This window comes from Narcine bancroftii, chromosome 3 (assembly GCF_036971445.1).
Source record: "Narcine bancroftii isolate sNarBan1 chromosome 3, sNarBan1.hap1, whole genome shotgun sequence".
Taxonomy (NCBI): domain Eukaryota; kingdom Metazoa; phylum Chordata; class Chondrichthyes; order Torpediniformes; family Narcinidae; genus Narcine; species Narcine bancroftii.
In genome coordinates this window covers 98,325,281-98,901,996 of record NC_091471.1, presented here as the reverse complement: position 1 = coordinate 98,901,996, position 576,716 = coordinate 98,325,281, and the positions used below count along the sequence as shown (strand labels likewise).

At 40.8% G+C, this 576,716-nt stretch overlaps 2 protein-coding genes and 1 long non-coding RNA gene across 5 annotated transcripts; 2 read left to right on the top strand and 1 right to left on the bottom strand.

Moving 5' to 3' along the window:
* Nucleotides 1-48,104: 48,104 nt before the first annotated feature.
* LOC138756176 (probable tRNA methyltransferase 9B) lies at nt 48,105-71,893 on the top strand. The gene is made up of 4 exons (XM_069922797.1): nt 48,105-48,209; nt 48,423-48,577; nt 53,214-53,387; nt 70,666-71,893. Exons 2-4 carry the CDS (start codon nt 48,424-48,426, stop codon nt 71,724-71,726), a joined length of 1,389 nt encoding a protein of 462 aa, XP_069778898.1. The 5' UTR covers nt 48,105-48,209; nt 48,423; the 3' UTR covers nt 71,727-71,893.
* A 21,491-nt stretch (nt 71,894-93,384) lies between these two features.
* On the bottom strand, nt 93,385-571,047 carry dlc1 (DLC1 Rho GTPase activating protein). 3 transcript variants are annotated; one of them, XM_069924597.1, is made up of 18 exons: nt 570,864-571,047; nt 555,015-556,162; nt 455,597-455,746; nt 439,091-439,222; nt 309,588-309,621; nt 121,837-121,908; nt 119,097-119,178; nt 117,256-117,319; nt 112,219-113,639; nt 110,242-110,421; nt 106,133-106,292; nt 104,415-104,613; nt 102,378-102,591; nt 101,239-101,353; nt 99,953-100,174; nt 98,960-99,177; nt 97,579-97,755; nt 93,385-96,880 (listed from the first exon to the last, which is right to left on the bottom strand). In XM_069924597.1, the coding sequence occupies exons 2-18, from the start codon at nt 556,032-556,034 to the stop codon at nt 96,763-96,765; spliced, it is 4,578 nt and encodes a 1,525-aa protein (XP_069780698.1). In that variant the 5' UTR covers nt 556,035-556,162; nt 570,864-571,047; the 3' UTR covers nt 93,385-96,762. The 3 variants fall into 3 exon arrangements, with proteins under 3 accessions (XP_069780698.1, XP_069780700.1, XP_069780699.1); XM_069924599.1 differs by lacking the exons at nt 309,588-309,621; nt 439,091-439,222; nt 455,597-455,746; nt 555,015-556,162; nt 570,864-571,047 and adding an exon at nt 134,500-134,922; XM_069924598.1 differs by lacking the exons at nt 309,588-309,621; nt 439,091-439,222; nt 455,597-455,746; nt 555,015-556,162; nt 570,864-571,047 and adding an exon at nt 126,455-126,731.
* Nucleotides 515,509-527,051, top strand: LOC138757384 (uncharacterized). The gene is made up of 3 exons (XR_011353558.1): nt 515,509-515,671; nt 523,299-523,418; nt 526,428-527,051. It is a non-coding gene; the product is annotated as an uncharacterized lncRNA (long non-coding RNA).
* Nucleotides 571,048-576,716: the final 5,669 nt, after the last annotated feature.

Genomic DNA, 576,716 nt, shown 5'->3' with positions numbered 1-576,716 from the left:
AATGGGCAACTAAAGCGGCATCGTCTGCAAAGAGTAGTTCATGGACAAGTTGCTCTTGTGTCTTGGTGTGTGCTTGCAGGCGCCTCAGATTGAAGAGACTGCCATCCGTGCAGTACCGGATGTAAACAGTGTCTTCATTATTGAAGTCTTTCATGGCTTGTTTCAGCATCATGCTGAAGAAGATTGAAAAGAGGGTTGGTGTGAGAACGCAGCCTTGCTTCATGCCATTGTTAATGGAGAAGGGTTCAGAGAGATCATTGCTGTATCTGACCCGACCTTGTTGGTTTTCGTGCAGTTGGATAACCATGTTGAGGAACTTTGGGGGGCATCCGAGGCGCTCTAGTATTTGCCAAAGCCCTTTCCTACTCACGGTGTCGAAGGCTTTGGTGAGGTCAACAAAGGAGATGTAGAGTCCTTTGTTTTGTTCTCTGCACTTTTCTTGGAGCTGTCTGAGGGCAAAGACCATGTCAGTAGTTCCTCTGTTTGTGCGAAAGCCGCACTGTGATTCTGGGAGAACATTTTCGGCGACATTAGGTATTATTCTATTTAGGAGAATCCTAGCGAAGATTTTGCCTGCAATGGAGAGCAGCGTGATTTCCCTGTAGTTTGAGCAGTCTGATTTCTCGCCTCTTTTTTGTACAGGGTGATGATGATGGCATCACGAAGGTCCTGAAGCAGCTTTCCTTGGTCCCATCAGAGCTTGGAAAACTCATGCAGTTTGGTATGCAGTGTTCTGCCACCAGCCTTCCAGACCTCCGGGGGGATTCCATCCATACCGCTGCTTTGCCACTTTTCAGTTGTTCAATTGCCTTATATTTCTCTTCCCGGGTGAGGATCTCATCCAGCTCTAGCCTTAAGTGCTGTTGAGGGAGCTGGAGCAGGGCGATTCTTGGACTGAGCGTTTGGCACTGAAAAGAGATTGGAAGTGTTCTGACCATCGGTTGAGGATGGAGATCTTGTCGCTGAGGAGGACTTTGCCGTCTGAGCTGCGCAGCGGGCTTTGGACTTGGGGAGAGGAGCATACACAACCTTTAGAGCCTCATAAAAACGCCTGAAGTCGCCAATGTCCGCGCTGAGTTGGGTTCGTTTGGCGAGTCTAGTCCACCACTCATTTTGGATCTCCCGGAGTTTGCGCTGAAGATGGCTGCATGCACGACGGAAGGCTTGTTTCTTCTTTGGCCAGGACGGCTTTCCAAAGTGAGCCTGGTGAGCAGCTCGCTTCTTTGCCAGCAGCTCCTGGATTTCCTGGTTGTTTTCGTCGAACCAGTCCTTGTTTTTCCTGCAGGAGAAGCCCAGTACCTCTTCAGTGGATAGCAGTATGGTAGTCTTCAGCTGATCCCAGAGGGTTTCAGGGGACAAGTCCGTGAGGCAGATTGCATCCTCGAGCTTTGCTTTGAGGTTTGCCTGAAAGTTTCCTCTCACTTCGTCTGACTGCAAGTTTCCAACATTGAACCTCTTTCTGGGGCCTTTACTGTTCCTGGACTTTGGCTTGAAGTGAAAGTTGAGCTTGCAGCGAACCAGCCGGTGGTCAGTGTGGCATTCCGCGATGGGCATGACCTTGGTGTGGAGCACATCTCGTTTGTCTCTTTCTCGCACCAGGACGTAGTCCAGGAGGTGCCAGTGTTTGGATCGGGGATGCATCCAGGTAGTCTTCAGGCTGTCCCTCTGCTGAAAAAGGGTGTTTGTAATGACAAGCCGCTGTTCTGCGCAGAGCTCCAACAGGAAGCGCCCATTGTCGTTGCACTTGCCGACACCATGCTTGCCCAGGATTCCTGGCCAGGTTTCTGAGTCTTTGCCGACGCGAGCGTTGAAGTCGCCGAGGATGACAACCTTGTCGGCTGTAGGGGTGCATTGAATGAGGTTGCGCAGATCAGTGTAGAACTTGTCCTTTTCTGCTGGTTCCACCTGCAGGGTTGGAGCATAGACACTGATGAGGGTGATGCGATGCTTGTTTTGAAGGGGGAGTCGCATGGACATGATCCGGTCTGAGTGGCCTGTCGGGAGGTTTTTGAGTTTGGAGGCAATGGAGTTCTTGACCATGAAACCTACACCAGATAGGCGTCGTTCATCCATAGGCTTGTCAGACCAGTAGAGTGTGTAGCCCGTGCCGCGTTCTTGGAGGCTGCCTACAACTGCAAGGCAGACTTCACTGAGAGCGGTTATGTCGATGTCAAGTCTGAGGAGTTCATGTGCGATGAGGGCAGACTGACGTTCAGGTCGGTGGCTGTCAGCCTTGTCTAGCATGGTTCTGATGTTCCAGCATGCTAGCTTGAGTTTGTGAGCATCTTTTGAGGGGGAGGACGTGGAGAGGGAGGACGTGGACATGTCCTCGGGCCTGTGTAAAGGAGCTTTTATGTGGAGTGCAGTGTGCGCAGTACTGGTGCCACCTTTTACACCCATGGTTCGTGTGCCGTGGCCAAGCAAGCTGGGATGTGGCAGCGAGGTCCTTGGGTTGTAGGTTTTATATCGGAGTGGCCTTCTCCTATGCAGGTTTCTTACCCGGGCTGGAGGGGCCTGCCTCCCCTCCTAGGTCGGACCATACCTGGTCGCAAATCACCTGTGGTCATGGCCTAGGTAAGTTTAATTGGGTTCTCTAACTACCTCTGAGGTAGGTAAGGGACCCGGTTGGATTCTGACGGGGTTGACCGAGTCACACCCTTTCTTACTGCTGTGTAACTGGGGTGTAAAATGTAAAAAGCGAGGGGGAGGCGGCGGCCCCGGCCTCAGTAGAGTGAGGCAGGCGGAGGCCCCGGTCTGGGCAGAAAGAAGGAGGCCGCGGCCCCAGCCCCAGTCCGAGCAGAAGGTAGGCGGCGGCGGCCCCGATCCAGGCAAAAGCGAGGGGGAGGCGGCGGCCCCAGCCTCGGTAGAGCGAAGCAGGCGGAGGCCCCGGTCCGGGCAGAAAGAAGGAGGCGGCGGCCCCGGTCCGGGCACAGGGAAAGTGGCGGCGGCCCCAGCCCCAGTCCGAGCAGAAGGTAGGCGGCGGCGGCCCCGATTCGGGCAAAAGTGAGGGGGAGGCTGCGGTCCCGGCCTCGGTAGAGCGAAGCAGGCGGAGGCCCCGGTCCGGGCAGAAAGAAAGAGACGGCAGCCCCGGTCCGGGCACCGGTCCAATCAAACAGGTCAGGCCTTTAAATATCTTCCTTTATAATCATCTGGAGAGATTGAAATGTTGTTGTTGTTTATGACTCATTCAAAAAAGATCCATATCAAAGTTGAATTGAGTTTTCCACAGTTTATTAAACCTTATATAGGTTACTACATTATTACAACTCTGTTATACAATACTAAAACTATATTTAAATGATTAAATGATGCTTAAAATGATACTTAAAATGGTCAAAAAAGTTTTCAGACCATCTCAAATCCTTCCATGTTTGCAAAAAAAAGGAAATCAAAACTGACTGTTTATCTTAAAGTATGCAGCGAAAGCGACCTTGGCTGAGAAGATATTTCTATGGAGAAACTCGAATGTAAACAACGTCTACTGGCTGCTTGCAGAATCTGCTTGCAACTTGCATTTTAACCCTTACAATACTGGCCCCTAATTATTATATCTATGAAAAATAAAAATAATTACCATTACAAAGAATAAAAAAACATAGTGCTATATATCAGTTAAATATTCAAAAGAAAGTGAAAGTCAATAATCAATTATCTGCTTTCTGTAGCTACAGAAGTGAGACAGTCATCCACATAGAAGTTATCCCTGATGATGCTTATAGCTTGATCGCTAAATTGCTCCATATTATCCTCAACACACTTCCCAATGGAAAAATTCACACAACTCGGTGGTGAGGTCGCTCCATTTAGATGCCCTATCATTCTGTATTCTACCACGTTTTGATCATAGTCTCCAACAGGCCACCAAAGGAATTGTAAAAAGTGAAGGTCTTCGTTCAGAACTTTAACCTGATGGAACATTGATTCTAATGACAGGTACTTTGTGGAATCTAGTTCAGATCTCTTTCAAAGTACTGGTCAAATCAGGATCCTGTAAGAGTTGAGAATTCAGTGGAACTCCCCGAAAGGTCACTCCACAATCAAACACTGCTTGAAGTTTTTTCTTTTGTGGATGCAAAATGCCATGGTGATAAATAGCATTTTTTTGCCATCATTATGTCCCAAGATATCATCTGGTACTTTCTCTGCATAACCTTTAAATATCATGTCAGAAACACATTTGGTATAGGCTGAATGAAAGGAAGAATCTTTCTTGAATCTTCTCTTTAAATTCAGTGTACATTGTTCGATAATGCTTCTATTATCAGGCATGCATATTTCCATTTTCTTTAAAGGTAATTCAATGCAATAATGATCATTAACCAGTTTGGCATATTTTGACACCGATTCTAAGAACTAATGGTCTTCCTTTGCAGGTTTTTTGTCATCCCTGATGCACTCAGGAAAATCATTCTTGAACTGCTGCTCCAACAACTTATCAAGCTTAACAATCAATATCTTGTTGACACTTATAGCCAAAGATTTTGAACCTCTTTTCTTTCTCCTAATGGTACGTTAATCATCCAATCAAGCATAGTTTTGACCACGTAATGGCAATCTCTCTCACTCCTTATTATATCTAGTGGTTCCAGAGCTTTGGTACATATGAACCAATCAAAAACTCAATCTCAGAGTTGATTTTGCATAAATAAACATTTTTCAAATGCGTCCACGGTTACATGTCATTTTGATGTGGGATGTTTTCTTTATGCACAGGCATGGTCATAATGTATATACACCTGGGAGTTCACATAACTCATTACTATCCAGTCTAGCGATCTCTAGGCCCAAAATAATGCTGGTTTCAATTATTTTAGCTTGACCTATAGTTCTCGATAGAATTTTTGTACTTCCTCCTTGAAGTTATTCATGGTGAAAAATGACACAGTGCTTCCTGGGTCTAGATACACTTCCTTTCTTGGCCTTTACCTGCCAGATACTGTCAAAAGATTGCAGTTATTTTCACTGGCCCTAGTAAGACCTTTTTTCAATACTGAGGCTTCAGTTTTTAACTTTTTTTTATTGTTTGTTCTTTTCCTGTTTCTTCTTTTCCTGAAGATCTGTGGCATTTTGACTACATGTGTTACAGCTGAGTCACTTTTCCTAGTTTTTGGTGATGTGTCCTTTACACCGACAGCCAAAACATACTCCATTTCCTTCAAAAAAAGCGATTTTCTCATTATGTGTCTTCTTTTCCATCTGTGCACACTTTTATCATTGCTTATCATTGCAAAACAAACATTTCTTCACAACAGGCAAACTTTCCTTTTTCTTAATTTCTTTATCTGCCACTGTCAGTGAGGTGGCAAATGTACTTTTTTAAAAAATGTTGGTTGAGGATACGATTTGGGCTTCTCAACTTCTTTACTCACTGTTTGAGTACTTTTGATAATTCCACACACTGGATGAGTGACAACTTTCACTTGCCCTTCAATGAACTCCACCAAATCCTTAAAAGTAGCCATTTTCATCACTTTTTTTCTGGTTTTCAACAACTTGACTTCTCCATAGTTCTCTCATCCGGTGGGTAATTTATCTACAATGATTAGCATATTTTAGATATGTCAAGCTCTCAAAGGTGGCCAGTCTCCGTCATGACGATGCAACATCCTCTTAGAAAGAAGATGTAAGCTTATAAACCCTTCATGTCATTTGGTCTTATTGACGAATATGAAAGAGCCTTCTGTACATAAGCTGTAGACATTTTATACTTGTTGCTAAAAATCCTTCTTTAGGAGCCATATGTTGGGAAATCTTTACAAGATCTTCTGGTTGTCCACTCATAAACTACTGCAAATAATATAAATGATACTCCAAACTTTGACACTTAATCTTAATACTGCATTCAAAGCTTTTCATAAATGCTTGGAATTGAAGTAGGTCATCATCAAAGACTGGAATCTTTCTCTTGGGGAGAGAAGAGAGAGTTTGTAATTTAATTAATGATGCAGCCAATTCATCTTGCCTTCTCATGCCTGAGAGTAAGTTACTTTGTTCACCCGGATTGCCGGGAGCGGATGGTATTCTGCTTTGTATGATGGCATTAAGCCACATCTCTGTCCATTGGGGTCATCACTAGGGTTTGAGATTTGGCACCACTGTGTCTTAACCTGTCTAATCTTGTGACCATAGCCCTTGCTCAGTCCCATGCCTTAACTTGTCTAATTCATGACCATACATGGCTTGTGACCATACCCTTGGAATTGGTTTCAAATATTTTCTTTTTCTGTTGTTCTTCCTCAAAACATGATGCTTTAGATAATTTACTTTGAGCACCAGGTACCTCTACTCCTTCTAGTGCCTTCAAGATGACCTGATTAATAGTTTCTGTGCACAGATGCAGCAGCTCCTTTTTCCTCCTTAACTGCTCCTCCCGCTCTTCAAAGGCACATCTTTCTAAAGCAATTGCTGCTCCATTTGCCTCTTCAGTTACCTCTTCTATTCTTTTAAGTCAAATTTATTTTGAAGGAATTCCTTTTTGCTCCAAGAACTGCCATATCAGTCTGAATCTTTATACATGTAGGTGCAGTACTTGAAACACTGGAACCAGATCTAGAACTCCTCTTATTTCTCCTTCTTCCAGGATTTGACACACTATCCTTAGGTTTTATTTCATTGTGTAAGTCAGATGTTGCCTTATTATCTGACTCTGTCTCCATTTTGAGTTGCCCGTCCTCCTCACCACCATCTTGTGGCTCAGCTTCAGCCATTTCCTTGTGGCAGATCTTAGTTTCTATTAATGTTTTTTGCAGTAATTCTATGGGATCTGTGTAGTGAACCAAGATTCACTAAAGTGTGCTGTACTGATAACTGGACCCACCTCCCGGCTCCTCCCCCTGGGGCCTGTATATAACCCAGGTTTCTGGCCTAAACCCAGAACCCCTCTGAAGCCTGTTTGTGAACACTACCTGTGTTGTAAGCTAATAAAAGCATTTGTTCTCCTTCCAGTCGAATGTGAGCTTTTATCTACACTACAATTTTATTAGCTTACAAACAAGGATGGAGGCCTTGCTCAAGCCCAGTATGCTGTTAATAGACCCCCAGTCCCCCGACATGGCTGAGGAGTTCGCATATTGGCTAGACTGCTTCAAGGCCTAACTGAACGTGACAAGGGACATCTTCCATATCGACGAGCTCTGGAGGACGGCGCTCATCTCAAGGGTAGGAACAAAGGTGTACGCAGTTGTCTGAGACTGCCTGAAGTATAAGGCCACCATCAAGGCACTGAAGGCCTGCTACATGAAGGCCCTGAATGAGGTCCTAGTGAGGCGCCAACTCCCCCTATGCCACCAATGGCCTGGAGAGTTGATTGATGACTACCTGCTGGATCTGTGGACACTGACTAAGAAGTGCAGGCATAAGGCTGATTTGGACCGCATCTGGGAAGATGAACAGATATGGGAACTATGGTCGCAGGGGTCCGCTTGAGGTAGGTGAGGCAGCGACTGCTCGAGTCGGGAAGGAAGGACATTGCTAGTCATGACGAGCTGGCCAAATCACTGGAACAGGCTAGTCTCAACAACTTTGAGCCCAGCGAACGCGCTCTCGGTTGGGCACCTCCAAGGACCAGCTGCTCCCACTATGGCTGCCACTTCCCAAGCCCTGGAGTGCTTTTCCATGCCCGCTGCATGGCCAAAGACTCAGCGTGCTCCAGCTGTGGGAAGAAGGGACATTGGGCAAGGGTCTGCCATGTGAAGGGAGGTCCGGGGAAGTCCATGTCTTGTACCGCTCCTGGATCCGATTTCTGCCCCAAGCCATCTACCCCAGACTCGCCCAAGATCACCTACTGCACAACCTGCTGCCTTTGGAAATGGCATAAAAAGGATTGGTGGCCATCTTGCAGTGGCCCAATTTTGAATTCAGCACCATCATAATCGTCAGAGGAGGAATGAGGGTGGCCATCTTGCCGCGCCACGAGGTTGGCATCACCTGCACAGGTCGACTAAGGACAAAGGGGGTCACTCATAGGAAGAACACGGCATCTCCAGTGACCTGCTTTCACTGGTCCTCGACTGGAATAGACCTCACCAGCTCAGCAACTCGATGGTGATGATGAAGGTTAATGGACATTCGTCCAAGTGTCTGATTGACACAGGCTCCATGGAAAGTTTCATTGACTCATGGACTTAAAATTGTACCCATCTTATTACTGAATTTTCTTAGTGTCCCAGTCTCATTTGGCGCTTCTACAGAAACATTGTATAGTTCATCTGTCACCTGTCTCTTGTCTTAAATTCTATCTTTTATTGACTAATGAGTCAATAGTTCTGTTTTTGTTGACTAAATGTTGTGACTATCTTCCTTTATAATCACCTGGAGAGACTGAAATGTCATTGTTTATGACTCATTCAAAAAAAGATCTGTACTGAAGTTGAGTTGAGTTTTCCCTGGTTTATTAAATCTTATATAGATTACTATATTATTACAACTTTGTTATACTGTTCTAAAACTATGATTAAATGATGCTTAAAATGATACTTAAAATGGTCAATAAAAGTTTTTGGACCATTTCAAATCCCTCCATCTTTGCAAAAAATGGAAATCAAAACTGACTGTTTATCTTAAAACATGCAAAGGGAGAGAGACCTTGGCTAAGAAGATGTTTCTATGGAGACACTCAAAGAATGTAAACAATGTCTACTGGCTGCTTGCAGAATCAGGCTGTAACTCACATTTTAACCCTTACATTGATATCTTCTGGAGGGTTTGAATTAAATGTAAATGAAGTTTGGCTAAATTGTATTCTGCTTTATTTTACAGAGGTGAAATGTGCCAGACTGGCTATGAGCATGATCAGTGAAGTACATCTGATTCAAAGGTTAGTTTTTATATTCTTGGTAAATTCAAAAATATACACTTCTCTTTTCATAATGATTCAAAAATAGAGCAAATATGACCTGCTGTTTGGTCTAGTTTGTTTAGCAAAGTATAATTTATCTGCAGTCCATTTAACGCTCTAGTCAGTAGCTTATTTTTGCAGTCTCACATCGATTACTTTCAATCTTTCTGAATCTGCTACCTTACTCCCTGCATAGAACAGTTTTTCAGAAAAATGGACTATCTTTCCTAATATCCTGGTTACTACTGTGAAACAATCAAAATCCTTCTAATGCGATGTATTCAACATGTTTCTTTCAAGAAAAGGCACCTGCATTTTTTTGTTTGGGCACTGGGAAAAGGCAATAATTTACCTATAAATAAGTTATTTACTGACTTTAGATTTGGCAAAGAGTAATTATGAAAAATAATTGTTTAATTCAAAATACGCTCAAAAATGATGCCCTACTGTGAAAAAAGGGTCAAAATCTGATATACCTCAACAGAATTTGCATTTTTAAAAATTGGCCCGAGTAACATCACCTGGAAAAGAATGTTTGAGTATTTGAAAGGATGAAAATTGAAGCAGGAAAATGAGAGGGCTATTATTGTATAAATGTCATTTGAGAAATCAATTGAATCAAGTTTCCTCTATCTGTAGGTAGTGACTTGTAAAATTTGAATTGCAGATCTAATTCTAGTTGTCTACAATTAGTAAAAAGATCTCAAGTTAATCTCATACAATGATCATGTGGCACTTGTGAGATCAGGTTTTCCTCTAATTGGCTGTCTGACCTCAAAGATTGGGAGTAGAGTCAGTTTAAGTTTCAGAATTATTATAAAAGACACAGTACAGGGTTTAATTTTACACTGATCCATACAAATTTTGCAAGTTCATACAAATAAAGGCACACCCGTGAAACCATGCACATTTTTTCCTGAAATTCCATATCTTGTTTACTGTCCCTTCTTTTGGTAACAAATCAATTTCATTAACGCAATTAATTGTTACTTGATTTATACATAAAGCAGAAAAGAACATAAATTAAATAAATTTTCTAGGGAGTGATCGGGCTAAAAGAATACTAACTGTGTCAGTTCAAACCCAAGCTTAGAATCTAAAATACTGATCTTGAGCATCACCCTAAGTTTTGATTGCCATTAGATCACATTTTTAAAAACTGAGTTCTGAACTAGTTGCATAAATTATGTCAGTATAACACCTATAGGGGATAAATGAATGCTAACAAATCATAGTAAAATTTGTCAACATATATGGTAAACCATTTGTAATGGAGGATTAAAACCATGTACCCAGATGCGTTTTGCTTATGTGGAACTGACGACACTGGGTCCACACGCAGGTCACCTTACTTTCAGAACTTGCAGATGTAATTAAACTCAGCCATGGGGACTTATCTGAAGATACACTTTGAAATGGAATTCCACTGTGAGGCCCAGGGAAAGCAGTTGTCAAATGCAACACTCTGAAATTGACGAATTGGTCACAACCTGTCTTGCTCAAGGAGTTTTAATAAGTCTTTGTATCTACGAGATAAACCAGGAAATCATAACATCCTGGTTCCATAATAATTAATCTTCTAAATTGTAGAATGTAATGTTCAGTTTTGATTTTGACTAACAAATATTAGAAGGAGTAGGCGCATGATTAATTGTTTTTGGGGTATATAAGCCTGTGGTCCTGCTGCTGAAGTTTAGACTCTCCGAGGGGTGGGAACACCCCTTGTCAAGAAGGAAGAACAGCCAGAGTCCGTGCAACGTCCCGGTCGGGGGAGGTGGAGAAGCTGCTACCAGCGCCCTGACAACCTACTACAAGTGTGCAGTCGTTGCCTCGCTTCGGCAGTTGGGACCAGTCCAAGCGTTGATAAGTATAGTTGGGAAGGGCTTGCATATTGTAGAGTGAAATCAGCTTTTGAATTAGTAATAAACATTTGTATAAACTGAACTGCTCTCGGTGTGTGTGTCTATTTTCTTTCGGTAGCTCAAACACTGTGACCAATCTAAAATGAACAAAATGAGAGGTATAAGTTTACCCAAGACACCATTGTATGTATATATTTATCCATTTGGGCACACCCATTTGCTGACTCCCACAGACTCCTGAATAAAGGTGACTGTTCCACAGCCCCCTCCCCAATTTAGGACAGTTAAGGAGCATGGATGTGTCTTCATTCTATAGCGAATAAAAGTCTATCAGTTTGTTCAACTTCAGTCTTTTGGAGTCATTGATGGTGCATCAATATATTGACAATAAATAAAAAATATATTGTTTCAAAGAGATATCTTTTTTAAGTTTTCAAAATTAATGACATCAAAAAGTAATAATTGTTTAAATTACTTTTTTTTAACTTAAGAATATCAGTTATTTATTTACTCAAATCTGTCTGGTTTCTAGACTTTTTTATCTTACCATTTGGAGCTGATGAAAATTATTAATTTTGTGCAATATTTTCTTGCACTGTCAAAATATTTTCAAGATGTCAAACAGCAAAAAGAAATGGGAACAACAATTCATGCAATCTGGACGTGTGAGAAAGTGAAAAAATTTTGGGAAGATCTAAACCAGATATTAAATAAAATTACAGAAAGCAATATACCAAAAAACCCAGAGATCTTCCTCCTATGTAACATAAAAAACAAAGAATTTGGACTTGATTTGGATGGTGCACAAAAAAGATTTGTTAGGATAGCAAAAAAATGTATTATGTCAACCTGGAAATTAGAAGATAACTTGAGAATACAACAATGGTATATAGAAATGAATAAATGTATTCCATTAGAAAAAATAACATATAATTTAAGAAATAATATTGCAATATTTGAACAAATATGGGAGCCATACATGAAACACAATAGAGAAAACCTACCGGGGACATCTGCCACCTAAAATGACAGAAGGAGAAGGGAATGAAAAGAATTGACTCAGTGGAAATTCTTGTTTGTTTTTATTGAGTGACAACATTGTTTGACTGGTTTAATGTATCTTAGATTCTGTATTTTAAATGAATGGGAGGGGAGGTAGGGAGGGTGGGATGGGAAGAGGGAGGGGGGGAGAAAACGACACTGTATATATTTGAAAAGGAAAATGTATGTATCTTGATCAATGTGGTTTATGGTGTGAAAAATAAAAAAAAATTTAAATTAAAAAATAGATGTCAAACAGCTAATGATTAGCAAAGTATTTTCCCTTCTCATGTGGAACCATAGTATGTTGTAGTACAGAAAGCAGTCATTTGACCCAGTGAATGCACGGGCCTCCAATGAAGTCTGTGATCTCCATGTTCTCTCCATTACCATCTCCCAGATTGCTTTATCTGATTGCCTCCCTTAGGATCCCAATAGGATGCAATATATGCTCTGTTAGTAAGGGATATATGTTAGTAAGGGATTACATAAGATGGTATTTGAGTAGGAAAAAAAAAGTTGAGAACTACTGCCCTAAACTTAAACCCTGAATCTTCAAGGTTAACTTCATTGCTACTGATCTTCCTCAGTGACCTAATTCCAAATACCCAACCACAGACTCTAGCCATTGACCATCTTTTCCACCTGATATCATGGACTAATCCTTCATCTCTATTGATGTATTGTCCAAACAAAAAGAGGAATATCCTTTTTTTAGTACCAGAGACCATTGAAGCCCATCTGATATGCTTATTTATAAATTACAACCCAACCTTTCCTCTCAGAATTCCACTAACTTGTTAGGCTTGACTTGCCATCTAAGATGTAATTAGAATCTCTTTAATCCATTCATTACCTGCTTCTGGTCACCTAAACCCATTGAGCAGATGGCAGAGTTTGATGTACTGTTTTTAAAGAGAATTTCATTACACAGAATGTACAGCTTAGAAATAGGCCATTTGACTAACTACTTGTGTTGGCTTCACATTCCACAAGTTTCATCTTATCATTTCAGCATGTCTTTCTCTCCACTTTTCATTCCTGGACCTATTTACATCCCTTATGGTTCTTATAGAAGTTAGTGAGATTCTGACTTTACTGTGAGCAAAACAATTTCTCCTATTCCCTATTGGATTTTTTTAATAATCATCTTACACTTACAAGTTTTAATGAATTTATAAAATCACTTATTATCTACAGATTAAAGTTCAACATTTTCCTTGATAATATAAACTCTTAGTTCTGGTTCCATTCTTCTAAACCAGTTTCTTCCAGTCCTTAATATACTTTTGGAATAACAACATCAAACAACTTTTCTGAACAAAGTCCTTAACCATGCTTAAATGTATTTTGTATGCCTTCAGTTCTCTTTCTCCTCTTGGTATTCTTTTCCACATGAATCCTAATTTCTGTCCATTCCCTTGCATATACAAAAGCTGTTTAACTTTTTCATTATATTCCTTATCACATTATCTATGAAACAGGAGTGTCCCTGGCAAGGAAGCCCTCAATTATTGAACGGTTGTAAATCTGGACTTACTAAATTACTTGTTTTGGTGTGGTGGAACACTGCATTGCAGTCATTGTACTGGTTGGCCCACCTCTAATACTCCTCCCCTTCCAGGATCCCTAATAAAGACGGTATCATCCAATCTTCTCCCTCAGTACTGCCTTGGAATCGGGCCAACAGCATGTAAGATATGACCATGATTAAAGCCTGTTGGGTCTAATTGATAGCGCTACATTTGGTAATTACTAGCTTGATAAGGTGGTTTCGATACAGATTTTTTTTTCTTCCCTGAGTTAACCACCATTGCCACGAATGTTTAATCATAGGTATATCTAGGGTATGGCAGCCAGGTCACATGCCCTGGGCACCACTTGAAGGGGGGGGGTCACCATTGTCCTTGCCTTGCCTGTCCCCGAGTAAGACTGACATCTGATTTTGTGTGTGTGTGTGTGTGTGTGTGTGTGTGTGTGTGTGTGTGTGTGCGCATGCGCTTGTGTTTTTTTGCTGGCTGATTGCAGTTCTTTGCCCTTTGTGGGCTTTTGCACCAGCCGGTTGCCTCTGAGCATGGATGTGTGGCAGAGAGACTGGGGCTCCGAGGTGTGCAGCTTGGCAGCGGGAGGTAAGCTTCCTCCTGGGTGCTGAGAGGAGGGGGTGTGGTGGTGCTCGAACTCTGCTCATGTTGCCACCTTGGCTGGACATTGCTCAGTGGGGCAACCATTCAAGTTCAGAAGGAGGTTCTCCACTGGGTCAGATGATGGTTCCAGCAATGTTTCTGTCAAGGCAGGGTGGTCAAGTCATATCCCGCTGGCATCCCTAGGACCTGTCCCCGTCTGCAGGGTATCCGAGTCAATAATAGGGTTGTTTTTTTTTAAGGAATGGCCAGAGTTCCACCCATCAAGGTGTGGGATTCACTGTTGGAAAGTCAGATGTTTATTCCAGGAAGCTGTTCCTTGTCACAATTTCCTTCAGGTCACTGCTCTATGGGTCACTGGAGCAGGGACATGGTTCCAAAACAAAATGCTTTCCCGAGACTTAGTGGTGGGAGTGAGGGAGAGCATTTATCATGGGAATGATCTCTGTATATGGGGGTGGGTGGGGAAATGAATCTGTGGGAGGTCAGTTAATTTGCATAGATTCAGGGTTCTGGCACAATTCATCTAGGTACTCTGCTATTTGTAATGCATGCATACAGACAGCCGTTGATTGGGCAGGAACTGAGAGATGATAATGGTCTCTGTTGCTATTTCAGTGTCAGTTCTGCATCTGGGTCAAATTCAGAAATGATTTTTGGTACCTAGTTCATGCATGGCCAGCAAGACTGACCACACTCTTTGGTGAGCAGGTTGGTTACTGTATCCTCTCAGCCCGAATGCTTCTCTGTGTGTTCGTGTGAGGAGTGTGAAAGCTATCCATTGGGGGTGTCCATTGGGGGTGTGAGTGTATGTGCACAGTCTACCTACCCTGCTCAAAGTTTGGCATCCCTTGGAACAATATGTTGGTAAGCTATGCTTATGGCAGAGGTTCTCAACCTCTTTTTCACCCACATGCCAGACCATCTGTAACAAACCCAGAGCAGGAGGAGGGGGTTGAGCTTGAGACTCTTCCAAAACCACCAACAGGAATTTTGTTTTGTGTGATCAGAAAGAAGGCGATAGGATGTAGCGAATCCCATGGAGACGGTGGTCTGTCAGCATTTTGGGTCGAGGCTCTTTATCAAGAATTTTGTTTCAATTTGGTGGGGAATTTTTTGTAGCAAATTTTGCTAAATTTTTTGTTGTAAAATGTACACCGTTGTTTTACCATTACATGACAGCAATTTTGTTTTTGCTGCTTCACCAAAAACCACCTATAACAGACCCACAGAGAAGCAGGTAGTATGGAGAACAGCAATTGAGAGCTGCTGGTTTATTGCATTTTCTCATCTATGATTGGTGAGAACGAACATTCATTTAAAAATGGTTGTTTCAAGGCACAGGGTTTGAGAATACTGTTCTCAAATAATATACCTGCTGATATCCCAGTGAAGTCCTGTGTTCTTCATGGTATCTCTTCTGAATAAATCAGAGCAGAATAGTCCTGCCTAATTGAAACATAAAAGATCCCAAGAGTAGAAGAATTTGCCTTAGTGATCTAATATCACAGAATTCAAACTGGACCTTTCTAACTACTCATCACTGTGTTGTAGTTGCTTCTGTTGTTTGCTGTGATGGACGCTGGGAGGGGGATGAGAGAGTCGGTGATTGCCGACCAGCGTTTATACACATACGCTTGACGCATGGTGTGTCTCTCCCTCCCCCGAGATGGGATCGGTGGAATGAAAGAACAAGGAGCATATCACGGAGAGAGGAGGCAGTGAGGACAGGTAAGGGAAGGTGAAGTGGATGGCATCGTGGTGGCGAGGGATAATGGTTAGGTGAAGGGTTGTAGTAAGCAAGTTTTAACAGGGGGGAGCATAATTTCAGTGCTTGCCATAGGTGCTATTTTCCCTAGATATGCCACTGTGTTTAATACTCATTATCTGAATATTCTCAGGATATTTACACACTGCATCAACCTATATTTAAATTTAGCAATCATAAATAAGATAAAAGTAATATTTCTTTCTTTTTCAATATTTTTATTAACATTGAAATTCCACATCAAAAAATACAGAATATATAAAGATATATATTAAAAGTCAAAACGATACATTACACTTAAATCATATTATATAATCGAAGGAACCCCACATTCTCAATCAAACAAATTAGATTGTCATAATATTTTATTTTTAAAAATAAGAAGATTTAATCCCATACCAAAAAAAGAAGCTGTTTGGCAAAAAAAAAGGAAGACAGAATTTTTATCAGAATAAGAAATTACCTTATTACTCAACACTTCTACCTTCATATCAAATCAGAGATTATGAATATAATTCAAGAAGGGTCCCCAGATTGCTTGAAAGTTTGGATTCAAATCAGAAATTGAGCATTTAATCTTCTCTAGATTTAAACATGACATAACATCATGTAGCCATTGAGCATGAGTAGGCTGTGCAATGTCCCTCCATCTGAGCAACACCGCCTACCTAGCCATAAGATAAATAAAAGCTCATGAATGCAAATCAGATGCTGTTAAAGTTATGCCATACTCTCCAGCAATACCAAATAAGGCAGTTAAGGGATTAGGTTTAAAATTAACTTTAAAAAGTACAGAGAAAGTTTGAAATACTTCATTCCAGTATTTCTCAAGTCTCTGATATGTCCAAAATATATGAATTAATGAAGCATCTCCATTGTTGCATTTATTACAACGAGGAGATAAATCCACATAAAAATTAGATAGTTTGACTTTGGGCAAAAGGGGATAGATTATAGTAACTTAATACATTGAATAAAGCCAGCCCCAAAATAGAATTTTCTAAAGTCTTAAAGAAATAATCCCATTCTTCCCAATCATAAGCCTTCTCTGCAACCAGAAATATAACACATTCAAAAACCTCCTTAGAAGTAAAGTATATAATATTTGGTAATTGGCGCATATTGAAATGAGAGTACTGATTTTTAATAAATCTAGTTTGATCATCAGATATAATAAGTGGTCAAATATTTTCAAGTCTACAAAAATAATATTTCTAAAGAATACTTTTGGTCCTTAAAGACTTCTCATTGCCCTGTATGCTAGAATAGTTCTTTCAGATAGTTTGAATACATTGAGAGGATCAATTAACATTCTGCTTGATGATCAGTGGGTATTTGCTGACAAAATAGTGGATAGCTTCCCTCAGGGTACATTTCATGAGTGTGAATATAAATGATCTTGAAATTGGGTGATAATTAAAAGTGCTTGAACTTTCCCCATTTTCTGCATCACATAATATTGGCACAGATTTTGATATCAGTGTTTGCTGTTCAAATCTATTTTCTCAGTTATTTCCCTGCAACCAATTCTCTCTGATATCTCCATTAATTTCCTCCTGATTTTTGAACCAGCATCTACACCAAAGGTAATCTACAGTACCAAATTAACATATAGCACACCTCTTGGATCCCGAGCAGCCAGGGGGAACTCACATGTGCAAACTGAAAAGAAACAGCAGTCAAGGTCAAGCTCGAATCTGGGTTTCCTCAGCTGTGCAGCAGACGCACTAACTGTTGCTTCACTCTGCCTCCCCACAACCCATAAAGCAGACTGGAAGACTACAATGCCATGTGCTGCTCACTGCCAAGACCTTGCCAAATGAAGGCAGCAATCATTGCCCAAGGAAGAGGAAATGAAAACCCAAGACATCTGAGTCGTGAGACAAAGCCTAGAGAGTACTGGAAACAAGAGAAGCAGGAAGAAGAAACTCATTGGAACGTGACCCTATGAACAGCATTCTCACCTCCTAGCATAGTCGAGTGGCCCAGGGTTGAGTCTAAGAGCTCTTAAGGACTCCACTATGGAGAGTGGGTTTTCCCACATATCTACACAAGCTACAAACAGGATATGAACCAATGGCATTATGGAAACAAATATCCTAGCATGTATAGAAGATTGGCTGACTGGGAGAAGTAAGAATAAAGAGGCCTTCTCTGGATGCTACTTTTTGAGTGGTGTTTCACAGTGTTCAGTGTTCGGTCCGCTACTTCACGCAATACTGTATATGTAAATGATTTGGATGATGGAATTGGTGGCTTTGTAACGGATGGATTGTAGGGAAGTTTACTAGGAGGTTAAAAAAAAAATAAACCATTTTCTAAATGTGGAGATAATTCAGAAAGCAGAGATCCAAAGGGACTTGGGAGTCCCAGAACAGCATTAAATTTCAAGAAGACTAGAATATAAAAGTAAACATATAAATAAGATGAGACTTTATAAAGCATTGGTCAGATCAGAATTTGAGTATTGTGAACAGTTTTTGTTCCCATATTTAAGGAACGATATGCTGGCATTGGAGAGGGTCCAAGGTTACATGAATAATCCTGGGGATAAAAGAGTTAACATATGAGAAACATTTGATGGCACTGGGCCTGTATTCATTGGAATTTAGAAGGATGACAACCTCATTGAAACTTAGAGAATAGTGAAAAGGCTGGATAGAGTGGATGTGGAGAAGATTTTTCCAGGACTAGAAGATGAGGAGAACAGAGATGAGGAGAAGTGTCTTCAGCCAGAGGATGTTGAATCTGTGGTATTTATTGTCACAAATGGTTGATAGATTTTCGATTTGTGAGAATCAAAGGTTATTGGGAAGAGGCAGGACAGGAAAAATACATCAGCTGTGATTCAAATGGCTGAGCAAACTCCATGGGCTGAAAGGCTTAGTTTTGCTCCTGTGTCTTCTGGTCTTGATATAACAGCGCAGGAAGCTACAGACTGATCATTCAAAAGGATGAAGGATTAAACAGGTGGAGCAACTGAAAATTTAAGATTGGCCCTGCTGACTGATAAGTTAAATATGATGGATCAACTCTGATCCATCAAATTACTATTTCCCAAGTATTTTGATATCAAATACTTTATTACTTTTCTCTCTTGGATGCTGCTTTACTTGGTTTCATTATTTTATATTTTTGATTTTAATTCCAAAATCTATATATTTTTGTTTTGCTCCAATTAAGTGCCACTTCAATGGCTGACACAACCAAAATCAAGTCAAATGTATTGTCATCTGATCTCCAGTCCTCGGTGCAAAACGTGCAAACACACAACCAGACATAAAAGCACATATAGACAAACAATACATACCAGAACAAGTATTTCATCGATACAAATAAATAATTAAATAGATTCATATTGCTTGGTACATATAAGAGTCCCGGATGGATAGTGTGAGCAGTTCCTTTGGTTGCTCAGCATTATCACTGCCTGTAGGAAGAAGCTGTTCCTCATCCATGATGGTGCCAGGCTGATGGGAACAGCTGACAGTTACTCTGTACAGGGTAGAAGGGGTGCTTATTGATTTTGCTTGCCCTCTTCACCAACGATCCCGGTAGATCACGTCGATGGTGGGAGGGGGAGGGGGAGGGAGACTCCAGTGATCCTCGCTGCCACTGTTATAGTCCTCTGATCCATTTCTCCGCAGCAACCATACCACACTGTGATGCAGCCGGCCAGGACACTCCCGATAAACCAGCATCATTCATTGCATTTTCATTTTAATAGCCTCACCAATGGAGGCTATGCTTTCAATTGCCTAAACAGCCTCAGTCCCTTCCTTAATCTATCTAAACACTGTTCCCCCTTAAAAACCAACCCTTTGTCCAAGCTTTGTCATCTGCCCTCTCATACGGCTCAGGGTCAAATGGTGATAATCTCTCCTGTGAAGTGATTTGTGATAGGGAATATCCGCTGCAGAATTGCAGATTGTTGCTGTAATTTGCTTCTGCATGAAAATAAATGTGGAAAAATGTGCAGGACTATCATTTACTAAATTGATTTTATGGACAGAAAAGGATACAGAATGGAACTTTTACAAATAACAACAGTCTGTATGCTGCCTGAAAATTTTTGTTATTATCTTTGTAATATTCCTGTCCTGGAAACATGAAACCCTGCTCTCACTTTAAGAAGCACAAAGCACACTCTTTGCCTGATTTAGCTCTATTGGCACTGTTTATCTGGATACATTTTAAAAAATAAAACTCTCTATTTTTGAAGACATTAGGACTGTTCTTTAAAAAAAAAACAAAATTACAAAATCATCCTGCACTGAATTGACTTTTATGGTCTTTGCGATCAGATTGGATTACCTTGAAAGCCAGTAGAAAAATTGTTTTCCCATCGACTGTGAGCCTCATAACAATGCGTTCCATGCAAAAGGCAGGCTGCTCTGAATGGAAAAATATTTTCCCAGAAGACACTGAGGAGCCTGTCAGCACAAGGTTTTACTACATCACCTGAATCTGAAAGCTTGAATACATATGTGGAGACTTACCTCCTTCCTATACATTTCCAGCACTGAGACCTGCTTGGAATATGGCTGGAAGAGCCTACTCTGCACTTGATGGCCTATTCAATGCAAGCTAATACAATAGATAAACACTTACAAACGAGATTATATAGTCTCTCTGGAGCCTTTGACTGCTGAAGCTGCTGTGCAAAACAAAACCGGAGAGCTTGGCTGATTCAATTTATGTTCATTTCTGTACAGGTCTCATGCGTCATGGTTTTACCAAGAGCTGAAGAGGCTTCAGGGACATCTTCACTATCAGGTAAAGAAGCTTTGCATTTGTTTTGAATCAGGTTATTTGTCAGAACTTATCGGGTAATTTAGAGTGTTTTAATGTCCTGCATTTAGCAACAATGCTCTTCTTGTCACTCAATTTGGTGTAATGACACAATTTCTTCTTACAAATGATAAACTTTTGGGTCTTAGATTTTACATTGCTAGTGAACAAGCTGGTTAAATACTCAGTATTGATAAATGACCTGATTCTTTTAAAAGCTGCTTATAAAATTCAGAGAAAAATATTGTTTAATTTCCACTGTTTCTATGCTAGGGTATATGTATGCTAATTTCTAACACAAGGCAGTCATTCATGACACTTAAAAGGGCACTGTTTTAATAAAGTATTTAGTAATTATTTTATTATTTCTTGCTAATGTGAGCATATAAAGACAATATATAATAAATGCACCATTTTATTAATTGAGAATTCTGCTACAGGGGGATGAATCATGAATAGCTTTACTTCATTGAAAAATGGGAAGGTTTATTTTACAAACATGACTCTGTTCATTTATTGTGTACAGAGGCATAAAAGCTACATTATGGTGACAGTTGAATTAAAAAAGGGAAAACAGGGCAGTTTTAAAACTTTAATTTTTATTTAAAGTTTGTATCAGAGGAGGTAATAAGAGAGGATCTTTTTGGTGAACCTTTCTTGATAACAGCAATCATTCTATCATACCTGATTAATTTGTGATTATGGTGTAAAGTGTTAGTCTTATCACCTTCGCCTCAGTCAAAGATTATCGGTTTAAGCTGGACTCCAAAGCATTCAATTTGACATTTTAGTGCATATTTCAGAAACAGAAGTGAACAAGAGGAAGTGTTGTCTGCTCAGATATGGTGTTAACCTAGGAACCCATATCCATTTCCAGGTGGAAATTAAAGATCCTTGACCACTATTCATAGAAGACCATCAAGCTTTCCGGTCTTGTATTTTCCTTCAAGTGACACAAGAAACAGATTGCATTGGAATTTATTTTATCGCAATTTTCTATGTGCAAATGAGCAGTGCACATATTTACATCACCATGATGTACCTGTGGCTATCAGATCATTGGAAGGATGCTGAAATCGCTATATAAATAAAAGTTTTCTTGTTGTTCTTGTTCCATATTATGCCCAAATTCTGCAAAGAAAATCTAATGACACAATCCAAAAATGGTTGTACTTCCCCTTTCTGGATAGCGGGACAGTTGGCATCTGTCTCAGTGGTGCGAGCCTACAAAATAGTTTGTTGGTTAAAAATTCTTCAAGTTTCAAGACAAAATTCAACATTGTGGGGTGAACATTAATTTCTACATTTGTCTTTTTACCCTAAAGGAACCAACTCATTAATGCAATTTATGTTCTGATTTTTTTTTAAGTTACTCTCTTTCACGGAAGGACTTGATAGAAAATAACAATAATCTTAAAGTGTCCTCAGTTAAATCTTCTGTATATACCTTTCATTATTGGACTGACATTATAAAAAGGCTCAGAAACTCTCTGACTTATTGTCATCTAGCTGAAATCAAAGGCTTTGTTTGTTATGTGGCTCACTCTGATCATTAGTTGGATTACTTTCCTGCAAATATTTGATTCAAACTATGTTCAGGCATAAATTGATCAATGAGATTTAAGAATTGGAAAAGAAAAAAAAGAGAAATGATGGAAGAGGGCGGTAGATTATTTAAAATCAAATACTGAAAGGGAAGTAAACAGAGGGACTGACAGATTGGGTTAAGAGAGTTAATAGACAGAAAGGAAAGAGAGAGAAAAAATAAAATTCCACACTCTAAAAGGCTTTAACATACATTAATTGCATGTTGGAATGAGATTAAAAATTGTAAATTTGGTTTCCAGGCTAAGGGGATGCACATGCATAGGAAGACAAATTCCTTAACTGAAAAAGTTCTAACCCAAAAGCCACAGAAAGGGACTGCAGATTGTGGTGTGCTGTTAGACAGAATCAGACATACACAAGGATAAAGACTGTACAACAGGCTTTAATCCACAAAGACTTCCACTGAGCCAGGCTGGCTGTGGCTGCAACAACTCTTGAGTGAGGCCTCGGGAGGCCGGCGCAGGCTTATATCCCAGAGGGTGATTGACACCCGATCGGGTGGGGCTTGATCCCTTCAGGCCGACTGATTGACAGCCGGCCAGATGTTGTCCTGTCCCCTTACACTCCTGCAGGTAGAGAGGTTTCCCCCTGCAGTAGGCCGGTGGAGTACCACCACACAGATACTGAAATCTGGAGCAAAAGTATTTGGGGGAATGCAGAAGGTCAAGAAGCATCTGCGGAGGGAAAGGGGAAATCGATGATTCTCATCTTGACTCAAAACATCAAATCTCTTTGCCTTAGTCGATGCTGCTTGACCTGTTGAATTCTTCCAGTGGTTTGATTTTAGTTTTAGTTCATTGCAGTACAACCTCTCTGTAATGCATTCATGTGAAAAATCATCACATAGTTAAAAATAAAAGTGAGCTTAAGGGCAAAATGCTGTTTGTCTGAACCAGAATGCGAAGAGGCATAAATTGACCAGTCAGTCCTGGAAATTGGTAAAGCTCTCAGCTCTTGTTGGTCTGATGATCATTAATAATAGCACACATTATGAACTTAATGGTATTTTCCCAGCAACCAGTAGATCAAAAAGACAAAGTTTCAAAATTAATACTTTTTTTGAAGATTTTATTTATTAATCATGATGTCATACAGTAAAAAATACAAATAAGAAAAACATAATACATACATGATATTTTTATAAATGATACCTCTTACAACCCTCCACCCCTACCCTAACCCACCCATCCCTCCCCACCCCCCTCTAAACTACCCCAAAAGAAAAAATGAAAGAAAAGAAAAGGAAAGAAAAAAAAGGAGATCACATAACATAAAATTCTTCAGTAATTTGCCATGGTTCGGAGCAACACCATCAATGCATGGGAAAAAGATTAATAGTTCAACCCCATATATTCGAAATATGGGCTCCAAATTTTAACAAAAATGAATAATTATTACATAAATTATATGTTATCTTTTCCAACGGAATACAAGATCTTATTTCCAAATGCCATCACTGAATACTCAAATTTGGCTAATTTTTCCAAGTAATTGCCAAACATTTTCTAGCCACAATTAAAGCCAATCTCAAAAAAGCAATTTGAAATTTATTTAGTTTTAACTCCAAGCTCAATTTCTTAATATAACCCAATAAGAATACCAAAGGATCAAATGGAATTTTCAATTTAAAAATAGCTTCTAAGACTTCCTTAAATCTAGCCCAAAAAGGTTTCACCATCTCACATAACCAAGTAGAATGTAAAAAAGAACCAACTTCCTTATGACCTCTGAAATATAAATCAGAAGAAATAAACTTGTATTTCCTTAATTTCTCCGGGGTTAAATATAACTGATGAAAAAAATTATAATGAACCAATCTGTACCGTATATTTACAATTTTAGTCATACTATCTTCACATAGATTCATCCAATCATCCTGAGAGATAGATATGGACAAATGTTTTTCACATTTTAATTTAGATTTATAAACATGCGGCTTAAGCATTTTGTTCTGTAATAAAGCATACATCTCAGATATAAATCCTTTCTTACCAGTAAAATTTCAAATTTAGACTGCCTGCGTAGCTGTAACGTACGCCCAAAATTATCCAACAATAGGGTTTTATCTTGATAATAAGAAAAAAAGAGTATTCAAAGATATTCCATATTTCTCTGTCATTCTTTGGAATGAAATAAAGTATCCTGCTTCATAACAATCTTCTACTAATTTAATACCTTTCTGATTACACAACTTCAAAAGTTGATTACTAAGCGTAAAAGGAGAAAAGCTTATTTTGAAACAAAGGAGTTTTAGCCAAAATTTTACCTTGAGTATTATAGTTTCATTTTTTTATTCCATAATTCCATTAAATGTTTCAACACAGGCAAATTATAATTACTTAATAAATATTTCCTTTATTATTGGGAGTTATTTGAGTTCCTGGGGATTTTTTGGTCCATAAATTATTTTTATGTTTACTTCTGGATGGTGGGAAATGCTGGCACATCTTTGTGTTATTGCTCATAGCTAACTCCTTTGAGAAGATGAACAAGTGCAATTCATGTTCTGAAGTCCAAATAAAATGGGGCTGGATTGTGAGAATTTGATCATTTTTGTGGTCAGTACTAAAATATCATCAGATCAGTAAAACTGTTTGGTTGTCAGCTTTGCTTGTTGTTCTGCAAGACGACATATGTCTTAGATTCCACAGAATCACATTTCCTAATGGCCAGACATATAATAATGCAGCACCAATGTAAAGAGGCAGCCTGCGCAGCAGACACCAGATTACTTTCACTGAGGGAAACATTTAATTCAGACCAAAGGCTAAATTTGTACCATACTTGCAAGAGATTAACCTGAAGCAGTAGTTTAACAATCTATAACTACACCTGTATTTTTAACACTATATCAACTTAATGAGGTAATTATACCAATCACTGAGTTGTGTACTTCCTCACAAACAAGGTGTGCACCTCTGTTATGACATTATTAGTGCAAAAAACCAGCAAGAGTCAGCTTCACAAAAGGATCAATGAAGTATCCTTTATTAGGTTATTTAAAAGTTTTTAAAATGAAAACATTAACAATAAAATATTTACAAGCCCTTAAGGGACATATTTTGGAAGAAATTTGTTTAATATGTGTGCATTAAAATTTGTCCTCAGGAATTCATAAGTATTCTAATAAGGTAAATAAATGATAATGCAGATTGGAAACTTCAAAGGTTTCTACCTTGGCTATGTTCACATGACTGTGACGTCACCCTCACATTCCCAAACGCACCAATTTGCTGACTATTGATGTCAGCAATTGTGACAGTTGCCTGTTTGATAATGGCTTACTGGGTAGCATGATTTAACATATATCTGTGGTAAACCATTCTATATATGTTTGACTCTGTTAGGACATGCCCCTTGCTGACTATGTCTGAGGCTTCTCCCACTAACCCTTGAATAAAGGTGGCTGTGCCACAGCACCCTCCTCAGTCCAGGACAGTCGACCAGCATGGACGGACCTCCATTCTGTTGTGAATAAAGTTTTTCTACAACTTCTAGTCTTTGAAGTTATTGACAGTGCATCAATTTTATTCACAACAAAATTTTGATAATGAAGCAGATTCTTAAGTCAGAAAAGCTGGACCTCGACTCACAATCTCCTGATGCATCCAACAGCTTCGAACTCTGGATGCATTGCATCAAAGTGTTACTAAGGCCTCCTCTACTATCGATCGATCAGAGGACAACAGGCTGCAAATACTGTATTCCCAGGTCGGGCCCCTGTTATACTTGATCAGGGACACTGAGTCGTACCCAGAGGCATTGGACATACTGAAAAGCTAGTACCGGAGGAAGGTAAATGAGGTCTACCCGAAAACAGCGACCTGAGGAATCGAGCGCTGAGTACCTTTGGGTCCTGTGAGCTCTTGGACGGGCCCGCAACTGCAAGGTCATAACAGCCACGGTGAACACGGAGAATTTGATCAGAGACACCTATGCTGCAGGCATACATTTGACTGTGATTGTTGGAGAGGATGAGCTCAACTTACAAAATACAGCTGAGTTAGCTGATATGCTAGAGGTTGCCCTCCAAAACATGGATGCATACTCAGATGACAATGTGGCTACCATGGGCACCGCCATCTTGGGAAGTGGGAGGGCTGCAAGCCTGCAGAGCGCTGCCACATCCTGCCAGTGACCCAACCACGGCCGTAGTACTCCGCGAGCACCCGAAGTGCTACTTCTGCGGCCTGCACAAAAACATTAGAGGAAACGCTGCCTGGTGAAAGATGTGGTTTGTGCTAACTGTGGGAAAAAAGGACATTGCACAAAGGTGTGTAAATCCATGTCGCCCTCCAAACACAACAGCACTGCATGTGGGCCATGCGGGCTGCCATCTTAGATGCCACCATTTTCTCAACCCAGCAGTGTCATGTGTGGGCCATGGGGGCCACCATCTTGGAAGTGAATGCCAGAACACTCCACCGAACATACGGAGCCCAGCAGTGACTCAACACTGACCTCCATCACAGTAGATCAAGGGAGCCCTCTCCAACTCTTCAGATCCATGTTGGACATTGGGGTAAATGATGATGTGACAAAATGACTGTTTGACAGTGAGACCGCAGAGAACTTCATCCACCCCAACACGGTGCAGCGTTGCTCCCTCACGGTAAGGCCAGTAAACCACAAAGTATCTTTGGCCTTGAAATCCCAAATGGAAGATGTCTGTGACTACTGCGTAATGACCCTGACTGTATGGGGCACAGACTATAATTACTTTAAACACCTTTGATGCTGCAGCTTTGCACTGCTGTGCTGCTGGGGCTGGACTTTCAATGCCACCTTAAGAGTGTCACAATGAAGTACAATGGGCCCCATCCCCACTCACTGTCTGTAGCCAGCAGTTTTTAAACCACCCACTGTGCTTTACCTGCAGAAGCCCCCTGGCCTTTCCTCCCATTGTTTCAGCTAGCAACCCGCAGATTGCCCACCACGCACGACCTGCAGCCTTTTAACCCTTAAGATCACCCCTCCATGCCTCTTCGCTAATCTCACTCCTGACTGTAAACCCATTTCCACTAAAAGTAGGAGATGCAGTGCCAGGAACAGGGCCTTTATTAAGTTGGAGATACAGTGGCTACTGAATGAGGGGCTCATTAAAGCCAGCACCATCCCCCGGAGAGCCCAAGTGGTGATAGTAAAGAATAGGCAAAACACAGAATGATCAATGACAATTAATAGATATTCGCAATTGGATGTGTACCCTCCTCCCCGCATATGAACATCGTAAATCAAATCACTCAATATCGAGTATTCTCCACCATTGATTTAAAGTTGACATGCCACCAGTTCCAAATCAACCCGGAGGTCTACCAATACACTGCCTTTGAGGTAGATGGCTGCCTCTACCATTTCCTGAGGGTTCCCTTTGGCATCACCAATGGGGTCTCAGTCTTCATGTGGGAGGTGGACCACATGGTAGACCAGTACAAGCTGCAAGCCACATTCCCATAACTGGACAACAACACCATTTGCGGCCGAGAAATGCAGGATCATGATGCCAACCTTCAAAATTTCTCCAGGCTGGCAAACTCTTTAACATTACATAAAATAAGGATAAGTGTGTGTTTCGAAAAACTTGCCTTGCTATCCTTGGCTGCATTGTAAAGGACAATATAATTGGCCACAATCCCAACTGCATGCACTCTCTTTTGGAATTCCCCCTTCCCCACAGCCTCAAGGCTCTGAAAAGGTACCTGGGGTTCTTCTCCTACTATGCCCAGTAGGTCCCCAATTATATGGACAAGGCCTACACCTTCATCAAATCCACCTCTTTTCCCCTGATGTCAGAGGCCCATTTGGCATTCAGCCGCATCAAGGCAGACATTGCCAAAGCTGTGATCCATGCGGTGGACGAATCAACCCAATTCTAGGTGGAGACCGATGTGTCTGACTTCGCCCTGGTCACTACACTTAACCAGGTTGGCAGACCTATAGCCTTTTTTTCCCCGCACCCTCCAAGTCCCTGAAATTCAATACTCCTCTGTTGAGAAGGAGGCCAAAGCCATTGTACAGCACTGGAGACACTAGTTAGCCGGCAAATGATTCATCTTGCTTACCGACCAATGGGAAGTTGCTTTCATGTTCAACAATCAGTAGTGAGGTAAAATCAAAAATGACAAGATATTGAGATGGAGAATTGAACTTTCCACCTACAATTATGATATCTTGTATCGGCCCAGGAAATGCAATGATCCTTCAGATTCCCTATCCCGCAGAACATATGCCAGCACACAAATTGACTGGTTACGAGCCTTCCACAACAACCTTTGCCACCTGGGGTCACCAGATTCTTCCACTTTATCAAAGTCTGCATCCTACCTTACACCATTGAGAAGATCAGGACCATGACTAGAAATTGCCAGGTCTGTGCAGAGTGCAAACTGCACTTCTATTGACCAGACAGAGCACACCTGATAAGGGCTACCTGCCCTTTACATACCTGAGCATTGATTTCAAGGGGCTCCTCCCCTCCTCTGACCACAACGTGTACTTCCTGAACATCATTGATGAGTATTCATGTTTCCTGTTTGCCATACCCTGTCCAGACATGACCTCTACCAGTTAGCATGACCCTGCGCAATCTCTTCGTTCTGTTCAGGTACATCTGCCATATTTATAGCAACCGGGTGTCCTCTTTTATGATGATGACCTGTGTCAGTACTGGCTGGCCAGAGGCATTGCTATGAGCAGGACCACCAGTTACAACCCCTGAGGGAACAGGCAGGTGGAAAGGGAAAATGCTATCGTCTGGAAGCCCACCCTCCTAGCTCTGTACTCTAGAGGCCTTCTAGTCTCCTGTTGGCAAGATGTCCTCCCAATGTGCTGCACTCAATCAAATCGCTCTTATGTACTGCCACTAATGCAATTCCGCATGAAAGGGTGTTTTCCTTCCCCAGGAAGTCCACTTCAGGGACTATGCTACATCCTGACTGACGTGCCCAGGACCAGTCCTACTCTGGAATCACATGAGGAGCCATAAGTCTGACCCACCAGTCAAAAGACTCCATCTCCTTCATGCCAACCCCAAATACACCTACATGGCATACCCTGATGGGCGCAAGGGAACAGTCTCAGGACTGGCACACTCAGGAGTCCCTGAGACCAATACCAACACCCTGAGCCCCCTTCATCTACCGCTATCCATGATGCACCAGTGTCATGGCATTTTACCCCTGGCACACATCCACCAAGCTAATGCCAACGGCAACATACAGGTGTCCTAGACCAACCAAGATTCAACACCTTCAGCACAGCTAGTACTACGACGGTAGCAGTGGCAGACCAGACCACCCAAAAGACTCAACTTGTAAAAATATTTAATTCACTTCACCCCACCGGACTCTTTCTAAAACAAGGGGTGAATGTGATAAATCACTGAATATATGTTTGGCTATGTTAGGATATGCCCATTGCTGACTTGTGCCTAAGGCTCCTCACTCTGACCCTTGAATAAAGGTGACTGTGCCACAGCTTCCTCCACAATCCAGGACAATTGACCATCCATTCTATTGTAAATAAAAGCCTATCAGTTTCTCTACAACTTCTAGTCTTTGAAGTTATTGATGGTGCCACAACATCTCAGAATTTTCATGCATCACTTAAAAAGTATCATAAAAATCACTTCAATGACTTGTGTCATATGAAATAGGTGCAGGAGTCGGCCATCCGGCCCATCGAGCCTGCTCCGCCAATCAATAAGATTATGGCTGATCTGATCATTGACTCAACTCCACCACCCATATCCCTTAATTCCTTTTTTTATGTAAAAATCTATCTAACTGAACCTTACATATGTTTAATGAAGTAGCCTCAACTGCTTCCCTGGGTAGAGAATTCATTACGCCCTGAGAAAAACAGTTTTTCCTCAGCTCCATCTTCGATCTACTCCCCTGAATCTTGCGGCAAATCTAGCAGCATCAATTCTACCTTCAATTATTTGAAATTTGGTAAAAACACAATGCTGGAGAAACAGTGTACTTAATGTAGCAAAGATAGAGATACATAACCAATGTTTCGGGTTTGAAATTTGGTGTTTTGAACACCATGATTAATGTTCCTCTCACTTGCTTCCAATTATTTTTAAAAGTGCCATCCTTGTCCTCTCTCTTCGTACCTCTACTTTAAGATGAAACACATGCTCATTACCTCACACTCCAATCTTTCTAATTCTAAAATTTCCTGTCCTCAGTTTTGCAATGTTACCACCATTTCTATCAGGTTATTAAAAGATCCTGCAGAAGTCAGACTAATCAACGTTCTTGATTGAATCTCCATTATCTCTCTCAACCTTTTTGATGTTCTGCACAATGGATCTTGAATCTTCAAACTGTTCATTCAATCAAAATTTAGTCTGTAGGGGGAAAATGAAAAATACTGGAAGAAGCAGCATTCTGGGAGAAAATGCCTAAGCTTTACGCGGCATTTAATCATGCTACATCAAAAAATGGAAGCAGTCCAAATCTGTTCTGGTAAGTTATTCTTTCCCTATAATTAACATTGCTGACATGAAACAAGCACCACAATGAACAGCAAAATATTTAGTCGCAGAAATAAATAATTTACGAATCATCCAATCTATCACACAGCAGCATTTTAAATATAACCCTCACTAGACTTTTCCCAGAGCCAAGTTTTAAGCTGATTACTTAAAAATATTCTTTTCAGATTGAAACTTAATGGTGTTCTTTTTAATTTTTAAAGGTCTTTCTTCAACTGGATGAATAATCTTAACAATTCCTAATTCAACAAAATGAATAGAAATATGAGAATTAGAAATGGTTCCTCATTTGTCCTTTTGTCATCTAACCTGATGTGTAAATTATTCATGCCACATTAATTTAATGCAATTTGTTTTCATTGAATCCTTAAGTAATGGCAGTGTTATTTAAAGCTACACCACTAATAGATGTTACTTTATTTCCTTATTTTTTTCTTGAACTACCAATCATTCACGTTTTTGATGTAAAGGGAATCAATGCATTCAAAGCATTCCTCTCAGATCCCTCATAAGTAATATGTTATTTTCTCCAGAGTCAGTTGAACCCAATACTTTGGGTCTCCAGTACAGCAACATTAGAAAATAAATATGGACAATATATAATCAGTCTCACCTGGTTTTATCAAATTTAAAAAATTAATTTTTGATTCATTGATTGAACATTCCAAAGAGAAGCGGCATTTGCAAGGAACGCATTGATGGGAGCTTAGGTGCTTCAGACCACAATTATTTATTCCTAATAATGCATGCTCACAATTTATGGTGATGCATTTCCTTCACAATGCTTCAAAGTTGAGTTTATTATCAACTGATTGTACAAGTTCTTTGGCTTGGCTTCGCGGACGAAGATTTATGGAGGGGGTAAAAAGTCCACGTCAGCTGCAGACTCGTTTGTGGCTGACAAGTCCGATGCGGGACAGGCAGACACGATTGCAGCGGTTGCAGGGGAAAATTGGTTGGTTGGGGATGGGTGTTGGGTTTTTCCTCCTTTGCCTTTTGTCAGTGAGGTAGGCTCTGCGGTCTTCTTCAAAGGAGGTCTTCTTCAAAGTACAACCTGACGAAACAATGTTTTTCGGTTCTTGGTGCAAATCATGCAAACACACCACCAAAGATAACTCACATTCAGACAAACAATATATATGCAGCTCAAGTATTTCATCCACACAAATAAATAATTATTGTTTCATGAATGGTTAGTGTGAGCAGTTCCTTTGGTTGTTCAGTATTCTCACTGCATGGGGGAAGAACCTGTTCCTCTGTCTGGTGGTGCTGGCTCTGATCCTCCTGTGTCTCTTCCCCAATGGGAGCTGCTGAAAGATGCTGTGTGCAGGGTGGAAAGGGTCCCCAATAATTTTGTGCACCCTCTTTAGACAATAATCCCTGTAGATCACATAGGTAGGGATGAGAGACTGTCTTGGGTAAACTTATACCTCTCATTTTGTTTGTTTTAAATTGGTCACAGTGTTTGAGCTACTGAAAGAAAATAGACACACACATTGAGAGCAGTTCAGTTTATACAAATCTTTATTACTAAATCTAAAGCTGAATTCACACTACAATATGCAAGCCCTTCCCAATTATACTTATCAACGCTTGGACTGGTCCCAACTGCCGAAGCGAGGCAACGACTGCACACTTGTAGTAGGTTGTCTGGGCGCCGGTAGCAGCGTCTCTACCTCCCTCGACCGGAACGTTAGCTGGACCTTGAAGTTCTTCTTCTTGCTGAGAGATGTTGCCACCTCTTGGAGAGTCTCAAACTTCAGCAGTGGGACCATGGCTTATATTACCCAAAAGTTGCTTACTTCAGATCTTATCTCTTTGAACAAATGATTTAATTATCTTCAAGGTCTCCTGACAGTCTGCGACCAACAAAAGAAAACTGCATCTCTGGGCCTCATGGTGGAAGTTGGATAATGTCTACTGATTCATATGCATCCTGGGCCCCATGGTGGAATTTAGGTATGTCTACTAAACATGCATCCTGGGCCTCATGGTGTAAATTAGATTATGTCTGCTGATTCTAAAAAAACAAGCAGGTTCTCAGCCTTGCAGCTGCAGAAGTAAAAAACACAGTTTAAATCTTCCATTGCACAGACACTCCAATGATCCTCTCTGCCACTCTTATGGTCCTGTGAATTGACCTCCAATCCATTTCTCTGCAGTAACTGTACTGTACTGTGATGCAGCTGGTCAGGATGCTCCTTTTTTTTAAAATTTTTTATTTTTCACACCATGAATCACATTAGCCATGATATACACTTTTTCTTTTTCACACATATACAGTGACTTTTTCTCCCCCCCCCCCTCCTCCCAGGCCACCCCCCCCCCCACCCCCCTCATCCATTTTAGGTATACAATCTAGGTTGCATTAAACCAGTCAGACGATGTTGTCATTCAACAAAAATACACCAGAAATTCTACTGAGTCCATTCTTTTCTTTCCTTCTCCTTCCATCAACTTAGCTCTTAATGGTGCTCCTGTAGAAGATTGACATATTGGTGGCTGGTAGCCTTGCCTATTTCATCTTCTGAGGAAGTACAGTCGCTGTTGCACCTTCCTGACAAGTGAGGAGATATTGAGTGTCCATGATAGGTCACTAGTTAAATGAACTCCAAGAAACTTGATGCTCCCCTCTCTCTCTCCTGGTCCTCCCGAAGTCCACGATCATCTCCTTTGTCTTGCCCACGATGAGACTCAGGTTGTTACTCTTGCACCAAATTTAAACTTCCACTGGCGTATGCCTATTTTTTTTCCAGTTACGCCTTGCATTTTCTCTTTAACCTTGCAAGTGATTGCTTTCCCCAATTGGTGGGTCAAAGGTTAGGTGGTGGAATTCCAAAGGACACTGAACTCCTTTAATTAACGACAAAAACGGGTTTTCAGATCTGATCTTCATGATGGGAAATTGGGGGTTGGGGTTGGGTGACCTTGTGAAATGCACTATTATACAAGTTCATAATTTAGAAGTGATAGGAATTTATCCCCATACATACAAGTACAATGTGCTTATGCACAAAAAATTATTACTTGCTGTGGCAAAATACTTTTTTGTTTAAAAACAACTCCATTTGCATACAATATAATACAAATAAAAGGTAACAAATATTCAGTTACAGTAGTGCAAGAAATAAACAGTGGTATTTCAAGAGTTTTTTTTTGTAGCTTATGAATGGTGTAAGAAGGAGAGGTCCAAGAGCCTAATAGTCATTGGAAAAAATATTACTCTTGAACCTTGAGGAAGCCTTCTGTGCCTTTTGCCCAAAGGTACCAGTGAGAAGAGGTTTTGACCAGGTGATGGGGATCCTTTATGATGTTGGTTAGCTGTCTTCAATGGATGAGAGACTGTAATCTGTCACGGAACTGGCTATGCTTGCTACCTTCTGAATTCCTGGACATGCAAATTATTAAACTAGGCCAGGATACAACCAGTCAGTATACTTTTCACAGAATAGAGTAGAAATCTGATGAGATGCCAAATCTCCTCAAGATTCCTTAAAAAGTAGAGAATGTGCTGGCTCTTGGACTCTCAGGAACATGAAAATATTAAACCTCTACAAGTCCTTCCCATCAATGCAGACAGGTGCATGGTCCCTTGGCCTCCCATCCTAAAATGCACAATAATCTCCTTGGGCTTGCTGACATTGAGAACAAGATTGTTATTCTGGCACAACCGAATTGAATTCTCAATCTCCATCCTGCATTCTGACTCATCATTTCCTGTTATTCTGCCAAAAGCACTGGTGCTGTCAGCAAATTTATAGATAGTATTGAAGTCAAACTTGGCAATGCAATCATGAGTATAAAGGGAATAGTAAAGGGAGCTAAAAACACACACAACCTTGGTGGGGCTGTGTTGGTTGTCAGTGGGCAGGTGATATTGCCAATCTGCACTGACTGGGGTCTGCTGGCGAGGAAGTCAAGGATCCAGTTGCAGAGGGATGAACAGAGGCCCAGATCCCTTATTCTGATCACATTTTCTTTGTATAAATTAGAGTATAATTTTCTAAAAGTTTATTCAATTCTTTTTATGAAAGGAGAAATTAGTAGACCTGGATCAGGTCTCATTAGAAAAAATACAGATACAAATTTTAATAACCTTTGAAGTAAATTGAGAAATCTAAGTGGAATATGATCTCTGATTCCATAAACTTAAATAGAGTTGAATGTTTTGGCAGTGAGAACAATCGACAACAAAATCTCAGACACATCCTTCAATACAATTAACTAAACAATGATGTAGGAGTATTTGACAATACAAAGAAATGGAACAAGTTTCAACAATTCTTTTTCACAATCTTTAATATAAATGTTATACAATTTGATTTTTTTTGTCTCTGATGTAGTTTTCATTCCTATTTCTCAAATATGGGGAGTGGAATGAAGTGATATATTTATTCAGCATTTTTAGTGGGGTCATTTGTAAAGCTTTTTGTTGACAGAGGTTCTTGCAGTAGAAACATTTTATAATAAGTAAAATTTTTGACTTGCCTCTCTCTTGAAGTAAATTCATTTTGGGTCAGATCCAAAGGCTGGAAATAGAAATCCTAACAGCATCTTGTCTAGATTTGACCAAAAAAATTATTCTTTAGAATTACTGGGAGTATTTTTTTAAATCTTCACATATCTTAAGATTTGAGATCTTGTATTCCTTTGAAGAAAATAATATATAATTTGAGAGATAAGTATTTTGTTTTTAGGAAGGTTTGGAGCCCTTATTTGGATTATATAGATTTAAAATTTTAAAGATCTAGAGCTGGATGTGGCAGGATATCCCCATCACACATGATTAGTTATTGTGTTATTTTTGGTTATTTCTCCTCAACTTTTCTTCCCTTTCTTTCTTTTTTTTTAGAGGTTAGTAGGGTTATTAGAGGTGAAAGGTTTAGATGTTGGGAGGGGGGATGATTAGTATAAGGGGTTGTGGAGGTGTAGAGGGGAGGTTTTTTTTTGTTTTTTTTTCCCTTTTCTTTTATATAATCATGTTTGTTTTGATGATATATTTTGTTTAATTACTTTGTATGATCATGGTTGTTAAACTTTAAATAAAATATTCAAAAACATATCTTAAGATTCACTGTTCAAGACTTCATCCATTTTATTATCTGTCATTGGACAATGCAATCCACAACTTCTGCTGCTCTCCTCCCCTTCCAAATGCCATGGATTCAATCCAAGATATCTCTGACTATGGCACCTTCAAAACATGGCAGGTTGTTCCCTGCAACAATATCCAAAGCCATCTACTTGTTATTGAGGGGAACAGCCACAGGGGTACTCTGCACTTACTACCTATTACCTTTCCCTTTCTCGATGGTCACCCAGCTACCTCCATGCTAGTTTGACTGCCTCCATTTACATCTATAGCATTTCCTCACCCTCCTGATTAAACTGGGGTTCACTCAGCTCCCTACACGGTGTGTAATGAGCAGCAACTGGATGCACGTCTCTGTGGTGCGCTGTTAGTCAGAATCAGGCACTCATAAGGTAAAGGCTGTACAACAAGCTTTAATCCACAAAGACTTCCACAGAGCCAGGCTGGCTGTAGCTGCAGCAACTCTGAGTGAGGCCTCGGGAGGCCGACGCAGGGTTATATCCTGGAGGGTGATTGACATCTGATTAGGTGGGGCTTGATCTATTCAGGCCGACTGATTGACAGCCGGCCAGGTGTTGTCCTGTCCCCTTACACTCCTGCAGGTACAGGGGTTGGCCCCTGCAGTAGGCTGGTGGTGTACCATCACATTTACCCCCTTCTTTAAAATTGTCCCGGGGTGGGGGGGGGGGGTGCAGTAATAAGGAATCGTACCCACTATACAAAATACAATATTTACAGATTGAGATGATCCGACGGCTGCTAGGGTCTCTGTGACTGTCGTAGGACTGGCTCCGGGTCACTAGTCGGAGGGGAAGTGGGGGGGCTGGCGGCAGGGGTCTGTGTGACAGGTGTGCTGCCACACGAGGGGTGGCCAAGGGGGCCAGGGACGAGTCATATTGGATGGGTGGGGGGCAGGTTCGTCCCCCAGGACTGAAGCGGGACTCTACTGGTCAAGGAGGTCCTGCACATCCCATAGCTGCCTGGGGATGGGGATGCATTCCTGGTTGGCGTCGTCCTGGGCTGAAGGATGCCGTGGAGTGGTGGGTGTGCCTGCTGGTGCCAGGTCCTTCGTTGTGACTGTCCTCCCTGCCAGCACTGAACCTAACATAGGCTTAGTTGTAGGAGGAAGACCTGCTCGACCAGAGGTTCGGCCTTGTGTGTCCATATGCGTTTACGCAGGAGCACCGGTCCCAGGGACGTGAGCCATGCTGGGAGGGTCATTCCAGTTGCCTACTTCCTGGGGAATGTGAACAGACGTTCATGAGGGGTCTCTTTGGTAGCCGTACATAGCAACGACCAAATGGCATGGAGCACCTCGGGCGAGGCATCCTGCCAATACTCAATGGCCCACTTTTTCGACTTGAGAGCCAGGAGGACTGCCTTCCAGACCACCTCGTTTTCGTGTTCCACTTGCCCATTGTCTCTTGGGTTATAACTCATTGTGCGGCTAGTCGTGATGCCCCTCGACGTCAGGTACTGGCACAGCTCGTCACTTAAAACTAGACCTCCGGTTGCTGTCGATGAAAGCGTGGCAGCCAAACATGGTGAAGATCTTCCCCAGGGCCCTGATGATGGTGGCCGTGGAGGTGTCCAGGCAAGGGATAGTGAAAGGGAAGCGTGAATACTCGTCCACTACCGTGAGGAAGTAGATGTTTCAGTTCGTGGAAGGCAGGGGCCCTTTGAAGTCCATGCCGAGACACTTGAAGGGCCGAGTGGCCTTTACAACATGGGCCTGGGGCAGGTGAAAGAAATGGGGTTTACCTTCCGCACAGACCCGGCAGGCCTTGGTCATGTCCCTGACGTCCCTGATGGTATACGGCAGGTTCCGGGACTTAATGAAGTGGTACAACCTGGTGACACCAGGATGGGCAAAGGGACTTATGCAATGCCTGCAGTCTGTTGTCGTGCATAGACGCGCAAGTCCGAGAGAGGATATCAGGGGAGTCGTTAAACTTCCTGGGGCGGTACTGGATATCGTAGCTGTAGGTTGCCAGCTTGACTCTCCAGCGCAGGATCTTGTCGTTCTTGATCTTGCTCTTGTGGGTAGTGTTAAACATGAATGCCACGGCCTGCTGGTCCTTGAGGAAGATTAATCTACTGCCGGCCAGGTAGTGGCGCCAGTGCTGGACTGCTTCCACAATCACCTGAGCCTCCTTTCCAATGGTGGAATGCCCTAGCTCGGAGCCGTGGAGGCTTGGTTGAGGGTAGTAGGAGGGCTACCTCAGAGACATCGCTCTCCACCTGGAAGGGGGAGTCCTCAACCATGGCCTGCATCATGGCATCCACGATGTCCTGCCTGATGTGGATGAAGTCTGCCTGCACCTCAGGTGGGAGGGGAAAAGTTGTAGCTTGGGCCATTGGGTGGACCTTGTCCAAGAAGCGAGGGACCAACTGCGAGTAATAGGAGAATAGGCCAAGACACCTGCAGAGGGCCTTTAGTGTGGGGAAGTAGCTCCATTAATGGGTGCATCCTTTCTGGATCTGGGCTGATGACCCTATGGGCCACGATGTACCCCAGGATGGTGAGGCGGGTGGTGCTAAACACACACTTCTCCTTGTTGTAAGTGAGATTTAGGTCCCCGGACGTCTGGAGGAATTTTTCAGCTTAGCCTCGTGGTCTTGCTGGTCATGGCCACAGATAGTGACGTTAGCCAGATATGGGAATGTCGCCTTTAGCTAGTGCCGGTCTACCATGCAGTCCATCTCCCACTGGTAGACGGAGACCACGTTCGTGACCCCAAACAGAACTCAGTGGAACTGGTACAGGCGCCCGTCTGGGTGGATGGAGATTTGGTGATACGCCGACTTCAGGTCAATCGTGGAGAAAACCCAGTAGCGGGCTATCTCATTGACCATGTAGGCGATCCTTGGCAGGGGGTAGGCATCCAGTTGGGTGTACGGGTTAATGGTCTGGCTGTAATCCACGACCATCCTCAGCTTACTTCCCTTTTTAACTACTAGGACTTGGGGTCTCCAAGGGCTGTTACTGGGCTCTATGACACCTTCCGCCAGGATTCGCCGCACCTCCGCCTTGATGAAGTGTCCGTCTGCGGCGCAATAGCACCTACTTCTGGCGGCGATTGGCTTGCAGCCTAGCGTAAGATGTGGGAAGAGCGCTGGTGGGGTGATGCATAGTGTGGAGAGGCCGCAGGTTGGCCGGGGCTGGTAGGTTGGTGTGTTGTGTAACGTGAGTGGAGGTTGGGGCCCACCGAAGGCAAGGGTGACACTCTGCAGGTGGCACTGGAAATCTAGGCCCAGGAGGACTGGGGTGCAGAGCCTGAACCCTGTGTAAGTCTCCCCTCCCATAGTTTTATCGACCGAGCAGAGCCCGAAGGTACCAACAGTCTTATCCTTGGCAGTGAGGGCGATCGAGCAGGTGGTAGGGTGGACTTTTAATCTCAAGTAGTCCACACTCGGGTGAATGAAGCTCTCAGTGGTGCCACTGTTGAACAGGCATTTTGTTACCAGCCCTTTGACTTGCACGTCCATCATAGAGTGCCCGAGGTTATGAGGGATGTCCCTGGTCAGTGTGGTGGCAGCCAGGACCATCTCAGGGTCGGAGTCATCGCTCTCCAGTTGTGCGCAGCAATTTATGGCGTCCGGAGGTGTGGCGAGCGTCAGTTGGGTGACCTGGTCATCACCTGTGTTGACCACATCGACGTCAGTCGTGGAGTGCAGCATGCGGAAGTCGATAACATCCGGGGGCATGGGGAGTGTCAGTAGGGCAGCCTGGTCATCGCCTGTGTTGACCACATTGTTCTCCTCGTCATCGGGGGCCCTCCATGTAGGCTGCTGCCTGGCCCAAGATGGCAGCGACACGTAGGGGCCTGCTGCGTGGCTGGCCTCCTTCCCCAGTCGTGTTCGTTGCACTGGGGGAAGTGGCATCTTCGCGGCCGGCGGCAATGACATAATTACGTCTGCCAGAAGTGACATCCTGCCATGAGCTGGAAGTGACGTTGTTGTAGTTCTCTGCGAGTGGCGCTGGCGAGGGTGGGGACTGGTCCGGGTGCTCGGGACACATGCTGCAATCGTCGCTGGCAGAGCCAGATGCTGTACCGTCGGAGTTGGGGAAGGAGGAAGTTGTAGCGGGGACAATAGCGCTGCCCAGCACGCACACGTGGAAGGGTCCACGGGGGTGGTGGGGAGATCATAGAGGGCTGCTGAGCTGCCACCTGGTTTCGAGAGGCACACTTTAGCAAAGTGGCCTATCTTGCTACATTGGGAACAGTACTGTTTCCTAGCCTGGCAGTTTTGGCGCAATCATCGATCTGACCCACACCAGGACCCACAATACTTACAGGGGCACTGGGCGCCTGTCACAGCGACGTTGTCCTCCCCAGTTTGGTCTGGGGCTGCAGCTGCAGCGTGAGACGGCCATGAAGGAGCCTGGGGGAACTTGGAATCAAAGGCTTCGATATGCAGAGCTGCAGCTTTCAGGGTTTGGATCACTTCCACTCTCTTGGTCAGGGCAAAGATACTATCTTCCAGTAACTTCTGCCGGATGGCCCTTGAGCATAGCCCTCAGACAAAGGCGTCCCGGATCAGCCTCTCGACCTCCTCTGCGCCTACCCCGGGTTCACCCAGACACGGTCGGGCAAACTCTCGCAGGTGTCCCAGGTAAGACTCAGCTGTCTCCCCGGGTTGCTGGGTTTGGGTGTTGAGGAAGTACCTTGCACAGACCGCGTTCATGGGGGGCTTGTACAAGTTCTCGAGAGTGTCCATTGTGCTCTTGTATGTTGAGCAGCGTTTGGTTGCCTGGAAGGTGTAGGGACCCAGCTTTGACTGGAGTAGGACCAGCCTCTTCCGATCTGAGTCCAGGATGCCATCTGCGTGCATCTCGACGATTGCCTCAACCGCATGCTGCCAGATCTCAAAGTGTGTCTGGGCTTCCAGGTGGCATGGGTTGACTTTGAGGCTCCCTGCACTCAGGAGTTTTTCCATGGCATCTGTGGGAAAATTTAGTGGATTAAATTGTGGTGCGCTGTTAGTCAGAATCAGACACACACAAGATAAAGACTGTACAATAGGCTTTAATTCACAAAGACTTCCACAGAGTCAGGCTAGATGTAGCTGCAGCAACTCTGATTGAGGCCTCAGGAGACCGGCGCAGGCTTATATCCCGGAGGGTGATTGAGACCCGACCAGGTGGGGCTTAATCCATTCAGGCCGACTGATTGACAGCCGACCAGGTGTTGTCCTGTCACCTTACACTCCTGCCGGTACAGATGTTGCCTCCTGAAGTCGGCCGGTGGTGTACCACCACAGTCTCACAGGTAGAATCAACAAGGACACTGGAGGTCTCCCTAACTTCCCAAATCATGCAAAAGGTTACCACTCTCCTGACTACATAACAAAAAAAAGACCTCTGAACCTCACCATAGCCTCCCAGAATCTCATCACTCCTCACACAACACGTCATCTCAGCAGAGCTGCACCCAAAAATTAACCTGTGTCTTCTTCCTAAAGCCTGTTTCCTTAAGAGCTATTGTTACTCCCAGCAACTGTGCCTCTTCCTTCCACAGTCTCCTAACCCAATGCCAAAACTGTGCTCTGCTCTGACTTCTTTTTATTGATTGTTGCCAATTGGCTATTTAACAAATGTTACTAACTAACAACTTGCGGATGTGCCACTTCTGAAGTCCAGTTCAGTACCAACAAACCCCAAAACTTACCTCCTTTATATTCTCATGTCTTTCACTTCCATCTTCTAGTCAATGAAAATGTATGGTGCAGTTCTGATCTAATAGAATGACTAAAAGCTGACTGTATCAGCATTTTTTCCCATTGATTTATTGAAGAAAACCAGAATGCTCAGTGGGTCAAGTTGCATGTGTGGAGGCAAAAGGTGCTAGTCAATGTTTTGGATTGAGACCTTGCATTGGTACTGAGAATAACAGTGTAATACTCCTTGCTAGTCTTTCAGCATTTATTTTTCTCATCTTGTTTTGTTGGTGTAAACTATGTCCTACCATGGCTTTTAAACTTCATGAATGGCAGCACATAAATAGATGATTTATGGCTCATGATTCTAAGGAGCTGCAGATGTTTATATTATTCATTTGCATCAGTTGTGTACACAGTGACACATGAAAATGCAGGTGGAGATGTAAATCAACGCAATACCAAGTGGCTTGGAGTCAGTCTTGCACTAACTGGATTTCTACTGCAGTTCACATGATACCATGAGACTACAGTATTAATGAGGATACAAGTGAGGCCACAAGCACCCAAAGAATCTGCCAAGCCTGGGAATACTGAAGGCCAGTCATTTATTCATATATTGTAGGGCTATTTCTTGCCGAGCAAGGTGGGATCGATGTAGGAAGGTTTTTTGAGTTGGCCAGGGAAACTAAAACGAGAGGACACAGTCTCAAGATTCGGGGGAGTAGATTTAGGACAGAGATGAGGAAAAATAATTGGTGGAGTTAGGTCATAAATTAGATCAGCCATGATCTTATTGAATGGTGGAGCAGGCTCGATGGGCCATTTTTGGCCTACTCCTATTCCTACTTGCTATGTTCCTATAAGCAAAAAACACGCAAAACGAAACAACTGGTGATGCTCGAAATCTGACATAAAAACAAAAAATGCCAAATATTTCAGCATGTATGGAAAGAGAAGCAGAACCAACCTTTCAGATCAAAGACACTTCATCAGAATTGAGAAAGAGAGGAAAAAAAAACAACTGTAATTTTAAATTGCAGGGGAGATCTGTGACAAAGTGAAGCCATATCAAATGGGTTAATTGGGTAGTTAGAGGGGAATTATGCATCGTTTTCTGTGTGATGTGTCACTAACAGTGGGGCACTAGGACATGCCCTGTGGAACTAATATCACTGATAGATGGACTACAACATAAATGACCAGGTCTCATACAGAGAGGAAAAGCGAGTCCCCTGAAGGTTGTTCATAACTGTCCAGAAAACTGTAATCTACCAGACTGAAAATTAGGTGCTCTTCATCAAGCTTGAGTTGAACTTTTTTGTAACTGGTCAAGAAATCAGTCAGATAGGTCAGAGTTGAAGTGGGGTGGCAAACTAAAGCAACAATCAACAGAAAGCTCAGAGTAACTCATGCAAGCTGAATAAAGGTATTCTGCAAAGTGATCATTCGATCTGTTTTTGGTTCCTTAATTGAACAGTAGACCACATTGTGAATGCTGAATCCTGTGTACTAGACTGGAAGAAGTTCATGTAACTTGGTGCTTTACTTGGAAAGACTGTTTGGATCACAGGATGGTGGGAAGAGGTGAAAGAACAGATGTGCATCTCTCAAGGTTGTAAAAGGACAAAACAAACAAGAACCTGATTCATTTCTGACAGAGAGCACTGGTGCAGGAAGCCATAGCTGAGCATACATGTGGATGGTCCTTGTCCCAGCAAGGAAGCTCTGATTAGCATTCAGGAGATGATAGAGGAGAAGAATGATCAGAAGGTGGGAAAGAGGAGAGATTAGCACTGGGGGAAAGACTGACAGGAAGAAGAGAGACCATGAATGAAAAGGAAGAGCAGGAGGTAGGGAGAGCAGTGATAGGAGTTCGGGGAAATGGGAAATTAAAGACAGAAAGTCCAAATTATTTCTCAAGAGGTTGGGGAGTACCTAATCTATATCCTAACTCACCAAGCCATTGGGTGTGGGGGATGGAAATCACTCACCTGGATCATCCTGTAGTCTAAGTCTCATCATCATTTCCCATTAATTTTAATTTGCAATGCACTGACCTGAAATTTTGCAACGAACTCAGCCCTACCAGGTTCATCCATATCCTGATTCCTTCAGTTAAAAAATTTAAAGGAATGAAAAGGTTCCATATTTTCTTTATTTTTAATATTATATTTTAATATTTTACAACTGTCCTTAATCCTTCTCTTTTTGCGGAGACCGTAAAAAATGATGTAATTGTCTTTATGAATCTATTTTGTGTTTATGAGAAGAGTTCACTGTACCAAAAGTATAAAATAAACATACCACAGTTCCAAATATGTTTAAAATAATTATATTGTTTGACGTCAAATCTAATCAACCCATCTGATCATTCTTTTTTTCAGTTCCCATCACAGCCACCATGAGAAATAATGGTATGGTAATCCACCATCTGTTGATACAAGGAGCAACATTTTCAATCATGTGGTGGTCCAATTAATTTTCATGCTACATACCTCCCAGATCAGTTCCATGATCAGCTGAAATGGTTAATGAACACCATAGCTTATGCGTAAATGACACAGTTACATAGGTTGCATCTAGACTCAAATGTACAAGGCTAATGTTCCTTCCGGTAGAAAATGAACTTTTTGTAATCCATCATTATAGCTGGCAAAGGATCATTTTCTGCTCAATCCAGCAAACATCCTGTGAATTAAGCAGCTCTGTATATTTTCTCTACTTCTGCGTTATTAAACCCAATAAGGAAGCCAATCTTAAATCAAGTGTTGTGTGCAGAAGTTATAAATAGTTATAAAGCTGTCAACAGCGAATCATACTCAATATGATTTGGAAAAGCTGGGAGATCGTGGAATACAAATGTTTAAAACAATCTCTAGCTGGCATGGAGCTGATGTGAAGCTGAGGGTAAGCTGTAAGATCAGTTACTATTTTAAGTCTGTTTACATCCAATGGAACAAAGCTGCTGATGTCAGAATATTCATTTAAGCTCAATGGTGCTATGGGGAGGGTTCAAACTGCCTGCAAGTAGAACCTCCAATGTTTGAGCTGGCCTGCATGCTTCCTTCAGTATTAAAAATATATATATGGCATTTTAATTTAAGAAATGAGTCATCGGTTAATGTCACATCTCTTAAATGTTTATTTCTATTTTTGGTTACTTGCACATTTGGTTTGTTCTATTTTGTTTTTCCATTTTAAATACAGGGACACTAAAATAAGCACATTGAAATATGAAATTATATTGCATTTAGGTCATTTCGCTTCTTCTGAACCTTGATGTTACCAGTACTGAGGAGATGTAAAATCATAATGAACAAGAACACTAGAATTAAAACAGGATTAACTGCTATGGTAACCACAAATTGTTCTCCATTTTACATGGTGTAGTTTTAATTCTTTAGATTGTGGCAGTGAAATAAAAACATGTAATTGCCAACAGAACTTTCTACATCTGTGTTAAGAATTGATTTGAGGATTGTGTCTTTCTAAACGTAGGCTCAGAAATATTGGCAGGAAAATGTATATTATATCATAAATTCGTAAGATCTGAAATACCATTTGCAAAAATGTAAATTGAGCAGATTCATTAGTAGCTTTGAATGGAATTTTCATGGCTATGGTGGGTGAGTGGTGAAGTGAAATAAAATAATTTTCAAAGATTCAACATCAAGGTGAAGGCTTGAAACATTTAATTTTGCATTTTCTGATATAATACTTTAAGTTGAATTTTTTACTTTTAAAACCTGCTCTCCTGAATCCATACCCAATTATGTTTGAAATAATTGACCATTGGTTGAGGCTTATGGACTATGTTAAGGAACACTTGTTAGGCTTCAACGGACATATGTTTCCTTCTGTTGAAGTTGATGAATGTAAGTAGAATGAGAATCTGTTACCACCACTGCAGACATGTGGTGCAGGTACAGGACCAGTGACCACATGGAGCACATGCAAACTCTTGGCAAGAAAGAATGATGAAAATATTCAGAAAGAAAATACATTTATGGAATGAATGTCTTTCATTACCATTGGCCATCTCAAAATAATTTACAATTAATGAAGAAGTTTTGAAAAGTCCCACTTATCCTGTACACTACACAGCTACCAGTTTTGCACACAAGGAACTGGACGCAGAAGTGAGATGATAACCCAATAACCTGTTCTGGTGAAGTTGTTAGAGCATTTGTTCTCTCAAACAACTCTATGTTGTTTTTTTTTAAATTTATTTATTTTAATACCCAACCTGTGAGAGAAATTTGAGCTTTAAATTTTAGGTTTGACCGAAGAGTGAGTGGAGGTGTCAGTTGAATATTCTTGTTGATGGAGGTTTTGGAGCAGTCAAGAAGTGTTACCACAAGAATGAGTGGACACTGGAGTATTTAGTGGGATTAAGGAATGCCCAAATGCCCACCGGTCTATTTCATTGCTTCTATGTTTTTTCTGATCTGAAAATAAGGTATCCTTGAGCAGACGCAGCGCACAAAAGTGCTGGAGAAGCTCAGCAGGTCACTCAGCATAAGTAGAAAGTAAAAAGTATCTGCTACCCTATGTTCTCACTTCCCTCCCTCTTCCTTCTCATTTGACCATCTGTCTGATATTTGGCACTTCTGGAGAGGAGGTCAGTCCCAAAGAATTGACTATCTTTTGCCTCCTAGCAATGTTGCGTGATCTGCTGAGTTTCTTCAGCACTTCTGCGCACTGCTGGGCACTGCACTGGATCTCAGCATCTGCAGATTTCTTGTTTACCATCCTTGAGAAGTCAGCTGGAGGGAGATGAAGATTTATTTTCTGTTTATTTCAGAGTTCCTTCCGATTATTGGTCTAATGATGGAAGAAAACATTCAAGAATGTAAACAACCAGTCTCTGACTCTTGTAGAAACACTTCATTTTGACTTTGTCAATCTCACCACAGAATTCCCATATTGAAATAGAAACAAATAAATTAGCTATCTCCTTTTGTGAAATATATCCCCAAACTTCCTTGCAGCTTCTTGGTAAAACTTTGTCAGGAAATTAGCAAAAACTGTCTGCTTCCTCCCATCCCAAATATAAATTAAACAGCTATTCATGCTGATAAATTATTCAGTTACTCCAGGCACTCCACTAATTCCCTACAAAAATATATTCAAATTTGGGGCCACACTCACAAACATCAGAGCCATTTAAATACAGAATACGCTGGAAACACTCAGCAAGCCAGGCAGCAGGTATGAAAAGAGTATCAGAGCTAATGTTTCAGCTTGGACCTGCTAAATGGTATTTACTGCTTTTAATTCAGGGACGAGCAATTTTTACAATATATTTATGGAGAAGTTATAGTGGAAATAAAAATCAGATTTTCATTAGGACGACAAAGGAAGAGTGTGTATATTCCACACTTTTTTTTCTTTTCTAGAAGCACTGATACTTACCACTTGATAACTTCAACAATCTTTTTGATAGCCTGTGATAGCCACTGAGCAGTGGAAGGCATCACAGCTGGGCCTGATTTTTTCTTTTTTTTTAAACCTATAGCCACCATCCATCTTTAAGGATCTACATATGCAACAGCTCATCTGGACTATATTTCTCTCTTATATCCTGGCTCTTTTGTATTTTTACGATGTCATGTCCTTCAATTTAAGAAACATTCCAGGGATTCCAGTGCAACTTTACTGGGGAGATGCAATTTTTAAGGTACACTTCTAGAAAAGAAGCACAAATTTGAGTATGATCCATCTATAATGTTTACAGCATTTGGAACTATCCAGATTATTGGCTGTTATAATTGGAAGACCTTGTTATAATAGGATAAGCACTGCTAAACAGTTCATCTCATCAGTTAAGTTCTGTTATTTCATTACTGGGAATAGCTCATTTTTTTCTTACCTATTGCAGTATTGGCAGAGTTTACACTGGGATTGTACTGTTACAGTCAAAATCAAGAGAAGGATGGATAGAACTGCTGACCAATTCAGAGCATGATTCTTAGAATAACAAGGCAGCCTTGTTCTGCCTCGCCATAGAGTAATGAATTCATCCTGCATATTTTTTCCCTGAAGAAATTCAGGAGATACAACTAAAGAGAACACAAGGGCCAGAGGCAAACAATCAATTACAACATTTGTGTGAGGCCTTATCTTCTAAGAAGCTAGTCAAAAATTGCTTCCTAAGCTGCCAGTAACTTCAATTCATTTTAGGATCTGGCTGCCAATTTTATGGTTTCCTGGTTTTCAGGTCTTATCTGTGCCTGTAACATTTTCCTTTTTCTTTGTTTTTATCTCACCGAGTCCCTGTCAGACCATGGCAAGGATTACTTTGACTTCAACTTCCAACACTCTTTCTTTCATATTCAGCAGATACCCAGATGCAATCAACAAATTGTGCCTCATTATCCCTTCACTTTCAGCATTCTGAGGGATTGTTCACTCTGCGACACTCACGCTCACTCTTCAGTCACCACTCTTGTTGCCTCTACTTCCCATCCAGTTACAGCGTCTAACCTTCTGCCTGCTGATGTAGAGGACCCCAGGTACCCCTTCCATTTATATGTAATACATTCAATTGAATATATGGAGCATAGAACAATATGATTGTGTTATTTTCAAAGAGGCAAACCGTGATAATGTTATTGATGCCATGAGAAAGACGTTGCTCACACTGTAGGCATAGAGGCATGACAAATGACTACTCTACCAAATTAAAATTGATCTTTCAAATGATGTGTCTCTCAACTGATGCTGACTGATGTACCGAATATTTCTGTCCTTTTTTGTATTTCAGTATTTCCTGGTCTACAAGGGACCATCAGCTATTACATTGCAATTACCCAAAATAAAAATCTTTTGATTAATTTAGATATGTTTTCATCTGATCACAAAGAAACATGGGAAAATTGTTAAACTGCAGCAGTTATTGAGGTAAAATTTCAAGCATTATTGTGATAATCAGTTATGATCTGAAACATGTTTTTAAAGTAAATATAATACAAATGGAAACAATTATTTACTGATTGCAATCAAGGTTCATCAGACACGATCATATAGGGTTATATCTGGTTGAACAATTTATGGGAAATGGACTAATTAGCTCCAGTCTTATTTCAGAACTCCAGTATATCCTTTTTAACACAGGATGGAGTTAGAAGCCATTCAGTTGGAAGAAGCTCATGTTCATCATGTCTATGATCAAACAGCGCCCTACTTCACTGAGCTCCGAAGCAAAGCCTGGCCATGTGTCAGGCAGTTCCTCCTGGACCAAGAACCAGGCAGCCTTATTGCTGATATTGGTAAGAAATGACAGTAAATGTATGATTCCCCGAGTTACCTCTTTTTACTTGTTTTATTTATCTGAGACACAGAGTTATACACCCTGTAAACAGGCCCTTCAGCCCATCTTGCCCATTTGCCTGCATTTGTCCTGTATTCCTCTATTATTTTTCTATCCATGAATCTATCTAAGCTTCTTTTGCGCAACATTACATATGATTCTACCACTTCTGACAGATCATTGCATATACCCACCATCCTCTGTGAGAAGAAGATGCTCTTTTTAAATCTTTCCTGCTCACTGTAAATGCATGCCCTTGAATTTTAGATTCCCCTCCTCTGGGACAAAGGACTATTTCTATTTACCTTATTTATGCCACTCTTAATTTTATAAACCTCTGTAAGGTCTAAAATACTTTTTAATTCTACTTCTTCACTTTTTAAAAACAAATGGATGACCTTACTACTTCCCATTGCATTCCATCTTCCAGACCTTTGCCATTCATTTGGCCTGTCTTTAACTATGTGAAACCTCTCTGTATTCTCCTTATAGTTCACATAGCTATCTGGTCTTGTACCATCATATTTGCTCCATTCATCCAAACCATTGACTAGATTGTGAACAGCTAGAACCTGAATCCTGAATCTTACAGCACCATATCCATCACAACCTTCCAACTTACAAAATGAGGTGTGTATCCTTATTCTTTATATTCGTCCCATGAATCTATGCTTGCATATTACATGAAAAACCATTTCTTTTATTCTGGTACTATCTTTAACATCGCTTGTCAATTTGGACAATTTGTCTTGTTGAGTTTTTGTGCCTTAAAAGATTATATTTGTTATACATTATTGATTACCATATATTTTTGCATATGTCAATCTTCAGATGAGACATGATTGAAAATGGGGGCCATCTTATCTGAAACTGTTTTATACACTGAAATATATGGTACTTACTATTTTAGACTTTTCCCTTTTGAAAACCATTGTGTAATTAGACCAATTCCAATTTAATTGGTTATGTTATGGAATTTTCAAGATTTATTTTAAAAATGACCAACTTATTAATCATTTAGATTGGCCTACATAGTGTGACACCATTATTCTCAGGCAGAATCCAGTAATTACACTCTCCATCATACTCAGAGACTGTAATTGATTTTGTGTTTATAATTTATGGATAACTAATCTTCTACTTCTATTGCCAGGGAAATAATCAGATTGCTTTCTGTATTTATCATCTGTATATCTGATTGCATTTTTGCCTGAAAACTATCTGGGCTTCATTAGGAAATATTGCTGCCATTTCAGTATGAGATGTTTGTCAAGATCTTTTTGAAATTGAATCTGCAGACTTCTCTAGTGAACTGTTTCAATAATGTTCATAGCAGAAAAAACAGAAGACTGCTGGAGGAATTCAGCTGGTCTCACAGTGTCCATAGGAGGACATCATGGTGCAGAAGGAGGCATTCAACTCATTAAGCCTATGCCATTCACAGAATAATCCCATGAATTCTCATCCTCCATCTATTTCCCTGTAATCTCCACTTACCTTGACTCTGTTTTGTCCCCCCGGTCCAGTCCATCCCCACCTACATCTGGTAAACTTCACATGCCCTTGATCACTTCAACAACTTCCAGTTCCCTCATGTTTATCATGGACATCCAATTCCTATACTCCTCCATCCCCCACAGCAAATGTCTCAAAGCCCTTCGTTTCTTTTTAAACAATAGACCCAACCAGTTCCCCTCTACCACCACCCTCCTCTGGTTGGCAGAATTTGTCCTCACCCTCAATAATTTCTCCTTTGACTCATCCCACTTTCTCCAAGTCAAAGGGGTAACCATGGGTACCCGCATGGGCCCCAGCTATGCCTGCATTTTTGTTGGCTACATCAAGTCAAGTCAAGTCAAGTCACTTTTGTTTATCATACATACCATGCTCGCATGGTAAAGATAAGATAGCATTTCTCCAGGATCATGGAGCATATTTACATAAATAGAAGTTAAACACATACAATTTAATTATGAAGTGCACTGTAAAACTCCCCATTATCAAGGTACTCTATGCATATATGTTCTGGGAATTCAGGAGTCTGATGGCCTAGAGTTAAAAAAAACTATTGCCCAATCTGGACATATGGGCCCTAGTGCTGCAGTACCTCCTACCAGATGGCAAAAGGGTGAACAGTTTACTTGAGGGGTGTGTGGAGTCCTTCACAATGTGTATTGCCATTCACTTGCATCGAATGTTGTAGATGTCCTTCATAGAAGGAAGAGAACCCCACCCTCCCCATGATCTTTTCCACTGACTTCACTGTCCTCTGCAGGATCTTACGGTCCAAAGAGATACCACTTTCAAACCAGGTGGTGATGCAGTTGCACAGGATGCTCTCAATACATCCTCTGTAGAATGTAGTGAGTATTGGGGGTGGGAGATGAACTTTCCTTAGCTTTTGCAGAAAATAGAGGTACTGTTGGGGTTTCTTGGCTATGGAGCTGGTGTTAAGGGACCAGGTGAGATTCTCCACCAAGTGCACTCCAAGGAACTTAATACTCTTGACGACCTCAACGGTGAAGCCGTCAATGGTCAACAGACAAGGTCCCCCTGGGCCCTCCTGAAGTTGACAAACATATTTATTGTTTTTTTTAACAAACAGATACAGGTTGTTGGCTCTGCACCAGTCCATTAGTGACTGCACCACATTTCTGTATGTTGACTTGTCATTCTTACTAATCAGGCCCACCATGGTAATGTTGTCAGCGAACTTGATGATGTGGCAATCCATGCTACAAATATACACAAATATACTACATTGATGACTACTTTGGTGCTGCCTCATTCACTCATTGACTTCATCTACTTTGCTGCCAACTTGCACCCCAACCTCAAATCCATTTGGTCCATCTCTCCCTTTCCTCGATCTCTCAAACCCACCAAATCCCTCAGCTACCTTGTCTACACCTCTTCCCACCCTGTCCCCTGTAAGGATTCCATTCCATTCTCTCAATTCCTCCACCTCCATCGCATATGCACCCAGGTCAAGGACCTCCATGCCAGATGATCAGAGGTGTCCTCCTTCTTCAAACAATGTGGCTTTCCCTCTACCATCATCAACTTGGCCATCACATGTTCTCTATTACCCGCAGATCTGCCCTGGCCCCCTCTGTCCCCATGCGCAACAAGAACAGGATTCCACTTGTCCTCACTTACCATCCCACCAGCCTCTGAACCCAACACATCCTCCTCTGCCATTTCTGCCATCTACTTTGTGATTCCACCAGTAGACACATATTCCCATTTCCTCCCCTCTCTGCCTTTTGCAGGGTCCACTCCCTCCTTGACTCCCTTGTCCACTTCTCCCTCCTCCCCTTGGTATGTATCCCTGTGACCACAGGAGATTCTCCACTTTCATCCATACCTCTTCCATTCAGGGCTCCCCAAACAGACCTTCCAAGAGAAACAATATTTCACTTTTGAATCTCCTGTGGTTATCTACTACATCTGGTCTCTTCTACATTGGAGAGACTGGTGCAATCTGGGAGATTGAATTTTGGCTCTTAAATGTTTGTGGTGCACCTTGGCTCAGTCCGCCACAGTAGCTTGGATCTCTCAAAGTGTTCACCATTTTCAATTCCCATCCCATTTCCTTGCTGACATGTCTGTCCATGGTCTTATGTACTGCCATACTGAGACCATTTGCAAATTGGAGGAACAACATTTCATCTTCCATTTGGGCACCCTTCAACTGGATGGCATTAATAGTGACTTCTCTGGCTTTCATTAAAACTGCTCTGCCCCCACACTTCTTCCCCTGTCATCTTCCCCCATCTCTATCTCTCTCCCTTTTCCCTGACTCCATCTGCACAGACATAATCAATTCTCACCTCTCTCCTTATCATATCCAATTCACACCTTTCATTGGTTGTGATTCTTCCCCCAGCCAGCACTGTCTGAGTTCTGAGATTTCCTGGTTTTTTTTGGCTCATTCTGCTTATTCCTTGAAGAAGGGCTCAGGCCTGAAACGTCGGCGATATATCTTTGTCTCCTTTGCATGCTGAATGACCAGCTGAGTTCCTCCAGCATTTTGGTGAGTATTTGCTACAATCACAGCGTCTGCAGACTTTTGTGTTTCACCTTATAATCTCTACTCTCTTACCTGCTCTATAATATTCCTCTGATTCTCCTTATCATAGTATGGGAAATTCACTGTAGTCACTTAACCCTACCAAGCAGCACTTTAGTGACTTGTGAGAGGAAACCGGAAGACTTGGAGAAGACTTGTGCCATCACAGGGAGAGCATAAAAATTCCACACAGACAGCATCAGAGGTCAAGATCGAACTTGGGCTCTTAACTGTTTGTAACCACTGTGTTCCTTCTCATTACTCTCTTTGTAAAGTCTATAAACTCCATGCATTCTACCCCACTGAACTTCATCTCCTGATTTTGCACCGTGTAGGACACATGGAGTTGCACATGAAATTAAATACTAACTTGTGAATCCCCTTCAGCAAAAAACATGCACTTTAATGCACCAGATTCTCAGACCCAACACATAATGCCTCTCACCATTGGACTGTATCCTGCTGAGCAGCCTTGTAAGAAGCAATGTGTTGCCATTGATTGCAGCTTTTTCTTTCATTGCAGGATGTGGAACTGGAAAATATCTGAGTGTAAACAGCCAGGCCTACAAGCTGGGCAGTGACTATTGCAAGCCTTTGGCAGAGATTGCCAAAAGGCATGGACATGAAGTCATGGTATGCGACAACCTCACTCTCCCCTACAGGGATCAATGTTTTAATGCAGTCATTTCCATTGGAGGTAAGAGAAAATATCCCAGGATTGAATGTAAGCAGATAGGAGAGTGCGTGACAAGCTTGACATGTCTCTGAAATTTCTGCAATGGGGATTTCAGATTATAGCAAAATGAAACCTCTGCTGTGTACTGGCAATTCTGATTCACCATTGGTTTCACTGACTCTTTCTGGCTTGGTATATTATATGCGCTGTTTCAATGTCTATAATCACCTACTTAATTTTAATATATTAAATGTATACAGGTAACTGCAGAATTACATATTTATAATCGGAGCACAGCACAACTGGTAGAGCTGCTCTAAATATTCAAATATCATTTGGCTGATCTAAGAAGTTCTGAGCACAAAAAAAAACTACTTTTGTTATTTGTTGAGGAATTACTCCTCAAAAAGGCAAACTGCCAGAATATTAATTATCAAAACAGACCTGTTTTGAATTGTGTGTTAAATAGCAGGGACATGTCTTTAACGATATTATCAGATGGCCACTTAATGCATTCCCTGATCTCATCATGATGGTTTCAATGAGGACCAATTAACATGAACATTCATTTATTGCCCTCCCCTGCATAATTACAATGGAACAGAATCAAAGTGTCCCATGTATGAATGGTTTTGATGGTCTCAAAGTATGAGTGAAAGTTAAATTGTGCAATGGGCTTTGTTTTAACAAATGGTTTTATTTGAATTAACTCGCTGCTCCTCCCTTTCCATAACTCCTGAAGGGTCCCAAATATTCTCTAACACTTACAAATGAAGTCAAACCTATCTATTAATGTTCTCTTTCCCTGTTTCTTAGCCCTTGCCAGATTCCTAAATGAACCTCACATCACTCTTGTGAAGTAATGCGGCCTTTGCTCTGTTCTAACTGATCATTCTCTACAAATCTAACTCTGCTCTCTGGACTCTGATTTTATTACTGCACTGTGCATATGTTGTCTACCTCAAAAAACAAACTTTCTCACTGTTCTTTGGTTCGCTTCTTAAAAAATATTTTATTTTCATTTTGTGGACAGCATACATCAAGAAACAACCATTACTTAAATACATAACTTGAAATTAAAGAAAAAAAGATCAATGGTACAAGTTGTCTTTATCTTCCAAACAGTCCCATCTCCCCTCCCCCCAAACAAAGCCATGAAGTAGAGAAAAGAATGAAAGATAGATAAGAAAATAGAAATCAAAAAACCAAGAAAGAAAAGAAGAAGGAACTGTCAGGATCTGGTATCCAGCTTGTAGGATCTAATTCCTTTTCTTGTCTAGTTCTCTAGTAGGGGAAAGGACCAGGACATAAAACTCGGGAACAGAATAAGTGTCCCTAAATATTCAACCCTGTGTATGAAAATATGGTTGCCATACCTGCAAAAACATATTATATTTCCTTAAGTTGTAATTTTCTCCAGGGGAACACAGCTCTGCATTTCTGCATTCCATCGGGCTATATCCAGAGGAAATCAGACTTCCAGGTAACTGCAATACATTTCCTGGCCACTTCCAATGCAATTTTTAAAACATTCTAATTGATACTTGGGCAGTTTCATTTTAGAGTTTATGTCCACAGTATTTCCTAGGAGAAATAATTCAAGACTTTGTGATAATTATTTTCCCAATAATTTGATCTAATAAAATTCTTAAATTTTCCCAGAAGGGTTTCACTTTAGAACACGAGCAGGTGGAATGTAAAAAGTTTCCCATTTCTTCACTGCATCTAAAACAAATATCCGATATATTAAAATTTAATTTATACAATTTCTGTGGGGTAAGATATAGGTGATACAAAAATTATATTCCACCAATCTACATCTTACATTAATTGTATCAGTCATGCAGTCCCGACATAAATTGGACCAGTTCTTATCACCAATACTAATATTCATCTTATTTATATAATTCCTGCTTGGAAGTGCCTGACTGGAGTAGGGACTACATTGCAGGTGTAAACCTCCTCGTCTTCCCTCTTCGAATCAGAATCTCCATTTCACTGCACTCTGGTAACATCATGGTCAGTCCTAATACATCTCTGAAAAAAAAAGCTCTTAATTGAAAATGGTATCATTATGAATATTAAATTTATGTTTTAACTGTTCAAATTACATTAGTTCCCCTTGCAAATAACGATCTTCCACATACCTGACCCATTTATCGGACCAAGTATGTAAAATTTTACTTTTGGAGATCTTTTTCCTTTTGATCCAATTAAATTATTCAATTTGTACCAAATATTCAAAATATGATTTGTTAAAGGTGCTTCCTTTCCACCAGAAATAGATTTAGTATCTCATTTATTTAAAAGATCTTCTGCTACTCTCTCTCTCTCTCTGACTTTGTGTAGATCAATTTCCAACCATAGAGTCTAGTCTCTTCTGTCAAAGAGGGAAGTGGGAAATTTCATCTGGGCTGCCCAATAGTAATATTTAAAATTTTGGAGTGGCAAACCCCTTCCACCCCCAACCCCCCGCCGCCCCCCCCCCCCCCCCCCCACCAACAATATGGTATTGCCAGGATAAATTTTCCATCGAGACTCTGGCTAACTTACCAAAGAAACTTCTGAACTAACATACAAATTTTGAAACAAACTTCCTTGGTAATGGTATTAGAAGTGTCTGAAAGAGGTACTGTACGTAACCATATAACCATATAACAATTTACGGAGTGGAAACAAGCCTTTCGAGTCCGCAACGGTTCACTAGAATAACTCCATTAGCTCAAACCACCCGCTCACCGCCAATAACCCTCCAACCCCCTCACCTCCATGTACACATCCAACCTTCTCCATCTTTCCTTTTGGCAGCATGCTTCCTTGGTGTGGAAATATATTCATTTTAATACAGTTAACTCTTCTGATCAAAGTTATTGGAAGAATTTTCCATTTATTTAAATCTTCAACTTTTATTAAGCAAGGGGAGGTAGTTAATTTTATACAAATTTTTCAAGTCATTATTTGTTTGCACTTTAGTACGCTTGACAATATATTTGAACTTGTGCCATTGGTGTCAAAAGTGTCCAAGGACTATTTTGTTCCAAGTGAAAATGTCACATTTGGGAGATTCAAGTTTTTCTCCTGTGACCAGAAACAAGATATGAGCTCTGACCAATACTTAGTCGAGCTTCACACACTGAGTAAGTCCTTTGAATTTGGAGATTTGAAAAGCTCATTTATTAAAGACAAAATAGTTTGCAGAATCCCAGATAATAGACTTAGGGAAAGACTGTTGCATAAAAAAGATTTGACTTGGAAAAGACTGTGAATATGTGTAGGGGAACAGAGACTACATGGGCACAAGCTGAGGAACTGCACAAGATAGGCACAACAGTTAAGGAACTCCACAGGATAGACAGCAGTGCATGTGTGAAAACATAAGCAGAGCACTGAGAGTTTCTCAAAGTAACAACAAAGCAAAGTGGTAAGCTCAAGCAGCAAATACCGCAGGTGTGGAGGTAGACATATTCCAAAGAAGGGTCTTGCCTATGGAAAATACTGCTATAAATCTGGGAAGGAGAGTCAATTTGCAAAGTGCTGCAAAGCAGGGGATACCAAGATGAGGAAATGGAGGAATACTTCATGAATTCACTTCCGTCTGCTGCTGGTAAAATGGAATTAATCATTGGAATGACTGTGAATGAGACAGTAACTCCATTTAAGTTCGACACCAGAGCCCAGGTAAATCTATTATCTATGGACCCTCACCGTAAAGAGCAAGATTTTTCTCGTGAAATTAAAAGTGACAGGCTACACTGGAGAGAAGGTTCTAGTAAAAGGGGGCTGTATGGTGACCTTCAAACACAAAGGGCAGCATCTAAAGTCACAGCTACTCATTGGAGAAAGGAGAATGCTGCCAATATTAGGTCTGAGCATATGTGGAGAGCTTGATCTGGTGAAAAGAGTTTTCATAATGGCTTCACAGACCAAAGATAAGCACATGACACTCACGGAAGGAAAAATAACTACATTGGAGAAGCGATACCTTAATGTACATCGAGAATCAACCTCATTACCTGACATGAATGTGAATGGCAAACTGGAAAATGAGTCCGCAAATAATGATGCCTTCTTACACCAGCTAGAAGACAAAAATACAGTTACAGAAACGTCTGGAAGTGGCTGAATGGAAACTGCAGCAAACAATGAAATGTTATCAGAATTAGAAGCTGGACTTCCCCAGTGAACTGCAGCTCTGACAAAGGCTGAAGAGGGGCATGGTAGCATAGAAGAATGTTTGAAACATTTAGAGACTTAGCTTGACTCTAATGAGTGACTTCAGCTGCATCTAAAAGAAAGAATGGCTGCATTAGAAGATAAGAATATATCGATACAAGAATCTGAACTCTAAGAAAATAACTTGAAGAGTCTCTTCATGATAAGGAATTGGAAAATGCAAACCATCTTCTTTTAACTACAAGCTCAAAGGAACCACCACACAATCAGAAGAGGAATTGACAGCTATGTCGCCCACTGCAGCAGCTGAGGCCAAGATTGTGAAGCCTGGAATGAAGCTCACAGAGTTGTATAATGGACATGTTGAAGCCCAAGATCAATTGTTATTGGCAAAACAGGAAAATAAGAGAGTGAATAAATATTTGGATCAAATTGTGAAAGATGAAAGCTCTGTTTCTGAAGCACCAGTGTGAAGAATATTAACATGTGGAAAAATCTGTGGCAAATCTCTCAATTCAATTAGAAGATGCCATGGAGGAAATTTGCCATTTACAAAAATGCACTGATGAGGCGAATCAGCACGTTTCATTACTCAACAAGGAGAATCAGAAGCCCTTTCACATTTGCATCCCACTAAATTGGCCAGTCCTGGGATAGGAATGGGGGCTTTGGCATTTCACACTTGACCACTCCTAACTGGGACACTGAATGCTTTCACATTTGTAAGGAGCCAGCCCCGAGGTTAGAACTATTCTACCTTCTACCGGTGACATCATGATGCATTGAGCAACAGTGGAGCTGCCGTAAATCTTGATCAATGTATTATGATCTTATATCTGAACAAAATAAATCATGCCTAATTATAACATAATTAAGCTTTATGTCTTTGTCTTTGGCTTGGCTTCGCGGACGAAGATTTATGGAGGGGGTAAAAAGTCCACGTCAGCTGCAGGCTCGTTTGTGGCTGACCAGTCCGATGCGGGACAGGCAGACAAGATTGCAGCGGTTGCAAGGGAAAATTGGTTGGTTGGGGTTGGGTGTTGGGTTTTTCCTCCTTTGCCTTTTGTCAGTGAGGTGGGCTCTGCGGTCTTCTTCAAAGGAGGCTGCTGCCCGCCAAACTGTGAGGCGCCAAGATGCACGGTTTGAGGCGTTATCAGCCCACTGGCGGTGGTCAATGTGGCAGGCACCAAGAGATTTCTTTAGGCAGTCCTTGTACCTTTTCTTTGGTGCACCTCTGTCACGGTGGCCAGTGGAGAGCTCGCCATATAATACGATCTTGGGAAGGCGATGGTCCTCCATTCTGGGGACGTGACCCATCCAGCGCAGCTGGATCTTCAGCAGCGTGGACTCGATGCTGTCGACCTCTGCCATCTCGAGTACCTCGACGTTAGGGGTGTGAGCGCTCCAATGGATGTTGAGGATGGAGCGGAGACAACGCTGGTGGAAGCGTTCTAGGAGCCGTAGGTGGTGCCGGTAGAGGACCCATGATTCGGAGCCGAACAGGAGTGTGGGTATGACAACGGCTCTGTATACGCTTATCTTTGTGAGGTTTTTCAGTTGGTTGTTTTTCCAGACTCTTTTGTGTAGTCTTCCAAAGGCACTATTTGCCTTGGCGAGTCTGTTGTCTATCTCATTGTCGATCCTTGCATCTGATGAAATGGTGCAGCCGAGATAGGTAAACTGGTTGACCGTTTTGAGTTTTGTGTGCCCGATGGAGATGTGGGGGGGCTGGTAGTCATGGTGGGGAGCTGGCTGATGGAGGACCTCAGTTTTCTTCAGGCTTTATGTACAGCACAGAATAAGCACTTCAGCACCTGTTGTTGTTGTGACAACTTATATAAACCTTTATAAGGGACCGTGGGAAAGTGCTAGCAATAAATAGCAATAGAGGACAATTTTTAAACAGGGTGGGAAAGTTTTTAGTGCTATAGCACACAATTTAAATACTGTGGGAAAGTTGTAGCATTATCGTGCAAAATTTATAAATACCGTGGGAAAAAGCAATGGCGGACCTGCCCTCCCAGAATTCCATGTGAGAGAGAAGGGGCTGATTGCCCAGCTGCATGCATGGGGCATTCAGAGGGGTTTCTCTGCCACATGGCATTCTGGGAAGTCCATGCTTTTTCCCACAGTCTTTATAAGTTGTGCACTATTGTTTTTCGTTGCTATTTATTTCCTCTCTCTTCTGCTGCGACTTTCCCATGTCAAAGTCTTCATTTTAATCTTTTCTTCCTTCAAGTTCCTGCACTCACTCAGGATCATTCCAATCCCACAATGTAATTACCCATTTCACACTTGCCTGATTGCAATGCAGACACCAGGGATAGTACTAGGGGTCGAGGCTGTCAATTCCCGGCATGAGATAACATCATCCGACGCTGGTGTTGAGCTGATTTTGGTTTCACATTGGACACTTTAAAGGCCGATTGGCAGCTAATTCCTCGGATAAGTTGCAAGTGTGAAAGAAGCTAGAGATACAAAATGCAAGTATCAGATCTTTCAAAGGAGAATATGGTGCTTTTGATGGAACTAGAAGATGTGCAAGGAAATCATATTTTACGTGAAGATGGTTAGTTCTGCTGACATAATAATAATAATAAGCAGGTCCTCTGAAGTGATTTCTCAGCATCTGTGACCTATCGTAAACTTGAGGAACTGCAATAGCAAAATCAACAGCTATTGTGATCATTCGTGAACTTGCTGATAAACAAGAAAATAATCTCTTCACGGATTTCTGAACTTCAGCTGAATCTTGTGGATGCTCTGAATGAACTTGAACAACTCGGTGAAGCCAGAAGCCATCAGATGCAACTGTTGGAAAGAGACTGGCCAAGGAATGTAGATACTTTTGTTATGTAGACATAGTATTGTGTTTGTGGTTTTTTTAAAGGGGAAAAATGTGTTATTATGTGTGTAAATATGAACTACATTTCCCAGCATGCAATACGGGTGATTGGCTGGAAACCATAAGTGACATATGATGGGGTTGTCACTGGAAGTCAGTTGAAGCAGCTCAAGAAAAATAAAGTAAGTGTTAAACCCATGTAAAGTTGTTCTTCTTGAAAGAATGGGTCACAAGCCAAAGACACAACTTCATGGGAATCACTGGGTAAGGGCTTTAATGTTGCTGTATCTGGGTTGTCCCTTACTCTAGAAGCTTATCATTACGTATTATGTGTGTATGTGTGTACATCATGGTCTGGTGAAAAGTTGTTTCATCTAGTTGTATATGAACAGTCAGATGATAAAATCTTGTATTTAGGCTTTATTTTAAACTCTGAAACAAGATTCATCATGTTGGCATTGCATTTCACCATTTGGAGGCTTGTATAATGTTTTATTGTGGAGCAGAGTGATATCATTGTATTATTGTCATCATTAAAGTTAAAGAATTACAAGGATTTTAAATGCATACATGACTTCAGTTGGAATGAACGCATATGGTATGTGCATAATATTCTATCAAGTCAGGTCACCTTTATTTATAATTCATACCATGCTTATAGGGTAAAGATGAGATAGTGTTTCTCCAGGAACATATTTATATAAATATAAGTTAGAATAGAAGTTAAAAGAGGTACAACCAGAGGACATGGATTAAGAGTGAAAGGGGAAAAGTTAGGGGGTGGTTATGAACCCAAAGGACTCAAAAACCAGCAGCAAAAATGGTTTTGTTATTTTAATTGTTACGAGCCCAGAGGACCTCAAAACCCAGCAACAATAGATATTCATTAAGACAAATGGTTACTTAAGCAAAGGTTTATTTTAATTATCTTTAAATACAAAAACAGAATTACACTTTAACTTTTCACTATTTACTTACTTTACCTAACTTAACCCCCTACTAATTCTACGTGCATGTGTATGTAATGTGTGTGTGTGTGTAAGTTCAGAAAAATTCTTTGGTTCACAGTCCAATCTCACTTCTCATTTCTTCAAGTTCACTGGTTTCAGACAATTATATACTGTGCACAGAATTTAACATGTATAAAGTTCACCAGGCTTTGGTGCTCGAAAGGTAAATGGTTACCTCTCAGAAAGGTTGGTTTTCAGAGAGAGATGTGTTGTTCCAAGACATCCACAACTGAGGTACTTCCATCAGTCACCTCAGTGTCTTGTTGTCAAAACTTGCCCCATCAGTGTTCTCCAGATGATAACCTCTTTCTTTCAGGCTATCACAGTGTTCCTTTTTCTTTTACTTATTCCAAGTGAAACATTAGACAGCCAATCCGCTCCTCTTGCATGAACCACAAGGGCTTCAACTAGGCTGTTTGTCTCTCTCTGCTTGCAAAACCACATGACACTCTTACAACAGCAAAACTCTCCTGCAGACAATAACGGCTCCAGCCTTCTTGTTCATCTGTTGCCTTGATAAACAATAATCCATTAGTGATGTCTCTGGAGCACTCTTCAAAGCTCTTGCAAAAATATGTGAGAAGCCACTATGTCTCCAGTATTTCAAATAAGATATGTTTTAAAGTGTTTGCATGTGATCTACTCTAACAAGCCTTTCCCAATTTATCTCCCAAAAATATTTCTATATACTCTGTCATATAATACATAATAATAAGATCAATGCTCAACTTATTACTATTAACTTAATTTAATTCTAATTCTAAGCAAATGTGTAGTAATGTTTATGTGTTCCGTAAAGTTATTTTTCAGTTCCAGTAATTCACTGTTCACTTCTCCAAGTTCACTGATATCAGACCATCTTCCATACTGTGCACAGAATTGAACAGATATTATATTCACCAGGCTCTGGTGCTTTAACCTAAGTTGTTATCACATAGGAATGTCTTAGTTGGTTTCAGAGAGATATTTGTTGTTCGTTGGACACACAAACTGATCTCCTTCAATCGGCAACTGAAGAGTCTTACCGAAGAAACTTTCCCCCTCTTGGATTTTTCAAAGAGATAACATCTTCTTCCAGGTTACCACAAAGAATTCTTCTTTTTTTCTATTCCAGGAGAAACACAATAACCAGCCATAACCTCTGCAATTGATTACAGAGACTTAGAATAGGCTGAACTCAGAATTCAAACTCCATCTTGAAATGGGGTCATGCAACAGATCTGCCAACTGCAGCCTTTACCACAAACTACTGCAGAATACTCTGCAACTCTTTCTTCCAGAAAATGGGTGTTTTCTCTCTGTTGGCAAAACCACATGGCTCCTCCTAGGATAACAAACCTCAACCAGAAATTTAAAACACTGTCACCAGTCTAGCAGCAAAATATTTCTCAGTTCTTGAGCATGGACACTGTTCAAACAGACTGGTCTATTAATACCTACTTGTGAAACTCTCACAAGCACTTCCATTGTCTCTGTAAAGCCAACTGTAGACATGAAGCTAGTCTTGCATAGCTCTTGTATGGCAAATGACATGTTTGCTTGTGAAATGTGACCTAATAACTAAACCTCACAATCTTATCCTTTTAAGATATATTTTAATATAATTTTATTAACTTGTTTTGTTACACTCTCTCCCTACAAATGAATTTTAGCTCGAGTTAAAGTTCTTTTATAACCAAAATTATTTCTAACTTTACCATCCCTACAATGATAACATATGCAATATATAACATGTTACAGCAATGTATCTCAATAATGAAAGTTTTTCTTTTACATGATCATTTTAACTTCTAGACAAGCAATTTTCAATCACATTATTTGTACCTTTGATATGATTAATTTGCAGATTATATTCTTGCAAGATCAAACTCCAGTTTAATAACCTTCTATTTTTATTCTTCATTTTATTCAAAAATACCAGAGGGTTGTAGTCAGTACAAGTAATTTACTGAGTTCATGAGTGGTACCCAGATACACATCAAAATTCTGCAGAGTGAGTATTAGAGATAACAGTTCCTTTTCAATAGTGAAATAGTTCCTTTGATGAACATTGAATTTTTTTGAAAAGTAGGTAACTGGATGGACTATTTCTTCATCATGTTTTTGTAACAACTCTGCACCCATTGCCTCCTTACTGGCATCCACTGCTAAAGAAAATGGTCCATAAAATCAAGGAATTTTAAAACAGGGTCATGGCACAGTATCTCCTTTAAATTCTCTAAAGCTCTCTGACAAGATTTTGACCACGCAAATTTCTTCCCCTTTTTCAAAAGATTGGTTAAAGGAAGAGCAATTTCTGCAAAATTCTTGCAAAACTTCCTATAATATCCTGCCATTCCTAAAAACCTTCTCACTGCTTTCTTGCCATTGGGAATATAGAATTCAGTAATTGCCTGCAGTTTTGCTTGAATAGGCGCAACTTTGTCCTGAACAATGACACAGCAGCATGTCCAAAAATTCATTTTTATCTAAATTGATAGTTAAATTTGCTTTGGATAATCTTGCAAACAATTTTCCAATTTCTATCAGATGTTCTTCCATGTGTTCATTTTTTAAAAAAAAACATAAATTTTTAAACCATAATAATAGTTACATTACATTTAATTTTAAATTATTTCAAAAGAAATTATACATCATCCCATCCCCCAACCCATCTCCCATCTCCCATCCCCCCCACCCCTAAAGGAAAAGAAAGAAAAAGTGGAGAATACCAAGAAAATAAAACATTTTTACAAAAAAAATCTATTGGAGGTTACTGAGGTCTTTAGAGAGTCATTCATACATGCAAACCAAAATTTTGTAAATATTGGCTACATATTTTCCAGAAAACATGATATTTTATCTCACAGATTATAAGTAATTTTCTCTCATGGGGTACAACTATAAAGTTCTGCATGCCACCTTTCCATGCCTAAATCTATTTTGACTTCCATGATATTGTTAGACATTTTCTATAAACTACTAAAGCAATTAACACAAATTCAATTTGATAAATATTTAATTTTAATTTTGTTTTTTTAGCCTTAGTATTACTCAATAAAAATAACATTGGGTCCTGTGGGAATTTGATCCCAGTAATTTGTTCCAAAAAATTATCTACCCCTAACCAAAATTGTCCAACTTTAGGGCATTGTCAAGTTGAATGAAAAAAAGTTCCAATTTCAGATCTACATCTAAAACATAAATCTGATACGGCAGAACTATTTAATTTTTGTGGCATCAAATATAATTGGTGTAAAAAAATTTATTGAACTAACCTATATTATACATTTATAAGTTTAGTTATATTATTCTTACACAACTCTGTCCAATCCTTTTCACTTATTTGTGCACTTAAATCTATTTCCCATTTATTTATGCACCTCAATATTGGGGGCCTTAATTTGAAGTTACACATTACTGAAATAAATTTATTTACATTAGTGTTACGTCAGTAATTCTAATTCACTTTGATTAGGTAAAGTCAATGTTGGACCTATTTTGCTGGATAAAAAAGTTTTAAGTATAATAACAAGTCACTACTTTTTGTGAACAAGTCATCAATATAAGCATCTGTATGTTTTAAACCTTGGATTACAGAATTTATCAATCTTTGGAATGTCGCAGTCCATATTCGCTAAGGCGCTGGCAGAGCTGGTGCAGGTGCATGCTCTGCTTCTTATGGGAACAGCTGGAAATAAGGATATCATCCAGATAGATGAACATCAAGTCCAAGCCGCTGCCTACTGAGTCTGTTAGCCTCTGGAAGGTTTGTGTCGCATTCTTTAACCCTAAAAGGCATACGCAGGATCTCAGACAGCCCAAAAAGAGTGATGAGAGCCATTTTTGGGATGTCGTCAGGGTGCACCGGGATCTGATGATATCCCCTAACCAGATTGATTTTCAAAAAGATCTCCACACCATGAAGATTGATGATGAAATCCTGGATATGGGGAATTGGGTAACTGTCTGCCATTGTGACATTGTTGAGCTGATGATAATCACCACAAGGTCTCCAGCCACCAGATGCCTTGGGTACCATGTGCAGGGGGGATGCCCGTGGATTGTCGGAGTGCTGTACTATCCCCATTTCCACCATCTTGTGGAACTCCAACTTGTCAGGAGGCAGCCTGTGGGCCCAGATGTGTACAGGTGGTCCTTTTGTGGGGATGTGGTGCTGGACGCCATGCTTTGGCATAGCCGAGGAGAATTGGAGACTCTGCTAAGATCTTGGTGTAAGCATTGTGAGAGAAAGTCAACGAGTCGAGGTGAAGTGCCGGTAGAGTGACCTGGCGTAGGGTGAGGGCCCTTTCAGGTCCATGAGGAGGCATTGGTCTTGGAGGAAGTCTACACCCAGCAGGGGTTATGAAGGTCCATTTAAACTGGCAAGGGCCGAATTCCAGAGGGATGGTCCGCACTCGGTATGTTCAGATATTGCTGCTATTAGCCGCAGTGAAGCAAGGTTCAGTCTTTCTGGCACGAATGTCCCAGCTCATGGGAGGCAAAATGTTGATCTCTGCTCCCATGTTAACCAGAAAACACTGACTGTAACGCCAGCCCCAAAGATAGAGTAGGATGTTTTTGCAACCGACCATTGTAGCCATCAACGACAGCCGGACAAGGCGTTTCCCGGATGCGAGCAAGGTTGTCGGTAGTTGCAGGCAGTAGAACTCCAGTGCTGATGGTAGTAACACCACTGTTCCTTCTCCAAATTGTCCCTAAATGTGTCAGACTTTCCCTCTGGCACTGGAACTGTATGAGCATTCCGGCATGATGCAGCAACCCAGTTGATGGCCGCTCCGCCATATTTATTGGCCTGCGACGTAGCAATGTAGTTGATGGCAGGTCCACCATGTTGCTTAGCCTGCCATAGGATGTTGGCTTGGGCACCCAACCTGCAAGGGTCGCCAAAGTTGTCATCGGCTCGGAGCAGGCTAATGTCCTCCAGCATCTGTTCTAGGAATATCTGCTCAAATTGCAGGCAGGGTCTGAGACCATCCATCAGCAGCAGCACGTCACTCCTGAAGGCATATGGTGTGCAGTTCGCCTTACTGAAGAAACTTGCCCCTTCTTGGGTTTTTCTAATGGATAATCTCTTATTCCAGGTTACCTCAAAGAGTTCTTCTTTTTCCCCCATTCCAGGAGAAACACAATAGGGCTGAACTCAGAACTCAAACCCCATCTTCAAATGGGGTCATGCAACAGATCTGCCAACTTGCAGCCTTCACCACCAACTGTCTTCTTTCTCCCAGAAAATTTATGTTTTCTCTCTGTTTTCAAAACCACATGGCGCCTCCTAGAACAACAAACTTCAACCAGAAATTTAAAACTCTGGCACCAGTCCAGCAGCAGAAGATTTCTCAGTTCTTGAGCCTGGACACTGTTCAAACATACTGGTCCATTAACACCTACTAGTGAAACTCTCACAACTACTCCCCATTGTCTCTGCAAAGGCAACGCAGATATCAAGTCTTCTCTTGCATAGCTTTTGAATGGCAAATAAGATGTTTGTTTGTGAAATGTGACCTAACAACTAAACCTCACAATCTTACCCTTTTAAAATATATTTTATCATATTTTTATTAACTTGTTCCATAACAGGAAAACATGAGGGGGAACTTCTTCACACAGAGTGGTGGGAGTGCGGAACGAGCTGCCAGCTGAGGTGGTGAATGCAGGCTCAATTTTAAATAGTTAAGAAGAACTTGGACAGATACATGGATGTGAGAGGTGTGGAGGGCTATGGACTGGGTGCAAGTCAGTGGGACTAGGCAAAAAATGGTTTGGCACAGACTAGAAGGGCAAATCGGGCCTATTTTTATGCTGTAGTGTTCTTTGGTTCTAAGTACAACCTGATGAAGCAGTGTTCTCCAGTGTGAATTAGGGGATTTCATGAATTGATTTCCCAAAACCATGATTGACTTTGACATTTCATTCAGGTACCTTTGAGGTGACTGAAGAAGTCTCCTCCAGAAATCAAAGCAAATTGTTACTTGTGGGTATATTTGGTTCAGTCTGAGTTCCAAGTTGTTGCCCAATTGGTTAATCATTGCTGAGTACATATATTTTCATCAACGCTCCAGTAGCCAGAATAGACAAGAAAAGCAAGTTTCCAGCCTTGATTAACTTAAAATGAATGCGCAATTTCCTCATTTCGTAATGAGAAGCACATGATTTTTGAGTTAATCAGCCTTTTATGCAATTACAGTCAAGACGCTGACTGGTGCAAATATTCCACAGAGTTCACAAAAGAGAACAACATAAGTTAATATTTCAAGCGGAGACCTAAGGAAAATTTTCATTTTGCTTTAAGTCTGAGCCAAGATTATTTCTAGGTATAATGTAGAGAAACTGGGGAAGACCATTTATGCCTATTCTTTCTCCTGTTACAGGCCCAGAGGACCCCAAAATCCAGCAGCAATAGAAATTCACCAAGACAAATGGTTACTTAAACAAAGGTTACTTTTAATTTTCTTTAAACATGAAAACAGGATCAAACTTTAACTTATTACTATTAACTTACCTTAACTTAACCCCCTTCTAATTCTAAGCACACATGTATGTAATGTGTGTATAAGTTCAGAATAGTTCTTTAATTCACAGCCCAATCCCACTTCTCACTCCTCCAAGTTCACTGATGTCAGACAATTCTTATACTGTGCACAGAATTTAACATTTTTGAATCGTCACCAGGTTTTGGTACTAGAAATGTAAATGGTTACCATTCAGGAAGGTTCTTGTCGGTTTTTAAAGAGAGATTTGTTGCTTGTTGGACAAACACAAACTGATTCCTTCCGATCAGCCACTTCAGTGTCTTGCCGAAGGGTTTTCCAGATGATAATTTCTTTCTTTCAGGTCATCACAGAGTTCCTTTCCTGTTTCCCTTATCTCAGGCAAAACATTATACAGCCATCCATCTTCTCCTGTATGGACCACAAGGGGTTTGAACAGGCTGAACTAAGAATTCACAACCTGTCTTCAAAATGGGGTTTCAAACAAGCTTCCAAAAGCCATTGCAGAAAACCAGCAGTCTCTAGGCTTTTTCAGGTGCATTCTCCGCTAAGAATGTGCCTAAAGAAGCAGAAGAGGCCCTTTAAATTACAGTTCAGTGGCAGCATTGAAAATTTAGTGCTGGCCACTTGAAAGGACAGCTGTGCCGGGATGCGCATCTGAGCGCATTCTGGCTCCTGTCCCTTGGGCTGTCAATTCAGAATTCCCATGCAGGACGTCCCCACACTGATCCCATTGCCCCACTCTCTCCCCACTCACGGGGCTGGAGAGGCTGGCGGTGGAGGAAGCTGGAACACCAGTGGGAGAGAAGGAGGCTGGAGTGGCCGGCGAGTGAATATGGGGGCTGGAGTGGCTGGCAGGAGAGGAGGCTGGAACACTGGCAGGGGAGAAGGAGGCTAGAGTGGCCAGTGCGTGAGTATGGGGGCTGGAACGGCCGGTGGGGGAGGAGGCTGGAGCACTGGTGGAGGAGAAGGAGGCTAGAGCGGCCGATGGGTGAGTACAGGGGCTGGAGTACCATCGGGGGGGGGGGTATGGGGGCTGGAGCAGCCGGCGGGGGAGAAGGAGGCGCTCGAGGTGGGTACCTGCATTGTTTCAGCCAGCCCCCTTCTCCTCCACCAGCTGCTCCAGCCCCCTTCTCCCCACACCTGAAATCAGTCCCGACAGTGTGGGGACAGGCTGCGCAGGCTGCCCGACAGTGTAGGGACTGATTTCGTGAGTGGGGAGAGAGCGGGGCAGCAGGATCAGTGTGGGGACATCCCTGCACTGACAGCCCGCGCCAGACACCTGAAAGTGTGGGAACTGGGAGAGGAGTTGTCAGGCGCTGGCCAGCTGACTGTCATCTGAATGCAGCCGCTTTTAAGTGGCCAGCACTAAATTTTCAATGCTGCCACAAGGATTATTCTCTCAGAAGAGGGATACCAAACTCGCCTTGCAGGTGCCTCCTGCACATTCACGTGGCCTTCCCACAGCCGCATTTTGCCAAAATATGCGGCTTTACAAGCGGGTCAATTGGCCACCTGAAAGTGCCTTCTCTCTCTGTGTCACACTCAGAGTAAAAAACCTATTTGACTCTCTCTGCTTGCAAAACCACTTGACCTTAGAACAGCAAACTGCAATCAGACAGATTACAGCACTGGACCCAATCTTCTGAGTCCGTTAATCTGTTGCTTTCCAAAACAATAATCCATTACTCCAGAGCACGTCCAATTAACACCTACTTGTGAAGTCCTTCAGCAAAGCAGTTTCCAATGTTTTTACAAAGGCACTGGGAACATGAACTGTCTGACTTGAGCAGAGCTCTAGCATTTTATATGAGATCTGTGTTATGAAGTATTTATGTTTGTTTGTGACTAACACAAAAAAACCCACAATTTATCTCCTTTAAAACATATCTATATACAACATAAAATATGACATAATCCATCACACTCTAAAGTCCTGTCCTATCCAAAGAAGTGTCAGATTGAAACAAACATGATTCTGAATCGGAAAAGGCATTCTTTTGCACCCTCACTATATGTAAGGACTCACCTCAGACTGGAAGATCAGTTGGGTCCTTCAGTCATCACAAAGGTACCTGCATGAAAGGTCAAGGTCAGTGTTGGTCTTTGGAAATCCCTTCATTGTTCCTCAACCTTGAGTCTATGTGGCTTCTGTTTGCTGCTCTGACTGATCCAGCTTCACTTTACAGACCAGCAATTTCTGTCCACATGGCAAGAGATATAACCAGGAAATGCAACTAGGGAAAACAATAACTTTTACTTACAAATAACAATGGTCCAATAAAAAATTATTTTTTTAAATCCACAGCTGATCCAGCATTTTAAAACCACCAGCTGAAATTTCTTGATGCTTTTTGAGGGTGATTTGTAATATTGAAGGCATTGGTTCTTCCCACATTAAGTCCATGGAATTTCCTATCAACCAATGTTGTTGTTACAATTATTCATTTTGTGGTTTTACAACATAAATGGCATTAATGACTGTATCTTATCCCTAGTTGAGATGACACAAGCATGTTATTTTGTATTTTTAATGTTTCTGGAATGATCAGGCTACAGATTTTATTCCTGTTATAAAATGATTATGTTGCAGTAGACTATCTGAAGGCTCACAGAATTGCATACCACAGATGCAGAACATTTGGCCCACCCATACCTTGGCTGCTCTTTGGGGGAAAAAAAATTGTCCAATTTGTCCCTCTCTCCTATTCGCCTCCTTTAAAGAGATTTTCCTGTTGTAATAACCATAACAAGTGATTTTTAAAATTTTTTTGCTGTAGTAATTCATCATTTTTCAACGAAAGCCAGAAGAATCAGGGCAATAAAAGAAATGGCGAGAACTTTGCACCGTAGAGGTCAAATGATGATTTATGTATGGGCCATGGAACAAAAGCACCGTCGGTTTGAAAAACAGGATATCTTTGTTCCTTGGAACAGATCTCTGTGTTCTAGACCATCATCAGAGGGTAGTCAAAATAGCAATCAATCCATAGTTGGAGAGAATGTCAAGACAGAAGATAAAGAACTAATAAAAGCTGTTCAAAATGAAGCCAGTGCAATGTTGTCTCTTAGGCAAGATCAACACACTGTACTTTCATACAGAGGTGACAATCAAACGTTGTTAGAAAATTGCTGCCGCAGGATGCCCACAGATCAAGAGTATCGACTTTACAAGAATCTGGGAAAATCGCTTCGTTCCTGGTTCTTCTCCAAGTCACTTGATGAAGCTGCAATGCAGTCACACATCGACCAACTCAAATCAATGAAAGATTCCCCAGACTTAATGCACACATGGAGAAATACTTCTGTTTCCATGCAGCCAGTGGGAAAGTTGGGCATATCATCTCGGCACTGCAGTTTAGATGCAGATTGCCCAGCTTTGGTGAAGGGAGATAGTTTTGAAGAGGATGTATTTTCTGAAAATCCAAAGCACGAAGAAGCACAATGGTTAGATATCAGAAACTCCAACTCATTAAAAGAAAAGCAAAGAAGACTGCAAAGTGAAATCTTCAAACCAGGAGATCTAAATCCTCATCAGGCAAACTCTCTGGGAGATAGTCAGATGCATGAAAAAGCACAAAGATCTGAGGGAAATGAGGCGAGGTTCTTTAAAAGGACTTCCACCACAGAGTCAACAGACTCTGTAATTGACAGTATCAACTCTGTGGCTTTGGATGATAAACAAAAGACAATTCTGGATGATACAGAATTCATGAGATATTATCATGTCTTCAGGGAAAGAGAATTAGTTCAGCTCATTGAAGAGAATGTACAAGAACTTCATGTCCTTAGTTCATCTTATGATCATGGCAACTGGTGTGTCATAGTAAAAAAACGATAATATACAGAGATATAATTGAGGTATACCTTTCAATATTAAAGGCAGTTTTAAACCACAATATTTTAATTACAGATTACAACAAAATTGTAGCGTGGGGCAGTTAGCGTAAGGGCAGCACTATTAGCATAGAGCTGCATAATTAGTGTAATGATTAGTGCAACGCTATTACAAGGGTCAGTGACCTGGGTTTGAATCCAGGACTGTCTGTAAGGAGTTTATGCATTATCCCTGGGTCTGTGTGGATTTCTTCCAGGCGCTCCAGTTTCCTCCCATCCTCCAAAAACATATGGGGTTTTTAGGTTTATTGGTGTATTGGGGGGGGGGGGTGTATTGGTTTATTGGTGTATTGATTGCCCATCAATTTTATTAGTTTAGATTATAGCTGGGGCTCAGAGAGCATCTGGCCTGGATCTGAGCAGGAAGTGATCTGGGGTCAAGGCATTGGGTCGGGACCTTTATTAGGGAATCTCCTGGAAGGGGGTCAGAGGGAAGGAAGGGGTGGTCCAGGCCAGTACATACAGTTATTACAATGGTGTAATACCTCACATACCATGCCATAATTTGATGGTGCCACACAGTGCACTGTACTATATTGTTCCTCCAGTACATTGTGTATATCCATCCCAATAATGTGCCTTGATCATTTGAGGCTGACATTCTCATTGATAACCTAATGGGATCAGGAGTGGGGTGGGTTGAGAGGAGGGGGGAGAGGGGGTGGTTTATACTATTTGTCTACCATTGCCTGGCTCCATGTTCCAGGGAGGGGAACAATCTCTTCTGACACTTACTGCCAGGATATCCAGTTCATCTGTCGAGCCAGATTCCTTTTTCCCTACGTCATATGCTTCCCTTCAACAATAAAGGTGGGTGCTTTTGTCTGAATTCAAATCTTGCTTGTGTCTTGAACCACTTGTGAATGTAGACAAAGAGGAGCCTGGTTCTTCCAAAGGAAACAAGTTTTCCAACAGTACAACAAAGGGTAACAACAGAACACACTTTCTAATTTGAAATATCCCAGCTATTTTGTTTTGAAAGCAACGTGGCTCTTAAAAAAAAGATGATTCCTCATAAAAGGATCATCTACCTTGCAGAGATTATCAGATCAATAATATTAATCAAGTGTGTTTTACTCTAACTATTGATGGAAATTACAGTGGAATCCTGTGAAAACACAATAGTTTGAGTCAAAAGAAAATCACATCGCGATACAAATGGGGTCGCACAAAATCAGGGTTTCACTACTGTGTACTATATCAATTGTGACAGCATTCGCCCCTATTCCCCCCCTCCCCGTTCTTGGCAACATTCACCACCACCCCCCCATTCTCAGCAACACTCACCACCCCCCCATTCTCAGCAACACTCACCATCCCCCTATTCTCAGCAACACTCACCACCCCCCCATTCTCAGCAACACTCACCATCCCCCTATTCTCAGCAACACACACCACCCCCCCATTCTCAGCAACATACAGCCCCCCATTCTCAGCAACACACACTACCCCCCATTCTCAGCAACACACACCACCCCCCATTCTCAGCAACACACACCACCCCCCATTCTCAGCAACACTCACCACCCCCCCATTCTCAGCAACACACACCACCCCCCAATTCTCAGCAACACTAACCCCCCCCCCCTATTCTGAGCAACATACAGCCCTCACTGCCCCCATTCTTGGCAACACCCACCACTCCACCCCACCCCCATTTTTAGCAAAAAACACCACCCTCCATCAATGCAATAAATTCCTCACTAAGATATACATTACTGTACTTACCTTAATCATTTAGATGTGCCATTTCTAAACATCTGCTTCGCCCCTGAGTGGCCATCCCTGGTACTACATCTTTTAAAATGGGCTCACTTAACGCCCTATCTCAAAGAATGGAACGTGGATGTTAAGGGGTCCAATGACTCATTGTGTTATATCCAAATTCGTTTTAAATCAGGGTTCCAATGTATATGATTTTGTTCTAATTTTTTATGTTGTTTAGTACAGTGTCTAGATAGTAAGTCTATGATCATTGTGTATTGATCTTCTTTGTATTTCATCCCACACAGGGATTCTGAGTTAAAAGTGTACTGCAAGATCTATTTTTAAAATATTTTTAAGCACAGGCATCATATTTATATTTAGAAGTTCTAACTTTTTGCATATAATTTGAATTTAAGTTCAAAGATAAGATGGTATTATTAATTACTGCAGAGCAATTAATTACCTATAGTTGCTAACAAGTCTCTGGCAATCAGAGAGAACAAAGAACTGTACAGTAGTGGAACTGACCCTTTGGCCCACATTGTCTGTGTCGATCCTGATGTCAGTCACCTGCCTGGTTGATATCCTTTGCCTTTACATGTGCCTGTGCAGATACCTTATAAATGTTGCTGTTATGAATGAGTAATAGTTTAAATAAATAGATATAGAGCACGGTAACGAGCCCTTCTGATTCATGAGCCCATACTGCCTACACTACTTGTCTACTTCATTGAAATAATGTGGCAGACAGTTGTACTTGCCCTCAGTCTTGCGTCTTTTTTTAGAACATTCGACGGTTCTTTGGCCATGTTTGCCTTTGGAAAGGATACAAGACTGTTGCAGCAGAAATATATCAAGGATTTGAGAATTAGATTGCAGGGAATCTAATTTGAACTGCTCAAATTGACTGTTGCAGCAGAAATATATCAAGGATTTGAGAATTAGATTGCAGGGAATCTAATTTGAACTGCTCAAATTCTAATCTTGCTATTCAAAGTGATGAAGGAATTTAATAGGGCAAGGCAAGAGCATGAAAAGGAGTTTGAGGTCAAATTGCATCCTGGGATTGAGGCTTTTCTTTGCTCATTTCTCTGATTCCCATGTTCTGTTTAAAACTGAGCATAAGGAGCAGGTGGGAAAGTCAAATAGAACCAGGAAAGGCCGGAAAAAGACTCAACAGGTCAAGTAGCATCTGTGGCAAGAAAAATCGTCAGCATTTGGTTTTTGTGTCAGAGGTCGGCAGGTACTGCTTTAAATGCTTTGTTTAGAGAGCTGTTACAGGCATTCACTTTCGAGCAATCACTGTACCTGACTTGGGCCTCAGTGTTTTAATGGAGTGTAATATCTCTACTGTTAGAGAAGCAATAAGCTGCACTTAGACAGCTAACATTTGCTGGTACAGCACAACTTTGATTATTCAAAATCAGATTCTCCAAAATCCTCATTTTATCTGAAATTTTAAAACATTTTTTGGATAAATGAGGATATTGGAAACAAACCAGAAAGATTTATTTATCTGAAAATTTTTGGAGCTGAAAAAAAATTCACTTGACATGAAATCAGAACAATGATTGTTCTCGTTTCAGATAACTCCTTCCCCTCTCTCTGCCCATTTCTTATTTACCTTCCCCATTGACTTTTCTCTCTATCTCTCCCTCTCAAACTTGCGTGCCACAGTCTCCCAGCAGCAAGTGTTCAGAAGAATCCCTTGTCCCCACGTCATCAAGAAGAGTGGCCTCCTGGGCAGGAGCAGGGAACCTTGGGCTCATTGGTGTTCCCTCCCCTCCCTCCTTGGCACAGCAGAATTCCTGATGCCGACTTCAAACCCTCCCCTTAGCCTACTACCCAACAAGCATACCAGCCTCCCCAGTGTGCATGCAAGGGAGGACTAAGGGACGATTTGGTGTTAGGACTCCAGCATCAGGGTCAGGAGCTCTGGTGACCAGGGAGACAGGAACCTATTGATTCACCAGTGAGTGTTCCACTGACCTGGAAAGCCTCCCTTGTGATTTGTTGCACCATTTGGGAGGTCTTGGTGATTGGCAGCAGCGGTTGGGCCATGTCAGAGATCGGCAACAGCAACAATTTTTTGGTGAGAATTAAACATTATTTTAATGCTTAAAAGGCTTTCCCTTGTTGTCTAAACATTGATAACAAGTGATTTGCTGTTGCTACTAGGCTATTTTTAAAAAACGACCAGTTCTACGTTTATCCGACATAGGCCCAGTCCTGACCATTTCAGATAATCAGAATTGTATTGTAGTCACCCACCAGTATATAATTATTCACAGGGAGTTTTCAGTTGTGTAATTAAAACTTGATTTCATGAAACCATTGCCAGCAATTTCTGCAATTTTTCCTCTCAATTTCCTGCTGGAATTTTGGTGGAACATCATTGGAAATACATTTGAAATCCCACTTACCAGGAACCTCTGACATATTGATTGTATACATCATAAAGATGTTTATTCATCCAATTTTACATTCTACTCCTGCAAAAGTCATTTGAGAGCATGGTTTTTCAAAATCATTTGACTCAAAGGTGTTTCCCTACTTAGTTTGTGTCTTTTCCCACCCATTGGGATAAAATACACTCTGTTTGGTTCTTACAAATGTAAAAATCATATTACCAAAGAGCCAAATATTCTGATTGCCTCTGCAATTTCATCAAAGCACAATCTGAATATCCAAATTCTCTCCTTGTGGAAACTTTTAAAATGCGGGTCAGTGCAATAAGTTTCTTATCCACAGATCACCTTCTTTCTCAGGATTCCTTAGAGGCAAAAATATTTTAAATCTGCAGTAATTTTCAAAATTTCATTCTGATGATGTGAATTTCTTTTTCTAAGCTGGCTAGCAAAGGGTCAAGATTCTCTGCATAGATACTATAAAAGGGAAAGTTCCCAATGTTTTGATGTACTATTGTGAAAACTGACTTTTAGTATCTTTTGATTCTGTTAACATATATGTTCATCTTATGTATTTTCAATTTATTACATATTAAAGTAACATTAAACACAACTGATAATATTTTATTGTCTTTCATTGTTTGCCTTCTTGATCCAATCCCTTGTGTAAGTGAACATATTAATTAGTTTCTTCCTTTTTCTCCAAGTCATTGTCCACTGAATTATATCCACTAGAAATGGCCTTGGCTACCTGCCGGCAACCACATTTAATTGATTGCTTTCTCCTTCCCTAAAGTCTTTACCTTCCAATCACTCTACCCCTAAACTCTGTAGTTTGATCAGAATTGGAAGTGTTTTAAGATAATGTGGAATATTTCAGCTGGAGTCTGTCAGTACCAACTCACATTCAGCAACAGAACTTTGGAAGACCCACTTTAAAAGCATTTGCAACACTGTTTCCAGGCAATGTTGAGTGCACTAGTTTGAGAAGGCACTAGCCGTTTTTGCACAGACCTTGAAAGCAGGGTTTTATCCACCTTTCGAGCTCTGTGTTAAAAAAAATCAAAGGTGGATGAGGTGGGGGGGGGGGGTGGTCTAGGCTTACCCATCTTTGATCCACCAGGGTAGGTACTCTCTGCAGTGGAGTGCATTGATGTGGGACCTATCTAAAACAGTTGATCTATGTTGCTGTGTTGAAACAGCAAGGGAAGATGACATTGTGATGTTGGATCCTCATATCAAACCCTACAAACTGACTGAAAGGAACCATCGTCATCCTTTGGGATGGAGAGCCAGAAGAAGACAGTTGCTATAATGCAAAACCATTCTGCAGCCTCAATTCCAGCAGCAAAGGTTGATAGTCAGTAGAGAGTAGAGAAGTGGACACAACTAGGCACATAGTGTCTGAATGTTGGTACCGCCTGTGTGAATCAGGTTCGATGGGTCTCGACACAAGGGTTTACAATCACAGGTAACTTTTATTAACGTACAATTTGTAGAAGAGTGTGGGAAAATAATAAACAGTACACAATACCTGCTCCTATGTCTTATAATCTTATGCACTTATAAAAATGTTCTAAAGGGGTGCTGAATACAATTAGGCTTAGCCTGCCCTTGTAACTGCCAATTGAAGTTGGCAGGAAAAGCATATCTCATGCATTCATTTAGATTACAATTTGATTACCTATAGTATTGACAACGGAACATTTATAGACATTTAATTCACTGGTATGCATTTGTTGGCAGATAGCTACAGTTGCAATCTGCCAACAATGTCAGGTCAGGTTAATGCCAAATCACTCGTCTGAGTGCTACTGGTACCATGTAACCCAGTAATACTTATCGCATGGTCGGGTGGTCGGCGACTAAACCAGCTTCCCCACCAGGCTTGTCTGGTGCAGAGGGTGGCTAGGCATCCTGCAGGATGAAAAACAGGACCTGACAAAGGGCTTACAAACCCTCTCGTAGGATCAATTGCCATCTAACAAATATGTGCCGTGAAGTGTGGAGAGGGCATCCCTTGCATCAAACCTTGGTCTGCAACAGAACTTCCCCCAGCTGTCTTGGACGTCATCATGCTGCTGGATCCAGGAGGGGATGTTGAGAGGGTAGGTCTAGACCTGTTCAACCCCTACTCACCTAAATACATTCACGCACACACCGCTCCTTTCTGAAGAGTGAAGTATCCTCATATCAAACCCTACAAACTGACTGAAAGGAACCATCATCATCCTATGGGATGGATAGCCAGAAGAAGACAGTTGCTATACTGCAAAACCATTCTGCAGCCTCAATTCCAGCAGCAATAACAATTGTATTTTTTAGGTTTGAATGTCTATCTGTGAAAATTGCTAAATGAACAGAAATAGTTAACCATTTATAAACTATGCATTTCAATATAACAATTTCCCATGCTCCTTTATAAACTGTGTGCATGGGTGCTTTATTCTGTAACATATTCCCACACTCCTTTATAAATTGTGTGTGCATGTGTTTTATTCCAGTAAACATTTTCCCATGCTCTTCTATAATTGTTGTGTGTTGTGTGATTGGAAACTCTTGTGTCCAGACACTCCAAATATGATTCTTTTCTCAACACAACACAGCACAACGACACACCAGGCACCGACGCTGCTGTGCTACACACCCTGCCTATTTTTCTTTGGAAAGCCGGCTTGCTGTGTAAAAGGACTCACAGGGCTGTCTTTTTTCTGTCCTATGTGAACAAGCAAGTTGGCTTCCAAAGGCAGGTCATGTAAACAGCAATACCACGGCCTTTCAGTGTAAAAGTGGCTGTGGTCTCCAAGGGCAGCTCCCTACATTCAGCAGGCAGGGATCAAGCTTTGCAGCTTCCCTGATTCCTTAACTTGTGAAGGGCGTGGTCTCAATCATGGTCACTGCACCAGTTTCCCTCTTAAACAGTAATGCTTCCTTCACTATTGTGGTTTTTTAACCAAACCAACCTTCATTCAGAGATTCTGGTGTAGAGTCTCCAGTCCTTGTCCCCAAACTTTCATGCGTAGGGTTCCCTCACAAACTGAACCTGCTTCAGTCTGGATAATGGCCAGCCTCAATCTGCAGACAGGTGGAGGCAGAAACATTGCTGCCAAACTTTTGCTGCTGGATAGATAGTTAGCAAGTATGCACAGGATTCCAAAATACTACCAAGAAAAAAAGCAACACAGTGTTAAAAAGTGAGTGACAATAGATCTCTGCTGTTTGAGTGCAGAATGGCAGAGTGAGAGTACAGTGACTTGGATTCTGAGATGATAATTTATTTTCAGTGGACAGATGTATCCAATTCTTACATGTTGCAGTCAATAAAATATCCCATTTACAATAGTGTAAGTAAATTATCTCAATATGTCGAGAATTAAGAAGAGAAAATTAATATAAAAGGATAGGTATGGAGTTTGTGGAGTTGTGCCTTCTCTCTGTGGCAATGTGGGTTATCTCCTGCATTTTATCAGCTCACTACTTAGTAGATTATTTGGCTACTGCAAGTGAAGTGGGAGGAGCTGTAGAGAATTTGAGAGTTAGGTCACAGGGAAATAACGGGCAAAAAAAATTGATATGATTGCTCTGAGGAGCAGCATAGACTCAGCAAGTTAAGATCCTAAATGTAAAGATTCTGTTCCAGACAAAGCTTCCCCTCATTTACACATTGTAGAAAGAATCAAAAACCAGATGGGCAGAGCATATTAGAAGAATGACTGACGACGATGCCAAAACAGCTACTTGATGGAGAACTGACTGATGAACAGTAAAAGAAATTGAAAGAGTCTCTTAGAACATCCCTAAAGGGTTTCAACATTGAGACATACCTTGGGGAGCAAAAAAGCACTGAATTGTCCTGTTGGGAGTACCCGATAAATAACTTGTTCAACTAAGAAAGCAAAGAGAAATAGAGAATCTTGAAAGTTAAGAGCCACTCACTACCTCTACCCCTGTGTAAGAAACATTCAAGTCCAATCAATCACCTTTTTTCACATCACAATGCTATAAAATGGTCCTACTAGAGAATGAGTGACGTACAAAAATAGGCACAACGAAAAATGGTAAATAGAGACGGGGTGTGAAATGGACAATGGGTTTTTTGTAACATTCTTACATGGTCCAAATTAATAACAATTTCAGTTCATGTAGTGGAAATTAGTGGTACCAATAGGTTATAGTGCAGGATACCTTTGCGTGCACGATTTGATTTATTGGGTTGATGCTGGCATCTGCTGGTCATTTTGTAAGATGCAGACTTCACAATACTCTTGTTACAAGAGTCAAGGAAGATGAAGTCAATTAGTAATCACATGATGACCAGATATTCTTTAGTGCCAGCAGTGTGTGAGGGTCTGTATGAGTTGCCAGTAGTGTAAATCTGCAGCGTTGAACATACAGGTAACAGAAACAGGACTAGGCCATTCTTTCCTTTGTTCTTGGAACACCAGTCATTTAAGACTGTTGCTAATTTCTTCCTCAGTTCAACTTTTCTGGATTAATTTCATATCCTTTCATTCCCTTAATGTAGAAATGTTTTTCATTTTGCCTTCAATATACTCAGCCAATAAGCAAAAAAAAATTTTATGCATTTAAATGTGATTACTTTTCATCTTTATAAATTCTAGAAAGGATTGTTCCAGTCTGGTTAATTTCTCCTCATGCAACAGTGCCACCCCTCCATCCCAGAAATCACACTATCTTACCTTAAGCTTTTTATTATCTTGATAGAGTCAGAGTGATACAGCATGGAAACAGTAGCTTTGGGCCAACTTGCCCAAGCCAATTAAAATGTCACATCCACACTAGACCTACCTGCCTGAGTTTGGCCCATATCCCTCTAAACCTATCCTATCCATGTATCCGTCCACTAATAGTTGACTCAATCACGTTCCTCAATGGCCTGTTTGTGCTGTGACAGATTATAGATATGTTTTTGGGAGATAAATTTGGACAGGATTTTTAGTGTAGGTCACATACAAACACTCAAAACAGATCTCATTTAAAATACTGGAGCTCTGCTCAAGCTAGACAGACTGGCTTCAAAAGCCTTTGCAAAAGCTTTGGAGAGTACCCAAGAGACTTCACTAATGGATTGTTGTTTTGAAAAGCAAAAGATGAAAGAACTCGGAGGAGTAGGTTTGGAGCCGCAGGCTGTCTGGGCTAGTTGTTGGTGTTCTAAGAGGGTCATGTGCTTTTGGCAAGCATAGAGGGAGTCAAACAGGCTTTTCTCAGAGAGAGAGAGAGAGAGAGAGAGAGATCAGTTCTGCAGTGCTACAGTCAGCAGCAAGAGCTGGGACTGGAAAAGGAGAAGATGGCAAGCTTGTGGAAAAACCCCATTTGGAAGATGGGTTGTGAGTGCTTAGTTCAGCCTGGTCAAAGCCCTTGTGGACTGGCTGCCTAATGTTTCACTTGAAATAAGAGAAACAAAAATGAATTTTGTGGTGATCTGAAAGAGAAAGGTTATCACCAGGAAAACCCTGATAGGGACATTTTTTCGGCAAGACACTGAAGTGGCTGATTAAAAGGAATCAGTTGTGGGTGCCCAGGGAACAACAAATCTCTCTCTGAAAACTGATAAGAACCTTCCTGAGTGGTAACCTTTTACCTTTCAAGCACCAAAGCCTGATGAATTTCATAAATGTTAAATTCTGTGCACAGTATTAGAATTGCCTGTAACCAGTACACTTGGAGGAATGAGAAGTGAGTTTGGACTGTGAATCAAAGAAATTTTCTGAACTTACATACACGTTACATACATGTGCGATTAGAATTAGAAGGGGGTTAAGTTAGGTTAGTTAAGTTAATAATGATAAGTTAAAATGTGATCCTATTTTCATGTTTAATGATAATTAAAAGCATCCATTTGTCTTGGTGAATTACTTAAGTTACACTGGAAAGAAAGTGATAAAGAACACTAATTTTTTCTTTATCTTGAGAAGGAGGGATGTTATATAGTCAGGATAATGTGAACTATTTTGTAACCATGTAAGAATACATCCTTCTACTGTAGTAACAGTAGTGCACCACTGTTGGGCATATGTAATATGTAAGCAGTTTCCTGAGATGGTGGAAGGCATCAGCAAGTAAAGCCTCTTTTGTTATTTGAATTTTGCATCTTATAGACCAATTTTTCTTTATCTGGCATAATAAACTTCAGTATTAAAGGTAAGTGAGCTGATAAAATTCTTACTTCATATTCAGCTTCTATAATCCTACCTTGTAATTGAATTATCCTGGAATAGGAATCATGTCTATTTGAATAAAATTAATAATCTCTTTCATCTTGGATGAATTTTTCTCCAGGCCTCCATTAATTCAGCTCTCTCATTAATATCAAAGTGGCTTTTGCCACTTTTGTCCTCATTACTGCTCTTGTTGACCTATCTAAAACAGGATCCAGACACAAATTAAAATCTCCTCCTACTAAAATATTTTCATAAGCATTTGCTTGATTAAGAAATGTTCCTTGAATAAATTTCTCATCATCAATATTTGGCACATATACATTCATAAGGGTCCAGGATTCTGAATATATTTGACAGTGCACAATAGCATACCTACCTGCCGGGTCTTTCACCACATCTTGTACTCTAACTGGCAGATTCTTGTGCATCAAAATTACACTCCTCTTGCTTTTGAATTAAATGAAATAGGAAAGCCCTGCCTTAATCAATCTCTTTTTAATTTTTGATGTTCTTTCTCAGCTAAATAAGTTTCCTGTAGGAAGGTTAAGTCCACTCCTATTTCTTTAATATGTTTTTTCTCTTTCTCTTCACCATTCCATTTAGCCCATTAACATTAAAACTTCTGTATTTCACTGCCTTATTCATCTATACAGAGGTATTTCACAACATCTACATGTTCCCCTTTCACCTCTCCCCACGCATCTCCTCAAATAAATTGCTTAATCTTTATCTTCCATGATGGAACACAAACCATACAGCAATCTAAACAGAAAAGAAAGAAAAAGATATATATAATACATATATCACACAGCATACATAACATACATCAAAACTAGCAAATCCCCCCTCCTTCTATCATTGTTAATATAATATAACCATATAACAATTTACGGAGCGGAAGCAGGCAATGTCGACCTTTTGAGTCTGCACTGGTTCACTAGAACAACTCCACTAGCTCAAACCTCCCGCTCTCCGCCAATAACCCTCCAACCCCTTCACCTCCATGTACTCATCCAACCTTCTCTTAAATGACAGAAGGGACCCTGCCACAACTATCTTATTCGGAAGATCATTCCATTCTGCCACCACTCGCTGAGTGAAAAAGCCACCTCTAATGTATCTCCTAAAGTGTTGCCCTCTTACCCTTAACTCATGGCCTCTTGTTTCAACCTCCCCTGCCTTCAGGGGATAGAGACTGTTTATGTCTAGTCTATCTATTCCTTTCATAATTTTAAATACCTCCATCAAGTCCCCTCTCAATCGTCTACATTCCAACACTACAACACTATACAACACTAAACCCTCCAAAACTTAACTTACCGGGCTTTCGGCCTACAGGTTTGCGCGAGGAGTTGGAAGAGGAGGCGATTCAGTGCTCAGGGGATCAGTACAGAGGAGGAGGAGCTACAAGAGGCTGTTGGAAGGTAAGGGTATAAAAACTTAACTAACTGGGCTTTCAGACTACAGGTTCGGGCAAGGAGTCGTAGGAGGAGGTGACTCATTGCTCGGATGATCGGTACAGAGGAGGAGGAGCTACGAGAGGCTGTTGGGTTAATTGGTCAAGAGCAATAAAAGATGGGTAAGACAATAGGAGCAGCCAGCAAGGAGCGATCCGGTGACTGAGTGGCCTAGTGAAGGAGTGGGTCCTTGTGGCTTTGGCTTGAGAGGTTTACACGAGCAGAAGCTGTGGACGAGTGTGCTGGACTAAAGGTAAGACATTCACATTTATTTTAAAAAGGTGTGAGGGGAAGGAGGCAGGATGAGTGTGAGGGCAGTTTTCTGCTCTCAGTGTCACATGTAGGAAGTCATGAAGTCTTCACGTCTTCTGGACATCCACGTGTGCACAAAGTGAGCTGAGCTGCAGCGTCTTAAGGGACCGAATTAGGGAACTTGAGCTACACCTCGATAACTTTACTCTAGTTAGGGAGAGTGAGACCATCATGGACAAGGAGTGTGTCCTGAAGGACCGGGTCAAGAAACTTGAGCTGCAGCTTGATGGCCTCGCTCTGGTTAGGGAGAATGAGGCTATCGCACAGGGTCCATGGGAGGAGGGGTAGTGGGTTACCGTTAGGAGGAGGAAAGGCAGGGGTCAGGTTCATGTGAAAACACCTGAGTCTGAAATCCTCAGAAATTGGTACTCCACCTTAAGTACTGAGGAGGGAGATAGTCCGACTATGGTGGGCAGAGGTGTGGTGTCAACCTCTCTGGCCCAGAAAGGTAGGGATAAGAGGACTAGGGGTAGTCATAGGGGATTCATTGGTTAGGAGGACGGACAGAGGTTTTTGTTGACGCGATAAGGAAAACCGGATGGAGGTTTGCCTCCCTGGTGCCAGGGTCTGGAAAGTATCTACACGCGTTCAGAACATCCTAAGAGGGGAGGGTAAAGAGTCTGAGGTTGTGGTAGATGTTGGTACCAACAACGTTGGAAGGAAGGAGGAAGTGGTCCTGCAGAATAAGTATAGGGAGTTGGGTAGGGAGCTTAGAAGAAGGACCACTAAGGGTGTGATCTCTGGATTGTTTCTTGTGTCGGCCATGGGATTTGCTTTTCCTCGGATTTCTGATGAAAATTGTAGGATGAAGCCCAAGTGGCTGAATCTCTCTGGGTGAGTAGAAATGTGTGCTTGTACTCGCAGTATGCGCAAGAGGCTGGCAGTCTATATAAATTGGTGAAAGAATGACCTTCCAATAAAAAGCATAATGTATCACTGTGAGATAGATGGCCAAGAGTTCTTGACCAAACGTACTATACTTTGCCTGAGCCATGGACTGCATAGTGGAAAAAAAATGCCAAAGGTTCCAATTGCCCATGGACTCTTTATTCTAACACTAATCCCACAGCACTGACAGATGCATCTATGGTAAAAGAGAGCAAGGCATTGGGCTTCAGATGTACAAGCATCATGGCATTCACAAGTGCAGTCTTCACATTGGACGCAGTGGCCGATTCCAGTGGCTACACCAGGGGTGGACAACCTTTTAATTTTTAATTTTTAATTTAGACATACAACATAGTAACAAGCCTTTTCGACCTGAGTCCATAGCTGTGCTGCCCAATTAACCTACACCCCCAGTATGTGCTCATGGGCTGAAATGGCCTGTTATCATGCTGTATGTCAAAAATTAAAATTAAAAGGTTGGCCACCCCTGCTCTACACACTCTACCGGAAGGGACTTTCACACACACATTCCCGGTTCCCTGCGTCAATGGGGGAGCAGCTCTCTGCAAGCACTGATCTATCTCAATACAGGTACACAATCCTTTATCTGGAACTCTTGGGGGACAGTGTGTTGTGAATTTTGGAATTTTGGATTTTTCCAGATTTCAGAAAGCCAGATTTAAGCCCACCCGCTCGCGCTGCTGGTCTCTCGCCCACCCAAGTCGCTCTGCAAGTCCTGTGACATAACTTTCAGAAGCAAAGTTCAATAAGTATAGGATTTGATATCTGCAGTTTAAATTATATGGGAAGGATACAATTTTACATAATTTTTCTCTTTCATTATCTAATAGATGTAAGTCTTTGGCTTGGCTTCGCGGACGAAGATTTATGGAGGGGGTAAAAAAGTCCACGTCAGCTGCAGGCTCGTTTGTGGCTGACAAGTCCGATGCGGGACAGGCAGACACGATTGCAGCGATTGCAGGGGAAAATTGGTTGGTTGGGGTTGGGTGTTGGGTTTTTCCTCCTTTGCCTTTTGTCAGTGAGGTGGGCTCTGCGGTCTTCTTCAAAGGAGGTTGCTGCCCGCCAAACTGTGAGGCGCCAAGATGCACGGTTTGAGGCGTTATCAGCCCACTGGCGGTGGTCAATGTGGCAGGCACCAAGGGATTTCTTTAGGCAGTCCTTGTACCTTTTCTTTGGTGCACCTCTGTCACGGTGGCCAGTGGAGAGCTCGCCATATAACACGATCTTGGGAAGGCGATGGTCCTCCATTCTGGAGACGTGACCCATCCAGCGCAGCTGGATCTTCAGCAGCGTGGACTCGATGCTGTCGACCTCTGCCATCTCGAGTACTTCGACGTTAGGGATGTAAGCGCTCCAATGGATGTTGAGGATGGAGCGGAGACAACGCTGGTGGAAGCGTTCTAGGAGCTGTAGGTGGTGCCGGTAGAGGACCCATGATTCGGAGCCGAACAGGAGTGTGGGTATGACAACGGCTCTGTATACGCTAATCTTTTTGAGGTTTTTCAGTTGGTTGTTTTTCCAGACTCTTTTGTGTAGTCTTCCAAAGGCGCTTTTGGCATATTGGCCTTTATAAATCAAAGTATAAATCAGAGTACAGGAGTTGGGATGTTGTGTTGAAGTTATACAAGACATTGGTGAGGCCAAATTCAGAATATTGTGTGCAGCTCTGGTTGCTTAGCTACAGGTTGAAAAAGAGTGCAGAGAAGATTTACTAGGATGTTGCTGGGCCCTCGGGAGTTGAGTTACAGGGACAGATTAAACAGGTTATGGCTTTATTCCTTGGAATGAAGAAGAATAAGGGGAGGTTTGATAGAGGTTTACAAAATTGAGGGGTATATAGCCTCTTTCCACTGAGATTAGGAGAGATGAATAAGAGAGGACATGGCTTTAGGGTGAAAGGGGAAGGGTTTAGGGGGAACATTAGTGAGAAACTTCTTCACTCATATTGGTAGGAATGAGATGCCATCTGATGTGATGGGTGTGGGATTGATCTTTAGTTTTATGAATAACTTGGATAGATACATGGATGGGAGAGGTCTGGAGGGATATGAAATGGGAGCAGGTTATTGGGACTAGCTGAACAATGGTTAGCACAGATTAGAAGGGCTGCAGCATTCTATGGTTCTAATTATTTTACAATGAAATGAAGATTTAAATATCATACATTGTGCTGAGTTTGGTAGTTCCAGTGTGACAAACAGTTTATTAAAAAAAAAAATCAGAATTAACTTCAAGGTCTCCAGTTTAAGGAGACCCAAAAATAAATTGTGTAATGTTTCATCTCCTCATCATAGTCCTCTGCCAAGAACACATGTACATAAGTTCATTAAATGATGAAACTGCCATTAGATGAAGCCTCAACCTTCTGAATACATGGAAGTTTATGCAACCAGTCCTCTTAATGGAGCCTTCTGTGCTTGCTACCATTCTGGTAGAACTGTCCTTGCATGGTTAAAAATAACCCAAATTCAACAAGCTATCTGGACAGAATCTGGCTAAGTCTGCAACTGCAGTGTTGTTGCACAGACCCTCTTCTGACAAGTGCCAAATGTTACTTTAATTTTTTTTATGGGTTCTATTGAATTACTTGCTCTTTGGCCACTCCAGTTATCTCACTATGAAAGAAATATTCTGAATTGTCTTCCTTGCATTCAAAGTTGAGGAAAATAATTCTTTTGCATCGATGTCCATTTTCTTAATTACCTTCCATAAGCCATTGTAACCTTCTGTTCCCCTTTATACAACCTGCTTTCTTCCTGACCTTGTGCCATATGAAAATCCATATGTACAACTATTAACTGCTCTTCTTTGGCTTGGCTTCGCGGACGAAGATTTATGGAGGGGGTAAAAGTCCACGTCAGCTGCAGGCTCGTTTGTGGCTGACAAGTCCGATGCGGGACAGGCAGACACGGTTGCAGCGGCTGCAGGGGAAAATTGGTGGGTTGGGGTTGGGTGTTGGGTTTTTCCTCCTTTGCCTTTTGTCAGTGAGGTGGGCTCAATGATGAAAACTGTCAAACTATTTTCGGACATGAGCATTACCCCCTTCTTTCTTTCCCAAGTAATTAACAATTTGTGTCATTAAGTGACTTTCAATTCTGTATATGAGCATTTCAGTTCAAATTTACCTGTGAGGCCTTATCAATTTTGATTGTGTTTGGGCTCCATCCAATTCCTGATCCACCCACCATTCATCAGAAAAGCCAGCAAGATTAGTTAAGTATGAGTAACCCCTACATGGCTCTGCTGACTCACTCTGATAAGCCCACCCCTGCCCAAATGTTTGATGATAATTTCCAGCAACTTTCCCATTTCTGATGGTAAATGACAGGTTTGTATTTACCTGCTCTCTGGTTTCTTATATGAAGGAACAATGTTAACAATTAACCAGCTCAAAGACACCGTTTCTAAATCTGGAGGTTTAGAAAGTTGTGATGAAAGCATCTACAATTTCACTGACTGTTCTATGTTGGAAACAATTAGATTAGTAGTTCTAACCTTATTCTTTCCACTCACATCCCACTTTAAGTAATCCCTATGCCATCGGTGCTCTGTGATTAATAAGGGATTGCTTAAAGTGGTACATGAATGGGAAGGGAAGGTTGAGAATCACTGAATTAGATCTTCAAGATGTGTCATGCGTATAATCCTAGTATTGTTTAGTTCTTTATATTACGTTAAATTTCTCCTTCACTAGCATGGGAATTGGTTCATGAACTCACACCACTGGCAGGCACCAGTCCCCTGAGGTTTTGAGGGTCAGTTGAAAAGACCGTACTAGGAATGAAGGGAGTTAGGAAGGAATTGATAAAATGAAGGTTCGCATTGGCTTCCTGTTGCTTTTAATTGCATAGCAGGGCATGGTGTTAACAAAGGGAGAGACACAATTGATATCCCCAGGAAGGACCACCACAGACCACTCCAAACCTGACTTTCAAGCCAGGCTTCTTGTTGGTGCCTATGGATACACAAGGGGTTGGCCATCATAGGGAATCAATAAATCAGAAAACCTCACCTGGAGCTAGCACCAAGGTAACTGAAGGAGGGAACTGTGCACATTGATGTCTATACTTTCTGAGGAGTTTTGACATGCTGTTGAATTCTCAAACTTTCACAGGTGCACTGTGGAAAGTATATTGACTGGTATCATCACAGCTTGGACTGGAGCTGATAACGGCCTAGGTCTGAAATGTTGGTTATCCTTTCAATAGATGCTGAGTGACTTGTTGAGTTATCCAGCACATCTGTGTATTGCACTTGTTCAAATTTGTTTTTTTTTATCATTCCTTGTAAGTGAGCCGAAATTAAGAAAAAATCAATTCTAGAATAAGAATCAAACTGATAAGAATAAAATGAGTAATCTCTTTCTCTCTCTCGCTTCCCCTCTCGCTTCCCCTCTCGCTTCCCCTCTCGCTTCCCCTCTCGCTCGCTCACTCTCTCTCTTTCCCCTCTCACTCTTTCCCCTCTCTCTCTTTCCCCCTCTCTCTCTCTCTCTCAATATCCACCAAATTTAACTCTTCCATTAATATCAATATTCTTTTAGCCATTTTCGTTGTAACTAAATTTTTTAGATTTATCTAAAATTGGATTATAATCTCCACCAACTATTATATTTCCATCTACCTGTACCAAATTTTTTAAAAAGGCATCTTGAATAAATTTTTCATCTATATTAGGAGTGTAAATATTCATTAAAAATCCAAGATTCTGAATAAATTTGACAATTTAATTCAACTTGAAATCACATACAGCCCTGAGATTCTTTTTCCTGTGGGCCAGGCAGAATTTCTACTTGTCAAAGGTAAAGGTTTATGAAAACTGTAGATAGTTGCTGTTGATCAACTTCAGTGTCTGCAAATTTTCTTGTTTAAAACTGACAACAATGTGTGCAAGCATTGCCCACGCTAATTCGGGTTACTGAGACTGCTGGGGTTCGATTTCCAAAATTCAGCCTGCTATCTTGTCATGATTGCATTGGGTCAATTACCATTTGTTCTCTGCCTGTTTGTCGGAGGTGTGTCGACAAGCAGAGACTTCTCTTTGGGATTAGCTGGTGTATTCAACCAAACACATTTTATTTGTCATCCCCCTTCCCTGCACAACCAAAATCGGTTTGCCTGGAATTTTACCTTAATCTTTTAATGCTGACAAAATATGTTAAGATACATGTCCCTCTTTTGACAACAATTAAATGTTGCTGATTTTTAATGCCTAGAAGCAGTCGGTTGATTTACATCTCCTTGGGGCACCAGAAGTCTTCCATTTCTTAAGCTGTTGCCTGTCAGTGCATCAAATTTTTCACCATCAGATCATCATTCTCCATGTTTGGTGTTTATATTTGCACCGTTGTATACTCTACTCCAGATTGTTTTGTATAGCTTTGTGTTGTGTTTTGTTTATGATTCAAAACACCTGGGGTTGAGGAGTCACATGATGGAGTAGTGGCCGGACGGTGAACTCCAGCCCTCTCCAGAAAAGTCGGGAAAAACAAGAGAAAACACAAAGGCACAGAAATAAAAGTTACAGAAAAGTGAGTATAAAGGTGGAAAGAAGATGGCGACAAAAAAAGAAAAATCGAAAGCAACGGTAAGAAGAGAGGAAGAGAAGACAAAGGAGGAAAAAGGTGAAGGCCTTACCTGTCCGAAGAGGCCCGCTGCGGAGAGAGAAACCCGCTCCCTCAGGTCGGTAAATAAGGGACTACAAAAATGGCTCGCAGAGCCGAGTAAAAGTGCGCAACCGCGCATGCGCGAAGTATCGCGCATGCGCGATGCGAATGAAAAAAAACACACCGACAGGAGGGGGGACCAGCTGGGGAGTCGATCTCCACAGCCGGCAACGACAGCTGCAGAACACCTGCAGCAAGAAGAGACCACAGAAGACAATAGAAACAAGAAAGAAGAGGAGGAAAGGGCAACAAAGAAACAACAGATGGTCAACCCAGAGGAAGAAGAAGAGGAAGAGTATGGTGAAATAGAAGAAGAAAAGAAAGGCAAGGTAAAGGATATACTTGCTCTTATTAAAGGATACATGGAGTCATTTAAAGAATGGCAAACACAGGGATTTAAGGATTTAAGAAAAATAATAAACAACACAGAAGAGAAAATAAATAAAATGGAGATGACCTTAACAGAAATGGGAAAAAAAATGGACAAGATGGAAGAGCGGGCAGTAGCAGCAGAAATGGAGGTAGAAGACTTAAAAAAGAAATTGGAGAAATCTAATAAAAAAACGAAAGAGACACAAGAACTACTAGCTCAAAAAATAGATACAATGGAAAACCATAACAGAAGGAACAACATAAAGATAGTGGGCCTTAAGGAAGATGAAGAAGGCAAGAATATGAGGGAGTTTATAAAAGAGTGGATCCCTAAGACCCTAGGATGTCCAGAACTACAGCAAGAATTGGAAATAGAAAGGGCACATAGAGTATTGGCCTCTAAACCACAACCACAACAAAAACCAAGATCTATTGTAGTAAAATTCCTAAGATATACTACAAGAGAAAAGGTACTGGAGAAGACAATGGAAAAAGTAAGAGAGGGCAACAAAGCACTGGAGTATAAAGGGCAAAAAATCTTCATTTATCCAGGTATAAGTTTTGAACTCCTAAAGAAGAGAAAAGAGTTCAATACAGCAAAGACGATTTTATGGAAGAAAGGGTATAAATTTATACTAAAGCATCCAGCGGTATTGAAAATATTTATTCCAGGACAACAAAACAGACTATTCTCGGATCCAGAAGAAGCACGAAAATTTGCAGAACAATTACAAAAATAGACTGAGGGAGGAAGACGGGTAATGAGAGTAAAAATGATCACGATTGATATGTATGCGGGTAAAGAGGTATAAGAGTGAATAGAGACAATGAGCATACATGAATGTATCTGTACTTAGAGGAAAATATAGATAGTATAGACAAGAATTAATAAGGGAAGGTAATGGAATAGAGAGAATAAGGAGGGAATTAAAAGAGTGACCTTTGTGACATATGAAAAGTGAAATCTTTTCTGGGGGAGGCGGGGTGGGGGGAAATAGCGGTCACTGCAAAATCAGTTGACGCTTGCGAGTGGATTCGCAAATCCAAATGGAGAGGGGAGATGTGGTTGTCCGACAAGGGATAAAGGACAACTCAGGAGGTGAAGGGGAGATTGGGGATAAATAGGATAGAAATAGGAGAATAAGGAAAATGTTGGATGTTGTAGGAATGTTGTCTTATAAAGAGTTGAAAATAAGAAAACAGAAATGGAAAAGGAGGAAAGGTAATGATGGAAAAACGGAAAGAGAAGATAAACAAAATATAAAAGGGCTACGCTGAACTATATGTCTTTAAATATTAATGGAATACATAACCAAATTAAAAGGAAGAAACTACCAAATTTAAATGAATAAATGTATTCCATTAGAAAAAATAACATATTGGTTAAGAAATAATATTGAAATATTCGAACAAGTATAGGAGCCTTACATTAAATACAATAGCGAAAACCTACCGGGGACAAACATTACTACCTAAGTTGATGGAAGGAGAAGGAAAGAAAAGAATGGACTCAGTAGAATTTCTGGTGTAATTTAGTTGAATGACAACATTGTCTGACTGGCTTAATGCAACCTAGATTGTATACCTAAAATGGATGAGAGGGGGGGGTAGGGGGGTGGTTTGGGAGGAAAGGGGGGGGGAGAAAAAGTCACTGTATATGTGTGAAAAAGAAATAGTGTATATCATGGCTAATGTGATTTATGGTGTGAAAAATAAAAAAAATTTAAAAAAAAACACCTGGGGTTGTAGGTTAATTAGGGTATTTGGGCAACACAGGCTCATGGGCCAGAAGGTTTGTTACTGTGCTGTATGTCTTTTAAAAAAAGTTACTTAGTGTTACCCTGACTCCCGATTCCCTCTCAGAGCTTCTGCCTGAATCATAATTTGTGGTTTGGTGACACTGCTGGAGATTGTACACTACACCTCCCTCCAACTTCCCCTCAGTATTATGTTCAGATCATTGGAGCAGCTAGCTTATAAGGTGAGCCCGTTGGGAAGGCTGGCTATAAGTGGGGCTGCAAGATGCATCAAATGAATGATGAAGAATTGCCCCTGTGTCAATTCTAAATGGATGCTAGTGATAAAATTGCAGGGCTATGAAGAATAGGACTGACAGGATAGAATTGGCATAGGCTTGATGGACTGAATGATCTTCTTCTGTCCTATAACAGATCCATAAAAACATTTGGTGTTGAACTGTTCTGTGAACAAGTGAAAGAACAAGCAGACATTTTGAAAAATGGCCCATCCTCCTTTAGCATTGGTCTCATCCTGCTACTGCAATTAAGCCTCTCTCCTTCATTAGTTATACAGCACTGAGTTACTGAACTAAATTCATGATTCACCTGAGAGTTACTGTCAACATTAATTATTGGTGAAATAAAATATTGCCTTTTTGGTCAGACTTGAAGGGATAAAAGCATACTCTTCCAGTCACCACTTGAGTAAAATTCAAACAATCAGATCAAGATGCACCAGGACTATTAAAGATTGCCCAAGCTGTCAGGATACACACTGCAAATGACTCAAATCTGTTGTTTAAATACTATTCTGGAGTATGCATAAAATAAAATTCAAAATAATGAACAATTCATCTTATTTAACACATTTAATAGTGCACTTGATGGTTATAACTGTACAGACACTCAAGGTTCTTTATGTCTTGGCTTGAGAGAGTAAGATATTTACAATACTTTAAAAAAAAGGTACAAAAGTGTGTAACTGAGGTATAAATACATGAATATTTAAATAATTAATAACATGCGTTATCCCTATTTGGCAGTATGCAGCTAGACGAGTACGTGTTTACAATACAATGATATATACAGTGATGTCAAATTCTACAAATACCAAAGAAATTCTGGTAACAGGACTGACAGAAAGATAAGCTAGCATTTTATAATGAAGGGACAACACTAATATAATTACTAATAAAATTGCTTTCATTGCCACAAATTTCACTAAATGTTTTTTACATAACACTGAATGGTAAATATTTTAAACAATATTAGATAAATCCTTCTTTTAAATTCTGCTCACTTTGGGCTCCAGCACCCACAAATTAAAAAAAAGGGTCATTGAATTCCCAATGGCAGCTTATTGTATTCACTACATTCCATTTAAAGCCTCAAACAAATAGTAATGTTACAGTAAAACCTGTAAGAAAGGCTACTTTCTATTTGAGGACCACTTGGCACCTAGCACCCTGTGATTAACAAACTCTCACGATTGTCAAGTGAGAATGGCAAGTCAAAATTAAAAAGCCATAAAAATGTTAAAGTTCAACTTTAATATGTCTGAATTATCTCACTAATAAAGTTGAGAATCTTCTGTTCCTTGCTATTTCAAATATTGTCCAATACCATGAATAGAAAATTTTTTATGAGAATTGAAGAAAGCTAGTTCTTCCATTAAATGTCATTGAAGACTAAATAAACACATGCAATATGAACCTTATTTGGATGCCCACCACAGAAATGTGATAAATTGACACCACACTAGAAATAGCAGAAAAGTGGATACATTAAAGTGTGCACAGCACCATGGCCCTCATGAAAGACCCACAATCCAAGAAAAAATTATTGATCATACATGAATAACATAGCAAAATACTTTGCATTATTTTATGGGCCCTGCAAATCAAAATATTCTAACAGCATTTCCAATCGTAACACTGGCAGAGATGTGTCTGAACATCAAATGCCTCCTTTTTCCTGAGGTCGCCTTGAGCATTGGGGCTTCTGTTTGCCCCTTTCAGGGTCCTTGACATAAAAAGGGGATTCCCAAACATAAGTTTGAATTTTCTTGTGTCTGGTGTCCAGTGGATCCCGACCACTATCTTCGACTTTTAATCTATTTCCTCTCAGGGTGCGGAAAGGCTGGTACACCTGAAATGGTAGCAATTCAACTGATTGAAATTTACTGATCAGTTTGAGTCAAACATGTCGGTTGGGACATAAACAAATAGGAATTGCAAATTCTGTTTGCTGATAGGTAACTGGCTGCATTTCTACCACAATCAGTAAACTTCATGGACACAGTGTTCCCAGGGCTATATATAATGAACACTAGAAACACTTAGCTAGTCAGGAAAACATCTGCTGAAAAAGAAACAATGTTTTAAGTGATGACCTTTCATCAAAACAGGAAAATTAAGAGATAAAATGCGGGAGGAAAGGAAAGAACAGTGATAAAGCAGATGTCGGGAGAGTTCCTGAACATTTTCTTCAGATTTGTACCATACAACGATATGTTGTTTTATGAACATTTTTCCTCAAGTATCAGATTCCTTAAAATTAATTTTCATAATTTTAAATGTTGGGATTTTAAGAACCTGTAGATTCTTGGTCCACATCAAAATCACTTGCACTGTATTCTTTGCTTGCTTTGGGAGAACTTGCCAATCCCAACTTTGACTTGGTGTTGCTCAGGTGCCCCTTTCAGAGTTGAGACTTATCATTATAAATACTTTTATCCTAACCCCATGAATCTTAGTGGGGTTGTTTCCAGATGTCTAGAGAGGCTGTGAATTAGCACTTTTAAGCCAAGATGTGGGGATGCCTTGATGTTCAGGATAGATTTTCAGCAGAAACTGATGCTTAAGAATATTGGACGAGATGGTAAATTATTCTATGACAATGTTCTACCTCAGAGGGGGACACGGAGTGAACAAGGGTTGAAAAATCACTCAAGAACCACTTAAGTTCATCTCAACATGCACGTAAGCTAACACTGCCATAATACATAACACATGACTGATTAAAATGTGTGCAACTGTCCCTGCATTAAGATCCAAAATGTTCTTTCATGGCAGTTTCTGATATATTTTAAAAATTATAAATCATTTATTACTCCACAGCAATGGAAACTTTAGAACATTTTCTTCATCTTGGATAAAATGTGCAGGATACTGTTTGTTAAAAATATTGCATTGTTTGGATGTGGATATACAGTAAATATGTAAATTTATAAATGCATTAAAAATATCTCCATCTCTAGCAAATTTCAGGATTATACAAGGATCTCGAAAAGTGGATACTACAAAGTAAACAGCATTGATAATCAAAAGAACTCAGCCCTTCTGTTCACAAGGCATAGCTGTAAAATCAACCAATGTTTTAGAGGGATCAAAGCTGCTTGCTTGCTCCAAGCACACCTTTTTAAAATCTTATGATCTAACTATGGGCTGTGTAGCGGTAGACAGAATTCCCAGATGTAGAAACTTGCATGAATCTAGCATGAGAAAAGAAAAATTCAAAGTTCAGATGGGGAAAAGTAGCCCTAAAGTTGTTTCTATTATCTTTCACCCAAGTTACTACACAGAAACCTTTAATTCGATTGGACTCTCATCAATTGACTGATGTCATTCTGCCATGCCAGTGAATTCCAAGCAATAAGTGCACCACCTTTTACACAATCTCCCACAATTTAGGTCCTCAGAAAAACATGCTCAAGCACTAACTCCTCCAGGTGCATCATCCTCAGTAGATAACTGAACAAGCAAACACAACAGAAAAGCACAACTTTGGAAAAAAAACATAGTTCATAAACAATGAAGTTATGGATAGTAGTACAAAAAAAGAGTAAATCACATGAATGCACCAGGGTATTCTTTTACATAGACATGATTTATATTACATAAAATGCTTAATGCTTCACAGAAGCAGTTGTGGCCCCTAAACAAGCAAGTGCATTGAAGGTTTGCACTTCATTTATAAATAAGGACCACGAGTCCAACTGTATTCCAGTAAAGGCCTATATCTCAGCCCTCATGAATGAATTAAGCAGCTTTTTAAAGTACATCGCTACAGTCAAAATTTAGAATTCTATTAAAAATAAAATCATTCATTCAAGGTCTGATTCATGCAGACCTCTCATAAACATGTAATGCAAGTCCACCACAGTTTTCACACAACATTCTTTGAAGCAGTATGCTTCAGAGTTAACAGACTAGTTCATACGAAGGTGTCTTCTAATGCTTGGTTTCTTGACTGCCGGAGCCGTGAATAATAAAAGAGTCTCGTATCCTAACAATTTCAGCTACACACAAGTGTCCAAATGCTTTATTGTACCATTCTGGCATTCGTCCTCTGAAAGATGCAAAAAAAAAAAGAATTTAAATTTACCACTCAAGATTCAAAACTCTAAACGACATGTCTGACTAGAAAGGATTACATTGATTTGAAAGAAGTCAGAAACCATTGACAGTGCCCTATCCTTGTGGTTCAAATCTAGACAGACTCTGATGGCAGGGTTTTTCAGAAACAGAGAAAGGTGCCACTGCTGGATATTGCCAGACATGATTTTTTTTCTTTCACTGGGCAGCCGGGCTTTGGCATAATAAAACACCAAAGCAGTAAGGATTATGCTGGAGAAAGATCTGTTTGCCACACTCAAGACACTATAATTACATTAATCCACCCCTGGAATTTTTTTTTTATTCCTCAATGTGGATTTTTCAATAGACTTCCATTACCTTGTTTTGAAAATGGGTGAAATACAAAAATAAAATTGCTTTTTGACTAAATGATAAACAAATTTGAGGCTTTTAAGCATAGAAATTAACTTTTACACTTTGTGCATTTAAAAATGTTTGCATTCATATGTTACCAATCAACCATTTTAACACTTGCATCATTTACAATTAACTTTTCTTTGCATCTTAGAGTGTCAGAGAACTCATTTCTTGAGGGATTTAACAAGAGCAGGATAACTTTAGAATTTCATACTGGCTGGGCACATGCCTCTATACTACGAGATAAAATGATGAAAATGTCCCTGTCAGTACCTCGTGTCAATCCTGCACAAGTAGGTGAGCTTAGATTTCCCTGACCCGCAGGGTTCTATTAGATATCGTGAGGTAAGAGCATTAGCTCGGACCCCTCCAACCACTGGTGTTCCATTGTGCTCCACCGAGGTAGCCACCAACACACAGCTGCCCTTGGGCAAGTTAGTCTTCCAGGTCCTGAAATAAAATTGAACAATTTTAAATGTAAATTCTTCAAAAACTGGAGGAATTCAAATCAAATATTCATGGAATTGTAATTCTCCAAGCTATTTTACCCCATTTCTTCCTCTTTCCTGACAGTGTAAAATCACAAGAGGAATACTTTGGGTGAATGCACAGAGTCTTTTACCCAGATTAGGGGAATCAAGAACCAGAGGACATAGGATGAGGGTGAAAGGGGAAGAGATTTAACAGGAATCTGAGGGGGGTTACTGTTTTTACACAAAGGGTGGTGCATAAAACAAGCTGCTGGAAGAGATAGATGGGTCAGGTACTATTGCAACATTTAGATGGCTACATGGATGGGATAGGTTTAGAAGGAGAGGGACCAAATGCAGGTAAATGAGACTGGTGCGAGTGGAACATTTTGGTCAGCCTTGCCAGGTTGTGCCGAAGGGCTCGTTTCCACACAGTCACTCTGTGGCACATCAGTAGCAGCATATTCTTCGTGCAACCCTGGTAGATTATTCAACTACAGCACTGCAGTTTATCCAGATATTGTCAGTTGCATGAGAGCCACTTTCTGGCCTTTCTTTCAGTTATTTCCCTGGGTTAGGGAACATACTATTATCAGACTTTGTATCTTTTGCAAGGCTTCTACTATCTACCACATAGCCATAACTGCTACTGCCAGTCAAACACATACATTTAGACATACAGCACGGAAATAGGCCATTTTGGCCTATGAGTCTGTGCCACCCAATTAACCTAGAACCACCCCCCCGCCCCCCGGTACGTTTTGAATGGTGGGAGGAAACCAGAGCCCCAGAGAAAACCCATGCAGACACGAGGAGAATGTACAAACACTTTACAAACAGCATGGGATTCGAACTCGGGTCCCGATCAATGGCACTGTAAAGGCATTGCGCTAACCACTACGCCCACCATGCTGCACAAGTCTGGGAGTTTCCCAGAGATACAAGAAATATTTCAGATGCTAGAATCTGGAGCAAAACACAAGCTGCTGGAGAAACAAGTATCAAACGCTGACTTTTAATTTTTCTCTCACTGATGCTGTTCGACCTTTTGAATTCCTCTAGCAGATTGTGTTTTGCTAGTAGTCTTGTACAGGAGAAGATATATTAGTGCAGGACTACACTGACTTATCTAATGTCACTTTACCCTCTGAAGAGGACACCTGAAGGATGATGAAAATGTTTACCTTATGAGCACATAATCTCTGGTTGGATGTGGAGCCATGCTACTTTGGACGTAGTGATAGATATCTGTTTGACTATTCAAACTTTCAATGACTTTTGAACTAAGAAGGTCATCATCCCAGAGATGACGGTCTCGCAGTATCCGCCACAGAACATCTTCTGGAGCAACAGGAATTTCAATCGAAGCCTTCCACAGTTTTAGAGGTGGCCCATCGCAAACCTGGTCAAAGAAATTCACATTGAAATCTTTCGATTCTTCACCCATTAGAGGCAAAATCTATTTGTATAGGCATGGCTACTGAGCATAACTTGCCCAAAATTCAGTGGAGACAAGCAAAATTCTTATTGGAAGTGGGAGGAAGAGGGTTGATGGAAATGTACTTAGTTGTTTGCAGCCAGGTCCTAGCAACTTTCGGATTGTTCTCAGTCTGTCAGCCATTAGGGGCTTGAGCTACTGCAGCACCTGTAAATGGCAGTGTTGTTCTTACGATATTGGGTAGCAGAGGAAACGTAAAGACCCTAGAGTTGGAAAGGATCATTTGGGCTCACTAAAATAAGAAAACGATGTGAAATGAATTACTCAGTTTCTGCCATTTAAGGGTGATTGGATCATTGTTGCACTGGATGGGAAGTTTGAGGAATGTTTTTTGCTCAGAAGTAAGGCACCAAGATGTCTTTACCCACTATTTCTGTGCAAAATGCATTGACTGTACAAATGCCAGTAGGAATCAGTATTGAAAGGGACCTGTAAATGCAATACTGGTGTAAGCACTAGGACTTTTCCATGTGAAATTGTGGATTCACCTTCATTTTCTGGATGGAAGTGGCTAAATCACCTTGAGAGTACAGTTACATTTCTAGCAATCTCTTCACCTTTGAATGATTTCTGCTCTCTCACCACCATATTTTGTTGAATGACACTCATTATATTTGCATTCTCAGAGCACATGGACAAAGATCCACTGGTGAATTTAACGTTTAACAATGGAAAGTACCTTTTTATAGGCCAACTCTGCTGATTCAGATGTTGAACAATTAACCCAGCCTTTAAACTTGTCCTTGGCCTCCTTCAGCAGAGCATGGATGTAATTCTGGAGATGAGCCCGGTAGTCTGAGGATTCCCCATTGTTGGTTTGACCCAGCTGCTCCAAGCTGACTGGCTGCAAATCCTGCTCCATGTAAGAGTTACGGCATTGGCTCATCATTTCCTCTGGGATCTAGGGAATAAAATATTGTAAGTGCTATTATACTTCTAACCAATAGATGTATTTGGGTATTTTTGTCCTTTTAGTTTGATTCCAGATCACTAGCATTTAACAGTTGGCTTCTGGTGTTTAAATGAATCTAGCAGGCCTTTAATCAGAACGGAATCAAAATTAGTCAACGTCCAAAACAAGGTCTATAAACTCAAGCTGGAAGAAAGAAACTCGATTTAAACACATTACAACAGGCAAATGAAAACCAAAGACAATGGAGTTTAACTGACTTAATATAATGTCTTTACAATATCTGATGTACCTAAAATGTGTCTTGATAATTCGAGTTAAATACTTATGGGATTGTTATCAGGACTCCAGCTGTCCATGACATATTTTGGAGAAAGAATGCTGCGTAGGTACCCCGGTGGGAGGTGCAAAAGGGGATATATGTCTCTTACTGTAGGGCATGCATACAGTGGGACTGCACGTAGGGCTCTCTGCCACATTTCATCTATTTTGGGAACATTCCTCCATGCATTACTTATCGAGAGAACAAGCACAACAGATCTCTGCCAGCAGCTCCCCTCCACTGTCCAAATGCTCCTGTGAACTGAATTCCAGAGGGAAGAACAAACTGGGAGAGTAAAATTATTCTGGATTGGATCTGCCAAGCATGCAGTGCCATAACATCTTCCCTTGTGCTCCATTTACTTGTGAATTCAGTCCCATTGTCTTCAGTGGACTTGGCTTTATATTTCTGAAACTACGCTCCATTGAAGAAAGCACTGCCACTGCTTTATTCTGTGCTTAATGGTATTGATTCAAGGGTGAAATTTTATGATCCAGGAGCTCAGTTGTTCAGACAGCATCCGTGGATGGAAATGGACAATCAATGATTCGGGAATGCCAGATGAAAGTTCTCAACTTGAAGCATTGACCGTCCATATTCCCCAAAAAATGCTGCCTTGTCCGCTGAGTTCTACAGATTCCACATCTGCAGTCTCTTGTGTTTCTCAGAATTTCAAAATTGTTTGGTACCACCGAGTTTGAGATGGAAATGAAGAAGCACAAAGACAGCTGACCTTGAAAAGCTTCTTGCACTCAGTGATCATGTGGGCCAGACCCTGGGTAGCAGCCAAGTTTTCATTCAGGTCCTTCTGGTCAGGTTTACCCAAGCTTTGTTTCCGCTGGATCACTCTAGGTAAAAAAGGGAACATGAACCTCATTAATATGTAACGGCCTGTGAACAAAAGCTCAGACACCTAGGTGCCAGCACAGGTATTTGTTGAACTGGACAAAAGCATCATTAAACAACAGCAACCTTGTAAACTTGCACAAGGATCAATGAACAGGGCTCCTGATTTATGGCAGACACTTACGCTCATGGGAGTAAAAATTCTTTCACTCCAGTAACCCTGCAGCAATTTGTCCTCTGCTTTCAGAATCATCTTGAAATGGGGCTTGTCTCAATTTAAATTAGTTAGGAGGCTGCATGCCAAGGTCAAACTCTTATTTTAATTAGAGTCTCTGAGACAGTGGTGGGGTGTGGGGACTGTGCTTAAATTGTCATTTTAAAACAGTTCCTTATCAGTTTCACTCACTGATGGATGACAACTTTACACAATAATCTCACACAACAAATAATTAGGAGGAACATCAGAGAGAAGACACTTTCATATGGGTGCTGTTTTGATTTGAGAGTCTGGCAGCAGTTTCCTGTTGTTTATATGAATGAAAAATGAAGGGGTGAATATTCCTAGAGATGCTAGTTCTTTGAGCTTGCTGCAGTTCTGATTACGAACCCGTGACAGCACAAGGATTCCTCACCCTCTTCCCTCAATGTAAAAGATAGTGTGTTCCTAGTCTCTGGGGCATCTCTCTCTGGAGATGTGCAGATGTTGTATAAAATCAAATCTAATCCAAATGTTTGTAGTGATCTCCTTATTACATATCTCTGCATGAAAGCTCACCCTTTATAATATGTGTCCTGTGTTATTAAAACCATCCTTCCACCCAACTCTAACACTCTGTGTAAGAGTCTTGGACAATTTCTTGTGTACCTGTGGGCTTGATCTTTCCTGATTGACATGCATACATCAGTAGTTTCCCCATCATCTACAGGTGTACATCAGGTCTTTCGATTCCCTACCTTTATGCCTAAAATTCTGCAATAAATAATGTCATATACACACAATCTCTATACCTATCAGGAAATGGGTACCTGGGGGAGGAGTTTTCCCTCTTGAGAGTGTTAAGATGGAAGAGTGAAGGGGCCAGGCACACAGCGAGGTTTGTAGGTGTCATCTGGTTCTCTTCCACAAGAGCTGCGACATCACTGAGGAAGTAGAGGAGAGTCTGAAGAGCCTCTCGATGTTCGTCGGGCAGCAGCATGATGCCAGCTTGGATTGCCTGGAGACGCTGATCCTTTGGGACATCTGCAGTGCAAAAAATATTTTTTGAAAGGCAATGTCTGCTTTTCAGACTTGACGTATCTCAAGTTTGACAGCCAGAGAAAGTTTGCTTTCATGGAACCCTTTGCTATACTATCTGAAAGTTTTTCAAGTACAGTTAATTATTTTGAGATTGAGTGACAGTTGTTTAATGCCCAGATATCCCAGTGAGCACAAGCAAAAAAAAAAGCTACTGAGTTGCATCAAGCATACGTGCTTAAAATGAAAATGGTTGTTTTCTTCTTAATGTAGCTGTGCTTGAAGCTGGTGAGCTTCCCCAATATTAATATTAATGTAGCAAAATCTGTCCCAAGCACAATGACTTAAGATGGAAAAGCATCGATGCCTGAACCATTCAAAATAAGCAGATTTCAGCCAGACCACAGAACAGAGAAGGAAAACCAAATGGCTTTCACATTTTCAGGCCATAGATTTGAGTCATAGGCTCCTGACTGGCCAACTGATGACTTCAAGTGAAGAGCATGAGAACACTAGCAAGAAGCTCTCTATAATTTGAGTCCATTTCCAATTTTAATTTCTCTTCTTTTGCAGCCTATATAAAAAGTTATGCAGAAATTTGACTTAATGAATTGACCCCAAAATAGAATGAAACAGTTCTAAAATGTAGGGCTAGTTGATGTTTTTTATTACAAACCCTAAGCTGTTGAAACACCTAATAATTGATAGACTCAAGTGGGGTTGCTTGTTTTCCTTGTGCAGTGGATTGAGCCAAAAATATAATCAAATTGTTTCAGGAAGAAGGCTTTAATAAAATCCTTCTGTGGGGAAATCCGTCATTGTAAAAATATACATTATTCTCAAAATTCAAGCCATTTTCAAAAAATCTATCACCTCAAAATCGAAAACAGCCTCAAATATTCACTCAGAATAATTAAAGGAGCCTTCATACATATTTAAACAGACCTTCACATTTTACACACTTACATTTTTTAATGAAATTACATCCTCCAATATCCAAGCATGATGCCCCACATACCAAGAATTTTTGGACTAAACATGTCAAATTGTGATGATATTATTAACACTTGGCTATCTTTAGCAATTTCAGTAATATTAACATTTTTATAAATTTGCTGGGTTACGTGGAAAATTCAATATAGCAAATTTTAATTAAATGTGTCATTTTGTCACATGTTCATGACAAGATTGTGGCGAAGATGAAACATGACCCATTGCAGTTCTCCAAAGAAAACAGTGACACTGACAGCCTCTGGTCCCAGACGTCCGCTAGACACAGACATAATTTGGAAGGCCATCGGGAGATCCTGTGATTTAAAAGTTAGGTCTGCAGCTGGGGCACCTTCTGTCAAAGATGCCTGCAAATCTTGTCAAAGACTCTCAGGCCACGGATGTAGTAGTGGGAATGAGGCAGGGTTGGGGTATTGGTGGTGTGTGGGGGGATTGTGAAGAGCTGGCATTCTTCACATACCTTGCTCCATAAAGCCTATTTCTAACAACTAAGTACCAGAAAAAAGTAACACACACAAAAAAGTGAATTCTTCCAAGATCCTGGCATTAGGTTTCTAGGATGCTACACAATCTTCCCAGAGAAGAGAGGAGCCATCAAACAATGACACTTGGGACTATTGAACCTGATGCTGAAGGGTTTGAAATGGGAGAGTTCATGATGACAGCTCCAGAAATTTAAGGCTGGTATCCTTCCAACATCAGTGTCTCTAGATCCAGGTATAAACTTTACTGAAGACCATCCACTGGAGACAAACCTAGTCAGGAGGAAAGAGATTTGACCTTTTGCGCCAAGCCCCAAAGTTTTCCCTGTAACTTACACTGGTAGATCTGAAGAAAGGTTTCTGAAAGTTTGCTGGTCATCAGTGGTTCTGGCAGGTCCCTGAAGTACTGTTTCAGCATATCTGCCACATCATAGGCAGACTGGCCTTCATAGTTTACACCATCTGCACAAGTCTCATTCATCTGTCGCAGGGCTTGAATTCGCGATTTTACTCCAGATTTCCGGAATAATCCAACCTGTTTGTTAAAAGTGAATTGGAGAATCTTGTAAAGATTGGTCAACATCAATATTGGGGAAACAGTGTGCTGGGAAGTCCATCCGCATGGTCACTTTAGAATTTCCAGATATACTTTAATAATTGCAACATAAGATTCCATCTAGTTAAAAACATAATAATTAAGTTAAAGCAAGTTTTGGTTTGGAAATGCAATGTAGATGAGGTGGTGACGAAGGCATGTGGGATGCTTGGCTTCATCAGCAAGTGTACAAAGAGGAGGGAAGTCTTGGTATCATTTAGAACACAGAACAGTACAGTACGGACCTTTGAGCGCACTTGTCTGTGTGTAACATGCTGTCCTAATCAAATAAAACTCTGCTGCTTCCAGCTGATAGACATTCCTCCATTTCCTTTACGGGAAACCTTTGATTAGGCCATATACAATGCGCAATGATGATCTGCACACTCTAATAGGATGATTACACTGGAGAATGTGCAGGAGATGTTCATCAGGTCGCTGCTGGGATGGGTCATTTCAGTTATGAGGAAAGACATGATAGGCTGTGAGTGTTCTCCTTGGAACAGAGGTGGTTGATGGGGCTGGGCAAAGGGTGGGGGTGCAAAATTATGAGAGGGATAGATAAGGTTGAGAGCAAGAAACTTATCCCCCCCCTAGTGGAGGTAGCTAAGACCAGAAGACCAGAGGGCAAAGGTTTAAGGACAAAGGGTATAGGAGGAAGGTTATTTTGACCCAGAGGATGGTTGGTCTGGTACACACTGCTTGAGGGAGTGATGGAATCAGTGACTTTCGAGCATTTAAGAAATATCTGGACTATCACTTGAATTGTAAAGGCACAGTAGGTCACGGGCCAAGTGCTGTTAAGTGGGATGAGCGCAGAATCATCGAGATGTACTGCATGAAGCAAGGTCTTTGGCCAGTTGAGTTTTCTCCGACCACCCATGTGGTACACCACTGTTATGCTATGATTGGCTGCTGCCGACTAGACAGGCATCCCGAGACTGATCCTTTTGCATGACCCCCACTTCACTCTGCCTTGATCAGTTAATGAGGTTGACGGCCGTTCTAGTCTATAGTTAATACAAGCCCATCACAACTTCAATCTTTTGTGATTATTGATGGTGCATCAACCCATTTACATTCATCCTATATCAATCCCATGTTTTATTCTCTTCATTTTCTCATCACAGTTCACCTACATACCCAGGGCAATTTACAATGGAACGATTTGTCTGCCAACCCCTGCATCTTGGAATGTGGAAAGAATCCAGAGCACCCAAAGGAAACCCACAGGGTCCCAGGAAGATAGTACAAATGCCACACAGGCAATATTGAAAGTTATATTCTGTTTTAGATGGAGAGATATTTGCTGGTCATTAATAGATAAGGTAGGTTGAAGGGCCTGCTTCTGTGCTGTGTGACAGTGATGGAAAAAAAAAATCAACTTTTATAAGAAAAATCAGTCAGCCCACATGATGCCAACGTGTCACTATCATAATCAATACAACAAGTCACTGACCTGGTCGAGGCACTGGTTGCGGAGGTAACGCATGGCTTGTTGAATGCTCTGAGGAAGAGGGTGGCCTGAGCGCTGAACATTCACCAACAGTGGGACTCCGAAAACATTCCGGTCCTTGTAATCTGGAACCTTGATCCTCTTCATAAATTTTGGCACAGCCCTGGAAAACAAGAAGTAGGAAGCAATCTGATTACCAGCATCTCTCACAAGTTTTTGAAAAGAAGTTTCACTGGTGGTCCACAAAGTTTAGTCAAACACTAACTCATGGTTACCTGGTCAAGAACAAGTGATTCAACAAAAGAGGTGCAACGAGATTGGAGGGGAAAAAGAGATCTCGCCATACAATAGTACCCTTCACTTCACTACATGTCGGCATGGTTAGCATTACGGTTAGTGTAATGTCACTACAGCACCAGCACCCAGGTACGATTCCATCATTGTAACAAGTTTGTACGTTCTACCCATGACCATGTGGGTTTCCTCCGAGTGCTTCAGTTTCCACCCATGTTCCAAAGATGTACTGGGCTACTAGGTCATAGGGGTGTACTTGAGCAGCACGGACTCGTAGGCCAAAAGTCCTATTACAGTGCTATATCGCTAAATTAAAATTAAATTAAAAATATCAAATGTAGAATAATGTAATAGGCAGGAGAAGACTTCAGGATTATGATATAGACAGGAGTGGGCAACCAATGGGCCAGATCCAAACCTATCTGGCCTGCAACTGAATGCAAAAAGCTTTCCCTGAGCCGCCGCTCGTCAGTGTGCATGTGCGCCGCAGCCAAGCAATGAGGCTCTTACTGTTTGGCAGGGAGACTAGCAGTAGAATGGATGAGCAGGCGGCCACCGTGGCTTCGGCGGGCGGCAGTGTGGGCTGTCCGGCACTAGAGAAAATCACGGAAAACCATGGCGAGCCTGATGCGTACATCGTGCAAGGGATTTTGCACTTCATTCAGCATGAGTTGGGGCAATTTCGAGATGGAGAGAAACCAATGGGAAGCGGAAAAATACAAGCTGCAAGTAAGAGGAGGGGAGGGAGGGAGGGGGAAACATTGAAAAGAAACTGCCCTGGGACACCCTGACTTAATCCTTACCTCACAGGACCGATTGCTGAGTTAGAGCAAATTTTAAAACATATTTTATACAGAAGAAATGCAGCAATAATTTTTTTTACCTTCTATTATTAGAGAGGGTCAGTGGTGCATCGTCATTTTGAATTTAAAGATGGCGTCCCCTGGTTATGTCATTAGCCAAGAGACCCCAGGCAAGAAATAATTGAAATTTCAATTAAAAAAAAATTACTGGTAGCATCCAGTATGTTAAAAGGTTTCCCGCCCCGATATAGAATGATAAACTTTACTGATTTTCCCTTGCTGAAGTATTAAGACCAAAGCATTATTATTGCTGAGATGTTGAAAATAAATGAGTTGTCTTGGGAGATGGAAATTTTCCTGTCCACATCAGAATTTCAAGGCTTCACTCATTTGCACCAAGGACCGAGCATGCTGTTTCATCGGGTTGTACTTGTGCAATCGGATGACAAGTACATTTTAACTTAATTTAATGTTTATAGTGAATTGGCACACAATCCTTTGATTATATTAACCCAAGATCATATTCTCTTTGCTATCATTCTTGAGGGACAATATCTGTTTTGCCTCTCAAGAAGTCTTGGAAGATTGGAACAAGTATAGTCTAGCCTGTCCCTCCCCCAAATGCCCACCTTTGCTCCAGTATCAATTAATGCCTTCAGTTATATAAAAAAAGTACCAATCCAAAATTATCAATTAATCCTGTCCCTCTTCCGGAAGAGAGTTCCATATCTCTGCTATGAGCAAGAGGATTTCTGAATTTCATTCCAGGTTCTCACTTCTCAACTGTGATTACCGATTCTCCAACTAACCAGAATAATTTATCTGTAATCACATCAGTTCCTCTCAAACATTAATCATATAAATTGAATCTATAAATTCTACAGGTTTGTATAAACAATACTTGCAATTTAATTCTCAGTATTCCACTATCAGCCTGGTAACTTGTAGACTACAGTCCCTCCAAAGTGAATTTTTCTCCCGGTATGGTCTATCTGGATCTTTGAACTTATATCTTCTTGTTTTCTTAACTCATTATCTGCTTTTGACAGTTCAATAATCTCTTCACATTGTTCAAACTCTTTTCACCGTTCACTGATACTAGCTTTTCAATTTTTTGGTCATATACTGAATCATCCTAATACACTATTATATTAAATCCATTTGTCATAATTTTGTCTATTTACCAAATCCAGAAGTAACTTGAAATTTAGTGCTTCCATTTGTACTGTTGCCTTATTTCTGTTGCTCAGCCAATTCCTAACCAAATCAACAATTTGGCCTTCAATTCCACAATCTTTAACTCAGGCTAACAGTTTTTTTTAAAGAGTGGAATTTTCACATATCTATTGGAGTCCAAATAAGTGACAGCTCAAAACCACCAAAGTCAACCCTTCAAAAATTAATTCAATCTTGACTTTTTAGAAACTGAAACATCAATCAAGCAGAAAGGCCCATTGCCACACCAACAACACATCCTGTATACAGACAATGATAGCGTGAGCCTTTGGCAAGAATAAATAATCTGTGTTTGGTGGTTTGCATCCAAGATAAATTGAAACTGAATTGCTACTACCTCGTGAAACCCTAATTTGAATGGCCAAGCTGACAATGCACATTTTGTGTTTCATTTAGCCTTAAGAGGGCCAGATGGCCCTCTTTTACGTCACTGAGACAAACGTGAAAATTCATAGTGTCAATGGGAAAGAAAGCACAATGAGCAAATATTTATAGCTTGCGCATTTCACATACTCTTTGAACAGCAAATCATTAACAGATGACTGAGATCATATTGTGTTAATTCGAACGAGTAAAGCATATACAGAGGAACCCTGATTTAATGCATCTCAATTTAATGCGAATTCGGATATAACGTGATGAGTCATTGGATTCGAGTTTCGGGCTGCTGCCAAGAGCGAGTTCAAGTGCTTGGGGACCTGGGGCTGACGCGAGCAGCTGGGACTGTCAGTTTACTAAAAATTAATTTGTATTTTAATTTCAACTGTAACTACAACTATTTATTGAAACCTCCGATTTAGTGCAACACCGTTTTCCTCGTGATGAGATTTATATTTGGGGTTCTGCTGTATGTAACCCAAAAAAAGGAAACATACTGGCCATCTTTCAGATGCAAAAAGTACAATTGTTGGTGAAAGAGGAAGGATGTAACCATACTTTAAATCTTGAGTATTTCCTAGAAATGCTTAGTCCGCAAAAGTATTGTTGAAGGTTGCGAAAAAGTACATAAGATTTTAGCATGGTCATGAAGAACTGGGTAAACAATTAACTGGAATAAAATCACTGGCTGTATTTGAACTGTGCCTCCAGTACCCTTCTTCATCACCAGTCCAAGTCTTGCCCGTGAAAACACCCAATTAAGGTTTAACCTGAAATTCTAAAATCACAAGTGGAAGGAGTGATGCTCAGGGAACGGCAGTCCAGTTATCCATCTCCTGATCATCTTTCATTCAAGGCAAGAAGTGAAACAACATTCACCCATTTTAATAATGGTAACAGCAAACATGCTCGAGTGCCTATTTGTCAACTTCAGCTTCAGTGGACTGAAAGACTGGAAAAATAACACAAAATATTTTTACGTGATTTTCCCAGTGGTTCAGAGACTCCTGCTGAAGAGGAGCTCTCTCGGCCTTCAGTGTGTACAATAACCCAACAATTTAGCAGCTATCATACAGCAAGAACACAACCATGCAATTCTGCATTTGATCTAATGATCCACAGTATCATGAACAGAACAGGTTTCCCCTGGTAAGACATTTGAAATTTTTAAGCAGGACTAATTACACTGATGACCAGTTAAACTTATTTAACTAGCAAATATCTGTGGTGCACATTTACTGTGGTGCAAATTTATTGTGGTGCAAAGCCTCATCCTGTGTTTTCTGCATCTTAACATATGATGCATAAAGGATATAATTAGGTAACACAGAAATGCCTTCAGTTTATCACTTGGATGTTCATCTAATTTACTCATTATTTTTGCTATGCACTTGGACTCACCAATTAAATCCATGCTTGTTTGAGGGTGAATATTTCTCCATCAGGGCAGTCAGCTTCAGCAGAGAGAATTTCTGGAGAAGGTTCATTTGTGCGACTGACTGGCTGTTAATCTGCAGAGAAGCTGAATTTAGGCTTGGCCTGTGAGAAATCTGGAAACTGCCCCACCGCAGTCTCTGTCGCCTGTTTAATTGAACAATAAAGAGAAGTGAATTAACAGTTTGATCAATTTTGTCGTTTAACTGATACATCTCATTTATATAATTATTCAAGACAATTAAAATCATTACTGATATTATGGAAGTTACACTTTAAAACCAATAATCCAATGTGAGTTTTAAAAAAATTGTTTCTGCACAAAATTTGCTCATACTCATTAACTATTCCAGATACTGTGAAAATCAGATTACTGGAGGGAATTTTTGGAGTGTTGGTACTCTGAGATCAAACTTATAAAATATAATTCTGCCTTAATATTATCCATTTCTGTACTCTGTATTAAAGCTTGTTTATTTTGATGGATTTGAAAAATTTTCTTAACTTGCCTTCCTTCAGGATCTATACACTACACACAAGAAAAAAAAATCACCAAAAAAGACCATTGTGCTGCTATCCAGTTAGTTCCAACATTTAATATTCCAAGAATGAATAATTACTTGAAATCCTCGATTGTTGCTTTCCAAACAATGATGTTCAAATCATGACCAGCAAATGATGTCTTTATCTTCTTTGCCATAAAGTCACCTTCTACCAAACTGAAATCTTTGGTTCTCTGATCTTTGGTGTGAAATTCTATGCTAAATCTTTTAATTCATTATCCACCATATTCCATTATATTCACAGCCTGACCTTTCTCTTCCCACAGTTCCTACCTGACCTGAATACTTCGAGCAATTTCCATTTTCACTTGAGATTTCCAACATCTGTGATTTTTTTTGTATTTTGAAATCAGAAACTAATTGGATGCCCCAAAGAGATAAAACTACAAGCTGAATGTTCCACCTAGCATTCTTTCTTTGGCTTGGCTTCGCGGATGAAGATTTATGGAGGGGGTAAAAAGTCCACGTCAGCTGCAGGCTCGTTTGTGGCTGACCAGTCCGATGCGGGACAGGCAGCATACAGCAGAGAAAAATAGGTACAAACAAAACTCTGCTGGAAACTTGAAATAAACACAGAAAATGCTGACAATATTTATAGTTATAGGAAACACAAAAACTGCAGATTCCAAAATTTGAGTGAAAAAAAGAGGGAATCAACACGTCAGGCAGCAGCCATGGAGGGAGATGGTCCATCAATGTTTCTAGTTGGGACCGTTTATCGAGACTAAACTAGGAAGGGGCAATGGGGGAGGAGAAACTGGGAAGGCAAAATGCTGACAGAATATTAGACAGATTGTTGGAGAGGTAGAAAGACAGGAAGAAGGGAAGGAAAGAAGAGAAGAGAAAAAAAATAAAAAGCGTTGGTGAAGAAAAATTGGAAGAGTGGAACTAACTAGATAGAGGAGGGGGGGGGGGGGGAGGGTGGAGTTACCTAAACTTGTAAAATCAATGTTCGAATATTTTTCTGTCCAATACCCTATCATCTCTCAGCCTTTCCCCAGCTTCTCCCCACGCACCCCCCCCCCATCCTTTTTTCATGATATCACTGCTTCCTACTTAATCTCGACAGAGGCCTGACTCAAATCGTTGACTGAACATATCTATCTACGGATGCTGCCTGACCCATTAAGTACCTCCAGCTTCTCTTTGTTCACTAGAGTTATATTGTGATAGTCCTCTACTAAAAAAAAGCAAAATACTTTTCTTTAATTAATAGAACATTTCCAAATTAAGTATTTTGTGATTCCTGAATATAAATAGAGCAGTTATATTTTATTACCCTGAAGGAGGAAAAAACCTATCATTTGGTTCTGGAGACTCTGAAGTGGAGTGTAAAATATAACCCCATACTTGCATATGAAGTAAAAACAACTTGACTGACCTGTTTGATCTTGTCAGTGATGCACCAACACCCGAATCCCTTCTCTCCTGGATGACAGCTTGGTCCTCTGTCTCATTGATGGAGTTCCCAGTACTGTCAACATCACCAGGTGAGACCCTGCCATTTTCGATATCCAGGTGTATTTGTTTGGGGGAAGATGGGCAGGGAGAAATAGAGTCCATTGCTGAGTCTGAGTCCCCCTCATCAGAGAGTTTTTCTGACCACTGGTTTACAATCCTTTGTAGTCCATTGACATGGTGCAGAATGTCATCCAGTTCTGGGAAAATGTCTTCTTCATTCCCTATATCTGCCAGATCTCCAGTGCTGGAATAAAGGTGGGACCCTGGGACATTGTCATAGATACTGAGACGGCTGCCTTGAGAGCTGCACGAGTTCCGCCTCCGTCCAAAATTGGACTCCTTTGAGCTGTCAGCACTGCTCTCCCTGGTCAAGCTTCTGTGTCTGTGTCCATGATAACTTCCATGTCGCCATGTTACAGAAGAGCTGTCAGGGTGGTAGGAGTTGCCATTGGAAAGTGCTTTGGGAAAGGTGCCTGGCTTATGATCCTCAGGTATGTAGAAGATAATGTCCTCTTCCATGCTCTTCTGATTCTTTAAATTTTGCTGTCTGGTGTCATTCAGCATTGATTGACTAAAAGGATCAAAGCCCTCAAGGTACATCCCACTCCGCTTATTGCATGTGCTGCGGCTGCGGGTTCTGGTGACAGGGCTGGGAGTGCTAACTGCACTACTGGTCTCTGATTGGCTACTGCTGCTACTTGTTTGCGTAGAGTAAGATACACTTTGGTTCCGAGCCATAGAAGCATTGACATGATTGCCATTGACTGCAGATATTTCAATGCAGTTCAAGCGTTTTAATTTTTCCTCATCTATGCCCTCTTGGAGTACGGGTCCACTGATGACCAGGTTATTTTTTGAAGGAAGTTTCTTTTTACTGTGGGAACTCTTAATCCGCAGGCTCTCCATCCGCTTCAAGAAGCTCTTTGCCTTGGATTTTGTGTTCCTTTCAGCTTTTGCATTGAAGGTAAAACTGGAGATATCCTTTGGTGAAGGGAGAGTGCTGAATGAATCTTCATTTGTAACAGAGTTCCCCGAGGAAATTACACTGATCTCAGAATTTGTTCTTTTGGCCTCCACATCCTTCTGCAGGTTTGCGCCGCTACTTCCTGTACTACTAGCACTGTGGATTGATGCCACTTCTTGCCGCTCGCTTAGATCAGTCAGGACACTCTCGTGACTGACTGCATTCTTCAGCAAAACTTCATCACCAGAGATGTCATTTGTCATCTCTACTGATGGGAAAACATCAAACTCTTCTAAGCGTGACCATCGTTTGCTGTCTCTCTGGAAAGTCCATCTGCCACTGATAGCACACGGCTCATCTTCATCTGAATCTTCACTCTGAAAGAATGTGCAAACTATTAGGTCATGTTTGTAGCAGGCATCTTGTGTTCTCAAGTGCTGAGATCAACTTCCAATTATAAATTTTAATGTTAAATTATAAGACTGATGAATTCTTGCTGAAAAATCAAATCTTCCTTACATCTCTATTACTGCATCTTCCTTCAGGAGACCCAAGATGGGAACTTCCTGTTTGCTACTGTTGCTCCAGCAGAAGACCCATTTACTTAAGGTGTAAGTATAGTGGGCCTGAGAAAACTCCTGTTCCCAAAGATCCGTAGAGACAAGACCTAATAGCTAGTTTTCGTGAAAGAATTCTGCAGAGAATTGTGTGCTATGTTTCTGATTTTGAATGGTCAACTTTGTATTTGCACAATTTTCTGTTTTATTCCAGGATTATAATTTATAGTAGTGTCTATTTCCATTAAATGGGGCTGTTTGCCGATGCTTGCTGATATTATAGATAGATAACAATAGCATTGCTTCTCATGTTAGCCCATAATTCTCCTGATATAAAGGGAAAAGAGACTTAATTCTCACCTCTACTGAATTCCAATGAAAGGACAAGTGTTCGATGCGGTTGCAAAATAACAGGCAAACTCTTTCTGAATGGTATCTTGTAAAAGAAATTTGGTTTTACAATTCCCTTAATGGTAATGGCATACTTTGGAGCCTTATCCAATTTTGTCTATCCTGCTTGACTCAGGACTTGTGTTTCTTCCAACTGTGACTAATGAGATGGCGACACATGGCCATTAAATTCAACAGTTAATGCCCCAGGGTACACCCCTGTTGCCTTTTACAGATGACACTGCAGAGCTAACCTGGGGAGTTTCAAATCTGCTCTGTAATTTAACACTGTGCCTAATTATCATTCTCAGACATCAAGACCAAAGAATATGAAGTCAGACGTTATAGGTTCCATAGTGACTTAAGATCATTTGACCTAATTAAGAATATATACTTTGGTTGAGGTGTTAAAGTAGTTTGTTATTATTCGCAATAATAATTTCTAACTTTCACTTTTAGTGATTATTAGCTAACTGATGAAAGATTGAGACCAAAACTTAAGTGACACTCCAAAAAGAGGAGTTCAGGTCTGCTGAACTTCAGGCTTGATTCATTTACTATCAAACTTCAAAGAATAATGGTCACTTCAAGAAAGATTGCGCCTTCGGAAAGAGAGAAAATAAAAATGGTTTCTTTTCAAATATCATGTTTGATTAAAGAGTTGTTGTTTCATTTCATTGTTTCTTCAATAAACAAGTAGTTACCTCTGCAAAATAACTGATAAGAAAGTATTATATTCACAATTTATCCACTATTACAAGATTAATTAACTAAATTAAATCTCCAAATTATTATGGATATACTTGTGGTTAAAACTACTTATGAACCTGCAGTAGTACAAATTATTATTGTCTTTTTAAAAAATTGCCACTCTTCTTAACTTTATAGAATATTTTTGACAATCATGTCTCTTTATCAACAAAGCAAGTTATGGTTTGACATTGGTTCCTTGGAAATATCTCAAGCTTTTAACTAGAGCCATGTGTGAAACACAACCACGTGATTATTCCTTTAGTCAAAATTTCATTCAACACTGAAGCCTTTTATTGAAGTCACATACTACAAAATATTTGAATAATGTCACGACCAGCAAACAGAACTGCAAGAGCTGCACATTCTTTTTTCTGAGACTATCCTTTATTGGTGTTTACATTGCGTAACAAGAAATGAAGCTGAGAAAGAGCTTTGATCTCAAACTCTCTATGTACTGAAGCTAGATGTTAGTTGAGATTACACAATGTAGTACACTTGTTTTACAAAACTATATTTAGAGAAACAAATACCTATGTGATCTTTTATCTCCCCCAATCTCAAATCACAGTAGCTAGTTGATGACTAAATACTATAATCTGACAAGAGAAAGACAGAGAGCCAAGAATTTCCATGCATGGTCCGAGCATGCTGACATACATTCCTAGTTGAGGCAGGACGGCACCAAAAGGAATGAGCAAGTCATCTCTACCTGTTCCACATGCACGAATCATAAAAGGTCTGATTCTTTTGGCCAACTGAATGCCAGTATTATTAGCTTGCATTCAAATTTATAGAAAGATGGCAGGAGGAGTTTAACTTGAATGTATAGTATAGTGGAGTAGAATCCCAGAAACTGAGATGAACTATTTCTGAAAAAGGTACCAACTTCTTCTGATGAGTTTGAGTACAAGGTAGTGATTTCTGAAAATAAATCCACAATTCTCTGCAGAGTTATTTCATCAATTCCCTCCATTCATTTGGACTGTGCTACAGATGTCCCTGTAGAACAGTTTAATCCAATTCCAGATTCCTTCCCCAAAGCCCAATTTGGAGACTACAGCCTTCATATTCATGTGCAATACCTAGTTGAAATCTTTCTCCTGATCCAAGCTGACCAGGAGATGTCCACCCACCTGTTCTGCTCATAGGTGATGGTATCTTTGAGTGTTAAAGATTTTCCTGCACAGAACCGCACAGGATCACCTATCCTAGGTCAGACTTGATTCGATTGGCAATGATTTTGGACAGCATTTTGCTTAACAATGATATGGTTCTTCAATTACTGATATCCTTTCTCTCCCCCTTCTGTTTGATATTGAGGGTGATGATGCTCTTCTTCATGGAGCCTGACATATTGCCTGTCAGGAGCAAAACAGTGTATACTTCCAGCAGGTCCGGACCCACCCAGTCACACAGAACTGTGTACAACTCAGCTTGTACGCCATCGCTCCGGGAGTTTCACTCCACCCAAATGAATGGATGGCATCTGTCAACTCCCCCAGGGTAATTGGATAGGCCATACTCTCCTGTTGTTCTTGTCTAAGACCTCAATGATACAGGACAGGAAGTTCAAGGAGAGCATTCTGTCAGTAGCCTTAGTGTCATACAGTTTGGCATAAAAGGATCTTTGGATCCACTGTATGCCCATCTGCACAGATACGACTGGACTGTCCTCTTCCTTAAGGCTGTGAATCACAGAGTTCCCTCTGTAAACCTTTTAGAAGAACCATGAGCAGGTCTCATCCTGCTCCACTGTACAGACTCTGGATTGGAAATGATCTTGGAGGATTCTGAGGTGAATAGTGAGGCTTGCCAGATCTTCACCTCTCAGATTTCCTCACTCACATCCACCCCTCCAGACTGCAGGAGGAATTGTTGCACATCAGAGTGGAGTTGGCTCAGTTCCCTCTGCCTCTGTCTTGCTCTCTGAAAACCTTTTGAGGATAAGGAACCTCTTGATGTTCACCCTGGTCACTGGGGAATTAAAGAAGGGTTTCCACAGTTCTCCAACCATATTGTAGCCTGTGGATACATGTCTAGCTTCTTCCACCAGGAACAGCACGGTACTGGATTGGTGGTGGTCACTAGTAACTGACCATACCAGCCCACAGTACACTTTCAAGCAATCAACCTGATTTTCCATTCGCATTTAAAATACAGTCTCTCAATAAAGAGCTTCCTTACTTCTGCATAGTGAGTGCCATGACTAATTTCTTAAAGATGTAAATCCAAAAAAATCTTGTGAGACTTTTCTGCTACTTTCCCTGAGAAAGTTATACAAGAATAAACTTACTCTTTTTCTCTGTGGACTTATTTCTAGCTTCATCACAGCACATTTATTAAGGGTGTTCAATCGTCTAAAAAGAAAGAAATGTAGATTGATTATTGATGACCAGAACCAAATTCCTCCTCTTCCACCCTACAACCATTCCCCACACTATGAATATGGACTAATCAAAATGTGTGAGAGAAAGGCTCCAATTAGTATCCATTATACTCCATGGATAATCACAATGCTGTGGGGGGATTGAAAGAACAAAAGGACAAATGCATCACCTAGATTGAAAGCCAGACTTCATACATACCCTTGGTAACTTTGTGGAATGTGGGCGTTCTTCCCTTTGAAAGAAGTGAAAACGCAATTTCTTTCAGAATCATGTTTTCTTTAAATACATGCGAATTATACATAATCTATCTTCAAATACAATGGTGATTTTATCACCAAAATATTTAGCAAATATTTTCTTCCCTGAGAGTAGTGAGGGTGAGATTCGCAGCATCATTTTCCACAACTCCAGACTGCAAAGCCCCAAACTAACCCACACCCAAGTTTCCTCCAACAAAGGTTTTGAAGTTTTAAAGTCGATCTAGGCAATACCCAAAGGCTCCTTTCTGTCTTGGCTTGGCTTGCCTATTATTTCTTTCAGCCTTGGTGGTATCCTGCCCTGTGGTTTTTGTCCTTTTCACAGTGATCATTGTACATGTTAGGAGATCTGCTTGTCATCTCAGTCGATACCTTTGTACTTGTTCTTGTGCAGACTCTTTGCATTGTACCACACCACTATCCTGTTTCAAGTTTTCAAAGTGAATGAACCAGAAGTTAACTGCATCCAGATGTACAAGCCTGCTGTGGATCATATCACTTTCAAAAAGTTCCGACTGTATCCTATCAGCTTCTATATATGATTTGTGCCCATATAACACATCTTTTTTTTTTAAAGAGTTCCTATTTCAGGTGAAAAGCAGAGTATCAAATGCTCTGAGCCACTGGGAATCTTTCAGCATTTTATGTTCATTTTTATGCAATAAAAACTAATTTGTTTTTTCCTGACTTGTTTTGGCAGTTTCCTTTGGAGGCCCGATTGCTTTGATGTGGGAAACAAAAATATGAACAATCTGCCCGATAAGAATGCCTTTGATAATCATTTTGTTGAGCACTGACGTCCACACAACCTGCCTGTCAGCTGCAACAGATAAGCCCATGTAGCTATAGTGATGGAGGCACAGCTTGGAAGGAAACAAGGCAGAAGGTACTGCTACAATGAGGTATGATGTCTTCAGAGCCAGGTGGAGCAGCCATGCACTATTCCCTTATCATCTGCACCATGTCCTCTTGTAGAATGTTACAAAGTATCAAGTGCTTTATTTTTGCGATCGGTCTGGCAAATCTTTTGATAGAATCATAAATTCTTAATATCTATTGTGCTTTGACACTAAAACGCAAGCTCACTTTGGTATAAATAATTTCTTCATTTTCAGTGAATCTCCTATCTCATACATTGGCAGTTTTGGTTTCACCATGCAACAATGGAGAGGCATCATTTTATCCATACACCTTGATTAATAGGGTGACAGGTCTTTAAACATCCTTTGTTTCTTATTAGTCAACTGTTATACTCATATAAGCTGCTTCCACTCTCAGTTAATGGATCCATATAATCACCGAAGATCAACAAACTTCTCAGTTCTGGCTAGAAGAATAGTTTAAGTATCAAAATTAGATGATGTACAGCAGAATGGAGTCATTGAGAGGTGGGGGAAGTTGTGTTGTGGTGGTGGAGATGAAATGTTAGATTTCATATATCAGGAAGGAGCCTGTCACATACTGGAGGGATTCCAAGAACTGATGCCTACCTGCAAAGAGATTCAATTGCATCTCGATCCAGGAAATCGTGGTCCCTTTTGACTGAAGAAATATCAATAGGAAACTGCGAATCTGTTGTGGAATCAAGACAGACACATTCATTAAAGAGCAGTTCTAAACAAACACAGCTAACTTTCTTCAATGAAACAAAATTGTTTTTTTTTTCCCGAAGAGGCATTTATGGAAAGAATGGACTTTTAACAAGATCTTAAATGCAAACCATTAACTGAGAGGTAAGGAAAGATTCATAGATGAAAGAAAATAATTATAAAAATCAATTTTCTTAAAGCTATCTGTCGGACAAACATAAATCAATTTCCAAAAGCAGGTGTAATTAAAGCTGTAATTACATAAAACATAATGGTGCAGCCGAGATAGGTAAGGACCGACAATGAGATAGACAACAGACTCGCCAAGGCAAATAGCGCCTTTGGAAGACTACACAAAAGAGTCTGGAAAAACAACCAACTGAAAAACCTCACAAAGATAAGCGTTTACAGAGCCGTTGTCATACCCACACTCCTGTTCGGCTCTGAATCATGGGTCCTCTACCGGCATCACCTACGGCTCCTAGAACGCTTCCACCAGCGTTGTCTCCGCTCCATCCTCAACATCCATTGGAGCGCTTTCATCCCTAACGTCGAAGTACTCGAGATGGCAGAGGTCGACAGCATCGAGTCCATGCTGCTGAAGATCCAGCTGCGCTGGGTGGGTCACGTCTCCAGAATGGAGGACCATCGCCTTCCCAAGATCGTGTTATATGGTGAGCTCTCCACTGGCCACCGTGACAGAGGTGCACCAAAGAAAAGGTACAAGGACTGCCTAAAGAAATCTCTTGGTGCCTGCCACATTGACCACCACCAGTGGGCTGATATCGCCTCAAACTGTGCATCTTGGCGCCTCACAGTTTGGCGGGCAGCAACCTCCTTTGAAGAAGACCGCAGAGCCCACCTCACTGACAAAAGGCAAAGGAGGAAAAACCCAACACCCAACCCCAACCAACCAACTTTCCCCTGCAGCCGCTGCAAACATGTCTGCCTGTCCCGCATCGGACTTGCCAGCCACAAACGAGCCTGCAGCTGACGTGGACTTCTACCCCCTCCATAAATCTTCGTCCGCGAAGCCAAGCCAAAGAAGACATAAAACATAATTCTTTGTCACTCTGGGCCTTCTGCTTCATGATAATGCACTGTGATTGCCAGTCCAAAACTAACAGGCATATTGAAGTCAATTTCACAGATTGGATGAATTTTGAATTTAATCTTGGTCCACTTCTACAGTACCATAAATGAAACTCTATCATACACCATTGGCCAAACAGTTCTCCAAAGCTGAATATTGTTAAATCAATGTGGTGTGGAAAGGAGTGTCCATTCTTTTAGTCCTATAAGAAAGACTGAAAGCTAACTGCATGGCACTAACTGGGCAGCATATTTAGTGTAGTTATTAACACCAGAGTTCAAATCTCATCCTGTTTGTAAGGAGATTGTATGTTCTCCCAATGTCTACGTGGGTTTTCTTCGGTGTCCTCCAATCATTCAAAATGTACCGGGGTGAAGTTCAATTGGGTGTAAATTGGGGGCATGGACTTGTGGACCGAAATGGCCTGTTGTTGTGCTGTATGTCAAAAAAAAATCTGAGCGGTAGGGAGGAAGACTGCATAAAAATCTAAAAAAAAACTGCAGATACTGGAAATCAGAAATAAAATAAAATGTGGAAACATTTGGTGGATCAGGCAGTATCTGTGGAAAGGTAATTTCAGGTCAAAGACCCTTACTTAGAAGTACAAATTCTGCCTAAACAGCTGAGTAGAGTCATAGAGCCATACAGCATGAAACAGACAGGTCAGCCCTACTTGTCCATGTTAACTTTTGGCATTCTGGGCTCGTTCTATTTATCTACATTTGGTTCATATCCCTTCTAAAACATTCCAGTGCATATTTTGTCCAACTGTCTTTTGAAAGATCTAATTGTAGCTGATTTTATAGTTTTCTTTGGCAGCTCATTCCAGATTATGGACTACTCTTTGAATGAAAACGTTGCCCCTCAGATCCCTCTCTCAATGAACCTTCCAGTTCTACAATCGTCTATTTTGGGAAAAGAGTGATAAGCATTCACTTTATACCTTTCATGATTTGAGAAGAATACTTTGTTTATTATATATGCTACCCACACCAAACCTATTTATAAATAATTACTGAGAGGATGAATCCATGCAGTGGGCTCTTTAAATAAAATGAAAGTGGTCAAGGTATGAGAGTGGTATACAAATGTATTGATTGTTTGAATGAAAAACATATATTTTCAGATGGAAATGTCTCCATGAATTACAATTGGTAACAAAAACACATAAGTGAGCCCCATTTTTGCTTAAATTCTTCTTTCATTTGGTTGGTCAAAAATATACTTTAGAAGCACAAAGCCTCATTGAAATCTTGATAAAATATCCATCTTTGCCACTTTGAACATCTGCTATTGAATAACTTTCAGTGCAATCTTTGAAAATGTATTCCAAAGCAAACTTCAAACATTTCCCCGGGGAATAAAGTAATTGCAATCAACATGTAGAAATAGTTTTGATATGCCATGGAAGATCAATGTTTGTGGTAAAATGAGAAACTTGGTGTCTTTAAACCATAAATGATGACTCAAAATGAATGTTTCTAAAAATGCTTTTATCCAACAGCGCACACTGCCCTCAATAACAATTACAATCATACTTTGCCTCACCTTCATACAGCTGCGCATATTGTGGGAATCCTGCTGCCCGCAGCCAATCACAAGCCTCTTTGGCCTCAATCTCTAAAAGAAAAAAATAGGATCCCACAATTAGTTGTTTGACATTTGCAACCAACAACTCACATGAATACTTTAGTAAAATGCCTAAAAGCATTTTACAATTTTTTTGATATGCAAGATTAAACTAGGAATGGTAACCAAAGGATAAACCCTCATGGAGCATCTTAAAGAAGGAGAGGGAGATGTGAAGAGGTTTAGTGATGGACTACTAGGACTTAAGGCCTGTGTATTTGAAAGCACGACCACCAATAGTGATGCAAATAAAATCAGGATATGCAAGAAGCCAGGTTTGGAGGAGTGAGTTAATTTTGGAAGATGTAGGGGGTTAGATAAATAAGGATAATGAAGGTCATAGAGAGAGAGTAGTAGAGAAAAATGAGGTTTAAAATCAAATTAAATCAGGACTAGAAGGCATTTATGTTGAATAAATCAGCATGTTCACTTATTAAAACAGGATTAATGCAGCACTCTCAATGTGAGAGCCAAATATGATTGATGGCCAGGTGTGATTGAAGACCAGATTAGCGATGATTGCCTGCTTTCTTTGGCAGCTGAAAGGAAAACAAAACTGTTCAGAGGTACTCAGTTTCCAATGCTGACCATCAAACTCTAGAACTGTTAATCCATTTTTGACAGTGATTTTCTCTAAGTGTACTACTTATTTGCACTTAACGTCAGCTTGCCTCATTGGGTAACACTGTTAAGCCTCAGCCCAACAGCTGTGATTAATTCTGACTATAGATTTGAATGGATAATCTAAATTGACACTTTAATACAGTATTGAAGGATCCTTTCAGATATGTTGTGAAACCAGGTCCCTGACTACCCAAACAAATGGACACAAAATAAATATTTCATTATCAACACTGCCTGGTATTCTGAGTTGAAAATATTTTGTTCAATTGATGCAATTGAGAACTTGCTGCGGGAAACTGCAATGTTCGCCTATTTCATAGTGACTGCTCTGTACTCACAATACGAGTAAGTTCTCCATAAAAAAGTATTTAGCTTTTATAACTGTAATACTGCTGATAGGTATAACACAAGTGCTCAATAGGGTGAATGCAAACAATGTAATGGTTACAGTGGAGGTACCTTTTGGACTGTATACTTCAATCTCTACCATGTATGGTGGAGTTAAACTCGTGATTTGAAATTTAACAGGTGTCTAACATTTAGCACCTTGATGAGCATAAAATTAAATAGTTATATTGCTCCTAGGGTTATAATGTCATGCCCAAATCCAATATGGCCACAACATATCATGCCAAATTTTTGTAATCTCTTCATACAAAGTTATATTGAAACCCCAAAGGTCTTTTCACAGATTAGGGAAATGTCCTTGTCAGGGCAGTAACCAGCACTGACGGTCAACACGTTAGGACTTAAAACACTAATTCCTTGGCAGCGCTAGTCTCCTTGCAATGGAATGTCTAATAAGAAGCAGAATATTCTTCCAGTTTTAAGTCTACTGGGAGCCAGAACATTGAGACACCATTGATTTGCTGTATTGGGAATTATTTTAATATATTCTTTATCCCCAGTATGTTGCAAATGCCCCACTGTTGAAAGCTGTAACGGTTTGAAATACTCAGCATTCCTACACTGAAGAGTAACGTGATAATAATACAATTGCAAAACTGTTCAAAACCTTTTCCCACTTTTTGAAATAATGAAAGCTGTTCATGTTCAATTTTATTCTTCTATTTCTCAAGCAAATTCTGCATCACAATTTTGTAGGGTGAAATTTGTCTGAGATAAAAGGAATAATGTACAGAAGGAAAGTTATTTTGAAATAGATTGTTGCATTTTTGAATTAGCTTGAGTAATTTCTGTCCTTCCACCATCTTTGTACAGAGAAATACTTTGGGATGATTTTGTCTTCATTTAGTTTGTCCAAACAATATATACAGAGCAACACAAATTTAACCCTCGCAAGAAAATTTTCCAGCAGCTAATTTTCACCAGCTTCACGGTATAAAGTAAATGTTGGAAAATGGCCTGGAAATGGATTGAAGTAGGTTGAAGTATTCTGCTGCCAAATAAATGACAGTCACTCACTTTCACACAGAGTCAAATCAAGGTGGTGCACATGAAATCCTTGCTTTTAACTAACCCTGACCACATTTTGTCTTACTAGAGAGGCAAAACACAGAACTTCATTAGATAAAGGCAAACAGCCCATTTTGCCACCTACTTCAACCATATCTCCTCCTACATTCTTTGAAGCATTGTTCTAGAGATAATGGTACTTGTCAGACAGTTGAGCAACTGCAACATTTTTACTTTTGTTTCTGCTTTCTTGATCCTGCCAACTTTGATAAAAGGGGATGCGATACTAACAAAGGCAAAACACAACATACCCAAAAATGGAGAAATTTGCAGAGGGAGTAAATATGAAAAATATATTCCTACTGTTCTTTGGCTTGGCTTCGCGGACGAAGATTTATGGAGAGGGTAAAAAGTCCACGTCAGCTGCAGGCTCGTTTGTGGCTGACAAGTCCGATGCGGGACAGGCAGACACGATTGCAGCGGTTGCAGGGGAAAATTGGTTGGTTGGGGTTGGGTGTTGGGTTTTTCCTCCTTTGCCTTTTGTCAGTGAGGTGGGCTCTGTGGTCTTCTTCAAAGGAGGTTGCTGCCCGCCAAACTGTGAGGCGCCAAGATGCACAGTTTGAGGCGTTATCAGCCCACTGGCGGTGGTCAATGTGGCAGGCACCAAGAGATTTCTTTAGGCAGTCCTTGTACCTTTTCTTTGGTGCACCTCTGTCACGGTGGCCAGTGGAGAGCTCGCCATATAACACGATCTTGGGAAGGCGATGGTCCTCCATTCTGGAGACGTGACCCATCCAGCGCAGCTGGATCTTCAGCAGCGTGGACTCGATGCTGTCGACCTCTGCCATCTCGAGTACTTCGACGTTAGGGATGTAAGCGCTCCAATGGATGTTGAGGATGGAGCGGAGACAACGCTGGTGGAAGCGTTCTAGGAGCCGTAGGTGGTGCCGGTAGAGGACCCATGATTCGGAGCCGAACAGGAGTGCGGGTATGACAACGGCTCTGTATACGCTTATCTTTGTGAGGTTTTTCAGTTGGTTGTTTTTCCAGACTCTTTTGTGTAGTCTTCCAAAGGCGCTATTTGCCTTGGCGAGTCTGTTGTCTATCTCATTGTCGATCCTTGCATCTGATGAAATGGTGCAGCCGAGATAGGTAAACTGGTTGACCGTTTTGAGTTTTGTGTGCCTGATGGAGATGTGGGGGGGCTGGTAGTTATGGTGGGGAGCTGGCTGATGGAGGACCTCAGTTTTCTTCAGGCTGACTTCCAGGCCAAACATTTTGGCAGTTTCCGCAAAGCAGGACGTCAAGCGCTGAAGAGCTGGCTCTGAATGGGCAACTAAAGTGGCATAGTCTGCAAAGAGTAGTTCACGGACAAGTTTCTCTTGTGTCTTGGTGTGAGCTTGTACATGCATTTCAATGACATAGATGATGGAATATTTTACCTCTAACATAATTTTGTTAAGAAATTAAGCAAGGATATAAATAAATCATCTGAAAGCTAAAACACATTACAAGACCTAGGCCAATCTCAATGGTGTCAGATGGAGACTTCATCCCTTCCAAGATTCCCACAAAATTCACACATGTGGGTAGGGCTTAACATTACTGGATATTTGGACTGTTGATGTGCACTTGCGGAAATTATGATAGGAATGGGTCTGAAAGGCTCAGACCTCATCTTCAACAACCATTACAGAAAGAAAGGAAGAGGTGAATTTACGTAGCCCCTTTCATGATGTTAGGACATCGCATTCACCTTCAAGTCCATTCAGTGCTGTAATGTTGCAAACATAGGAGTCACATTATGCACATCAATCTATTTTGGGGATATTTTGGGAAATACATGTTGAGATTGCTCAGCTGTTCTTCAATATAGTTACTCTTGGAAGACCTGGTCACCTGACTGACAATACCTTTGAGAGAGAAGTGCCCTCTCAGAATCCTAATGTTCCCCTGGATTGTTATACTCAAATCTCTAGGATTAGAGCTTGAATTCACAACTGTCTGGTTCAAAGGCAGGGGTACAACTCACTGAGCCACGGGCAACATGCACAAAAGTGGAGACATTTTCTATCAAAAGGTGCGCAAGCATGTCATGTATAATTGCATTCCTTCGACACTATTTTGTCTACACATCATTTTAAGAGGAAATGAATCATGAAATGAGTAAGTGGACATAAATAAATCATTTTGTTCCAATTGCTGTTCCAAATACTGGCTCTGGTGAAAGTGAGTTTCCTTTATTTTTATAGATTCTCCCCCCTCCCCCCCGCCTTGCTCGTTGTCACAGATAATAAATAAATACGTGACCAAGGTTCAGCTGAAACATTTTAGCAGTTGCATACTAAGACGTAATTGCTCCAACTGACAAGATCTGCTTTTGTTTGACGAGAGGACAGATCTCTCAGTTGTAATAGTGCAATTAACACAAGTACTCTTGTGCAGATTAACAATAATATGCTAAACAAATGGTTTAGAAAAATCAAGTCAAAGTCACCTGCTGTCATTAGATCTTTCTGACTGCTCAAAATGACAGGGAGTATTTGTAACATTAATTCCTGTCCCGCATCGGACTGGTCAGCCACAAACGAGCCTGCAGCTGACGTGGACTTTTTACCCCCTCCATAAATCTTCGTCCGCGAAGCCAAGCCAAAGAGAAAAGAGAGAATTTGAACATCTGCAATAGTCAACATTATCATAGCTCCTTTAACATCAGCACAAAAGTCTGTAGACACCATGGCTGAAGTAAAAATATAAAATGCTGGAGAAGCTCATCAGGTCCAAACAATGTCCTTTATGTAAATAACTTAAACTAAGGTGGGATCTCAGATGAAGTGCAATGCAAGTTGATGTTCCACCAAAGCAGCAGAAGATAGTGTAGATATCTTGAGACCCATTGCGATGATCTATAATACTTCAAGTAAGAAATAAAATCTGTAGATGCTGCAGTCTAGTGCAGTACACAATGGAGGAACTCAGCAGATCACACGCCATTACAGATGCTACATGACCTGGTGAGTTTCTCCAGCACGTTTGTGTACTGAACCATAATATCTTCAGTTTGACAATAGTCACCTGGACCGATTCTAATTGGATTTATCCACTGCTGTTATACATCAAAATATTAGTCACTGGTTCACTTTATTCAAGATGTTTCCACATGAACGTCATCTTTTGCCTACTCCAAGATCACAGTGGGTAAAGGCAAACCAGAATGTCCTAGTCTTTATCCTGAATGACATTGAGTTAACTGATCTGAAGTATCTGAAATATGACCCTGGCTTTGCTATGTTTGAGAGAAATTTGTTGGGATCCTGCTCTCCTGCTCTTGTGAGATAAGGCTCATTTATAATGTTCTCCAATAGAATAATCTGCCAAGTTCCAACAACTAGATTCACACAAGAATAATTCACTTTGATGAGGGGATGAAATTCCAGTTATATAAATATAGATGTCAGGAGAGATCAGGTTATCTGCATTGTAGGAATAATAAAAGCTTGCACAAACTGTTCTCTGCTTTCAAAATTCAATGGAGCTGAACTAAAGAAAATAAATATAATGCACAAATATCACTATATAATCACAGTGCATGAGATCAAGGGTAAATTTCTATACAGTGTTTTCAAATGTGAATCTTGACACCAGTCCCCAAAATAACCTACGCTGTACCAAAATAACATTCAACTTCCTTTTAGAAAAAGAGTATTTACTCAAAGTGTGAAATTCATTCGACACAAATGGTCACAGAAAATCTACTTAAAATCTTTAAAAGTGAGTGCAAGTTTCAGATTTGGCAAAACAAAGCACTCTCACCCCTGAATCAGAAGGCAGTGTGTTCAAGACCCGCCAAGGACTTTAGGATAGTTTAAGCGAGGATTTCCATGCTCAACTAAAGGTCTGCAGTGTGTTTGGATGGAGTATGAAACTGAAGCCCAATCTGTTCTTTTAAATGGGCTCAAAAGATTTTCCACTGCTAATTGTGACAAAACAGCAACAATATTTTGCTTATTTGCCAAAAATGATCTCTCAATCAAGAACATAAAATTAATTGACAATTCATTCATTTCATTGCTGTTTGGGCACCTTTGTTTGCACATATATGCTTTTATTTCCTACATTATAAAAGTGATATATTTCTAAAGAACTGTAAAAGACAAAATAGGGTTATTGTATAAGGAACGTTTGATGGCTCTAGGACTTTACTCGCTGGAGTTTAGAAGGATGGGAGGGGGGTCTTATTGAACCCTATTGAATACTGAAAGGATTGGATAGAGTGGACGTGGAGAGAATATTTCCTTTGGTGCAGCAGTCTGGGTCCAGAGGGCACAGGCCTCAGAATACAAAAATGTCTCTTTAGGACAGAGATGAAGAGGAATTTCTTGACCCATAGAGTAGTGAATCTTTGGAATTTGTTGTTACAGATGGCTGTGGAGGCTGTTGTTGGGTATATTTAAGCTAGAGGTGAATAATTTACTGATAGGGAAGGGATTTGAGGGTTATAGGAGAATGGGGTTGAAAAGGATAGTAAATCATCAATGATGGAATGGCAGGGTGGACTTGATGGGTTGAAAGGTCTCAATTTGCTCTTACAGTTCATTTCCACAAAGTGCAAATCCACCAGAAAAATAATATGTCAAAAATGTGAATTTTACTGCCAGGGAGCACTGTTAAAGTTTCCACCATTCAGTATTCATGCAATATTATTTCCTCAGTTAACACAAAGTAAATATGTCAAAGAATCTAATGTTAAAAGTCTTAGTACATGTCGATGAGAAATATTCATGGTAGAGAACAGTGAAAACCTCAATGGTTTATTTCACAAAAGGAAAATAAATTATTTCATACAAATCATCACATTACATCATAGTGAAATGTTATTTACAAATATTTGTAAACTAATTTAAATATCCCAGGGTCAGAGAGAAAGTTGAATTATATTTTCAAAATAAGTTTTTTGACATTATTTTCTGGTTGGTTTGCACTTTGGGTAAATGTACTGCATGTATGCTAAATAGGAAGTCCTCCTGTTTGCACTTCGAAACAATTTGCTGTTGAGTCACAATTATCTAAAGTGCACGAGATAAACCAAAAGGCTCTCACTGAGATGAACAATCTACTTATTGGCAACACCCATTTAAAAGCACAACCAAGAACATGTTATTCAATGCGATAATTTTACATATTAACCATAATCTGCAGACACATGACATGACAGTAAATTCTCAATAGATTGAGATTATCCAAATACTCATGAAACATGAAATTGTTTCCAGAGATTAACTTATTTACTCCAATTTGCACTCTTAACTCCACTATGAACTAAATCATTTTTAATATTCAGTTTCAAATTAGTTTTTCCAACAATATGATAATGGAACTGCTTTTAATTTAAGTATGTGTTATTAGGAAACACTCATCTGCAATCAAACTTAAACCTTGGTTAAAGTGTTTCAATGTGTGTCCATTAACCCATGTTAGGCAAATCAAGCACAACTTGTGAGGCAATCTTTATATTGGTCAAATTAAACTTTCCCATAATGGTACGGACTATGATTTAAAACACTAATTTTTTTCAAATAGATATGTGTCATTTCACATTTTCATTAATCTGCACTTTTCTTGTTATGTTCAAGATAAATATTTACAAAATAGACATTTTATATACAATGACTACTTATAAATAAATCTTGGAAAAAGCTGACAATTCATATAGACAAATGGTTGTGCCATAAATATTACACTTAACAATGGGCAATTCCAAAGACTCATTGTGTTCTTGTACAGTGGCAGACAAAAGACATCAGGTCATGCTGAAATGCCGTTTGCCAAAAAATCCTGCTATTGTTTAAATCACAGCATCCTCAAGTTGAACTGTAATGCGTCTATGGGAAAAGAGTAACATTTCCGATATTTAGCACCATCCTGTCGTCAGTAATAATAACAGAATGGTATATCAGTAGAATTGTAATATAATGAATCTCTTTAAATATTTGTCTTTTCACTCCTTTTTTTTAATTCATAGGAGGCGCCTTGGAGATCAAGGAATTCCACCACATATTTGTGGGTTCTCAGATAACTAGCAAGTCCTTTGTGGAATCTGTTGGCTCAGCTTCCTGGAGATGGGTGGACTGTTCAGAATGTGGTCTTAGCCCTTACATGCTTGTAGAGAAACACAAAAGCTTCAGAAGCTGGAAACGAGCAAACAAAAAATTGGTGGGGAATGGTCAGTCAGTGTTTTGGGTTTGTTTGAAAGGTTGAATTTTACCCATGATCGTGGTCTGGTTGCTGAATTCCTCCAGCAATTCTTTGACATGTTTGTACTTGGTCTCCTGTGCTTCTAACAGTGAGATTCAAGGTGCTTGATGCTCAAAGTGCCCAAACATACTCATATCTGAGATTAACTTGCAGTCAAAAATATGAATACATGACAATTATGATAGTGAACGTCAAGTTAGGATACAGAGCTGTTTAAGACAAAACTGCTTTGAAGTGTAAAAGCCTTCCAGCTTTCAGTAACTATAACTGAAAATTATCATGCCTCTTCCCTTTAACAGTATTATTCTGGCTCTCTCCTATCTGCACTCTCAGTCTTGATGAAGGATTCCAACTCACAATATTGACCATTAATTTTCTCCCACAGATGCTGCTTGACCCATTGAGTTTCTCCAGCAGATTGCTTTATGTTTTTCTTCATGGCAAGTAGTTCTCAATGGTATGGCAATATAAAATATTCTGTGGTTAGGATAACAGCAGTTTCAAAATGTAATAATTGTCATCTCAACATCGTATTGTTTAGCAAGGTGTGTGTGTATTATATTTAGTCTAGAAGACCAAAATAAGCCAGATACATCTATTTAAACAATACAAGGTGGGTCCCTGCTGCAGTCAAGTAAATAATATGAGCTTAATTCAACTTTCAGCCTAAAGATATTTGTATTTACACAAGAGGAAAGAATGCGGGAATCAATCTTACAGTACTTATTTTTCTCTTTGTTATTTATAGACATGATGAGTTTGGCATTCTGTGTGGTGAGTTTAATATTGTCTGGAGCCATTCAGGATCTTTGGCTCTACCTCCTTTCCTGTGCTTGTTTCCTGTTACTAAGGGGAAAAGTAAAGCATGAGGCTCCTGTTTATAATGCTGAACCATCCTGTCAAGTTCCCTATTACAAGCTGCATTCACCAGATGTATCCTGAACAAACACAAGTGAACAGACACTGACATCGAGCTGCATCTGCAGGACTTTAATCGGTCACAAAATTCTTTTTATCATATTGGGGTCAGGGGACTACAGGAGGCCACAGCCATCTGCTGGATCCTGAAAGAAGACACTGGAAAAAGAAACATAAGAGAAATAATGGAGGTAGCCACTGCTAATTAGCTGCACTATGGAACACTAATGGTTGAAGGCCAGATGGATTCAATGAATATATAAAAGGCTATGGAGCCTTTCTCTCCTGGTGACAGATTTATATATATCAACTCTGGGCAAGCTGCTTGCTTGTTATGTTTTCATCCTAATTTTGTCTGAAAGGTAACAAGAGCAAGTTAAAGATTAAAAAAAGGAACTGTGTTTGTGCATCCTGACAGAATATTGTGAACAGATTTGTTAGATTGTGTGATGCAAATATAACTTCACCCTTACTTTCTGTCATAACTTAGTAGAGAACTGTACAAACAGAAATATTCAACACAGAAACATGCCTTTTAGCTCATCAAATTCACACCAACCATTAAGCACCAACTCCATTCTTTTCTTGCCACATTCCCTTCATCTTTAGCTAGATTCTAACCTCACCTACACACCAGGGGCAACTTACCACAACCAACTGCATCAACCTGTATGTCTTTGAGATGTGGGAGGAAATTGGAGCCCCTGGAGGAAGCTCACGGTCACAGCGAGAATGGGCAAGCTCCACTGGCTCCACAGAGACAGCCGCACAGGTCAGGACTGGATCTGTACCCCTCCACTCCCCCATGCCATTCTTGTGCCTCTCTCCCTCGATGTGGAGTGGTAATATTCCACTATGACTGATTTATTAAACAATGTGATGTGAATGCAGTGCCATTGAGATAAAATAACTGCAGGTGCTGTTGGTCTGAAATTTTTTTAAAAAGTAAATTGCTGTATTGAAGTCAGACATCTGTGGAGAGAGGGAAAAGAGAGCTAACATTTCAATTGATGATCTTGCATCAGAACTGATGCACCCAAGAGCAATAGCAACCCCACATTCCCTGCTGTACATTTATATTTGGAATGCCAAGCCATCAATACACTGTAAAACAGTACTTAACCAACGCTGATCTATTTTCATAAATAACATTGAGGTGTCCACTCTTCACTTGTGCAGTTTTATTAGAATTGTTTCTGCTTTGTTTTGGTGAAAATATTTGTAAAGTAAATGCAATTGTGTCCTTATTAAGGCTCAAAGTGAACCGTGAACAATTAAAAATGATCAGACATGAACAAAGGTCCTTTCAAAAGCACCACTACATGGTTCACGAGAATGTTGACAGGATTTCAAGGTTTGAGTTACAGGGAAAGGTTGTGCAGACTGGGGCTTTTTTCTCTGGAGCGTAGAAGATTGAGAGGAGACTTGATAGAGGTGTTTAAGATTTTAAAAGGGACAGAGTAAACGTGGATAGGCTTTTTCAATTAAGAGTGGGGGAGATTCAAACTAGAGGGCATAGTTTAAGATTGAAGGGGAAAATTATAAGGGGAACATGAGGGGAAATTTCTTTACGCAAAGGGTGGTGGGGATGTGGAATGAGCTTCCGACAGACGTGGTCGAGGCGGGATCATTGGTTACATTTAAGGAAAAACTAGATAGTTACATGGATAGGAGAGGACTGGAGGGGTATGGACCGGGTGCTGGTCAGTGGGACTAGGAGGGTGGGGATTTGTTACGGCATGGACTAGTAGGGCCGAACTGGCCTGTTCTGTGCTGTAAGTGGTTATATGGTTATATGGAATGCACATGTTTTTAACCACAATGGCTTCATGTGCAAGTACAGGATTTTTATATTGACGTCAACTTGAATGCCAGTTTTGCCACTATATGAGATAATTTAGAATAAAAACGAAAAGGTCAGCAGGAAATGCCTGTGTGCCATTCTTCGATAAAAACGGAGTTCTATTGGACCAATGGCCACTGGATCAAGTAGGTGTTTGAATAGAAGTCCAATCAATGAACTCCCCCTTATTCTGCACAGGGTTGAAGGCAGCATTTTGTGCTCGCAGTCTTCGCAAGACATTACCAACAAAATGTATAAAGCAACAAATATGAATGGGGCACATAAGCTAAAACTGCTTTGTGTTGGAGGTAACTTGACGAAGTGTCCCACTTGCGGTTGAAGTGAGACCTCTCGTCTCTGGAGAAGCGACTTCGCTGCCAGAGTCTGAGAGAGTGAGCGCATCCTGCTGCGTCCCCATCAGTACCCATGTGGATGGCAGCTGACGTGGGGCAGGAGAGCTGGGAGCCTGCGAGACAATGGTGGAGGCGGCCAGTTTGTTTTCACATCTCTTTCTCCCCCTGCTCGTGATGCCACAGGAGTCGGCCGGGCGGCGGATTGACGGGGGCCACACGTCCCCATGGATCAAAAGGGCCGCCACTGACCTCTGAGCTCACTGTCCGGCCCGAGGATTCCGCTGGGTCCTAACTCCGTCTGAGTGCGTCGTGTCACAGTCAGACAAGGCACGGAGCCACGTCGCAGGCTGCAATCCCACCCGGGACATCCAGCAACTCCCTGTCCCTTACTTTCTGTCATAACTTAGTAGAGAACTGTACAAAAAGGTTCAGAGGACCCGGTCTGAGGCTCCAGCACCGCTCGCACATCATCAGAACCCGAAACACTCTTCACACTGACAACACTTGCAAATTTCCAATGCTTTTTTTCTCCTAATTCTGGGGACCTTTGCAGAAATAAACATTAAGGTCGTGATTTTTTCCCCCCTCTCTCCCTCAGAGCGAACGCCGACCCCAGAGAAGCAAACGAGAGGCAGATGGATTGAAGGAAGGGATCAGATGAATTTGGCCGCGGGCTGCGGAGGTCGCCCGGACGCGGGTTACGTGCAGGGCAGGGCTTGCCTCTCAGATATCTTTCAGCGCGGAGTCGGCTGTGAGGGAGAGCGTGATGTGGACACACCAAACCCATCGCTCCGGTCACACTCAACGCCCCCGAACTCATCGGGACCCCCAACCCCTACATCTCAAACAGGAAACTCAGCACTTTGCTGCCCAATCTATCTATTCCATCGCAGCTGGGATGAAAATGTACAGGTCGAACGCTTTGATATGATAATGCACCAAATAAATCCTCTTGGTTTAGTTCGCTTTAAAAAAAATGCCATTGAAAGAACATTCAGTCGTGCGTTTTCAACCAGACTGTAACCACCTACAAACGGTTGACTTGGGACCGAATCAGCCGAGCACAAAAGTGTCAACTTCCAACGATTTCTGTCTATTCTTTAGTTCGATTAAGTGAATTGGACTATTACATGGGAACCAGGCTCCTCCAAGCCACCCTCGTTGCATGCTTACGTGTTAAAATCATCGTTTCCAGCATTCACATCAGACTCGCTTTATAACTTCGGAGACACGGGAAGATTGCCTGGATTGTTCATTTCCCTCAATATCCGATGGAAATAAAAACGGTGACCCAAACTGGGCGAAAAGTCCTTGAAACTGGCAATGATTTCTATATTTCGAAGTCGGTTAAAGATTTCCAGTTATCACAGAATGTTATAGTTCCATGTCCCGGGTCTAAGTATTTGCTGCTCTGCACCGCCGAATGTCTGAGCTGGTTAACTGAGTCGCATTCTATTCGTACAGAGCCTCCGAAGCGATCACATCGTCTCTGATCTCATCTCTGCTGATTCGCACTCAGTGCAACGCTGGAGTTCAGCACAGTAGCCACTCCTTCCCGGTTGCTCGGCCGACCCCCCTTCTCTCAGCTCGTTACACACGCGCGTTTCTTGCCACTCACTGCCCGATTCCCAAAGCATCCACCTCAGTCACGGTCTCCACTAATTGTATGTTCCCCGAAGTGTTAATGGACCAAAACAAAACTAAGACTTTTCAAGACTGGAACGCTGACTCTCCCCGCAGATGTGACCTGACCCGCTGAGTATGTCCAGAAGTTTTCTACTTTTGCAGGATCTGCAGTTTCCTTTACTTTCCTCTGAAATAAAATGGTCAGCTAATCCAACATCGCTTTTAAAAAGGTAGTTCCTTCAAATAAAGTTCCATTTGGAGGAAAACCAAATTTGTATTGTGTGTTTAGTATTGGACAGGGGGAGTTGGCAGAGGAACCACCTTCAGGATGTATTGTCAAACTGAAGCTTATGTGCCCTGTTTAAAAGAACTTGAGGTTGGTCAAAGAAGAGGCTTTAACTAGTGGGCTGTAACATTCACGCTACGCGAGCGTGGAGAGGAATGGCACGCACACCAAAGCCTTGGAATCGAGACTGGTCTGTTGCACTGGCTGTCACGCTTATATGGGCCCAAGGCGCTGACGTTAAGGCCCTGTGTCATCAGAGCTCCAGCCTCGGATTGGCTGGCGTTCCCGCCGTAGTTCCCCATCTTCCCGCTGTGCGGGAGGTCACCTGGGACGATGGCCAGGTCCACATGGTAGCTGGGTTCATTGGCCATTTTGTGGGCCAGTCCGCGTCTCCATGCACGAGCCATATACAAGATCCCCCCCCACCTCGAACCGGCAATCAGGCCGTTGACTTGTGTCATGGGACAGGAGTGGATATGCTGTTTTCAAGCGGTCGACAGTAAAAGACTTCTCCTTACTGCTGATGTCGAGCATGAAGGTGGATCCATTGTCGCTGGTGACCCTGTAGTGCACCTCTTCTCACAAACATGCACTGACAAGTCTTTAAGACCCTGTGGATGTTATGTTTGGGCTGGTCAAGATGAGGGGGTTGCCTCAGGACCAGGGACCCCAGTTTTTGCTGCAAGTTCTCGAAGGTTGCCGTGCAATCTTCCAGGTGTTTATTGGGGGCCAAGAACTCCCTCAGAATGATTAAGGGTGTGCCATAGATCATCTCTGCTGCCAAGGCATTGAAGTCCTTTGGCACGGTACGAATCCCCAACAGGACCCAAAGCAGTTAGTCAACTCGGTTGAGACCCTTGAGCCAAGCCATCAAGGCTGCCTTGAGATGCCAGTGAAACTACTCCACCAATCCATTGACCTGAGGCTGATTCACTGTGGTGTGATGGAGCTGTGTCCCCAGGAAGTTAGCCAGTGCTGCCCAGAGCCCAGAGGTAAATTGTGCCCCCCTGTCTGAGGTTAGCTGCTCTGGGATCCTGAATTTAAACACCTAAGTGTTTTTGAGTGCCCTGGCATGTTTCTGTGGTGGTCTCAGCCAGCAAGACTGCCTCAGGCCACCTCGTGGAGCAGTCAACCATAGCCAAGAGGTATCTTGCCCCATGGGAAACTGGTAACGGCCCCACTATGTCGATGTGTACATGGCTGAAGCTACACCGCACTGGTTCAAAGGTCTGTGTGGGTGCCCTCATGTGAATCTGCATTTTCGTGCAGGTTTTGGCCCCACTGGCTGACCTACTTACAGAGGCAGTGGCTGACAAACCTGCTAGCCATCATCTTGACAGTGGCTCAGATTGCGGGATGCGCCAGTTGTGGATGACATCAAAAACCTGGTATCTCCATGCGGCTTGGATAATGGGGTGGGGGTTGCTGGTAGAGACGTCGCACAACAGTGACCTGTTAGCTGGGCTGAAGGGAATGTCTTCTACTCTGAAACCGGAGATGGCTGTCCTATACGTGGGGATCTCAGGGTCCTGCTGCTGGGCTTTGGTGAGGGCCATGTAGTTGACTCCATGGGACAGCTCATGTTCTGACTCGATTGTGGGGCATGGCAGAGCGTCGGCTACCACGTTACTTTTCCCTGCGATGTGCTGTATGTCTGTGGTAAATTTGGACACATAGGACAAGTGCCTCTGTAATTGGGCTGAGCACGGGTCCGATACATTATGGAAGGCGAATGGCAGCAGCTTGTGATTGCTAGCCTTCCAAAAAAATAACGGAAATGTCTTACCGCCAGGTACAGCACCAATAGCTCTCGGTCGAAAGTGCTGTATTTGTGCTCTGGAGGGTGGGGTTGTCACTGGTCTTCAATGAGCTGTTCCAGGAAGCACCTACCACTGTGCTGGAGGTGGTCTATGGTGGACCAGGAGGGTGGCATTGGCTGGCATATCTTTGGCATTTTGGAACACCCTGGGAGATTCAAAATCCCAAGTCCTGTCTTTTGACTTGCCCATCATCAGTGCGAAGAGTGGGCACATGATGTGGGATATTGCCAGTATTAACCTATGGTAAAAGTTTAGCACACCAGTGAATTCCTGCAGCCCTTTTATTGTGCGTGGCTTGATGAAGTGCTGGACCACCTCGACCTTTTCAGGAAGGGGTGTAGTCCTGTATCTGTTCATCCTGTATCCGAGGAAGTCAAAAGTGTCCAGGCCAAATTGACACTTCATAGGGTTAATTGTCAGCCCACTCAACCAGGTGCAGTTGTCTCAGGTGGGCAATGTGGTCTTTATGGTTGTGACTGGTCATGAGGATATTGTCCAAATAGATGAACGCAAATGGGAGGTCCCAGCCCACTGTGTCCATCAGCCACTGGAAAGTTTGCGTTGCATTCTTTAGACCAAAGGGCATGCAGAGAAATTCAAACAAGCCAAGGTGGGTTATGATTGCAGTCTTGGGGACGTCCTGGGGCTGAACTAGGATTTGGTGGTACCTCTGGATGAGGTCCACCTTGGAAAACACCTGTGCCCTGTGCAGGTTGCTGGAAAAGTCTTGGATGTGGGGCATGAGATATTTGTCAGGTGTGGTGGCCACAATAAAGTGGCAGTAGTCACTGCATGGCCCCCAACCACCCGCCCCCCAACCACCTGCCCCCCCCCTGCTGTTTTGGGCACCATGTGGAGGGGGGAAGCCCAAGGGCTGTTGGAGTGCCACACAATCCCCAGTTCCTCCATTTTCTTAAATTCCTCCTTCTCTAGGCTGAACTTTTCAGGGGGAAGCCGACATGGCCTGGATTGGTCAGAATGTGATGCCTTACTCCATGCTTTGGCTCAGCTGTTGAGCCACTATTGAGGGGAACTCTACCAGGATGCAGACGAATTCATTGTCCGAGAGTGTTATAGAGTCCAGGTGGCGGGCGGCGGGGGGGGTGGTGACGGGTAGTTTGGCTTCCCCCAGAGGCAGAATATGAAAAGTTCTGGTGTCTACCAAACTCCGTTTCTTGAGGTTGATAAGCAAGCAGTGAGGCCGAAGGAAGTTGGCACCTAGGAGCGGTTGCACCACTGCTGCAAGGGTGTATGTCCATGTAAAGTGACTGTTGCCAACCTGAAGAGGGATGGTGCGGGTCCCAAAAGTCTGGATGGAGGAGCTGCTGGCTGCCCTCAGTGCTGGGCCCTGCTTGCCACTGTGGGTGTCGAGGCTTGCAGGGGGTAGGATGCTTTTCTCGGTCCCAGTGTCAACCCGGAAACACCTGCCTAAGGAATCCAAAACAGAGAGGAGGCTATCATGTGGGCCAACTGCCGCAGACATTAACGATGGTTGGCCAGAGCATTTCTTGGAAACCCTTAGGGTGGGCAGCATTGACAGGCCTCCACACCCCATCACTGATGATAGTAGCAGAACTGTCTCGGGGTATTAACTTGCCTCGCTGCTGATCTTGGTCTCACTGGTGGCTGCTTGTGGAGCTTGCTGATATGGTCTACAATGGCACTGGTGTCCTTCTTTACTCTCCAGAGTATGTCCTCCCAGGCTGCAACCCTCCAAGGGTCGCTGAAGTTCTCAACATGAGCAAGAGTTGGATATCCTCAAGCAGCTGCTCCAAAAAGATCTGCTCAAAGAGCAGACAAGGCTTGTGGCCCTCAGTCAAAGTCAGAATCTTGCTCATTAGGTCGGATGGAGTCCTGTCCCCAAATCCGTCCATATGCAGCAATCGGACAGCGCTGGGAAACCCCAAAAGTGCAGGTTAACAGCTCTTCGAGGGCTGCATATTTGCTTTGCTCTGGAGGCTGCTGTAGGAAGTGTACGACTTTTGCTGGTGTGTCTTGATTCAGAGCACTCACGATGTAGAAGTAATGGGTGTTGCTGGCGGCGATATGTCAAAACTGGAATTGAGCCGCGGCCCGCATGTACCACATGCATGGCTGCGACACCAAAAACCTTGGGAGCCTGAGTGAGACTGCGTGGATGATTGCTGGCTCCACTTGAACCGTCATCTTTGGGTCCAACTGCTGGTTGGACCTGTCAGGGTCACCAATGTAGTGTTCGTGCTACATGAGTGTGGATAAGAATAAGCCTTGGAATGGAGACAAATTTATTGTGGAGGTCACCTGGGACGACGACTTTTGTGTCTCCCCAACCCCCCCCCCCCCCCACCCCCACCCACACAGGTCCGCGCGGTTGCTGCATTCGTTGGCCATTTTGTGGGCCGGTCTGCGTCTCCTTGCATGGGCCGCTACAGAGCCATATTTATCTGTTAACCAATAATTTGGTCTTCCTTTCATTTGGCTGATGTGACCTTGTAAGTTGGGGGAATAGAAACTGCACTTATTTGGGCATGAAAGAAATTCAATGGTGGAGAGAAGAAAAACCTAGATTTCCACACAGCTGATCTCCACACATTGCTGGTGAAATACAATAAAAGAATGGCAGAAGGTTAGATATAATTGCGTGGCATTCTCTATTGGGATATTTGGGCTGGAAGGGCCTGTTATTGTGCTGTATGTCTAAATTAAATTAAAACAAATAAAATTAAAATTAAATTAATATCAAACAATGCAATAGGATTTAGATCAATTATAGATATGGGGAGAGAAAAGGCAGATGGAACTTAATTCCGGCAAGTGTGAGGTGTTGCACTTTGGGAGATCAAATGTAAAGGGAATATATTCAGTTAATGGCAGGGCTCTGAAAAGTATTAGTGTGCAGAGGGATGGCCTGGTCCATAGTTCATTGCAAGAGACCATGCATGTAGAATTGGTGAAGAAGAAGGCATATGGTATGTTTGGATTCATTGGGCAGGACATTATCAAAGTAAGGAGTACATGTTGCAGTTATATAAAGAATTTGGTTTGGCTACACTTGGAATACTGTGTGCAGTTCTGGTTGCCCTATTACAGGAAGGATGTGGAGGGTTTGGAAAGGGTACAGAAAGGGTTTACCAGCAGGTAGTGTGGTTTACAAGGTGTGAGTTATGGAAAGAGATTACACAAATTGGGTTGTTTTCTCTGGAGCATAGGAGGCTGAGCAGATTCTGATAAAGTCATGAGAGGCATTGATATAGCGAACAGACAGAATCTCTTTCCCAGGGCAAAAGTGCCACTCACTTTTAAAGTGAGGGAAAGGGAGTTTATAGGGGATTATGCAGCGCAAATATTTTTACATAGAGTGGTAGGTGCTTGAAATGGGCTTCCAGTGGAAGCAGATGCAATCGTAGCGTTTAAGAGATTTCTCAATGGACACATGATTATGAAGGGATATCTATCAGGTGCTAGCGGCAGTTTTATTTTGATTTGGATATCATGTTCAGCACACACACATGGGCTGAGGACCTGTTCCTGTTCCTGTGCTGTTCTATGACACAAAGGACTCAAACTAGGGCTGTAGAAAATGTCAGCCGAATTTAAATGCCCAGATTCAGGCATTTGAATATTTTGGGTGTGTTGGTTTCTATCTTCAAAAGCTTTTGAAAGTTCCATCTATTTTGTCCCAACAAAGGTATTTGGATATTTACAGTTGCTGCTATGATGCGCTCAATTGTAAATGTGCAATTCTTTGGAATCATTTGCCTAAACCCAAAATATTGAAGAAAATGGTGACAATTAAATTGCCTTCTGTTACCTTTGTGCTTAAAGCTTATGAACATTTTTTTTAACTTTCCACTTGGAGATTCTCCCATAAGATTTGTTCTAGACCCCATTAGCCTCCTCTTTGCATCTGGCTGTGTTGAAAAGAGAATTCTTACGTCTATAGCTTTGGTCTCCTTGTGACTCATTCAATGTTACAGCAATCCTTTTTTTAATGGACATTTTGAGTTCTGTCCAGAATACCAAAAAAGGCTTCAAGACCAAGGAGATACTTTTCTTGAAGCAGCCTCTGTTGTGTGGACAAACCTGGCCACCGCATTTCACAGCAAATTTCAGTTCATTATCAAAATGACCACATGCATTTAGGCTTCATCATGACTACATGGCAAACAGCAACTGTGCACACAAAATTCCAGGACACATAATCAGCTTAAGAAAACTAAGTATACCATTATTGCCCTTTTTACAGGAAAGGGTTAAAGGCTGGAAGGTAAGGGTGAAAAGATTGGATTGTGTTGTTTTATAAATCACTCCTGGCACACTAGAAAAGCCAAGATTGGGAATGAAACATTAAACCTCCCTTTTATTATTCCTGCCTAAAATAATTACATAAAAGTTTTCTGAATAATCTCTTTGGTTAATATTGTTCCTACATTCTGACGATTGTCTCTCATAATAAAAATGAGCCTGTCCAACCAAAAAACTGGATCATGTTAATAATTGCTTTATAGAACAAGAGAATAATAGGTACCTTCTCCATCCTTGCTTTCTGTCATGGGTCAATGTCAAACTCTGATGGATTATCTATTGTCTTCTTGACCTTAGACTTAGATAAAAGGACAGAGTGTAATCTATCCATGCAGCAATTCAGTAAGGTGCCTTTTCACTTATTCCTCATACAGTTGTGGAGGGGCAATAAATGTTAGCCTTGCCGAACACACCCACACCTGATAAATGAATGATGATGGTGATATGCTGTTGGGTGGGAAAATGTAGTGTGGTGGGTAGAAAGAGCCTGCAAAGGGAAACAGGCTTGTTAAATGACTGGCTGGAGGTGGCAGATGTTATTCATATCGGTAAGCACATCATTAAAAATGGTGAGAAAAAGATTTGATTTGTGGGGTAGGGGCAGGAGGGTGGAATTTGAATTTACTTTTATCTGAAGGACAGTTTAGGCCATTTTTTGTATTAAATGTCGGTACAGTATTATGATTGATGGATGGGACCTGGGGCCAGGAAGTTAAAGAATTTCAATTGCCCTTTGCTGCTTGAGTTGCAGGGTAAATTGGGTTGGTGAAGGTTGTAAGCTTGAGAAGATGCTGGCCCACATCAAGGGAAGGTGATGGGAGACCTGGAAGAGAGATGGTTAGCGCCGCACTATTACAGTGACCCGGGTTGGAATCTGGCACTGTCTGCAAGGAGTTTGGTATGTTCTCCCCATGTCTGTGTAGGTTTCCTCTGGGGGTTCCAGTTTCCTTCCACCCTTCAAAATTTATGGGGTGAGTAGGTTAATTGGGTATTTGGACAGCATGAGCTCATGGGCTGGAAGGACCTGTTACCATGCTGTACGCCTAAATTACAAAAAAAAAGTAATTTAAAGGTGACTAGCACTAGGATTGGATTAGATCTGGGAGAACTGTTCTAATGTATACAGAAAATGGCTTCATAGGCATATTTCTGGACTATCCAGCCGACTGCATTGTGAATAAAAATCCAGGAGTTGGATGCGTATTACATATAACTTGAAGCTACTGCACAAAACTAGGGTCCTTCCTGTCTTACATAATGCATGCGCTGAAGGAATACAGAATGAAACTGATGTAAATATACACTTTTTTAATTCACATTTTGTTTTTTATAGAAATTGGACTGGCTTGACTTAATTTTGGAGATGGTGCAATACCGATTCACTTAATTCATTCCTGGAATGGTTGGCTGCTTTTGAGGAGATACCGAATAAGATAAAGCTAAACCGACTCAGAGAAACAATCAAATGAATGGCTATTTTGTTAAGAGTCTGAGAAGGGTTCACACAATATAGATATTAAGAAACGAGGCAGTTGTTTCCCCTAACTAGAGTTTTGGGCTGATCATTTAGGATCGAAGCAAGGATAAATGTCTCCGTTGAACATTTGAAACCTTCCCTATCCTATAGAGTGCTGTCACTCGGGAGTCACGTGATGGAGTAATGGCCGGTAGGAGAATACCAACCCTCTCCAGAAAAGAAGAAATAAAGTGAAGAAAATACAAAGTTCAAGAAACACAAAACATAACAAATAAAAGATAAAGTTGTAGAGAAAAGAAAGAAAATGGCACCCAAGAAGGAAAAAGTAAAAACAACTGGAAAAAAAAGAAGAAAAGATGCTGGAAGAGAAAGGAGAAGGCCTTACCTGCATAAAGAAACAGGGAGCCGTCGTGGAGAAGAGAGTCCATTCTCCAAGGTTGGTGACAACCCTGCAGAGTCGCGACCCCCCAACCGCTGGACTGCAAAAATGGCTCTCTGAGCCAAACAGAAGTGCTCTAAGGAGAAGGAGAACACTGACGGGAGGGGGGCTTAGCCGAGGAGCGGGCAAACACAACACGACCAGCTGAGGGATGCCTGACACCAGGGCTCTCAGCTGGAAGAAGAGGAAAGCGACAGGAAAGGGAGTGATAGGAAAGAAGAGCAGCAACAGGAGGCTCAACAGATGAGTAGCCCAGAAGAAGAGGACCAACAGCAAGAAGCCAAGCAAGAAGAAGCCCAGCAATGTGAGGCAAGCAACTCATCAGGAAAGTCAGAAGAGACACAGATAAAAGGAAGAGAAGAAGAAGATATAAACACAGGAGCAGACACAGAAGAAGAGGAAGAAGAAGACCAAGATCTGCACAGAGAAATAGAAGGTAAAATAGATGGACAGAATATAGATAAAAAAAATTTTCAAGAACAAATGAGAGCATTAAAAGAATGGTTGACATTAGAATTTAGTGAAATGAAAAGAAAAATGAAAAGTACAGAAAAAAAGTGAGTAGATTAGAGCTGGTCATGACAGAAATAGGGAAAAGATTAGAAAATGTGGAAGAATGAGAAATGGCTGTAGAAATGGAAGTGAATGACTTAAGAAGAAAATTGGAAGAAAGTGACAAAAAAATTAAAGAGACACAAGAGTTGTTAGCTCAGAAAATTGATATGTTGGAAAATTATAGTAGGTGAAACAACATAAAAATAGTGGGTCTAAAGGAAGATGAAGAAGGCACAGATATGAAAGAATTTATAAAAGAATGGATCACAAAGGTCTTGGGAATGACAGAAATACAGGAAGGAATGGAAATAGAAAGGGCACACAGAACACTAGCTCCGAAACCACAGACACAGCAAAAACCAAGATCCATTTTAGTGAAATTTTTGAGATATACGACAAGAGAAAATATACTGGAGTGGGCAAGGAAGAAAATTAGAGAAGACAAAAAACCATTGGAATACAAGGGTCAAAAAATATTTTTTTACCCAGACATAAGTTTTGAACTCTTAAAGAAGAGGAAGGAGTTTAATACAGCAAAATTGATCCTATGGATAAAAGGTTATAAATTTATGTTAAGATGTCCAGCTGTGCTTAAAATATTTATCCCTGGGGAGCAAAACAGACTGTTCTCGGATCCGGAGGAAGCATGAGAATTTGCAGAACGCCTGCAGGACAGAAGGAGAGATGAAGAGATGTAACAAGAATGAAGAACAACGATAAAATACATATAAAGATGTAAAAATAATGTATGAGTAAGAACTAAAGAAGGGGAAGAAAGGAAGTAAGGGGGATAAAAAGAGTGCTGTCGCTCCATCTTTGAGTTTAATTAAACATGAGGTTGATGGATCTTGCATAACAATGGAATTGGAATGGGAGATCAAATAAGAAAATGGGCATGAACTATATCAATTATCAACCTGCTACTAGTGGATAGAATTTGAGAAACTAAATGTATTGCCACCTGTTCCTATTTCTTATATTTTGGGACACAGGAGCATTGTGGTTATGTTAATTCAGAGCTATAGACAATTTATCTGAGACTACAAATTCAAATTCCAGTACTACAAAATAAATCTGAAATCTTTGGCTTGGCTTCGCGGACGAAGATTTATGGAGGGGGTAAAAAGTCCACGTCAGCTGCAGGCTCGTTTGTGGCTGACCAGTCCGATGCGGGACAGGCAGACACGATTGCAGCGGTTGCAAGGGAAAATTGGTTGGTTGGGGTTGGGTGTTGGGTTTTTCCTCCTTTGCCTTTTGTCAGTGAGGTGGGCTCTGCGGTCTTCTTCAAAGGAGGCTGCTGCCCGCCAAACTGTGAGGCGCCAAGATGCACGGTTTGAGGCGTTATCAGCCCACTGGCGGTGGTCAATGTGGCAGGCACCAAGAGATTTCTTTAGGCAGTCCTTGTACCTTTTCTTTGGTGCACCTCTGTCACGGTGGCCAGTGGAGAGCTCGCCATATAATACGATCTTGGGAAGGCGATGGTCCTCCATTCTGGAGACGTGACCCATCCAGCGCAGCTGGATCTTCAGCAGCGTGGACTCGATGCTGTCGACCTCTGCCATCTCGAGTACCTCGACGTTAGGGGTGTGAGCGCTCCAATGAAATAGAAAGCTATCAAACTGAACTTATGAAAAATTATATCCAGCTCTCAAATGTCCAGAAAGAAAGGGAATCAGACTTCTTATTTTCTTTGACAAACATGGGACTCAAGATCCTTAGCAATGTAGTTAACTCCTAGCCTTCCCTCAGAGACTGATTCGTCATCTATTGTTCAAGATCAATTAGTGAGGGATGTCACTATGAATGTAAAGAAAGCCATGCAATGTTTAGTATATCTTGCATATATTTTAGAAATAAAATTTATATTTTTAAAAACAGCGAGGGGCATTAAGTATTGCCTTTCCTGCAAACAAATCAATTGAGAATGCCTTGGAAGGGATGGTGGTGGAGGCTGAAACATTAGGGGCATTTAAGAGACTTTTAGACAAGCACATGGATAAAAGAAAATAAAGGATTACAAGGTAGGAAGGGTTTAGTATTTTTTTTGGTAGGAAGATATAGATTGGCAGAACATCAAGGGCTGTAATGTTCCATGTTCTAGTCCCAGAAAAAGCCTTTTATAAAGTTTTCAGTGTAATACCAAATAACAAAGGAGATGTCTCCAAGGCCATAATTGCCCTCACTCTTATTGGTATCTGTAGCTGGTTCTGATGTAAAAAATATTTGACTTTGTTTTGTGCAGTTCTTCCTACAGATGGAGGAGCGGGTAATGGTAACTAATAAGTGATATCCAACAAAACATAACCATGTTTACCTCAACAACTTCAGGGAAAGTAACATCTACTCTCTGGAATGATTTGTTGACACAGGAACCGCAGCAACTCTTTAAGTTGAATTTTCTTGATGCAACACTTTGGGATGTCAGGGAATTTAGACCATAATAAAAAAAATAAAGGATTTTGCTATCTGAATGATCAAATCTCAATTTTAATGCATTAATAGAGTTTAAATAAAGGTGGTAGTTGTTAAAATTTACAATTTTATTATTTGAAATTAATTCTATAACATTCAGCTATTCTGAATCATGCACTTGAGCACAAAAATGTCAATTAAATGTTTTTCATCTCAAAAATTAAAAAGTGTCTGGATTAAATATAAACTTAGTACTTTGACCCCTTTCAGGTATTATATTCTGAGTGACTAGACAGAACTTAATATTAATACATTTACACTTAGAGCAGTCCATATTTAGTTCACTTACTGCACAGTATTGAATTACCAGACACACATAAAATTGGCCTTACATTTTTCACAAAAGGCGACCAGGAGTCTTGCTACAGCTGCTTGTATCAGCATTATGCCAGTCCTCGTACACAGCCAATTCCAATATTGACAACTCAGAGGGTTGCTTTGTTCTGTTTTACAGAAGATCTCTTGTTGAAATTTCCCCATAATGCCTGTCTCTTTAATAGGAAACAGTAGTATTGGGTCAAAAATATTGCTGGAGTAATGCAGAGGACTGGACTGAAGATTTGGAGGTAAAGAAGAAATATGCAGATGCTGGCGTCTATTACAGGACACGAAAAATGCTGGAGAAATTCAGCAGGTCATGCAGCATTCATGAAAAGATAAAAAGGTGATCAATGTTTAAGGCTAGAGCCCTTCAGGAGAGCTGAAAATCGGGAATATGCCTCGATAAGAGGAGGAGGGCCATAGGCAACTTGGAGATTTAGAGATGTGAACAAATCACATCCTGGGAGCTGGGGAATTTATATGCAGTTAATTAAATAACCTGGAATTAATAATTTAGTATTACTAATAAATACCATGAAACTACAGGTTTCACCAATGCCCTTTACTCCCAACTGGCTTATACATGAGTTCACACCCATATCTTCTTAACTCCCCACTTTATGTGACCAAGAAGCCACTGAATTGCAGAGGCTCAAAGAGCTCATCGCCATTTCCCCCCCAGGCGTTTAGGGGTGAGAATACACAATGCTAGTATCTGTCCTGATCATTTAAAATAATGCTGACCATATATTTCAAACGCATTGCGTGAATTCAGCTCTACACCAGCCAGTTGGCCGTGTGAAATTAGAAATTTAATTTAATTACGCTGTAGCATTGAGAAATCACTTGAATTAATTTATTCACTGGTCGATGTAAGGTTTAGGTATGAATTAGAAAAGAAATAGAGATAATTGGCAACTAACCAATCAACACAGAACAAAATCACATTTTTGTATTTCAGTACACATTTGATTTTTAATTTTTAAATTAAATTTGGACATACAGCATGGTAACAGGCCCTTCTGGCCCATTAACCCATGCCCCCCCCCCCCCAATGCACCAATTAACCTACAGCCCCTGTATGTTTTTGAAGAGAGGGATAAAACTAGAGAGCCCAGAGGAAACCCACGAAGGCTTAGGGAAAACATCTTCTAACAGATTCGAACCCAGGTCACTGGTGCTGCGATAACGTTGCCCTAATCGTTACACTAACCGTGCCGCCCACTTTTGAGAGCCTTGGCCAGAAACTGTCTCAGTCTGGTAATAGGCTTGGAAAAGGTTGTGACAATTTAATTTACACACTGCTATTACTGGCATGGTAACATAAAGAAGAATCAATGTGGAGAGAGAAATGGAATATTTTGCTTTCTCATTCACTGTAATGCAGAGTCAAAATGAAAAATGTTGTGAGCCATTGCTGGCCCATGCCTAGTCTTACTTTCCATGGTTCAGTCCTCAATCTGTGTGAAGTCTCCAGAGACTGAATGTTAATTCTTGGATGATAATCCAGGCTGATGCTGAGAAAAGTCTGTGGTTTGGTTGGATGAAAAGTTGAAACAATGTCCCATCTGCTCTGACAGCTGGGTGTAAAAGACCTCATGCATTATTCTGAAAAGGTGCTGGGGAAATTTCTCCAATGTACTGGCTGATACTCAACCTTTCACCAAAACCGAGGAACTATACAAGGGTGCTTGATGCCAGAATACTAAAGCAGTTCCTTCATGGAGAACTGGCTGAGGGCAAATGGCAGAAAAATAAATTCAAAGACTCTCCTTGAACATCTGAAGAGTTGACACTGGAAACTGCAAGCACTGGATTATCCTGTTTGGCATACCTGCCTAAAATGCAATGCTTGTTCAGAGGAAGAAGCAAGAATAGAGGGTGCAAAGGGAAAAAGAGAATCTCAAAATCCAAAAGCATTTATGTCATCTGTGAGAAAATATCTTTCAAGCTGAGATTGGTCAAATTAGCCACCTTTGTACACATCCCAATATCAAAGACTAAATTTCATGTTTTCTTTAGAAGAATGAGAGGGGATTTTATAGAAATGGAAGAATGAGAAGATTCACATAGGAACACGTCATTATGAAAGTGATAGATAATATAGAAGATGGAGAGCTGTTTCCACTGGAAGGTTAGAACAGAATTAGGAGACATAACCTCAAGATATGGGAGAGTGGACTTAGGACAGTGATCTGGAGGAACTGCTATTCCCAGAGTAATGAATCTGTGGAATTCTCTGCCCAGGGAAGCAGTGAAGGCTTCTTCATTAAAATATTAAAAATGCAGAGAGATAGATTTTTGCAAAATAAAGGAATTAAGGGTTATGGGGACAAGGCAGATAGGTGAAGCCAGATCAGCCATGATCTTAATGAATGGCAGAACAGGCTCAAGGAGCAGAATGGCCTATTCCTGTTCCTATTTGGTATGTCCTCGAGAATAAGTGCTAAACAACAAAACTGATGAAATCTGATGTCGTCACTACCGTGATACTGTTTATGCGGAGCTTGATGTCTCTGTTGTGGTGCAGCTCAACAACGGAAGAGCCCTTTATAGTCATGAAAGGCCCTATATAAATAAAATGTTTCTTTTTGTCAACCTCACAAGCAACCCTAATTGGTATGGAAGAAAATACTGAACTGTCCCAGAAAGCTGAGCAACCATTTACGGAGGGCCCGTTTATTGAAATGTCACTGATTTCTGGAGTATATTGTAATAGTAAGAAAATATTTCTGAGGTTAACTGCTGATCGCAATAAATCACCACCCCACCTTGCTCTCTTTCCAGTGGATATGCTACCAGAACAATTTTAGGAACTGCTACAAAGCCAGCATTTGTGGAGACTTTACAGTGGAGTAGAACAATAGAGAAACAACAAGACCACAGATATTGGAGTCTTGAGCAAACAAAGAATGGAGGAATTCAGTAGATTAGACAGTATCCATTGGGAGAAATGATCAGTCAACATTTCAGGTCTGGGCTCTCTATCAAGACTAAAGAGAAAAGGGTGAGGTGATGTTGACCTATAAGAACCTGCCTTAATGCATTTGTATAATATTTTTGTCTATTTGATTTCTGTAGCCTGGTCTAAATCAGTTTTAGCCAGATGAAGTTAAAGTAACTATCTTCTGATAATCTAAGTAAAGAGGTATAAAACCTGTTGCTCGTTTAATTTGCCTGGTTAAAAGAATGCTTTGGTATCATTCTATTCTAGAAAAGTCCCACGTCCCAACTGAAATTTCTTCAGCAGGCAAATTTTTTTTTGTAGTTTGATGTTATGATACAATGTTGAGTTACCTTAGAGACCAGGTCATCAAAACCACTTGGTCACTTGCATCTTTTTTGTCCACAGTTCTCAGAAAGATTGACCATTTAAGAAGACAATTGAGACAATGGCTATCTCAAGCTGAAAAGTGTGGCATGTGGTCAAAAGGCTCATTTATATTTGCTGGAATGTAAAGAAGTTTCCCAGAGGCAGGAAACAAAATGCAGATATTGAACAGGAAGAGGCAAGAGGAAAAAAATGAGATGGGAGAGTGTGACACTGTGATTAAAGACAAGAATGTGCAGGATGCCTTGAACATGTGGGGGAGAGATAGCAAGATGGAGATGGCTCCCAGATAGCAGAGGCTACACTGGTTAAAGCAGTGGACATTGATGGGGAAAATGAGAAACAAAGAGCAGACTGGCAAAGGCTTGGTTTGGCAACATGCACGAAAAGATCACTGATGTGGAGGCCACGACAAGGTTTGACTCCTAACTGTTAAAAGAATACAAAGTTCTTGACTTATAATCAGAAATTTAAGCATGGAAACTGTACAAGACAGAAAATGTATTATAAAATAAACAGTCTTTGCTTAAACTACTAACTCAAGACGAGCTTACCTATTCTTTAAAATGACTTGATGCTGGATATCTTTTTAAACAGGCTCTGACTTAAAAACCCAAATCATCTTCTTATCCAGGATCTTAGCTACATTATAGCCAGTGGAAATCGAAGCAAATGCCTAATCTTGCCAAGAACAGTCCAGGATACCTGATCATTCGGTTTTGCGGCCAGGGTGCAGTGGGTGAAAAGTCTAGGGGTGAAGTAAGAGAGCTTTGGGCTCTGAGTTAGCTGGGCTTTCATCCAACATAAGTCTATCATGAGTTGTAAACCATATCATGAAACAGTTGAATATGCTGGGCCGATGTGAATCCCAGATAACTCTGGAGTAAGGATAGTGAGAAAAGAAATATGATAACAGGCAATGAAGATCAATAGTGAGGGGACTGTGAGGTGCTGTGCAAGGGGTAAATTCAGAGATTGTATCTCCCTGAAGATTGAAGTGCCGAATTCCATGTCTCCTGACATGAGCAGTCAGGTTCTCACTAACTGACCACAAATCTTTGAGCCCACAGGACTGGTATGTCTTATCTATGAAGAAAGGTTTAAAGTAAACAACATCCAAATGTGCATCTTAGCACTGTGGGATTCCAGCAGGCACATCCAGGATCGTGTGTGTCCATGTGGATCATATGCACCATTTGCAAAATCATCCTGGAAGCTGCTTAGCAAAGAATGTTAACAGTGCAGAGCTTGGTTTTCATAAAAATCTATTGAGTAACAAATAAAAAAGTTGGGTTATATGATTAAATTACAAATCCCTTAATGACTGTGGAATAATCCTACATTTTCTAGATGAAAAAAAAGTCTTTTTTTTCCCTTTCCGAAATTATTTATCAATCTTCGGTGTCAAATGAAAGCATAATGAGCAGATACTCATTCCCTGGAACTTAATCTCATGCCTGCAATGCTACATTTGATAAATAGTAGGCTACAGTATTTAAACTGAAGAGGCACTGTTAATCTCATACACCTGAAAGAAAGGTGACAGCCAAAGGGTGAACAATCAATTTTCACAGATTGTCATCTCTCTTCACACTGCCATTTAGGCACAGTGTAGGCGATGCTTATTCAAACTGAACTGGATATCCTGAGTATTAAGGAGAAACTCCTTTACAAGAGCTTCTCCATTGACATCTGTCTGCAAGCATCACTGGAGGAGAGCAGCACTGTATATTGGCTCTCAACGTTACAGCTGCTAAATTCATCTCCCTCAGCCTGATGAGAAAATTCTAGACCTTTTGTTTTAACTATCTCAGATTTTGCTGTTGGGAAAATGCAGCTGGTTTTAACCCTATAAAGGTGGGAAGCTGTGTTGTATTGTCTTCTGATTCAAACATAACAGGTGCCTTTTGTTTCAATGCAGCTATAAAACTGACTGAGATCTCAAGTCAGACCCTGAGTTCTTCTGATTTTATCCAGTCCAGTGGGAGACTTTTACAGTTCAAAGTTCAAGAAAGTTCAGGTTTATTGCCAGAGAACATACATGACATCACATATAACCCTGAGATTCATTTTCCTGCAGGCCAGGCAGTTGGGCTCACTGTGTCCGATCTAGGGAGAGAGCAAAGGTCAGTTATAATTCTCACTTCTGAATTATATCTGGAGCTCTTGTTTGAAAGTATGCTTATGTGACCATTATGTGTAACTTTACTCCTTTGTCCAGAGGATGGGGAGTCCTATGTGCAGCAAGAAAAAATTCAAATTGTAGTGTGGGGATTATCCATCCATCTAAATTAATTGTCAAGGTTTCCAGCAGGAGTACAAAGATGATAATATATGTTGAATGATGAGAGAATCAGCCTTAATGGTGCAAACTCCAACCGTTGAATATCCTCAGAAGCCAGAAGATAGGCTGGCTGGATACAACACAAAAGAGAATGCACTCATTCAGGGACATAATTTTTTAAAAATATGCTGATATAAGTAAATGTTGCAGTTCAGGAATGATAATTGATTTGAGTGCTCAATCCAGTTTAAAATGAATTTCCTAATTTGAATCCAACTGATTTTTTTAACCACAGAGTCAGTTATTACATTGTACTTTCTTCTGAATTCAGGCTTGCTTTTCAGGCTGCTCTAAATGCAAATCTTCTCCGTGTCCATCAGGAGCACCAACAACATTACATAGATGCTGTGCTGTCCTCCCTGCACGAAGCATTTTAAGCGCCTAAAGCAGCAGCAAGATGACATGGGATTCAAAACAGGCGCAGTTTAACGAGGCTTCTGTGGGATAGATTCCTTTAGGGACTGACTGTGTTGGAGATCCATCTGAAAACTGATAAACAGAGGCCAGATTGTCAGCTGCACATAGCAGTGGTCACAACTGGTTTACGGTTGCTCTGGCCTGCAGGGGTCACAGCAAGGGCTTGCTTAATCAGCCATTCAAATCTGCTGCCCTCAACTTTGTTCCATGAAAAATAAACACGCACAAAGCTTGGGCACCTTTAGGACTCTATGTCATTTTAATTATTTTTTTTATAATGCATGTTTACATGTGTGCAGAGCATAATGGCCTGCCTTTATACAGACATTAACACATAACTTCTCAGGGGTTAATTCTTTTAAAACTAAAAACTCTTTGCGCTATGTTTTTTTTGCAATTAAAAAAAATGGGATTTCAGATCGACATACCTTTTAGCAATAAAGATATGAAGCTTTGAATATTGTATTTTAAACATCAATACCTTTAAACAGATAGCAATGGAAAAACTTCACGATCAAAACAAGATTTAAAATAGGTGTTCCCAGGTCTAGCATACCACCACTGCTGCGATGCTGTTGAATTATTAAAGCCCACATTAAGTACTCTTTTTTTCCCAAAAACTTATTTCTTAAAATTAGTGACTGTGAATTTAAATAAAACAAATAAAAGCTTTTATTAATTTAGATTTCTGAGCGAACACATATTTCTGTTCTGATATCCAGGTGTGGAAAAATTAGTGATTAAGTGTTCTGTACATTTAAGATCTACAGTATTTCTAGCAAGCTGCCCTGCATCTAAGGAAGTGAAAAGGACTTTAAATTTGACCATGCTTGGAAAGCACTTTAAACTCATCCTTATTTAGATCTTAGTATTTTTGATAATTATTAGGGGGAGAGGGAGGTTTGACAGAACTATCCTTCAACCCAACAACACACATCCCCACTTGCTCCTAATCTCAATAGTTGCAAAATTAATGAAAGAGTATGAAGGACTTCATGCCTCTGAGCTCCCTCTTATCACTGTGAAAAATCAGGTAACAGGCATGCAGAAGCAGCCCTTGTTCTGAATGAAGAAAGGTCTATTGCCTAAGGCTGTGACCTTCTTAGTGATAAACATATGTTCCTCATCACTGCCATGCCATCTTATGAAATTCTGGGCATTGTTCTCAAAACAAAAATATAATATGTTCCTGTGTCTGAGTCCCCCATTGATTACTGGGGTACATATCCCAACTGATACTATTCCTGGTCAAACACTTGAAAAATTAGCAAACATGTTAATTCCTGGTAAAGATCAAAATGAATACTAAGATTTGACATGAGAAAAGTGCCGTTGGAAAGTAGAATAAGCATTCTACTTATTTTCATCTTTGTACATGTGCAGATAAATGAAACTAATTTTTTGATATAACTCTGGAAACATGACAAAATAGTTCCACAAAAGGCTGCAGCTTCCACGTTGATTACAGACTGCTTCCTACAGCTAGATGGGATTGCTCATGTTATCTGAGCTAACTGACCAAAAGTCATTTTTGCAGCTTTATTATAATAGCTCAGGGGACATTTGTGGTGACAGCAAATCATCCTGCACCCGTGAGTTGAGAAAGTATGCAAATAATGTTTGCCGAAGAATGGCTCTCAAAGGATTATATCACGTCAGCGCAATAAAACTTGTGACATGGAGGGAGTATGTTGGGGTCAAGAATGATGGGTGGGGGAAGGGAATTAGTTCTCAATAAACAAGCCAACATTTGTTTTCAGCATACAGGACAAGTATTCATCTGAATTTACAGCAAACCTGGTCTTCAGAGACAGTCTATTTCAGCTTTGTGAAAAAATATTTGACAAATTCATTTCAGTTTGGTTGAAACATGCAATTTACTGAAGACGACAGGTTAAACATTGCTTGTAATGGAATACTATCAGCACACAAAGTTAAACAGTTTCCTTCTTCAAATAAGCCCATCCAGGTTGCCATGAATTCAATATCGTCCCACCGCAGAATCCTGTTATGATCAAGTTGCTCTTGTGTATAAAATGATTGCAGCCAAGCCTAATTGTGAGAGTGTATCTGAGATGGACCTGAGGTTAGTAGTGAAATCAAGCAGAGCATATGTGCCTGCAATGCGCAGTGAATGGTACAAGCAAAGCTCTCTGTTATTTCCATACACAGCTCTTGCATGACCAGGCGGAAAATCTGCAGAGCGGTTGTCGAAGAGCATGTTATTAGGGGTGATAAAGGTGTCAATAGTAGTTTAGAGAAGTCAGGATCTTTGGCGGACCTGGGAGAGTTTGAATTCCCAGCTTTGTTGCAATAGAAAACCATAATTTTGGGATGCTGGGTGGATCTCTCTATACTCCACATATTTCTGGATGAAAGGTGGATTTGGAACCTGTCGTAATTCACCACTAACCTACTGCAGGGGGCCACCTGTGTACCTGCAGGAAGAGCACTGGAGGACAAGGCAACACCTGGCTGGCTGTCAATCAGCTGACATGAATGGACCAAGCCCCACCCGGTCGGCTGTCAATCACCCTCCGGGATATAAGCTACATCCGGCCCCTCAAGGTCAGTCTCAGAGCAGCACAGCTACTCTCACAGCCAGGTCTGTGGAAGTTAGTGTAGAATAAAGCCTGTTGGACAGCCTTTATATTTTGTGCCTGCTTTTCTGCTCGATAGCACATCACAGAACATGAAAAGAGATATAAGAATATCCTCTTGTTGATTATGGCTGTGAATGAAGGGCAACCATTGAGAGACGCATTGGAAAGTTGAAGAAGGTATTTTTTTTTGAAAAATAAACTTTATTCACAATAAAAAATAATTACAAAGGAAAACTATTCAGTCTTTTCACATGCTGAATACCATATCCATATATTTCCAATGTACTCAAAGTTCAAAGTTCAGATTTATTGTCAGAATAGATTCATGACATCGTATACAACCCTGCAATTCCTTTTTCTTCAGGCCAGGCAGAATTTCTACTAGAGTAAAAAACTGTACTCAAGAAAATGCAAATATATAAAAGAGAGAAATGTAAAAGAAGACAGAAATGTAAACATTACAGTGAATGATCAGTAATAAATAAAGTGCAATGTAAGAGTCCTGAAATGAGTCCTTGATTGAGTTTGTTGTTGAGGAGTCTGATGTGGAGGGGGAGCAGCTGTTCCTGAACCTGGTGGTGAGAGTCTTGTGGCACCTAGACCTCTTCCCTGATGGCAGCAGCAAGAATAGAGCATGTTCTGGCTGGTGTGGATCCTTGATGTTTGCTGCTCCTCTTCAACAATTGGTAGCATTCCATATAGATTGCCCTAATGGTGGGGAGAGTTTTTCCTGTGATGCACTGGGCTGTGTCCACTCAGAGATATTGGTGCCCCAGACCAGGCTGTGATGCACACTTTTCACTACACATCTGTAGGCATTTGCCAAGGTTTCCAATGTCATACCAATCCTCCTCAAATTCCTGAGAAAGTAGAGGCATTGATGTGCCTTCTTCATGATGATATTGGTGAGTTGGGTCCAGGAAAAGCTCCTCCAACAAAGTGAGAGCTTAGGCATGATCATTACAGAAAGTTCTCGCAGCTGTTTGCCATAGAGAATGTCTTCTTTGACCATCTTCTCTCTGAGTTGAATTGCTGATTCTGTCTCTCAAGGGTTATAGTGAACATCACAAATTGGTTCCAAGAAAAATGCAAAGAGCAGCACTGACCAAAATATGCCTTTTGAGAGAAATCATGAAGATTTTTTCTTAAATTTCGCATCAGAAATGTATTTAATAAAAGAAATAAATTAGACATACAGCACGGTAGCAGGCCTTTTCGGTCCACAAGTCCATGCTGCCCAATTAAACTCAATTGACCTAGAAACCCCAGTATATTTTGAATGGAAGGAGGAAATTGGAACCCCCAGAGAAAACACAGACAGATCCGGGGAGAATGTGCAAATTCCTTGCAAACAGCATGGGATTCGGACCCAAGCCCCGATCGTAAGCACTGTAACAGCGTTGCGCTAACTGCTCTGCTAACTGTGCCGCCCAATTCCATTCTTGTTTTCCACACAATGATAAACGAGCCATAATTCAAGTTAAAGGATGATAGACTCAATCCATTGCAGGCTGGTGCCAAGCAAATGGCAAATATGCACCTAAACCTTTCCTTAATCTTCCCCACTACATTATTGTACTTTATCTTGAACAAAATTCCAGCTTGAATAGAGGTTGTCAATAGGATGAGTACTAAGATGGTCAATATTTGTCATCTCCACTCCAAGACTACAATTGTCCAATGTTGGGACACTTGTACATATCTGTACGTTGAAGCCAAGCTTATAAGTCATTATTATTCAATCCTACTTAAGCTTTGAGAGGAAGACAAAAAAAAATCTCTAACAATCTGCAGTACTACATGACACTGGCCCCTCCTCAATTCTACTCATCATTCTGCTCATCAAGGTTGAGAACACCCTGGAAAATGTGGACTTCCCTGATTTCAGGAGCTATTTCATGTATAAAACAGATATTGATAATGACATTCACCTCACCCTACCCAGTACTTATGTAGGCTTCAATCAAATGAGGAACAGAGAATTTGAAGACCAGGAGCTCAGACATACAGTAATCTAATTGTTTACCAGGATGGACAATCTATAGGAGGCAGCACATACTACTGGAGAAGTATCATCAATGCTGTTTTTGGAAAATCCAATGGTAGAGTCTTCGCCCAAGCCAACATTCATGTGCATCAGAGCTCTGATCACATTTGACCAGCTCTGATGGCTGGGCCACATCATTCATGTGTCTGACAATAGATGCCAAAACAAGCATTTAACTATAAGATGGGAGATTTTCTTGAGCATGGCTAAAATGTTTCCAGAATGTTCTCAAGGTCACCTTGAGAAAATAGGGCTCTTCCTTGGCTCAGGATTACTCAAAATGGAGCTGGAACTTGTGACAAGGCATTGAGCCGCTGGAGCTTCTGTGTAGGAGAACTCTCAAATATCTCATAGACAGCAGAAGAAGAGTACAATACTTCAGAGCATCCGTATGGCCTGTCAAACCATAGCTCCATCATCCACTCCCAACCCTCAGAAATGGAATCTAAACAAATCATCCTCAAGCTGGAGACTGCTTCAGAAGAAGAGCTTTGAATAAAATTAATGGTTAAGCAACCATTATTTGCATACAATGCTGCTTTCCAATAAAAGTTGTCCATCTTCTGTGCTCTAAGGTTTTAAGATTCTGACTATTCTTTACAAATGACCCTATATTATTTTGCTCTATATTATATAACATGATTGTAATATGCATAAAAACTTGGTTACTCACTTGAGTAAATTTACCTAACAAGTTTTGATCCTATTCCTCTCTTGACACCAACTAATATTAGACCAATGGGTGCTCTTTGCTAATACACCCAGATGAACTTTGGTGAGATGTATCACTTCACCTATTTGCAGGAAGCTAGAAGTTTACTACGAGGAGGTGTTGCAATTGCTGCAACATTTTTACCACTTTCAACCATCTCCATTCATATATTTTCAGAACAGTGATCAAAAATGTTTGCCTGCAATTTCTTTTCTCCAAGTACACAAATACTGGTTATTATGTTCCTTGTTGTCTTACTGGCCTAAGGTAAGTCAAGCAGGCTGGAAATGAAAGATTAAGACTTAGAAATTCATTGGCTTGTGCAACATTTGTGCATCCCATGAAGAAGGTTAATCAGAAATTCAATCCCATGCTGCATGGCTCTCAGAGAGAGACAAACTTTTTCCCCTTGAGTTGGATAGGTTGATGCACAAAAGCAATTGGTCACACGCAGTGGGATGTAACATCATGGCAGAGCATATTTTGACACTATTTGTTTGAAGAAATGGGGTTCCAAGGGACAAGCAAAGTCTGCCCCAATGCAACATAAAGGGGACAAATCTGACCAGATTCTTTTGTCTGGAGTTTACACAAGGATGCTATGAAGGTGGATCTCTTCAAAATGCTAATACTTTTCAATTCAATTCTCATTCCAACAACACTCCCCCCCCCCCCCCCCTCCTTACTGGGGGTCTCCTTAAAGCCCATTCTAAAAGGACCTGGCCTGAATGTGCCTCTTAACCACCTCTCCAATATCTTGACAACTCCAAAAATGATGATTCCTTCTCTTCTCACCAAGTCTGATCCTTTCTAATAACATCTCTCTCAATTCCTCCAAGACTAATGTCATTCATAAACCGTCCATGAGCTATCTAAGTTCTTTCTCTAGCTGTGCCATGCTTTGACCATGCACTATGGAATATTACTGGGTCAGTAGAGGTGGGGGAGAGAGTGCAATTCATAAACTAAACACGTCAATGCCCCTCACTCCCCATTTCATGTTTCTCAATCTTAAAGAATCCATTTAAGATGTTGAAGAGGAGAACTGTTTCCAGAATGGGAGTCTTTTGTTCCTTTGAGTGAAGCATCACATCAGATGCATCACAAGTTAATAAACCATAAACAGCACAAAGCCAGAATTATAACAACAATAAGGTGTGTTCATTGACAATAATTCTGTCTGCTTGATGATAAGTGAAAGGCAGTGAGGCTGCTGGTTCAGCGGTACCCAAACTTTCCGGCACACTGCACACTAAAGGGAGTCCAGCAACACTACCAAAAAAGTTGTTGGAAGTACAGGAACAGGGGGGCATGGTCAATGTAATGGTTAGCCCAATGGTGTTTCAGATCCAGAGTCCTGGGCTGGAATATGGAGCTGCCTGTATGGAGTTTTTACATTCTCTCCATATCCGTTTTGGTCTCCTTTGGGTGCTCTGGTTTCCTCCCATGTTCCAAAGATGCATGGGGTTAGTAGGTCAATTGGTAATGGATATAACTGGGCAGCATATTCTCTAGAGCTGGAAGGGCCTGTTACTGTGCTGTAGCACCCAGTTAAATTATAGTTGTGGCCATCAAGAGAGAGCTCATTGGTAAGTTTTTCAAGAATAGATTACATCTTGAATGAAAAGATCTGTAGATGCTGTTATTTTGAACAGTAACATTATGAGCATAAGGAAGGGAGGGGAGAAGAGAGAGAAAAAAAACAGCTGAAGCTCCAGGGAAAAGGCAGGACATTGTACCTCTTGTTTTGAGTTCGAGCATGAAAATAACTGTCTCCAGACATGACGACCACTTCTTTTTATCTTTGTTTTCCTGGTGTCTTTAGACTCATTCATAGTGATGCTTTCAATATACATTAAAGATAAATGGATTTGGCTTGAAATCAATGGACATCTTCTGGTTCATTCTCAAGATAGATGTTAATTTAAGGTTATCTGTATAACTGTTTTCACTGCTGTATAACTGTTTATTATTCAAATACTCAGACTTTTTTCTCTTAATTTCTCCATTGAATTATTCAAAGAAGCTGCAAAATTCACAATGTGATTCAAACAAGTAAGATTCTACTGCAGTGAAATGTTACACTGTTTCAGTTTCAGTACAAGATATGCAGCTTTAGTCAATGTTTAGAAGATTGCTTGGTTTGTCCACAGCTACTAGATTCTAATAACAATTAGAAAACAAAGTTGATTCGTGCAGTCTCACAATCCTAATATTTAAAATGTTTCACAACCACATAATCTTTTAAACTATGTTAGGGAATACCTTTCTATAAATGGCCTTGGGAGGTTGCATGCCTTTTAAACTAGACCTGTGTGAGAGAAAAAATCTGACCAAGCCCCTGTGAAACTATACTGTAAATATGCAGATAACCCATTACCCAATTATATGGAAGTCCTAATGCTTTAACATCTAGTTTGATGGGTGTTGTTTCTTGAGCTCCTTTTACACTCACCAGAGCACCTTTTAATCTCACTGGGTTGGTGTTTCCAGTGCTCCCTTTATTAACTAATTAGGGCTCTGTTCCCTGCATTCCCTTTAAGTTCACTGGGCTCCCTTATATTTGCCCTCCATTTAAACACATTGGAGACCAGCTTCCTGTCCTCTCGATTAATTTTGTATAGCTCTGTTTTCTATCCTGCCTTAAAAATGACCATGTTCTTTGGAAATTTCACTATACCTAAAAATAGTGACATAAATATGTGTTGGGGTATTGATAAAAGTAATATAAAAGTCTGGAAAATCTTTCCGTCTGGCACCACCTAATTCTGGATTATTGTAGTTTCACTGTACATTGCTCATTTTGTGCCACATTGGACCAATTTATCCATTATAACATCATCAGTCCATGTCACAACTGTGTCCTTGCTGACCCCAACACTCTGAAATGGCGAACTCAAGTGGACTTTATTCATTATCCAGGTGGATCGAGATTCACTCATATTATTGTTGACTTTCAGTGAAAACTTTGCTGATTAATGGAGGAATAAAACAGCTACTTCGAAAATTGGGAATGGAAGGGAATGTGTGGAATGAGAACCGTGGGCATAAAATTAAATGTAAGAGATTCAAAGTTTGTGAAATAAAAACAGAAAATGCTGGAAAAACTCAGTAGGCCAGGAAGCAGCTGTGGAAAGGTGAATAGCGAATAGCGAATATTTCAGATCGAAGAACTTTCATCAGAATCGAGAAAAACAGAAAACAAGTCAGTCAAGGTTGTAGTAAAACCAAAGGGAGCAGGTGGAAATCCCACTGCTTTACAGAGAACTTTTTTAAGGTTGATGTTCCTGGAAGGGAAATGGCAATGAATCCATATTTTGTGAGGTTGTCAGTGGTTGAGGCCAAAACATTGTTGGTTTTCATAATTTGATCAGAGGAAATAGGTTTCAGTAATTAATGCTGCAGATCTGCTGACTTGACAAAGAAGATGGAAGATGTGAAAAAATTGAAGCTTTGAGCTTGGAGTGCTGAATGTAAACATTTAATTCATGAGTTGACAGGAGATCATTTAAATTTGATGACAGGGTAAAAGAAGTGACTTCTGTAGCCAATAGAAATTTAAATTAGAAAATAAAATAGTGGAGTCCTGCTGCATGGAAACAGGAACTTCAGCCAAACTGTCCATGCCAATCAACATGTCCAATAGATGATGGATCTTGCACTTACACAGCCACCTGAATTCAATATTACATTCATTTCATTGTATATTCTAAATATAATATGGAAAAAAAACTTCATGGATTGCTCTGATTTGACTATACAGCATAAGGGAGCAAAGATTAAGAAAAAATAATTTGTCATTCTGACTCCTTTTGTAAATTATCCTTCATTGTTAAACTTCTTTGAGTCAATATATTCCTCCCATAAGGATATAATTCTGAAACATTAATCAATACCCATACTTTATTGCTCGGTCTTGTCTGGTTTTACAGATGAAATTTGCTTGGTGACTGCAATCTATGGTCACATCTAATATAATGTAATAGGATACAGAAGCATAAAAACTGGAGATGCTGGACTCTTGAGCAAACAATGAGATTGAGGATCTCAACGAGTCAGACAGGATCAATCACAGTCAATCAGCATTTCGGGTTGGGAGCCTTTATTGAGATTATTCTGATTCTGATTAAAGAATGAAGGAACAATATTAAGTGTATCAAAAGTTTAGAAAAAAGTGGGAGGGGAAGAAGCTTGGGAGGGGCTAATGGGTGATAGGGCTTTGGAAAGAATGTGGGAGAAGTGGAAAATGCAGAAGGTAAGCAGTGTGAGAGAAAGCTTCACAGGACTCAGTTTGGAGGAGAGAAAGCTTCACAGGACTCAGTTTGGAGGAGGAAGAAAACTTTGTCAATGTAGGCATATCTTTTTAAAATTATTTTAAAGTAAATGTTCCATTATTGTCACAAAATACTACATTTAGAATTTAGAATGTAACATATATGAATGTCTTTAATTATTGTCTATTGTAAGGAAGACAGAGAGTCGCCATCTTGTCTAAAGTCCCTCACAGAAATGAGGCCCCAGCAAGGAACGAGCTCGCGACCCCTGGTTTATAAGACCAGTGTTCTAACAACTGTTATTGGAGCCTCTGCAATGTAGGCACATCTTGAGATATCACAGTGGATTGGATAAATAGAGAAGAGCAAAACAATGCAATAGGATTCTAAAATAACAGAACAAATATTGGTTAGGCCATAACTGGGTTATTACCACCCAACTTATTGGCAATCCTGCATACAAATGAGCTCCATAATATTACATTCTAAAGTTTGGCACATGTACAGAACATGGGAACCTATGAAAGCCAGAAATAGTTTTCTCATTCTCTCCAGTTCTACTAATTGTTTTTTTTTAAATCAGTCACACTTGAATATTGCGTTCAATTATGGTCACCTCATTATAGGAAGGATGTGGAATCTATGGAGAGGGTGCAGAGGAGATTTACCAGGAAGTTTCCTGGATTGGAAAACAAGTCAAGGTTTTTGGAGCGTAGAAGGATGAGAGGAGACTTAATAGAGGTCTACAAAATAATGAGAGGCATAGATAGGGTGGACAACCAGCACCTTTTCCCCAGGGTAGGAATAGAAAACACAGAGTGAAGGGAGGGAAGTTTAGGGAAGACATCAGAGGTAAGTTTTTTTTATACACAGAGCATTATGGGTGACTGGATGGTGGTGAAGGCTGAAATATTAGTGGCATTTATGAAACTCTTAAACTCTTAAATGGAGGGTTAGGGAGGGTTTGGTATTTTTTTCAGGAATACATCATGAAGAAAGCCTCTACTTCCTCAGGAGTTTGCGGAGGAGCTAGTGGAGTTGTTCAAGTGAACCGGTACGGACTTGAAGGGCCGACATGGCCTGTTTCTGTGCTGTAAACGATTATATGTTATATATGGAAATACTTTTGTGACATTCTGTGGGGTTTGGTCCCATATTAAGTGATGTTTATGCATTTTTAAATTTATGGATACAATCTGTAAAAGAAAACCCTTTCCATTACCAGGAATGTCCTGTGCATGGAAGGTTAGATTTATATTAATGGACATTAATTGTGTCTTGAGACTTTCTGTTGAAGTCATGAGGCATATAAAATTCATTGGTTGGCTTTTAGCATCAAATTAACAGATTCAAAGATTCCTGAATCTAATCTAATTTAGTATAACACTACTCTCTCACACTTCCTCTCATTGCTGCAGTCAGAAGTTCCCACCTGCTTCAAAAGGGCATCAATCATCCTGGTACCCAAGAAGAGTAGTGTCAGCTGACTCAATGACTACTGCACAGTAGCACTAACATCTACTGTGATAAAATGCTTTGAGAGGCTGGTCATGGCCAGAATTAACACATACCTAAGCAAAGATCTGGACCATCTGCAATTTGCTTATTGTCACAATCGCTCCACACCAGATGCAATATCACTGGCTCTCCACTTAGCTCTGGATCATCTCGATAAAAGCAGTTCATACATAAGGTTGCTCAGCGTTCAATATCATTATTCCCTCAATGCTGGTTAAAAAGTTACAAACTCTAGGCCTCTATTCCCCACTCTGCAACTGACTTTCTCTCGGAAGACCACAGTCAGTAAAAATTGGAAGCAACATCCCCTCCTCACTGATTTTCAACACAGGTGCACCCCAAGGATGAGTGCTTAGCCCACTGCTCTACTTGTTATACACCCATGACTGTGTGACTAGTCACAATTCCAATGCTTTCTACAAGTTTGCCGACGACACCACAGTTGGCAGAATCACAAACGGCCATGAGAAAGCATACAGGAAAGAGATAGATCAGCTCGTTGAATGGTGTAATGACAACAACCTTGCACTCAACGTTATCAAAACCAGGGAGATGATTGTGGACTTCAGAAGGAATTCAGGGGAACATGATCCAGTCCTCAATGAGGGCTCAGTAGGGGAGAGGGTCAAGAAATTCAAATTCTTTGGCATCAACATCTCCATGGATCTATCCTGGAGCCTCCACATTGATGCAATCACAAAGAAGGCTTGCCAGCAGCTATACTTTGTGAGGTGTCTTTTAAAAAAAAAATATTTTTCACACTATGACCCATATTAATCAAAATACACACAAACATTTCCCTCTTGATTATAGTGTCATTTTCTCCCCTTTTTCCCCCCTTCCCTTCCCTCCCTCCTTCCCACCCCTCCAAACCCATTAAACGTCCAACATTTAGGTAGGCCCTCTCTGTTGTGTTCCATGTACAGTTCCCAAATTTGTTCAAATAATGTGACTTTAGTTTTTAAATTATATGTTATTTTTTCCAATGGAATACATTTATTAATTTCCACGTACCATTGCTGTACTCTCAGGCTCTCTTCTGATTTCCAAGTTGACATACATTTTTTTGCTACAGCTAAGGCTATCATAATAAATATTTTTTGTGCTTCATCCAGTTTGAGGCCTAATTCTTTACTTCTTATATTACTTAGAAGAAAGATCTCTGGATTTTTTGGTATGTTGCTTTTTGTGATTTTATTTAAGACCTGATTTAGATCTTCCCAAAACTTCTTCAATTTCTCACATGCCCAAATTGCACATACTGTTGTACCCGTTTCCTTCTTACAGCAAAAACATCTATCTGATAATGTTGGATCCCATTTATTTAACTTTTGGGGCATGATATATAGCCTGTGTAACCAATTATATTGTATCATGCATAACCTCGTATTTATTATATTTCTCATAGTTCCAGAGCATAACTTTTCCCATATTTCATTTTTTATCTTTATGTTTAGATCTTTTTCCCACTTTGGTTTGGGTTTATAGCTTATTTCATCATTTTCTTTCTCTTGCAGATTGATGTACATGTTTGTTATAAATCTTTTAATTATCATTGTGTCTGTAATCACATTTGAAAAGCTGCTTCCTTCTGATAATCTCAGTCTGCTTCCCAATTTGTCACTTTGTGAGGTGTCTGAGGAGATTCTGTATATTACCGAAAACTCTCGTAAACTTCTATCGGTGTACTGTAGAGTGCATTCTGGCTTGGTTGCATCACTGCCTCGTATGGAGGTGCCAACTCTCAGGACAAGAATAAACTCCTGTGACATCACAGGCATCAGACTTCACTCCGTCAAGGAGGCAGTGTCTTTAAAAAGTAGCCTATATCCTCAAAGACTTCCACCACCCAGGCCATGCCTGGTACCATCGGAAAAAATATACAAGAGTCTAAAAGATGAGCACTCAGCGGCACAAGGACAGTATTCAGATTCCTGAATATTCAATGAACCAAAGACATAGCCTTACTTTTCATGCACTGCTATTTTATATATTTTTAAAATTTTATGGTAATGTAAGATGGTTATAATATGAATGTTTGCACTAAGATGCTGCCTCAAAACACTGAATTTCATGACTTACTCATGACAATAAATCCTGATTCTGATGATATTTAACAGAGAGGCCACCAGCATTGTGTATTAATTCTGCCACAAACTGATAGCCATCTTGTGGAGCAAGAGCAACATTCAAAAGGAATCAGTTGAATGTGAACACATTCTAGCTGAGATTGAAACAATTTTGAAGCTTCTAAAATTGCCGAAAAATGAAAAAAGAATAAAGTCATCATTACACCATTCCTAGTTATTTATATCCACGATTTCTGTAATGTTGTCGTGCTCACATACTTACCTTCATTGCGAGGAGGAAAGTGAGAGGGAGTGGCAGAGAACCAATGAGAAGGTCAAAGGAGTTTAGCTGGGTGGTGTTTTGTGGAGTTGAAGAAGGGAATGTTGTGTAACGAATAATAAAAGAAAGTCGACTTCATGGTATGCTGAAAGAAATGCATGAGTGTACCCTTTATTTGTTTGTTATCCATGGTGATGACCCCAATGTGGGGTCACAGAACCTTCTAGTTTAAAAGGGATGGTGATGAGGATAAACCCCTTACAGGAGAAGTCGGGGAGGTCAAACTAAAGATTCCCCCCCCTCTTTTTATTCATAATGCACCCAGTATGGTTCATGATCCTTGAAGCGTGTTTCTCTGCTCTCAGCGTGACAAGTCAGAAGATGAAGTACATTTACTTGTGGAGTGTCTTCTAAAGCAGGTTGCCTTTGAAGTGGAGGATGTCTTAGTGGATCCAGATGGTAATGTCTGATACGACATGCTTAAGGTGGCTATTCTGCGGCGTACTCAGCCACTCAGCCATCTAGGAAGACACATATTGCCCTTTTATGATGGACCTTTTCAGGTCTTACATTTGTAATCAACAGGATTGGAAAAGCTGACAATGGTTTCCATTGACAAGTTGAAGACAGAGGACCTTTGCCAGTCAGACTCTGCATCGCCTGTCTTGCACTATCATGAGGTCAGGATGAATTGTCAGCCTTCTGGACTGTTACATAGTGGAACAGTTCCAATCAGTTGCCTCCTTGCATGGCTTGGAGGCTAAGGTGGGGCGGCGGGGGGGGGGGGAGGGTGGGGAGGAGACCTGTTGCAGTTGTGTACTTATCTTCGTTGTGAGGAGGAGAGTGAGAGTGTCAGGATCACCTGTGTGGCAGTGGGCCAATGAGGAATTTAGCTGGGTGGTGTTTGGGGGGGTGGAAGAATGCAATGTTGTGTTTAGTGAATAATTTAAAAAAAGTCGACTTTGTGGAGTGCTGAAAGAAACGAGTGAGTGTACTCTTCATTTGTTTATAAGCTGTGGCAAATCGATGGCATTGCAATGTCTTCCCAAATTCTTGAAAGCACAGTTATTTACATGGTTTATTTACAAAACAGAATACATAACCAGCATACATGCAGGCTTCAACTTTATGATGCTCTGGTACATTGCTATCAAGCATACCAAGCAAAGAATTCTCTTGTCCAACATTTTGACGACACACATAAACTCACCATAATTCTAAAATACAGTAAAGCTCCTGGTATCCAGGCACCAATGGGGATTAGTAGATGCCAGGTAAGTGAATTTTCTGTTTACTTGAGGTAGCATTGACGAACTAACGGTGAGGTGTGCCAATTTTAAACCTGTATGTTTTTTACCTATTTATTTTCTGCAATATTTTTTGCTTTTTGCTTGAGGCTGCCAGTTGCTTGAATTTCGCATAACATGTTTTACTGTAATTAATTTTTCAACCCTGAGATCTGTAAGCTTTATGCTATTTTTGGAAGTCATAGTTGGAAATCTCATTAATTGCTGTATCCAAAGTTCTTCAATAATTCATCTAGTTGCCTTTTCCATCTCTGTTATCATTAATTTGTACCACAAGAATTGATTTGCACTGAAGTTATATCTGCCACAGGCAGTGTTGAGTTGTTTCACTTGTGAATCTGCAGGGGTTATCTACTGCATCCGGTGCTCCCGTTGTGGTCTCGTCTATATCGGAGAAACTGGACGCAGACTTTGAGATTGCTTTGTTGCGCACCTCAGCTCTGATGGCCACAATAGCATGTATCTCCAAGTGGCCACCCATTTCAATTTCTATCCCATTCATTGCTGACATGCTTGTCATGGTCTCATGCACGGCCAGACTGAGACCACCAGCAAATTGGAAGTATAATGCCTCATCTTCCAAGTGGGCACCTTCCAATTGAATGACATTAATATCGACTCTTTCATTAACCCCTGCCACTTACTTCATCCCCCGTTGGCTTCCCCCAGCTCTGTCTCTCCCTTCCCTATCTCCTTTGTCATACTACAATCACAGCATCTGCAGACTTTCATGTTTCACTGCTGAGGTGAATACATTTCCCAGAGGATAGTTTCATTATTTTTAACACAGTGACCTTTCTGGGGCTATCTTGACTAAATATAATGCTGTTCTAGCCTTACCTTCATATATCAACCCTTATTGAGCTCATTGAAAAGAATAGGGACTCTGAGCCAATGTTGGAAAGTCAAAGGCAGCATCAGTCCCTCAATTATTGTTGTCGTTGAGTTTTGTTCATTTGGTACAGATCAGAGATTGAATCTACTCACAATCCACATTGTAAACTGTTTTCATCATTTAGATAACAGTCCCAATCTTCCCGAGGTAGAATTTCCATTCCATTTGAGCATTAATACAATACCCCTGATACTTGGCAAATATTTTTTTAAAAGTTAAACTCAATTATATATTTTTTTTATCTTGTGCTCTCCCACCCCTATCCACTATGACCTCTTGCCCGTGGGCTCAGTGCTTCTCCCCCTACCCCTCCTCCCACCATTTTATTCAGGTGCCTGCCTGCTCAGGCCCAAAATATATGCCACCAGAATATTCTGACCTCTCCAACTTTCGTAAAGCCATCCGCATGTGATCTTCCAAGATTAATTATTCACAATTCTACCTTGGCCTGGATCTGGCCTATTGTTTGGAGATCACTTTAAAGAAGTTGGTTGGTGGGGATTGGTGGTGTGGGGTGGAACAGTTTCAACTAACATTGCAAAAGATGAACTGCTGGAGGAACTCAGCACAGAGGAGCAAAGAAGAGGATAATTTGAAGGGAAAAATATGAGGCAGAGGGGAAACTGGAGGAAATGCTGAGAAACAAGGCCCAGACAAGAGAATAGAGATGTCGTCTCATGTGTGCGTGGTGGAAATGAATCTTCATGCAGGAACATGCACATTACCACCATATTATCTGATGTTTCTTGGTCTAAAATCTGCTTTTGCACATTTCAGTTTTCAACTGTATTATACCCAGGATCATAGATTGACAAGCCAAATATTGGGTTGATGTGATCAGAAATTATTCCGCTTGCTGTTCCCACTTAATCACTTCGCCAATTCATCTCAACATATGGCTCAGCCCTCTTTGATTTTAGGGTGAGAAAGATTAAAATGACAAGTGCATATAAGGGAAACCTATATTTTACAAGACTGTTGTTCTTTAAATGATTAATGATGGTCTTAACTGGCGCTTCTGTGATAGATATATTTATTATGCCTCTGTTTGCTATTTATGTTATTCCAAATGACATACCAAGATTCTGCAAATATTTTTAAAGTGAGAATATGCTAGGAGATATAAAGCAGTCAGTGCAATGTCAGATGATATGACATGTGTGAATGTTGTGGTTAGCTAAATTTGTCTGGCAACATTGAATTTAGTATACATGCTATTTAGTTTGGTTAAACACGAAAATCTGCAAGCGCTGTGATTGTAGTTTACACAGAAACACTGGAGAAACTCAGTAAGTCATATGGCATTCTCTATCTGGCAAAGATAAAGACACATGACCAACATTTTGGGCCTGAGCAGGCAGGCACCTGAATAAAATGGTGGGAGGAGGGGTAGGGGGAGGAGCACTGAGCCCATGGGCAAGAGGTCATAGTGGATAGGGGTGGGAGGGCACAAGAGAAAAAAATATAATTGAGTTTAACTTTTAAAAAAATATTTGCCAAGTATCAGGGGCATTGTATTAATGCTCAAATTACAAATAGCCTGTTATGATCTCCAGTATCTAAATGCAGAGATTAATTTCTGGACTAAAGTTAATGGGTTTACAAAGGTGCTGTACATTGTGAATGCTCCTTTGAGTTTGACACTAGCAATAATTGTTTAAAATGTTAAAATGCACTGGGCTTCGTTCAGATAATCCCTCCTAATTACTCTAGTTTTAACAACAGAAGATATTTTCTTCATGAAATATTCCTCATTGTTTGATTTTTATAATGGGCCGCTTTCTGAACTTTTACTTTATACTCAATTAGCAGATGCCAGTATTGGCTTCATTCAAGCAAGACTACTAATTTTTGCAGGCCAAAGAAGTTCCAATTCAATACCCTCACAGAGAACCTTGAGGTTCCCTATCAGGGTTAGGCAGAGAATATTTAAGAAGTGAGCATTGTAGTACTAATATTGCAGGAATGCTCATTTGGCACACCAAATTTTCATAGAATTGCATAAGAGTATTCACACTGACAATGAACTCCACCATATTTTAATGGATATGCTGATCTATTCATTTTTGCCTCATCTCAAGTCTACCGTTGGATTTTATCCAACATTTTTTGTATGTGGCGCTGAGAGTGTGTCTCAACATATCACTTCAGATCGCACCTGAAGTGTTCAGGGAGTTGACACAAAATGTTGGCAAGGGAAAGGATAACTGGAATGTGAAAAATCCTGTAAAAGGCTTCATTCCAGCAACATACTGTGAGCTGCTTTCACAAACAGATCTGGGAAAGACTGACTAAATCTACACGCAGAGCAATTTCAAAATATGACTTGATAAAGGAATTGCTGCAGCAGATGATTAAGGACTATCATTAGTTTTAATGTTTTGCAGTAATTAAATTCTAATGAAAAGTCTACACATTATCTTGAAATTTACTCATAAAATTCAACCACTTTGAGACATTATTGTGTGAATGAACTGCACATGGATGAACAACATATGAACATTATTGGGTGCAGTTCAGAAAATAATTACATAAGAAATGGGGGTAGGAGTAGGTCATCTGGCCCTTTGAGCCTGCACTCTCATGTAATAAAGATGATGGGTGATCTAGCCATGGCTCATCTCCACCTAACTACCTTCCCCTCCACAGCCATTAATTCTGCTTCGATACATAAATTTATCCTAAATATATTGAATGAAAGAGCCTCTACTTCTTCTTTAGACAGAGAATTCCATAGATTCACCACTCTGCAAAAAGCAGTTCCTTCTCATCTCCTCCCTAAATCTAACCCCAATCTATGTCCATGAGTTCTAGTCTCACCTACCAGTGGAAACAGCTTTCTTGCTTCAATCCTATCTACTCCTCTCATAATTTGATATGTTTCTGTTTTATACACTGAATTCCTGCGAATATATTATCGGGCAACTCAATCGTTTCTTATAGCTTAACCCCCTTATCTCAGGAATCAACTTAGAGAACCTCCTCTACAGCCAATATATATTGTCTCAGTAAGGAGACCAGAAATGCACAGAGTACATCAGGAGTGGACTTTGCACAGTTACAGCAGAACCTCCGTCTCTAAGATTAATTCCTCCAGCAATGAAGGCCAACATTTCATTTGCCTTCTTCATCACCCATTCAATCTTGTTCTGCATAACCATTTCATTTTTCACCGTCTCTGATTCTTGACACTATTCTGAGCTCTCTCCTCATTTCTGAGCTCTGTTCTGCCAACTTGACCAAACATCAAATCCATGGACATGATTTTTTTTAAAACTGCAAATGCTGGAAATACTGAGCAAGTCATGTTGCATCTGTGGAAAAAGAAGTCCAGCTAACATTTCAGGTTTTTGACTTACTGATCCATATAGTCAATTGCTGACTGAATGGAAGCAATAACCTATCAAACAAAATGCTGTTTAAGAAAATAGCAATATCTCCTGCTCCTTTATTTAAAGAAGTTATTTTCTTTATGTTCAAATATGGTAGGATGGGCAAGATTTGAAATGTTAAGCACTTTCAGGTGGCCAAAATCCCCCGAAGTAAAGCCACATATGCCCATATGCAGCTGTCAGGAGGCCTCTTGAAAGCACAGGAGGTGTATGCGAGGTGAACTCTGTAACCCTCCTCCAGGAGGGATAATCACCAGAGGTTCCCTCTGGCACCTGAATGCAGCCACTTGAGAGTGGCTGCTAAGGTGATGACAATCAGCTGGCGAGTGCCTGACAGCCTCCCCCTCCCCGCTGCCCCTGCTCCCTGGCGTGGGACGTCAGGGCAGGGGCAGCTGGCGCGGGCTGTCAGCACTGGAGCAGCCAGCATGAGTTGTAGGGGTTGGGGCTGCCGGAGTGGGCTGTAGTGGTTGGGGTGGCCAGCGTAGGCTGTAGTGGTTGGGGCGGCCGGCATGGGCAGTAGGGGTTGGGGCGGCCGGTGTGGGCAGTAGGGGTTGGGGCGGCCGGCGCTGGCTGTAGTGATTGTAGCAGTCGGTGCAGGCTGTCAGCGCTGGAGCAGCCGGCGCAGGCTGTAGTGGTTGGGGTGGCCGGCGTGGGCTATCAGTGCTGGGGCAGCCGGCGTGGGCTGTCCCTATGCTGATCCCACTTATGAGGGACAGATTAATTTGTTGCTTTCCAATGCAGGCACCGAGCACCAAATGTTTGTTGATAATCTGCCCATTCCCACGCCAAACCTTGAGTGCTCAGAGAGGAATCAGACCAGCATTGGGAGAAATCTTAACAACACAGGTCTCAGTGGTGCAGAACAATTTACACGTGAACCAGTTAGCAAAAGACATCAGGGTGGCAAATAAAAACCCAGGGAGTTTGTCAGAGGGAAATGCAAACACCAAATATAATGAATATCTAAAACAAAGAACAGTACAGCACAGGAACAGCCCGTTTGCCCACAATGTCTGCACCAAACATTATCCACCAATTAAACTAGCCCTGTGTCGGTCCCCACACTGATCACATTGTTCTGCTCTCTCCCTATAGCCCCATGTTGGTCCCCACACTGATCCCATTATTCTGCTCTCTCCCCATAGCCCCATGTCGGTCCCCACACTGATCCCACTGCTCTGCTCTCTCCCCATAGCCCCATGTCGGTCCCCACATTGATCCCACTGCTCTGCTCTCTCCCCATAGTCCCATGTTGGTCCCCACACTGATCCCACTGCTCTGCCCGCACCGGCCGTCCCAGCTAAGTTTGATGAGACTTATTTGGAAAGTTTCTTATTCCAAAAAGTCTTTATTTGCTATTATCTTATCTTGAGAAGATTTACTGTGGAACAACACTGTTAAATTAAGTCAAATATTAGTATTTTGTTTGTATCAGGTTGTTTTGAGATCTTTGTCTTCTTCTCCAACTCAGAATTACATATAATTTACTTCATGTGGGAAAGGAACACTTCTTTATCTTCCAATCAGAAATGTGTCTTCATTTCATACTAGGTCACAAAGAAAACTCATTGGCTAATTTCCCTTGCTGACTTCTTACAACAATAACAATCAAATAAAATTATTTTCTCTTCACTACAATATCAATACACTTGGTTTGATGTGGATTAAACTTTTTGCTGCAGCTTCTTTTGTGAATTTGTATCATACCAAAAACAAGAGTATACATTAGTGACCAAAATCACTCAGCCCTTTAAAGGGCTGTGTAGCCTACCAAGGGTAGATTTTACCTTTTATTCAGTGTTATGTGATCCAAGTCCATCTGCAAATGGCAGCAGAGAGCCTCAGCTGGGTTTAGCATCTGCTTGCTGACCTTTGGACCACAAAACACATTCCCCAGCCATTAGTGTTAATAAGTACTAATGATTAGTTTTATCCCATTGATGTGGAATCAATGACATATATTGTTCTACTGTTGTCAATGGAATCCGTAAATATAAGGGAGACAAACTCGATACTTCTTTGCTGGGAAAAATATTATTATTGCTGCAGAGGTGATGTTTCTTTTTACTGTGGGACTTTCAGCAAAGGTCTAATATAAAATCAACCACTTTTGGAGGATGTGTAAAAACATTTTTAACTACATGCAATTACGCATGACCTTGACAGGCATTATGCCCTCATGTTCAACAGAGTAATGTCCCCCTTCCTGGCATCCTTGAACATCAACACGTTGGATACTTCCTGGGTATTCACTGAGAGCTTCACTGATTTGAAGGAGAAGTATATTGCTCTTCAACTTTGCATGAATTGAGAATTTTCCGACTTACTTCAACGAAGTAAGTACTTCAACAGACTTCAAAATAAACTGAAATCAACATTTTACTTTGGGCAACTTTTGCCTTTAAATTATTAACAACTGCACAACTATTCCAGTGAATTATTCCATATTCATGTTACAAACTGATAGCTAAAACCTTTGATTAATTGGATCTAAGGTATGTGTTGATACATGATTAGCAATTTTACCCCTCCAGCTGAGAACAGTTGGGTTTGGGCAGGATATCTACTTGATATCTCACTCCAATTTAAACTTTATCAATTTCACAGGACTGCTCCCATCAGACTAGTTAGGTTTTAACAGGGACTTCGAAAGCTAAACAACAAAAAAAAAGATTGTATAAAAAATGCATTTATTTTTCTCAATGAAATTATCAAATAATATTTCCTTTGTACATTCCCCAGGTAGCTTAAACTTTGCTAGAAAGCAAATTGGAGATTTTGTGCTCTAACCTATTGGTTTATATTGGAGTCAATAACATAGCTACTCCACTCTTTGTAATGGCTTCAGATTCAATTGATATGTTTCTGTGTGAACCAAATTTTGGTTTTACAGGTAAGATGATCTGTAGGAATCTTTGGAAAATGTGTAAACAATGATATTCTGTGGAGAAATGTTGTTTATGAAAATCTGCACTAGGCAGAAGAACTGTTGAACTGAAAATTCATCTTAAATGGCAGAACATATCTGAGTGTGCATGGGAGCAGGGGAAACTAGCTATTGGGGCTCTGTGGAAGTGGATCTTGGGTGAATGCCAATATTGTTCACCTGTATTTCCCCAGAGTTACTTGTACCTTTTTTGGCAGGAAATAATGGAAATTATCCAGTTCCCAAACTAACTTTGGACTCTGAGTTCATTTCCTAACAGTATGGGGGTGCAGGGGAGAATAGAGATTGGGACTAAATATCTGCAAACAAGCTTTTGGTGCTCTTAAGGCTGGAATGTTCTAATATGGGAAATTTTTGAAACTGATCGTGGGAAATGATGAAGTGGGAGTGAAGTGGCAGGGTTGAAAATGGTTGCCCCGTATTGACTGGAAACCTATTGGGGAAGGGACAGACTTGTGGGCTGAAGTGGCAGTGGCCAAAGATCATCATGGAAAACCTGAAGTTGCTTTGTGAATCCTTGGTTAGGGATCGTTTTCTTGAAAGGCTGCTGGTATTTCACTCCCATACTTCAGATACATGAGTTCCAACCTCCATCAATGTTGGTGAAGACTCCTTTCAAATTAAAGATCCCTCTCCATTGTGTCATGTCAGCTGGATTCTGTCCCACCACTCACAAAGCATTAAACCCATGTGTAAGTTCTCAGAAACAAAAAAAAAACACAATTCAAATGCTTCCATATCCAACAAGTCCTATTCCCATGATTTGAAAGCCCAAGAGTTATACCTCAACTTCAATATTCCTTCCTCCTAGACTTTGCTATGCTATCCCAGCCTTCTATGAATTCCTTTTCTATTCTCAGTTTTGTAATATTTGACATTTAGAAGTAATTTCTGATGGTTACTTTGTGTATTAATGGTCTTTAAATTAATTACAACTGTCCCAATGACCAATTGTTCAATGTATAGGCATAAATTAATTCAGCCATACAGTTTAAAAGGGATGCAGTTTTTTTTTGCGTGATCTGATTTAATAGTTTTAGATTGAAGGTTGCCAAAAATGTTACCCTAGTGCAAAAGAGGAACACAATTACATTAAGATAGAATCTTTAATTGGTAGGAAAATAAGGATAACTGTATCCTTGTTGTTAAACAGGCAAGTCTGCAGATGTTGTGATAGTGGTGTAATGCACAAAAGTGCTTGAGAACCACATCAGGTCAAGTAGCATCCATAGGAAGCAAAGGGTAAGCCACATTTCAGGTCTGAGCCCTTCATCAAGGTCAAGCCCATCTCTGGCACTTTTGTCTTCTGCATGTCTTTACCCTGTTGTCATTTATAAAAGTACAATGAACAGAATCAAATAAAAGTCTTACTTGTGAGATACACCCAGGTACATAACAGACAACACATAAGATTAAAGAAACAAAGATAGTAATATGACATGAAGAATGGGGAAATAAATAACAATAAATATATACACTTCATTTTACTGCAAATATATATGCTTATTTAGAAAATCATGGAGACAGATGTTTGCCACTCTTGAAGTAATTTATGATGAGGGCACTCTGTGTGTGTGTGTGTGTGTGTGTGTGTGTGTGTGTGTGTGTGTGTGTGTGTGTGTGTGTGTGTGTGTGGGGGGGGGGGGGGAGGGGGGTGGGGGGGGTTCAAGACCCTGACAGCTGCTGGAACAAAAACTGTTCTTGAACCTGGAGTTGCACACTTTAGGCTTCTGAACCTTCTGCACTGAAGGCAGCAGTGAGAAAAGAGATTGTGGTCAGGGTGATGGGGGTCTCACGTTGATGTCTTCAGTGATTGCAAGGCTGGTCCTCGTGATAGACTTGGCTAGGTCTGCATTCCTGGGCATTCAAATTTCCAAAGCAGGCCATGATGCAATGTGACAGTAGCACAACTATGAAAGGTTCATGGAGAATTTGATGATGTTCTGAATTTTCTCAAATCCCCTTGACTATAGAGACATTGCCTTTTTCAGTTCCCTCAATATGCTGGCCTCAGGAGAGTCCTCTGACACATGGATGTCGAGAAACTTGAGGTAACTGACCTTCTGCTCCACAGTGCTACCCACGAAGACTGGTATGTGGTCCCTCAGCTTCACCTTCTGAAACCTTACAATCAACTCCATGGTCGAGCTGATATTGAGAGCTAGATTGTTGTTCTGGCATCACAACCAGATTCTTAATCTTTATTCTTTATTTTGACTCATCGTTATCGGTCAACAAATTTATAGATTTTATTGCAACAAAACTTGGTTAGACATTTGTGGGGATAGAGGGAATAGAGTAGGGGATTAAGCATGCAGTCTTGAGCTGCCCAGGTGTTGATCAGCGAGGAAGATCAGCATTGCTGATCCATTCTTATTGGGGTCTGTGATGAGAAAATTAAGGATCCAGTTACAAAGTGAGGAACTCCTGTTATGTGAGCAGCTTGTGAAGCTCCTTGTTGTCAAAATAAATTTGGTTCTAAAAGAGACTTCATAAAAACCCAATACTGGAGAAACTCAACAGGCGTACTTTATATAGCAAAGATAGAAGTACATAACCAACATTTGGGCTTGAGCCTTTCATCAAGGTATGAGCAAATTGTAGGACCTTTGAGAGATGCCTAGCCTGAAAAAGTTCTCCTTTGCTCTCCAAAGGGAGTTGTGTGGGAATCTCTCTCATTGTTCCTATCTGTAGTGAAATCTCTACAAGAGCCTTATCTGACGAAATATCATTTGAGACCAAATCCACAAATCTCCACTAACATCCTTGTATATTTCAGACCTTATTACAGTGATACATTAAGAAGGGGTAAGGACATGAGCAATCAGATTTCGAATGGGCTTTTTTGTCATGACCTATTTTTACAATTCACAACATCAAAAGACTTTTCTCTATCCTATTCTTTGATCTTTTAATCCCATTAGCATCCAATCTCACTCTCAAGTGCACTCATTGCCTGATCATTCATCATGCTCTGGGTAAAGAACTTCTCAACCTTTTGATACTTACAGTCATTGGGTGAAAGATGCACCAAAATCACGATGACAGAAAAAGAACACAAATTAATTTGGTTAAAGAAAAATGAGGGAGTGGGGGTGTGACCCAATGGGAGAGATGGCTATGGAGCATTAAGGGAAAGATGTGCACAGATGTGGAAAGCAATAATGCATTCAAAGAATTTGGAGAAGAAAGGGAGAGTGTGGACAGGTTTAATAAGGCATTATTTTGGAATGTGGAATAGGAGTTTAGAAAGGGAGGTGATAAAAGGGAATCATTTTAAATCCCAAGTGAGATGGAATCGGGGAAGGATATTGTGTGGTCATAAGTTTAGTGGACTTGCGTCAAAGGAGCTAATGCATGAGCCTGTTAGAGGAGGTGAACTCAGGGAGGGCTTCAGTACCAATAGGAATAAAAGTAAATAGGGATGTAAGTGAGAGGGAATGGGTTGACATAGTTGGGGGAGGGTTTAGATCATTTAGAAAATGAAAGTGAAGCAATGATGAGCAGGAAAGACAATTGACTAAATTGTCTCTGTCCACAAGCTTCCAAATGTTTAGAAGAGTGTATGGAACTGCTGTGATGATCCAACCTTTGTCTAGGAAAAAAAGATAACCAAGCATACAGAAGAAAAGGATCAAGGATATACTTTTGGAAGAAATTAATCATCTCCCCTACTCGTGGCCATCTGTGGGCCATATCCATTCCATCTGTAGGAGTATCACGAATGGTTTGTGGCAATGAAATGGGAGTGGGCAGAAGTCCTTTGTAAGTGGTGGAAGGAGTGGATCACCCTGTAGCCACCTGATAGATTATCACCAAAACCATATCAGATCTTGAAAATCCTTCAAAATCCATCAACAGTGACAACTTCTGACTTCCTCGTGAAATAGATTAACACTGAGTAGTTGTATGAAAACAATAGTTCTCCAGCACTGCAGGTGAGCAGTAAGGACATGATTACCAGCTATGTCCACACTCAGAAACTAAATAATGATGAGGACTGGAGAGAGAGAGGTGGAAGGAGATGTGGGTGATGGAGAGAAAGAAGCAAGAGGATATCTTGATTTTGCAGAAGTATTTGGATTTGGGGATGAGGAATGTGGATACACCCCACCTAAAAAAAACAGCGCAGTGAAAACAAAGTGTTTGAATCCATGAATAAATTCATACTTGTCTCAGAACTTCTGTAACAGGTTTTTTTCCCATCGGGCAGCAACCTCCTTTGAAGAAGACCGCAGAGCCCACCTCACTGACAAAAGCCAAAGGAGGAAAAACCCAACACCCAACCCCAACCAACCAATTTTCCCTTGCAACCACTGCAACCGTGTCTGCCTGTCCCGCATCGGACTTGTCAGCTACAAACGAGCCTGCAGCTGACGTGGACATTACCCCTCCATAAATCTTCGTCTGTGAAGCCAACCCAAAGAAGAGATGTGATTGCAACAAGCAATTCCTTCAGAGTAAAAAAGAATGCAGATTTCTCAGGTGGGATAATATAGTCAGAAGGCTGACCCGCCAAGGTTGTTCGAAAGGAATGGCTCATTTTTCTCATCTTCTCTTGGACTTTTAAAGATTGTTGTAAAGAATAGATAAAGTACTTTTAACTTGAAAGCACTTCATATGAAATGAACACGCTTGAAAGAAGAACATCTGAGATAGTGCTTTTGGAGCTCAGGAAGATCAAGGGAGTGCAAAGTTCAAAGTTTGACAAATCAAACTCCAATGCACAGTAGGGTAAAAAGCAAGAGAAGAGGAAGGGGGCAGGGAGATTTTTCAGGCTGTGAGTAAGCATCTGTCTATCAAATGACACTCCTTTCTTGCCTTAGGTTGCAAAAATTTAGTTTGAAGAGGAAGATTCAAATATGGGTGCACTTGAGCTATCAGAAAGAGTTGTTGATGGAAATGAGAACCTCAGCATAAAGAACATGCTAATATGAGGCAAGATTCTTTAAAATGTTGAGGTCACAGAAAAACCCGTGACCAAATCCACTGTATGGTGCGACAGTGAAACCTGCAGGCTAGAAATAACCAAAATCTGAATACAGTGGCAGAGTGTACCATAGTATACATAAAGTAGTAGGAAAAATATATTTTAACAATGAGGTAATGGCTATGCAATATGTGAAAAACATACATGGGATGCACATGAGAGTAATAAGGAATATAGTAACACACTGGGTTAACATTTTTGAGAATTTTTGGGGGGAATTGGAATATTCTTTTACAAGCTTTGTAACATGTATTTTTCATTTTAAAGTAATTCTTATGCAAAAATCATGACTGAAGAACTTTGGATTCAGCTTTAGAAAGAGGATGTAGACTTGATGGTATGTCTGCCATATACTGTAGTTAAATACAATCTAAACTCACTGACAAAAGGCAAAGGAGGAAAAACCCAACACCCAACCCCAACCAACCAATTTTCCCCTGCAACCGCTGCAACCGTGTCTGCCTGTCCCGCATCGGACTTGTCAGCCACAAACGAGCCTGCAGCTGACGTGGACATTTACCCCCTCCATAAATCTTCGTCCGCGAAGCCAAGCCAAAGAAGAAAAAGAAGAAACTTTGATGTAGAACAAATTAAAGTGACATATTCCTCTCAAGAAATCTTATTGATTCACTTTGGATACTCTACATAATCAGAAACCAGTCAGAATCTGAGCCAAACAGTGCAGATGTTAAGCTAAATTTTCAGAGGACCTAGAAAGGTCATTCCTGTAATGTTTGTTAAGAAGAAGCGATAAGCAAAAGTGATAAGGGAATCCAGTACATTTCCCAGATTCTGTTCAAAGTCTTTCTGCCACAAGCTTTCCAATAGTGCAAGTTTAAGCAGCCTGCAACATTAAGCTTATCTACTTTTGACCTTTAGTAGTTACACTAAGGTGACATTTGCTGATTCGTGTTGAGAAGGTCACACAAAAGTCATTGAATATCAAACTCCCTTCATGTTTTTCGGCAATAAATCAACAGATTGTGATTTATTAAGCTAAATGGTAGATGAATTTAAACATTATGCTCAAAAGCTGATTGTTACCTTGTCACTCATGCTAGAATTTCAGACAGTGATCTATGATCATTTTGAAATATACGGATTGATGTTTTCTCTTCTAAGTTAATTAGATCATTTCTCTATAGTTAAATCATTTGTCTTTGAGTACTGTGAGTACACTGAAGGACTCAATTTTACTCAATGTACAAAAGGTTGCATAAATGATCTCAACTTTAATTGGATTTCTTAAAGAGTTGAGACAAATTAGTTTTTGCAATGTGCACACTATTTCACTTAGAGACATCAAGTGATTATTTTTTGATTGTATAGATACAGAGCATATAAACTTCTGGCGTGCAGCTGAAGTAATTTAGATGAAATATCACAATGCAGATTTGTACGTCTAACAAGACTCTTGATTAAACCCAGCTGCCTCAATGCTGCAGACAAGCTTTCTGGTTAAACCACCTCGTGGCCTTCTCTGAAAGGCTGCAGTGATTGTTTTGTGCAACAATAGGAGCTGCTAATTCCATGTGGGTCATTTGGGATGAAATTTTAGGAACATCACTGGAAAGTGTACAAATGACATTGCCTCAGAATAAGGACATGCTACAAAAGGGGAATTGAAACCACTGTGACAGAGGCAGTCCGAGATTGTTGTCATTTATTTGTATTTTAAAAAATGGAATCAATGGGAAATGGCAATCGTTGAGCCGGCTGCTTCAGATCAGCTATACAGTATTTAACCACATGTGGATCCTAGTCAATTTATTTAATGCCCTCAGGGAAGATTACGCAGGTAAATGTTCCAAGAAGACGCAACTGAAATTTTGCATTGACCTCAGGTTACTAGTCTAACATTACAATCCACATTCTTCAACACTGACTGGTTGCATTCCATGAAAGACATTTCCATAGTCCCAACAGGACTAGAACGTGCATATGTACTTATTCACACAAGCCGGCTCTCAACCTGATATTCATTTAGCCCATTTAAAAAAATATAGTTAAATGACCTGATAGATTGAAAGTGATATCTTAAACCACAACTTGTGATTATTGATACAAAAATACCACACTGCCAATTTAAATTTAAATTTAAATTTGATTTATCCATTGGTTTAGCTTTTACTTTTAAATTACTTTGCTCAAACTATCAATGCATATGTGTTCTAATTATATTTCAGCACATTTACAATTTAATTTATATTCACTTTGACATTCAAAGTGTTGTATGTAGAGAAAGGCAAGAGATGTCAATGTTACATAATGTACATCATTAAAATTATGTTCCACATTCAACCTGAAATTCACTGGAAAACTTGTCCTTCTTTCTCAAGGAGTAAAACTCCCAAAGAGGTCACTTGTTAGACATACATTCCCTGCTCCACTGGCCAATAGTGGCTGCAGCTTGTATCATCTACAAGCTACACAACAATCAATTGCCTCAGGCAGAGCTCTCCAACCCCTGAAGACCATCTTAGTATTCACATCCTACCAACCACCAGTGGTGGGTGGGGGAGGAGAAGTTGTTGACTGGCAAGTTCAAGCTCCTCAGACTCCTGATGGGAATTTTGTTTTGTTTTGTGGGAAAATGTTTTCAGAAACATTTTTTGAGTTGTGTCCTCAAGTAAAAATTACAGTGCACATGTTCGCGGTACAATGTTTATCACAATGAACTAACACGTTATCATTTTTGTACATTTTACAATCTTGTTTTACATATTACAACTTTAATTCATCAGTAATATTTGTCTTCACTGCATTGCCATGGATTATCTACAACAAACACACAGAACTCCAGTTGTTCCAGGATGAGAAATAGTGGCCTAAGCCCCCCCACCGCCAGCCCCCCTCCACAAACTCAAAACTTTTACCAACAAGAAAAAAAAGCATCAGGTACATTGACTGACCATTTCTCTCCATGGACTTATAGACACCTTCAGCTTTTCTTTGTTCACAGCACCATGGGAAAACCTCCAGCAGAAAGGCTGTAGCGATTCAAGAAGACAAGGCCACCATAGTTTTCATATGAGTAATTAAGTTTGTGTAATAAATGATAACCTTGTCAGAAATGCCTGGATTTCAAAGAATAATAAATATTAAACAAATTGTGTAAGTTTGGCACTTAGTGACATAAACCCCTTCTGAACTTTAGTGCCTCATCGATTTGGAGAGGATGTGAGAGATGCTGGAGCTTTTTCTACAGATGTCTTTATTCTTCAGCCATCAATAATCCCCAAAAATACAAGATGCAATTAATTGGAAATATGTATTAAAATGCACAATCACTCCATAGGACGCCACTGGCATAATTAGTCTCTTTAGGCTAGCCAGTAGCTTTGCGCACTGAGGTCATTTCATGGTAATTTGAGAAGGATTTCAACAAGATTTATAGGAATTTTTGTTTAACAGAGTCAAGGGGTTGAAGGTTTTGCGGGGCTTTGCTAATAGCCGCATGCTAATTATCGATATGTGTTTCTGGATCGAGGATCTGTAAAGTGGTTGTATGAATGTGAACCATTTAATTAATTTTAATATTTATTTTCAAGGACCATCTGCCACCTGTGCTCTGTGACACAGTGAAACCTGTGCCAAATACTTCTGTTAATGATGCCAGGTGGGAAGTGTTGAGACAGAGGCTGATAGGTGATAGGTGGAACCAGATAAGGGAGGGATGATTGGCAGATAGAACCAGGTGGCAGAGGGTACCAAAGAATAGAAACCAGGTAGATAGTGGGTGCGTGATGGGCAGACAGAAGCAGGTGCAGGAGGCTGATTAATCTAGATATCAAAGTTAGAGGGGGCGATGGTGGCTCTGTCCATAATAGTCATCATAAGGTTCTTTTCACTTGACATTTCAACTTTCGCCTTCCCATTCCTACACCAACCTGCTGGTCCTCAGGTTTCTACACTGCCAACGTGAGGCCAAATGCAAAATAGGAAAAGAGCACCTCCCAGTCCATTTGGGTAGTCTATATACCAATGGATGAACATAGCATTTTCCAATTTTGGGTAACCCACACCCCTTCTGTTCCTTTCCCCCTCTCACCAGTTGATCTGGATTCTCTCTCCCTTTTTCATTCCTATCCCCTTATTAACTATTCCCATCGCCCTCATCCATCTGCTTCTATCTGTCCTCTAGCCAAATATCTATCTACCTGGATTTCGTCTACCTTAATACATCTTTTCTAATTTCTTCCCTATCTGGCTTCACCAATTATTTTTCTTCTTCTTTTCTTTTGTTTCTATCATTCTTCTCCCAAACATCTTAGTACCATTTCCTTCTATCTTTCTCAATACTTCCCCTTTCTCTTCCTGCCACATTGCTTCACCTGCCCATCATTTCCCCACCACATCTGGTTCCATCTATTACCACCCAATCTCTGTTCCACCTCTTATTTCTGTATACTTGTTATTTTCCCATACACTCTGAGAGAAGATGATGATCAACCCATTGCCTCTGCAGATGCTGCTCGACTCACTGAGATTTTTTAGCAGGTTACTTTTTGCTCCAAATTTCAGCATCTACAGAAACTTTGTCTCCAAGCTATGTTCAAAGGTTGGGTGAACAGATGGCTTAAGAGGATGACGCAAAAAGGAGGAGAGTGAGATGGACTGAGGGAGTTCAAGTTTAAGTTCACTGTCACATGTGGTGCTCCAGCAAGCAACCCATACATGGTATAGCAAATTAAACTCAGGGCAGAGTTACAGAGAAAGATCAAGTAATGCAGAGCAATGGTCATATAATTTTACTGTTGTGAGGTTCATTCAGGAGTCTGATAATAACAGGAAAGAATCCTGTTTGTCCATGAATCTGGTGGTGTGTGAGACACCCATGAATCTTCTTCCTGATGAGGGGAGGTTGAAGAGTGAATGGCCAGAGTGGGAGGCCTCTCTTAAATGTTGAGTGCTTTTCCCAGGCAGCGGGAAGTATAGATGGAACTGATGGACTGGGTGGAGAGGGGGGGGGGGGGAGATATTTGTGTGATGGTCTGAGCCACATTCACAACTCTCTGCAGTTTCTTGTGGACTTGGGCAGAGCAGTTTTTGTACCAGGCAGTGATGGATCCTGGCAGGATACTTTCAATGGGGAATTTGCCAAAGCTGTTGAGGGATACAAGTGATAGGCCAAATTTCATCAGCCTTCTGAGGAAGTACAGACACTTGTGTACTTTCCTGGCTATTGTATCAATGTGGCTGGGCCAGGATAGGTCGCTGGGAATGTTTATTCCTAGGAACTTAAAGCTGCATACTAGCTCTACCTCAGCATCACTGCTGAGGACAGGGGAGTGAGCTTGACCCCTGCTTTGGAAGTCTACAACCAGCTTCTTCACGTTGCTGACATTGAGGCAAAAATTGGAGATACATAGGATGCTGCAATCCGAAGCCAAACAAATGCAATTTGCTGGAGTTACTCAATGGGTCAAGTAGCTTCAGTAGGAGAAAATTAATTGTTGATATTTCGAGACAAATCCTGAGAGTTTTGATGAGATAAGCCAACCATTCTTTCTCTCCCACTTTTTTCCCACTGCTTAACCCATTGTGTTCTTTCAGCAGATTGTGTTTAGCTTGAGACCAAGCAAGTTAAAAGGTGAAAGGAATGGATATTGTTTGCCTGTGATAGATGGAAATTGGGAAGTGCAAGAGGAATGTTATGTTATATTTAGGATGGAGGAAGAGGCTTTCAGGAAAGAGGTCCAACTATTTAATCATGTCCTATGCAGGCTTGGTGTTTGAAAAAGGCGTGTAAGTTGAAACTGTATTGTATCTCTAGTAAGCACAGAATATTGTAGAATGTTAGAAAGTCAGCATATTAAAATAAAAATAATTATTTTCTGTATTACATTGGCTTCCTTAATCTTGTAAATGACAAAGAGGATGATGATTGTTTGAATCAGATATGAAGACCTTGCATTTTCCACCCAGAAAGCACATGGCTTAACTAAGGGGCTCTGTCATTCACTGAAGTAGTTACGGTACTCTTTCCATCTGTATAAGCCAGAGTGTGAGTAATTATTACCACACTAGTGTGGCTCATGTAACCACTATTTCAGGATATTTTACAGGGCCAAAGGAAAAGATAGAGATGGAAAATTATGAGAGAAACTCTCTGAAAGCCAAGTCTAAAAGATTTCAGAATTTTTAATGAAGCTAATAAAAGAAGGGAACAAAATTATACAATGGGTAGAAGAGCAGTGAAAAGATCCGCTTGATGATCTAAAGCAAAATGATATTGATATACATTGAATTTATTGATGCTTATTGATATTTTATAGGGCATTATACTTTATAGAGTGCCTGGTGCATTAGAGTTTATAGAGTGGCCAATGTGATGAAAATTGAATGTGGGTTTTAACTATTTTAGCCTAAAGTCACCCTTGGACAGGAAGTAAGATCAGGCTATTGGAACAACTTAGACTTGGTTTCTCAAAATCTTGGCTAGTTTGGTAACAATTTTCATCAGGTTGTGTGCCAAGCAATTGCAAAGGGATTTTCTTCAGCAAGTACAATGCAGAGAAAGAAGTCATTTATTCTGAGTACAATTGAACAAGAATGCTTTTTCTTCTGAAACGGCTAAATTTTAGTTTTTACTGCTGCTCCCCTGCAGTTCTGGACAGACCACTTTAGGGATGAGTAGTTCTGCAGTTTACCGTTTCTATTGTGGAATATATTCTGCAGCCGAAGTTAAACAACTGTCTGTGGACTTTACCCATGATAATTTTGCATGTGGATGTAATTTATATTCATATTAATTCATTCATCTAGAACAGCCATGATTTGCATTCATATAATTTGAAATAAAACTAGAAAATGCAGGATACATTGAGTAGATCAGGCAGCATATGTGGAGAGAGAAACCGATTAATATGTCAGGTCAATATTCTTTCACCAGAACTTAGCATCAGGTAAGCCATCCCTGCCCTTGACCTGGAATGTGATTCCAACCACAAGCCCACTCTTCAATAATCTCCCTCAGACCAAGCATTTTTGTCTTGTTCTGTGACAAAGTTCTGCTGAAAGTTCACTGATTTGATTTGTTAACTTTGGTTCTCTGTCCACAGATGTTGAATCCAGCAATTTCTGCCTTGAGCATCAAGTGTCAATTGTTTCTTAGAAAACTCAGTTTCCCTGCAATATTATTCCTGGAAATCAATCCACACACCTCATTATTTCTATAATAATTCAGCAGTTATGAGCATTGATACATTCCTGACTGTAACCTGAACCCAGCTGTGGCCTACACATCTGAAATCTATGTGATCCTTTGGACATCCAGTAACATTACCATTATGATGTCAACTTGGAAAAGCCATCAACAAATGGATGACCATCTCAAAAAAGCTGGCACTCACAGCAAGGGAAATCTTTCCAGAATACCCTGAATATAATAGAATATTATAGATACTACATTACAGCAAGAATCAGCTACATTCAATGCATTTATCTTCATTGTCAACTATTCCAGGATGGAGGAAGCAGTGGATACTCAGTCTAGGATTTACAGGGATCTTTCCCCATCCAGTCCTTAGAAATATCATATAAAATATCTCTCATTCCCCTTAAATCTTAAGGCCAGGAATTAGATGAGGACATGGACAGCCCAAATCACTCTTCAAAGTCAATGTTTTAGCCCAATTCCAGACCTGCAACTTTCTGGTAATGTCTGTTTATGCCTGCAGTACATTAGCCATTATAGATTTGACAGGCCCTGACTGAGAAAATTCTAGGCCTGGGAAGTTATTCATCGGAACTATTCCTCTTCTTATGGGAGCATCCTTATTTGGGTTGGAGAGGCTGTGGGTTGGTCTGTCCTGGTCCTGGTTTAATTAGGCTTTCCCTGTATCCCTCAAATTAGAGTTTTAAGGAAGCATTGCAAAGATTCAATAGACGTTAATGAAAAATATTTAATTTTGTAACAGCAATATTATTTAAAACAAAATAGTTGTCAAGTTATAGCAGCAGATTTTAGTAACTACTCATTTGGAGCATATAATTGAAATTTTGATATACACGGCCAGTTATCTTTAACCAATCCTCTTAAACCTACGCTTGTGTTCTCTTAACCCCTGAATAGACAACACTTGGAAGCTTTATCCTCAACCAAAATAGTTATGCTTGTTTATTTACACAAGCAGTAGAGCATGACTCTGAATGTACCTCAGTACACTGACATTCTTTATATTAAGTGTGGCTTAAGCCAAGGCTGCTGTTTGACCTGGACCTGTCAGTACCAGTTTTCATATACCTCATCAATCTGAGACATATTCTTCGAACAATGCCAACTTTGCCAGCTTTAAATATGCTTTCTTGAACACTCAAAATATTGATTCAATAATGTTGTTTGTTCTTGCTGGCAACTGCCTGCAGCCTCAAAATATAACGCAAGGAAATGATTTCCTGGTCCTGCAACAGTTTCCTTCAGCACAGGATCCGAGACCTCACTGATTTTTTTGGGGATTGTAGGATATTATATCAGGAGGCAAAAAGGAGATACATTCTTTATTTTCAATGATTCCACAAATGTTTTAACAATTTCTCTATGCCTTCAGCTAACTTTTGAAAAAATGTTAGTTTTATATTTTCCAAAAAGAGTTACTATAATTATTAATAAGTCTTTAAATGTTTCAATATAGTTTTTAAACAGCTCTGAATATCATGGTTCTGACTGAATCCCTAAATGCTTTGAACAGCATAATAGTCCTTCCATATACAGACCCCTGGCGGCATGAAGATTTTGTAGATAGTTTTTCTGGGGTGGTAGCAGGGGCCAGGTGGCTAGCCAGCAAGAATTGGTCTGGTGGTTTCACACCATAGTTATGTTTGCTTTTTGTACTAAGATGAACAATGGGAACTCAGAGACATTTAAATGGTCCCTACCATGCCTCTAACCACTGACCATTAAAACATTATATTCTTACTTATTTTTGTATAAAACTGAAGCTGGTGTGTGAATTTTGCCTTACTAGCCTTTATTTTTCATTTGGAACATAGAATGGAGACAAATTATCATTCAGATTAATCTGCTTGAGCAACAAAGTACAGAATTTGGATTAAATTTACCTAACAAATAAGAAAATGCACACCCTGGCAGTAGGATGATATTTTTCTCTCTGCTATTTTCAGTTAATTTCTTGTTTCAATACTCAGCTCTTGAATTCCTTTTGTTATTGTGATCAATGATTCATCATGCCAAATGCATGAAGATTTGTTTTTTTTTTAATTTACATCTTTTTAGTTTGTGTGTGTGTGTGTAATTGTGTATATATTCCGGAAGTGTGAAACTACAGAATAAGCTAAATCCCATGGGAATGAGTTAAAAAAAAAGAATCCTGACATGATGCTGTGAACTCCTGGTCATAGGGAACGTTTGCTGGATTGACACATCTTTTTGTACGTGTACATTATATAAAGTAGGGCAATGCATGTGCCCAAAATTAGCACACCATTATTCCATTTAGTTCCACAATAGCTCATTAAAAAAAATTAAGTAAGGGATTGCTTTTATTTATAGCATTGCAATGCTTTGAATTCATCAGTAAACACATGTAGGACAAATGTCACTTTAACGCTAACTCATAGTAATAATAATGATGTGAGGCAAACCAATGGATTCATGTTTCAATTCCTATCTGTATTTAGTTAACTGATTCCATTGATGGCAGCAATTAAAATGCTATATTATGGCAATTACTTATGACCTCATTGGTTATGTTCAATCTTTTCATTGGATTTTAAATGCACCTAAGGTTTGAGAGGACAGGACTTAGCAGTGATGCTGGTCTCATATAGCCTATCAGTATGTAAGAAATTGCATGCTTACAGTTCCTTTTAGATATGGCTACCTGGAGTTAATGTGCATGAATAATAATTTTGGTAGGTTTTACAAAACATTTTACATTGTAGTCACAAATTTCAGTCTTTACAACATTTATTTGAATAATGGAAGAGTATAGATAAACTCAGCCTGGGCTAACGAGCTGAGCCTACCCATCCAGTTGTATGGGGAGGGCAAGTGAGGTCTGGGTCTGATGTACTGCTCACCCAGGGAAAGTGCATACGTAATACATCACCTCTCTTTTCTTGGTATAGTGATTGCCACTTGCCAGGCAGGAGGTCACTGCAAATGGGCTCTTCTACATTACTGCCTTCTTGTCGGTGTCCCGCTTTCACTGAGTTTGCTACGTCATGACGTGACAGAGTATCGGGCGGTATAATTGAATGGGTAGGCTGGCCTCGTTAGCCTTGGTTGCCAGCCAGCCTAAGAGAAGGGAAAATCTGATTTCAAACACAGACACAAAGGTCTCATTAGCCCCGTCAGGCCATCCATCTAGGAGAAGGACACACCGAAGTACTACCTATGACCTGAGGACCTGGCTGACACCATCCCAGCTTTCTAGGCCAAAGCAGATAAACCCCGGGTGTAAATGGTGGGGCTAGTTCTTCGCATACTGCATTCCACTTGAAATATCCATTGTGCAGGCTCGAAGGACATGCCCATGTCTACGATCCTTCCTCAATCTTTGTCCACGGAGCCAAGCCAATAAAAATAAATAAACTCAGGAATAAAAACAATAGAATTGTGAGAGCTCATAAAAATAACCAATGGTATTGACAATTAAATGTAAATATACATTTGGTTTCATTCTGTATTAAAATGATTTGTATGAAATTAAAGTGAGAAAGGCAATTTTGGTCTTTCAATACAATTTGAATCTATTAACCAAACAATTTTGCACCCCAGGAAGGAATTGCTGTCTACTGGAATTTCTTTGTTTGGAATATTGGAGGGAATTTTATGGATCCACTTAAAAGCTGGTAGGAATTCTAAGGTGGGGGGGGAGGTGGGGGAACATAATGTGAAAGAAGATACAAAACAATTTGCTTCTGTTCCAATTATGGTTATCAATCTGGAATATAATGCCACAGAATACATGGCAATTTCTTGTGCTTTTGTCTGACGTGAGGCTAAGACTGTTTTGTCCACTTAAGTTCAAACACCAGAAGCCCGCATCCACTCTGCTGAAAATACCAGTGGCAAGAAGAATGATTTTTAACAGTGATTTATAGCTCTGGTATTTTGTGGTAAAGATGGGTGGGGAAATTTTTTAAGTTAAAAGGAAATTATTTGATTTTATTTTTGTTACCTCTGCGATATTCTTTTTATTATGCAACTTCATATGATTCATTTCTCCACCACTGAAAACCAGTTGGTTTTGCCCCAACATCCCTGTTGCTAGTTTAATACAGCATTAGTTAACAACTCAACAGTTCTGCAATAATATTTATAGAAATGTGACTGGAGATTAAGATAATAGTCATGTTCTTTGAGTGAAATATTTTGCTACCAGCTATTGCTGTCGTCATTCTGTAAACTTTCCATTTTGACAGAGAGGGGATGATTCAATCTGATATTAAAAATCAGATGCTGGTAAAACATTTTCTGTTTATCCAGGATAATGCAAATAGAGAGGAAAACCAAAATGTTAAAGACAGTTCTCCGTATATATGCGTCTTTTTTAAAAATAATTTTCCCTTTTCTTGATGGGAGCATAGATGCAATTATGCAGTACATAACAAAAGGAAACTATCCATCTCCATTAGTTCTTTTCTCATTTTCCCTGCATATTTTCCTTCTTTTCAAGAAATCAACTAATTACTTTTAAGAGCCCACCATTGAAGCTACTTCTACAAATGTTTTTGGTACTATGTTTTAGAATATAACAATTTGATGGGATCATTTGCATCGTGAACTCATTCACTTGCCAAAATAATAAAAGAGGAGCTAATTTGGTCAAAAGTTAACTGCCACGGTTGTACTACAGAGAGTATAAATATTCTTCAGTGGGAACATTCCTTTCCAGTCTGAAGTGTTTACACTCAAATTCTACATCAGAGTCAAAGATGCAAACTCAAAGATAAAGTGTCGTTCTGTACATTTCACTTTCATTTTATTGTCGTTCTGTACATTTCACTTTCATTTTATTATGAAGAGAGAAAAAGCTTTGTTGTGCGGAGACTCAACTGCTTTAAACAACATGACCAATTCGTCAGCTGAGCAGCTTGCTGTAGGCTATCAAACAGGAAAAAATGTTCTGCTAAGAACTTTTAACTTGATCAAATGTCAGAATCAGAATGAGAATGTTGTAATTTAAACATCATCTATCTCAATGTTATGCCCCTGACGGCAGACGTAAGGCTCTCCCACCGCTGAAGGGATTTATAAATATAAACAATATGACTTCTGGAGAATAGAAAGCACAAAAGATTTGCAATCTTTCACCTCTTCCCCTGGCCTGCAAAACATGTAGAGCTCACTCGGTGAATCTGCATCCCGCTGCAAAATTGGGTGTGTCAGTAGTAATGTTTATAAATTTTGTAGTACACTGAAATTCTGATCATTTGTAATTAGTTTTTTTTCAGAAATTCTGATGGCTTGTCATGTGGTTCACACAGTGTTGCTTGTCTTGCTCCCTGTCCAGTTTCTGCACTCCTTGTCTTCACATTCCCACTAAAGCTCTTTCCCATTACCATCAGCCTATTTCTTTTAGCTAAAAGTCGAGGTAATGAGGGCAAATATTCATTTTGTCTTCTTTATCATCTGATCTACCTGTGGTGTAACTTTAAGGATCTTTGGGTTTTTACACCAAGGTTGTATTTTTTTCCTTCATTAATCTCTCTGTCTCTCCCATTCATTGCACATGATCCATATTTATTATTAATGTTTTCTCAAGGTGCATCATCTTCCACTTATCTGGTTTCAATTCCACTGCCATTGCTCTGTCCATTTTACTAACTTTTCAATGTCTTCCTGTAAGCTGTGACTGTCCTCACTTTCAACAACACAAACAATTTTCAGAGCAGCTGCAAACTTACTAATTATAGATTCTACATTCCTATCCAGATCATTAACAACAAACAAAAAGGGTTCCAGGACATACACAATGAGAAGACTAATAAGCATGGGAGAGATATAGGGAGTTACCACTACTCACAGACTTCCACAAACAACCCTCCATCATTTCTCTATCTCCAAGCACTAAGCTAATTTTTTGAGCTAATTATCAACTTCATGTTTCCCATTTGGAACCTTGGACTGCATTTTGCTATCTCTTCAAAAGACTTAAATTTGTTGGACAGGATCTCTCCTTACAAATCTATACTGACTACTTTTGATCAGTCCTTGCCTTTCAAGTGAAGATTAATCCTGTCCTTCAGAACTTTTTCCAATAACTTCCCCGCCTCTTGATGTTGGACTCGCAGGTGGAGAGTTGCCAGATTTATCCATGCTGACCTATTGGATAAAGGCTTCATATTTACCATCATTCCATCATCTGGTGCCTCTGTCAAAGCCCCAGCAATCTCCTCCCTTGTCTCCCACAGCATCATGACACCTGGGAGTTTATCCATCTTCATTCTGGCTAAGACATCAAATAACTTCTCTTTATTTTTAATGACCCTACCCCCACCACACCCACCACTCTCCCCAGCGTTCTCCAGTTACAGTGTCCTTTTCCCCAGTGGATACTAAAATAAATATTTAATTAAAAACCTCATCTATTCTCTCTGGGTCCACAGAGGTTGTCACTTTAGTCTGAAATGAGCCTTGCTCTTTCCCTGAGATTCTTAACTGCTTGTCAATGAGAGTTCATACCCCCTTCTTTGTTCTCCAGATCTTTTTTATAACTCAACACGCAATACTCCTGAAGGGCATCCCCTATGTTCAGTTCTCCAACACTGCCTTTTTTTTTCAGCCCTTTATATCACTTGACATAGAAGGTTCCCTGGATTTACTTTCACCCTAAAGGAACTCTTTGGCCATGAACTCCTATAATTCACATTAAAAGCTTCCCTTCTAATTGTAGATTCAACAGGCCCTTTGTTATGATATTGAAATTGGCCTTCCCCAACACAAGGCCTTTAACTTTTCATAGGGTTACCAAGAGATATAGTACAGAAAAGGGCCTTCAATCATCGAGTCTACATCACTATCAATCACCCAGTTACTTTAATCCTAACTGTATATTCACCCTCCAGTCTCATCAGCTCCCTTCAACTTCTACCACTCACTGGCACATGAATGACAATTAAGTGTGCGCATGCCTGTGGGATGGGAAGGAACAGGAGATCAAGGAGGAAACTGATGTGATCGCAGGGAGCAATGTGCAGACCCCACAAAGAGAGTATGAGGCTAACGTGACAGTAGATATTCTGCACAAACTGGAGAACAGGTCTAAATAGTTGATCCTTTATAAACCAGCGTCTGGCATAGTTATTCAGATTGCTTCTGCTGCCCACATATCACCAAGTTCCATTGTGCTTTATGTTGTTTTTCAGATTTATGGTACTTGGGTTTTAAAGTCTTCATCTTTGTTTTTAAATCCCTTCATGGTCCAAATATATGCAACCTCACCCAGCCCTTAAAATCTTGGACCTCTTTTAAATCTATCTTCTGTATTTCTCACCAAAGCTCCTCTTCTCTCCATTCTCCTTTAAAACTCTTATGAACCCATTTCTTGACTAGACTTAAGGCCATCTGGTCTATTGTTTCTATGTGTGGCCCACTGTCAAATTTTGCTATAAAGCACCGTGCTGAAGTACTCAGGATATTTTACTGGCACAGTTGGCAGAGCGGTTAGCACAATGCCTTACCAGGACCTGTACTATCTGTAAGGAGTTGGTATGTTCTCCCCATGTCTGCATGGGTTTTCCCCGGGGACTCCATTTTCCTCCTACCATTTGAAAGGTATTGGTGGGGGGGGAGGGCGGGTGTAGGTTAATTGGGTATAAATTGGCCGGCACAAACTTGGGCCAAAATGGCCTGTTACCGTGCTATATGTTTAAATTAAATTTTAAAAATTATATTTTTGCAATTTGTTGTTACTCACAAGAATGAGATAATTAATGTAAAAAACCCCTTCATTTTAAATTCAAAATCTATATATTGGATATCACTGACAAAAGGCAGAGGAAAAACCCAGCACCCAACCCCAACCAACCAATTTTCCCCTGCAACCACTGCAACCGTGTCTGCCTGTCCCGCATCGGACTTGTCAGCCACAAACGAGCCTGTAGCAGACGTGGACATTACCCCTCCATAAATCTTCGTCCGCGAAGCCAAGCCAAAGAACACTCCTAATATTAAACATCTATCCAAATTATGAAATGGTTTTGTCATCACCAGCTTCTGCATCCTCCGCAGTTTTCAGCCCCTGCTATGGCCACCACCAGGCACATTTTTCCCTTCTCTTCACTCTCCACTTTCTGCAGCGATCACTGTAGCCCACTCAGCCCTTGCCAATAATCACCTCCTCAGTACCTAGCCCTGTGACCACAGGAAATGCTATACTTGCACCTCCTTCCTCACCATCATTCTGGGCCCCAAACAGTCCTTCCAAGCGAAGCAACACTTCACATGTGAATCTGCAGGGGCCATCTACTGCATCCAGTGATCCCATTGTGGCTTCCTCTACATCGGAGAAACTGGACACAGACTGGGAGATCCTTTCATTGACCATCTTCACTCTACCTATAAGGACCTACCAGTCACCATGTATTTTTATTCTACCCACCATTCCCACACTGCCATGACTTTCCATGGCTTCCTGCACTGCCAAACCAAGGACACCTGCAAATTGGAGAAACAATACCTTATAGTTCACATGAGTAATCTCTGACCAGATGGCACCGATTTCTTCATTTTCTAATAAACTCCTCCCCATCTCTCTCTTTTCCTATCCCCACCCCATTCCCTTCCCTCTCTGTTGAAAGAGCTACTCCCTTGCTCTATCAGTTTTCAGCCTTTTTCTTCTTACCCATATCCACCTATGACCTCTTGCCTGTTAGTCTGTGCAGATTTCCTTGTCCTTCTTCCCTCATCTCCTCCCCATCCCCCACCTTTTTATTCAGACATCTGCCTTCATTTTGCTCATACCTTGATGAAGACCTGAAACTTTGGTTACCCTTTACTTCCTATAGATGCTGGATGACCTGCTGAGTTTCTCCAGCACTTTTGTGTATTGCACATTTGTAATGTGTGTCATTTTGTCAACAATTTTGAAATATAATGGTTATTTATCAACTGAGTTAGTGTTTGAGTTGAAATTACAGTAAGCTATGTTTTTTTAATGTATTGTAATAGTAAATTCTCTTTGATCAATAAATGTTTCCTTTTTTGGATAGAGGCAATGGTAACAGTTCACTTTTAGCTTGACAATGATTTAGAAAGTGATCTTCCTGCAATTATTGTAAGGAAGTTTTTTTTTAAAACACTGCAAGCATTAAAGGATTGAAATATAATTCCACTAATTTGTTGTGGAGCTATCAGGCATGAAATCCTCAGGACTGTTTAGCTGCATTGTGTTTGGGAAATCACTATGTGTGCAACTTGAGAACTGCCTGTGTGGCACTGGACAATCCCAAGGGAACTAGTTGTGTGGCACTCGGCAGCTTCCTGGGCAATGACTGGATAGCATTAGGTTGTCACTAGGGCACTGATCTTGGGACTAAACAGTTTTCAAGGGAATGCTGTGTGGCACCAGTTGTTCTCCATGGTACTTGCTGTGGAGCACATGACAATTTCTAGGGCACTGACTGTGTAGCATTAAATGGTGCTAGGGTATAGATTCTGTGGTATTTCAACAATGAAATTCACCTTTAACTCCAAAGTGCCTGCTGAGCCCTCGGTCAGTGAGCATCTGAAGATGAATATCTCGAACCTGCAGTCATCACTACCCTCCTGTATGTTTCTGTGACTTTGATTACCAATAACAGATATGTGAAGGCTCAGGAGGGAAATCATTAAATCTGTTGCTTCAAAATCCTTCGGGTTTGGAAAACTTCTCTTGCAGAAGATTAGTGAACCAAAGGGGTTTTCATTCTGCACAGGAGACTGAAGATGCTGGAATTTGGAGCAACAAAGAATCTGCTGGAGGAACTCAGCAGGTCCAGCAGTATCAGTAGAAGGAAAACAAATGGTTTTGTCTGATAATCTGGTTGGCTTTTTTTGCAATCTTTTCTGGGACAAGTCATTTTCATTAAATTCTTAGATGAATTTCAATTTTTCAGCTGCAGTGGTGGGATTTGAACTCAGATTTTTATTGTCACTCCAGTTCTCTGGATTACTAGTCAGTTAACTTAAGCACTATGCTACTACCACTGGCCACCGTGATAGAGGTGCACCAAAGAAGAGGTACAAGGACTGCCGAAAGAAATCTCTTGGTGCCTGCCACATTGACCACTGCCAGTGGGCTGATATCGCCTCAAACCGTGCATCTTGGCGCCTCACAGTTCGGCGGGCAGCAACCTCCTTTGAAGAAGACCGCAGAGCCCACCTCACTGACAAAAGACAAAGGAGGAAAAACCCAACACCCAACCCCAACCCACCAATTTTCCCCTGCAGCCGCTGCAACCGTGTCTGCCTGTCCCGCATCGGACTTGTCAGCCACAAATGAGCCTGCAGCTGACGTGGACATTACCCCTTCATAAATCTTTGTCCGCGAAGCCAAGCCAAAGAATGCTACTACCATAGTGAATGTTTCAAGCATACTGTAAGGTAGCTTTTTATTGGAGATTTCAGCCATTTGTAGGCTAAAGCACAGATTATTGGGCTTTGTTCCAAGATATATTTTTACATCAAGCTGGCAGCTTTCATTTAGAGTTCAGACATGTCAACCTATATCACAGTATTTTTTTGCATTGAATTTTGTAACCTGTCATGATGGGAACATGCAATCTCTGGACTGCTAACTTTAATACTATTCTTCATCTTTTGTATGGCCATCTGATGCAACTACCGAGCAACCTTTACAAATTTTGCACTTGGATTTTGAAGCTGGGCATTTGTCTGTGAAGTGACAGAGTGCATCACTGTGGCACCCTTTTTGTCTTTGTGCATTGCACATTGGGTTGTTATAGAAACACAGAAAATAGGAGGAGAATTAGGTAATTTGGTCTTTTGAGTCTTCCCTGCCATTTAATATGCAATGGTTTATCATCCAAATTTGTTACCTTTCATCTATTAAAATAATATTTAGCTCTTTCTTGAACATATTTAATGATTTGACCAACTGTTTTCTGTGGTAGAGAAGTCCACAGGTTCACCTCTCTCTGGGAGAGAAAATTTCACCTCATCTCATTTTTAAATGATTTACACATTATTGTTAGAATGCGACTCCAAGTCCTGGACTCCTTGACCATCCAGAAAATTCTTCCTGTATCTATCCTGTCCAGTGTTGTTAGAAATTTGTAGGTTTTATTCAGATAGATCAAATTGCTCTTCATCCCAAGAATATGTCTTTATTAAGTTTGCTACACTCCCTCCCTAGCAAGAACATCCTTCCTCAGATAAGCAGACCAATATTCAAGGTGCAAGACCTTGTACAATTGTGGCCAGACATCTTGGTTCCCATACTTGAATCCTCTCACTGTGAAGCTCAGCACACTATTTGTCTTCTTAATCGTCTTCTGCACTTGCACGTTTATCTTCAATGACTGGTGTACACAAGGGCACTCAGGTCTTGTTTCACCTCCCCCTTTCTCAATCCCTTGCAATTCAGTTGATAATTTGGCTTCCTGATTTTTGATCAAACTATACTGTCGTGTCTCTGACTCTCCTTCAACCTGTCCAAATTAATTCTGAGTTTCTCTGCAGCCTCCTCAAATTTTACACTTCTACCCTGCTTTGTATTGTCCACAGACTTGGAGATCCTTCATTCTAATCATTATTGTATGGTGAACAGCTGGGCTCCAGGAGATGATACTTGGAGTATCCACTGGTCATGACCCTATTGTTTTGAAAAAGAGTCATTTATTCTACACTTTGTTTCTAGTATGCTAATTAGTTCTCTGTCCACATAAGCATATAAAGGACTGCTTTCATTTACAGCTCTGAAAAACACGGTTTCCAATTTGTGTTTGCTAGTTTCTGTATTAAATTAATCTGTTTCCATCGTATTGCCTTAATTGCTACTGCTTTTGGAAACCTTTGAAATCAGCATAAGCTTTTGAATTACATGAAGATCTGTGCATGTTTACATAAAATGTGTGCGTCACCTCACACTTAACTGCATTGAACTCCATATGCCACTTTTCTGCCGAAATCTGGATCCCATCTATAGCCTTTTGTAACCTACAACAACCCTTAACACTAACCACAACTCTTCCAACCTTCAAACATACCTTTCAGGTATGTTCTTCCATGATCTGTGGGATCCTGTTCAGAGTGGACAATTTCAGTAACAGGATTTGCTTGTGAAGCTAAAATGAGGTCAGTAAAAACTGTTCAGAGCACAAGGCTGCTTTTACCATAGGCAGTCACTAGCACCACTGGTGGAGGTGCCTGCACAAGAGCCACAGAGACATACCAGTTTTGGTGAGTTTTGTGTTGTTGCGGTCTGGCTCGTTCCTTTTACGGTGCTGCTGGCATTCAGCTGCAGTCAGCGAAACCACAAATGGCAGCAGCAGAGAAGCAAATTCAGATGGGAATGCAGGCCAGATATGCCCTCCTCAGACCACCAAAGACAGGTCTGTTCCTGGTTCCAAAATCAATAGGAGAGACATTAACCTGGGAACATTTCCAGGCTCGGGGGAATTTGGTTCACATTCCAGAACCTGTAGGCCAGGGGCTCATTCCAAGTCTGACCTGGAGCAATAGAATAATTCTGGCGCAGCTGAGCAGCTGAGTACTTAACAGGATTGGGTCAGCTTCCTGAACATGGGCTGATTTCAGACCCCCAGAAAGGTCCTGGGAGGCAAGCAGCCAAATGAGTGGGTGACCAACTGCTTGTTGCCTGTTGTCTCATGGTGGCCCCTTCAGCTTTTCAGCTCTTTCTGGCTTTAGAGCAAAGTAAATAAAAACTAAATCCCACTTCTGAGGATCTTTTGCTGTCAGTACAGGTCAGTCAGCTAACCAAATCAATGCACTGAAGGAACACCTAATGTTATCTGTTTCTGCTGGGTATAAGAATCACAACTACAAAACTGGATTAAAAAACCACCTAAGGTGTGTTTTGTACAATAATTTAAAACAGAGTTTGGTGTTATAACCTCTCATTTGAAATAAAAGCCTGCATTTCCCTTAAAAAAAAACACTGTGGAATTGGAAATAAAATTGGACAGAATGGGAACAAAAGGCAGGGTACTTATTGGGCTCCCATTATAAGACTGTTGCTTTAACTGCAAGCAAGGAGAGAAGCATAAGTCAGCTGAGTTAGAGGGAAGTCAGAAACTCTTTGTCGTTTTCAGAGATGCCTAAGTACGACTTGATTCAAAGTGGTGCTGGATGTGCTAAGAAAATGACACTCTTTCTTCTCCAAAAATGGATAGCTGCAATGATATCCAGTTTCACCCCCTAAAGTTGAATCAATAGACCATGCAAGGTTCACTCAGAAAGTAAGGAAGCATGGAAACTAAGGAGGCTTTGCTTTGAGGATACAGAATTGGAGTGGAAGGGGGGATTAGTATGTTTTCAGATGACATGATAAGTGGGTGGTGAACTGGATGGTTGCAGAGATTACAAAGGGACAATGCAGAGCTGGGCTGAAAAGTGGCAGGTGGAGGTTAACCCAAGGTGGCTCACTTCTATAGGTCAAATATGAAAGCGTAATACAATGCTAAACAGAGGACTCTGAGCAGTGTGGACGAACAGAGAGACCTTGGGGTCCCTGTCTATAAGACACTCAAAGATGCTTCTCAGGTTGACAGTGTTGTTAAGAAGGAATATGGTGGGTTGGTTTTTACTAACCGTAGGGTCAAGTTCAAGAGGTAATGTTGCAGGTATGTAAGACCTTGATTAAACCCCACTTGGAATATTGTGTTCAGTCCTGGTTGCCTCATTACTGGAAATATGTGGATGTTATAGAGAGGGTGCAGAGATTTACAAAAGCTGCCTAGATTGAAGACTGTGCTTCATGAGGATAGATTGAATGAACTTGTTCTTTTCTTGTTGAAGCAACTGAGGATGAGGGGTTTGAAGGCGCTTAGGAATAAGTACAGGGGGTATGTAAGAGGTAAGTTCTTCACATAGTGAGTGGTGGGTACATGGAATACACAGCCAGCAATGGTGCTGGAGGCAGACACAAAAGGATCTTTTAACAGACTATGAGATAGTTGCAAGGAACTGAGAAAAATGGAGGGTTATACAGATGGGAAATTCTAGGCAGATGTGAGAGGAGGTTATTAGGTCAGCCCAACATAGTGGGCTGAAGGGTCTGGGCTCTGCTGTAGATTTCTGTTTTATGTTCTTTGATTATGAAAGAATAATGTTGAAGTCCACAGGAGATTCACCAGGCCAGTTGTTGGGACAAGATAATTGTCCTATCATGAGAGACTAAACTTGGAGATTGGAATAACAAGGAGTAACGTCATTCAGACATATAAGATCCAAAGGGGGTTTGACAGGATAGACTTTTTTCAACAGTGGGAGAGTCTCAAATAAGATGACATAATTACAAGATAAGGGGCAGATGATTTGATATACATAGAAATTCCTCCTCTCTAGGGGTAGTGAATAACTGGAATCCTGAATCCTGAATGTCCTGAGGGATATTAAGGTGGAGGCTAATTACAATTTGGAAGAACTTGAAATTGAGGGTTTTGCAGAACTCCAGAGATGAGGATTTGAGAACGGCATGATCACAGTGGATGGCAAAACTGGCTTCAGGGGCCATGCATACTCTTTCTCCTATTTTCACACGTTCTTCTGAATTTTTAAAAAGCTTCTAAGATAACAACAATGTGCAGAAATTATTGCAGCCCATGCTACATTTTTAAATTAAAAGAATACATCGCTAATCATTTTATTTTTTGCCAGTTTTTGATTCTCTTTGTTGTCAACAGTGGAGCAATGAGCAAGACTCGGAGCCCAGTGCATCCTCAGCACCCTGGGACGTGCAGACTGGATGCCCAGTGTATTCTTAGAACCCTGGAACATCTAGACTGGATAGCCAGCACATTCTCAACACCCTGGGACTTCCAGAACAGGTGATCAGGTCATCCTCAGCACCTGGCATGGCCAGACTGCTCACTTCCAAGCTACAAAAACAGAAAAATACACTTGAAATAATGGTTCCAGAAGACAGCATCATTGACAATCAGTAGGATTTGAAGACAATAGTAGTCTGGGATTTTTCTGAACTTAATACACATGGACTTAATACTTCTCATCCAGCAGACGAGAGTATCAGTGCAGATGCTTATAGTCTGCAATGGGATCTGAAAAGTAGTTAAATGCAGAGTTTGAAAAGAGTCTCAATTGAATTGCTTTGCATCAAAGAGTTCAGGAATGGCCCCTGCAGTTGGTCTCTTTGCAGGTCTGTTTGATGACATCCTGGGTGAAGGTTCGAGCTAAAGTCCCTCCATTTCCTTCTCTCATATGGGCCTTTTCAGCACTTGTGCATTTGGTTCAGTTCTTCACATAAACAAAATGTCTTCGCCTCAAAAATGGCACGACAGATTCCAAATATAATTCCACCAATGGAGTACAACTAGAATTTCATATCATTTGTAAATCCAAATTTAGACAAAAGCAAAAATCCGCATCTATTACACATATTCTCACCTGTTACTCCAGTATGGAATTTGAACACTGAGAATTTATTGAATACATTGGGATTTGATATGTGTTTGTTTTTTCTTCTTTGGCTTGGCTTCGTGGACGAAGATTTATGGAGGGGGTAAAAAGTCCACGTCAGCTGCAGGCTCGTTTGTGGCTGACAAGTCCGATGCGGGACAGGCAGACACGATTGCAGCGGTTGCAAGGGAAAATTGGTTGGTTGGGGTTGGGTGTTGGGTTTTTCCTCCTTTGCCTTTTGTCAGTGAGGTGGGCTCTGCGGTCTTCTTCAAAGGAGGTTGCTACCCGCCAAACTGTGAGGCGCCAAGATGCACGGTTTGAGGCGTTATCAGCCCACTGGCGGTGGTCAATGTGGCAGGCACCAAGAGATTTCTTTAGGCAGTCCTTGTGCCTTTTCTTTGGTGCACCTCTGTCACGGTGGCCAGTGGAGAGCTCGCCATATAACACAATCTTGGGAAGGCGATGGTCCTCCATTCTGGAGACGTGACCCATCCAGCGCAGCTGGATCTTCAGCAGCGTGGACTCGATGCTGTCGACCTCTGCCATCTCGAGTACTTCGACGTTAGGGATGAAAGCGCTCCAATGGATTGAGGATGGAGCGGAGACAACGCTGGTGGAAGCGTTCTAGGAGCCGTAGGTGGTGCCGGTAGAGGACCCATGATTCGGAGCCGAACAGGAGTGTGGGTATGACAACGGCTCTGTATACGCTTATCTTTGTGTGGTTTTTCAGTTGGTAGTTTTTCCAGACTCTTTTGTGTAGTCTTCCAAAGGCGTTATTTGCCTTGGCGAGTCTGTTGTCTATCTCATTGTCGATCCTTGCATCTGATGAAATGGTGCAGCCGAGATAGGTAAACTGGTTGACCGTTTTGAGTTTTGTGTGCCCGATGGAGATGTGGGGGGGCTGGTAGTCATGGTGGGGAGCTGGCTGATGGAGGACCTCAGTTTTCTTCAGGCTGACTTCCAGGCCAAACATTTTGGCAGTTTCCGCAAAGCAGGACGTCAAGCGCTGAAGAGCTTGTGTTTGTAGTACATGATTAATAGCCATGAGAGTTTTATCATCTTTCTACATACAGTGGCTGTCCTATTTGGTCTAAGTTGATTTGTTTTTGTAGATGCTTGCTTGGACTTTTGTAATTCTACATTACTGGCCTCTATTTTTTCCTGGAGAGAGATGATGAATTTGGATGGATTAAGACTGTTGAAGAGACACATCTTTTCGGCCTTTAGAAAAGGTTCCAGATTTCCAGACAGCAGGCAGAAATGTAAGTCACACTTTGTGTTGCCAAGGGTCTCATGGCTCCCTTCTGCTTCTATTTGCTGTTGGGGGAGAGCAGGGATTAGCCGAGCAGCACGAGTTGTGGAGATTGGACAAGTAGATTTATTTGGGATAGCAAATGTTTTCTGAAAATCTATTAGGTTTCTTTATCAGGTATTGGTCTAGAACAGCAGAATGAAGAGAAAGTCAAGCCATCTATGTTCAGGAATAGTAGCCTGAATTTATATACCAGTTGCAGCAGCTACTTCGGTAGAGCTACTAACGCGATGCACACACACACCAGGTTAGTCAACACAGGACTGCTTTATTTGGACTTTACCGGCTTCTTTTATATACCACATGTCCTGGGCTCCACAGGGCAAGGTGAGACATCACTATGAGTTTGCTGCTGATCTATGGGACCAGCAGGTTTAAATTAAGCCCTGTGAGTGCCCCGTCCCTTCCGGCAGGAGACTCCACAGATTAACATGCCGTTCCTTGGAACACAGCACTGCTCACGTGAGGTCCATTAGGTGAGTATTCAGCTGTCTGTATTGTGGTTCCACACGCCCGCAGAACTGCGCCAGCAATACCATGCTGAGCGCCCGCTCGGCCTGCTACAAGGCTGCTACATTGTATTAATGTAACAAAGGATCCCAAGACACTTCAAAACATGGTTAACAAAGAGAATTTGACATCAAGACATTTAAGTCGATAAACAGCAGTATGGTTAGAGGGGTTCCCAAAGAGTACCTTAAAAGGGAGATGATACTCAAAAAAGTCTGCAACCTCGGACCTTGCAGAAGCCACAATTAACAATGATGGAGTTGACACAAATCACAGACGCCGAGAAGGCCAGAACTGGAGGAATGCGGAGCTCTCAGAGAGTTGTTTGGCTGGGGGAGGTAACAGAGATTGGGAAGGATGTGAACAAGGATAGATTTGAGAAGCAAAATCTATGTGTGACAACGATTTTTCCTGCAGACATCTGGTAGGTGAATCAATTCGCAGTGTTCAAATTCCACACTGCTGTAATAGAGATTCTCTTGTTCATGACACATACAAATTTTAGTCATTGATAATACCTCTTTAAAGATAGGATATTGCAATCAAGAACTCTAATTATGCAAAATGACATCTTAATTGATGTCTTTTCACTTAAAAATTGTGGTCCATTAATAATTTTGGAGTTCACCTTCAATAAACATAGTTATCATAGCGTTCAGTGCAATTCACAATTAAATGTACTGTATAATGCTGCAGACTAAGGGAACGAGAGGGAAGAACACAAATATTGGTCACTGCCAATTCAGAAAACTGAGATCTAAATGAAAAAAAGGAATCAACTATGATAAGATTCATTGGGATTGTATTATTTTCTGAATAATCTTTATTGCATCATTTTTAAATTTAAATTTATTTTTTTTAAAATTAAACATACTGCATAGTAACAGGCCATTTTGGCCCACAAGCCTGTGCCACCTAATTTACATCCAAGTAACCTACACGCATGGTACGTTTCAAATGGTGGGAGGAAACGGAGCCCCTGGAGAAACCCATGCAGAAACAGCGAGAATGTACAAACTCCTTACAAACAGAGTGGGATTCGAACCCTTGCCCCGATCGCTGGTGCTGTAAAGGTGTTAAACTAATTGCTAGGCCATCAGTGCTACTGCAACAGAAGATCAATTAGAGAAACTACATTAAAGAAAATTTCTGTGTTAGAAATCAGACTGGAAATACAGGTAAACATTATCCTCAAGGCACATTTTTTAAAAATGTAATTATGTATCTTTAAAACAGACAAAACTTCGCTGTTACCGGCAGGAAATAAGTTGATATCTTAAACTGTCTTTATTAAAACATTGATTTTACAAACCCTTGTTAAAGTATCGCACATTTTGCTGTGACTGTTGCATTCATTTCTAACAATATTTTATTTATAATAAGGAAGTGTCTGGACAAGACCAATGGAAACATGCCAGGTTCTTTCAGCTACAGTGAATCAGGACTAGGGGTCGCAGCATGCTTAATAGGGCAAAAATGTATGAATGTTCACATGCTTTTTTCTGAGAAGGGAGTTTAACGAACATATCAAATGGATGAATAATATTCCTTATCTCAGCTTTCAACTTTAGCCAAATGCCGAAGAATCCACTGTTGAGAAATTTGCCACCTCCCTCCACATTTTTTTACTATTTGGACAATTGTCCAGTTATTCCAGGATTGCAGACTTCGTTTTTACTTCTGGTTAAAATAAAATAATTAAGAAAACATTAAAAAAAACAAATTTCTTCAATGCCTGTAGCAAACGCGTGGCCATCATTAAAATAGAAGGCTGCCAATGGCAATTTAAACAACTTTCGTCCACTGATTTTTGAGAATTACAAATGAATGCTGCCAAGGAAGTCTATGGGTCCTGCATTGTGAGCTTAGTGTGAGCAAAAATTCTTTTTACACGAACAAAGTTTCCTCAAAACCCCGCCATATCACATTTGGAAGATTTCTGCGACACCTTCCTGCGGTGGAGGCAATTTTGAGTAAATCTTCGGTACATCTCCGAAGACTCTCGAAAACTTCTACAGGTGTACCGTGGAGAGCATGCTGGCTGGTTGCATCACTCTCTGATATGGAGGCGCCAAATCTCAGGACTCCAGGGGGTTATTAACTCAGCCTGTGACATCACAGGCACTAGACTCCACTCCATCGAGGACATCCACGAGGCAGTGTCTTTAAAAAGAAGCCTCTATCTTCAAAGACTCCCACCACCCAGATCATGCCCTCTTCACTCTGCTACCATCAGAAAAAAGCTACAGAAACCTAAAGATGAACACTAACAACAAAGGTCAGCTCCTTCCCTGCCTCCATCAGATTCCTGAATAATCAGTGAACAAACGACACTGCCTTACGACTATTTTTATTTTTTATATATTATTGTTGTAAGATGGTTCATAATTAAGAATGCTTGTATTATGATTGCTGCAGCAAACACCAAATTTTGTGACTTGTTCATAAAGTGGCGACTCTGTCTGACTCACAGTAGACAAAAATTAAAGAATTTCATGTGACAATAATGGAACTTTTAACTTTCAACAATAAATTTTGATTCTGATAACTGAAGAAATAGAACTAAGAATAAGATATACAAACAAAATAAGATACAGTAGAACCCATGAGAAAAATTTGGTACAGGTATAACAGTGGTTTTCAAACCTTTTCTTTCCACTCGCATTCCACTTTAAGTAATCCTTATGCCACCAGTGCTCTGTGATAATTAAAGGATTACTTAACATGATATGTGAGAGAGGAAAAAATGTTGAGAACCACTGCTCCAGTCCCAATTATTACTGAAATATTTTGCTTAAGAAAAATTGTCATTGACCCATTTCCTATGGAGTTATGAAACCATGCACATAACGAGTCAATTAGGTACGATTCAAACATTGGTTTTCCAACTTTTTCTTTCCACTCACATACTACCTTGGGCAATCCCTTACTAATCACAGAGCACCTGTGGCATAGGGATTGCTTAACGTGGTATGTGAGTGGAAAAAAAAAGTTGGAAAACCACTGAGGTATAGGAACTTATTCCTAAAATTATCGTGGTTCTCAGTCTTTCTTTTCACCCACTTTAAGTATTCCTTTACTTGCTTTAGATCACTTCTAACAAATTCGCAGACCATTATCTGAGGTACTGGTGAACTCAATAATCTTTGTCTTTGCCTTGTCACCATGAGCCACCTACCACAAACCCATTGTCCCTCAATGGACTGAGGACCAGTGCTGTTGAGAGATAATGAAAGTGACCACATCAACCTAATCTAATGTGTCCCAGAGCGACATGTTGTTGTTAAATGCCTTCTCTCAAGGGATAATCATGAATAGACCTTTGCTTCTCAGTTGGTGCATTTATAGACATGCTTCTGCTTTGTTTATTTATACATTGGTTGAGTTTTAATGGCAATTATGAATGATGGGCAGCTCCAGTGCTGACCTGAAGACTGAGTGTTCACAACAGTTTCATTTAGCCAATGAGGTTCCAATGGGACCAATTCCTTTAGTGGTGAAATGGATCTTATCATTTCCCTAATGAATTGGAACTGGAGTTATTTACAAAATTACTTCTATAACAAAATCTGTGGATGCACAGTAGATCATGATTTTAAACGAGAAAACCATGTTGGACGGAGAGTCTCTACACTATTGTCCTTTGTTTCACAGTTTTACTTCAGCTTTTTCCAGCGACAATAATTTCCACTAGCAAAAGGAATCTGGTGCTTTCAGGAGTGTGTGCATCTGAGGTCTGGCTTCTTTCCCATTAAATTGAGTCACACGGTGTGGATTTTGACTCATACTGTAACTGTAGCTTTTCAGGCAATAGAACACCTGGAAATGAATATTTGCAGTGGGTACTGCTACACTGAGTACTGGCATAAATTGTAGGTATTGTTAAATCTTGCCACGGAATAAAGAACAAATGTTGTTAAGTTGAGTAAGCCACATTGTGTCCTTAGTCTGTTAGGCACAACCCCATGACAGTCCAAACTGCCCCGTGCCGTCCACTGGCTGCATCCTGCTCTCGACTGGCCAGCATCTGGACCAGAGGCGACAAGCCCCACACAAAACCTGCGCAGGCGTGAGGCCATTATAGCTTCCCCCTCAGCCTCTGAGTTATGTGAGGTGGCGACTGTCTTGCTTTGTCCTGTCACATATTTGTCTGGTGGGTTGGTTGTTTGGCCTGATCTCATTTGATGCAGGAGTGTGGCCAGTCATCGACAGAAAGGGCTGGGGTTTGTGACTTCACAGGGACTGTGGGTGGCATAGTCGGCTAGTTCTCGACATATGCTGGCTTTAAACTTTTGACATATACAGTGTCCATCTTTCCATTCTGATGGATCATGAAACTTTTGGGTTGGCATTGGATATCATTGCATGATCAGTATGGTTGCTGAAGAGATTGGCAAACAATGCCGTGTTAAACCAAGACATGTGTGCAGCATTGTAAGTCAGCTGGCATGTTGACAATTGTAGCTGTCTCAGCATTGGCCTGAGTAACTGCATTGTTTGGTGTAATCATTCGACATAATTGGCCGTCAGAGCTGGTTTGATGAATATCCTGGGAAGTGTCAGAGTAGTGTCATGGACCATTTCCTCCACTGAACATCCTAGATTTGCTTTTATCACTGTACAAATACTAAGCAGGACCATGGGTAACCACTGGGATGCGTCTCCCCGGTTGTCAATGCTGTTTTTAGTTGACAGTAGAAACATTTGATGAGGCCATTTGAAAATTACCATTGTGGATGATAAGCCATTGTCTGAAACTGGTTAGGACCCAAAAGGTCAGTAAATGCTCAGAAGAGTGCCAAGTCAAACTTTGGTCCTTGGTCTGTTGTAAACGTGTCTGGGTTGCTGAAGTCTGGAACTTAAGTCAATTAAAACTGAGCGACTATTTCGTGGAGATATTGATGATTGGGATGACATCTTGCCATCTTGTCATCTGATCTTTGTAGGTGAGCAAATAAGTGTAACATCTTGATGGTGGGAGTGGAGTGACCACATCGAGGTGGACATGCTCGAAGCGAGAATCTGGGACAGGGAAATCTCTGAGTGGGTTTTGGCGTGCCTGAAGACCTTGAACCATCAACATGGTAAGCAGGTCTTGAAATGAGATCAGGCCAAACAACCTGACGTCGCAATTGATGTGTGGCAAGATTAAACATTCAGTAACCAGTCTGATTGTTGCTTTCTTGCCCAAATGTAAGAAGTTGTGTAGCATACTGAAAACTTCTCAATGCATTGCTATAAGCACAAAAGACCCAGGCTTGCCAGTGGACGTGTTACATGTTGTCTATTTTCTCACCTTTGTCACTAACACATCGATCTGAGAGCTGTATCATTTTGGCGGTACTACTTGAGCTCAGATAAATGTGTTGTGCACAAGACATTGTATTAAAATTAATCATTATAGTCACGTGAAGAGCATTCACTTCCAGTCAAAATAAGGCATCAGCAACAGGATTCACTTTTCCTTGGATGTGCCTGATGTCACTAGAGAATTACAGGGCTGTCCAAATGGTGGATTTCCCATGGTAAATAGTGCTGTGTGCTGTGCTAGAAGTATATGTAAATTGCCTTCTAACAGATGATTGAAGTACTTGATGGCAAGACAGAAAGCCAGAAGTTCTCATCTGAACATACTGAATCTCTTCTGAGTGGGTGATAGTTTTGCCAAAAATAATGCCATTGACTCATTGCTCCACAAAGGCTTCCATGGCATTGATCTGTGGTGAGTGAAAGTAAGATGCTGGTGTCTGATGAATAAACATTGAGAGTTTCTTCATTGTGTTGATGGCCTCAACTACATTCTCAGGTAAATTCAATCATTTCTTGGAAGTTGAATGGTCCAAACCTTTGAGTAGGTTGGTCAGTGGTAGGAGGGATTTGGCAGAGTTCAGTAGGAAGAGGGAGTAGAAATTCATCATCCCTAAAAATCATCACATTTGGGTGAACAAAGTTGGCATGGCGTAGTTTTGAATTTCCTGCACCTTTGACTTTTCCGACAAAGATACCATTTGCTAGCACCAAAAATAAATTTGCTTGGATTGTTTACAATCTCTTATTCGTCAAGACACTGGAACTGTAACATGAGATGATTCATTAGCGCTCATTACCAGAACATCATAGATGAAATAAAGGGCAGAGAGAATGTGGTGTATGGATTGTTAGAATGATTGGTCTGCGTTCAGCAAACCAAATGGCATCAATAGAAATTCAAATCTATCGAACAGAGTAATCACAGCTGTTTTGGGAATATCTGCTAGTTTGACAGGGATTTGGTAATAGGCACACTCATGGTCAATCTTTGCAAATAGCTTCTTACTGTGTAGATTTGCTGAGAAATTCTGCAAATGTGGGATGCTGTATTGATCTAGGATGGTGGTGTTATTCAGGGTGCGGTAGTCTCCACAAGGCCACCAATGTCCTTAAGACTTCTTTGGGAGCATATGTGGTGGTGATGCCCAGCAGTTGTCAGATCACCAGACTATCCCCTGCTTTTCCATATGGTTGAACTTAGAATTTGCAGTCTGGGGGTAGCCTACGCGCTCGTGCCAAAGCAGGAGGAACATGGGTCTGGATGTGATGGGTCACTGGATGTATGATGTTGTTGTGATGGAATTAATGAGTTACCAGGAGGGGGAACTGCTTGAGCAATCCATGGTATGAGCAGGCGCTGGGCTGAAGGCCCGTTAGATGAGTGACAGTTGTTGCAGTGACAGTTTTCCCACATGCAGGGAAAAGTGTGAAAAAGTTCCACACTGATGATGGGTTTTGAAATGGTTGCTATGGTGAAAATCTACCAAAAAGCTTTCTGGAAGCCTAAATCAAGCAGGACTGACCACTGGCCGAATGTCTGGATGCTGGAAGTTTTCGCTGCGGCAAGAACACATCTAGGGTTAGGTTGATGGCACTCTTGAGGATTGGGATGAGCAACAGATACCTCTGTACCCAAATCAATGAGGTATTGTTTATCAGAGAGACGATCATTGAGGAAAAGGCCATGGCAGGTTTGCTCCTGGGCAGCAGTCATCTTTCCTGTCGGGTTTTGTCCCTTTCTGGGTGCTGTTTGTAGAACGAGTAAGGAGGTTGGGACAACCAGGCCGTTGCACCAAGTTTCTGATGTTTCCAGCAAGTGCATTGACTGCTGCCTCTGGCCCGTTCCTGACCCATAGGATTTGTGCTGAACTATAAACGGGATGGTCAAAGTCTCAACTTGTGCAGTGAGTGCTGCAATTTGTTTTTCCAGCTCTGTCTCCTCCGGCTTAATGTTTGTTGTAACCATAATGATTCTGATGCAGTTGAGGATGCAGTAGCATTGTGTATCTCCAATTCCATGCAAAAGTGCAGATCTGTTCATTTTGTCTTAATCATAATTAGAAATATGCAAAACAGGCTGATGAATTTGGCAAAATCCTAAGTCAAATATGTTATTAGAACTATTATTGGGACCTTTTCTTACTCCCAGTGAGGCTTTGAGAGAACTGTTCTCTCTATTGTTAAATAAGGCACTGTACTAGTACCCAGTCCCTCGCCTCACATCTGCTCCTTAAGGCAGTGGTTCTCAACCTTTTTTTTCCCCACTTACATACCACCTTAATGGTTAGTAAGAGATTACTTAAGGTGGTATGTGAGTGGAAAGAAAAGGTTGAGACCCACTGCCCTCAGGTTAATGTGCACGATTGCCCATGAACTGGAAGAATTGAGATAAAACTAAATCCACCTATTTGCTGGCCTTGGCAAATCTGACAATTATACTTTGAGGCCTTTGCATCAGTAACTTGGCAAACAGAACCATGAATCAACTGCAGTATAAAAATAACATGTTGGGCATAGACCTTATTTGAGCTCAAAAGGGATTCCAATGAAGGATTCAGGAATTAAAATGCCAACAATACTGACAACACCATGCAGGTTGAAAGCTGGTTGTGTTTAATTTAGCTTCATGTATGATTTGATTCGGCATGTCATCTCCAATCTGTGTGAATGCATGACAAATGCAACCGTTTCACTTAAAATAATTAAATATTAACACCTCCATTTGTTATGCTTCATCACACTGAAGCATGTCAGAAAATCACAGTAGGTGCTGTTGTTGGAAAATCACAGTTTTTTCAGTCGAGTGATCACCCAGATGCCTTACCCACCACTTTTGCCATTCAGTCTCTCTTGGTCTCCACACTTTAAGGTGAGTGAAGGAAAGTTTAGGAGAGATGTCAAAGGAAAGTGGCAAAGAACAGTGGGTTCCTGGAATACATTGTTGGGTTTATGACTCTCCAGAAGGAATATGATATGTTGTTCTTCAGGTTTATGTTTAGCTTCATCCTGGCAATGGAGTAGATTGAAGACAAACATGTTTATGTGGGAATGGTGAGGGGAATTAAAATGGCTGGCAACTGGGAGTTCTAGTTTGAACCAATAGGCACAGTATGAAAAAGATTCCTGGCATTTCCTAAATTTGCAGGCTAAATGCAGGCTTGCTGTTAGTGTCTGGTGTCCGATATTCTAAAACCACATCTCTATCCCACACTCTAACCTAAATTCACAGCACACATTCCCATCCCACACATAAAATAGCCAATCGCTGTCAAATAGAAAAAAAAATCTAAGCGTTATAAACTTACAGAATATTGAAGAATGAAAACAAAATCATAAAGTAAAATAAGTACAAAATAATAGACTGGGTGCATTTTGAATACCATGTTTGAAATCTAATAAAGCAGGGGGTTCCCAACCTGGGGTACATGTACCCCCAGTGGTACATTTGCACTTTTCAGGGGGATACATTGGGTCTGAGAGAATAACCACTACTGTACTGTGTTGTAATCTGTAGTCAGATTGCACAATGTCGTGTTTTTTCTACCCTTAATTTTTAGGTGTACACGGGAATCTATAAAAATGCCCAAGGGGTACAGAAGAACAATAAGGTTGGGAACCCCTGTAATAAAGGATAGCATAATAGCTGCAGATTTACCTTGGTGATATCAAGCAAACAAAAAGTTAAAAGAAAGTAGAAAAAAGAATTGCTTTGCATCAAATTAACTACTTCTTGAAGCAGCTGAGCTATGAAGAAAGATTAAAGAAATTTGAGTTGCCTTTTCTCAAACATCTGAGATTGAAAGGATTTGATAGAGGATACGAAAGTGATAAAACAGAGAAGCTTAACATTGATGTAAGATTGCCGATGTTAGGCAAATCAAAAACATAAAAGATTGATCTTAAACACTAGATCCTTGCAGGGGACTAGATGAATCGTATCTATGTAGAATCATTAGAACGTGGAGTTCTTTATTGCAAAGATTGATCAAGCTCTAAAATTAATAATAGAATTTACAAAGACATGGGAAATTTTCCTAGAGAGAGGAAAGGAGTAGAATTAAATACCTGGATAGCAATTAAGGTTTTAGCTCAGACATAAAGAGTCAAAAAGTTTCTCCCTCTGCCTGATGATTCTGTTCTATTGTTTCAATGTTCCTCCATCACAGCTCCTGAAGTTGCTGCACATGAAATTGTTCCATTACTGTGTTTGAAGTTGCCCACCCTGAACATCTTTAATTGATTACTATATTATTTTTACTTTAGTCTTTAACTGGGCCATTGCTTACCCTTAATATTCAACGGGCACAGTAGATGTGGTCTAGAGTTCCTGGACTATGAAGGCCTCAGCATTAATTCTCAAGTCTAGTCGTGGTATAATCTTAGCAATGGGTGAGCTACATTTATTCTCAGCTTCTACTGATAGCAATAAGCCAGGACATAAGGAATAGGAGCAGGATTAGGCCACCGGACAGTTGAGCCTACTCAATGAAATTATGGCTGATCTGGTGATAGACCCATCTCCATCTACTTGCCTTTTCCCCAAATCCTTTAATTATCCTACTATGTAAAAATCTATCCAACCTTGTCTTAAACATATTTACTGACATAGCCTCTACTGCTTCCACATGAAGAGAATTCCATAGATTCACCACCCTCTGGTAAAAAGCAGTTCCTCCTCCAACCAAAACTTTGTATTACGAGCATCTTAAGGACAGAGAGGTGGACTGGCAGAGAGGTTTCAGGAATGTTTTCCAGAACTTGATGCTAAAACAAGTAGCGATGGACTCTCTTCATCATTACTGACTTGACACCTCAGAGCTGCCTTGGGGCACAGTTCCACTTCTTTGATGCATTTCCCCTTTTTTTTCCAGAAGAGTGATCACCCAGCTGCCATACCCACCACTTGTGCCATTCAGTCTCTCTTGGTCTACCCACTTAAAGATGAGTGAAGAAAAGTTTAGGAGGGAATCTCAAAGGTAAGTGTTTTATGTAAAGAACAGTGGGTTCCTGGAATGCATTGTTGGGGGTGGTGGTTGAGGCTGGTACAATAGGGACATTCAAAAAACTCTTGGATAGGCGCATGGATGTAAGAAAAATAAAAGATAATGGGCGTGAGGTAGGGAAAAACTGGATTGTTGTGGAGTAGGTTTACATAGGTGGCCTGCTTTGCACTATCACCACTCATTTTCTCAGCAACGTAAATGATATTTACTTTCTAACTTCTAGTTCTGATAAAAGAACAATGACTTGAAAACAGATTCTCCTTCCACGGATGCTGTCTGACCTCATTTTACATTGTTAATTCCAGAATGGGCTCATTGTGTTCTGCCATTTGGAGAACATTGGAGTGAGGGCAGTAATAAATGACTTATTTATCATCAAACCTTTCAGTTCTGGAATGCCCAAATCTGAAGGAATTTTCTTGTATATGAATGACAAACTAATCAGTGACCGTGATGGAGCTTGATGTTGCGGTTAAATAAGTCCCAGCTGGAAAATCTTTGAAGTCGCTAAACAACAAGAAAATAACATGTTGGTTGGAGAACCAGATGGACAGACAATACCAAAACAGCGAGAGCTCCTTTGATCTCATTTATTGCTGCTGCTCAAGCTTTTCACAAGCAGCAGGCTAATTAGACCACTGCTACCAGCATTGCCCCCACTGCTACCAGCATTGCCCCCACTGCTACCAGCGTAGCCCCCACTGCTACCAGCGTTGCCCCCACTGCTACCAGCGTTGCCCCCACTGCTACCAGCGTAGCCCCCACTGCCACCAGCGTTGCCCCCACTGCTACCAGCGTTGCCCCCACTGCTACCAGCGCTGCCCCCACTGCTACCAGTGCTGCCCCCACTGCTACCAGCGCTGCCCCCACTGCTACCAGTGTTTCCCCCACTGCTACCAGCGTTGCCCCCACTGCTACCAGCGTTGCCCCACTGCTACCAGCGTAGCCCCCACTGCTACCAGCGCTGCCCCCACTGCTTCCAGCGCTGCCCCCACTGCTACCAGCGTTGCCCCCACTGCTACCAGCGTTGCCCCCACTGCTACCAGCGTTGCCCCCACTGCTACCAGCGCTGCCCCCACTGCTACCAGCGCTGCCTCCACTGCTACCAGCGTAGCCCCCACTGCTACCAGCGTAGCCCTCACTGCTACCAGCGCTGCCCCCACTGCTACCAGCGTTGCCCCCACTGCTACCAGCGTAGCCCCACTGCTACCAGCGTAGCCCCCACTGATAATTCTGAGATTGAGAAGGACCTGTGCAATACAGATTTCTTCAACTCTTTTTCATCAGTTCTATTCACTTCAGGCTCACACCTTTTCTACCATGCAGCCACACTCTTTAATCTTTCACTGTCTTTTTTACAGCCCCTCTTTGCAGGACTGCCAGACATGGATTAATGAACTCAGCCACTTTTATGGGGTGCAAACTCTTTTTCTTCCCCTGGCAGAAAAGGATAAGCTGGAAGTTATTTATGAGCGATCACTTGAGTAACTGTTGATTCCAGTGGGACTGAGGAAGTGCACATCATTTAAACGCTTCCCCCTCCAGACCCACCCTCCTAACTCATTAATTTACTATTGGACACTGTTCATTCTGTAGGAGACTGTAGGTAGTGAACTTCAGAGGAATTTGCTGTATGAGTATTTAGAACTGATGTGTTACAATCATCTATTTAATCCATTTTCAGATGATATAATGGCAGAATAAAATGCAGCTTTTCTCTTATCGACCAAAATAAATGTTAATACTGAATTTAAGCCATATGCTGATGTGACCAGACACATGGTGCTAGCTGAATTTGTTCCATGAGGTTCTTTGATTCTTCAGCTTGTTTTGGAGAGAGCACATTAAACCCATGTAGCATCAAGGACCAGGTAGCTTCAATAGTTTGAAAATAGCCAGCAAAGGGAAGAAGGTGCAGTTAGTAAAGTCCTTGCCAGGCCATTGAGAAAGAATGCAGGTGTGCCGGTGAGGCCAGGAAATGCAAAGAGAGAAGTGAAATGGTTTATTTTCTGCAAGGACCTTCATCATTTGAATAATCATAATTGGTGTAGCTTTTATCCCCAGATGCTCTGGACCATCTTTATCAAAGAACAACAAAAGTAAAACAGAGATTTCAGTCTGTCATTGCTTTGATGCACATTTCAGACCAGAAGGGTTTCTTGAATCAGTAATATGCAAATATCATACATGCATTATTGGGAAAGGTGGTGGGGTTGGAAGAGGTAAAGAAATAAAGAGAAGGAGAAAAGGTAGCCATGGAAATATTCTTATTATCTGATAGAAATTCATTCTTTCTTCAATATGCAGCTTTGAAAAGTTAGGTGGTGTGTGTGTGTGTGTGTGTGTGTGTGTGTGTGTGTGTGTGTGTGTGTGTGTGTGTGTGTGTGTGTGTGTGTGTGTGTGTGTGTGTGTGTGTAAAATATGTTTATCACCACCAGATAACTTTACATATATATGTATAAAAAACAGGAAAATAATCGAATCAGTGATGAGCTTCAGGCACCGGAGAAAAGCTGTGCAGCTATAGCATGGTCCATTGAGTTTGACCTTTTTTTGCCACGTTGGGATATATAAATAGCATTTAAAGTTGATTTGGTATTGACTTTTCAATCACTCATTGAGCCCTTTGGCTCACCAAATCCCCAAAATCCTTCCACCCACCTACATACTCAGGATAATTTACTTTGGCAATTTAGCCAATTTAGACATCTTTATGATACAGGAGGAAAGCAGAGCATTTGGAGGAAACCCATGTAGTGACAGGGAGAGTGTACAAAGCTGTAAATCACAGCTCTAGAGCTAAAGATTTAACCTAGGTCAGTAGTGCAATGAGACAACAGCTCTACCGGGTTCACCACTGTGCCCATCCCAGTTGCCACTGTGGTCTAACCCACATTTTGAAAATAAGCTTCAGTGCCAAAATATGATGGAAGCTGTTGTAGAAAATAAATTGGGAGTCAAAGAAAACTTGTGACATGCAAACAGGCCATTTGGGGCCTCATGTCTGACAGATGGAAAGGTCAAAACTCAGAAATGCTGGAGGAACTCAGGTCTTGCACTATCCATAGGAGGTAGGTAAAGATATAAAACCAAAGTATCAGGCCTGCACCCTGCCTCAAGATGGAGAAAGACCTACCCAATAGAATCCCTCTTTCTAGAATCAGATACTTTTCCTCTGGTTACAGTTCTGCCAATGCACATCTGTATACTTTTTTAAATATAATGAAGATTTCTGCCTCCAATATCCAGGCAGTGAGATCCAGATCCCACCATGCTCTGGGAGATCCTAATGCATGGCCTTTCAATCTGTTCATCCAGACCACTCAATTTTTAACAACTGAATCGAATACTCACTGTATCAAGGAACACTTCCCCAGCCTATTCAATCTATCCTCACAGATAACAATTACACATCCTGATATCATCCTAATAAATTTCCTTTGCGTTCTATTCAGTGCAATGACATCTTTCCAGTAATTTGGTGACCAAAATGTTCCATCGTACTCAAGTTGTGCTCCAGTCATTGTTCTGTACAAATCTAATATAACCTACCAGGATAACATCTTGCATCCCTTTCTAATCATCTAATCTAAGTTACTTTAAGATTCTGTGGACATTAAGTCTTCTATTCCTCCACACTTCACAGCATTTTCCATGTACTGTAGGTACACACTATCTTGCCCTGCTGCCCGTCAGCAAATCTTTTCCTCATACATCTCAAGATGGAATAGTGTGGCCACCTTTCATATTCTCCTTCAGGTTAAAATGATTTTTTATCATCATTTTTTTAGCTTTCTCCCACAGTCAAATTAAAACTATGAATAAATTTGACAAATGAAAGGTCAAAGAAGTATGCCTACTATTTCTGAATGGTCATCTGATCTTTTCAGAGCTGAATTCAATGGAAATAAAAATCAAGTGTGGAGATGCTAAAAATTGTCACCATTCAGGATCCATGAGTGGAAAAGATGTGTGTGATAGGTTAATGTAAAACTTCATCCTGCAATATTCCATGGCTTCAACAGGTAACAACAAATGTTTTATTTCTAAGAAATAACTGATAGAAGACAAGGGCACTTTAATTTATTTAATAGTTCAGGCTCAGAGATTCCATTGTTTACTTTAAAATATTGCAGTCTGCTCTTTTTCCAAACAACATTTGAACTTGTTTGCTCTTGTCATTTTCTAAAGAGTTGATGTAGGATGAAAAAAACTCTAGCTTCTGGCTTCCTCTTACAGTGAACAATCTACTCCTACTCCAACTCCCATCTATAGCCCAGCTAACAAGATTTAGCAGAGGTTTGGCATGTGCAGACAGCCTTGCAGCCTGAGTGACCACATTTGTAAATTACCTCAGGTTTATCTAGCTATGCCAGCATCATACTGGCACCATAGAACTGTTTTGGAGACTGTCTATATTCCTTCTGCTGGAAACAAATCTGTTTTACTTCAATCCCATGCCAAATTCAACATTTTCCAAAGTGTTTACTTTGTTTATCTAAGTATTTTGCTCAAGCAGTCAAGTCTTTAATTGGTCAGGTAGTGAAAGGGCAAATAGAGCAATCAGCACATGACAATATACATACAATTCCCAGGCCCCTCTTGGGCCTTCTAAGTAAACAATAATCAGGAGTAACACAGCTCATTGCAAGGAGATGGGAGAAATTTGAACAGCAGCTTTTCAAAAGGAGGGATAGAGGAGCAACACTTCAGTTGGACAGACCACAATAATGGCTTAATTCAAAAATTAAAGCATTTACCAGCTTCGGAGTAACTTGATCTTTCTTTTGTTCAAAACTACATTTAGACAGCTTTGAGATAGTGAAAATAAACTTAAATACCATTTATATGAATTCAAAAATCAGCTGAGAATGTCACATTTACTCAGTCATATTACAGGACATTTTTGAACAAACGGCCCATTGACCAATAAAACAACTTTCTTTCTCATAAAGTGAGGAAAATTTATGAATCCTTAACTGTAGGCTATATTTTCTGATTTTTTTGTATATATTCATTTAATTCACTTGGTAGAAGTAGCATAAAAAGGAAGCTGACCAGCAGTTTCAAAAAATCTAATCGCTCTTTAAAGTTTTTCAGCTCAAAGTGCCTAGAAATAGAAACGTGTTAGATGACAACAAAAACCATAAAATATGTACACTTAAGTTTTATTGTTCGGGCTGATTGTGTGCTTTATGTGTTTTGATGACTTGAATTCTGACAAGTAGGAGAATGACCACACAAGTCAGACCAAGTGGTCTTCTGAGATGCATGAATACTTGAAATGGAGTAAGAAGAGATTAGCATCTTCCCTTGTAAGGCAGGGAGTGCTCCTTCTGTCACCAATATAGGAAACACAATAGATCAAGAACACGTCAAGCCTGTGCTTGTCTTGCAGCTGTGAAGCTGAGACCTTCCCCTATGAGAATGGGTTGGCGGTACTTGCACAAGTCCAAGAATGAAAATGTTCCAGATCGAGTGAAGTGACAAGATGGATTGTGAAGTTATCAACATTCATCGGCCAAAAATTGACATTCACATTTGATGTCTTTTTCATAACTTGTTCATATTGTGCCATGTCAGTAAATAATTTAACAGCCCTGTGTTCATTTTAAATAAAAGATAAATCCCTCTCTATTGCAACTGGGCCATCGTCCACAGGACCTGTCAAAGTTTGACCTGATGCCTGATCCCCAAGCTGGTTGCTACACAGAGAGTTCAGTCATGGGAACAGAATCCTTTAATGGTGCGAGTCCACTCATTTTTGGAGAGAGGCCGGTCATGGTGGAGCAAAGATTTTTCAAAAATAGTTCCTTAGCATGAGTCCAAATAAACCTGTATTATTTAAAATAAATGATTTGCCACCGGAGAAACATTTTTTAAAAATAACCACACTCACTCATTCAGATTCACACTGTCAGTTGCCTGTGATATGCATACAGTGTGGATCCTTCACCCCTCTCCAAAATCCCACTTCTTTGGACCTGCAAGAAAATCTCTACAAGTGAAGGTTTCTCAGTAGCTCTATACAACTCCTTGGTCTTCAACAGTGCCCTAACTCAGCAATCAGTGAACCTCTCAACAAACTGCATATTCATAAATAATTTTCCCAACCCACCCAGCTTTGGTATCCCCTTACCGTTCTTCCGTACGTTCCAAATCCGACGTTTCTCCCATGTACATTTTGTAAGAATTTATACCTCAGCACTTTATTGCTTTTGATGAAAAATTCCTGCCCTTGGCTCTCCAACACAAATTCCTAGTTTTGTCCTGTGATTCATCCACTTCAAACTCCAGTCTCATGATCTGTTTTAATTTAATATATTTTTTAACAATACAACATGGTAGAAGGCCTTTCCCATCCATGAAATATTTGCTGCCCAATTACACCCAATTATAGTTTGTTTTTTTTATGGTGGGAGGAAACTGGATCACCCAGTCACAGGAAAAGCTCCATACAGGTAGCAGTTGATTCGAACCTGGGTTCTTTGGCTTGGCTTCGCGGACGAAGATTTATGGAGGGGATAAAAAGTCCACGTCAGCTGCAGGCTCGTTTGTGGCTGACAAGTCCGATGCGGGACAGGCAGACACGATTGCAGCGGATGCAAGGGAAAATTGGTTGGTTGGGGTTGGGTGTTGGGTTTTTCCTCCTTTGCCTTTTGTCAGTGAGGTGGGCTCTGCGGTCTTCTTCAAAGGAGGTTGCTGCCCGCCAAACTGTGAGGTGCCAAGATGCACGGTTTGAGGCGTTATCAGCCCACTGGCGGTGGTCAATGTGGCAGGCACCAAGAGATTTCTTTAGGTAGTCCTTGTACCTTTTCTTTGGTGCACCTCTGTCACGGTGGCCAGTGGAGAGCTCGCCATATAACACGATCTTGGGAAGGCGATGGTCCTCCATTCTGGAGACGTGACCCATCCAGCGCAGCTGGATCTTCAGCAGCGTGGACTCGATGCTGTCGACCTCTGCCATCTCGAGTACTTCGACGTTAGGGGTGTAAGCGCTCCAATGGATGTTGAGGATGGAGCGGAGACAACGCTGGTGGAAGCGTTCTAGGAGCCGTAGGTGGTGCCGGTAGAGGACCCATGATTCGGAGCCGAACAGGAGTGTGGGTATGACAACGGCTCTGTATACGCTTATCTTTGTGAGGTTTTTCAGTTGGTTGTTTTTCCAGACTCTTTTGTGTAGTCTTCCAAAGGCGCTATTTGCCTTGGCGAGTCTGTTGTCTATCTCATTGTCGATCCTTGCATCTGATGAAATGGTGCAGCCGAGATAGGTAAACTGATTGCCCGTTTTGAGTTTTGTGTGCCCGATGGAGATGTGGGGGGGCTGGTAGTCATGGTGGGGAGCTGGCTGATGGAGGACCTCAGTTTTCTTCAGGCTGACTTCCAGGCCAAACATTTTGGCAGTTTCCGCAAAGCAGGACGTCAAGCGCTGAAGAGCTGGCTCTGAATGGGCAACTAAAACGGCATCATCTGCAAAGAGTAGATCACGGACAAGTTTCTCTTGAGTCTTGGTGTGAGGTTGCAGGCGCCTCAGATTGAAGAGACTGCCATCCGTGCGGTACCGGATGTAAACAGCGTCTTCATTGTTGGGGTCTTTCATGGCTTGGTTCAGCATCATGCTGAAGAAGATTGAAAAGAGGGTTGGTGCGAGAACACAGCCTTGCTTCACGCCATTGTTAATGGAGAAGGGTTCAGAGAGCTCATTGCTGTATCTGACCTGACCTTGTTGGTTTTCGTGCAGTTGGATAATCATGTTGAGGAACTTTGGGGGACATCCGATGCGCTCTAGTATTTGCCAAAGCCCTTTCCTGCTCACGGTGTCGAAGGCTTTGGTGAGGTCAACAAAGGTGATGTAGAGTCCTTTGTTTTGTTCTCTGCACTTTTCTTGGAGCTGTCTGAGGGCAAAGACCATGTCAGTGGTTCCTCTGTTTGCGTGAAAGCCGCACTGTGATTCTGGGAGAATATTCTCGGCGACACTAGGTATTATTCTATTTAGTAGAATCCTAGCGAAGATTTTGCCTGCAATGGAGAGCAACGTGATTCCCCTGTAGTTTGAGCAGTCTGATTTCTTGCCTTTGTTTTTGTACAGGGTGATGATGGTGGCATCACGAAGATCCTGAGGCAGTTTACCTTGGTCCCAACAAAGCTTGAAAAACTCATGCAGTTTGGCATGCAGAGTTTTGCCGCCAGCCTTCCAGACTTCTGGGGGGATTCCATCCATACCTGCTGCTTTGCCACTTTTCAGTTGTTCGATTGCCTTATATGTCTCAACCAGGGTGGGAACCTCATCCAGCTCTAGCCTTAGGGGCTGTTGAGGGAGCTGGAGCAGGGCGGAATCTTGGACTGAGCGGTTGGCACTGAAAAGAGATTGGAAGTGTTCTGACCATCGGTTGAGGATGGAGATCTTGTCGCTGAGGAGGACTTTGCCATCTGAGTTGCGCAGCGGGCTTTGGACTTGGGGTGAGGGGCCGTACATAGCCTTTAGAGCCTCGTAGAAACCCCTGAAGTCGCCAATGTCCGCGCTGAGCTGTGTTCGTTTGGCGAGGCTAGTCCACCACTCATTTTGGATCTCCCGGAGTTTGCGCTGAAGATGGCTACATGCGCGACGGAAGGCTTGTTTCTTCTCTGGACAGGACGGCTTTGTAAGGTGAGCCTGGTGGGCAGCTCGCTTCTTTGCCAGCAGCTCCTGGATTTCCTGGCTGTTTTCGTCAAACCAGTCCTTGTTTTTCCTGGAGGAGAAGCCCAGTACCTCTTTAGTGGATTGCAGTATGGTAGTCTTCAACTGATCCCAGAGGGTTTCAGGGGACGGGTCCGTGAGGCGGGTTGCAACGTCGAGCTTTGCTTTGAGGTTTGCCTGGAAGTTTCCTTTCGCTTCGTCTGACTGCAGGTTTCCAACATTGAACCTCTTTCTGGGGGCTTTATTGTTCCTGGGCTTTGGCTTGAAGTGAAAGTTGAGCTTGCAGCGAACCAGCCGGTGGTCAGTGTGGCATTCCGCGCTAGGCATGACCCTGGTGTGGAGCACATCTTGTTTGTCACTTTCTCGCACCAGGATGTAGTCCAGGAGGTGCCAGTGTTTGGATCGGGGATGCATCCAGGTGGTCTTAAGGCTGTCCCTCTGCTGAAAAAGGGTGTTTGTAATGACAAGTCGCTGTTCTGCGCAGAGCTCCAACAGAAGGCGCCCATTGTCGTTGCACTTGCCGACACCATGCTTGCCCAGGATTCCTGGCCAGGTTTCTGAGTCTTTGCCGACACGAGCGTTGAAGTCGCCCAGGATGACAACCTTGTCGGCTGTAGGGGTACGTTGGATGAGGTTGCGCAGGTCGGTGTAGAACTTGTTCTTTTCTGCTGGTTCCGCCTGGAGGGTTGGAGCATAGACACTGATGAGGGTGATGTGACGCTTGTTTTGAAGTGGGAGTCGCATGGACATGATTCGGTCCGAGAGGCCTGTCGGAAGGTTTTCGAGTTTGGAGGCAATGAAGCTCTTGACCATGAAGCCTACACCAGATAGGCGTCGTTCATCCGAAGGCTTGCCAGACCAGTAGAGTGTGTAGCCCGCGCCGCGTTCTTGGAGGCTGCCTACATCTGCCAGGCGGACTTCACTGAGAGCGGCTATGTCGATGTCAAGTCTGAGGAGTTCATGTGCAATGAGGGCAGACCGACGTTCAGGTCGGTGGCTGTCAGCCTTGTCTAGCATGGTTCTGATGTTCCAGCATGCTAGCTTGAGTTTGTGAGCATCTTTTGAGGGGGAGGACGTGGAGGGGGAGGACGTGGAGGGGGAGGACGTGGAGGGGGAGGACGTGGAGGGGGAGGACGTGGAGGGGGAGGACGTGGAGGGGGAGGACGTGGAGGGGGAGGACGTGGAGGGGGAGGACGTGGAGGGGGAGGATGTGGAGGGGGAGGACGTGGACCTGTCCTCGGGCCTGCGCAAAGGAGCTTTTAGGTGGAGTGCAGTGCGCGCAGTACTGGCCCCACCCTTTACACCCATGGTTCGTGTGCCGTGGCCAAGCAAGCTGGGATGTGGCAGCGAGGTCCTTGGGTCGTAGGTTTTATATCGGAGTGGCCTTCTCCTATGCAGGTTTCTTACCCGGGCTGGAGGGGCCTGCCTCCCCTCCTAGGTCGGTCCATACTGCCCGGACCGGGGCCGAGGCCGCCGCAGTTCACCGCCTCCCACTCTCTGCCCGGATCGGGGCCTTCACCTGCCCCACTCGACCGAGGCCGGGGCCTTGGTCGAGTGAACCTGGGTTGCTGGTTCAGTAACCTGGGTTGCTGAACCTGGGTTGCTGGTTCAGTAAAAGCATTGTGTTAACTGCTATACTAACCATGCTGTCCTTTTAATTTAGTGGACAGATATTTCTTCCACTGAAATTGACTAGTTGGCCCATGGTAAAATGACATGCCACGTCTAACCCAAATCTCATCCATCTAATGCCCAATCTAACTGAAATGGACACAATTTTCCTTTTCTTTTCCCCTTAATCTTCATTTATTTGCCAAAAAGAAAATAAAATGCTGGTTATTCTCAACTGGTCAGGCTGCATAGGTGGAAAAGAAAACAGTCTAGGTTTCAGCTCGAAGACACCATCAGAAATTGGAATGAGTCAGTAGAAAAGCTTGTTAAACTGCAAGGAGGGTGGAGAGGGAGTGTCTGATTGGGTAAAATTTGATGACCATGGGGATAAGTTATAAACAACACTATCTAGTCTGTGAGTGAATGGGAGCAGTTCGAGAGTGACAACATCAGCAAATAGGAGGCAAAAAATGTTGGAGTTGTAAAATGCATACATGGGGTAGAATCAAGTTGTTTTCTTACAATGCTCCTTTAGAGCATTCCTTGGGAGATCAGGCCATTGCTTCAAGGTGCACTCAAGTTGTGCATCCCTGGAAGTTTCAGATTTTAATATTTCTGCTGTTAAAATGATTGTCCTCCACTCCTCAAACCTTGCTCCAATCCAACTCACCCCTACCTGATTAATGTCCTGCTGGGCCCCAATACACCATCACTCATGAACTTCTTTTCAATGATGTGAAACATGAAAGTATACAGATGCTGTGATCTCACAGTATCTGTAGGGGATAAAGATGTATTACTGATGTTTAAGTAATACAATCAAGGGATGAGTTAAAAAAAAGACAGGTGTCTATATAAAAAGACTAGTGAAAATAGAAGAATGGCAGGGAAAGACCAACGGACAAAAGGCATTAACTGGTTATGATAAGAGGACGGGAGAGAGAAGAATTGACTGGGGGAGGGTGGGTTATTTTTGGCTCTGTGAAAGGAGAAACAGAAAAGAGAGAGACAAGAGCTGGAGGAAAGGAGACATAAGGCAAGATGCAGTGGTGGGGGTGGGGGGGGGGAATAATGGAAACCAGAGAATTTGATGTTATACCATCTGGTTGGAGGGTGCCCAGATGGAATATGAGGCATTGATCCACCAATATGCAGGTAATCTCAGTCTGGCAGAAGATGAGACCATGGGCAGACATGTCAGCAAATGTCAGAAAATTTAAATTGGTGGTCACTGGGAGATCCAAACTATGGTGGCGGACAAAGTGGATGTGTTTAATGAAACAATCTCTCACTCTGAGTCCAGTCTCTCCGATGTAGAGAAGAAAACAATGGGAGAATTGGCTGCAATACATGATCCCTGCAGATTCATCTGAAGTGTTTTTTCACTTGGGAGGATTGTTTGGGACCTCGAATGGTGGTGAGGGAGGAGGTGTGGCACAAGTGGAGCACCTCTTGCTGTTATAGGGGTAGGTGCAAAGAGTGCAGTGAATGGTAGGAAGGAATGTGTGGACAAGGGAGTCCCAGAGGGAGCAGTCCTTGCAGAAGGTGAAGAGGGGAGGAGAGGGGAATGTGTGTCTGGCGGCGGGATCACGTGGCCGAAATGTCAGAAGATCATATGTTGGATGCTAAGGATGGTGGGGAATCATGTCCTTGTTGTATGTGCTTGTTTATATTCATTATCTGTTTACAGTTCTTTATTTATTTACATGTAATCACTGTGCACAGACATTTAGCACAACCAATAAGTGGTATTTCTGGCTCGCCCGCAGGAAAAAGAATCTCAGGGTTGTATGTAATGTCATATTTGTACTCTGACAATAAACCTGAAATCTGAAAAGGGAGAGTGTTGTTAGAAATAGGCCAAGTGAATTTAAGGTCAGGATGAAGTTAATAGCAAAGTGGATAAACTTGATGAGCTCATCAAGGGTGCATGAGGCAACACAAAAGTAGTTGTCAATTTAGCAAATAATAAATTGAGGAACCTTTCCTGTGTAGGCTTGTGGTATGGACTGCTCCATGTAGCCATCAAAGTGGCAGGCATAACTGGAACCCATATAGGTACCCATGTATCGTTTTAGTGATGCCTTTCTGACCATTCTTCTGTCTGTGAGTATCTCTGCCCTCTATACCATACCATCCCTTACCATCTCTGGAAAGCACCCCTGGCCTAGAGCACTTAATCTGATACTCCTAAACTGTTTTCCAGCTAATTCTTCCACCCACTCACCCCTGGCCCCAGTCTGTAGGATGTAAGCATTTGCATCTGCAACATTTACTTGCTTAGTTCTGGAAATGGAACTTTGTCCATACAGAATTCACAGAAAGTGAGATGGAGCCCATGTCTCTGCCTCTCTCAGTAACACTGAGATGGAGATGGCAGAGAGCTTTAAAGTTTTAGATGTACGTATTGCTAACAATCTGTCCTGTTCACCATGTTTATGCTTTGGCCAAGAAAGTGTACAAAATGTCAACTTCCTTAGTAGAGGAACTGTATGACCACAATGTCCCTTATCAATTTTTATAACTGCATCACAGAATATATTCTGTCCCGAAGAATCACAGCTTGGAGTGGGAACTGCTATGCTAACCTGCAGAGGGTTGTGAATGCAGCTCAGGCCATCATGAAACACAACCTCATCTCAAGTGACTCTACATACATATTGACAGAAAGCATCCAACATATTAAAGGACCCATCACTCTGATCACACACTTCTCTGTCTCACTCGATTCAAGCGAAACATGAAAGTCTTCAGATACTGTGATTATAGTAAAAAAAACAAAGATGCTGGACAAACTCAGAAGGCATCACAGCGTCCATAGGAGGTAAAGATGCTTCAAAACCTCCTATTGATGCTGTGTGATCCATTAAGTTCCTCCAGCATTTTTGTGTTTTTACCTTCCGATTCGGGGATAGTTTCTTTCCCTTTGTGATCAGACTATTGAATGGCATTTTATGAGTAAAATGATGCCACTCTTGCACTGCTTCAAATAAACATTTTCTCTAATACACAATCCAGAGCATTTTATTTTGCACTACCTGTTGTACTTGAGTATAGCTTGATATGCCTGGATAGCAGGTATAACAAGGCTTTTAACTCCATCTTGCTATAGTCAATGCCTGTTATATTTAGAGTAACTGGAAAAGGTAACTTTACTACAGACATTTTTGAAAATAGTAAGTTGGATTAATTGAATCAATTCTCCTTCAATGGATAATGGGGTTGGATTATAATTTTAGTGTGAGATCACACTACTGATGTCATTCTCAGTGGAGAAGGCCAGATTTGCCGTGGTGAGGTGGGATCAGATGAAGTGAGTCCCAAAGAATATTCCGCTGCATTTTGGTTAAGTTGAGAATAATTTTTCTGGGTCAGTGCCTAAAGTCAAACAAGAAATTCTGTCAAATATCTGCCACCTGTTTTAATTTGAAATTGATCATCTCCAAAAATTTCCACTAAAAAGCCAACTGTTCTACATGGAAGAGCTTTGCAATGCAGAGGTTTGGGATTTTCTGTGATCATGTAAGTCTGCAGAACTTCCACAGATTTCCAAATATTTATGCTCTTCCTGCACTAGGTTAGTTCTTCTGTGAGTCATTAATTAACTAATTTAAATGGAGAGCAATGGCTACAAGACAGATGGAAATGTACTATTTTATTTGATTCAATTAACTTAATATACATTTATTTTAAGTTTCATATTCTAAGCATTTATTTTTGAACTTTTATGAAAAAATACATATTTACATTTTTTATGGTAAATGTATTTTAATAGTTTGTGCTTTTCAGACAGCTTTGACAGCTGCTTTTGCCTTGAAGAGCAGCTCAACTGGGTGTGAAACGATTTCATTGGAGTTACTGATGGGTGAGAGCTTGGACAACTCAGGACTTGGTCAATAAACTTGGAGTCAGCTTCCTGCATATATGACCCAAATGAGCTGCTCTGGTCTATCAGTGAGGTAAATAGCAGCTGTGGGCAATCAGCAGTTAAGTGGGTTTCTGGCCACTGCATGTGTAGGGCACAAAACTCTCTATTGCATACACCACAGGCATTTAATGCAAGGCATTACCATTTAGGGAGTATTTATTATGCTGCCAGGATAAATTCCCGTGGAATTGTGAAATCTGTCCCAAAATGCTAAAGGAAGCAAAGGAGGAAATATTAAGGGCTTTAATGGTAATCTTTGAATCCAGACATGGATGATGTACCAGAAGACTGCCCTAGAACCCTTCATTAAGACATTTGCTATGCTTGCCTTCATAAATTGGGGCACTGAATATCAGGCCATGTTGTGGAGTCCAGATCACACAGAGTACATTTTACAGTTCATTTCGTCAACCTACAGGAAGTATGGGGGGAAATAGTGAGGGTGTAGAAGAATTCAAAGGAAGTTGCCTAGAATGGATGGCTGTAGTTGTATGGAGAGAACTGGATAGGCTGCAGATTCTAAAGGTAAAAGTTCCATTATTGTCATGTATCACTACATTTAGAATGTAACATACATGAAATTATTTAACTTTGTCTACTGTTAGGAAGACGGAGAGTCGCCTCTTTGTTCAGTGCCCATCACAGAAATGGGGCCCTAGCGAGGAACAAACTTATGATGCCTGGTTTACAAGACCAGTGAGTTATCAGAGCCTCTGAGAGACTGCGGTGTAATCTTATAAAGATTTATAAAATTATGAAGGAGAGAGGGGACGTCACATGATGAGGTAGGGCTAGGACGAAGAATCTGGCTCCTCTGGGAAAAAGTGAAAAAAAAAAACCAAAGAAAAAAAAATGGAATGCCTCCAAAGAAAGACAAAGAAGCAGAAGAGACTATAGAGAAGATGGAAGAAAAACAGCCAGAACAAAAAGATAAGCCTACCTTGGAGAAGAAACCAGGACCTGTAGTGAAGCCCTCTCTCCAGTCGAAGAGGGCCTCCCAGTGAGCTGCGGCGTCCCTGCAACAACTAGGATGCCTGGACGAGTCAGGAGGGGGGGAACGACTTGACTGCTCATGTGTGAGGAGTCACGCATAAGCAGTTGGCAGCAACAGGAGGTCCTGATAGAATGGCTCTCCAAGTCTTCTAGACAGGCTCCCAGGCCACAGGTAGTCCAAGCAACTCTTTAAGGAGGGGAAAATACTAGAGATGGAAGAAAAAGGATAAGAAGAAGAGGAGGAAGAGAAAGAAGAACAAAATCCAGAAGAAATGTTAGAAGAAGAAGAAAGGGTAAGAAAGAAAATTAAAACTATCCCTAAAGTTCAAGAGACATTGATAATGATTATGGAAGAATTAAAGTTATTTAGATGTGATATTAAGAGATCAGATGCTAAAGTTAATAAAGTATGTGAAATTGTTAAAGAAATGCAGGAAAAGTATTATGAAGTGGAAGAAAAAATTCATAGCATTAATTCGGAAAATCAATTTCTTCAAGAAGAAGTCGATAAAGTGGATGAAGAATTGGAGCAAGTGTTGGCGATGAATAAACAATTGTCTGACCAAGTGGACTCATTAGAAAATTTCAGTCGAAGAAATAATGTTAAGATTATTGGTTTGAAAGAAGGAGCGGAAGGAGACACTATTATTCAATTTTTACAATGTTGGATTCCTCAGAATTTTGGTCAAGAGCATTTTAAAGGGGATATTGAGATTGAGCGAGCTCATAGAGCCTTTCGACCTAAACCTCAGCTGGATCAAAAACCGAGGCCCATTTTGGTTAAATTTCTTTGTTATCAAGTGAGGGAAAAAGTTTTGAAATTGGCAGCCAGACAGGCAAGCACCATTGGAATTTGGAGGGAATAAAATCTTCTTTTACCCTTTGAATTATTGAAGAGAAGGAAGAGTGTTAATCCAGTTAAAAATATTCTGTGGAAGAAGGGATATATTTTTATTCTGCATTACCCTGCAACTTTGAAAGTATTTGTTCAAGGAGGGCCAAGTAGATTTTTTTTATGAATCCGGAACATGCTCAAGAGTTTGCGGAAGGTCTACAGGACATGTGTCAAGAGCTGACCTAAAGAATGGATGCTTGAAGTTGGAAAGCTATGTTTTTGTGGTGAAGGGAATCTGAAAATGGTTTGCAATACTGTAGAGATTAATTTAATATACACGGAGGAGCCGAAGGCATGGTGACTAGTTCCTGCCAAAGAGTGGACGTTATTTTGCAGCTTTAGTCGCAACCCCAAAAAATGGAGGGTGGTAGCATTGTCAGGAGACATTATGACAATATTTGAGGGCATATTCTTTTCTCTTCTTTCTTTCAAATATACAATCGAGTGGCTTTCTTTTTACTGGATTTAATGTTTATTTTGTATTTAAGAGATTGGTGAAGAACTGGGGAGTGACAAGGGGAATTGTGAAAAAGGGGAATGTGTAAGGATTTTTAAATTTCTATAATAAAGGATTGAAATTTATGTTTTAATTTAAATGGGCTTCAAAACCCTATAAAGAGGGAGGATTGACATATATTTAAAAATTGAAAGTAGATATTTCTTTTTTTACAAGAAACACATTCAATTGAAAAAGAACACACTAAAAATTAAAAAGCGACAGGGTTGGATGGTAGAAGCATCACATTTTAATACAAAAGCTGGAGGAGTCGCAATTTTGATAAATAAAATGCTTCAAATTAAAATACATAATACAGTATTAGACCCATTTGGCCAGCTTGTTTTAATAAATTGTCAGATTTTTTTTCTGAATAATGGACATTAATGAATATTTATGCTCCAAATGTGGATGATAGTAAATTTATACAAGAAACTTTTCTAAATATGGGGGAAGCAAATGAAAATATTTTAGTAGGTGGAGACTTCAATTTTTGCTTAGATCCTTTATTGGAAAGATCTACAAAGATTGTGTTAAAATTCAAGACAGCAAAAATAACTTTGTCATTTCTGCAAGGCTTGAATTTGGTTAATAGTTGGAGAAGGATATATCCTAGAGAAAGGGATTCTTCATTTTATTCTAACAGGCATGATTCATATTCCAGAATTGATATGCTTTTCTTATCAGCAAGATTGCAAGTTCGGGCACAGCAGGTTCAATATAAAGTAAGGCTTATATCAGATCATTCTCCTTTGTTTTTAGCATTAGATTTAGAAGACAAGCAGGATATGAGTTTTAGATGGAGGTTAATGGTATGTTGTTGATTTTTGTCATTTTATTAGAAACCAGATAAAGCAATTTTTGGACATTAATGCTGACTCTATGGATAATAAATTTGCTCTCTGGGATGCAATGAAGGCATATATATATATATATATATATATATATATATATATGGACAGATAATAAGTTTTTCTTCTAAAGAAGTATATGTCTCAAATTAATAACTTAGAGACAGAAATATTGACTTTAGAAAAGGAATTACATAAACAGTCATCAGAAGAAAAAAAGAATTCTTGTGAATAAAAAGTTACAATATAATGCATTGCAATTTTATATGATTATGAGAATAAACAGAGATACTATGAACTGGGAGAACAAGCACATAAAGTCTTAGCCTGGCAATTGAAAACTGAACAAGAATCAAAAGCTATTATTGCAACTAGAGATGAGACTGGTCACATATCCTATAAACCTCAGGATATAAATAAATGTTTTCAGCAATTTTACATGAAACTATATTAATCAGAATCTGTGCAGGATGATTTTTAATTCAAGTAAATTTACCTAAATTAAGTATTGAAGAACAGAAAACGTTAGCAACTTCTTTTACAGTTGGAGAGGTTGCAAGAGTTATAGCTTCTTTACAGAATAATAAATCCCTTGGTGAAGATGGATTTACATCAGAAGTCAATGTGGACTTTAGTAAGGCTTTTGACAAGGTGCCGAATGGGAGGTTAGTCAGGAAGGTTCAGAAGCTAGGTATTCAAGGTGAAGTAGTGAATTGGATTTGACAATGGTTGGATGGGAGAAGCCAGAGAGTAGTGGTGGATGATTGCTTCTCAGATTGGAGGCCTGTGACTAGTGGTGTGTCTCAGGGATTGGTGCTGCGACCATTGTTGTTTGTCATTGATATCAATGATCAGGATGATAATGTGGTAAATTAGATCAGCAAGTTTACAGATGATACTAAGTCTGAAGGTTTTATGGACAGCGAAGAAGGTTTTCAAAGATTGCAAATGAATCTGGACCAGCTAGAATAATGGGATGAAAAATGGCAGATGGAATTTAATACAGACAAGTGTGAGGTATTGCATTTCGGAAGGACAAATCAAGGAAGGACATAAATGATAAATGGTAGGGCACTGAGGAGTGTGGTAGATCAGAGGGATCTGGGAATACAGATACAGAATTCCCTGAAAGTGGTATCACAGGTAGATAGGGTTATGAAGAGAGCTTTTGGCATATTGGCCTTCCTAAATCAAAGTATTGAGTACAGAAGTGGGATATTATGTTAAAGTTGTATAAGACATTGGTGATGCCAGATTTGGAGTATTGTGTGCAGTTTTTGGTCACCTAACTACAGGAAAGATATCAATAAGATAGAAAGAGTACAGAGAAGATTTACTAGGATGTTGCTCGACTTCTGAACTGAGTTACAGGGAAAAGTTAAAGAAGTTAGGATTTTATTCCCTGAAGTGTAGAAGAATTAGGGGAGATTTAATTGAGGTATTTAAAATTATGAGGGGTATAGATGGAGTAAATGTTGATGGGCTTTTTCCACTGAGGATAGCAGAGATAAAAGCCAGAGGACAAGGGTCAAGACTGAAAGGGGAAACATTTAGGGGGAATATGAGGGGGAACCTCTTCACACAGAGTGTGGTAGGAGTGTGGAATGAGCTTTTCTAGAGGAATTTGGACAGGAACATGGATAGGAGGGGCATGGCAAGGTATGGTCTTTGTGCAGTGGGACTAGGCAAAAAAAAATGGTTTGGCTCAAACTAGAATGGGCGAAGATGCCTGTTTCTGTGTGTAATATCTATGGTTCCAGCTGATGCAATTTGGGAAGATAAACCAGGCCAGGACATGCACAGTTAGTGACAGGACCTTGGGAGTTCAAGTTCACGTTTATTTGTCATTCAGTTGTACCAGTACAACCCAACAAAACAGTGTTCTCTGGTCTACGGTGCGGCTGGTGGTTCAGGCTTTGATACTTCATTATCTTTTTCCTGATAGGAGTAGTTGGAAGATGCTGAATGTGGGGTGGTAGGGGTCCTCCCTGATTCTGCGAGTCCTTTTTAGACAACAATCTGGATCATTCACATCAATGGTGGGTGGTGGGGGTGGGGGGGGGGTGTGGTGCGGAGGGTGACACCATGTAATACTCTCTTCTGCTTTTCTGGTCTGGGGCATTGGTCTTCGATCCGGGGTTCCAAAGCAGTTGTACCACACTGTAATGCCGCTGGCCAGGACACTTTTGATAAGAGTTCATGTAGAAATTGACAGAATGGTGGCTGGTAGCCTTGCTACCAAGGTCGTGTAGTTGCTGTTGCACCTACCAGATAAGTGAGGAGATGTTATGTGTCTAGGATAAGTCATTTCTTAAGTTGACTCCGAGGAACTTAGTGCTCTCCACTCTCTCTATGTGAGCTATTAATGTGTACTAGTGAGTGGTCATGCCTGGTCCTCCTGAAGTCCACAATCATCTCCTTTATCTTGTCCATGTTGAGGCTCAGGTTGTTGCTCTAGCACCATTTCATGAGATTTTCCACCTCTTCTCTGTATTTCCACTCATCGTTCTTGCTGATGAGGCCAGCTGCTGTCATGTCACCTGCAAACATTTGGAGCTGAACTGGCATTGCATTCGTGGGTCAGTAGCATGAAGAGGAGTGAACTGAGCACAGAGCCTTAAGGTGTGCCATTGCTCAGCTTGATAATGCACAATATTCTGCCGCCAAGTTGGACAGATTGCAATCTTTCTGTTAGGAAGTCCAGAATCTAGTCACAGAGAAAGGTGTTGAGTCCTGGTGAGAACAGCTTCTCCACCAGCCTCTGAGGTAAAATTGTATCAAATGCTGAGTGGTAGTTGTCATGATAATGAATATGTATGAGATATACCGGAAGTCACGTGGTATGAGAGAGATAAGAACACAAGCAAGAGAACAAAGGAAACCGGAGAATAAAAAGACACTAAGAAGTTTACCTGATAAACTTGTGTTTAATGTTTCATTAACTTCACATTTTGGGCCACAAATGTGACATTGGCGACGAGGATGAAATAAGCTTGAAGAAAATTAAAGACTAAACAAGATTACAGAGGTTTACAGACAACTTCAAGGTGATAAGAATTTTCTCTGTGACTCTACTTTTGGGGCTGGAATATTTCCTCATGGCTGGGGCAGACAGTGACTTTCTAACACATAGTGGAATTGCTCATTTTGACCCAACAGGTGATGCAAGTACTGTAAGTGTGAAGTGGAAGGCATGGCTGGAAGAATTTGAATCCTACGCCGACAGTCGTGGCCTATTTCTACATACCGGTACAGTTGAACAAAAAGCGCAGAGGAGGGCGTTACTTCTTTTCACTGCTGGACCCTCAGTTCGGGAAACATTTAAGACACTTTTGAATACTGGAAGAAAGGATGAGTACCGGAAAGCGGTAGATGCATTAAATGTACACTATGTAGTGATACCGAATGCTACATTTCAACGCCATTTGTTTCGGAGAACGAGACAAGAAGATGGCCAGACAATTGCTCAGTATGTGATGAGACTACGCCAGCTAGCTGTTGGATGCAATTACATGCCAGCTGATTTGGACAACCAATTATTGGATCAAGTCGTACAGCACTGCAGATCAGATAAACTCAGAAGACGTCTACTGGAAAGAGGGAGTGAGTTGGAACTCACCGATGCTTTAACCATTGCTGCTGCATTAGAGGCTGTTGAAGGGCAATTTCATACCATGACCCTGAAAGACAACTCAAGCCAGCAAATTAAGAGGATCTCACATCGCCATAATCAGCCAAGATATACGCTGACACATGACGTGGAGTGTTATCGATGTGGAAACCGAGGTCACTTTGGAAAAGACCCATATTGCCCGGCCAAAGGCAAAGTTTGCAGAAAGTGTGGAGGTAAGGACCACTTGGCAAAGAAATGCAAAAGCAAGTCCAATGCAGACCAGAAGAGGAAGAGTACAACTTCCAAAGGCAAAGCCTGGGGGAAAGGAAAGTATCCTGGAAAGAAAGATACCATTCGCCAGATAGACGGTGACGATGATGATACCCAGGAGGAACAGAGTTGTTACCAATTTGCGTTGAATGAAGTACATCATGAGAAAGTCCCAGTGATCATTGGTGGAGTGACAGTTCAGGTCATTGTAGACTCAGGCAGTGACAGTAATGTGATTGATCGACATTTATGGGAGAAGTTGAAAAGGAAGAAGATCATCTGTACCTCAAAGAAGTGTTCCAAGAAACTGTATCCATACACATTGCAGACCATTGGATGTTTTACTGCAACTGTTGAAGCTGGAGATAAGTACACCGAAGCAGAGTTTATGGTCATAGAAGAGAGGGGAGAACCATTGCTGAGTAGAAGCACAGCGCAAGACCTGGCAATACTTCATATTGGAGCTTGTGTCAATTCAATTCAGTCATACGAGGATATGAAGCAAGAATTCCCCGCAGTCTTCCAAGGAGTAGGAAAGCTGAAAGGTCGACAATTGAAGCTAGTGGTAGATGAAACGGTCAAACCTAAGGCACAACCAATGCGCCGAACTCCGTTTGGACTTCGTGGGAAAGTCGAAGCCAAAATTAAATAATTGATGGAACAAGACATTATTGAACCGGTGGAACATTCGACACAATGGGTCAGTCCCGTAGTGATTGTGCCCAAACCAAAGGGTGACATAAGACCTTGTGTTGACAGGAGAATGGCCAATGAAGCTATAATTAGAGAACGACACCCTATACCAACAGTGGAGGAAATACTTCAAGAACTAACTACCAGCAAGGTATTCTCAAAAATTGATCTGAAATGGGGCTATTATCAATTAGAGCTGGATCCAGGTTCCCGAGATGTGACAACATTTGTGACTCACTGTGGATTGTATCATTACAAGAGTCTATCATTTGGAATTAATGCAGCTTCGGAGATCTACCAGTATGAAATCCATCGAGTGATTCAAGGCATTCCTGGAGTTGCCAACATTTCTGACGACATCATAGTCCATGCACCAACGAAGGAAGAGCATGACAAACGGTTGAGGAGTGTACTATCTAGGCTACAGGAGGCAGGCCTTACCGTGAATGGAAACAAGTGCCAGTTCGGTGTGTCAGAAATGGACTTCATGGGACACAGACTTACACAGGAAGGACTAAACCCTGCAGAGGCCAAGGTGAAAGCTATTGCAGAGGCACGTGCACCTCAGAACGCAACAGAGGTGAGGAGTTTCCTGGGATTGGTCAATTTTTGTGCAAAGTTCATTCCTAATTTCGCTACAGTGGCAGAACCACTAAGGAAACTAACCAGGAAAGGTGTACCATTTCATTTTGGATCTGAGCAGAAAAAAGCGTTCACAGCGCTGAAGCAAAGCCTGACAGATGCAAAAACTCTTGGATATTACGATCCGGCAGCATCAACCAAAGTCATAGCGGATGCCAGCCCGGTTGGTTTAGGAGCTGTGTTGGTCCAGATGCATGATGGAGGACCAAGAATCATTGCCTATGCCAGCAGATCGTTATCAGATGTGGAAAGAAGATACTCTCAGACAGAGAAAGAAGCACTCGGACTTGTATGGGCCTGTGAGAGGTTCCATGCATATTTATACGGCATTGAATTTGAACTCATCACAGATCATAAGCCATTAGAGGTGATCTATGCACCTAGATCCAAACCATGTGCCAAAATAGAGAGATGGGTACTCAGACTACAACCCTACAAATATAAAGTAATCCACATTGCAGGGAAAGCAAACATTGCAGATCCGCTGTCCAGATTGGTGAAGGATGGAGATCCACATTCCAAGTCAGAATTGGGAACAGAAACAGAGAGCTTTGTACGCTTCGTAGCTATTCAGGCAACACCGAAAGCTGTGACTACGAAGGAAGTCGAGAGAGAATCCGAACGTGATCCAGAACTCAGGGAAGTAAGAGAATGCATACAGAGTGGACAATGGGACAAGTGTACTCACAAGGCTTACATTCCCATTAGAGACGAACTTTGTTGCATCGGACAGTGTGTATTAAGAGGTTGCAGATTGGTGATACCACAAAGATTGAGACCGAAGATCGTATCCTTTGCGCATGAAGGACACCTAGGTATTGTTGGTACCAAGCAAAACCTCAGGACCAAGGTATGGTGGCCAGGTTGTGATAAAGACGCCGATAAATTTGTTAAAACTTGTCACGGATGTCAAATCACAAGTAGGAGTAATCCGCCAGAACTGATCCGGAGTACGCAACTCCCGACAGGACCATGGATCGACGTAGCTGTTGATTTTCTTGGACCTTTACCGACGGGTGAATCAATTATGGTAGTGATAGATTACTACAGCAGATACTATGAGTACGTGGTGTTGAAGTCCACAACCACTGAAAAAACAATACAAGCATTAGCAGAGATATTCGCAAGATATGGATTACCTGTTACACTATACTCTGACAATGGTCCACAATTCATTTCAGAGACATTTACGGAATACATGAGGACCACAGGTATCCACCATCATAAAGTAACTCCAAAATGACCGCAAGCCAACGGAGAAGTAGAGAGACAAAATCAGTCCATTGAAAAACGATTGAGGATTGCACACGCAGAAGGACAAAATTGGCGAGAAGCATTGCTATCTTATGTGGCTGTCTATCGAGCAACGCCTCATGCAACCACTGGAAAAAGTCCTGCAGAAGCATTTTTTGGGAGAAAAATCCGCACAAAAATGCCAGAAATAAAGGAAATCCGAGACGACCAGGAGATGAGGGACCACGATGCTGAAAAGAAAGGTGCAGCAAAGCTGTACACAGATTCGAAACATGGAGCCAAGTACTCAGACATCATGCCAGGAGATAATGTTCTAGTGAGGCATGAAACTGGTGGTAAGCTAGATACACCTTATTACCATCAACCCTATACTGTTGTATCCAGAAGTGGCAGTATGGTGACAGTCAAGTCTCCGACTGGAGTCCTGTATCAGGTGTATCAGGTGTAAAAAGGTACCAGTCCAGAGATACATCGAGCGAAGAGGTTGAAAGGCCAATACGAGATGCTGAAACTGAGAGACCTGATGATGTTCCAGAGGCAGTTACCAGCACTCCTGATGAAGTGACTAGAGCGCCAGAAACACCCGAAGCCGTGGCGAGCAGTATTTCCGACGCCAAGAGTGAACAACCGAGAAGCGACGACAATATTGCAGGCAGGCCGAAACAAAACTGGAAAGTGCCCAAACGATACGAAGACTTTGTGCCATAGTTTTAATAAGAACTTTGGGACAGTATTTTAATCTTATATCATAAAGTGCATGTATGAGTGCTGTAGGAAGTAAATTTTATGTAGTTAAATTATAGTATTACCATTAGTTACGATGTTTGTATGTTTCCGAGGGATATTGGTAAGTGAAGGTAAAGTTTATTTCTGATTAAAGGAGGGATGTCATGATAATGAATATGTATGAGATATACCGGAAGTGACGTGGTATGAGAGAGATAAGAACACAAGCAAGAGAACAAAGGAAACCGGAGAATAAAAAGACACTAAGAAGTTTACCTGATAAACTTGTGTTTAATGTTTCATTAACTTCACATTTTGGGCCACAAATGTGACAGTAGTGTTGTTGATCATCGAGATCTTGAGGCCCAAGTATACAGTTCTCTGAAAGTGGTGGAGAAGGTGAACGGTGTGTTTGCTTTCATAATTTGAAGCACTGTATATAGGAATTGAAGCATTCTGTTGTACAATTTGATGTCAAGGCTGAATACTGTGTGCTATTCTTGTCACCACTCTACAGAAAATGTGTGATTAAGTGAGAGATTGTCTCAAATGATCAACCCCTTATTTTGAAGAAGTGCCCCTTTCTAGATTCACCCATAAGATAAACCATCTTACCTTATCCTCATCCACCCCTGTCAAAATCCAAGAGTATCTGGTATTTTATAATCAAGTCACATCTTACTGTTCGAGAGCTTATTCTGTGCAACCTATCCGCAAGGCCCAACCTGTCCATTCCATATAATCAGTTTTTTGGTGACCTTGGTTAAGCGATATACTTGCATGTTTGGCAAGACATCAAACGTTAGGCAGGACCCTTGCTGGAAGAGATTTTGTGATGTTTACTGAGTGGCTCAGCCTGTCAATCATTTAAATCACAGCTGATTTACATTCCAAGTCTTTGCCTCAGGTTGCTTGATATCATAACCTGACAAAGTCTTGATACTGAAAAATTTGGCTGATCTACCAGTGAGAATTTTCAATTATTTTTACTTCAATTTTGTTAGACAACATTTTTTGCACTCATTAATGGTCTAGGTATTTCTTTGCAAGGTATTAATAACATCAAAGGATAATGCATTGAATAGAGGTATGTTTGAAGTCAAATTTATTTCTACACCCCAAATCAGTTCCATCAATATTCGGTTGGTTTATAGAGATAACCAAGTCTCTTCTGGTTACTGAATTTTCTTCCTCGTTTGCCTTTTTAAAAAGTAATCTCACATATATCAATTGAGTATTCAGGTAGAGGCCCAGAGAATCTAGGGGAAAGGTTATTCATTGACATCAGTTTTGTGATCTCAGAGTGTATTGACAATTTTCATACCTTTAAATTTCAAACAAATTCCCTGCTAGACTTTACAAGATGATTTGCTCAGTGACACTTTGATTTGACATTTGGACAAGAGAAGTTCACAGGCACAAGAAAGATTTAAATATATTTCTCACTAATCGGGTCTTTTTTTTTACTCCTCTTGTTCTTGATTTTTGAAACTTTGAAGTACCCGACAGGCTACTTGGCACCATGCACAACCTCAGCAAGAACTTAACAACATTATGAACCGGCAGGTCTCCACCCAGACATATTTTCTTGCTCAATGTTAGTCAAGGCAGGGATTCAATCTTTGTGTTCAACAACATCTCAATTGGAAAATAAAAGGTATTTTTTGGCAGTCACTCAGCAAATGTTCAGAATTTGTAATGCATGGAGGTAACCCACCTATGCTCTAAAATTCTCACATACCAGCAGATAAATCCAATTAAATAGTCTTGAGTAGATATCAATACAATTAAAGCCATGGGTTAACTTCATGAAAAAAATTATAGATGAATAAATATCAAGTTGTAGGAATTCAATATTAGTCCAGTACTACCATGAATAGTGCAACATAGCCATTTGTAAAATTTGACTCCAAGGAATTTTGGAAGAGGGCATAAAAGAAAGTTACTCCTACATTATTAATTTAGTGCTACTGTCTGGATGTCAGATTTTTGCTTTTATATGTACTATTTCTAAGAGATCTGCAATTAATTTCCACACTGCAGCTAAAAATAATACTTAGCATTCCTCCTTTTAGGCTGTTGAACTAACATAGGTCATGTGACAAGCACCCTTCCTGTTATACTTAACTTTGTTAAGCATAATACAGCAGTATGTTTTTCTTTCAACTCTTGCTCCTCAAAGAAGAACTGACACTACTTTAACATTCTAAATAACATTACTCAAGTATCGACATTATTTCAAAATTGCAAATGCTTTCTTATTCACTGAAGTATTTTATTGAATGGTGACTTTTGATATTTAAAGTAATCTAACAAACAACAAAGGAGGATTTGAAGACAGTAACATCAAATAACCATCCTCCACACTCCATGTCCCGTGACAATCCCACCTTATCCTTGCTGTCTTCAGGAGGGTGAATCCAAGGAAAGCATCCAGCCTGGTTGGAGTTCCTGGCCGAGTGCTAAAGATCTGTGCTGATCAGATATCTTCATTATCTCACTCCAGCAGGGCGTGGTACCCACCTGTTTCAAACAGGTGTCAATCATATCGGTGCCCAAGAAGAGAGCAGTAAACTGCCTTAATGACTATCGACCAGTAGCATTTAAATCAACAGTGATGAAGTGTTTTGAAAGGCTGGTGTCGAAGCATATCAGCTCCTGACTGAGCAGTGACATGGATCCATTCCATTTCACCTATTGTGGCAACAGGTCTACAGTGAATGCCATCTTATGGCTCTATACAAAGCCCTAGAACACCTAGACAGCAAAGATCCATACATCAGGATGCTCTTTATCGACTATAGTTCGGCATTTAACACCGTTATCCCCTCAAAACTGATCAGCAGGCTCCAAGACATGGGAGTTAACACCCCACTGCATAACTGAATCATTGAATCATGGATTTCCTCACCTCCAGACCACAATCAGTGAAGATTGCTAAGAGCATCTCCTCCACAATCTCCATCAGAAACAGAGCACCATAGGGCTATGCTCTTAGCCTTCTGCTCTACTCATTTTACACCTACGACAGAGTAGCTCGGTACGACAATAACACCCTCTACAAATTAGCTGACGATAGCATGGCAGGGGGTTGTATAAAGGAAAGGGATGAGTCAGAATACAGGATGTAGTTTGAAAACTTGGCTGAATGGTGCACCAACAACAACCTTGCGCTCACTGTCACTAAAACTAAGGAGCTGATTGTTAACTTCAGGAAAGGAAAGCAAGAGGTTTACAATCCAGTGATCACCGGAGGATCAGAAGTGGAGAGGGTGAGCAAATTTAATTTCGTGGGACTCACTATCTCAGAGGATCTTCCCTGCACCCAACACACCAATGGCATCATGAAAAAAGCACGTCAGTGCCTCTACTTCCTCAGGAGTTTGAGGAGGTTTGGTATGACACCAGAAATCCTGGCAAATTTCCACAGATGTGTGGTGGAAAGTGTGCTGACTGATTGCATCATGGTTTGGTATGGGAACACCAATATCCCTGAGCGTAAACCCCTCTAAAAGGTAATGGGCACAGCCTCGGACATTATAGGCATGCCCTCCGCATTACTGAGTACATACATCTACAGGGAACTCTGCTATTGGAAGGAAGCAGTAATCATCAAAGACCCACACCATCCAGCACATGCTTTGTTTTCGCTGCTACCATCACGAAAGAGGTATAGGTACCATAAGACTCACACCACCAGATTTGGGAACAGCTGCTACCCCTCTACCATCAGACTCCTCAACAACATACTCATTCAGAGACTAATTTAAGGACTCTTATTTGTGCAGGTTATTGATTTCCTTTGCTCTCCCTATATTGCACAGTTCTTTTGATGGTTTACATGTTCACGCTGCGTGCAGTTTATTTTTTGCACTACCATTAGTGGTAATTCAGCCGCACATTGCAGGAAAGAAGGAATCTCAAAGTTTTATGTGATGTCGATCTGACAATAAATCTGACATCTGAGGAATTGATCTTATTGAATGGCAGAGCAGACTTGACCGGCTCTTATTTCTAAAAGTCCTATGAATTCACAGAGTACTTCTTTTTTCTTCCACATTTAATCATTACAGAAAATCAAATAGAACCTAGAAGCAAGTCACTTTAATTTTTATCCCAGTTTGAACCAAGCGGCAGGTTACCTCAAAATGAATACATTGGGTTAGATTTTTACTTTCATTACTTGGGCAATAAATAGATGGACACGGGTCAGTCTGGTTTTGAGGGTTGTGGTATAATGGACAAGATGGCATCAAAGAGGAAGGGTGGTGTGGAGCACATTTCAGAAGAGGGAAGGAATAAAATGTCAAAATCAAGGCAAGGGCAAACTCTTCTAAATGCCAGACAAGTTGACATCAGCGAGTTCGAGTTAATTTTATTTTAATTTAATTTTAATCTTATGATCTGATATGACAGGGAAAGGAAAAAATTGGCTTAGAAGCAAAATTACACAAAGCTATTTGTTAAAGAAATCTGACTGATCACTTCCTGACGTGAAATGCAATACAATGTTGTGTGAATCAAGCAACATCATACTCCCTTGCAATACTGATTATGGATTATGGTAATTACACTACATTGTATTTGGAACAACTATCAGACAACTGAGCTTTTATTGGCTAAATCCTGTACTTGATGCTCATCAAATCATGTCATCACCTGAATCATTGACTCATCTCTCAGTCAGTCCTTTGGTCTTGCCTGCCCTAACATGTCTTGTCTGACCTTTATGGCTACTGACAGAAATGCTGATCCAACCCTCTGATAGCCAATCTGATCCAGATCTTAGCCCTCACCAAATCTTTCCAATCCTACTAACACCCGTCCCTGACCCAGTGTCAGTCCCCTGACTGTACTCTGAAAGATAAAATGCAAAGTATTGGTCAGGAAATCCCAGGACAGAAAGTGTAATTGGTATTTGGTGCATTGCATATGCAGACTGCCAGTAATAGTATGTCACATCTCAAGGCCATGAAGTTCAAAACAAGTTAACTTGACCAGCTTATTGGCCCTTAACATTCTCAGATTCTGATTTTGGGGTTGCAAACATGGGTTTTTGGCAGGATAAAAAATGAGAAAGGAAAAACACTCACTTGGACAGGGCTCAAATTTTGTGGTTTAATTAAATCAATGAAAAAGTACTACTGAGTGATCACCTGAAAAATTACTTCTTTTAACCAATAATACTTTGTATTGGCAATAAATGTAAACCATGTAGAGTTTACATTTTGGTTCATTTCGCTTCTAGAGTGCTAGAGGTGGCTTTCAAAATGCTCATATGAATTACTAACCAGCACTTTTATGTATTGTACTGACCAACCAGATTTGTTTGTGGATGCAATGGTAACTGCCAGTGAATGATGGTTGAAAAAAATAAAAGCAAGGAATGGAAATGGTTTGGCAAACAAATGTTTACATGAATACAGAGACTATTAGAAAACTTATTATGGAGGGAAAGGCCTTTTTTCCCGTTGTGTCCATGCCAGATGGTAAAGAGCTACCTAGACTGATTTAACTTTCTGCAGTTTGCAGGTCTTTCCGTTATATGTCCAAGTACTCTTTTATTGGGACTGGCAGTTACTTATATTTAAGATACCACACTGCTCAGTCCTTTCTCCCGTATTTCATGCCTCTTAAATGGTGATCTTATGTTGAAAAACCAACCAAATGTTCATAAAAGTGAACAATACACTAGACAGTGAATGGTAGATATATATATACATTCAGCCTTACAATTTTCCAGAGTACATAGGATTATTTTATTAATTGACTCCAAACAAGTTGATAAATGGATGAGTGAAAGAAGCATAAATTATTTTGGTAATAGTTGAGAACATTATCATTTACAGGTATGTTGTATTTAATCATATTGGAACTCTTCCAAGTATTCTATATGATAAATCTGTTTAAAGGTGTGGCGATTGTTATTACTTAGGAGAACTCTCGTTATAACGCGAAAGCTTTGGTGAACATATAGTGATTGAATACTAATTAGTGTTTCACCAGAGATCAAGATTATTTGCTAAATTTAGGAGTCAGGACACATTTTGCATGTACTTGTTTGAACATACACTACGATTGAAGCAGTTCTTGGGTGGAACAAATGAAAACAGTGACAATATTGTTTCTGGCATTTCATGAAACCTTTACTACAACATTATCTGTCGAAATATTTGAGTGGGCAAGAAAACTGAGACCAATGATCAACATCCCCCTTTGAACTGCAGTATTTATTAACACTCCAAAGAATGTAGGTTTTAATCACTGATAAGAACATTTTAATGTAATTAAAATTACAATTTTTATCGAACAGACAAAACAGTAATTGGCCTTATGACTTATTTCATTTATCCTAATATAAATATTAACATGGACGCTAGCTTTGATCCTTCAAAGTGCTAACTTATTTTGATAGTGAAACAAGAATGACTGCAGACACTGATTGTAGTTAATAGACAAAAGTGCTGGAGCAACTTAGCAGGTCCCGCAGCATCCATTGGAGGCAAATATATATAAACAATGTTTTGGGCCTGACCCCCTTCACCAAGCAAAATCTCCAGTTTCTTTTAGATCTACCCTCGACTCTCTCTTTCCCTAGCCCTATGTCTCCTTTCCTCCAGCTCCCCATCCATTGTCTCCCTCTTTCCCTAGCCCTATGTCTCCTTTACAGCTCCCCACCCATTATCTCTCTCTCTCTGTTTCCCTAGCCCTATATCTTCTTTCCTCCAACTACCCACCCATTGTCTCTCTGTTTTCCTAGCCCTAAGTCTTCTTTCCTCCAACTCCCCACCCATTGTCTCTCTCTCAGTTTCCCTAACCCTATGTCTCCTTTCCTCCAACTACCCACCCATTGTCTCTCTGTTTTCCTAGCCCTATGTCTTCTTTCCTCCAGCTCCCCACCCATTGTCTCTCTCTCTGTTTCCCTAGCCCTATGTCTCCTTTTCTCAACTACCCTTGCATTCCCCAATAAATTCTCATCTTTTCTCTCCTGCCCTTCTGTCCTTGTTCTCTTGACTGTTGGCCTGTGCTCTTCCACCACCCCGCCTTTTTATTCAGGCACCTTCCTGCTTTTTGCTGATACTTTGATGAAGGCCTCAGGCCCAAAACAGGTTATATTTCTTTGCCTCCTATGGATGTTGCTGGGCCATCTGAGTTTCTACAGCACTTTTGTGTTTTAACTTATTTTGCTCTTTTCTTTAACCTCAAATGCTTTGGTGTTGCAGAATTACTTGAAGGGCTTTTTGACACATAAATTCATGTGAAGTAAATGCTTTAATCAAATATTATTGGATCCAATTTAGACTCAGAACACAAAATAATACGGCAAAGGAACATGCCCTTTAGCTCAAATGCCTGTGGTGAATATGATGTCCAAATCAAATTAAACTCTCATGCTTTTACTTCATTGATATCCCTCCACCCCCTTCATAATCGTGCATCTATCTAGAAGCTCCTTAAATGCTATGACTGTATCTGCTTCCACCACCAATCCTAGCAGCCCCTTACAGGCACTTCTCATTCTGTGTGTATAAAATATTTTCCCTAGAACTTCCTCTCCCTCAACCTTGTCATCTAGTGCATGATGCTTTTACCCTGGGGTATCAATGCCACTCATGTTTTACGTACCTCTATCAAGTCACTATTCAGTCTCCTATGTTCCTGAGAAAATAATCCAATTTTGTCCAACCTCTCCCCATAACCCATACCCTCTAAACAAAAGAGTATCCGGGTAAACTTCTTCTGTACCCTTTCCAAAGCTTCCACATCCTTTCTGAGATGGGGCAAACAGAATTGCTTGCAATATTCCATGTGCAGCCTAATCAAGTTTTATATAGCTGCATCAGGACCTCCGGACTATTATACTCATTAGCCTGCACAATGAAGCCAAGCATACCATGCACCTTCTTTATCACCCTATTTATTTGTGTGGCTACTTTCAATAAGCTATGGACCTGGACTTCCAGATCCCATGCATATTAGTGCTTTTAAGAACTCTGCCATTAACTTTATAAATTCCCCTCTCATTTGACCTCCCAAAATGCAGTACTTCACACTTGCCCAGATTAAAATCCATCTGTTATTTTTCTTTCAATGTCTGTAACTGATATATATATCCTGTTTTATTCTTTGATATCCTGCTACATTGTCAACAACTCCACCCATCTTCATATCAGCTGATAACTGACCAATCCACCCATTTATTTTTTCATTTAAGACACTTAATTCACAAACAACAGGGTTCCCAACATCAATACCTACAGGACACCACTAGCCATAGGCTTCCAGTCCGAATAACACACTACCAGTGCTACCTTCTGACTTTGAAGGACCAGCCATTTCATATCTAAACTATCAATTCATGATGGATCCCATGTATCTGCACCTTCTGAATCAGCCTACCATGAGTTCCCTTGTAAACCACCTTTCTGAGGTACATATGGATAACATCCACTATAGGACCCTCATCAAAAATCTCAATCAACTTGGTAAGACATGACATTCCCATCACAAAGTCTCTAATGATTAGGACTATATTTACCAGTTCAGCTCAAACCCCTCTTACAAAGTCCATCCCCATCATCACCACAGCTTCCCACTGACATTGCATGCTGACTTTAAATAATATTCTTGCATATTATTTAAAATGAGAATTCTAACAAGGTCAGGTATGTAAAGAATCATGAGTACTATTGGATCTTAAGACCCTTCTTTTTGAAACATAAAATTAAATCTTTGGTCTTCGGTGATTCTTGAATCACGCTTCTATAAAATATTGGGTGGATCTCACATCCACCCAATGAGTGTGGAGTTTGAATGCTCAGCATCCCAACTAATGCATACATTTCTAAATAATTTTACTGGTTTCCAAATGAACCAGTTCTCTTGTGCATTAAAGGAGGATAAGATGAATTAACAATTATTTGAGAGAAATGAGGAACATTTCTTGGCATTTATTTTAATTTAAGTAAACTTTTGCTTCTAAAATTAGAGCATATTTTCCAGGATCTTTCCCCTGTGGTATAATATATTGTGGGAAAGGAATTGGTCATCTATGTCTGTGTTGTTGAGGCAGATTATGATAGTATGTAATCTTATCCTTGGTCAAAAAAGTTAGGGAGTTTCCCATGAAAAATTATATAGAGATTGAGTGAAGTCATTACTTAAGTTAGTGTCGATGTTACCTTCCAAGTTAGCTCTCATGCCAGTTGAATACCAAGTATACTTAGTGATTATATCTTTCTCAGATGGCAAAGAGGTCATAAAAACTCATTTGATCCCCCCCCCCCCACCCCACCCCCGTTTGGAGTTATTCATATACTGTCCATTAATTAGAAATGAGTAGCAATGATTGCTGGCTCAAGGCAGAATTGAGCTGGGGTCGAATAGTTTCTCCATCATGATCGAATGCTTCTGTTGGCAATGACTTCAGAGAAGACATGAAGTAAAAATTACAGCCCTCATCCTACAAAAATGGCTGGATTGCATAGAAGAATAATTCTATATGCTTTGGCATCTTTCAGTATAGCAAGGAATGGTATCCTGTTTGAGTATATGTCAAATTTCAATGCAAGATGCTGTCATTCATATTTGAACAGACCACACTGGTTTCCTAGGTATGACTCACAGAGTCTGTTCTTAGTTCATGTGGAAAAGTATACAAATACCCAATTTTTCCATCCTTAAATCCATTAGTGATGCTGTAAGATTCTGAAACATCATGAAATACAGACCCTAACCTCATCTGTAAGACTTTCTGTGGTCTTTGCACAGTTCTGCTTTCTTTGCGACTGTTTTCATTCACATCATTCTTGGCATTTACCATCAATAACCTTTCCCCTTCACAGCTGCATAGGTTTTCTTCTACACCCCCACTGTTTGTGCTGCATTTACACCTCTGCTAAATGCTGGCAAAATATTGTGGAAAAAATGTCCTTTTTCATTTCAATAATTTTTTTCTTTGTCCTGCCACATTTTAGCAGCCAAATCTCTAGAATGTGATGTATAAACTGGAGATCTGCCTATATTTCTTTGAGCCCTGAGTTAGATACTAAAAGTTTGGATATATTAAATACTACCTGCTCCCAGGGCACAGAGAATAATGTTTCAGCAAATGGATCTTAGGAATGCAAGTGCTTTCCAGAAACCCACAGAGCTAAAGCTGTTTCCGTTCATGTGTTTTTTTTTCTCCCTGGGTTGTCCCATTGCACAGCATAAATCTACATTGGAAAACTGCTGCTTTCCGTCAATATGGATCATGACTTCTCTTCCTGGAGAATTTTTGGTCTAACAATATTGTTTTGGTAAAAAAATATAAATATTGTGGTATCACAACAAATCATGCAGCAAAAGGTTTTAAGTCATAATTTGTATTGTAAAAGATGTTAAATCGAAGACACTCATAAATATTTTAACTCCCAGTGAGAAAATCATTCAAAGGACAACTTTTATTTTTGTAATGTCATTAGGTAGTAAATGTTCTCAAGCATATAACATAACATAACAATTACAGCACGGAAACAGGCCATTAGGCCCTTCTAGTCCGCACCGAACCAAACACCCCTTTCTAATCCCACCTCCCTACACAATGCCCATAACCCTCCATCTTCTTCTCATCCATATACCTGTCCAACCTTTTCTTAAATAATACAATTGACTCCGCCGCCACTATTTCTCCTGGAAGATCATTCCACACGGCTACCACTCTCTGAGTAAAGAAGTTCCCCCTCATGTTACCTCTAAACCTCTGCCCCTTAATTAACTCATGTCCTCTTGTTTTAATCTTTCCTCCTCTTAACAGAAATAGTCTATCCACATCCACTCTGTCTATCCCTTTCATAATCTTAAATACTTCTATCAAATCCCCTCTCAACCTTCTACGCTCCAAAGAATAAAGACCTAATCTGTCCAATCTCTCCCTATACTCTAGATGCTTAAACCCAGGTAACATTCTGGTAAACCTTCTCTGCACTCTCTCCACTCTGTTTATATCCTTCCTATAATTAGGCGACCAGAACTGCGCACAGAACTCACATGCTGATTACATTATCTTTCTTATAAAGAATTAGACATGCAGCATGGTAACAGGCCCTAGTCCGTGACGCACAATTACATCCAATTAATTTACAACCCCGTACGTTTTTGAAGGATGGCAGGAAACTGGAGCACCCAGAGGAAACCGACACAGACATGAGGAGAGAACATTCAATCTCCTTGCAGTCAGTGATGGATTTGAACCTGAGTCACTGGTGCGCTAGCCACTAAGCTAACTGTGCCACCTCGCTAAGCTAACTGTGCTACACTTTTAATAGTATTTTAATGCAATATCTTAATATCAAAGATTAAAGAAGTACTATCAAAAACACCAAAATATTTCTTCCAGAACTATCAGTTACATCAGGTGAATTATGAAAGCATTTTGAACTTTGTGACTGGATGATCTTGCTATTGATGCATACACTGATACCATGGAATAGAACATATGAGAAATCCAATGGCTGTGATTGTCTCTTGTTTCCAGGTTGCTGTTGTTAGGATAAGGCTCATAACTGATTCTGAGAGGACTAGGGATTATGGAATGGAATACTTCCAGATAGAATCAGACACAGAGGACAATAATGAGTCCTATGCTATGTCCTGTGATGAGAAGAAACTTCTTAATTTGGAGGGTTATAAATTTTGGAACTGCTATTCCTAAAAGAAAATCTGTGGATATTGAGACTTGTGTATGTTCACATTTGCAATAGGTAGATTTCTGTAATGAAAAGGAAATAAGAAACATAGTGATTGGGTGAAAAAGTGGAAGTGCAGGATCAATATTGAGGCTAATTGTTTTTATTTCATTGGAGATTCCATTCAATATTTTATAATTCTGAAAATATTATTCTAAATCAATAAGAAGTTACTTAGTGGCATGGACACTGATGAAATTACACCCGTGCTGCACTGATCATATTAGGGCCAACAATCAACATCTAACAAAGGACTGTTTTACAGTTTCAGAATGCCATTGACGGAAGCCAAATGTCTTCAACTATTTTGTAGGAGAGTTATGAGGCAAAATTTGACATTTAACTACAAAAGAGTTTTTAGAAGTAGGAGTCAAGGTGTTCGTTAAAGGAGGACAAGAAGAAGGGAAGGTGTCAGACATTACAACCTTCGCATCTGAAAGCACATCTGTGATGGATCAATGTGGAATCATCCAGCAGGTCCGAGGTGACATGGAGGAAAAGATCACATATATAGGGAAAGATAAGTGGGATTTGAAAAGTTATCTGTTTCAAAATTAGGGTGCAGCTTTGCCAGATTGGTACATGAGATGTTGGGTGAATTAGACTCATTGTGAATCAGGATACAATCTCAAGGAATGAGGAAGAGCAGTGTGTAGGAATAACCAAATCAAAAGATTTCGTAAGTGTGAATGAGTTCAACAATAAATGACCTGAAGCTGGGTGGAGTCAGGTAACATGAGAAAGGTAGAAGTGTTTCAGGTAAGGATATGTTTGTTGATATGATGACTATCTCAGGGTTAGGTATGGTCCCAAGGTTGCAAAAAGGCTTGAATCTAAATTGCATGAGCATCAACACATTTATTTCACTAAAATGTTAGATGTGAAATCCTGAGATGGCCTCATGCTTACTTTGGCAGTGAATTAACTGCATTAAACGTCATTTGATTACCATGCCAAGATTTGGCCAGTACAGCTTGTGTGTATGCATACACTTCATGAGAAATTTCAAATTAAAAACAAGAATTAAAGCTGACCTCCTCCTCATATACTGCACATTTTGTAATATCACATCACTTTCACTGTTAATGATAAATATTGCAGATCAGTTACACTGGCATGAGGCCAAGAAGACATTCTACTTCGCTATTTTAATAACACTCATTTATTAAGAAGGTCCAGACCACAAAGAGAAACAGTAACAGCTATGAGAACTCAACTAAAACAGGGATCCAGCAACATCTGGAAGTCATCATTCCTGTGAAATGCCTTCCACTGACGCAATGAAGCCCTCCAGATGTCAAGAAAACTATATTGGTTTAAATTGTGAACAAATAGCCTTAAACATAGCAATGAAGACTCATATGTTATAGGTGAATGAGAAATTTTACTTACAATATTTTTTTCTGCTTTTCTGTAATATTTTAGAGAAATATGGAAATTTTGTTTATGTTTTCCAAGCTGCATAGCTTCACTGGGTCTGCTGTGCGAGGAAGTAACAGCCATTTCTCACAGAACAAAATTCCATTGCAGCAATGAAATAGATGACTGCTTGATCTTTTTTGGTGATAGTGGCTGTGGACAGAATGCTAGCTAGGACATCAAACAAATTTAGATGGCCTGTAAATAGTGCGTAAGGAAGCCCTACAGACCTCAACACGCCACCTTGCTGAAAGATCCACAATTCCAATCCTTACAACAGCTCTTTAGTACTGTACTTGAATATAAGAACTGATTTCTTGGAATGGGATTCAATCCACAATTTCTGATCTACAAATGATTAGATTGTTAACTGTGCTGAGCAAATATTTAAACAGTAGCTCTCATCCTCACCCTGCCTTTGCATGATAACTAAAGCTATGTTTCTGCAATATTCCTATGATAATTAAAAATGCAGACAAATAGTTAGATTTTTGCCTGTCTTAAGAAATAACATGCCTGTGGATGAAGGAGTGATGGTCTAAGCTTTGCAATCTGGGGAAATCAAGATAGACCAAGTAATCTTTCCCTAGAATGTAGAAAATAATATATGAAAAGATTTAAATGAATGTATTGTAGTGGGCCAAGTGGCCGTGTAACACAGTGGACTGAACCACCACCCATGCAGCTGACCGAACAATCGCGCAGCACCGCAGGTCTAATCGCCGCTCACTCACCTGGCTGAAAGGCCGTCCAGTACTGCGGGCCAAATCGCACCGCACTGAGGAGTTAAGCACTCACCTACAAGATGGTGCGGGGCTCTCGTCGTCTTTACTTTAAGCCACGTGCCCTTCGGGTGAGTCGCAGGCACAGGGTGATGTCATTTCTGGTCCCGGGTGTTCGGGCCGGAAGTGATATAAAAGAGGAGGTAAGTTTGAATAAACAGTCTTAGCTGACCAACCACTGTGTCTGGTGAATTAATTTAGTAGCTCCTCTGGAGTAGTCGCTAGAGTATATTAATTTTATTTTCTTCAGGTATAGTAACCTGTATATGTCTCCATTATCTGATTGTTTTACCACACAAGTTTTCTCTTTCTCCTTCATTTTTCATTCGTAATTCCCTAAAATTTATATATTTTTTCCTCTTCCCAAAATCCCTTTTGGACCAGAAGCACAATTGCCAGTGCTTTTACCCATTCTTCTTGGCCAAAGGACATTGAAGAGACTAGCAGACAATATGATACAGGTGGCACAAGGAAGGTGAGAGTTGTTCTCCCTCAGAGATATATTGGAGTTCAGATAGGTTTTGATGAGATTCCCATCATAAATTTTTTAAACAAAACTTGTGCAGGGCATTTCCATGGTACTTCTGCTCCCCAAATTAGATGTTAACCAAACCCATAGCAAAGTTATGCAAATGAAACCCTGAGAAATTCTTGTTGAGAATCTCTGGGATAGTAATCTGCTACATTACCAAATAGAACAACATTTATTTTTCACCTTTTTCTATTAATCCATTACATATATTGTCATATATCTCATATTTGTTTTAGATCTGCCCCACGTTTTCTGCTATCTCTACAAAAACAAATGACTAAAGATATTGAAATCTCCTGGTCTTGGCCTTCGTTTTTACTTTTCTGCCCTTCTCCCACTCTCTCTGGAACTGAAACATCTTTCATTGGTAACCTCTCCCAGTTCAAATGAAAGGTCATTGACCTGAAATATCAGCCCTGGTTCTCATTTATATCTTGCCATGTGTATTAATTTTTTTATGTTTGTATTTTCAGCTTGAACTAATAGTATTTTTAATGCTATTTCTCAGCAGATTATTTCTCAAGCTGTATCCTTCTATTTCTCCGGCAATTAAAACAAAATTGGTCAGCTTTAAAACAAATAGCAGTGAATACTGTTTGCCAATGTATTGAAATTATTTTTTCTATCCCATCAATATCTTTTCCTTCATTTTTTTTAAACCAAAAATACCACTTAACTGCAATCAGAACATTCACCAACCAGTGTTCAATGCTCACCCCAAATAATGTTTGAACTTGGATCATGATTCTATTTAGGTAAGCAATTTTAATAAGGAAGATCCACAGCTGAACATGATCTGTCCATAGGCAACATCTAGGCATTTTGTTTTTTCATCAGAATCATCTTGATTTTTCTTTTCCTTTGTACAAGAGCACAGAAAATTAATTATGGAAACCTAATGGCCAGCACAAGTTACAGATTAATCATTATCTTTATAACTAAATTACAAGGCAAACTAATGGGACTAAAGACTGACAAACTTAAACCTGCAACTTAAGGGTTTCATGAAAGTATCTGAAGAGTTAGTCAATGTATTGGTTGTGATCTTCTAAACTTCCCAGGAATCTGGAAAGACACTAGTAGGCTGGAAAACTGTAAATGTAACATCCCTATCCAAGAAAGAAGTGAAGACTCACCAGCAGTCAAATTATATTAATGCTATTGCATCACTTTGTTTTGCACTGGGATTACTGTGAATATTTATATCTATCATGTATTTAATGTCTCTTTTAATTGAATTCATTTAGTTTACTATTACAAGTCAGATACAGCAATGAGCTCTCTGAACCCTTCTCCATTAACAATGGCATGAAGCAAGGCTGTGTTCTCGCACCAACCCTCTTTTCAATCTTCTTCAGCATGATGCTGAACCAAGCCATGAAAGACCTCAACAATGAAGACGCTGTTTACATCCGGTACCGCACGGATGGCAGTCTCTTCAATCTGAGGCACCTGCAAGCTCACACCAAGACACAAGAGCAACTTGTCCGTGAACTACTCTTTGCAGACGATGCTGCTTTATTTGCCCATTCAGAGCCAGCTCTTCAGCGCTTGACGTCCTGTTTTGCGGAAACTGCCAAAATGTTTGGCCTGGAAGTCAGCCTGAAGAAAACAGAGGTCCTCCATCAGCCAGCTCCCCACCATGACTACCAGCCCCCCCACATCTCCATCGGGCACACAAAACTCAAAACGGTCAACCAGTTTACCTATCTCGGCTGCACCATTTCATCAGATGCAAGGATCGACAACGAGATAGACAACAGACTCTCCAAGGCAAATAGCGCCTTTGGAAGACTACACAAAAGAGTCTGGAAAAACAACCAACTGAAAAACCTCACAAAGATTAGCGTATACAGAGCCGTTGTCATACCCACACTCCTGTTCGGCTCCGAATCATGGGTCCTCTACCGGCATCACCTACGGCTCCTAGAATGCTTCCACCAGCGTTGTCTCCGCTCCATCCTCAAAATTCATTGGAGTGACTTCATCCCTAACATCGAAGTACTCGAGATGGCAGAGGCCGACAGCATCGAGTCCACGCTGCTGAAGATCCAGCTGCGCTGGGTGGGTCACGTCTCCAGAATGGAGGACCATCGCCTTCCCAAGATCGTGTTATATGGCGAGCTCTCCACTGGCCACCGTGACAGAGGTGCACCAAAGAAGAGGTACAAGGACTGCCTAAAGAAATCTCTTGGTGCCTGCCACATTGACCACTGCCAGTGGGCTGATATTGCCTCAAACCGTGCATCTTGGCGCCTCACAGTTCGGCGGGCAGCAACCTCCTTTGAAGAAGACCGCAGAGCCCACCTCACTGACAAAAGACAAAGGAGGAAAAACCCAACACCCAACCCCAACCAACCAATTTTCCCCTGCAACCACTGCAACTGTGTCTGCCTGTCCCGCATCGGACTTGTCAGCCACAATCGAGCCTGCAGCTGACGTGGACTTTTACCCCTTCCATAAATCTTCGTCCGCGAAGCCAAGCCAAAGAAAGAAGACAGGTATAGTTTTTCTTCACAAGTACTAGTTGTGCTACAGCAAGTAAGAATTTTGGAGCCTATATTTAACATTGTGTATGACATCATAATCATAATGTTCATTGTAAATGTTGAGAGAAACCCTGATCAGATCTGTACTTTAGTAAATTGCAAAAGTCAGATTGAAGCTCAGTCCATGTGGAGTTAGTTCAGTTTTAACACTGCGACTCTGATATTGTGGAGAAGGGTAGCACTCTCATTGTTCTAAATAAAGTAGATCAAGATTAATGGAGCAAATATAAACAAGGTAACTATCAATAAAATATTGAAGATTCCCTGAAGCCTATGTCCAAGGCGGCTAGCTTCTGGGAACCAGGAATTGAGTTCCGAATTAATGAAGGGGCAATGGCCTCCCAAGAAACCCTGCATGTTGACATTTTCCTAATGTTTTGGAAGTTTAAAAGTAAGGGCCAAGGAGGTATGATTTAGATATCTCAAGTTCAGGTCAACGGCTGAACACCAGCATTAAAGGTACTATGGAGGCATCGGAGGTGCAATGTTGCAGGATGTGATATGGTCCGTGGCCACTTGATGACTCTGAAGGGACCATCTTTTGCTTCCCTTTCTTGTTTTAAAAATGGTGCTGGATTAGTTGTTGGCTTTTCCTTTGCCTTTGCAGGACCAAGGAAATATTTTCGCATATTTTGTGTTGGTGGTAATATCTTGAATCATAAAATCTTGAGGACTATCAAACAGCAACAGAAATTCCAACACAATCTGCAATGGGATGAGGAGCAAAATATATCAGTCACCCTACAATTCAACCCCACAATTTAATCAGATCCTAGTTTATCTGATTGTAAACTCAGCACCTCATTCCTGACTACCTGCTGTAACCTTTCACCTCTTTGCTTATTAGGGACCTATTTATCACTGTTTTAAGAATATTCAAAGACCCTGCTGCCACTAACCTTTGAGGAAGTGTTCTGAAGACTCAAAGGTCTGAGAGGAAACATTTCTGCTAATCTCTGTCTTAAATGGATGACCCCTTATTTTAAAACAATGATCACTCACCACATTCTCTTCACATCAACCTTTCAAGAGCCTTCAGCAAATTAAATGTTTCAATTTAGTCACCTTTGACTTCCTAAATTCCAGTTAACAGAAGCCGAGCCTTTCCAACCTTTCCTCATAGGACACGCATTCCGAGTGTCAGTCTCGTAAACGTTCTTTAAACTGCTTCCAACACATTAGCATCCATCCTTAAATACCTTCTAATACTGTTATTATCAAGCCTTTGAGCAACCCCAGTTCAAAGACCATACCAAGAATTGTACATCAGTTTGATAAAACAACACACATTATGTAGATGTTAAGCAGGGAAAGCAGCATATTTTAGACAGACAAGTTTTTTTATCAACTAACAGATCTGATGTATCTCTGCTGTCCTGTTTAGTTTAATACATACATGATACATACATATATGACTTATAACCTATGTTTTCCCAAAATTAAATATTGCAACATGTGGGATCCTTAATAGTGTGAGCAGTGACTGATTAATGTAAAGATGCAGTTGGGAGAATTGCTTGCCCAGGCTCACTGATTGTAAAAGTTAGTTAATATTATGAAAATATTACTGGAGGAAGCAATCACAGAATCATTTGGCATCAATGTTTAGTAAAAGAGAAGAAAATAGCAATATTTCTAATGCAGGGAAAAAATAAGGTACAGTCACTCTGTTAAAACATTGACCATTTTCTTATAGAAACTACAATAGGTTATGTTAAATCAACTGAGATCCCTGATACTTGCCCAACTGCACCATCACAGAGTAAAATTAAATTGTACAAACAAGCATTGGTTAATAATGAGAAAAGGAAAGTGCATCACATAAACAGAAAACAAGGAATTTTTAAAAACTGATCACGAAGTAGGATTGACTGAGATGTTAAAGTGCAATATGCACTGAAATGTATTCCATTTACAGGGAGAAGCCTTAATAATAAACAGAAGTCAACTCTCATAAAATGTGCAGAAAATTTGATGCTATTTAAATAACTATAAATGGAACACAAATCACAATACGAGTAAAATTAAATAATTAAATACACAGAAAAATTACAAAAGGGGAAACAAATAAATTTAGATTTCCCTCTAAGTAATAAATGTTGCAAAGGTCACACTCTAAGGAATGGGAATTATGGCATCAGACTTTTTAAAGTTCCTGGTTCAGAGGAACACACTGCAAATCTGCCATGTGTGGTGTTTGGATGGTGTGCATAATCAGGAAGAGACTGGGAGGATCATCGATTTTTGGATAGTATGCTTGATCTCTCAAGATTCAAGGACAAATTTTTCATAAGCATCTTGGCATGTTATCTACCATGAGGAAACTTATTGAAATATCAGTGTCAGGAAACAACTTTCCAACCCATATGGTATGGGCTAAATAGACTCTTTCTCTGCTTCCATTTTCCATGATTCCTTGATGCCCTATATCAGCCAGATTCTCCTTCTTCAGCCTCTTCAATGTGTTGCTGTCCTAAATGCAGGTATTCTACAATGGATAACTTCAACAATTGCCTTGATAATGAAGACATCACTGTCTGATTCTGCAACTTTGGATGGGATCAGGAACTGGTGTACCAAGCTGGTTCATTTAGTGCTCCCATCAAAGTGCGGGACCATCTCACAGATAGAGTGGAGGCAGGCAAGATTTCTAACCTTATTATTAACACTATACTGATATGTTAGCAATGGATAGGAAGGGTTTTAAAGGAAATGGACCAAATACAGGCAAATAGGGCTTGCCTAGAATGCCAACATGGCCCACATGGATGTGTTGGTCTGGTGAGTCTGTTCTGTGCTGTTTGTCTCTTGGATCCTAATGATAACTACAGGTATATTATGAATTTCCAAATGTAATGCATCATGCTAAAGAATATATTGGGATAGAAGCTCTTTCCGGTCCTTGCTGGTTGTTCATGCTTTGTACCCATCATTAATACTTGGAACTGTGTGTCTGCATACACCATAAAGCTGTTTATATATTTAATTTAATTTTAGTTTAATTTAATGTAGACATACAGCACGATTACAGACCATTTCGGCCCACAAGCCTGTGCTGCCAAATTACACCTAATCAACCTACACCTCTGGTATATTTCTAACAGGGTGATGACACCGAAGCCCCGGGGAAAACCCACAAAGACACAGGGAGCATGTACAAATTCCTTACAAACAGGATGGGATTTGAACCCCACCCCAATCGCTGATGCTGTAATGGCATTGCACTAACCTCTATGCTAACCGTGTTGCCCATGGTTGTATATATTTGTATATAAATACTGTCTGGATTTGTGTTATGGCTGTATGTGTGTTGCACCGAGGACCAGAAAACAATTTTTCACATGGTTGTACTTGCACAATCGGATGATAAATAAACTTGAACTTGAAGCACCATAATCCTTTCCACAATGTTGTTGGGGAGGGTGGTCTAGAACTTTTCCCAATAACAATGAAGAATCAGCAAGTTATGTTCAAGTCTTGCTGGTGTATAATGCTATGCCTCCTTCATCACAATCTCAAATTCAGTTAGAACAGTGGCTGCCACTGCCTCTCAATGCCAGAATCCAACTTCCATCCTGACCGGTCAGACTGGAATTTGTAAGTTCTTCCTGAGATTGCGTGGGTATCCTTCAGGCATTCTGTTTTCCTCCCACATCCCAAAGACGGTAGGTTAATTAACCAGTGTAAATTGGCCCGGTATCAGGGTTAGTAAGAAAATCTGGGTGAGGGAACTGACAAAAAAATTGTGGAGAGATTAAATATAGGACGGGTGTAAATGGGTCTTTGATGGTTGATATGGATTTAATGGGTGTCTCTCTCTATGAGTGGTAACAGTGATAAGATATAAAAAAAGATATCTTCTATCTTAGGGTGCTCTAATAGGTAATATATAAATTCAAGTTCTACTTCACTGGTGAGTTTCAGGAGCTGTGCTTTGTTTCAGAAATGTTTAAATTGAAGCAGAGCTCAAACTTGGGTGATTGGTTGGAGTCAGCACAAATAAATAAAGGGAAGTGTAAGAGGAGCAACAGTGTGTGAGCAGATTGATGTGGGAGAGGAGTTAATGGCTTTGGCTTGAGCCTTTGGTGAGCAGAGAATGTGCTATAGGTAAAGTCAGGTAAGATCCTTTTATAATAGCCTAGAGTAGCAGAGATGGCAGCTACAGCAGTGGAGTGCTCTAGTTGCAGGATGGGGGAAATCTAGGTCAGCACAAGAGTCCCGGATGACTGCACCTGCAAGAAGTGCACCCAGCTCCAGCTCCTTACAGACCATTAGGGACCAGGAGCTGGAGGTGGATGAGCTCTGGATCATTCAGAATGCAGAGGGGCTGATAGACAGAAGCTATAAGGAGACAGCCACACCCAAGAGGCAGGTGACTATTAGGAGAGGGAAGGGGGATAGGCAATCAACCCATAGCATCTGTCCCCCTCAAACAATGTATACTGTTTCTGATGCTGGGTGGGGGAGGGGGGAGGGGGAGGGGGAGGGGTCGATTTACCAGTGACACGTCTCTGCCACAAAGTCTGACACTTCACTCAGAAGTGAAGGAGGGAGGAGAGCTGTATTGACGACGAATTCAATAGTTAGGGGAATAGACAGGACGTTCTGTGAACAAGACTGAGTCTCCTGGAGTCACCATCAGGAATGTTGCAAATCAATTCAACAGCATTCTCAAGTGGGAGAATGAGCAGTCAGCTGTCATGGTGTACGTTGGTACCAATTACACAGACAAGAAAGGAGATGAGGTCCTGTAGAGGGAATACAAAGGAAGGCAAAAGGTAGGACCTCAAGGGTGGTAATCTCAGGATTGCTGCCTATACCACATGCTAGTGAGGGCAGGAATAGGAAGTTGTGGCAGATGAATGCATGGATGAAGAGTTGATGCAAGGGGCAGGGGTTCACATTTATGGATCATTGGAATCTCTTCTAGGAAAGATATTACCTATACAAAAATGTATTTTTCACTTGAACTGGAGTGGGTATATATCCTAGCAGAGCTGGGGGAAGGTTTTGGTAGGGCATGGGAAACAGAATAAAAGGGTACAGAATAGATCAGAAGGTGGAAAGGATGATGTAATATGTTGTGGGTTTGTGATTAAGGACAGACAGGTGAGGGAACACAAATGTAATCAGTTGGAGGGTTTGAAAAGTGTTTATTTAATTGCAAGAAGTGTTAGGAATAAGGGAGATGAACTTAGACCATGCATCAGCATGTGGAAGTATGGTGTTGTGACCATTACAGAGACTTCACTGATATAAGGACAGGATTGGCTGATGCAGGTACCAGGGTTTTGATGTTTTAAAAGGGATAGGATGGGGGGGTGGGGTGGGTTGTACCATTACTCATATCACAGCTGCAGAAAATGAGGATGTTGTGAAGGGATTGTCAACTGAGTCAGTGTGGGTGCAAGTCAAAAACAGGAAGGGGATGATCACTGTATTGGGAGTGGTGTACAGGCCCCCATTTATTCCTCAGGACACTGGGGAGCAGGTAAGTAGGCAGATGCAGGTGCAAAAATATCAGGGTTGTTGTCATAGGAGACCTCAACTTCCCAAATCCTACTGCAAGAGGGATAAATGGGGCAGAATTTGTCAGTACTGTCCAACAAGGATTCCTGACACAGTATGTGGACCAGCCAACTAGAGGAGAAGCCATACTAGAACTAGTACTGGGTAGTGAACCTGGTCATGTGACAGACTTCTATGTGGGGGAGCACAACTCCCTGACCTTTAGCATAATTATAGACATGGATAGGAATGTCAAATGTTTAATTGGGGAATGGCTAATTACAATGGTATTAGCTAGGAAATGGGGAGAGTAAATTGGGATCAGATGTTCTCAGGGACAAGCACAGATGCCATGTGGAGGATGTTTATGGAACACTTACATGGAGATCTGCATAGATTTGTCCCATTGAGGCATGGAAAATCTGGTAGGATAAGGGAACAGTGGTTGACAAAAGAGGTGAGACAGCTAGTTAAGATGAAGAAGGAAGCCTACAGAAGGTTTTGGGAGCAAAAGACAGGATGGGTTCCTGAGAATTATATGGTAGCCAGGAAGGAACTTAAGAAAGGACTTAGGAGAGCTAGAAGGGGCATGAGAGAATTAAAGAGAACCCCGAGGTGTTCTATGCATAGGTGAAGAACAGAGGTATGATGAAAGTGAAGACAGGGTTGCTTAAGGATAAAGAAGGCAACATGTGCCTGGAGGCAGCGGAGGTAGGGGAGATCCTAAAGGAATATTTTGCTTCACCGTTCTCCCGAGAGGGGGATCTTGGTCAACTTGTGGTCAGTATAGAACAATCTAATGTGTTAAGGTTACAAAAGAGGAAATGCTGGATGATCTTAAAAAACAGTAGATTGATATCCCTGGGACCTAATGAGATACAGTCCAGTTTACTACAGAAAGTGAGGGAAGAGTCTGCTGGGGCTTTGGCAATGATCTTTTTGTCCTCCCTGGCAATGCAGGAGGTAACGGACAATAGGAGAATGGGATACGTGGTTCCTGTGTTTTTAAAAAAAAGATAATAGGGAGAACACTGGGAATTTTATGAGTTTTATGTCAATGGTGGGCAAACTATTGGAGAGTATTCTTAGGGATAGGGATAAGGTTTACGTGCATTTAGAGAAGCCAATCTTCCAGTTAATGATATTTTTGACAAAGCAAATAGCCCCTTTGTATTCACACGATCTGGTTGTCAGATAATTTGATACAACAAGAGGACATATGTTCAAGTTCAAGTTTAAATATATTTTCAGAGTATATACATTACTTACGACCCTGAGATTTTTTATTTCCCTATGGACCAGGCAGAATTTATATTTAATGCTAGTGTAAACTGTACTCAAGAAAAAGCTACGTATACAAAAGAGAAAAATGTAAACAAAGAAATAAATGTAAACAAACTGACAATGCAAATACAAATAAATGTAAACAAACTGACAGTGCAAATACAAATAAATGTAAACAAACTGTCAGTGAAAATACAGAAAAAATAAATATTCAGTAATAAATAATGTGCAAAGAAAGAGTCCTTAAATGAGTCTGATGGAGTCTGTTGTTTAGGAGTCTGATGGAGGAGGGAACCTGTGGTATGAGTCTTGTCATACCCTATACCTCTTTCCTGATGGCAGCAGTGAGAACAGAGCAGGTCTTGTGTGGTGTGCATTCTTGATGATTGCTGCTGCTCTCTGAATGCAGCATTCTCTGTAGATGTTCTCAATGGTAGGGAGGGTTTTACTTGTGATTTTATCTACTACCTTTTGAAGAGCTTTAAGCTCAGATTTTTTGGTGTCCTTTTGCAGGGCTTTCTGCTCAGAGGTGTTGGTTCACCATAGAAGCCATGATACAGCTGGTCAGCACACCTACCTCTGTAGAAATTTGCCAATGTCATACTGAATCTCCTTACACTCCTGAAGAAGTAGAGATGCTGACGTACTTTCTTCACAATGACATTAATATGTTGGGTCTTGGAAAGGTCCTCCAAAATAGTGACTCTTAAATTTGCTCATCCTCTCCACTTCCAGTGATCTCTGGATGTTACACCTCTTGTTCCCTTTCTAAAGTATACAATCCTTTGAATACTTTGTATTGCTCCTTTGTTTAGGTGACATTGAGTGAGAGGTTGCTGTTAGTACACCATTCAGCCAGATTTTCAATCTTCCTCCTGGATGCTGACTCTTTGTCCCTTTTTATACAACCCACCATAGTGGTATTTTCAGTAAATTTGCAAATGGAATTGTACCGAGCCAATGTAGGTGCAAAGTAAGTATACAGCCCTGGAGTTCTCCAATGCTGATGGAGATTGTGGAGGAGATGTGTTCAAGGTGATGGGGAGGAACTTCAATGGGGAGGTAATACTTCCTTACAAAATGCAGATAGTATCTGGAATGAGCTGCCATAAATGGTGTGGAAACAGGAACAGTTTCAACATTTCGAAGATATCTGTACAAGTGTTTGATTGATTAAGGCATAGATGGATATGCAATTAATGCCATGAATTCAGATTAATATGGATAGGTATGATGATTGCCATGGATGTGGGAAGTCAAAGGGGCTGTTTCTGTGCTGTACAACTCTCTATAACAATAACTCTCTATAACCTTGATAACATTTCAACATTCTTCATTCCAAAATAAAATCCTACCTGCCTTGCCAATCTTCATATCAAGTTAAACAATTCCAGCCCTACCAGAATGTTCGTAAATCTCTTCTGATCTCCTCGAATATTTTCACATCATTCCAATGGTATGCTACGGTACATGTAATGCCCCAGCTGTGGGCCAGCTGGTGTTTGCACAGCTTTAGAGTGACTCTCCTTCTTTCACATTCCATTAAATATGTTCTTAAGTGGCTTGCCAAAAAGTTTACATCTTATGGTTGATCAGACTATAATTTTCAATTAACAGTAGAACACCTCCAGTGATTTAGTTAATGAGCTCTGCCATTTTTCTACCTAGAGACCTAAATATCTTCTTATTACAGATCTTAAAACTGATTTAAGGACTTGCATGTCCTTTTCCCACTAACTGACCCACTCTCTTGAACAATTCTCCTATTCTAATCATGACACAAAAAAACCTCTTAAAGCAACAGATGCAGATTACAATAAAAGTCCAAAAATCCGAATGCCGGAAATCCGGAGAATTTGCGAATCCGGACGCACAAACCTTTTAATTTTAGCGGGCTTTTGAGCGTGTGCCTGCGTGCATGTGTAAGCGCTGCAGATGCACAGTGGTAACAAGCGACCTTGCACAATACAAGTAATCTTATCACAAATAAATTCATTTGTGTACTGTAATTTTTACAATGTTCCTTTTCAAACATAATTTTGTAGTGAAATAGCTTTATGTTTACATTTTTGACAAATGTTAACCTTATTTTTCTTTAAAACTGCTCATTTTGATAAATGAAGCCTGCTGTATTTCTTAATGAATAAATTATCAAAATTTACCCATTCATCTCTTCTTTATTCTTCCTTAAATCTAAATTTTAAAACTACTGCCTGAGAATCTAGAAAATCAAAAAATCCGGGCTGACCCATTCCCCGAGCAGTCTGGATTTTTTTGGAGCTTTGCTGCATCTCCATTTGGTGAAGAAGGTACATCATTTTCCTGGAACACATCCTTGATATGTCGGAAGTGATCTTCATATTGAGAAATATGGATGGTTAGATACCATGGAAATTTATCAATAGTACATCACCACATTTCCGGATAGTTTTCAATTGCTCCACATTTCCGGATAGTTTTCAGTTGCTCCAGGTATAAGTGGAGGTGGTGGTCAGATTTTTTGGACACGCAGAAATGTTTTGTTTACTTTAATGTGTTCCCCCTGAAACGATTCCCAAAACTAACAAAACTACAATATTTTATGAATGAAGTCTTTATAGCATAAAGCCAGGATTGGAAACAGGATGTTCTGAAAATATAATCTTTCATTGCAAGTTGTAACAGAAAATGATCACAGGTATTTTCAACAGATTGTACTCAAAAGTGAATTCCAGTAGCCTGAAAATTGCTGTTAACCTGTTAAGGGTGCCTGCTCACAAGCTAAAAAAGATTGAAAAAAATACATAAACAGTAATCTTACCAGCATCATTTTGGATTTATGAAGTTACACTACTTAATTTTGAACATGCACTTCAAATTAAATTTTGCTAAAATCAATTCGTGTTTGACGACATTTTAAAAAAGAATAATTTAATAATAAAATATGTAAATAAGAGAAAAAGGCACATAGACAACAGTTTGAAGAGTGACCCAGATAGAATTCAGATGACTAAATATGGAAGATAGATTGTTACCAGAATTCATCTTAGTGAACAATGGAAATTCTACATTTGACAATTAAACCACCCATGCAGATAGTTAAGTTCCTCAACATGATTATCCAACTGCACGAAAACCAACAAGGTCGGGTCAGATACAGCAATGAGCTCTCTGAACCCTTCTCCATTAACAATGGCGTGAAGCAAGGCTGTGTTCTCGCACCAACCCTCTTTTCAATCTTCTTCAGCATGATGCTGAACCAAGCCATGAAAGACCCCAACAATGAAGACGCTGTTTACATCCGGTACCGCACAGATGGCAGTCTCTTCAATCTGAGGCACCTGCAAGCTCACACCAAGACACAAGAGAAATTTGTCCGTGAACTACTCTTTGCAGACGATTCCGCTTTAGTTGCCCATTCAGAGCCAGCTCTTCAGCGCTTGACGTCCTGCTTTGCGGAAACTGCCAAAATGTTTGGCCTAGAAGTCAGCCTGAAGAAAACTGAGGTCCTCCATCAGCCAGCTCCCCACCATGACTACCAGCCCCCCCACATCTCCATCGGGCACACAAAACTCAAAACGGTCAACCAGTTTACCTATCTTGGCTGCACCATTTCATCAGATGCAAGGATCGACAATGAGATAGACAACAGACTCGCCAAGGCAAATAGCGCCTTTGGAAGACTACACAAAAGAGTCTGGAAAAACAACCAACTGAAAAACCTCACAAAGATAAGCGTATACAGAGCCGTTTTCATACCCACACTCCTATTCGGCTCCGAATCATGGGTCATCTACCGGCATCACCTACGACTCCTAGAATACTTCCACCAGCGTTGTCTCCGCTCCATCCTCAACATCCATTGGAGCGCTTTCATCCCTAACGTCGAAGTACTCAAGATGGCAGAGGTCGACAGCATCGAGTCCACGCTGCTGAAGATCCAGCTGCGCTGGGTGGGTCACGTCTCCAGAATGGAGGACCATCGCCTTCCCAAGATCGTGTTATATGGCGAGCTCTCCACTGGCCACCGTGACAGAGATGCACCAAAGAAGAGGTACAAGGACTGCCTAAAGAAATCTCTTGGTGCCTGCCACATTGACCACCGCCAGTGGGCTGATATCGCCTCAAACCCTGCATCTTGGCGCCTCACAGTTTGGCGGGCAGCAACCTCCTTTGAAGAAGACCGCAGAGCCCACCTCACTGACAAAAGGCAAAGGAGGAAAAACCCAACACCCAACCCCAACCAACCAATTTTCCCCTGCAGCCACTGCAACCGTGTCTGCCTGTCCCGCATCGGACTTGTCAGCCACAAACGAGCCTGCAGCTGACGTGGACTTTTACCCCCTCCATAAATCTTCGTCCGTGAAGCCAAGCCAAAGAAAGAAGATGAATGAAAAAAAAAGGTGTTCATTTTCATTTTGGCAGTCAGGATAACAGTGAATAAATTTTCCTTGAAGCAACTTGAAATAAATGATAAATCTTTATATTTCTTGCTGCCACAATTATAAGATTCCTCCAACTCAGATGATGGAGAACCTGTCACATTTAGCACTAATACATGACATAGATACAGATTACTTGGCCAACGGTTTTTGCTAATATTTCATCTCCTCATAAACTTAAGTCTGAATCCTATTTATGTGTGCACTTCCGTTTAATCATTTTTTTCTCAACTTGCAAATTTGCAAGTATGAAAGTTGTACTGTATATTGGTTTAAACAGCAATTGAAAACAAAACTGCACGTTTGGTAAATCCAATGCCATTCTTTAAGCATGACTTTAACTTTCTGCTTATGAACTTTTGAAATGTTCTTGATGCAATGTAAATAAAGGGAAATAATAAGAACTGTCTTGATGGATTAGATGTTCACTGATAAAATGCTGGTATGCACAGGAAATTGCATCACAGCTTTTTGAAAGACCTTTGCCAACGCAAGAACATAAGAAGAGAAAATTGCAGGAAGGAAAAGGCCATTTACAAACCCCTCCCAATTTCTAATCCTTCCTTCAATAATATCATGGTTGACTGTTTTATCCCGGGCAGTAATATCATGGTTGATCGTTTTATTCTGGCTGCATTTTCTTGCATTGACTCTATATTCTTTCTCTAACATCTGAAAATCTATTGACTGCTATATTGAATATAATCAGTGAATGGGCATCCGTGATTAGAAAAATCCTCAGAACCACCCGACACTTGGTTAAGAAATTTCCTTTCACTTCAGAATTGAACGACTGATGCCTTTTTTTTCGGTTCTACACACAAAAGCCTGAAGGAAAATCATGTCCTGCATCTATCCTGTCCCATAAAAGTCCCATATTTTTTCAGTGAAATCAACTCTTATATTTTAAGCTCATTTGTGTTCAGGCCCAGCCTGCTGAATATTTCAAAGCTGCCTGTCATTGCAGAAATCAATTGGTGAATCTTTGTTGTGCTCTCTTTATCACTGCTTCTTGGAACACAAGACAATAAACTTGAACTCCCTTTCTCAGACCTGTTGAAAGAAATCTTGATGGGATTTCACCAAAGAATCTATGACTACCTTTATACTCAAATCTTCTGGCATAAATGACCAACATGTTGTTTGCCTTCTTAATTACTCACTGTATCTGGTCCTCACCTTTTGCCATTTCTGCATATATTCGGCATATCATACTTGACCATCTCTGCTTGCTCCAACATGATCCCACTTCTAGTCATATCATCTCCTCTCCCCTTTATGTTTCTGCTGGGACCACTTGCTGTTTGACTCCCTAGTCCGCTCACCCCTCCTCATCCCAAAGTGTTTTCCTCTGCAACCTTAAGGTATCACGTTGCTCGTTTCACCGTTTTCCTCACCACCATCCAGAGGGCTAATGAGCCGAGTGAGGCAAAGGTTCATCTATATCTCTTCTGACTGCTTTACTGCATTCGGTGCTTGCATTGTGGCCTCTGTGTTGTTGAGATCACGTGGCCATTCTGCGGCAACCCGTGATCTGTCTGCAAAGGCCATCCCGAGCTTCCCGTTGCCTGTTATTTCAACTAACCTTCCCACTTCCACACTGACCCAATGGTATGGATATTAAATTTCCAATTCCATGTAACCCACATGTGAATGTTCTCTCAAACACAATCCCATTGCACCTTTCATTCACCTGTCCCATCCCTATCTCTTCACTCTCCCCCATCTTGTTCTCTCTGCCAATCATCCCTTCTCAATCAGGTGTGATCTATTGCTCTCTATTCCTTCCTCACCCTACCCCAAAATTATTCTATTCTGGTACATCTTGCCTTTTCCCTCTCAACCTTGATGAAGAGTCTTGACCTGGAATGTCGATTTACACATTTTTGCCTCCACAGATGGTGCTTGACCTGCTGAGTTCTGAAAGCAGTCTGCTTCTTGATGCACATGTCAGAACCAGTACCTGCAGAAGCAAGGGCTAGGGGAATGTGGAAGTCTCCACATTCACTCTCCTCTCATTTACACACCTGGAGTGAGGTTAGTCATTTGTGGCTTTTGAAATTTCTTCTTGACCACAGGAGAAATCTACCATCTAATAACGACTGCAGCTCTCTCTGCTTGTGAAATGCAGTTTGGTCACATGGGTGCATTTGGGTGGCACAGGCCTGTGGGCTGGATGGGCCTGTTACCATGCTGTATCCCTCAATTAAATTAAATATACCCTATGGCTATAATTTTATTGAATAGCAGAGCAGCATGAGGAGTTGGAAGGACTACTCCTGTTTCGATTTCTTATGTCTATATTCTGCTATATTAACTATTTCACATGTGTCACTATGGATGAATTAGTACTTGAGACAATTTATGCTTTTACTTTAATGGGCTACAAAGAGAGCATGTAACCAAGAAATTAATGTGACCATTTTTCATGTGCTATCCAGGCAAGTCAACTCATATCTGAAGCAGTATAGTGCAACAATAAACAGAAGTGCAGGGTGTGGTATTATAATAAGTCAGGAGTGCAGGGTATTGTGTTGCAAAGGCAAAATGCAGAGTATGGAGAAAAGTACAGTTAAACAGTGCAGTGGCATAGTCTTTTGCTAATGAGAGACCCATTTAAGAATCTACTATCACATTATTAAAGAATCTTGGTATTCAGATTCATTTTTGAGGAAATGGAACCAAGAACATTTCCCAAGTCTCTGGCATTATAGAGTTTCAATGGGATATAATATCGAATAAGAAATAGGGCCGCCTGACCTTTCACAAACAGATTCTCAAATGTTATTGGTCGCAGGTGGCCTTATAGAGAAGGCAAACCTCCCATTGCAATGTCCTTGTCACAACCTTACGACCGCATGTTGTGGTTATATCCACATTATAACATGGCTGATAAATCTATATTAATCAACAGAGAAGGTACATTCTAAATAACTCCACAAGGAAGAGAAAGATACCAAGGAAAACCATGATGTGACCAAAACATGGTTGAAAAGGAAGGTTTTAAAATTGCACTTAACAGTGGGCAGAGAAAGGGTTTGAAAGAATAAAGCTTTAGAGAGCAGTGGCTTTAGATGGTGGGACTTGTCATGTACCAGCAGCTGCTCACTAATGAGCTCAGAGCACCAAAATCCAACTAGAAATCCACACAATTACTTGCAACTCAGCTGTTGAAGAACAGTGTCGAGTGTTGTTGATCCCACCACTTTCTGCTTTTCCTGAATTCACAAAATAAAGCCCATTATAAGCCTCTGGAGCTACAAGAGAACAGAAAATATGAAAACAAACTCTTTGTGCATCCCTTCAGGTCAGTGTGGCACAATTGTATCTACCCTTTCTCGCTGGGACATATTAATAACCTCATGGGCCCTTTGAGGCTTCTGGTAACTATACTTGAACCAATTAGCAAACACAAATGCATTCCTAGTATTCGGCTGCATCAGCAGAATTTTACAATTATGAGGAAATGAGGTGTAATTACGGAGGTCTGGTGGCACAGGGGAAAAATTGAGTCTAAAGGAAGGAAGGAAGTCATTAAAGTTTTCATTTGATCCCGTTAGGCCATCTGATGTGCCAAGCCATAGTAATGTGTAAAACATATAAAGTTACCTGTTGAAGCATAATAAACCTGATGAGGAACAGTATTATCAGTATATCTTTGCAGATGGTGATGCCCCTGAGCCATCTGCTATTGGACCTCAATGCAGACTCTCGGGCTTGTGCTTTGGGGAGAGAGGTTGAGAGTAGGGGTAAGTCTGTAAAAAAACATCTGCTCTAATTGTACATAACCAAGACAAGAGCTCCAAACAACTTCCTTTCATTCTGCTGGCTCTTTGTGATTTCATGTCAGAAAACATCCTGTTCAAGCAAATTCGAAGGACATTCAAATTTGCTGCCTAACGTTTGAATCCCATGCCATCCTTGTCAATGTTTTGCCTCTGAGCATAACCATGCACAGCAAACGATGGCCAGCAAACCACAACAGCTCACATCTGGTGCAGGAGTCAGGAGGCAACTGCAAATCCCTGAAAATAAAATTCCCACTTCCACAATCTTCAATTTTTGTTCCATGTGGTACAAGCCAAAATACTGAAAAAGGCAAATAATTCATCTGCTATCTTGTTTCCTGCATTGGTGGAAAATATTCTGCACCACTAATGAAATTAGAAAAAAAATCATTTAGTTGGGCCTACCTTTTCAATACATTTTAATAACAAACCTTCAGTGGATCCACCACTCCACCAATTAAAGATCTCCCAGTGGCCAACCACTTCAATTCCACTCTCCTTTGCCACAATGGCATGTCGGTCAAGTTGAGATCACCCACAAATTGGAGGGAAAACACCTTAAATTCCACCTTAATTGTCTCTAACCAGATGGCATGAATATCGACCTCCAATTTCTTTTAATCCCCCTGATAGGCTCTATTGATAACCACAGAATCATAGGTTGCAGGAACAATAGGCTTTAATGCACACAAAACTTTGGCTGGCCCAGATCCAGATACGCCGGAAAGGGAAAGGTACGCGACCTTTATGGCCAGGGCAAAAGGGGAGGAGACTTCAGGCATTAGTGGGCGGGCCAGCCTCATATTTAAAATAACTGGAAAGGGCTAATACAATGGAGAAAAACATATCAGTTCACTTCCCTCCTCTGGTTTCCCATTTTCCCTCATCACTTTCTCTTCCTTCCTCCAGATCGTCATACCTTCACTTCCTTCTCATATCAGAGAGCTATCTTTCTTAGTCCTTTGCACTCACACTCTACATCCAGCTATAGTCTCTAATCTGTTGGCCTATGTTCATCCCCCTTGTTCTTCCTGAGAAAGGGCACAGACCCAAAATGGTGACTGCCTTTTACATCCTGTGGAAGCTGTGTGAGCTGTTGGGTTTTAGCTTTTAGCACATTAATAGCCAGATGAGCAGTTTAAATGAAGTGGAAAGAAGACTCGTGCACAATGGCTACATGATGTAATGACATATCTAAGTTTAGAGAAAAAATTAGGTATATTAAAGATATAAATTTCTGTTTGTAAAGATATGGGGCCCATTTATAGAATGCTAACATCATTGGCATGTTTAGATGATTATGGATGCTCTAGTCCGAATCCGTCTGTCACCAGGAGGTCGTGACTTGATCCATCTTTGAATTTTTCTTGTAACCTTGATTAGAAGGAGGGGTAGAAAAAAACCCAGAATTCTCTTACCAGTCATTCTCTGATCTTCTCAGCGAGATTGTTATTTTTTAACACATTGAGGGGAAACCTGGGAGCTTTAAGACTGTCTAAAATTAATGCATTCAGAATCTTACAGGTATCTGCTGGGTTGACTGTCACATTACTTATTAGGAACACAAAGCTTGCAGATCCTGAAATATTAACATTGAGCTGCTGGAGGAACTGAGTGGGTCAGGCCACATCCATGGCAGGATTCAGGACCCTTTATTGAGACAAAAGTAAAAAGAGGTTAAATTATGTGTTTGAAGAAGGAAAGAAGCAGGGGAAGGCCAAGAGATGATAGGGTATTGGACTGCGATGAAGAGACAGAGAGAGGAAGAGGCCATTTGGGGGTGAGGGGAGGGGTGGGGAACAAGAGAGAAATGTAAGAAGATTTTTTAATTTTTATATTTTAAATTTTTATTTAAAAAAAAATTAGACATACAGCACAGTTACAGGCCCTTTCGGCCCATGAGCCCGTGCCACCTAATTGCACCCAATTTACCTACAACCTGGAATGTTTTGAATGGTGGGAGAAATCAGAGCCCTTGGTGTAATGATAGTGATCATGTTTGGATGGCCACTAGCAAGGCCTTGATTATAGTTCATGTTTGATTAGACTTGGCTGCCAGCAGGGGGCTGACACAGAGCAGGAGATAGCAGTATGCAAGATCTGTAATGGAGGCTTGCAGCCTTATGGCATGCCTCACGGTGCTGTTTACAACCACTTTAAAGTAAATAACCTTTTCCTTCATCCATCTGAGAACTCAAGCACACAAACATGGGGAGAACAGTGTGGGATTTGAACCCCAGTCCTGATCACTGATCCTGTAACAGCATTGTGCTAACCACTACACTAACCGTACCACCCCAATAGTGGAACCAGACAGAGGTAAGGATGAATTAAAATACAAAAAAAAAATGATGTTCATACCATTAGGTTTAAGGCTGTCTAGAGGAATATGATGTGTAATTCCTCAAGTTTCATTTTGTCTCATCCTAATGATGAAAGAGGTGGAGAACAGACATATCAGTGTGGGAAAGGTGAGTGGAATTACAATGGATAAATTATAAAAATGGAGTGCATTTAAGACATATGAACCAGGGTCTTCAAGGCAATCCACTGTTCAGCCAATACCACAAACGGATTTGGTATTACTGCAGATTTTGTCTGACCTGCTGAATGCTTCCAGGATTTTAATTTTCATTTCCTCAGCTGATGCAACCTGGTCATGTTTCCTATAGGGATTAAGTACCTATAGGAAATATCGGTTATGTATATTATCTTTGCTATATAAAGGACACTGTTTGACCTGCTGAGTTTCTCCAGCATTGTATATTTGCTTATGTACCATCTGTTGCCCCAACCACGCTGACATTTCAAGGGTGAGAATCCAGAGAATTAAACCACTCCCAAGTTTCTCCGATGGCAAAGTCCATCCAGCTGTGCTCAGCAGGTTACAGAATGAAATTTACAAGCTGAAGTGAAACAATGTTAGAAACCTCACTGCTGCGTTTTTGAAATAAAACATAAATTATACCGCAGGTCATTCTGCTTTTGTAAAACAAAGCAAAACACAGGTGATGACATTTTAGATAGGTTCTCTTCACCATATTGATGCTGTGGACGTCTAACCATTGTTTTTATTAACTATGGAAACCCACTTTTCCCCCCCTTCCTTAATCGCCGCACACTTACGTCAGTGTAACCGCTTTGACAGACACTGCTGGAGATAAATGTTAATTCAACACAAGCCATAGAGTCTGTATGGCTCCATTTGTCCAAACTGGCTGCCGGTTTTCCCACAACTTCAAAGCACTTCAATAACTTTAAAGTGTTTTAGAACATCCTGAGGTCATGAAAGGCGCTCTATAAATGGATGTGTTTTCCTTTTTTATGTGTTGCTTTTGATTATCGTGCCAAAGGAACTATGGAACATGAATTTTTATATCCATATTATAATGCAGTCTTGGTGGTAAATTTCCTTTTGAGACAATTTCTGCAAAATAAGCAATTTGGTGTAAATGTTATTGAAGCAGGGTCATTTGACTGATCTATTTTCCAGGGTAAAGGGCTGAATTGCTAAATAGCCTTCACTTTAATTGATTTTGTTCACTCACTCCACTTTCAAAACTCCTGGCCAGGGTAATCCATTCCTTAAATCAGGAAGAATTCCCTGTCTGCACTGTAAATATGCATAACTCAGAGCACTACCATAGAAAACAAGTGACGTTCAGGACATAAACAAGCACATCACACTGCGAAACCAACGGAAGCATTCCCAGAATTTGGTCATGGGCAAAACCCCATCATTCTGTCACTGAATATTAAAAGGAGGTTTTCTGGTGTGGCATTTCTAATGAAAAACCATGAGTCTATGTCAGGAAATTGCGTGCATCAAGCACATGAGTTTTCACTCCTTAATTTGCTTGCAGAAATTCATTAGCTTGGCATGCTCAATTCCCCAAATGCATGATCCTGTCATGCAGTGGAATCATTGAAGTAGCAAATCTCAAGAAGCTACAAACTCTAGGCTTCATTACCCCATTATCCCCAACTGGATATTGACCTTCTCATTGGAAGGCCAGTCAGTTCAAATTGGAAAGAACACCTCCTTCTCACTGATCATCACACAGGTGCACCTCAAGGATGCGTGCTTAGCCCACTGCTCTACTTGTTATACACTCATGACTGTGTAGCCAGACACAATTCCAAGTGTGGCGATGACATTACAGTTGTTGGCAGAATCACAAACAGCGATGAGGAAGCGTATAGGGGGGAGATAGATCAGCACGTTGAATGGTGTAACGACAACAACCTTGCGCTCAACATGAGGAAAACCAAGCAGATGACTGTGGACTTCAGGAGGAAGTCAAGGGAATGTGACCCAGTCCTCATCGAGGGATTGGTAGTGGAGAGGGTCAAGAACATCAAATTCTTGGGTGTCAACATCTCCGAGCATCTGTCTTGAGCCTCCATGTTGACTCTCATAAACTTCTACAGGTGTACCATGGAGAGCATTCTGACTCATTACATCACTGCCTGGTAGGGATGTGCCAACTCTCAGGACAAGAATAAACACCTGAGGGTTGTTAACTTGGCCTGTGACATTACAGGCACCAGATTTCACTCCATTGAGGTCCTCTGCTTGAGTCGGTGTCTTAAAAAAGCAGTCTCTATTCTCAAAGACCCACCACCCAGTCCATGCCCTCTTCACTCTGCTACCATCGGGGATAAGCTACAGGAGCCTGAAGACGAGCACTCAGCGGCACCAGGACAACTTCTTCCCCGCTGCCATCAGATTCCTGAATGATCAATGACCAACGACACGGCCTAACTTTTCGTGCATTATTATTTTATTAATTTTATTTTTATTGTAATATTGTAAGATGGTTATAATATGTACGTTTTCACTATTGATGTTGCTGCAAAACACTGATTTCATGACTTGCTTATGGCAATAAGTCCTGATTCTTTTAACTATTCTGATATAACTTCATAATCCTGTTAAATTTGCTTAGTCTGTAATGATTTAATTGTATCCAAAGTGTTTCCTGTGAACTATTGAGAAGCATGGTAGGTAGGGTATTTATTTGGCATTTTTGATTTAAATTTAAAACTTGAAAGATTTAAAATTAAGATTATACAACTTCATTACTTTCTCTGAAGTGTCTGAGGCCTTTGCAACCTGTGCCAACTTTTAATATCTTTCATGCCTGATCTCCAGCAATTTGCTCTTTCAATTTTAGACTTCCAGTAACTACAATTTTTTGCTTGTATGAATGGAGCATCCTCAGTGTAGCAGTGCTATATTTATTTATAAAAGGCAATACTACCGAAAATTAATGATGAGGGGATTTTCTTGTTATAAGCTACTTAATGATTTTCAGGGCATTTTGATCTAGCAAGAGTTTTGTCATACTTGAGTCATTTATGCAAATTTTCCTGATAAATGATCAAATTAAAGGTTCTCTGTCCAACAAATCAACGAATCTGAAATGGGGGAGGACAGAGTCTGATATGAAACATTTTCTAGATAGATAAGTCTCTGGTTTAAGAACAAGACTCGCTTGCATTTTCAAGCAACTTTCAGATCGTATTCAAAGAGTTGTCAAAAAATTAGTGAAATTCTGCGTATAATGGGTAACATTTAATTGGGCTCAAATGAACTTGGATTCATTCCAAAATTAAACTGTAGATATTATTCCTCTTTATTCTGGTTTGATATTTAATATTTGTTGCAGCATCTTCCGTGATAGTTTAATGTATTGTTAGTTATGATGTTACGAAAGAAAATAAAAGCCTGCAGAATATTGTCACAACTGACAGAGGGTTAATTAGAGAACTATTTGATGTTTGCTTGGCATTCTGTTGCTCAACTATAATTACTCTTGAGGTTAGAGTAACAAGCTGGTGATCAAAAATAAATTTTCTAGCACATTGTATGAATCATGAGGTAAATTGGCTTTTATTATAACGGAAACACTGTGAATGAACAAGTCATATTTCTTTATTGGACTTGAAAAAGGGTATTGGGACATTTCCTGATAACAATTAGCTTTTGAGGGATATTTCCTGGAGTGTGCCAAATGCCTACCATACTGACCCCATGGGAGATTGATTAAAATCTTCCAGGCAACTCTCTACACCTCATTAGAAATACACTGTCACATCCTCACTAATCTGATTCCTGCGCCACATTGCAGATTTACATTTGTTCTTTAAACATGCAAAATGAAACAAATGAGGTGAATGTACCACCTGAATGAGATGAATTGAAAACCTGTATTTTTCTCAGCTGAATGATAAATTGGGGCACGCTTCCCTGTCAGAATCAATGTTTGTCAGAAGTAATCAATTGGTGACAAAGTTCACTTGTAGAACTGACACACACTTATAGGTTGAAGAAGGGCTCAGGCACAAAATGTTGCATATCTTTACCTCCTAGGCGAGATCTGCTGAGTTTCTCCAGCATTCTTGGGCTTTTACTCTATGTTTCTAAATTATTTTTTTCAATTGGGTTTCTGGCTGCTGATGTACAAAATAAACAAGGTGGGAGAAATGATATTAAAATCATACTTTGCTTTACACATGCAAGGCATAAAGGATACGTATCTTGATAGCTCTTTTAGTCCCAAGGACTTTTCTTCAAGGTGCTATCTTTTTCAATTGACTGACATATGTGTGAAGAATCACTCCAGACCAACATATTGCAGAGATCACAGGGGAAAGGTTGAGCTGTGATATAAACATGAAACTCACCATTGGTGTCGGTTTTTCAATTAGCAACCTAATTTTTAAAAATCATGTAAAGAGAGAAGAATGTTCAAGGAACCCATCAGGTCTCTCATCTTGTCATCAGCATCCAGCTCTCTTTCTTTACCACTGTAGAGCGCGTCGAAAGAACCAAAGACTTGTTGATCCAAATCAAGGCTTTTATTAACTAAAAGACTGGAGCATATCAAAAGTAGTTCGACCAGTCCAGAATGACCTGGTCTGGCTAGGAGCAATTCTTTAAGACCTGCCAGTAGGTGTGGCTACACTCTCAGCCAATCACAGTCATCCTACACTTTTATTTGGCTTGGCTTCGTGGATGAAGCTTTATGGAGGGTTATGTCCACGTCTGCTGCAGGCTCGTTGGTGACTGACAAGTCCGATGCGGGACAGGCAGGCACGGTTGCAGCGGTTGCAAGGGAAAATTGGTGGGTTGGGGTAGGGTGTTGGGTTTTTCCTTTTTTGTCTTTTGTCAGTGAGGTGGACTCTGCGGTCTTCTTCAAAGGAGGTTGCTGCCCGCCGAACTGTGAGGTGCCAAGATGCACGGTTGGAGGCGAGATCAGTCCACTGGCGGTGGTCAATGTGGCAGGCACCAAGAGATTTCTTTAGGCAGTCCTTGTACCTCTTCTTTGGTGCACCTCTGTCTCGGTGGCCAGTGGAGAGCTCGCCATACAACACGATCTTGGGAAGGCGATGGTCCTCCATTCTAGAGACGTGACCCACCCAGCGCAGTTGCGTCTTCAGCAGCATGGATTCGAAGCTTGCGGACTCTGCCAGCTCGAGTACTTCGATGTTGGTGATGAAGTTATTCCAATGAATGTTGAGGATGGAGCGGAGACAGCGCTGATGGAAGTGTTCTAGGAGCCGTAGGTGATGCCGGTAGAGGACCCATGATTCGGAGCTGAACAGGAGTGTGGGTATGACAACGGCTCTGTACACGCTGATCTTTGTGTGTTTCTTCAGTTGGTTGTTTTTCCAGACTTTTTTGTGTAGTCTTCCAAAGCCGCTATTTGCCTTGGCGAGTCTGTTGTCTATCTCTTTGTCGATCCTTGCATCAGATGAAACGGTGCAGCCGAGGTAGGTAAACTGGTTGACCGTTTTGAGTTCTGTGTGCCCGATGGAGATATGGGGGGCTGGTCGTCATGGTGAGGAGCCGGCTGATGAAGGACCTCAGTTTTCTTCAGGCTGACTTCCAGGCCAAACATTTTGGCAGTTTCCGCAAAACAGGACGTCATGCGCTGGAGAGCAGGCTCTGAATGGGCAACTAAAGCGGCATCGTCTGCAAAGAGTAGTTCACGGACAAGTTGCTCTTGTGTCTTGGTGTGAGCTTGCAGGCGCCTCAGATTGAAGAGACTGCCATCCGTGCGGTACCGGATGTAAACAGCGTCTTCATTGTTGAGGTCTTTCATGTCTTGTTTCAGCATCATGCTGAAGAAGATAATAAAGAGGATTGGTGCGAGGATGCAGCCTTGCTTCACGCCGTTGTCAATGGAGAAGGGTTTGGAGACCTCATTGCTGTATCTGACCCGACCTTTTTGATTTCGTGCAGTTGGATAACCATGTTGAGGAACTTGGGGGGGCATCCGAGGCGCTCTAGGGCCTGCTCCGAGGGCCTGCTCACGGTGTCAAAGGCTTTGGTGACGTCAACAAAGGTGATGTAGAGTCCTTTGTTTTGTTCTCTGGGAGCTGTCTGAGGGCAAAGACCATGTCAGTAGCTCCTCTGTTTGCGCGAAAGCCACACTGTGATTCTGGGAGGACATTTTTGGCGACACTAGGTATTAGTCTATTAAGGAGAATCCTAGCGAAGATTTTGCCTGTAATGGAGAGCAGAGTGATTCCCCTGTAGTTTGAGCAGTCTGATTTCTTGCCTTTGTTTTTGTACAGGGTGATGATGATGGCATCACGAAGGTCCTGAGGCAGCTTTCCTTGGACCCAGCAGAGCATGAAAAACTCATGCAGTTTGGTATGCAGAGCTTTGTCGCCAGCCTTCCAGACCTCTGGGGGGATTCCATCCATACCTGCTGCTTTGGCATGACAACGGGCGCCTCCTGTTGGAACTCTGCGCAGAACAGTGGCTTGTCATTACTATCACCCTTTTCCAGCAGAGAGACAGCCTGAAGACTACCTGGATGCATCCCCGATCCAAACACTGGCACCTCCTGGACTACGTTCTGGTGCGAGGAAGAGACAAATGAGATGTGCTCCACACCAGGGTCATGCCCAGCGCGGAATGCCATACTGACCACCGGCTTGTTCGCTGCAAGCTCAACCTTCACTTCAAGACAAAGTTCAAGAACAGTGGAGCCCCCAGAAAGAGGTTCAATGTTGGAAACTTGCAGTCAGACGTAGTGAGAGGAAACTTCCAGGCAAACCTCCAAGCAAAGCTCAAGGATGCAAACTGCCTCACGGACACATCTCCTGAAACTCTCTGGGATCAGCTGAAAATTGCCATACTGCAATCAACTGAAGAGGTACTGGGCTTCTCCTCCAGGAAAAACAAGGACTGGAAATCCAGGAGCTGCTGGCAAAGAAGCGATCTGCCCACCAGGCTCACCTTGCAAAGCCTTCCTGGCCAGAGAAAAAAACGACCCTTCCATCTCGCATGCAGCCATCTTCAGCGCAAACTGCGGGAGATCCAAAATGAGTGGTGCACTAGACTCGCCAAACGAACCCAGCTTAGCGCTGACATTGGCGACTTCAGGGGTTTCTACGAGGCTCTAAAGGCTGTGTACGGCCCCTCACCCCAAGTCCAAAGCCCTCTGCACAACTCAGACGGCGAAGTCCTCCTCAGCGACAAGATCTCCTTCCTCAATCAATGGTCAGAACATTTCCAATCCTTTTTCAGTGCCAACCGCTGAGTCCAAGAATCCGCCCTGCTCCAGCTCCCTCAACAACCCTTGAGTCTAGAGCTGGATGAGGTCCTTACCCAGGAAGAGACATATAAGGCAATCGAACAACTGAAAAATGGCATCCTACACTACCATCTATACATATGTACATATACAGATTGGTGATAGAATCTTTACTATCACAACCACCACTCTGAGCTTTAATGTTATGTCAGTTGGCTTCCTGTCCTCAAACTTTGGTAGATGAGAAGACTCATATCTTTCCCTTCAGAGGTTTCACCTTCGTCCCCTTCCGTCCAAACTTCAACGAGTTCTGCTCATGCCGCGATGCTGAACTCTTTTTCTGTCGCCTCCGTCTCCAGGCCCACTACTTCAGCCACATCTCTCCAACACCCTCCCAAGACCCTTTCTCGCGCTTCAAGGCCTCTTCCTCCTCCTAGCCAGTTGCTCACTCTGGACCTTTTTATCTCCAACTGCTGTCGGGACATCAACTGTCTGAACTTCACTACCCCCCTCTCCTACTCCAACCTCACCTCCTCAGAACGCTCCACCCTCCACTCTCTCCGCAACAATCCTAACCTCACTATCAAACCCACAGACAAGGGTGGTGCTGTTGTTATCTGGCGCACTGACCTCTACCTTGCTGAGGCCAGTCGACAGCTCTCAGACACCTCCTCCTATCGACGCCTCCCATAGGATCCAACCATCACCCATCAAACCACTGTTTCCAACACTATCTCTCATCTCATCGACTCTGGGCACCTCCGCCCCACCATGGCCACCAACATCATTGTCTCCTATCCTCGCACCGCCCGTTTCTACCTTCTACCCAGGATACACAAACCTAACCATCCGGGCAGACCCATTGTCACTGCTTGCTCTTGTCCCACAGAACTAATTTCATCCTACCTTGACTCCATCTTTTCTCCCCTAGTTAATCCCTCCCCACCTACATCTGCGACACCTCATACACCCTCCATCTCCTCCAAGACTTCAGATTCCCCAAATTGGACCTCTTCATCTTCACGATGGATGTCCAATCCCTTTACACCTCCATTTCCCACACAGAAGGCCATAAAGCACTTTGTTTTTTCCTGTACCTCAGACATGAGCAGACACCTTCCACCACCACCCTTCTCCGCCTGACAGAACTTGTTCTCACCCTTAACAATTTTTCCTTTAACTCATCCCTTTACCCCAAATTAAAGGAGTAGCCATGAGTACCCGTGTGGGTCCCAGCTATGCCTGCCTGTTTGTGGGTTTTGTGGAGGAAAACATGCTACAAGCCTACACAGGCAAGGCCTCCCCTCCCCAACTCTTCCTCCGGTACATCGACGACTGCACCTGCGATGAGCTCATCAATTTCATGGCCAATTTCCACCCTGACCTCAAACCCACCTGGTCCATCTCTGATAACTCTCTCCCTTTTCTGGATCTCTCTGTCTCCATCTCAGGACACTGACTCTCCACTGACATTTATTATAAAACCCTCTAACTCCCAAAACTACCTGGACTACTCGTCCTCACACCCTGTCCCCTGCAAGGACTCCATCCCCTTCTCTCAATTTCTCCATCTCCGCCGCATCTGCTCCCAAGATGAGGCCTTCCAGTCCAGAGCCTCTGAAATGTCTGCCTTCTTCCACAAACATAGCTTCCCCTCCACCACTATTAACTCGGCCCTCACCTGCTCATCTGCCCTAGCCCCTCCTGCCCCTAGAAACAATAAACACAGAATCTATCTCGTCCTCACCTACCACCCCACTAGCCTCCACATCCAACACATTATCTGCCGGAATTTTCGGCAGTTACTAAAGCATCCCAGCACCAGACATATTTTTCCTTCTCCTCCCCTCTCAGCCTTCCATCTGGGCCTCCCTTGTGCACTTTTCCCTCCCCACCCATCGACCCTCCAACACCTTCCACTGTGGTTGTAGGAGATGTATACCTGCACCCACACCTCCTCCCTCACCATGGTCCAAGGTCACAAATAGACCTTTCAGTTGAAGCAACACTTCACCTGTACCTTCAAAGAACTAATTTACTGCATCTGGTACACCCTATATGGCCTGCTCTACATCGGAGAGACTGGTCGCAGATTAGCAGATCACTTCGCCCAGCACCTCCTCTCCATCCGCAACAAAAGCGACCTCCCTGTAGCCAACCATTTCAATTCTGAGTCACACTATCAAGCTCACATGTCTGTCCATGGCCTTTCACACTACCACCCTGACCACCCGCAGTGGAGGAACAACACCTCATTTTTTGTCTGGACACCCTCCAACCCCAGGGCATGATCACTGAGTTCACTGCATTCCACTAATCAGCTTGCCTTTTCCCCCTCCCCGCCTTTAACTAGTTATTCCAGTTCCTACTTCCTTTTCACTCCACCTAGCCTAGATTCCTCCTCCCCACCCCCCACCTATCATCTCCCACCCTCACCCCCCCTTCCCCCTTTCCCCTTTTGTCCGGACATCTCTCATGCTCCCCCATACCTTGACGAAGGGCTGAAGCCTGAAACATTGGTGATATATCTTCACCTTTGCTACATAAAGGCATTGTCTGACCTGCAGAGAGTGTTTCTCCAGCATTTGTGTGTTTTTTATCTTTCTCCTCATTCATTGCCAAGGTCTGTGTGACTCTCTGATGAAAGGCCATTGACCCAAAAAGTTAAGTCTGTTTCTCACCAGAATTTCTATTTTCCTTTTGGGTGTTTTGATTTTGTCTGCTTCACTTTGCCAATTTTACTGTTCTCAGCAATGGACTGTCTTAATGTTTTGTTTCACTGGCTACAATTCACACTTCCAGTATATTCTCAACACTACAATTATCATCTCCAGAACATTATCCATTTATCTTAACCCACAGAGCAGCACAATAGTGCAACTGGTTGAACTCTGATTCGAATATCTTCTCACCCACAGATGCTTGATGGCAGGAGTAGATGGGCTGAAGGGCCTGTTATTGTGTTGCATGACACTACTACTCTATGACATATATTTTCCCATTTGGATAAGTTAAAATGGGATTTCTTGCCTTGATCTGAGTTGTTTACAGTGGTCCTTTTACAAATTCATCTGTTCAAGGCATGCCATCCAGGCCCGAAGAGGAATCGCAAGTAAACATTGAGACCTACATTAACACACATTTAAGTACTTGGAGTTTGCAGGCTACTGGCAAGATCATCTGAACACTGATTGGCTAATAAAGCATGAGATATATTTTGGCTGTAGAAATTGTGTAATTTTCAGTTATATTTAGGACTAATTTTTTATATTCTCATTCTGTTTGCATTCATATTCATTAATGTTGCAATAGCCTGAACAATGTAATCTATTGTTCTGCACTTCAGGTATAAATTGCCCAAGAAGGATGAAGTAAGATTGAAATTGTTAATAACTTCAAGATCAGCTTGTGTAAAGATAGCCAAATTCACACAGACTAATGCCATCCAATTAGGAATGCAGGTTATGCTGAGGGGTGAATGGGCAAGTGTCACTCATTTTGGGCAGTGGAGATTTTAATAGTGAAAAGAATAAGATCTGTACATTAACATGAAATTAGTGAGGAAGTGGTGAAAGATGAAGTGTGAAGCAGGGAGGAAGAAGGCTAATTATTTCTCTGATTGGTTTGGAACAAGCATGAATAGACCAGCTGCAGTAGTCAGTAAGGTGTACTGAGAGACCAGAGGTGGTAAGAGAAATGGAAAATGGTTACCAGAAAATATGAGTGCTTCCCATTTCAGAGGTTAAAAGTGAAGCGAAAGGCATTTAGGACTATGAACTTGAATTTACTTCAAGAATAGAAAAGTGTTCAAAAATTCTGAATTGGATACATATCAGTTCAAAGTTCAGATTTATTATCAGAATACATACATGATATCACATACAACCGATAGTTTATTTTTTTCCCTGCGGGCTAGGTGGAATTCCTACTTATTGGTAATAGAAAAAAATATATATTCAAGAAAAGATATGTATACAAAAGAGAGAAATGTAAACAAAGAAAGAAATGTAAGCAAACTGTGCAATTCAGAAAATAAATATTCAATAATATATAATGTGCAGTAAGAGTCCTTAAATGAGTACCTGATTAAGTTATTTAGGGGTCTGCACTATTGTGTTTCAGGGCTTTGTGTAGAGCCAGTGAGGTGGCATCTGCAACTATTTCTGAACCTGGTGTACAAGTCTTGTTTCACCTATACCTCTTCCCTGATAACAGAAGAGAGGTCGTAGCATGTCCTGGAACATGAGGATCCTTGATGATTGCTGCTGCTCTCTGATAGCAGTATTCCCTGTAGATTTTCCAGATGGTGGGGGATTTTGCCTATGTTGGGCTGTGTCCATTAACTTCTGCAGGGCTTTCCACTCAGAGGTATTTGTTGGCCCCATACCTGACCGTGATGCAGCTGGTCTCCCTTGTCTCCCAATGGCCTTGAGTCACACAGACCTTGGCACCTCTGGTACACATCTGAAGTAGATTTCCAAGATTTCAATTTCATACCAAACTTCCAGAGAAAGTAAAGGAGCAGATGTGCTGTTTTAATGATCACATTCCTGTGTTGGGTCCAGGTAAGGTCCTCCTAGAAGTTTAACTATGTTCATCTTCTCCACCTCTGATCACCCAATGATCACTGGATTGTACACCTTCGGTTTTCTCTTCTTAAGGTCCATAATTAGTTCTTTGGTTTTGGTGATGTTGAATCTGAGGTTGTTGTTGGTACACCAATCAGCAGAATTTTCAAACTCCCTCCTTTATGTTGACTAATCGCCCCATTTTATACAACCCACTACCGTGCTATTGTCAGCGAACTTCTAGATGGTGTTGGTGTTGGACCGAGCCACCCAGACATAGGTGTAAAGTAGGTAGAGCAGGGGCTAAGACATAGCCCTTTGGTGCTCTGGTACTGATGGAGATTGCAGAGTAAATATTCTCACCAACCCTGGGTTATGGAGGGAAGGAAATCCAGGATTCAATTACAGAGTGAGGTATTGAGGCCCAGGCTTGGAGTTGGCTGTTGAGTTTTGAGGGAATGATGGTGTTAAATGCTGAATTGTAGTCAATAAACAGCATCCTGATGTATGGATCTGAACTGTCCAAGTGTTTCAGGGCTTTGTGTAGAGCCAGTGAGGTGGCATCTGCTGTAGACCTGTTGCGGCAGTAGGAAAATTGGAACAAATCCTTGTCGTGCTCAAACAGGAGCTGATAAGCTTCAACAGCAGCTTCTCAAAACATTTCATCACTTGGATGTGAGTGCCACTCTTCGGTAGTCATTTAGGCAGATTACCATACTCTTCTTGGGCACCAGTACGATTGAGGCCTGTATGCCCAGGTGCAGTGAGATATTGAACATAATCTGTAAATACATTGGCAAGTTGGTCAGTACTCGGGTGGATAATCTGTCTGGACTGGACGCTTTCCTTGGATTCAATCTTCTAAAGGCATCCTGCCGTCATTCTCAGATTTTGTAGTATGGAGAGTCATGTGACACATCCAGCAGGAACCTTGTCAGAAGCCACCATATGTGTCAATCAAGATGAAGACCACCCACAGTGAGCACACATCTTGACACTGTCCATTTTGAAGGAATATACACCTTGCTACTGGCTCCTTTAATCATCTGCCCTAGTTTGGGCATAGCTGATCTGGCCCCCACTGGCCAGCTGGGGGCTATAAAACCCAAAACATGGAGCAGATATGTCTCTTTCCGCCTGAGGACAAACACACGTCCACTCCAGATCACGAGCCAGATTTTGCTGGAGAGTCGATTACAAGTTGTGTGTCAGTAACGGGTTGGGGATGTATTGCGGTGCACACGCTCAAATCAATCATTTTAAATTCTATCATTATTTGCTATCTAATCAGGCTGCTGTACCTGCACCAGATTGAGGGATGGTGGTATTTTGGTGCGTCATTTTGCCATATTCTATAGAACGCTGTCTGTGATGATTACTAGTTATCAGTTGCGTCTAAAGCAAGCGTGTTACATGTGTCTCCGCTGAGTGTGTGTGTGTGTGTGTGTATGTGTGTGTGTGTTTGAGATTCCTGTGGCAACTTTCCCTCGTGGGCCAATAAAGGTCTTTTGTTATAATCAATGTGTGTTCAGACTTGTTGGCTCTTGGACCCACTGAACTTGTTCCTCTACTGACAGTAGAGGATCATCGGGGACATGGAGTGTGCAATGGTTCTTCCACTGGTTGCTGGGTTCTGGCATTCTCTCCCTTTAGGAGTCTCCCACTCCTCAAGGACTGCAGCAGTTGAAGAAGGCAGTTCACCACTATCCTCTCAAGGACAATTGTGGATGGGCAATTCGATGCTGGCTAAGCCTACAACAAAGCCCACATTCCTTGAATGATTACAAAAAAGACATGTGCCGCAGCCCATTCTACAGCCATAATACACACTCACAATTTACAATTTCCAATTCATCTGCAGCTACATTTATTGGATTATCTTTTGTCACCTTGTAGTGATATGATTGAATGTGCTGGCTGGCTCTCCCTCCGGGTGTTCTTCTACCTTGGCTCCTCCCTTAGTCCTACCCATGTGACCCTGGGCCATAAAGGTCGAGTCCCCTCTCCTTCCTGCTCATTCCTAGCCTTTGACCAGGGCCAGCAGTCTCTAGTACAATAAAGCCTATCGTTCCCCTCAGTCTTTGTCTGAGTCATTATTGGGGCTACTGATAGCGCCCAACACACCTAGAACAAGATACCATCATCACTTTCCTTTTCATATTGCAGAGAAACTATTTGCACCATCCTGCTGTGGAGCCTACTTCTTGACGCAAGCCCATTACAGCCCGAGGAAATTCATTGTGCGAAGGTTGAGAGGGCTAGACTTTGGAAATAATGTGTTGTTGTCCATGGGTCAGAATCGACCTGCTCTTCAAGAATACATTTAAAAATGTGTCTGCATTTGAATTCATTGCTGGATGATGTGTATGTGCTTGTGCCCAGGGCAGGGTGCTTCATGTATTGTTAAACTGGAATAGAACACAAAGGATCTGGAGTCAAGAGGCATTCCTAAGCCATACAGGAAGATGTAGGGAGTAGGCTGGGATGGGATCATCTTTTTGTGATATCTGCAACAAATCTTACTAAATGCTTATGGTGCCCAGAACTACATTTACTACTTAAAAGCTTTGTCACCAAAACCATTGATATGAAACACACATTGATTGGGTTCCTTGCTTTGCTGATTAACTTTACAATTTCTTGGAAATTGTTGAAGTAAGGACAGTATTGAATTTTCTTTTTTGATCAGGGGATTGTGTTAACTGGGACTGGGCTCCATTACATTTCAGTCAGAACTTGGCGATGGTACCATAGACTGAAGAAATGCTGAACATTCTTTGGTCGAACAGAATGATGGTATCAAAATTTGATAAAATGGCTCCTTTTGCCACCACATGGAGTTGAATTGCTGGTTGATGAAATATCCAAGGAGATGAGATTATGTTTCTTATATGCTGAATTGTGATTACAGTATATTTGCATTATTTGTAAAGGAAATAAAATCAGATAAGATCGTCACTTAGATCTATAATTATATTGGAATAATTTACAAGACTTTGGGGAATGAAGAGAATATTTATTGGGGTGTTTTTTGAATGAATTGTCTCAGACATAATGGACCAGATGGCCTTTTTCAGTGCTGTGTTCATTATGTATTTTAGGTTTGTCTGAACTGTTTTCTACAATAAAGCCACTCGTCTACTCACTTACACATGATGCTATGAGTAAATACACTGTACTTGTAACTGGTAGTCTTCACTGAACTGGAAGAATGGTATAAAAATGACAAGGTAAGTTCACTTGGGAACCATATGATCTGGTCTTTTCAGGTAGTTGTCCCAATAATAGCTAACAGACATCCTGCACATTAAGGTTCAGTGATCTATGACTGGTTGTCAAATTGAGAAGCTCATAGAGGCCAACGAAGGGGAGTTTTTGCTGCTTGTATATACCCTCCCAGATATCAGCATCAAATGTTGACTTGCAGACTAACAGGTGCAGGTAGATATTGGGAATTGGATTATATTTTGAATCTGTTTCCAGTAAATGGAATATTGTGGCGGCGAACCGGCCCTGCTTGTCACGTGTGGTCAGTGGGGAAGCCGCGGCAAAGATGGCGTCTTGGGTCCTTCTCTTCCAGTACAGACTGGTAGTACGTGTACGTGCTTACATCAGGATGACATGAGTTCCAGTCGCCAGGGGCGGGCTCTGGGCGGCCTTAAAGGCTGCAGCGCAAACTTCAAAGTAAATCAATTGGCTAAATGAGCTCAAACCCTGCTGTCTCAGTTCTTTTGCCATGCTGCTGTACAACCCACTACAACGTTGCAGTTTAGTGACTTGTGGATTTGTACTAAGTCATTGTGAAATAATTCTATCTGAAAAGCCATTTTAGAGGTGCAGAGTAATTTCTGCACAAATAATAAATTGTGCTGAAGATATTTTCAAAAATGGTTCAATTCACACATGTTCTGCAGGACCAAGATATCAAGTGGAGTTGGAAAAAGGCCAATTATTGGGAACCAGCAAACTGCAAATCCAAACAGGATGCATACAAAGCATTAACAATTCACCCTGAGAGAATGTTGAACATCAGAGCACAGCAGGAAATTGAAAAGTTTTAAGCCAGAATCTGAAAAAGAGAAAGAAGGAATAGTGCAGTCATAATGAGAAGAATAAAATTAACATCTGAAGGAAGAGCAGAGGCAACTGCAACCAAAATACAAATTGTATGATGAAGCAGAGAAAGAATCCTTTAGAAATGTTAGCATTATGTTGTTTCAAAATTGAAGTATTCCAGAAGGCACAGTATTTAACAGAAGAATCGTAACATTATTACAAATTTTGAAGCAATTTAGACTGAAACAGGTTTACCAATATGCTCACATGTGTGTATTAAAGTCTCTGCCTTTGAATATACAAAAACGTGTAGGATCATTTTCTCTCTTTGGAAAGAAAGTTACATTGATTTTTTTTCACAAGCTTTATTTTCGATTGGAAGTGCTGCCCATTTGAAAGGCCGGCCTCTTACTCTGACAGCACTCATTTGACTGAAGTCAGTGAGGCTTTACATTTCTTGGGAACCTCGATATACTTCTAAGCATAGAGTGATGCTCCCTGTTATTTTAAAATTCTGCTTCAGCCATGTGAAAGTGAGGAAGAGGTAAGAATGAGCCTGGGAATGAATATTGAATTAATCAAGCCGTGTAAAAATTACAGCTGCTATAAAGATGTTCCAGATGTGAAATCCTTCTGAGAAAGCAGTTGAGTCAACCGGCTCCATTGATGTTGACATTACAGCTTATAATTCACAAGGGGAGAGAAAAAAAACCATCTCTTTTTCCCCCCAACCTATTAAGTCTTCCAGTACGTCCTGAGGACACAAGGAGATAATGTGGTCCTCTTGGCCTCCTGACACAAGAATGGAGTCTCCCACACAGTGTTTATTCCTGATTTTTAAAGAATGCGAACAAACCTTTTAAAAAAGCCACTGCTATTAATGTAAATCTCTGCAAATGCTTGTGGAAAGGAGGAAAGAAAAACCTGATAAATTTTCCTGATGTGGCAAATGTTCCAGCAAAAGAACAAAGCATCTTAATTGTTTAAATTTAAAATCTTACAATGTTGCTAATTCAATATATTTACTGTTACTGTTGGTCCAGATGGTTTATTCAGAGTTCGTATAGGTACCCTAAGTGTTTGCTTTAACTAATTTTGCCAGAGAACAATCCACTGTTTCCACATTCACCTTCTACTTATAATGTCTCCTTGTCATCAAACCTGAATAATTGTATTTCCACAAACTAACTTTAACAGTCCTTCTAAGAAAGATTCAGAATGAGTAGGTTGAGGACAAATTTGAATCGCTAAACTACATTACTTTTTCACAGGCAAAATTAATTCACTGAACATCAGTTGTAAACAACACCCACTTACTCACATATAAAGAAAATAATGAACTCACTGATCTTTCATGCTTAAATACTTATACTTCCATCATCCACTGCTATTCTACTTAATTCCTGCCAATATAAACAGAATATCTTCATTCTGTCCATAAAACCAGACTTTTCTAACTGAATTTTGCTGTTTCTCTCTGTCTGACTCCAATGTCAGCTTTTGGTCAGACTGCCTCCCCCTCCCCAACAGAATTCATCAGACTAACTTGGCAACAATCCTATTGAGTTCAAGTGCATGGAATTGACTCAAGAGAGCAATCAATGAATGTGAAGGATCAACAGAATGCTTAATTCATTGTTCATTGTTTTCAGCACTGGTTTAGAATGCAAATCCATACCTCCCAGTCTTGCCACCCTGTGAATTTTTTTTTTTTTTTTTTAAAATTTTTTATTTTTCACACCATAAATCACAATAGCCATGATATACACTTTTTCTTTTCCACACATTTACAGTGACTTTTTCTCCCTCCCCCCTCCCTCCTCCCAAGCCACCCCCCCATCCCCCCCCCTCTCATCCATTTTAGTTATACAATCTAGGTTGCATTAATTCAGTTAGACAATGTTGTCATTCAACAAAAATACACCAGAAATTCTACTGAGTCCATTCTTTTCTTTTCTTCTCCTTCCATCAACTTAGGTAATGTTTGTTCCCGGTAGGTTTTCGCTATTGTATTTAATGTAAGGCTCCCATACTTGTTCGAATATTTCAATATTATTTCTTAAACTATATGTTATTTTTTCTAATGGAATACATTTATTCATTTCTATATACCATTGTTGTATTTTCAAATTATCTTCCAATTTCCAGGTTGACATAATACATTTTTTTGCTACGGCTAGGGCTATCTTAACAAATCTTTTTTGTGCATCCTCCAAGTCAATTCCAAATTCTTTATTTTTTATGTTACTTAGGAGAAAGATCTCTGGATTCTTTGGTATATTGTTTTCTGTTATTTTATTTAATATCTGATTGAGATCATCCCAAAATTTTTCTACTCTCTCACATGTCCAGATTGCATGAATTGTTGTTCCCCTTTCTTTTTTACATCGAAAACATCTATCAGATACTGTTGGGTCCCATTTATTTAACTTTTGCGGTGTAATGTATAGTCTGTGTAACCAATTATATTGTATCATACGCAGCCTCGTATTTATTGTATTTCTCATCGTTCCAGAGCATAACTTCTCCCATGTTTCCTTTTTTATCTTTATATTTAAATCTTGTTCCACCCTGTGAATTTAATGTCCCAAGGGACTCTGGATAAACCATCTGTGACAGAATTTGTGACACGTATTCTATCAAGGTGGATTCTGACTGATTGGTCTCCTATGATGAAGCAGTCAGGATCCTTATATATGATAGCAGTGTTCTCAAGCCCTCCATAATTATTTGCTTTATATCTCTTTCATCTGATTTCAAATTATTTTCTAATTAATTATTCAACCAATTTGCACAAACTAAAAACGCAGAACGTAAAACAGTACAGAACAGGAACAGACCCTTCAGTTTATATCAGAAAGCTGAAAAATATAACGGCAACCAATCCTTCACAAAATATATGTTTCTTTTCCGTTTAATGTATTGCCAAATAGTTCACTAAACAATAGCCATCGTCTCTTGCCCATTTTTTCAATGTCTATGGTTTTGGTTCTAGTTGTTCTGAACTAGTTTGTAGAATTAAGTGTATGAATGAATGACTAAGGCAGATGTACTGTATTTCTTTGTTCACTATCAGTTGACAGATATGAATATATCCACTGTTCACTGCTCTGAAATCAATGGAAATTGATGCCTAAACTCTTAGAAAAATATTAATTTATATGAAGTTTCTCAGAACATAAAAATGTGCAGTTAACAAACAAGAAGATTCCAAAGGGCATTCAACTCATAGAGAGGTGAATGCATTCTGTTTCACTTCCATGATACAAATAGACCCAGACTTACAATGTTCTGACATGTTATTTTGAAGTTATAATGGTCAGAAAGAAGGGAGAAATGTCAGAAATCATCCAAGTGGATTTGCTTGTATGTTTTCTGACACCTCTTTCCCCATTCAGAATCTCTCTGTCTCCAATCTTTTTTGTCATTTTGGTGGATTATTCCTGAAAGAATGTCCCTAAAGTTCTTCTGAACAAGAAATAGGGAACATCTAGAGCAGGGGTGGCCAAACTGCAGCTTATGATGGGTGAGCTCCTGGCAGGAGCTGGGACTTTGGGTTCCTGGCAGGAGTGGGGACATTGGGGTCTCAGTAGGAGTGGGGACATCGGGCTCCCAGCAGGAGCAGGGATATTGGGTTCCTGGCAGGAGCGGGGTATTAAATCCAGAGCAAATCTATGTGAGAGAGGGAAAAAGGGTATTCCATTCATAAACCAGAGTTAAAATACATTATGCAATTCTCAAGACAATTTCCATACAAAATTTTGGTTAATAGACATCACTTGGTATTTGTGTGACACTTAATGTCAGAACATGTAATCATGTGCTTCACAGAGTCGTAGGAGCAGGAATGTTGGTATTGTTTAGACTTACGATAATTTTGACTTGCAATGTGAGCCCTGGAACAGAACCCCATTGTAAGTTGGGGTCTATCTGTATGTGTCTGTGATATAACACTTTTTTTAGCAATACAGCATCAGAACAAGCCCTTCTGGCCCACAAGCCTGTGCCATCCAAATACACCAATTAACCCTTCGAACCCCGTCCGCTTTTGGAAGGGAGGAGTAAACCCACGCAGACATGGGGAGAATGTACATACTCCTTTCGGTCAGCGGCAGATTCTAACCTGGTCACTGATGCTGTAATAATATTTCGCTACTTGTGTTTTAAAGTCAATTAATTATAGTGCACTGTTATTTCAGCTAGATTGATCCTTCTGTTCATTCAATAGGATTGGCTATGCACAAATTCATCAAACTTGCTTAATCTTCTCCTCTTTAGTACAGTCTGTTGCTAATATTCCCATGCCCTTTTCGCATTCTTCACCAAAATCAAATTTCTGTCCTTCTCTGTTTTATGAAGGGTGGAAATTACTCTGAGGCTTAAATGTTTATTAACCATGTGGTTAGATATATTTCCATTCTTTGAGGGAAATTTCATATACCTTGAAAGTTGAAGAATCTTCTCCATGATTGACCAAAATCATGGCATGGATTGAAATATAGTATGGGGAAAATTGACAGGCTCATTAACAGAAATTTAAAATCTTACAGGTCAGTGTTGGTAAATTTCTTCATAGAAGTCAACATTTTTGTTTAAGCAATTTGATTGTGAATAATCATAACTTTTAGGGATAGAATTTGTTGGGAATTCCAGAGAGTTCTGAACTGAACTGCTGGTATTTACCTGAATGTCAGAAAGTTTGGCACTCCCACACAATGCAGAACTGGGCTGCCTGAGTTTAACAGGCAATTTCCCTGCTGCACTTTGGCACTTGTATCACATGGTGGTAGACCAGCGGAGGCGTAGGATTTTCCAGTAATGCAGTGAAATCTGCCTGCTGAACCTATTTTGTGTTCAAACTGGTGCAGGAACAGCAAACCTATTAATGTGAATTTAGTGAATGTACTAATATATTTTTAAATAATTTTTCAGTGCTGCTGAATTTCACGCTTATTCAAAAGATCTTTTGCCAATTTTGACAATTAGCAAAATCTGAGGTATTGAATTGCTGACTAAAGATTTAACGTGCCATTTCATGGGAGAGTGTTGATTCATGTATGTAAATACATTACTACATGAAAGGCTCAACTCTTGTGGAGGTTTTCGGTTCAGGAAGGCACAACTTCCTGAAGGATCCCCCATCACCATGGTCACATTCTCTTCTTGCTGCTACCGTCAAGCTCAAGGTACAGAAAGCTAAGGTTCAGCACCCCCAAGTTCAAGAATGGTTTCTTTCCAACAGATATCAGTCTGTTGAACCTCTCCGTACTACTCTAACCCTAACCATACCTGCTCAGGGCCCACCAGGAGATCTGGCTGCACTGGCAACACATCACTTATTTTTCTTGCTTTAACTGCAAATGTGAATATTAATTTACCTATCCTTTTATACAGCACATAGCGGCACTTGATGTCCTCATACTTTGGTTCCACGTACAGCCTGATGACACCACACACAAAGGTGGTCAACAGGATGAGGGCCATATTGGGTTCATCGTTGCCCCCATTGACTGGTTTCTTTTAGAACGTGACCCTTTGGCCCCTTTCCATTTTAGATCCCTATATGAACTGGAGGACTGCTGTGGTGAATGCCAGGGCGGAGGTATATGGGGTGGGCCACACCTGCGCTCCGTACAGCAGGACCGAGATCACCTCACACTTGATAATCATGTTCTTTCCTGTTACTAAGAGGGAGTGCCATGCCCAGAGATCCTATTTCTGGTAAACATTTGCAATCCGCTTCGTCCGATTTTTGTTGTATGCCTTAGCCCTTGCGAACGAGATCCCCAGCACCTTGAGATAATTAGATCTGACTGTGAAGGGGATCTTGGACCGGTCAGACCAGTTACTGAAGAACATTGGCTATCTCTTTTTCCAGTTTACTCTGATTCTTGATACAGTCTCAAACTGGCCTCAGATGCAGATCATCGATTGTGTCTGAATAGTCATTATACAAGGAGTGCCTCCACTACCGATCAATGTCACCTCCCCTTATGCCTTTGTCCTTCCTGCAAAGGGCTCTATGCTGCAGACAAATAAGACTGGAGAAAGCGGGCAACCCTGGATGACTCCAAACTTGTTGGGGAAGCTATATGTTTCACACCCATTGATTTGGACTACACTATGGACATCTCTGTGTAGCAGTTTAACCCAATTTTGAATTCCTTCCCCAAATCCCATGCGTCTATCATGTATATGTGCAATATCCTGTTGAAAGGCTACTCCTGGACCAAGCTGATCAGATACATATCTACCACCACCACCACCACCCCTCCCCCCACCCCCGTCATAAATGAGGGTGATGGTATCTCTGAGTAGTGTGAAGCTGTCAAAGATTTTCATGCCTGGAACAGTACATGTTTGATCTGGTTGATCCCAGAACAGACTTGACCTGATTGGCGATGGTCTTGGACAGGATTGTGTAGTCAACATTTAACAATGATATGAGCCTCCAATCTCTGGCATCCTCCTTCTCCTCCTTCTGTTTGGAGATGAGGGTGATGACGTCCTGCCTCATGGAGACTGAAATGCCTGAAATGCTGCCTGCCAGGAACATAGTGCTTGCTATACAACACTTCCAGCCAGTCTAAATCCACCCAATACCACAGAGCTGTGTACAACTCAGTCAGTAAACCATCATTTCTGGGAGTTTTAGTTGACCCAAAAGAACGGATGGATTCTGTCAGCTTCTCCAGGGTAGACGTTCCCGCTTACTGTCATCTAAGACCTCTGTGATAGAGGACACAAATTTTCTGGGAGACCCTTTTTTCCTGTGGCCTTAGTATCATCCAAACTAGCATAAAAGGATCTATTGATCCTCTGTATATCTGTCCATGAGGATGTGACTGAGCCGTCCTATTCCGTAAGGCTGTGGATCACAGAGCTCCGCTGCGAACCTTTTGGAAGATGAAGAGTGAGAATGTCTCATCCCACTCTGCTGAGTGAATTCTGGATTGGAAGATGATCTTGGAGGACTCCAAGGTGAATAGCAAGGCTTGCTGGCACTTTACCTCTCGGTGTTCCTCACCCACGTCTATCCCTCTTGACTGCAGAAGGAGGAGTTGCAGCGACAGTTAGCTTACACCTCATCTTCTCTTTTAAGATCAGACATCTCTTCCAGCGTCAACAGGGGGAAATCAACAAAGGTTAAGTTAAAGCTTGGCCCATTGTTTCTGCCACCATCTCCCTACGCCAATCCTTTATTAAAAATTACACCTAATCTACATGTTTGTTCTACACTTGTTAACTTGATAATTAGATACAAAATGCTATAGCATCATCACAAAAGATATCTTGGAGTACTCTGCAGTCAAAGAATAATTTTTAGAGTGAGGTCAATATTGCAATCCAACCTTTGCTTATCACTCAGGCCTGCTTGTCCCAGTAACATTCTCATGAATATTTTCTGCAACATTCCAGCTTAATGACATTCTTCCAATAGCTGGTTGACCAGAACTGCACATAATACTTCAAGTCTAGTCTCACCAAAGTTTTGTACAGTTGGAATATGACATCCCTGCTCATGTCAAGTCAACTTTATTGTCATCTGATTGTATAAGTACAACCCAACGAAACAGCTTTCTCTGGTCCTCAGTGCAAAAACAGGCAGACATACAACCAGACATAACACACATACAGACAAATAATGCATATGCAGGACAAGTAAATATTGCTTTTGTACAAATGAGAGTCTCGGATGTTTAGGGTGAACAGTTCCTTTGGTTGTTCAGCATTCTCCCTGCCTATAGGAAGAAGCTGTTCCTCAGCTGGTGGTGCTGGCACTGATACTCTTGTATCTCTTCCCCAGTGGGAGCAGTTGAAAGATGCTGTGTGCAGGGTGGATGGGATTCTCAATGATTTTGCACACCCTCTTCAGACAACGGTCCCGGTAGATCATGTCGACGGAGGGGAGGTAGACTCCAGTGATCCTCTCTGCCACTCTTATTGTCCTGTGGATTGACCTCCAATCCATTTCTATGTTGCAACCATAACATACAGTGATGCAACCAGCCAGGATGCTCTTGATAAAGTTCCTATCGAAGGTTGACATGATGGTGGCTGGTACACTTGCCTGCTTCAATCTTCTCAGGAAGTGCAGTTGTTGTTGTGCCTTCCTGACAAGCGAGGAGATGTTGAATATCTACAATAGATCACTAGTAAATGAACTCCAAGGTATTTGGTGCTTTCCACCCTCTCTACTACAGAGTTGTTGATGTGTAGTGGAGGTCATTACTGGTCTTCCCGAAGTCCACATTCATCTCCTTTGTCTTGTTCACGACGAGACTCAGGTTGTTACTCTCACACCATATCCTGAGATTTTCCACCTCTTCTCTGTTGTTTGACTCATTGTTGTTGCTAATGAGGCCGACTACTGTTGTGTCATCTGCAAACTTGATGATACTGTTGGAGCCGGATCGGGTGATGCAGTCATAGGTCAGTAGCATGAACAGGAGCAGGCTGAGTACACATATACTCAGTGCCCTGACCAATAAAGACAAGTATGCTAAATGCTTTCTTCACCACCCTGTCTGTGTTGTCACTTCCATGGAATTATATACACCTGTACTCCTAGGTCTCTCTGTTCTACTATGCTTTTCAGGGGGTCTACCATTTGCTGTGTAATCCAACCCTGGTTTAAAGTACCAAAATGCACACCATACACTTGAATGGGTTAAATTCCATCTGCCATTGTTTGATCCAATTCCCCAGTTCATATTTATCTAATTATAATCTCAGATAGCCTTCTTCACTATTCATTACACCTCCATTTTTGGTGTTATCTGCAAACTTACTGACCATGCTAACTAACAGTGGACACAGCACTGATTCCTAAGGGACACCACTGGATACAGGGCCCCAATCTGAACAATAATCCTCCACTACCACCAGCTAATTTGTATCAAATTGGCAAATTCACCCTGGGTCCCATTTGACGTAACCTGGACAAGCCTACCAAGTGGGATCTGTTTGAAGTCCTTGGTAAAGTCTATGTAAACAATATACACCATGCCCACCTGCAACATCTTTTCAAAAAACTCAATCACATTTGTGAGACAAATTTGTGTGCATTTATTCTGCATTGAAAGACTTAACCATATAACCACTTACAGCACAGAACAGGCCAGTTCGGCCCTACTAGTCCATCCCATAACAAATCCCCACCCTCCTAGTCCCACTGACCAGCACCTAGTCCATACCCCTCCGGTCCTCTCCTATCCATGTAACTATCCAGTCTTTCCTTAAATGTAACCAATGATCCCGCCTTGACCACATCTGTTGGAAGCTCATTCCACATCCCTACCACCCTTTGCATAAAGAAATTTCCCCTCATGTTCCCCTTATAATTTTCCCCCTTCAATCTTAAACCATGCCCTCTAATTTGAATCTCCCCCACTCTTAATTGAAAAAGCCTATCCACGTTTACTCTGTCTGTCCCTTTTAAAATCTTAAACACCTCTATCAAGTCCCCTCTCAATATTCTATGCTCCAGAGAAAAAAGCCCCAGTCTGCACAACCTTTCCCTGTAACTCAAACCTTGAAATCCTGTCAACATTCTCGTGAACCTTCTCTGCACTCTCTCTATTTTGTTTATATCTTTTCTATAATTTGGTGACCAAAACTGTACACAGTACTCCAAATTTGGCCTCACCAATGCCTTGTACAATTTCATCATAACCTTCCTACTCTTGAATTCAATACTCCGATTTATGAAGGCCAACATTCCAAATGCCTTCTTCACCACATCATCTACCTGAGTATCAGCCTTGATGGTACTATTTACCATCACTCCTAAATCCCTTTGTTGCTCTGCACATCTCAGTACCCTACCATTTAATGCATATGACCTATTTAGATTTGCCTTTCCAAAATGTAACACCTCACACTTATCTGTATTAAATTCCATCAGCCATTTCTCAGCCCACACCTCCAGCCTTCCTAAATCACCTTTTAATCTACGGTAATCTTCCTAATCCACTCCATCCAATTTGTGCTGTTAAACGTTAGGTTGTGGTGTCACTGTTCCCCTTCATCTTTGGGTATACTTTTGATGGCAGGAATATCACATTCCTGTCACAGTGGGCTCTTTGGTCCATATCTTGAGCGACAACATTGAAGAGCATCTGTAGCTGTGAAGGGGCAGGTACCTTGCAAGAGAAACTGTCAGCAAGGTTCAACAAGGAAGGAATGTCAACACATGTGAACAGACAAAAATTGATGAAACATCAAATGAAGTTCTTTACTTGAAAAAATCCACAGAATCAAAGACAGTGTCACCTTGCATAGGAACCATCCAGATAGACATTGTTCTGTTTATTAACTTATTAGATGGAACAGTTTGCCCACTGCTTTCCATCAAAAACCAGCAGCACATTCAATGTTAACAGTTTGGTTAAAATGTTGCAATTTTATCACTGTTGAGATGGATTTGGAAGATGGAATAGCCCCATCACTCATATTTGGACACATTCTAATTGCTTTGTCGCACATATATATTTGGGATTGGCTGAAAACACGCCCCTCAGGCTAGTCTGAAGTCACAATTCCACAGCTCCCTATCCAATCAATAGAGAGCCTCTGGGTAACACAGCAATCCTTCCCCTTACCAATATTTTGCAGCAACCTTGAGGCAAGTAGTTTTGACATTAAAGCTAGAACAGTTTCAATTTGAAAAAAAAACTTATTTTTTTCAACAATATATTTTTTTTTGTTTTTATTATGGAAGGTATGGTGTGTTCACCAAGATGAGTGTAGATACAGCAAAGTTCGAGAAGCTCAATATCAGCTCACCACCCTAAATATTCACTCTCTCCACTATTGGCTGCATTCAAACCCTGATCACTGGCATTGCGCTAACTGCTATACTAACCATGCTGCCCAAAGTTAAATTTTATTAACAGCAAGGTAGAAGTGGATTCTGGCCATTTAAACCCAGGCCTCCCAATTACACCCAAGTTAATGTAAAACTCCTTATGTTCTGGAGGGTGGAAAGATATCGGAGCACCTGGGGAAATCACGTGCAGACATGGGGAGAATGTACAGACTCCTTACAGACAGCACCAGATTTGAATCCAGGTCACTGGTGCCGTAATAACGTCGCACTGACCCCTATGCTAACCATGCCAAATCTTACGGAATTCTTTGAGGCAGAATCAAAAATTAAACAAATCTAAGATTGTACTATTTAATTTTCAGGAATATTTGATAACTAATTTAAGCAAGATAGCATTACATGAATTGATGACAAATCCATTAGCTTTGCAAAAGAAAGCAGAACAACATGGAGTTCACTGAGAGTCTGTGAATGCCAGTTATGCTTCCGAAATCAACACTGGATATAACCCTTCAATAGTCCCAGGGCTGGGGAAAGGGACCCCTGTGCAGACTGGTAGAGCCTTAAAGAGTTGTTGTGATCCAAGTGCAGAACTCTTGTGTTTGATGTGATCATCAAGGATATCTAGAGGATGTTTGGTCTAACAGAGTCTTTTATATCAAAAATTGTTTGGGCACATGACAAGACTCTCCTTAATGGATATTATTTATGGCTAGAAAAAGTTTGGAGAGATGGAGATAAATCGAACTAGCTTGGGTAGAGAACATAGATGATGGGTCAAAAAGTCTGTTTCCATGTTGTGAAATTAGAACACAGAACATTACACCACAGTACAAGCCCTTAACCGCACCATGTTATGCCAACCTACTCCACAAGAATCTAATTTTTCCCTACTGCACACCCATAACCTTCCATTCTTCTTACATACAGGTAGCTATCTAAGAGATTTTGAACGTCTTGATTACACTAGTGCCACTTCCACCAACTCCATAATGTATTTCAAGCACCCACCAACCCACTCCACTGTGAAAAAATTACTTCTGACATCTCCCCTGAACTTTCCTCCACTCACATTAAACACATGCCCTCTGGTATATAGTCAACTCAAGAAAAAGGTGTTGGCTGCCACCTTATCTAGGCCCCTCATAATCTTACATAGTTTTAATTCAATTCTTTAACTTTAATTGTTGTCATTTGACCACTTTGAACCTAATGAAATAATGCAAACTTGCAATTTCACTTTTATTAATCTTAAAATTCATATTTGCTCAAACTATTCTATCTGGTTCTCCCAGCAGACTCATTAGGAAGACAAATTGTAGGTAAATAATACAGAACTGATTTGAATTTTGGCTTATCTTGAGCGCGTTAATGTGAACCCAGATAGCACGAAGTGCACTCAGGCTTAGTTCCTGCTCTGATGATTGCTGTGGTAATATGAGGTGAAGTTGGTTGTGATAGTAACCAGAATTGAAGACTAAGGATGCTCAATGTATGGACACATATGAAGGATAACCTGGCCAAGTGACTGGTGGCCACTGTCTGCCACATCCTCTGAAGAGAAGAGGGAGAAATTTCAGGTGAGCATTTTCGAGGCATTTTCCCTCAGCAGAGAATTATGGTGGATTTTCAGAGCTGGTTGCTGATGGCTCTGAGCCACCATAAATGTTCCGAAAACTGGCTAGATTACAGACTAATGGAAGGAAGGATCTTGGAGAACCAAAAATTAGGAATGGTAGAGCCTTAGTGACAATAGCCAGGTTGGTTCATGAGTTAAGAATGGCTAGAGTATATACAGTGCTTCGCACCATAAACCCCAGAACTGAACTTGACTTAAAATCTTTAATTAACACAGTGTAACCTCCAAGTGGGCCCTCAGCCCAACAACAGGGCAGTGGCTTCCACAACTTGGATGTTCCCTGTTCAGGTTGTTGCTCTTTCCTTATCACTGAGGAGGGGGAAACAGATTGAAAATTCACTCCTTTAAGTTACACTTGATTCTCTCGGCTTCTTTCTTTGGCTTGGCTTCGCGGATGCTCGGCTTAGTCAGTATTTTAACAGTGTTACCTCTTGTATTAGAAAATTCAACTCTTTTGCTGAGTCTTCATGCATCAAAACACTCACCTTGACATTTCTCTCTTCTGGGCTAGACTGCTACTCATTAACTTTGCAATTTAAGATCATCTTCTCAAAGTCAATCATTTATATATTTAAAAAATGAACCTCATGTCTCTTCCAACTCATGTTCCTTGTTATTAGAACTTTCATTGCAACACAGATTAAAAACATTCCATCGAATATAAGGACCAGCTGGGCTTTGATGTATTGCAGTTGCTGATCTATCAACCTGCTGGTAAAGGTCACAGTGCTGTGATCCTTGGCCCACAAGGTCACACGATGTTGCTTCTTCCCCAAACTCTGCTCTGACCCTGAGATCATCACATTGTGCTGTGGAGAAATGCAAACTCTGATTGTGGATTTCACTCTGAAGTGGAAATCCACTGCAATTTAAACCTCTTTTACTTTTGGTCCTATGCATATTAAGGTCTATCAGGGGACTGATCACCTCTGCAACAAAGTGCTTTTCCGACCGAAGGATTTTGCTCTGATTCTTTGATATGGTATGTACTGCGGTGCTCTTCAGGTATTAACTCAATTGCTTTGTTCTGTAAATCAACAAATATACTGATTTTCTACTTTTCATTACATTATATATATAAATATATATATAAATATAAATAAAATCCTATTTTTGTTGCTGTTTAAAACATCAAGAAAGAAGCAAATGTAGTCAGAAAAAAATAAGCATAATGTTGATTAAAAATCTAGTGGCCATTAAGAAATCCTTGTCTCCTACTCAACATATCTAGTTTTACACAGATATCCTTTGTGGTAACCTAACAAGAAAATTAATTATAATGACACGCATAGCTCAGTTACAACCCCAAGTTATCAGATCTGGAAGTGAGAATCCAAACCTGGCCAAGAGTTCTTATTGACCTTTGGAGATTGTTGCAAAGGTTGGAAGAACAGATTGATCAAATTCAGCCTTTTTGAGTTATAACTTTGTCAGTATGATTTTGAGTCATTATACCAGGCACCTTCATCACCATCCCTCGATCCTGAACACCTCCTTGGTTAGTATCTGGTGTTCATTGGAGGTTGCAACTTCCTACAACATTGCATTTCTCTCCCTCCACCCATTCATAGAATTGCTTCTTGTTCCCTCTCACCCACTGTACCCATGATTGAAGGCTTAAGCCACCCTAGTGTTGTTCAATGGAACTCTCTCTCCATATTTCTCACTTGTGCACCTCTATCTTTTTTATTCGTGATTGCTTCTGTTTGATGAGAACTTGAACTACATCACCTTGAGGTGAAATATTCCCTGAGGATTTTTTTTGCTGTTTATTGCTGCTCAGTGAATTAGGAAATATTAAATCTCCACTGGCTCTATTTTTACAGTCATGCCAGAGCTGCAAAGTTGGTTGTGTTGTTTGCACCATTTATTTATCCATGAAAATATATTAAAATAATTGTCATGTTGTTTCTTATCTGTTTAAATAAACTGAAGTTTATTGCCTCCAGATTCTTTAAAGAGTCAGTGCAACATTCAACCTTTTCAAACTATTTACATATTAGGATCTAAAACATTACATAATAAAAGGACATTTGGTTTAATCAATATCAGGTTGGAGATTCTGTTGATTTTTTTTATCTGTAATAACTTATCATACTCTCTGTTAAAAACTATACATCTAATGACGCATTTTTATCTGCAACACAAATTCATCACATTTGTAGAATGTATGTTGTTTAATTTTTCACATTACTTACATGATAAATTAACTACCTTTTATTTTATGCTTCTTAAGGTATAAACTTTGGAGAATGAAGCACTTTCATTTTCACTCTTCCCCATAAAATGCATTTATAAATAATCTTTCTTGACCTTAGGATATTCCCAAACACTTTACAACTATTTATCCACTTTTGAAACATAATTATTCCCCAATGTAGAAAATTTGGCTGCATCCATCGATAGCAAAGGATAATGAAAAGATTATGTTTCAGTGAGTTTCAATTGCGGTTTTTAGACTGCAGGCATGTAATGGCACAATCAAGGAATTGTGCCACTACACGGGCAGTCTAAAAAGGAATGTGCAGGAATTTTGAGTCAATTCCTGCACCGTGATTTATCCTGCAGGTCCCCAACAACTTTTTGGAGGAAGTCGACAGTGTAAAATGTACTGGAAAAATTCTTAATGGTCATTCACTCTACTGCATGTCCAACTGTTGCACTCAGGTACTTGCAGTCTAAAAAAGCGCCCAGTGTGAATGAACACACGGGCAGTAATTATGTTAATTTTTTCTGCGATTTTCCCAATATTGCAGTCTAAGAAACATAATTGTGGGAAAAGTGTTGGACAGTATGTTGAGGAAGTGCTATTCTGCTTTTCAAAGGGTGCCTTGCAATCTTTTATGTCCATGTCTGAGAGAATTCAGGGTCTCAATTTACTAGATAATAGTACCACTGATAATACATTATACCCTGAGTTTAGGACCATATCATTTACATACATGACACCAGACTCCCAAAACAGACATTTTATTTATTCTGAGTTATATCACAGGGAGAGATAATATGAAGCAGTCAGAGGATAACATTGAAGAATATATTCAATGCTTCTTTGAAGAAGTGAAACTTCCTGCAATTTCTCTTACCCATGAACAGTAAAAGTGGAGAAGGTTGAGAAGGGTTAGTGTAGTGGTTAGCAAAACACTATTAGAAAGCCAGCAACATGGGTTCATATCCGGCATTGTCTGAAAGGAGTTTGTACATCTTTTACCATGTTTGTGTGGGTTTCCTCTGGTGCTCTGATTTCCTACCACCCTCCAAAAACATATGGGTTAATTGGTATATTTGGGTGGCATGGGCTCGTAGGCTGGAAGGCCCTGTTACTGTGCTGTATCTCTAAAAATAATAATTTGGGATGATATTGAGATCCGTGAGTTTATGCATATGGGCACAGCAAAACTCTCCATAATGCAAGGAGGAATGTGTCATCTCACAAACCACACACTCTCCATCACATCATGCTTTACCTGTAGCCCACATTGGCCTCATTCATTGGAATTAAAACTAAATTGGAATTAAAACAAGTCATCTTTGACACCAAGAGACTGTAGAAAATACGAATCCAAAGATAGTGTTCAAGACATTGGTGTGGCACTTGAACCCCTGCAACACCCTGTCTTTGAGGCAAGGGTTCTAATGCAGAACAGAAGTTACAACATGAAGTGAGAATTCTTCAAATGGATACATCACATTAAGCCATCTTCAGAAGTGAGTGTTGTTAGTATTGAACAACCAATCCTGAGAAGAACTCCATTACTCGGTACCAGTGTGGCAATTCAATTTTCTGTATCAGCTGTTCTCATGACCTCTTAGTAGCACCATTAATTCTGATAGAACTCTGGGCAAATTGACCAGAGTTCAATTCAGAGAAAAATCTTCTACCTGTAATCAGATAGTCTGATTTCAGATTTATTGTAAGAGTACATATATGACTATTCAGAGCCAGCTCTTCAGCGCTTGACGTCCTGCTTTGCGGAAACTGCCAAAATGTTTGGCCTGGAAGTCAGCCTGAAGAAAACTGAGGTCCTCCATCAGCCAGCTCCCCACCATGACTACCAGCCCCCCCACATCTCCATCGGGCACACAAAACTCAAAACGGTCAACCAGTTTACCTATCTCGGCTGCACCATTTCATCAGATGCAAGGATCGACAATGAGATAGACAACAGACTCGCCAAGGCAAATAGCGCCTTTGGAAGACTACACAAAAGAGTCTGGAAAAACAACCAACTGAAAAACCTCACAAAGATAAGCGTATACAGAGCCGTTGTCATACCCACACTCCTGTTCGGCTCCGAATCATGGGTCCTCTACCGGCACCACCTACGGCTCCTAGAACGCTTCCACCAGCGTTGTCTCCGCTCCATCCTCAACATCCATTGGAGCGCTCACACCCCTAACGTCGAGGTACTCGAGATGGCAGAGGTCGACAGCATCGAGTCCACGCTGCTGAAGATCCAGCTGCGCTGGATGGGTCACGTCTCCAGAATGGAGGACCATCGCCTTCCCAAGATCGTATTATATGGCGAGCTCTCCACTGGCCACCGTGACAGAGGTGCACCAAAGAAAAGGTACAAGGACTGCCTAAAGAAATCTCTTGGTGCCTGCCACATTGACCACCGCCAGTGGGCTGATAACGCCTCAAACCGTGCATCTTGGCGCCTCACAGTTTGGCGGGCAGCAGCCTCCTTTGAAGAAGACCGCAGAGCCCACCTCACTGACAAAAGGCAAAGGAGGAAAAACCCAACACCCAACCCCAACCAACCAATTTTCCCTTGCAACCGCTGCAATCGTGTCTGCCTGTCCCGCATCGGACTGGTCAGCCACAAACGAGCCTGCAGCTGACGTGGACTTTTTACCCCCTCCATAAATCTTCGTCCGCGAAGCCAAGCCAAAGAAAGAAAGACATATATGACATCACATACAACCCTGAGGTTCTTTTTCTTGTGGGTGAGGCAGAATTACCACTTATTCGCAGGGCAAAAAAAAAATTGTCTCAACATATGTGCAATACAGAGGGAGAAAAAAATTCAATAAAGTACAAAAATAAGAGTTCTTAAATAAGTCCCTGATTGAGTTTGTTGTTGAGGAGTCTGATGGTGGAGGGGTAGCAACTGTTCATGAACCTGGCAGTATGAGTCTTGTGGCACCTATACCTCCTTCCTGATGGAGCAGGTGCTGAGTCGTGAGGATTCCTGATGATTGCTGCTACTTTCTGATGGTAGTGGTCCCTGTAGACGTTCTCAATGGTGGAGAGGGTTTTGCCTCTGATGTCCTTGGCTGTGTCCATTACCTTTTTCAGGGCTTTAAGGTCAGGGGTATTGGTGCCCCCAGACCAGACCATGATGCAGCCGGTCAGCTCACTTCCCACCACAATCTGTAGAAATTTGTCAGTCTTTCCGATGTCATACCAACCGTCAGAAACTGCTGAGGAAGTAGAGGTACTGATGTGCTTTCTCCATGATGTCATTAGTGTGTTGGGTTAAGGAAAGATCCTCTGAGATAGTGACTCCCAAGAACTTCAATTTGCTTACCCTCTCCACCTATCATTTCCATTTCTCCACATCTTTGCAAACAATTGCATATACAAGGGGGAATGAAAATCTGGATATTTATCTTAAATGGAGAATTCAGTAAAAATGATTTTCAGACAAAAAATCCCAGAAAAGACAAAATTAAGTAAGAAATATAAATCCAGAAGTATTACAGCACAGACAGCCAGCCTCTCTGATTAAGAATCTCAGTTCTTAATTCATTTTTAATAATTTAAGGAATCAAGAGATGTTTTGATTTTTGTTTTCTCAAACATTACACAGACATACATACAGAAATATAGCATGGCAACAGGTCGTTTTAGCTCATGCACCTGTGCTGCCCCAATTACTCCCAATTGACCTACAATCCTAGTATATTTTGAAAGATTGGAGGAAACCGGAGAGGAAACCCATGCAGATATGAGGAGAATGTACAAACTCCTTACAGAGAGTGTAGGATTCGAACCCCAGTCTCGGATGATGCTGGCACTGAAACAGGGTTACACTAACTGGGCCTCCCTGAATTAAAGGGAAAAACTATGTAGTTATCTCTCTTTCAGCCCTGGCATTCCACCAATAAACCAATAGAATAGATGCAAAACTGATTTCTGGGATCTAGATGAGTTGATTTATTTCTATAATACCATTCTGGAGCATAAACTTTTGAGAGTCGAGATGATGTTGCATTGGTTTGTGTAACTAACTCTTCTCAAAGTCTGCAAAAATATGAATGGTTTAGTCCGATTATTTTGTAAAATCTGGTTTCAGCATCAGACTTAGGTGATAAAGTATTAAATGTAGCTCAGACTTCAGGCATTCAAGAAGATGGATCACCACCAGCTTTAGGGATGGGCAATAAATACTCGTGATACATGGATCCCAAAGAAAAAAATGGTTTAGATGCTAGCAATACTCCTTCCACCCTACCCAACTGTGAGCTTCAATCAAAATTATTGACAAGCATCTATAGTCATTTGTTTTTTTTTAAAACAAGCTTATTACACTAGTGTGACATTGTTGGCTTCTCGCAAATGGCTCTTAGATTAAAAGCAGCATTGCACCATGCACCCCTTAAAAGATCAACTGGAAATGTACCAACTCATTAAAATTCAAATGTAAGGGCCAGGAGACCAAGGAGACCAACTTTTCATCCTGTTCACGGGATTGCCTGATGGAGCTTGCTGAAAGAAAGATCACATGGTGTTGCTTTGTATGGGCTTTTGCTTTCTCCAGCTCAGTGGCCGCCAATCTCGCACCTCTTTTTCACTCAATGCTTGAAGAAGTACCACACACTTACAACAAATTCTCAGTAAGAACTGGGTGAAAATTTGGAATGACACAGAGAATGGCTTAACACCAAAGAGGCATTGCATTCAAATCGCTCAGTTATCTAGGGTGCTGCCATTGGAAGTTTCAAGACTTTCACAGGACCCCGTCAAATGAATCTGAGTATTCTCAACTCTCAGGCCCATAGTGCAGGATCTTTGCACTGGGGATGTCTAGTTTTGTACATGAAGGAAATTTGAGTGAGTAGGTTTTATTTTCTCCATTAAACTAAGCCCAGCAACGAAAGAAGTGTCCTAAGCATGTACATTAAAATACAGTAATTAGGTAATAGCTAAAAAGGCAGATTGTGATGTGAACAATTCATTTGATGAAAAGGAGGTTGAAGAACAGCAGAATAAAAAATGCAAAGATATACAGATTTCACTCTTTACCACTGACATCCTAGCAATGCAGCATTTGTTCCTCCAAAACAAAACAACATCCTTTCCCACACAGCAATTTGGCACAGTGACTGATGAATTAAGAAAGCTCTGTCAGAATGTAAATCTTCACTAAATTCTGTACCCAAGACTATGTCCTTAAGCATTAAAGATTTGCATGTGGAAAATAAAGAACCCAAGCCACATTCTTTGAAATTCATGCTTGAAATCCTTGACCAAGTGAAAACACTCCAGAAATGTTAATGTGAAAGGTTGGACACTTTTACAGAAAATTAATGATCCCTCCCACCCCCCCCCCCACCCCCACACACAGTGTTGTGAGCCAGTTCTATTCACACAAAGGCATAACCATTTATAGCCAATGAGTATAATATTCTACACCCACATATGTAAAAAGGAAGCTTGATTTTTTAAATAAATTGAAACATTAACAAAAATGCAATTACATTTAAAGCATTTCACAAAAAAAAACATTTGGTTTCATATTTCCTAATTATCATCTGATTGAGAAGAAAAGACTGACAAGGAATGAGCTGAAAGAATATTATGAATTCCAAATGTAAGATACAGATCTACTCACCCGCCTTTCCTTTTTCTGTTATCATCGGCATTGCCTACAAAAAATATATTAAAATAAAGAAATAAATAATATTGTAAACTACTGCAGTTGATTTTGAACAATATGGTAAGCCAATTTTCAGTCAGTTTGTAATAGGTTAAAAACTATTAGAGTGAAATTTGCATTGCTGATGTGGAAGTAGAAAGATGGGATGATGCACAAATTTTGAGGCACCCAAATGAGATACTCGCTGTTTAGCCTGAATTTGATATTGAGGTTCATTAAGTAGGTAGAGAGGATGACTACATCTGGAGCTTGCACGGCTCAGGCAATAGACCGTTTAGGTGTCCATTCACCTCAACTGTTTGTCCTCATTCTATGGTCGCTTGTATTCCTCAAGAGGGAGAGGGACACCTCTGGTCCAATGTAAACAGTGGGCATTTCAATCATTGGTGTCACTAGGGGGGTACGGACTGCACTGGGTGACACCGTCAGAGGGGGGAGAATCCAAAATGACTGTCTGTAAAATTTTTGTGTCGTGTTTCAGCAGAAATTCATTATTTTTTTATAAAAATATCCCTGCAGTTAGTTATAACAACAAAAACATTTTTTGTCAGACCAGCTTACATAAAAGGCTAAAACTCTATGCTAATTTACTTTTTGATCCTATTAATGCACTCCTGTCAGAGCTGTCATTATTACCCAATTACAGTGATGCTTCAAATCATGTGGTTTCGTCTAAACGCTCCACAAGCACGTGCTGTTTTATTCGTTGCTGCTGGTATTTTTATAGTTGATGCTTTTGTCAATTTTTTTGGTGTTTTAGCTACAATATTGTGGTAATTAGTATTTGTGAACCTATATCAATAACTTTTTTTTAAACAATAAAGTTTAATGTTAAAATCAACATAATTTTGATGTAGTTCTTAAATGTTTTTATTTTGAATTCAATTGTTTTCTTATTGAACTTTCACTTTAACCACATGAAACTATGTAAATGTAAATACATTTAGGCTGTGCATATGATATTGTAATTTAAAGGTGTAATTTTAATTTTGCAAGTTGTTTATTTCACTACTGTTGCCATTATGGGAATTATGATTTACAAGTAACATTAGTACCAAAAGCATTATTAAGAATTCTGTATGGTCTGGTGCAAAGGCTGCAGATTTAACTTAACTGCAATAGGTGATGGGCACCAACATCAACCCCAAACTGTGCACCTGGATGATGCAAATGTGCCCTGGCATCAAAATCCAAATCCTAACATAGAGTCAAAGCACAGAGCACAAACTGACCCTTCAAATCACCAGGGGTGGAATGCTGCTGGAGCTCACTGGCACCTCAGAGGGCAGCTCTAGGCACCTCATAAGGTGGCTCCGGCACCTCCTAGTCAGTGTTTTTTGGTGAGCTCCAGCACCTAAAAAATTAGCACTGCATCCCTGCAAATCACTACCGTCATACTGACCTGTTTGCCATTCCAATCCCATAAAAGTAAAAGATTAGTGAGGGATAAAATTGGACTCCTTGTAGATAGTGAGGGTAGGCTGAGTGAGAAGTCAAAGGAAATGGGGGAAATTTTGAATGATTTCTTTGCCTCGGTATTCACTAGGGAAAAAAAAATATTGAACCAGTTGAGGTAAAGAAAAATAGTGGGGAGGTAATGAAGCATATAAGGATAACCGAGGAGGTAGTGATGGCTGTGTTGAAAAAGATAAAGGTGGATAAATCTCCGGGACTGGACAAAATATTCCCAAGGACACTCAGGGAGGCTAGTGGACAGATATTGGGGCCATTAACAGAGATATTTAGGATGTCATTGGCCACAGGGGTAGTGCCAAAGGATTGGAGGGTGGCACATGTGGTTCCGCTGTTTAAGAAGGGGTCTAAATGTAAACCTGGGAATTATAGGCCCGTGAGTCTGACGTCTGTGGTGGGCAAGTTGATGGAAGGTGTTCTGAGGGATGCTATTTACAAATATTTGGAGGTACAGGGATTGCTAGGGAGTAATCAGCATGGTTTTGTCAGGGGTAGATCATGCTTGACAAATCTGATTGAGTTTTTCGAGGGGGTTACAAAAAAGTTTGATGAAGGGAAAGCTGTGGATGTTGTCTATTTAGACTTTAGTAAAGCTTTTGACAAAGTTCCCCACAGGAGGTTAGGAAAAAAGGTGGAGGCATTAGGTATAAATGAGGAGGTAGTGAAATGGATTCAGCAATGGTTGGATGGGAGGTGTCAGAGAGTAGTGGTAGAAAATTGTTTGTCCAAATGGAGACTGGTGACTAGTGGAGTTCCTCAGGGATCGGTCCTCGGTCCTCTATTGTTTGTTATATATATTAACGATCTGGAAGCAGGGGTGGAGAATTGGATAAGCAAGTTTGCGGATGATACAAAGATTGGTGGTGTTGTGGACAGTGAGGAAGATTACCGTAGATTAAAAGGTGATTTAGGAAGGCTGGAGGTGTGGGCTGAGAAATGGCTGATGGAATTTAATACAGATAAGTGTGAGGTGTTACATTTTGGAAAGGCAAATCTAAATAGGTCATATGCATTAAATGGTAGGGTATTGAGATGTGCAGAGCAACAAAGGGATTTAGGAGTTGTGGTAAATAGCACCCTCAAGGCTATTACTCAGGTAGATGGTGTGGTGAAGAAGGCATTTGGAATGTTGGCCTTCATAAATCGGAGTATTGAATTCAAGAGTAGGGAGGTTATGATGAAATTGTACAAGGCATTGGTGAGGCCAAATTTGGAGTACTGTGTACAGTTTTGGTCACCAAATTATAGGAAAGATATAAACAAAATAGAGAGAGTGCAGAGAAGGTTCACGAGAATGTTGACAGGATTTCAATGTCTGAGTAACAAGGAAAGGTTGTGCAGACTGGGGCTTTTTTCTCTGGAGCGTAGAAGATTGAGAGGGGACTTGATAGAGGTGTTTAAGATTTTTAAAGGGACAGACAGAGTAAACGTGGATAGGCTTTTTCAATTAAGAGTGGGGGAGATTCAAACTAGAGGGCATGGTTTAAGATTGAAGGGGGAAAATTATAAGGGGAACACGAGGGGAAATTTCTTTATGCAAAGGGTGGTAGGGATGTGGAATGAGCTTCCGACAGATGTGGTCGAGGCGAGATCATTGGTTATATTTAAGGAAAGACTGGATAGTTACATGGATAGGAGAGGACTGGAGGGGTATGGACCGGGTGCTGGTCAGTGGGACTGGGAGGGTGGGGATTTGTTACGGCATGGACTAGTAGGGTCGAACTGGCCTGTTCTGTGCTGTAAGTGGTTATATGGTTATATATGGTTATCCAAACCTCTGAACACCTCTGAGGAAGCAGTTTGGAGATTTTGAATTTGGTTTAAGGTTGGAAACCTTCCCCAAATTGGAGATTGATATCATTGTCCTTTTGCTATTTTCAGGAACATGCCATTGGATCAAAATCCTTGTTATTAATTTTTGGGGCATAAGTTTGAATCCTATTACAGCAGCTTGGAATTTAAATTCAAGTCATTAAGTAAATCCGGAATGTTTAAACAAAACAAACATCTCAGCAACGAGTGAGTCATAGAGTTAAGCAGATGGAAACAGGCACTTTGGCTTCGCGCTCCAAGCCGACCAGTTTCCTATCTGAGCTAGTCCCATTTGTCTGCATCCCTTGAACCCTTTCCCATCCATGTACCTGCATAAATGTCATTTAAATGTCATAGTTGTATCAGCTCCACCAACTTTTATGGCATCTCGTTCTATATACTCACCACCCTGTATGAAAACATTGCCTCTTAATCTCTCTAGTTTTAGACTCCTCTAATCTGGAGAAAAAAAATATTTACCTTATCTATGACAATACTGATTTTATGAGGTTAGAAATAGGAGGATAATGCAGCTTAACACATGGTTGAAGGAATGGTGCAGAAGGGAGGGCTTCAGGATTCTGGATCATTGGGTTCTCTTCCAGGGAAGGTGGGACCTGTTCCAATGGGACGTTTTGGATCGGAAATGGAGGAGGACTAATATCCTTGTGGGAAGGTTTGCTGGTGATGGTCCGGTGTGTTGAAACTAAATTTGCAGGTGGAGGTAAACCAGAGTGTCAGAGCAGATGGAGGAGGAAAAAGATAATGTTAAAATTGTAAGAAGTCAACAGGTTGAGTGTGGTGGAAATGTTCTCCGGTGCATCTATTTCAATGCAAGGAGTATTGAAGGAAAGTCAGATGAGCTTAGAGTATGGATTGGCATGTGGAATTATGACATTGTGGCTCAGTGAAACTTGATTGCAAGAGGGGCAGGACTGGCAGCTCAATGTTCTGGGCTTCCATTGCTTTAGACGCAATAGAATGGGGGAAAGGGGGGATGAAAGGGGGAGGAGTGGCATTGCTCATCAGGGAAAATATCAGCTGTGTTCAGACAGGACAGATCAGAGGCCTCGTCAACTCAGGCTATATGGGTGGAGCTGAGAAACGGGAAAGATATGACCACACTCATGGGGTTGTATTATAGACTGCCCAATAGTCAGTGAGAATTGTAGGAGCAAATTTGTAGAGAGATGGAAGACAGCTGCAGGAAATATAACGTTGTGATAGTAGGAGATTTTACTTTCTATATATTGACTGGGACTCCCATAAGGTAAAAGGGCTGGATGGCTTGGATTTTGCCAAATGTGTTCAGGAAAATTTTATAAATCAATATATCGAGGTACCAACTAGAGAGAGTGCAATACTGGATCTCCTATTAGGGAACGAGACAAGACAGATGGCAAAAGTACGTGTTGGGGAACATTTTCGGTCCAGTGATCATAATGCCATTAGTTTCAACTTAATTATGGAGAAGGATAGGTCTGGGCCTCGGGTTGAGCTTCTAAATTGGAGAAAGGGCAATTTTGAGGAAATGAGAAAAGAGAATGTGTGGATTAGGATAAGTTGTTTTCAGGCAAGGATGTGTGAGGTAAGTGGAAGACATTCAAAGGTGAAATTTTGAGAGAACAGAGTTTGTATGTTCCTGTCAGGATTAAATGCAAGGTTAATTAATAGGTGTAGGGAACCATGGTTTTTGAGGGATATTGGAGATCTGGTTCAGAAGAAGAGAGAGATATATAAAAGGTATAGGCAGCATGGAGCAAATGAAGTACTTGTGGAGCATACAAAATGAAAGGAAAACCTCAAGAAAAAAAAATTGGGAAGGCTAAATGAAGATGAGGTTACTTTGGCAGACAATGTGAAGGAAATTCCTAAAGGTTTCTACAGGTATATTAAGAGCAAAAAGGGGAATAGTAAGGGGAAAAATTGGCCCCCTGAAGATCAGATTAGTCGGCTTTGTATGGAGCCAAAAGAGATGGGGGAGATCTTAAATGTTTTGTTTTTCATTAGTATTCACTCTGGAATAGGGCATAGTGTTGTGGGAAGTAAGGAAAACAAGCAGTGAGGTCAGGTAACCAATACAGATTAAGGAGGAGGAAGTGCTTGCTGTCTTAAAGCAAATAAGGATGGATAAATCCCCTGGGCCTGACAAGATAGTCCCTCAGACTTTGAGGGATGCTAATGCAGTAATTGCAGGGGTTCTGGCAGAAATATTTAAAATGTCCTTAGACATGGATATGGTGCCAGAGTTTTGGAGGGTAGCTCACGTTATTCCATTGTTTAAAAAAGGCTCCAAAATTAACATTGGAAATTATAGGCTGTTGAGCTTGACATCAGTAGTAGGTAAATTTCTGGAAGATGTTCTAAGAGATCAGATAAACAATTATTTGGGTGGCCATGGACTGATTAAGGATAGTCAACATGGCTTTATCAAGGTGGTTACCAGGAAAGGTGATGAAGGAAAGGCTATGGATGGTGTTTACATGGACTTTAGTAAGGCCTTTGACAAGGTCCTGCATGGGAGGACAGTCAGGAAACAGTGAAATAGTGAACTGGATTCAACAATGTCTGGAGGGAGAAACCAGAGAGTAGTGGTGGATGATTGCTTCTCAGATTGGAGGCCTGTGACTAGTGGCGTGTCTCAGAGATCTGCACTGGGCCATTGTTGTTTGTCATCTATATCAGTCATCTGGGTGATAATGTGGTAAATTGGATCAGCAAGTTTGCAGGTGACACTGAGATTGAAGGTGTTGTGGACAACGAAGAAGGTTTTCAAAGTTTGCAGAGGGATCTGGACCAGCTGGAAAAATGGGCTGAAAAATAGCAGATGGAATTTAATGCAGACAAGTGTGAGGTGTTGCATTTTGGAAGGACAAACCAAGAAAGGACACACACGATAAATGGTAGGGCACTAAGGAGTGCGGTAGAATAGAGGGATCTCGGAATACTGATACATAATTCCCTGAAAGTGACATCATAGGTGGATAGAGATGTGAAGACGGTTTTTGGCACATTGGCCTTCATAAATCAAAGTATTGAGTGCAGGAGTTAGGATGTTATGTTAAAGTTGTATAATACAATAGTGAGGCCATATTTGGAGTATTGTGTGCAGTTTTGGACATCTAACTACAGGAAGGATATCTAGGATGTTGCCCAGACTTCAGAACTAAGTTACAGGGAAAGATGAAAGAGGTTAGGACTTTATTCCCTGGAGCATCGAATAATTAGGGGAGATTTGATAGAGGCATTTAAAAGCATGAGAAGGATAGACAGAGTGAACATAGATAGGCTTTTTCCACTGAGGGCAGGTGAGATACAAACCAGAGGACATGGGTTAAGAGTGAAAGGTGGAAAAGTTGAGGGGGAACATGAGGGGAAACGTCTTCAGACAAAGATTGTGGAATGAGCTTCCAGCTGAAGTGGTGAATGTGGGCTAAATTTTAATATTTAAGAGGAATTTGGACAGGTACATAGATGGGAGAGATATAGAGGGCTATGGATGGCTACAGGTCAATGGGACTAGGAAAAAAATTGGTTCGGCACAGACTAAAAGGGCCGAAGAGGCCTTTTTCTTTACTCTAATGTCCTATGGTTCTAACACGGGAAAAAAACTGATAGTGACTGAAGAGGAAACCAGAAACCACATCTATATCCTACATTGGAACTGCAGTTCATTACAAAAGGTCCTGAAACTATTTGTCGTGATGAAGGATGTACGTTGACTTCTGTAGCAGATGTAACTGTGGATTTTTGGAAAGCAGTGGAGACATATATTCCAAGACTGTCTTGATCTTGCTTGGAGTTGTTTACTTGTGCTTGCCTGGGCACAGGTTGCTGCTCTTTCATAACATTTTCATAGTTCCTTCTTGCTACCATTCATCTTGTGAAGGGACTTCTCTTCAACCGTTCTCAGGTAGGTTGTAGGTGTGCTTAGGTCTCTTAGCATAATGGCTTGAGTGAACTGCTGTTGGTATGCCTCGGGTATGGTTCTTAGCTTTTCTTCTTTCATTGCTAAAAAGCTGGAGTGGTATCCCTTTTTACCACAGAAGGACCCATTTCTATGGTAACTCACTTTATGAATCAGACTTGAACATTCCCAAGTATTTAAGGTTGATATTTTAGTGCATGAAATGAAATTTAGTTCCCTTGTAGTTTTATTATCATTTAGATCTGATTATCTTCTGTAGAGTATTACATATTTTACTTCAAATGGTAAAGTTTTATATTGTTGTTCAACAATATTCTGAGGCATTGAGATTGGCTAGGCCAACAGTCACTCCTTGTTTTGGGCTAATTTCTAGTGAAAGAACCAACCTAGGGGCATGACTGTAGTAAATGGCAATACTGGCACACTCTACCTGTCCGAACTAGAGAATCAACACAAAGTAGGAAAATTGAGATCTGTATATAAAAACCAATTTAATCATAAAATCCATGGTCAAATGTTACAGGTATTCATTGATCTTTCTTAGTTTAAAAAAAAATGAACATATCTTTATAAGCCACTCTAAATATAAGCTCCTACCCCTGTCGACATCTTTTTTGTTTTCGTATATTGGGATACAATTCTTCTGAATCTTATCCATGCTACTGTTCTTTTTGTGTGAGATGAGGAAGTAACTCCATGTAAAGCACAGTTCTAATGAAGAAATGACCAATTTTGTTAACTAAGAAATGAGGAAACCTCAGTTATTGGAATGGTCACAATGTCAGTGGCTTATGAGGAAAGATTGGAGAAACTTGGACTTGTAAATTCAGGAGGAGGGCGAGGCCACATTATAGAGACTGTCAATAGCATGTTAATCTGTAACATTATCTTGGGTTAAACCATAGATCCGAAACAAAACTAGAAAAAGGTGACGAGTGATCAATGGTGATCGATCTGTCCAATAGATTTCCAGTTGAAATATTGATGGAAACATTCAAGAAACATTTTGATACTTTTATAGAGGAGGGGATTGAAACTGTTTCTGATTAACTGAATTATGGATATGGGCTGAATAGCCTTCTTAGTAAGTATGAAGAGGGTTTATTTTTATATACCCAAGTGCAACGTACAGATGCATCAAATTTTTTACTACACCCACAGAGATACGTAAAGTAAGTCAAACATGTAGTATACATCAAATTATCACAACATACCACAGGATCTTTCTGAGTAAATGCAACACATTATCTACATGTATCCCAATTTATGGCTCAGTATTAAATCAGAGAGGTCACCTGGGTAATTATTTCATCTACTTCCTTCAATGTGGAACAGATGACATCTCAGACATGGGCATTGTTGAGTATTTCTGCTTTCCTGACTACATAGGCACCCATTAGATGGACTCAAGTGCTCTCCTCATTTCCTAATGAGTGGTCAATTGCTTGAAGAACTCACACTTGTGCAAAATGTACATTTTGTTTTGGTCAATCTTCACACTGCAAGTGGAGAACAGATCACTTTGATGTATCAAATAAGATCATGAAATTGCTTTTAGTTCTTACCCCAATGTGTGGAGATTCTAGTTTTACCTCTGGTGTGATCTAGCAATGGGTCTGGTTGGTCTCCGAGCCCTCCTGTACACAGGGTCGACCCCCTGACATGAGCTTTAATGATCAGAACTTGTGCATAACTGAGTGAGCATGGGACTGTCTCCCCTTTGCTCCAACTTCAATCTCATCATTGCCACTCAATGTGCATGAGTTGCTCCTGCATGGTTGCTATAGTGAGTATGCCTTTAAGGGCTGCTGTCCTTCTCTGGTTGCGCAAGAGCCATGTTTTGGGAAGTGCATAAAAATGTGGGTATTTTGTAAGTCTCCCTTCAGTGCTTGTTTCTGGATGTAAACCACCCAAACACCATCTCACAATGGATTTTGGCCAATTTAATTTTTTTTTGTGTAGGCAACCTAATTGGGCTTCACTGCCAAGAACAATTTCATTAAGGCACAGCAAAAATGAATGCAATCCAATTTCCAGGCTCTAATGTTATGTGCACCAGTGTTTTCATATCAACTTTATTGGCAGCAGTATTTCAATAATAAATTAGGTATATATATATATATATATATATATATGAAAGACATTTACTTTCCAGAGCTGAATTAGATAGCATGTTCAGGCAATATTCCTGGACAATTTGACCTTTCTGTATTTTCATGCAAGACCATTCACCTTGAGGTTCCCAACTGAATATGTCTTAGGACACTTGACCTGAATGCCTGCCGTCAGGAAAAAAGGAATCAAAAACTTAGCACCAGCTAAGGGGAGGAAACAAATTTTGAGATGGCAGCCTCCCTTGGTTAAATCTAAAGAAGCTATAGATGCAAAAACATGTAAAAATAATGTTCGCTGCAATGACGGGGACCTCCCAGTAGCCAACCATGAGCCCTGTTCTCACATCAGTATGCCTGTCCATCGCCTCATGTACGGCCAGACCAAAGCCATCTGCAAATTGGAGGAATAACACCTAATGTGCCATGTAGGTACTCTCCAACCAGATGGCTTTAACATTGACTTCTCCAGTTTCCGTTTGGCCCCTTTCCTGTCTCTCTTTCCCTATTCCTCTGTTTCCTTGCCTCTAGCCACCTACCCCTCCCCTCTCCATTCAGAGAGCTGCTCCTCCCCCAACACTTCCGCTTTTATCTCCTGCCATCCCATCCATATCCATTAATTCTTGTCTGTACTTCTCCATTCTCTCCTCCACCCACCCATGCCAGCTTTTAATTTAAGCACCTGCTTACCTTGATGAAAGGCTCAGACTCAAGACTCAGCGTGATCTGTTGAGTTTCTCGAGTTCTTTTGTATTTTGCACTAAAAATAATGGTCTACATTCTCTAATCTAGCCAATTTGTCACCTGGGCTTCAGTTCCAAAAGCAGTAAACAATTCTTTGTCACAAAGATTTGGCACACAATCAACTGTGTCCAACCAAACTGCTCAAATTGTCCAAATGAGCACAAATAGGATGTATTCAGGACAGAGTCAATTAAGTGAGATTAACTCAGTGTGCACTGTGGCAGCAATAGACTTATTGTGGAGATTTTATGTCCCTATACATTTCTGCAAAATCAATGGAAAAAGAAGGTGACTCCAGCTGAGACAATGGCTTGCATTTTCATATTGGTGAAGTTGTCTGCCTGATTTGATGTTAACACACTGTGGCTCCAAGTCCAATGAACAGACAACTTGTCTCTGCAATCAATGACGAACACAGTTTCAGCTGTTTACTAGATAAAAGAAGGGCACGATTAAAAAAAGTCAGTAGAAAAGAAATGCCACTTAACAACTGTTAATTATCAATCACTACCTTAATTAGGCTTCTTTAGATTTAGGAGTACCCTTTGTGCAACTGGATACATGTCTCAAAAGGAACAGCCAACAAGAGTTATATTTTGAGTAAGGAGTGGGAGAGGAAGAATTAATCTCTGTCTTGTGTGATCACATCACTGATAAGAACATTGTCTCACTCTAATCTGTCTGGCTACAGCCTCCCCTCTGAATCTCATTGAACATAACCTGATGTTTATCAATGGCCATACCAAGATTTGTACTAAATCCAAACAGGTTTGCAAATTGCAAGTTGGTGCAGTTTAAAGCCAAATTACCACAAAGTTTCATTTAAAATGACTGGGTTGGAAAAAGTTTTGAGTAATGATGGATGAGATGAAATCTGGAGAGGACTTATTCCTTAATTCCCTGGCAACTACTTTATCTGTTCCAATTGTGGCCAATGTTGCTAACTTGCCTTTTTCTCTTTTCAGTGTTGTTAGAATAAAAAGAGAATTAAAGCTGGATTGTATGCTTCAGATCTATCAGTACTTTTGTTGAGAGTAAACATCATAAAGATTTCAGCAACAAAGGCTTGAATCTTGAAATATAAATGAAGAATTTTGGTGTGGAAATTAGACCATAAAGTGCTTGTTTTCAAAATCCAAAAATGTATGTAAAACATAAAGATGTGGGAGGATCTTGGTCCCAGTGCTAAATTAGTCCCAGTGGACTCTAAATCAGTCTTGTCCCAATGACTATATAGATAACAGCGGAAGATCTCAAGAAAAATGAATTTTGTAATTGCTTTCTGTGGATTGGGGCCTATCCTATCTGGGCCACAAGGAGGAAGAAGTGAAGAAAATATTCTTGTGATTTTTAGATATTCTGGAAATGAAGGGTTCTCATGTTAGTGCAGGAAGAACATAGAAAGCTATGCACCTAAAGCAAAAGGTACAGATACAATGGGTAACAGGACATCATAGTTCGAGCTGTACAACTTTATCACTCTTTAGAAGTGGAGCTGGTGAACAATTGGTCTTTACTATCTTCTTTGGCTTGGCTTCGTGGACGAAGATTTATGGAGGGGTAATGTCCACGTCAGCTGCAGGCTCGTTTGTGGCTGACAAGTCCGATGCGGGACAGGCAGACACGGTTGCAAGGGAAAATTGGTTGGTTGGGGTTGGGTGTTGGGTTTTTCCTCCTTTGTCTTTTGTCAGTGAGGTGGGCTCTGCGGTCTTCTTCAAAGGAGGTTGCTGCCCGCCGAACTGTGAGGCACCAAGATGCACGGTTTGAGGCGATATCAGCCCACTGGCGGTGGTCAATGTGGCAGGCACCAAGAGATTTCTTTAGGCAGTCCTTGTACCTCTTCTTTGGTGCACCTTTACTATAATTAATAGTGAACCAGACACATCGGGCAATAGTGAATGGGCTTCTCCAATTTATATTTCTTAGGCTCTTACAATTCCTAAATAATCATCTCAGTTCCAATCCCAAACAGCAAATTCCAAATCCCACTACAAGGCATATGTGATAGAGCTGTCAGCAACTGCCATCTTGTAAACAATATCAGTACTCTGTTCAATACACACATTATGCCAATAAACTAATGAGACCTAATACCCAAGAAACATTTTCCATTGGCCATTTTGGTTCTTTCTTTTAAATATTTTCTTTTTTTGTTTTCCATCATTAAACAAGGAGATAACATCACTGTCATTTTGCTTCTTGTTTAAGAAACTCATTGGACCTACAGCTTATGGCCTGGAAATCACGATTGCTGAATGGCTTCTGCTAATAAATTTCTTCAATTCCATCTAATCCTCTACAATTATAGCACTTTGAAATAAGATACTTTAATATGAGATGTCATCTTGTATTATATTGCATCAGATGGTAAGATTCAAAGTCTCAAAATTATAAATGGATTTGGTTGATGCAAACAGAAAAAAAAAATGAATTCTTTAAAAAGAACAATCTTGCCTAACTGCAATGATAATGCATCACTTAGACACACACACAAACTACATCAATAGTTGCCCATGTGTGGAGGCACAAGAGATGGGTAAGTTGAGCAATATCCTCAACACATATTTCTCACCTGTACATGGATAAGAACATGAAGCAAATAGCAATGTCTTGAAGACAGTACATATTAGAGAAGAGGATGTGCTAGAGGTCTTTAAACATATAAAGGTAAATAAATTTGTGGGTGCTGATGAAGGGTATTGGGTGTAGATCAGACAATGGAAAAGTGGTGAATGTGATGCGTTTATTTAAGAAAAGCTGCAAGAACAAGCTAGGGAATTGTAGGCCAGTGAGCTTAGCATCATTATAAATTTAAATGACTATTTTGGAGAGATGACCAAGAAGATTGATGAGAGTAGGGGCAGTAGTTCCCAAACTATTTCAGGCTGCAGCCCCCTTGACTAATACCTCCCTGGCAGGCCACATCCAAAGCACCCTCCCATACAACGGCACTGGGAGTGTGGGAGTAGTGGCAGCATTGAGTAGGGGTTGGTGGCAGTGGTGGCGCTAATCAAGGGGGTAGTGACACCAGTACAACAACGTGGCAGCCCCTGAGACCAGCTCTCGCAAGAACTCCTTGTCGCTGTTTATTGTGCTTATTACTGGCTGTGGTAACTGGCAGCCCTTCCAGATACTGTGTTGTCAGAAAATTACTGCTCTGGCTTCTTAATTAAACTTTGCAGCAGAGTGAATAATAACAAGACAAAATTCAGCACCCTTTTTCCTCACCATCACCTTGGTGGTGGGGGGGGGGGGGTGGGGGGGGAGTGTTCACAGCATTCACTTTGAGAATCACTGGTCTACAGGGATTTTAGCAAGGTCTTTGACAAGATTCTGTATCGTTGGCTGGCCCTGAGGGTCTGATCACATGGGATCCAAGGTGAGCTGACCAGTTTGATATAGAATTGGTTTTATAGGTGGTCGTGGAGGGTTGTTATTGAGATTGGAGGCTTGTGAACAGTGGTGTGTTACAGGGATCAGTGCTGGTTCCTCAGTTGTCTGTCATCTATATTATTGACTTGGATAACAATGTAGTGAGCATGGTTAATAAATTAGCAGACGACCCCAAAGTTAGAGGTTGATTGGACAATGATAAAGGTATGACAAGATCCAGGTGAATAACAAAATGTGGGCGGGGGGAGGGGGGCAAGGAATTTGACACAGACAGGTGTGAGGTGTTGCACTTTGGATTTGCAGAGTAACAGATAGGGAGGGGGCCCTGGAGAGTGTTGTAGATCAGAGAGGCCTAGACTTTAATTTCGAAAAGTCACAGAGGTAGACAGGCCGGAAAGCATGCTTGTCTTCTTCAGTAGGCCTTTGAATGCAGGAGTTGGAACATCATATTACAACTGTACAGGACATTGGAGGACATATTTGGAATGCAGTTCTGGTCACATAGCAGCAGGAAAGATGTCACTAAGCTGCAAAGAATCTAGAACTGATTCACAAGGACGTTACCTAGATTGGTGGGCTTGAATTATAAGAAGAGACTGGGACTTTTCTCCCTGGAGTGTAGAAAGCCGAGGGGGGCATTATGGAGCTTTATAAAATGACAAGGTAAATCATCACTGGCTTTTCCCAAGGACATGAGAGTCTAAAACTAGAGGTTATACTTTAAGGTGACAGGGGAAAGATTTAAAATAAACCTAAGGGGTATTTTTTTTACACAGAGGATGGTGATATATGGAATGAGCTGCCAGAGGAATTTATGGAGACAGATACAACAATCCAAAAGATATTTGTTCAGGTACATGGATAGGAAAGGTTTAGGACAGAGTCATTCTCACCCTTTATTTTGGCCCTATCCCCTTTCGACTCTGCTCAAAGTTTATAGCCCACCTCCCTGTGAAGCAATCAAGTTTTCTTCTGTGTTTCTCTCCTACCAAATACATTAAAAAAATAAAAGAATGCACATTGGCATCTGAGGGAAAAGTGATGGTGGTGGTGGGGAGGGAAAGGGATGTTTAGGACCTCTGTTGAGAATGGCTGGTTTAGAGGGATATGGCCAAAATGCAGCAAACTAGCATTAATTTAGAAAGATAACTTGGCCCCATAGATAAGTTAGGCCAAATAATCTATTTCTGTGACTCTAAAAGCAATCACAGAGAAGGTAAGCGAATTGTTTCAAATGCATATTTAAATTTGAACATTGAAGGAAATGCTTGCATGGAGTGTTATACAGAATACAGAAATTGCCTTTCTGTATTCAAGTAGAAGTGCAAATATTCATATATTTTATCGATCACATGGTTCCATGTACATAATTTTTTTATTTAAATTAATTACTGAATAGTCAGGTGGGGTTGAAGTTTTGCTGAATGTCAAAGCTTACATATGCTGTTGGAGGATCAGCCACTTGAACAGTCCATAGGGCCTTGTACATAAAGTCGGTGATGATTGCTGTTGGACTGTGGTTTGGATAAAAGGACTTATCCCACCTCCCCCTACCCAGATGTGGTGATTGAAGACTGTGCTAAGCCAAAAATGACATTTAAATATGTTTCAGAGAAAATTCTTCCTGAATGCGATCATTACAGACAGATGAACTTAAATGTTGTGTTAATTCTATTTCAATAGACTCTTTTGAGTAAGAGACAGAATTCACAAAAAATAATTCTGGAAACGCATTAGCTATAACAATGGGAGGAAACGTGTCCAGTTTTGAGGATGTAAATGGATAAAATTGGGACTTCCGAAAACTATGCTTGAGATCTTTCAAAATCCAGAAGTAATTTATTGGTGAAAACAAAGGAAAAGCATAATTTCTGTGATAATCAGTGCAGCATTTGATGTAATTTTCTTTTAATGCTATCTTTCACTCCATGAAGTCAATGCAGTGGTGCAGCAGGCAATGTGGTGATTTGAACAATAGAGGTATGTAGGAGCAGAGCCATAACTATTGGAATTGATGTAGAGGAGTTTAGAATTGGTGTAGAGGAGTTTGAGTCACTATTATTGACTGCGGGCCATTCATCAACTCTGCATGGAATTCATTGTGAAATGGCATTTGTTTAATGGGAATTGAGATCTGCCAGGAAAAACTCAATGGAGCTACCCAAGACAGCTGATAGAAACATATAAATGTACAGCATAGAAAAGAATCCTTTCGTCCTATCACATCCATGTCTGTTTACATTACTCTGTTCATCCACTTTAGATCCGTATCCCACTACCTCTTCCCTACCGTCCAAATGCCTTTTCAATATTGTAATAGTGTGGGCTTCCATCTCTTTTGGCAGCTTATTTCAAATATTCACTATTGTTTGTGTGAAAATCTTACTCCTCAAATTACCTTTAAAATTTTCCTCTCTCACCTAAACCTAGGGTTCTGGACTCCCCTTCCCTGGGGAAAGGTTTCTGACTAACTCTTTTATCTAAATCCCTCATAATTGTGCAAACTTTTATAACATCACCTCCCAGGATCTACAATTCCAGTGAGAATAATCTCAGTCTATTGAATATCTCCCTATAACTCTCTCTATTACTACCTCTATATCTTTCCAATAGTGTGGCGACCAGATGGTGCACAAAACTCTAAGTGTGGTCTAACCAATGTGCCAGATGTGTTTTTTACTACCCTATCCACCTGTGTCCCCACTTTCAGGAAGATCTCTCCATACATCAGTATTCCCAAGGTTCCATTTACTCTATGTAGCCTGCCACAATTTGACTTCCCAAAGCTCATTACTTTACTCTTGTCTGGATTAAATTCCATCTGCTACCATTTAAAACTTTTATCTGACTGTATAAATCTTCTTCATTATCTGTGATGCTCCCACATTTTGTGTCATTTTCAAACATGCTGATCATACTTCCTGCATTGTCACTTAAGTTATTTAGAACAAAGGTCCAAGGAGGACTCTTGTGCAGATTTCTAACCAGAAAAAAAAACACCCATCCACCACAACCCTCTGCTTCCTATCAACCAGCCAATTTTGGATCCAGTTCTCTAACACAACCTTGGGTTCCTTATGCCTTCACCCTCTGGACCAGCTGAACAAGTCTTTCTAAACCCCCTATCAAGACATCTCCTATCCTGTCGTTATCAATGTCCTTGGGGTCTTTGTGAACTTTTCTAGGTGTTGCATTAAAATAATGTGAAAGAGAGTAGTGGTCCACATTCTGCTGGTATCGCCTTCCATTTGCAGTCATTACCCAGATGACCCATAGTTACCTGGTCAAGAAACTGAAGATCTCCTTTGCCATCCTGAAGTCATACTGGCTCTAGTGATGAGGACTGTTCAAGTGGCTGATCCTCCAACAGCCTATGCAAGCTTTGACATTCAGCAAAACTTCAACCCCACCTGACTATTCAGTAATTAATTTAAATAAAAAAAATAATTTAAAAAATCTGACAAGGTAAATATTTTGTAATATAAAATGGTAATTATGGAAACAGTTTAAAAACATTAAGCAAAATTGAATTTAAAAAAATCTTACCTATCCCTTTGTTCTTACTTCACTACATTCCCCGTGAAAATCAGTGAGCCCACAAATCTAGTGCAATATCTGAGGCCTGATTTCCCAATGATAAATGCTGGGTTTCTCAGCATGAGTGAGCACTGCTGATTGACTCTGTATAAAGCTTTCAGTAAGTTTGTCAGGGGGTTGCGATCCAAAATGGTAAAGAGGGGTTGGAAAGATTAGGAATAGTGAGGAAGGCAAAGGAAGTTTATGGATGCAGAACAGGATGGTGGAAGACATGCATCGAGGTATGATGGTAAAACGTTGTTGTGTTTATTTTAACGCAAGAAGCCTGATAGAGAAAGTGGAAAAGCTCAGGGCATTGAGAGATACAGAATAATGGGATATTGCTACCAATGGAGACATGGTTGAAGGAGGACCAGGACGCTCAGCTCATTGTTCTGAGGTACTGTAGTTAGAGTCACAGGTGTGATAGAAATGGGTCTAGGACATTTTGGTGTCCATATTTTGGCACTGGATATTTTGACATGCTGCCCCACTTACTCTCTACTGTGACCGATTCTGTCCTGCCACACTGATTGAAACACCTGCTGTTGCAGAAACTCCCTCTCCCCAGGAAACTGCTCCCCCGGCAAACAATATATTTAAATTATTAAAAACAGTTGGGGAACAATCCAAAACAAGGGCTTTTGGCAAATTATAATGATATATTTATTATATTTATTGTAAGTTTAATTACATATAATGGAATTTGTATATAATTAATTGCATTTAAAATTATTTAAAAATTTTAAAAATACTCATTAAAAACAATCCAGTTGTTGTAAAATAGATTCTTTGTTCTGCACATTTGGCGCAACTCACTGCAACCACTGTGCCTATAAATACTGTCACTGTTCCCTCTCTGCAGAGTTGTTCACGCAGCTTTTGACAAGAAATTGCGATCAAATAAGCGGAAGTAAAACGCACCATTAACCAAACGGAGCGGTCGATAGTCACAACCCTCAGTACTAGTGATAGGGCACAGATAGGCATTATTAACAAGAAATTTGCATATACATGCATATAATTCATATTCTGCAATATATTACTGATGATAACTACCATTAGATCTGCTGCTGCCATTTGAAACAATTTAATACAAGATGTCATTTCATATTATAATATTTTATTTCAAAGTGCTGTAAATTTTGCAGAAGATCAGATGGAATTGAAGAAATTTGTTTGCAGAAGTCATTCATCAGTCATGTTTTCCAGTCCATAAGCTGCAGGTCCGATAAGTTTCTTAAACAAGAATCAAAACAACCAATGGAAATTGTTTCTTGGGTTATTAGGTCTCATTAGTTTATGCAGCACAATGTGTGCTGTTACGGGATATATTAGAATAGTAATGAGTAAAATATGTCTTTAAAAGAGATAGATTGTGGGGGCTTAGTTTAGGTAACACTTCACAAATGCAAAAGCTTTGCTAAAGTGAGATACTGTGTCACCAGTGACTTTGCAGAGACAATGGAACTGCTTTGGAAAGGAATTCAAAAGGAGGTGCAAATGAAATATATTGTTGATCATGTCCAGGCTCAGATACTGATAAGATCTTTCAAAAATTGGGTTTGGAGCCTTGGGAGAAGTCATTCAGTTTTTACAAGCAGAGAGAGGACAAAACAAATAGGTGATTTCTCTTTTGGAAAGAGAGAGAGAGAGAGAGAGAGAGAGAGAGAGAAGTCAGCTCTACAGCAGCAGTTAGTTGAGGCTGCAAAATGGCAAGCTGGCAGCCTTGTTGAAAAAAACATATTTTGAAGATGGGTTGTGAGTTCTGAGTTTAGCCTGTTCAAAACCCTTGTAGTCCTTACAAGAGGGAATGGCTGGCTTCTCTTTGGCTTGGCTTCGCGGACGAAGATTTATGGAGGGGGTAAAAGTCCACATCAGCTGCAGGCTCGTTTGTGGCTGACAAGTCCGATGTGGGACAGGCAGACACGGTTGCAGCGGCTGCAGGGGAAAATTGGTTGGTTGGGGTTGGGTGTTGGGTTTTTCCTCCTTTGCCTTTTGTCAGTGAGGTGGGCTAGAGTGCAGGTAAAAGCAGGCATTGAGGAAAGCGAATGGTATGTTGGCATTCATAGCAAGAGGATTCGAGTACAGGAGAAGAGAGGTTCTACTGCAGTTATACAGGTCATTGGTGAGACCACACCTGGAATATTATGTACAGTTTTGGTCTCCTTATCTGAGGAAAGACATCCTTGTCATAGAGGGAGTGCAAATAAGGTTCACTAGATTGATACCAGGGATGGCAGACTTACATATGAAGAAAGGCTGGATTGACTAGGCATATATTGGCTGGAATTTAGAAGACTGAGGGGGGGGGGGGGAAATCTTATAAAAACTATAAAATTTTTAAAGGATTCGACAGGCTGGATGCAGCAAAGTTGTTCCTGATGTTAGGGAAGACCAGAACCAAGGGTCACAATTTAAGGATAGAAGGGAAGTCTTCTAGGAGTGAGATGAGAAAAAGAATTCTCTCAGAGAGTGGTGAATCTGTGGAATTCTCTGCCACAGGAAGTGGTTTAAGTTGGTTCCTATCTATATTTAAGAGGGAGTTAGATTTGGCCCTCGTGGCTAAGGGGATCAGTGGGTGTAGGGAGAAGGCAGGTACTCGATACTGAGCAGGTGATTAGCCATGATCAAAATGAATGGTGGTGTAGGCTTGAAGGGCCAAATAGCCTATCCTACACCTATTTTCTATGTTTCTATGTGTAAAGTGAGTAGAGCAGGAGCTAAGAATACAGTCCTGTGGTGTTCCAGGACAGATGGAGATTGTGAAGTGATTTTCTTATCAATCCTCATTGATTGTGGTCTCGAGGTGAGGAAATCATTACTCAGTGGGGTCTTGAGTCCCAGGTCTTGGAGTATACTGATCAATTTTGAGGGGATAATGGTGTTAAATGCCGAACTCTAGTCGATAAAGAGCATCCTGATGAATGCATCTTTACAGTCCAGGTGTTCCAGGGCTTTGTGTAGTCAGTGAGATGGCTTCTGCCATAGACCTGTTGCTATGATAGGTGAACTGGAACATATCCATGTCTCTGTTCAGACAGGAGCTTCTTATATGCTTCAAACACCAACCTTTCAAAACACTTCTTCATCGTTGATGTAAGTGCTACTGGTCAATAGTCATTAAAGCACTCTTCTTGGGCACCAGTATGATTGACATTTGTTTTGAAAAAGGTGGGTACCACACCCTGCTGGAATAAGATATTGAAGATATCCATGAATACGGTGGTAAGTTGGTCAGCAGAGATTTTTAATTCTCGGCCAGGTACTCTGTCCGGGCTGGATGCTTTCTTTGGATTCACTCTCCTGAAGGCAGCATGCAAGTCATCCTCAGATATGGACAGGTTGGGATCATCAGGAGATGTGGGAGTGCAGAGGGATGGTTCTTCGCTGTTTTTTGATCACATCAGGTGTAGAAGGCATTGAGTTCCTCTGGGAGCCACTTCACCAGATTTGGTTTTGTAGCAGGTTATGGTATTTAGGCTCCGCCACAGGTGTCTGGTGTCCCTTGTTGACTTATGTAATTGTCAGAAATGTGTGAATTATGACATTTATATCCTAAATGTTTCTTGTGTGGTATTCTCCATTTAATTTCTCACTTCCTCCTACATCCTTCAATATTTTCACATACCTCCCCTTCTTCTGTTCTACAGCTCCTAACAGCTCCTGAGCCAGCTTGCTCCTTAGCAGTGAAAGTGATCCAGTCGGTTGAATATTTCACCTGCCAGTAGCACAAGGGACTAGACACACCCTTTTACATGCTATTCGAGGTGGCTGGTACTCTTCTTGGTGTCCAGGACCCTGAGGTCAAAGCCATGCAGGGTGAGTTTGGTGGATACAGCCCTGTTGTACGGCTGCTGCAGGGCATCGGAGCGCAGCTTTGCTTCGGGAGAAGTGAAATAGAAAGAATGAGGGAGCTGCACCTGCCAGAAGCAGGAAACAAGCACAGACTAATGCTGGAAATATGGGGTTTGGAAATTGTGACTGCCATTTTTAATGGAGGGATTTCAGAGTTGAGGAAATACTTCACTCCAAAAAGAAAACAAAACAGTGTCGTGGTCAGCACAATGCTATTCCAGCACTCACGACCCAGGATCGAATTTGGCGCTGTCTGTAAGGAATTTGTACGTTCTTTCTATGTCTATGTGGCCTTCCTCTGGGTCCTCCCACATTCCAAAGATGGATGACATAGTAGGTTAATGGCATGGATGTATTTCGGGGCGGCGCTGACTTGGGGTCGGAAGAGCCCGTTACTGTGCTGCATCTCGAAAAATCAAATAATTGTGTAATTGAATTTTTAGCCTGTGACTTTTGTTACTGACTCATTGCACTTCTGACATTGGATTGCACACTGGGTCAAGAACCAGATGGCAAGAGAAAACCTTGTCTCCCAGTAGATTGGTTTTGTGCAGGACTCAGCTATAGTGATCAGTCATAAAGTGATCAGCTGCATCCTCAGATGCTCAGGTAATTGTCAACTTGTTATATGGTCGAAGTACTCGAGATGGCAGAGGCCGACAGCATCGAATCCACACTGCTGAAGATCCAGCTGCGCTGGATGGGTCACGTCTCCAGAATGGAGGACCATCGCCTTCCCAAGATCGTGTTATATGGCGAGCTCTCCACTGGCCACCGTGACAGAGGTGCACCAAAGAAAAGGTACAAGGACTGCCTAAAGAAATCTCTTGGTGCCTGCCACATTGACCACCGCCAGTGGGCTGATATCGCCTCAAACCCTGCATCTTGGCACCTCACAGTTTGGCGGGCAGCAACCTCCTTTGAAGAAGACCGCAGAGCCCACCTCACTGACAAAAGGCAAAGGAGGAAAAACCCAACACCCAACCCCAACCAACCAATTTTCCCCTGCAGCCGCTGCAACCGTGTCTGCCTGTCCCGCATCGGACTTGTCAGCCACAAACGAGCCTGCAGCTGACGTGGACTTTTACCCCCTCCATAAATCTTCGTCCGCGAAGCCAAGCCAAAGAATATGGTCTCCTAAAGATAAATGAATGGAATTGTGCTGTCAATAAACCTTTATTCACAATGCACCTCACATACATGTTGGCAATATTTATTGGCTTTCATAATATATTGATGCATAAAATGTGCTTAGAATAAAGATTTGCAGGCATGGCAAGATATTATAATTTCATTTGTTGAGATAAGATGAGAAATTAAGTAAAGATTAGATGAAACATTTTGAAAATGGTAAGTAAACCCAAGCTATATTATCAATTAATTGAGAAACCCAACATATTTTAGATTCATTGAAATAGTTATCACTGAAATATTGCATTGGATTATCACAAATTAAGAATTCCTTTCATTTATCCAAGCATTGGGAAATACTCTGGCATGCGTGGAGGAGTTGAGAGAAAGCACATTACTATAAAACACTTTGACAAAGGCAGATGACATATTTCTTCAGCTCATCACTGCTGGTATGTAAAATTGATTCACTACATGAATTTGTACATATGGTATACATATTTTCCAGACAATTAATTAATCAGTTGTATCAATTAATCATACCTTTGATTTCACAACATTTGCTAATATCAAACCCTAGACAACTGTCACAGAATTCCCAGAGTTTATCTCAAATAATTCACAAAATAATTTAGAATTTTTCCTGACCTGACAGTGACCGATAAAATGAATTCTTCACAAGCATAATAAAAACACATTTATACACTTTGAATTCCATTCGGGTTCTCATGGACAGCTCATTAAAATCAACACAGCTGAAGTTTCTGTTTTTCAAGCCAAGAGATTTGGACAGCACTGAAGTTTTTTTTAGGAAAGTGAGCCAATTCTGGACCAATTATCCCATCAGCTTTAAATATTGTAAACAAAACGATAGTACACATTTCTTCACATTGTTTATATTTTTGGGGCCAGAAGACTTGAGGAAAAACATTTACAATCGCTTCTTTGTCCTAAATAGGTTCTGGACCATTGGCTGCTGGGTGAACTGGCAACAAATAGTAATCTCTCATGTGCTAGTGACAAAAACAAAATCCAGATCATTCCAAAGAAATTTCTAATCATGTCTTCCCACTTTATCAGAATGTTAAAAGTTAACTGCTGAATTGAAACCTGTGGTCAGAAGATCGCAGGGTGCTGACCAACACCCACTTCATGGGTCAAGGCACTGAGTAAAGGAGCAGGGATGTCATGTTACAACTGTAAGAGATGTTAGTTTGATCACACTTCGTCTGCTGTGTGCAGTTCTGGTTACCCAGCCAAAGGAAAGTTAGAAAGGGTTCAGAAAAGATTCAGGAATAGTAGCCTTGAATTTTAAGGGAGAGGCTGAATATTCTGGGACTTTTCTCCGTGGAGCTTAGCAGTGAGTTGGGGGAGGGATCTTATAGAGGTTGATAAAATCATGATAGGCATTGATAAGGTTCATGGCCTTTTTCCCAGGGTAGTGGAATCTAAAACCAGGGGACATAGATTTTAGGTGAGAGGGGAAAGATTTAACAGGGATCTGAGGGAACCCTTCAAACAGATGGTGCTGATATGGAATGATCTGCCAGAGGAAGTTACAGATGTGGGAATAATTGTAATGTTGAAAAGTCTTTTTGAGCGGAACATGGACAGAAAAGGCTTAAAGGATATATGTGGAATGCAGGCAAATGAGACTAGCTTGGTAAGCACAGACAAGTTGAGCCAAAGGGTCTACTTCTGTTCTGTAGAACTCTATGAGCCTATGAATATGATTCTTGAAGGATCATGGCCCAAAATGTCGACCATTATTTTTCTCCAACTGATGTGGCTTGACCCACCGAGTTCCTCCATTAGATTGTGTTGGAGGGATTTTTCTGTACCAGTCCAATGGGTTGTGGCCTTATCTACATTGTTGACTAGAAGAAGGACCACTAAGGGTGTAATCCCTGGAGTATTTCCTGTGCCACGTGATAGTGAGGGCAAAAATAGAGTCAGGTGGAGACTGAATGTGTGGATGAAGGGGTGGAGTAAAAGACAGAGTTTTAAGTTCTTGGACCACTGGGACTGTTTCTGGGGGAGATGGGACCTATACTGTGAGGATGGGTTACATCTAAATCCCAGAGGTGCCAGTCTCCTGGGAGGGACATTTGCTAGGGGTTTAACCTAGTAAGGTTGGGGGACAAGAGTTCATGTCAGGGAGGAAAGCAAGAACATAGTCTTTAGGCAAAGAAAAAAGGCTTTTTCACATAATCTGGAGGTGGAACAGTGGCAGGTAATAAATAGTGGCCATAGTAACAATTGTAGAGAGGGTGAGAGGCAGAAAGTTAAATGTGGAAGCTCTCTAACATCCATTTATTTCAATGTAAGGAGTGTAGTAAACAAGGTGGATGAACTAATGGCGTGGATTCACACGTGGCGTTATGATGTGATAGCAATTTGTGAGACATGGTTGAAGGAAGGTTGTGACTGGCAGTTAAATATTCAGGGATTTTGTTGCTTTAGATGTGACAGAATTGGTGGGGTATGAGGGGGAGGTGTGGTGTTGCTTGTCAGGGAAGATATTACAGCAGTGCTGAGGCAAGATAGACTGGAGGACTCATCACGGGAGGCTCTGTGGGTTGAACTAAAAAATAAGAAAGGTGAGGCTACAAATATCGGGGTACATTATAGGCCGCCAAAAGAGGATAGGGAACTGGAAGAGCAAATTTACAGGGAAATAGCTGAGATGTGTAGTAGAAATAGGGTTGTGATAGTTGAAGATTTCAATTTTCCTAACATTGATTGGGAAACGCCATCAGTGAGAGGGCAGGATGGCTTAGATTTTGTACAATGTGTTCAGGATTGCCTCTTACAGCATTATGTTGAGGTGCCTACTAGAGGGGAAGCAGTGTTAGATCTATTATTAGGGAATGGAATAGGGCAGGTGATGATGCGTTGGTGAGAACTTTGGATCCAGTGATCATGGGTCCATTAGCTTCAAGTTAAATATGGAAAAGGATAGGTCAGGTCTGAAGTTGAAGGTCTTTGAGTGGGGGAAGGCCAGATTTGAAGAACTGAGAAGGGATTTGCAGAAAATTGTATGGGCTGATCTTTTTTCTGGAAAGAATGTAGAGGAGGTTTGGAGGGTATTTAAAAAAGAGATATTGAGAGTACACGATCTTTACGTGCCAGTCAGATCGAAAGGCAAGGCCATAAGTTCAAGGGAACTGTGGTTTTCTGGAAAAATTAGGAAGTTGGTTCGGGATAAGAGGAGGGCATATACTAAATTTAAGAAGCAAAAAATGGATAACGTATGATTATTACATAGATTGCAGAAAAAATCTTAAGAAGAAATTAGAAAGGCAAAAAGAAGGTATGAGGTGACAATAGCTGATAAGGTAAAAGTGAATCCTAAGGGTTTTTACAGATATGTGAATAGTAAAAGGAGGGTTAAGGATAGAATAGGATTGCTGGAAAATAAGAGCGATGATCTGTGCGAGGAACCGTATCAGATGGAAGAGATATTAAATGATTTATTTCTCATCTGTGTTCTCGAAGGAAAAGGACATTGGACTATATGAGATAAGTGAGGCAAATGGCTTAGTTATGGAAAAGATAGGGATTAGTAAAGAGAGGGTTTTGGAGCTTCTAGGGTCAGTAAAAGTGGATAAGTCTCCTGGTCCTGATGGGATTTTCCCCAGGATGTTAAGGGAGGTCAGGGAGCAAATATTGGAGGCACTGTCAGTGACTTTTCAATGATTACTGGAGAAGGGTGTGGTGTCGTGGGATTGGAGGGTCGCTAATGTAATTCTGTTGTTTAAAAAATGCACAAGGTGTCGGCCAAGTAATGATAGGCCTGAAAGCTTGACTTTGGTGGTAAGGAAAGTTATGGAGAGTATTCTTAGAGATGGTGTATATAAATATCTGGATAAGCAGGGACTGATCAGGAGCACCCAGCATGGGTTTGTGAAGGGAAAGTCATGTTTGATGAACCTTGTTGAGTTTTTCGAAGAAGTGACAAGAAAGGTGGATGAAGGTAGGGCAATTGAAGTAGTCTATCTGGATTTTTGCAAAGCTTTTGATAAGGTTCCACATGAAAGGTTAGTAAGGAAGGTTCAGTCACTAGGGATTAATAGCAAAATAGTAAGATGGGTTCAGAGGTGGCTGGAGGAGAGACAGCAGAAGGTCATAGTGGACAACTGTCTGTCAGGATGGAAGTCTGTGATGAGCGGCATGCCTCAAGGATCGGTGCTAGGTCCCCTGTTATTCATAATTTATATTAATGATATGGATGATGGGGTAGTTAACTGGGTAAGTAAATATGCAGACGATACAAAAATAGAGGGAGTGGTGGATAGCAAGGTAAGTTTTAAGGGATTACAGAAGGAAAATTGGGCTGAAAGATGGCAGATGGAATTTAATCAGAGAAGTGTGAGGTGCTTCATTTCAGAAAAAAATAATCAAAATGAGATATATGTAGTAAAGGGGAGGACATTGGGGAATGCACAAAAACAAAGAGATCTTGGAGTTATGGTGCAGCATTCCTTGAAGGTGGATTCCCATGTAGACAGGGTGGTTAAGAAGGCATTTGGTATGCTAGCCTTCATAAATCATAGCATAGAGTATAGGAGCTGGGAAGTGATACTGCGACTGTTTAAGGCATTGGTGAGGCCAGGTTTGGAGTATTGTGTTCAGTTCTGGTCTCAAAATTATAGGAAGGATATAGATAAGGTGATGAGGGTGCAGAGGAGATTTACAAGGGTGTTGCCTGGCTTAAAATACCTCGAATACAGAGAAAGATTGAAGAGGTTAGGACTCTATTCATTGGAACGTGGAAGTTGAGAGGGGATTTGATAGAGGTGTTTGTTTAAAATTATGAAGGGAATAGATAGACTAGATGCAAGTAGACTCTTCTCCCTGAGAGCAGGGGAAGATGAAACAAGAGGACACAAGTTGAGGGTAAGAAGGGAAAATTTTAGGAGAAACATTAGAGGATGCTTCTTCACTCAGAGAGTGGTGACTGAATGGAATAATCTTCCGGAGGAAATAGTTGAGGCAGAGTCAATTCTTTAATTTAAGAGGAAGCTGGATATATACATGGATAGGAGGGGGTTGGAGGGTTATGGGCAGAGAATAAGGGGGGGATCTAGCAGAGTTATTTGACTTGAAGGGCCGAGATGGCCTGTTTCTATGCCATAAACTGTTATATGGTTCTATGGTTATAAGACTCTAGACCTCCAACAGTCTCATACTATATCTTGTCTAAGCCTAGAAAAAATTAGATATCATGCATTTGATTCATTGGTGAAATTTGAAGATACATGGTGACCATTTATGTCTTATTTTCATATGATGTAAATGTTTCTAATGTGATTAGATGCATTTTAGTCTTCAGATGAGATATAGTCATACTTTTGAGTTTTGTGTTAATGTAGGAACCAAAATCTATAAAAAATATGCAACTCTCAGGATAAGATGCTCAGCTGCTTTTTGTTAGTTTTTTTTCTTTTTTTATTAGAGTAGGTTAGGTGGGCTTTTTATATAATATTTATTTTTTTTTACTTAAAAAAAATCATCCAGAGCAGTGGAGGGGGCCTAGTTTGAAGTTTTATCTTAATTTATATATACATATTGTATTTTCAGTTTTGTTCCCTTTTCTTCATTGTTTTGTATTTCTTATTAAAAACCCATAAAAAAGATTAAAAAGAAAGATTGTGTTGTGCTACAGATTTCTGCCTCTTGAGTTACTCATGTGACACCTTCAATACCAACTAGATTCTGAAAATAAATGGTCATTTTGTGTGATTTAAGGACATATTGTCTAACTGAAAATAAATAATTTTAATAATAATATTCATTGTTATTGTGAACCTACACCTCATTCGTGCTCTCATTGCCAACTTTTGGCATTGTACTGCCATCTTGATTTGCTAAATACAAGCCATTCAAGAGCCCTGGTTAAAGATTCCATATAATAGTTTGGCAAAACTGCTATAACCAATCACAGCTTTTGCTACAATCTGAGATTAGACTGGGTTTTTCCACCATTTTTATAAAGCTTTATAACATTTTTCCATGCTAGTTATATCAGAAATTAGTTAAAGACATTCAGCCTTATCACATCAGAGTTAAAATTTAAATCATCTGTTTCTCCCCTTATGCATTAATATATTCCCCTTCAAGTGTTTAAAGGTAAAGGTTCCATTATTGTCACATAATGCTACATTTAGGATGTAACATGCATGAAATTCTTTAACTTTATCTACTGTAAGGAAGACAGAGAGTTGCCACTACATCTAGCACCCCTCACAGAAATGAGGCCCCATTGAGGATCAAACTCACCACCCCTGGTTTACAAGAACAGTGCTTTAGGAACTGAGGTATCAAAGCCTTTCCTTTTGTCTTTGTTCTCTCAAATTATGTGACTGTTTTCCTGAAAATAATAATTTTCAGTCATTACTGCCTATAACTAATTGCATCTTCTCATAATCCTTTGCAAAAAATTCTAATAGTATTTTCAGTGTGATAATCTTTGATTAACAACTTTTTACCAAGTGACTGACTGGCGGAAATACATTGAATGTATTTGACATCATCTTGCTTATTTATTCAATGCCTGATGCTTTTCCCCAGTTTTATGTTCATTACATTTTGCAGCTATGATCCCACCTTTGAACTTAATATACTTGTACCCTTAGACCACTCTGATCCTTGATCTAATTGAACATTTTGCTCTTCTGGTGGGATTTTCAATTGCCTTTTATCTTTGAAATGTAATATTTACATTTATGAAATATAGACTGCATTTATAGCTTTCTTAATTTTCCTACAGCTTTCTATGTTTTTCTCATAATTTGCCATGCCCTTATGTTGATTTTATTTGATTTTATGTTGATTTTATATGTTGATTTTATTTGCTTCATAGCAAGGTTTAAATCAATGACAGAACACAAACCTTTAGAATAATCTATTTACTCTGGCTCAGAGTTATTATTCCATAACCATCTCATCTTCTATCAAATCATTCCTTATTAAAGATGTGTTTTGTTTCCCAACTCTTTTGCAGTTTGGGTACATCTATAAATTTAAATTACGCAAATTGCAGTGGGGCACACAAAACTCAAAACGGTCAACCAGTTTACCTATCTCGGCTGCACCATTTCATCAGATGCAAGGATCGACAATGAGATAGACAACAGACTCGCCAAGGCAAATAGCACCTTTGGAAGACTACACAAAAGAGTCTGGAAAAACAACCAACTGAAAAACCTCACAAAGATAAGCGTATACAGAGCCGTTGTCATACCCACACTCCTGTTCGGCTCCGAATCATGGGTCCTCTACCGGCATCACCTACGGCTCCTAGAACGCTTCCACCAGCGTTGTCTCCGCTCCATCCTCAACATCCATTGGAGCGCTTTCATCCCTAACGTCGATGTACTCGAGATGGCAGAGGTCGACAGCATCGAGTCCACGCTGGTGAAGATCCAGCTGCGCTGGATGGGTCACGTCTCCAGAATGGAGGACCATCGCCTTCCCAAGATCGTGTTATATGGCGAGCTCTCCACTGGCCACCGTGACAGAGGTGCACCAAAGAAAAGGTACAAAGACTGCCTAAAGAAATCTCTTGGTGCCTGCCACATTGACCACCGCCAGTGGGCTGATATCGCCTCAAACTGTGCATCTTGGCGCCTCACAGTTTGGCGGGCAGCAACCTCCTTTGAAGAGGACCGCAGAGCCCACCTCACTGACAAAAGGCAAAGGAGGAAAACCCAACACCCAACCCCAACCAACCAATTTTCCCCTGCAGCCGCTACAATCGTGTCTGCCTGTCCCGCATCGGACTTGTCAGCCACAAACGAGCCTGCAGCTGACGTGGACTTTTTACCCCCTCCATAAATCTTCGTCCGCGAAGCCAAGCCAAAGAGAAGAGAACTGGAACTGTCAAGAAAATCTGAGGCAGGACTCTGAACATGTAGAAATGTTAGCCTTCTCTTAGAGATACTTCACTTGTCTTTGTGTCAGACGATTGTGGGTTGAGATCTCATTCCAAACACATAATCAGTTGAGTGTATTGTTGAAACACTCTGTGATTGCAATGGTTCTGATTGGATGTGTCTTGTTTTGTGCTGTGAGGAATTAAATCTCATAGCAGGATAATTATCCCAGTGCCATTGCTTACATTTAACTTTCTTCAGATATTTAAGTAGTTGATTTAGTCAATTATTTAACTTCTGAGAAACCGATGAGCAGAAATTTGTTGCTAAAATTTACATCTCAAAACTATTTTGAAGCCTTAAGAAAATTTGTAACTCCCAGGGATTTGAAAGGCAGTATAAAAAATTATGTGTTTTAACGAACAGTCCTACTACATTAAGCGTGGTGGGTTTGTGTATTGGAGTTCACTGGCACATGCACGAGGGTTAAGGGCACAAATTCAATATTGCTAGGGCACTTAACTCTCCCGCATACACCAATCGAACTCCAATACGTGAACACATCGTGCATGCACCAAACGAATTCCAGTACGCAAACCCACTGCATATGCACCAATCAAACTCCAATACGCAAACCCACTGCACATGTGCCAACTGAAAATTAATGTGTGCACAGGAATCAAGATGGCCATGCCCAGCCTATGGATCCTGGGATGCCGACTAACATGGTAAATATGCACATTTTGACACTTACATTCCCTCCATCCCTGTTATAGTTTGTCAAATACAACAAAAATCTATGATGAAAAAAGATTAGATTAGAATGTTTGCTTTAAAGTTTGCTCCATGCACGTGGGCAAAATTCTGACTTGCGTCCATTCCTAGATATAACCGATCCTTCAGTCCCAATTACGGATGGAAGTCAGGGACTACCTGTAATCTGATGAGCCCCTCATTCATCAGTACCACAGCACTTTGGAAAGCATCACACTTCCTCAGAATCCTCTTCTTAACCAAGCATTTTGCAGTCTCAGGGAGAGCTGAGACTGATTTCTTCTCCCCATTCAATTAAATTTGAAACAATTATATACAGGTACTCCCTGACTTATGACTGCATTTGGGACTGAATTATCTCAAAATAGATGTAAGTTGGAATTTTGTCCATGCGCATGGAGTCCCGAGGTCTTAAAGCAAACTTTTAAATCAAATGTTGTATTTGACAAACTATAGCAGGGATACAGGGCATTCAAGAGTCAAAATGTAAGTACTTACTTTGTTGGTTGGCATCCTAGGGTCCATATGCCTGGCAAGACCATCTTGATTCCTCTGTGCATGCGCAATTCTTTGGTTGACACATGCACAGTGGATTCGCGCATTGAGGCTCAGTTGGAACATATGCGAGAGTTAAGCACCCTGATGATATTGAATTCTCACCCTTAACTCTTGCACATGTGCCAAATGAACCCACCATGCATGCACCAACCAAAGACTCACGCATGCGCACAGGAATCAAGATGGTCGTGCTCAGCCCATGGACACCGACTAACAAGGTAAGTATGCACATTTTGGCTTTTACATGCCCTGTATACCTGTCTTGTATCCCTGTTATAGTTTGTCAAATACAATATAAACTGCTTAAATGTTATAATTTATCTTATATATAATTAAAAAAAAAATTTGGTCATATGTAGGGATGGACATAAGTCGCATAGATCACATGTTGGAGAGTACCTGTAGTCTCATTGTTGCCCTGATTGTTGTAAACTGAACCACAACCCTCTGTGAAATGAAGTCAAGCCTTTGGACATCTTTGGAAGTCAATTCACAAGAATACAGTCAAGGAGCCTCTGCAGCAAGAAACAACAATCATGAGAGATGTAGAAGCTGTGTTACTGAATTTATCCAAGGCCATGTAATTTGGACCATAGGATAACCAAGGGCTATAGGATTCAAAAGGAAAGTGGAATTGAGGCCAAGATCTACTACAGCTGACTTAAGCTGTGTAGAGCTCGTCGAAAGAACCAAAGACTTGTTGATCCAAACCAAGGCTTTTATTAGCAAAAGACCGGATGGCCGACCAGTCCGGAATGATCCGACCTGGCTAGGGACACAACCCTTTAAGGCCCAGACAATAGGTGTGGCTTAGCTCTCAGCCAATCGCTGTAAGCACAGTCTAGATACAGTAACTATATACACTATATACATTGGTGATAGATCTGTACTATCACATTCACCCCTTCTTGGAGAATTGACCCTGGAAAAAAAAAAACAAAAACGAGGGAGAGAATGAAAGGAAGGGGTAGGTCGGCCACCTGTGAAGAGCTCCGGTCTTTTGCTAATAAAATTGTAGAGCTCGTCGAAAGAACCAAAGACTTGTTGATCCAAACCAAGGCTTTTATTAGCAAAAGACCGGAGCTCTTCACAGGTGGCCGACCAGTCCGGAATGATCCGACCTGGCTAGGGACACAACCCTTTAAGGCCCAGACAATAGGTGTGGCTTAGCTCTCAGCCAATTGCTGTAAGCACAGTCTAGATACAGTAACTATATACACTCTGTTCATTGGTGATAGATCTGTACTATCACAAGCTGTACTTAGTTCGGCTGGGAGTCGGAGGAGGAGCTTGGAGAGAGTCGGGCTGTGAGTCAGAGGAGGAGGAGCTTGCTGAAAGTGAGGAGAAGGTAAGCTATTAAAGTCGGGGGCTTACCGGGGCTTGGGCCTACTTGGTTTGGCTGGGAGTTGGAGGAGGAGCTTGGAGAGAGTCGGGCTGTGAGTCAGAGGAGGAGGAGCTTGCTGAAAGTGAGGAGAAGGTAAGCTATTAAAGTCGGGGGCTTACCGGGGCTTGGGCCTACTTGGTTTGGCTGGGAGTTGGAGGAGGAGCTTGGAGAGAGTCGGGCTGTGAGTCAGAGGAGGAGGAGCTTGCTGAAAATGACAGGGTTAATTGGTCAAGGGGCCAATAATAGGAGTGAAAGGGGAGGGAGTGGCTAGCGAGGAGCGGGCAAGGAAAAAAGGTAAGCTGAGTTATTTGCCTTCGTATTCAGAGTCTCAGGGTTAGTGCTCTGTACTGGGTATCAGATATGGGAACAATGGGTGACCTCCACCCTCCCAAATGGCCACATCTGCACCAGGTGTACCGAGATGCAGTTACTAAGGGAGCGAATTAAGGATATGGAGTTGCAGATTGATGACCTGCGGCTTGTAAGGGAGAGTGAGGAGTTAATCGACTCAACATTCAGGGCGATAAATACTCCAGAACCCATGTCAGGTAAGTGGGAAATCATCAGGGGGGGAAAGAAAAAAGCGAGAAAAACGGAGAGCACACCAGTGACTATCCCACTCAGCAACAGTTATGTTGTGTTGGATTCTGTTGAGGGAGATGGCCGGACAGAAGATGGCCATGGGCATCAGGTCAATGGCAATGAGCCTGGAAGAGTGGTGCAAAAGAAAAGGAAAAGGAGAAATGCAGTAGTTATTGGGGACTCCATTGTCAGGGGTACAGACAGGAGGTTCTGTGAGCCAGATAAGTATACCCGCATGGTGTGCTGCCTCCCTGGTGTAAGGGTACAAGATATCACAAATCGGGTCCAAAATATTCTGAGAGGAGAGGGAGAGCAGCCTGATGTCTTGGTACATGTGGGTACAAACGACATTGACAAGAAAAGGGAGGAGGTAATGTAAAGGGATTACAGTGAGCTGGGATGAAAGCTGAAAGACAAGAACGCTAGGGTGGTGATCTCGGGATTACTACCTGTTCCAAATGCTAATGATGAAAAGAATGTAAGGACAAGGAAAATGAACGTCTGGCTGAGGTGCTGGTGTAGAAGGCAAGGATTTGGCTTCTTGGATCATTGGGATCTCTTTTGGGGAAGGCATGATCTTTACAAGAGGGACGGGTTGCACCTAAATCCAAAAGATGTCAACATTTTGGCAAGTATGTTTGGTACAGCAGTGGGGCAAGGTTTAAACTAATTTGGTAGGGGTATGGGAACCAGATTGATAGGGAAAAGGGTAGGGAAGATAAAGAAATGGCCAGGAAAAGTAAAATAGGAAAAGTAATGTTGGGAGGAGAAAGTAAAAAATCAGATGGTACAGTGAGTTTTCAGGTCAATGATAGTGTTAAGAAAATTACAAAGAAAAGTAGTGGGCAGAAAAATCAAAAGAAAAGGTTACAGAAGTCACTAGATATTAAAAGGACCAAGAGCACAAGGGCACTTTATCTGAATGCCCTCAGTATTAGAAATAAAGTTAGTGAACTTGAGGCACAAATCGGTACCCATGCCTATGATTTGGTAGCCATCATGGAAACATGGCTACAAGGTGACCCTAAATGGGAATTAAACTTTCAAGGGTATCAGGTGGTGCAAAGAGATAGACAGGATGGTAAGGGAGGTGGAGTTGCACTCTTAATCAAAGATGAGCTCCAGGCAGTAGTGAGGAATAATATAAGATCTAAAGAGCATAATGTTGAGTCCATTTGGGTAGAGATAAAGAATAACAAAGGGAAAAAATTATTGGTGGGTGTTATCTATTGCCCACCAAATAACAATAGTTTAGTGACACAGGAAATAAATAGAGAGATAAGTGAGGCATGTAATAATGATACGGCAGTAGTCATGGGGGACTTTAACTTCCATATAGATTGGGAAAATCAAGTTGGTCGTGGGAGTCTGGAAGAGGACTTCATAGAATGCATCCGCGATAGCTTTTTTGAGCAGCATGTTAAGGAACCAACAAGAGAAAATGCTCTCCTGGATTTAGTGTTGTGCAATGAGACAGGTAGAGTAAATGATGTAATAGTCAGAGACCATCTGGGAAATAGCGATCATAGTATGATTGAATTTCTCATTCAGATGGAAGGGGAAATAGTTAGATCTAAAACTAATATGTTATGCTTAAACAGGGGTGACTACCATAGGATGAGGGAGGAATTGGGCAGAGTGGACTGGGAGCACAGGCTAATTGATGAAACAGTTGAGGAACAGTGGAAGATTTTCAAAGAAATATTTTGTAATGCTCAACAAAAATATATTCCGGTCAGGGAAAAGGGCAGCAAGGGAGGGAAAAATCAACCGTGGTTAACAAAGGAAATAAAGGAGAGTATAAAATTGAAGGTGCAGGTGTACAAAGCTCCAACGAGCAGTGGGAAACTGGAAGATTGGGAAAACTTTAAGAGACATCAAGGGGCTACAAAGTGGGTAATAAGAAATGGGAAAAAGGATTATGAAAGTAAATTGGCACAAAATATAAAAATAGAAAGCAAAAAATTTTATAAATATATAAAACAGAACAGGGTGGCCAGAGTTAACATAGGACCCTTGGAGGATGAGAAAGGAAAACTGGTAGCAAAATATGAGGAAATGGCCGAGGCATTAAACAAATATTTTGTGTCAGTCTTCACGGTGGAAGACACGTCCAGCATGCCCAAGTGCGGAGTTAAGGATGCGAATGTTGGGGAGGGCCTTGATAAAATAGTTGTTACGAAGGAAGTAGTGATGGAGAAACTAATGGGACTAAAGCCAGACAAATCACCTGGTCCTGATGATATGCATCCAAGGGTTCTGAAGGAAATGGCAGAAGTTATAGTTGATGCATTGATGGTCATATACCAAAATTCCTTGGATTCTGGGCAGGTCCCGGCAGACTGGAAGACAGCAAATGTCACGCCACTTTTTAAGAAGGGATGTAGGCAGAAGACTGGAAATTATTGGTCAATTAGCTTGACGTCTGTAGTTGGACAAAATGCTTGAAGCCGTCATTAAAGATGAAATAGTGAAACTTTTGGAACGTAAGGGTTCAATCAGGCAGACGCAGCATGGTTTTAGAAAGGGAAGATCTTGTTTGACAAACTTGTTTGGATTCTTTGAGGATATAATGGGTGCGGTGGATAGAGGGGAACAGGTTGATGTTGTATATTTGGATTTCCAGAAAGCGTTTGATAAGGTGCCGCACAAGAGACTTATCAGTAAGTTACAGCAAAGTGGAGTCCAGGGAAGTATATTGGCCTGGATTGAAAATTGGTTGTCTGACTGGAGGCAGAGAGTCGGGATAAATGGGAATTTTTCAGGTTGGGAGAGAGTGGTAAGTGGGGTGCCTCAGGGATCAGTGTTAGGCCCACAACTGTTCATCATTTACATTGATGACTTGGAGGAGGGGACAAAATGTGGTGTAGCCAAGTTTGCGGATGGCACCAAATTGTGTGGAAGAGCAAATTGTAATGAGGATGTGGAGAGTCTGCAGAGGGATATAGTTAAGCTGGATGAGTGGGCAAAGGTCTGGTAGATGGAGTACAATGTTAGTAAGTGTGAGGTTATCCACTTTGGCAAGAAAAAATAAAAGAGCTGAATATTATTTAAAGGGTGAAAAACTACAGCATGCTGTTGTGCAGAGGGACTTGGGAGTGCTTGTGCATGAATCGCAAAAAGTTAGGTTGCAGGTGCAGCAGGTTATTAAGAAGGCAAATGGAATGTTGGCCTTCATCGCTAGAGGAATTGAATTCAGGAGTAGGGAGGTAATGTTGCAACTGTATAAGGTACTGGTGAGACCGCACCTGGAGTACTGTGTCCAGTTCTGGTCTCCATATTTGAGGAAAGATGTACTGGCTTTGGAGACAGTCCTGAGGAGGTTTACTTAGGTTGATCCCTGGGATGAAGGGGTTGACTTATGATGAAAAATTAAATCATCTAGGTTTGTATTCGCTCGAGTTCAGAAGAATGAGAGATCTTATAGAAACAAATAGGATTATGAAGGGTATGGATGGGATAGATGTAGGATGGTTTTTTGAGCTGGCTGGGGAAAGTAAAACCAGAGGACACAGTCTCAAGATTCGGGGGAGTAGATTTAGGACAGAGATGAGGAAAAATAGTTTTTCCCAGAGATTAGTGAATGTTTCGAATTCTCTAACCAGGGAAGTGGTTGAGGCTGCCTCATTAAACATATTTAAAATTCGGTTAGATAAATTTTTACATGATAGAGGAATTAGGGGATATGGGGAGAAGGCAGGTAGGTGGAGTTCGGTCATAAATTAGATCAGCCATGATCGTATAGAATGGTGGAGTAGGCTCGATGGGCCATTTTTGGCCTACTCCTGTTCCTATGTTCCTAAGTAGCCAAATGGCCTGTTCCTACTCCTATTTCTTATCTTGTTTAAGTATATAATTGCATCTTTACATAATAACATAATATATGGTGATTGGAAATCTCAATTTTGTTATTTTGTCAAGTTATCTTGCTTTTGGATTTGGTTTCGTAAAAGAATGATGCGCCAATGAACCTAATCTGTGATACTGATGGTACTAAAACTTTGCCTGAAAACTCCTCTTGTGAACTAATTACTGAGCCTATTTCTCCCTCTCCATATGCTGAGCATGAACTTTGTTGTTAGGAAACATTTTAACATATTTTACTGCTGAAGCAATAGGATGGGGTTTCTCTCCCACACTTGATAGCTTCACCACCTTTCAAAGACAAAAATGTATTTCTTAATATTCTTGACTCCATTAAGAAACTCTCATTGATGATTGCTATCCAATGGTTCAGCTTTGATTATTTTTTTTTAAATTTGACCACTGCTGCAAAAATCTAACTGGAATTAATTGTTAAAAAGATACATTAACAAATTTCGGATAAATTAAAATTTTGAGACTTTCCCAAAGGCATTAATCTTCATTAGTGGTCAGTCATCAATAAAATTACAGAGGACAAAAGCTTTTGTTCCTAATAGGTACATCACATTTTTAAGTTATTTCTCAGAATGTAATTAAATATTTATTTTGTAGATAAACAGCGCAGGTAGAATATCTCTGTCCAAATATCCAATGATTTCTTGTTCAGTTGTGTAGAACTTGAAACTTAGAAATTTATTATTATGTATTTCGAGGAAGTTGTACAAAAAAGGGCAAAAGATGAAAACCAGAAATCTAAAACCAGAAGGGAAAACCTAAAGCTGAAACATTAACTTCTCTGGTCAGGTGTTGATTTGCATAACAATATCATTTATCCATTTCTGCATTTTAAGTGTGATGATCTTAATATGGTTATTAACATTCCATTTTCTTCTGAGGGTTATGAGCAAATTTCAAACGTCCTCTCCAAGAATGAATTTCTTTTTCAGAAAACCATTATATGCATTCCAGTGGACCACAAATGTTAATAGTGGGAATTTCACAAAACAAAATGCTGACCTACAGAAAGTTGGAATGGAAATTATTTTGACAGATATGGTTTCCATCACTAATTCAAAGCCCACGTGTGGCTCATTCCAAAGCTGCAGCTGCATGTTCAGCATCTGCACCCAAGCAGATGGAAAGATCATGTGTACAGTTTCCAGAAAATTCATCTTGAAATATCCCTTGCTGTTACTATAATAATTGCAAGAGTCATGTTTGAGGAAATTATTCCTGACCAGCTGTATTTCCCAACACTCAGTGTGAGAAACTCATCCACAGCTCTGATTTTAATTTGGAATAAATGATTTTGCATTTATGTCACACGGATGATAGTTTTCAAACAACAACCTTTTTACATCTCTCCTGATCTTACAGATCTTCCTACCTCCAATGGATTAAATTATGAAATTCACCTTCCAAATGTAGCACTGACATGTTCCTTTAGGATATTTGGAGTCTGACCTATAAGGATCTGGATTTATGCAATTGGCATTGTATTTTTTCTTCGAGGATGGGGATGCTGTGGCATTGTTAGTATTAATCATACAATTCCAACATAGCATTAAGCAATCCCACAGCCAATCACAGAGATTCATTTGTATAGGACTACTGCATCTACTTGTGAAAGCTGATGGTCAGTTAACATTTGACTGAAGGGGGCATTTCCAGGAATATCTACAACCTCAATGATAGAGAAGCCTAACATGTGAGTTATAAAGACAAGGTAGAAGCATTCTCAACATGCTGAACCAGAAGAACTGAATGGATAATCCATCTTACATTTCACTTAAATTCACCAAAATTATAGAGATCCATATCCACTAATTCAGATCAACCTATATGAATTTAAGAAGTGGCTGAGAGCACTGTGTGTAGCAAAGGCAATAGGACCTCAGCTCGGATACTGAGGACTAATATTCTAGATGCAGTTGCAGCTCTTGCCAATCGAGACTAACAATGTGGAAAGTTATCAGGGTATAATTAACGCAGGACCCAATCATTTGAGCATTAATTTCTTTCAACACTAGTGCAGAATGGACTACTTACAAAATGCAAAGTGATTATTCAACCGAGGCTACTCTGAATGAACCTCCCAAACATATAACATAATGAAAGGAATAGACAAGATAGGGGCAGGAAAGCTGTTTACAATGGTAGGTGAGATCAGAGCTGGAGTGCATAAGCTCAAGGTACAGGGCAGCAGATTTAGGATTGAGACAAGGAGAAATTGCTTCTCACATAAAATAGTGAAGAGTTATGGGGAAAATGTGGGTAAGTGGAGCTAAATCTATGGCCATATCAGCTATGATCTTATTAAAGGTTCAATGGGCCAGAAGACCTACACCTTCTCCTATTTTCTATTTTCTATGTACACCTGCGACCTTCAGCAAAAAAATGGACATCAGGATGTAGGCCCTCTAAGACATGAAGGTTGTTTTTCAAGTAGACTGAAACATATTGTCTGTCCTTCATTGTTGCTGGGTCTAAATCCTGGATGTTCCTTCGCAACAGTATTGTGGGATGGTCTTTACCAGAAAGACCACAGTGGTTCAAGAGGAGTAGCTCGCCACCACCTTTTCAAGAGAAAATATGGATGGCCAATTAATAATGAACTTGTCAGTGATGTCCAGATGCAGGGAAATGCTTTTCAAAGTCTAAGCCACTTGATATTCTAGAATTAATCACATTCAGTATATGAATCCAGATCAGGTGAACGTTACAGGTTTATTTTGCAGAAGAAAGTTTATGAGTGGTTGGATTTTTATGATAATTGTCATTTAAAAAGAAACATTATTTGTCGGTACGGTTAGTGTAGCATGACACGGTTAGTGTAGCGATTAACACAATGCTATTACCAGATCAGTGACCCCTTTTCCAATCGGCCCTGCCTGTAAGTAGTTTGTACGTTTTCCTCGTGTCTGTATTGATTTCTTCTGGGAGTTCCAGTTTCCTCCCACACTCCAAAAACATACAGGGCTTGCAGGCCAATTGGCGTATTTGGACAGCATGGGCCAGAAGGCTTGTTACCATGCTGCATGTCTAAATTGCAAGATTTAAATTTAAACTAATGAAAAAAAAATAAATGTAAAATGATTTTTGTTGATTTGTATTAGAATGACACCAGTTGTGCAAATCCCCTTTTTCTTCACACTCAAGAATCCTACCTGACACAACTCATTCCCTGTAAAAGGCTTGATTGTTTCGCATCATGTGAACTATTTAGTGATCTAATTTGGAGAGGAGATGTTACCCTGATTCCTCAAGGCATAGATTATTATCTTTTACAATTAAACTTTTTAGTTAACCATATAACCATTTACGGAGCGGAAACAGGCCATGTTGGCCTTTCGAGTCCACACCGGTTCACTGATTTTGTGCGCCCTCTTCAGGGATTGGCCCCGGTCTGTCTGCATTTTATTGTGCTATCTCTATGGTAGATCCACTCACTGCAAAGGATGGATTCCTTTCAGTCCATTAATATTGCATATTTGCTGTTCCAGACATTATCCCTTGTGAGTAGCATGAAAACTGGCACTCATTATTGCCTTGTTACCATGGTGATAAAAACACTGCAATGTTCTCTTTTCTCACAGGGCTCAGATATTTTATCCTTGCCTCATAAGGTCATTTTAAAAACAATTAAAAAAAAAATGGGATCTTTCTAAAAGATTTTCATTGCTTTTTTTTGAAGCAATTGTTTTGGAAGCAATTTTTCCTTTGTAATTCTGTCTTCTTTGAAATTAGGTGCAGCAAACATCCACACGGTTTTACCTGCTTCCTTATTGATTTTCAAAGACAAAGAACAAACTTTCAAATGACCACCACGTCTTCCCCAGTGATATTAATGGGAGCCATAGATACTTGATTGAAGTGTGGTGAGACGACAACGTCAATTGGCAGACAATTATACTTGTAGATTTGTACAGCAGAGAAACAGACCATATGGTCTACTTTGTCTCTGTCAACCACCTATATTAATCCCATGCTTGCATAATTTCATATCACTATGCCCAATTCATCCAAGCACTTGCTCGAATGCTTCTTAAATGTTGTCATTGTTTCTTCCCCTAGCACCTCTTGGGTGTTCATTCCAGATATCAACAACTCTTTGTGTGGAAAAACTTACCCCTTGGACCCCCTTGAAACTTCTACCTTCTCAGTTTAAACATATGCTCTTTAGTTTTGGATACACCTACCATGGGAAACAAGGTCTGACTATCCACTATCTGCCTCTTATAATTTTGTGCAGCTCTATCATGTCCCCTCTCAGGCTCCTTTGCTCCAGGGACAAAGGAGTTGGCTGATCCAACCTTTCCTTACAATTCAAAATGAGGTTGAATTAATCTATTGTACATCCCTGACAAAACTGAAAATAATTGCCAAGCTTTCAACTTGCATCCCATGGACCACTGAGATGTGCTTCAGTATTTTTCTCCATCCATAAGGAAACATCAGTTGCTGACAGTTTCAGTTTGGTAGCTTGACTGACTCATGGGCATTTGCTACCATGAAAACAACATTGAGCCTTTGCAAGGAAGTTAGAACAAGTTATCAACAGCCATGTATTGCTGTCACCTTCAACTTCTCTGACACTGAAATTCACTTCAGTGAGTCTTGATCATGAATATCCTAAAACAACCTAAAACTGGATTCACTTCAATGGTCAAAGCTTAAGTTGTAAGGAGAGATTGAATAGGCTAGGACCATTTTCCCTTGAGCAAAGGAGGTTGTGACATGGCAATGGTATTAAGGTTACAGATGTTCTTGGAGCAACCATGTATCATATTAAAATGTCAAATTAACAAACATCATTGCTAGATCTATGTGAATGTTCAGATTCAGTAAGAATTTGCACTGAAATTTGTTGATATGTGAGCATTCTCAATGGATGATTCAGGATTGAAATTTGTTGATTTGCCATTCTAATACAACTTCTGCTAATTCAGAGTGTTCACAAGATTAAATATTGGTCCACAGCCATGCTTCACTTCACATCAAGTATATTTTATACTATTGCCCACAATTCAAAGATGATGACTTTTCTTAGATGACATTTTGTCATTATTAAAAAAAAAAGAAAATGTTCTTCTTTTCTAACTGTTATTTACTTACATTATGGATGAAGAAGAATACCTTAATTATTCGGGTATCTTTTTACATCCCGAGTCCCAAAACAATTTCCACCTAACCAAGGACATTTGAAGTGTGATATCTGTTGCAATGTAGAGCAAATTGATCATTAATTTTCATATATACGATTCTAAATGCATCAATGACAAATGATTAAAAGTGAAGAAACTGCATCGTTGAAAATCTGAAATAACAAATTGCTAGAAATATTCAGTGGAAGGGCAGCGATTGGGATCAGGGTTCAAGTCCTGAGCTTTCACGTAAGTGTGCCATTCTCACATTTTTCAGTTCATTTTATTGTGTGAGACTGTCCCTTTAAAAGAACAGATTACCAACCTGCCTGCAGGATTTTAAGTGACTGTGAAACTAGCAGCAATCTTTGAACATCATGTTCCTTTTACTGGATACATTTGCAGAATCAACACAGAAGACCTGGAGAAGCCAGGTGCAAAGAACATGTGACTAGCTTCTTAAAAAACAGTTCATTGTTTGTTCAAGAGGCTATTTTAAAGAAGCAGCACAAGAGTAATGAACTCTTTGACATCCTTTGTGGGATTGAGAAACCTATAGTCTCATAGTGCAGTTATAGACAAATTATCAGAGTTCTTTCTTTTGTTCATAGAGGGATGAGGGACTACTTCGACTGACCCATGAAAAGGGTTTTAAAGTTGCAGAGGAAATACTGCACTGTATCTCAACTGACCCAGAAAAATGGTTCTAATTGCAGAAGTAGGCACTTGTCCATACAGGACATTTCTCTGAAGCTCCTCTGTAGAGCTCATCGAAAGAACCAAAGACTTGTTGATCCAAACCAAGACTTTTATTAGCAAAAGACAGGAGCTCTTCACAGGTGGCCGACCAGTCCGGAATGATCCGACCTGGCTAGGGACACAACCCTTTAAGGCCCAGACAGTAGGCGTGGCTAAGCTCTCAGCCAATTGCTGTAAGCACAGTCATTACACTCTAGATACTGTAACTATATACACTGGTGATAGGTCTGTACTATCACATCCTCAATAAAGGTTTTGTGATAAATCAAAATCTGTGACCCCCCCCATTCTTTTTCACCCACGTCAGGAACTGCTAACTTCATCTTAAAGCCTATGTGTCTCATTCATCTTAAACCCTCCATCTCTGATCCATCCAAGCCTGTGTGTCGCATCCATTTAAGGCCTGAATGTCTCAACCCATCTTAAATCCTGTGTGTCACATCAACTTCAAACCCACGAATCATCACTGAAATTATGAAACTGAACTTTGAACTGTCTTCTGAGAATTGGGCCTTGAGCTGTTGTTGCTTGGGGTATTCCACACACACACCAATATATTCACGTATAGTTGAGTTTTGAGTATAATTGTATGTAAATTTAGTTAAGTTAATTATATTAGAGTAGGTTTTATACGATTGTTGATTAATAATTAAAAATATTATTTTAAATAGGACACTGGGCTATTTTATATTGCTGCTGTCGTGTACATAACAGTAAGGAGTTGGTATGTTCTCCTCATGTCTGCTGGGTTTCCTCTGGGTGCTCAATTTTCCTCCCACCATTCAAAGAACGTACCAGAGATTATAGTTTAATTGAATGCAATTGGGTGGCACAGGCTCATTGGGTGGAAGAGCCTGTTATTGTGCTGTATAAATTTAAGAAATTTAAATAAAAGAAAACACAATTAAGATTCAGGTTAATGACATTTCATCAAAGGTAACGACTGAGCGACAAATATTGGCAAGAACTTTATAGGCATGTTCTGAAAATTGAAGTGGAATTTTGAGATTCCAGGCCATTCCTGTTTAATGTTGTGTACCCCAGTTACACCTCCAAAAGTGGTGCCCACCTCATTATTGCACAGTCTTGACAGTCTAGATTACATATTCAACACCAAGGTGGGAATTTGATGTGACACAATCAACAATGCTACGTCTGAGGTGAGATTAGCCTAAATGAATTATTATAGTGGGAAAAGGAGTTGTTAAGCATTAAAAAAAGATTGGGACATTATAGGATATGACTTACAGCCACAAATACAACACTAACTTTGTGAACAGTGTCATTTAATAGCAGATTAGTAAGAGAGAAAAAGAGTCAGTGGCTACAGAATGGAGTACATTCATCTTTGCACTGCTCATCAAAATCTCTGCTGGCTCTTGGAGCAATCCTGTTCTCCCAATTATTTCAATGTAACCTATTCTCTTACATTCCTGTTAATATCCCTCTCCCCGACCTCCAATTCTGCTGTCAACTACCTTCATCAGCGATGATTTACATTGGCTGATTAACTTAACAACCAGATTGTATAAAGAATATGGAGACACAAATATATATGGTCACAGGGATAACATGCAAACTCCACACGGACAACACTGAGGAGAGGATTATACCCAGATACTATTTGTAATGCAATTCTGCTGACCCTTGACTCATCAGCAAAGCTCAGCTGTAAGACTGAAAGATATATTTTTTTAGAATTATATAATTGTTGCAACTAAGTGGAAGGCCATTTGGCCCATCATGATTGTTCTGATTATTTCTGAGGACTAAATGGCGTAATTCACTACAGAAGATATACATTTATAGCCCAAACAGTTCACATCAGAGTCCTTTCCTTGGAAGCTGCCAAACTTGCTGAGTGTTTCTAGCATATTCTGTTTTTTTTTAAAAAAAGCCTCATCAATGATGTTAAAGGTTGCACAAATGTAACAGGTCACAATGTTGATTTTGTGGTGTTTTTTGAAAGCAGAGGACAATGTAACAAGGCAAGATAGAATCTGAAATAAAAACAAGAGTAATATAATTCAAATTCATGGGATTGGAGCATCTAAAGTACTGTCAATAGTTTTAGCTTAGCCTGAAACATATGCTCCAAAAATCTTCATCTCTACAAACCTCTGAGAATATTTCAAGTAGTCATTTTCACCATGTGTTTCTAATCGTATTCATGCCTATTGACTGATTATCAGTAGAGTTAGATGAAGTATCTTCACACATTGAAATCAAAATGGTAACAGCTGTGTAACATATTGGTTACATCATTATACATGACCCAGATTTCAGCCTGATGTGTATCAAATGGTCAAGGTCCCAGTAGTGAGTCCAATATGTACTGTAGAGAGGAAAATGGTGTGTACAGATAACAGGAAATAAAGGAAATTCATTTAAAAAGTAATTTTGTTTATCATGTCTAAAGATGTATTAATATTTTAATCTCATTCAGTAATATTAGTTTTTTAAATTGTTTTTTAATACAATTGAAATAAAATAAAAAATGAGAAGACCTGGAATATGGAGAAAGCCTCTCAATTTCTTTGGGAATAAAAGTGAACATGCTTTTGAGATTTATTTAACATATGTTTGGATTATATTTAATTTAATAAATGTTTGAATAGTGATATAAATGTAATAGACTTTGAGATAAATATATAAAATGCTGAAAACACTTGAAAAGCCCTTACATCAAAATTGGAATTACATAGTTAAAATTTATTAAAATTACAACATACAGTAAAATGGTGGAGGGTTTGTGTAGGATTTTGCGGCATTAGAAACATGACAACAGGGAAGGTTTGTGACAGACAGATTGTAGGCCTGAGATATTAAATTACTAACTGGATAATTGTGCAAGGTAACAGATGTCAGCAGATGATGTAAATGTGTAAACATGTTCTGAAACTAGCAATGGAATGAAGAAGAGCTCCAGGAAATATAAAATATAAATTCAGGAAATGCTGATTATGTGAAATTACTGAATTCAGTATCACATTTTCTCAGTGCACATTTGTCTCTGAGTTTCCAGTTGTCTGTCACTTTATTTCTCTAATTTCACCACTCTCACTTGCCTCCTCCACTGGTCCAATGAAACAAGGTTTGGGGAATGGGGCTTCACCTTCTGACCAGAAATTGATTTGTCTTCCAGACTCAATAGTGAATAATTTAAGAACCTGTTCATTCTCCGAACTCTTTATCAAAACTGGAGCAAAAGAAAATCTGCTGGAGGAACTCAGTGGGCCAAGCATCATCAGTGGGAGAAAAGTACTCTGTGTGCAAAGATAGCCATTATAATGGGGACAGGGTGGGATGGAACATGTTCAAACTCTGGCTACGTGGTTTTGAAAACTTCCTGGTGGCGGCCACGGATGTTTTCACCACGGATACTAACTAACTGAGATTACTCTTCCCGCAAGATGGACTCCAGAGATGCCAACTCGTACCCGGTGGCCATGGAGATTCTGAAGACCCAGTATCACAAGAAAGTGAGTGAGGTCTACGCCAGGCACCTTCTGGCAACCAGAAAGCAGCGACCTGGTGAGCTAAGCGCAGAGAACCTGCAGGATCTCCAGAACCTTACGGGCTGGTATCTGCTCTGGGTACATGACAGAGTCTCCTGAAACAAAAGGTACTTGATCTACAGAGGGTGGTTGAGCTGACAGAGTCACAGAAGGTGGCCCTCCAAAACTCAGATGTTTACTCTGCTACCTCTTGATTGTTGCGGGTGCCACTACACTGGGGTGGGGAATTGTTTCACGCCATGAGTGACTGGTTGCCCACACCATCCCACTCCTCTAGTGACCTGACCTCGGCCGCTATTGCGGGTGACCTCCCCAATTGCTACTTCTGAGGGAAGAGTAAGCACCCAAGGAAACATTGTCTTGCCAAGAAGGCAGTATGTGCTAGGTGCAGGAAAAAAGGACATTATGCCAATGTTTTCCAGTCCAAACTGTCTGCAAAACCTAGCAGCTCTGCGTGTGGATAGTTGCCACTCCAGACAGCACGATCGGTGCCATCTCCTCTACAAAACAGGGTCCCCCTCCAACCACCAGTGACCACCAACAGACACTTCCTCTCCACTGCTACCTTAGGGGTCCCTGAGCCTGCGGCTGACCACTCTCCACCTATGGCAACTGTTGTCACTCAAGATGCACCAGGTCCATGCTCCCTTCCCCTCTTACCTGTCCCGTTCCCTCGACAAACTGTAACTGGTGATGTCAGGCCAACCCCACAAGCTGCTCAGGATGCTACAGCAACCCCTCCAACCAGTACCACGTCATTCACTGTGGCAAAGGAGACCCCCCTCAACAGACGTAATCTGTAAAATGTATATTTGTATAGTTGTCTCAACTTTTTTTTCTCACTCTGTAGAACTATTCTTAAAAAGGAGGGGCGAATGTGGTAAACCACTGTGATGCTATGATTGGCTGCTGCCAGTTGGACACACCTCCCAAGACTAATCCTACCCATAGACCTTTGCAGGCTCCCCATTCCACTCTGCCTTGATCAGTCAATGAGCTTGACAGCTGTTCCAGTCGAGAGTTAATAAAAGCCAATCAGTTTCACAACTTGAGTCTTTTGTGATTATTGATGGTGTATTGTGTTATTATGTATAAATTACTTTAGTGTTTTGGGAAGTGTTTTATATGCATATAAAGGTAAAATATATACTATATATCTCTGAACCCTTCTCCATTAACAATGGCGTGAAGCAAGGCTGCGTTCTCGCACCAACCTTCTTTTCAATCTTCTTCAGCATGATGCTGAACCAAGCCATGAAAGACCTCAACAATGAAGACGCTGTTTACATCCGGTACTGCACGGATGGCAGTCTCTTCAATCTGAGGTGCCTGCAAGCTCACACCAAGACACAAGAGCAACTTGTCCGTGAACTACTCTTTGCAGACGATGCCCCTTTAGTTGCCCATTCAGAGCCAGCTCTTCAGCGCTTGACGTCCTGTTTTGCGGAAACTCCCAAAATGTTTGGCCTGGAAGTCAGCCTGAAGAAAACTGAGGTCCTCCATCAGCCAGCTCCCCACCATGACTACCAGCCTCCCCACATCTCCATCGGACACACAAAACTCAAAACGGTCAACCAGTTTACCTATCTCGGCTGCACCATTTCATCAGATGCATGAATCGACAACGAGATAGACAACAGGCAAATAGCGCCTTTGGAAGACTACACAAAAGAGTCAGGAAAAACAACCAACTGAAAAACCTCACAAAGATTAGCGTATACAAAGCCGTTGTCATACCCACACTCCTGTTTGGCTCCGAATCATGGGTCATCTACCGGCATCACCTACGGCTCCTAGAACGCTTCCACCAGCGTTGTCTCCGCTCCATCCTCAACATTCATTGGAGCGACTTCATCCCTAACATCGAAGTACTCGAGATGGCAGAGGCCGACAGCATCGAATCCACGCTGTCGAAGATCCAACTGCGCTGGGTAGGTCACGTCTCCAGAATGGAGGACCATCGCCTTCCCAAGATCGTGTTATATGGCGAGCTCTCCACTGGCCATCGTGTCAGAGGTGCACCAAAGAAGAGGTACAAGGACTGCCTAAAGAAATCTCTTGGTGCCTGCCACATTGACCACTGCCAGTGGGCTGATATCACCTCAAGCCGTGCATCTTGGCACCTCACAGTTCGGCGGGCAGCAACCTCCTTTGAAGAAGACCGCAGAGCCCACCTCACTGACAAAAGACAAAGGAGGAAAAACCCAACACACAACCCCAACCAATAAATTTTCCCCTGCAACCGCTGCAACCGTGTCTGCCTGTCCCGCATCGGACTTGTCAGCCACAAACAAGCCTGCAGCTGACGTGGATATTTTCCCCTCCATAAATCTTTGTCCGCGAAGCCAAGCCAAAGAAAGAATACTATATATACTAAGATAAACATTTGACTAACTGTCGCTAAATAAGGACTATATGTACTGGTTCCAACTTAAATACAAATTTGGATTAAAGACAGACCTATGCTATAGAACTTATATTTAACCAGGGGGCTGTCTGTATTAAAAATAAATTGTTGTAATCATCTCATTCTAGCCAAAGTGAATTTTTACTAATTTTTTTTAGCACTTTCCTGATCCATATTCCATGACAGCAAATGAACGATTGCTGTTATCTGTGCTTTGTAACCAAATTATTAACATGATTGGGTTGCTGGTCCTGTAGTCAGGGGAGTATATTGAGAAAGGAGAACTTGCCTATTTTCTTGCACTGGTGATGTTCCAAAGTGAAACACCTTTGAAAACAATATTGTCATTTGCAGTGTCAAACAATGCAAAGAGACACAGCTCTTTCTTTTTTTGGAATGAATATTATGCATGTTCTTGTCGGCCTTGTCTAGCATGGTTCTGATGTTCCAGCATGCTAGCTTGAGTTTGTGAGCATCTTTTGAGGGGGAGGACGTGGAGGGGGGAAGACGTGGACCTGTCCTCGAGCCTGCGCAAAGGAGCTTTTAGGTGGAGTGCAGTGCGCGCAGTACTGGCCCCACCCTTTACACCCATGGGTTCGTGTGCCGTGGCCAAGCAAGCTGGGACGTGGCAGTGAGGTCCTTGGGTCGTAGGTTTTATATCGGAGTGGCCTTCTCCTATGCAGGTTTCTTACCCGGGCTGGAGGGGCCAGCCTCCCCTCCTAGGTCGGACCATACTGCCCGGACTGGGGCTGAGGCCGCCGCTGCTTTCCCTGTGCCCAGACCGGGGCCGCCGCCTCCTACTTTCTGCCCGGACCGGGGCCGCCGCCTGCCTCACTCGACCGAGGCTGGGGCCGCCGCCTCCCCTTCGCTCTTGCCCGGACCGGGTCCGCCGCCTGCCTCACTCGACCGAGGCCGGGGCCGCCGCCTCCCCTTCGCTCTTGCCCGGATCGGGGCCGCCGCCTGCCTCACTCGACCGAGGCCGGAGCCGCCGCCTCCCCTTCGCTCTTGCCCGGATCGGGGCCCTGGTTTTTCTTGTACTCAACCCAATACAGAAGGTGATACTCACAGGCCACGAGGAGTCAAATTGCATAAAGAAAGAAATTGTCCTAAAAATACTTCTGGAGCAAATGCAAGGAATATGAAACGGAATAATATTCACATATTCTTTATCAAAAATTGCAGAAGAACTCTACTCAGACATTTCTTTATCAATGTCGTAAGTGTGCATCATACTGCAATGGGTGTAAACTTCTGCAAATATTTTCACGCTCATCTCCCATATTTTCATTAAAGAAGCTGCTGAAACCATAAAATAATTTGTAAGAGCTTTCTCCTTGTAGTTTTGTAGGGTCTTCTACTAACGGAAAAACCTTTGTGGAGAGACACAGCTCCTGCATTGATTGCTCCTTATCATGCACCATGTGATGGAATGGTTGCTTGGTTCTGCTCTGTTTAGATTGTATTGTGGGTCGAATCAGTTTTTATCGTGGGTCAACTATGCAGCTATGTGAATTATTCTTTGTACTGCCAATAATCCTGAATGTTTAGGGCAATTCTTTTGAGTGAGTTGCTATGGTTACTGTTGGGATTAACCCTTTGTGAAATTGAGCACAATCTGTTTCATTTATTTGGAAATACTCGTGGGCTGGTGGATAACAAGTTCCAGTTAGAGTGCTAGGGGATATGGAATTCATTCCATCACATGCTAGAAATCATGCACTTCTTATGTTTTCAAAGAATGACAGCGAGCCGTTCAAAAACTGAACTGACAAACATCATGATATTCTTTTTGGAGGTTGCATTAGTGGCACAATACATTGGAGGTTGTTATGATGAGGAGCTCATGAAATGAATAAAAACTTCTCAAGTGTTAGAAATCAATCTGATAGGATGAATTCAGTTCGATTCATGTTCTCTGGAGGCTGAGGATGGAGCAAGATTTCCACAACAAACCTTTTGTCCTGCAGTTAGACTGTACTTTAGTGGAAGATCTGCTCACTACTTCCATTTTTACAGTTCAGTAAACAGTGAATTCATAGTGAGGATTAAAAAAAAATATTGGGAAAAGCACAGTTAGTGAGGATTGAAAATAAAAAAACAATTTTATTGGAAGAAGCCCTTCAGAAACCTATACTTTGAATGCAACTAATTCCACTGAAATCACTGCCATCAGTTGCTAATGGACCAATATACCATATCCATTGTAAAAATCTAAGATTAAATATACGGTGCCCTCCATAATGTTTGGGACAAAGACACTTTTTTCCCCCCTTTATTTGGCCCTGTGCTACACAGATTTAAATTTGTAATCAAACAATTCACATGAGATTAAAGGGCACATTCCAGATTTTATTTGAGGTTATTTGAATACATCTTGGTATAGAAAAAAAATATATAAGAAAGTCGGCCCCTGTAGCTCGAGGTCGGCCCCTGTAGCTCAGAAAGGGAGGGAAAGGAAGTGGAGGGCAATTGTGGTAGGAGACTCCATAGTTAAGAGGACGGATAGGGGATTCTGCGGACGCAGCAAGGAGAACCGGATGGTGGTTTGCCTCCCTGGTGCCAGGGTCCGAGATGTTGCTGCTCGTGTCCCAGATATCCTAAAGTGGGAGGGACAGGAGCCAGAGGTCGTGGTACATGTAGGTACCAATGACATAGGGAGAATTAGAGAAGAGGTCCTAAAAAGTGAGTACAGGCAGTTAGGTAGGGAGTTAAAAAGAAGGACCGCAAAGGGGGTAATCTCTGGATTACTCCCTGTGCCACGTGACAGTGTGAATAGAAATAGAATGAGGTGGAGGATTAACACGTGGCTGAAGGGGTGGAGTAAGGGGCAGGGTTTTAAGTTTCTGGATAACTGGGACCTTTTTTGGGGGAGATGTGACCTGTACAGTAAGGACGGGTTACACTTAAATCCCAGGGGGACCAGAATCCTGGCAGAGGTATTTGCTGGGGCTACTCAGGATCCTTTAAACTAGAATGGTTGGGGGGAGGGAACAAAATAGTACAGAGCAGTAAGGAGAAGGTTAGAATGCAAACAAAGAAAGTTTGTAGTAAGTATTTGAATATGGATGGGCAGGTGATAGAGAAGGGAAATGCTCTGGAAGAAGATGAAGGGCAATTGGCAGGAAAAGTAAATAATGTTGTTCTTAAAGATGAGGGAAAACAGGGATTAAAAAATGGGAAATCCCTGAAATTCATATATTTTAATGCCAGGAGTATTGTAAAAAAGGTGGATGAGCTGAAGGTGTGGATTGATACTTGGAAGTATGATGTGGTAGCGATTAGTGAGACATGGTTGCAGGAGGGATGTGATTGGCAACTGAATATCCCTGGGTTTCGTTGTTTTAGGTGTGATAGAGTCGGAGGGGCAAGAGGAGGTGGGGTTGCATTGCTTGTCAGGGAAAATATTACAGCGGTGCCTAGGAAGGATAGATTAGAGGGCACATCCACGGAGGCTATTTGGGTGGAACTGAGGAGTAGGAAAGGAGAGGTTACACTTGTAGGGGTGTATTATAGACCACCCGGAGGGGACCGAGACCTAGAGGAGCAAATCTGTAGGGAGATAGTAGATATTTGTGATAAGCACAGGGTTGTAATTATGGGAGATTTTAATTTTCCACATATAGATTGGGAAACACATTCTGTGAAAGGAATGGATGGGTTAGAGTTTGTGAAATGTGTGCAAGATAGTTTTTTACAACAATATGTAGAGGTGCTGACCAGAGAAGGAGCGGTGTTAGATCTACTGTTGGCAAATGGGATGGGTCAAGTGACGGAGGTTAGTGTTGGCGAGCACTTCGGGTCCAGTGATCATAATGCCATCAGCTTCAATGTCATTATGGAAAGAGAGAAATCAGGGCCAAGGATTGAGGTTTTTGATTGGGGAAAAGCTAGATTTGAGGAGATGCGAAAGGACTTGCAGGGTGTGCATTGGGACAATTTGTTTTATGGGCAGGATGTAGTAGAGAGATGGAAGTCTTTTAAAGATCAGATTTTGAGAGTGCAAAAGCTTTATGTTCCTGTTAGGTTAAAAGGAGGGGCAAAAGGTTTGAGAGAGCCGTGGTTTTCAAGGAATATTGGAAACTTGGTTCAAAGAAAAAGGGAGGCGTACATTAGATATAAGAAGCATGGAGTTAAGGAGATGTTTGAAAGATACATTGAATGTAAGAGGAATCTTAAGAGAGGAATTAGGAAAGCTAAAAGAAGGTACGAGAAAACTATGGCAAGCAGGGTGAAAACTAATCCAAAAGAGTTCTACAAATATGTTAATGGTAAGAGGAAAGCTAGAGACAAAATTGGTCCCTTAGAAAATCAGAGCGGAAAACTGTGTGTGGAACCTAGAGAAATGGGGGAGATATTGAACAGTTTCTTTTCTTCGGTATTCGCTAAGGAGAAGGATATTGGGAGATGTGGGATAAAAAAAGCAAATTGGGTAAATATGGGGAATATAGAGATTACAAAAGGTGTAGTTTTAAGGCTTTTGAAGAATATAAAGGTGGATAAGTCTCCGGGACCAGACGGGATCTTCCCCAGGACATTGAGAGAAGTGAAGGAGGAAATAGCAGAGGCTCTGGCGGTAATTTTTCAAATGTCATTAGATATGGGGATAGTGCCGGAGGATTGGCGCATTGCGCATGTGGTTCCGTTATTTAAAAAGGGTTCAAGGAGGAAGCCTGGCAACTATCGGCCTGTAAGTTTGACGTCTGTGGTAGGTAAATTAATGGAGAAAATTCTTAGAGATAGTACTTATAAACATCTGGATAGACAGGGTCTGATCAGGAGCACTCAACATGGATTTGTGGGAGGAAGGTCATGTTTGACCAATCTGATTGAATTTTTTGAAGAGGTGACTAGGAATGTGGATGAGGGTAGCGCAGTGGATGTTGTCTATATGGACTTCAGTAAGGCCTTCGATAAGGTACCACATGGAAGGTTAGTTAGGAAGGTGCAGTCTTTAGGTATAAATTTTAAGATAGTCAAATGGATTGAACATTGGCTGAAAGGGAGAGGCCAGAGAGTGGTAGTGGATAATTGTCTGTCAGGTTGGAGGCCGGTGACCAGTGGTGTGCCTCAAGGATCTGTATTGGGCCCATTGTTGTTCGTTATATACATTAATGATCTAGATGATGGGGTGGTGAATTGGATTAGTAAATATGCAGATGATACTAAGATAGGTGGAATAGTGGATAATGAAGAAGGTTTTCAAGGATTGCAGAGGGATTTGGGCTGCTTAGAAAAGTAGGCTGAAAAATGGCAGATGGAATTTAATGCTGATAAGTGTGAGGTGCTTCATTTTGGTAAGAAGAATCAGAATAGGACATATGTGGTAAATGGGAGAGCATTGAGGAATACAGAAGAGCAGAAAGATTTAGGAGTTACGGTACATCGTTCCCTGAAGGTAGAAACTCACGTGAATAGGGTGGTGAAGAAGGCTTTTAGTATGCTGGCCTTTATCAATCATTGCATGGAATATAGGAGTTGGGAGGTGATGTTGAGATTGTATAAGACGTTGGTGTGGCCTAATTTGGAGTTCTGTGTGCAGTTTTGGTCGCCTAATTATAGGAAGGATATAAACAGAGTGGAGAGAGTGCAGAGAAGGTTTACCAGAATGTTGCCTGGGTTTAAGCATCTGGAGTATGGGGAGAGATTGGACAGATTGGGTCTTTATTCTTTGGAGCGTAGAAGGTTGAGAGGGGATTTGATAGAAGTATTTAAGATTATGAAAGGGATAGACAGAATGGATGTGGATAGACTATTTCCGTTAAGAGGAGGAAAGTTTAAAACAAGAGGACATGAGTTAAGAATTAAGGGGCAGAGGTTTAGAGGTAACATGAGGGGGAACTTCTTTACTCAGAGAGTGGTAGCTGTGTGGAATGATCTTCCGGGAGAAATAGTGGCGGCGGAGTCAATTGTATTATTTAAGAAAAGGTTGGACAGGTATATGGATGAGAAGAAGATGGAGGGTTATGGGCATTGTGCAGGGAGGTGGGACTAGAAAGGGGTGTTTGGTTCGGTGTGGACTAGAAGGGCCTAATGGCCTGTTTCTGTGCTGTAATTGTTATGTTATGTTATGTTAAAGTGGGAACAAGTATAGAATTGGGGAGGGTTAGCATTGATTTGTGAAAAAAAATAAATGCTCAGCAAATCGATCAGAGTGTTTTGAGCTTAATATCATTAGAATAGAGAAGAGACTGGGCTAGTACAGGAAAGCAATGTGGATCACTTAAGATCTCAGATCAGGCATGAGGGACCGAATGACCTACCTTTACTTTATTTCTTATGCTCCTATTTATTATGTTATCATTGAAACTGGAATGTAAGCTGCAGTAAATATGTGTAATCATTACTTAAGTGCCATAAAATGTTAGAAGTATCACCATATAGATAAAGCTGAACAGAAATGTATGAAGGCTTTAAATAACATGCAAGTGATGATTTTAAGGACATACAGTGATTAGGATTGCAGTAACTACAGGGAGTCCCAAGACTTAAAAGAACCGCAGATATGCCAAATACATTTGTAACTGCTAAGTTATTAATAAATACCTCAATAATCACTATTTATTAGATAACTAGCAGGGAAAGCATTTCTCTCTTACTTCTGAGGCTTTTTCTACGGAGGAGTTGCATCTCACTTGTGGTAGGTTCGAATATTTCCCTTTTTTTGCAGATTTAAGTCTTTTACAGGAATCACCTAGCAGAATTTCTTCATGGAGAAGGGTTTGATAATGCATCTTTCCATTGAGGGAAGGAGTATTCGGAAGAGCACTGCACTCTTTTGTCATGCACAGGAATGAAATGAAGGCTTTTGTTGCCACCAGTCCTGGCACCAAAAAATAAAAATAAAGAAAATGGGAAAATGCAATTTATAAGTAGTGCAAGAACTACATAACAAAGGGATTAGGTGGTTAAAAGAATGGAAAAGGTGCACTATTGTTCAAAAGACACGGGTTATTTTCAGAATTGTAGACTCTTATTGTGACAGGGTTGACATTGTGATTCATCCAGTCAGAATTTATATATAATTATTTAATATATTCAATATATTAAATATATTATTTAATATATTTATATATTATATATAATTATAATTTTGATGAAAGGACAGAGAACAACATATCTGAGTTTCCTCACAATACAAAGCCAAGTGGGAACGTGAACCAAAGCATGGCAGGTTCATCAAGTTGACAGGATGGAGCTCGATGGATAACAATGTAAGAAAGTTTAATTTGGTGGAAGGAAGGACATTAAAAAAACCCAAACTTTCCTGTTTCATCCAACATGGGATTCATAGCCCTCCATTTTAAGTTCACTCCTTGATGGTATGGAAATGGTCAGTAAGGGAGATGCAAAGACTTGCCTTCCCTGGTTATGCCCTCACTCATTATGCCTCTCACTCATTATGCCATTCATGGTGAAGATTTGTGCTTACGTGGAGGTTCCAGGTACATTGCAAAAGCCATGACTGATTGAATATAATCGATGTCATGATATAACATCTGACATGGAAACAGTGCATTTCATCTGTCAGCCACGGGTGCCCAAGGTAGCCTCTACTCAATCCAAAATTCCTGGAATTCTGAAAACATGTGGAAAATGTGATGGAAATATCCAGCAGGACAGAGATCATTTATGGATAGAGCATCAAAGTCAATGATTCAGGTCAACGATATTTGATTAGAACCAAACATTTTAGAGATAAAAGTTGGTCTAAAATCCAGACAAAGTTGGGTGTCATTTGGGAAGGAGGGTAATTGGGTGGGAATCAGAGGAAAGTGAATGAAACCAATGTTGGTGATACCAGCATTTTCTGCTCTGATTTCAGATTTCCAGCAAAAAGAATATTCTGCTTTCATCCAAATATGAAAATATGTGGGTCAGTATGAGGGGAGGTGGTGCTGAGAACAGGTGGTAGAATTTATTGAATAACACAAGGTATTTCTTGCATTCAGTTATTTTTCTTTCTTAAATTTTCTGGTAATTTAAAAGTTAGTTTGTCTTTTCCCATTTAAAAATCATCCAAGCAAATATGGCCACCTTTATCCCCACTCCCTGACAATGATCACTCTTCACCAGCCACCTCCGTTCACACTCCAACCCAGCCTTTCTCCTGAGCAGGGGTGTGCTGCACATGAGGAGAAGAGCCCATCGTATACCAGGAAACATACCAGCATGGGAAGTGCATTGGCTGATTGGCAGGAAGCAGAGAGTCAGAATACAGGGTCATATTCTGGTTGGCTGCTTGTTGTTCCACAGGGTTCCGGTATTGGGGCCGCTTCTTTTTATGTTGTATATTAATGATTTTGATTATGGAATGAATGGCTTTGTAGCCAAGTTGCAGATGTTATGAAGGTAGGTGGAAGAGCCGACAGTGCAGAGAAAACAGAGAGGCTGCAGAAGGACTTGACAGATTAATTATGTTATAATTAGGCATGATTAATTTTGTTCAAATATAAGATCATAATACATTAATCAGGATTTAGGGCAGGTCCACCATCGCTCGATGTGTCATGATGTAACCGGTAGAAGATAGAACAGTCCTAACCCTGGGGATGGCTCCTTGCAAGTGTTAAAGTGTTCACTGTCCCATAAAGGAGTGGTCAAGCGTGAAAAACCAAACCTCCATTCCTATCCTGGGACTCTGAACAGCCAATTTAGTGGGATGCAATTGTGAAAGGGGCTTAAGAAAGGATGTGCAGATATTGGAGAGCAGGTTCATTAGGATAATTCTGGGAATGATAGGATTATCATTTGAGGAGTGTTTGATAGCTCTTGGCCTGTATTTGGAATTTAGGAGAATGAGGTGGACTCTCATTGAAACATTTAGAATTTTGAAAAGTATGGACCGAGTAAATGTAGAAAGATTGTTTCCCATGGTCGGAAAGTTTTGGACAAGAGGGCACGACTTCTCTGTTTTCAATTCTAAAGATTTTCCCTCTTGTCCAAAACAGTGGTGGAATTTCTTCAGCCAGAGCTTGTTAAATCTGTGAATTTTTTTGTTGAGGTGAGTCATTGGGCATATTTAAGGCAGAGATTGATCAATTCTTGATTACCAAAATGTTTGGGGAGAAGGCTGGGCAGTGGGACTTAGTGGGAAAATGGATCAACTCATGAGTAAGTGGTGGGGCAGATTCCATGGGCTCTAAAGCTTATCTCTGCACTTATGTTTTATGGTCTTCTGTTCTTATGACTACCTGAGCTCTCTTGCTCCTCACCAAGATTGTGCAAAATAAGGAAGGGCTGCCTTCCCAGCCTCAATGAGATATGACTCCTTTCACAGGGGTAACACTGGGGCATGGATAGTAGAATCACTGCCTCACAGCTCCAGTGACTTGAAGTTTGCTGTTCCGGCATGGGTTTCCTTGGGGTGCATCAGGTCCTCTCACATGTTAATTGCCTGTGGACTAATGGGTTAATGGCAATACACAAAAAGTGTTGGAGAAACTCAGCACTTGCACTAGACCCCAGCATCTGAAGATTTTCTTGTTTAACTCCCCAGGTGGGTTTATGGGCCACTGCAAATTGCCCCATTTTGTGTGAAGTTGATAGGAGTAAGTGAATAATAAATAAAGGGATTCCATTCAGATTAATATGGATGGGTGCATATTAGTTGGCATGGCCTTGGTTATGCAAACAACCTGTTTCCATGCTTCTATGATTCTATCTACTCAGGAATCTTCTCTTGACCTTTAAGGACAACTTGTGTCTGGGTGAAGAAGAGGGATCAGGTGAAGATGATTTAAATAAAATCCCAATGTTAAGGCTTCAGCACACCAAGTTTCCAGTTGTAGGATCAACCACTGGGTTCATTTAAAGTCTTCAAGCACTCTGTAAGAGTGAAGGTTTTGTCGATCACTTGCGCATTGTTTTAATAGAGCAAGCAGTTACAGAGACACATGAGTGAAAATATTTCTGCACCTAAAGATTTATTGAGTACTGGAAATATATTTCACAGTTGGAAGCAAGATTAAAGGAGAACAAATCTAATCCAGGCAACTACAAACACATTTGTCTTTTAATAGCAGATAAAATAATGGAAACCATATTAAGAAATCAGCTGATGGAATACCTATGCATCAAGACAAGAAGGAACAGGCAATATTGATTTAAGGGCCCTGCCTGCAAAACTCTCAATTTCCTTGAGGATATTCGATATAAAACATTGAAACTCTGGATCATATGATTTAATTAGAATTCAAGCAAACAATAATTTGGGAAACAATAGGAACTGATACATCTACTATGGACGAGGAAGTGTGAAATCCAAGTTTGTCAGGGAGCAACATTCACAATCACTAGAGACCATTCCTATTTTCATTTCCTCTGCTTCAACATGTACTGCTCCCTGCCTTTTCTATTCTGGTGGTGTTCATAAGCACAGAAGTATCACAGTAGAGAGGATGCAGAATAATGCAACACAGAGGTGAATGTTCGGACCTGTACAGTAGCTCGGAAAGGAAGAAGTAGCTAGTTCTTGGCTTATTTGCCCAGATATTGAATGGTGATTGTGTAGCATGTAAAACTGTAGGTATCATGGTTCAACAAATATTGGTTGAAGAAATCTGGTATAAGAAAACACTGCAGAAAGAATTGCCAATGCCTGTATATTGCTGAACAGACTTTTAATAGATCTTTTCTTTATATGCAGGAAATCACTCATGCCCAGGTATGCAAGGGTCAGAGATGCAGGAAAAGAGTTGAAATAGAGGACATCAGTCCAGGGAAAGCATTGGGTCTGGATTGGAGGTGATGCTGAGGTAGAGAAAAGAGCACCAGGCCAGGATCTGTGGTAGAGGATTGGAAGCTGAAGGCTCGGATCAGGCCTGGATAATTTGAAGAGAGCCTAAGTTAGAATGTAGGTAGAGAGACTGGGTGCTGGTTTGGCAACCCATCAGCCTCTGTGCATCTCCTTCCTTGAACTGTTCTATACTAGTGATCATTTCCAAGTACTGAAGCAATGACTCAACATACCACATTTGCCTCGTGGATGCTGCACGACACAATGATTCCTTTTGAGGTTCCGTTTTAGTCAGGGAATTTATAAATTGAAGATGGCCATCTCTGGAATCACTCCTGCTAGGGTCCTGAGAGAGAGCTAGGTTCTTAAACCAGGTTCCCAGGGACTGAGACCCTCTCAGGTAGTTTCTCTTAAAGTGCAGACCAAAAGTGGTCTGCGGACCATGCAGACCATGCACTTGCGGACAAAATACTCAGAAGTATTATCCAGATGTGCATTGCAGGTCCCCAGATGTCTTAGCTCAGCTCCAGGATCTTTCGTACAATAATGTCAGATGCATGGAAAGAAATAAAATGAAATTCGCAGGTACCAGCAAATTGCCAAAGGAGATGATTTTGAATTTGCTCTCTATGATTAATATTGATATTAAGCCATTCTGATGTTAAAATTTGGGATAAAAAACTAGAAGGGAAGAATCATTAAACATTTGCATCCTGGAAGGTAATTCAGTCAGTTGAGTCTGCGTGGACTTTGACAATCCCACTATTCCCACTCCTCTACTCACCTTCATAAATTCTTTCTGTGTAGATAGTTTCTCAGCTCCCTTTGAACCTATATTGAACTGACAGGTACTCCAACTACCTTTATTCTATAACCCAGGGCTCTGGACTTCTCTGCCAAAAGAAAGTTTCTCTCAATCCACTCTTTTTCTCCCCCTCCTTTTATGATTTTAAATCGCTCTATCAGATCTACTTTGAACCCTCCCTGTTCCATAGAGATCAACTGCTGTTTCTCAAGAATACCCAGATAACTAAAGCCCTGGAAGCATTGAGCTAACTCCCTTCTTTATCCTCTCCAGAGCCTTTACATCTCAGAAGATTCTTTCTTGATGGATGTCCCACCCACATCCATTCAATCACTTCACCATCGGCACACAAGAGCAACAGTTTTCATTAGCTTCAGGAAGCAGAAGCTCACTTAGAGTTGTATATACAGCATCTTCCAAACCAGCTGTATCAGCTGGAGGGCCAAGGGCAGCAAAAGCATGGGAATACTATCACCTAGATATTGTGTTCCAAGCGACACACCATCCTGAAGTGGAAATATCCCACTCTTTCTTCTTTGTTGCTGGGATTCTGGGATTCACTCTCTGACAACATTGTGGCTGCACACACTCTCTATTTTTAAAACCTTTGCAAATTTGTGTCCTCTAGTTCATTGTTTCCTATACTTGTCAAAATGTAGCACTTCACATTTCTCAGCAGTGGAATTTGTCAGCCACATATTCTTCAATTTTGTCAGCCTCTCTACAACTCTATGAAGTCTTTTATGAGTTTACTTGCTGTAGTGATATGTATATCCTGCTGCTGCTCTGTACATAAGTGGTTGGCCCGCCCACTGATGACTCAACCCCATGTAACCCCTCCCCCTGTGACTTGGCCATAAAGGTCAACCCCCCCCCTTCCATTCATTCGAACACATAGAGTTGGGCCATCTGAAAATTAATATGTATTAAAACCTATCGTTCCTCACTCAGTCTTTGGAGTTATTGATAGTGTGTATCGATTTAATACACATTAATTTTCCACATGAGATGGACAAGCTGTTGAGACCCGACCGCCTCGAAATCGATCCATAGACACCCGGAGCTGTCGAACAGTACGGGCAGTGGATCACCTGCTTCACAAACTTCTTCAAAGTTGGAGCAGGCTTGGTGGACTCTTACGAGAAGAAACTCAAGGTCCTCCAAGCTAGAGTTGGCTACCAAGCATACCTGGTGATCCAGAGCTGCACGACCTATCCAGAGGGCATGGCTGAGGTCTGCAACCTCTACCGACCCCGGGTGAATGAAATGTACTCGGTATCAGCTGGCCTCGAGGAGACAGTGTATTTTGAGGTGGTTTGGGAGGAATTACTGGAGCAACTTGCACACACACATTTCAAAACACAGAATTTTTGGAGGACTTTTGCCAAGTGCTTTTTGCAGAAAGAGCAACAACGTTGCAGAATACATGTGATCTTTGCAGGCAGACTCAGAACAGTTTTGCTCTCAGAGAGGGAGGGAGTGAAACAGAGAAGAGAAACACAGAAATCAGTTCCAGAAGGACAAGCTGGCAAACTTTTGGAAGGCTGTCTGGTCAAAGGAGAAGACTGGTGATCTGAAAGGTGACCTGAAAGAAAGAGGATCATCTGGAGAACCCTGAAGGGGACGGGTTTTGTCAGCAAGACTGAATGGAAAGGAACAGATGCGATGTCCTGGAACAAAAAGAATCTCTCTCTGAAAACCAGCAAGAACCCTCTGCAGTGGTAACCATTTGCCTGTTAAACACCAAAGCCTGGTGAACTTTGTTAAAGTTAACTTCTGTGCACTGTACAAGAATTGCCTGCAACCAGTGAGATTGGACTGTGATCCAAAGAACTTTTCTAATCTTAAATATACATTACACACACCTGTGCTTAGTATTAGAGGGGGGATTAAGTAGGTTAGGTAGGTTAAGTAATAAGTTAAAGGTTAATTCTGTTTTCTTGTTCAAATATAATTAAAAACTACTTTTGTTTAAATAACCCTGTGTTGTGGTGCATATCTATTGCTGCTGGTTTTGGGGGTCCTCTGGACTCTGTAACAACAGCAACCGGGTGTGTCCATGGATGAGTTCCTCCGAGCACTGTACGACCTGAAGAAAGACTGCTGGGGCACTGCTACAGCCCCTGTGCCCGTAGTCCAGCATGTGGAGGGGCTGGTCCTAGATGCCTGTGTGGCTATAGTGAGGTCTGACTACATTTATCAGTGACTGCTCAAGGAGACAAGCTGTCCCTGAAGAGAGCATTCCAGCTTGCCAGGACCCTCGACTTGGTCCAAAACAACACTGATGAGATCGCTCATAAGAACGGGGCCTCCATGTGCAGACCATGGGCTCTGCCATGTTGGGATCCAGCGTTACAGATGGTCTCCGTGATATTGAGCCACGACCCCACTGCTGTCGCTGCCATGATCGGACACCCAAAGTGCCACTATTGCGGCTGGCTAAAGAATTCCAAATGACTTTGTTTGGCTAAGGAAGTGACCTGCTCGGGGTGCGGAAAGAAAGGGCATTACCAGCTTGTCTGTAAGTTGTCCAAACCCTCCCGAGCGAGCAGTACATCGCTGATGTCATGTCCAGCCTCGAACGGCTCGACCATCTAACCCAGCATCTCCTCCACCTTCCTGGGTGATGTCATCTCCACCTTCCGCTGCCCGGTAGACGTCACTTCCTCCTTCTTCCACCGATGCGACAATGTGGTCAACATTGAGGCCGCCATCATACCGGTCAGGCCTCCCTTCTGACAGTGACAAAAACGACCCGATCCTGGTTTCCGTGATCCTGAACCAGTGCAGACCTCATCCAATCACCCACTTGATGATGGAGATCGAGGTAAATGGGAAAAGGTTGAGCTGCCTCTTCCACGATGGGAACACAGAGAGCTTTATTCACCCGGACACTATCCAGAAACTCTTTCTCTCTGTCAGACCCATGAGTTGCACCATTTGTATGGCTGCATAGGACCAATCTGCTGAAATCCGTGGGTACTGTGTAGCATTCTTAAAGGTGGAGGGTGAATGTTATGACAATTTCCATTTTTAATGTCTGTGCGCTGATACTCCTGAGCCTTGACTTCCAGAGACAGTTTAGGAGTGTGATGATGGTGTTTGGAGGACTGCAATCACCCATAATGGTACACAACCCCCAACTCGCAACTCCCTACCCCCGGCAGCCGGCCCCTGCCTGCGGCCTCTCCACCCTCCGCATATCCCCTCCATCACTATTCGAGAACCTAACCCTGGACTGCCGGCCCATCTTGATAAAAAGCAGGTGGTATAGCGCCGAGGAGTGGGCATTTATAAAGTCCGAAGTGCAGCGACTCCTGGCAGAGGGGATCATAGCTCCCAGTTCGAGCCTGTGGCGAGCTCAAGTTGTGGTGGTCATGGGCGAGAACAAACCCCATATGATGATTGATACAGCCAGATGGTCAACCTCTTCACTCAGCTAGATGCTTACCCCCTCCCCCGGCTAGCCGATATAGTCAATAAAATAGCCCAGTACAAAGTGTATTCCATGATTAACCTGGTTGACGAACCACTGACCCCCTTCACCTGGGGGTCCACAAATACACCGCCTTTGAAACAGATGGCAGACTTTATCACTTCCTCAGGGTGCCCTTCGGAGTCACCAGTGGGGTCTCAGTATTCCAAAGGGAGATGGATGGTAGACAGGCATAAACTGACAGTGACTTTCCCCGACCTTGAAAATATCACCATCTGAGACCATGACCAACAGGACCACAACGCAAACCTGGTGAGATATCTCAGCCCAGCCAAGTTCCTGAATCTGACATAACAAGGAGAAGTGTGTGTTTAGTACCACTCGCCTGGCCCTTCATGGATGCGTCGTGTCTTTACCCCCAACCCCGACTGCATGCATTCCCTTATGGAGCTCCCAATGCCAGACAACCTCTAGGCGCTGAAATGGTGCCTGCGGTTCTTTTCTTACTATGTCTAGTGGGTGCCCAATTATGCCGATAAAGTCTACCCCTTAGCAAGCTTTCCCTTATCGGCAGAATACCAGGCAGCATTCAACCAAATAAAAGGAGACATCGCTAAAGCTAAAATGCATGCCATGGACGAATCCATCCCATTCCAGGTGGAGAGTGATGCCTCCGATTTTGCCTGGCTGCCACTCACCAGGCGAGCAGGCCAGTAGCATTTTTTTCCCGCACCCTCCATGACCCTGAGACATGACATTCCTCAGTTGAGAAGGAGGCACAGGCAATCGTTGAGGCCGTGTGGCACTGGCGTCACTTCCCAGCCGGGAAAAGATTTACCCTACTGACGGACCAAAATGCCGTCACTTTCACGTTCAGCACAAATCTGCGGTGTAAAATCAGGAACGATAAAATCTTGAGGTGGAACTCTCCACCTATAAATATGATATCCTGTACCAGCCACACAAACTCAACGACCCCCCCAGATACCCTATCCCGGGGGACATGTGCCATACGAATCTCGACTGCCCTCCAGTTCCTCCACGATGATCTCTGCCACACCAGAGTCACAAGGTTGTTCCACTTCATAAAAGACTGGAACCTCCCGTACTCCTTTGAGGACATCAGGTCCCTGACCAGGCACTGTTGAGTCTGCATGGAATGTAAACCATAGTTCTTCAGGCCTGACAAGACATACCTCATCTAGGCCACATATAGCTGAGTGTCGATTTCAAGGGACCCCCTGCCCTCGACCAATAGGAACGTCTATTCCCTCAACAACAGACGAGTTCTCCAGATTTCCATTTTCCATCCCCTGTCCCGACATGACCTCTGCCACAGTTATCAGGGCACTCCGCAGCATATTCACCCTCTTCAGGTACCTGGACTATATTCACAGAGACCAGGGATCCTCGTTCATGAGTACCTGCTGGCTAGAGGCATAGCCACTAGTAGAACTACGAGCTATAACCCCAGGGAAAATGGCCAGGTGGAGCGAGAAAAAGCTCCTACTGGCCCTTCAGTCAAAAGGTCTGGCGGTGTCTCACTGGCAAGAAGTTTTGCCAGAAGCACTCCATGCCATCCAATCCCTCCTATGCACTGTTACAAATATGACCCCTCATGAACACATGTTTTCCTTCCCCTAGAGGTTGGTGACCAGAACCACTCTGCCGCCCTGGTTCTCATCTCTGAACTGCTGTCCTGCTGAGGAAGGGGCCATAAGTCTGACCTGTTGGTGGAAGAGGTGCTGCTCCTGCGTGCAAATCCACAATACGCAGACGTCCAGTACCCAGACGGCCATGAAGACACACACTCTGTCCGGGACCTGGCTCATGCCGAGACACCCACCTACCTCCAGCCCCGAACACCACATACACACATAGGCTATTAACACCTCACGGGCACCCACACCACATGCCCTGCCGAGCCGATTGCCATGATCGCCCCCACAGACATTCAGACCCCATCCCTTACGACGACAGCCTTCCCCCCTCCCCCCCCCCCCGCTTTAAGACACTGGATCAGCAACTGAGCTGACCAGTACACCCCTGGCAGTGCTGCGCAGGTCACAGAGGCAGAGGAAGCCCCCTGACCGGCTGTACCTCTAGGACTGGGTCTTGTTTTTTTAAAGAGGGGGTGAATGTGCTGATATGTATATACTGCTGCTGCTCTACATAAGTGGCTGGCCTGGTCTCTGATGACTTGACCCCATGTAACCCGTCCCCACCCCGTGACCTGGCCATAAAGGTTGACTTCTCTGCCCCTTTCCATTCATTCGAGCACATGGAGTTGGGCCAGCTGAAATCTAATGTGCATTAAAGCCTATTGTTCCTCACTCAAGTCTTTAGAGTCATTGATAGGGCCTATCACTTGCACCTCCAAGTTTGATGTCATTGATAGGGCCTATCACTTGCACCTCCAAGTTTGATGTCATTGATAGGGCCTATCACTTGCACCTCCAAGTTTGATGTCATTGATAGGGCCTATCACTTGCACCTCCAAGTTTGATGTCATTGATTGGGCATATCATTTGCACCTCCAAGTTTGATGTCATTGATAGGGCCTATCACTTGCACCTCCAAGTTTGATGTCATTGATAGGGCCTCTCAATTGCACCTCCAAGTTTGATGTCACTGATAGGGCCTATTGCTTGCACCTCCAAGTTTGATGTCATTGATAGGGCATATCACTTGTACCTCCAAGTTTGATGTCATTGATAGGGCATATCACTTGCACCTCCAAGTTTGATGTCATTGATAGGGCCTATCGCTTGCACCTCCAAGTTTGATGTCATTGATAGGGCATATCACTTGCACCTCCAAGTTTGATGTCATTGATAGGGCCTATCGCTTGCACCTCCAAGTTTGATGTCATTGATAGGGCCTATCACTTGCACCTCCAAGTTTGATGTCATTGATAGGGCATATCACTTGCACCTCCAAGTTTGATGTCATTGATAGGGCCTATCACTTGCACCTCCAAGTTTGATGTCATTGATAGGGCATATCACTTGCACCTCCAAGTTTGATGTCATTGATAGGGCCTATCGCTTGCACCTCCAAGTTTGATGTCATTGATAGGGCCTATCACTTGCACCTCCAAGTTTGATGTCATTGATAGGGCCTATCACTTGCACCTCCAAGTTTGATGTCATTGATAGGGCATATCACTTGCACCTCCAAGTTTGATGTCATTGGCAGCTTTATAGCTTGAAAACTGAAGGCCAGATTATTTATATATCTTGAAAAGAGCACGGTGAAAATACTGTGAGTTAACTGACAGCTCTGCACTGCATTGAAACTTAAATTGTGGAAAAATTATGCCTGTCCTTCATGAGTGTTTATTTATGAAAATAGCTGAGAATACCTATGGTCAACCTACCCAATCAATTCTCGAGATTTGCTACTGTGAGAAAGGTTCCACAGCTATTGCAGACTTCTTGTAGATTGTCCATTGTGATAATGTTTGAATGATATGGTGTAGAAATGAGAAACATTTAAGTTGGAGAACACAGACCAGCATAGGTCAGAACTGCTTTGAGATTAGAAGATAAATATAAGATGATATAAATTTATCTTTTGCATTTTGACAAAAGTTGCAGTAAAGACCAATATTAAGAGTAAAAGGAAAAATAAAAATACCAAACACTGCACAAACATGATAGAACATTTAAACAAGACCTCATTAAAGTCACTATTTATTGCTAATGGAAATAAAAATCTTTGGTGATTTGGAATAGATTCCGCATACCAACAATAACTAGCAACGTTAATCTAGCCAAACATCCTGAGGCATTTCACAAGATTTCTTTCAAATAAATTTTGATTGAGCTTTTTAAGGCAAAATAAGGGGTCAGAGATAGATTTGTGTCTTAAAAGAGGAAAGGGAAACAATGAAGTGAAGATGTTGAGGAGAAGAGTTCCAGAGTTGAGAGAAGGTTGTCTCAACACTTATGGGATTTAACTACTGGCAACTGGAGGATATTTTGCCATTATTGTTCTTTTTCCAATGATGTTAAGGCTGTGCAAAATCAAAGTCTCAATGTTTCCATGCCAAGATCTTCTATATATTTGTTCTATCATACAGCTATCCATTATAGCAGGAGTATATTTAAAAAAAAAACTCTGGATTTTGGGCTATCTATGAATAGGACGAGCTAGAAACATTCCTATTCAGTTAAAGTTAACTGAACCTGCCCACGAAGTGCAGAATTTATTTCTTCTTAGTGCCTTTATTGCTAAGCATGTCAGATTTTCTGATATATCTGAAGATTTAGTGAACAAAGGGCTCACTTAAGGTGAGGCACAGGATGTTTGCTCTTGTTGTGAAACTGCTGTCGCCATACAGGAATGAGGAAGGGAAGGACCACAGTCTGTGCTGAACTCCTCACGCAAATACACACTGATGCATTCCTTTGGGACTTGGTGTAAATTGATGTCAAAATACTTAAAGGCAACTCTGTAGTCTGCTATGCTAAAGCATTTATGAATATGGCTCCATGCAATGCAGCACATGAGACAATCTTCTGCTTTATTCCTGTTTGTGGAAATATAGAAACAGCCTAAATTCTGTCAAGCAAGTGATTTGCTCTGATTTTTAAAAATAAAAACTGAAAAATTCAATGCTATCTTACTTCAATTCCTTAACAACCCAAGTTTCTTAAAGGGGATTTGATCTGTGAAATAAAATCTACACGCCTTTCTTCAACTGTACTCACCCAATTAAATAAAAATCAACCCACAGACACCTCAATGGCTTAATAAAGTATGGAGAATATTCAATTCCTCTTTGAAAATTGTTATTAAAACTGCTTCCACTATTCTCTGGGGTTCTTTCAAGCTCAAATGGTTAAAAGACCAGGCATATTAAACAGGATGCATGGAGCATAGTGGAGGGTGCTGAGGTACAAGAGCTTTGTTGAGTAGCACAGCAATGTTAACAGGATGAGAAATGATATGGTATAGGAATGAGAAACATTAATTTGGAGAAGATTGACCATTATGGTACAAACTATACTGATATTAGAAGGCAAATCTAAGATGATATGAAATTATCTTTTTAGACCAAATGTGATAAGACCAAAGATTGATCTTATCACATATTCAATTTGCAATTCTTATCATAATTGCAAATGCTAGTAAAAAAAAACTGCAATAGTTAAATATATTAGAAAGACATTACGTCATTGGAGAAAATATTTATTGATAGAGATGCTTTTAAGATTTTTCTGAAAGCAAGGATCTTGCAGAATGGACACTTGTTTACCATTATTTCTGAACCGCCCTTGATACTAATACTGTTCACCTCTAGCAATTATTACAACATTTAATTTTGGATTTCACATTTGGCTTGGCACAGAAAGGAAAATTATAATTCTTATTCCAGCCTGATTTGTTTACAAAAGCTTGTAAATGATGCAGCTCAATCATTAGTTGTCATTTCTCAAACAGAGACCTTGAGGTAATGTGAGTTACTCACTGTTACTTGTGTTACATTTTAACATTTCAAGGCATGAAAACCACAATCATTTTTGTTTATTTCTCCTTCAGCAAATGCTATGTTGGAGCTCCCTCTAGTTAAACATGACTGTCAGCAGCCTGTTTAGGTCTCAGCAATGTGATTTCTGAAAGGAATCTTTGGCTAAAAGGTTGATTTGTAAACTCACCGCATGGAAAGAAAAGCTGGCTTGACTGTTCCCTCTCTTCCTCCTTCCCTCCCAATGCACCTTATGCCCCTTACTATCACTGCTGCTCCACCAAGGTGGGTGCATGTTGGCTTGTCTTTGCTCAATTGTATGCTTTACTAAGTATGCCAAGGTCATAGAGAATGTACTTGTGAGATTCATGAGAATAGCATCAAAGTTGAAAAGTTACGAATATGAGGAAATAATGGAATCAAAGAATAGTTATAGATCAGGAGACCTTTTGGCTCATTGGTTTGTACAGGTTCAATGCAAGAACGATCCAGCTCGTCCCATTTTTGTGTGCACTATGGACTGGAGAAATGCTATTTCAACTGGTTGAATAAATACAGTCAATGATAACAAACTTGAATTGAAGGTGCCTTCACCACAATCCCTGAAAGTTCTTTTGAGACCCCAACCTGCTGTGCTAATGAACGTATCCACTTGTCTCTGGTTCTTCAGATAGTTTTTGTTCTCAATCTTTTTGCTCGTGACTTTTCGCCATTGGGTAGGGGTTTTGTCTATGTAATTGGCTTTAAATACCCGCAATAGATTCTCTCACTATTTCCTCTGCTCCACAGGGAACATTCTAGGTTCTTCAATGAAGAAAGTTAAGTTCCTCACCCTTGAAATCATTGGTAAAACTGTTCGGCACCCTTTCTTAAAATATGGTGCCCAGAATTGAACTCATCATTTAAGTTGTGACTAACAACAAAAGACAAAGGAGGAAAAACCCAACACCCTACCCCAACCAACCAATTTTCCCCTGCAACCGTGTCTGCCTGTCCCGCATCGGACTTGTCAGCCACAATCGAGCCTGCAGCTGACGTGGACATTTACCCCCTCCATAAATCTTCGTCCGCGAAGCCAAGCCAAAGATACAAAGAAACCAATGTATCAGAATCAGAATCAGAGTCAGGATTTATTGTCATGAACATGTCACGAAATTCAGTGATTTGTGGCAGCGTCATAGAGCAAACATGAATGTTATAACCATCTCACGACATTACTATGAAAATAAAATAAAATAATAACAATACTAGTTCATGAAAAGTAAGGCAGTGTCTTTGGTTCATTGATTATTCAGGGATCTGATGGCCACGGGGAAGAAGCTGTCCTTGAGCCATTGAGTGCTCGACTTTAGGCACCATTTCCCCAATGGTAGTAGAGTGAAGAGGGCATGGCCTGGGTGTTGGGGGGTCTTTGAGGATAGAGGCTGCTTTTTTAAAGATACTGCCTCATGTAGATCTTGTATAAGACAAGATTAATCATCATTGCCTTATTCTTGCACTCCTTGCCTGCCTGGGGTTCTGTATGCTTCTTAAACTACTTCTATTTTCCCATTTTTAACAAATTATGCAATACACCCTTAGTTTCGCTATTATTATCCCCTCCCTCCTCCCTATCAAAAGCACATTTTCATGTTTATATTGCCTCTTCTCATTCTTACTTTAATTTTTTTTTGTCTCTATCACCAGTCTATAATCTCCTTGGCCCATTTTATCCTCTTCATAATTTGCTTCAACTTCCAAGGTTTGTGTTATCTGAAAATTTGGAAAATGTGCCCAAGTACATGCTCTAAATATACATATATTAAGTTCTATAACTGACTCCTGGAGAATTCCACTGTACCCTCTCCTCAGGTCCGAAAACTTATCCTTTGCTCAGTTACCTATGATTTTCTGTTGCAGACTCAGTTATTCTGGGGCTTTCAGTCTTGATAACAAATTAATTATGCAGCATCTTATCAACTACCATTTACAAGTTGATATAAACCACATTAACTGTATTTCCTTTTTTGGTCATCACTTTAGCTTCATCAATGCATTCTATCATGTTTATTTAACAAATTTTGTTGTTATTATATCTATATTAGCTTTAATTAATCCTTAATTTTCCAAATGACTGGAAAACTAGAAAGTTTGCAGAAGCTGGGGTCTAATGCAGTACACAAAGTGCTGGAGGTCACATAGCATCCATGCGAAGTCAAAAGCAGTTGATGTTTCAGGCCTGAGTCCTTCATCGGGAAAGACGAAGTGCTTAGGGTCGATGTCTGAGGAAAGGGTAAGGCCCAAAATGTCGACTACCATTTACTTCCTATGGATGTGTGACCTGCTGTATTTTCCCAGCACCTTTGTGTACTTGTCCAAGTAACTAGTACACTAATTTTAAATTTGTTTCTAAAATTTCCTTCATTGAAATTAAACTAACTGACATAAAGTTAGGGGTCTATCGCCAGACTCTTTTATTCCCATTGGGCACCACCTCTGAACCCAGGCATTTGGAAGCTTATCTCTAGGACCTCTACAATGTCCCTCAGTCATTCAGGACTGGGTGATTTTTTCAAATTTTAAAGCAGATGATCCATTGAACATCAGCTCTCTATTAATTCATAGCCCATCCAAAATCTCATTTGGATTTCCAAAAGTATCTTCCTCTTAGTGAGGATGGAAGTAAAGTACTCAAAATGTACCTTGCATGCACTCTTCCTCCCTGACAAGATTTCATTCTTGATTTCTAATTGATCTCATCTCTCCCTTTACAGCTACTCACACGTGAAAGGAATATTTTTAGATCCTTTTTTTAAGTATGCTCTTAATGATTTCATACAGACTTTTATCCCTCTCAGTCCCTGCAATCAATCTGTTCTCACCTCTGTAAATAATGCAACAACTGTCAAATGAAGAGGTCACATTAAAAATGTTAAAATATGTTTTGAGTCAAAATCCTTCGTCAAGACTCAGAGAGGGAAAATAGTCAGTATGATAAGGAGAGGGTGGGAGGGATTGGACAGTGGGTAGTAGGGCATAAGTGAACCAGGGCTGTTGAAGCATGACAGATGAATGGGGAGGTGAAGGCAGTTGATTGACAGGTGCCAGACAAAGGCAAGAGAACAAATGTGGTTCCCATGGAGGCAGATGAATCATAAAAGATCCGGTTGGAGTTGGCTATTAGAGGGTGAGGGGATAAGCTATTAGGAGAGAGGTGTAGGTCAAATAGGACACAAGGGAACTGAAGGCTGGGGTTGGGGAGAATGAATCAGGTGAAATGGGAGTAGGAGGGTAGAACAAGAGGCAGAGGTGCATGAAATTGGGTGTTGGTATTTGGGGAAGGGGGAAAAATGGGGGACAGGATGTGGAAGAACAGAAGTTGCTGGGAAAAGGAGACAGGGAACTTGTTAAATGAAACTGGAAAATTTAACTTTCATACCAATGGGCTATAGACTCCCCAGGAGGAATATGATGTGTAGTCTTTGAGTTTCTACTCTGGTAGCGAGAAGGACAAGGATGGATAGATCGGTGTGGGAATGGGAGGAAGGGTTGGTGGCTATTGTAGACAGAGTGCAGATGTTCTGTGAAATGGTCCCCAATATGTGTTTTGTCTCACTGATGCAGACGTGGCTACACTGGGAGCATAAATGCAGCAGATGAGGTGGGAGAAGGGTCAAGTGAATCTTTGCTCCACTTGTAAGGGCTGTTCATGTCCATGAATGGCAGTGAGGGAGAATGTGTCAGTAGAAGATTTGCCCCTGCAGTTGTTGCAAGGGAGAATACCAGGGGTCACAGAGAAGAGGGCAGGGAGGACTGAGTGGGTGAAACCTGTGGAAGGTGGAAAGGGGAGGGAAGGGGTAGATGTGGTTGGTGATGAGGTCTAGTTGCAAATGGTCACGTCTCCAGAATGGAGGACCATCGCCTTCCCAAGATCGTGTTATATGGCGAGCTCTCCACTGGCCACCGTGACAGAGGTGCACCAAAGAAAAGGTACAAGGACTGCCTAAAGAAATCTCTTGGTGCCTGCCACATTGACCACCGCCAGTGGGCTGATATCGCCTCAAACCGTGCATCTTGGCGCCTCACTGTTTGGCGGGCAGCAACCTCCTTTGAAGAAGACAGCAGAGCCCACCTCACTGACAAAAGGCAAAGGAGGAAAAACCCAACACCCAACCCCAACCAACCAATTTTCCCCTGCAACCGCTGCAACCGTGTCTGCCTGTCCTGCATCGGACTTGTCAGCCACAAACGAGCCTGCAGCTGACGTGGACATTTACCCCCTCCATAAATCTTCGTCCGCGAAGCCAAGCCAAAGAAGAAGAAATGAAGAAGAATGATATGCTAAATGTGGAGGCTGGTGGGGAACAAGATGAGGACCGGGAACCCTGAGGAAGATTGGCTAAATGTGTAAAGGGAAGAAAATGGAAAGGCAGTCATTTTGATAATCATGGTCTTAATTTGAGCCCTCTTCACATTTATTATTGGAAGTAATAAATGAAAGAAAGAAACCTTCCTATTACTAGTAATATATGTTGCTCTTAACAGATTAGTATCGTCTAAGTGCTTATTCATAACTTGAATTTATCTCTACATGTAGAAATAGTGATGAAGAGTTTTTGACCCAAAACATTGACTACCTAAAGGTAAAGGTTCCATTATTGTCACATAATACTACATTTAGAATGTAACATGCATGAAATTCTTTAACTTTATCTACCGTAAGTCAGACAGAGAATTGCCACTTTCTCCAGTTCCCCTCTCAGAAACCTTTAGCACCGGGTGTTCCTAAGTTGTCTCCCCTCCAAATACTGACCAGGCCTGAGCTTGCTTAGCTTCTGAGATCGAACAATCTCAGACATATTCAGCCTATTAGTTTTCTACTGCCTTCCACGGACGCTGGTTAACCTGCTGAGCTCCTCCAGCACTTTGTTACCTCCTAGATATTTTGTGGAAAATGACAGGAGTTGAATATGCATGGATCTATTGCTTCAAACATTCCATCAATCAGCGATACTGAAGAAGAAGCAAAGAATAAATCATGGTGGATAAGCAGGCAATCAAACCGGAGTTGCACAATCCTATCTACACCTGAGATACAGCACCCTCCAGGATATTGCTTCCAATTATTATTTACACAGAGTGTGAGGTTATATTCTGTTCCCAGCAGGGTGATACAACTCACTCAAAGCACTTTACAGTTCTATTTTAACATTACTTAAGTAGATTTGTGTGAAATTCAATGCCAAGTCCGTTCAGTTTTCTAACACCTTACCTATTCTATTCATGCAGGTGATATATTATGGCTGTTTTCAGGCTCTACTCTCTAATGCTTACAAATGGCATGATTACAGCAATATTGATGCCTTGCAGCTCTCACCTTGCAGGTGTGAATGTGTAAATGGAAAATATGAACCTTAAGCTCTTTTTTGTATGTCTACATAGTTGATCTTCAGCTCATGACTACATTTCAATATAAACAACTGATAATGTTGCTTAAAATGGTGCCTGAAGTTTCTTTGAAAAGATTTATGCCTTCGGAATTGTTTTACGGGCATTGCTCTTCACTGTTTAAGACATTATTAAAATTCATGATCAACAATTTAAAATGCACTGTAAATATGATATTTTCTTTTGGATAAATGGTTTTTAATTCCAGAAATTCCTCCAGCTATTTGCTATACTTTATACATTCATTGGATGCCACATTTATGTTTCAAATAGACTCACATTCTCCATTAGCTGGAGATTAGTGAATTTTGGGAACCACAAGGCATTGGAACTTTGGGAACGACAACAGAAATGGAATGCTGTTGGGGGGGTTAAATGCATAGAATGCTATTGGTGGTAAATAAATTCAGTAGCATGGAGAAAGCAGAGCTGCAGCAGCTATTCATTTTGGGGTGGTGATGGTTAAAGGGAGATTTGATAGTCAAGTTTTGAAGGTGTAAATAAGGAGATACAGTTTCTTTTAGCAGATATGTCTGGAACTGAAGGTCAGAGATTTAATGAAAATGTAAAAAATAAGAGAGGTAATAGTAAATTATGATCTGACATTCTCTGCCCAAAAGGGTGTTGGAGCCAGATTGGATAGTTTTTAATGGGGAATTGAATGGATATTTGGAGGATCATTTGCAAGGCAATTTGAAAAGGATCAGATAGTACCACAAATTAGATAGCTTTTTTCAGAGAACTCCCAAAAGCATGATGTAACTTCTCGATTTATTTAAAAAATACCTACGTGTCAAATGAAGAATAATGAATGTGACAGATTCCTTTATTGTTCTGTAATAAAACAGGCGTAATAGTATATAAAATTGTTTTTAGGGTGTTGTAAGGAAGACAAAGATTCTCCAGCAGCAGAAAATGCCCAGCAGCCCTCATGATCAGATACAGAAGCAAAAGAGAGTCTCCCCAGAAGTCCCCTGATTGTCCATAGATTTGCCTTAAGTGGTCCCACAGCCTCTGCACCCACAGACTTCAGTCCAAGCCATTGGCAACCTGAGCTCCAGATCCAAATGTCTGAGCCAATCAGGAAATCTTCAGCACCCTCAGTACCCCCTTGCATCCCAGTTCCAATTCCTGGTATCCCCTTTAGCCATCCTTGAGCCAGTCACCAGCAATCTGCAGGCTACGTGGATAAATCACCTTGAATCACCATCAGCCACTTGTATGTTCTTCATCCGTAGAGTTTCTCACTGGTCCATCGTTGTGGTCTCCTTCATGTAGAGTCATCTCCTCTGCTTCTCCTTCTCAAACAGGGGTGTGGGGGTGTGTGGTCTCCCTGTTTTCTGGTGCCCTGCATCAGTCCTCTGCTTACCTAGAATCTGCAAATCCCTGAGGCTGTTGCCAAACACATGAGCCGCCATTGTGGGCCCAGACCCCACAATTGTAGAATTTGAAAATAAGCAACCATTGGCTCCTTTAATAGGCCATTTAAAATATGTATGGAAGTCAGGCTGGGCTGTAGAACCCTGCAGAGGAAAGCTGTGTCTGCTTTGTCTGCTCCCTGTGGGCACACACCAGTAATAGCGCTGCTGTTGCAGGAGCTATGGCAGTGTCACCATTTTATTTAATGAAGCAGACACAGTAAGGTGAATGGTTTATGTTCCTATAATTCAAAATATTGATTGAAACAGGTTGAACCCCCAATATTTGGGCCAACAGCTGCTTGCTCACGCTTAGTTCTTTCAGCTGTTTTTTGTTAGACCACTTACGTTCAAGCCCTCCTTTATCTACAAGGTTGTGATTTACAAAGCCAGTAGTCAAGAAAAAGTAATCTTTCTCCTTTGCAAGCAGCTCGTTTAACAGCCCTGTCTGCATGTTTATCCATAAATGCCCTGAATTGTAAAATGTAAAATAAAGATTCTTTTGATATACATGAGAGTTATATTTGATTCTAATTGCTGAGTACTGTAGCTTGGTGGCTCCATAAATGGCTTCATGCCAGAGGTTGTAAGTTCAAACTCCAGCACCGCAAATTCTAAAAATCCAAGTTTGATAATTCTTGGTTTGGAAGCAACCAGCCTAGTGGAGTGTCATAAAAATCCATCTCGCTCACCTGTGCCCCTTTAAGGGTGGGAACATGTGACCCTTTATTGATAATCTGACCTAATGCAGATTATGTTTCCACAATACATAGTTGACTCTTAGGTCTGAGACTTCCAAAGTCCAAGAAAATCCAAAATCACCAGATATGATCATTTATGTCCATGCATCCTGATATTATGAAGATAATTATCCATTCAATTGAAGGATTTAATTAAGTTGTTACTATACTTGAATTACTCTTTTGGGGAAAACATGTAGAGAAATTTTGAAGTAGGCAACAATTTTGATGACATGAAAAAAATTTGTCATTTGATTTATGTGTGCATAACAGATTAGAATAAATTGATTCAGGGCTTGTTGTACATCTTAGACTTGCACGGGGACAACTGATAGGCAAGAGTGACAATTAATGTGATTCCTGCAAAATCATCAGATAAATTTGAACCTCAGAAATGGAGGAAGATGCGAATGCAAGAAAAGGCCTGAATCTGAGGATTAAAGGAATTTTGCCAAATTAAGCCTCTGTTGGGGGTCCCTCCAATAAAACAATGTCTGGCCTTGGCCAGATGGGAGAATGTGTTTCTCCTGCAACTGTGAGGTTAATGTGTAGTTTCGGTGCAACACCATACAAAAGAGCTGAGATTTATGATAATCACCGCACAATGCTTTGCATGCTGCACACTTTTGAAAACTGTTTAGAAGCAAAGTAGAAGGGACATGCGACAGAAATGCCCATGGAGTGCAACTTTAGTGTGTGCTTTGAAGTGCAAAACAAAACAAAAAGGATATTTGTATTTTCATCTGGCTTTCCTTTGGTTTTGATACAATCTGAATCATGTTCACTTACAGGGATCCCTGTGATGCAAAGGTCTGAATAGCAATTAAGATTTGAAGCTACTTAGTTTCATTTTAATTTCTAATGCACAGTGGTTGAAAGCAATTCCAAGAATCCAATTGCAGATACAACCAGGTCTATGCTCAGGACAAAATCTATCTGACGTTTACACCTTATTGGCATGTACACTACTTATTCCACCATATACATCAATGGGGTCTCTTGGGTCATTTAAATGTCACAGAATAAAATGTCACAGTGATTTAGCACTATTTTACAACCCTCCTGATTTTTCTTTCCAATTACTCTACTGAAAATTGTTTCCAAGTAGAAAGGTTTAGATTCAAGTTTGATTCTAAAGGTGGTGCAAAAATGCAATAGCCTGGATGGCTGAATGGTTGGAGGTGCACCTAATCTAAGGTTCTGTGATTTCATCTGGTCCTTCATCAGATTTGAAAGATCTCTTGATATCATAGAGCAGGAGCATCCTGAAAGATATTCCTCACTGTAAAACTGATTATCTGACCTTTCATTACAATGCTCTTTGGAAGGCCTTGCTGTGTTCACCAAACAATAGGAAGCTGGAGGGGATTCAGAGGATCAGGCCGCATCTATGGGTAGAAATGGTCAGTCAACCTTTTGGGTCTAGACCTGTCTTAATAAAGGGTCTTGACCCGAAACATTGACTCTTTATGGATGCTGGTCTGATGCATAGAGTCCCTCCAGCTTCTCATTGTTTGCTCAAGATTTCAGCATCTGCAATTTTTACTTTCTGTCAAGTTCTCCACCACACCTCATAAAAATGGATACAATTTAAAAGTCATTCATTAGTTTTAGGACACTTAGGGTATCTTAAGGAGTAAAAATGAAAATGCAAAGGAAGATATTTATCTCACCAGCGGTCTAACTTTGGAGTTCATAATACAAGTTATCATCAACTTCACTCTTTCCTCTAGAGATTTTCTGGTCAGCAGCAAAATAATTGCCACTTCTTCAGGCAAGAAGGACAGCAAATTAACAGGATTCCATTTAATGAAATGAAAGTGTGAGGATATGTGCAGAATCCTGTAAGATGTAAGCCTTTTGTGTAGTCTGTGACATGGTAATAAAAGCAATAAAAATCCTGTCATATTTATTCTGGCTGGGTAATGATAATTCTCAATAACCTTGAAATACCTTAAAAATGAACATTGCCAGTTATAGATCTAAAATAAAGCAATGATATTGAACTAAAGTTCCCACACTGTTTCAGCTGATGAACTTTCATTACTTTTTCTAATGCTGGTATTGTTATCTGATAACTTGTAAATAATTTTCTGGGCAACAAGTTCTTAATTCCAAAAGATTTCACTTTGGGAATACAAACCACATCATTCTGAATTGGTCCCACTGAAGTTACATGGATAAGAGAAGCCCATCAAAAATATCTAAGATAAATTAAAATCTAAAATTTTATTTACAACATGGGAGATGCCAATTCAGGCCACTTAAACCCAATTACACCCAAATTAACCTAAACCCTGTACATTTTGGAGGATGGGAGGAAACTGGAGCATCTGGAGGAAATCCTCGCTGACATGGGGAGAACATACAGTCTTACAGTCAGCACTGGATTCAAGCTTGTAATAGCATTGAGCTAACAGTTATGCTAACCCTGTCTCCCTTTTAACATTGTTCTTTGATGTGATGCCTAATGCCTCAAATTGTACAAAATATAACTAAACATCTGGGGTTTGTAGGTTCATTATAGGTCCATTGCTGTATTTGTATGGCCCAGGCTGCTGGGCCTGAAGGGCTTGTATTATGCTGTATCTTGAAAAGAACCCAATTGACTAAATATAATTTAACTCTGTGCAGGCACCACTAAATGTGGTCGTGTTCATTTCCTACAGTTTTCATTTGCTTTAAGCTTTGCGTCTGAGTGCAATGAACAGTGAGGGACACAAAAAGCTTTGGATGAATTAATTTTGAAAACAAAACTAACTTGTTTTCTCACTTTCCCAATTCTGACAAAGGATCTCGGACTTGAAAGATTAACTCTGTTTCTTCTTCTACAGATGTTGCTTGACCTACTAAGTGTTTCCAGCAATTTCTGTTTTTATTTTAGATTTCTTGCATCTGTAGATTTTTATAATAGTTCTCTCGGACCTGAGGTAGATCAAGGATCCTATATTCCAGACCTTCACTGCAAACACCTATTTCCACCGTCAAAACATCATCTGATTCCAACCCTTCCTCCACTCACCATTCAGCTCATCTGCTTCACTTTCATCCATAGCTTTGTCAAAACGATTGCTCTTTGCCAGGCCTACTTTTCCATAAATTTGACATCATCTGAAACTCTTCTATCCTAGTTCTAACATGTAACAGTTTAATTTACTTATCACCACTTTTCTTACTTTCTCTGAATTGGCTTCTCATTAAGGACTACTTCACTTTTGAGCTTCTCATGCTCACTTTCTAATCCATTTTGGCTTCACCCCTCCAGTTCTCTGAGATAGCTATACAATTCCAGCTTCTGGACAATCTCTAATTTTATTTTGCCCAGTATTGCTGGGGAAACCATGAGGAGGAAATCTCTTGTTTAACATATGTCTTCTTGTTGCTCAAATATATCAGTTAGTCAGTGTTCATATTGTTGGGACTACTATTACATTAAGAACCTAAAGTACTGTTACAATATTATATGGGTCAATAAACTAGAATGTTGACCACCACAATAAATAAATGTTTCCTTTATGCTTTTTGTTAAATCCACAGTATGAGTGCAAGAATATATGACACAGGAACAAATAAAAGGGTCCTGTCTGGCTGCATTATTGTGTGGTATGCTAGCTGCAAAGCATTAAACCGGAAGTCAATTCAGAGGATAATCAAAATGGCGAGACGATCCCTTTCTTCCATAGACATCATTTACTGGGAGCATTGGTTAAATGGGGCACAGAGAATAATAGAAGACCCTTTTCATCCAGCACACAGTATCTTTGACCCATTATCGTCAAGAAGGAGGTACAATAACATCAAAATCAGGATGCCAGCTGTGAAATATTACCTTCCCACAGTATCCTGTAACTGAGTAAATCATCCCAAAATATATATGTATATATATTTATTTAAAATTAAATCTTTATGTATATATGTGATTATTATGTACAATGTATCGTGTGTGTGTGTGTGCACTGTGGTCTGGACAAAGGCTGTTTCATCGGGTTGTATCAGGGCAGTTAGATGTTGATAAACTTGAACTGGTGAGTTTACAACAAGAGCATTTGTTTATTCCTGATGCAAAAGGTAGCACAGGTTTAAGGAAAGGTGGCATTCATCAGCACAAGTGGGATAGTTGTTTCATGTATGTTACATTCTAAAAGTAGCATTACATGGCAATAATGGAACCTTTATCTTTACTATTGAAGGGAAGTGAGATCAGGTACTTGTGCAACTCTAGCAGATTTATTGACATCACAAATAGTGTCATCTAGTTAATGTCCTGTTCGATGAAGTTTACAAAATTTTGGTTACACATCAATCCAACAACATAATATTTATTTATTGATATTTATATATGTATATTTGTCCTGCATATGTATTGTTTGTCTGTATTTGTGTAATGTCTGGTTGTGTGTCTGCATGTTTTGCATTGAGGACTGCAGTTTGTTGGGCTATACTTCTGCAATTAATGATAATAAAACTGAACCTAAAATATTTCAAAGCTGATAAATTGGTGCATGTATTGACTCTTTGAAATTCTCTCCCCCTGAAGGGTGTGAATTCTATGTCATTTAAGATGGAGATCAATAAATATTAGTAAGATTGCAGAAATGAGTTATGTGGAAGTGGCACAGAAGAAGGATTGAAGCTGGCATTGATCAGCCATGATCATACTGAATGACAAGGAAGATTGAATGGCCTGGTAGCCTCATCCTGTTCTTATTTTCTCATGCTATTGTTGCAGGTGTAGAAATCAGTGGTTATACTGTGAATCTAAGAGACCTTAGAGACTTTAGAAAGAACAGATGTTGCAATGGAAATAATGCCAAATAATGTGGAAGAGTTTAGGTCAGCTCAGTATGATGGTATGAGAGTCTCATTTATTGTTACACTATCAGCATCAGTTGTCCCTTCTTTATTGAAACCTGTTTAGATAAAGGCAGGATATCTACATGTCACCTGATTTCTATTCATGCCAGAGAAATCACACCATTTGAGCTTGTTCATTAGAAGCAGGCCATTGCCATAATGGAATGAAATAGGACATCTTCCAATAATTTATGGACATGATGTACCAAATATCGAGAGGTACAGTCCACATGTCTCACAGACAGAGAAACAAAAGTGGAGCAAATCCAGACAGGTGTCTTGATCAAAGCAAATGAGGCCATTAAAGAATGCATTCTGAACAGTTGGTGAAGAAGAAGTTTGCACGGATGCTTGCTCAATTCAGTTGCAAGCTGAATGCCATAGTAAATCAACATGTTTCCTTGATGATCCCACTTTAAGTGAGTTATGAAGTCCTCTGAATCACAAGAAGAACCCAATCCACTGCAATCCTTAAAACCTACCAAATGTGCCCTTTGGCTTCCAGTGTCCAATTTTCTACATTCCTGAGAATCTTTTTGCGATTTGTTCTCATGGCACAAACACTACATGAGTATGTTTAACTGCTGACAGAACAGTGGAAAACAATCTTTTCCACAATAAAAAAGCATACAATAGCACAAGTAGTACCTAGAGAAAAATGGAAATTATGGAAACAATTATCTGATGAAAGGAGAATGTGCATCCTAGACTGCCAACTACTAGTTTGCCAATCATGTGGTTAAGAAAGAGACTCAACAAGATGTTGTTCTATTTTCATTGATAACAGGGCATGCACAGAATTTATATTTGTCTGTTCATGGAAGGGTGCTTTAAGCAGGCATATTGTTCACATTTGTGTACCTGAGCACATGTGTGATTTTGGGATGCTAATATTTCCGACCCTTCCTCCTGGACATGCCATTTCAGGATGACTCGATGAAGTTGGAACACAGCTCAAGGCATAAATGGATGGTAACTAAGCAGCAGGAAATGAACAAGGTTTAGCTGGAAGAAAAGATACAAAACTGATTTCATCCAGCTGAGAACAGAGGCCATTTTACTCCACTGAAGACTGGAACCATGCCTTTGCGAAAGATCCAGCAAACAATTAAGAAGAATATTCTGTCTTATTAAACTATGTCTAAGTTAAAATGATAATAACCATTATCATTAAAAAGCATTATCTATCCAGACCATTTTGTTTCTGTATTCTAAAAGATTGAGATATATAAGGGCATAACTATCTATTTTGATAGATGATACATTATCAGGCTTTGATTAGCATTTTAGACATATATATATATATTTTTTATATCTAAGTAATACAATGTGTTACAAAGGTTATTTGAGTTATTTGAGTGGGATTTCCTCATACTGTTGCTTCATTATCAACCCAGAAGGCTCTTTGAGCCTCTGTTCATCTCAGTTCTCTCTCCATTCTCCATCTCACTGATCAACGTGTGTCGATGACTTGCTCTCCCATGTCTACTAATGATTTTGTCCTATGGGTGGAAGTAATGACCTTACCCGCTTCAAGAGGTGGTATCAAATGTTGCTAAATACTTCATGTGAAGCACTGCCTACTTTGTATCAGCTGGATGCTCCAAGCCATGTTAATTAGCGGCGACCATGATCCTATTTATTTATTTATTTTAAAAAAATTTAATTTTTTTTTAATTTTTCACACCATAAACCACATTAACCATGATACACAATTTTTCCTTTTCAAACATATACAGTGCCATTTTCTCCCCCCCCCTCCTCCCATCCCACCCTCCCTACCTCCCCGTGTGATCTCCATTGCTCATGTAGTTGTGGCTTAATTGCTGATATTGATTTCAGCACATTTCCTGGCACTGTTCAATTACTCATGACGCAGGTTCTGTGTTCTTCAATGAATTCATTGCCCTTTCCAAAGTTTAGATGGAAGATTAGGTGTTTTATTTTGCTTTTAAAGCAATTCGAATTTTAAGGCACTGATTTCATTGTTCATGAAAATGAAGCTCAACTGCAACACATTTGGAATTCAAATCAAGCAACAGGTTTTCTACACTCTTCATGAAGATTTTTTTCAGAATTCCAATGACGTTTTTTTAAAGACTTATTTTCTGGAAGAATGCAATAATTTATGGTTAGTCTCGTATTTGTTATCCAGCCTTGATTTCTGATGAAGGGAATGGTAAGAGCGGTAGTTGAGAGCTAACCACATCACTCTGGCACCAGAATCATACGCACATCAATCGAGGCAAGAGTGGCAGAACTTCTTTAATAAAGTATATGAGTGAAAGATGTATATTTCTGTGACAATTCTGCTCATTACTATTGATACAATCATTTTTCACCTCACTAATAAAATTTAAAATCTCCCAATGGGTGGAGGGATTTGAACTCATGTAACTAGATCATTAGTCCAAGGACCTCGATTATTAACAAGTATCTTGTTACTAGATGAATAACTCTGGGTTTCCATTGCTGGTACACATGAATGCTCTGATAAATGGATAGCTAGAATGTTCAATGTTTCACTGTTTAAAATAAATAGGAATTTATAAAAATGTTACTTGATGTAAATATTTTAAAACTCATAAACAAAATTTTGCATTCTCTCAATTCCCTTGCAAATCATCCAAACAATTGTTGATAGCTGTTAGTTAATTTGATTTCTTCAAACTGTATCTCGAACGATCAACATTATTTTCATTTCTTCATTTCTGTGGATTCTGTGGTGCACATAACTTTTCTCCTCACTGTGCTTATTGCAGCATGACTCACTCCAGGCCAATGTTTTCCATTCAAGAGGCTTTTCCAGGCTGTTGTTTAGACTGCAATATCCAAGTTTTCCATAGCACAGACTTCATTCCCCGAATCCAATCACTCATCTAATGTTTCTAGAAATTACCTAAGCTCATGACAGCAGAGCTAAGTCACATGAAATGACAAAGAACAGTTCAAACTGATGTAACAGCTGTACAATGTCAAATATTTCATAATGAAGCTGAGCTTAAAATCCAGTGTTAGCTCTTTCAGGAATATTCTGCTAAAATATCGACATGAGTTACATTTTCCCACAGACAGCCATATATTGGAGTATGGAACATTACAGCAAAGTACAGGGCCTTCAGCTCTCAATGTTATGCTGACCTTCATATTCCAACCAAAAAAAAACTAAACCCTTCCTGTCTCATAACTATCTATTATTCCTTTGTTCGTGTGCCTAACAGTTTCTCAAATACCCTAATGTTTCAGCTTCCACCACCACCCCAGGCAAGGCATTCCAGACACCCTTAACTCTCTGTGTAAAAAAAACTTACCCCTGAGGTCACCCCTAAAATTTCCTTCCTTCACATTGTACAGATGTTCTCTGGTGTTTGCTATTCTTGCCCTCGGAAAAAAAGCACTGCCTCTCCACCCTATCGATGTTTCTCAGAATCATGTAGGACTCTATTAAGTCTCCTCTTATCTTTCTTTGCTCCAAAGAGAAATGTCCGAGCTCTGCTAACCTTACCTTATAAGACTTAATTTCCGATCTAGGCAACATTCTGGTAAATCTCCTCAGCACCTCTCCATAGATTCCACATTCTTCCCATAATGAGGCAACCAGAACTGAACACTCTCAAATGTAGTCTCACCAGAATTGCAACTTGACATCTTGACTCTTGAACTCAATCCACTGACTCATGAAGCCCAGCATCCCATAGACCAGGGGTGGCCAAAAACACGGCTCGCGAACCATATGCAACTCTTTAACAGAGTTAGGCTTGCGGAATACTGTATATGCCCTTGTATAGGACGACCCTAAAATTTTCACCTTAAAATTAGGGTCATCCTATACAAGAATCTAAATTTTTTTCCTTTGATGACAAAGTCACATCATTGCTGTCATCTTCCTGTCAGCTCCTAACCCTAACCCTAAAACCAACATTTTAGGTAAAAATTCTAGGGTTGTCTTATGCATGAGTTATCCTATAAAATGGTATGTTGACTGAGACAGGAATTGTACAAGCAGTTGTTCACACTGGTAGTTTTAGTGGGCATGGCTTGTGATTGTGTGATTGTTGCAACTTTCAAACATCTGAAGTTTATCTTATGTGACATTTATGTTAACCAGGTTTGGCCACCCCTGCCACAGGTTTTCCTATCCATTTGCACGACCACCTTGAGAGATGTATGGATTTGGACCCAAAGGTCCCTCTATTCTTCTACACTGTTAAGTATCTGACCATTAATCCTGTACTCAGGCCTCAGGTTTGTCCTTCTAAAATGCATCACCTTACATGAATCTAGATTGAACCCTATCTGCCACTTTTACATCCAACAGTATATCCTGTCTATGTCCTTTTGTCATCTACAACAACCTTCAATACTATCTACAACTCCTCCAACCTTCATATCATCCACAAACTTACTGGCCCATTGTCCCACTTCTTTATCTAGGTCATTTATAATAAAATCACTAAGAGCAGGGGTCCCAGAACAGATCTCTATGGAAGCCTCCTAGTCACTGACTTCCAGGCAGAATACTTACTGTCTATTACTACTCTCTGCTTCTACATGCAAGCCATTTTTCAATCCACACAGCCAAAGCTCCATAGATCCCATGTCTCATAACATAAGGTTGTATTGTAGACGCCCCCCCCCCACCGAAGAGTCAATGAGGAGCAAATATGTAGACAGATAGTAGATAGTTGCAGGAAACATAAGGTTGTGATAGTAGGAGATTTTACATTTCCACATATTGATTGGGCCTCCCATATAGTAAAATGGCTGAATGGCTCGGAGTTTGTCAATATGTTCAGGAAAGTTTTCTATATCAATATAAAGAGGTATCAACTAGAGAGAGTTTAGGTCCGGTGATCATAATGCCATTAGTTTCAACTTAATTTTGGAGAAGGATAGGACTTGCCTTCTGGTTGAAATTCTAAATTATAGGAAGGCTAATTTTGAGGGAATGAGAAAGGGTCTGGAATGAATGGATTGGGATAAATTGTTTTTGGGTAAGGATGTACAAGGTAAGTGGAGGACCTTCAAAGGTGAAACTTTGAGAGTACAGAGTTTGTATGGACCTCTTGAAGATCAAAGTAGTCGGCTTTGTATGGAACCAAAAGAGATATTTTTAAATGTTCTTTTTCATTAATATTCACTCAGGAATAGGGATTAGAGTTGTGGGAAGTAAAGAAAACAGGAAGAGAGGTCATGGAACCTATACAGATTAAGGAGGAGGAAGTGCTTGCTGTCTTAAAGCAAATAAGGGTGGATAAATCCCCTGGGCCTAACAAGATATTCCCTCAAACCTTGAGGGTAACTAGTGTAGAAATTGCAGGGGCTCTGACAGAAAAAAAATATATTTAAAATGTCCTTATCCATGGGTGTGGTCCCGGAGGATTAGAGGGTAGCTAACGTTGTTCCATTGTTTAAAAAAGGCTCCAAAAGTAACCCCGGAAATTATAGACTGATGAGTCTGACATCAGTAAATAGGTAAATTATTGGAAGGTGTTCTAAGAGAATGGATAGACAAGTATGTGGATAGCCAGGTGTAGAGCTATGGACTGCAAGTCAGTGGGACTAGGCAGCAAAATGGCTCAGCACAGACTAGAAAGGGCCTGTTTCTGTGCTGTAATGTTCTATGGTTCTATGGAATATCTCAAGGGGGACCTTGTCAAATGCCTTACTAAATCCCATATAAAGCTTATCAACCACTACACCATCATCAAATTCTTGTTACCTTGTCAATTAGGCTCGAGAGGCATGACCCTGAGTCGACTGTACTTCTCTAAATGCTCATAAATCCTATCTTTAAGAATCCTCTGCAATAGTTTGCACACCCCTGACATAAGTCTCACTGGTCTATAATTCCCAGGATTCTCCCTATTATTTTTTTTAAGCAAGGGGACCCCATTTATCATTCTCCAATCCTCCAGCGCCTCTCCTGTGGCCAACAAGGATGCAAAGATCATTGCCAATGCCCTAGCTATCTATTCCCTCCCTTCCCATAGCACCCTTATATTGCATCCAGCCCTGGGGACATTAACAATGTTTTTAAGAAAATCCAACACTTCCTCTTCCCTAATCTCAGCATCTTCTAGCACACAGGCCTGTTCTATTCTGACCTCACCCTGATCAAGGTTGTTTTCTCTTGTGAACACTGAAGCAAAGTATTCATTTAAGACCTCCCCAACCTCCTCTGCCTTCAAGCACGTGTCTCCTTTATCCTTTAGTGGCTCTACCTTCCCTCTTGTCATCTTTTAGGGTGTATTTTTGCCTTTTGTCTTGCCAGTTGGGCACTTACTATCTGGCTGTGCTTATTTACAATAAAATTTGAGCATATTTCAGACAATGGACAAGATTCTTTGCTGCTATCACCTTTTCCTCTTCATTAAACATTTTTAAAAACTCAATAGATATTTAAACTTTTAAAAAAAATTTAGACATACAGGCCTATGAGTCCGTGCCACCCAATTACACCCAATTGTCCTACAACTCCTGGTACATTTCAAGTGGTTTCATAAACTGTGAAACTATTGTTTGTCAAGGTAGTAAACTTTAGCTTCTTGAGTAATAGTGAGATATGGACCTCAGCAGAAGAATGCTGTGGCGACCTTGGTTAGAAATGCCATGCATGGTCGTCGCGTGAGAAGGGAATTAGGTTTTTGAAATGATATCACATGGAGTCTCACGATAATGTAGGATTGCCATGTGAATCAAAAAACTGAGCTTTGACACAAAGTACCAATAAAGGAGTCAATGACTTCAGGTGAGAGGACAAGAAAACATGAGAAAGAGTGTAAAAAGGTCAAGCCACATATTAGATATCATTATAATCGATGGAAAATATCTTCTGCGATATCTCCTGGTTGCTTTGGGTTTCCTTGCTCCAACAAAATAATGTTTTTCATTCCTGCAATATGGGGGTCCCAGAAACAGGAAAATAGAAAGTCAAAGAATTGTGATTAACAGGAACATAAGAACCTAAGAGATAGGTGCAGGAGTAGGGCATCTAGCCTGTCAAGCCTACACTGCCATTGAATAAGTCCATGGCTGAACTAGTGTGACCTCAACTCCACTTACCTGCTTGTCTCCCATAATCCTTAGTTCTCTATTCTTAAACAGTATATCTATCTGTGTCTTAAATACCCTCAATGCGTCAGCCTCTACTGCTGCATCCTAAGACAGAGAATTTTACATATAATCTTTGGTAGAAGTAGTCTTTCTTTATCTCTGTCTTAAATCTACTCTCTGAATCTTGAAAGAATATCCCTTAGTTCATCTCACCTGCCAATGGAAACAATATTCCACCTTTTCTATTCCTTTTATTTTATATGTTTCTCTAAGATTCTCTTCATTCTTCTATACTCCAGTGAGTACAGTTCCGGGCTACTCAATCTGCCTTCATAAGCTAACCCCTTCATCTCTGGAATCAATCTGGTGAACTTCCTCTGCATCACCTCCAAAGCCAGTGTATTGTCTCTGAAATAAGGAGACCAGAATTCCACACGGTACTCGAGGTGCAGCCTCACCTCTGCTCTTAAATTCAATCCATCCAGCAATGAAGCCCAACATTTCATTTATCTTCTGGGTTACTTGCTGACTTGCAAAATATTTTTTTTACTAATTCATGCACATGCATTCCCAAGACTTTCTAGACAAGAGCATGGTATATATATTTTTAAATCATTTTAATAGTAGTCCAATAGTGCCAGATATTTGCCCGTAATCTAATTCTCTCTCTACCCTCTACACATTTTGCTATTCCGCTCAATGTAATGACATCAGCGAACTTAGATGCAATACACTTGGTCACCTCCTCCAAATCATTTATGTATATCATGGATAGTTGAAGGCCCAGCACTGATCCATTTATCCCACACTCTATCTTCCATGGCTTAACCAATCCTTTAACTATGCCAGTACGTACATCCATCTCTGTGCATCCTAATCTTGTGCTGAAGTCTTTTGTACTGCACCTTATCAAATGCCTTTGGAAATTGAAGTATACCAATCCTTTTACTTATCCACTGCACTTATCCCCAAACAACTCCAGTAAGTTAGTTAAACATGCCCTTGTTGTTTCTGCCTGGGAAAAACTCCTCCCTAAATGATAGCTTCAAGCATTTTTCCCAACTATTCATGTTGAGCTATCTGACCTATAGTTACCTGCTTTTTTGTCTAATTCCTTGTGGAAATACATTTGCTGTCTTCCAAACTTGTGGGAATTGCCCAGAATCCAGAGAATTATGATAAATTGCTTCTAGCACATCTGCCATAATTTCTGCTATTTCAGGTCCCTGGAATGCAAACCCATAAGAATCTACCTTCAGATCAACTAGTTTGGAAAGTAGCACCCTTTTTTGTCATAGCCATCATATGGAGGTCCTCACTTCCCATCTCCTCCTTAACATCAGTCGTTGGCATGCTACCAATGCCTTTCACTGTGAAGACCTCGGCCATATCTGTGTGACCCATTATTAGTCTCCCTTATCTTCTAATGGACTAATGTTTACTTTAGTCACACTAATACTCTTTCTATATTTACAAAAATATCTACAAACTTCCCTTATATTCTATGCTTTTCTTTAAGCAGCGACTTGTTCTCGTGATTCTTACTAGTGACAACTAGATAACAAACGTACTCCTATTTCCGCTTTTTGCTCTGTGAACAATGAGAATCCCAAATTTTAAGGTTAGAATGCAAATCCGTAACCATTGGAGATGAAGATGTGAAAGTAGTGCTCATTTTCAACTTTATTTAGACCTATGGTATTAATTTTCCATCACAAAATGTGAACTGACATTAATCAGCTAAATTAGAATAAACTTCAAAATTCTCATATGAATGGGAATAAGCATGTGAATAAAATCAGCATATTGTAGAGTCTGCTAATGGCAGAGCTATCGAAATAAGAGACGTCCACCTAGCATGAGGTGAGCCAATAACTGAACTTTATTTTGAATTATTCGCACTGCTCGAGGAGACCACCCACTTCCTGTGAGGGGCGCGCTGGCCTAAGGAAGTGATGTCAGTGTGTCGCGGCATCACTCTCTGTCCAGTGACGTGCAACAGAGAAACATCGCAGTTATCCAGACAACATGTGTTGCCAACCACAGGCTGCTCCTCAGAAGGCAAGTGGAGCCTGTGCCATCATGTGTCAGACGACTGGGCTGCGATTTGGCCCGCCTAACCACGCATTCGCTTGTCCCGCTACACAACCTCCCTCCCCCCAGAATTGCTGCCTCCCTTTAATCAAGTTACCATACTGTCTTTTGGCAGGCAGCCTCTATGTCTGACCTTGGGATCTGGGGGCACGCTGGTCTGTGTCCAGATCTACTGCCTTGAGGAGGTCAATGGTCAACTTGTCCTGCCACCCACCAATGTCCAGGGTGAAAATGACACCGTCGTGCTGGAACACCTTCAATGGGTCTTCGTAGGGTCATTGTAGGGGTGTCCCTTGCTGTCCTCTCCGAATGAAAATGAATTTGGTGGTCTGCAGGTTCACCAGGACATAGCAGGGTGAAGGTGGCGGAGGTTCCTGTTAACCCATTTGTTCTCTCAATTGCTGGAGGACATCTAGAGCACTGGGTTGTGGTGGAAGGATTGAAGTGAATATCCCCTGGGATGGTAAGTGAAGAGCCGTTCACCCTCTCGGCTGACAACGCTGGTAGGTTTTCTTTTGGAGCTGTGCAAATTCCTGGGAGTTCGTCCATCCAATTAGGGCCTTGTAGTCAAGCTTTCGGGGCTGCTTTCAGGTGGCGGTGGAAACATTCGACAAGGCTGTTTGCCTGAGGATGGTAAGCCATGGTGTGGTGTAACTGGCTGCCACAGAACTTGGCTAGGTTGGTCCAGAGTGAGGACATGAACTGGGCCCCTCGGTCCGAGGTGATGTGGGTCAGAACTCCAAAGCTTGTGACCTAAGTGGACAAGAAAGCTCTGGCACAAGTCTCTATCGCTTCAGACCAATGGATAAAATGGTCAATTACTGCAAATAAATACCACATACCTTGGCTCATGGGGAGCGGGTCAATAATGTCCATGTGCACATGGTCAAAACGGGGTTTCAACGAGTCAAAACTCTGGAGCGGGGCCTTGGTGTGTCTGTGCACTTTGGTGTGTTGGCAGTCCAAACGAGTCTTAGCCCACAGGATTACATTGTGGCGGAGGCTGTGCCACACAAACTTGTCAGACAGCAGGTGGACCATGAACCTTACGGAAGGATGTGACAGATCGTGTATTTGGTTGAACACCTGCCACTTCCAGGTCATGGGTAGGATGCATCTGGAGAATCCTGTGGACATGTTGCACAGTAAATTCAGGCTCCCCGGTGAAGGACAGAAATCACTAACCTTCAGGCTGGTGATGGGGGTCCGGTAGGCCTGGACGTCCACATCCTCTGCTTGGTCTTTGGCTAACTGAACAACATCGAGCCCTCCTGAGGTAGTGGTGATGGCTGGTCTGAACAGGGCATCAGACCCATGTTGGATTTGCCTGGGATGTGGTGAATGTTTGTGTTTTCTCTAAAATGTAGGAGAGGTGTCATTGTTGCTTCTCCAACCACGGGTCCGAACCCTTGCTGAGTGCATGGTTTGTAGTCTGTGTAGATAATGAAAACCTTTCCTTCTAACATGTATTGGAAATGTCATATTGTCAGGTGAAGGGCCAAAGCTCATGGTCAAACGCGCTGTATTTGAGTTCTGGTATCTGGAGATGTTTGCTGAAGAAAGCCAGAGGGTGCCACTGTTCATCTTGGTGGAAAGAAATGTCTGGTTGGGCGAAAGGTGTGGCCTTCGTTAGTGCTGTTTTGGTTGCCTGGAATGCTTCGATGTTTTGTGTGTCCACTGGAGCGCCTTGTTGCCGAGTTTGATGAGGTCAAATAGGGGTTGCATGAGGGTAGCTGCTCCCGGGAGGAAATGATGATAAAAGTTCACCATCCCTGGGAATTCTTGTAGGCCCTTGATTGTGCTTGGCCTGGGAAAATATTGGATGGCTTCCATCTTATCCGGCAGCAGAGTATCCCCCTCTCGGGTGATATGATGTCCCAGGAAATGGATAGTTTCCAGGCTGAACTGGCACTTAGCCGGGTTCACCATGAGTCCAAACTCCTGCAACCTGTCGAAAAGGTGAGTCAGGTGCATCCTGTGTGTGCTGACATTGGGGGTGGCAATGAGGATGTCATCCAGGTAGACGCTGAAATGTCTGGGCTGCGTTCTTTAGTCTGAAAGGCATCCAAAGAACTCGAAAAGGCCAAAAGATGTAATAATGGCCATTTTTGGGACATCGTTAGGATGCACTGGAATCTGATGGTACCTTTTGAAGAGGTCCATCTTGGAAAAAATCCAGCAGCCCTGGAACCTCGTGGTGAAATCCTGGATGAATGGGATGGGGTAGCTATCTGGGATGGTGGCATTGTTGAGTCATCTGTAATCACCACACAGGTGTCAACCACCGGAGTTCTTCTGGACCATATGCAGCAGGGATGCCCAGTGTCTATTTGAATGGCTGACATTATCCAACTCCTCCATGGCAGCGAACTCAGTCTTGGCTTGGAGGAAATTTTCCTGCGGGTGGCGCCTTTCCCATGCATACACTGGGGGCCCAGTGATCTCAATGTGGTGCTCCATGCCATGTGCTGGTTTAGCGTCATGGAAGTTGGGCGTCAAGAGTGACACGTACTTGGCCAGTAGGCAGGCATATTCATTACAGTTCAGAACATGGATTCCTAAAGGTAGTGGCCATAGAGTAAGGGTGTATGACTGAAACATGTAGTGTTGAGCAAACATCACTTGTTCATGTCCACCAAGTGTACATGTGCCCGGAGGAAATCTACTCCGAGTAGGGCTGGTTCCACAGATGCAATAATACATATTAAATGGAAAACCATGTCTGTGGCATGGATTGTGACCAGGCAGGTGCCGAAACTTGGAATGGAGGAGCCATTCCTATAGGGGAAGGCCTTTAGAATTGTGTTCGAAATACATCTCTGCACCTGTGTCGACTTGGAAATCCCTCTTTGTGTGCTGGTCGCTGAGATAGAGTAGGTCTTTATGTAAGCCAACCACCGAGGGCCATTATCGGCGGCCGGCCTGTCCATTTCTCACCACCACGTTTGACTTGGTGTTGGGTACAAGCATGGAGGGACGCACCGCCAATCTGTGGAGGTAGAAACAGTAATCACTCTGTTTGTCTGAGCACTTGTTACATTGCGGTTGGGCCGTGGCTACTGATGGGAGGCCCGGCGGTGGGGGGAGGGGCTGGCCTGGTGGCACTGGTGGCGTAGATTAGTTGCACATGTATGGAACTCTGTTGTGGTGTGCAGAAAAATCTGTCTGCTTTCTTGGCTGCCAGGTGTGTGGCACTGAAATCCATGTCGGATATGGCCGAGGAAACGTGCACTGGTAGCTTGGAGAGGAACAGGGCCACGAATAAGAAATAGTTTGTGTGTCTGTCCGCTAAAGCCACCATTTTGTGCTTGAGCTCGGAGGGGTTCCTATCACCCAGGATGCGGACGGCACGCTCGTGCTGTCTGGGTTCCAGGGAATCGAGGAGGAAACACCGGAATTGTTCATACTTGCGCTCTGTTGGAAGATTTTCCACGAAGGAGCTTACTTTTGCTGCTGTAGCGGTGTCCAGGGTGCTGAAGACATGCCTAACTTTGTATCCTCTGAGATAATGCCTCTGATCTGTAACTGTGACTTGGCCAGTTGTAGCCAATGCCTGGGCTAATTTGCCAGAAGGGCGGCAAGTGCACACCCCAGTGTTGGTTGCAGCCGTTGTGAATGTAGTGGTAGTAGCATCCTACATTTTGTTGTGGTCAAGATGGGTTCCAAAGACGTTCGAACCGTCAGGGTCACCACTGTGGCATCAACTAATGGCAGCGCTACTGAAATGAGAGACGTCCACACAGCCCAAGGTTAACCAATGACTGAACTTTATTTTGAATTACTCGCACTGCTCAAGGAGTCCGCCACTTCCTGTGAGGGGTGCACTGGCCTAAAGAAGTGATGTCAGCGCTTTGCGGCGTCGTTCCCCATTCAGTAGAGCGCAACATGGAAGTGGCACTTTCTCCTGGGCAACACACGTTGCCAACCACAGGCCTCTCCCTGGAAGGGAAGGGGGCCCACGCCATCTTGTGTCGGAGAACTGGGGCGGAGATTCGGCCCTTCTAACTGCATGGTTACTCAGCCCGCTACAATATTTTTTAACTTGCCTACAACTGAAAAGTGAGGATGGTTTGAGCTTGTATGACCATCTGAAATAAAGTGTGTTTGAGTTTGTTTCACAGAATATTCAATGTTAGAACAGTACAGAAGGGCTGAATGACATTCTTGTGTAAGAATTCATGAGAAAACTATCACACTATTAATGCTTTGTGTGCAGATAGGCAATGAGGCGCAGTGAATCAGTGGATCTCTATTTTATTTTTACTCAGTTCAATCAAAATGAAATGTAAAGTGTTAGATTAACGAGAAGTTAGAGAGAATATTAAAGAAATGTTTTTAGGTTTCTTCAGAATGTTTTTATTAACACATCATTAAGATGAAAAGTGAAAAGAAAAGTGAAAATGAATTTTGGATATTACTCAACAGTAACACCAAGCAATTGAATCTCACTTTTATGAAATACATAATTACTCATCATACTCAGAATCTATCTTCTGCATCCTTGCACGCACTTATAAATTGGTATAAATCAACATTGCAAACGTTAGTCTCAATCAATAATGCACTTTCTGTGACTTTGTGCACATCACAGAAGACAGACCTAGTGCATTACAATTGTAAATTGAAGAAATGTACATGTTTCTGCATTACCAGAGCTAAAATGGTACAATGGAAATTCAAAGGCCAAGAGCAGGTAGATAATTAATTTCTAAGATTTATTCTGGGCAGAAAACAAGTTTTCTGTCTGCATGTATTGGGACTCTCTTAACACCAAACCATAATGCTGGAATTTCATTAATGGGACAGTGAAGGTAGCAAGTGTTGGCTGTGAGAAGTATAATTAATATTTCACTGTAATTTTGGAAAAAAAGATTTATGTTTCTTCAAACTCTAATGCCATCATATCTTCACTGTAAATGTCACAAAGTGCATTCAATGTCTGTATCAGTTCACACATTTTGATCTTGGCAGATTCTAGGACTTGGATAAAGCTAAGAGTAACTTTTGTACTGCTGCAGAGAGTTTGGGAACAGCTACCTATTTCAGATTATTAACATCACAATCATTGTACAGACAGAATACTTTCCTCACTTTTTAATGAGTATGAATATTGCAAAGAAAAAAAAATGTTTATAGATTTTCAGATTTTAATGACGAGGTCAACAAAATAGGTAAACTAAACACAAAATTTTGACTGTTTCCAATGAGGACAATGTGGTATCATTTAACAGAACAATAAGTTTTCATGCTATTTCCTTCCTAGTTTCTAATGTCTTGATCTTGCAGGGTCATAATACAGACTTTAAGAAAACAAATTGAGTTAACCACAGAGTCTCAAATGTTCAAAGTTCAAAGTTCAGATTTATTGTTGGAGTACATACATGACATCCTCAATGAGATTATTTTTCCTGTGGGCCAGACAGAATTTCTATTTATTGGTAGTGTAAACTGTACTCAAGAAAAAGATATGTATACAAAATAGAGAAATATAAACAAAGAAAGAAATGTAAACAAAAATGACGCAAATACAGAAAAAAATATCCATAATAAATAATGTGCGAAGTAAGAGTTCTTAAACGAGTCTCTGATTGAGATTGTTTTTAAGGAGTCTGATGGCACAGGGGTAGCAGCTGTTCCTGAACCTGGTGGCATGAGTCTTGTGGCACCTGTACCTCTTTAGTGATGGTAGCAGGAGAATAGAGCATGTCTTGGGTGGTGTGTGTGATGTTTCCTTTAAGCAATAAAGAAACGTAGGTTCTTTTAAAACAACTAGACTTTATTAGCTAAAGAACTCACACCATGTGAAGGCATCCATCTTGAATCCAACCCAAGCTGCCACAAAATAGTCTCCAACTCCCTCTAGTGGTCAGGAGGATCACTAGCACTCTATCATTACATCATATTTTCTTGAAATATTTAATCTAACAACATGTCACACCAATACATGATTAATTTCAATTTAAAGTTCAACACAAATGTAAACACAACATCAGCAGCACAAACTTTTTATATGTGCAGTTCTTTTTTCTTTTAGAGATTCAGTCTGTCAGGTGCTTTGATAACATGTGTGGATCTTCTTAACACAGGTGCTTGTGTCGGCTCTGCTGGCCCATTAGTGTCTAGCATTGGTGGTGTTTCCTCTGTTGCTGTGCAGGCTGGATTTTCTTAATTTGTCTGTTCCTGCAGTGTCTCTTGCGTTTTCAGCAGGTTCTTCAATTTCTTCTCAATGTTTGACCATCCTCTGTTCTGATAGGGTAGGATCTTGGATTTACTTCTTCCAGAACAGTAGCCTTTTTGTCCCAAGTATTGGAATCTCTGACTTGCACTGTATCATGTTGTGCCAGTGGCCCAAAGTTTCTTGCTGACTTGTCTTACTTGCTTTTTGTCTTATTGCAGATGCTTTTATTTCTGTTCGACATCTTCAACATCTCTGTTCTTGTTTGGGTCTGCAGAGTAGGGAAGTGTGGTGCGTAATCTATCAGAAAATCAGCGGATGACATGCCATTTTCAAGTGACAAAGCTTTGTAACTCAATAGACATAAGGATCTGAGCCACTGTCTAGTGCTTTCTTGAGCAACTGTTTAACTATGTGAACTCCTTTCTCTGCTTTTCTGTTTGACTGTGGATGCAAGGTCTTGAAATCACATGTCAAAAATCATAGTCTTCAGTGAAGTTCTGAAATTCTCTTCAGCTGTAGCATGGTCCATTGTCACTGTAGACAATTTGAGGAATTCCATGTCTTGCAAAGATTAATTTCATATATTTGATCACATAGCAGACATATAAGAAACCAATGCAATATCTGGATAGTTTGATAGATAGTTAATAACCAGCAAGTAATTTTTTCCATCCATGTGGAACAGGTCAGTCCCAACATTTTGCAATGGTTCTTCTGGTATGTCATTTATGATCATGGGAACCTTTGTCTGCTTTGCATGATGTTTCAAACAGGTCTTACAGCTGGGAACCATCCTGTCAATGTCAGCATTTATCCCTGGCCAATGAACAGCAGTTCTGGCCGCCCTCTTGCATTTTTCCATTCCAAGGTGCCCCTCGTGCACCCTTTATGGCATCTCTTGTCACAGTGATTGAGGAATGACAATTCTGCTCTGTCTGAGTATAATTGACAACACTCAGCTCAGCTCTGATGCTGTAGTATGGCTGGCATTCACCTCTAGCCCATCCTTCATTCAGATTCTTGATGACCTTCTGTAGCATTGTGACCTTTTATGCTTCAGCTGTGATCTGCTTGGATTTCATGTCAGATACAGGAAGAGATTCAATGCTCAGATTCAAAGGAGATTAACATCTGTGTCTGTTGAACTCTCTTTGTGTGTTTCACTCTGTGTCGTTGCCCTGGATAATGCATCAGCTAACACAATAGGTTCCTCTGTTGTGTACACCCTCTTGACTAAGCTTAGGTTTTCACATGCTTTGTCACCAAGCAGGGATTCATGTCCATCTGGGACTATTGCGAACTTGAGGTGGTGCTCTTTATCTCTAACTTTCATCTTGAGTTTACATGTACCTATCATGTCACTATGCTTTCTATTGAAGGCTTTGATTTTTCCAGGATTTGCATGGATGTATGGCTTAATCTTCATTGATCTGATGTTGAGCTCACAGATCAAATTGACCTGTGATCAAATTGAAAGGAATATCTGCTCTATTTGGTTGCAATGACACAGTCCACTTGTCCTGCTTGACTCTGTTCATACTTGGCTGTTCAATGTCTGTTGGTTTCTAATCTTGTTGCACTACCATCCTAACAAAAAGTATATCACTTTCACTTCTGTTTTGTTTCACTTTGGAAAAGCATTGCTTTGTGTAATGATTCTGCTTTTTACACTTATTACAGACTTTTCCATATTCTGGGCATTGTTTTAGTGCATGTTGAGTGCCACATTGTTTGCACTTGAATGTCTCTCCATCTTTTTGTTGTTTCTTATATCTCGATTTTTTTTGTTTATGTTTGTGGACACACACGGTGGCTATGCCTTCATTTTCACTGGCTTTTGCACTCTCACCAAACTTTTTTGCATGCTACAGAGCTAATTCATTGCCGTGGAATATCTTCACGCCTCCTGCACAGATAAGTTCTGCCTCTCACAGCAAGCTCTCTCTCACTTTCTTATCAATAATCCTGAACACAATTTGATCACGGATCATTGAAATGTGTAGAGATCCAAAATTGCATGTTCTTGCTTTGAATTTCAAGTCCATTACAAAAGTATCAAAGTTGTCTCCCTGCAGCTGCATGTACGGACAAAACACGCACCTCTCAAATGTTTCATTTTTCTTTGGTTAACAGTGTTCATAAACAATCTTGATAACTTAGTCAAATTTGCCCTGGTCTTTCTCCTTGGCAAAAACAAATGTATTGAAAACCTCTAGTGCTTGAGGTCCCGCCATGGTAAGTAGCAGTGCAATCTTCTGTGCATCAGGTTTACTATCGAGTCCAATGGCTTGGAGGTACATCATGAATTGTTGTTTGAACAATCTCCCCTTGTGGCCGACATTTCCAGTCCAATTTGCATAATCAGGAATCATTACATTCTCTATAGCTCTGCTGATAATGATTGATACACACTCTGCACACTGCTGGTATTTCTTGCACTTCAGGTATTATGTGATGTTATTTTTAAGCAATCAAGAAACTTAGGTTCTTTTAAAACAACTATACTTTATTAGCTAAAGAAATCACACTGTGTGGAGGCATCCATCTTGAATCCAACCCAAGTTTCCATATACTAGTCTATGACTCCCTCTAATGGTCAGGAGGATCACTAGGACTCTATCATTACAGTGTGGATCCTTCATGGTTGCTGCTCTTCTCTGACAGCAGCGTTCCGCATTGATTTTCTGGCTGTGAGAATTTTAGCTGAGATATTCTACCTTTTTTACAGGGCTTTGCACTTAACACACTTTCTACTAAACATCTATGGATTTTTGCCAAGTTGTCATACCAAACCTCACTAACTTCCGAGGAAGTAGAAGCTCTGACATGTTTACTGCACTATGACATTCAATGTGTTGGGTCCAGAAAAGGTCCTTCAAGATAATGACTCCCAGGAATTTAAATGTGCTCACCATCTGCACCTCTGATCCCCAATGATAACTGGATCATACACCTCTGGCTTTCCCTCCTTAAAGTCCACAATCAGCTCCCTTGGTTTTGGTGACATTGAGTGTGAGGTTGTTGTTAGTGCACCATTCAACCAAGTTTTCAATTTCCATCCAAAATGTTGATTCATTACCCCTTTTTTATACAACCCACTACCATGGTATTGTCGCATATTTGTAGATGGTTTTGCTGTCGCTCTGAGGCACACAGACATAGGTATAAAGTGAACCGAGCAGGGGACTAAGAATGCGGCCCTGCGGTGCTCTGGCACTGATGAAAGTTTTGGAGTAAATGTTCTTAACAATTCTCACTGATGGTGTTCTGAAAGTGAGGAAATCCAGGATCAATTACACAGTGGGATATTGAGGCCCAGATATTGGAGTTTGCAGATCAACCTCAAGGGGATGATGGTGTTGAATGTCAAACTGTAGTTGATAAAGAGCATCCTGATGTATGCGATTTTGCTGCCCTGATGTTCCAAGGTTTCATGCAGAGCCAGTGAGCCAGTGAGATGGCATCTGCCATAGACCTGTTGCTGTGGTAGGCATATTGGAATGGATCCCTCTTGCCACTCAGGCGGGAGCTGATATACTTCAGCTCCAGTCTCTCAAAACACTTCATCACTGTAGATGTGAGTGTTACAGGTTGGTGGTCATTTTGGCAGGTATGATTGAGGCCTGTTTGAACAAATGGTTACCACACCCTGGCAGAGTGAAATATTGAAGATATCCGGGAATACAATGGCAAGTTGGTCAGCACATGCTTTCAGTATTTTGCCACATATTCCATCCAGACTGGATGTTTTCCTGGGATTTGCTCTCCTGGAGGCATCCTGCACATCATCCTTGGACACTGACAGTGAAAGACCATCAAGATATATGGGTTTTCACATCAAGATATATGGATTCGTTCTTGTTCAAATCAGGCATAGAAGGCATTGAGTTCATCTGAGGGTGAAGATTTGCTTGCTGTCGACTACTGGACCAGGTTTGGTTTTGCAGCATGTTATGTCATTTAGGTCCTGCCACAGCTGGTGGGTACCCTTCATTATTTCTATTCTCTTCCAGAGTCTTCACTTCGCCTAGGACGCACCAACTTCTTACGTACTGTTCTGGATCTTCAGACTTAAACGTTCGTGATCTGGCTCTCAGCAAGTTCCAGATTTCATTGTTCATCCAAATCTTCCAGTTGGGGAAAACCCTGACAGATTTGGTGGGGACACACTCATCAACAGCTGTTTTGATAAAGTCTATGGCAACCCTGGTGTAATCATTCAGATCCTCAGCTGAGTTATTAAACACTGCTCAATCCACTGATTTAAGGCAGTCCTGAAACCATTCTTCAGCCTCCCATGATCATCTTCTGGCTGTCCTGATCTTTGGAGCCTCTTTTTATAGGCTCTGTGTCTGCATCCAGGCAGATGGAACACTGCAATGTGATCCAACTTGTCAAAATAAAGTCTCGGGAAAGAACGATAAGCCTCCCTTATCTTGGTGAAAGGTTTTAATTTAACTTGCAGAAGGTCTGGTGTGAAGATTTGATTTGAGTCTCCTATGTTGCTCGCCATATTGATGATACGCATTAACATTCAATTGATAAAACTTGACCTTGCACAGTAGTCAGTATGAACCACCAAGTAATGTAGGATAAAGAGTGAAAGCCTGGAGTTGGCGATTCTCTTGTAAGCTGTATGACTTATAGGTTTTGGGGCTAGACTTAGGTTTGCAAACTGAACATCAAGTCCTGTTACTTGAATATTTTGGTCTGGAGCAGCACCATGCCAGGACCAACAAAGATTCCTTTCGAACTAATCTCACCAGCCTGCACATGGTCAGTATTAATTAGCTACTGTTTGTGGATCCAGTCCACAATGTAAACAAATCATGTAATTTGCCTACATTTAAGAAAATATTTCATTTCACTTTGTGAAAGATAGCATAGAAATTATATGGCAATTTTTGTTGTTTACAGTGAAATTATCTTCACAGGAAACATACAGCTGTCCCCAGATAGGAAAATGATGTCTCTTCTCATGACTCCAAAAGAGAGCTAATCATTGCTTTTCAACAACAGTCCAGTAGTTTTCAAACATTTTCTTTCCACTCACTTTAAGTAGGTACACTGTGATTAGTAAAGGATTACTTAAGGTGGTATGTGCATGGAAAGAAAAAGTTTGAAAACCACGGAGTTAGCCAATCCCCAGGTGCTCCCTTCCCTGCTTACCTCTGCTGAACTTTGCAAATGGTTCACCTAACTAAGTTGTTTTTTTCTCTCCCCTGGTCCGTTCAAAATCCCCAAATACAGAAAAGATGAGGTGGAAGATTAAGATTTGGAGAAGGCACAAGATGCTTCATAAGTTTGAACATTGCTCCCTTCTTGTGTTTATTCTAGTAAGTGGCAAATTTGGTCAAGCGAAAGAAAACAGCCACCGTGGAGAGAAATGGAATCAGGATGCATGATTGCCAGGTTGTCCCTGCGAAATCCAGTTCATGGTGCTCTAATGTTGGAGTGAAGACCTTGTGCTGACACTGAAGTAAAAGAGTTGTTTGTGGAAGATAGACAGCATGGCTTACATTTATTCTATTCCTCACCATTCTGTACTCTGGTGTATTCAAGTTATAAAAGAGTGGTTAGAAGCCATGTACTTCATCAACTAGTACACTTAGAAATACTTAATGGGCCAATCAATGCTGGCTAATGCTGCCATTTCCAAATTATGATATAGGTCTGAGCCTTTAGCACATGTGCTATTACAGAGAGTGTAGAATGTTGAACTGCACTGTGCAGGAATAGGTATTTTTGTCCACCATGTCTGCACCAATCTCACTAATCCCATCTGCCTACGTATGTCCTTTATCCCTTTATTACTTGCCTGTTCATGTGTGTGACTAATTGGCTTTTAAACAATGCTATTGCATCTGCTTGAACCACAAGGCATTCCAGGGACCTACCACTCTGTACAAAAAATGCTTTCTCACAAACTTCTTTTAAACTCCCCCTTAAAGCTCTGCCCTCTAGAATTTGATATTTCCTCCCTGGGAAAAAAAGACTCTCTTAATTTATACATTTGCATCAGGACATCCCTCAACCTTCGATGATCCAGTGGAATCAATCCATGTTTGTTCACCCTCTCATTATAGCTAAAGCTCTCCAATCAAGGCAATATCCTCTTTACTCTCTCCAAAGTCTCCACATCCTTCTGATAAGAAATGTACACTTTATGTGGCCTAATCAAAGTTTTATGTGGAACATTTGAATATAATCATAAACGTGGAAGCCCATGGATTCCTCAAGGGAATGAACTTCAAAACCTAATTATGCATTGTTTCTCATTTTCACCTGGGAATACCACTCAGAGTTGAATCCCATGTCAAATCTGGTCCCCACTGTTTTCAATGAGGATCATAGGTTTTAGGATTACTAGGCAGATATAAATTACTTGTGTTTAATCATTTTACATAAGTTTGATGCTTTTCATTTATTTAGTTTTTTTTGTTATTTTATTTGTTAAACATTTTATATTTGTTTACTTCAATTTTAATAATTTATAAATTAGGAATTATGAATGATATTGTAACATAACATAACATAACAACAATTACAGCACGGAAACAGGCCATTAGGCCCTTCTAGTCTGCACCGAACCAAACACCCCTTTCTAGTCCCACCTCCCTGCACAATGCCCATAACCCTCCATCTTCTTCTCATCCATATACCTGTCCAACCTTTTCTTAAATAATACAATTGACTCCGCCGCCACTATTTCTCCCGGAAGATCATTCCACACGGCTACCACTCTCTGAGTAAAGAAGTTCCCCCTCATGTTACCTCTAAACCTCTGCCCCTTAATTCTTAAAGGAAAAAAAAAATCACAATATATGCAGCTAGAAAAGCAGGTTTGAGCTTTGCTGCCTATAAATTTTCCAGAACTATTCTGGTGTTTTTTCCTTGTCATTGTGAGCCTGGTTGTCCTGTTGTTGTCTGGGCCATGCCAGTGAAATCAGAAATGCTGTGGGCATGTGAGGGTGGCAGTTTCAGTATGGAGAGACTGAGTGACTTTAAGTGGGGGCACTGTGTCAGATGATCTGACCTGAGGGCTAATAATTTGCTTGGAGATTGTTGAGTAGAATAGCATCAATCTTTATACAGGGTAGATGGATGCACAAGTATGGAAGGGGGTAAGTAAAGCAGTGTGGAGCAATAGCTGGATGGTTATTTCGGTCTGAATGAACTGTGGTGTAAATACTAAGTGATCCTATTTCTGCACATCACCTTTTGGTTTTCAGAGTTGAAAACATTCAGTGAAACAAACATTTGAGTTGCTGAAACATTCTCTATATCATGTAGTTAAGACAGAGATTGATAGATTCTTGATTAACCAGGACATCAACCGTTTGGGGGAGAAGGCTGGGCAGCGGGGCTGAGTGGGAAAATGGATCAGCTCATAATTAAATGGCAGGGCAGGCTCAATGGGCTGAATAGCTTACTTCTGCTCAGGGCTGGGGAAAAAAAAGTTAAATCTGCAGTGCTCACATATTGGACACAGTGGGTGAAGTTTATGGCTCCAAAATGGAGTTTGATGCTTCTGTGTACATACTTCGATTGAGTCGATTCTATGCCATGCTATGTCAATCAACTAAAAAGCAGCCAAAACAATAATAGAAAATGCTTGAAAAAGCCAGTAGATATTTGTAGAGCCACCAGATTGTGTTCTTCGAAAGGATGTAAAGCTGGCTTGAGCCAGCACCACCATTTCAGAGCTCAACATTGTAGTTAGTGGCCACTCTTAAGCATGTGTCACTGAACACTTCAATTTCAAGTTTACGTTTATTGTCAGTGAAAAGGTTTGTTTTGCATGCTATCCAGTAAAATCTATCCATATATGAGTACAGCAGAGTAAAATATAGTGCAGAGAAGAGTAATGGTGAGAGATGAGTTTGAACAGAGTAAAGGCAACATGGTTTTACTAGTGTGAGAGTTGTTCAGTAATTTGTAGCAGCAGGAAAATGAATCCGGTGGTGAGTGATTTCACACACTTGATGGAAGGAGGAAGAAAAGAGCACAGCTGGAGTGGGATGAGTCTTTCAGAATGATAGCTACTTTTCTGAGGTATCAGGAGGTGTAGACAGAGTCGAAAGGTGGATTGCACCACGATCTGAGCTATGACACAGTTCTCTGCCTTTAGCTGAGTGAATTCACCCACGGGTATTTTGCCATTGCACACTACTGTCCATGCCCAGATACCTCCAAGTGCATCAAAATCCCTGAGGATTTGGGAAAAATGATCTGTCATTTAGGAACATTATTAAGCTTCAGTTGTTGACTTTTTGATAACACTTTTAATTAAATTTTGTTGCATAGAACATAGAAATACAATACAATTTAATACAATTTCTGGGACCTCACATTTAGAGAAAAATGTTCTGATTTCTTTTAGGTTTATGGTGTACAGTCACACTATGCCTTTACATACATTTAAATCTATGGTTTAGAGATCAATCACTTACTCATAACTTGAGTTGAAAAAAATAATTGGGCCACTCTTGTCCCATTGCTTGTGATTAGTTAGAGGAGATTGAGTGGCGTCACAACGACAACCTTGCACTTAGCAAAACCAAGGAGATGATTGTGGACTTCAGGAGGAAATCAGGAGAACATGAACCTATCTTTATCGAGGAGTCAGCAATGGGGAGGGTCAAGAACTTCAAATTCCTGGGTATCAGCACCTCTGAGGATCTGTCCCGCAGATGCAATCACGAAGAAGGCTCGCCAGTGGCTATACTTGGTGAGGAGTTTGAGGAGATTCAGTATGTCACAGAAGACTCTCAAAAACATCTAAGGTGTTCTGTGGAGAGCATTCTGTCTAGTTGCATCACTGCCTGGTATGGAGGTGCCTACACTCAGGACAAGAAAAATCTCCCGCGGGTTGTTAACTCAGCCTGCGACATCACAGACACCAGACGCCATCAAGGACAGCTACGAGAGATGGTGTCTTAAGTCAAGGACATGCACCAGTCAGGCCATGCCTTCTTCACTCTGTTGCCGTCAGGAAAAAGATACAGGAGCTTGAAGGCGAGCACTTAATGGCACAAGGACAGTTTCTTTCCCTCTGCCATCAGATTTCTGAATGAACAATGAACAATAATCACTTCCTTACTTGGTCTTTTTCTTTTTCTTGCACTGTTTTTATTTATTTTGTAATGTGCTTTATATAAATGTTTGCGCTGTGATGCCGCAAAGCAGCAAATTTTGGGACATGTTCATGACATGACTCCGACTCTGATTGCAGAGAAATTGAAAACGAAGAGCCTACTCATTTTTGTAGCAAGATTTCTCAATGGATATAAGGATAAAAGTAAATTTAATGTTAACAACTTGCATTTATGTAGCATGACCCAAAGCTCTTCATGGAGGTGAACTTAAGAAAAGCTGAAAAACGGAGAAAGTTTTTGTCATAAGTTTTCAATAAGTACTAAAAGTTGTTGGTAGCACAAGGCATCAGGAATTGATGGAAGCTGGAGCTTGGTGCCAAAAGAATCTGCACGTATTGAACAGTTTATCATCATTTAGAAGATCAGGTTTTTTTATATATCAAGTGCCAGTTTGCAAGTAATTATTGGCTTTAATCTCAGTTTTTATAGTTTGGTGCCTGATAAGACTGGCCACCCAAGGATTTAGTAAATTTGCCTTCAGCATGTAATCTCTCGTAAAGTAGACAAATTTCAAGTCTGCTGCTTATCACGTTTGCTTGGTTTATTTCTGCTAACAACAAATTAAGAAGTTTACTTTGTTATACACATATTGTCTACTGTATTTGGGCATGTCATGTTCAATAAAGATTCATATACACAGAAAACTACAAGCTGAAGGTCAACCTTTTCTGCAAGGTTTGGAAACAGCTTTGTCTTCTAAAATTACTATTTAATGTAAATTGCAGCTTTTTAACCCACTGAATTGCTCGATTTAATGATCCCGCTACAGTAATTTCTAATTGATTCGACCAACACAACTTTCTGGCTCGTTAGAAAAGATCTGTAAGGAACAGTAAGCAAATTACCTAATTTTTGTCTTGCACGAGTGCAAAGGGGCCTAGAAAAGGTGTTAGTTTTTGCCATGTTGCCTATTTTCATTCCTTGGAACTCACTGCTGGCCACAGAGACCAGAGTATTTCTGTCGGTCTTAGAGATGAGAATGAGAATTTGATATTTTATTTAACTCTGCCAAAGCCGACGTTGCCATGAACAGACACACAGAAAACTAAAAGCAGTATTAAACCCATCCATAGATTGTTGGATCAAACTCTGGCATTAATTGAGAGTTTATTGAATTCATAAAAGGATAGGTCTACCACAATGCAGTATTGTGCTTTTATAAAGATCAACACTGAAGACAGTGCAGACACTAACCAGGCATTGATTGAGATAAGAGAGCAGTTTGGATCAGTCAGATGTGCGCTTGAGCATTGAGAAAGGTTGTGCAATACAGAGCCAAGAGTAATGCTGAATGGCAACTTGGTATCCCTGGAATGGAATCTGTAGGGAGGTTGGGCAATAACCACTAATATATCTTTTGTGGCATTAAAGGCATTCATAGTGCTGGCTGTTAGGATGTCTGTCATTAAGGTCTGGACAGGGCAACAGATGAAGCAGGTACTGTGTTATGGTGGCAGTGAGTTTAGAAGTCAGGAGGACTGGATTACAGGAACATTTATGAAACTAACCATTAGGCTGAGAAACAGATCTGCAAAGCTAGCTGGAAATTTAGATCAGTGGCAAGTACCCTAAAAGTATTCTAAGACTGGGACTTGAGAAAGACAATACACTATCTGTAGCTTGAGTCATTTGAACAGTTATTTAACAATTTGAGAACAATAAGATTACTCCCAAACTTCAATGGCAAGTTCAAAATCCATTTATTTGAATGATATGAGAGCTAATTTATGTCAATTTCAGGACAATGGTTGAATCTTACAACCAAGAGTTGACAGACAAATAAAAAAATCCCTTGAAAATCACGATAAGAGTTATATTTTTTAAAGGGGGGGGGGGCTGATGTTTTGATGAACCTAAGTGATTAAACATTAAAATAGTCAGTCCTGGAGTTATAAGTAAAAACACAATGCTGGAGAAACCCAGCAGGTCACAGTGTTCTTTATGCCGCAAAGATAAAGATACGTGTTTTTACTTCAATCACGGTGTCTGCAAGCTTTGGTGTTTTAGTCCTGGAGTCATTGCTGTGACATTGGTATTGTGATAACCGTACCTGTCATACTTGATGTTACACAATTGTTTTTTTTTTATGCCATGCTGACTGTTCTGTGGAGGAGAAGGTCCTCATGCTAGTGCTGGAACAGCTCAACCAGCCATCCAGTTTTCCTCCATGAATCTGGACAAACAGTTCAGGACAAGCTAGACATGCTACTCATGCCTAATCCAGTAATCACTTCACTGCAGAGGGCATCTACTGCATCCGGTGCTCCTGCTGCACACTCCTCTATGTTGGAGAGACTGGATGCAGACTGGGAGATCGCTTGGTTGAGCACCTTGGCTCTGTCCGCTGCAATAGCATGGATCTCCCATTTCAGTTCTCCATCCCATCCCATCCCATTCCCTTGCTAACATGTCTGTCCATGGTCTCATACACTGCCAGACTGAGACCACCCGCAAATTGGAGGAACAGCACGTCATCTTCTGACTGGGCACTCTCCAATCGGATGGCATTAATATAAATTTCTCTGCTTTTCCTTAAAACTCCCCCTCTACTCATCCCCGTCATCATTCCATTCCCTATCTCCTTTCGCAAAGACATGATAAATTCTACCTAGTCCCTTATCCTTTTGTTGGTCTGGATTCCTCCCCCATTCTGATATATCCTGTTCTGCCTTTTCTGATATTTCCTTGAAGAAGGGCTCAGGCCCAAAACGTCAATGATATATCTTTGTCTCCTATAGATGTTGAAAAGACAAGCTGAGTTCCTCCATTATTTCAGAGTGTTTACTAAAATTGTAGCATCTGCAGTCTATTGTGTTTCAATCACTTCAAGGAAGCCTAAACTTGACATTACCAAAAATGTGAATCAAGGCTGAATTTCCATTTGCCTAACCATGAGGCACCGGGGTCAACTTATCATTTCATCATGATTAGAGACCAACTACACAGGAGAATACAGTTAATGGATCTGATCTGCCTCATTTGCAAAATGACTACAAGCTTCTGAAGCTTTTCAGTATCACTTCTCATTATGCTAATTTGACAACATGGAAAGAGAACACAGCACACATTCACCAAAGGTTGCATTTAAAAAGCTTGTCTCATTTATCTGTTAAAAAAATAAGTATATGACTTCATTTAAATTTTAATTCACTAACTGACATGACTATATTTCACAAAATTTAATCAAGTCCTTGGAGACCAGCCAAAAACCTTTACAGAATCTTTATGCTCTCACACACTGGCTATAATTGTTTTTTAACACCATCATAGAATAAATGCAAATACATTTGATACACACAATTCTATATTGTTATAGATTGTACAAATATTGTCAAGGAGTGGAAACCTACAATTATATGCTATCATGCATTATAATTATTCCAGTATTATTGCAGCATTTGCAATTACACAAGAATGTGGATAATTACCAATATATGTACCGTTCACTAAAGAAAGGGCACTATTATTTTAAGATAATTTCCATCCAATCAGTCTTTATTCAATCATGAACTAACTGATTAAAACTGTTTTCTACTGTCGCCAACAATCTACATATTGATTCTCTGTTTGGTTTTTGTCAGAATCATTCAGTTTCAGACATTACTGTGGACTTGATCCAAGCATGGATCAAAGAGAGCAAAATTTTGGAGGTGAGGCGATACTGACTTCCCTTGGTATCAAGGCAGAATTTAGCAGAGTGTAGCACCAAGACATCTTGATAAAATGGAAATACAACAAAAAACAAAACAATTCCAGTGGTTGGAGATTACAACAACAAAGAAAAGCAAGGATGTAATGGTCAGAGGTCAGTCGTTCCCACCTGACAATGTCACTACATTAGTTCCTCAGGAGAGGACCTCTACCTTGCTGTTTCATCAATGACAAAGAAGCTCAAAATGGGGATACTTGCTGTTAATTGCATAATTTTCAATCCATTTGCAAATACTAAGCAAATAAATGAGCTCAGTAAAATGTATACCTGGGGTAGCACAGTGGCATAGGCAGCAGAGCTATTGCTTCACTGAACAAGAGACCCAGGATCAATCCTGTCTGGGGATGCCTTCTGCACAGAGCTTGCACATCCTCTATGTGGGTTTCCTCTCTGTGCCTCACTTTCCTCCCACACTCCAAGCTCATGCCAGTTGGCTGGTTAATTGGTCATCACATCATTGGCCCAGCTTTGTAGGTGAATGGTGAAACTCTTTGGAGGAGTTGATGAGAATGTGGAGAGAACTAAAAATTGGATTAGTGTAGGATTAGTGTAGATGAGTGGTTGATAGCAAATGTGGATTTAGTGGACCAAAAGGCTTTCTTTCCATGCTCTTCCTCTGTGATTCTGTGACATCCTTCTTGCAGGGATGAAAGGTAGCAAGTGATATTTATGCCAGAAAAATGCCAGGTGACTGTCTCCAACAGGAGGGAGTTTAACTCCCTGGTGGGAGGGTGGTTTTCCAGTGACCAGACACTCATCTGCTCATCTGGGCCAATATGTAATAATGGGGACTACAGTAATAACTGGGTATCCTCTGCAGAGAGACCAACTCCTTTCCACCATGTACAAGGCATAGGTCAGGACAGCAATAATATACTTTCTACAGTCTGGATAAGTCTAGTGACAACAATTTTCAAAAGGATCAAACAACAAAAAATAAAGTAATTAATTTGATGGGGCCCCAATCACCTACCTTAAAAATTAATTTCCATCACCACTGGTATATTGTGATTACAGTGTGTACTGTGGTTACACTGGAATCACCTCCAGGGAATTTATAGCCACACTGATTGCTGCAGTTTACATTCTGCCTTCGGCTAATCAGGGTGTTGCAATGAAGGAGCTTCATGGCGCCATCTGTGAAGCCCAGACATTCCACCCTGATGGTGCCATTATTGTAGCTGGTGGCTTCAACCACGCCAACCTGAAAGCATTTCTACCACGGTTTCTACAACATGTCAACTTTACCACCAGTAGAGAGAACATCCAGGATCGGGTGTACACCAAAGTCTATGATGCATACAAGACAGCCCCTCACCCCTACTGTGGATCCTCAGTCCTGTTAACCTTGGGAAAACAAACTAAGCCAGTCTGCAGCAAGATCAGGTTGTGGCCGGGAGAGGGAGAGCACAGAAGCGCTACAGGACTGTTTTGAGACTGCAGAATGGAACTGCTTCAGGGAGGCAGCCACCTATAATGGTCATGAAAAAAAACAAAGAGTATATGATCTCAGTGACCAGCTACATCAACAATTGCATTGAGAATGTCACCAAGATGAAAAGAAAAAGTGTATATCATGGCTATTGTGATTTATGGTGTGAAAAATAAAAAATTAAAAAAAAAAAAAAAAAAAAAATGTCACCAAGATCAAATGCTTCACAACCAGGGCTAACCAGAAACCATGGTTGGATGCAGAGATCTTGGCCATTCTCAGAGCTTGTAATGCTGTCTTCAGGACAGGGGACAAAGTGGGACACAGATTAGCCAAGGGTGTTGGCTTCCATGCAATCTGAAGGCAAAGCATGGGGTATGCACAGTGGATTGATGACACAAGGTGCATGTGGCAAGGGATTCAGGCTATAACGGATCACAGGTCAACCTTGTGAGTTAAAGATAACAATGGCTCCCTTCCGGACAGACTGAATATCTTCTATGCATGGTTTGTTGAGGAGAACAGGATGATGCAGAATAAATTTCCATGTCCCCCTGGTGTACAGTACCCTTGCATAGCCACAGCTGAGGTGAGGAGAACCCTAACTAAGGTGAACCCACACAAGGCATCGGGACCAGACAACTATTGGGTTGGGTACTGAAGGACTGCGCAGACCAATTGACAGAGATCTTCATGGACATCTTCAACAACTCACAGCAACAGTCCATCATCCCACAGGTTTCAGATCAGCCACCATCATCTTGGTACCCGAAAGGGTAACAATAATGGGTTTCAATTACTATCTGTGGCATTGAACTCCACCATTATGAAATGTTTTGAGTGTCTAGTGATGGAACACATGCCAGACATGCTGGACCCATTTCAACTTGCCTATAGAAGAAGCCTGAAAGCACGTATCGATGTTATAGCTTGTCCCTTCAATTCCTCCTGACCTACCTGGAGAACGACGCCTCATCGACTATTCAGCGTTTAATACGATCATTCCCCAGAAGCTGGTGAAAAAGCTGTCCTCTCTGTGACTCAACACCCCTCTCTGTAACTGGATTCTGAACTTCTTAACAGAAAGACCACAGTCTGTCCAGGTCGGTAGCAGACTGTTGAGCACTGTCACACTAAGTACTGGTGCATCTCAGGGCAGTGTGCTCAGCCTGTTCCAGTTCACATTGCTGACCCACAACTGCATTGCCAGATCCTGCTCTGACAGTGTCATCAAGTTTTAAGATGAAACAATAATAGTCGTCCTCATCAGCAACAATGATGAGTTACACTACAGAGAAGAGGTGAAAAAGTTTGGAATATGGTGCAAGAGTAAAAACCTGTGTCTCAATGTGGACAAGATGAAGGAGATGATCATGGACATCAAGAAAACCAGGAATGACCATCCTCCACTACACATCAATAACTGTAGTGGAGAGAGTAGAGACCACCAAATTCCTTGGTGTCCACTTAACTAGAAACAGATCGTGGACACACAACATCTCCTCACTTGTCAGGAATGTGCAATGATGAATACACTTCCTGAGAAGACTGAAGCAGTCAAGGCTACTGGCCACCATTATGTCAACTTTCTAAAGGAGCTCTATTGAGAGTGTCCTGGCTGGCTGCATCACTGTCCGGGATGGTTGCTGCAACAAAATGGATTGGAGGTCAATCCATAGGACCATAAGTCTGGCAGAGAGGATCACTGGAGCCTCACTACCACACCCCCTCACCCCCCCAACCCCCATCAACAGGATCTACCGGGATCATTGTCTGAAGAGGGTGTGCAAAATCATTGAGAACCCCTTCCACACAGCACCTTTCAACTGCTGCCATCAGGAAAGAGATACAGGAGTATCAGAAGCTGAACTAGCAAGCTGAGAAGCAGCTTCTTCCCACGGACAGTGAAAATGCAGAACAACAAAAGGAACTGTGCACACCAACCTTCTGAGAGTTTCATATTCATGAAACGATATTTATTTTTTATTTGTGTATATGAATACTTGTCTTGCATATGTATTGTCTGCTTGTTTAGCACCAAGGACTGGAGAACGCTGTTTCATTGGGTTGTACTTGTACAATCAGATGATAATAAACTTGACTTAACTTGATTAATCCATGTCGTCACATAGGGCATGGAAATACCACCACTGAAAGCCATCCTCTATATCACACACCATCTTGACTTAGATACTGTTTATACCACTTATAATCATGGGGTGTAAATCCCACATCACTTAATCAAACAGCACTGTTTGATTCTCCAGGAGGTTTACAACAGCTCACCACCAGCTTTCCAAGAGGACAATAAATGCCGACTCTGCCATTTCTGGCCAGATCCCAAAATGAGTAGGTAAAATTAATTTTAGCACAAATCTTTATCTCCCATTTCCTTGCAACATAGGAATCCACTGAGTCACACAGGGTCTCAGTGCAATTCCATCAATCCCACAACTCTATTTATTTCCCTATAACCTACATGTCCATCAACTTCCTTCTGATTTTCCTACTGCCCACATACAATTGTGCTTCATCTACAGAAGCCAATGAACTTATCAGCTAGTGAAAGGAAACAGAAACATCCAGTGGATACCCAGGCAACTGCAGGAAGAGCATGCAAACGCCACACATTAAGCACTGGAGTCACCTCAAACCTGGATTGCTGGAACTGTGAAGGAACACCACTATCTGTTGGACTACTGTGTCTGCCCACTAATGTTGCCATTCTGTTTACAATTAGATCCAAGTCCCATCAGCAATTGGTCAAGCTGTCTGTCTGCTTTGTTATCAGTGGAACACTTTAAAAATACTAAAATCATTGCCTAATATTTGGCCTCTCTCACAGTCAGAGACACAGGTGAAGGGAAGCAGACACAGGTTGGTTCAGCTGATAAGAAAATGGCCAAGCAATTAAGTACAAATGGGTTAAATTGGCAATGGTAGTGATACAACAGCACCCCGCACCATTAAATAATGTATTGTAATTAAGCATTTTATGTCATCCTAATTTAATGACATAATTCTTAGAGCTTCAGGTGTCAAAGAGCGAGGGATATAAAGATAATTACTTCACTGAGAAGTTGCATTTTTGTTATTGCTACAGGTGTCCAAGGAAATTAACAATATTTAGTAATTTCACTTCCCAAAGATCAAATGTCACTATAAGCAGGACAGACGTTCTGTGCTGCCACTCCTGTGTGGTCTAACCTAAGTTCACTGATGAACAGCAGAGAGTAAATAATTCAAGACATTAGGAGCAATATGAAGAGTTAAATTAAATTACACAGCTGGTTACATCTGAATGCTTTCAATTCTTCCTCTTGTCAACATAACCCTGCTAATGTGGTAATCCTGTGTAATTGGGACATTACTCATCTGTACAGGATCCACCCCTCCTTCCAAAAGAAAGAGGCACTTGTCTTTTCAGAAGCATCCATGATACACAGTCCCTATAAGCCCTAATTACTTTAAATGTCAGTTCTATAAATTCTTGCTGTGCACTCAGGCAGAAACATTACAATTCATCACAATCTGGGACAACTGTGCTTTTTATCTCTGATGCAATGCACTGTTTATTGCATGTACTAGTAATTGTTTTTCTGCATTCCATATTAGCTCCAGTCAAATTCTACAATGTACTTGCTTTACAGATATGTGCCAAGCCAGATCTCTTCTGCATGAAATACCACTTTCCATTGTAAGTCTATGGTCAGCTCCAAATGTGATCTTGATAATAATGTGCCTTTTGGTGGAGGTCATTGTGGTTTCTGTGTAATGTTAATAGCTACCCTTCTGTTTCTCAGTACTCAAAATGGCATCCATCTAAAATTAACCTTTTGAACTCTTTTGATTGAGAGAGAAAAATTGTCAAGAAATTGTTCTGCATGATCCTGGGTTGTTTTCAGCACGAAGAAATGGAAAATCAATTTAACCCAGATCAGAGAAAGACTTATCTATCCTAAGGCGCATCTCCCATTTCTGCACAAAGTCCTACTCTCTAAACGCCAGAGCTCCGGTGCCACTCCAGCCTCCAGATGATGAATCCTTAGCACTTCTGTTGCCAGCTGTCATCACAAATCTCTTCCACCTTCAAACACGCGAGCAGCTTCCCTGTAGTGAACTGGGATTCACTAGAAGTGTGCTATACTGACAACTGGTCCTGCCTCCCACCTCCTCCCCTTTGGGTTCCTTATATAACCCATGTTTCCTGCCTAAACCCAGAACCCCTCTGAAGCCTGTTTGTGGACCCTACCTGTGTTGTAAGCTAATAAAAGGGTTTGTTCTCCTTCCAGTCGAGTGTGAGCTTTTAACTATGCTACAATTTTATTAGCTTACAAACAAGGATGGAGGCGTTACTCAAGCCCAGTGTGCTGTTAATAGAGCCACTGTCCCCCAACATGGCTGAGGAGTTCACATATTGTTTAGACTGCTTCCAGGCCTACTTGAACATGACCAGGGACGTCTTCCATACAGACGAGCTCCGGAGATCGGCGCTCATCTCAAGGGTAGGGACAAAGGGGTACACAGTGGTCGAAGACCGCCCGATGTACGAGGTACAGAAGTGCAGAAGGCATGCTACATGAAGGCCCTGAACAAGGTCCTAGCGAGGGACCAGGTCGCCCTATGATGCCAATGGCTCGGAGAGTTGATTGACGACTACCTGTTGGATCTGCGGATGTTGACTAAGAAGTGTAGGTATGAGGTCACTTTGGGTTGAGTCCGGGAAAATGAACAGATCTGGGACACTCTAGTCACAGGGGTCTGCTTGAGGTACGTGAGGCAATGACTGCTCGAATCGTGAAGGAAGGGCCTCACCAGCCACATTAAGCTGGCCAAATCACTGGAGCAGGCTAGTCTTGAGAACGACAACCTCAAGGCCAGTGAACTCATGCTCTCAAGTGAGCACCTCCAAGGACCAGCTGCTCTCGCTACAGTGGCCCTCATTCTAAAAGCTGCCACTTTCTGAGCCCAGGAGTGCCTTTTCTGTAGCAAGGGATAGCACCTCCATGCCTGCTGCCTGGCCAAAAACTTGGCATGCTCCAGCTGTGGGAAGAAGGGACATTGGGCGAGGATCTGCCACTCAAAGGGAGGTCCTGGGAAATCCATGGCCTGTACTGCTCCTGGATCCGATTCCAGCCCCAAGTCATCTGTCCCGGACTCCCCCGAGATCGCCTGCTGTGCAACCCGCCACCTATGGAAATGGCACAAAAAGGCTTGGTGGACTTATTGCAGTGGCCTGATTTTGAATTCAACGCCATCATTATCGTCAGAGGAGGGAGGGCGGCCATCTTGCCATGCCACGACATTGGCAACATCTTACCTGCACAGGTTGATTTAGGACAGAGGGGGCTTCTCAAGGGAAGAACACGGCATCTCTGGTGACCTGGCATCACTGGTACTTGACCAGAATAGTCCTTACCAGCTCATCAAATCAATGGTGATGGTGAAGGTAAATGGACATTCGACCAAGTGCCTGATTGACACAGGCTACACAGAAAGTTTGGTTGACTAATGGACGGTGCAAAAATATAACTTAAAAATTTACCTGTCTAATTACTGAATCTTTCTACCATCCCAGTCCCATTTGGCGCATGTACAGAAACATTCTATAGTTCATCTGTCATTTGAAGGGCGGGAGGGGAAGTTTTGTATATTTCGTATGTACATTTTAGGTGAATTGTGTGCTCCAGTATTGTTGGGTCTGGACTTCCTGTGTCACCTTAAAAGAGTTTTCTGCTCCCCTTCCCCCAGTAACGGTTCAGAATGGAGGGCCCTCTATACCTGGACCCACTTGCAGACTCTCCAACCTGAACATCGACCCCCCCTCCCACTCTGTTCCAAAACATGTCTGCCATCTGTAAGCCCATTGCCACCAAGAGCAGGAGGTACAGTGCGGCAGACAGGGAGTTTATAAAGACGGAGACCCAGCGCCTGCTGGAGGAGGGGATAATTGAAACCAGCACCAGCCCATGGAGAGTGCAAGTGGTGGTAGTAAAGAGGGAAAACAAGTCCAGGTTAGTGATTGACTATAGCCAAACAATTAACAGATACACACTCCTGGACGCATACCCCCTCCCTCGCATTTCGGATATGGTGAACGATATCATGCACTATCAGGTCCAAATGACCATAAACCTGAAAGCTGCCTATCACCAGCTGCCAATCTGCTCTGAGGACTACCCGTACCTAGCATTTGAGGCTAACGGTCGACTCTATCATTTCCGGAGGATCACTTTCAGTATTACCAATGGGGTGTCTATTTTCCAGTGGCAGATGGACAGGATGGTGGATGAGTATGGGTTGAAGGCTACCTTCATCTACCTCAACAATGTCACCATCTGTCGCCACACTGTGGAAGACCATGACGCCAATCTTCAGAGCTTTCTCCATGCTGCGAGAGTCCTGAATCTCACCTACAATTCTGAGAAGTGTGTATTCAGGACTACACAACTGGCTATCGTTGGCTACATGGTGGAGAATGGCGTTATTGGCCCTGACCCTGATAGGATGCACCCCCTGATATAGCTTCCCCTCCCTGGAACCATAAAGGCTTTGAGGAAATGCCTGGGGCTTTTCTCATATTACACCCAGAGGGTCCTTCAATACTCCGACAAGGTTCATCCCCTCTTAAAGGCCACCACTTTCCCCCTCTTAAAGGCCACCACTTTCCCCCTTTTGGCCAAAGCCCAGATGGTATTTAATTACATCCGAAGTTACATTGCGAAAGCTGACATGCAAGCAGTGGACGAGAATGTACCTTTCCAAGTGGAAAGTGACGCTTCGGACGTAACTCTGGCCACTACTCTCAATCAAGTGGGTTTGACAGTTGCTTTTTTCTCATGGATGTTTCAAGGCCACTAGCTCCGGAGTCCGTCTGTGGAAAAGGAGGCTCAGTCTATTGTAGAAGCCGTAAGGCACTGGATGCACTACCTGGCTGGTAGAAGATTCACGCTCCTCACAGACCAAAACTCTGTTGCATTCATGTTCAGAAATGCCAAGAGGGGCAAAATCAAGAATGAAAAAATTGCTAGGTGGAGGCCGGGGCCCTTAATGACCCTCAAGATGCCTTGTCCAGCAGATGCTGTGCCTCTGCACACACTGGTCACTGTGGACCATACACAATGAGCTCTGCCATCCAGGGGTCACCCACATGACTTTATCAAGTCCTACAATTTAGCCTACTCAATGGGAAGATGTCAGGGAAATTACCAGGTCATGCCAGGTCTGCACCGAGTGCAAGCCGCACTTCTACCGCTCCTCAAAATCACACCTGATTAAATCATCCAGGCCCTTTGAATGGCTCAGCGTCGATTTTAAGGGACCTATCCTCTCCATGAACGGGAACATCTACTTTCTCTTGATTATCGATGAGTACTCCTGCTTCCCGTTCACCATCCCATGCCCAGACACATCCATCTCATACGTTATGAATGCCCTATTCTTGTGTCCTGGCTATATTCATAGCAACGGGGCCCAGCCTTCATGAGTGACAAGTTGCCTCAGTACCTGCTGTTGAGGGGTATCGCATCCAGCAGGACTATCAGTTACAACCCCTGGGGGAACGAGCAGGTTGAAAAAGCGAACACCACGATCTGGAAGGCTGTCAAATTTGCCCTTAAGCAAAAAGATCTTCCAGACTCGTGCTGGCAGGATGTCCTCCCCATCGCGCTCCACTCAATTTGGTCACTACACTGCACTGTGACCTGTGCTACTCCTCATGAGCTCATGTTTACATTCGACAGCAGGATGGCATCAGGGACTACACACCCAGCCTGGCTCACTGGTCCTGGTCTGGTCCTTCTCAAGAAGCGCGTGAGGAGAAGCAAGACCAACCCCCTGGTGGAAAGGGTGAAATTGCTCCATGCCAGCCCTACATACACCTACATGGAGTACCTGAATGAAAGAGAGGACATCGTCTCCATCAGGGACCTGACACCCGTCAGCTACTGAGCTTTTTCTCCCCACCGCTGCTCAGGACCTCTGGGGACCTGGTTCAGGAGGTAAGTGAACCCCCCTCTATCATCGAGCCAGAGCCCCAACCCACTACCCTTCTATTTTAAGTGGACCAGTGCTAAGGCGCTCCACCAGGATCTCCAGACCCCTGGACTGACTGAATCTGTAAATAGCATTGTAAATATTTCTCTTCTGTGACTATCACTGGCTTCTGATCTGTGTTCTCTTAATTATGAAGGAATGGTGAATGTAGTGAACTGGGATTCACTCGAAGTGTGCTGTACTGAAGACTGGTCCTGCCTCCCAGCTCCTCCCCCTGGGGCCCATATATAACCCTGGGGTCCCGCCTAAACCCGGAACCCCTCCAAAGCCTATTCATGAATCCTACCTGTGTTGTAAGCTAATAAAAGCATTAGTTCTCCCTCCAGTCGAGGGTGTGCTTTTATCTACGCTACATTCCCTCATTCACCTTCCCAGACATTGATGGCTATGATGTTCATGAGAATAATAGTAACTCTAAGAATTAAATTAATTTTATTTTATTAATTTGACAATGTGGTATACTTTGCTTCACCAGCTACCACTGTTAGTTGAAAATTGGCTATCTTTAAAGGAGAATTGGCTGTTCTGCATGTGCAGAGCAACAAAGGGATTTAGGAGTTGTGGTAAATAGTACCCTCAAGGCTGATACTCAGGTAGATGGTGTGGTGAAGAAGGCATTTGGAATGTTGGCCTTCATATATCGGAGTATTTAATTCAAGAGTAGGGAGGTTATGATGAAATTGTACAAGGCATTGGTGAGGCCAAATTTGGAGTACTGTGTACAGTTTTGGTCACCAAATTATAGGAAAGATATAAACAAACTAGAGAGAGTGCAGAGAAGGTTCACGAGAATGTTGACAGGATTTCAAGGTTTGAGTTATAGGGAAAGGTTGTGCAGACTGAGGCTTTTCACTGGAGCGTAGAATATTGAGAGGGGATTTGATAGAGGTGTTTAAGATTTTTAAAGGGACAGACAGAGTAAACGTGGATAGGCTTTTTCAATTAAGAGTGGGGGAGATTCAAACTAGAGGGCATAGTTTAAGGTTGAAGGGGGAAAATTATAAGGGGAACATGAGGGGAAATTTCTTTACGCAAAGGGTGGTGGGGATGTGAAATGAGCTTCCGTCAGACGTGGCCGAGACGGGATCATTAGTTACATTTAAGGAAAGACTAGACAGTTACATGTATAGGAGAGGACTGGAGGGGTATGGACTGGGTGCTGGTCAGTGGGACTAGGAGGGTGGGGATTTGCTACGGCATGGACTAGTAGGGCTGAACTGGCCTGTTCTGTGCTGTAAGTGGTTATATGGTTATATGGTTATTGGCCTTAATAATCAGTAACACTGAACAGCATACTGACACCATACTGGTGATGAGAGTGGGATGATCTTGTTCAGGGGCAATATTAAAGTGTAAAATAATAGATATTGTGGCTCTCCAGGAAAAGGATTGCTGCCAGAGGACAGTATAGGCACTGGATATGTTGGAAAGCTCATGAAATGTAAGCAATCTCAGGCATTTACCCTGCACCTTGACTGCACATAAATGTTCTTGAGGGCCAATGATGTCATCACTGTCTTGGGAGGGGATGCAAAACATCGAGCTTGTGAAATAGAAAATCTGCAGATGCTGTGGTCTAGTGCAGTATACAAAAGTGCTGGAGAAACTTAGCATGACACGCAACATCCATGGGAAGCAAAAGGCAGTCGATGTTTCGGGCCTGAGACCTTCTTCGGGCATCTGGAAAAATAGGTAGGTAACCCCTTAGAAATTTTAGCGTTACGTTTGCCATGTGCAATCAGTGAGCTGGCAACACCTACGATCAGTATGTAATCAGGCTAAGGTCAATAGCAAAACAGTGAAATTCCCAGATTTTTTTAGAAAGCTCTGTCAAAGTTGTTTTTTTTTCTCAGGCTGCTAGCTGAGAAAAGTCAGAGAAAGTAATTTAATGTAGATGATTTACCGTTAATGATTTAACTTGAATGACCACCAGAATTCTTTGAAGCATCTGACTAATTGAATTGAATTCTTTAAAGAGGTAACAAAGTAGATCAGTGAGAGGAGGGCAGTAGATGTGATAGCAGTGCTCTACGGAACTGACTGAAGGGTTCATCTACTGAAGTTATATATGTGGAACTGAGGTATGAGAAAGGGATGACCACATTAATGGGATTGTATTATCGACCACCCAATCATCAGGAGGAATTGCAGAAGAAAATTTTGTAGACAGTTAAAAAAAATGTTGTGTTTTTTTTCTTTCTCTTTGTTGACTGGGACTCCAATTCTGTTAATGGGTTGAAATTTGTTAAATGTGTTCAGGAAAATGCCCTTAATCAATATAGAGAAGTTCCAACTAGAGAGTTTGCAATACTGGATCTCCTATCGGGGAACAAGCAAGGCAGGTAGAAACATAGAACAATACAGAACTGAAACAGGTCTTTAAGCTGTTATTGGCTTTTCTGAAGTATTATTCCGCCTAGTACCACAGACCTGCAGCTGGATCATATCCCTCCATACCCCTTCCATCCATATATCTGTCCAAATTCTTTTAAAGTCAAAGTTGAGCCTGGATTTACCAATTTGAATGGCAACACATTCTACATTCAAACCCCTCTCTACATGGAGAAGATTTCCCCAATCTTCACTTTAAACTTTTCTCCTTTAACCCTTAACACACGACTTCTAGTTTTTCTTTTACCTATCCTCAGTCAAAAAAGCCTGCTTGCATTTACTGTTTGTACCCATCATAATTTTGCATAATTCTATCAAATTTCCCCTCATTTATCAACACTCCAGGGAATAAACTGATAAGCAAAACACAAAAGTCTGCGGACACCGTGGTTGAAGTAAAAACAATGTCGGAGAAACTTTTAGTAGGTCAAACAGTGTAGTTTATTTAGCATAGATAAAGATGACCTTGATCAAGGGCTCAAGCCCTAAATGTTAGTTATGTAACTTTATCTTTGTTATATAAAGTACATGGAATAAATCAAAACTTTTTTAATCTTTCCCTGGAACTGAGTTCTGCATGTCCTGGCAACATCCTTGTAAATCTCCCCTGCACCATTTCAATCTTATTGATGTCTTTCTTGCAGATAGTGACCAAAACTACATACAATACTCCAAATTTGGCCATGCCAATGTCTTATACAACTTCATCATAATGTCTTGTACAACTCCTATGTTCAATATTTTGATCTATGAAGGCTAACATGCCAAAAACTCTCTATTTACCACCCTATTTACCTGTAATATCACTTTCAGGGAATTATGTATCTGTATTCCTAGATCTCTCCATTCTACCGCACTCCTCAGTGCCCTACCATTTACCATGGCTTGGCTTGTCCTGCAGCACCTCATATTTGTCTGCATTAAATTCCATCTGCCATTTTCTAGCCCATTTTTCCACCTGATCCATATTCCTCTTTGCAAGCTTTGAAAGCCTTCCTCACTGGCTACAACTCCTCAAACTTTTGTGTCATCTGGAAACTTGCTGATTCAGTTTACCACATGATCATCCAGATAATTGATATATGTGTGACAAACAACCATGGACCCAGCATTGATCCTGGAGGCAGTACCACTAGTGACAAGCCTCTAGTCAGAGAGACAAACATCCATTACTCACTCACTGAGCGAATGAATCTTCCTAAATAACTTCCTATGTGGGACCTTGTCAAAGGTCTCACTAAAGTCCATGTAAATAACAACCATGGGCTTTCCTTCACCAAGTTTCCTAGTAACTTTCTCAAAAAACTCCAAGAGTGATTAAACAATGTTATTGTGACCGAAGCGGGGGTGGGGGTAAAGGGAAAAGTTTGGATCTAGTGAACAGTATTTAATTAGTTTCAAAATAATTATGAAAAGGATAGTTCAGGTCCTCAAGCTGCTATATTGGGGAAAGGTAAATTTTCGCAAAGGATTTATGAAGTGTGGATTGGGTCAGGTTGTTTTCTGGCAAAGGTTTGCTTGGTAATTGGGAGGCCTTCATAGGTAAAAGTTTGAGAGTATAGAGTTTTTTGGCATGCCTAAGGAAGGGCTTGGGCCCACAATCTCAACAACCTTTTACTTCCTACGGATATTGCATGACCTGGTGAGTTTCTCCAGCACTATTGGGTGCTGCACAAGATCCCAACGTATGCAGATTTTCTTATTTACCTGACTAGATTAGGGCCTTTTAGGAAAATTTGATAGGAGGACACAAGATTATGAGGAATGTAGATAGGTAAATGTAAGCAAGCTTTTTCCACTGAGGTTGGGTTAGACAAGAACTAGAAGACATGGGTTCAGCATGAAAGTTGAGATGTTTAAGGGGAACATTAAGGGGAATGTGTTCACTCATTGAATGGTGAGAGTGTAGAAAGAACAGCCAGTGGAAGTGGTGGATGTGGGATTGGTCACAACATTTAAGAAAAATTTGGAAAGGTACATGGATGGGATGTGGGGGGTATGTTCCATCCAATCAATGGGATTAAGCAGAATAATAATTTGGCAAGGTCTAGATGGGCTGAATGGCTATTTCTGAGTTGTATTCTATGGTTCTACATGGACTGTGATCAGGTTCCGCAAGGGATATTGATTCAAAAGTTTATAGCCCATGGAATCCAAGGCATGCTGACAAACCAGATCTAAAATAGGAGATAAGAGGGTTGGAGTTGTTTTTATGATTGAAAGCCTATGAGTAGTGGTTTCCCACAAGTATCATTACTGTTTGTAATATATGTGAATGACTTGGATGTGCTTATGGGAGGCACATGTTGGTGAAATGAAGCTAAATAGATTTGTTTATACTGAGCAGGGTAGCATTTAGCTGCAGAGAGATATTGATATGTTGGTGATAAGGGCTGACAAATGGCAGATGGAGTTTAATTCACATAAAGTTGAGGCAATTCATTTTGGGAATTCAAGAGAGGCCTGGGCCCACATCATGAATGGTAGGGTTCCAGGGAATATTGAGGAACAGAAGAGCATGGAATAAAAGCTTATAGATCCTTGAAGGTGGCAACACAGGCTGATAATGTGCTTAAGAAGGCAATTGGGGTAACATTAGAAAGATGGCTTGCAGAAATTCAAAGTTGTATTCCTTTAGTAAAAAAATATAATTTAAGGAGTAAATATTCCTTATTTCTACAAATTTAGAACCCATTTGCTGGAATTATGAGATTAAAAATATATATATTTTTAAAATCCTCCTGACCAGTGAAGTTTTTCCCTGAATGAATTATAACTTTATGATATTTTTGGGATCTTTGAGTGTCATCTAATGCAATCAAAATCAATATGCAGTTATGTTATTATGTATTTTAGTTATGGGATTAGATTAGATTTGGGAGGGGGAGGGTTTTAGAGTTTTTTTGAGTTTTTAGTTTAGTTTCTTTTTAGGTTTTAGTTTTTTTATCCTTTTATATATTTTTAGCATATATCTGTTAACACTGTAATATTGTGATTTATTATTGTTTGTTATTATTATATATGTTGATTAAATAAAATATTTAAAGACATGAAGGCAATTGGGATACTGGCCTTTATTAGTCTGGGTATTGAATAGAGAGCTCATGTTCCAACTTCATAAAACTTTGGTCAGACTTCAGCTGGAGATCTGACTGGGGATTTATTAAGTTGCTTTATGTAGCATAATAATTAGAACTGTTTTCCATGCAAGTCTGATCACCATGCTATAGGAAGGAAGTGCAGCAGGTGCAGAGGAGATTCACCAAGATCTTTGCTGTTATGAAGCCATTTAGTTATGAGGAAAGACCGGGGAGGCTTGATCTTTTCTCACCGGAGTGGCGAATGCTGTGAGGGGACATGGTTGAGGTATGTAAAATTATGAATTGTAATGCAATAAACCTTTTTCCATATCAGAGGTAGATACAAATAGAGGAGATAGATTTAAGGTAAGGGGGGAAAATACTCAGAAGAGATATGAAGGGGACCTTCTTCACACAGCAAGACGTACCCAAGTGCATGAGAGAATGATTGAAGCTGCATAGCTGAAAGCATGTAAGAAGTGTCTCGATGATCATTTGAATTGCTTAGGCATAGAAGGCTAAGTTATGGGAGATGAAGTTAATATGGAAGGGTGCACACTTGTTGGAGTGGATGAGTTGAGTTGAATAACCTGTTTCCATGCGGTATGCTGCAGAGAAATCAATGCACTCAATGGAAAATGGACTAGGATGCTGCAATCTATGGTATATTGCCACTGGTTTCCAGAACTACAGTAATTACAAGGCTGTAATGTTGTACTATGAAGATGGTGTTAGCATACGGGGAGATTACAAAAGGTAGAGCAGGGGTGAGTCTGAGCAGCCGTTCTGTATGACTTCATTTGTAAGTTACTGCACCAGTGAGTTTACTCACTGGAATCTTGTGTATTTCTCAGGTTGCCACATACAAATGTTCTTTTAAAGAAAGTGCATTAAATAGGTCAATAGTTAATGTGAGTTTTACTACTTTTTTTCTAAGCAGATAAAGTCTAATATTTATTAGGGTTAATGTGCCTATAAGTACAGAGTGGACCAGATGGTAAACTTTGCTACATTTGAAAGCAACACAGTGGCTCTGTAATAGGAAACCAGGTTCAATTCTAACCCTGGATGCTGTCTGCGTAGAGTTTTCACCTTCTCCCTGTGCCTGTGTAGGTTTCCCCCAGATGCTCTGGTTTCTTTCCACATCTCAACAAGTGCAGATCAGTGTATTGATTGGCTGCTGTAAATTGCCTGTAGTGCAGTCGAATGGTAGAATTTGGAGAGAGTTGATGAGAGTGCAGGGAGAATGAAAAATATGATTAATGTAGGATATAGTAAAATGGGCAGATGATGGAGGTTGCAGTCTCGATTAGTCAAAGAGCTTGTTTCTGTGTTGTATCTCTTTATGACTCCCTGACCTTGCTGAATCGAAACTACTGCTTTTGGGAGATGAGTGCCTTTCATAAAGGAAGCTTTATTCCTTACTCTGTTTACCAATCTGCCACAACAAAGAGCCTACAGTCAGTTCACAGCTCCTCCCCACATCCCCTCCTCCTGATAATATTTCCAATCCTGTTTTTTTCCAGTGTGGATCTCAAATGCTTTTCTTATGTTGTTGGCTTTCTTGATTCCCCAACCACCAATTTGCATTCTGGTTCCATATGCTGGGCCCCCACAGCCCACCTATTCCATCTGGTTTCAGGATAAGTGTGTCTGCCATCACATTTTTCAATTCATGATGTGCAGCTTCAATGATTTTTTTGACCAAGTCTTTGCAACTTAATTTTTTTAAATTTGATTTTAATGATACAACTTGGTAGAAGGCCCTTCTGGGCCATGAAACCTGTGCCATCTTACCAATACTGTGTGTTTTTGAAGGGTAGATGGAAATTGGAGCACTCAGAGAACACCCATGCAGACATGGGGAGAACATACAAACTCCTTACAGTCTGTGCTGGATTGGAACCCAGGTCTCTGTGATAGCATTGGCTATCCACTACACTATCTGTGCTACCTGTATTAAATGCTGGGGCATTGACCAGAAAGGATGATGAAAATTCATTTTGTAATATTCTGATTTTTTTCAGGCAAAACATCTGTTTGAATTTTCACTGCTGTCTGTCACCAAGTGTCTGTCCAGATAATCAACGTATGTGTGCATCAGGTGAGGGTAGTACTGAGCTCAGCTATGTGGTTTCATAGATAAGCCACTGGGTTGAAGCTCTGCAAACAACAGAACTTTCAGGAGAATATCGGAGAGGAGAAAAATTGGGAGTGAAAATGACCACAAACACCACAATTTAACATTATGGTAGCATGTCTGAGAGTGCCCACTCCACAAGGACATGCAGTGCAAACTCCACAGTGAAGTGCCTTCTACACTGGAATAGGTCACTGATGACATGTAGCCTCTTTATAGAGTTCCAGTGGGCATTTTAATGAACAAGCAGAAGGTCTTATCTAACCAACAGCCAACACCATACTTCCATTACTGGTAATTAGATCTACATCCTTTCATGATATGGTTATTTGGATGAAGTCACTATTAAATTAATTTATATATGATAAAAAGGGTTTTTGCAGGCACTAAAGAAAGTTAAAGTTGTTTCAAGAAACCAGTAAAGTAAAAATATGTTTACTTTTCAGCCATTCCATGTTTGGAGATTGATTTTTTCATTGTTCCCTATTTCAAGGCTGGGCTGCATCCACTCTCTGCAGGCTGGATATCTGCTGGGCTCTCTTTTGCTTTTGGGTTTGTCATTTAAATTTTGTATGGCTGATTGGGGAAATCTTTTTTGAAATAGTGTTAAAGTCTAACTATTCTGAAGAAGTACCTACACTCCCAGAAACCATTGTCTCAACAAACTTTGACACACTTTCTTGCTTCTTAAGGGGTTGTTAAGACTCTATTGATGGTGCATGACAAATGACAGATTCTTCTTGAAGGCCTCTGCAACCCAAATGTTCTTTTTAATTACATCTTCCATGTAAACCTATATATGTTCTTCTGCTGTTTTATCTTTGAGTCTGGAAACTGGCTCAGTCTGAGATGGTATCTGTGCAGTGATATATGATGTATGTTCTGTCTTTGCTACATGATCATCTTCTCCATTTGTGATTCTCCTATGTTATGCACTCACCCATAGAACATTACAGCACAGAAACAGCCCTTCTAATCTGTGCCTAAACAATTTACTTTTCCTAGTCACTCTGATTTGCACCCTGCTCAGAGTCCTCCATACCCCTCCCATCCATATACCTGTCCAAATTCTTCTTAAATGTTAAAATTGAGCCTGAATTCACCACCTTAGCTGGAAGCTCCCACTGTTCTCTGTGTGTAGAAGCTCCCCCCTCATGTTCCCCCTAAATGTTTCCCCTTTCATTCTTAATACATGTCCTCTAGTTTTGTATCTCACCTACCCTATCTATATTTACTCTATCTATTACCCTCATAATTTTAAATACCTCTATCAAATCTCCCCTCATTTTTCTACAATCCATAGAATAAAGTCCTAACCTGATTAAACTTTCCATGTAACTCAATTCTTGAAGTCCAAGCAACATTCTAGTAAATCCTTTGCACTTTTCCCATCTTATTGATACCTTTCCTGTAGCTAGGTGACCAAAACTGCCCAAAATACTCCAAATCTGGCCTCCAATTTTACCATAACATCCCAACTCTACACTCAATACTTTGATTTATGAAGGCCAATATGCCAAAAGCTATCTTTATAACCCTCTACACCTGTGATGGCTCTTTTAGGGAATTATGAATCTGTATTCCCAGATCCCTCTGCTCTACCGCATGCCTTAGTGCCCTACCATTTACCATGCATGCCCTTTCTTGGCTTGTCCTTCCAAAATACAACACCTCACACTTGTCTATATTAAATTCCATCTGATTTTTTCAGCCCCTTTTTTTTCCAGCTGGTCCAGACCTCTTTGCAAGTTCTGAAAACCTTCCTCATTGTCCACAACCCCTCCAATCTTAGTATCATCTGGAAATTGCTGATCCAATTTACCACATTATTATCCGGATCATTGATATAGATGACAAATGACAATGGCCCCAGCACTGATCCCATCCCTGAGGCAGACCACTAGTCACAGGCCTCCAGTCTGAGAAGCAATCATCCACCACTACTCTCTGGCTTCTCCTATCCACCCATTGTCAAATTCAGTTCACTACTTCATCATGAATATCCAGCGTCTGAACCTTCCTGACTAACGTCCCATGTGGGACTTAGTCAAAAGACTTACTAAAGTCCATGTTAACAACATCCACACCCTTTCCTTCATCAACTTTCCTGGTAACCTCCTTGAAAAACTCTATAAGATTGGTTAAACATGACCACCCAGGCACAAAGCCATGTTGACGATCTCTAATCAATTTCTGGCTATCCAAATAATTGTATAACTGATTTATAGCTATTATATCTATGGTTACATATTGATTTTAGTTAATACCATCTTGACTGGTTTCCTTAAAGTTTTGGTCTTGGTCTAAGTATAACTATGTTTCATTACAAAATCTTCCAATGCCAGAAAATGATTTGGTTTGATTAAATTTTCCAAACCTACCCCAGTCTTTGGTTTAGCCCCTGGACTTGCCACGGTAGATGTTGAACCAAGTGGTGAGCTGGGAAGATGCACCTTCTGGTTTTGATTGTTCAGAATTACATCTGTTCCATTTTCTGAATCAGATTCCAACTCCTGCCGATAGTCCATGGGAGACAGCAGAATATTAGCCCATGCAAGATATCAATTCATCATCAATTCTTCCAGAAGTTAGATACAAGGAAATAAATGTGGCCTTATTCCTTTGATTGAATGAACTGTGCCTAATTCAAAATATGCACAAATCTCTGAATAAAAGTGATGATATTTTATTTTAAAGTATCCTCAAAATACCCACTCTAGTCTTACTAAAATTATTTACTGATGAAGAAAAATCCGAGCAAAAACTTGATGAATATTGCTTTTTATTCAATCCATATTTCCTTCAATAATAATGATCATAGTTTCATTGGATGCAAAATGTAATATCACTGATATTTTGAGGTTAGAATTACACAAAACCTTGCAATAGGTATCTCTTGATGTACAGGATTTACATGCTGACTGTTTGAAACATGGGTTGTGATTGAAATTCATAACTGCCCATAAATTGGAAATCACCCATTTTGAAGAATGGATGCCAATTACTACCCCAGAAAATGATGCCATTATGGTGGTGTGGCACGATTAGGGTAACGGTTAGCACAACGCTTTCTCAGCACCAGCAACAGATTTTGAATCCAGAATTGTCTGTAAGGAGTTTATTTTTACCGTGTCTGCGTGGATTTTTTCCAGGTCCTCTATTTTCTTCCCACCCTCAAAATCGTGCGGGGTTTGTAGGTTGATTGAGAAATTTGGGCAGCATGGGTCATGGGGCAGAAAGGCCTATGTCCAAATTTAATTTTTAAAAACATTGCAAAACTGGGACATTCTTGCTTTAGCAAGTTGTTATTGTGGCTTTATCTCCTTTAGAGCTTTTAAAGGCTGACTTACACGATTAACCAGGTACTTGCCGGCTCATAAGGGGGGAAGTCAGCGTTGCCTATCATAGAGATGAGGGGGAATGGGGAGGGGGGGGATGGAAATTGTAGCATATGAGAAGTGGCAGGAGAAAACAGGAGATAGAAAAAAAAACACAGGTAAAAAGACGGATGATACATTAGAAAGTGTGTAGATGCTGGGGTTAAGTTAAGCTGGAGAAACTCAACAGGTAACGCATATCCATAGGACATAAAGGGTAACTAACATTTCAGGCCTGGGCTCTTTGTCAGATATAAGCAAAAACAGGCAGGCACTTGAATAAAGAGTTGTGGCAAGGCGAGAGGAAGAGAGGAGAGGAGGGAGGGAGGGGCAAGCAGTACCTTTCTTCCCTTTTCCTGTCTCCTGTTGTTCATTGACCCTCTCCCTAAACACCTCAGTTTTTTTCTTCTATCCTCCCACATGTACTTACCTTTGATTTGTTACTTGATGGGCTCCTTCCCATCTCCTTTCCTCCTGCCACCTTCCCCACCATTTTATTCAGGAGCCTGCCTGTTTTGGCTGTGTGACATGTAGAGTTTCTCCAGCACAGTTGTGTATTGCAGAGAACGTGACACCAGGTTTGCAGGCAGAGAGCCCCAACTTTCCCTGGTCCCCTGCGCTGAGCCTTGTGTTGCATGAGGCACCCTTGTGCAAAGGCAAGAGTGCAAGGAGAGGTCGATGCCATTAGGCCCATGCCATTTTCTTTCCAAGGAATTGCAGAATGAGAAAGAATCTGGAAGGAAAAAATAGGGAGAAGGCCAGGGAATGTGAGCAAAATATGGGGAGAGATAAATTAATTGTTTTTGCTCATTTATTTTGTGGCTTCAATATATAATTTCTTTGTAGCTATCATTTTTAAAGAAATAACATCATTCTGATCAGGTGATATTTTTGTTTCATTAACTATTTGGAAGGAGAGTGCTCATTGTTTCGTTTCTTACTTAAGGGCTGCTGCCTTCTCCTTTCTCTGTTGGGTTGGCAATTTAGAACAGGAGCTGGAGAACCCTTCCCCTCCTTGTATCAATTTCATTCAGATCTTTCGATTCGTTGGTATTGAGAGAGAGAGGTTGTATTCTTGGCACCAGGCCACAAGATTTCAATCTCTTTCTTGCATTATGCCTCATCGATATTTGATATCCGTCCCATTTCTGTGGTGTCATCAGCAAATTTGAAGAAGGAGATAGAATGATATTTAGCTGCACAGTCATGGGTGTAGACGGCGTAGTGTAGGGGACACATCTTTGAGGAGCACTGGTGTTGAGTCTGATCATGGAGGAGATGTTGTTATCCATTATCCCTGATGGTGGTCTGTTTGACAGAAAGTTAAGGATCCAATTTTAAGAAGGAGTTGCTGAGGATTAAATCTTAAAGTTTGGAATAAGTTTGCTGGGGACTATGGTATTGAAGACAGGACCGTGGTGAACCTGCCATGGTTCTGTTTGGTTGATAGGCAAATTGAAGTGGGTCAGGGCTGGCTGGGAAGTAAAAGTTAATGTGAGCCATGATCAGCCTCTCAAAGCATTTCATGTTGGTGGATGTCAGAGCCACCGGCCAGTGGTCTCTTAGCTTATGATATTGGTATGATGGCGACCTTCGTGAACAAAATGGGGACTTTGGCCTGTTTTAGGGAGAGATTAAAATTGTCTGCAAATACGGCCGACAGCTGATCTTCCCAAGTCTTTGGATGCATCCCAGAACTGCATCTGGGCCAGTGGCTTTCTGTAGGTTCACCTGATGGAGGCTGCCCTGATTTCATCAATAGTGGCTATGGGTGTGACATTGATTGTTGGAGTTGATGTGGGTCACCTCCCTGTTGGCTCCCTGTTCAAGGAAGCATTAAACATATTGAACTCATTTGGTAGTATTTCCCTTTTGCTTTTGGAACTGCTAGGCTTTCCTTTGTATTCCGTGGATAGTGTGCTTGCCTTGCCACAGTTGGCGCATATCTGTGATGTTCCTTTGGGCTTGATGCAGTGTTATCTCCTGGCATCTCAAATGGCCTTGCAGAGATTGTGCTTGGATTACTTGCAGAGGGCTGAGTCTCCTGATATGAAGGCCACGAGTTCATCCCTGATTTCGGATTGGAGAATAATTTTATAAACGTCTTGGTTACACAATGACCAAAGTCAATTTCAAGAGTTTCTAAATGTCTGACTATCAGAGACAGGTAATTTAGAGACACAGCACAATAACAGGTCCTTCAGGCTAATGAGAATGTGCTGTCCAAATACCCAAGTGACCAATTAACCTTCTAACCCTGATTAGCTTTGGGATGTGGGAAGAAACCCTGAGGAACCCCATGCAGGTCACAGGGAGAATGTACAAACTCCTGACAGACAGCGCCAGATTTGAACCTGGGTCACTAACACTGTAGTAGCATTGTCCTAACCACTGTACTAACTGTGTAGAAGCAATTAAACAAGCCTTTGGTAACCTGATTTCCAGGGTTGTGCTGGGGGTGGGGCTTCAGGGCGCGATGGCCAGACATGTAGTTGATGCAGCCAGCTGGAATCACAGAACAAAGACTTTTAGGTGGTTGAGAATGGTGGTCCTGTGCTTTTGGTGGACCGAATCAAGCACAATCCAGCCTGCTTTATTCTCTTTAGTATCTTAGTACGTGTGTCTTTGTGAAACCCACTCTCATACCCCAGTGCTGTCCTTCATTGCCAATGTGTATCAGTGCGAGAATGCTGTCAAATGTGATCAAAGTAAAATTTTACACAGGGTGGTGAGATAAGTCCCCATTTATTTACTAGAATCAGTTTCCTCACAACAGTATCATCTTTTTAACCATAGCTACAAAACATATATTTTAATTTGGCACTGTGTTTGGCGGAGACACAGTAGGTCAAAGGACCTGCACCTATGCTGTATTGTTCTCTGTTCTTTGTTTTGTCGCTTCAGTTCTAAGATACATTTACCACTGTTAAATTTTTAATGTTTATGTTTAAAAAGCCTTGTTGTGCAGGAAATAATGAGATCTTTTATACTTCTAAATTACTTTTATTTCCATGACTACAATAATAGTTCTGTTTAGGTAGGCATATGTTTTGTCTATTAAGAGTTCTCTTGGTTCCTTCTCGATGTATGAACAAGTACTCAGTAGCACATACTTTGCATATTGCATTCTCCTTCCAAGCAAAATTTACTTGATTTCAGTTTCACAATTGATAGATGAGTTTTAAGCTTTAAAAAAGCACTGGGTGTTCTGCCAGCACTTCTGTTAATACCATCTCGTTTTTTCCACAATCAAACTTATTGGTCATATTCATCTCAAGCCCTCAGATAGCCTTTTTTAAACTATCAACATTTACATGCGAATATATTGCCAGGTAGATTCCTATAATTCCTGTACAGGGATGCATGGGTCTGAGGTTATTAAGAAGGCAAATGGAACAGTGGCTTTCATCGCTAGAGAAATTGAATGCAAGAGCAGGGAGGGTGTGCTACAACTGTACAAGGTGAGGCCGCGCTAGGAGTACTGTGTGCAGTTCTGGTCTCTGTGCTTGAGGAAGGAAATACTGGCCTTGGAGGCAGTGCAGAGGTTGATCCCGGAGATGAGGAGGTTTATACTCACTCGAATTCAGAAGAATGAGAGGAGATTTTATAGAAACATATAAAATTATGAAAGATAGAGGCAGGAAAGTTGTTTTCACTGGTAGGTGATACCAGAACCAGAGGACACAGCCTCAAGATTCAGGGGAGTAGATTTAAGACGGAGATGAGGAAAAACTGTTTTTCCCAGAGAGTAGTGAATCTGTGGAATTCTCTACCCAGGGTAGCAGTTAAGGCTACTTCATTAAACATATTGTAGGTTTAGTTTGATAAATTTTTACATAATAAAGGAATTAAGGGATATGGGGAAAAGGCAGGTAGGTGGAGTTGAGTCAATGATCAGATCAGCCATGATCTTATTGAATGGTGGAGCAGACTCCATGGGCCGGATGGCCGACTCCTGCTCCTATTTCTCATGTTCTTATTATGTTCAGGAATGGGTTTAGAGTCTTAATGTTTGACAGACCAAGTCCACTGATAAAAAAAATATTATAAGCACACATCTTAGGTTAAAATAAAGTAGATGATTTTAACAGGTTAGAACTTCGTTTATTCACAGTGAGACAGGAATAGTTGAATTGGAAGAGGAGCTGAATAACTATTCTGATAAAGGACTATCATCCCGAATTCTGTTTCGCTGGCAGTCCTGTTGAGATTTTCCAATATTTTCTGTTGTGATTTTAGTTTTTTTTTTCTGTGCATTAATTTCCTTTTTGATTAAATGAAGATACAGCTTGTAATAATATTGCAAAAAGGTTCACATGCACTTTGAGACCTCTCTCTTTAATTATTATTTTACTTTATAAAATATTACCCAACTTATTTTTAACATTTTATTTATGAATTTAGAACCAAAAAAAATCAATACAAATGTATGTGGCACATAAAAAAGAGAGAAAAATAAGTGAGAACCCCCCCCCCCATATATCACCCCGACACCCTCTAACCCCCTACAAAAGAGAAAAGAGAGAAAACAGAAGTAAAAGAAAGGGACAAGAGACCCTCAAGAGGGGTGCCTATTACTTTAAAGTTTCTTGTAGTATATTGAGACCTTAAGGAGAAAGGGAATCTCAGAACTTCATTGAAATATTTACACCCATATTCTGTAAATATGGGCTCCATCTCTTCCAAAAATATTTCCCAACTTACAGATGTTTGATGATCATCCTGAATATTTTAATATATTTCTTCCTTTACAACCCTCTCTTCCACAAATCATTAATTCATCCTGTGGTTTAATTCCACAGTTGTTCTCATACTTTCCCCAAATGCCAAGATAACAAGTTAGAAAAATGCATTCAAGTATTAAGAGAATTGTGAAAGTGATCATTTTCTGCAAATTGCAGTTTTCCTTTATTTTGGCTACTTCAGGAGTTTTTGCACAATAAATGATTTTAATCAGTAAATTTTAAACCCTACCACACTGCCAGTCGTCGATTTTGTCAGCAGTGCTAATATTGTGATAATGTTCAAACATTATGGGTCAGAGCTGTGTGCGTGTGACTGGTGGTGAAAGTATTTCCATATTACGTGTTTCTATACATTTTAATCCATGTTTATAGAAAGTTCACTTTTGCCAGTGTGGTGCTTGGGAGGATGTATACTTTTAATGAAGGGAACTTTTGTTTGAACTTGGCACCTACTCAGTGAAATACTTTTCTATAAACCTAAATATGCCACCAATGAATTCTGCAAGCAAAATATATCAGTGCATATTCTCTCACCCAGCAGCAAAGATGGCAACTCTAGAGCAAAAATAGTTTGTATTTACAGAAGTCCCTAAATACAGAAATGTCTCACTTCACTTCAAAGATGGAGTATTCAGGTGCTGGATTGTGAAAGATAGATCAGGAGAGGGCTGGGAACTGTAAAGTAGATGTCTATGAAGGTGGGGTAAGAGATGGAGTGCTGAAGATGTTCATGCAAGGAGTTGCAGTTTGTGGAGGTGAGATGGCTATAGGAACAGAGGATATTCAAGGGAGCAAAGGCAAAGGGACGACAGAATACAGTGACAAAGTGATGAGGTTTCACCCTGTATCTCAGAAAGTAATTGAAAGCTTGCATCTTGTCTTGATTTTCTTACTGTGATGATAAAGGAGGAGCAGAAGGTAGGAACACACACACACACACACACATATATATATATATATATATATATATATACACATACACTACTTTCACCTTTTGTTGGTTGCTGCTTGTACCATGACAGAGAGCACTCAAGACCAGAAAGAGTACAACACACTTTTATTCAATAAGATGGACTGTGGACTGAACTGGGATTTTGGCGGGGGTCCAGGGCTTATATTGGGATATGCGGGGTGGGGGGACAGAGTCAGGGGAGGAGCCAGTCCTTAGAGCATCACTCCAGTAGTGAATTTCCAGTTCACTACATTCACCCCTTCCTTTTGAATGAAGCCTGGGGGTGAAAACAGAGAACATTGGATAGTCAATTTTTTTACAACATTTACAAGTTTAACCTGTCAGGAGATCTGGAAATGTCGGCAGAGCTCTACCTGTCAGCTGGCCCATCTCCAGAGACTTGGCCAGTAGTACGTTGTCAGACAGTGCCATGCTGCCTTTTTCCAGCAACCGCTGCCAAATGTATTTGGACTGCACCCCAGAGACCAGAGCATCCCGGATCTACTCATCCTCCTGTTCTTGGGCTGTGCCGTCCTCATACCTCCAGTTCCTCGCGATTGCTTGTGGGATGAGGACTCACCAGGCCACAGTTTCCATTGCAAGAGTTGATGCCTCGATAGGATGACACTTTGGAGCGTCATGTAGTGGGTCTTCAGCTTTTCAACAACTGCTGCATATCATACAGCCCCTGTTGATCACGGATCCTTTAGGTCTGACGCGAGAGTGGAGCACTGACGTCTTGACCTCAACCATTGAGTAGACCACTTGTGTGACTGACAGGTACATTTAGAAGCACTCCAGCCAGTATGCGAACTCTTCCGGGGCCTCCGGGGACAAAGGGTCGATGAGGAACATCGCCGGATTCAACTGCGCTTCCATCCTGTTCTTATTGAATAAAATTGTAGTGCGACAGAGAGCACCAAATACCAGAGAGAGTACAACATGCTTTTCTTCAATAAGAATGGCACACATGGTCTGTGGACTGAACTGGGGTTTTGGCGGGGATCCAGGGTTTATATCGGGATATGCATGGTGTGGAGTCTGGGGAGGAGCCAGTCCTTAGAGCATTGCTCCAGTAGCGAATTCCCAGTTCACTACACTGTGCTAGTGGTTTATCCTCCTGGTTTCAGTTGTCCTAGCCCTGAAAACCTAAATCCTTGCTCTAACAGTCAATCCACTTGACTGAAGAATATGCATCTTTTTTCTTTTTTGTTTGAATATTTTATTTAAACATTTAACCATACATGCATTCAAATATTTCAAAATACAGATGTAATAATGTCTTTAATATGAAATACATGATGATAATACAATTCTTGTTGCAGCTAGCACAGGTATCCCCTATTTAGGGCTTAGAATCAAAGTCAGTAATTTATTGTCTGTTACCATATGTGTTGATAGAATCGTTTTACACCAAATATTATGGCAAGGCCTTTCTTTTTCCAGTTGTGCGTAATTACATTCACAAGCGGTCAAAGATCGGGACGCATAAGCCACTGGTTGTTCCCCTTTTTCCGTCACCTGTGACAACACCACTGGTGAAGCATGCACCACAAGGGTCACTTTCTTTTCTGTGTTGTAGTCGTCAAGAGCATTGTCGCTTGATGTTGGTAGTTCTTTCAAACACTTGTCCGCGTTACTTGTTTTGGTCTTTCCAGGACTATTTCTTTTCTTTTAACAATTGGTACAGAAGGCTGCACAGCAATAATCTGTTTGGAATATGATTCCAATAATGGTTAATTAAACACAGGAATAACTGCAATTCAGCTCGATTTGTTAGATTGGGTGCTCTGTGGACAGCTTCAGTATCTATTCAGACTCCTTCACTATTAATTGTAAAGCCTAAATATGTTACAGAAGGTAACATAAATACACATTTGTCCAGGCGCAGACAGATGTTTGCTTGTTGCAATTAGGTTAGGACCCTTTCTAGGTTAGATAGGTAATTATGATGTCATCAAAGTCGCATCCTAGATTTATGCCATGCAATAATTTACCCATGTCCACTTGAAATATTGCCAGGGTTGCTGATATTCCATATGGTATGTGGGTATAGGCAAATGAGTATTGATTGCCACATTTTTCTTTGAGGCCTCATTCAATTCTACTTGCTCATATCTTGGGATAAGTCCAGTTTCATGAATTTCTTACCCCCATTCAGGGCCTGGAAAAATTCCTCAGCTTTGGGTATAGGATGCTCAGGTATTTGTCGAGTCTGATTAATGGTAACTTCGTAATCAACACAAATTTGGGTTTGTCCATTGGCTTTTTGCACTGGCACGATGGGAGCTGCCCAATCACTGTAATGAGTTCTTTCCAGGATCCCTTCATCCATTCTGTTAAGTTCTGATTCAGTCTTTCCCTTTAGTGAAAACTGTAACATTCTGGGCTTACGGAACATGATTTCAAGTGTAACTTCGCCTGGACTCCTTGGATTTTCCCCAGGCCTTTTTCAAAAACCATCTAATATTTCTTAAGCACTTGATCCAGTTTTGGCTTGGCCTCATCCTCTAGGTATATGTTCATTATGGATCCAATTTCCATCCAAACTAGTTGAATGTGTGATAACTAGTTTCTTCTTGGTGTCAATGATGTAGAAGGATAATCTTTTTGGTGTCTGTCTTTTATATTCCATGTTTACTTTGTATTTTCCAAACACTTTGACTTTCTCCCCTGTGACCATCTTTAACTCCATGTTGCACTCTTTAATGGTGAGGTGATGTAACAATCATGTTTTTAAATTTACTGGCATAAACAACACTGCTGTCCCCGTGTCCAACTCCATTCAAAGAGATTCGTTGTTGATTTTCACATGGGTGTAGATTTCTGATTTCTTATCCTTAAATCCATGAATATACATTACTGCCAGTCCCTTGTCTTCCTCCGAATCATGAGTTCCACTGCTAGGGCTTTCATCCCTTTCATCCACGATTTTTACTCCGAGGGGTGTTTTCCGTATCTAGATCTTCGCTTTTTCTCCTTTTTTCCCCTTATTGATACTTTCGTGGACATTTGCATCTGATGTGCCCTCTTTTTCACATAGATGACATCTAACTTTTTTGAAATAACAATTATCTGGACTGTGGTTGTTTTTTCTGCAGTGGACGCATTCTTGGCGGGAAAAGTTTCCTACCAACTGTGGTTCGCTTAGCCAATGTCTAAATTGCTATTGGCCATCTTGAAACCCAAGGCTCAATGCAGAGAACAAAGGAAAAGAGGTGGGAAAAATGACTCAAAATGGCAGAAGGACAGTTAAGGGTGACATCTTTTGTTCTTAACTATTACTGTCTGGCACTGCGATCTGCTAAAGTCATTACTAACCAATTTATAAACATATAACCATATAACCGTTTACAGCTCAGAAACAGGCCATGTTAATGCTTTGTTTCGGAATGCAACAAACTCACATAGACTAAGCAATCCAGTCAAATATTCACTTACAGATTCACCTGTTTTCTACTTCCTAAAATAAAATTTTTGTCTTTCTGCCATAACTAGTGGTTTGGGACATACATGTGCTCCTATTATAACAAAAAATTTTGCATAAGATTTGTACCTAGTCTTTCAGGTGCTAACAGAGATTTTATCACTTTAAGTATCTTGCTTCCCACTTGTCTCAGAAACAGCTTCATTTATGGTTCAAAACTGGTGTGTTGGTAATATTATGGTCACGACAGTGTTGATTAAATTTTTCTAGATAGTCATACCAATCTTCTTCTGAGTCCATGAATTTTCCAAACTGTCCTTCTGCCATTTTGAGTCATTTTTCCCGCCTCTTTTCCTTTGTTCTCTGTATTCAGACTGTGGGGTTCACTGCTGTGGTAGCCTTGTGTTTCCTCTTTAAATCTTCTCTCCAACATTTGAAGCATAGAGGAAGTTCGTTCCGATCCTCGTCGCCAATCTGATGTGTTTTCTAGTTATAGAAATACACTGGCACGTGGAGGTGTGGTGCTTCATTCATTCTTTATTACTAAATTAAAATGGTTCCCCGCAGCCCACAATATATATACGTGATGATGTCATATGTGATAATGTCATATGCACGCAGGCATATATTCACAGCAACAAGCATCTCCTGACTTTAGTGTATTGCTAGAATGTGTTCTATCCATTTCATGACCCTCCATTTGCCAATCTTCCCAGTTAATTAAGATTAATGTTGCTGGGAATCACTTTAACATTGAATAAATTAATCCCTGCCTTGTTTTTTTTTAAATTTTTTATTTTTCACACCATAAATCACATTAGCCATGATATACACTTTTTCTTTTTCACACATATACAGTGACTTTTTCTCCCCCACCCTCCCTCCTCCCAAGCCACCCCCCTACCCCCCCTCTCATCCATTTTAGGTATACAATCTAGGTCGCATTAAGTCAGTCAGACAATGTTGTCATTCAACAAAAATACACCAGAAATTCTACTGAGTCCATTCTTTTCTTTCCTTCTCCTTCCATCAACTTAGGTAATGTTTGTCCCCGGTAGGTTTTCGCTATTGTATTTAATGTAAGGCTCCCATACTTGTTTGAATATTTCAATATTATTTCTTAAACTATATGTTATTTTTTCTAATGGAATACATTTATTCATTTCTATATACCATAGTTGTATTTTCAAATGATCTTATTCCTTTTCTTTTGGGTTTTGTTTCCTCCATATATCCAAAAGTTTCATTTCTTGCATTGATTTAATTATGAATTTGGTTACTTTGTTCTTCCTGTTAATTTTTTTCCCCGTTTTATCCATATTTGGATCCAAATTCAGGTTGAAATCCCCTCCTATTAGTATGTTCCCTTGCGTATTAGCTACCTTCAAAAAGATATCTTGCATAAACTTTTGATCTTCTTCGTTAGGTGAATATATATTAAGTAGATTCCAAAACTCCGAATATATCTGACATTTTATCATAACATATCTCCCTGCTGGATCTATTATTTCCTCTTCTATTTTAAATGGCACCTTTTTACTAATTAATATAGCCACTCCTCTTGCTTTTGAATTATACGATGCTGCTGTTACATGTCCTACCCAATCTCTTTTTAATTTCTTGTGCTCCAATTCAGTTAAGTGTGTTTCTTGGACAAATGCTACATCAATTTTTTCCTTTTTCAGTAAATTTAGTAGTTTCTTCCTTTTAATTTGGTTATGTATTCCATTAATATTTAAAGTCATATAGTTCAGCGTAGCCATTTTATATTTTGTTTATCTTCTCTTTCCGTTTTTCCATCATTACCTTTCCTCCTTTTCCATTTCTGTTTTCTTATTTTCAACTCTTTATAAGACAACATTCCTACAACATCCAACATTTTCCTTATTCTCCTATTTCTATCTTCTTTATCCCCAATCTCCCCTTCCCCTCCTGAGTTGTCCTTTATCCCTTGTCGGACAACCACATCTCCCCTCTCCATTTGGATTTGCGAATCCACTCGCAACCGTCAACTGATTTTGCAGTGACCGCTATTTTCCCCCACCCAGCCCCCCCAGAAAAGATTTCACTTTTCATATGTCACAAAGGTCACTCTTTTAATTCCCTCCTTATTCTCTCTATTCCATTACCTTCCCTTATTAATTCTTGTCTATACTATCTATATTTTCCTCTAAGTACAGATACATTCACGTATGCACCTTGTCTCTATTCACTCTTATACCTCTTTACCCGCATACATATCAATCGTGATCATTTTTACTCTCATTACCCGTCTTCATCCCTCAGTCTATTTTTGTCTTTACCCACATACATATCAATCGTGATCATTTTTACTCTCATTACCCGTCTTCATCCCTTAGTCTATTTTTGTAATTGTTCTGCAAATTTTCGTGCTTCTTCTGGATCCGAGAATAGTCTGTTTTGTTGTCCTGGAATAAATATTTTCAATACCGCAGGATGCTTTAGTATAAATTTATACCCTTTCTTCCATAAAATCGCCTTTGCTGTATTGAACTCTTTTCTCTTCTTTAGGAGTTCAAAACTTATATCTGGATAAATGAAGATTTTTTGCCCTTTATACTCCAGTGGTTTGTTGCCCTCTCTTACTTTTTCCATTGTCTTCTCCAGTACCTTTTCTCTTGTAGTATATCTTAGGAATTTTACTAAAATAGATCTTGGTTTTTGTTGTGGTTGTGGTTTAGAGGCCAATGCTCTATGTGCCCTTTCTATTTCCATTTCTTGCTGTAGTTTTGGACATCCTAGGGTCTTAGGGATCCACTCTTTTATAAACTCCCTCATATTCTTGCCTTCTTCATCTTCCTTAAGGCCCACTATCTTTATGTTATTTCTTCTGTTATAATTTTCCATTATATCTATTTTTTGAGCTAGTAGTTCTTGTGTCTCTTTAGTTTTTTTATTAGATTCCTCCAATTTCTTTTTTAAGTCTTCTACCTCCATTTCTGCTGCTACTGCCCGCTCTTCCATCTTTTCCATTTTCTTTCCCATTTCTGTTAAGGTCATATCTATTTTATTCACTTTCTCTTCTGTGTTGTTTATTCTTCTTCTTAAATCATTAAATTCCTGTGTTTGCCATTCTTTAAATGACTCCATGTATCCTCTAACAAGAGAAAGTATATCCTTTACCTTGCCTTTCCCTTCTTCTTCTAATTCACTGTACTCTTCCTCTTCTTCTTCCTCTGGGTTGGCCATCTGTTGTTTCTTTGTTGCCCTTTTCTTCTCTTCTTTCTTGTTTCCATTGTCTTCTGTGGTCTCTTCTTGCTGCAGGTGTTCTGCAGCTGTCATTGCCGGCTGTGGAGATCGACTCCCCAGCTGGTCCCCCCTCCCGTCGGTGTGTTTTTTTTCATGCGCATCTCGCATGCGCGAGGAGTCGCGCATGCACGGTTGCGCACTTTTACTCGGCTCTGCGAGCCATTTTTGTAGTCCTATTTCTACCGACCTGAGGAAACGGGCTTCTCTCTCCACATCGGGCCTCTTTGGACAGGTAAGGCCTTCTCTTTCTTCCTCCGTTGTCTTCTCTTCCTCTCTTCTTACCGTTGATTTTGATTTTTCTTTTTTTGTCGCCATCTTCTTTCCACCTTTATACTCACTTTTCTTTAACTTTTATTTCTGTGCCTTTGTATTTTCTCTTGTTTTTCCCGACTTTTCTGGAGAGGGCTGGAGTTCACCGTCCAGCCACTACTCCATCACGTGACTCCTCCCATCCCTGCCTTGTTGAGCATATTTTTTAATCCATGTCGCTGACCCCCATTTCCCACAACTTTATCCATTTCTCTTGATCTCCTCTGTGTTGGCCATACTCAGTTTCAAATTTGCATTTTAAATATTAAAGGAGATTTACTACAGTAAATAAGAGAAACAAAGGCGAACATCAAAAGGTGACTTGAGGACAATAATTTGTCATTCAGCTGTGACAAATAATTTTGTTCATTTGAAGATGGATCATCATATTGGGCCGAATGGCCTTCTGTGTTATAACTTTAATCATAGCCAATGTCACATCACATTCAAGAGCACAGTAAAGCTAGAAGAAATGACATGTAATGTGATGATATGCATGCCTTATCCTAACTCCAGCTGGAGTCACAAGTCTGCACATTCCAACAGGATGAATGCTGGAAATAGCATAAGAATTCAGTTCACTGGGATTTGTGACTGCTACTCCCGTTTTTTTTTGAACACCACCACAAGATCAGGACAAGATGCTTGGTTTACTTTATGCTGCTCTTTGTGGCAAGTTGAAAATTGACATGGCGTAAAAACTGTGAAGTTCTGAGGTGAATGAGAAATTCTTGAATCTTATATCATTTGGCTGTGTGAGACAACGCAAAAGGTGATGGCCAAGGAATATCATTCATCTTAAGAGGATTATATTTTTGATAAGATAATAAGCATCATATTCAGAATGTGCCTTTACTACGAGTTTCAGCAATCAAAAATGGGGGCTAAGTGCTTCAAAAAATGTGAGTCAGATTTGGTTTGCCTCTGGCTGATGCTTTTATTGGCAGTTTCTTTCTTGGTGTCCAGCTCAGTTCTGATTTCAGTAGCTGCTCATCTCGGTCCACAGATCAGAGACAAACTGATAGGAGAGCACAGAACTGAGGGACTACAATGTGCTTCACCTCTGGCCCCGCAGGGGCTGGTGTTAGTAGAGTGAACTCATTCACATGAATTAAGTAGTAAGGGCAGGCAAGCAGTTTATTTCTGAATCAATATTTTATCTTAATATTGATTAGTTTAGAATTGTTAATTAAATTATTTCTACACCATTTTAAAACTATTTAAGTCTAGAACATTTTTAAAATATCCAACATTTATTGTTCAAAGACCTTTGATGGTCATAGCACCATAGAGTCATAGCACAGAAAAGGGTGCTTCAGCCCAACTTGTCCATGGTGTCCAAGTTGCCCATCTGAGCTCAGACCACTTGCAGACCCATGCCCCCTATCCCTCTAGGGTTTTGTGCCGAGGTCCTCAAAGGTCAGTGAATTCTGGTGGGGAAATGGGGTGGGGGGTGGTAGAGGGGTGTTGCTGGGTGGGGGGGGGGGAGTGGAGGTGCTCTTGATTCTTGGCCTGGGGCCTAGTCATCATTGTAGTCTGTTCTATTTTGCAGGATAATTCTCAGGTTCAGTGATTCTTCTCATCTGGGTCAGGCTTGATGGAGGCAAATTCAGGCAACGGGGTCAGATTCAGTCTGATCCAACCCATATCTTTTTACTCAAAACTGAAAGGGAGAGTTTAAGGGCAGCCTACTAGATTGTTATATAATCCATCAAATAGTCACACTGTGAAGATTTTGAAGTACAGTATTTAGATAAATTCTTGAAAGGCCAAGGCACAAAAGACGACAGATTAAGTGCTGTCATTGCTTTGTGATGGTTGTCTTGTACACAGTAGGCCGAAGGGCCTGTTTCTGCAATATATGACTCAATAACTGTAAAGTGGTAAAAACTTGCAAAAAGAAACTGCTTGAGGTGAACAATATTAAATTGCTTTGACATTTAAATGAGGTTGATATTAAGTTGTTCTGGAGAGGATATCATTGTGATCATTTTAGATTGAATGAAAACAGCGCACAGTGGTTCAGTGGCACCTGACTTCTCGGATAGCAGGAAATGGTGCTGTTAGTGGTGGTGGACCAACAGCCATTAGGATGCACTGGAATTTCTTCACCATCTATTTCCTTCAAGTAGCACTAATATGAAATAGGCATTAAATAATAACATTCTATTCAGCTCTGTATGACGTAAGTACTTATGAAGCAAATAATTTAATGTGTATATGTATGGATATATAAACTATGGAACTCAATAAAATCTGATAGATGTGTTGAAGTTTCAGCAGATTTTTATAATGACGCCACATGTCCTTTAAGTACTACAACTTTTCACTCCCATTTCCTTTCCTAGGAGACCATGCAAGAGGTCTATGTCAACATCTGTAAACACTAATGTTTTTGTGGTGACATCACCCCCTTGCCAGTGCACAAGTTCAAGAGGCAAATGACGTAACAGTTTTACATTTGAGAATATAGTTGAAATGGTGCCATTAAAAAGTGATGCTATTCAATGTTGTAAAATGAAATTAATAGCTTTTGAAGAAGCACTCTTTGCTATTTTAATTCAAAGTAACATTGTATATAGTAAGTTAGAACAAATAGTTTCTTCAAAATTGTCAGAATTTCCTTTATACACAAGACTAAATCTGATCCTTTTCAGAACAAATGCTTAGATCGTGTTGGAATTTGCATCATGAGATGAATGTTTCAAAATTTGTAAAGTAACATTCACAATATAAACAAGATGTGGTTGTGATAAATAATGCTTAAATATAATATTAAATTGTTATTGGAAACAAAATATGCTCACAGGAATATGCCTTCTTTTAATAGTCGGAGTATTGGATGGAGATGAGCTGGTGCTGAGAGCATTTTCAATGTCTTGATCAAGCTGATCCAATTTCATTATGAGCAGTACCATGGAATCTAATCGTGATCGATCTCGATCGTCCCTGATTTCCTAAGAAAACAGACCACACGATCACAATTTGTAGACACTGATTTCATAACGTTATAGAGCATGGATTTATCCCATTCAGCCTAAAATGTCTTCAGTGACTCTCTGAAGGACTTCACTACTTAGATAAGAAAAATACTTACTGAAGCATCTTCCACTTTTATAAGCAATTTCCATGTGCCTCATTGAATATTAGGTCAGAACAGAAATCAGAGCTGCTTCCACTTTAGAAAATTGCATTTATTCTCGGAGAATTTAATGTCTGTGGCTAAATTGTGGAACTCTCTCCCCAGGAGATAACGGTGGGCAAGTGATTAAATGTATTCAAGAAGGAGATTCATCAGCGGCAAAGGAATCAATATATTACAAGAAGGCAGACCGAATACCAAAGCTGACGTTCAGCCATGATTATCGTGATTGATGCAGCAGGCCGAAATTCCTGGATGACCTCCTCCTGCTTCTATTTTTAATGTTTCTATGAATTACTAAAGATGTTGAAGTGCTGTGTTACAGTAAGAATGCTGTAAAACCATACAACCATGGAAAACTACTGTCCAGAAATAGGCCATTTGAGCCGTCTAGTTCATGCTGAAATATTTTATCCCCAAGTCCCATCAACATGCATCTGAATTGTAGCCCTCCAGACCTATACAGTACCTATTCAAATTTCACTTAATTGTTAAAATTGAACTTTTGTCCAACATTTCTGTTGGCAGCTTGTTCCACACTATCACCACTGTTTGAGTGAAGAGGTTCCCCTAAATGTTCCCCTTAAACATTTCACATATCATCCTGAACTCATGTCCTCTCATTCTTGTCTCACCCAACCTCAGTAGAAAACGCTTTCTTGCATTTTCCCTATCATTTACTCCTCATAATTCTATATACCTCTATCAAATTTTCTCTAATTCACCAATGCTCTAGGGAATAAAATCCAAACCTATTCAACCTTTCCCTATAACTTAGCTCCTCAATGTTGTGATTTCTTGATATGAATGTTGTCGTATTCATCACATCAAGATGTTGCCAAGATAAATCTTTCTTTGAATACTGAGATTAGGATTGAAGAATCACTCATTACTATTCCAGCAGCAAGAACTTGTTTAAATTAATAGACTGTAGTTATGACTGGAGATTCCACTCGGCTAAGAATTGATGATTTAAATATGTAAACATCCCAAAGGCAAACAAAAACATTTTAAAGTTTGTAACAGCATCCTGTATAATTGACTAGAGGAAGTGCATGCAAACATAAACTCTTTTCATTGTGGTTTTAAATATATTCATTGCAGTGATGGCAAACTCAAATTTGCAAAGAAACATAACTCATTTGCAACTGCTGTTCTCATCAATTATAGCTCTCAGACTCTTGAAAGAACTACCATAATTCATTCTCCCTGTTGAAATATCTTGCATTATCATCATCTGTTTCAGTTTGTCTGAGCAGACTGCACAATCTTTTCCCTTGAGATTATCAATGATACTCACTGGAAATATACAACAGTACTGTAAGTTGGAAAGTGTATTTTTCAAGTGATTATTTTAGTAGTAACTAATGTGGTACAAAATAATATTGAACATTGTTTTAGAAAGACTAATCAAGCCAACATCTTCCACAGGCAATAAACAATTTAGCCACCATAATCCAATGCAAGCAATTAATTACTTATGGAAAAGTTCTGTCAATGTAATTCCTGAATATCCACTTTATTGTCACACTCCGAAATACCTTTCCATCCCAATTTACCACTATTCAATTGCATCTGCTATTCTAAACAAAACATCTCTTAGCATTTCAAACCACTGGTTGTAGATTACAGAAAAAGTACTTATAATTTCTTGCCCTGTTTCCAATCATGTTTTAATGATACTTGGTTGAAGGAACTGATTGCCTCTGTCATGATTTTCAGTTTGTAGCTTGATCTCCTTATTTTTTGATCAGTTGGGAAATATTCTCCTTGTTTCTATTTCTTATCATGGAGCAAGGTCATTTAAAGCAAGCTTATAAGATCATGGAGAAAAAAATATTCTGATAGGTCAGAAACATCGAAGAAAGTTGAGGAACAGCACCCCATTTTTAATTTGGGCACTTACAGCCTTCTGGACTCAATCTTCAACTTCGTCAACTCATTGGAATTGGTCAATTCTGCAGCAAGTCATCATCCAGAGGTGATATTCGTTCAGTTTCCCTCTCTCTCCATCAGAATTGCCTGAGCTTTTGGGTATGTCCCAGAACCCTTGGTGACAGTTCTTTGTCTGTATTTTACAATCATGGCCTCATCGATGCAATTGACTGGGTAACACCTACATCTCATCCTCATGGCCCCCCATGGCTGCATCCTGTCAGAGGTAATCCACCTGTCCTCCGCACCACCTTTTCTGGAACCAGTACTTTATTTTATTTCTCATTCGAAGTTGTTATGAAGGGTCTCCCTGCACATATTTAATTTGGACGGGTCACTAATTAGGAACCTTATCTCTCCCTATCCCCTTTTATTGCTGTGATTTTTTTCAGGGTATGGGCAATGCATTGTTTAGCCAACATTGTACTTTCAGATTTATCAGTATCAATTTTGTTCCTACTGAAAATTTCTTCCAACTCAAACTCAAAGCTATGATGTAACATGCACTTGAGGACTGAGGATTAAAATATGATCCATGTATCCAATATTTTAGTTGAACAATAAACTTTCCAATCTTAAGTCTTTTTTGTGGTTTTATGGCCAGAGTTCAGACTTATCTAGAAGTATAGATTATCAAAATCAAGTAATGCTTTAGATCTTCTCATATATGTTTCTAATAGAAACAAGTTTCTTCCTAAACCACCCCATACAGTGAGGTATCAAATCCTAGGTCCATCCTTTGAAGATGAATGATGTATTAGAAGGCAGGGTGTCTGAAACATTACAAAATATTCCAAATCAGACCTTACAAGTGATCCACAAATTATGACATAAACTTGTTTTGATACAGTCATATTCGCCTGAAAGAGAATCAATTTATTTTTGCTTTTGATGAGTTCACAAGAGTTCACTGTTGACAAAGAGATGTTTTTCCATTTAGCCAAAGAACATGCCTTCAATATGCCACATCTTCCAGCCTTCCAAACATCAAACATGAAAATAAATCTGCAGTATGTCAGCAAACCCTAGTTATCCAAAAACAGTCTTGCTAATTTTTAAATTCAGTATGGAAAGAAGAATGAGAAAAATGTTATTTTTTAAAATGATGAACAGAATAGTTGGAAAATACTAAACCAAGTTCAATTTGTTCTTACACTAAGATAAACAGTCAAATATTGTGCATCCGAATGGCCTGTGATGCTGATGGATTCCTGTGCAACTGAGGGAGTGCTGGAGATAAATCTATGGAAGTGGCCAAATGTAAACTCAAGGAATTCCTCCAATGGCATGAACATTGAATTTTTAAATTTTAGCATCTGTGTTTCTGAATGAACTGTCTTTTGTTTCGCCCTCTCTTATTTTTAGGGGCACTGGGCAATACTCATGGTGACTCTCATGTTTGGCTTATGGCAGACAAAAGTTGAAATATATGATGTACATTACATTTTTTATGTATTATGTGACAATAAAAGGAAACTGGAACCTTGATAAACAAAGTTGTGCTAATTTTTAATTTGGTGTAGAAAGACGATTATTTGAAGAATTAATTTTTTAAAAATCATAAACAGAACAGTTAGAAAATGCTAAATAAAATTCAAATTGTTCTTAAAATAAGACTAGAGGTAAAATGTGGTACTGAAATAATTGGTGAAGCAATATTTAAAAAAAACTAAATAACAGTCTTACACCGTGCAATATTGCCTGCTTTCTTTTTTAGCTCTGTGACATTATGTTCAAACCTGTACCAAGGCAGGAAATTGGAACTAGAAGTGAGAACAGTTTAGGTCAGGGTGAATTTGCAGAGCAGACTCAATGGGCCAAATGGCCTACTTCTGTTCCCTTTATCTTGTGATCTTGTGAACTGTTTCCTTGTTTTGTCATTATAATCCCATCACAGCAGGAATAGTAATGTAAGAAAGAGAGTAGATGTGGTAGTAACATTACTCAATACAACAGTGAGAGAAAATAAGATGCTATTTTTCACAACATCTGCTACTTTTTAATCTGTTATATGCATTGTGTTCAGACAATGAATGGCCTCTGAATGGATGCAAGGCATTTGATTTAAAATCTGATTCTGCTGTAAAATCTAGATTTCTTAGATACTGTTTTAGGTTCTAGCAGGGAATGTGGGTGTTTGGAAGGGAACTGGGAAGCATATTGAGGTCTTCTTATTCTTCCACCCAGAGTTAAAGGGATGTTTTCAGGAGGAAGTTCTATATTACCCCAAGAATTTAGTTTTGCTGTGCCTTAACAGAACCTTAGCTGTGATAGACAGATCCATTTCCATTGTCAGGATAAGTCCAAATGTAAACTCAAGGAACAACATATCATATTCCTCCTGGGCAGCTTAAATCCAATGGCATGAGCATTAAATTTGAAAATTTTGGGTAACCACCACCTCTACCAGTTGGAAACAGTCTTTTTCCTGCTCCTGTTCTTAATTCTCTCTTTAACTTCCCCTCTCCCTTCCTAGTGCTCTCCTCCCCTGCTTGTCTTCCACCTTCTTCAGTCCTGTACCCTATCAACTTGTTAGGTACACCTCAGCTCCTCTCGTCTCCCTTTTACCTCTGTTTATTTTCTTGATGTCCCCTTCCAACTTTAGCCTTGATAAAGGATTCTGACCTGAAACTTTGGCAATCTTGCCCCATGGATGCTGCCTGACCTGTTGAGTCTCTCCAGCTCATTTTTGTATTTTTGTACACATCAAATTCTAGCAGCTGCAATTTCTGTTTCTTTTTTTTCAGGCAAACTGATAATGATTAGCAGTTATATATCTGAAGTGATAATGGTCTTTAAACGAGATAGGGCAACTTCAGGAAGAGGATTGTAATTAATATGGGAGATATTGTTCATGAAAATAAATCAACAGTAACAGTAACCAATGGTAAGAACTAAAGACATAGAAAGACAAAGTTATAAAACAAACTTGGGAGCAAAATGAACTATTACAATGTATTAATTGAGGATAGGGCATGTCTGCTGTTCCAAACAGCATCTGCCAAGATTCACCAACATTTTGTAAGGCATAATTGGAACTAATGACGCACATATCACCTGACAAGGCAGGAGACAACACTCCATGGTATTCAACATTGTAATAATATTTTGAATCACATTACAAGGTCAAAGGTTATTTCCATTGGCAAGACAGTCACTGACCAGAGGGTAATTATTTATGACAAATGGCAAAGAAGTATGGTGCACTGAAATATCCAAAGAGGAGTAAATTAAATTGAGCAAGCTTCAGCGATTCAGAATTCACCATACTGAAGCATCAAAAATAACATGCAAAGGAAATTGGATAAATAGTTCAAAAGGAAAAAGTTTCAGAGTTTTGGTGATGAACAGGCAAGTGTGACTAATTGGACAATGCTTCCCTGGATCCAGCATGTACATGATAAATGGCCCTCAGTTTATCATTCTGTGATTCATTTCTTTGATGTTGCCTTGTAATCTATGAGGTAAATGCTGTATCATTTTTACTCTTCAATCTGCTCACTTTATGGTTGACTACAGTTATCCCACAGTTATTCCTTCCTTGAACCTGGCCAACTACATCAAAAGTTTCACTTCAAATGGACAGAATCTTTCATACCACCAATTACAATCTTCTCTACAATTCACAGTGCTTTCAAGGTTTGAGTTACCATGGGACACTTTCCTCAGATCTGAGGACATTAATTCATTGCATTTCTCTTTTTTTTTCTATTATATAATTTTTCATCTTTGCTACTATTGACATGTGCTTCAATCTTGATGATTAGCTAAGTCTATCGAAAGTATTTTGAAATTTCACATCCACCACATTTCCGTCAAAGTCCTTTTTTTGTCTCACTAAAAATCATTATTAAGTTAATGAAACATGCTTTTCCATTAACAAGTCCAGGCTGGCTTTATCTAAGTGATCCATACTATCCAAGAGTCTGTGAACTCCGTCTCCGATCATTGTTTCTAAATGTTTCTTCATCACAAATGTTAAATTTAGCAGTAATTACAGAATTTATCATTATTTTTGGATAAGGGTCTAACAAGAGTGCAATCCATCATTTCTCAAGCAATAAACCTATATCTGAAGATGTTTGAAAGATTATAACCAATATCTTTGAAATTTCCATCATTATTTATTTCTCAAATCAATATATTTACTTTGGGAGCAAATAATGCTGATGGTCTCAATGAGTTAGGCAACATCCATGGAGAGAAATGGACAGTCAATGCTTCAAGTCAGGACCCTTTATTGAAACCATTACTCTCCATGGATACTACCTGATATGTTGACCCCCCCCCCCCCAGTTTCTCAGTGTTATTTCATAAGATTCCAGCATCTATTCTCTAGAATATCACTAGAAATTGACTTAATAGTTAATACTTTGACTAGCAATCTATGACGACAGTTACCGATCTCCCCCTTCTATTCACATTCTCTTAAGACCATGGCGAATTCAAGGAACTGGGGACAGAAATTGTCAGAGTCTCTTCTCACCTCACACTCACACTTGGACAGGTTGTGTTGATGCTACCTGAGAAGCTGAGGAGGGAGGTTCCAGTGATGAAAGGCATTCATTGGTGGTCCAAGGGTGCCTATCTGCATCAAGGAATTGGCAAGCCACCTCGATAAGTACACTGCCATTGTCACTCACTTCATCAGTAAGTATGTAGAAGACTGCATCACCAAGAAGATGGTCAAGGGATTCCCTAATCAGAAACCATGCAGGAACTCGCTGCTGAATGTCAGGTTAGAGGCATTCAAGTCAGGATACCTGGCCCTGTACAAAATATCCAAGTACGATCACTGCAAGATCATCAGGGAAGTCAAGAGATGGCATTGCATAAAGCAGGAGTCCCAAGAGAACATCACAAACAAACAGGGCATGCAGGTAATCAGAGTACAAAACAAATCTGGGCAGCACAGGATGCAATTACCCAACACTCCCCAATGAGCCAAACACATTTTATACTCACTTTGAACAGGGAGTAGAGAAGTGACATCCACATCAATTGCTACACGTGCTTTGTACCTATGCTCACTGTTGCTGAATTCAGATCAACCCTCTGATTGGTGAACCTGCCGAAATCAACTGGCACAGATGGATTATCAGGATGTGTCCTAAGAGTCTGTGCAATGTATTCATAGATGTCTTCAATCTTTCTGTGCGACAGGACAAAGTCCCCACTTATTTCAAGAAGGCCACCAGCATGCCAGTACAGAAAAAACACAATGATGGACCCAACTGGTGGCTCTGTGGTGAGACTGGTCACATCAACTCTAGCCTATCAGCCAGCTTTGACCCACTTTAATTTACCTACTGTCCAAACAGATCCACAGGAGACATTATCTCCCTCGCTCTCCTGGAACACCAAAAAGACCTGATAGATTACTATTCATAGATTACAGCTCTGGCTTCAATACCATAGTCCCTTGTAAATTCACTATCGAACTTGGAGATTTAGGCTTTAGGTCCCCTCTCTGCATCTGGATCCTTGATTTGCTGCCTAACAGACTTCAGTCTGTGAAGATAGGTAACAACATCTTTTCTATGATCACACTCAACACCAGCGCCCCTTCAAAAATGTGTATTCAGTCCCCTACCATACTCCTTCTACACCTGCAACTGTAAAACCAAATACCATTCCAATTCCTTTTTCAAATTCACTGATAACACCACAGTTGTGGGCTGAGATTCAAATAACTAGGAGATGGGAAACAGAAAAGAGATTGAAAGTCTAGTCAGATGGTGCCTCTACAATCTATCTTTCAACAAAGGAATGATCAGTGACTTCAGGAGAGTGGGCAGAAGCCACACCACTGTCCACATCAATGGTGCTGAAGTGGACAAAGTGGATAACTTCATTCTTTTTAGGAATAAACATCCCCAGTGTCTTTACCTTGGGTAAGCACTTTGATATAATGGTCAAAAAAGTGCACAAATGCTTCTACTTTCTTAGAAGACCACAGAGGTTTGGTATTTTCCCCTTGTCCCTCAACAATTTCTACATGTGTACCATCAAAATACTTGTATCACAGCTACTCTGCTTAAGATCAAGAGAAAATAGCAAATGCTGCTCTGAACATAACACAAACTTGCCTTCACTTCAAGGACCCCATCTACATCTTCTGCTGCCTTGGAAAGGCAGCCAACACACTGAAAGACCCATCGCACCCTGAACATGTCCTCTTCTCCTTCCTCGCATTGGAGAAAAGTCTCAAGAGAGTGACAGCATGCATGATCAGGCTTAAAGCCTGACCTATCAGGCTCCTGAATGGATCACAGAAATGTGCTCTCATGCTGTCCTTGCTTGGTTCTAGTTGTCTATTCTCTTCATTGTAACTTTATACTCTGTAATTTGTGCTCTTAAAATGGCCACATGAAGGTTCAAGGGGACTAGTTAGACTGCTCACAAATAAACTTAATCCACTCTGCTGCATTCCCATCAATTTGGACATGTCCATTGTAAATAAGAGAACACATCCTCTAAGTGTGTGCATTTTTATTCATGCATTTGGAGAACAAGAAAATAAGAATGCACTAATGCACGGTAAATGCATGAAACCAAGATTCAGCTTCTATCTTTCTCAAATCTTTCTCAATTCAAATTGTGGGTCTAGGCTGGGCCTTTAGTCTCTTGAGTGTAGGAGGCTGAACTATTATCATAAACATGGGGAGAAAGTGAATAATCACAGTCTTTTTATCAGGATAGATGATTCTTGGATTCTGGACGTAGGTTTAAAATGAGAGGAGAGAGAATTAAAAGGGACCTGAGGGACAAATTTTTCAGTCAGATGGTAGTCTGTCTCCAGAATGAGCTAATGAGCTGCCAGAGAAAGCAAGTATGCATTCAAAAGATATTTAGACAGATACATGATAGGAAGCATTAAGGCGGATATGGGTAAATGCAGACAAATGGGACTCTCAGAATGCCAATTTGGTTGGCATAGATGAGTTGGCTGAAGGGCCTGTGTGGCTCTATAAATGACTCATACAGTTTTCAACAACCTCACATCTTTATGTTTCCCATTTTGGTGTCTCTGTGCCTCAGTAAAAAAGGATGAACACAGTTCTCCTTTCACAATGTGATCGGAGTACTGCTCATTTTGAAGGATGTCTTTTCTCACATGATTCCTGTTCTTGTTTAGTCCTTGTAGTTCAGGATTCTAATTGTTTTGTTCATTGCCATTCTGCAATAGGTCTCAGTTCCATCAACAGGAAGCTCAACAGCACCCATAGAGATCTGCTTAGTACTTATTTGTTTTTCTGAAGAACCTTGTATTTACTCAGATTGAATTTTGGCTGCTTTTTAAAAATTGTCCAATGATATATTTTATTCAATTCTTTTGTACTTCTTTATTCATATGAACTCACTGTTCCTCCAGGTTTTGTATCATTTAATTTTTGAACAGATTGTAAAGCTTTTATCTCTTAAATTCTCAATACAAATACAAATGCAATGGGGAATATTTTGCTGTAACAGGCATCCAATGGTATCTACCATTTATATTTTCACAGTGTATTTAGCTTTATGAGTTTTAATGATGATGCATATGCATTGTACACTATATATTTGCACCATAATTCTTACTTGCTGCAGCTGAACAGGTACTTGTGAAGAAAAATTATAATAGAAAGTAAATGTAATTACATTAAAAAAGGCATAAAATGCATACATGACATAATAAATATTCACAGTAATCCCAGTTTTAAGAAAAGAACGTCCTTTAGTGAAGTCTATGATTAATGTACCAAGGGAAGGTTCAAAAGTCTGTTAAGTGTTGGAAAGAAACTGTTCATGAACTGTGAGGTGGTAGTTTTCATGCGTGTATACTTTCTGCCCAAAGCTAGCAGTGAGAAGAGTGACCTGGGTGATGGGTTTCTTTATGCTGTTGGCTGTCTTCTTGAGGCAGTGACTCATGTAGATATCTACATCGGTCAGGAGGTTAGAACCTGTGATGTTTACTACCTTCTGCAGTCTTCTGCATTCCTGGGCATTTGAATTACCAAACTAGGTTGTGATGCAACCAGTCAGTATACTTTTCACAGTGCACCTGGGAAAGATTGAGATAGTATCTGACAGCATGTCAAAGCTTCTCAAACATCTTCACATGATTCCCGTGTGCCTTCTTCATAATTGGCTCAATGATCCAGTTGCAGAGGGATGAACAGAGTCGCAATCCTTTAGTTTGGTCATGAGTTATGCCAGGAAGATGAATTGAATGCAGAGCTGTAGTCAATGGTCTAGATGATCTAACACAAAATTGTGGGTCAGTGAGATGGCATCTACTATTGACCTGTTGTGGTGAAGGCAAATTGAAATGGGTCCAAATCCTTTCTGAGATAGGAGTTAATTTGCTTCAACCTCTCAATGCTCTTCATCTCAATAGATGTTAGTGCCACTGTTGGAAGAGTCTGAAAATATCACAAAAATTCCAGCCAGTTCGTTTGCACAGATTTTAAGGACCCTGCCAAGTATATGTCTGGGCCAGACACTTTTCGATAACTTGCATCCATATGGTTCTGATTACCTCAGTCTCAGAGACTAGGAGCACAGTGTCAACGGGGGTTTTGGAGGCTCATGAGGGCTCTTCATTGTTTTATCAGGAAGAAGTGTTCCATTCAATATATATATAAATAAGAAAAAGAAGATTGCTCTGAAAGAAACTAGGGGGAATGTAAGAAATAAATCATTTGTTGTTTTAGAACTGCTGGGAAGGAGATGACAGAATTGAAATGATTCGTTTTCAAAATTGGAGAGTTTGACCTAAAGTAACTAACAATTATTGCAAAGTTAAATAGATTTTGGATGTTATGGGAATCAAATGATAATAGGTTATGGGAGGAAGAGATACTGATCTGCTCTGAATGTTTTAATTTGTTGTATTCTTATGCTTTGATCACATTATTAGATTCAGATTTCAGATATATAGACAGAGTACATACATGACATCACATACAACCCTGAGATTCTTTTTCCTGTGGACGAGGCAGAAATACCACTTAATGGCAGTGCAAAAAAATGGACTCAATGTAAACATGTAAACAGATAAAGAAATATAAATGAACTGACTGTGCGAGAGAGAGAGAGAGAGAGAGAGAGAGAGAGAGAGAGAGAGAGAGAGAATATAAAAAAGTGGAAAAGTAAGAATCTTTAAATGAGTCTCTCATTGAACTTATTGTTGAGCAGTCTGATGGTGGAGGGGTAGCCGCTGTTCCTGAACCTGGTGGTGTGGATTTTGTGGCATCTATACCTCTTTCCTGATGGTAGCAGTGAGAACAGAGCATGTGCTGGGTGCTGTGGATCTTTTCTGCTCTCTGATGGCAGCATTCACTGTAGACGTTCTCGATGGTGGGGACAGTTTTGCCTGTGATGTCCTGGGCTGGGTCCATTACCTTTTCAAAATTTTACACGCAGGGGTATTGGTATCCTCATACCAGACTGTGATGCAGCTGGTCAGCACACTTTACACCACACATCTATAGAAATTTTCCAGGGTTTCTGGTGTCATACCAAACCTTCGCAAACTCCTGAGGAAGTAGAGGCACTGTTGTGCTTTCTTCACAATGCCATATGTGTGTTGGGTTCAGGAAAGAGCCTCCGAGATAGTGAGCCCCAAGAATTTAAATTTGTTCCCCCTCTCCACCTCTAATCCCCCAATGATCACTGGATCGTACACCTCAAATTTTCCCTTCCTGAAGTCAACAATTAGCTCCTTGGTTTTGGTGACATTGAGTGTGAGGTTATTGTTGGTGCCCCATTCAGACAAGTTTTCAATTTCCCCCATGTATGCTGAGTCAACACCTTTCTTTATACAACCCACTACAGTGACATAGTCAGGGAATTTGTACATGCTGTTGTAATTGTTATAATGGGGGTAAATTTCATACTTTGCTGAACATCTGCAGCAAATTTAGTTCATATCTATCACCCTAACACAACCATTTAATAGATTTCACTGTTGAAGTCGAGAATAAAATGGCCTTTTAGTGTAACTTGAAGTGTCATAACATAAACATCATTTTTTGATTATTCACATTTAACCATCGAACTGCCTCTCATTCATCACTGCCATTCCATTGTCAAATTAATAAAGTCACAATTACCCTCAATATTAGTTTGTCTGTACAGTCTGACCCATTAATGTCCCTAAGACAGATTGTTAGGGCCCTTCCAGCAATATACCCCATCCCACATTATCAAGTAATCATGACTATGTTGGGATGGGGTATATTGCTGGATAAGCTCCCACAATATGCATCAGGCAATTTCATATCCACTTCGAGGTAAAGATGGAAGCATAAGCAGGACACTGAGAGAGTTAAACATCTGGATGAGATGAATCAATTGGTCATTCTCATCCTTCATTTCCACTTAAAATGATCCAAGAACCTACTGCCTACCTGTTATTTTGACTGTAATCTTATCTTGAACTTCAGACAGCAATTTTATGTCTCTCAAGTTTTTCTTGCAGTTTATCTATCATTTAAACCATTGCATTTGATTAGCAATAGAGGCTACTCTCTGTGGAGTTACTCAAAACAAAAATCCCTTGCTATGCCCATTGCCTGTGGTTGGAAAAGACTGTAATGGATACTTTTGGTATTTACTGAACATTATAAGGAACTTCATCACTAGTTTTTATTTCTTTCCTTTGTTATGTCCACAACAGCATGAATATACACACAAAAGCTGCAAATTTATCTGCTGCTGTTATTTATGGAATGAATTCGAATAAATCATGGAATTCTGGATATTTGTAGGGCAGAAGTGTAAAAATATCCTCACACTGACTCGATTATAGTCAATTCCAAAAGTGCACTATTTAAAGATCTTAAAGAGTGGCTTGTTCAAGAACCATTGATGGCCATCTTTTCCTGTGCACCCACCCTTCTTTGCTTATCCATGGACCAGCGCCCTGACTTCCAGTCGAGAATTTGAAACAAAGCCAAAAACTTCCAGCAGCTGAAAGGGTGCTCTGTCCTCTGATAACTTAAGGAATTCTAACCATCTCAACATTACTCTGAGAACTACTATTGAAATACATTTTTAATAAGACCACAAGGTTAGATACCATCAGGGTTTTCAGCAATATTCCATGAGTTATAATAAAAGTTTCCAGAACTCTTGGTCTAAATAATTTCTGTCATATTCAAATGAAAATGATGATATTTTAATCAAAATTAAACTCACAAATTCCATTGAGCTTAATTGTATTTTCTTGTCATTGCAAATGATATATATTGCTTTGTTTAGTGATATATTTTCATTTGAGTCTGAACAAAACATGACAGGAATGTTATTACAGTGGACACGAACTGACCCCTGACTCAAACATTGAATTGATTGCTATTTTAACATTTTAAATGCAGTGGAGCCATATTCGGTCATAATGATTTACTTATATGGAAGAAAGGATATTTTTTGTTTGTTCACATCTTATGAAAATCTCTTCACTGGCAATCCCTAATTCTTTTAGTGTTATGCTGTGATGCAGCATGGAAACATGGCCTTTGACTGGAGCAACATGCTAGACATGATGCTACTCTATTTAAATTCAATTTTCAAGCATTTTGTCCTTACTCCTCTATTCCTTTCCTATCCATGTGCATTTCTGCTGTAATTGTAGTGGCCTTTCCCACCACCTCTGGCAGCTTACTCCTTATATTCACTCCTCTCTGTGTGAAAACTTTGCCCAACAGAACTTGTTTACTCATCAGATCTGCGGGCTCAATTTTAACATTTAAATAATATTTGGACAAACACATAATTGGGATGGGTATGGAGGGCAATGGACTGGATGCAGGTCAGTGGGGCTAGGCAGAAAAAATCGTTTGGCACAGACTTGAAGGGCTGAGGGTCCATTTCTGTGCTGTACTGTTGTACGGTTCCATGATTCTAAATATTTCCCCTCTCATCTTCTTTCTAACTTCCTCCCTGCCTTCCTAATGGTTTATCTCTTGACCTGTCTCTGAACCTCCCACACCTTCTATCCTATCACCTCTGGGCCCTCCCTATTTATATATGTAACTTTTGCTATTTTATCTCAGCCTTGATAAAGGTTTCAGACCATTTCTACCCAGAGATGCTGTCTGACCTGCCGAGTTCATCTAACAATTCTTTAACTGTGCACATGGTGATGCTACAAGATGAATGCTTGAAGCTGGGAAAATGTCATATATAATAGTATGGTCCAAATTTGGAATGGTTGCTAATCAGTCTAGAAATGATTGTTAGCTTGATCTAACATGAATGAGGTAGTTTTTAAGTATGACGTCCATAAATAAACACACACAAGTGTATCTATCTTTTAGGATTTTATTTTTATAAGTTCAACTTTGTTCTAGAATTTCATAGAATATTTTTTTCTCTGTGACTAGACTTCCATCAGCTTAGTTTCAGATGTTATGAAGAACCACAGTGCTAGTGTCTCAAGTCATGAGACCACAATGACCCAGGTACATTGCTCTTCAGAACTGTGCTATGCTAATTATTAGAATTTCACTCAGACTCATGCTTCAAGATTCAAATATTTGTCATTGTACTTAAGGGGCAAAAATTGAAAAAAAAAAAGAGTGGAGTTGTGGCTCATGGTTTGTCTCAGTAGGGTTCTCTAGAGGGTGCAGAATTTTACTGGAGGATCAGCTGCTGTTCTCTAGCTCAGAAGTCGATGCATTCTTTTGACACAGACCAGTCTGGTTGGTACATGTCATCATGGAATCTTAGAATCATAATTGCCCAGAAGTGAACCATTCCAAGGGAATGTATTGGGCTTTTGCAGAGCAACCCTTACAGTCCCATTCCTGTCTCTTCCCTAGAGATCTGCAAATTATCCTTCTTCAGTTGTCTGTTTAATTTGCTTTGAAGTTCTAATTGGCTTCACCCTAAAAACAGCAACTTCCAGATCAAACTAATTCCTTCCTTTCAAGAAGCTTCTCCTCACATTTTCCCTGTATATCTTGACCATCAATTTGTGACCTTGTTCTTAGTTCTCGAACCAGTTGCCAAGGGAAACAGCCTCCCTTTATTTAACATATATATATTTTTTCTTTTTGTGGTCTTGTAGAGCTTTCAAGTCTTCTCTCTGCTCTCAGGACAGGAAGCCCATTTCCCCCAGTGTAACAGAGCTGAAATCCTTCATCCTTGGAACAATTTACCCAAATTCCTTCCACATATTTTACAGAACTTTCTTATCTTTCCTCAATTATGTTCAACAGAGTGGACAAACAAGCAGTGTAATACAGTGTTCTGTATTATTGCACCATTTATCTATTCTATGCCTATGTTGTAAAGTACAGAATCTTTTCTTCAATATATCCTGTCACTTTCAAAGATTTTTGTGCATATACAATTACATCCCTTTGTCCCAGCACATCAGTACCATTTGGTCTGTATTTTCTTTCCTCATCCTGAGTACTAAATATTACATTTCCCAATTATCTGTTTCAAATGTAATTTGTTACTTGCTAGCTACTTAGTAGCCTGTTAATTTCTGTTGATTGTTTGTCATTATTCTCCAGAGTTAAATATGAAAATCTGCAAATGCTGTGATTATAGTAAAAACACAGAAATGCTGGAGGAACTTATTTGGTCTGGCAATGTCCACAGGAGGTAATTATATATAACCGACATTCCGCACCTGAGCCCTTCTTCAAGGTGTGAGTGAAAAGCAGGCATGCACCTGAATTAAAAGGCTGGTGGAGAAAGGAAGAATGGGCAGGAAGGACTACAGAGCAGCAAACAAAACAGGAGGACAGGAGAGAGGAAAGGTGAAAATTGATTGGGGGAGTGAGGTTTATTGGGGAGGTGCTTTATTGGATCTGTGAAAGGAGACAAAAAGGGAAGAGAGAGAGAGAGAGAGAGCGAGAGAGAGAGAGCGAGAGAGAGAGAGAGAGAGAGAGAGAGAGAGAGAGAGAGAGAAGGATAGACAGACAGACAGAACTAAAAAGGATATAAGGAAGGATGGGGACAGTGGGGGCTAATGGAAACCAGAGAAGTCGATGTTAATACCATCCAGTTGGAGGGTACCCAGATGGAATATGAGATGTCGTTCCTCCTGTTTGCGGGTGGTTTCAGTGTGGCAGTGCATGAGGTGATTGTCAGATATGTTGGCAAAAGAATGGGTCAGGGAATTGAAATGGGTGGCTACTGGGAGATATTCACAATTCCAGCAGACAGAGCCAAGGCACTCAACGAAGCGATCTTCTAGTCTGTGTCCAGTTTCATCGAAGTAGAGGAGACCACGATGTAGGAGAGCACCAGATGCAGTACATGACACCTGCAGATTCTAAGTGTTGCTTCACTTAGAAGGACTGTTGGGGCCTCAAAAGGTGGTGAGGAAGGAGGTTTGGGTGGAAGTGGAGCACTTCCTGCAGTCACAGGGCTAGGTGCCAAAGGGGCAATTGGAGGGAAGGGAGGAGTTCAGGAGGAAGTCATGGAGAGAGCGATCCCTGCAGAAGGTGGAGAGGGAAGGAGAAGGGAAGATATATCTGTTGGTGGGATCACATAGAAGGAATTGGAAATAGCAAAGTATAATATGCCAGATGTGGAGACTGGTGGAATGTAGGTGAAGGCAAGTGGAATCTTGTCCTTGTTGTGCGTGGTGGAGGGAGGGGGCAGGGCAGATGTGGGTAATGGAAGATATGCTGGGAGAGCTGAGTTGATGGTGGTCAAGGGGAAGCCATCTGTTTTGAAGGAGGACATCTCAGATGATCATGCATGGAGGATATTATCCTGGGCACAGATGCGATGGATACATAGAAATTGAGAGAAAGGAATGAAATCCTTACAGGGCACAGGGCATGAAGAGGTGTAGTCGAGTTAGCTGTGAAACTAGGCAAGCTTGTTGAAGATGTCTGTCTCCCAAGATGGAGACAGAGAGATTGTTAAAGTGTTGCTAGAGATGGACCAATTGAATATGAGGTCAGAGTGGAAGCTTAGTGGATAAAATCAATGAGCTCATTATGTGTGCATGGGGCAGCACCAAAGTAATCATCGATGAGCAGAGGAAGAGTTGAACAGCTTTGCCTGTGCAGGCTTGCCTGTTATTTTCCTCACAGCTGACCACAACTGCATAATTTGGAAGTCTATCCTGTACACCATATTCAAATTATGAATATATATCAAAATATATTAAACAAAAACAAGGTTCCCAGCATTGTCCCCAAGATACTCACAATGCTACTCTTCAATATGATTAAAAAAAAAGATATACTGTATAGCATGACTTTCTGCTTCATGTCATTTAGCTGATTTCTTGTTCATGGGCCAATTAAGCATTTGTGCTATATGCTTCATTTTACCAACACATCTTCTCTGTGGGACCTGGTAAAGTGCTTTTTGAAATCAATATAGGTAATATTAACTTTCATCAAAAGTGAAGTTAGATTAGTCAAACCTGATTTGTTCTTAACAAATCCATACTGGCTTATTTTATCAACTTAAACTTTCTATCTCTATGTATGGAACTCCCTTCTTTATCCTAAATCACCCAACCCCATGTGGAATGTCACAGTACAAGAAGAGACAATTCAACATGCCAAACCTGTACTATGATCTTAATAGACTGATTTCTGCTGGTCATTTGAATATATAATGTATATGAAGATATGGATTATTATGAACAGTAGGTCAGTTGAACCCTGGAGCCTGTTCTGCCATTCATTAAAAGCATGACTGATTTGATTGTAATTGTGGTTTGATGTTCTCATCTGCCATGGTAATCTTTCTCCCCAGTGCTTATCACAATCCTGTTTACCTCTGCCTCAAAGATGCTCTGATCCTGCTTCCGCTACCCTTTGGAGATGAGTTCCAAATTCTTACGATCACGTGAATGGAAAATTGTTTACTTTATCTCTGTCTTTAAAGGGTAGCATTTTATTTTTTTTAATGGTGAGCGCGGGATATAGATTCTTCCAAAAGAGACACATCCTCTTCACATCCAACCTGTCATGACCCCTCAAGATCTTAAATGTTTCAATTAAGTTGCCTCTCTCTCATCCAAACAGACAATGCAAGTCCAGCCAGCCCAGCTTTTCCACATAGGACAACTTGTCCAATTACTGGTCCAGTAAACCTTACAAACTGCTTCCAACATTAAATAAGTCAAAATTCTGCAGATGCCATGAATATCCTGCATAACAGAACCATACATGACATTTGTATTCAGTTCTCCAACAATCAACCATAGTATTCTGTTACGTTTCCTAATTACATGCTGTACTGTTTACTAGCCTTTTGCGATTGTGCACCAAAATATCTACCATATATTTTGGCGTATAAGTTGAGTCATGAAACCCTAAAAAATTTCTCAGAAAGTGGGGGGGGGGGGGGGGGGGAGAGATATATTCTTTTGAGACCTTAACTTAACTGATAAAACCAGATTGACATCATTTTGGCATATAAATCGATGCTGAAAGCCCCTCCCCACTAGTGTGCACTGCCTTAATCACTTCTACCTGGGACCCTGAGGTCACCATTGCCACTCGTGCCCAGTAGGCTGAGGTTTCTGCTCCCACTGGGAGCACGATGTCGGTGCTTCAGCTCTGTGGGCTGTCACTGCTGGTGCCCTGATAGGCCAAGGTTTCTGCTACTGCCAGGAGAACGATGTCGCCATTCAAGTTCCGTGGGCTGTCTCTGCTCCTACCCAGTAGGCTAAGGTTTTTTTTAAAAACTTACTCAATTTAAAGTTTTGTTACTTGTGATTTGGGCGTTTAAAATAAAAATTGGGAGGCCGGACAGGCCGAAAAGTGAGGGTTGACAAATCCATACTGGCTTATTTTATCAACTTAAACTTTACACCAGATATACCATAAAACTCTTAAAATTAGGCTAAAACATAGGGTCAACTTATATGTTGAAACATACAGTAATTCTCTCTGCATTTCAGAACTAGGTAATATTTCACTATTAGATAATAGCCCTTTTCATCAGTTTTCCTGCTGAAATGGAGAACTTCACATGATCTCTTCCCTACGCCAACTCTTTGCCTTGATATCCCTTTTCATAACTTACTTTCTCATCTAACTTTGCATCAACAAATTTAGCAACCATATGTTTAGTTTCTTCATCCAAATCAAACCTTGCAGATCTACACTTTTTTTTCTTTTCAAATGTGTTTCTTGAACCTATTCCCAGCTTCATCCAGGCAGGGATTCAGACTGTAACAACATGGCATAAACATTGATGAAGTTGTGGATAATATAGATGGCTATTGAGGACTACAACAGTATATAGATCAGTTGCAGATATAGGCAGAGAAATGGCAGGTGGGGTTTAATTCAGACACTTATGAAGTGTTGCATTTTGAGGATCAACTAGAAGGGGAAAGTATATAGTTAATGGTAGGTCTTTTAAAAGCATTGATGTTCAATGAAATTGAATGGGGCCAGACCCTTGAAAGTGATTATGCTAAAGTATGGTGATAAAGTATGGCAGTTTGCCCTCATTGGGTGGGAGATTGAGAATAAGAAGACAGACGTCACATTGTAGTTGTATAAACTTTGGTTAGGCTGCACTTACAATACATTGTTTAATTCTAGTTGCCCCATTACAGGAAGAAGGAAAAGGTGTTGGAAAGGGCACAGGACGCTGCCAAGATTAGAGGGTCTGAGCTATGAGGAGAAGTTAGTCAGACCTGAGTTGTTTTCTCTGGAACGCGAAGGCATATGAGAGACCTAGTGGAAGGTTATCAAATTATTAGAAGCATAGATAGGGAAATAATCAGAATCTGTTTCCCAAGGCAAAAAATGTGAAATACTAGTGGACATGCATTTTAGGAGAGAGACAGAGTTAGTTTAAAGGATATGTACAGGACATTTTTTAAAAATATAAACAATAGAGGGGTGCCTAGAATGGACTGTCATGGTTAATGTTGGAAGCAAATAATACAGATGCATTTAAGATGCTTTTAGAAACAAAACATATGAAAATACAGAGATGAGAATAATGCATTATCTACTAGAATCAGAGTTTTAGCTAAATTTAGGCACACATTGTGACCTGAAGAGCCTGTTCCTGTACTGTATGGTGTCATGCTCTATGTTCTATATCTCAAATACTATCACTTTAAGGCAAAGAGGAGGGGTAGAACTTAAGGGAAATTATAAGCCAGTTTTTTTTTACACAGCATGGAAGGTAGAATGAATTGCAGGAGGGGTTGGGAGGGTGGGGGGGGGGGGGGGGACAGTGGGTTGGAACCAAATATGACAGCAATGCATAAGAGACATTTAGACAGAACATGAAGAGGCAGCTATGGACTGTGTACAGGCTGATGGGATTCATTTAATTTGGTGTCATGGTTGACACAGATGTCATGAGCTGAAGGGCATGTTCCTATTCTCCATTCAATATTCCATGTTCTAACTAGTTGCATGAACATGATTCTCTTTATCAACTTTTAAGCTCCTCTGGCATATATTTTAAATGTGTTGTTCTTTTCGTTATTGACTCTCCTATCAAAGGAGATAGATGACAGGTCTGTATAAAAAATGAGACCTATCTCAACATTTCTTCTCTGGCCTCTAGCTTCTAAGGGCAAGTGAAGCACTCTGATACTTCCCATTCTAATGTTAGTTAGCTCATCAGACAGAAGGATCAGATTCCATAAACTCCATGGTTTGCATAGCTCAGTTTCACATTAGTCTGCATAGTTACCATCATAACCCCTGCGATAGTGGAACAGATGTCCGAACTCAAATCGTTCGTGTAATTTTGCAGACACTGCCACCAAACTTAATGTTGTATTAAGCAAAATTTGAAGTTGTATTTATTCAATAGTTCCAAGAAAGCTGGTGCAAAAAAATATAAATTGAGCACCTGCAGGTGATTCTGCAACCCCACAGAGCCAGAGAATTCAAGCAGCAATAACATCTCCCTCATTTGTGTGAGTGCAGCTGTCTGTAAAATCAAGGATTCACTATGGAATGTCTTGTGAGTGTGGGATTGTTGACTCACCTTGTTATATTTTGTCAAGAGCTTATTTAAACATTACCGAACATTTAGACATTTGAGAAATTCTCATGGTGCTCTCCTCAATCAGCTGACATAAAGAGTAATACCACATGGTTCAGCCTTATATGAGAAACAATGCAGTTTGACAGTCGGCAGAGCAGTTATATTGCAAAGTAGTTAAATTATAGATGAAGAGTCTGATGATAACCAATTTAAAACAGTTTATAGATTCTTTAAAAATAAAATTAATACAAATTAACTCACAGACCTTGAACACTATCTTTCACTTCATGAAAAAAGTGGGGGTAAGAAAACAATTTAAACCACAGCTGAAGGTAATTTAATATGTTCATCCACACATTGCTTCCAGTTGAAAGGTAAAATGACATGTTTTATTACTAAATGCACTCGTGTTACATGGTTGCATTTGAAAGGAAGCAGTGAAAATGTCTGTGGCAAAATAAATAACTAATTCTAATCATTGTTTTATTTTCTTGAAGATTGAGATCATACATTGTTTGGGAAAAAGTAACACTTTTTCCAAAGGAATAAAAGTTCAAAATAAACTTTTACAATCTCAACTCTTTTCCTGAATTTAGCCCCATGTCCTTGCCTGTTTTGTGATCAGTTGCATTATCATTCAGAGTTAAATTAAGATTTTCCTCACAACATTGTCTGCGACTCAATGTAGATATCTGAAAGTTTTTCTATGTTCAGTATTCATTGATTTCCTCCATTAAGTCACTCCAAATTAGGAGCTGTTTTGAATCCGGAGAGTTTATGTTCAGGGATAAGTTCCAAACCTGTGATCTATTCAATCATTTTGCCCTTTATGTGTTAATTATAAAAAAGTGAATACAAAAATATGTTTTATGGGAAAGAAGGCTTGCCAGTGTTTCAAAAGACAAATATGTCTTTAATTTCACAAAACAAACTATCAATTGAAACCTGAACTGTGCAAACCCAAAGGTTTTGCCATGTAGTTGGCCACAATGATATATTGCCAGAAACCTTTTAACCTGCTGAACATTTTTTTAAGACAGCCACCATTCAACCAAATTCTTTCAAACTAATAAAAATTTACCACACTTTTTGACTGGTTAAAGTGTAAATTTATATTACAGTGTACAAACTTTTCTCTGGATGCGTATGCTCATCCTAGCAACATCAAAGCTTGGAATCTACTGGGAAATGGGATATCCATTGAACTTGCATCAAAGTTATGGTGTCAAAACTGAAGTAACCACAAGGAAATTCCTGGCTTAATTCTCTTATACAAGTCTTGCTTCTGATCTCTTGAAAGGAGTGTGTGAACTTCTGCAGAGGAAGATCTCGTAGCTTTTGTCTGCCATTACAAATTTACATGGAGTGTTACACTTGGTGAAACAAGTGCTCAGTGTTTCCATAGGCCATTTCTTGTCGGGCCTCCACCTTGAGACCAGCTACGGAGCGGATGGAAAAATGGGAACTTACCATTCAGACTGCAGCCCTGAAAGGCTGCTTCAGTGCCCCATTCAAAGAAGAGCCACCTTGTAGTGCCCTCAGGATCCCCATGGAGGTGGGCCGATTGCTGCCGTTGCTCCACCTGCTGACATGACATCATTGAAGTGCACCGAAGAAGAAGAGCCCTGTACTGGATTATGGCGGCCCTGGAGCAGGCCAGGCAAATGCTGATGATGTTCTCAGCCTGTCTTGGTGTTCAGAAGGAGACCCAGTGCATCCTCGGTAAGGCTATTAATGCCATTAAAATTCTGATAAAATTCGTGCTCCTTCATCTCAGGCTGATGATGTCACTGCGACATCATGAACCCGCCCCAAACAGCCGCTTAGTGCAGGTGCCCATTCAAATCGATCAGTGGAGGGTTGCATTGCGGAGATTATCCCTCCCGGAGAGGGGTTGGAATATGCGGCTCGGAGACCGCCTCCGCACATTCAGAAAGGTAGGTGATTATGGGTTTTGCCGGACTTTCTCCGCCTTTACATCTCAACTTTTGGGCTATCTGAAATGGCCAAATTGAACCGATGTGCAATGCTTATTCATATGCAGATATTTACATTGTGTGACATGGTGTCAAGCTAGGAATGAATGGGCATGGACTGCATCGCTTCAGGGTTATTTCTGCATCAGCCACTTAACTTAAGTGGAAATCACATTTACAGGAAATGCCTGCTATATATTTAAATGGAGTTAAAATTTGGCTTGGAAGGTAGGAAGTTTACGATTACAATGAACGGGATTGTCACATTATGAATTTATTTGCTATTGGATTGATACACTTGGACATACAGTGCTTGTTTGATTTTAGATACTGTATTTGATTTGAGTTATCTTCTTGAATCTTGGTTTGGTGTATAAATAGCAGAAGCTATTATAACTGGAGCCAGTACAAATTTGCTGTGAGTGGTTCAGACATGACATATGCCTTGCTAGACAAATATCCATTAGTAGCTTGTTTGTATCTTAATTAACTTTCCTTATTTTACTGAATATGAACAAAACCTTTATTTTATCATGTCAGATAATGAGAGGAAGGAAGGATGGCATTGTGCCGTGTGCTGCAGTCTGCGTAACTTTTGCTGAAACATGATTCATTGCCAGGGAATATTTTAACTTTTATCTGAGGTGATAGAAGGATAATTTAATTTACATAAACAGCTGCTCACTGCTGTTTTGAGAAAGCAAGAACATTTTAAAGATCAATACAAAAATGGTTTAAAAATTCACATGACATAATTTATTCCATAAAAACATACTTGTGAGAGTGACTGACTTAAAAAAAAACAAATGACTGAGAGTTATCACATGGGTAGATCACAAGGTAGGTTTAAATAAAAAAAAACTGGATGTTCAGCCCATTTTCTCAGAGATCTGTGGATAAGCTATTAAAAAGACAAATACCTAACCTGCCCCCCCCCCCCCCCACAAATAACCCAGAATAATGAACTGTGTTATTTTTACTGTTATCAGGTTGATATTTTCAAGTGTTGATTTTACATTTGTCAATGTACCATAGAAGTACATTGATGAGTGTGTCCTCCTAACTTCCAAGCATTCCTAGGGAGATGGCAAAACTAACATATAGATGCATTTCTGATAAAATACTAGCATTCTAATGGGAAGCTTCAATTACATAAATGTGACTAAGATGCAATGAGTACCAAAGATATAGTAGGCACCAAGATGCATTCAGAGGGACTTTAGAAGACCATCAAGAGATAGATGTGAAATGGAGATTGGATGCCGAGGTGGAAATTTTGGGTTAAATAAAATCTGATAAGCTGGAAGGAGTATCAGTTCCACCTTACTCCCATGAAGAATTGTCAACAATTGGAAAAGCCATAGATGAATCCATTGCCAGTGTTGGAAGGGAAACCATTATAGGAAATGTTATTCTCACACTACTAATCCTTTTTTTAAAAGAATTCACTTCCCTTCATTCACTTATCCCTTCTGATAGATGAATTCCAGATAATAAAAACATGCACCCGTTTCTTTATCAGCTCCTCCCTCACCAAAACTCGAATACTGTGCCTTTCTCCTTTTAGATTGCAACAAACTACAGCCAAGAAATCACAGGTACAATAATTAGGAAATCTTTCATTCAGTTTCACATTCCCAAACACCAAATCCAATAACAGCACTTTGCATAATTGCATGGATTGGTTTAGAGGCATGATGAGTCACTGGGTGCAAGTAGACTATGGACAGGGTACCAGCTCTCCAGTGGTATATCACAGGTGTAACACTCGAGCTGAAATCCCTCATCTCTCTTCAGCCATGAACAGCTATGATTTGGGGATTCATGGATCAAGTGAGAATAGATGGAATTCAATTGGATAGGGATTCTTTTTTTTTAATCAGCACAGATTCAATGGGCCACATCGTTTCATTCTGGTCATAATTATTCCATGGTTTTGTGCATAAAATGATTTTATTTTCTTAGGTTTTAAGCTTTTAAGATAAAATAAAACAAAATGCTGTGATTTAGATATCTAGAATTAAAACAGCAAATGCTGAAAAAATCAGTAGAGACAGACCTGTGGATAGACTAAATGTTGCATGTCAGAAATGGCAATTTAGAGATTTGGCAAATTTAAGAATTGGTCAAAGTGGAGGGGGTGGGAAAGATGAGACAGAACATAAAGGAAGGTCCTACTTTTTCTGATCTCTCAATCTTAAGAGTCTTATGCTTCTCCAGTGAAATGTTCTGTGGGAGATCAGCACATATGGTGGCAAGTACTTTTGTACAAACTCACCAGTAGTGACAAAAGACATTCTCTCCTCTGCATGTGATATGTATCATCTATGTTTTTTACACAGCCACTGCGCTCTGGGAAATTATACCCATTTTCCCGGAACACATGCTGGGTAAAAAGCTCGGAATGGGAATGAGGGTGCCATTTCAGTTCCGACTTTTTACCTCCTTGACCCCTTCTCATTTTCCCGGAATGCCTGCAGTCTAAACTGCATACCAGGAAATCCGGGACTAACTCAGGTCAAAGTGTATTGTGTACCATAATTTTCAAAGTATATTTGCAATTTTATTACTGCTGCTTGCTCTCTCCCATGGTCCACTGTCTTACTCTGTCCCAGCTGTCAACTGCCTGCTCTCTCCAGCAGCTCTCTGTCCTGGGGTCCACTGCCTGCTCTCTGTTGCTGTGGGCCACTAAGTCTAAGCCTAACCCTAACTCTGGATTTGACACTAGGTCTACCAGATTGCAAGGACAATCACAAAGCATTATTCTCATGCTCCTTTATGCATTGTACACACTTCTTATTAAATAGTGCCCATTTTTAAACACTCTTTCATATTGTGTGCATAAGTGCTTTATTTTCATTCTTTTCTATTAATTATGTGTTAATAAAAGTAACGTTGATAGCAAACCCTTGTGTCCAGATTCACCTCTCATGGACCTGACACTTTCTCAACACAACAATGATCAGTGCGGGGACTGACAGCGTCACTTTTGGCGTTACTCACCATTATCACCCTAATTTCAACCTGGCATTTAAAACTGGGGGAATATTTTTGAACCATGTTTTGGGACAAACAAGTGGGTCTAACATGCCATCAAATACACTAGAGTCAGACGTTGACACTTTTGAATTACATGTCCCGCCCCTTTTGTTCGCAGATTTGCCGGTATGCCATCTAAAATCACGGACAGATCGGAGATTTGCAGTTTTGGTCTTTCCTGCGTGAAAGACCAATGCTGGGAAGTTGGATACTCTTCAGAATGGGACAGTCCCGCAGAGTCTATGTAAAAAACATAATTAACTTACTTCTATAACTCCACCAAGACAGCTTACCTTCGCCATAGTGGAGACTGCAACAAATTATAGAGCATTTACAAACGGCTATTGACCCATTTCATCTGATCCAATATTTATGCTCTCTCATGTTTCCTCTTTGTTTTACTACATCTTTTTCCTTCTTCTTCACAACTTCCCATCATTTTGTTAGATTGCACTCTTTATTCTTTTAATAATAGAAAGATTGAACCAATTCTAAATAATTAAATTCCTGAAACTAGATTATAGCTTGATTGGTGCCTTTTTTTATCTGGGCATCAGCTTTATCATTGTTGTTAGGTTGGTGGTGGAGAACATGGACATAATTGCCCCAAATTTACTGTGGCGATGCCTTTCCAAGGAAGCTGCAGTGATTCAAAAAGCCAGCTTACCACCACCTTCTTAAGAGAAATTAGATATGGATAAGAAGTAGGGTATGCTGACCTTGCCAGGAATTGCACATCTGTAAATGAACTAAAAAAAACCTCCATCGTCTCATCTCATCTCATCTTACTTCATCTCAGTAAGTATTTCTGCACATAATAAGAAATATGTTTAAGATGAATCTTTTGACATGTCCCAGTTCCAGGGATGGCATGCCTCGATAACTAGAACTGGGTATTGTACTCTATTGCAGTTTGGTGATAATACTAGACAACTGGAGTATGATGTTTGCTGACTTCGCCACAGTAACAACTTAATTCTACATCTTTGGAGGCACAAGCGACTGCAGATGCTGGAATCTGGAAGAAATATCAATTTGCTGGAGATATTCAAAAGGTAAAACAGCATCAGTGGGAGAAAAAGAATGGTCAACATTAGGGGCCAGAACTCTTCATCAATTGTGAATGTTTTTTTTCACCTTTGCTGCTTCCTGTTGTGTAGTATTGGACTAGTTGGACATTATAGAGACATAGAGTTATACAGCATCATTCCAACTCTTAAAGATAATGTTATTAACCAGTGCTTGGTCTGTGTCCATTGTTGCCTTGGTGATTCAGGGCTTGTTCAGATGCTTCTTAAATATTTTGACAATACCTGTCTTCTCCACCCACTCAAGCAATGCATTCCAGATTGCAACTTTCTTCTGGTGAAAGTAATTTTCCTCAGATCCTCTATTAGTCCTCGTGTTGGCTGTACATTTAACCCCGAGAAAATATCATTCAGTGAGAGTTAAAATGGAACTTGAAACCAAATGCTACACCAAGTTCACTCATACCCTGTGTCCATACATGGGCCCCAGGCTAATTATAAGACTGAACTGCAGATTGTAAATCAGTGGAGGCCTTCATTCCATACCCCTTGGCTGAGTTGGTCAAGAGGGTTGATCAGAGGCCAAATGGTGGAAGCTGAAACCCTACCCATACATTTGTCCTGATGGCCATTGCTGTCAAAGCATTCACTATTTAAAAATGTCTTTGATGTTCAGAGACATTTTAAAACTCTTTCTATGAATTTCACTATATTATTAAATTAAATTTATGCAAAAATTGAAATATTAAAAACATAATTGAAAAATAAATGAAATTGTTATAGATTAATTCAGAACATAAATATATTTTGAAATTAAGAAAAATGAAAAATTATAATCAGAAATAATGGTTAGCGCAATGCGGCCTGGGGTCATGACAGCACTGTCTGTAAGGCATTTGGATGTTTTCTCCATGTCAACATGGGTTTCTTCCTGGTGTTCCAGTTTCTTCCCACCCTTCAATTAACCTACAGGGTGGCGGGAATTTAATTGATTTGGGCAGCATGGGCTCTTGGGCCAGAAAGTTCTGCTACCATGCCATATTTCTAAATTTAAAATGTAATTTAATATTTAAAAAAATTACAGTTGCCTTTTTAATATAAATGTATGAGGCATTCAAATGAGTGAGGATTTTTTCTTGTAAACTCACTCTGGCAAGTTTCAGGCCAGAGAAGGGGCACAGACCTGAGGTGCATCCAACCTAGTACAGTGGAGTAAAGCCCTGTATAATGCAGGATCCTCTTTAAACATGATCCTGAGCTCTAGTCCAGAGGAAGAAATTACCAATACCATAATTCGACATCCAATGTACTTCCGACATGGTGTTTTAATGTATAAATATGAAAAATAAATACGTGCTGAGCATCAGAGGGTGTTACAGAGCAGTCGATTCTACATATATTGGAGCTTGATCTTGTCCCGTATATTTGTGGTTTTAAGTGATACATTATTATTACTGTAAAGAGTATATTATGAGTGTAGACCATGGTCCGGAGAAACTCTATTTTGTTGGGTTGTATATGGATAGTCCGATGATAATTAGCTTCAAGTCAAGTCAAGCCAATGTTTATTGTCATCTGATTGCACAAGTACAACCCAATGAAACAGCTTTCTCCAATCCACGGTGTGAAACATATACGCACACAACTAGACATAACACACATACAGATAAACAATGCATATATAGGACAAGTATTCAATGATACAAATAAATAAATATTCTTTTGTAAATATTAGAGTCTTGGATGGTTAGTATGAGCAGTTATTTTGGTTGTTCAAGCTTGAATGTGAACATACTAAATCTGAATCTTCTTTGGCTTGGCTTCGCGGACGAAGATTTATGGAGGGGGTAAAAGTCCACATCAGCTGCAGGCTCGTTTGTGGCTGACAAGTCCGATGCGGGACAGGCAGACACGGTTGCAGCGGCTGCAGGGGAAAATTGGTTGGTTGGGGTTGGGTGTTGGGTTTTTCCTCCTTTACCTTTTGTCAGTGAGGTGGGCTCTGCGGTCTTCTTCAAAGGAGGTTGCTGCCCGCCAAACTGTGAGGCACCAAGATGCACGGTTTGAGGCGATATCAGCCCACTGGCGGTGGTCAATGTGGCAGGCACCAAGAGATTTCTTTAGGCAGTCCTTGTACCTTTTCTTTGGTGCACCTCTGTCACGGTGGCCAGTGGAGAGCTCGCCATATAACACGATCTTGGGAAGGCGATGGTCCTCCATTCTAGAGACGTGACCCACCCAGCGCAGCTGGATCTTCAGCAGCGTGGACTCGATGCTGTCGACCTCTGCCATCTCGAGTAATTCGACGTTAGGGATGAAAGCGCTCCAATGGATGTTGAGGATGGAGCGGAGACAACGCTGGTGGAAGCGTTCTAGAAGCCGTAGGTGATGCCGGTAGAGGACCCATGATTCGGAGCCGAACAGGAGTGTGGGTATGACAACGGCTCTATATACGCTTATCTTTGTGAGGTTTTTCAGTTGGTTGTTTTTCCAGACTCTTTTGTGTAGTCTTCCAAAGGCGCTATTTGCCTTGGCGAGTCTGTTGCCTGTCTCATTGTCGATCCTTGCATCTGATGAAATGGTGCAGCCGAGATAGGTAAACTGGTTGACCGTTTTGAGTTTTGTGTGCCCGATGGAGATGTGGGGGGGCTGGTAGTCATGGTGGGGAGCTGGCTGATGGAGGACCTCAGTTTTCTTCAGGCTGACTTCCAGGTCAAACACTTTGGCAGTTTCCGCAAAGCAGGACGTCAAGCGCTGAAGAGCTGGCTCTGAATGGGCAACTAAAGCGGCATCGTCTGCAAAGAGTAGTTCACGGACAAGTTTCTCTTGTGTCTTGGTGTGAGCTTGCAGGCGCCTCAGATTGAAGAGACTGCCATCCGTGCGGTACCGGATGTAAACAGCGTCTTCATTGTTGGGGTCTTTCATGACTTGGTTCAGCAACATGCTGAAGAAGATTGAAAAGAGGGTTGGTGCGAGAACACAGCCTTGCTTCACGCCATTGTTAATGTTAATTGTTAATCTGAATACCTTCTATAAAACAGAGCACTTCAAATAGAATGCATGTAACAATGTATGTTTCGTTTACATGAGTTTGCTTCCCCTAGGATCCTCCATATGTTTCTAACACATGCCTTAAGTAGAAATATGGAAACTGATGGGTTTTTAGTGACCCCAGCTGGTCCACAATTACAATTGCAATCTTTCTTGCATCTGGAAAGGCAACTACATCAAAATAAAAGTGTGGTTGTTGGGAAGTTACTGCTCAAACTTGGTGGGAGCTGAAATTTGGTAGCAGTGGGTTGTCTGGTTCTGACATACAAGGAGCATTTACACCTTACATCTTAGAGCAGCATGGTTGGTGTAGCAGTTAGGTCAATGTCCTTATAGCACCAGTGATCGGGACTGGGGTTCAAACCCTGTGCTGTCTGTAAGGAGTATGTACGTTCCCCCGTGTCTGCATGCATTTTCCTTGCGTTCCCAGTTTTTTTTTCCCACCCGTCAAAAATATGTACCGGGTGTGTAGGTTAATTGGGGGTAAAATTGAACGGCATGGACTCGTGGGTCGAAATGGCCTGTTCCTGTGCTGTATGTCTAAATAAAAATAATTTAAAAAAATCATACAGATGTTTGAGTAAAGTTGCAAAGATGACACTGAAACAGATTGGGGCTGGGACCTGTGGGGAAATGCCCTATAAGTGTCTCTTTTTGGCTTGGCTTCGCGGATGAAGATTTATGGAGGGGGTAAAAAGTCCACGTCAGCTGCAGGCTCGTTTGTGGCTGACCAGTCCGATGCGGGACAGGCAGACACGATTGCAGCGGTTGCAAGGGAAAATTGGTTGGTTGGGGTTGGGTGTTGGGTTTTTCCTCCTTTGCCTTTTGTCAGTGAGGTGGGCTCTGCGGTCTTCTTCAAAGGAGGCTGCTGCCCGCCAAACTGTGAGGCGCCAAGATGCACGGTTTGAGGCGTTATCAGCCCACTGGCGGTGGTCAATGTGGCAGGCACCAAGAGATTTCTTTAGGCAGTCCTTGTACCTTTTCTTTGGTGCACCTCTGTCACGGTGGCCAGTGGAGAGCTCGCCATATAATACGATCTTGGGAAGGCGATGGTCCTCCATTCTGGAGACGTGACCCATCCAGCGCAGCTGGATCTTCAGCAGCGTGGACTCGATGCTGACGACCTCTGCCATCTCGAGTACCTCGACGTTAGGGGTGTGAGCGCTCCAATGGATGTTGAGGATGGAGCGGAGACAACGCTGGTGGAAGCGTTCTAGGAGCCGTAGGTGGTGCCGGTAGAGGACCCATGATTCGGAGCCGAACAGGAGTGTGGGTATGACAACGGCTCTGTATACGCTTATCTTTGTGAGGTTTTTCAGTTGGTTGTTTTTCCAGACTCTTTTGTGTAGTCTTCCAAAGGTGCTATTTGCCTTGGCGAGTCTGTACATGTAAAAGGCATGTAAAGACAATAGGAAAGAACTTGAATAGGGAATCAAGAGGGTGAAAAGGGCCATGAAATGCTATTGGCTACAAGGATTGAAGAAAATCCCAAGGCATTTTATGCAGATATTAAAAAAGCAAAAGAGTAGCTAGTGAGAGGGAAGGATTACTGAAGGACAAAGTGTGAATTTATGCCTGGGGCTAGATACTAAATGACTGGTTTGCATTGATATTCATCTGACGTTAGTGAGGTCAGCATGGGGTATTCTAATATGTTGCTATCAAGAAGAAGGGTTGGATCCATTGCAGAACACAAAAAAAAATCTCTCCTCTTATCTGGAATCAACCTGGTGAACAACCTCTGCATTGCCTCCAAAGCCAGTACATCCTTCTTCAAGTACGGAGACCAGGATTGCACTCATTACTCCAGATGCAGCCTCTCCAGTACTGTGTATATTGCAGCATAACTTCTCTGTTCCTAAATTCAATCCCTCTAGCAATGAAGGCCAACATTCCATTTGAATTCTTGATAGCCTGCTGCACCTGCAAACCAACCATTGCAATTCATGCACAAGTACTCCCAAGTCCTTCTACATGGCAGCATGCTACAATGGTTTGCCATTTAAATAATAATCCGATCTTCCATTTTTCCTTCCTTAGTGGATACCTTTACATTTACCATTATTGCATTCCATCTGCCAGACCATTGCCTATTCATTTAACCCTATATATCTCTGCAAACTCTTTGTACCTCTTCACAATTTGCTTTTCCACTCAATATTCAGGAAATAGAAGGATATGGACTATGTGCACGCAGATAGGATTAGTTTAACTTGGCATCATGATCAGCACAGACATTGTGGACTAAATGGCCTGTTCCTTTGTTGTACTGTTGTATGTTCAGAGAGGCAGAAATTTCAGGACATCTTCACAAAGGCTGCATGTTTCACATTATAGGAGGAGTCAGAAATATTCAGTGTGGTTTGACATCAGGAGCACGGTTGGAATTTGTTCTGACCCATGTAGGCAATGATGTGTGGGGTCCTGCTGCAATGCAGGGGCTTGCCAGGGTGATCTTGAACAATGCAGTGACAAGGGCAAATCTGGCAGGTCTCCACAAACAACGTAGGTCAATAGTAAAAACAGATAGCCAGCAGTTGGTGGGAAAAAAAGTTTTTTATGGAAATAATATTTTTATTCAGTGGTGACTGAATAGTAGTCACAAGTAGTGGAATCCATTTAACCAAAATGATTGGTAACAAAAATATTCCAATAGTGTTTCATAACATTGCAAACCAACAATTTTGAATACAGATCAAGTTTTAGGGGAAAAAAAAAACCCTGCCATTATAAATTCATGGAATTTTCTGTTTGGAGGCTATTTATTCCAATAGGAATTCTTTACCTCATTGAATTTACTGTTTCATACATATTCGTCACATCATGTGACATTCATGATTACGAAAGGCCCATCAGTCCAAGAATAATATCCGTTTCTTTAACCCAAGCCAGAATATTGTAATGTAGTTCAGTAACAAAAGGTCACCCTGGAAAGATTGATACTTCCTCTGAGAGTCTGTCCACGAAATGTCTGTGAGAACAGCGCTTCAGACTTATTTTCCCTGGCGAGTTGGTGCTGGGTAAAAAAAAATGAGATTGGAAGTTTAATTTCTTGTTGCAGATCTAGTCTGCTGGTTGGCAGACAGATCAGCAAGACAAAGTATGTTGCTATGGAAAGGGCTTAAAATGGTACTTCAATCACCTATCAAGACTTGTTCCTCCATCAACAATAAATATGTTATAAATTGTTATACTGCTTTTCAAAATATGAAGATAAACCTGACAAGTATGGCCAGTGAACCCAATGATTTCAGGTTAAGATTTCAGATTTATTGACAAGACATCACATACAACCCTGAGATTCTTTTACCTGCTGATGAGGCAGAATTACCACTTATTGGTAGTGCAAAAATAACTGTACTCAACATACATATGTAAACAAATAAATAAATGCAAAGAAACTATGTGCAATACAGAAAGAAAACAAAACAATAAAGTGCTAAAGGGAGAGTCCTTAAATGAGTCTCTGATTGAGTTTGCTGTTGAGGAGACTGATGGTGGAGGGGTAGCAGCTGTTCCTGAACCTGGTGGTGTGAGTCTTGTGGCACCTATACCTTTTTTCTGATGGTAACAGTGAGAACAGAGCGTGTGTTGGATGGTCTGTTGTCACACTGAGCCACCAGTGATAGGTGTAAGGTGAGTGGTGCAGGGGGCTAATAATGCAGCTTTCATAACATAGAATACCATACCATATGGTGGCATGCTGGCCTCTAAAAGGTCTCTGGGAAGAGAAGTGAGTGTAGTCAAGATCTTGAGAGAGAAGGTACTTGGGAAGCAAAATAATCTAAGGGTAGATAAGTCTCCCAGAGACTTCTTGACTTCTGAAGGGTGGAGCTGTAGAGATTGTGGAGGAATATTGCTAATAATCTTTCAGGAATAGTTCTGGTGGACTGGAGCATTGCAAATGTCACTCCGCTGTTTAAGAAGGGAGAGAGGCAGCAGAAAGGAAATTATAGGCCTATTAGCATGATGTCAGTGGTTGGGAAGCTGTTGAAGTCAATGATCAAGGATGAGGTTATGGAGTGCCTAAAGGAAAATCATGCCTGACAAACCTATAATAAAATTTTGAAGAGATCACAAGTGTGATAGACAGGGGAGATGCAGTTGATGTTGTATCCTTGGACTTTCAAAAGGCCTTTGACAAGGTGCCAAACCTAAGGCTGTGAAATAAGATGAGAGCGCATGGAATTACAGGAAGAATAATAGCATGGGTAGAGCATTTGCTGATTGGCAGGAAACTGAGAGAGGGAATCAAGGGATCCTATTCTGATTGGTTACCAGTTACCAATGATATTCTGCAGGTGTTGGTGATGGGGCTGCTTATTGCTAAATTGAATATAATTGATTTGTATTGTAGCTTTGTGGCTAAATTTGCAGATGATTCTAAAATAGGTGATGGGGTTGGTGGTGCTGAGGATACCAAAAGGCAGCAGAGAGACTTGGATGCATTAGGGGAATGGGCAAAGGGGTGGCAGATGAAATACAATGTTGGAAAGTACATGGTCTTACACTCTGGTAGAAGAAATATATGGGCAGACTATTATTTAGATGGGGAGAAAATTTAAAATTTTGAGGTGCAAAGGGTCTTGGGAGTCCTCATGCAGGATACCCTAAAAGTTAACCTTCAGGTTGAGTTGGTGGTGAAGAAGGTGAATGCAATTGTAAGGGTCAAAATGCAAGTTGCAAGGAAAGTCTTCAAGAAACCAGTAGATGTTGACATAAATCAAGCTGTCTCCTAGTAACATTTTGCTTCATGGTTATAGCTGGCACTCTCTCTCTGAGTGTTTGAGAACAATTGTCAGTTCTGATTTTCTTTGTTTTACGAAATTGAAGGAATTAGTTTTGTTTTGACAACTTGTATTGACAGTTTAATTGTTTAATCACTGTTTTAGTACTGTATAACCAAGTTTTGAAATGGTTTGTAATAATGTAGTAACTAACATTTGGTTTAATAAACCATGGAAAACTCAACTCAACTTTAGGATGGATTTATTTGAATGAGTCATATACAACCACAACATTCCTGCAAGTGACTCTAAAGTAAAATAGTCACAATAATTAGTCAATAAAAGACAAAATTTAAGACAATGGAAAGCTGGAATTTGGATTTTGAATTTGGATTTTGAATTTGGATTGGATTGATTGGGCTCTGTTTAGAGCATTTTGAACAAGGAGGCACGATTATCAACAGCATCACCAAGACCATTGAAGAGGTAATAAGCCTTACTAAAGGATTCCTTCTGTGTGCTTATTCCAAGTTTTATTTAAAGAATTTTTTTAAACAAACATAGAGTCAATTACTAAGTTAAAAATACATGTACAAAAGTACATTCAATATTTACTTCATGATGGTATTAACCCAATTCCCCAAACCCCCACCCCCCCAAAAAGGACCCCAAAGAAAATAGAATAAATGAATGAAAGTATAGAAAATGAAGAAAAAGATAAGAAGAAAGCCAAGAAAGAAAAAGAAAACAGATTTGATTGCTGAAAAGTGACACACACTCCTCAGATCACAAATTTATATTCTATTTCATTTTCTTTCATGCTGGTCTCAAGGGTTGGGAAGAATTAATCTTAAGATTTACACCTGAATTTTGTAAATATGGTTGCTAAATTTGTAAAAAAATTGTGCCATACTTATTTCTTAAGTTGTAGGTAATCTTCTCCAGAGGAATACAACTATGTATCTCTGTGTTCCAATGTGCCATATCTAGATGTGGGTCAGATTTCCATGCCACAGCTCTACATTTTCCGGCCACTGCCAGTGCAATTGTAACAAATTCTATTTGATATTTGGACAGTTTCAATTTGGGTTTTATCCCGGTAATATTCCCTAATAAAATAATTCTGGGTTTGGTGTAAATTGAGTTCCCGTTATCTGGGTTGGAAAATTTCCTAAATCTACCCAAAAAGGACTTACTTTTGAACATGACCAGGTTGAATGTTTAAAAAGGTTCCAGTTTATTGCAAGTGAGAACACAGTTTGGAGAAACTGCCGCTTGTCCTTTGAGGACTGTTTTGGTTTGGGAATTTAAGTTGTGCATATTTGATGTCTGACTGTGATGGTCGGCTGAATGAATAAGATGGCAGCCACTGCTGAAGCTGCTGCACCTGTAGAGCCGTGTGTCGAGAAGATGAAGGTCATGGAACTTAAAGAAGAATTGCAATGGCGGCAATTATATACAAGTGGAAATAAAACTACTTCAAGCAAGACCGAATGATACAATAGAAAAAGAGGAGATAATGGCAGTTGGGGATATAAATCCCACAGAATAACCATAAAAAAACATCAAGAGAAACTAAGATCAGCCGCATAGACATGGCTGAAGCTGTGCCTCAAGATGATGGTGTGGACGATGGGCAATCCAGAGTGGAGACAAAGTCACATATTAAGACAACATCTGATGTGCAACCAGAAGATAGTGCATTAAACACAGGAAGCAGGAGACCAAGCGGAGTTCCAGAACAAGGTCCAGTGTTTCAAGTACTGCATCTACATCTGTAAATATTCAGGCTGATATGGTAGCTCTTGAAGCAAAAAAAAACAAAAAACAAAAAAAAACTTCAAAATAAATTCATCTTAGAAGAGCAGAAGAGCAGAAGAGGTAGCTGAAGAGGTCAAAGGGGCAGCAATTGCATTTGAAGAACAAGAAGAGCAGATAAGGAGGAAAAAGGAGCTGCTGGATCTGGACACAGAAATCTCTGTTAATCAGGACAGGTCAAAGGCAATAGAAGGCTCAGAATTATCTGGTGCTTGAAGTAAATTATCTAAAGCATCTGACACTGTGGAGTTATGTTTGGAGGAAGGACATAAGAAAAGGAAAATATCAGTACTGCGGTTATGAGATGTGCAAGTCTCGAACTAAAGAGGTTAAGGCATGGTAGTGCCAGATCTCAAACCCCAATAATGACCCTATTGGACAGAGATGTGAGCCTAATGCTATTTTACAAAACAGAATACCACCCGATCCTGGCAGATAATAGAAATCTGGGTGAACAAAGTAGCTATCTCCCAGGCATGAGAAGGCAAGATAAAATGGCTGCATAATTAATTCAGTTACAGACTCTTTCTTCTCTGCCCAAGAGAAAGATTCCAGTTTTTGATGGTGACCCACTTCAATTCCAAGGGTTTATGAAAAACTTTGAACACAGTATTGAAATAAAGTGTCAAAACTCCGAGGATTGTTTAGATTATTTGCAGCAGTTCATGAGTGGACAACTACAAGATCTTGTAAAGATTTGCCAGCATATGGCATCAAATGAAGGATATCAAAAGCACTTTGGGAGTAAGCATAAAACTTCTACAGCTTATGTATAGAAGACTCTTTTATGGTCATCAATAAGACCGGATGACATGAAGAGTTTACAAGCTTACATCCTCTTTCTAAGAGGATGTTGCAACATCATGATGGAGATTGTCCACCTTTGAAAGCTTAATATATGTACTAATACACTAATCATTGTAAATAAATTACCCCACCGGATGAGAGAACTATGGAGAAGTCAAGTTGTTGAAAACAAGAAAAAATGTGATGAAACAACTACTTATAAGGATTTGGAGGAGTTCATTGAAGGGCAAGTGGATGTTGTCACAGATCCAGTGTATGGAAATATCAAAGACACTCAAACAGTAGGCAACAAAGTTGAGAAGTCCAAATCATACCCTCAACTAAAATAAAAAAAATGGCAGTGGAGGATAAAGAAATTAAGGAAAATGAAAGTTCGCCTGTTGTGAAGAAATGTGTGTTCTGTAGTGATAAGCAATGATTTGGAAAAGTGTGCACAGATGGAAAAGAAGATGCAGAGTGAGGACATCACTTTTTTGAAGGAAAACAGAGTGTGTTTTGGTGTCTGTGTAAAGGACACATCAGCAAAAACTGCAAAAAGTGACCCAGCTGTGACATTTGTAGTCAAAAGCATCTCAAAATGCCACAGATCTTCAGGAAAAGAAACAAATGAAAGAAAAGAAACAGAAGAAAACAATGCAAAAGCCTTGGTAATGACAGATGGTTTTACTGGGGCCGGAGAAAATATCTGCAAACTTTTGATAGTATCTTTGGTGGTCAAGGCCAAGAAAGAAAGTGCAATAGTGTGTACTTATGCATTTTTTTTGACTCAGGAAGCACTGCATAATTTTGGATAAAAGAGGTACAAAAATTCCATTGAGAACTATAGGTCTAGTTAAACACATTGAAACCAATGATGTCTTGGGCTTAGAGATTTCTGGACTGGATATTAATTAATTTTGTGAACTTTCAGGCATATACACTCAGAACATTATGCCTGTGCATAAAGACAACATCCTACATCAAAACGACATTGAACTGTGGACGCATTTGAAAAATGTTTATTTATGAAAAATCTACTCTGATAAAGAAAAGAGGTTCAAAATCAGTTGGCTATGAGTATCAACAAGATATTGGTTGTTATGCTGGATAAGCTGTGGGAGCAGCACTTCAAGACTGACTTTCCTGAATGCATCAAAGGAAGACCAGCAGTTCTTGGAATCAGTGTCTAAAATCTGCCAAGCTGGTTAATGATCATTATTGCATTAAAGGGAAAGGGAAATATGCATGCCTGATAATAGAAGCGTTATTGAACAATGTACACTGTATTTAAAGAGAAGATTCAAGAAAGATTCTTTCTTACATTGAGACTACACCAAATGTGTTTCTGATATGATATCCAAAGAATATGCAGAGAAAACACCAGATGATATCTTGGATGGAAAAAAATGGTACTTATCACATCATAGGGTTTTACTTCCACAGGAAAAAAAAACTTCAAATGGTGTTTGATTGTGGAGTGACCTTTCGGGGAGTTTCACTAAATTCTCAACTCTTACAGGGTCCTGATTTTACTAGTAAGTTGATAGGAGTCTTAACTAGATTCCATAAAGAATCTGCCATCATTACTGCAGAGATTGAAGCAATATTCCACCAGCTGAAATTACCGAATGAAGACCGTGACTTGTTATGATTCTCTGATGGTCAGAACATGGTAGAATACAGAAAGACAGCGTATCTAATTGGAGTGACTTCATTGCCAAGTTGTGCGAATTTTGCCTTTAGAAAGGGTGCTGAGGATAATATGGAACAATGTAGCTCCTAACCTATAAGCACCAGCAGGAGTAACCTTTTTGTGGATGACTGTCTCAGTTCTGCAACTACAATTAAAGAAGAAATAGCTCTTTATCATGATTAAAGAGTGCTCTGCAACAAATGAGGCTTTCTACTTACCAAATGGATAAGTAACAGTCACCAGGTATTGGCTGCCATACCTGAAACAGAGAGGGCAAAGGAAATGAGGAATTTGGACATAGACCATGACCATCTTCCTGTGGAGAGGGTGTTAGTTGGACAGTGGTGTGTTCAGTTAAGTTCAAAATCACTTTGAAGGACTGACCTCTCACAAGAGGGGGATTCTATCAACAGTCAGTTCAATATATGATCAATATATAGTCAGTTGTCCTGACTACAAAGAAGATCCTGCAAGATTTGTGTAGGAAGAGGATTGGTTGGGATGATATTGTGCCAGAATCCATTGGGCAAAATTGGACGTGTTGGATACAGGGTTTTTGTAAGCTGGAAAACTTCAAAATTGACGGATGCTTCAAATCCCCAAATTTCAGAACTGTGACAGCTGCTCAATTACATCATTTTCCTGATGCATGTGAAGACGGCTATGGAACTGTCAGTTACCTGTTATTGCATGATACCAAGGATCAGGCACATTGTAGATTTGCAATGGGAAAGCCAGAGTGGCTCCAAAGAAACCAGTCACTATCCTACAAATAGAGTTGACAGCATGGTGAGCAGAATGGACGCAATGTTGAAAAAAAGAGTTGCAGATTAAACTAACATTCTCTATATTTGGGACTAATACCACCTCTGTGCTCAAATACATCAAAAATAAAACCACAAGGTTTTGAACTTCCATGGCTAACAGAATCACTGAAATTGATAAAGTCTCACATCCAATACAGTGGAGCTATGTTAACAAAATTTGCAATCCAATTGACCTGGCTTCCCAAGGTATGAAAGACAAGTCTTTTTTGAAGAATAAAAATGGTTGTGTCAGGGCCTCAATTTCTTCTACCATCTCAAAAGGACTGGCCTCAAAATCCAGATAAATTTAAAGATATTTTACCAGAAGACCCTGAAATCAAGAATGTCTGCAAATGCTCTTCAGATCATGCTTGAATGAATGGATACAGTAACCCACTTAATCCATTACTTCTCATCCTAGAATCGTTTGAAAAGGGTAATGGCATGGATGCTCAGACTTAAAAGATGGTTTCTGAATCATAGCAGACAGAACAAACAAACAAGGGATGTTCCTGCTCATTTTCAATCAGATAACATCCATCAAGGAGATTCACCACAGAAGAAGACAGGTAATCTTCAGACTCAAGAAAAGGGACATCTCACAGCTAAAGAGTTGATATTGAGATGGCGATAATTTGCTTTTGCCAGAGGAAGAGATTTGCAGATGAAATTTCAAGTCTGAAGAAGAGAATGAATGTAAAAAGGACAAGTCACATTTGTAAACTTAACCCTATTCTCGAGAATGGTGTTTTAGTAGAGCAGCAATGCGAGAAGAAATGAAACATCCTGTCATACTGGCCAAAGATTTTCACATTTCAAATCTAATTCTTCAACATATTCACGAAGAGAGAGAGAGATCATGATGGTTGCAAGCATATTTTATCCAGACTGCAAGAAAAATATGGGATTTGTGATGCCACTAGATTAAGCAGAAAGATTGTAATGAAATGTGTTATTTGGAAGCGTGTATATATGCCTTCTGGACAATAGCTGATGGCAGATTTGCCTCTGGACAGAGTCTCTCCAGATGAACCTCCATTCACATATGTTGGAGTTGATTATTTTGGAGCCTTTGAAGTGAAGCATGCAAGAGTGTTGTGAAGCCCTATAGTGTTATTTTCACGTTTAGCCATTAGTGTAATTCATATCGAAGTGGCGTCATCAGTTGATGCAGACTCTTTCATCAATGCTCTTCGGCGCTTTATTGCCAGATGTAGACAGGTGAAGGAATTATGATCTGACAAATGGCACTAATTTTGTAGGAGCTCAGCATGAGTTAGGAGAAGCAATCATAAACTGGAAGCAGATTCAACTAGTTCAGAAAGAAATTAAATGGATCTTCAATCCTGCTTCTGGCGCATACCATGGAGGTGTAAGGAAAAGATTGATTAGATCAGTGCGAAAAGTTCATAATGCTATCCTAGTTGGACAAATTCTTAATGGGGAGGGTCTTCAGACAGTTCTATGTGAAGATGAAGCTATCCTCAATAGATGTCCAATCACTAAAACTTCAACAGATCCCTTTTCCTTTAAATTTTTAAAATTGATATTATACATTAAAAAACACTAAGCCAGTACATAGTTAATATGGAATGCAAACTGTAAGTGAGAAATTACACAAATCAACTTATAACATCACATCCCTAATAACATAATAAATATACAAAAAATTAAAATTCAGAAGTTAATCAAAGCCCCATTCCCCTCAACAATGTTGCATTGCAGAAAGAAATTTCATTAAACTTCACTCCTAAAAGTGAAATGAAAAATACGAACAAAACTCAGATTATAAATTATATCTGCAGATTGTGATAATAATTCAAAAATAGTCCCCACTATGCCTGGAATCTTCTACTAGAATTATTAATTGAATATCAAATCTTTTCTAAACTTAAACAAAACATATCTTTCAGCATGAGTAGTACAGCACGTCTAGCCAAAAGAGAATTAAAAGACCAGATGCAACATTTATTTGGAGTCAATAAAATATCATCTTCTCCTGTTGTACCAAAAAGAGCTACCAAAGAATTTGGTTCCAAATTTATATCCAAGATTAAAGATAAAGATTGGAAACCTTCTTCCAGTACTTTTCAAGACCAAGACAGGACCAAAACATGTGAAATAATGTGGCCTCATCTCTCTTGCATTGATCACAACTACAAATTTACCTCCGGATAGATACAAGATAATTTGGTTTTGGAAATATGGGCCCTGTGACCAACTTTAAATTGTAATAAACAATAGCGGGCACATAATGACATAGTATTGACTAACATAACAATTGAATTCCAGATCTCTTCCAAAATGAAAAATTTAAACCCTGTTTCCAAGCATTTTTAATTTTAAGTATTGGGGCATACCTTAGGTCAGCCATTTCATAATAAATAAGGAATTAAACCTTTACGTGAAGGTTGTAAACTAAAAAAAATATGGATCCATGACATTCACTTCTATCTTCAACAGATCCAAATGATCTTGAAGCACTTACCATTTTTGCCTCTTAAAAGTAAACCTTCATTGTCACTAGGGCAGTTTCAGAAGGAAGACATATATGTGACCCGCAGGTGGAAGCAGGTGCAATTTATATCAAATTTGTTCTGGAAAAGATGGGTGAAAGAATATCTTCCACTATTGCACAAGCGACAGAACTGGTTTAAGATCACATGCAATTTCACAACTTGGGATGTCAGTGTCTGGAAATTCATCGTTGATGGGGAAGATTATTGATAACATCCAGGACAACAGAGAAGTTGTGCATCAAGTTCAGATTAAGACTAAAACTGGCTTTCTGAACAGACAAACTTCCAAAATCTGCTTTTACAAGCAGAAAGCTTTGATAATTGACTTCCAGTTTCCTTTGAAATTTAACTTTTACATGTGTGTGTGTACACTTCTATGTACTATGTTTGAAGGTTTTTCATTGTAATAGTAATTTATTGTTTTTTAAAAAATTATAATTAGGGGCAGGTTAACCCATTGTAAGGGTTAAAATGCAAGTTGCAAGGAAAGTCTGCAAGCAGCCAGTAAATGTTGACATAAATCAAGCCATCTCCTAGTAACATGTTGCTTCAAGGTTGTAGCTAGCACCCTCTCTCTGCGTGTTTGAGATAAATTGTCAATTTTGATTTTCTTTGTTCTACAAAATGGAAGGAATTAGTTTTGTTCTGACTTTTATTGACCATTTAATTGTTTAATCACTGTTTTAGTGCTGTATAACCAAATTTTTTAACAGCTGGTAATTATGTAGTAACTAATATAGAGTTAAATAAACTGTGGAAAACTCAACTCAACATTTGTATAGATTTGTTTGAATGAGTCATAGACAACAACAACATTTTAATTCCTGCAAGCAACTATAAAAGAAAATAGTCACAACAGCAATGTTGGCATTTATTTCTAGAGGAATAACAGGGGTGTAGGCTCTGGTGAGACGTCATTTGGAGTATTTTGCACAGTTTTGGGTTCCATATTTGAGAAAAGATGTGCTGGCACTGGAAAGGGTTCAGAGAAGATTTATTAGCATGATACCAGGAATGAAAGGGTTAGCATATGAGGAACATTTGTCAACTCTTGAATTGTTCTTATTGGAGTACAGAAGGATGAAGGGGAGACAGTGTTGGACTGAAAGGCCTGGATTGAGTAGATGTCATGCAGTGAACTGGGATTCACTAGTAGTGTGTTGTGGTGATGGCTGGCTCCACCTCCCAGCTCCACCCCATCTGCTCACATATAACCCTGGTTCCCTGCCTAAACCCAGAAACATTCTGAAGACTACTGTGAGACTCTACCCTAAGTTATAAGCTAATAAATGTGTTTGTTCTCCTTTCAGTCATGAGAGCTTTTATTTGCTCTTCAATTTTATTAGCTTATCCTCTAAATAATGGAAGCTCTACTCAAGCCAGGTTCGCTGCTGATAAACCCTCTTCCCCCTGACGTGGCTGAATAGTTCCCATACTGGCTAGACTGTTTCCAGACCTACCTGATTGAAACCAGAGATGTCTTCCACACCGATGAACTCAGAAAGTCCGCATTCATTTCGAGAATAGGAATGAAAGGGTATGCAGTCATCAGGGACCGCACTATATATGATGCTGCCATCAAGGCACTGAAGGCACGGTACCTGAAGTTGCAAACCGAGGTCCTTGCAAGGCACCAACTCACACTGCGTTGCCTATGGCCAGGAGAGACCATAGATGACTTCCTGCTGGATCTGTGGATGCTTGCCAAGAAGTGCAGGTATGAAGTGGTTACAGGCCACGTTTGTGAAGAAGAACAGATCTGAGATGCTCGAGTTGCGGGGATCCACTTGAGGTACATGAGGCAGTGATTGCTCGATTCGGATAAGAACGTCCTGGCTAGTCACATTGAACTGACCAAATTGTTGGAGCAGGCTAAGCCAGAATGATGACCTTGAAGCCAGTGAACTTGCTCACCCAGTGACGTCTTCCAAGGACCAGCTGCTCCCACTACCCCGGTTCTAACAGCTGCCGCTTCCCGTGCTAGAGAGTGCTTTTTTTGTGGCAAGAGCTAGCATCCCCAATCTCGTTGTCCAGATAAACCCTCAGTAAGTTCCAGCTGTGGCAAGAAAGGGCATTGGGCGAGGTTTTACCATGTGAGGGGAAGCCCAAGGAAGTCCACGGACTGCACCGCTCCTGGATCCGATTCCAGCCCCAAGCCATCTGCCCAGAATTTACCCAAATCCACTTGCTGAACTACACATCGATGGAGGGTGGCCATATTTACGTGCCATGAGGTTGATGCCATCTTACCCATGCAGGGTAACCCAGGATGCTGGGAGCCACTTAAGTGAGGAGAATAGCATCTCTGGGATTCTAGCCTCGATGGTTCTAGATCAGGACAGACCTCACCAGCTCAGCAACTCCATAGTGACTGTGAAGGTAAATGGACATTCCACTAAATGCCGAATCATCATAGGCTCTACTAAAAGCTTTATACACTAATGGATTGTGCAGGAGTACAACCTAAAGATGCACCCTTCCAATTATCACATATTCTTTGCGTCTCATTCAAATTCTCTATGTATTCAACAACTTGTCGTTTGAAGTGTGGGGGGGGGGGGAATTTTGTAAAATACATCTGCATGTACTTGATGAATTGTATGCTATGGTGCTGTTGGATCTGGGCTTCCTGTGTAACCTTAAAAGCGTGACCTTGGTCCACTCCCCCCTGTAGCGGCTCAGAACGGAGGCCCCCCTAAAATCAGAACCCACATGCAGCCTCTCCACATTTAATAATGACCCCCCACCTCTCTTCCCAAATTTGTCCCCAGACTGTAAACCTATTGCTACCAAGAGCAAGAGGTACAGCACAGCAGACTAAGATTTTATAAAGTCTGAGACACAACGTCTGCTCGAATACAGTATCATCGAACCTACCACCAGCCCGTGGAGACCGCAAGTAGTGATGGTAAAAGGGGAAAACAAGTCCTGGATAGTAATTGACTACAGCCAAACTATTAATTGGTACGTTATCCTGGACGCATACCCCTTCCTCAAATTTCGGACATGGTGAATAATATTGTGAAGTATAGGGTCTATTTGATCACTGACCTGAAAGCTGCTTATCACCAGCTTCCAATCCGTTCTGATGACATAATGACATTTTTTTTAATTTTAAATTTTTAATTTTTCTCCCTATAAACCATATTAACCAAAATACACACAAACATTTGAGGCTAATGGTCATCTCTATCAATTCCGGAGGGGCCCTTTCAGTATAACTAATGGGGTTTCTATCTTCCAGAGGCAGATGGACAGAATGGTGGATGAGTATTGGATTGAAGGCTACCTTCCCCTACCTCGATAATGCCACCATCTGTGGCCACACCTTGGAAGATCATGACGCCAACCTCCAGAGCTTTCTCCATATGGTAAAAGCCCTGAACCTCACTTATAACTCTGACAAGTGCATGTTCAGGACTAAACGTCTGGCTATCCATGTCTACATGGTGCAGAATGGCATCATTTTCCCTGACCCTTATAGGATGTGCCCCCATTAGAGCTCCCCATTCTCAGGACCATGAAGGCTTTGAAAAGATGCCTGGAGTTTTTCTCATATTACGCCCAGTGGGTCCCTCAATACGCTGATAAGGTTCATCCTCTCTTAAGAGCCATTACTTTCCCCCTCTCAGCTGAAGCTGAAACAGCTTTTAACTATCTCTGGAACTGCATTGCAAAAGCTGCCATGCACGCAGTGGATGAGAATGTACTTTTCCAAGTGGAAAGCGATGCTTCGGACGTAGCCCTGGCCTCTACCCTCAACCTATCCAGAGGAAGCTGTGGATAAGGCATACACTGGCCAACTGCAGTCTCTGCATAACGAGCTCTGCCATCCAGGGATTACCAGCATGGCTCATTTTGACAAGGTACGTAATCTGCCCTACTCCATGAAAGATGTAATGGAAATGACCAGGACTTGCCAGGTCTGCACGGAGTGCAAGCCGCCTTCTACCACCATGACAAGGTGCACCTGATCAAGTCATCCAGGCCCTTCGAATGGCTCAGTCTTGATTTTAAGGGACCTCTCCCCTCCATGAACGGGAACACTTTCTTCCTCTCTATCATTGATGAGTCCTCCCGCTTCCCATTCACCATTCCTTGTCCAGACATGTCCACGTCGTCAGTCATAAAGGCCTTAGATTCCATTTTTGCCCTGTTCTGGTATCCTAGCTATGTTCATAGTGACCATGGCTCATCCTTTATGAGTGACGAGCTACGTCAGTACCTGCTGGCGAGGGGCATCGCATCCAGCAGGACTACTAGCTACAACCCCCGGGGGAATGGACAGGTTGAAAAGGAGAAGGCCACAGACTGGACAGCTGTCAAAGTGGCTGTGAAGTCAAAGGGCCTTCCAGACATGCAGGCATGAAGTCTTTCCTATTGCGCTCCATTCCATCCAGTCGCTACTATGTACTGCAACCAACACTTCTCTTCACGGGCTCCTATTCAATTTCAAAAGTAGGTTGGCATCGGGAACCTACACTCCCACCCTGGCTCAACACTCCTGGTTCAGTCCTACTCAGGAAGCACGTGAGGAGAAACAAGACCGACCCCCTCGTGGAAATGGTGAAACTGCTCCATGCCAATCCCATGTACGCCTATGTGGAGTACCCGGATGGTAGAGAGGACACCATTTCCATCAGGGTCAGAGGGTTCATTGCCTCAAGGGCCCTGCAAGCCACGGAACTCATTCTCGCCACCTCCCCCAGTCAGGGACTCAGGGGATCCAGTTCAGGAGGAAAGTGTATCCCCCTCCTCTGTAGAGCTAAAAACCCAGCCCGCCTCGCCTCCATCACAAGGGGACCAGGAGACCCAAAGAGTCCAAGGCCCTCCGGTGCTAAAGCGCTCCACCAGGTTCTTCAGACTGATCAAATCAGTAAATCTTCAGATCAAATCTGTAAATTTGTAAATAACTGTATATTTTTCCATTTTTTTTCTGAATCCATGTTCTCTGTCTTCATTCACAGAGACCCTAAATACTGGAGGAAGGGATGAATGCAGTGAACTGGGATTCACTGGTGGTGTGTTGTGCTGATGGCTGGCTCTGCACCCATCTGCTTACATATAACCCTAGTTTCCCATCTAAACCAGAATCCTTCTGCAGATTACTGTCAGATTCTACCCTCAGTTATAAGCTAATAAAAGCTTTTGTTCTCCCTCCAGTTGTGAGAGCTTTTATTCGCTCTACATGTTGCAAGGTTGTTCCTCATGGAAGGGGAATCTTGGACAAGAGGGCACAACTTCAGCATAAAAGGTTGTCAATTTAAAACAGAGATGAGGAAATGTTTCTTTACCCAGAAGGCCGTGAGACTGTGGAACTTGTTGCCACAGGCGGCAGTGGAAGTGAGGTCATTCAGTGTATTTAAGGCAGAGATTGACAGGTATTTGATTAGTCAGGACATCAAGGGTAATGAAGAGAAGGCCAGAAAGTGGAGCTGAGTGAGACGATGGGTCAGCTCATGATAGAATTACGGGACAGAATCAATGGATATTTTGGCCTACTTCTGCTCCTATATCCTGTGATCTTGTGATAATCTACAATCTACAGTGTTTGGAGTCCTCATGAAGGTTTCCGGCCATAGCATTGATAATTCTTTTACTCCCACTGAAGCTGCTGAACTTATTGCTGCAGATTCCAGTATCTACAGTCTCCTGTGTGTCTCCTAGACCAGAATAGCTTGTTTACTGGAAGCTTTGATGAGAGGCCTGGAAATGAACGTTTAAATTTAATAATGACAACCAGGCCATTTTAATTAGTGTCAGTTACAGGAGCTGGGAAACTGCTGATATTGGTTGACTAATGTCCTTTCAGAATGGAAACCTGCCAGTCAATTTTTTGGTATGTGACTCCAGACTCACAACATTGATATTGACCATTTACTGCCAGTAAAAGTTTGATTGGCTCATTAATGTAACTAATGCTGGTCAATAAATAACATGTGAGATCCAATGAAAATCAGAATAAAATCTGGGATAACATTAATTATCAGTTGCAGGAAGGTAACTGATGTTATAAAAGTATGCCAGCCCCCCCCCTATTCCCTCAGGAATTGGTGGAGGTTTGGTATGATGTCAGAAACCCTGTCAAATTTCTACAGATGTGTGGTGGAAAGTGTGCTGACTGGCTGTATCATGGTCTGGTATGGGCAAACCAATACTCCTGAGCAGAAAACTCTGCAAAAGGTAGTGGACATAGCCAAGGACATCACAGGTAAAACCCTCACCACCAGTGAGAACACATGCAAGGAACATTGGCATCAGAGAGCAGCAGCAATCATCAGGGAGCCACAGCACCCAGCACAACCTCTGTCCTCATTGTTACCACCATGAAAGAGGAATAGGTGCCACAAGATTCATACCACTACATTCAGGAACGGCTGCTACCCTCCACCATCAGACTCCTCAACAACAAACTCAATCAGAGTCTCACTTAAGGACTCTTTCATTTTAATGATTTTTATCTCTCTGTATTGCACAGTCAGTTTGTTTACATTTCTTCTTTGTGTACATGTATATGTATCTATCTGTGTACAGTTTTTTGCAATACCAATAAGTGGTAATTCTGCCTTTCCCCAACATGAAAACAAATCTCGCGTTTGTATGTGATATCCATGCATGTACTCTGGCAATAAATATGAAATTTGAACATTGATAACCAATGTGGATTTGTCAAAGGTGTATCATGTCTGGCAAATGTTCTTGAGTGCTTCAATGAAGATACAACTTTGAGAAGTTGATGCTGTGCAGACCGGTTTTCAAAGATATCTGGAACCACACTATAGGAAGGATATCATAAGCCAATGGTAGCAGAGAGAGGAACCAGTGAAAAAGAAGTTCACTTTTGCAACAGACTGGAGAAGCTTGGCCACAAGATGGATTGCAGGTACTGGAATATAGGGAAACAAATAATCTGCTGGAGTAACTCAGTAGGTCAAGCATTTCCATCAAAAAACTCTGCTTCCTGAAGACGTAATTTACAGCAGCCAATGAGTGTACTAGGATGTGTTTGGAATGTGGGAAATAGCCACATGGTCACAGGAAGATGCGTAAATTTCACATCAGAGATAAAGATCAAACCCAAGTCTCTGGAGTTGAGAAAATACAGCGCTATATGCTGCGTCACTGCATTGCCCTTAAACTGGGATGATTCTCCTTCGTGCAAAGAATGTAAAATAGAGATTTGATAAAAGTATTCAGAATTGTAAAGGTTCTGATGGGGAAAATCAGGTTTCCATTGCCATGTTAATCATTAACCAGAATACCCAACTGCAGATAGTTTCCAAAAAAATTTCAAAGAGGGAATGGTCCTTTACTTATGACTCAACATATTGTAATGATCTAGAGGCTGTAAAAAGGTCAAATGTGGGCAGGTGAAGGAATCAGCATCATTAGTAAAGTCTAAAAAGAGCTAAATAAATATTTATAAAGTAGATTGAGGAATGTGGGAAAAGAGGAGTGCAGTGGGAGCAAGTACATGGCTCTTTCAAAAGGACAGCAAAGAGAGCAACCATTTCAGCTCAAGTTTATTCCCTGATTCTACAGTACCTACTACTCTATTAGTAGTGTGTGATTGAGTATGTTCATTTTAAGTTGTGAAAGAATATTGGTAGATTTGCAGTTTCATAATAAAAGCTGCATTTACTCAGATTCAGCCACATGTAAGAACATAAAATGGATAACATCTGCACAGAAAATAAAATAACTAGACCTAGTTTTTATAAACACATTAACACAAGAGATAAATCCTTGAAATGTGCATGCAAGTGAAAAAGGCAGCTATCTCATCTCTGGAAACTGAAACAGAAACACCAATCATGTTTTAAATGCAAATAATGCTCTTACCGCAGGGACTGTTACTTTATCTCATTGGGGACGAGCGAGGCAACAGAGCGTTTCCAATGGTTGTGATACAGTAACAATGACTATCTGTAACATCAGCTTAATTGTTAACATACACAACAGTCAAGACAGTTGAACATTGTCTGCTGTGTGATTAGTTCTGCAAAGTATGTGCATGTTCTGGCTATGATTCATATTTCTAATGTCACAATGTCGGACAAAGCCCTAGTCACAGAATGGAGCCCTACATGTCTTCTGATAATTTGTGACCCTTCACCTTTTCTGGAAAATTACACAAATTGTCAGATTGTAGTCCATTTTATCTTTTTTTTTCATGGAATGACAGAGAATGTACAACATTGGAATAGATGCTTCACACTATCTGGTGTATGCCATTATTTGTATTCTGCTACTCCAGCTACTATTTTCCATCCTACTCCTTTTCCCCTCTATTCTGTGTTCTTGCTTTAATGCACCAAAATTCCCTTAAAATTCACCAAAACATTCTGCTGACAGTAAAGTTCCACACTTTCCTTAGATTCTCTATTTGTGCCCTTTTTTGTTCACTTTCATTCATTGTTCTATTGTGGGCTATTTCTGGGTTATTTCTAACTTTCCTCCTGTTTTCATTTCTGTCCACTTTATTGTTTCAAGATAAAGAGCAAAGAGCATTGACATTTTTCTCTAATAAACCCACTAACTCCCACAGTTCTCTTGACAACATCTCTTTCCACCCTGTCTCCTGTAAGGATTTGTTCCTTTCTCTCAATTTCTCCGTCTACACCCCATCTGCTCCTAGGATGAGGTTTTCTGTCCTTTTTCCACATAAAATAAGGTTTTCCCTCTACTGCCATTAACTCATTCGCATCTCTTCTATTTCCCACACATCTGCCTTGGCCCCTTCACCCAGATGTAATAAAGACAGGGTTTGCCTTGTCTTTGTTACCATTCACCAACCCTCCAGCCTCTACATCCAGCATTTTAATCTTCATAATTTTTGCTGTCTACAATGGAATCCCACGACCAGACACTTCACCTCCCTCCTTCCCTTTCCTTTTCCACTTTCTCTGAGGCTCCTTCAACTGTACAATTGAGTACAGGGAGAAGCCCAAAGCTGGGTTTTTATTCCCGTTGAAATATTTCCACCCATTGATATCTTTACCTAGTGGGCCTTCCCTGTTCTGCCTAGTTCAATTTTCCAATCTGTTAAATTTTTCTCTGAAATGCAGTTAGGATGCCTATTCCAACTGTGTTAATGACCTCATTCATGTATTTTGGAGTGGGAGCCTTCATCCACAACAAAGAGCTGGTGGACCTGGAATTTCAAGATTATTGTCTGAAATAGGAAAGACAATGCTTCAAAATTAAACATCATCTTTTTTCTTATCAGTAAAAAGCTATCCAAAGGTTTATGCCAGAGCTGAGATAATACTGTGCCTAACTGGATGGGCCACAAAGATTGATTAAATTCTGTTTTTAAGTGCCACAAAGTCAAGAATCTTGTGGGTGGAAATGTGAGCCCATGTCACTACCTACAAATTACACTGGGCAATGGTTAGATTGATTAAACCCAGCATGCATCAGCCATGAAATCAGAGTAAAACATCTTCTTAATAGACTGTCATTTCCAGTATTCACAATGATCAACTGACTCCCTTTATGAGGTCACCAGTCTTTTTGCCTAATTAGGGGAGCTTTGTTCCTGTAAACTGAATGTCTTTCTTCTTTGGCTTGGCTTCGCGGACGAAGATTTATGGAGGGGGTAAAAGTCCACGCCAGCTGCAGGCTCGTTTGTGGCTGACAAGTCCGATGCGGGACAGGCAGACACGGTTGCAGCGGTTGCAAGGGAAAATTGGTTGGTTGGGGTTGGGTGTTGGGTTTTTCCTCCTTTGCCTTTTGTCAGTGAGGTGGGCTCTGCGGTCTTCTTCAAAGGAGGCTGCTGCCCGCCAAACTGTGAGGCGCCAAGATGTAAAGCCCCACAATTTACTCATAATGTGATGAGAAAAACCTGTCCTCTTAAATCACATTAATAAATCATACGACTATCAGATCTAAATGTAATGTGAATACTTACAATATAAGCGATGGTGAAATCAGTTAATAATGCATTGAAACAGTGTAATGGCAAAATACTCCATGGGTCAGCCAGCATCAGATGTTATGGGACTGGAAGGTTTGAGTGGCTCAGTAGATTAGGACTTTTTTCCCTGAAACATAGAAGGCTGATGAGTGCCCTGATAGAGGTATACAAAATCATGTGGAGTTTTGGTAAGGTAAATAGGTGCTGTTTTTTCTCCATTTAAACCAGGAGGGGCTAAGTTTAAAGTAAGGAGGGAAAAATGTTAAAGGTATATCTCATTCACACATTTAAGACATTTAAAAGTCTTTTTGACATGGATGAGAAAGGTTTAGAGGAACATGGGTCAAATGCAGGAAAATGAGTTCTGATGGATAACTTGGTTGGCAGGAACAAAGGACCTGTTTCCATGCTAGATGACTCCATGAATTGTTCTATATATTGCATTTTATGTATTAACCTAAGGCAGTCTCTTCAATCTGAGGCGTTTGCAAGCTCACACCAAGACACAAGAGCAACTTGTCTATGAACTACTCTTTGCAGATGATGCCGCTTTAGTTGCCCATTCAGACCAGCTCTTCAGCGCTTGACGTCCTGTTTTGCGGAAACTGCCAAAATGTTTGGTCTGGAAGTCAGCCTGAAGAAAACTGAGGTCCTTCATCAGCCAGCTCCCCACCATGACTACCAGCCCCCCCACATCTCCATCGGGCACACAAAACTCAAAATGGTCAACCAGTTTACCTATCTCGGCTGCACCATTTCATTGGATGCAAGGATCGACAACGAGATAGACAACAGACTCGCCAAGGCAAATAGTGCCTTTGGAAGACTACACAAAAGAGTCTGGAAAAACAACAAACTGAAAAACCTCACAAAGATTAGCGTATACAGAGCCGTTGTCATACCCACACTCCTGTTCGGCTCCGAATCATGGGTCTTCTACCGGCATCACCTACGGCTCCTAGAACGCTTCCACCAGTGTTGTCTCCGCTCCATCCTCAACATTCATTGGAGCGACTTCATCCCTAACATCGAAGTACTCGAGATGGCAGAGGCCGACAGCATCGAATCCACACTGCTGAAGATCCAACTGCGCTGGGCAGGTCACGTCTCCAGAATGGAGGTCCATCGCCTTCCCAAGATCGTGTTATATGGCGAACTCTCCACTGGCCACCGTGACAGAGGTGCACCAAAGAAGAGGTACAAGGACTGCCTAAAGAAATCTCTTGGTGCCTGCCACATTGACCACCGCCAGTGAGCTGATATCGCCTCCAACCGTGCATCTTGGTGCCTCACAGTTCGGCAGGCAGCAACCTCCTTTGAAGAAGACCGCAGAGCCCACCTCTCTGACAAAAGACAAAGGAGGAAAAACCCAGCAGCCAACACCAACCAACCAATTTTCCCCTGCAACCGCTGCAACCGTGTCTGCCTGTCCCGCATCGGACTTGTCAACCACAAACGAGCCTGCAGCTGACATGGACATTACCCCTCCATAAATCTTCGTCCGCGAAGCCAAGCCAAAGAAGAAGATGTATTAACCTAAGCTTGAGTATCTGTAATAGAGCTCTGTCCAGGAATATTCGTCCTTGGGACTGGTCTGTCATGAATATGGGAGATTTGATGCTAACCCTTCGAAAGAATAATCCTCATCAATATCTCCAGTGCCATATTTGAATATGTCCTTAATTCCATGTTGCTCCTGGTTAATGGGTCTTTCAGAAACTTTGAATGTATGTATTTCTCCCAATAATCAAGCACCCTCCAATTCAAGATTTTGGTCAATTATTGTGAAAGTGGTCTTGAAATCATTTTATTTTGTTGCTTATATTTAATTTTATAGAAAATCCACTTTAAAATTATTTGATTGATATCGTGGTGAAAACCTCTCTAATTATTTCACTCGTTAATTTCACTGCAACTTGGATACAAATGGACTAAAACCATTCTCTTCTAATCACATTTTATCCATCTTTGCAAATTTCTGTTCTGTGGTTGTTCTGAAAATGACAGCAGGGTATCCCACCTTTGGCATTCTCATGATCTGAGCCCAAAGAGAAAGAGACCTGTTATCATGCACACAGAATGAAAATTCATGTCTGTATCCTGCACTGAGTTTGTGAGTCCTGTATATTAAAAAGCTTTGCCTGGCTGTATCAATCTGAATGCCCAAAACTAAATGTCCTGGAACATCCCAAATTTACAATGCCAATTTAACTAATTTATAAGAACTACAGTGATATCTGTTGTAGCTGTGAAATAAACAACATTTGAAAATGCTTGAATGTGCTTGGTTAAATGATCATGGCCTTATTGAACACAACAGCAACCTTTCTGAAATCAACAAATAAATTAATTCATTTTGTAAGGATCATTGATTTCTACTCAAAATATAGCTTTCTCGGCTTGTAAATGACTTTCTTCTGTCGGATTGTCGGATACCACTACTTTCTGCTGCTTCTATAAGATTAGCATCATTGCAAAATGTCTCCATTCACCCTGGATGTATGTTCTAAATACCATGGCTTTCAAATAGATATCTAATCTTCTAATATCTAATCAATCAGGTTGGCTTTTTTCCTGAAGCTCTGTTTGCACTCTCAGCTCCCAGTTGTTTTAGTAGGGGTAAAACACCATGGTTAAAGTAAAAACACAAAACTCAGCAGGTCCTGTATTTTTCAGGCAGAGGTTTGTTGTTTGGGATATTTTCCTCACTCAACTCTCTTCTGATATTCTGAGGCCACATAATATTGCATTCATTTTGTTCGTGTACAATTTGGATTCTGTGTTGAACTAATGGAGTGAATGAGTGAATAAGCTCACCAAGACTTTGAAGGATAAACAAGCATGGCCGTTTGTTCCTGTGGCTCCTCCTTTCTGACTCTGGAGGCTACCACAAGCAATTCAGACAGCAATCAACCACGTGAAGAGGTAGCAACATTAAAGTAATAAAAATTCCCTTTCATAAAGATTCAATGTGGACTACATAGGGGAACGATATTTGCTAGCATTAGGAGCTTGTATTTGATCAGTCCTTTCTCTCAGTTTGAATTCATTGTATGTGCACTTCTCTGCTAATGCTGGCAATTAATTATCCACACTGAATTGCCCCTGAACTGCATAGGCAGCTAAGAGGCACCACATTGGAGGGGAATGGATTCATTGAACAAGACCACTAGTTGTCTAAGCAAATCTACTTTGACTCTACATTTGTTGATTATTAAATTTCTCATGATTCACAAGCATGAAACGTTTTGTTTACATTTATTCATTCTCTTTACTGAGTTCTATGTCATGAAACAGATCATGTAGTTTCATCGCACATTTGAATTATCACTACGCATGCAGCTCTTCAACAAACCGCCTTGGCTTAAACAGCATTTTCCACTAACACTTCAGCTATCTGATGGAAAAAATATAGATCTACAGCATGTCAAATGTGGTTGTCAGGATCTGTATTTATATTTTGGTTACGGTATCCAAGATCACTCTTCAAGTATGTGCTCCCTTGTAACTGTGGCAAAGCTGGAGTGTAGAGATCCTGCTCAAGAAAACTAGACTTTGCTGTTTCTCCAAATATCTGGGAATTGAAATGTTTAGCAAAAAAAAAAATACTTGTTTATTAAAATGTAATTGCTGCTTCAGTTTTGCTGTGTTAATTAAGTGGCAATGTGGCAGGCTCTTCCTGCTATTTTAGGAAATGATTTTGTACTGAGTTAAGCTGGTTCACCCAAAAGCAAATCGATTTTTCTGTGTCACGATCAATGATGCTTACATGAAAATTTGAAAGGAGCCATCGTTGAGTCCAAATTCTGGCGAATATAGAGGTTGTTCACATAGCTGTAGTAAATCTGTCCATATAAAAGGTCTGTATAAGTTGCCCAGGTCTCAAGTCAAGTCAAGTCTAGTCACCTTTATTTATCGTTCATTCTATGCTTGCACTGTAAACACGAGATATCATTTCTCTAGGAACACGAAGCATATTTACATAAATATAAGTTAGAATAGAAGTTAAACACACTGAAATACTAAAATATCAAGATGTAAACAGTAGAAGTCCATGGTACACTATCCACATATGTTCTGGGAATTCAGGAGCCTGTTGGCTTGGGGCGAAAGAAAACTGTGGCCCAATCTGGATGTAAGGACCCAAGTGCTATGGTACCTCCTACCAGATGGCAGAAGGGAGAACAGTTTACATGAGGGGTGTGTGGATTCCTTCACAATGTTTATTGCCTTTCACCTGCATCAAGTGTTGCAGATGTTCTTTATAGTAGGAAGAAAGCCCCAATGATCTTTTCCACTGACTTCGCTATTCTCTGAAGGGTCTTGCAGGTGGTATAGCTTTCAAAATAGGCAGTGATGCAGTTGCACAGGATGTTCTCAATAGATCCTCTGTAGAATGTAGTGAGGATGGGGGTAGGAGATGAGCTTTCCTCAGCCTTCACAGGATGAGGTGCTGCTGGGCTTTCTTGGCTATGGAGCTGGTGTTAAAGGACCAGGTGAGATTCTCTGCCAAGTGCACTCCAAGAACTTGATACTCTAGATGACCTCAACGTTGGAGCCATCAATGATCAGTGGAGCGAAGTCCCCGGGCCCTCCTGAAGTTGACAACCATCTCTTTTGTTTTATTAATGTTCAAATACAAGTCATTGACTCTGCACCAGCCCATTAGTGATCACACCTCCTCTCTGTATACTGACTCCTCATTCTTACTGATAAGGTCCACCATGGTTGTGTTTTCAGTGAACTTGTGATGTGGTTCGAGCTGTGTTTAACTGCACAGTCGCAGGTCAGCAGAGTGAACAGCAGTGGACTAAGCAAGCACCCTGGGGGACACCCATGCTGAGTGTAATGGTCTTGGAAGAGCTGTTACCGATCAGGACTGCTTGAGTTCTCCCCAACAGGAAGTCAAGAATCCAATTGCAGAGGGAGGTGTTTAGATCCAGCAGGCTCTGAGGTATGATCGTGTTGAATGCTGAACTGAAGTCAATAAACATTATTCAAACATACGAGTCCTATTTCCAGGTGGGTGAGGGCTAGATGGAAAGCATCATCTGTAGAGCAGTTGGATCAGTATGCAATCTGCAGGGGTTCCAGTGACGAGAGCAGCAGGAGCTCCTGCCATAACTCTGCTGGAATCCCAGTAGAATGTTCCAGGAAATGAATCAAATCGCCAATGATTAGCTGTGTGCTCCATTTTCACTACTTTTAGAACCAATATAGAATTTTGTGGCATTTATATTTGTAATTCAAAGACATCTTGTTTCTGTCCTGTGCCGGCTTACAATCTTGGTATTCGTTGTTTAGAATTTCAGATAGTTTCCCAGCCATGTCACTTCAGTTCAAATATTCACAAAATTTTGCACCTGGCACTTTTGAAAGTCAAAGTCAATGCTCAGATTTACTGTCAGAGTACATACATGACATTACGCACAACTCTGAGTTTCTTCTTCCTGCGGGAGTGGCAGAAGGTCTACTTATCAGTAGTGCAAATAAATGAACTCAATAAAAGGTTATATATACAAAAGAGGGAAATGTAAACAAAGAAAAAATGTAAACAAACTGCAATGCAGAAAATAAAAATTAGTAATAAATAATGTGCAAAGTGGGAGTCCTTAAATGAGTCCCTGGTTGAGTTTGTTGTTGAGGGGTTTTGATGGTGGAGGGGTAGCAAGTGTTCCTGAACCTGCTGGCGTGAGTCTTGTGACTTTTTCGTGTACTATTGGTGATTTGAAGAGTTATACATTAGTGTACCTTTCAGTATAAATATCATTAATTACAATCTTGATTTGCAGGGCCACATACTAAATTTAAGGACAATGTGATGGAATATTTGGGAATCTTTTTGGGAGATAACCATATATTAGTGATAAGTTAAAGTTTGATTCTGTTTTTATGTTTAAAGATAATTAAAAACAACTTTTGTTTAGGTAACTACTTGTGGTGAATATCTATTGCTACTGGGTTTTGGGGTCCTTTAGGCTCGTAACAACAAAAATAATAGTTATTGTGCAAGAAAGAAAATGAAAGATTTGCATTGAAGTAACTCATGGTGTTCCAAAAATCTTTGCAGCCAGTGAAGGACTTTTAAAGAATGCTTGCATTCCCAAGTAGGAAGTCATTAGCCAACATGTTCGCAGAAAGCTTTCATAAACCAACAATCCAGGTGCTCAGTGTTAGTCAAATTGATTGAAGTGGAGACCAAAGACCATTTATTTTCTTGAGCCTAAGGATAATGAAAGTGCCTCAATGGTAGAGTTACTGCCTTGCAGGTCCACAAGTCCGAGTTCAATCCTGAACGAGGGTGCTGTCTGTGTAAACATTCTCACAGTGACTGCAAGGCCTTGTTCCAGGTGCAAAAAAATGTAAGTGGGTAGGTTAATTAGCCACTATTTGCTGCCCCAAGGTGGAGAATAAAATGGATTATGATTAGTGCAAAGATGGTGACCCAAAAGGCCTATTTTTTGCTCACCATGACTAGTTCAGAAGTCTGCAAAGTACTGGTCATGAATGATGGCTCCACGACCCACCACATAATATGTGCAATCTGCATCTAGAGAGATGGTCAGATCACATCTGGGCATCAGCATGGAGAGAGATGTAATGGCAGTGATAGCAGTAGGAATCAAACATGAAAAACTGTGGATGGTGGGATCAAGTGCAATTCAGAAATGTGCTGGAGAAATTCAGTGTCATGTTGCATGACCTGCTGGGTTTCCCCAGCACGTTAATGTATTGCACATTTATTCCTATTCCAACAAGAGGAATAGTCCATGAGGAGCCTTCCATGAGATGGTTTATGAGGCTTTTGAGGAAACCAAAAGGATAAATGTTGAAGTGAAACACTAAAGACTGCAGATGCTGTAATTGTAGTAAAAATATAGAAATGCAGGAGGAACTCAACAAGTCTTGCAACGTCTATAGGAGGTAAAGATCGATACCCAATGTTTCAGGCCTGAGCCCTTCTTCAAGGTAAGAGTAAAAAGAAGACAGGTGCCTGAATTAAAAGGCTGGGGAGAAGGAAAGAAAGAGCAGGGGAAGGAGCAGAAATGTACATGAATCGGAACGGTAAGAATTGATCAGGGGAGTGGGTGGCTCTGTGAATACAGAACTGGGGGAAAGGAAAGTGAGCAAAAAGGAAAGAGAGCGAGCTAGAGAAGGAAGAAATAGATCAAATGGGGGTTGGGGAGAGGAGGCTTTGGAGGGTGCCCTGATGGAATATTAGGTGTTCCTCCAATTTACAGGTGGTCTCATTTTGACAATGCATTAGACAATGGAGAGACATGTTGGCATGGGAATGTGATGAGGTATTGAATTGGGTCATCACTGGGAGATCCCCACTATTGCAGCAGACAGAGCCGAGGTGCTGAACGAAGTGACTTCCCAGTCTGCTACCAGTTTCTTTGATGTAGAGGAGTTGATAACCCCAGGAGAATCACAAGTGAAGTTTCACTTGGAAGGACTGTTTGGGTCCCTGAATGGTGGTGAGAAAGGAGGTGTGGGTGTAAGTATAGCACTTCTTGCGGTCACCGGGGTAGGTGACAAAGGGGGAATTGGTGGGAAAGGAGGAGTGGATGAGGGAGTCAAGGAGGGAAAATCGGATTTTTTTAGATTTCAGATTTATTGTCAGAGAACATGCATGACATCACATATAACCCTAAGATTCTCTTTTCTATGGACAAGGCAAAATTAAAACTTAGTGGTAATGCAAAAAAACTGTACACCACATACACTATAAACTGATAACAAAATCCTTCCCCACACTGTGTGTAAGGAATTTTGTAAGTTCTCCCCATGTCTACGTGGGCTTTCTTTGGGGGCTCCCATCCTTCGAAACGTACCAGAGGTGTTGGTTAATTGGGTGTAAATAGGGTGGCACAAACTCATGGGCCAAAATGGCCTGATACCATGCTGTATGTTTAAATTAAATAGCATTAAGTCTACTTCAAGCATACAAAACCATTTTCTGCATTTGAACTTGGACTTCTGATCTTTGTGCAGTCAGTGATGAACATGATGAAATGAATATGGTTTGTTCTTAGAGGCTGAGTATAAATGAAAGTCAGTGCCAAACATTTTCAGTCAGTTAAACTAACGCAATATGTCAGCATCGTTATACGATTAAACATGTTAAATTCAATAAAAGTTAATCTAATATTTCTCCATCTGAATGCAAAGATAATTTCAGCTTTGCTGTATCACATAAGATGTCCATCATAATAGCATAATCCTCATTTTTTTTCAGGAAGCAAAGCTTTTGATTAAAAATTGTTGTCCAATGTAACCAGAAACCTGGTTGATGCACCATCAATAATCACAAAAGACTGAATTTGTGAAACTGATAGGCTTTTATCAACTATAGAGTGGAACAGCTGTCAATCTCATTGACTGATCAAGGCAGAGTGGTATGGGGAGAATGCAAAGGGCTATGGGTAGGATCGGTCTTGGGAGGTGTGTCCATCTGGCAGCAGCCAATCATAACATAATAGTGGTTTAACACACCAGTGATGAGCAGTGAGGAGGGGGGGAGAGAGAGAGAGAGAGAAAAAAAGAGAGAAAGAGAGAGAGAGAGAGAGAGAGAGAGAGAGAGAGAGAGATGACTCTAGCTTGGTAGTCAACAGAGAAGTCAGTGAGGACTAGAGCCAGATGACTCCCACCAAGGGAATGAAGACAGCACTAATTCGACTTGAGGCATGAGAACAGAGAACCCTGGGCTCTGGGAGTTCAGTGAAGATATCAGTGACCATCCCCAAGCATGAACTATTGCATGTGTGTGCGCGCGCGCGTGTGCTGAAGGCTTTGCTATGGCCTGATTGCATTACACATTGTTGACAATTTGGAAATAAAGGAATGCATCTTGTTGAGTAAAATTTGGTTAATATTTTGCTGGGTCTCTGACCTCAATCCTGAAAAAGAGAGGGAACACCAGATGCCATAGGTTAAAAGCAGTCAAGAACATGTCCTGCAAATTTGAGCCATTCTGGATATACCTGTACTTTAGTAAGAATTGATTCCTCATTGAGAATTCCTCGCTCCAAGGTTTAAAAGCATGATCAGAGTAAATTCTTTCTACATAGTTGGGCAAGGCAGTGAAATTTGCATACACTCCTTATTTGGATGCATGATTCATTGTTACTTTGTGACCTCCAGTACATGGGCAAGACCAAACATAGACTAAGTAATTGTTTTGTGGAGCACCTATGCTCTGTCAGCAATTGTCATCTTGAGCTAATAATGTCATTTGTTGCTATACCATTTCAATTCCTCTTCCTCCTCCCACATAGGCTTTTGTATCCTTTATGTTCATAGGAAGCGATAAAGTTAAGTTTATTTTCTTGATTTACTTTCTTATCAAATGCAAAACTAATTTACCTCAATGTACTTCTGTCTCCATTTGTAAAGGGTGCTTGTGATAATAAAGCAAATCAATATTAAGATCCTGAAATGCTCTTTTTTTTCTAGCAACAATAATAGAAATAAGGTGAAAATATTGAAATCTAAGATTGAAAAAAAGGAACAAAGATAAAAGGCTGGCTTTAGGTACATCTGATTATACTTGGTGATGCTCAAAACAAGATTTCAAAGTGGAGCAGTTTAGGCTGCTGAACAATACACCAGTCAGAATATCTTACTCCCCAATTATAATTCAGTTTAAAGTCTTAAAATACTCATGACTAGTGTTACGTAAATAAACATGAAAGCACGAGTACATAATTAACTTAGAAAAAGGTCAATGGTGCATAAATACCAGAAAGCATTCCCATAAGATTTTCAAAGAGTTTACAACATTCATGTTTATATGGAATGTCTCTGGGACAGGAAATAGAGGGTGCTGGGTTGACCTCATCCGGATTCCACCCTCTGGCAGAGGTGGTCTTTTCAGAAAGGCTCTGAACTCCTGTCCTCTGATAGCATGGACAGTAATAAGCTCTGATTTGCATTTCACAGCTTGAAAAATTAACAGCAGGCTACTGAGAGAGATAATTATAGAGTGCCTCCTTTCCCCCCAGAAAGAACTTCATATCCACTTCTGCCTGGGTTTTTATCAATTCATTTTGTCAGTGAAAATTTGCAAATCATTTGGCAAACTGTTTTTCAGTTCAAAGCATAATATCCATTGGAAGTCAAATATATTCATTTTCAATTTATTTTTAAAACAATTACCTTGAATTCTATTGGAAAAAAAATATTGGTTCACGAACTCTAGAGAATTGAGAAAAATAGCATTGTTAGCCAATGTACATTTTGGTGAATAGACAAGCATTTTTTTAACCATTGAAAAAATGATGGCAACACAAGGGCCTGAATCTTAATAAGGCATGATGGTCACACAGCCAGTCTTGTGTGACATATTTCCCAAACCTTCCCGCAGCTGGAAATCCTTATTATCCAGTATTTTCTAATATCAAGTATTGCACTTGTCATTTGTTTCATGCGCATGAATTTGTTCCACTGATTTAATGTAAATTTTATTCTTCATAAACTATTAAGTAATGATATTTTGGAAAAGAACTGATTTAATGTGCACATCTCATTTTACCCCAGTGAAGTGTTCAAAGCTGAATTTGCTGTGAATCTTGCATTTGTTTGAAAGCTCCTCAAAAATGAGCTGAAACATGACCTGCTAAATGAAGAGGTCTGGTGGGAAAAAAAAGTGTACAGTATAACGATAAAAAAGCCAAAATATGTAGACAGGAAGTAATTAACAAAAAGCTCCCTTAAGTTAATTTAACTTGTATGTATAATTACACTTTTCCAGAATGCTGTAGTGTATTCTGTTGTTTTACAGCTATCTTCAAATGTCAATTATTCCACAGATCAAGCAGTGTGGGGAAATTTCCAGTCATCAGACATTAAAACCCATTGTGCAGTTACATTCTGCATCAGCTATAAGAGTGCTACCAGACAGCAACACTGGATTTTCTGATCAGGAACAGCATGGGGGAAGTTATGCTATCCAATCAGAATTTAGCTACTATAATCACAGTTCATCATTTTAACAAGCAGGAAATGAGTCTCTTGACCCTTAGAATAGGGCAGCAAAGCAGATGTGCTTTATCATCTATGCCCTTTGAGAAGTTGCAGAAATTACCGAAAGGTACATTTTCAAAAATGGCAATTGCCATGATGTGAAGGAAGGTGCTCTCAAAGAAGGTAGTTATCTATGATGAGAAAACAGAAGAAAGTTTTCAACGAAGAATCATGTTCTTAAATACCAACATATGAATGAATTTAAGATGTCTAAAGAGATGCTAAATTGAACAATGAAGAGCAAAATAAAAGTTATTTTCTTGGATTAAGCCAGGAAATAGACTGGGGAAATGACAAATAATTTTAAGAGGAAATAAACTAAGTGAAGGGAAGAACAGAGGGAATGTTGAATAAATGCTGATATGATGCTCTCTGCCCTGAATCAGATATGCACATTTTCCTTTCTGTAAAATTATCTATTAAATCTTTAAATCAATTTATAATGTATAGCTGACAATAATTACTGAAAATGGCTTGGTTATGTATGTTGCATTATGCAAAACACAAATGGCCTTTCAGTGTCTGCATACAATAAACACAAAATATAAAATGAACCCTCAGGAATTTTCCATTTGAATTCATCACATTTTACTTGGAGTTGCCATATTTAAAAAAAAAAATGACTAGTTGACAAAGTAGCAAACAGAATTCAATTCTGAGAAATCTGAGGTAAATGTATTTGGGCACTGAAGCAATGGAAAAGGATATACAATAAATACCTGGAAACAAAAGCAGCAGGAGGGTTGACCAAATAGAGATTTATAAAGTCATGAGGGGCTTTGATAGAATCAAACAGCAACAGTTTTTTTTTAACAGGATAGGAGAATCTAAAATAATTTGTCAAAGATATAAGAGGAGAAAGATTCAAATGGAATCTGAGAGGAAAGTTTTCTGATAGAGAGTGGTAGGTATATGAAGTGAACAGCCAGAAGAGGTCGTAGAGGCAGGTACAATTACAATGTTTAAAAAAATAATTTGGACAGTTACCTGGTTAGGGGAGGTTTAGATATGGGCCAAATGTGGCCAAATAGGATTAGTAATATCAAAATCTTTTGTCAACATGGATGAATAAGGCTGAAGGGACTGTTTCTGAGCTGTATAACTCTGAATCTAAAATCTAAAAGCTTTATTTTTGGTTAAAATGATCACAATGAGTTGAATATAAATTGTCCGTAAGTGGTGGTGACTCTGGTAGTCAGGTTTGAATACTTATCACCTACACATGGGGCAGGGAATTTTTTATGCACCCAAAGAGCAAAAGTTAAACAGCTTCCAGCTGGGCTCTTTCTACTGCAGAATTGATATTAAATAGCTAGGGGCAACTTTAGCATGTGTGACAACCTTATTCAATGAGCTGCTTCAACCACTTGAGCAGACTGGAAGCAAGTTACATACCTAAGAATGTGCTGTAATGGAAACTATTGAAGGGGCTGAGAACAACCCATTGCCTTGATTTATAACATCAGTTAGAACAATGTTCTGAGAAATGTGTAAACTAATCCTGTTGAAATAATGAAGCTGATATTAACAATATTAGACCAATTTGCATTATCACCTTTGGTTTTTAATCTGGCAGGATCATTCAATTGCAGAGGGCTCTAATTTTTTTTGTTGCTGACAACACATTGTAGAAATTGAAATTAATTTTCTCATTCAAATTCCCAAATCATTAAACCCATTTTTTTTAACAGTAAAGGAAATAATGAAATTGTTAGCCATTTTTAAAATCCAGTTTACATATTGGATAGCGACTAAATCAAAACCGGACAAGGCTACATTACTGGCTAAAAATGAAATGAAACAAAACAGAATGTAATTCTTACTTAAATAATCCTTTCTAACATGTCTCGAATTATTCAACAAGAATTAACAGGATTTTATTTAAGAAAAAGCATGTATTCAAACAAAAAATGAGAACTGTGAACCAAATTCACCAAAATATTTATTTTGTGAGGTATGAGGTGTACTTTAACTCTCTTCAAATAGATACTCATCGATGGCAGAATCTAAATAAGACCACCCTCCATTTGAGAAAGAGAAGGAGAGGAGATGACCCTATGGGGGTGGGAGGGGGGGGGGGTGACCATGGTGTCGGACCAGTGGGGGATCCGTGGCTGAAGAATACACAGGTACCAGGCTGTTGGTGACTTGAGGTGAGGAACCCACACAGGCTACAGGCTGGAGACTGGCTGGAGGGGCACCAGGTATAGGATCTGGACCATAAGAAGGTGCCATGAAGGCTTCCTGTTCATGTCAGGTGTTTGAATCTAGGGCTCGGGTGGCTGATGGTTTGGTCTGGCATCTGTGTGGCTCTGAAGGCTGCGGGAGTGCTGGAGGAACATCCATGGGCAGAGCTTGACTCTTTTAGGTCTCTCTGTTTCTGATTGTAAGAGGCGCTCGACAATTTCTGCTGATGGCAAATCTGTCTGCCTTAAATTTTATGAAATATTACACCTGATTTAATACATGATAATAAATGAATATTAAATTGTGAATATTGTACTATTTGTTTACTGAAATTACTGCCACTACTGATGATTTATTAAAATTAAATGGATCAAAATAGGCATATTTGGATTAATTTGGAAGAATTTAAATGAGATCTCATATATTGATGAAGGGCTCAAGCCTGAATTGCTCGTTATGCTTCATTATCTTTGCTATATAAAGTACAGTTTGACCTGCTGAGTTTCTCCATCATGGTGGCTTTACATGACATCTGTTTAGTTCAATTTGAAGTTGTATTTGTTAATGTGAACTGAATGTTTTAATGAAATGTTTTGCACCTCAATGCTGTGCATTCAACTGAAAAATGGATAAAAGAACTGTATGTTGCTAAGTATGATCAAACTTATCAGAAATTAATATTTATAATTATGGTGAAATTGGATAGATTTGGCATGTCATTCTTTATGACCATGGGCACTCAAACAAAAGTACGGCATATCATTCAGGCCAAATGTTCAGACAACATTTGGATCCCATACACTAGAGCTATGAGGTTAAAGTTATAGTTTACTTCAATTTTTTTTACTTCAATGTTTTCCCTGAATGAATAACAATTTTATATTATTTGAATTCCTTGAGTGTCATCTGATGCAATTCGAATGGATTATTATGTAGTTATGATATTTTGTATTTTGGATAAAATAAAAGAAAAAAATGAATAAAAGTTAAAACTAAAACTAAATCTAATCTACCTCCTCCCTCTAATCAAGGTTACCTTATATAATTAATTAAAAAAAATTGTTATATGGAACCACTGGTGACCCCCAGAAAACAGGCAATAAACCATCAGAACATACAATAATTGTTAATTTTAAAAAATTCTAAGAACGGGCTGCAAAATTTCATAAATTGAAACTTTCTATCTGTAATATTATATTTAATTTTCTCTAAACTTAAATAGGACATTAAGTCATATAACCACTGTGTATGAGTAGGGGGTGAATCATCCTTCCATTTCAATAAAATTGCTCATCTGACTATCAATGTGGTAAAAGATAAAACTTTTTCCTGAGATGCTGATATAGGTTTATCTGAATCACAAGAAACAGAGCAATTAATGGACAAGGTTCTATATTAATCTTAAGAATCATTGATAAAGTTTTGAAAATGTCCTTCCAGAATCTCCCTAAATGTGGGCACTCTCAAAACATATGGATCAAAGAAGCTTCAAAAAATTTTCATTTCTCACATAGTGCATTTAACTTGCATGGTTTTCGTGAATTCATGGTTGATCCCTCCATGAATGCAACAACTTCTAGAAACCTAATAGCACAATGTGATACAAGTACAGTAAAATCCTCGTTATTTGGAATTCAAGCAACCAGCAGCCTTAAGCAATAGTAAAAAAAAATTGTGGAAAATAAATAGGTTAAAAATATGGAGGTTTATAGCTGGTTCCCCCTAATGGTTAGTTCGCCAATCACACAACACACAAACTCAAGCAACCAGAAAATTCACTTATCCAGCATCTACCAATCCCTATATGTTCCAGAATCCAGGCTTTTACTGTCATTTAATAGAGAATGCCGTTTCTTTAACTTCAGGTAATTGACATTTGCTTTATCTGGTTCCCTTTCATGTTCTGAATACAGCAGCTGGTAGTTGGTGGCACGCACTACAGCAGCTGGTAGTTGGTGGCACGCACTGAAGCAACAAACACAGTTACTACCATCATATACAAGATGATAGTAATTATTTCAGAACATATTAAGGTAAGTTTATTATGAGAGCTATATTACCATTATACTTTTCTCTCACTCCATATTTAGTACAAAAAAAATGTGGTCTTCAGGATTCATGACCATTTTTGGAAAGTCTGTCCTGGGAAAGTTCACTGTATCTCCAGCTTCTGGATTTTTTGAGCTTCCAAAGTTTGTTTGTGTCCTGGAATGTTTCTGTGTGCTTTTTTTCCGTCATGTTTGACTTTCTGATGATGACTACATGTTGTAAGACATGGGTTTTGGGTTGGAGGTAGTGGTAAGTGTACAAGGATATTGCGAAGGAGTTCTGACAGATTGCTGGTGGGTGAGTGATGAGGCATATTGAATGGAGCTTTGTGTAATGCTGGTGATGTACTCAGTGGGAGTTGGAATTTGATGATGTATCTGCTGTCCTTCACCACACATATGCGGTAATTTATTTAGTTGCGGTACTGTGTCTACATTTTTGTACCTTGACTCCTTATATTGACCTCATTAGCTACCTCTTACTCCGAATGTGACTAGACTAGTTGCCTGAAAGACTTCCAAACTCTCTGTGGGAAGAGCATCTATCCTTTACTACAGTGGTTCCCAACCTTTTACTTTCCACTCACATACCACTTTAAGTATTCCCTTTGCCATAGTATTCTGTGATTAGTAAGTGATTGCTTAAGGTGGTATGTGAGTGGGAAGGGAAGGTTGAGAATCACTGCTCTAGACCCAATTATTACTGAAATATTTTGCTTGAGAAAAATTGTCATTGGCCCATTTCCTTTGGAGTTATGAAACTGTCCACATAACAAATCAATTTGTAATGATTAAAACAGTGGTTTTTAAACTTTTTCTTTCCACCCACATACCACCTTAAGCAATCCCTTATTAATCACAGAACACTTATGGCATAGGGAATACTTAAAGTGGTATGTGAGTGGAAAGTAAAAGGTTGGGAACCACTGCTTTACTACATCTTGTCATCCAAGGCCTTCAGAATATCTTCCATGGCTTTCAGTAAATTTGTGTCTGAAATTGGCAATGCAAGTCATTCCCTTTTAAGAAGAGAAGGTATGGGTTCAGTCAACACTAGCAAAGTTCAACAAGTATGAGCTGCTTATGTATTCAGATTGAGTGGCTTAATTCATATTAATGCAGCATGTGTCAAATGGACTAGGGATTACTGTGCGTATCAGTTCCCTCAACCATTTTCCAGAGCTATATAAATTACCCCCTAGTGTTTGCTGTAGCAGAAAGTTGAATCAATTAGAATCGATACCCTGATGTGCATAACTAGAACAATATTCAATCTACACGGCAAACAAAATGTTTCTGAGATTAATTGTATTCCAAATGTTTCAAACTTCAGTGAACTAAAGAAAAAATGCAGCTGTTAAAACAGGATTCTCAAGCTCAAATGTGGAAAATGTGCAGTTATTTCAGCTTTTAGTGGTCAAATGGAAAACGATTAATGTTATGCAGCTGGAAGATACTTATGTCATTATTCTTGAATGAGAATGGGTTTCTTTTAGTTACCAGTTATAAACATCACTGGCAATTCCTGATTAATATAGCAACTGACATCACTGTAAAATTCATTTCATCCATAAACATTCATGTGAATGTGTGTCACTGACAGGCAAATCAAATCTATCTGCATCAAAATTTCATCTTTCAAATATAGTTGCTAACATTGTTCAAATAAAATTTGGCTTTGTAATGCTCAGGAAAATAACAATTATTTTATGAGGTCAATAGAAACTAGCCTGCACAAGCCATTGCGTGATTACATCTTGCTCTTTAATTGCCAACTTATTATGGTTGCCAAAACAATCTGCATTTAAATCTGCTCTCATGCTACTTATTGATATCCACTGGAGCAGACTGAAGTCAAATACTTCACAGTAGTGGAGGAAGAACAAATAATTACTTCCCATTGATTGATTACCAATTTTTGATCAATTGATTGGTCTGCAGCCATTTATAGGGAGTTGGGTACATTTTACCTCATTAAAATCATTTGTGAAACTTGAAATTGAACAAGAGTGAAAAAAAGGTACAAACCCAAACAATTCATTAATTGACACAGGATAAGATCTATAGTGACCATTATGGATACTTCCTTTTTTCCTGTTGCAAATGAATGGAAAAGAAAAGCTGTGAATGATATTGGTTAAGAATCTGACTCTGGCAAATACACCACCCAGTGCTGTCATCAATAACCTTCAAGGATCAGCCATGAAGTACATCACCAAGGTTTGAGATTCTTGCCCCTTTTGCATGTGGTCAAGGTGGAGAAGGATTTCATGATCCCAAAGACATGTATTTCCAATTTGAGCAATGCTCCAGGCAACCCAAAGAAGAGCAAATGTACTAGGTCTGGCCTAGATTGTGTGGCCAGGTCAGGACTTAGATAATGAATGTTTAGGCCCTGAAGAAGGTTGGAGAATAGAGAGACCTGGAGATGTTCAGGTTTATTATCATCTGACTGTACGTATACAAACCCAATTAAATCACGTTTCTCCAGCACATGGTGCACACACTTATACACAATACACAGTATGTTATAATCAAATATATCTATGAAGATAAAATAAAAAAAAACATATTTACTCAGTTGCAGGATATCGTTCAGCAATAAAACAGCCTGCAGGAAGAAATTATATTCTAGCCAGGCAATCTTAATATTGATGCTGCTGTGCCTCCTTCTTGATGGTAGTGCATCAAAGATATTGTGCGCTGGATGGAAAGGGACATTATAAGTTTTTGAGCCCCATTTTAAGCAACAGTCCCAGTAGATGTCATTAATAGAGGAAAGGAAGACCCTGTGATCTTCTTGGGTGTTTTGATGATCCTCATTATTCACTTCCAGTCCAATACTTTACAGCTACCTTGCCATGCAATGATGCAGCCAGAAAGGAGACTCTCATTTGTGCTAGTGTAAAATGTTGTCACTGTTGTAGGTCCAGGATAGGTCATCCTTCATATGCACACTAAGTAACTTTGTAATCTCCACTTTCTCCACAACAGATCCACTTAAGAAGGGACGTACAACACCTCCTTGCTTGTCAGGAACTGCTTTTCCTGAGAAGAATGAGGGGTGGGCAAGACTACTGGCCACGATCATGTCAGCATTGTACAGGAGTTATATCAAGAATGTCCTGGCAAAACACTGCAAATACACTGCATCACAGTGTGGTATGCTTGCTGTAGATCATCAGATCAGAGATCAATCACAGGACCATTAAAGTGGTCTCCTTCCCCCCACCCCCCACCCCGTTCCCCCATTGATGTGATTTACAGGATCGTTATCTAAAGAGGATTCTCAAAATCCATTTGGCCCCCTACCATCCAGCATGCAGCATCTTCCAGCTACTCTTGTTGGGAAAGAGAGATAAGAATATCAGAGCCAGAACCACCAGGCTGAGAAACAACTTCTTCCCACGAGCAGTGAGACTGCTGAATGACTGCTCATACAATCCCTCCATGACTCTACTATTTATTTATTAATAATATTCATTTATTTTGATATTTGAAGATTTGTAATGTGTGTAGGCATCATTTGTCTGTATGTGTATTTGCAGTGTTTTGCACCAAGGACCAAAGAATGCTGTTTTGTCAGGTTGTACCTGTTTAATCAGATGATAAATAAACTTGAACTTGAACTTCTCTGTTTCCACGTATGTATCAATGTTTGTATTGCAACCCTATTTAGTAACAGAGACACGTGGCAGGTCTACTTCTCAAACAATGAACAGGTTCATGGACAAATTTCAGCATTCACTTAGCAGTAAATTTTTAAATAAATAGTGTTAGCTTAAACCATAAATTTATTTACTTATGTTTGCAGCACCTCAATGAATATGACCACATTACAAATGTTGCTGTTCATTAATTTAGCCTTTAGAAGTCTGGGCCAAGACCTTGGCCTGAACTTCTTGCTATGTCTTATTTTCAGTGGCCGAGTGGCCTGGCTACTTATCGGCTACTTACCTAGGCAGAGAGAGTGTAGTGAACTGGGATTGTAGTGAACTGGGATTTACTAGAAGTGTGTTGTACAAGCAACTGGTCCCACCTTCCAGCTCCTCCTCCTGGTTTCCCACCTAAACCCAGAACCCCTCTGAAGCCTGTTCATGAACCCTACCTGTGTTGTAAGCTAATAAAAGTGTTAGTTCTCCCTCCAATCGAGTGTGAGCTTTCATCTATGCTACAATTTTATTAGCTTACAAACAAGGATGGAGGTGTTGCTCAAGCCCATTATGCTGTTAATAGTGCCCCAGTCCCCCAATGTGGCTGAGGACTTCACATATTGGCTAGACTGCTTCCAGGCCTACCTGAACGTGACCAGGGACTTCTCCATATAGATGAGCTCTGGAGGTCGGAGCTCATCTCAAGGGTAGGGACGAAGGGGTACACAGACGTCTGAGACTGCCTGACATATGAGGGCGCCATCGTAGTGTTGAAGGCCCGCTATATGAAGGCCTTGAACAAGGTCCTTGTGAGGTATCGGCTCGCCCTACGCCACCAACTGCCTAGAGGGTTGGTTGATGATTAGCTGCTGGATCTACAGACGCTGGCTAAGAAGTGCAGGTATGAGGCTGCTTCGGGCCACGTCCAGGAAGATGAACAGATTAGAGAAACCATGGTCGCAGGAGTCTGCTCGAGGTAGGTGAGGCAGCGATTACTCGAGTCGGGAAGGAAGGACATTGCTAGCCATGTCGAGCTGGCCAAATCACTGGAACAGGCTAGTCTTGAGAACAACAACTTTGAGGCCAGTGAACTCGTGCTCTCGGGTGAGCACTTCCAAGGACCAGCTCCTCCCGCTACGGCGGCTCCTGCTCTAATGGCTGCCACTTCCCGAGCCCCGGAGTGCTTTTTCTGCGGCAAGGACAGCACACGTATGCCCGCTGCCTGGCCAAAGACTCGGCATGCTCCAGCTGTGGGAAGAAAGGACATTGGGCGAGGGTCTGTCACATGAAGAGATGTCCGGGGAAGTCCATGGCTATACTGCTCCTGATCTAATTCCAGCCCAAATCCATCTGCCCTAGATTCACCCAAGATCGCCTATTGCACAACCCGCCACCTATGGAAATGGTGTGAAAAGGCTTGGTGGCCATTTTGCATCAGCCCGATTTTGAATTCAGCGCCCACCACCACCATCATCATCGTCAGAAGTTTCTCGCCTAAACCCAGAACCCCTCTGAAGCATGTTTATGAACCTTACCTGTGTTGTAAACTAATAAGTGTGAACATTTATCTATGCTACAGAGAGTAAAATAAATATATTCAGCATATTCTCTCATATTTGCTATGGTCTTTCAAAAAAGGAGTAGGATAGTATTTCCAATTTGAGCAATGCTCCAAGCAGCCCAAAGCAGAGCAAACCCATCTGGCTTGGATTGTGTGGTCCGTTTGCTTGACTGAAGTTGGGAATTTGTCAAAAGCCCCAGGAACTTTCAAAACTTTTGTAACAGAGAGATAAAGAGTCCAAACTTTGGAATGAGAGGACATTTGGACTGAAGAGAGTCGTGTTCCTTTATTTATATACTTCATTAAAAATGGTGGTAACTCACTGGCCTTGCATCTTGCCAAAATGAACATTGACATGAGAAATCTTGGTTGTTTCCAGGCCTTGGAGCTTGTTGTTGCACTAGGTCACAAAGACGTTGTTTTGTATTTTAGTATACAAATCCATATTTTTAAGTACATTATTTACACGATGAAAACAGACAATCTTATATTAGAAATATAAAAAGAAAACAGACTTAATCTTAAATTGGAAATATTTAAGTGGCCTTCAGTGATAAAGGCTAAAGAAAACATCTAATTCCATGCTTCATATGGCCCTTTTGTCAAAGAAGGTGGAAACTTTTGTTTGTCTATTCCTGCAAGGGGTTTTAAGGTTGTGGACTCCTGAGATTTATAATACTGTGAACACAGAGAAATCAAACAATATCCAGGGATAATGAATATGGTTAGTTCTACATTTGGTGATTATATTGTGATGAAGAGCTGTACAGTGGGAATTCTCATAAGATATATATGAGATGAAATATGTTATATCCCAGAGAGAACTTTACAGGGCCATAGTCATGTTGAACAACAATTTATTTTAGAAGTGTGGCTTTGTAAAAATGTATTATGCTTTTGCCCTTCTTTTTTCTGACCATTCACTGATGTAAAACCACTCCATGAAAATAACACAGCTGATGATCACAGCATAAATCAGCAAATTAAAAAAAAATTCTGCCGCTGAATCAATAAAACTTTCAAAATCTTAATCCTTTCTGCCTACATAAACATTTGATGTGAGTCTGCCAGATGGACTGGAAACTTGCTCTAAACATGAACGCGTGGAATCTGATCCTTGGCTTTGCTCTCCAGGTGTCCAGCATAGTGTGCAATATTTACTGAGTTCAGTACAAGGAAAGAGAACCTGGCCATTCAATACACCTTACATGCACCCTGACTGATTCCACTACAGTCAGGTGGTAGATTCCCACTCACAAGCTATCAGAGTAGGAAAGGTAGCGATCAAGTGAACGATTCACTGCCCTGAGAATTCCCACATACTGGGCTCACTGATTAAAGTGTGCGACGATCCATTTGTCTCACCAATTAGAACAGAGATCCCTCACCAAACAGAACAGAGATCTCTCACCAATCAGAACAGGCATCACTCACCAATCAGAACAGGCATCACTCACCAATCAGAACAGGCATCCCTCACCAATCAGAACAGGCATCCCTCACCAATCAGAACAGACATCCCTCATCAATCAGAACAGAGATCCCTCACCAATCAAAACTGGCATCACTAACCAATCAGAACCGAGATCCCTCACCAATCAGAACAGGCATCACTCACCAATCAGAACAGGCATCCCTCACCAATCAGAACAGGCATCACTCACCAATCAGAACAGGCATCACTCATCAATCAGAACAGAGATCCCTCACCAATCAGAACAGGCATCCCTCACCAATCAGAACAGGCATCCCTCACCAATCAGAACAGGCATCCCTCATCAATCAGAACAGAGATCCCTCACCAATCAGAACAGGCATCCCTCACCAATCAGAACAGGCATCCCTCACCAATCAGAACAGGCATCCCTCACCAATCAGAACAGAGATCCCTCACCAATCAGAACAGGCATCCCTCACCAATCAGAACAGGCATCCCTCACCAATCAGAACAGGCATCCCTCATCAATCAGAACAGAGATCCCTCACCAATCAAAACTGGCATCACTCACCAATCAGAACCGAGATCCCTCATCAATCAGAACAGGCATCCCTCACCAATCAGAACAGGCATCCCTCACCAATCAGAACAGAGATCCCTCACCAATCAGAACAGGCATCCCTCACCAATCAAAACTGGCATAACTCACCAATCAGAACAGAGATCCCTCACCAATCAGAACAGGCATCCCTCACCAATCAGAACAGGCATCCCTCACCAATCAGAACAGGAATCCCTCATCAATCAGAACAGGCATCCCTCACCAATCAGAACAGGCATCCCTCATCAATCAGAACAGAGATCCCTCACCAATCAGAATAGGCATCCCTCACCAATCAGAACAGGCATCCCTCACCAATCAGAACAGGCATCCCTCACCAATCAGAACAGGCATCACTCACCAATCAGAACCGAGATCCCTCACCAATCAGAACAGGCATCACTCACCAATCAGAACCGAGATCCCTCACAAATCAGAACCGACATCACTCACCAATCAGAACCGAGATCCCTCACCAATCAAAACTGGCATCACTCACCAATCAGAACCGAGATCCCTCACCAATCAGAACAGGTATCACTCACCGATCAGAACAGGCATCCCTCACCGATCAGAACAGGCATCCCACACCGATCAGAACAGGCATCCCTCACCGATCAGAACAGGCATCCCTCACCGATCAGAACAGGCATCCCTCACCAATCAGAACAGGCATCCCTCACCAATCAGAACAGGCATCCCTCACCAATCAGAACAGGCATCACTCACCAATCAGAACCGAGATCCCTCACCAATCAGAACAGGCATCCCTCACCAATCAGAACAGGCATCACTCACCAATCAGAACTGAGACCCCTCACCAATCAGAACAGGCATCACTCACCAATCAGAACCGAGATCCCTCACCAATCAAAACTGGCATCACTCACCAATCAGAACCGAGATCCCTCACCAATCAGAACAGGCATCACTCACCAATCAGAACAGGCATCCCTCACCAATCAGAACAGGCATCCCTCACAAATCAGAACAGGCATCCCTCACCAATCAGAACAGGCATCCCTCACCAATCAAAACAGGCATCCCTCATCAATCAGAACAGAGATCCCTCACCAATCAGAACAGGCATCCCTCATCAATCAGAACCGAGATCCCTCACCAATCAGAATAGGCATCACTCACCAATCAGAACAGGCATCCCTCACCAATCAGAACATGCATCCCTCACCAATCAGAACTGGCATCCCTCATCAATCAGAACAGATATCCCTCACCAATCAGAACAGGCATCACTCACCAATCCGAACAGGCATCCCTCACCAATCAGAACAGGCATCCCTCACCAATCAGAACAGGCATCCCTCATCAATCAGAACAGGCATCCCTCACCAATCAGAACAGGCATCCCTCACCAATCAGAACAGAGATCCCTCACCAATCTGAACAGGCATCACTCACCAATCAGAACCGAGATCCCTCACCAATCAGAACAGGCATCACTCACCAATCAGAACCGAGATCCCTCACAAATCAGAACAGGCATCACTCACCAATCAGAACCGAGATCCCTCACCAATCAAAACTGGCATCACTAACCAATCAGAACCGAGATCCCTCACCAATCAGAACAGGCATCACTCACCAATCAGAACTGAGATCCCTCACCAATCAGAACAGAGATCCCTCACCAATCAGAACAGGCATCCCTCACCAATCAGAACATGCATCCCTCACCAGTCAGAACTGGCATCCCTCATCAATCAGAACAGAGATCCCTCACCAATCAGAACAGGCATCACTCACCAATCCGAACAGGCATCCCTCACCAATCAGAACAGGCATCCCTCACCAATCAGAACAGGCATCCCTCATCAATCAGAACAGGCATCCCTCACCAATCAGAACAGGCATCCCTCACCAATCAGAACAGAGATCCCTCACCAATCTGAACAGGCATCACTCACCAATCAGAACCGAGATCCCTCACCAATCAGAACAGGCATCACTCACCAATCAGAACTGAGATCCCTCACAAATCAGAACAGGCATCACTCACCAATCAGAACCGAGATCCCTCACCAATCAAAACTGGCATCACTCACCAATCAGAACCGAGATCCCTCACCAATCAGAACAGGCATCACTCACCAATCAGAACTGAGATCCCTCACCAATCAGAACAGAGATCCCTCACCAATCAGAACAGGCATCACTCACCAATCCGAACAGGCATCCCTCACCAATCAGAACAGGCATCCCTCACCAATCAGAACAGGCATCCCTCATCAATCAGAACAGGCATCCCTCACCAATCAGAACTGGCATCCCTCACCAATCAGAACAGAGATCCCTCACCAATCTGAACAGGCATCACTCACCAATCAGAACCGAGATCCCTCACAAATCAGAACAGGCATCACTCACCAATCAGAACTGAGATCCCTCACCAATCAGAACCGAGATCCCTCACCAATCAAAACTGGCATCACTCACCAATCAGAACCGAGATCCCTCACCAATCAGAACAGGCATCACTCACCAATCAGAACTGAGATCCCTCACCAATCAGAACAGAGATCCCTCACCAATCAGAACAGGCATCCCTCACCAATCAGAACATGCATCCCTCACCAATCAGAACTGGCATCCCTCATCAATCAGAACAGAGATCCCTCACCAATCAGAACAGGCATCACTCACCAATCCGAACAGGCATCCCTCACCAATCAGAACAGGCATCCCTCACCAATCAGAACAGGCATCCCTCATCAATAAGAACAGGCATCCCTCACCAATCAGAACAGGCATCCCTCACCATTCAGAACAGAGATCCCTCACCAATCTGAACAGGCATCACTCACCAATCAGAACCGAGATCCCTCACCAATCAGAACAGGCATCACTCACCAATCAGAACCGAGATCCCTCACAAATCAGAACAGGCATCACTCACCAATCAGAACCGAGATCCCTCACCAATCAAAACTGGCATCACTCACCAATCAGAACCGAGATCCCTCACCAATCAGAACAGGCATCACTCACTAATCAGAACTGAGATCCCTCACCAATCAGAACAGAGATCCCTCACCAATCAGAACAGGCATCCCTCACCAATCAGAACAGGCATCCCTCACCAATCAGAACAGGCATCCCTCATCAATAAGAACAGGCATCCCTCACCAATCAGAACAGGCATCCCTCACCATTCAGAACAGAGATCCCTCACCAATCTGAACAGGCATCACTCACCAATCAGAACCGAGATCCCTCACCAATCAGAACAGGCATCACTCACCAATCAGAACCGAGATCCCTCACAAATCAGAACAGGCATCACTCACCAATCAGAACCGAGATCCCTCACCAATCAAAACTGGCATCACTCACCAATCAGAACCGAGATCCCTCACCAATCAGAACAGGCATCACTCACTAATCAGAACTGAGATCCCTCACCAATCAGAACAGAGATCCCTCACCAATCAGAACAGGCATCCCTCACCAATCAGAACAGGCATCCCTCACCAATCAGAACAGGCATCACTCACCAATCAGAACCGAGATCCCTCACAAATCAGAACAGGCATCACTCACCAATCAGAACCGAGATCCCTCACCAATCAAAACTGGCATCACTCACCAATCAGAACCGAGATCCCTCACCAATCAGAACAGGCATCACTCACCAATCAGAACTGAGATCCCTCACCAATCAGAACAGAGATCCCTCACCAATCAGAACAGGCATCCCTCACCAATCAGAACAGGCATCCCTCACCAATCAGAACAGGCATCCCTCATCAATCAGAACAGGCATCCCTCACCAATCAGAACAGGCATCCCTCACCAATCAGAACCGAGATCCATCACCAATCTGAACAGGCATCACTCACCAATCAGAACCGAGATCCCTCACCAATCAGAACAGGCATCACTCACCAATCAGAACCGAGATCCCTCACCAATCAGAACAGGCATCACTCACCAATCAGAACAGGCATCCCTCACCAATCAGAACAGGTATCCTTTGCCCATCAGAACAGGCATCCCTCACCAATCAGAACAGGCATCCCTCACCAATCAGAACAGGCATCCCTCACCAATCAGAACAGAGATCCCTCACCAATCTGAACAGGCATCACTCACCAATCAGAACCGAGATCCCTCACCAATCAGAACAGGCATCACTCACCAATCAGAACCGAGATCCCTCACAAATCAGAACAGGCATCACTCACCAATCAGAACCGAGATCCCTCACCAATCAAAACTGGCATCACTCACCAATCAGAACCGAGATCCCTCACCAATCAGAACAGGCATCACTCACCAATCAGAACTGAGATCCCTCACCAATCAGAACAGAGATCCCTCACCAATCAGAACAGGCATCCCTCACCAATCAGAACAGGCATCCCTCACCAATCAGAACAGGCATCCCTCATCAATCAGAACAGGCATCCCTCACCAATCAGAACAGGCATCCCTCACCAATCAGAACAGAGATCCCTCACCAATCTGAACAGGCATCACTCACCAATCAGAACCGAGATCCCTCACCAATCAGAACAGGCATCACTCACCAATCAGAACCGAGATCCCTCACCAATCAGAACAGGCATCACTCACCAATCAGAACAGGCATCCCTCACCAATCAGAACAGGCATCCTTTGCCCATCAGAACAGGCATCCCTCACCAATCAGAACAGGCATCCCTCACCAATCAGAACAGGCATCGCTCACCAATCAGAACAGAGATCCCTCACCAATCTGAACAGGCATCACTCACCAATCAGAACCGAGATCCCTCACCAATCAGAACAGGCATCACTCACCAATCAGAACCGAGATCCCTCACAAATCAGAACAGGCATCACTCACCAATCAGAACCGAGATCCCTCACCAATCAAAACTGGCATCACTCACCAATCAGAACCGAGATCCCTCACCAATCAGAACAGGCATCACTCACCAATCAGAACTGAGATCCCTCACCAATCAGAACAGAGATCCCTCACCAATCAGAACAGGCATCCCTCACCAATCAGAACAGGCATCCCTCACCAATCAGAACAGGCATCCCTCATCAATCAGAACAGGCATCCCTCACCAATCAGAACAGGCATCCCTCACCAATCAGAACAGAGATCCCTCACCAATCTGAACAGGCATCACTCACCAATCAGAACCGAGATCCCTCACCAATCAGAACAGGCATCACTCACCAATCAGAACCGAGATCCCTCACCAATCAGAACAGGCATCACTCACCAATCAGAACAGGCATCCCTCACCAATCAGAACAGGCATCCTTTGCCCATCAGAACAGGCATCCCTCACCAATCAGAACAGGCATCCCTCACCAATCAGAACAGGCATCCCTCACCAATCAGAACAGAGATCCCTCACCAATCAGAACAGGCATCACTCACCAATCAGAACCGAGATCCCTCACCAATCAGAACAGGCATCACTCACCAATCAGAACCGAGATCCCTCACAAATCAGAACAGGCATCACTCACCAATCAGAACCGAGATCCCTCACCAATCAAAACTGGCATCACTCACCAATCAGAACCGAGATCCCTCACCAATCAGAACAGGCATCACTCACCAATCAGAACTGAGATCCCTCACCAATCAGAACAGAGATCCCTCACCAATCAGAACAGGCATCCCTCACCAATCAGAACAGGCATCCCTCACCAATCAGAACTGAGATCCCTCACCAATCAGAACAGAGATCCCTCACCAATCAGAACAGGCATCCCTCATCAATCAGAACAGGCATCCCTCATCAATCAGAACAGGCATCCCTCACCAATCAGAACAGGCATCCCTCACCAATCAGAACAGAGATCCCTCACCAATCTGAACAGGCATCACTCACCAATCAGAACCGAGATCCCTCACCAATCAGAACAGGCATCACTCACCAATCAGAACCGAGATCCCTCACCAATCAGAACAGGCATCCTTTGCCCATCAGAACAGGCATCCCTCACCAATCAGAACAGGCATCCTTTGCCCATCAGAACAGGCATCCCTCACCAATCAGAACAGGCATACCTCACCAATCAGAACAGGCATCCCTCACCAATCAGAACAGAGATCCCTCACCAATCTGAACAGGCATCACTCACCAATCAGAACCGAGATACCTCACCAATCAGAACAGGCATCACTCACCAATCAGAACCGAGATCCATCACAAATCAGAACAGGCATCACTCACCAATCAGAACCGAGTCCCTCACCAATCAAAACTGGCATCACTCACCAATCAGAACCGAGATCCCTCACCAATCAGAACAGGCATCACTCACCAATCAGAACTGAGATCCCTCACCAATCAGAACAGAGATCCCTCACCAATCAGAACAGGCATCCCTCACCAATCAGAACAGGCATCCCTCACCAATCAGAACAGGCATCCCTCACCAATCAGAACAGAGATCCCTCACCAATCTGAACAGGCATCACTCACCAATCAGAACCGAGATCCCTCACCAATCAGAACAGGCATCACTCACCAATCAGAACCGAGATCCCTCACCAATCAGAACAGGCATCACTCACCAATCAGAACAGGCATCCCTCACCAATCAGAACAGGCATCCTTTGCCCATCAGAACAGGCATCCCTCACCAATCAGAACTGGCATCCCTCACCAATCAGAACAGGCATCCCTCACCAATCAGAACAGAGATCCTTCACCAATCTGAACAGGCATCACTAACCAATCAGAACCGAGATCCCTCACCAATCAGAACAGGCATCACTCACCAATCAGAACAGGCATCCCTCATCAATCAGAACAGGCCTCACTCACCAATCAGAACCGAGATCCCTCACCAATCAAAACTGGCATCACTCACCAATCAGAACCGAGATCCCTCACCAATCAGAACAGGCATCACTCACCAATCAGAACAGGCATCCCTCATCAATCAGAACTGAGATCCCTCACCAATCAGAACAGAGATCCCTCACCAATCAGAACAGGCATCCCTCACCAATCAGAACAGGCATCCCTCATCAATCAGAACAGGCATCCCTCATCAATCAGAACAGGCATCCCTCACCAATCAGAACAGGCATCCCTCACCAATCAGAACAGAGATCCCTCACCAATCTGAACAGGCATCACTCACCAATCAGAACCGAGATCCCTCACCAATCTGAACAGGCATCACTCACCAATCAGAACCGAGATCCCTCACCAATCAGAACAGGCATCACTCACCAATCAGAACAGGCATCCCTCACCAATCAGAACAGGCATCCTTTGCCCATCAGAACAGGCATCCCTCACCAATCAGAACAGGCATCCCTCACCAATCAGAACAGGCATCCCTCACCAATCAGAACAGAGATCCCTCACCAATCTGAACAGGCATCACTCACCAATCAGAACCGAGATCCCTCACCAATCAGAACAGGCATCACTCACCAATCAGAACCGAGATCCCTCACAAATCAGAACAGGCATCACTCACCAATCAGAACCGAGATCCCTCACCAATCAAAACTGGCATCACTCACTAATCAGAACCGAGATCCCTCACCAATCAGAACAGGCATCCCTCACCAATCAGAACAGGCATCCTTTGCCCATCAGAACAGGCATCCCTCACCAATCAGAACAGGCATCCCTCACCAATCAGAACAGGCATCCTTTGCCCATCAGAACAGGCATCCCTCACCAATCAGAACAGGCATCCCTCACCAATCAGAACAGGCATCCCTCACCAATCAGAACAGAGATCCCTCACCAATCTGAACAGGCATCACTCACCAATCAGAACCGAGATCCCTCACCAATCAGAACAGGCATCCCTCACCAATCAGAACAGGCATCCTTTGCCCATCAGAACAGGCATCCCTCACCAATCAGAACAGGCATCCCTCACCAATCAGAACAGGCATCCCTCACCAATCAGAACAGAGATCCCTCACCAATCTGAACAGGCATCACTCACCAATCAGAACCGAGATCCCTCACCAATCAGAACAGGCATCACTCACCAATCAGAACCGAGATCCCTCACAAATCAGAACAGGCATCACTCACCAATCAGAACCGAGATCCCTCACCAATCAAAACTGGCATCACTCACTAATCAGAACCGAGATCCCTCACCAATCAGAACAGGCATCCCTCACCAATCAGAACAGGCATCCTTTGCCCATCAGAACAGGCATCCCTCACCAATCAGAACAGGCATCCCTCACCAATCAGAACAGGCATCCTTTGCCCATCAGAACAGGCATCCCTCACCAATCAGAACAGGCATCCCTCACCAATCAGAACAGGCATCCCTCACCAATCAGAACAGAGATCCCTCACCAATCTGAACAGGCATCACTCACCAATCAGAACCGAGATCCCTCACCAATCAGAACAGGCATCCCTCACCAATCAGAACAGGCATCCTTTGCCCATCAGAACAGGCATCCCTCACCAATCAGAACAGGCATCCCTCACCAATCAGAACAGGCATCCCTCACCAATCAGAACAGAGATCCCTCACCAATCTGAACAGGCATCACTCACCAATCAGAACCGAGATCCCTCACCAATCAGAACAGGCATCACTCACCAATCAGAACCGAGATCCCTCACCAATCAGAACAGGCATCACTCACCAATCAGAACCGAGATCCCTCACCAATCAAAACTGGCATCACTCACTAATCAGAACCGAGATCCCTCACCAATCAGAACAGGCATCCCTCACCAATTAAAGCAGACATCCCTCACCCAGCAGAACAGCTCAGATTTGAAATTGAACTTCCATATCTATAAATGTGAGACAGATCATTTTAGTTGGTGCATAAGGAGGGTGCATAATTCTATGAGAAAATAGACACAAGAGGCCAAGGAATGTGAGGTGCAAATTCTCAAATCACTGCTAAAAGCTAATGAACCCATTTCCAAAGCACTGAGGTGTATTTCACAGGAATAGTTGGAAGATCAGAGACGTTGGATTAAGCTTGTGTAGAACCTTGGGAAACCACAGATGGAATACTGTGAATAGTTTTGGTTGCCCTATACTTGAAAGAATGTATAGTCATTGGAGAAGTTGCAAAATAGAAAATTACTGGAAAAGATGTCAGACCCGGGAAATCAAACCTGTCAGAAAAGGTTGAGAACTGCCTCCCATCCTCATTCATCTAACTCCCTTAAAACTACTTCTTTTCACTTCTCTTTGATGAGTTTACCCAGGTAGCCTTGGATTGCTTTGCTATTTACTTCAGCTGTTCCTATGCTGGTGGTTTCTGTATTCTAACCATTCACTCAGCAAACATGTTTCTCCTGCATAGAATTATTTAGTGCCTCTTATACACAAAACTTATACTTACAGTCCTTGCTTTTGGTTTTGTTAGTCAATACAATGCATGACATGTCCATTCTGGAAATGTCTTAATTTCTTCAATGACATAATTTTTTCCTCTATTAATTATTCTCCACCTAAATTTAGTAAATGGTAAAATGTAAAATTGTGGTTTGGTTTCCAGAGTTCAAATAATTCATGAAATTAGAGAACCAGAGAGTCCCAGCATTTCAAAGCATCCTTTCCTACCATCCGCCAATGCAAGGAACCATCTTTAACCCCAGCTCTCTAATTTTGACTAATTGCCGCTGGCTTGTTATCTATTTTGATTCTTGATGCTTGAAGTCACATTAAAAAAAAATCTTTTAATCTTTTTTTTAAAAACAACCTTTACACAATGTGGTGACGCCGGATTCCTCTGGAGATACCATATTGATGCCTAGCTTAGTGAGAACATGCGCTCGACACACCCCGTACAGCCCAGGACTCATGACCTCAAGCGAACCGACAGCCTCAGCCTTTGAGTCTCCGGATTACAGATGCGTGCCACATATTCTGAAGAACTATTCAATACCCACTAAGTGCAGCACTACACAGCACTGATTCATCATTGCTTTCATGCTACTGGAGTCTGAATATTAGCACTAGTGAAGAATTATCTCAATTGTATTTTTCTCTCATTTGCTTCACTCTCATTATCAACCTCCTGATTTTCATTCTTCCCTGTTAATCTTTATTTTTGATCCTCCCCCTTGCAATTATCCCCCTTCCTTGTTAAGTGCAGTGGAAATGTGTGTGATATATCTTTAAGAATCCAATGAAAGAGAAAGATGAACATTGACTTAGAAGTAAATAAACCTGCATTAAAGGATAGAGAGAGGGGGAATTTTTCATTCAGAGGGTGGTGGGAGTGTGGAATGAGCTTCTGGGAAGTGGTAGATGTGGGCTCAATTTTAATATCTAAGGAAAAGTTGGATGAGAGAGGTGTGAAGGGTTATGGGCCAGAAGTGGATCAATGGGACTAGATAGGAGAAGATGTTCGGCATGGACTAGAAGGGCTGAACTGGCCTATCTCTGTGCTGTAACTGTTATATGGATATATTATATATAGAATAGAATTTAAAAAAAAGGAAAGAGGGAATCCCCAGAGTCCAGGGCAGATGGATTGCCTGGCTTGTTTCGGTATCTTTTTGCTGCACTCAATAACTATTCACTATACTGGCCAAAACTGTACTAGCAGGTATAATCTTGAGAGACAGGCCCCAAGCAATTTTATTCAGCAAGGTTTGCCAAATTCTTCGATCTACATTGTTCATCACCTCAGCACTACAAAAGGACATTTTTTTTCCCTTGCCAAAATTGGCGTAACAGCTGAAAAGAACTGCTGTGCAGTTGCTGATGGTTTCACATTGCAAATGGAGGGGTGAAACAATTAAATTGTTTTTTCTGTTTACTAGGATGGTGTCATGAATCATTAGCGCACCTTGCCACTTTGGCACCCGGCCTGTGAGTTAATGCCCTGAAGCAAGGTGCACATGCCAGATGCAGAATACAGATGTACCCCACAGTGCACACAATTGCATCAACAATGTCTGTTGGACACTGATAAAAGTTAAGATGATTTTTCAATATTTACCCTAGATGTGGTTATGATTTTCATGACAAAGAATGCAAATTTGCATCAATTTTTGAATCGTTTTTCTCAGTGAAGAAATGTATATGTTAATATTTCTGTAAAGGTGGCACAAAGTGAAGTAGTTAATCCAAAACTGTTCTGAAATAAAAATGTGTATCAGAGATCCTTGTGTGTTCTCCCACCTTTGTTTTAAATTTAGACATACAGCATGATATGTCCCATGAACCTGTGCTGCCAAATTATATCCAATTAACCTACAACTCTGCTTCAATTTTGAACGGTGGGAGGAAACCCGAGTGCCTGAACGAAACCCATTCAGACATGGTGAGAACTTAGAGACAGCATGGGATTCGAATCCAAATCGCTGGTGCTTCAACAACGTTGCGCTAATTGCTACGCTACTTTATATTATGTTATACCACCAAGTTTACTTCATAATTGGGTAACAAAATAAACCAAATAAGAGTTGGGTGTTTGCTTTTGTAGTTTTCCATCAAAGCTGATAATGTCATAGTTGCCAGTTATTTCAACACTGCTTAACTGTAATATTACACCATAATTGCATTGATCCATGGGGTAAATTAGTGCAAGATGTACGTTTCCAATTTTTCTGCAGTTAGCACAAGACCACCAGTAATTAATTTCTTTCTAAGGGCCTCACTGCTGCCAGCACTAACAAGACCAATTCAACACTTGGGTCCTTATACTTTTGATACCAGAACTTGGCAAATATTGATTTGTCTTTGGAATACATTGGAAATATTAATTCTCCTGATTTAGTGCATCTCATGTTATGTGTGCTATTAATACATGAACTGCTAGTCTGGTCTCTGATAATTATGTATAAGAATATTCACAAGCAAGGAATGGTGTAATTTTGGAAGAATGATTCAATGACTGATTTATCTAAGTTTAAAGCTGGTTTCAAATTTCCAAGCCTAAAAAATAAATTGAATAAATTAACAAGCAAGACCTGACTTATACTCTAGAGAATGTGTTAATTACTAATAACATTGATTTTGTGTCACAATCTCAAACCATACAGATGGTTATGGAGGCGTAATATCTCCTCTCCCTCACATCTTCAATTACATAGTTATAATGACATGTTAGTGGATATTATGTTCCTTTTTAAAATCGTGATTTTCCTTTTAACAATTCAGGTGGCACATTCCAAGCTCGAGGTAATGAGATATATGCCATTTGTTGTGTGACCAAGAAATATTAAGTATTGTGATTTGTTGTGTGACCAAGAAATATTAAGTATTGTGATTTGTTGTGTGACCAAGAAATATTAAGTATTGTGATTTGTTGTGTGACCAAGAAATATTAAGTATTGTGATTTGTTGTGTGACCAAGAAATATTAAGTATTGTGATTTGTTGTGTGACCAAGAAATATTAAGTATTGTGGGTTGTTACGGTCTATTAGTTTTGTCATTGCTGTCATTCATCAAAGAATAGTTGCTTTCCCTTGAGGGGCTCTTTTGTAGTATTTCTCTTGAAATTTTTTAACCTTGCATTTTTAAATGTGTTTTCTGTTCCATTTATTTACCATAATTTTATTCATCTAGTTGCCTTTATTATAGTTTTCCTCATTATGATAATGAACCTATCGGTTCATTCATATTCTAAAATTTAAGCAGACATGATATTTTAGCAATTAAAAAGATAGAGTTAGCTTGTTGCTTGTTAATTTTTCTCAATTTCACCTACCAATCTTATCATTGAATCTATCAAATGCTTCCCTAGCGATATCTATCTCATTTATACTGTGCTTTCTCACTGAAGCAGCAGAAAGTGAGGATGAGGAGAGGTTAGTTTGCTTGGTAGGTGGAGCTGCATTCCCAACTTTCTTACACTTTTGGGCAGAGCAAGTCCAGTACCAATGTTATGCATCCAGACAGAATACATTCTGTGGTCCATCAGTAAAAATTGATAAGGACAAAGAGGACATGCTAAATTTCCTCTGAATTCTGAGAAAGTAAAGGCATTGGTGCACGTTCTTAGCTGTACAATCAAAATGGACCGGTTGTTATTATCTAAGTTAATTGTGGACATTATCAGCACCTGAATATTTTTCAGTCATATTTGCTGAAAGTAATAAATGTCACTCTACTTTTGTATGCCACCTTTCTTATTTCAAAATTATTAAAAATGTTTCTGTTATATATTGAACAACTTGTTTCTCAAAGTATACACACTCAGAAGGAATACTGGTCTAGGCAATGAAGTCAAACAAGACCCAGATTTAATTTTGTGCGTGGTTAATTTCACCTGTAGCCATGCTGAGACTTTCTCGAGAAACAATCAAGCTTTCTATCTCCAAGTGCCCGCTGGAATGTGTGGGTGCTGACTGTGGACAGAGACTGCTCAGTTATAACATTCTCCACAGCTGAAACTCCTCCTGACATTGTTGAGGGAAAGAAGACTTGTATTTCTGAAGGGTCAGATTGTAAAGGCAGCAGGTGAGGAACAGATTAGTCTGTTGATTTATCAAGCTTGGAATTGCACAAACTAGGTTAGCTGGGGGACTGAGGCCATCTGCAATTAGCTGTAGTGGGCTCTGGAAGAGGGCTGATTCTGACCCGGCTTTTCATTTGGGCTCACTGAACAATGCATGAAGTCAACTAGATGATGGGGAACTACTCAGCAGAAATCCAATTATTTCAATAATGATAAGATATAAAGGTCAACAAAAAAATAAATGAAAGGAATATAAAATAATGGGCTAGTAGTGGTTTGAAAAAAGGCACAGTTAGATTAATTTGTCCTTTGAATATAGTTGAATGGATGTGGTGTTCACCACAATTTTGCAATTGATATGGGAGGAAAGATGGGGTTAACTAAAACTGTGTTGGTGCAGGCGTCCGTTTGAACGACAAAGTGCAGAGCCAAAGTGTTAAATCAGCAGTTTCAAAAAGAAATTGCCCTGGTCAATATTTCTCAAGCATTCTCATTTCTTCCTCTAATACATATAAGATTTATAAAGAACTTTGAAGTTATGCAGATGATAAATAACTTTCTCAGTATTAAAATGAAATTAAGCTTGTAGGTGGTTGAGTCGTGTTTAGTTACAGTAACCTGAAAGACCTTTGCTTGATGGTTTCGAAGATCTCATCTCTCCAATGCCTCATGATGTGTGATGATTCTCTCAGAATTCTCGGCAATTAGCATTACTAGTACATGGGTATAATGCACGTTACCAACAAGAATGCCTGAGACCAGAAATTGGACTATTGGAAAACAGCATTGTGGCTTCTCTGTCTTGAATTCTGAACAAAGGTGTAGTTTCCATGCAGTAAAACTGTACAACTGTCTGACTGTGGATTACTAATTGCATGACCAATGAACAGTTTAATAAATAGTGATCTAATAAAGATCACCAATTTTATTTAAAATAGAACAATGACGTTTAATGCTCAGAATAGTTTTATGTGGATCAGGCTTCTGGAGGTAAAAGGATGGGTTTATTTATCTTTTAGTCTTAGTTTGCTAGACCTGCACTCTGATGTTTTAAATTTGTTCTAACCTGGATCCTATGATCTACCAGTTGATATTGTTGTGGTACTTCACTTAGTTTAGTTACTTTCACTTTGAATGATTTCTTTAAATACTAGAGAAACATTAAACCAATGACTTAGTTAGAAGTGGGGATGAGGTCCTGAAACAGGAATACATAGAATTAGGCAGGAAGTTAAAAAACAGGGCCCCTAAGGTAGTAATCTCTGGATTGCTGCTGGTGCCACGCGCTAGAGAGGGTAGTAATAGGAGGATGTGGAGGATGAATGCGTGGCTAAAGAGCTGGTGCAGGGGGCAGGGGATAAGATTTTTGGATCATTGGAATCTCTTCTGGAGAAAGTCGGACCTGTACAAAAAGGACGAACTCCACTTGAACTGGAGGGGAACCAATATCCTGGCAAGCAGATTTGCTAGAGCTGTGGGAGAGGGTTTAAACTAGTTTGGCAGGGGGGTGGGGAGCAGAGTTTGCGAGCAGTGTCTAGGGTGCATGGCCACCTAGTTAAGAATGATAAAGAATAGAAAGCAAGGATGGAGGTTAAAGTAAAAGGTAGAATAGGGAATATATGTGAGGGTCATTCTCTGAAATGCGTGTACTTTAATGCAAGAAGCACAGTGAACAAGGTAGATGAGCTTACAGCATGGATTGGCACTTGGAATCATGATGTTGTGGCAATTAGTGAGACCTGGTTACAGGAGGGTCAGGATTGGCAACTAAATATTCGAGAATACAAATGTTTTAGATGTGATAGAACAGGGGGTATAAAAGGGGGAGGAGTTACTCTGCTTGTTAAGGAGGACATTACTGCCGTGAGGTGGCAGGATGGTTTGGAGGGATCGTCCAGTGAGGCTGTTTGGGTGGAATTGAGGGGTGGAGGAGGCATGAGGGTTCTAATAGGAGTGTATTATAGACCACCAAATGGGCCAAGAAAATTGGAAGAACATATTTGTAAGGAGATAGCAAATATGTGTAATAAACATAAGGTAGTGATCATGGGAGATTTTAACTTCCCTCACATTGATTGAGATACCCATACAGTAAGAGGACTGGTTGGGCTAGAGTTTGTCAAATGTGTGCAAGGTAGTTTTCTTAATCAATACATAGAGGAACCGACTCGGGACGGTGTAATACTGGATCTCCTGTTAGGGAACGAGATAGGTCAGATGTCTGAGGTTAATGTTGGAGAACAAATTGGGTCTAGTGATCACAACTCTTATTAGTTTTAGGGTAGTTTTAGGGAAGAGCAAAGAAGGGCCTAAAGTTGAGGTTCTGGATTGGAGAAAAGCAAATTTCAAAGGAATGAGAATGGCTTTGGGGAGTATTGAGTGGGACATGATTTTTTTCAGGAAAGGATATAAATGAAAAATGGAGAATATTTAAAGAAGAAATTTTGAGAGTACAGAGTAGATAGGTCCCAGTGAGGATCAAAGGAAAGGCTGGAAGTCATAGGGAACCTTGGTTTTCGAGGAATATTAGAAATTTGGTTAGGAGAAAGAGGGAGGTGTACAAGAAGTATAAACAGCAGGATGATGAGAAATTGAAAGAGGACTACAAGGAGTGTAGAAAAAATCTTAAGAAAGAAATTAGAAAGGCCAAAAAGAGGCACGAAGAGGCTTTGGCAGGCAGAGTAAGAATAAATCCAAAGGGTTTCTATAGGTATATTAAAAGTAAAAGATTAGTGAGGGATAGAATTGGACCCCTTGTAGATAGGGAGGGTAGGCTATGTGAAAAGTCAGAGGAGATGGGGGAAATTTTAAATGATTTCTTTTCCTCGGTATTCACTAGGGAAAAAAATATTGTGCCAGTTGAAGTAAAGAAAAATAGTGGGGAGGTCATGAATCATATAAGGATAACTGAGGAGGTAGTGATGGCAGTGTTAAAAAAGATAAAAGTAGACAAATCTCTGGGTCCGGACAATGTATTCCCAAGGACACTCAGGGAGACTAGTGTACAGATAGTGGGGCCATTAACAGAGATATTTAGGATGTCACTGGTCACGGGGTAGTGCCAGAGGATTGGAGGGTGGCTCATGTTGTTCCGCTGTTTAAGAAAGGGTCCAAATATAAGCCTGAAAATTATAGACCTGTGAGTCTGATGTCTGTGGAGGGTAAGTTGATGGAAAGTGTTCTGAGGGATGGTATTTACAAATATTTGGAAGAACAGGGATTGATAGGTAGTAGTCAGCATGGTTTTGACAGGGGTAGATCATGCTTAACAAACCTTACAGAGTTTTTCGAGGGGTTACCAAAAAGATTGATGAAGGGAAGGCTGTGGATGTTGTCTATTTAGACTTTCGTAAAGCTTTTGACCATAAGAAGGAAGAAAAATAGATGTGTCTCTGGTTAACAGTGCTGAGTGGAGTGCTACATGGATCGGGGCTGGGGCCAAAATTGTTCACCAAATACATAAATTTACTGGAGGGGGCTAGGGGTAACAGATCTAAGGTAGATGAAGACATAAAATGGAGTGGAAAATGAAACTGTGTGGAGGATAGAAAGAGTCTGCAGAGATATAGATATGTTCAGTGAGTGGGCAAAGGTCTGACAGATGGAGCACAATGTTAATTTTCTACTTTGGAAGAAAAAATAGAAATCAAATTATTAGAAGATAGCAAATTGTTGCTGTGCAGAGAGACTTGCAAGTGCTTATGCACAAATCGGAAAAAGTTGGTTTGCAGGTTGTGGTGCAACAGGTAATCAAGAAGGCAAATGGAACATTGACCATGAGAGGGATTAAACATAAAAGCAGGGAAGTTCTGCTGCAGCTGCTCAGGGAACTGACAAGGCTGCATCAGGGATACTGTGTCAATTTTTTGTCGCCTTACTTGAGAAAAAATATACCTGGTTTTGGTGGTGGTGCAGAGGAGGTTCATCAGGTTGATTCCAGAGATGAGTGGGTTAACTTCACAGTTAAACCATTTATTACAATATTTATGGGAATTCACAAGAATGAGAAGGGCTTAAATATAAACATATAAAATTATGAAAGGAATAGACAAGATAGAATCAGGAAAGTTTTTTCCACTGGTAGGTGAGATGACAACTGGGGGCATGGCCTCAATATTTTGGGAGCAGGTTTTAGACAGATATGAGAAGGAACTGCTTCTTCCATAGAGTAGGGTATCTGTGGAATTTTCTGCTTAAGGAAGGAGTAGAGACTGCTCCATTAAATATATTTCAGACACAAAGATAATTTTTTTTCATAGTAGAGGAATTAAGGCAGATGTGGACTTGAATCCACAGCCAGATCAGCTGTGATCTTATTGAATGGTGGAGCAGGCGTGACAGGCCAGATGGCCCTATTCCTGCTCCTATTCCTTAAGTTCTTATGTTTAGAACTGAAGTTGCATTGTCTGTTATTGGAAAATCTAAGCTAGTCAGTTTGAGTCCTTCATTGCTCATTCTTATAATTGACTATGAAAGTTTACAGGATTGAAAATCCAAAGCTGACACAAGTTTTAAGAAGAACAACTTGTTTAATGAACAGAAAAAAATGATTTATTAAAATGTACAAATAAGCTCATAATTCGCTTAATATTTAAATGGAAACATCTACATTTATATTTGTGCTAAAAGATCCGTATAAAAAACGTTTCACATGAATTCATAAGCTGCATATTTCAGGCAGAAAATTAAACAGTTGAAATGGGTGCAAGGCAGCAATGAGAGATGCAAAACCAAAATACTTCAAATGCTAAAAATCTGAAATAAATAAAAAAGTACCAAAATGCTCCATGGAAAGAGCAATGATATTTTAGGTCCTTTCATCAGAACCGGGTAAGTTAAAGAGAAACAGTTTTAAGATGGAGAAAAGAACACAAAGAAAGATTAGTGAAAATGTAAGGTAGGAGGAGTTAAATAAATAAAAGGATGAAAATGCAACTTGAAACAAGTGAAATTTTGAGAGTACAGAGTCTATATGTTCCTGTCAGGATCAAAGGCAAGGTTAGAAGGTAGAACGAAACTTGGTTTTCAAGGGATATTGAGGATCTGGTTCAGAAGAAAAGAGAGGTTTATAGGCAACATGGAGCAAATGAGGTACTTGAGAAGTATTAAAAAATGCAAGGAAAACCTCAAGAACAAAATCATGAAGGCTAAAAGAAGACATGAGGTTGCGTTGGCAGAGAATGTGAAGGAAAATCCTAAGGATTGCCACAGGTATATTAAGAGCAAAAAAATAGTAAGGGACAAAATTGGACCCCTTAAAGATCAGAGTGGTTGGCTTTGTATGGAGTCAAAAGAGATGGTGGAGATCTTAAATGCTTTTTTCCTCAGTGTTCACTAAGAAAATGTGCACAGAGTTGTGGGAAGTAAGGAAAACAAGCAGTGAGGTCATGGAATCTATGCAGATGAAAGAGGAGGAAGTGCTTGCTGTTTTAAAGCAAACAAGGGTAGATAAATCCCCAGGGCCTGACAAGATAGTGCCTCAGACCTTGAGGGAGGCTAGTGTATAAATCAGAGGAGTTTTGACAAAAATATTTAAAATGTCCTTAGCCATGAGTGTGGTGCCAGAGGTAGCTCATGTTGTTCCATTGTTTAAAAAAGGCCCCAAAATTAACCTTGGAAATTATAGGCTAGTGAGTCTTACATCAGGAGTAGGTAAATTATTGAAAGGTGTTCTAAGTGATTGGATATACAGTTATTTTGATAGTCAGCGACTGATTAGGAATAATCAACATGGCTTGTGCAAAGTAGATCATGTTTAACCAATCTTATAGATTTTTTTTTGAGGAGGTTACCAGGCAATTTGATGAAGAAAAGGCTGAGGATGTTGTCTACATGGACTTTAGTAAGGTCTTTGACAAGGTCCCACATGGGTGGTTTGTCAGGAAGGTTCAGACATTGGGTTGTCATGGTCATTTAGTGAACTGGATTCAATGATGGCTAGATGGGAGAAGCCAGAGAAGAAGATAAGAATGTGAGGAAGGAAGGAATAGAGAAGCCAGGTTGATGATTGCTTCTCAGATTGGAGGTCTGTAACTAGTGGTTTCCTCAGGGATTGGCACTTGGACCATTGTTGTTAGTCATCTATATCAAATATCTGGATGATAGGGTGATAAATTGGATCAGCAAGATTGCAGATTACACTAAGATTAGAGGTGTTGTGGATGGCGAAAAAAGTTGCAGATGGATCTGGACCAACTGGTAAAATGGACTGAAAAAATGGCAGATGGAATTTCATGAAGATAAGTTTGAGGTGTTGCATTTTGGAAGGACAAACCAAGAAAGGACATACATGGAAAATGGTAGGGCACTGAGGAATGAGGTAGAACAGAAGGATCTGGGAAAACAGATACATGATTCCTTGAAAGTAGCACCATGAGAATAGGGTTGTGAAGAGAACTTTTGGCATATTGGCCTTCATAAATCAATGTATTGAGTATAGGAATTGGGATGTTATGTTAAAGTTGTATAAGACATTGGTGAGACCAATTTTGGAGTACTGTGTGCAGTTTTGATTGCCTAACTACAGGAAAGATATCAATAAGATAGAGGGAGTGCAGAGAAGATTTACTAGAATGTTACCCAAACTGAGTCACGGGAAAAGTTAAACAGTTTAGGAATTTATTTCCTGGAGCATAGAGGAATGAGGGGTGATTTGATAGAAGTATTTAAAATTATGGGGGGATAGACAGACTTTTTCCATGGGTGAGATTCAAATGAGAGGACATGGGTTAAGGGTGAAAGGTGAAAAGTTTAGGAAAAACATGAGGGGGAACTTCTTCACACAGGGAGTGGTGGGAGTGTGGAATGAGCTTCCAGCTGAATTTGTAGATGCGAGCTCGATTTTAACATTTAAGGGAAATTTGGACAGGCATATGGATGGGAGAGGTATAGAGGGCAGGTCAATGAGACTAGGCAAGAAAAAATGGTTTGGCACAGACTAGAGGGGTCGAAGTGGCCTGTTGCTGTGCTGTAATTGTTTTATGTTTCTATGTTAAAACATATGACATGTTCATGACAATAAATTCTGATTCTGATTCTAATAGGATAGGTAAGGGAACAAAAGGTCAGATTGCAAAGAGACATCTAAAATTACCAAAGGAAGTTGTAATACATTTTGATCGGAATACTCTGCAATATAAATTCTGTAATTATTTGCTGTCTGATATTGTTGAGTGTGATATTGCATTTTTAGAATTGTAATTTGTACTCAAACAATGAGCTATTGTTCTTCCAGCAATGGAACTGTTCACAAAAACATCATTGTCTTAAAATTCCTCCATCACTTCACTCCTCCATGGGCTTAGCACCCCCACCACCTCTCTGTGAACTCTGTAGTTCAATGCTGCATTTTGAACATTAGGCTTCATTGGGAGTTAGAACATTCAAGCAATGCCCTATAGATTTGATCACTTGGCACTGACCATTTCAAAGCTGAGTGCTTAAAAGTAGAATTTGTAGATTATTTTCTGTTATCTTGGAAATTTTACTAGGTGAATGCTGTGCCATATTCCCTTTGGAACTTTACAATTGCAGATGTTCTGGGAACAAACATCAATGGGTCATCTTGTGAAAGATGGGTTTTACTAATGTGATTCTGGAATGGGATCTCATGAAGTAGTGACCTATTACTTTCCATCCTTTGGTCGTCAATGATCTTACCGCTCCATTCCCACTGCTCAAACACATCTTGTTTGGCATTTGAGTCAGAACAACTCCCCACCTACTTATCCCAGCCACTAATCACTGGTCCTAACCAGTTTCCTTCAACCCTCCATTCCCAGTCCCAGCTTTGCCATAGAACTGGCCTACCCTAGGTTTTATTTTTGAATATTTTATTCTGAGAATTTTCAATCAAAAAGTAAAACATCATTATCAATAATATTACAAATATTGATTGGCATGTCGATATTAATTAAAGTTCAATTATTATAAAGAAATAAAAATTACAATAATGCTACAAAAATGCAAATTCAATGTCTACGTTGAACCAAAGGGGGAAAAAGATAATAGAGAGAAAGAAGAACAAAATAAGATGAACCATCCCACCCCTTAAGAAACAAGAAGAAAGAAGAAAAGAAGAGAAAGTAAGAAAGGAGAAAGACCTAGGTTCTAGACAAGCATGCAAAGGTTTGCAAGGTGCTCAGTGCTCAGTGGTCTATTTGGTCCTCCAGAATGTTTGAAGTTCTGATCAGTAGGCCTGCATGGTTATAGAAGGGCCATAGTATACAACAAAGAGATCCCTGCTATTTCAAGGACTTGCCAGCAACAACTATAAGTATTATTGTATTTGTTACTGGGAGAAACAGAAGGTTTTCATATGAATTACCTACTAAATGCATTAACAGTAACCAGTGGTTCCCCGATTTAGTTATTGTATGCTTTAAGGCTTGATTGGATAACATAAAAATGATGGCACTGATGTTGATTCTTTGCTAATGACATTGCACAATGTTCATGTGTCCTGAAATTCTTTCTTGCTACAGCCAAGCAAGTGCTTGTAAACTTTCAGACCCGGCAGGAGCAGGGTCACAACCTCTGCTGGGTCCTACTGCCCTACTCTCTAATTCTTTCTGCAGCCTTTTTGTTTCCTACCTGCTCCTCCACCTATCTTTGTATCATCTGCAAACTTGACCAGAAACCCATTGATTCCAATAGCTAAATCATTGATCTACCACATAAAAAGAAGCAGCCCAAACACCAACTCCTGAGGAATGCTCCTCATCAAGGAAGCCACAGATCATCACAGAGGGCGAAGGGAGTCCATTCTCCTCCCCCTGTACTGAGGTGGAGTTGTATGGAATGCCAGCAGCTAAATGCCACTGAAGTAACAAGCTCCATATGGGGGGCATGATGGCCGATGGTTTCACTCCAGGCCATGGGCTGCTGGTGACTGGAATCTGGAACCAGGAATTGAGCCAGGATTCGTGAAGGTGTGATGGCAAGCTGACCTCTTGAAGGGTCTCAGCTGCCAATTGCCAGGGGTCCAGGGGATGTGATTTGGCAGCCTTGAGCTCAGGTTTTCCGCTGAACAACAGGCCATGCAGCTGGAGCAGGCGGTGAGATTGACGGTCACTTATCTCACGAATGACACTCTTGGTTCTCTTTTTTTTACTTAGCAACCCTTTGGCTTTGCAGGGCTAACGAAGGAAATAATTTTATGTATCCTGTGTACATGACAATAAATTGAATCTTTAATCTCAAACTGAAGATCAAAATTGACCAATATCATTGATCTTGTGCTGCATGTTTACTGAAGCATTTTAGTTGTAAATATTCAAAAAGGGACACTTTCTCAATTAAAAGGACAGCATGGTTAGTGAAATGGTTAGCACAACTCAATTACACCACCAGTGACCTGGGTTTGAATCTGCTGGTGTCTGAAAGGAGTTTGTATGTCCTCTGCATGTCCACGTGGGTGCCCTCCGGCTGCTTCGGTTTCCTCCCATATTCCAAAGACATATGGGCTTGGTAGGTTAATTAGAGATATGAGTGTATTTGAATGGTCTAGGTTCATGGGCCAGAAAGACCTGTAATCGTGCTGGGTCGATAAATCAAATCAAATGAAAATTTTAAAAATCTGCAAATGGTTGAAATCTGAATGGAAAACAGAAACTGCTGGAAATATTCACCAGGTGAGGGAGAATCTGTGGAAAGGTTAAAGATTTTTCATAGAATGTGGAACTGAACGGCACAGGAACAGGCCATTGGACCAACATGTCTATGCTGAACATGATGCCAAGTCAAATGAATCTCACCTGCCTGCACATCATCTATAACCCCTGCATTTCCCACATTTATGTGCTTGTCTGAATGAGACTTAAAGATCACTATTGTCTCTGCTTCTACCATTATCTCCGGTAGTATGTTCCAGTCACCTACCATACTCTGTATAAAAGAAAATTTGCTCACAAATAACTTTTAAATTTTCCAATATCACCTTAAACCCAAACCCTCTAATATTATACACTTTCCCAATTGAGAAAAAAAATCCCACCTGTCTCTGCCGTTTGCAATTTTATATTAAGGATATTTTGTTTAAATATGTTTTGCAAACTGCTTTAAGTTAGGCACCAAATACTAAATAAATGACCCTCATCCTATCAAACTGCTTCCACCAAACACAGTGGGAAGTTCTTCCACTTCTGGCTCTTCGAAGTGAAATTTATTATCTCACAACAGTTGAAGATTTGTCATATAAAGAAAACGTACACTTGTATTTTACAATCTTCATTGCAATTCATTATTCTTGAAATGCACTCTTTGTGAACAAGTACTGAGGACATTAAACAAAACTGTTCCGCTAAAAATATCTGTTGTAATAGTCTGCTGCTTCCCCTTCCTGTGATCCTGTGGTGACAAGTTGCACTTTTTATTACTCTGGTTATGCAACCTAAATAAGTAACAGGGGAATCAAAGTACCAAACAAGTCCTTGCACCTGATTTCCTCAGCTGGTCCACTTTCATGCATCCTGTGTGATGTAATTCCAGAATCTCAATTTTATCTCTAATGGAATAAAAATGTTGTACAAAGATAAATCTTCACAATCAGGATAAGATTAACTAAGAGGAAAAAAATTACATATTATATGCCATAATGATTGGTTTTCCTTTCATTATTACTTGATGCTGCAGTGTAGAACATTATATGCAGTAATGTTTCCAATTCAGTTTCACTGGTGTAACCCCTTCACCCAAAGATAAAATTAGCCCTCTTGAATTTAAATGTAGTCTTTAATTACAATGTAAATTTTGTGAACAAACACCTTCCTTGCTTGTTTAACCTCTAATCTTATTTTCTTCCATCTGAACCAGCCATGTTACACATAAAGCAAAAATAATCACTCAAGATCTAAATATTAAAGCTGATTTAAAGTAATAATTCATCAGTATGTCAAAATAAAGTTGAACTGTTCATTTCTTACCTTTCTCTTTCGAAGTTTAATGGGACAATCCACAGAATTGGGATTATTTTTATTTTCCAGTGAATTTAATATTTGGGAAATTTGCTTTGAAACATTTGTGGTGATACTTCCAATAGCTGAACCATTCTCATCTTGTCCAGCATCAGGACTGATTTCGTCAAGAGAAGGTTGATCCAAAATCTCCCTTGAACATGGCTGTGATTCAATAATACTATTCACAGAGATAACCTCTGTTGCTTGGTCATCAACATCAGTGACAGGACAGGAATGACCTGATAATGCATCTGCACCATTAGATTCCTCCCCACCGCATTCGTCTTTTAGCACTTCATGTTTCCTACGCTGCTGCGCAACAACTGCAGTGTGAACAAGCTCTTCTGCTGGAATAATTGCATCCAAATCCTTATCCAGGTGTATATTCGGTAAATCCCTCTGATCCAATACCTCTAAAGATTCCAAGTGTTCAGGCCCACTTGCTTTCACGTCACACTTTGTGTCTTGCTCAGGATCGGAACCAGGATTGGGTTCCTGGTCAACTTCAGAATTCCCAGATATATTCTTCGGCACTTGTTCGATCTCTTCAAATGGAGAAATCATAATTGGAGCTTGTTCAGTCTCTGAGGTCTTTCCTTCTTCTCCAGCGTAATCGTCCTCACAACTAAGGTCCGAGATTTCATCAGATACATGAACTAAAGTCTCTGTGCTTGCTTCCAATGAGAGGATGTATCCCTCACTCTCATGATTAGCATTTTCATCCACCTCTCTTCTATGGTCACACAGTTGCTTTGATTGAAGGCCAAACAGATCAGAATTATGATAACATTCTGGTAAAGATATGCTGGAAAATCGTTCCTCCTTGTCTGGTTTTGATAGTTCATTGCTTTCCATACTTGGTTTTAGATTATCTGCCACAAGTCCATGATAACAGTCTACACGAGAATTAACGGAATCAAATGAAAAGCCTGGCCAATTTGTCACATGGTCTTCCCAGCTTCTTTTCTTATTAGCTAAAGACGTCATCACAATCCAGTTACAGATATCAAGGCGTACTTCAGTCTGCGGAAAAAAAAATCAGGGAGAACTATTGACTCCGTCCAAGTTAATGGGCATTTGCCAGTTTCTCTTCTTCAAAGCCATGTTAACAGAATCTGTATTACAAAGAAAAGAATGGTCTTAGAGGCTTTAAAAAATGTATTTACACTGATAAAGCTGCATGGTGGATGCCAAGATCTTTTTCATGAAAGTAACATATAATAAACATTGCCTTTTATAACATTTGTGTATGATTGTCAAGACTTTCAACTCAAAAAAATGCTAGCATTTAGTATTGAAAGTATGAAGCAAACATTATTTTGAAATTATTAGCTGATTGAGTTTATTTATACTAAAATGAACTTGACTAACCAAAAATTGCTACATGGCTAGTTTTAAAGTCAACATAATGTTCACATTAAATGTTTCAACTGAAGAAAATAACTGCATATTATATTAAAAGCATTAGAACAACATATTGATTCTCATGTGTTATCTTATTCAATCACAATTCTGTTGCAAATAAACTGCATAAGTAGCTCATGTCTTGTAAAAGAAAGAGCATCCATATTTTTGTTCACCATTGTTATTTTCAGATTTCTACAAAACACATGTTTTGAATTTGAAATGGTATGCATGCAGAATAAGCCAATTATACTGCCTTGATGTTTCCTTTAAAAAGTTATTTATCCATAGAGATTTTCTTTGGAGAGGATGCAGTCAACATATTGGATGTTGATTTTATTGCTATAGATATATTTACTTCTCAGAATCAGAATTTATTGTCATGAACAAGTCACAAAATGTGTTATTTTGTGGTGGCATTATAGTGCAAACATTCCTATAAACCACCTTACAACAATAAATAAAATAGTGCATGAAAAGTCAAAGTAAGGCAGTGTCTTTGGTTCATTGATCATTCAGGAATCTGATGGAAGCTGAGAGAGAAACTCTTCAGACAAAGAGTCTTTGGAATCTGGAGCACACTGCCTAGGGAGGTGGTAGAGGGAGGGATTCTCAAAATATTTCAGAAGCATCTGGACAAGGTCTTGAATTGCCAAGGTATAGAAGGTTATGGACCAAATAGGGTAAATGGGGCTAGCATTAGTGTACAAAGGTTAGCATGGATATTCTGGGCTGAAAGACTTGTTTATGTTCTGACCAACTCTATAACTCCATCTGACATCATGATTATTTGTGTTATTCAATCTCCTTTGCTCTCCAACCTATCAAAGACATGTCCTTTCAAGAACATTCAATCAGCTGATGCAGGCATGCACGAGTGAGTCTCAAGCACGGCTTTCAGATCTGCTGCTGCTGCTCAGAGGTGAACCAAAACAGCCAAGATGGCCGATGCCCATTACAGTTTCCAAGAGGTTTCTCACCTCCCCCTTTGCTACATCTTGAGACATTTTTGTCTTGGGGAGGGCTAGGAGTATCTTGGGGAGAACTCGTTCAGGTAACATTGTTTAAGGTCCTGAGTCGGGAGTGGAGAATGCATATCTCAAGAGCATGTGATCAGCTCACCCAATAACATTCAGGCCTGGAGCCAACCATGGAATAGCCTCCAGGGATGAAAGTGTGCATGACTGAGGCTCAGACATTGCTTCCTGTGCTAAAATTGCTCAGAGACAGAAATCAAATGGTGCTCATTGCACAGCTTTGAAGAGGTTTTATTAGCCACAAATTGAAATCAGGGTCTGAAACAAAATTGCAAACGTCCAGTCAACCAGCAAGGAGAGGTATCGAAAATAACCTGTTCTTATTTGGAGGCCAAGGACAGCAATGGAGTTAGGAGGCATTCAGAAACACTTTGCTTTTCTGCCTTTGGTCTGGTGTAACTTCTGCCATTCCACATTTCACCATTTTCCTTTCAGTTTCTCTGTGTGAGCTGCACACAGAGTAGGCAGTATAATACTCATTTATTTATTGAAAGGTAATTAAATTCAATGTTTGCAAAATAAAATTGTTTTGATCTGTTGTGTTATTTAGCAGGCTTTTAAGAAACTACTGCTCTCCATCCGAACCAAACATCTGAATGTACGGTAACAGACAACTGCAAAGCATAGAAAGACATAACATGTGACATATTGCAGCAAGAACAGAAAAAAGAATTGCAAGAAATCTTGTGCGTCAACACTGGCTATGTTTAACTAATGTAGAACAGTAGCAAACAATGTTGACATATTATTGATCTATGCAGTTAGAAGGGTAAATGTTCAAGCCAGAGAGAGTTTTTCTCAAGCACAAGTATTCTCACTGCAAGTAAGCACAAGCACTGAAGCCACCCCAATCCCCCAGTGTCTGAGAATGAAGGATAGCAACACTAAGTGGAAAAGCTTTGAAGAAGCTGCCTTATACAGTATATGAAAAAGAAACTGTAGAAAGTTGGACCTTTTAGCCTGTGAGGTGCTGATCCTCATTATGAGAATTAACCCACGATATTATTTTGATTTAATTGGGCAGATGTGGGAAAATAGACACATATTGTAATGATAAAAAGATAGCTTTGTGATTCCTATGAGCAAGTTCTAGGCAGAATAATGATTGTAAGATACAGTGACTCTGGAGAATGAGGTTTTTCCCCTAACTTTTTTTTAACTGGTTTGTGAGAGCCTATTTATGATATGAACTGGTAAACACAAAGTCTGCAGATGCTGGGGGATGAGTACAGTACAATAAAAGTGCTGGAAGAACTTGGGAGGAAGGGAAGGGTCTTGGAAACTAGAGGGAGACAGTGAGAGATGAGGGATTCTAAAAGCAAAGGCACTCAACAAAGCTATCCTTGAATCTACATCCAATCTCCTCAGTCTGACGGATTGGGAGATCACTTTGTGAGCACCTTCACTCTGTCCACTGCAACAGTAAGGACCCCCCAGTGGCCAGCCAATTTAATCCCACAACCCATTGCCACACTAATATGTTTGTGAGGGGTCTTATTTATTGCCAGATTGTTTCCACACATAAATTGAAGGCAGTCTCCAACCATACAACATCAATATCCAGTAACACCCTCCTCCTGTTGAGAGAACTGAGTTTTTTCCTTCCCTCTGTCTCCCTTCCTCTAGTTTCCCAACCCCCTTCTCTTTTTTAGTTGGATACCAGAATAAGCAGGGAATAGAGGGATATGTATCATGTGCAAGCAGCAGAGTTTTAGTTTAGTTTTGAATAATGTTTAATCATGTTCAGTGCAGACATCTTGGGCGAAGGCCCTGTTCCTCTGCTTTTACTGTTCTATGTTCTTCACAATATGAGAAGACACTGCACTGTTCACTGACAACTTAAACTGAGAACCACTTGAATTACAAAATAATTATCATTTCGACAAATATTGAAGTCTTTCAGAATGAATTTACTTGGATGGTTTGGAAACATGTGGAGTCAGTAGTTAGAATACCAAATGGAAATGCGTGAGACAATCAAAAACATTTTGAGAGAGTGCACATTGAGTGGACTGATAAGTTTATGCAAGAATGTATCCAATATAAGCAGGGGCGCAGAAAATTAATAAACATTCTTGTGAGAATTCAGTCTATGCCAACACTTCCAAACAAGCTGGTTCACTGGGTGGTTTGCATGGCTATGTACTAGAAAGCTGCTGAAGAGAGAATGGAAAAAAAATATGAAAGATAATTCTAAACAGACATTCTTAATGGTACAAACTTGACCATATGACTCTTATTCCATTTCCTGCTTCCTGTACATATGACTGAAATTTCAAAATGATGGGATGCCCAAGAAATTCAACAAATCCTGTGGGATTTGAATCACTGCAGTTGGGGAGGGGGTGGGTGGGAAATGCCAAAAGCATAGAGATCATGAATGTATAAATTCCATAAGGATTATGCAGGCTTTTTTTTGCCCAGCTAACACAATTTGAATTGACCCTTTTCACAAAAGGAGTACCATGTTGATTGGGATGATTTATGAAGGTTTTTTATTAATTTGGCATTCAAGTTTGCTAAAGTATTGATATCATTTGATGCACAGTTTTTCAGATTATAGGCTTCAATACTTTTTGAAAATCTGATCCTACTTTCACATGTTAAGATTTATTTTGTACAACAAACATCTTTTCTTAACTGATTTTGTAGGTGATATTTTTCTTTCCTTAAATCTCTCAACTTCCAAAACTCAAAATATGCATTACATAGGGATATGTGGAAGTACTTAGTGCCTGATGTTGGTTCCATTAAAAATGACAGCATCAAAGTAAGACAGATTCTCAACAAGATAAGTACATCTATATATATAGGAACATATTGAGTAATGTCTTTTTTTTAATTAAAGGAGTTAACGGCCAAAATTTAACTTGAATATGGTGCTGTTAAATAAAGAAACCCATGGAAATCTTTCCCTTGACCTCCTTCAGTAGACTAATTTTAAAACACATGGATTTTGGTTTTTTAAATAAAAAGAATAGAGAAAATTGGATAATGTAGTGACTGAAGACAATTTTAAAACAGTAGGCAGCAGCTGATACCATAAAGTTGATTTCAAAGATAAAACTAATAACTGTACAACACTGCCACCAGGAAACATACATCAATCTTCCACCATGTGGTGTCACTGTGCTTAGCCTTGCCAATCAGCAATAATGCCAAGGAAAGATTGGCATCTCTTCCCAAGACAGAGGGAAATATAAATGGAGAATCTCTATTGGCAGCTCCTATTGGTCTCCTTGACTGCCAGCCAAGAACAACGTTGATACTGGACCGGTACAAACAAGCAGGGAGGCCTCGTCCCTTTCCTGGCACATGTTCAATCTAGTTAAAGGGTGGGAATAAGATGGAAGGACTATCCATGTTGGATAAAGGAAAACCAAAACCATGTGACTACAGTGAACAATGACTAATTTGAAAGTATGCTTGGAAGTTTAACAAAGGATCGACCATTGATTTTTAACAAAGCATCTGGGAAGCACATGGCCCAGGGTTTTGGCAGCTTTCGTTGGAGTGCATTACTTTTTCAATATTATGTCATGTCGTTTTGAACAGAACAAGTCTCTTCTAGATTGTTCTTTCTTGCGTTCACATTTTCGTGCAAGTGTTAAGTGAAGATTTTTGTGCAAATGGTAATTCAACTTTTGGAAGTGGATTGGAAGATGGAATTTATGGGAGTATTCTTTTTGGCAGGATGAAGTATGTATGCATTTTTTCCTGTTTAAGTGTCCCGCAATGGAACTTCTGAATAATTATGCCTTTTTTCCAAAAAAATGTATAATCCAGAAACCACTGAGATTTCAGCAGTTAACCAACAAATTTTGGAATCAAGATTTAACAAACATAGGCTTCAAGATTAGCAGTTTAAAGAGTGTGAGGACACATGAACTTCCACTGCAAAGTTTCTCCTTTAGTATTGCCTGCTGTTCATTGTCTATTCAGAAATCTGATGGCAGAGGGGAAGAAGCCGTCCTTGTGCCGTTGGGTGTTCATCCTCAAGCTTCTGTATCTCCCTGCTGATGATAGCAGTGTGAAGAGGGCATGGCCTGGCTGGTGACGGTCCCAGGACAAATCCTCAAAGATGTTGACACCCACGTACTTGAAGCTCTTAACCTTTTCCATTGCTGACCCCTCATGATCTTCTGATTTCCCCTTCCTGAAGTTCACCATCAGCTCCCTGGTTTTGCATTGAGTGCAAGGTTATAGTTGTGGCATCGCTCAACTAACTGATCTTTTAATGTTGATACTTAACTGTTGATATATTCAGGGCATGGACCTAAAGAATTGTACTGCTACTGGAAATCATTTCCTTCAGGAACGGAAGGCAGGGGATGAAATCAGAACAAATTTTCTCTAATAAGAAATTTAGTTTGTTCAAGAAGCTAGTCTGTCCATTAATTCCAATATAAGAAGTTTCACCACTGACTATTTGTGGGAATGATTAGCCACTATTTAGACAAGCCTTTTCAGACCAAAGGCAGGCTGTGATTGACCACTGGGTTTCAGGCCTCATAGCAGGGTTCAGACAGGAGGTCTGACCACTAGCTGCTTGAAGGGAAGGCAGAGGTGAAGCCATGTACCATTATCTGCTGTAAAACAGAAGCCATAATGTATTCACTGATGTGGAATTCCAAAATGCTGAAATTGCTTAATATTATTCAACGTGACATTTTATTGTGGGTGTACTTGCACATGTGCTTTTAATAGACAACAAACATTTGATCAGTATATGTATGAACTAAAATTTATGGCCAATAAGTTATCGCCTGGTGCTTAATTCTCTCAACTCTAAAAATATTTTTGAAATGCACGCTCTTCTCAAACATGTTAAATGATTATGTAAGATTTTTATACCAAACTTTTAATTGTAATATTTTAAATGTAATTTAAATTCAATTCTATATTAAATTTAGACACATTTAAATTTAAACATACAGCATGGTAACAAGCTCTTTCGGCCCAAGAGCCCATGCTGCCCAATTGTACCCAATTGATTTACAACCCCTGGTATGTTTTGAAGGGTGGGAGGAAACCGGAGCCCGGAGGGAAAACCCACACAGACACGGAGAGAACATGCAAACTCCTTACAGACAGTGTGGGATTCGAACCCTGCCACTGTAACAGAGTTGCACTAACTGCTACATTAACCCTGCCGCCCTTTACACTAACTGTACAGCCCTAATTTAATTTAGAGATGCAACACAGAATCAGGCACTTCTGTCCCATGAGCCTGCGCTGCCCAAATACACCTTTGTGACTAATTAACTTTCTAATCCTGTACGTCTTTGGAACGTGGGAGGAAACCAGAGCATGAGGAATATACAGACATGGGGAGAACATACAAATTCCTTACAGACTACGCCAGATTTGAACCTCGGTCACTGTGCTGTAATAGCTTCGTGATAACCACAGCACTAACTGTGCCACCAAAACAGTTTCGAAAAATGCAAGGAATTCTTGTTGTTTGTTACTATAAACTGGGAAACTGCAGTAAGGATTCATTAAATGAGCCAGGGGGTCGTGGGTTGAAATGTAATGGCAACATTGCTGCTCTCAGTTTGGCTGGCACTCCAACACCGCTTTGTGCAAGCCATTACTTGTGGATGAGACACCAAGCCAAGCTCTGCTTCAAGTGGTCATTAAGGATGCCATGGATAAATAGAAAGAAAGATGGGGCACCTGAGTCCTTCTGATAACCTAGCCAAGATTTCTCACCCTACTGCTCGCCCAAAAAAATACAAGCAAATCAATAATTAACTCCACAGCTGTGCACAGAATATTTCTGGAGTAGAATAATTGTATTGTTTTCTTTGATAGTAGGTTATTGCACTCTGGTAGTTTAAGAATGAAATATTTCAAGGAGATTAGCTGTTTCTTTGAATACCAACATGACATCAAATTTTATAGATAACCTTTCAATGTGACTAAAACATCTGAATGTTCTGCAAAGTAATGCTGGAAAAGAAAAACAATGAATGCTGAAGCATATGAGCTATTGAGGTAGGCAACCAAAATCATGGTGAAATGAACCTTTCAAAGGAGGTAAGAGAAGGAGAGAGTAATGAACATGGAGAGATAGAGAGGAGGTTTATGAGGAAAGGCCAGAGCTTAGGGTCCAAAAGTCTGAAAGCTGAGTAGCAGGATGATTAAGATTCAAGATTCCTTTATTGTTGTGTAATAAATACACAACATTTGTCAACTTTTACTTGCCGTAAAGGCAGAGTAAGAAGCACCATTAGCCAAGCCAAGAGCCTTCACCTCCTCAAGAATAACTCCCTTCAGAGACACTGAGTGTCCGTGGATTCGCTTGCAGTGCTCCCAGAATCTCTATAGCCATACAGCCTTCTGTTTGTTCTAGCTATGATCCCAAGCTCCCACTTCTGAACATCTTAGAAGATCAGGCAGCTCAATATACCTTAGGAGTCTCTTCTTACCTCTTGAATCCTGGTCCCGATGCCTGGTCCCACTAGCCAGTCTCCAGTAGCCCACAGACTTTGTGGGTTTTTCGGCTGCTGAGTCCCTCATGGGTCTGCAGCCGTGATCACCTTCCATGTAGGGCAGTCTCCCAAGCTTCTGCTTCTTGGTGGGGGAGTGCTCTCCTGCTCTAGTACCCTGCTCCAGTCCTCTAATCCCCTGGAGCCTCTATCCCTCAGGGCACTTGCTGACAAGTCTGACAAACTATTTTGGGTACAGACCTCCATGGTTAACATAAAAAACTTTGTCATCCCCTTTTACAGCCAATTTAAAATGTGTACTGGGTCCTTGATATCACGACCAGGCAGTTGTTGTGGAGCAGCACTGTGCTTCTGCTCCCACCTCTCCCGGGGCCACATCAGCACCAGTGCTGCCATTACAGCAGCTCTGGCAGGGCTGTCTTATTGATTAAAGGTCAGAATTATAAGGATTGGGGAGAAACAAGGGGACATAGTTAGAAGATAAGGAGTTTGTACATTCTCCCTGTAACCTGTTTGGGTTTCTTCCGGGTGCTCCAGTTTCCTCCCACCCTCAAAAATCGTATGGTTATATGTAGATTAGCTGGTGTATTTGAGTGGCAAGGGCTCATCGGCTTGAAGGACCTGTTTACTGTGCTGTAACTCCTAAATAAAACAAAGGACTGGTCATTTAAAACAGAATTATTTTGAAACTACTTCTCACAGTTGGTGGGGAACCTTTGGAGCTGTCAACCTCATAATTTGTGAAGGCGGAAGGCCACGTCATTCAAAATAGCTGAGGTTGAAGTAGATTGTGAAATTGATGCCAGTGGGGAAATTGCACAGAAGAGTGCTTGAAGCCAGACTAGATCAGCCACATTCATGTCAAATGGCTGGGGAGTCTAATGAAGCCAAGTGGCTAACTTCTGTTGGCATTTCCTTGTGTTCTAGTGTGCATATGGGGACTTTTAATGACAGTGGCATTTTGTAACTGAAGGGGCCATTTTAGGGCAGTGAGCACAGAGCTCACGGGTGAACAGAAATTCATAGAGAAGAGAATGGCCAGGACTGTGATAGAAAAGTCAAATCTAGGGTGAAATAAAGGGAGAAAGGCAGCAGTCAAGCTGCAGACTGGGTTAAAATGGGCATTAATACAAAAGAGGGAAATCTACCTGGGCATTGAGTTGTGCTACAGGCAAATATTTTAAAAGTTAATTTATTGTTGTAATTAAATTGTGCACCAACAAACACAGAAATTAGTTTCATCAACCACATCTTTTATGCACAAATGGAACATTTTGGTGATTTAGCTTGGTTGAAATTGTTCAAGGGTTCATTTGCAGTTGAAATCCCGATCACTGGGACATTCACCTGTGCATATTGTGTGCATAATTCACCCTGGGAACCTAATGTTTTTCCATGGCGGTGATATTGCCAGTTGCACGCTGAGTGTTTTTGCACTTGATGGCATAATTTGGATCTTTGTTGAACAGAGTTTGGAGTTTATTTTATTACCACATGAATTGAGACACAATGAAATTCTCAACTTTGCATGCTATCCACTCATTGCAAAAATGTCACCACTCTCCAGCATTACTTTGGATTTAAAACTTTACAGAAAACATGGCAAAGCTAAAATAACATGATCATTCATGACAATGTCAAAAGAACATAAGAAAAGAAATAGGAATAGGCCATCTGGCCCATCAGGCATGCTCTATTATTTGATACAATCATGGCTGATCTGTCCATGGACGAAGCTCATTCACCATAAACCCCATTTCTCCTATACTGTAAAAGAAAGATTGACCTGTGTCTTAAATACATTCAATGAGGCAGCTGTTATATAGTCAGGATAATGTGAACTATTTTGTACTGTGTAAGAATACACCCTTCTCACTGTAATAATTGTAATACACCACTGTGGGGCGTAAGTGTGTGTGTGTGTGTGTGTGTGTGTGTGTGTGTGTGTGTGTGTGTGTGTGTGTGTGTGTGTGTGTGTGTGTGTGTGTGTGTGTGTGTGTGTGTGTGTGTGTGTGTGTGTGTGTGTGTGTGTGAACAGTTTCCTGAGATGGTGGAAGACATCAGTAAGTAAAGTCTCTTTTGTTATTTGAATCTTGCCTCTCTAAATTATATAAGAAGTCTCCTATAACAGCAGCCTCTGTGACTTCTTTGGTAGAGAATTCCACAGATTCACCACTCTCTGGGAGAAGAAGTTCCTCCTTATTTTTGTGTTAAAATCTTCTCATCTAAATCTTGTGAATCTGTGGAATGCTGCCTCAGAAGGCAGTGGAGGCCAATTCTCTAGATGCTTTCAAGAAATAATAAGATAGAGCTCTTAAAGGTAGCTGAGTCAACGGATATGGAGAGAAGGCAGGAATGGAGTATTGATTGTGCATAATCAGCCATGATCATGGTGGTGCTGGCTCCAAGGGCTGAATAGTCTATCCTGCACCCAATGTTTATTGTCTATTGGTGCTATGTTACTTAGATTTAGTCAAACTGGGTTTCTAGCATAATATTCACCACAGATTCCTACCATTCCAGGGTATGAAACACTGACACAAAGCTGTCAATCATATTTAGAGAAGAGGAAAAAAAAGGAAAAGGCAAAAATAAGAGTGAAGAAAATAGACCTTAGTTTAACTTAGATTTCCTTTTTTTTTCTCTTCTCTAAATATAAAACCCAACTTACAGCAATGTACTATTACTCCAGGACAGAAACACACATTTAAACAGAGAATTCCGGTTTATGGACAGGGCTAAAGAGGTATGGGCTTTCTGGGATAAAATTACAAGATGTGCTTTTATTACATGGATGTGCTCTATAAGTTTGACAATTCTGTAGGTTCTTTAATTTTTGACATCTATAGTGTGTATTTTACAAATTTTCTGTATATGCTTTGTTTATTCATGTAAAATTCAATAAAAATATTTAAAAAGTGGCCATCACAGTCCGAGTAAAAGTCACGAAAAAACTAAGATTATAAATGCAACATTGATCGAAGGGATTCTTTTCTCCATGAATGTTTTACATTCAGCATCTGCTAGGCCTCAGCTTTCAATATGCAGGATAGGTAAAATCTCACTACCAGTTGCTTCATCACTGACTGAAGCACCTTATTCCTTCTAGCTGTAGGCTATGATGTCAGCCTCAATGTTCACCTCATACTCAGTGTTGGCTGGAGCCTTAAGAACATAAAGAATAGGAGCAGGAATAGGCCATTTGGCACATTGAGCCTTCTCCTAGCTGCTCCATTTATCTGCCTTTTCTCCATAAACTGTAATTCACTGACTATGTAAAGATCTATCTAATTCCGTCATTAATATGTTTAATGATGCTTTGAGGGATTCTACCTTGGAAAACAAAAGCACATGTGGGATGGGGACAATCCACACAAACTGCAGCTTTCCTCCCCCATTCCTCCCCTATCTTTTGCCTCACCTCCTTGGCAGTCAATTTTTGCTCTGTGGGTGACATGCGCTTGAGGTGTACTTTTGTCTGATGCCTATTTGAGTTATCAGCAGGGATAAAGTATGGACACTGGGATATTTTCGTGCTGCTGATAAATAGAAACAGGTCCTTCTGCCCAGCTTGCCCATAATGACCAAGTTACCTTCCTGAGTTAGTCCTGTTTGCTTGCTATTGGTTCATAACCCTTTGAATTATTCATCTCCTTGCATGTAAGGAAATGTCTCTTACATGTTTTCATTTTACCTGCCTCCACCATTTCTTCTCACATTTTGTTCCACCTACCCACTGTCCTCCTCAAGTCACCTTTAAATATTTCCCCTCTTACCTTAATTCTTTTCTCTCTACCCCTGGAAAAAGACTGTGATAGGCTTCCCCAGGCAGGTTGAACTCTCACTAGCAAGTGGGGGGGGGGGGGGGGGGGCTCCTGTCTTTCCAGTCACTGGAACTCCCAAAACCCAAGTGTTGACTCTGAATCCTCCATTAGGCCTCTTGCACATGCACACTGGGGAGTCTAGTGCGCATGTGCAGTGGTAGGCCGAGGGGAGGGTTCAGAGATGGCATCAGGAGATCCTGCGTGCCGAGGAGGGAGGGAGGGGAAAGGGATAGGAGGGAAGGGGAGGGGAGGGAATGCCACTGAGCCTGAGGTCCCACTCCTGCTCGGGAGGTCACTGGGATGATGCTGGGACAAGGGGTTCTTCTGACCGCTTCAATTTAAGAGGGAGAAATGGAAAGAAAAATCAATAGGGGAAGGTAAAGAAGAAATGGAAAGAGAGAGAACAATTGTTCTAATTTCATTTCAAGTGAATTTTTTTTCAACTTGTGAGGTCAGTTTGGCTCCAAAAACAATTTGGATAAATGAGGATTTTGGAGAATCTGATTTTGGATAATTTGAGTAGTACTGTATAATATTTGCCACTGTTAATTCAAGGCACTGATAAATCCTTTAGAAGTTTGCATATAACTTCATAAACATTTCTGAGACCCTTCATTTGTATTTCAAAATAGCTTTTGATATCTATGATTTTCCTTTTAGAAGCCTGGATGAAACAGAGTGAAAATTAAACAAAGTCTACAGATAAAACTTTAATAATTTGGGTTTTGAAAGGCTTTCAAACTTCTCTGTCATATCCCTATGATGCTTTAAATTCAGAATTCAAATTGTTTGTTCTAGATAATGAGAAGTATCATGCATATTCCTCAATGTAAGACAAATTGATGCAAAATATTATTCTAAGGTAACATACAGCAAACAAGACATTGATTCCCACATAAAGGCTACTTCTTCATTACCCACCAGATGATCAAAAGGGGTTTTAAGCAGTTCACACTTTCTCCACAGCAGCAACAGTCATGTGAAAGTAATGTAGGGAGAGGGGGGAGGTGGAGGGGGAGTTGGAGGTTAGAGGGAGAGGGCGAAGGGTAGTGGGAGGGGGAGGGAGAGAGAGAGTGAGAAGGGTAGCCATCAGGATAAGTTGTAAATTAGATCATCTGGTCAATTAATTAATAGGAAAGACCTTTTGAACAAACACACTGTTAATGCTGCCTGATATTCTCTGGATGCCCTACTTTTCCATTCTGTTTTTTTTGTATTTATGTTCACTAACTGCCTTCATTTCATGGCTTACCTGCTCCTTCGTTTCAATTCTCTCTAATTGACCACATTAACCCATTGACTGTAAGACCTCCCTTACAGTTTATCCTGACGCAACATTGGCCCCATCTTCTCAGAAATATTCCCTTTGTTCTATCTTGCCCTCCTCCAACTTATCTGCAACTTACAAGGATCCTGATGAAGGCTCTTTAACCCAAGACCTTAATTTTGTCCCTTTTCCCACAGATGCTGCCTGCACCTGACAAACAGTTCCAGTATTTTATATATTTTTTTATTTCAGATTTACAGCATCTATAGGTTTTGGTGTTTCTGAGGTGCCCACTAATTCTCACAATGTTTGAGCAAAAACTTTTGAATATTGCCAAGCAAATGTTGGATAAAAATTCATGTACTTGTACATGGACACATTAAACTTTTATTTTTAAAAACATGGCTTAAAATATAATTTGATTTCAAATATATTATTAATAGACCTGAGCCACCTCAATACGAGTAAATTTAGTCTCTTTTTAAGTAATAATTACATTTTTTTACTGTTAATTGTCTTGGCATTCTCCCCTATTATTTTCTCTCTTCCTCTCTCCTGGTGGAGCAGACTCAAAGGACCAGACAGTCTGCTCCTTGCCTTATTTCTTATGGTCTCCTGCTGAATGATGAATCCATGTGTTGCTTGCCATCAGCACCTTTTCCCAGTGTTAGTCTGTACAATGCGCATAACAGTCTGTTCTTGAAGGTGCCTTCCATATAAAGCTTGGAGATATACCCTGAAAATGTGCACCTTCGAGCAGGATTTAGTGCACAGCAATGTGCAATCGGAACCCCAGCCAAATTGTCCACTTCCTGGCCCAAGAGCACTGGGGTATTTTAATCTCCACCTCTTCCCCGGCTGACGCAAATAAAGAGCAGAGATCGTAGTGGGGGATGCGGAAATCATTCCATATTGGGTAACAAATTTACCTGTTGAGTTATTGGTGAAGGTGTGCCCCTACTTTAATCAAAATTGACACATTAACTTGTCCCCTGAGAATCTGGTTTTGAAATACAAACATGAACACACACTGAGGAAAAGGACAATAAATAACAGTTTAAAAAAAACCCCACATCCCACAAGGTCATGGTCCTTCATCTCAATATCTCATAAATGCTAAGCACAGATTTCAATATCAGCAAAAGTATCAATCTTAAAATCATCAGTCTTTTAATGACACTAAATTGTGTCCTTTCCTTTTGAATGACCTTCTGGATATGGCAGAGATGAAGCACTCCTTCTCAGATAATCCATTAGATTCAGTGAGATACATAGACACAGATACAAAACTGATTTGTTGCAGCTGAACTGACATAACATATTCAAAGCACCCGTTGTGAAACGATGTGCTTTACAAAATGCCGGCAGCTAGTGAAGGCAATAAAATATTTTCTAAAAATGTTTTGAGCTCACATCAAATTATATGATTTAAACAAATCTGTTTTTGAGAACAGAAATCAATTTCGGTTAATGTAAATGTATTATTTTAGTTAAGCTATCTCTAATCAACAGTAGGTCAGATTTTTATTCCTCTGTACCTCCAAAGACACATTTATTTTGCTAATGTGTTCATTTTGCATACAGAACTTCCTAGAAGATTTTGAACAGATTGTAAATGCAAACTACATATCTTGCTCTGACAGAGTGCCTGCTAGTGTTTTTATGATTAATTTAATGTAACAATTTCAATGTAATTCTTCACATTGTTCCATATTTCTAGACAGTTTAAGTAAAATATATTTCATTGTTGATTTATTTTAACGTGTTGACTTTCAGCAGGTTTGAACTATCAGAATTACTGTCAAACACAAATTCAAACAAACTCTTACCTTCATCATACACAACCACATAAAGGACCCACATTGCTTTATTTCATAAACTGATCGCAATCCCAATCCATAAATGCAAAACGTTTTTTTTTCTTATTTGCTTTAGTCAGATCAATGACCAGTGGAAGTACTTTTGTTCAGCGTCTGATACTGCGAGCACACACACTGCAGCTGGAATGAGACTAAACTGAACCGAATCCTGTCAAGTTATTCCCAGCGTCTCCTGTCTCCAAAATTCAGACGAAACTAATGTTTTGTGAGGGGGCCCAATGACCAGGCCCAGACTGGCTGGAAATTATTTCCTGCTTCCAAGTACTATATACATGTGCGAGTAAGTGAGTACATGAGAAAAAAAGACAGAAGAAACGAACAGAAATCAAAGAGGAAGATACCATACTGACAGATGTGTAGAGCCTCAAGTCATCGTGCATTGCTATTAGATTCAGTCTCTTCATACTCTGACCAGATATAAAAAGTGAATAAATGATAAAAATCTGTCACAGTCTCAGAAGGTTTGTTTAAAAAAAGAAAATTGAAGTAATCATGGTACTTATTCAATTGCAGATTAAGCTTCGTGCTTTTCAAGTGGATAACATGCATTGTTACCTTTCCTGAGAATCCTCCAGAGCAAGAGATAACCACCAACAATGTAAATTCACAAGGGCAAACTCCATCTTGAGCATATTAAAAATGTGCTGACATAAAACACGCAGCAAACAGAGCTTTCCAGTTTGTCAGAGTGCTTGAATTGGATCACTAGGACTGCCCACAGCTTATGTATCCACATTTATGAAAAGACTTTCTTAAACCATCATATGTTTATCTTTTTTCCCCTGCTTTTTGCCTCGCTTGAACAACTTCCTCTCTGTTTCTCCGAGCGACTTTCAGGCTGGGGACTAAGTTCACCATTTGGACTTGATTAAAAGCAGACAAGCACCTTTGTAAAAGCCAGAACCAAGTGATTGAGGATCACTGCTCTTTTTTAACTCTAATTAGCATGCAGCTCAGTAGCTGTGTGTGACTAAATAGGTGCTCTTATATAAAAGGAATATACATTTCTTCAAGATAATTAATTAAGTATACAGTACATGTACATAGCTTATTTTTTTCTTCTCTTGCTGTGATCATGGATTTAATTTCCTTCACATACCATTTGATGTGCTGGAATTAAATGCAATATCACACAATACATGGTGCTGTTTTGAATTTATAAATATCATTATCAACCAGCTCAGAAATTAACTGAATTGTTTCAGGTGTTGGAGAATTGCATCATGCTTAAAAGAACAACATATTCTGGCCTAAATGCTGCAATTTTCTAAAGATGTGAAAGGAAGAGAACAAGGGTGCTTGGAAAGAAAAATGGCTGAACAGGCCATTACTATTTCAATGAAACATAGATTAAATTTAACCTTACCTAATTTTTAAAAAAAGTCAACTAATTGCACTGATAGCAACCATAATTCAGGCTAGGAAATATATAAAATGCCATATTCCAGAATGTAAATTATGACCTTTGTTGTTGCTGACTGTAAAGTGCATTGCAAAGGTATTTCTGTAACTACTACTTAAAGTAAACAATGTATTGTGCCATTTTAACATCTGAAGCAACTTTTGAGATTTTTTTAAAACCTAACATCAATTGAACTTTGCAACTGCAAAGTCTCTCCTCACGGGTGGGAGGAAGGCCAAGCATAACACAGCACAGATGGCCCAACATTTACAGAAGACGTAAGTGACTTCTGGACACAAGAAAAAAAAATCCAAGCTATCTTGCAGCTGAAGCCAGATCTGCCATAAAATTGGCTCAATGGGAGAACATTTCAAAAAAATACATAAATCAAACACTGCAAGTAATTTTTTTAAATGTTGCTTTCTTTTCCGACATGCAGAAATTGTGCAGACTTTTATGGAATGACCTAAAAATCAAATGTTGAATGATTTACTAAGAGATGCCCTGACACGCAATTTCCCTTATTGTAAAGATTTTTAGCAGAATATTCTCTGGCAGCCTTCATCCTCCTTTCAGCATCCTACTATCATTTTCAGCTCATCCGCAAATTCCTACCAAAATAAAGCCTTCTCTTCCCTTTCTGCATTTGAATTCCTGATGCAGCAAAGCTTGTTTTAATGGCTTGTGGAAACACAAGAATGTAAGAAACTAAGAGTAGACACCTCTCAAGCCTTATCACTATTCAGATCATCATGGCTGATCTATGCTAGCCTCACCTCCTCTTCTCTGCTAGTTTCCTGAATCCCTCAATTCTCTAATCTTTCAAAAATGTACCCATATCGGTCTTAAAAATTCTAATGATTTGCCCTGCACTACTTTAGACGTGAACTGAAGGACCATTTTCTGTGCTCTGGGGTAGAGAATTCCGCAGATTGACAATTCTCCATGAGAAGGTATTACGATATACCGCTGTTTTAACTGCCTGTCTGCTTATCAAACTTCCCTCCCTCCACATCTCCCGCTGACTAGGAAAAACAGCTAACAAACTGAAAGACCCATCATACCCCAGGCACATTCTCTTCTTCCCCCCCCCCCCATCTCTCCCCACCCCCCACCATTGAGGGGAAGCCTTAACAGTATGAAAGCATAGACCTACAAATTTAAAGGGAATTTCTTCCCTGCAACCATGAAGCTCCTGAATGAACCCCATAACAGTGCTGCCCTGCTTGGTGCTAATTGATCTTCCTTTCATTGTTATCCTGCGCTCTATAAATCATGCTCTTTACACAGCAGTTGGAATGTTGGAGATAACTTCTTAGTCTGTGACAAATAAACTGAAACTTTACAGTATCCCCTTTTTGAGACTCTCCTACTTCCCAATCTGAATAAGACTCACCAATCTTGAGTGGTGTTTGAATCTGACTGTGAAAGGATGGATGTAGAACTGTGACAGTCCTGAATCAGATTATTTATTCTCTTTAAGAACATTGTAGAAAATTCATATGATGGTTCTGCATGATAGTTTTTATTATTGTTATCAGTATGTTGGACACAGCACAGAGAAAGTTATACTAAATACCTGGAATAGCCTCATGAGGAACTGTTGAGCAGGTTATGCTTATAAGCACTGGAGTTTAGATGAATAAAATGGGACTTGATTGACATAGAACCATAGAAGGCTACAGGACAGAAAACATGCTGTTCAGTCCCTCTAGTCTGTGCTGAGCATCATCTCCCTAGTTCCACTGACCTGTTCCCATGCCATAACCCTCCAGTCCTCTCACATCCATGAACCTATCCAATTTACTCCTAAAACACATGATTCCACCTGCATTCACCACATCTGATGGCAGCTCATTGCACACTCCCACCACCCTCTGAATAAAAAAAAAACTTGCCTCTAATGTTCCCCCTAAACCTTTCCCCCCTCTTGTATTTATCTCCCACAATCTAAGTGGAAAATGCCTATTCGCATCCACTCTGTCTATATCTTTCAAAATCTTGTAAACCTTGATCAGATCTCCCCTCATTCTTCTACGCTCTAAGAAATAAAGCCCTAACTTGTCCAATCTTTTCCTGTAACTCAACCCCTGAAAATCCGGCAACTTTCAAGTAATCTTCTCTGCTCTTTTTCAATCTTATTGATATCATTTCGGTAGTTAGGCACCCAGAACTGCACACAATATTTCAAATTTGTCCTTATCAATGTCTTAAACAACTTCAACATAACATCCCAACTCCTATACTCAATACTTGGATTTATAAAGGCTAAGATACCAAAAGCTTTCTTTACATCTCTGACCACCTTGTGACACCACCTTCAGGGAACAATGTATCTAAACTCCTAGATCCCTCTGATATTCTGCACTTATATCTCTGACCTTGGTTTGCCCTTCCAAAATGGGTCACCACTTGCTTGTCTACATTAAACTCCATCTGCCACTTTCTGGCCTTTCTCCTAGCTGGTTCAGGTCCCTCTGCAAGTTTTGATAACCTTCTTTACTGTCCACTTTGCCTCCTGTCATCAGCAAACTTACTGATCCAATTCACCACATTATCATCCAGATCATTGATGTCTACAACAAACAACAATGGTCCCATCACAGATCCCTGAGGCACGCCACAGGCCTTCAATCTGTGCAGCAACCATCTGCTACCACCCTCTGCCTTCCCCCTCACAGCCTATTTCAAATCCAATTAACAACTTCTCCTTGAATACCTAGAATTATAACCTTCTGAACTAACATCCCATGTGGGACCTTGTCAAAATCTTTACTAAAGTCCATGTAGACAACATCCAGACCCTTTCCTTCAGCCACCTTCCTGGTAACATCATCAAAAACTCCACAAGATTTGTTAAAAATGATCTACCACATGCAAAGCCATGCTGCCTATCGTTAATCACTGTCCAAATACCTATACATCCTGTCTCTCAGAACCCCTTCCAATATTTTACCTACTACTGACATCAGCCTATAGGCTCACTGGCCTATAATTACCTGGTTAATTTTTGGAACCTTTTTAAAACAATGTGGCAACATGAGCTACCCCCACTCCTCAATCCTCTGGCACCACACCCATGACTAATGACATTTTGAATATATCAGTTAGGAGCCCTGAAATTTCTACACTAGTCTCCCTCAAGGTCCAAGGGAATATCATGTCTGGCCCAGGTGATTTATCTACCTTTATTCATTGTAAGCAGCAAGTACCTCTTTCTTCTTAATCTCCATCTATTTCATGACTTTTCTGTTTGCTTTCCTTCCTTCCTTATCCACTGTGCCAGTTTCCTGAGTAAATACTGATACAAAAAAAAACTATTTAAGATCTCCCTCATTTCTTGAGGCTACACACATAGTTGGCCACTCTGATCTTCAAGGGGACCAATTTTGTCCCTTACTATCCTTTTACTCTTAATATACAGTGACAGATTATGTTGTGTTTGTATTGTATACAGATATCTTTTTGGGAGATAAATTGGAGCAGGTTTTTTAGAGTAGTTGACATGCAAACACTTTAAACCAGATCTTATTTAAAATACTGGAGCTCTACTCAAGCTAGACAGTCCGGTGGCAAAGCTTTTGCAAAAACTTTGGAGAGTGCCCAAGAAACTTCACTAATGGATTGTGGTTTACAAAAAGGCAACAGATGAAAGAACTTGTCAGAGCCACAGGCTGTCTGGAGTGGAACTTGCTGTTCCAGGAGGCTCATGAGGTTTTGCAAGCAGAGAGAGTCAAACAGGCTTTCTCTGGGAGGAGAGAGAGAGAGAGAGAGAGAGAGAGAGAGAGAGAGAGAGAGAGAGAGAGAGAGAGAGAAGTTCTGCAGTTTTACAGTCAGCAGCAGCAGCTGAGACTGGAACAGGACAATCTGGAAAGCTTGTGGAAAAACCCCATTTTGAAGACAGGTTGTGAGTGCTTAGTTCAGCCTGGTCAAACCTCTTGTGGTTCATAAAAGAGGAGAGGACTGAGTGCCTAATGTTTCATTTGAAATAAGAGAAGCAAAAAAATAACTCTGTGATGACCTGAAAGAAAGAGGTTATCATCTGGAAAACTCTGATGGGGCAAGTTTCTTCAGCAAGACACTGAAGTGGCTGATTACAAGGAATCAGTAGTGAAAGTCCAGCGAACAACAAATATCTCTCTGAAACCCAACAAGAACCTTCCTGAGTGGTAACCATTTATTTTTCAAGCACCAAAGCCTGGTGTTAAATGTTAAATTCTGTGCACAGTATAAGAATTGTCTGCAACCAGTAAACTTGGAGGAATGAGAAGAGAGATTGAGGGACTGTGAATCAAAGAACTTTTCTGAACTTACATATACATTACATACACGTGCGCTTAGAATTAGAAGGGGGTTAAGTTAGGTTAGTTAAGTCAATAGTGATAAGTTAAAATGTGATT

Excerpts from the sequence above, each read along its gene's own strand:
- LOC138756176 (XM_069922797.1), top strand. The coding sequence starts at position 48,424 with ATGGAGTTAGAAGCCATTCAGTTGGAAGAAGCTCATGTTCATCATGTC. Across the intron at positions 48,578-53,213 it reads CAGCCTTATTGCTGATATTG|GATGTGGAACTGGAAAATAT; the intron begins GTAAGAAATGAC and ends CTTTCATTGCAG. Across the intron at positions 53,388-70,665 it reads TGCAGTCATTTCCATTGGAG|TAATTCATCATTTTTCAACG; the intron begins GTAAGAGAAAAT and ends TTTTTGCTGTAG.
- dlc1 (XM_069924597.1), bottom strand. The coding sequence starts at position 556,034 with ATGACGTCTTTAGCTAATAAGAAAAGAAGCTGGGAAGACCATGTGACA. Across the intron at positions 439,223-455,596 it reads TTAAAAGAAGGCATATTCCT|GAGTTGGAATCTGATTCAGA; the intron begins GTGAGCATATTT and ends GACTATCGGCAG. Across the intron at positions 121,909-309,587 it reads AACAGAAAAAGGAAAGGCGG|AGATTGAGGCCAAAGAGGCT; the intron begins GTGAGTAGATCT and ends TTTTTCTTTTAG.